At 36.8% G+C, this 576,716-nt stretch overlaps 1 protein-coding gene and 1 long non-coding RNA gene across 3 annotated transcripts; one reads left to right on the forward strand and one right to left on the reverse strand.

Moving 5' to 3' along the window:
• Positions 1-20,457: 20,457 nt before the first annotated feature.
• LOC122673762 lies at positions 20,458-409,471 on the forward strand. The gene is made up of 4 exons (XR_006334821.1): positions 20,458-20,566; positions 320,853-320,967; positions 336,303-336,360; positions 409,419-409,471. It is a non-coding gene; the product is annotated as an uncharacterized LOC122673762 (long non-coding RNA).
• Positions 386,916-480,587, reverse strand: MDFIC (MyoD family inhibitor domain containing). 2 transcript variants are annotated; one of them, XM_043871612.1, is made up of 5 exons: positions 480,370-480,587; positions 479,895-480,083; positions 459,884-460,006; positions 421,352-421,624; positions 386,916-389,671 (listed from the first exon to the last, which is right to left on the reverse strand). In XM_043871612.1, the coding sequence occupies exons 2-5, from the start codon at positions 479,977-479,979 to the stop codon at positions 389,424-389,426; spliced, it is 729 nt and encodes a 242-aa protein (XP_043727547.1). In that variant the 5' UTR covers positions 479,980-480,083; positions 480,370-480,587; the 3' UTR covers positions 386,916-389,423. The 2 variants fall into 2 exon arrangements, with proteins under 2 accessions (XP_043727547.1, XP_043727546.1); XM_043871611.1 differs by having other exon boundaries at positions 479,895-480,080; positions 480,370-480,505.
• Positions 480,588-576,716: the final 96,129 nt, after the last annotated feature.

The raw sequence follows: 576,716 nt of genomic DNA on the forward strand, positions 1-576,716 counted from the left end.
GTGATCTTTTGTGAAGTAATAATAGTATTTATCTTATAAGCTCACTTCTAAGGTGAAATGATGAAGACACTGTTGGAATATAATAAGTGTCACTAAATGTTAGCCATGCTTTTCCTTAACACCACTACACTTGTGGAAGTAGAAGCATCAAATAGTTCCATACCCAGTGACACAATATGAAAACCATCACCATATTAGACAAAAGATTGTCTTGAGTGGATTATATATGCTAGGAATATAGTCTAATAATGGTAACTTTTCTAGCACTTTGGTTTTTCCTTTTAGACAAGCAGCATGTATGCCTCCTAAGTCGCTTCAGTCATGTCAAATTCTTTGTTACCCAAAGGACTGTAGCCCCCCAGGCTGCTCTATCCATAGGATTCTACAGACATGAATACTGGAGTGGGTTGTCATGTCCTCCCAGGTGATCCTCCAGACCAAGGGATCAAAACTCAGACAAGCAGATGGGGTTTTACTTCAGTGTTTATGTATAATATATTTTTTTTCCTTTGCTTCTCCTTCCTTCCTCTTTTCCTTCTTTCTTCCAGTTGCTTCCAATTGCCACTGGTCTAATTATCCTAGTATATAGGTATTTGCTATGTTTGTATAAATTTGGAGAGGTATAGAAAAACAAACAGATGCACTGAAAAGATTAATGAAGCATATCAACCCAAACTAGCAAGAGGGATCTGTTTTGTTTATGTTGAATGCTATAGCTATATACTAAATATATTATAAGTTTATATTACCATAATAATGCATTTCTCCCTAGCTATTAATCTCAGCTACAGAATATCACATATATATTTAATCTTCCTTCAAAGAGATCTAAGCTTATTTACATGTTCTATACATAGCATAGTTTTAAGGACATTTTAATATTGGCCACTAATTTTATACTGTTAGAATGTTTTAATGCAATTACAAAGGAATGTAGCTACAATCTAAGCTTATTTAATCTACATTCTCTCTGTTTGACCTTTCCTGTAGCAACATATAAAAAGAAATCCATACCATTCTACCAAATTCCCAGTCTGAGGAAAAGAGTAAAAATAAAATTTCAGCACAAATTATTTCGTATAGCAACAGCCTGTGATCAGAATCATATGGCAAGGGAAAAAGACTTGATTCAAAGCTAAACAAATAGCTTTCTTGTTGCTCACTTTCTTAATCTCTTTAAAATAAAATAAATAAGGTATTTCAATGAAATACATTATTTCCAAGGAGCACAGTTCCTTCTGTAGGATGACTGTATTTACTTTCAAGTAATAATGCTTAGAGATAGTATGTACAAGAGTTGACATAATCATTTCCTCTATTTGACTATAGTGTCTGGATCTTCGTCAAAGGACAGAGTGCAGTTGGCTTGTTTTTCAGGTTATTTCTTGTCTCAGTTGCATGTCAGAAAGATCAGAGTGTTACTGTTTTAATTTTGATTGCTAACATAAAATTGGAATCCAAAGTAAAGGAAATTGTGAAAATTAACTTGTTACAAGTATAAGAGAACAAAGCATGGGCATTATGATAATGTAATCATTGAGAATCCATGAAGTAAAATGTATTTTTAAAGGCACAAAGTTAATGCTTTCCTTTGAAATCTCCATGTAAAAATGGAAAACATAACTTTAATATAAGACAGGCACAGGTAGTCTATGAAGAATTACAACTTGGGAAATTAATAAAAAATAGTATCTAAAATAGTATTAGTAAGATATGAAGCTCATTCATTAACGGTCTCTATGATAATATATCACTGAAAATGTTGCATGAAGGACAGTCTTTGATAGGATTATGTACAGTATAATAGCAAGTTACTGGAATTAAAATTCACTGAGAAGATACATCTTGTGAACTGAAGGGTAAGAAGATAATAATGGTAACATTAATAATAGTAAATAACAAGAATAAAATGATTCACATAAATAGAATTTCCATCAGCAACCATTATTGTAATTATGGGAATGATAAGCTAGTAATCTACAGTAAATAGCTAATCTTTATTGATTCACTGTTTAATTTCTTCTTATTTTAAAGGCTTTAGAACTGCTGTCAATAACAATAATGTTTACAGGGTACAAAGTTCTACCAAGAAAGACTCAGAAAAGAATGTACCTCATTGTGCAACATACAGCATCTCTAAAGAATCTTTTTAAAAATACATTTATATTCTATTGTTAGAGAAAAAGGAAAAAAATGCATTCAAAAGATTCCCCCCCTTTTTAAATAATTGCTGTGGGGTTTTTTCTAATGCAGTTTATGGGGGTTCCAGAGACAAAGTAGGAAAATGCTGCAGTCTCAACTCTGACTCTTTAATCACAGGGAACTGAGGATTATTCTGCATCAATAACACCTGGGAGAAAAAGACAGGCCATCAGCAGGCTGACCCTCCAGCAGCCCTAGGGGCAGTTCCAGTGCCCCCAGCAAAGTTAGCACTAAGGGTAAGGGAGCTATTACCCAAGGTCCAGATAAGAGCAGGAGCAGAGAGCTCCCTTCCTGATGGTAGAAAATAAATTCCATGTTTAGTCGTGATTTCTGGCAACCAAGCCTTCTTCCAGGGGAGGAAGGTTAATTTTCTTTTAACATAAATGAAAGCTGAAAATGTGAAATGATGAGTCACCAGCGTGCTCCATCAATGGCGTCACAAGAGGAGACGTTGTTACAAGGAGACAGGTTTTCATTTTCCTGAATTGATACAAAAGTCATGAGAAAAATTTAGCTAGGGTCTCAAATCATAAGGTGTAGTGATTACAGAGGGAAAAAAATCACGAACTTTATTTATATTTGAAATTTCTTTTTAGCTAAAACCTAGATGGAGTATTTAATCAAACTCATATGACCTTTAGCTATCTATTAATTTCATATTTGAAACACCTTTTTAAGATTCAGTTAAATTATTTTTCTTTATTTCGTTCTCCATACATCCCCTTCACCCACTCCCCACTTCAGAAAAACCTGGGTTCTGTAATGAAGGAATAATACTCAGCTCTGTAAAGTTTTAGCAACCAAATAATCAATTTGAATCAGTCGCTTAGTTTTATGCATTTCATCAATTACAGAATTTCTGATTTTTCTCTTTCAATAGAAGATCTATAGGACTGCCTGCCAACTCCTTTCTCCTATATCCTAAGACTTTTTCTGCCACATCTCAAGTCAGGTATCAGGCTTCAGATCCCCACCCTTATCCAACTTCAATTTAACTCAGAGGCCTATGTGCACCTCACTCCAGCTCCTCCATAAACTTTCTTCTGTCTCCACTAAACCATATTTTAGTGCTGAAATTTTTCTTTCACATCATCAAAATATTCCTTACATCTTTCAGGTTCTTCATTATCAAAAACATAGTTCCCCCAAGAAATCACCACAGTCTTCACAGCTGTGTCCCTTGGAAAGTAGTATATCTCCCTGGCCTTATAACCTCCTGGGTTAAGAAAGGAGACCCGTCACCGAGCTTGGCTATCACGGTGGTTTCTAAGTAGTTATTCAGTCACCTGGAGCCAGCTCCTTGTTCCTGTGAAGTTTACTACAGCTTCTCTTTAACCTTTTCCCTTCCTGGTCTCTAAGACAGAGCAGCTCTCCAGGTTCCTCCCTAAGACCTTAGTAGTGACTTCAGCACATTCTTTTTATCTCTATTTACACAGTAGTCCCCTACTTCTTTTTTATCATATTAGTTGTTTTACATTAAAATAGCCACTTGAAAATGTCCCTTTTCTCTAGCTTAATGGAAATATGATGGGTAAAATTATATGATTTTTTTTTGAAATGTACATCATGATGATCTATGTATACCTTATGAAAGGACTCCTCCTCCTAGTTAACATGTCCATCAACTCATATAGTTATCTCTGTTTTTTTTTTCCTTACTGTTATCAACTACAGTTACCATGCAATACATACCATGCAATCCTCAGAACTTATCTCATAGCTGAAAGTTTGTATCCTTTCTTAAGACCTGCTTAACAAGACCAATTGTTAAACAGCATGGCATTGAAGTTAAAGAAAAGAGAGTCCAGAACATAACAAAAGGCCTTGCTCAAGAATGAATGTGGTCATCAGTTTATTGGTGGGCCCCAATATATGATCACCCTGCTTCAGTCATTCACTGCAATCATTCACTCAACCAAATCTTATTAATCATCTACTACGTAATCCATTGATTAAGGGATAACTGCCATATGGTATGGGGCTTCCCAGGTGTCTCAGCGGTAAAGAATCTGCCTGTCAGTCATGAGACACAAATTCAGTCCCTGGGTCAGGAAGATCCCCTGGTGTAAGAGATGGCAACCTGCTCCAGTACTCTTGTCTAGAAAAATTCCATGGGCAGAGGACCCTGGCAGGCTATAATCCATGGAGACCAAAGAATCAGATGTGACTGAGCACACACAAACACACACACAACAGACTTTTCCCTTTTCAAAAGCAGTTGTATGTGTGTATCCTGTCACTTTAATACTGTGCTTGCATATAAAAACAGCTAAATAAAATATTAAAATGAGTCATATTACACTGAATAAAAGAGTAAATTACTATAAAGAAGACTGGTGAAGGCTTATTTTGCAGAAAGCTGCTAGTGGAGTTCATCATATCTTCATTATATCTATCTAATCCATTAAATGTATGTAAATCCCGAAGTCATTTTTAAGTTTCATGAAACAGAAATACAAGTAAAAATGTCTCCAAATGATAAAAACCCTATAATTTACCTGAACTTTCCTGGAGAATATATTCTGCCTCATTTCAGAGATTCCTTATTTCATCCTTACCTAAACTTTTTACTCATTTCATAGTAAAAATTACTATTTAAACAATAATCCATCACAACATATCACAATTCTGTCATTTGACTCTCATCCAGATAAGAATACTAGTTACCACAGAATTTGTGAGACAACACTTAAATGATACACATTTACTTTGGAACATCCAGCTTTTACCAAAATACTATTTTAGTAAAATAATCAATAGTGTTGAATGTAATGCAAACTGTATATCTTGCTGTCAGTAAACTCTAAATTATAGAGAAGTTACTATAAGTTGAACACACTGAAAATTTCTAGGGTCCCTGAAAGGCAGCTATAGGTCAGAAAGTTGTTCTCCATTTCCTTACATAGTTCTCAAATCCTGATACTGTTTCCTCATCTGGGGGGAATAAAGACTGAATATATAGTACCTGATTCCTTTGAGGGGAAGATATAGATTTGACTCAGAAACCAGATTTCATATTCCTTTGATAATTAGCAATAGCTTGTGACTGTGAAGCTAAGCAGCATTCCTGCCTGAACATGCAAATATGTGACTTGATTTGCCCTGAGGTTGTCTTTCATGTCAGAGCTTTTCCTTTTGTGTCCTACTCAGCGGTGTTTGCTGGAATGGTCACTAACATTTGTCTCAAAGTCTTAACGACGTGTGTGTGTGTGTGTGTGTGTGTGTGTGTGTGTGTAAACAAATGTTTGGCTATTTCTCTCTTAGTTCCCTGGTGGCTCAGCTGGTAAAGAATCTACCTGCAATGTGGGAGACGTGGGTTCTATCCCTGGATTGGGAAGAGCCCCTGGAGAAGGGAATGGCTACCCATTCCAGTATCCTGGCCTGGAGAATTTCATGGACTGTATAGGCCAAGGCGTTGCAAAAAGTCAGACACGACTGAGTGACTTTCACTTTTACTTTCACTTTCAACGCCTTTATGCATGCATAAAGGCCTGCATAGAATAAGGTGAGAATATCTAAGAGTAGGAAGCGAGGCACAGGTGGAAAAAGAATTGATACATTATAAAGCTACAAATAGAAACTTCTGTGAATATGTATGAAAGAAAGATACACTCTAAATGGAGCATGCAATTTTTAAAAGAATGAAGTTTTAAAATTTGGCTTTTCAGTCTATTGTTAATTAGATAATTTAAGTCTAAAAGTTAACTACTGAATTTAAACTATTCCTTTATCTATATTTTATATCTGTTGTTGACTTCCTGTGAGAGCAAAATGATCTCACAGTTATTTGATTGCTCTCCACTGTAGTCTGGGTGCTTTGTATAAAATATAATACAGTACAGATGTCAACTCAATAACTAAATAGCACATATTTCTAAAGAACCATGAAAAATATGAACAGTATAGAAACAATGGCTCTGTAATTACTTTTTGCTATGGAGTGAGGTTAGGCATTTATCCTTATAGAATCCTGATACACGTACAGTCAAATCTGCCCCTGTGGTCCTTTTCTCTTTGTTGATGAATGCATTGTGCAGGTACCATGTATGGCCACTACACTATCTGAGGTCATCCTATCCTGTTAACACAAATGGTGTGAACAATAGTTTATATGCCACTTAACTCCTTGGGAGAAACGGTTAACCTTGCTAGAGAGGACAGATCAGTCATGTATAGTTATTAAGGTCTAGAAGGTTTTGTTATGCTCTAAAATACTTTTGTATCATCTTGTACTTCTGTGTGAGGCCTATTTTAGCTGGAAAGCAAAAGAAGGAGAAATCACCTTTGGAAATTTTACAAAATTTGTACAATGAAACAGGTGATGGAAGTTTTTCAAAGATCCATTTCATTAATGACATCTCCACTGCAGAGGTGGCAAACATTTTCCCCTTTAGAAATAGACTTTCTAAAAATATGTTAATGAATTAAGAATAAAGGCTTTGTGGATGTAAAAGAGCTTTTGAAAATTTTCAGCTTGCTAAAAGGAATTCAATCTGATCACTTTGTTTAAAAATTTCAGAATCATCTTATTATGTTTTAAGTGACTGCTTTTGCTATGAAATGAAGGGTTCTTATTAAATTTACTCCAGGTCATTACCAGACTTCATTTAAAATTAACTTTCAACCACTGCCCTTAGTAGCTATGTATTTTTAATCTCAAGGGTCATCTGATGATGATAGTCTCAAAAGGAATCAACTGTGAATACCTAGAAAGACTCCAGCTTTCCTCTATTCTTACTGAAACCACAAGAAGGTTATATAACTTTATTCCTGGTGTGTAAAGGATATGTAGGAAAACAATCATGAATTTATTTTTTATATTGTATGGTACCATGTTTCATGTTTTTTTCTGAAATAAATTAAAATTTCCTTATAATACATTAGAGACACTGAAGATATTTCAAAATATAAGTGGAATAGCATGAAATGAGCATTACTTTTTTAAAGGGTCAGTGTATAGGACTGTGGATAATTGAAAAGAACTTTGTTTCTTATGGCCTTGATAAAACACCTTTGTTATGTTTTTCTTGTATTTATTTAAACTAGGAACAAGAAAAAGTGCATTTACATGCCTTTTTCAAACAGTAGAAATAGAAATCAGTTTACCACCACTGCTATTTAAATATCTTCTAACTGGCAAAATTAAACCATGTCTCTTTATTTATTTATTGCACTTGTAAAAAGATTAATGGGAATGTGATTCCTTGAGGCTTTTACATATAACCCCTTCACAAAGAACAAAATTATACAGTTTGGCAAATGAACTAAATGAGCTACATTTATTTAAATAATCACTATAGAGAAAACAATAAATCAACAACATTCTGCACAAAAAAGTGTTTACAGAGTGTCTTGTAATTTATTTTATCAAGGACACAGACTTTTTGCTCTTAGCTAATCTTGCTTCTAACAGTCTATTATCACATCAACCATTAATGAGTATTTGCAATAGGAATTTAGCTGAGGCTGAGGAAAGAAAAGTAGGAATAACTTCCACCTCTGTCACCAGCACAGTTACTCTGAAACACATTCTTCTAATAAACATTTTGTCAAAGGTTCCTATTAACTTCAGAGACAATCAAAATGAAATGGCAGAGCTTTGTTAAATCAGGGGAAGAGATGATTTGAATGGTCATAATCGTGCAATTATCTCAGCCTCTGTCTATTCCAAAGGACTCTGTCCATATCTCCGTCTATATCAGTAGTAAGTGAGCGGGGGAGCTCTAATGCTGAACCTGTGATATATTCATAAATCAGGACTTTCAGAGGCTGCCACAGGCACCATAATGAGGGTCATTATTCAGGCAGAGTGTCAAAACTACTATCAAAGGACCTTCTCAGAATTACAATCATTCTGTTTCTTGTTAAATAAGCAATGTAGTACACAAAAATGGCAAACAAGAAGCAGGTCAATTTGATACACTGTGAGGGCACAGAGATCTCCAGAGTAATTTACCCTCTGGGAATTCTGATGGCTGGTGAGATGAATTATACACACCCTCAAAAAAGATTAATGGTAATAAACCCCCTTGAACATTTTCACCAAAAAAGCCCTTCAAATTGCTCATAAGAAACTTTAGAAACAAAAATGGAAAAAAAAAAATCAGTTTTGTTGTTGTTAGACCTAAACTCCTTGAAAAGATAAAAATTATCATGATAGAAAATTGTCAGTAATCAGTGCACCAATAAAATAGTATACATATGAGTCACTTACTGTATTTGGTCATTAAAAAAAGTAAAACTGAAAATTTTCCATTCATTGATCTTAACCTTATCACTGCATCCACAAACATTTCTGCAGACTCATACATACACAAGCAAGCACCCATATCTCCCATATATACACATAAAGCCCAAAACATTGCACGATATAGAAATACCATAAAGAAACAATTTCCTGTAGTTTATGTTTTTCTGGTAAACACAGTGATACCGTTAGAGGCAGATTCAAAAAGTAGGCTTAGAAATATTTTTATTTTCTGTATATCAAAAGGGAGGAAACGAGTCTTTAGAATTGTGTGGCTATTAAGTATGTAAATACATCTTTTCTCAGTTAGCATGCTTGTGTCTTTAAATGCCCTTGTTAGTAAATACTTTGGCACCACAGACAAGACATGTTGCAAATTAGCACTAAAATAAAAATGGAAGAGTCTAGGTAGACAAGAGTTTAGTTAAGTTTTTATGTACTTGAGTGAATTCATATAATCTTGTTGGAGGATAATTTGATGATGTGAACGCAGGGTTGTAAAAATACTAATACAAATTCGAATCCAAAGTTTTACTTGTAGAAAATAATCCAAAGGACGTAATTATGTACAAACATAACAGTTAGAATTCTGTGTATCTCAAGTAAAAGATTGGCTAGACCTGTTATATTTGAGCCAAATAATAAAAATACTATATATCTCCATTGAAATGATGCTGTAGAATAATATTCAAGATTCTGAGAAAATGTTCACTAAACATTTCTAAACAAATACAGGAATTTGCAGCTAAAATTAGGCATTGGATGATAAATTCTGATATATGAGGTATTGTTTTCTTTTTTACATTTTTTCATGTTTCAAATTTCATACAGTCAACATATATTACTTTTCTCAATAGATAAATATAAGCATATTATATGCATATTTGTTTATATAATAAAGACATACTTATTTTAAAAGAAAGTTTGGAAAGATAAGTAGTATTGTTTTTAAAAGACTAAGTGAAAAACACTTTAGAATAGATAGAAGTAAAGAATTTCTTTTTACAGCGTTTTCAATGAAATAAACAGTTATGAGGAATTGATAGATGCCGTTAACACACACTTTCCAATCAGCATGGCTTGCAGTCCATGAATCTTCAATGATTCTGTCTTTGGAGTGGAGAGTAGTCCTTGCTTGATATAAATATGTATATGAAGATTTCTGTTTGTATTATGTAATTTTAGAAAAATTCATGTTGAGAGGGAGGAAGAGGAGATCTTTGAATTACTTAAAAAGTTATTTTAATTCTTATGTTTTATCTCCATATACTTTTGTTATTGCTTAAATGCAACAATTGTTAAAAACATAAATCCAAGGAACCATTTAGTGACTTTTAAATCCTTCAATTTTTCAGCTTTGTGCTAACTGGCTACAAGATGGAATTAAGCACAATCAGATATAGAGGATTTTACAACAGAGAGTAGAACATATTCTTAAGGACAGATATAAGTCATTAACAAATAGTTATATTTAACCTCCTGAGCTAGTTACTTAACCAAAAATAAAATGAATAATAATTGAAATCTTCACCTATAAGATGCTACTTATAGAGCTACTTCAAGAGACTTTTAACAAACCTATGGATCAAGTGCTGGAAGCATTGCTTTTGAAACAGCACAGACTTCACAGTGAGACAGAATAGATCCAAATCCAGGCTTTTCCTTAACAGATACATACTACTATATATAAAGTAGATAAACAGCAAGGATCTTTTGTATAGCACAGGGAACTGTAGTCAGTATCTTGTAATAACCTATAATGGAAAAGAATCTGAAACGTGTGTGTGTGTGTGTGTGTGTGTGTGTGTGTGTGGTGTGGCTTCTCTGGTGTCTCAGATGGTAAAGAATCTGCCTGCAATATAGGAGACCCGTATATATATATATGTGTGTGTGTGTCGGGGGGGGAGTATAACTGAATCACTTTTCTGTACACCTAAAACTAACACAACATGGTAAATCAACTATTTTGTGCAGTTAATTAAATTTAAAAAAAAAATTCAGGCTTCACCATTTGTTAATTCTGCAGCTTTGAACTAATCAATCACCTTAAGTATAATTTCCTTATTTGTAAAATGTAGATGATGTCATTTGCTTCCCTACCTCTGTGTGTGTATGCGTATTTTATTCACCTCTATGCTTCCTCAAATTTCAAATTTTATTTAGGACAGTTAAGGAAAACATTCAAGATTACATAAAATATTGTAATTTAACTATGACTTTGAAGTATAGCTGCTTTTTACTTTTTAAGAAGAATCGTTAATGATTATTTCACTTCTCTTTTAAACTGATATTCTCCAGCTCTTTAGAAGAATTTATAGTAGGTTGGTATCTAGCAAGAAGATAGACTACACTTTTATCAAATGTTTGTAGTAGTCAGTGCTTTGGGAAGACAAAGTCAGACATTTGGTCAAAATTTCATTTCTATCCGACTTTCACGTGTGCAGGTTGAAGGAGGATTGCCGAAGCCCTTAACTCCTCTCTAACTGGATATTCTGTGACAATAAATCTGACCTTGTCCAGACTTGCTCTTTAAGTAAGTTGGTATCAATGAAATAATCAAAAGCAAACCAATTATGTTCTGGTATATTTTATCCATCCGTTTGGATTGAATTGTCTATTAAGTGGTGTTTGCATATGAAGAAATGCTCTATTGTATGCAGAGGTACTCAATTATTTAGATTATACATTTGAATAAACTGTGTTGTGGAAGGACTGCTACCCTTGTAATATAGAACAATTACATTTTCTTGCATAGTTTACAGATTATTAAACTAGTAATAATTCGACTCACACTGCCAGTTACTGAATTCTAACCTTTGCCTTCGAGACTTAACTACTATGAGGGTGTAGTATCTACCCCAACAATTAACAATCCATGTCAATCATTTCAAATTATACCAAATTATGCAAAGTAGTGTTGGGAAAAGAATTGTGTGAGAGGAGAACACAAAAATTTAATTTCAATAAGGATCAGAGGTGAGATTTGTAGCTGCTTAAGGACTCCCAGATATCTGTGGTTAAAAAGCAATGGGTCTCTTATTTCAGATGGTTTTTCTCACATATGCAGGTCAGAAGAGGCCTCAGTGTGAGCCTCTCCACGTGTGTGAATGTCAGTTCCACCCCACTTGGGCACCTAGGAAGCGCAACTAAGATTTCCTTTGTTAGAAATATCTTGATTTAATTTTCCTGAAAAGGTGTTAGGTCATTAACACATATGTTCATCATGATGTGTAATATTTAATAACTATAACAAACTATCATGTTTAAAGTCTGTCTTCACAGACTTCAATTTTTAGAAAGATTACTCAATGAGGTAAGCTTTTTTCCTCTCACTTTTACATTTTAATTGCAAAATTAAAAAGTTCTTTTTTAATTACAAAAATAATATTTATGCTGAAACAAAACAGGGACTCTTCTTTCCAATCCTACCTGCCGTTTGTTATAAAAGGTTTGGTGTGGATGTAGGTATTTAACCGTGTTTCTAAATGTCAGCATGATTTTAAAAAATCTATGTTTTATGAAATAGAGTTAAAGAACTTGAGAGGACAGAAGATACAGGTATAATAGACTGGTGACTTGATTCTTTAATGTGATTTGCTAGAAAATTTGTTTAAATACACTCCATTTCCCTCGTGGCTCAGATGGTAAAGAATCCACCTGCAGTTTAGGATTCCATCCCTGGGTTGGGAAGATCCCCTGGAAAAAAGAATGGCTTCACACTCCAGTATTCCTGCCTGGAGGCATGGACAGAGGAGCCTGGCAGCTACAGTCCATGGGCTGATAAAGAGCTGGACACAACTGAGTGACTAACACTTCCACTTTTCAATTCATATATCCAGTCTGTGTCACTTGCTTATGTTTTCCACCTGTCCACAGAAGGCATTTGAGATAGCTATTGGAGACTCCTGATAGTTAACTTGTTTTTGTATTAATAGGTAAATTGAGGGTAAGAGAGGTTAAGTCCATACTCAAGATTATATAGGAAGCTAAGCACATTTAGGGGAGAAGACTGAGCAGTAAGTCCTTGTTTAGTGCTTTTTGCTCTGATCTCTGCTGGTTCCCATGCCATGAATAGGCTGGATTTTTCACATCATATCTCTTTTATGTTTCATTGTGGCATAAAATTTATGTAAATTTTAGAAGTTCCTGTATTAATCTAAAATATGTTCTATATCTTGCATAAATGTTGAAAGGAAATCTATTTTCCTTCTAGTAAACCCTGAGATCACAGACCATGTTTATTCATTTTTATATATCCAGTATTGAGATGGTCAGTTTTATGTGTCAGCTTGGCTAGACTGCAAGTATCCAGATAAATCAAATACTAATCTGCTTGTTGCTGTGAAGGTGTTTTGTAGATATGATTAACGTCTGCAGTCAGTTGATTTTACATTAAGACTATCCTGTATAATATGAGTGAACCTGATCCAGTCAGTTGAAAGATCTTAATAACAAACCTAAAGAAGTTTCCGCTGTAGACTGGAGTGTCAGCTCCTACCCAAGAGTCTTTAGCATGCCTTTTCTGGTAGCCAACCCTATAGACACATTGGATTTGCTTAGTCAGGCCCCCGCAATCACATAAACTAATTCCTTGAAGTAAATTATATACATATATATATATATGTATATAGGACTTCCCCGGTGGCTCGGGGGTAAAGAATTCGCCTGTAATGCAGCAGAAGATGCAAGTTTGATCCCTGAGTCAGGAAGGTCACTTGAAGGAAGGCATGGTAACCCACTCCAGTATTCTTGCCTGGGGAATCTCACGGACAGAGAAGACTGGCAGGCTCCAGTCTAATAAGGTCGCAAATAGTCAGACGTGACTGAAGCAACTTAACATGAACATGCATATGAATATATAATTATATATTTTATATATTTCTTAATGGAACTCTGAGAAAAGTAAATACCTGCTACGTAATCACTAAATGTTTTCTGAATTGATGGATATATGAATTAGTATGTATGTTTCTTTAAAAAACTATCTTTTAATTGAATTTTTATATTAGAAGAATTTTTTATTTTCCTAGTATATTTTAATTCACTGATGTTGATAAACAGGACTCCTTTATGACCTAGGTTTCTAATGTTTATTTTATTTCTCTTGTTAAGAAATACATCTCATTGTCATGATAGCTGCCTTAGTGAAAGAAACATATAGAGATGGAGAAGACTCTTTAAAAAATAATATTTGTAGGAAGGAGTGTACATTTATATATTCTGTTCTCAGTTGTTGAAGAAGCACCTGGTTAAATCTCCCCAGACTATTATGAATCCCTTTTTAAAAGTCTCCAGTGCCGTAAATAATGAAATAGCAATATCTTGCAAGCATTGTATTGACTATAATATCCCTTTGAAGTGAAGATTTGGCATATCGGCTACTCAGATTCTGTTCTTCCATTAATTAAAATTCTTACATATTTTTTTGAGGGGGTGAATATCTTAAAAATTTTTTTTCCTAGTGATGATTCAGTTATATAATTTTCTTACTGACCAACTGTCCTATAGGAGTAATGACAATGACAGCATAATTACCACACACACACACACACACACACACACACACACACACATTCACCTTGTTCATGGCTAAGAGGACACAAAATACAGAACACGTCTTTTCATACAGTTGATCGAATATAGAGCTTCTTGAGGATCCCAGGGTCAGATTGGTTCCAATGCATAGAATGTATGACTCCAAATAAAACCTTTCCTACATTCACAGGTGAAAGAATAGCAAATAAAAGCCTAGCTGCACCATCAAGCCTTTTACACGGCAACCATTTGCATTTCCAATGAACATTGACTGCAATACCACAGTCAAGTAATAGCATGGTGACCGGTGTGCAGGAGATGATTCAGATTCACAAGGCATGCAACTTAAGGTACACTTGTGCATGTCAGACCGTATAACACTGTTTATCGGAAATGTTCTGGGACAACAAAACATTTAGGTAAACAAGGTTTTATGTAATCAAGGGAGTTACAGGGTAATTGACTCATGTCAAGAGACATAATCTAGATTTTGATGGGAGGTAGTTTTGAATTGAAGATTTTGGCTATGTGGAGCTTTAACTACAGAAATATAAGATTCCCAAATTTCATTAGCAATATTAATGTGTATCTCGGTTTGCATTTTAAACACATAAAAATAAGTTACTTGGAATCCTGAAGGTAATTCCAGAGACAAAAAAATTAAAGCATAAACATTCGACTGTTTGAATAAACATTGTTTTCAAGTATAATTTGTCTTGAAGCTAAATACTGACTAAAATGAAAAAGAATTTACCAGTATGTGGAAATGTGGGCTCTGTTTTTGATTCCTGAAATATGTGCTTTAATTTTTTCAAATATTAAAAATATCTCTGTATACAGCCTCTTTTCTACATAATTGTTCATATTGCACGTTAGGTTTTCCTGTGTGTTCCTGAACCAGCAATCCAGATGGAACCATATCAATTCCAAGGTATGGTTGATGATTGCTTAAATGTTTGATTTCCTGATAATTGGGCTTTCTGATCTTCACTATATGCTTCCCTTCATGGGCAAGTAGTTGTTTATCCTATAAGGAATAGTAATTTATTCTATATTGCTATTATATCATGCAATGGGGTTTCCCTTGTAACTCAGTCAGTAAAGAATCTGCCTGCAATGCAGGAGACATGGGTTCAATTCTTGGGTCAGGAGGATCCCCTGGAGAAGGAAATAGCAACCCGCTCTAGTATTCTTGCCTGGAGTAAGTATCTCATGGACTAAAGAGCCTGGCAGGCTACAGTCCATGGGGTGGCAAGAACCAGACATGACTTAGTGACTAAACCACCATTATATTAAGTCATAGACATTGAGATGGAGATTTACTATTTAGTGTTTACAAATTTTAATTTAAAGGATCCCCAAATCCCTTTGGATGTTTAATAAAGACCCATAATCTGGCAAATTAATGAGTCCCTTATCCAATCTCATAGCCTTTATGTCTGCTTTTAAGAGACTTGTTCATTGAATTCCTTGATCTCACCTAAGTTGGGTACTGGGGAGTAAATTTTTCTTGGAGGTGACATGGCCTAAGCAAGAAACTTGCTGTAAGGGCAAGTTTGGTGGCCTAAGAATTACTTTAGACTAGGAATTATAGTCTGTTCAGTCTTAGAGTTTCTTAAATAATATAATTCTCTCTACTATTGAGAAGGTTTCCAGTCTATTTACTTTCTATCAAGTGCATTGGGTAATAATGAAAGCCAAATGTCCTGTCTAAATATAAAGTTTATTGATTCCTGTCTCCAAGCCACTAGCCTCAGTGATTTGCCCATCTCTACTTTAATTCACATTCCTTAGTTTAATGGCCTCTGATTCAATGTACTGCTGCTTCTTATTTTTAAGGTAAAACATATCATGACTTCACATTGATTTTTCAATTCAAATTCAGAACTTCAGGAATTTAAAGTTTCTTTGATCTTTTAGCTATACCTACTTTCTCATATCTTGAGAAGCTTGGTTCTCGATGAGATTAGGAATAATAGAATTAAAATATTATCTTACAAAATGCACACAACAACCTCAGAATGACTATAGAAATGATGTGACCAATTCATCACTGAAAACAGTAAGAATTTGTTATAGTTCTGTATATCCTACTAGGGATGTACAATCAAATTGCTGGGTTTTAAAATCACTTATAGTTACTCTTAGTGTGGTTATGCCAGCAACTCAATATGCATTTAGGTTCATTTTTTAATTTCCTTTTCAATTTTTAAAAATTGCTTTTTCGGTTAAATTTTAACCAATGTAACATGTTTAGAGAGTTACAAAGTTAACAAAACAAGTACATTCAAAGAAGATAATCTTTTAACATTATCCCTTTTACTCTACTCTCTTCCTCCTACTTTAGGTGACCAAATTTAATGATTGATCCATTTTTTATGCTCATATGCATATTTGTATGCTCCTCTACTTAGATAAAATAATTGCGTATTGCACCACCACCTTGTTTAATTGCTGATGTTCTATATATCACTTCTTAATAAGTTATAGAGCATGATTATTGTGTGGAGCTACCATAGATAATTCAGTTTCCTATTAAGAAACATTGGAGTTGTTTTATTTATATATATTATTAACAACCTTTTGCATATATATTTTCATATTTTTGTCAGTGTGTCTATGGGATAGACTCCTAGAGAAGGATTGACAGCTACCAAAGACACACTGGTAATGTATTCAAATGATTATTTCTCATCATAACCTCACCAATATAAATGGATACTAATGTTTAGATTCATGCCAATATAATAGCTAAAAGGATTGGGGTCCCATTGTAGTTTTAATTTACATTTCTTTTAATTTGTATGAGGTTAAGTTTCTCTAGGGGCTTCCCTGGTAGTTCAGAGGTTAAAGCGTCTGCCTGCAATGAGGGACACCTGGGTTCGATCCCTAGGTCAGGAAGATTCCCTGGAGAAGGAAATGGCAACCCACTCCAGTATTCTTGCCTGGAAAATCCCATGGATGGAGAATCCCATGGATGGAGGAGCCTGGTGGGCTACAGTTCATGGGGTCGCAAAGAGTTGGACATGACTGAGCGACTTAACTTTAAGTTTCTCTTAATACAATTAAGTGGTATTTGTATTGCTTTTTTTATAACCTATTCATTCACTAACTCATTTTTATAGAGAGTTCTCTCTCTGTAAAAGCTAAATGTGTTTTAGAAATATTAACCCTTTGACCAGGATATATATTGCAAAAATTTTCCCTAGTTTTCCATTTTTCATTTTTCTTTATTTTGCTTGTGATACCTTTTGCCATGTGAAAGTTTATAATATGTACATGTATGTATGCTTGTATATATATAATATGTAAACTATATTAAGTATGGGTCTATATATATAAAATCTTTATTTCTGTATTTTTGGTTATATTTAGTAAGATGATTCCCGTTCCCACATGAGAAAATAATTTACCTATGTGTACTTTTAGTGAGCCTGTTTTCTTTTGAGTATTTACTTTTATATTTAAATTTCTGATACATTTAGAAATCATCCTTGTGATGGGAGAAATGTACTCATTACAGTGTTTTTCTACATGGCTAGTCAATTACCCTAGTTCAGTTCAGTTCAGTCTCTCAGTTGTGTCCGACTCTTTGTGACCCCACGAACCACAGCACAACAGGCCTCCCTGTCCATCACCAACTCCCGGAGTCCACCCAAACCCATGTCCACTGGGTCCATGATGCCATCCAACCATCTCATCCTCTGTCATCCCCTTCTCCTCATGCCCTCAATCCCTCCCAGCATCAGGGTCTTTTCAAATGAGTCAGCTCTTCACATTGGGTGGCCAAAGTATTGGAGTTTCAGCTTCCACATCAGTCCTTCCAATGAACACCCAGGACTGATCTCCTTTAGGATGGACTGGTTGGATCTCCTTGCAGTCCAAGGGACTCTCAAGAGTCTTCTCCAACAAAACAGTTCAAAAGCATCAATTCTTCAGCACTCAGCTTTCTTTATAGTCCAACTCTCACATCCATACATGACTACTGGAAAAACCATAGCCTTGACTAGACAGACCTTTGTTGGCAAAGTAATGTCTCTGCTTTTTAATATGCTATCTAGGTTGGTCATACCTTTCTTCAAAAAGTAAGTGTCTTCTAATTTCATGACTACAATCACCATCTGCAGTGACTTTGGAGCCCCAGAAAATAAAGTCTGATACTGTTTCCACTGTTTCCCCATCTATTTCCCATGAAGTGATAGGATCAGATGCCATGATCTTAGTTTTCTGAATGTTGACCTCTAAGTCAACTTTTTCACTCTCCTCTTTCACTTTCATCAAGGGGCTCTTTAGTTCTTCACTTTCTGCCATAAGGGTGGTGTCATCTGCATATCTGAGGTTATTGATATTTCTCCCGGCAATCCTGATTCCAGCTTGTGCTTCCGCCAGCCCGGCGTTTCTCATAATGTACTCTGCCTATAAGTTAAATAAGCAAGGTAACAATATTGACAGTACAGTGCTTTCACAGCATCATCTTTTAGGATTTGAAATAGCTCAACTGGAATTCCCTCACCTCCACTAGTTTCGTTAGTAGTGATACTTCCTAAGGCCCACTTGACTTCACATTCCAGGATGTCTGGTTCTAGGTGAGTGATCACACCATCATGATTATCTGGGTCATGAAGATCTTTTTGGTACAGTTCATCTATGTATTCTTGCCACCTCTTAATATCTTCTGCTTCTGTTAGGTCCATACCATTTGTGTCCTTTATTGAGCCCATCTTTGCATGAAATGTTCCCTTGATATCTCTAATTTTCTTGAAGAGATCTCTAGTCTTTCCCATTCTATTGTTTTCCTCTATTTCTCTGCATTGATCACTGAGGAAGTCTTTCTTATCTCTCCTTGCTATCCTTTGGAACTCTGCATTCAAATGGGAATATCTTTCCTTTTCTCCTTTGCCTTTCTCCTCTCTTCTTTTCACAGCTAATTACCCTAATACTAATTATTAAAATTTCATGTCCTTTATGCCAATTTGAAAAATAAACTTGCTTTATATTATATATATTTATATAGTATATATGTATTATATATTAAATTCACACGTGCAGTTTTTAAATCTGGATTTTCTATTTATTACATTTGTGTGGTAGCTTTAAAATTAAATCAAATTCTTTGATACTCTCCTCAGCTCTCGTAAAAGTTGAAGCTTAATTCTCCAGCTCTCTAGTGAAGGATGGATTTAGTGGCTTACTACTATATAATAGCATATGGCAAAAGTGATGATATGTCAGTTTGAAGATTAGATAATAAAAGACTGTGGCTTCCATCTCAGGTTTGAGTTCTCTCTCTAAAGATATAAATTAACTTAAGAAGAGCTGCTACCTTTACATTGAATATTACTATTTGAATCCATGATATATTTTCCCATTTATTCTAAGTCTACTTTTGAGGTTTTTATGAGTATTTTCTTCTGCTGATGGGCTTCCCTCATTGCTCAGTTGGTTAAGAACCCATCTGCAATGCAGGAGACTCTGGTTCAGTATCTAGATCAGGAAGATCCGCTGGAGAGGGATAGGCTACCCACTCCAGTATTCTTGGGCTTCCCATGTGGCTCAGCTGGTAAAGAATCTACCTGCAATGCGGGAGACTTGGGTTCAATCCCTGTGTTGGGACGATCCTCTGGAGAAGGGAAAATGCTACCCACTCCAATATTCTGGCCTGGAGAATTCCATGGACTGTATAGTCCATGGGGTCACAAAGAGTCTGACATGACTGAGTGACTTTCACTTTCTTTTGCTGATAAATGTTTTGTATATTTCTTGTTAAATCTATGTCTCTGAAATTTTTCTCTTTGCTGTGATAAATGGGCTTCCCAGGTGACTCAGTGGTAAAAACTCCACCTGCCCATGCAAGAGGCACAAGAGATGTGGGTTTGATCCCTGGGTCAGGAAGATCCCCTGGAGGAGGAAATGGCAACCCACTCCAGTATTTTTGCCTGGAACATCCCATGGACAGAGAAGTCTGGCAGGCTACAATCCCTCGTGTTGCAAAGAGTCAGACATGACTAAATACACACACATAATAAATGGAGCCTTTTCTTCCATAACCCCTCTCCCCACATCCTTGTTCTTATCTTTATCCTCATCCTCCTCCTCCCTTTCTTCTTAATTTTTCAGCTTTTATACACATTTGACTTCTGCATGTTCATTTTATAACCTCCTAAAGGTTATAAAAGGGGTAAGCAAGTTGTGCACCTCTCACACATGCACAAAAAAGTGCCTGCATTACAATCCTTGGACTCTGTATGTTAGATTAAATGAAAAAAGAAATTAAGGTTGCAGATAGAAGTAGGTGTTGCTAACCAACTGACCTTAATTTAGCGAGATTATCCTAGTTAAACAGGTGTGGCCAATGTAATTACCATCAGGTAAGAGTGGGCGTGGGAGGCAGGAGAGAAAATTGTTAGTGCAGTGTGATCTGGGAAAGATTTGAGTTGCTGTTTCTGGCTTTGCAGATGGAAGGGGCCACAGGAAAAGGAGTAAGAATGGCTTCTAGAAGCTGGGAAAGGCCACGATGCGGATTTTTCCCTAGAACCTTCAGAAAGTATGTCATCTTGCCAACTCCTAGTGAGACCCAGAACTGTAAGTTAACATATTTTTGTTGTCTTAAAGCTATTATATTTTGGTAATTTGTTACAGGAGCAATAGGATACAATGCACTTGAAATGTATTGAATTTTCTGACTGTTTTCAGTGTTTTTGCTATTGATTCTTTTCAGGTTTTGCATATATTTGGTCATCATCTGAAAAAAATGATCACGTCATACCAGTTTCAATCTGTGAGATTCTGAGTGCTTTGGCTGGTATCTTTGAAAACAATGCTAGTGAATATAATGGTAATCTTTACCTGTTCCTGGCTTTACTTCAAACACCTCTATTATTTCCACGTTTAGGGGCTGACTTCTGAGTTAAACCGTGTATGTTTTATCATGTTAGGAAAGTATCCATCAATTCCAGTTTTGTTGGTGTTAAATTTTTCAAATGTTTTCCTGTGTCCATGAAGATAATTATAGGGTGTTTGTCTTAACTCTATTAGTAGGATGGTGGATTCTGTTTGCAGATATTTTAGTAGAGAATTTTAATTTGATATTTGAAGTGAAGTAGACCTGTGTTTTAATTTTTGGTTAATTTTTGTGTCATATACTGAAATCAGTATTATAACTTCCTTTTCAAAATTAATTTGAAAGAAAGGAAAGAAGTACTGATATATGCTGCAACATGAGTGAACCTGAAAAACTGTATGCTAAATAAAAGAAGCCAGACAAGAAAGGCAACTTATTGTATGAATTAATTTATATGAAATGTCTAATAAAGTCAACTCTCTAGAGTCGGAAAGTAAATTAGTGGTTGCCTAGGGCTAGAGGTGAGAATGAAGATTAGCTGCAAATGGGTGAGGGGATCTCATTGGAGTGATGGAAATGTTAAAAGCGGATTGTGGTGATGAAAGCACAACTTGGCAATTCACTAAAAATTGTTAACTTTTACATTTAAAATGAAGGCTTTGTTTTTTTTTTTTTTAACTTCTTTGGCTGAATCAGGTCTAAGTTGCGGTACGTGGGATCTTTGTTATGTCATGCAAGATCTTTGCTGCGGTGGGGCAGGAACTCTACAGATGTGGCGCACGAGCTTTGGAGCCTGCGGGCTCCGTACTTGTGGTGACATGTGGAGCTTATTTGCTCTGTGGCATGGGGTATCTTAGTTCACCAACCAGGGAAGGGGGGTTTTACGGTATGAAAATTACACCTCCTTGAAGTTGTAAAAGACGGAATTTTTTTTTAATTGATACTGTGTGCTCAGTTGTGTCCGACAATTTGTGACCACATGGACCAGCTCCTCTGTCCATGGGGTTTTCCAGACAAGAAAGTGGCTTGCCATTTCTTCCTCCAGGGGATCTTCCCGATCCAGGAATCAAACCTACCTCTCTTGTGCCTCTTGCACTGGCAAGTGGGTTCTTTACCACTGAGCCACCTGGGAAGCCCCAGCTGAAATGTAGTCTACCTAAATTATATAGTATATTTAACAGGGAAAAAAAAAAATTTGGAAGTTTCCTTCCTTTTCTATACTTTGGAATAGCTTAAGTAATATGTAGATTATATGGTACATAAATGTATGATAGTGCACCTGGTGGAAATACTGATCCTGATGATTTATTGTGTGTATTGGAGGAGGAGAAACAAGGTCTTAAATTATTTTCTCTGTTTCCTCGATGATGATTGGCCTATTCAGACTTCCTGTCTCCACTGAGTCACCTAGGTAAGCAGTGTATGTCTTTTTAAAAAAATTTGTTTCATTTTGGTTTTAAAGTATAACTGAAGGGATATGAAAATATATTCTTTATCTTAAAACATTCTTCAATTATTTTCCATTCATTTTTAATATTTGTGTTTCCTCTCATTTGGCCTTAATTAGATCAGTTAATAGATTGTTTATTTTCTTGGCCTTGTTTCAAACAATGATACATATTTGGATCTGCAAAATGTGTTTTGTTGTCAGTTTTTCTGAGTGAATTCTCCTTAGTAGGCATTTCAATATGTGACATATATATATACACATGTGTATATATATATATATGTATGTTTCAGGAGCAGTCCTTGAGTTGCAAATTTCAGTAGTTCTCTTCCATTGCTTCAATTTTCTTCTTTGAGGATACCTGTTATACATATATTGCATCTTTTTTGCTTACATTGTATATCAATGACTTTCTCTTGAAATTTGCTATTCCTTTTGTAGCTTTTTAAACAACTCAATTGGGGTGGAGTGTGATTTATATACTGTAAAGTTCACCCACTTTGTGTGCAGCTTCATCATTTTTAGTAAATTTATATAATTATAGAATAATCACAATAAAAATTTATGGAAACTTTCATCACCTTATGCCAGAGCATGAAATAAGCCATGATAAATATTAATTTACAAGGGATGAAATATTATTAAAAAAGAATCTCTAAATAAATGAGAATTAAATTAGAAATCAATAACAAACATCTGGGAAATCTCCAAATATTTGAAATCACACAACTTATTTATAAGTAACACAAAAATAAAAGAATCATTCACCTATAGAATGTTCCACACACACTTGGCTTCCCTGAAGTCTTTGTTTGCTAAGTACAGAGTTTAAAATCATTAGAGTTTCTAGTAAAGAGTGTATGGATAACACATTGCTTGTTTTTTAATTTCTCCTGATTTTTGGTGAAATCTAAACAGTTTGGATGATATATGCTACTAACTTCAAATTGATTTTTTTCTGAACTTCTTTTTGTTGTTTGGCTTTTTGCAGGGGAAGTGGTTGTGATTTATTTTCGAAATGTAACTACACTTATTTCTAGACATCTTTCTCCTGTTGTTTGTGATTGCTGATACATGCTCAATTCTTTTATTTTGATTTTTAAAGTGTGACTTCTTTCACTTTGTCCTGTGACTACATGGCTTATGAGGCAGTCAATGATGTAAGCAGAGGTTGCATAAAAATTTTCAAGTTCATAGGCTGTGATAGATATGTGTATGAGTTGAAGAGTACGTTCAGTGCTCATCTAGTCTTCAGATCTCTTGGCCTTTTAATTTCCACTGTTTTCCTTTGAGTCCTCTTATATATGTTCAGAGTTTCCTAGTCAGTCAGGGATATGTGTAGGGCTTCACTGGGTCTTCCATATTCTCCTGGGATATCTCTTACATTTCTGGCTGGTTTGCCACTCACCCCAACTGCTAGTTTTCCCATTTATTTTCTGTGGGAATTTGTTGTGTTCTAGAATTGCCAGGTTCGGCTGACAAAACTAGAAATTTTAATCACATGGTGGAAAATGACTATCTTTCTGACAGTAAAGCAGCTGATTTTGCTGTAATCTATATCCTCTGGCAAAGCTACAGATCTCAACAATGAAACTTGAGGGAATGTGTGTATGTGTGTGGGGCGGGGCATGGGGTGAGATGGGGGAGTGGTATTATTTGAAGACAGAAGGTCCAGAAATTACTGCTATTTTAACCAAAGTCCAAGCAATTCTTTAAAAATACTTTTTGATGTGTTTTATATCTTTAGTCTATTTAAATTCTGTCAAATAGTTATTTCTGAAAAGTTTGTTCAGCTAAATATAGCATTTTTCCTCACAAAGTGGATTCACTCACCTCTGCTTAGCACCATAGCCAAAGTACCTTATGTGATTTCTTTGGTTTTAAAATTTGTTCCTGTCACATTCTATTTCTCTTAAGATGGCCGTTGTTTATTCACTCTTCTGTTTCTTCGTATAACTTTGTTCCTTTGTGACATGATTTTTAATTTCATTTTTTTACAGATTGTTTTTCTCTTGCACTCTGTTTCTAGTTCTCATTTTTTTTTTCACATTTTCTATTTATTTTCATTTGGCTTATTTTGAAACACTTGGTTACAATTTTTATGTTTTTTGTGAACTTTTTTTGGCATGCTTTTATTATCCGTGAGAACATTATTTTCTTATTTCTTACAATGTTGTATAGGATTCCTTTTACATTGTACATTTTTACATAAGTTTAGTTTGCTTAAACTTTTGGGAACAAGCGGTCAGGATAGTTATCCTATTTCCATGACCTTAGAAATCCTGATTTGGTTGTTTTTGCAAAAGATCAAAACACTTTGTGAGGTTTACTTCCCTTTCTGTCCTTACAGCTTTTATCTGGACCTTTTCTCTATTCTGCTGTCATTCTTGCCAGCTTGCTTAATTTACATTCTAGTCTCAGTAGTTTATCTTTTGTATGTGTCTCTGTGCGGGAACAGAGTTTAGGTTTTTGTCTCTAGTTTCTAACTTTAAGTATTCTTATCCCCAAGACTGCTTCAGCCTTCTCACCTTGCTATGTATCCTGTATTCTCACTACATTAAGTGTTTAGACTTCTCTCAGTTACAGCTGCTTTTTCAGATTGACCTGCCCCCCTTTCTGATAAATGCCTGTTGGATACTTTGGGGTTCACTGTTGACTTTTCTTTTCTTCCTCCCACAGAGCTATTAATGCCATATGGTACTTACCGCTTCTGATGTTTTGTCCCCAGCTGCTCTTATTTTACATTCATGTAGATAATTTATCACCAAGTGTTTTGTAAATATTGTCTGTTGTTGTTACTTTATTTTGCCATTCTAGTTGTTCTGCTTTTATGGAAGGATTTAGGTAGCTTCAAAAATCATGCTGCAGGAATTCCATTTCAAGTGTCATTCAATTAAGCAGTTACTTGACTTAATCTTCCCATAGAAAGCAACTATAAATAATGGTCAAAATGCAAAAGACAGTGATTGAAAGGCCCTGAGGGATTATCAAAAGCAGACAGAGTATAAGTGGAACTGGACACTCCAATGACAGAAATAACAGATTCTTACCCATTTTCTTTAACTTTTAGCCAAAGGAAAGGCTATTAGAAATTTTACAGTTCTTATTATCTGAAAAGACAGAGGACAGGTTTTTCGACAACCACCCTCTGGATACTGAGGGAGAAATCCAAGAAGGAAGAGAGAAAGAGCAGAAGTCCCATAGTTGGTATTTCAACCTTGTTCAGGTATCTAGCTGAGCCATAAATCATGAATGCACAAGATATACTCTAACTCAATATAAAAGAACTAAACTTTCATTTGATCTTTTGCTCAGGAGACAGATTTTATTGATTGAGTTCCAGCAAGTTAATGGCCCTTTTGAAAAAAATATATCACCACCCTTAGGAAGACTATAACAGAATCCAAAGACTGCAAAGCATATGGCAGTAGGTCCAGTATAGTATCCAAAGTTAGTGGATAGATAAGGAAAATGTAAATTCCTCTCAAGAAAAAAACAATAAGAAAACCAATTCTTAAATATCTGCATATTGAAATTTGACCTAGGATTTAAAACAATTAGTATAATTATGCTAAAGAGCATAAAGTAAAATATATTCCTAGTAAATGAGAAAATGAGAAATCTCAGCAGAGAAATAAAAATTCTGTATCTGAATATAAAAACTCAATAAAAGGCTTTAACAGAAGACTGTACATACCACAACAGAGGCAGGAGTTATTGAACTTATATACTTCAATATAGTATCTAAAAAGAGGTAAGAAGTTGAAAGAAAGGAACTCATGGACTCATGAGACTGGGATTCAGAAGAGAAGATAGTGAATTGGAAAAAAATAATAATAAAAAATAAGGGTTGGGAACTTGGCAAATTTGGTAAAAACATAAATGCAGATAATTAAGAGTCTCTGCAAATCCATTACGGAGAAGGCAATGGCACCTCACTCCAGTACTCTTGCCTGGAAAATCCCATGGATGGAGGAGCCTGGTGGGCTGCAATCCATGGGGTCGCTGAGTTGGACATGACTGAAGTGACTTAGCAGCAGCAGCAGCAAATCCATTCAGGAAAAATTACAAGAACAGCCTCTTAAAGGCACATCATAGTCAAACTTGTGAAAACAGAAAAGAAAGGAGCAGAAAAGACTATACTGACTTTTACTTACAAAGAAAACACTATTTGTATGTTGCCTGATTTAGCAGAAACTGTGGAACCCAAAAAACAGTGGGAAGCATCATTAAAATACAGTAAAACCTGTCACCCCACACTTCTATAACCAACAAAATTATCCTTTCAGAATAAAGGTGAAAGAAAGATATTTTCAAAGAAAAGAAAACTGAGATAATTCATTGCCAACTGATCTGTACCACAAGAAATGTTAAAGGAAATTCCTGAAATTGTATAAGTTATATAAAGTTGAATATAAGTATTTATATTCTATTTGTATCACACATTGGAAAAGCAGGTCTAATTGGCCTTATTTGGGGATCATCTTAAACAGTTATATTAAGTTAGTTACCAATCATAATGTTAATTGTGATTACATTGCATTTTTATCAATATGTGCTGTGCATTCTAAGTCTTATACATTCAGTATCTTATTCAATACTCTCAATCTGTCTGAGAATAGGTATTGTTATTCCCATTTTTATAGATGAGGAAAAAGAGCTGACTGGTTCAAAGACTTGTCCAAAGTCAGACTCTTAATATGTAGTGGGGCTTCCCTGATAACTCAGTTGGTAAAGAATCCACCTACAATATAGGAGACCCTGGTTTGATTCCTGGGTAGAGAAGATCCCCTGGAGAAGGGATAGGCTACCCACTCCAGGGTTCTTGGGCTTCCCTTGTGGCCCAGCTGGTAAAGAATCTGCCTGTAATGCAGGAGACTTGGGTTCAATCCCTGGGTTGAGACGATCCCCTGGAGAAGGGTAAAGGCTACCCACTCTAGTATTCTGGACTAGAGAATTCCATGGACTGTATAGTCCATGGGGTTGCAAAGAGTCGGACATGACTGAGAGTATTTCAGTCATTCACTCACTCAATATGTAGTGGAGCCATGTTTCTAGACTCATCTCTCTCACTTTAGTCATATATTCTTTGCATCCGTGTTCTAATATACCTATGTTAATCAAATACTAGCAATTGGGCCAGATATTTATTAAAAGATCATAACAATCCATCTAGTATTGAAATTGGTAGCTGTCCTCTCTCTTTTAACCCCAAATTAAAATACTTAGTCTTTTGTTAGTAACAGACTATAATTTCAAAAATATTTTATCAAGTCATAGAATAAAAGCAGAGTGCATAATTTGGCTCCATGTAGAAACTATTTTATTGATTGGAATAGTGAGGCTAAAATTATTTAAAAAAACACAAGTTGAAAAATTTTCCTTGGCCTACTGAGTAATAATAGTCACTGGATTTTTACCTTTGTCACTTTTATTGTATAACAAACCTTTATAACAGAAAAGTGGGATCCAAACAATTTGAATCTTCACAAGGAACCTGAGAAATAAATCTCCAAGTTCCTCTGAAATACTTATTTTTAGTTTGAACCAACTTCCATTATAATGTTGTGACTAAAATTTGAACTTGACATGGCCTGGAAAATTAAAAATTTGAAAATTCTCTTTCCCTTCCCAAGAATACTTTTGGAATAAGTATGTGATGTAATTCTGGTGAATGAAACATAAAAAGATGTTGCTATAATGTGCCTATTCCTAAGGTATTACTCATCCTTTGAAACTACATATATGGCTTTATGATTTCTGCTTTATGATTTCTACTCACAGGCAAGCTGAAGATTAAAAAAATCTCAAGCTTAGACTGTAGTTGGAACTTCATGATATGTCATACCAGGTAGAGGTGGGTTGTTATTGAAATGCAACATCTGAGTCATCTCAGCAGGCAAAAATTTATAATTCCTATTATACTTGATCTCATAGCATGATGAGGTCAAGAGCGATAAAAATTATTTGGCAGCATCTCATGCCAAAGAATGCTCGAACTACCGCATAATTGCACTCATCTCACATGCTAGTAAAGTAATGCTCAAAATTCTCCAAGCCAGGCTTCAGCAATACATGAACCCTGAACTTCCAGATGTTCAAGTTGGTTTTAGAAAAGGCAGAGGAACCAGAGATCCAATTGGCAACATCCGCTGGATCATCGAAAAACCAAGAGAGTTCCAGAAAAACATCTATTTCTCCTTATTGACTATGCCAAAGCCTTTGACTCTGTGGATCACAATAAACTGTAGAAAATTCTGAAAGAGATGGGACTACCAGACCACCTGACCTGCCTCTTGAGAAACCTGTATGCAGGTCAGGAAGCAACAGTTAGAACTGGACATGGAACAACAGACTGATTCCAAATAGGAAAAGGAGTACGTCAAGGCTGTATATTGTCACCCTGCTTATTTAACTTCTATGCAGAGTACATCATGAGAAACACTGGGCTGGCAGAAGCACAAGCTGGAATCAAGATTGCCAGGAGAAATATCAATAACCTCAGATATGCAGATGACACCACCCTTATGGCAGAAAGTGAAGAAGAACTAAAAAGCCTCTTGATGAAAGTGAAAGTGAGAGAGTGAAAAAGTTGGCTTAAAACTCAGCATTCAGAAAACTAAGATCATGGCATCTGGTTCCATCACTTCATGGGAAATAGATGGTCAGACAGTGGAAACAGTATCAGACTTTATTTTTTTGGGCTCCAAAATCACCGCAGATGGTGATTGCAGCCATGAAATTCAAAGATGCTTACTCCTTGGAAGGAAAGTTATGGCCAACCTAGATAGCATATTAAAAAGTAGAGAGATTACTTTGCCAACAAAGGTCCATCTAGGCAAGGTTATGGTTTTTCCAGTAGTCATGTATGGATGTGAGAGTTGGACTGTGAAGAAAGCTGAGTGCTGAAAAATTGATGCTTTTGAACTGTGGTGTTGGAGAAGACTCTTGAGAGTTCCTTGGACTGCAAGGAGATCCAACCAGTCCATCCTAAAGGAGATCAGTCCTGGATGTTCATTGGAAAGACTGATGTTGAAACTGAAACTCCAATACTTTGGCCACCTGATGCGAAGAGTTGACTCATTGGAAAAGACTCTGATGCTGTGAGGGATAGGGGGCAGGAGGAGAAGGGGATGACAGAGGATGAGATGGCTGGATGGCATCACCGACTTGATGGACATGAGTTTGAGTAAACTCCGGGAGATGGTGATGGACAGGGAGGCCTGGCATGCTGTGATTCATGGGGTTGCAAAGAGTCGGACATGAGTGGGCAACTGAACTGAACTGAATAATCTAATCTGATAATATATAGAAAGCAAGAAAACTAAAGTACTGGTGTCAAGATGGTTTAGAGTAGAGATTAATGAATGAAGCACTCAAAATGACCTCAAAGCTTGAATTCTTACCAGAGGAATCCCAGTGAATTTCTTTGGATATCAGTCACTTCCGGTTTTGAAGTGCGTTGACTCAAAGCTCAGGTAGAATAAAAGTTACACATGGGCCCAGCAATGTGGGTGTCCCTGCAGCAAGGATGGCCACCGAGGTCCAGCCCCGGCAGGACCAGGAATACCCAAGGGATGAGTGGAGTTGGCGAGGAAGAAGACAGACAGACACACACACAGACGGCTGCGTAGAAGAGGTAGCTTATTTTTAGGATAGCTCAGTTTTTATAGAATGAATGTTACCTCCCCCTTAAGTCACCACATATTACATCAGATATTGGTTTGTGCTTCCGTCAATATTTTTTTCCCCATGTTTTTCCCCTAAGCATTCATCTAGAACGTTTCCGATTACAGGGTTTATACTTAAATGTCCCGTACATAATCTCCTTGCCTCAATGACCTAACATTCTCACTCTAATGAAAACAACGTTCCACAAATCTCAGGTATAGTGTAAATTCTTTGGACAATAAAACAATACATGGGAAGGGTCACAGTAACATGTTTGACATTTCTGAAAATAGTACCATGAGAAAAACCTGATATTTTTCTTTACCTGAAACCACAAAATCTCAATTTACAATGATTAACTATTAAACAGCAAAAACACCTCTAAAGCAGCAAAACACCTCTGTTAATAGTAAGATAATGGCAGTAAAGCTGGTTAATATAAATCTTCTATTAAAATCCTATATACCCCTTTTTCTAATTTTACAAAAATACCCATAATATCCCATGTTGTTTAAAGAGAGGGAAACAATGAACAAATAGCAGCAAGGAAATAGCAATAGTGAAAACCCTTTCAACCAAGGAGCAAGTAAACTAAAGCAGTATATCTACTTCTAAATCTAAATACCTCTACTCTTTTCTATTTTAGAACATTATAATCTTTTAAGCAAGCAGCCAAACTATACCTGTGGCCTTTTCTTTTATGACTTGATGTTTATGGTCGTGTCCTGAGCCAGAGCAATCTTGAGCATTTCCAACAAGGCTTGGACTTTTCCAGCGAGGCCTTATTACTATATATTATAATTTCCAAAAATTAATAGAAAGCCCAATAACAGTAAGACAGAAGGAAGAAAGGGACATACCAGGCCCCTGGGACAACCTCGAGGGGAAGAGCTGCCTTGCAGGGTCCTTTCTCGTCCCGGAGGCTCCGGAGGGGACATATTGGGCTCCTGGGGCAGCGCCATGTGAGGAAGAGCTGCCTTGCAGGTTCCTCTCTTGCCCCATGACCTTGTCATGGACTGGGTGCATCCCGGCGGCTCCCAACAGATGGCTTCACTGGGGAGTGCATTCCTCCCTCCATGGGATTCTCCAGGCAAGAGTACTGGAGTGGGTTGCCATTTCCTTTTCCAGGGGATCGTCCCAACTCAGGGATCCAGCCTGGGTCTCCCGCATTCCAGGCAGACGCTTTAACCTCTGAGCCACCAGGGAAGCCCACATGAAGTGTGCAACTTACCAACAGGGACCAGGCCTGAACACCAGTCATGGTGTTGTCTACATCAGGACCTGTGGGAAGTTAATTATAGTGGTTCATTTCATGGTGAAGGGGAAGTAAGTTGTCTTTGCCGGAGAAAACCTGCGTTCTCTATTTAAATCTTTCCTTGCTCTTCATGTAGGTACTTTAATAAGCAAATGTAGACTTTGTGAATGCCTTATGTACTACTGTAATGCTATCTCATGTAACATGCCTCCAAACAAGACATCACCATAAAACTGAAAGACAGTAAGCTATTAGCCATGTGATATATAACTCTTTAAGGTTAATCTTAATTCTCACTTAATTCTATGAAGTCTTCTTGAATACATCTTTGATAATAATTATTGCCTTTCCTGATTTCACAGCCCTTTAGATTTTTACATCATTTAAGTTATCCTAGCAATCTCTATCTTGTTCTATCACTCAGCCTTTCACATGTGCCCTGCTTTATTAAATTTCAGCCTTTTAAATAAAATCTTAACTCATTCGTTTGCCTTGGTCTACCAGAATATTTTGCACATGTAAGATACTAAAAGATTGTTTGCTGATGACAGTCATATTCACAGAACCTTAAAATTGTATATGATTTTAAAGGGCATTGAAGCCTCAACTCTTCCAGTGAAATCTCTTTTTTGAGAATGCTTTACTTATGTAAAAAAAAAAAATCATGATTGGCTGAAATAAATTAAAAATCTCTTTCATTACATAGCGTTGGTCCAGAACAGTGTAAGTTCAGGGGACCCACACATGATCTTATATTACTCTTTCTATTCCTTGTGAATTATTCTTCAAATGTTTATATTTAAAAGCAGATCAAGTTATTTTTATCTTACCTGTTAAAGAAAAGCAGTTGTTCCTCTTCTTTGTAGCTTGCAATGTTTAGTTCTAATAACATAATAAATTTTAAAGTTTATCTTCCTTGTCTCCTAGAATGTAAGCTCCATAAGGATAGGAATTCCCTCCCCCCAACTCTGTTATATCCTAGTATTTAGTAAAGTGCCTGTCATAGAATAAGGATTTTATATATCATTGTTCTTTTGTTGTGTGTGGTTAAGTCTTTCAATTAAAACAAGACACCTATAAAAGGTAGTACACAAAATTTTAAGAAGAGAACTTTATAAAAGTGAATATACTTTATTTTAAGGTCTTTGTATCCAGAAGCAGATTAGGAGTCATTTTTTGTAGATAAAAACATGTGTATGATAGGGATTTGCTGAATCCATAACTGCTTTCAACAGTTCTTCCCCTTAGTGAACATCATAGAATGTTCTAAATAAATATTATGAGAACCACAACTAATACCACAAACTTATTTAGATAAACCCAAACATGATTTTCAGCCCTAATGATTGCCTGGCTTTTCAGAATGATTCTAGTTAGTGTTAAATGACTTTTCTAAAAAGCATACAGCAGCAGTTTAATTATTAAGATATCACTGTACTGACAGATATTGTCCTGACCCAGAGGTTGATGGAGTCTACTTCAAAATTTCATTTCTGAAAGTTGACAATTCTGTATATATTCTATTGTTTTACTTGAAAATCATCTGATAGAGGGCTTTTAAAAAGAACTGGGTATTCCCTAACTAAAGTCTTAAGAGAATAATTTTAAGAGAGGACCGATTTCAGTTTGGAGTTCTCAAAAGGGTCTGGTTCACCTTCATCATTGATCTTTCTGTTTGAAGTGTTCATTTACCATCCTGACATAATCTAGGGCTGCACTGCATGATGTTGATGATACTTTTGTCAACGTGAAGAATGCAGTGCCATTGTTATAGAAATCGTACAAGAAACAGAGACCTTAATATGTACCATCTGTTTTACAGAAACGTTCAATGTGGTAATGTATTTGCAATACCAGAAGCAATATCTCTAAGACATGAAATGAACATATGTTGTCTAAGAGCCTTCAGGCTGACATTGAAAAAGAGAAAAGATAGTACTTCAAGGCAAATACTGTCCCAGTAGAAAGACTGCCAGATCCAATATGGCTCAGCCTATTGACAAGTCTCTGGTGAACAACTTCATATAAAGATTTTCACATTGTTATGGGTTGTACAGCTCTCTGGCCCATCTTTTCAGCATGGGTAAAATAGTAGCAAACACCCTCTTTGTCACTCTGGGTACTTTACTGTTTCAGAGCAACAGATGTTGTCAGAAACAGTCACACCATACAATAAAGTGCTTCAATGATTATTTCTAGGACTGGAGTGAAACTGAAACTGTCTTTTGATGAGTAAGCAGGTAGCTTTAAAAACAGAGCTGAAATTTCAACCACTAAAAGTTATACTAAAATATCTAGCTACTTAGAATAAATGAAAATTATTAATTTTAAGAACAGTAGCTTATACAATTCTCATATATGTATTGACTACTAACTGACAAATTCTGACCTCATTTTCCTAGATACTCTAATTCAAAATCATATTTTACATAATGTAAAATTAAGATATATATATATGCATGAATATTGCAGTATGTACATAGCCATAAGCTGTATATGTCATATTTGTATAAGTGAGCATGAGAAGAAATTACAAAGGTCAAATGATGGATTATTAAGCCCATTAGGAGGAAGAATAGTTAACTAGCTTAACAAGTGTTAGTTTGCTTATATTTCAGTTCCAAAGATTCAATATGGCTTTAAGTTATATTATGCCATAATCAGGCTTAGCTCTTCATAAACATGTCAATATGAAATATAAGCCTTACATTTTAAAAACAGTTGAAAAAATACAGCAGTGGACTTGGAGCCAGAAGATCTGGCTTTGAGTCTCCAATCTCCATTTATAAGGTGCATGACCTGAGGTAAGGCTGACCTGGGGTCACCCTTCAAGGCCTCAATTATGTTAACTATAAATAAGAGGGTTGAACTAAATGATGTCTAAACTTCTTTCCAAATTTAAGAACTCTCATTGCAAATAGACAGTCATTATCACAGTTTAAAATGGGAGGAAAAACATGTTTGAAGTATAAAGTCAAGATAATGAGCTCTCTTATTTTATGTATTTTGTGTTTAAAACTATACACTGACCTACAGGAAAATCTCCTTAAACCATGTTCATAGAAGAGATCTAATTGTTTATATCAATATATTTCACAATGGAATTGTTCACATTTTTATCCATATTCCTTCTAAATCTCACTTCTGTTTTTTCCTAAAACCCTTCTTTGTGACTAGTCTGTTAGTTGTTGAGCAGGTAAAGAATGATGCATGCCTCCTGACCCCATAACAAGCATACTTTTATGTTTCCAAAGCTTTTTGTATTTAGAAGTAGTTCTTTGATTATTAATGGAAAGTTAATTTAAGAATAGTATTTATCTTCTATTTAAATGACCTCTTCACGATCACTCTCATGACCTGACAAAAGTCTAGGATTTATTCCAGACATCCCTGTTGCCATTCAAGTTACAATTCAAGGATGCCTCTAATCAGGAGATTTTGGTTTTCCTCGGGGTGGTAGTTTAGGCACCAGGTCCATCCTCTTCTTTCAACCCACTTTCCCTAACAGAACAGCTCTTTGGACTATGCTTCTCAAAAGAGCAGGAAAATTGTTCACTAATTGTTGCAGAGAATCTAGAAACATAAATCCAACTTCTCAGCTGAAATTTGTAAAGGAAGCTTTTCCACTTTCTCCATAATTTGTAACTTCTTATTTCCTTATCATACCCTAAATCTAGTCCCTGATCACAATCCTCTATTTTGTTACTCAGCCTGTGCTATTTATGATATATATTATGTTACCCTGACAAGTTTCACAGAGCAGTGAATGCTCTAGATACCCTTGAATTTAGAGCTTTATTCAAACTGCTGCCTGGTCTCTTGACCTGTCAACAGTCAGGGGTAGATCAACAGAAATTCTTCTCTCTGCTATGGGTCAGAGGAAAACCACTGATGAAATTCACTTCCAACCACGCAAAGTTCAAAGGCACTAGCTTGAGTGGTGCGTGTGTTTATTCAGGAACATGTGGATCTGATGAGTGCGAGGAGATTGGTGCAGTATGGCTCAGATGCAAGTCATTGAGTATAATTGATTTTTAATGGGCTGGCTACCTGCCACCAGATGTTCATCAATTAGGTACGCTTTCGAAACCAACACAGCTGCTTATTTCATGCTGACTATCCAGTGGCTGAGGTATCGTTACATAGTGTAAGAAACCAACTCTGTGTAGGGCGACCATACATTCAGTTTGCTCTCAGCCAGGTATGATGGAGGCCTGTAAGTATTAATAATACCTTCTTTCTCTTTCTCAAAATATCCCGGTTTGAAAAATAAATCACTCGGACATCCTACCTAGTTGTCATGCTGGTCCATGCACCATACAAAGCTAAGTGAGACATAGATCTTGCCCTATTGCAGCAAAATAATTCATATCAACTTCATACACAGAGTAGATCTTACCTCTCATTATCACTAAGTTTTAGAACTGTGAGGAACTTTAAATTGCTTTTAATCCAGTGCTTCTTAAGAACTTGGTTTGTGAACTGGAGAGTTAATTTTTATCAACTTACCTCTGCTGCTCCTGCACCTATTTGCAAAGTATCATCCCAATTTCTTCCCTTCATTCTTTCCTTTCTACTTGTCTTTCCTATTCTAAGCTATCTGGAGCTGGCTTATTTCCTTTTCTCATAGGTACAACTCCTACTGAGAGATGACTTTTCTCTCCTTTGAATCAATATCTCCCCTACACTGAGATGATCAAATGACATCATTGTTCTTCATAAAGGAATAGATAATTTCTTTTGGGCAAAAAAGAGAATAATTCTCCTAAATTACGTTATAAGATAATTTTATGTCTACAAGGAAGAACACAGTATTATGAAAGGATTTTCTGTCATCTTAGTCATGTTATTTTGTGAGTGTCATAACATATCTTTTAAAAAATTAACCTTCATGTTGTTACACTGTGCTATTTTGGATAATTGCCTACTAGATAATTTTGATTAAGGCTGGCCTAGCCTATACCTTTGGAGACCATTTTTTCCCTGAGTCTCTATTGATCTTCAGGAAGTATTTATCCTCTACTGGCTATAAATGCCAATATTTATTTATGCTTCTTTCTTTTAACACTTTTTAAATGTATTTTTTGTTTTTACCAAAGTGATAAATGTAAAGATCTTAAAAATTATATTGTTCTAAAATCTATAATAAAAAACAGCAGAACTGTTCCCAGTGTTGATAACTTTCAACTTTTTTAAGTTGTTTCTTTCTGTAATTATCTTTATATTTCTAAATAATGTATTTAATTTGCTCTTTATTGGTTTTTAAATTTTACTTTTCTTCCTATTTTAGAGGGTTTATAACAATCCTCCACTGCTAACATGCTTTCCATCTCCTTATCCTCCTAATATACTATAATTTTGGTTAATTAAAAAATTAGTGTTTGCATTATTATGGATAGTTAAATATTGCTACAACTGAAGCTTAACATGGAAATATAACTACCTATTTCTGTGTTGTTTTTTAGTTTTATTCAATTTTCTGTGTATCATTGACTTGTCATTTCCAACTTTCTCCCATGCTTGTGTATCTCCTCTCAACTTACTCAAAAGTTCGGAAATTTATAAGTTCCTTGTTATTTTCATTGAAATAGCCTCATGGAGACTTGGTTCTCCTCCTATCTGTAGCCTCCAGAAGAAGGCATTGCTATTGTTGCTATTGTTATTTGTCTCATCTCTTGTTAATGCTGAGAAGTCCAACGCCATTCTGATACCTGTACCACACAGAGTTAGTAACTTAAAACAATGCAAACTTATCCTGGAGTTCCGGAGGACAAGGGCTTCCCAGGTGGCCAGTGGTAAAGAATCCTCCTGCCAATACAGGAGACAAGGGTTCAATCTCGGGGTCGGGAAGATCCCCTGAAGAAGGAAATGGCAACCCACTCCAGTACTCTTGCCTTGGAGAATCCCGTGGACAGAGGAGCCTGGTGGGCTACAGTCCACTGGGTCACAAAGAGTCAGACACGACTGAGTCACTGAGCAGATACACACATCACTCTGACAAGGTCGCTTCTGCTTCCCACTTCCTCACTTACAGACCCTTGTGGTTACTTTGGACCACCTGTAATAATCCAGTATCATCTCCTTATTTTACGATCAACTGACTAGCCACCTTAAGCCCCTTGCTGTGTAAACTACCACAGTGGCAGGTTCCAGTGGAGTAGGATGTGAACATCTTTTAGGGGCCATGACTCTCCCTATCACAGACTCTTACAGGCTGATGCAGGCTTAAGCACTCAGCATCCTCCTCAGCATTTCTAGTTAGATATCTCATTGGTATCTCAAGCCAAATTCTTGATCTTTGTTGTCCATAAATCTGTTCTCCCTTTAGTCTTCAATTTTTCAGTAACTAGGCATACCAAAAATTTTAATTGCCAAAACAAATCATTGACACCCTGTATATTCTTACATTTGCATCAAAACCATAAGCATGTTCTATTTGCTCTATTTTCAAAATACATCTGAGATTCAAAACTTCCTTCCTTCCTACCAGTTGCCCAGAGCAGCTTTTAGAATATCATAAGTATTAGTGGTTCATGAATGAGCTAATTTCTTTCCCAATTACATGATTACATACATTTTTTAAGAAGTTTCTATGTTGGCTTGCAGCTTTCTGTTTGATTGCCTTTAATTCAGATGATAATTTATTGAATTAAAATATATATCTTTAATAAGTATTTGTTCTCAATGCAAACTAAGGTATATATGATTTAGTCAGGATTCTTAATTGAGAACAACAGAAATTATTAATTTAAGCAGACAAATTTAAATATAGGTTGCAAATCAGGAGGTTTTAAAAAAAGCAGGTCCTGAAAATAGGACTTAGTTCAGCTACATTACCCATCCCAACACTGCTGGAACCCTACCTGTTATACAAAGCAAGGGCATTGGCACTGGTTTTTTATTCCTCTTCTTTTATGATTTCTAGAATGTTCTTCATAGCAATATTTTATTCTGTATAACAACCACCATTCTTAACCTATCCCATGATTCAGTGGAAAGACACAATCAATTGTAAATGAAAATGACATGAAAGATAAAAGTACCTTATTTGAATTTCCTAGAACTTCTGTTTGTTCTTTTATTTTTACATTTTCATAATGTTATAACCAATAACCCCTTATGTTTGTATTTCCTCTTACACATAAGTTGTGTTGATTACAAAAAGAAGCTGGACATTACATTTTTGAATCTTGGTGATATATGTTTTTGAAAGTTAAGATTCCCAAATAATTCTCTTGAAGTGAAGGGGAAACCAAAGGACAAGATACAGTCCTTCAATTTTTGCAGTTGAAATGCTCTTCATTTTAGATTATGTTTATTCTAAATGGCCAAACACAGTGCTGTTCCATCTTAGTCTGCAATGTGTGTGACTCACACAGTTAATAGTAGTGGGTCAAACAGTGGTGACTAATGAGGCTAATAAGACTTATTCTGTGTTGGAGCTAACAAATCCTTTATCAGTACTTCAACCACTCTGCTTATGTGCCCTCATTGTTAAGATTATGCCTTTCATCTATGGAAACCAATCCCTTTCATATACAATTTCAGCAAGAAGCTTATAAAATGTGTATTAAAGCAGTATTGACTTGTCTAACAATAAAAAGTACAATTAGGCTTCCAACACAGAGCATTTCTAATTTGCATAAAAACCTCTCTAACCTATTCCTTTTACTGCAGAATATAACCAAAAGGTTATATTCTGTTCCATGCACCAGTAATTACTCTAAAATCACTAGACAGATGTACCTATGTAATATTGTTCCATTCTTTATGCAGATCATTAAAATTGAATTTATATGTAAGATATATCAATAGGAAAATACCAGTAAAAATCATTAGAAAAAGTGACCATGCACAATGGTTTCCTGCTACATACTATCACATAATGTAATAATTTAAGATAGTTTCTTACTGAGATCCACTGTCTTGATGTAAAAAATAAACTCAAGGATAAGACTGAAGAGGTACTTTTATGACACCTTTTAATTGAGACTTCTAATTTACATAATACATCATTTTAAAGGACAACTTTTAATCACCAGAAGAGTAATTAGGAGCAAACCTTATGTAAAAAGTAGGGAAACCAATCTGAAAATTATGTGATTATTTTAAGACTCCTGGAATCATTTATAATGGAACATTTTTGAGAGTGTAAGTTGTTCCTTAGCCATGTGTGAACCTTTGTCACATAAACACATGCCTCGCTTCTGTCCCGGTGCATTTTAATTCCACTTTTTAAAGCAATGGAAGCTTGTGCGACTCTGGTGATTCTTGTGCTCTTTGATTTCCTTAAATGATTCCTAGGACGAACAGTTCAGAGCATGGTTAATTCTCTACTTCTTTGCAAAGGTGGCATGAAAATGCTTCGTGACCACTGCTGATGAGCCTTCCCATGGTTGTTTAATAAAGAGCAGCACTGTTCTACCAGGGTAACACAAAATGACATTGCCTCAGGTCACTTCAGGGCATGTCACATCATGTAACACAACATAAGCCGATGTAACCTGATCCAACAGGTCAGGTGCCTGTTGCCTATTTGTAGGAAATACTTTTTTATTTCTCCTTTAGAGGAGAGGCCATGTCACCACGTATAACGAAATGTCATTTCTAGCTCTGGGTCCAAGGGATACCAATGGAAATAATTTCCTTCCCAATTACAGTGGACTCTGTTCAGCACTGAGTTACCAAGAGTGCATGTTATTAACAAGGATGTAGTTGTGAAAGTGAGTTGAAGGAAATCTGCCTTAATTAGCACAAATTTAAGACTGAACAAAAGTTGTAGCAGAGACAGAAAGCTATATTTTTTTAAAAACTGACACTTAAAACAGGGAAGAGAGACTAAAGAGTTAGGAAACCAGTAATAGTTAATAAACAGCATTTTTTTACAAAGGAGAATTTTGTTTTCTAGGAAAAATAATATATGGCCAAGCAAATATTTTTTTTCTCCTATAAAGATTACTGTTAACCAAGGAATTGATGAAAAAAGTATTTACATTGCTTCATTCCTGAATTTGTCAAGTGAAGTTACCCACTGTGCTGGGTGCATGTAGGTATATGAAAGAGGCATGATACCCAGCACATGCCCTCAGTAAGCTTCCATGACTAAAGAAACAAAATAAGCAAAGATTGCACACCTGACATTCAGTAAATGCTAAACTCCAGGCTATTACCCAGAAATACTAGAGAAAGGAGAGGGAAAAAAATATGAACATTGTCTGCATTAGAAAAGAGGCCTTGGAGTTTTGAATTTATTATTACCTGCTTTGAGTTTAATTTTCTAATCTCACAAGGAAATCTGAGTCTATTAAATGGTAAAAACATGTAGTTCAGTAGGAGTGGTTAACTTTACAAATATCTAACTTGAGGTTTAATCTATAAAGGTAAAGGGAATAGCCTTTTAAAATATTTCTTAGGCAGGTAACTGAATTAATTATTTTATTTGGAATAAAATTATTGGCTTCATCACTAGAAAATTTAAAATAAAGCTTATATAGCAGCAGTATAAGTTTCTACTTGTAAAATGGTAACACAGGCTTGCTAAAGGAAACACCCATATAACTAGTCCTTCTTAAGTATTTAGTTGATTTAATTATTCATTTAATTGACCTGAATCCTATCTCATTTGGCAATAGTCTATTAAATGTTAAAGACAAGAATTGAGTAAAAAGAACAGCTTAAAAGACATGAACCATGTTTTTGTGGGAATAGGAGTTTCATAATTGTGTTAATTTAAGGGGTGACATGCATTCTTCCTGGACCCAGATAGTGAAATAAGAAGGACATATACAAAGGGTAAAAAAGGTGAAGGTAGGCTTTATATTTTTATAAAGTATTTATTTCATAAGTAATACTATACAATATGCATCATTTCAGAATTATCCCTCACTTCCAAAGATTTGTCTCATTATTCACAAATTTTCTCCACTAGTTCATATAACCAATGTTTGACTGTGCCTAGGTAAAGGACCATTATAAACTAATATATGTATCAAGATCATGCTGTTAATAAACACAGATGTCAAAATTCAGTTCATAGTTATATTTTAAAGGCAGCTGATTTTCAGCTTAAATAAATCTGTGCCTCCAATACAAGTGTATGATTTGCTACTACCATAATGTAAAATATTTGAAGTCTAAGATATACTTGCTGTACGCATAGACTTTCTTGCCTTGTAATGAAACCTGAAAGCTTTAATCCAAACAAGTAAATTTTCATAGTTCAAATTAAAGAAATATTCCAAGTAAAGGAATATTTTACTTACTAGGGCTTCCCTGGTGGCTCAGCAGTAAAGAATCTACCTCCCAATGCAGGAGACTTGGCTTTGATCCCTGTTCCTCTTTGCAGCCCTGTGGGCCTGCAGATCCATGGGGTCACAAAGAGTCGGACAGGACTTAGTGATTAAACAACAGCAAAACTACTCTCTGTTGTGCCAGTGTTCACAACAATGTCTACAATTTTAACCAATTACATAAATAATTCAATTTAAATTGACTCTGAAAACAAAATAACTTTGTGCTTCTTTTCTGCAAGCAACTTGGCACTCAAAGATTATTGAACTATTCTTTTGATATATTTGAGCACAAAACTGAACAGAAGTGCTGAAAAACTATAAACTATATCTAAATACCACTAAGAGGAGATTTGGTGCCTCCTGTTTCACTCAGATGTCTCAGTGGGTGTTTTGTCTTTGGGGATCACTCTAATTTTTGTTGGTTGGTTTCTTTTTGATCTCTTCTGTTTCATTCTTTTTCCAAAAGATCCAAAGAAGGAGGTGAATGAAAACTACAGTTAAGATTAGATTAGGGAATTCAGGGTCATCTGACTGTCTCTCTACTGTTACCAGACTTGGCATCTCAGATGGTAGATTGACCAATTAGCAATCATGATGAAACCACAGAGTGTCAACTCCTGGAACTGAAATAGTTATTGATAGTTCCCCAAAGAGAATCATAACAATTCTTAAATGAGGATAAAACTAACAAGATAGAAATTCTATTTCCTCCCCAACTCCACTTCCCTCAGGTGAATTGGGTAAATTAAGAAGGATAAATAGCAAATTCCTTCCTATGTTTCCACAATATTCCACTATATTTCCACACTCTTCTCAGATACAGTAGAACAATGGAAGAATGCAAGTAGGTTGCTCTGTTTCTTTGGCTTGAAACAGCTCACAAAGAAAGTTCACACTATGTAAAGATTTTCACAGTGATGTACTAACAAGTCTGCAGGATTTGATGTACTTACACAAGGAAGTCAGATTTGAAAATAAAACTGTTTTCTGTTTGTGGGCACATTGATGAACATATGGCCAGCACCTGGAATTTATAGAGGCCTTTACCTAATAAAACCTTCTGAGACATTCCAAGAATGACAACAAAGTGATGGCATGGAGCAGAACTGCCAAAGGTAATCTTCTTCACCTTCTGGTTCTTTTAAAACAGAAAATATAAAACTAACAACTTAGTGCCCCCCGAATGCTTATGAAATGTGCATTAAAGAGGTGGGAGCCCAAGTTCCATGACAAAGGTGCTATTATGTCATGACTGTGAGTATCTTTCTGGATTGTCTCAGAACTGGTTTATGAGGAAGATGACTGATTGGTAAGCATACTATTAAAAAGTAGAGTAGGACAGACTGGAAGATCAAGTTCAAACTTTAGAAAGTTTTACTTAGAATGTTTTTATAATGGAATACATTATTAAGTGATAAAACCACATGCTATACTAACTCATGATTTTCTGAAAATCTGTTACATTTGTCTAAAACTTAGGAAAATGTCATTTGCAAGGTGACTCTCAGCTCAGCATAGACTCTAAAACTGAAATTCCCAATCAGGAAAAGAAAAATTGATGAAGTCCAGATTGGGGTGTGAGGGGGAGATTGTTAAGGATAAGAAAGCTTAACTTTTAAAGAGTACAAATGTCTTTTCAAGTGCAAATCTAAATGATAGAGTGAAAATATTTTCTACATTTTGCACGTAATAAGGTTTATTCTCAATCTAATCACAAAATCAGAAATAACCCCAATCCTGAGCCCCTTCCTACCCCAGTTCAGATCTCAGTGACTTATAAATATCTAAACCTAGATTCAATATACTTTTAGTGACATTTATTCAAACCCCTCAGCCCTCACACTTCTACTCTTCTCCAAGAGTCAGAGTTAGATGGACAGGGAAAAAAAAAGTAACGTTATTTTACCTACAAACATAAAAAATAAATGAATTGACTATTGGTTATGAGAGTTCTATCAAAACCTCCCAGGGACCAAAAAACAAAACAAACCTTTCCTTATTGTACCTCCTCCCAAAATTAGCTGGTTGATACCCTCTGCAACTCTCAGATAACATGCCACCATCAAAGCAAAGAAACCGACAAACAAAAATGTTGTAGAACAGACAGGAGAAGAAACCACAGCCCACCCCAAAGATCTGGCCTTTCCATAGCTGGGTGTGCATACTAAAGACCGAACAGAAATAGAGGAGGGCTCTGTGGTAGCAGAGAATATTATCTGGGATAGGGTTGATGGAGTTAGGAGGTTGCAAATAGTAATTACAATCTTGGTACTTATAGTTCTTTTAGAATAGGATATATGTTTAGAATGATCTCTTACTGCTACCAGAATAGATTTTTTTTCCCCATCTATTATGGCATTTTCTTTTGCTTAAACAGAAAAATCTAGGAAAGCTACCTATTGAGGAAATCACCATTTGTGGTATTTAGTTTATTATTGGTAGAAGCACAAAAGCCTACCCAGTCTCAGAAAACATGGTTCATCTTTCAGTCCCACCCTAATTCGGTTTCCATCCCCAGGGAATGAACAGGAAGTAAAATAAATTATAAGTGTCTTTCTCCTAATTCATTGATCATCATCATTGCTTGATAGCTGATGTCTAAGAAATAAAGCATTTCAGATTAGTCAAGAGCTGAAATTTTGGTTATCAAAAATTCCATAAGACTCTGAACTCTCGAGTTTTTAAATGTCTTCCATTACACATGTGTCTTTCATTTAGAATTCCTCTGTTTCATATATTCTAACTCCTTTGGCTTGGGTTTTAAAAACTTGTAACAAAAAAAAAAAAAAAAATGAAGACTTCGTAGCAAGTGCTGAATACTGTTCCTTGGCAAGAATTTAGATCTTTAGCTAACCATTAAAAGTAAGGGGAAAATAATAGCAAATAGAACCTAAAGCACAATCATAGCAAAGAGTGACCAACGAATTAGGAGGAGGGTTTGTAGCAAATATTGGTCATAGAAAGCACTAAAATTTCTTAGCCAATGCCAATCATTAAAGTTAATGGAAAATTCAGAGCAAGTGCTAATAACTGAAGTCAATAGAGAATTGATAGCACATGCTGATCAGTGATGCTAATGGAAAAATTCTCCAGCAGACTGCTCATTTTCAGATGTCATCTGAGAATAGCAAAAAGCTATAAGTGTGAGTTTTGACTCTTATGTTGACATTTGCCATTTCTTTGTATTCATCACATTTATGTGATGTGAAATAGGCACAGCCTATTGTGGCTATGGGGTTTAATTATGACTACAAATATATTTGCAGAAGTGTATTTCTTTTGACTTTGATGCCCCCTCCCCAAATGGAAGTGATCACCTGCTAATTGTGCACAAGAGCCCTGAGAGATGTCTGGCATGATAATCTGGTCTGCAAATTTGGGATTGTGAAAGATCACTTTTCTTCCTACTAAGTATCAAATGTGCTTACTAAGTCAGTGGTTCTCTCAGTGCATAAAGAAACCAACAGGCTCACAGATAATATGCAGTATGAAAGCATAGCCTTTAACTAAACAGTCTTTTTTTGTACCCCATCATAGTCCTACCTTTTTTTCTGTTATTTCAAATTTGTTGGCTTCAATGAATTGATTGTACAAGATAAGCTGTCCTGTGATGATGTCCATCCATAGTAGCATTTAGGTCACAGGAATTGTGTGGGCAAACATGCAACCAACTGATTTGGTATTATTTACTAGCACCTTTTCAGTTGCACAGGCTCATTTTTTCTGAACTATTCCCACTTTTGCACATTTGCCTCTCCCATCCTACTTCTTATCATGCTGTTCTCCATCCTACTTGTGTGCTCAAAACTTATTTATCCTTCAATGACTGGCCTTCACACATCTACTGTGAGACATTTTCTGATGATCTCTTGATTTCACTTAACTGCATCAGTTGTTTGTATTGCAGATTTGACAGTCATACTATCCTGCTATTTGACATATATTGTTATTTAAATCTTAGTCTAGCCAATGTCTCACAACTAAATTCCATTTAATAAAGGGAGTATGATATTTCCTTTTTTTGGGAGGGGGGGAGTATGGTATTTCTTTGTCTTGTCCACAAAGTACAAATCTTAATGGCTTCTACAGAAGGAGACACCATTGGGAAAAAAGTGAGTGGACTATCAAAACTAGAGTTAGATATCTAGGCTTTAGTATTCATTTACTGTGCCTCTTAAATATCCTAGGAGAGATCCCAAGTTACCCAATGCCCATGAGCATCAGTTTTCTCATGCTCTACAATGGGAAAATTCATGGGCAACTCACCTCACATGTGGTTGTCAGAAGCAAATGAAATTGTACATGTGAACAGGCTATATTCTTAGGTGAACAGATAGACTGCAAATATACCTCATTCTTGTAATAAGTGCTTAATACATATTTGAGTATAGTTTTTGAAAACTATGAATCAAAATTACATATGAAAGACATTTTTTAGTTTCTAAGGAAAGAGAACAAAAAGTTTCTCTGATATGGAAACTTGGAAAATAACTTAATATGACGTCATAAGGGGAAATGAAGTGAGAGAGGGTAACAAACTGAGCCAATAATTCTCATGGTGAGACCATCTGTAGACCTGGAACCTGATGTAGGATGCAGTTCGAGACCAGCATTTTATATTCCTGTACAAAATGGCTAGTTTAAATGTAAATCACTTATGAGTATCAGTAATTTGTAAATATCTCACCAATTACTCTAATGAAAATTATCTTCTTGTCCTCAAGAAGCTTCAATCTAAAGAACAGAATAGTCCTTCTATAGAAGATTTCTGAGCTGTAATATATGAAATACTTCAGAAACTATACTTATTAAATTTTGACCTCACACTATACTTTATTTTAACTAAAATACAAATAAGAATAGCTGTAAAAAGTCCAATTCATACACCATACTAAAATTATAAATTATAGTTTATTTATTGAATGAGTATAAAGTTATTAAAACATAAGAAGTAAAGCTGAAAACATTAGCTGCATTTAATAGGGTACAGATCATCTTTTACTTAAATTTTAATAAGAAAGGAAGAAAAGGAAAAACCAAATAAGGAATTTTTTTTTGATATAGAGAATGGTAAAGACAGAGTTACATAATAGTGAACACACACTCAACTGCCTTCTGAGATCAGACAGGTTATATAAAATGAGTGAAATGATACTTTATAGTGAGTGGAGGATACATGGAAAATGGAAGAATCAGTTCAATTCAGTTCAGTCGATCAGCCTTCTTTGACTCTTTGTGACCCCATGAACCGCAGCACGCCAGGCCTCCCTGTCCCTCACCAACTCCTGGAGTTTACCCAAACTCATGTCAATTGAGTCAGTGATGCCATCTAACCAACTCATCCTCTGTCCTCCCCTTCTCCTCCTGTCTTCAATCTTTCCCAACATCAGGGTCTTTTCAAATGAGTCAGCTCTTCACATCGGGTGGCCAAAATATTGGCGTTTCAGCTTCAACATCAGTCCTTCCAGTGAACACCCAGGACTGCTTTCCTTTAGGATGGACTGGTTGGATCTCCTTGCAGTCCAAGGGACTCTCAAGACTCTTCTCCAACACCACAGTTCAAAAGCATCAATTCTTCGGTGCTCAGCTTTCTTTATAGTCCAACTCTCACATCCATACATGACTACTGGAAAAACTATAGCCTTGACTAAATGGACCTTTGTTGGCAAAGTAATGTCTCTGCTTTTTAACATGCTGTCTAGGTTGGTCATAACTTTCCTTCCAAAGAGTAAGTGTCTTTTAACTTAATGGCTGCAGTCACCATCTGCAGTGATTTTGGAGCCCCCCAAAATAAAGGCAGCCATTGTTTCCACTATTTCCCAATCTATTTGCCACGAAGTGATAGGACCGGATGCCATGATCTTAGTTTTCTGAATGTTGAGCTTTAAGCCAGCTTTTTCACTCTCATCTTTCACTTTCTTCAAGAGGCTCTTTAGTTCTTCACTTTCAGCCATAAGGGTGGTGTCATCTGTATATCTGAGGGTGTTGATATTTCTCCCGGCAATCTTGATTCCAGCTTGTGCTTCTTCCAGCCTAGCGTTTCTCGTGATGTACACTGCAAACAAGTTAAATAAGTAGGGTGACCATATACAGCCTTGATGTACTCCTTTTCCTATTTGGAACCAGTCTGTTGTTCCATGTCTGGTTCTAACTGTTGCTTCCTGACCTGCATACAGGTTTCTCAAGAGGCAGGTCAGGTGGTCTGGTAGTCCCATCTTTTTCAGAATTTCCCACAGTTTATTGTGATCCCCACAGTCAAAGGCTTTGGCATAGTCAATAAAGCAGAAATAGCTGTTTTTCTGGAAATCTCTTGCTTTTTCGATGATCCAGTGAACGTTGGCAATTTGATCTCTGGTTCCTCTGCCTTTTCTAAAACCAGCTTGAACATCTGGAAGATCACAGTTCATGTATTGCTGAAGCCTGGCTTGGAGAATTTTGAGCATTACTTTACTAGTGTGTGAGATGAGTACAATTGTACAGTAGTTTGAGCATTCTTTGGCATTGCCTTTCTTTGGGATTGGAATGAAAATTGACCTTTTCCAGTCCTGTGGTCACTGCTGAGTTTTCCAAATTTGCTGCATATTGAGTGAAGTTCTTTCACAGCATCCTCTTTTAGGATTTGAAATAGCTCAACTGGAATTCTATCACCTCCACTAGCTTTGTTCGTAGTGATGCTTCCTAAGGCCCAGTTGACTTCACATTTCAGGATGTCTGGCTCTAGCTGAGTGATCACACCATCGTGATTATCTTGGTCGTGAAGATCTTTTTTGTACAGTTCTTCTGTGTATTCTTGCCACCTCTTCTTAATATCTTCTGCTTCTGTTAGGTCCCTACCATTTCTGTCTTTATTGAGCCCATCTTTGCATGAAATATTCCCTTGGTATCTCTAATTTTCTTGAATAGATCTCTAGTCTTTCCCATTCTATTGTTATCTTCTATCTCTTTGCACTGATCACTGAGGAAGGCTTTCTTATCTCTCCTTGCTATTTTTTGGAACTCTGCATTCAAATGGGAATATCTTTCCTTTTCTCCTTTTCTTTTTGCTTCCCTTCTTCTCACAGCTATTTGTAAGGCCTCCTAAGACAGCCATTTTGTTTTTTTGCATTTCTTTTTCTTGGGGATGGTCTTGCTCCCTGTCTCCTGTACAATGTCACTAACCTCCATCTATAGTTCATCAGGCACTATGTCTATCAGATCTAGTCCCTTAAATCTATTTCTCACTTCTGCTGTATATTCATAAGGGATTTGATTTAGGTCATACCTGAATGGTATAGTGGTTTTCCTCACTTTCTTCAATTTAAGTCTGAATTTGGCAATATGCAGTTCATGATCTTAGCCACAGTCAGCTCCTATGAACAAATGAACTCAAACTTTTGAAATGCTACATGTGCCCTGCAACAACTTCCATTACTAAATACTGAATAGCCTACTAAAAACTTAAAAAGCGGATCATGGCTGAGAAGTTCAAAAGAAAGAAAGGAAAATCTCCAAGAGCCCAAAATGTGAGGAAACAGCAAACTAGAGCTGACACTGGCTGTCTTTGGAGGGTATCCTGGACGTGGTGACCCAGAGATAGAATTTTATGTCAAAAAAAGGACATGCAGTAAGATTTTGTACCTGAAAAAGTCAGTATTTTGACAAAGGCCCCCTCACACTAAACCCTCAGGTTTAAAATTCTGCCTAATACAATGTTAAATTGGAAAAAAAAATCATCAGCCCAGAGAGATAATAGGAATTCTCTGTTTCAACCTGTACTTAGAGTGGGACAAAATATTGCCCTGAGAATATAGTATTGAAACTGTGCCTTCATAGCACTGGGCTAAATTTTATATCATCTGCATGTCTTCAAATTCCTAAGCTTAAAAGTTTACATAGAAAGCCCATTAGGGCCCTACTAAACCCTACAACTCACAGCAGAAGCAATACTTTTGGAGGAATGCGTCTTTATAGTACAGACATTCCTTTGCATATGTACTCACAATCTGAACTTACAGATCATCTGAAGCTCAAACAGCAAGCATATCCCACAGCAGAGTCACACTCCCAAGAACTAAATAGAACTATTGTAAAAATTTTACCAAAAATGAGTTTAAAATAAATATAGTCTTATACATTCAAAACTATAAGACACTATCAATAAGGAGTAGACATATACTTTAGACAACCAACTAAAATTTCTGGAAAGGGCCAAAGCAGTTGTAGAAATTAAAAAATTAAGTGTGTACATGAAAAATAGATTGAACTCAAGTGAAAAGACGTAGTAAACTAAAAAATGTTTGAGTAAATCAGTCAGAAAGCAGTATATGGAGATAAGAAAATATATGCAAAATAAGCCCAGTCTAGGCATAAATGCACTTCCTGAAGGAGAGAATATAAGCTTTAAGTTCCCATGAAGAGAAATGAAAAGAAAAATATGACATAATGAAACTACAGCATACCCAGTTCAAAGCAAAAATGTGCAGAATACACAGAGCTTACCCCTAATAGACCCTTGATTAAAGAAGTAAAAGGAATCTTTTCATATTCTTTTTCATTATGAATTATCACAAGATATTGAATATAGTTCTCTGTGCTATACAGTAGGACCTTGTTTTTCTGTCCTACATATGTTTGCATCTGTTAATCTCAAACTCCCAGACCTCCCCCGCTCCACCATATATATGTATAAATGAATCACTTTGCTGTAAAGTAGAAATTAAATATAACATTATAAATCAATCCAATAAAAATTATTTTAAAGAAATACAGGGATGCAATTCTGTAAGAATGATGGCTCTGGCAAGGGGTTTTATGCTGACTGTCACTGGACACCAGTTGCATGGTTTTGAAAGGACTGATACAATTTAATTTATATTTTAAATATATTTCTCTGAATGTTGTGTGGTGTTGTTATAGCCACGCTTTCTGGGAAACAGACTCACTCAGAAGGACAATGCAGATAGTGGAGTGCAGTTTATTACACCGGCGGGCCCAAGGCATAGTCTCCTCCTAGCCAAGGACCCCGACCAGCATTTGTGAAAATCTTTTATATCCCATGTGTCCAAACCCACTACCCCAATTCCCTTGAGACTTACATAAACAAAGGAAGGGTAAATACAACTACAATAACCCCATCATTCACGTGTTATGTGTTCAAACCGTCAATAATCAATAAGCCCGCAGTTACATTCCAAATAGTTAATAACTGATAAGCCTGTGCTTACATTCTGATAGATAGTGTCCGGAGGCAGGGGTGATTAGTGTCTGTTCTTCAAGATTCCCCTGCCCAGAGGGGGGTCTTATCCTTCCATTGTCATTCCCACAGGCGCTAAGCACAGAGTTCAGAGTCCACTGGAGAGGTGGCCGCTCACGATCAGCACAGACAGGACTGAGATGGAGTCCAGGCCCTATGAATTCCTTTTTCAGTGTCATTGATTTTAAGGGCATGTAATTTCTTAAGGGCCTATCAATGATGGTTGGATGGTAGCAGTGGGAAGAGTGCTCAGATATGGAACCCAGTTTGAAGGTAGGCCATGAGTCTTGCTAAAGGAAGGGAATGAGAGTTCTCGTAAAGGGCGTCAGGATGACCCTTAGGTTTCTGGCCTGAGCAACTGAGTGTATCGTGCTGCCTTTGTGAAGATGGAGATACAGGGGAGCAGAAATCAAAACTTTTTAGTCTTTATTGAAAACTTTCATAAGCTGGGAAGAATATTTAGCACTTGGAGAGAGGTTGACTCATTTAATTGGAGACAGATTAACTCATTTAACTACAACCCTGGAGGAAGGAACTGGTTTTATTCCTCTAAAGATGAGGAAACTGAGGCTTAGAGAAGTTAACTCCTTGCTAAGGTCACACAGCTGTTTGATACTCTCAAGCAATATTCTTTCTTGCCTCTCAGGATGTTTCATCCAAGTTGAGATGTAGATTCATAAGGTGAACCTCAAAGAAAGAAGAGATTTTCCTGAAAAATGTCATAATAAAATAGTAAAAATGTAGGCAAGGACAGTGATTTCCAACGTTTCATATATTCTTGGCCATTCTCAAATCCTAAAATATTGGCAGAAACCTGATGAGACTAAGATTAAAACACCACAATCGTCTGTGGCAGAGCTGTGTTTTACAGTGCTGATTAAAGGGTCCAAAATCATAGAACTTTCCCTTGATCTTTCCTCAACCCCAAGCACAACATAAGCAGAACTCTTTACTGACCTACATGGTTCCATGTCTCTGTGAATGAGGCACAAGGGAGGTTATGTGGATGTCGGGCACATCCCAATAAGTTCATGAGGATATAAGCTCCATGAGGCCAAGGCATCTTTTCAGTACTGTTTCCACTGTACGCTCAGTACCTAGAGTGGGATCTCACATGTGCTACATACTTCATATGTATTAGTTGTGCAAATGATTGAAAGCTGTAACCTGACTCAAATGTCTGACCACTCTTAAAAGCTTCATAGACACTGCTTTTCAAAATGTGTAAGCAACAAAATTCAACAACAGGACATGTAAGTTATGTACATTGATCAATAATCATAAACCCGTGAAGGTTTGAGGGAATTCATGAGAAGCATCAGGCCCTATTGTCAAAGTAGGAGATTGTCTCTACCATCCTAAAAACTGATAAAATGTAGCTTTTGAGGCAATGATCAGCCTGTGCTCAAGAAGCCTTCATGAGAAGTGCTGTCTTTGACTGAGAGCCAATTTTTGATTTACAAAAAATGTTGTGAATGGATGGAAGGAATAGGCTTGGAAGATAGGGGCATTTGGTTTTAACGAACTGATAATTTCAGAAAGGTCAAAGGAAATAGTCACTAGAAGCATGTTAGGAGTGAGAAGAGGAAATTTGGGGCATTAAGCAGCTGTAGCAGTTTTGATCAGTACAGGGAGTTCTGCATCTAGAGAAGTAGCCAAAGATAATAGATTTAAGGAGTCTGGTTGTGATGACTTTCCTTGAAACTAGTGGATTGAGAACCTGAATTGTTTGAGAATCCTGGTCTTGTCAACCCCCATGTTAGTTGCTTAGCATTCAAATGGTTGTGTTCCTGAGTTCTCTTGGCATCTTTTGAAGGCAGTTCTCCAATCCATGGTTTTTCCCATGGGTCTTGGAAGATATACTATGAGTCTTTTATATTTGCTGATCTTTGAGCTTGGAAGATTGAGTACCAGATTTCTCTACTCCAAACCTAACAAAATGTCCAGAGTTTGCTAAGAGGCCTAATGTTCTAAGTACTGTAACTTGAAGTGTATCTTAGATCTGGGAGAAAATGCACATTGAAAAGAATTCTAAACTAATAAAAAAATAAATAAATAAAATAAAATAAAGTAACTCCATGGCTGATTCATGTCAATGTATGACAAAACCCACTGAAATGTTGTGAAGTAATTAGCCTCCAACTAATAAAAAAATAAAATAAAGTAACTCCATGGCTGATTCATGTCAATGTATGACAAAACCCACTGAAATGTTGTGAAGTAATTAGCCTCCAACTAATAAAAAAAAAGAAAAGAAAAGAATTCTACACAGATGGTAGAAGATGAGATTTGTGGGATTCCATATGCCTGCTACTTGGTTGATTACAGCAGTAAGTGGTGGTGGCAAGTCCAGAGGTTTTGAATCTTAAATCTGGGAAGCCCTGAAGTCATTGGAAAGAATTTTCCTTTAGTGGCTGAGGGCAGAATTGTGTACAGTTAGAATTACTTCCCTTTAAGAGGAGTAATATTGGTTCAAGATGGTTAAGAAACTGAGGCCATGGTCTCTAACCCACCTTACAGAGTCTAAATTTAAAGAGTAAAAAATACACAAAACCATATTATCACAGATAGTGAAGGACAGGGAAGCCTGGCGTGCTGCAGTCCTTAAGGTCACAAAGAGTTGGACATGACTTTGTGACTGAACAACAACAGATATTATCACATAAGATTATCACATTATTATACTTTTTGTTTTCTAATGCTGAAATAATTGGCTCTTCTCCATAGCCATCTCTTAATCCTTTAGAGAGACAAAAATTCATGAGAAAAAAATCAACCATTGAACTCTCCATAGAGTTGTATGGATTTCCATTTTCTGGTGTGTTAGTGATTGTCTTTGTGTATGTGAGGAGGAATGTATGTGGATATGGGTATATTTTCATAATGTTCTTAGTTCATGTTTTTACCTCTTTTTAAGATTTTAGAGAAAGTAAAACAAAAGATAAAATTAAAAAAAATAATTGTTTAAATGACATATTAACTAAATTTTTTCTCACTTCACAAATGCTGAGGCTTTGTAAGCAAAGAATCACACATCATCCTTTCTAAAGAAATGAACCAAGCTTTGCTATCATTACTTTCACACTGGTTCCACGTGGGTGGTCTTTTATTTCACAGGGCATATTAATCTCCTGTCATACGTGGCAGCCACTACTGTGTGTCATCTCAGTACAGGACAATAAAGTGACTCCAGAATTTCTTTCTAAACTTAGTGACCAGGCTTCTCTTACTGTGACAAATGTTTATGGATTCTTCTAATTACACGTCTGGTTTAAAACTAAGATACCAAGAGAATACAGTTCTCTTTTGTAAAGTTCCCAAGGTTTTTCTATAATAATCAATTACCATAATGAGTTTTTTTAAAGCTTCCATTCATCATTTTCTTAAAATATATAAACTACTAGGATAAAGATAAATAGCCATAGCCAGTGTACCCTGAGGCACTCTACCAAAGGTTTCCTTTAAATCAAAATCAACTGGAAAACATGTTGGGTTTTATTTCAAAGTCAATCCTGCTTAGGTTTTTAAAAAATGTGTAAAAACAAAAAAGGAGTAAAATAAAATCCTTGACAAGTTGGCTCCATGAGAGGAGGTGAGGCGATGCATCACTCTCACAGTCACCCCCATAGTTCACATGTGTTTGTTAAATGGGTCTCACTAGCCAGCTCTTGTACTATTGAAACTAGAAACTAATTCTCTACATGGGTCTTTCCTCACCTACTAACCTATTATCTCCTTCTGTTCTTAGGAAAACAGTACCCCAACTGGGAGTTATTTGACATGTCTTTATCTAAGTCAGGGTTTCTCAGCCTTGGTACTATTGTTATTCTGGGAAGTACCATTCTTTATTTTGTGGGAAGCGGTCTTGTGCAGTGTAAGACGTTTAGCAGCATTTCTGACCGCCATCCATCAAATACTAGAAGCAGACATCCCCCTCCCCTGAACTGTGATAAGCAAAACCCTCTCCAGACCCTGACAATTGCCCCCGGGGGGTCAAAGACCCTTCACCTCCCCCTGTTTGACAACAACGTTTCCATAGCCTTAATTGTGACAGAATTCAGTAGAATATTCTAATAGCATAAAAATGTTATAAAATTAAGAAAACTAGGGCAAAGAAGAGCAAGATGATTATGCTGGTTGGAATTTAAAAGAAATGAAATTGGGTAAGATTTGGGTGATGATGGAGGAAATAACCGAGAAGGCATGAAAAGTTTCCTATATCATTTAACTGAGTGTGTATATGTGCTCAGTCGCTCAGTGATCTCTGACTCTTTGCAACCCCGTGGACTATAGCTGACCAGGCTCCTCTGTTCATGGAATTTTCGAGAAAAGAATCCTGGAGCAGATTGCCATTTCCTACTCCAGGGGATCTTCCCGACCCAGGAGTTGAACCCACTTTTCTTGTGTCTCCTGTACTGGCAGGCAGATTCTTTACCACTGTGCCACTTGAGAGGCCCCCCATTTAGCCATAGTTGTCTCTTTTAATTTTTATTTATTTTACCTTTTGGCTGCACCACATGGCATGTGGGATCTTAGTCCCTGACCAGGGATCCAGTGTGTGCCCCCTGCAGTGGAAGCCCAGAGTCTTAACTGCTGGGCCACCAGGGAAGTCCCAGCTGTCTCTTTTTAAATTAATGTTTTTTAAATGTGGACTTTCTATCAGATATGGTCTTCAGACTCTCTATTCTCTCCCTATCCACACTCTTCTTTGGTTATCTTTCATCTCAGATCTGTCTCATCAACTCTAGGAAGTTGTTTCACCCTTCATGTCTCTTCCTAAATTAAGACCTGAATTCAGAATAGCAATTTTACCATCCATATTCTCTTTGAAGACTGTAATTTCTGCTCAAGTTGCTATTCTTTCAGGTTGGGGCTTCCAAACTTATATTCATAGCCATAGAAACAAGAATTAAGAATTTTTAAGAAAAAAAATTAACTAAAAGGAGTATTACTTACACTTGTCCTTACAGCTTATAGACTCTTCCCTGGTGGCTCAGATGGTAAAGAGTCTACCTGCAGTGTGGGAGACCCGGGTTCGATCCCTGGGTCAGGAAGATCCCCTGGAGGAGGAAATGGCACCCCACTCCAGTACTCTTGCCTGGATAATCCCATGGACAGAGGAGCCTGGTAGGCTGCAGTCCATGGGGTTGCAAAGAGTCGGACGGACACGGCTGAGCGACTTCACTTTACTTTACTTTAGAGCTTATATTTTCATGTTGTTACATCCAACATCCTACCCAATAAGATGGAATAGCTAGTAAACAATTTAAGATCAAAGACATTCCTAGCTATGTCATGTTACAGCAGTACTACATGGGGCACATCGATTTTCTGAGTTTGATTTCCTACTGGTAAAATGAAGCTTCCTCAGAAGGTCTTGTGAAAGTGACAGTTGCTCAGTTGTGTCCAACTCTTTATGACCCTGTAGACTGTAGCCCTCCAGGCTATTCTGTCCATGGGATTTCCCAGGCAAGAATACTGGAGTGAGTAACCATTCTTTTCTCGGGGTGGGGGGGGGGGGGGGGGGGGGGGTCTTCCTAACCCAGGGCTCAAACCTGGGTCTCCTACATTGCAGGCAGATTCTTTACTTGGCCAACATACCAGGGAGGTCCCAGAGGTTCTTATGAAGCTTAAATAAGATACTGTGTGCAGAGGAGGGATAATCATCCAATAAAATGTCTGTTAATTATATATGTATATATATATATATTTTTTTTCCTTTCCTTTCCATTGTTGCCACTGCTGCTATCCTGCATGAGGTTCCTGATTATATTACTCTGGTGTCTTTTTTCTTCCCAACTTGTCTTCTACTTATCACTCCCATGGCACGGCTCACTGTCCTCTACCAACAGTATATGCAATGTTTCTCACACTCTCCTTAACGCCAGGCACACCCAGCTTTCCTCCTTTTCTCTCCTATGCTCTTGCCCTTGATCTCCCTACCTTTATCTTTATTCTTGTTTTATTGCTTATTATTTCAATGTGCATTCCTATAGTTACTAAATATATTAATCGTGTTAATATCCTTATTGGCTATCTGTATTTCTTCATTTGTGAATTGTCTATGAAATTTAAACATTTTTTTTCTATTTCTGTGCTCTTATTTTTCTCATTGGCTTACAAAATGTCTTGATAAATTGAAAATATTAATCCTTATCTATACACGTTGCAAATATTTTCTTTTAGCTTGTAAATGGAGTTTCCAAAGGGGAAAGAAGCAAAATAAAAGATCAAATTGACCACATTAAAATTTTTTAAATTGTCCTATATTATCTGTATCAAAAGATGCATTTCTAATACTAAAAATATGTATATATGTGGATACATGGAAGAGATGAAAAGAGCTATAACATATGAAATGATAGTGAAAGTGAAGTCGCTCAGTCGTGTCTGACTCTTTTCGACCCCACGGGCTGTAGCCTACCAGGCTCCTCCATCCATCCATGGGATTTTCCAGGCAAGAGTACTGGAGTAGGTTGCCATTTCCTTCTCCAAGACGGTCTTCCTGACCCAGAGATTGAACCTAGGTCTCCCGCATTGTAGGCAGATGCTTTTATCGCCTGAGCCACCAGGGGTGATAACTCATAGCAATAAGATTATTGATTTTTAGATTTCTTTTCATGCTTTTTAATTGCTCACAATTTCAATTAATCTGTAATGGCTTTATAACTGGAATAAACTAAAAAAATATAATTTTAATTGTTTTGTAAAAATAAGCAAAATTACCTGCAACTGCACTTTTTCTTAGTTGAAATTCAGCAAATTCTCCATACACTGAATATATTCAATAATTGTTTAACAATAGTGATGGTGATTTTTAAAGCGATCTCTTTAAATCATTATTTTTAGTATATGGGGGCCCTCAGTTTATAGCATGATAAAACACTCTAGTTCCACATGTCCTCAGCAAGAGTTCGATTCAAAAAATACTAGGCTGAGAACCAGAAGAGTTAAGTTTGAATTCTGCCTTCATCATATATTAAAAGCATTTTTTTAAGATATGCTATCAAGATTTATAATTCAATCTTCCCCCTGTAATTAAAGTATCTCCATCTCAAAAAAAAAAAAAAGTATCTCCATCTCTTCCTTACCTTATGAATATGATGGGCTCAAGAGAAAAAAGGGAAAGGATTAGAAAGTACTGCCGAGTAGTCTTTAGTGTTTATATTAGTGTTTATTTGCCTGCAAAACTTGTTTTCAAATGAAATGTGAGACATAATGTCAAATCATGATACATAAAATGATACTCTCTTAAAATATTTTATGTGATTACTAAGACGAACAACTGTTATCCCTATGCTATCATTATTTATTGGCTTCTTGATTCTGAAAGTTTCTCATTCATTTTCCCTTTCCCATATGTTCCCAAAGAAATATTTTAGGGCTTCCCTGGTGGCTCAGTAGTAAAGAATCTGCCTGCCAATGCAGGAGACACGGGTTCGATACCTGATCCGGAAGATCCCAAGTCCCACGGAACAACTAAGCTCACCTGCCACAACTAAACCTGTGTGCCCCAGCAATTGAACCTGTGCTCTGGAGCCCAGGAATTGCAACTATTGCGCCAATGCGCCACAACTACTGAAGCCCGCACACCCTAAGAGCCTGTGCTCCACAACGGGAAGCCCCCGCAGTGAGAAGCCGGTGCCCTGCAACTAGAAAGTAGCGCCTGCTTGCCGCAGCTAGGGAAAAGTCCGTGCAGGAACAAAGATCCAGCCCCGCCAGAATAAAACAAATAATTATTTAAAAAATAAATATTTTCCATAACCCTGGCCAGAAGCTGCAGTTTCAAACAATATCTGAATTGTTCCTAAAAATAAATATGTACCATCCCAACTAATCTTTAAGCTGAAGACATCACCTGTATACCTAAAGGAAAGTAAGTCATTTTAAAAGACAGATATAAATGACCAGAACTGCAGTCAGCCCCCTCTAACTAGTATCTTTAACATATCATAGACCTTACAAGACATAATTTTTAGATAAATGATACTTGATTTGGTACTTATTTATGGGGGGAAATGACTGAGTTGCCTCAAAATAAAATATATCCTATGACAATGACTTATACAGAACATTGAGTTTATGGAAAAAGCAGTGGTCCAGAGAAATAACTTCTTTATTTATGTCAAGGATTTAAAAAATGCTACATTTAATTTTAATATCATGATGAGCAGTATTCCCCCTGCCTGATAAGCCTCATTACACTGCAGCATGTACAGTATTTGCCTTATTTAACAATTTTTATCAATCATTTAAAAATGGACAATGCACTCAAAAGGACAAAAAAACATGAAGGCGTGTAATGTGCAGCTTTTTATATCGTCAAAAATTTGCACTTGATTGTAAAGAATAATGAAAAATAGAAACATTTTTTTTTTTTTTCCTGGTAAATGCCAGGCCCATTTTTGGGTCATTTAACAACCAAAGAAATGATTGTTAATGACAAACGTAGCTGTAATTTTTCTATTCACCACAAAAATCTTTCTCTGCTTTTTTTTTTTTCTGCTTTTCTTTTTAATAGGTGTTTACCTTTTGTCTGCCTAATTGGATTCATCAAATATATCACCTTTCTGTCGCTTTTAGACAGTCCGTTATAATTGCTGCCACTATTTCATGCTCCCTATTTTTCCATGGTGTGGGCCAGTGTTAATCAGGAAGTGCTTTCTAAAGTTTTCTTAAAGTGTGAATGTGCAAAACACGTAAACAAACACAGCAATGATGTGGAAAGTCCACCATCCCAAATAACTTCTGTACCAATTAAAAAGAGAAGGAAAAAAATTGTGAATTGAAACATTATGCTTAAATGGAATTCATTTTTCAATGTATTACTTCTTTCATTTCATTATTGTCATACTTGAATTCTTCCTCTTCTTTCAGATATTCATATTTAAATTTTATTGATAATTCCCTTTAGTTCAGTTCAGTTGCTCAGTCATGTCTGACTCTTTGCAACCCCATGGACTGCAGCATGCCAGGCCTCCCTGTCCATCACCAACTTCCGGAGTTTACTCAAACTCATGTCCATTGAGACAGTGATGCCATCCAACCATATCCTCTGTCATCCCCTTTTCCTCCTGCCTTCAATCTTTCCCAGCGTCAGGGTCTTTTCAAATGAGTCAGTTCTTCGCATCAGGTGGCCAAAGTATTGGAGTTTCGGCTTCAGCATCAGTCCTTCCAATGAATATTTAGGACTGATTTCCTTTAGGATAGACTGGTTAGATCTCCTTGCAATCCAAGGGACTCTCAAGAGTCTTCTCCAACACCACAGTTCAAAAGCATCAATTCTTCAGCACTCAACTTTCTTTATGGTCCAACTCTCACATCCATACATGACTACTGGAAAAACCATAGCCTTGACTAGACGGACCTTTGTTGGCAAAGTAATGTCTCTGCTTTTTAATATGCTGTCTAGGTTGGTCATACTTTTCTTCCAAGGAGTAAGCGTCTTTTGATTTCATGGCTGCAGTCACCATCTGCAGTGATTTTGGAGCCCCCCAAAAATAAAGTCTCTCACTGTTTCCACTGTTTCCCCATCTATTTGCCATGAAGTGATGGGACCAGATGCCATGATCTTAGTTTTATGAAAGTTGAGCTTAAGCCAACTTTTTCACTCTCCTCTTTCACTTTCATGAAGAGAAATTTTCCTCTACCCTTGTTCTTATTCATGTCCTTTATAGCATCTTCTGTTTTAAATTCTTGCTTTATGAATTGTACTCACACTTTTATATTATATATCGTTTCAGAATTATTTTAAAAACACGAACCTCATACTAGATGATATTAGGTGACTAAAACCCCTTGGCCTTGCCTCATATTCTGGTCAAATATTTTAACATCTCTGGGTCTTAGCACCACTGCTGTAAAACAAGAATACCTTGGGTTAAGTATTAAAATAAAAATTGACTTTGAGAATGAGAATATATTCTGTTAAATATAGTTATTCTGTCTCTTTTCAGTAGGAAATTTGTGATTTTGTGATTAATGGAATATTCAAGCAATATCTATTTTTAATTCATGTATAATATCTCCCTCCACTAGAATATAAACTAGTTAAAATAACAAGAGCTTTGTTTCATTCACAGTAAAAATCACAGACTTTGCAAAGTGTTTAGAGTATCAGGTAGAATCTCAGAAAAAATATACACAATTAAGTTAACAGACATTCACATTTCTGAAATGTCTTAGCAACTCTTATCAATTGAAATAACTTTTCTTGTTTTCATTAAAATATATTAAACATTGATTCACATAAATTTAGAAATTTAGTAAAAGAATCCCATCATAAGTCAGCTATCTCAGAGATTCTTAAAGACACACCTCTTATTTTTTAAAGATTTCATGCATCAAATTCATGGACCTTATTCTTCCACACTGAAGAGCTATCACAAAATAAAATAATTTATATGAGAAGACATAAAAATCATATTTGAGAACTCTGGGATAATTATCAAAATGATGTACAGTGTTTTAACTGTATAATTCTCATTGAACATAATGAGATACTCTTCCAAAACATATATCCAAGTGTTCTGTAAGTACAGTACACTTTGTTCCCAGGCATGTAAACATTATAATGTTTATATAATATTAGCATGTTTTTATTATGTTTGTATCAGCATAATTATGAAGTTTTTGAACTATTACAGCTGAGTTTTCATTATGCTATCACTAGCTTTTTGATAGCATAAAGATCTAATTTTCAATTTTATATTTGAATGTGGCAAGATAGTATTGTCTGATAGGAAAAATTTTATTTTTCCTATCAAATAAAAAATTTGAATTTTTCATGTACAATTTGCATTAGAAATCTTCCACTAAGATATTTATGTTCTTGTGAATATAGCCTTCTAAAGTAATACTCTAGTTGAGAAAAATATGTCACTGTAGTGACTTTTTGTTATAAAACAAATACAGTCTCAACACCTTGCTGGTCTGCTGTAAATATATGATTTTTAATAAAACAAGAATAAACATTTAAACATTTCTTTGCCAAAGTATATTAGTTATGAGCTGTAATATGCCTGTAGTCCTAAATGTTTTCTTACTATAAGGTGTCCATTGTGCCAGATTATATGATGACTTCACAATATGGGCAAATGTTCACCAGAAACCATAAGGGGATTTCTAATAAAGTCAGCTATTACATAATACAAAAAGCTATTACATAGTAATTCATTTCAACAGTTCCAAAACAGAAAATAATTTAAAAAAAATTGAATAGGCTAAATACATTAGGTTCTCTGAATTTCTTTTTTGCTAGTATTTAATCAACACTCACAAAGCATTTTATTATCAGAAGGTCTTACAGTAGAAAGAATATCAATGACCTCATAGACCAACTTTTCCTTTTTCCTCCATTTACAGATGAGTGAATCTAAAGATAATGATTATACGATGTTTTCTCTAATTAAAACAATTCAACTGATTTTTTAATCTAAAACACTATTTTTACTTTTAAATCTATTTTTAAAAGTAGCTTCTGCACAAAGTTTATGGTTTGTAAGTGTAGACCTCATCCACCCCTCTACAGGTGATTATAAAATAATTAAGCAGTAATCCCCCTGAGTTTTTAATTCATAGACTCTTCATTTGCTTTTAAGCAATTGTTATGATTGCCACTTAGTACAGACCCTATTTATAGTGACTCAAGACAATATTTAAGACACCCATATCACAGTCACAGCTCAGGCAGAGACAGCTCTGAGCTTGATAAGACAGGTACTCTTTTATTAGTAGTAATCTGTTGGAGCCATGCTATCTTCTTGGGTTTTACTAGTGCATCAGAGAACTGCTGGTTAGGATCTGGAACCTCTGTGGCTAAGAGGCAGTAAGTAGAACACAGTAAAGCATGTCAACAACTCTCAGTGGTGACTGGGGTGGGGCGAGGAATGTATGTGTATGTGGGAGGGTGGGGATTAAGGCAAATGGGGGTTAAGACTGAGGGGCCTGGAGTAGGGGACCAGTGGGAACAGAAGGGACCAGGGAGGCTGTGTATCACTGCAAGAGGCAATCCCTAGAGGGACCCCAGGAATCCAAATAAAAGAAGGGATTAGTGAAGAGAAAAATGAAGGCATCTCTGAAACTTCATTCTCACCTCCAACACACTCACACACACACAGAGAAAGAGTCTGTGTGGGTTGGAATAGATCAACTGACCCTGAATTAAGGTCATCCTTGCATGTTGTTTTTACATTTTGTGTGAATGTCTGACTTTTCATTTTGGACAATACCTTCACTTCTATCCATGATAAAACAGTGTTGGAGTTAGGTGCTTGAGGAAAGAACATTGTAAGCTGTAAGAAAGAGGACCAATGGAACACAGCTGGTCCAAGAGAAAAGGAAGATCTAGAATGGACTTATTTTAGAGAAATTTTTTTAACTATATTTGGTGAAGAATTTTATCCACTTTGATATTGAAAATATCAAATACGACAGTAGAATCCTACCCTAAATAATTTAACTTGTTTTGTATGTGTATAGTAATTTTGTAATGGATGGTATATAGTTATTTATTAGTATAGCTTAGTAAAGCATTTATAAATAAAATTTTTATTTTCATGAAGTATATGAAGGCCTATATTATGTAGTATATCTTATATATAACACATGTATATATTATCTACAACTATCCTATATTATTGTAGAAATGCCCTTAACTCATAGAATGTGATGATGCAAATAGTGATTTTGTGCAATGAATAACTTTTTAAAAATATTTATTTGGCTGTGCCTGGTTTTATTAGCAACATTCAGGATGTTTAGTTGTGGCATCCAGAGTTTTGACTGTAATATGTGGGATCTAGTTACCTGACCAGGGATCAAACCCAGGCACACTGCATTGGGAGCACAGAGTCTTAGCTACTGGACCACCAAGGAAGTCCCTGTAATGAAAATTGATCAATATTTCACTTTTTATAAAAGTGGTACTTGTTGTATATGCAGACTAAAGTATCATTAATGTTGACCAATTTAGAGCTATTTTCTGTCTGAGCAAGTTAACTGATCATTAAAGTGTTAGTCTGTGAAGCCTTAGTGGATGAGAAAAACACTGCCAGGTAGAATCAACTGTTAGAAGTTTCCTAGCACACTTTCTTGTCTCTCCCGGTATTCTATTTATTGAGTTGCTCCATGGAGAGACAATGATGCGTAATAGTTAATGGCATGGCTTCTAGAATATGTTCATGGATTAAAATCCTGCTTCCACTCCTCATTAGTTGTATGACTGAGCCAGTTTCTTAACCTCTCCAAGTCTAGTGAAATAAGGATAATAATTGTAGTTACCTCATTCACGTAGACTGCTTACCTCAGCGGACAGCACATAGCAAATGCTTCTTAGGTGTCACCCTTATTATTATTATTATCATATTACTCTTATGACTACTTTGGCCTGCCTGTTGATATTTGATACAGTATTTCCCCATCCCTCTTTTCTTACCTCCCCGGCTTCTCAACCTTGAATTTGCTTTGGTGACCTAATTTAGTTTTTACATTCCTGACCTTGCTTCTTATCCTCTGCTTTGTAAAAAAAAAAAAATTACCTTGCTAAACTCAGCCTGACTACCCAACCTTGACTTCTGATATTTGATGACTTACCTTAGTACTCCTGATCCTATATTGCACTCTGACTTTGATTGTATTCTGCTATACTAAACAAGTAGAAGAGGTCCAAGTCCTTTTGGGTCACACTGTTGGCTGGATAAACATATGTTTTCTTAAATTTTTCATAATTTATATAATAATAGCAACAGTTACTATATTCTGCCACAGCCTGGCAGGGAATCTCCAAAATAAAAAGGCTCAATGGAGACATTTTTGATACAGCTGTGCCATCAACTATGATTAGCTCACCCTGAGGATAATCACAAAATAGGTCATCAGTTATCACTAAGTTCCTTGATCAGAGATTACACCCTCAGCCCAGCATGCCTCCTAGCAAATGCTTAACTTGGAAACAGAAAACGGGAAAAGAATGCAATGACAGAAGACAAAAAATGGAATGTAATGAGCCCATGCAAATCCATCACTGCTATTGGGAAAGATTTCTCAAAATGATTGCCACAACAATAGCATCCATTCATCTCTGTCTCAGGACCATCCTTTTGTTTGTGGTTCTGGCCACTGTTTGTATAACCTGCATATAGAGACATCACCTTGTAAAGATTCTGCACCATGAGCATTTGGACAAAGATTCACAAGAGCTTTTATAATACTACGCTGCTTTATGAACCTCACAAACTTTCTCCTTTGGAGCTGCGTGTGGTCTGTGTCTCATATGCTTGCTTCTCAGGATCTCAGATCGCTGGACTGCTGCTAGAAAATGTACTCTGTGGCGCAGATCTTGCTCTTTCTCCAGAATTTGAGATTGAGATGAATTTGGGGTACAGAATGCTTATTAGGGGTCAACAATCATGGAAGGGGTGAGGAGGAAGTAGGATTGGGCAGGGGAGAAGATGAAGTATATTAAAGGCTACCAAAGCTTGCATCAACCCTGGTATATATGTCCCAAACTGGCAAGGCCAGACCTTCATACTACTGCCTTCATCAGTCATTGGGTATGGGCTACCTCAGGAAGGGTAAATCTTGACTCTTGACAGCTGTAGGTTGCCTAAATTCAGCATGCCTGCCATCTGGGCGATGACTGTTTCATTGAGGATCTAGACAGTGAATCCCCTTGTCCACCACAATGTATTTCATATCTGCTGGGTTTTGGACCATTCACCAATTGTATTTTGATATCTGATACCTAGAATAGGGCCTTGTACATAACATGGTGTGTTTAATTCTTCACCCTTCTCATCCCTGCTCTGTACCACAACCACCTCTCCCACCCTTCACTACCCACCCCTTTGCCCCCCAGCACTTCTGAGGGAGCTAGAGGGAAGGCTCTGTGCTGGTTATTTGGAAAAATTATTTTATGCAGATGAGATAGGATGCTATGTGTTCAAGGCCATATAGTTAGTACAAGGATAGAGCCTGAACCCAGTTGATCCAAGATCTAATCTGTAAATCTCATATATTAGCTGCTGAGCTGTATTGCCTCCCCATTGAAGTTGCTCTCACACTACACCCATGAATATCGGTATTTTAACCTGGCATGTTTACATCTGGACACCACATTTTTCAAATTAGTCTCTCAAAAGATAGGCTCTACTCTCTAATTTTACTTTTCACTTCCTTGGTTACTGAACAGAGATTTCCTTAGAACATTGCTACATTCATTTTTTTTTTTTTAATTTTTTTTTTTTCAGTCAGTTTGTTTATACATTTGGTTATATATATACGCTCTACTCTCTAATTTTACTTTTCACTTCCTTGGTTACTGAACAGAGATTTCCTTAGAACATTGCTACATTCATTTTTTAAAAGTTATCAGAAGTATATTGCTGGTTAAAAAATTGCTTTTGGAGTGCAAGTAGTATTTTGCTGGTTAAAGATGATACAAATTTCTTATTACATCAGGTGAATTTTCCCGTCTTAAGCACTGTGTTGACTGTACTAAAAAGTCTATAATCTTTCATATCAATTTCTTGACTACATATTCCTGGAAAGCGATCTTCAGCATATATCTTTCTACAAATTGAAATTCTCCCAATGTAGATTCACTACATAAACTGTTTCTTCCATTCAGATCTTCCTTTTACACATGGCCATGTTCAGTTTCTTTCAGCTGGGAGTATCACAAAGAAAAAATATAAAACCAAGTTATAAAATACCTGTTACCCTATCTTTCTGCAGTCTGAACTTCTGTGACAGGATCATAGTTTCATTCATCTGAAGTGTACCTGTGCCCCAGTGGAGATTCCAGCTAGAGCTATGGAAGAACTGCTCTACATTTTCCACAAATGGCAAGCTGCCCCCAAGCCTGCAGTAGAAAAAGCAAGCAAGTTTTTGGCCTTTTCTTCCATTTAAGTAGTAAGATGATTTAGAGAGTAGAAGCCATAGTGGAATTTTTGTAGCAGTTAAGGTCTGTTTTGTGAAGGAATTATAGTGTGCGCAACTTTAGAACTCGTTGACACATCTTTTGGCAAAGGGATACATGCACATTTAAACACACAAACATGCAAAATTATCTAACTTGTCACTTCTCAACTTGTCAAAGTACAGTACCATTTCTCTGTACTAATGGTTCATGGTATGGTGCTGGAACCGCTTCATGCTTCAAGCCAAAAGATCCTGAGACACTAGTTACTCATTTCATAATTTACAATATAGTTGTTGTTATTGTTCAGTCACCCAGTCGTGTCTGACTCTTTGTGACTCCATGGACTGCAGAATACCAGGCCCCTTTGGAATACAAAGTGATGTGCAAATGGATTAAAAAAGCTTTTGCTATTTTCCTGGTAGTGAAGAACTTTGATATCAGTACAGTTAAGAAATCATCAGCCACCTATTATCTCTTGTTTCTTCATAAATATATCATTGTCATTTAGCCATTTCTTAGCCAACTTGCTTTTAGTATAAATTTAACACCGTAATCCATCCAATTTTAATTCCCACAAATGAATTATTTCACAAAATATTGTTGAGTGGCACATTCCCTTCCTGCTTTTCCAGTACTCATGGAAATTTCCAGAATATAAGATAAACACTCTTAAGTACAGTAGCAGTAAGACGCTTAACTAATAGGACACACCACATTAAACTGATATAATTTTTTTACCTTTTTGTTGCACCTTTGACCTGAGATTTCCTCCTGGGAGCCATGCTATATAGAACTCTCTTGGATGTGTTAGTCATGTTCCTCTGTTTTTCTCCCATCAGACCTATATTCATTAGAACATTCTGTCTTCCCTTTCTTCACAGAATGATGTGAGTTTTGGAGCCTCACACAAGCAGATACCCAGTGCCCAGGAACAGAGTTCTCTTCCACAGTGACCAATCCTATTTATGCTTGTGTTGTAATGTACTCTAGCTATTGATTTCTGAGAATCTATCAATTATCCAGTTGTTGGAACAGACCAGATCATTTAGATAGATTATTAAAACTGTAGGTGTGTAGCCCCCACCTCCAAACATAGTGCATTGGAATCTCTCGAGACGGAGTCTGGGAATCTAGCTTGTAACAAAGTCCTGTAGTGACCCTTGAGAATATGAAAATTTGAGAACCACTGAATCATTGAAGGATGTTTACTGTTTTCAGTCTCTGACTCCAATATTCAAGAACTCTTGATAGAATAAGAACACTTGGGACACCCTGTCACAGTGGCAGTATCAGTAGCTGATTTGAAGAATGTCTCTGCTCTTAACATTTGACAGTGAAGATAAGATGGAAAAAAAGCAGCAACACAAAGCCTGGCTCAAAAGCAAAGCAAACATCATCTTGGGCCAGAAAAGAAAGATGAATTCAAATTGGAAAGTGTGGCTGAACGTCAGTGAGTGTGGGGCTCCTGAGTCAGAAGCTGGCTGTAGACGTAGGGGCTCAGTTCTAATGGTTCCCCACTACTGCTTGAAGCAGGTCATTCCCAGAGCTCAGCTCACGAAGGAGGCTAGAATCCAGGCTGCTCAAATGACGGTTTTATGCAAATGGTGGGCTTAGGGAGGCAGAAAGATAAACAAATTTTGTGACCATGAACTAAGCCAAGAGAAAGAAAAAGAAAATCAAACAACAACAACAAAAAAACTAAATCCAACTAAACAAACCAAAAAACACCTACTACACAAAATGCCCCTGAAAACCTAAATTCTAAAACAAATGAAGAAATCTCATGCAAAGGAAGAAAGCCAATCCAACCAACAATGAAAAACAAAAAAATCAACAATTAAAACATGAATTCATTTCAGATAAAAAATAGTGTAAAAGGGCCAATGTAACTGAAAAAAATGGAGCTAAATATAATATATTTATGATGCTATTTCCATGGTCCCAAAAAGAAATGATCTGTCCCTCTCCCCTCCCATTGTGTGTGTTTTCCGTGTTCTTGGTGACTTCTCAGGGCTCACCTCTCTATATAACTGTTCTATTAAATCATCTCAACAGAATTCAGAATATTATAAAAAATAATAAAGGAGAGAGCATTACTTTTTTAAATTTTAAATAGGCTAACTGGGCTGAAAATAACACTTGAAATTAGAGCTTAATTTTAAGTTTCAAAGAAAAAAAAACAAAAATTCTATTTGCTTGTTGCCTTAGTCATTAATTTCTTTTTCTTTAAGACTAAACTTGCATCTTTAATTATATTGTGGTGTGTGTGCATGAAAAGGACATCTTTACTGGGTGTTACTCTAGAAGGTCTTGTAGGTCTTCATAGAACCATTAAACTTCAGCTTCTTCAGCAATAGTGGTTGGGACATAGACTTGGATTACTGTGATGTTGAAGGGTTTGCCTTGGAAATGAACAAAGATCATTCTGTAGTTTTTGAGCTTACACCCAAGAACTGCATTTTGGGCTCTTTTGTTGCCTATGAGGGCTACTCCATTTCTTCTAAGGGATTCTTGCCCACAGTAGTAGATATATTGGTCATCTGAGTTAAATTCTCCCATTCCGGTCCATTTTAGTTCACTGATGCCTAAAACGACAACCACTCTTGCCATCCCCTGTTTGACCACTCCCAATTTGCCTTAATGCATGGACAAACATTCCAGGTTCCTATGCAATATTGTTCTTTACAGCTTCAGACTTTACTTCCATCACCAGTCACATCCACAACTGGGTGTTGTTTTTGCTTTGGCACCGTCTATTCATTCTTTCTGGAGTTATTTCTCCACTCTTCTCCAGTAGCATATTGGGCACCTACTGACCTGGGGAGTTCATCTTTCAGTGTCCTATCCTTTTGCCTTTTCATACTTTCATGGAGTTCTCAAGGCAAGAATAGTGAAGAGGTTTGCCATTCCCTTCTCCAGTGGACCACGTTTTGTCAGAACTCTCCACCAGGACCCGTCCGTCTTGGGTGTGTGTGCACACATGCTTAGTTGCTCAGTAATGTCTGACTCTTTGCGACCCCATGGACTGTAACTTTCCAGGCTCTTCTGTCCATGGGATTCTCCAGGCAAGAGTACTAGAGTGGGTAGCCATTCCCTTCTCCAGTATAATGCCCAAAGTGTTTAGTCCATCATTTGTCTGCAGATGTGGAATAACAATTTAAAATAAGGGCACCCTATGCTTTCTCACTGTAGAGCCCCCATTCTTCATATTGAGCTACCTCCTTTGGAAATAAAAAAAAGATGCAGAGTTTTCTAATTTCTATTGTGCCATAATCAACTACATAGGGTCCAAGAGCATCTTGTTTTAAACTGATTGCTGAGGAGCCCTAGCCATTCAGAAGGCAACAGCATGAATTATCTACCCATAAGTGATGTCTTTTCATGTGAGACATGATAACATTATTTCAGAAAATGGTTTTCATGACCTCTTACTTGTAAGATATCCAAGAATTATCTGCATGAAGCCATTGACAAGATAGATTTTGTGGCCTGATGTTGATTCTCACATTAAACATGATAAAGACATGTGACACAGGATGGGATAACTAACAAAATATTTTAGAGTTGCCTAATTTTAATAAAGACTGATAACAGAAATTTGTTTAAAAAATTCTAGTCTCAATCAATTTTTATCTCAGTGTCAGATTCCACCACAAAATCTTCAGTTCTGAGGTGGTTTTAACTGCAATACTTATATTGCATATACCCATATATATGTTGCATATATTGCTTAATTTTCATGATGGAGAAGATTGTGTACAAATACCTTGTCTTTCATCACTCCCAGTCATGAGGGAAAGGTGAAAAGTGTCAGCAACCGAAAATGTCCAAGAGAAGATCATAGAAAGAAACTAATCTTTTACTGTCTTCTTTTTTTTTCTTTGCTTCTTTACTCTTTCTTTGCTTCCTTTCTTCCCCTTTCCATCACTTTTTACTTAAATATTCACTGAGGTTTCATTCAAACATTCAATTTTTTTTTTTTACTTTATACTCTGTGTGTTGAGAATACAAAGATAGAAAGGGACATTGCATTGCTTTCAAGAGGATTGCACAAAGCATGATTTGAATACAGGGGATGTGCTGGGTTATGCCTGGAGTAGTAAGGACAGTCTAGTTGAAGGTAATTCCTTCTAGTAGTCAAAAATTGGGCTTCCTGGGTGGCTCAGTGGTAAAGAATCTGCCTGCGAGACAAAAGATGCAGGAGATGCTGCAGGTTCGATCCCTGGCTCGGGGAGACCCCCTGGAGGAGGGATTGGCAACCCACTCCAGTGTTCTTGCCTTGGAGAACCCCATAGGCAGAGGAGCCTGGCAGGGTATAGTCCATAGTGTTGCATAGAGACAAACATGACTGAAGTCACGCACACACACAGTCAAGAATTACCCTGAGCCTAGATTAGTACATGTTTACATGCAGGTAAGTAGAGGGAGATTGTTTCAGCATAAAGACAGAGGTTGTCTATGAACAGCACAGAGTCATGAAGAGCATGTTTCCAAGTACTTGCTAAGAAGTCAGGTCTATTCCTTAGTAATAATACTATCATGGTGAACTTTATGTATCAAGTTGGCTAGGCTATGAGGTCTAGTTTTTTGGTCAAACTCTAGTCTAGATGTTGTTATGAAGATGTGTAAGTATGATTATCCTCATCTCTAATGTGGATGGGTCCCACCTAATCAGTTGAGGTGAGGAGCAAAACTGAGGAGAAAAACTGAGGTTTCCTAGGGAAGATTGAGGCCTGAAAATTCTGCCTCAAGACACTAACATACTAATCCTGCCTGTATTCAGCCCTACAAACTTCCTTGCTGATCTGTCCTACAAATTTCAGTTTTTCCATCTCTATGATCTCATGAGTCAGTTCCTTCAAATTTCAGTCTTAATCTCTTTCTGTCTTTCTCTCCTTCAGTCCTACTGTTCTGGCCCTTTGCAAAATGATTATCTCTACAAATACTAAAACACAGTATCATCCATGCTATGAAAACTTCCATGGCTCATTCTGTTTACTCCTCACTATAATTGTGTAAATGAAGTAGACAGAAAGTGAGACTAGCCTAAGGCCAGTCAGTTGGAGATGGAGCTGTGATTTGTACACAGTCACAAAGGTTTTGTGTGACTCCAAGGCTTTCACTTTTAGTTACTACACAGCTGCTTTGGAATATAACTTGGCAGGGGCGGGGGGTGGGGGGGGGTGGGGGGGGGTGGGGGGGTGGGGGGGTGGTCTAATAGGTAATATTCAAAAGAGGGGTAATATACTTAGTATGAGAAAGAGCAATCTTCTTACAAAATGGAAGAGAAATTAGAGGTGACCAAAGAAATTTTTAAAAAAATCATGAGTTGGTCCTGTTGCTAAAACTGTCCAAAGCCTAGTTCAGTTCAGTTCAGTCACTCGATCGTGTCTGACTCCTTGTGACCCCATAGACTGCAGCACACCAGGCCTCCATGTCTATCACCAATTCCCATAGCTCACTCAAACTCATGTCCATTGAGTCGGTGATGCCATCCAACCATCTCATCCTGTCATCCCCTTCTCCTCCCTTCTTCAATCTTTCCCAGCATCAGGGTCTTTTCAAATGAGTCAGTTCCTTGATCAGGTGGCCGAAGTATTGGAGCTTCCGCTTCAGCATCAGTCCTTCCAGTGAGTATTCAGGAGTGATTTCCTTTAGGATGGACTGGTTTGATCTCCCTGAAGTCCAAGAGTCTTCTCCAACAGTTCAAAAGCATCAGTTCTTCGGTACTCAGCTTTCTTCATGGTCCAAATCTCACATCCATGTATGACTACTGGAAAAATCATAACTTTGACTAGAGAGCCCTTTTTTGGCAAAGTATTGCCTCTGTTTTTTGATATGCTGTCTAGGTTGATCATAGCTTTTCTTCCAAGGAGCAAGCATCTTTTAATTTCATGACTGCACTCACCATCTGCAGTGATTTTGGAGCCAAATAAATAAAGTCTGTCGCTGTTTCCATTGTTTCCCCTTCTATTTGCCATGAAGTGATGGGATGGGATGCCATGATCTTAGTTTTCTGAATGTTGAGTTTTAAGCCAACTTTTTCACTCTCTCACTTTCACTTTCATCAAGAGGCTCTTTAGTTTTCCTTCACTTTCTGCCATATGAGTGCTGTCATCTGCGTATCTGAGGTTATTGATGTTTCTCCCAGCAGTATTGATTCTAACTTGTGCTTCATCCAGTCTGGCACTTTGCATGATGTCTCCTGCACATAAGTTAAATAAGTAGGGTGACAACATACGGCCTTGACAATATACAGTTTGTCCAAAGCTAAGTGATCCTATCTGATGCCTCTGTCATTTCATGGCCCAGTGACTTCTCAGCATAGCTAAGATGCTTATCCTTTCAAATCATTTGACCTGAATGTTGGTTACATCTAAATCCTGTTTCTTTTTCTTCAATTTCTTCATATTGAAAAATGATATAAAGGAAGCCATCCTTTATTTAATTGTGAAAGCTTTTGTTAAACAACATAAAAGAAAATTGTAAAAGTAGAGACTCAGAACAATATGGTAGAAGAGAAAGTAGGATATAGGAAATAAAATGAAAAGAAGAACAAAAAGGATTAAGAATTATTGATACACCCAGCAAAACAATTGCAGCCAGAGGTCTAAGAGATGAAATAATTAAAATAATAAAACAAGCTAAAGTGATATGAGCAGACCCCTAGTGTGTGATTTCAGATAGAGCTGATAAAAACCACCTAAATTAAAAAGGGATAATAAATCAGTACTAACAATTAAAAAAAAGGTAATGGGATGTTTCAAGTGAAAGGAGATGTGATGTCTAGAAAATCTCATCTACTTTTCTTTTTTTGAAGTATAGTTGATTTACAATGCTGTGTCAGCTTCAAGTATACAGGAAAGTGATTCATTTTTATATATTCTTTCTCAGATTTTTCTTGTAGGTTATTATAAAATGTTGAGTATATCTCCTTATGCTATATAGCAAGCCCTTGTTGGTTATCTATCTTATATGTAGTAATCCATATCTGTTAAACCCCAACCGTTAATTTATCCTTTCTCATACCTTTCCCCTCAGGTAAACATAAGATTGTTTTTTATGGTGGTGGGTCTTATATACAAGTTCATTTGTATCACATTTTTCAGATTTCAAATAAAGGTGATACCATATGATTTGATTTGTCTTGACTTACTTCACTTAGTATGGTAATCTCTAGTTGCATCCATGTTGCTGAAAACAGCGTTATTTCATTCTTTTCATGGCTGAGTAATATTCCATTGTGCATATATGTGTGTGTATATACATAAGATACATAAGATATACACACACAAATATATCTTATCTTCTTTGTCTATTCCTCTGTCAGGGGACATTTAGGTTGCTTCTTTGTCTTGTTTATTATAAATAATGCTGCAGTGAACATTAGAGTGCATATTTATTTTTGAATTATGGTTTTCTCCAAGTATATGCCCTGGAATAGAATTGAAGAATCATATGGTAGCTCTGTTTGTAGGTTTTTTTAAGGAATCTCCATACTATTCTGGGCTTCCCTGGTGGCTCAGAAGTTAAAGAATCTGCTTGTGTGGGAGACCTGGGTTCAATCCCTGGGTTGGGAAGATCCCCTAGAGGAGGGCATGGCAACCCACTCCAGTATTCCTGCCTGGAGAATCCCCATGAACAGAAAAGCCTGGTGGGCTACACTCCATGGAGTCACAAAGAGCTGGACGTGACCAAGTGATCAAGCACACCACACTATTCTCATAGTGGCTGTATCAATTTACACTCCCACTAATGGTATGTGAAGGTTCCCTTTTCTCCACGCCCTTTCCAGCATTTGTTACTTGTAGACTTTTAATGATACCCATCCTGAATGGTATAAGATGATAACTCATTGTAGTTTTGAGTTGCATTTCTCTAATAATTAGTGATATTGAGCATCTTTTCATGTGCCTTTTGGCCATCTGTTTGTCTTCTTTGGAAAAATGTCTGTCTGGATTTTCTGCCCATTTTTTGATTTGTTTGTTTTTATATTGAACTCTATGAGCTATTTGTATGTTTTGGAAATTAATGACTTGTAGATTGAATCTTGAAGGTTGTCTTTTCATTTGTTTATGGTTTCCTTTGCTGTGAAAAAGCTTTTAAGTTTAATTAAGTCCCATTTGTTTGTTTTTGTTTTTATTTCCATTATTCTAGGAGGTGATTCTAAACAGATATTGCTGTGATTTATGTCCAAGTGTGTTATGTCCAAGCCTATTTTTTCCTCTAGGAGTTTTATAATATCCAGTCTTTTTAAAATTAATTTTTATTGGAGTATAGTTGATTTCCCATGTTGTGTTAGTTTCTGCTGTCTCCAGTATGTTCAGGTCTTTAAACTGTTCTTCACACATCAGGATGACTATGAAGAGGTCAGATCCTTTTTCTCTGCTTATTAAATGTAACCTATTCTCTGCTCAAAGAATAACTCTTCTTTGAAGACTGGCAGTTGTTTCAAGACCACTGCAGTGATTTTCTCCTCTGAGTCCTTCTAGCACTTATTATATGCACTCCTAATTTAATCTGTGTAACATAATGATTTATATAGTTAAGCTGACCTGCATATATGATTTTATAAAATGTATAATTTTATTGCCAGTTTCCTGGGTTTTGGTTCTTTCCCAACACTTGCCCCCAACCCAACTTAGAATTTTGTGTATATAGGTGCTCAGTACCTTGTGTTGGTTCATATTGAAGATATTTCCAAGATCCTTTTCTCCAGTGAGAAGACATTAAATATTTTTGTTTTCATTTAATATGTATTAATTTAATTTCTTTAATAAATTAATCTATTTTATTTACATTAGTATAAATTTATAACTGATTTTATTTAAATATAAATTGCTCCAATTATAATTTCAAAGGTACCAAACCCACCCAATTAAAATTAAATAGAGCTCTTATTTACCTGTTATGGAAAAATGTGTTAAATTAAACTGGTATGTCTAATAGGTTTCTTCTAAAATTTAATAGTCTTGTGAATTATGGAGTATCTACCTTTCATTTTTGTTACATTTCAATTCACTTGTATGAGAGTAATTTTGTTAAATTTTTTTACTAAACAATCAGCTCAATGCATTTTATAGTTTCTTTTTCTAGAAGTCTAACTCTAAAATAGAGTGTTATCCATATGAAAGAGGGTGTATTTCTAAATGAAGTGTCATTAAAAGCGGCAGGAAGGAGAGCATTTATGCACCATGTCTTAAACCATCCTTCCTTCATTTGTACTGCTGTTGAAGTGTATTTCTTAAGCCCTTGATGTGACTATATCAGCAAAATATAATAAATTAACATGAGTAATCCTCGACTTTTATTATACTGTATCTTTTCACATGAAAAGCATATAAGTAGGCATGAAATACTATGAATTTTCTACCCCTAACTGCATTATATAAAGAGTTGTCCTAGGCATATGAAGTGCTTTTAATCTGAACGAACTTCATTAGCTTTGGATTTAGTTGTGCATTCAGGGTACAAGTTGAAAGGCCTACCTGTTTGTTCAGGCTTTTCTTGGAGTTTGCATGAGCAACATGGAAGGGATAGAGTGAGATGGGATGGAGGCAGCTTAAGAAATAATATAAGAAAAAGTGGTTCCAAACACTCAGGGAGATCTACTGAACACACGATACATTTCATCTAGAACTGATAGGGAATGTCTTCTGGGAGCTTCTAGTCAGGCCATCAGGGAGTTTTTATTACCTCTGGACCATGAGAAGCCCCAGACCAGGCAGGATGTGTGGGAGCACGTGGGGTGCAGAAAGGATGAGAAAGTGGTCCCAACCATCACAATCAGAAACAGCTGTTTATCAAAGTGCTTACTCTGCTCCCGGTGTTATCTAACTGTTGTCCACACCTTATTTCACTTCACAACAACCCTGTGAAGTAGAAATGTTTTTTTCCCTCATTGTATAGATGTTCTACAAAGGTCAGAGAAGTAAAATAAGACGGCACCGTTCAGGACAAGCAGAGCTGAGATTGGAAGCCAGACTGTCTGGCTCCACAGACACTCTTAGGCACTCTGGTATGCAGAGTGCACAAAATAAATAAATGATAACAAAGATAAGATTCTGTGTCTAAAAAGTTTACATTTTATTGAAGGATGGCTATTATCTAAAAGCAGAATAATGTACTACTACTAATGTACTACTTGAGAATTGCTTATAAGTAAAAGAAAGGGAAATTCAAAGATAAAAGACGTAAAAAGATAAAAATGAGAAGATACTGTCCACATGAGAGGCAACAACTCTTCTAATTCACACACGGTCCTGAGGTCTCCCTTAAAAATAAGGCAGTGGTAGGCCAAGTACAGGTGTTATATGGGTGGGGTTGTGGCAATTCCTGCTCTCAAAGATTTCCTAATTAGATAATGTGTTATTTATGTCAGTAAATGAATATATCACAAAACAGTAAGTACTGAGATATGGAAATCTAAGCACAAAGCAGGAAGAGTTTTACTAATATGGTATTCAGGAAGGACTTCCTGGAGGAGGTGGTGATAATCATGGAGGTGGTAGCCTGTCACTAAAATGATGGGGGGAGGGGGACTGCCTGATAGAAGTGAGAGAAGAAGCAAAGTCAAAGAGATGGATAACCCGGGAAATATTTAGTGAACTCAATTTAATGAACTTAATACAGTCCAGCAAAGATGACTTGAAGGGCGCTATCATGGGACTGAGGGGGAAAAATCCTGCAACGGGACAGAGCCAAGCTGTGAAGGACCTGTCCTACCTTAGTAGGGCATGGGCTCTTTTAACTGGAAACTCTGGTCCTTGCCTGCGGTTTTCCTCTCGGGGAGCTGCTTGCTCAGAGAAGTGCTGTTGGAAGATTCCTCTTACAGAGAAGCAGGAGAGGAAGGGAGGCTAGAGACAGAGGGACCAGCTCACACAAGAACATATTGGTTTAAATGAGAAGCGGCAAAAATAGCCTGAACTTAAGAAAAGATAATGTCAATGTAAAATAATGGACTCAAAAGTTAACTAGCACAACGTGTCTTTTTCACAGGGGATAAACACAGACACTTCTATATCGGCCCAACCGAACCAGAGGAAACGTTCTCCCCTTATACCTGACAGTTGGTTGACTGTGAGCAATGCAGCATTGTGTCCATCTTACTAAAAACGTACCAGCTGATGAACTAAGGGAAGAAGCTACATCATTGCTTTTCACATCTTTTGTTAAAGAACAGGTCAGAACCAAGCCCACTTCGGCATGTCAGATATATCTAGTACATTTAAATATTTCTGTTATTTTCAGAAAAGGTGCTGTCCTTTAAATAAAATAATGAGCTTCTTAGCCCTCTGTTATTAGGCTATGTACAAACTTTGACAGTTTCTTGTGATGATTAACTGAGTTACGTATAGTACGTGTGGTATTGTCCAGCATAGTAAGTGCTAGAAAAGTCTGAGCCATTATTATCATTCTCGTTTTTGTTATTAGTAGTAGGGTCTGTGTCCCTGGGCTGGGGTGTATGTTCTGATTTGACGCTGCTCCTGTGATCAACTACAGATGTTTGCAAGGTGGCTGGCCAGGAGTGTGGATGCAGTGATTACTGTTTATCATGAAGCTAAATAGAATCCGTCTACCAAGAGCGAGTTAACCATCTTCGTAGCACAGAAATCAACAGGCTTGTTTAACAAGTTTATTTTCACAGGTAAACATTTGCAAAACTGAATATGATTTTAATTAGAAAAAACAACAGGATGAGACTAGTCAGCACTGTGATCCACAGTATAAACAGACCCTGCTGTCTTCAAGCCAGTGGGTGTTATTCTTGCAGGAGAACCCTAGGATCATGCCCTTAATTAGCTAATTATTTAGAAATTAGAAAGGAATCACTTAACAAGGAACACACACACACATGATACAAATGACATGAGTGGTGAGTAAATTTACTTTCAAGAATTAACGAAGAGTGTCAATGAGCTACATATGGTATTCATGTGTAATTAAAAACAAATTACAGTGTAGAGAGACATTGTACATGTTAGCAAATTAATCTTCTCAACTAAACACAAATAATCTCCCCAACTTTTTGATAGAAAACATACGTATTTTCTGCATGAAATACAGAAATGATTTCTCTCTGACTCAGTGTTTGTTTAAAAGAATCAACAAGATGGCAGCAGGATATGGGGGATATTTCAGTGACTCTGGTTAACAGTAAGGCCTTGAACAACAACAGAAAACAAGTCCCTTCCCATTTGTTTTGGCAGTTTTTCCTTCTGCTAATTAAACACGGTAAAACTAATCTATCATGAAGAGTGTTCCTGTCATTTTTTTTGAGATTTCTGTACAATAATAAATATGACATTCCAGACACATAACAAAAACAGAATCGCTTAGATTTATGAAGTACTCTCCCGTTTCCTTGCAAAAGAGAAAAAAATCCTGAACCTGGTGGGTTAGACCCTCATATTAACACAATCACAGTTTATGCTCTGTGAAACTCATGATAAACCTCAATGAACGATGAAGTACTGCAAAACTGACTGTTAAAGAATAAGTAGGAATATAACTAACAAGGAAGGATAATACTCCAGAGAAAAACAGATCACCAGATCATCTATCTACATGATACTAAGTGAATCTCTTTGAAACTTATTTTAGTAATTTCGATGTCTTCAGTACTATCATGCACTTATTTGTTTGCTGGCTTAGCTAGTCACTGATTTCATAATCTTTACTGCTTCTCTCTTCCCAAAAGTAATCAAGGTAACCTGTAGAGATACAAAAAAAGAAAATATAAAAATAAGAGAAAGTTGATAGAATAGGGAGAATCAGGGTAAGTGCTATAAGATAAAGCCAAGTGTAAAATTAATGCCCCAATACTAAATATAATTTCTCACAGGTTCTGTTAGAAATTGGCTACATATTTGTATCTGAGTATCCTAGGAATCAACCCAAAGAGAGGAGCCTTGTCAATTACTTAATGCATAATTTTAAAAAATGAAAATAGGCACAATACATCATTGAAGACAGATGAAATTTCTGTCCTAGGTTTTCATATACAGGAAGAACTCATGTAGAGTTCATGAGTTCTTAAGACAGAGATGATGAACCAAGGTATGAAAGTAGCCAATCAGTGCTTACCGTGTGCTACCAGCATCCTTTTAATAAATCTAAAGTCAGGTTTTCTATGACTTTCTTTTTTATTTTTTTTTCTATGACTTTCTTAAAAGCTTCAATGTGGCTTGCTCATATAAGTCTAGTTTAGTTCAGTTGCACAGTCGTGTCCGACTTTTTACGATCCCATGGACAGCAGCATGCCAGGCTTCCCTGTCCATCACTAACTCCCAGAGCTTGCTCATACTCACGTTTATCGAGTCAGTGATACCATCCGAACATATAATCCTCTGTCATCCCCTTCTCCTCTCGCCTTCAATCTTTCCCAGCACCAGGGTCTTTTCCAATGAGTCAGTTCTTCCCATCAGTGGCCAAAGTGTGGAGTTTCAGCTTTAGCATCAGTCCTTCCAATGAATATTCAGGATTGATTTCCTTTAAGATTGACTGATTGGATCTCCTTGGAGTCTCTCAAGGGACTCTCAAGAGTCTTCTCCAACACCACAGTTCAAAAGTATCAATTCTTCGATGCTCAACTTTCTTGATAGTTCAACTCTGACTTCTGCACATGACTACTGGAAAAACCATAGCTTTGACAAGACAGACCTTTGTTGGCAAAGTAATGTCTCTGCTTTGTAATATGCTGTCTAGGTTGGTCAAAGCTTTTCATCCAAGGAGCAAGTGTCTTTTAATTTCATGGCTGCAGTCACCATCAGCAGTGATTTTGGAGCCCGAAAAATAGTCTCCCACTGTTTCCGTTGTTTCGCTATTTAATGCCATGAAGTGATGGGATGGGTTGCCATGATCTTAGTTTTCTGAATGTTGAGTTTTAAGTCAACTGTTTCACTCTCCTCTTTCACTTTCATCAAGAGGCTCTTTAGTTCTTTGTTTTCTGCCATGAGGGTGGTGTCATCTGTGTATCTGAGATTATTGATGTTTCTTCTGGCAATCTTGATTCCAGCTTGTGTTTCATCCAACCTGGCATTTCACATGATGTATTCTGCATTTAAGTTAAATAAGCAGGGTGACAATGAACAGCGTTGATGTACTCCTTCCCCTATTTGAATCCAGTCTGTTGTTCCATGTCCAGTTCTAACTGTTGCTTCTTGACCTGCATACAGATTTCTCAGGAGTCAGGTCAGGTGGTCTGGTATTCCTACCTCTTGAAGAAGTTTGTTGTGATCCACACAGTCAAAGGCTTTGGCATAGTCAATAAAGCAGAAGTAGATGTTTTTCTGGAACTCTGTTGCTTTTTCAATGATCCAGCGGATATTGGCAATTTGATCTCTGGTTCCTCTGCCTTTCCTAAGTCTAGTTTGAACATCTGGAGGCTCATGGTTCACATACTGTTGAAGCCTGGCTTGGAGAATTTTGAGCATTACTTTGCTAGCATGTGAGATGAGTGCAGTTGTGTGGTAGTTTGAGCATTCTTTGGCATTGCCTTTCTTTGAGATTGGAATGAAAACTGACCTTTTCCAGTCCTGTGGCCACTGCTGGGTTTTCCAAATTTGTTGGCATATTGAGTGCAGCACTTTAACAGCATCAACTTTTAGGACTTGAAGTAACTCAGCTGGAATTCCATCACCTCCACTAGCTTTGTTAGTAGTGATGCTTCCTGAAGTCCTTTTGACTTCGCATTCCAGGATGTCTGACTCTAGATGAGTGATCACACCATTGTGGTTATCTGCGTCATGAAGGTCTTTTTTGTATAGTTCTTCTGTGTATTCTTCCCACTGCTTTTTAAGTTCTGCTGCTTCTGTTCGGTCTGTACCATTTATGTTCTTTATTGTGCCCATCTTTGCATGAAATGTTCCCTTGGTATCACTAATTTTCTTGAAGAGATTGCCAGTCTTTCCCATTCTATTGTTTTCCTCTATTTCTTTGCATTAATCACTGGGGAAGGTTTTATCTCTCCATTTTATCTCTTTGGAAGGTTTTATCTCTTTGGAACTCTGCATTCAGTTGGTTATATCTTTCTTTTTCTCCTTTGTCTTTACCTTCTCTTTTCTCCCCTATTTGTAAGGCTTCCTCAGACAACCTTTTTGCAGTTCTTTTTCTTAGGGATGGTCTTGATCGCTGCCTCCTGTACAATATCACGAACCTCTGCCCATGGTTTTTCAGGCACTCTGTTGGACCTAATCCTTTGAATCTATTATTCACTACCACTGTATAATCATAAGGGATTTGATTTAGGTCATACCTGATCCCACCAAAAAAAAGATAGCCCACGCTCAAGAGCAAAGGAGAAGCCCCAGCAAGACGGTAGAAGGGGCAAAATCGCATTTAGAATCAAACCTCATACCCACCAGAGATGCTCAGAAGGCTCAGACAAAACCTTTGCGCACCAGGAGACCCCACAGAGACTAAGGCAGATCTGTCTTTGAGTGTTTGGGTGTCTTCTGCAGAGGTATGATTCAGCAGTGGCCTGCCGCAGGGGCAGGGGCTCATAAATCTAGATATTGGTCAATGTAATCTGGTTTAGCTTTCTGTGACCTAGATTATTCCAAGGACATCACTTGGGTTTACGAAAGAAAAAAATACTTCATTGGCTCGTGAATTGTGGACCCTAGACTAGCAGCACCGCCATCACCTGGAAGCTTATTAGGAACTCGAATTCTTGGGTTCCACCACAGGCTTTCTGAATCAGAAACTCTCAGAGTGAGACCCAGAAGTTAATTTATTAAATTGCACATTGGAAAAAGATAACAAGGTGAATTTATAGTTTGAAAATGGAAATAAAATGTATTTACACAACATAAACCTCTTAGTGTGTCTGGAGTATATATTATGAAATGAATGACTTGGTCAAAGGAAACTGAATGAACAGAGGAAAGAATTCATGAATTTAGAGTGTGTTTTGGTAAAGGGTTGTTATTTTAGGAAATCTTAAGTACTTAGTAGAGAAGGTGAGGAATGGAGTTATTAAAGGGGTGAGGGGGGACTGATTAGGTTACTCATAACAAAAATATGTGATCCAGGGATAATAGGCTCTGCTTTTATTACTATTTGCAACAAAAATATCCAATGGTAAAAGATATATTTTAAATATTATATCTGCACAACCACAGCAGAGCCAGCATCACTGAAATGTTGTAGAGTGCTTCATCAGATTGAGTGTGTTGATTTGGGATTCCAGATGTTCAAAGGGATGCAAAGACCAGTCACAGAATTTTAGATGCATTGTATTGCTTGGTCAAATATACATATATATATATATATGTTTTATATATATATATATATATATATATATATATTATATGAATATATTGAATTTAAACTACAAAATTCAAACATAAATGTTATGGACTGAACTGCATACCTCTAAAATTTACTGAAGCCCTGAACTCTAAACATGATGATATTTAGAAGTGAGAATCCTTTGGCAGTAATTAGATTTAGATGAGGTCATGAGGATGGGATCCTCAGGATGGGATTAGTACCTTTATGAGAAGAGACACAGAGAGCTTGCACGTGCCCCCTTCCTCCTTCACTCTCCCTCCCTCCCTCTCTTTCTCACTCCCTTGCTCTTTTCTCTCTTTCTCCTCCCCTGCCCATTTCCCCACCGTATGGGGAAACAGTGAAGATAGCCATCTACAAGCCAGGAAGAGAACTCTCACCAGAAACTATACTGTCACGTTGACCTTGGACTTCTAGCCTGCAAAACTATGAGATGATAAATGCCTTTTGTTTTAAGCAGATTGTTTTTTTATGGCAGTCCTGTTATTGCCTTCCCTGATGGCTCAGTGATAGAGAATCTGCCTGCCAATGCAGGAGTCCCAGGCTTGATCCCTGGGCCGGGAAGATCCCCTGGAGAAGGAAATGGCAACCCACTCCAGTATTCTTGCCTGGGAAATCCGATTGACAGAGGAGCCTGGTGGGTTGCAGTTCATGGGGCTGCAAAAGAGTTGGACATGACTTAGCATCTAAACAGCAGTCATAGCTCTGGCTAAGACAGTAAGTTTGAAACAATTTTTTAGTCCTTTAGAATTTAGAAAGAAGCTTTAGTTCTTTAGTGATTTATTAATTTGGACAATCTCCAAATTACTAGTTTCTGATCATTTATTATTGGAAGCTCTGTTTCAGACAGTAAGGCATACTAAAAGTTCTGCAAAGTTGTTTTTTTTTTTTTTCTCATTGTGTAAAATGTAACATTTGACTCACAAGTCAAATTTGATCCCCAGATGACAGGTTGCCAATCCCTGCTATGTAACATTGAAAACTAATGATCATATAATACATTGTTTTTATAAAACTCAAAAGCAAACAAACCTAAGTAACGTAATTTGTTGTGATAAGACTATTTTTAAAGTAATTGGTAAGATAAACACAAAATTCAGTATAATAGTTACTTATGGGGGAGGAAGAAGAATGGAAACACAGAAGTAGATGAAACACTATTAATAATATTCCAGCTCTTAAATTGGGTGGTAGAATCTTGGGGATCATGATTCTTATTATGTTTAATATTTTTTTGCTTCAAATTTTAAACAATCAAAAATATCAGTGCATCCCTGGATAATTTAATTTTATAGAAGTTAATCTGTTTTTAGTAGTTAGGTCAATGACTCTTCTTGGCATCATATTTTTTACCACTGAAGGAACAGTAGTGAATGAAGACTTTCAGGGGAAATAAATGAATAAATTAATTCAGACAGACTTACATAGGCAATTATGAATTTCTTTCACATATATAAATTTTCTATATATACATATTGCCATAAAAATTTTAAATTTGAAATACAGGATAAAGTAATCTATTTCCTGAAGTTTAAAACATTTCATAACATTATGTTTATATGATTCATAGACAAAGGCTCAATGGCTATATTGTATAGCAGGAATAGTTATAATGTCTGTCAACTGTATGTATATGTTTTCTAAATATACACATTACGCAAAGAAATTATAAAACCTCAAAACTATAGTTCACCTAAAATAAATATGCCATTGTATACAGGGTGTTGGCCTAGTGCTAAGTAATTATGGGAAATAACGTGAATGTGATCTTTAAGTTATACAGGCTTATATCAGATTTCTGCAAAAAACATATAAAATTCCTCTTTCTAAGGGTCTGCAGGGGAAACACAGAATATTAATTTCATGGAGTTCCATTCCAGTATTTCTGTAAGAATTATATGTCTGAATAAGGCAGCCACTACATACTAGCACTAATCTAGTTGAAAACATTGCATGAATTGAACACGAATATTTCCATCCAAAAAGTGCCAAATAACAGGTCATCTCAAGTGAATAGAGAAAGGTATAATTATGGGTGCATTTAATACCTGTAATGAATTCAACTTTGAAAGGTTTCCATTGTTTATATGTCATATACTGGTTATAAATAAAATTTTAAAAGGTATAGCACAAAGAGAGCATTAAAACTTCAAAGATTTTATACACACACACACACACACACATACTATATTTGTTATGTTGTGATGGCATACTATATTATTCAGTTACATTGAACCTCAACTGCCAAGAAAAATATATTTGTCCAATTTGAAACTACGGATTTTTATTCTTTTCAGATTATTTAGGTTTAAGCTAGCATTTATAAATATCAAAGCCTGATGAATGATCAGACAAAGACTTAGAAAAATATTCACATATTATACATTAAAATATGAGGGTTTGGAGAAAAAAATCAGCACTGTATAATAAATTGAGGTGATAAAAAGTTTTCATGGAAAAAGTGAAGGAATACTATTAATGCTATTCAGATAAACTGAACATTTCATGAGCAATGTTTTAACTTTAAAAAAATGTAAAAATAAACTTTGGAGCAGCGTTGTAGATCCCCAAAGATGAATTTTTTTAAAGTTTAAGTGCCAGTGGTATTTAAGAGTTGGAATGAAAAGCGGAGGAGGTGTCTTTCAAGTTATGATAATGATCTCTGTAATAGACCCTGAATTTTCAGCCATCTTAATGGATTTGCCCGTTATTGATTATGTTGGTCATTGCCAAGAATATCAAAGTAAATAGACTTTTTATGTATTTATTCACCACTCACTAAAAAGCAGATCTAACAATAACATAGTAACTGTTTAGAATGTATTTGTCCTAGAAGAAAAGATAAGTCATATAATTTTGAGAATCATATTGTCTCTTGAAACAGTGTTTATAAATCTTAATTAGCTTTCATTTTAGTAATAAACACAGAACTATGATTTCTGTTAGAAACGCTTCTATGCTGAAATATTGTTTTACCTCCTTAATAACTAGATTTCATTTTCCTCACCTTTTACGACCAAGATCACCAAGATGGCACTTCATTTATCATTGCTGCTGTTGTTCAGTCACCCAGTCATGTCCAACTTGGCAACCCCATGGACTGCAACACACCAGGCCTCTCTGTCCCTCACCGTCTCCTGAAGTTTGCCCAAGTTCATGTACATGGCATCGGTGATGCCATCCAGCCGTCTCATCCTCTGATGCTCTCTTCTCCTTCTGCCTTCAGTCTTTCCCAGCATCAGGGAATTTTCCAGTGAATCAGCTGTTCCCATCAGGTGACCAAAATTCTTAGCTTCAGCATCAGTCCTTCCAACGAGTATTCAGGGTTTATTTACCTTAGGATTGACTGATATGGTCTCTTTGCAGTCCAAGGGACTCTCAAGAGTCTCCTCCAATACCACAGTTCAAAAGCATCAATTCTTCGGCCCTCAGCTTTCTTCATAGTCCAACTCTCACATCCATACATGACTACTGGAAAAATCATAGCTTTGACTAGACGGATCATTGTTGGCAAAGTATTGTCTCTGCTTTGTAATATGCTGTATAAGTTGGTCATAACTTTCCTTCCAAGGAGCAAGTGTCTTTTAATTTCATGGCTGCAGTCACCATCTGCAGCGATTTTGGAGCCCCAAAAAATACTCTCTCACTGTTTCCATTGTTTTGCCATCTATTTGCCACATAATGGGACTGGATGCCATGATCTTAGTTTTTCTAATGTTGAGGTTTAAGCGAACGTTTTCGCTCTCCTGTTTCACTTTCATCAAGAGGCTCTTTAGTTCTTCTTTGCTTTCTGCTATAAGGGTGGTGTCATCTGTGTACCTGAGGTTATTGATATTTCTCCCTGCAATCTTGATTCCAGCTTGTGCTTCATCCAGCCTGGCATTTTGCATGATGTACTCTGTATATAACTTAAATAAGAAGGGTGAAAATATACAGCCTTGATGTACTCCTTTCCCAATTTGGAACCAGTCCATTGTTTCATGTCCAGTTCTAACTGTTGCCTCTTGAACTTCATACAGATTTCTCAGGAGGCAGGTTAGGTGGTTGGGTATTCCCATCTCTTGAAGAATTCTTCACAGCTTGTTGTGATCCATGCAGTCAAAGGCTTTGACACGGTCAATAAAGCAGAAGTTCATGCATTTCTGGAACTCTCTTGCCTTTTTGATGATCCAGTAAATGTTGGCAATGTGATCTCTGGTTCCTCTGCCTTTCCTAAATCCAGCTTGAACATCTGGGTCCATGGTTCACATATTGTTGAAGCCTGACTTGGAGAATTTTGAGCATTACTTTGCTAGTGTGTGAGATGAATGCAATTGTGTGGTAATTTGAACATTCTTTAGCATTGCCTTTCTTTGGGATTGGAATGAAAACTGAGCAATGTTTTCAGTTTTCCAGTCCTTTTCCAGTCCTGTGGCCACTGCTGGATTTTCCAAATTTGCTGGCATATTGAGTGAAGCATCATCTTTTAGAATTTAAAATATCTCAACTGGAGTTCCATCACCTCCACTAGCTTTGTTTGTAGTGATGCTTCCTAAGGCCCACTTGACTTTGGACTCTGGCTCTAGGTGAGTGATCATAGCATCATGGTTATCTGGTTCATAGCGATCTTTTTTGTACAGCTCTTCATGTATTCTTGCCACCTCTTCTTAATGGTATTTGCTTCTGTTAGGTCCATACCATTTCTGCCCTTTATTGTGCTCATCTTTGCATGAAGTATTTCCTTGGTATCTCTGATTTTCTTGAAGAGATCTCTAGTCTTTCCTATTCTATTGTTTTCCTCTATTTCTTTGCATTATTGATCACTGAGGAAGGCTTTCTTATTTCTCCTTGCTATTCTTTGGAACTCTGTGTTCAAATGGGTATATCTTTCCTTTTCTCCTTTGCCTGTTACTCCAGGTATCTCTTGACTTCCTACTTTTGCATTCCAGTCCCCTATAATGAAAAGGACATCTTTTTGGGATGTTAGTTTTAGAAAGTCTTGTAGGTCTTCATAGAATGATTCAGCTTCTTCAGCATTACTGGTTGGGGCTTAGACTTGGATTAATGTTGTATTGAATGGTTTGCCTTGGAAGTGAACAGAGATCATTTTGTTGCTTTTGAGATTGCACCCAAGTACTGCATTTTGGACTTCTTTGTTGACTGTGAGGGCTACTCCGTTTCTTCCAAGAGATTCTTACCCACAGTAGTAGATATAATGGTCATCTGACCATATAATGGTCATTCCATTCCATTTAGTTCATTGATTCCTAAAATGTCAATGTTCACTCTTGTTATCTCCTGTTTGATCACTTCTAATTTACCCTAATTCATGGACCTAACATTCCAGGTTCCTATGCTATATTGTTCTTTACAGCATTGGACTTTACTTCTATCACCAGTCACATCCACAGCTGGTCATTGTTTTTGCTTTGGCTCCATCTCTTCATTCTTTCTGGAGTTATTCCTACACTGATCTCCAGTAGCATATTGGGCACCTGCTGACCTGGGGAGTTCACCTTTCAGAGTCATATCTTTTTGCCTTTTCATACTGTTCATGGGGTTCTCAAGCCAAGAAGTCTGAAGTGGTTTGCCATTTCCTTCTCCGGTGGACCAGTTTTGTCAGAACTCTCCAGTATGACCCGTCTGTCTTGGGTGGCCCCTCATGGCATGGCTCATAGTTTGATTGAGTTAGACAGGGCTGTGGTCCACGTGATCAGTTTGATTAGTTTCCTGCAATTGTGGTTTACAATTCTGTCTGCCCTCTGAGGGATAAGAATGTGAGGCGTGTGGAAGCTTCCTGATGGGAGAGACTGACTGTGGAGGAAACTGGGTCTTGCTCTGATGGGCGGGGCCGCGCTCAGTAAGTCTGAAATCCGATTTTCTATTGATGGGCAGGGCTGTTCCCTCCCTGTTGTTTGACCTGAGGCCAACTATGGTGGAGGTAATGAAGATCATGGTGACCTCCTTCAAATAATCCTGTGATCACTCAGTGCCGCCAACCCTGTAGCAAGCCACTTCCGACCCATTCCTCCGCCGGAAACTTCTGGACACTCATAGGCAAGTCTGTCTACTATATTCATAGTAGACATGTCTATTTATGATATACAGTATTTTTATTTATAAAATTGATGTATGTTCAATGAAGAGAAGTTGGCAAAAGAGTAAGGTACACAAATGACTTTAATATCATCTAGATTTCCACAGCTAGATTTCTCTGCTAATATGTTTTCATGCCTTCATCCAGGCACAGATTCAGATATAGGTATGCATCTGGGAATGAATCTATGTCCCTAGGTAAATAGGTGCTTGTGAAGCAGCAGGAAAGGATATTTTTGCATGCATGAGAAAAAATGACCATGGTTTAAAGATAGCACAGATGCTGAGGAATAATATATGAATGTATGGAGGTCCCAGGCATGGTGAATATAACCATATCCAAGGATGGTCCACAGACCAGGAGTGTTAGCATTATCTGGGAACTTGTCAGAAATGCAGACTCTCATCTCACCCTGTACTTATTATATCAGAATCTACATTTTAGCAATATTTCTCGGATTTTCAGTCACATTAAAGTTTGAGAAGTACTACTCTAGATGCCTCATGAGCCAGCAGATACACCAAGTAGAGAAGATGAAATCAGGTTCAACTTACCCATTAAGCACAATAGATGACACAGTACCTAGAAACCACAGTACTTTAAGGAGCTCATGAAATCATTTTAATTTTTTAAAAAATAAACCCTTACATAATAGAAAATATTTTAATATATGATCTTAATATATCCTGCTTTATAAAAGTACAAGTATACAATAATATTTTTATGATTTTTGATGTCTAATTACCACCATCTGTCACTATACAAAGATGTTAAATTGCTATTGATTATATTTCTTACACTGTACATTTCATTACTGTGACTCATTTAGTTTGTAACTAAAAATTTGTGCCTCTTAATTCCCTTCACCTATTTTACTCATTCTTCCATTCTTCTCCTCTCTGGCAACCACCTGTTTATTCTCTGTATCTAAGACTCTGTTTCTGGTTTGTTATGTTTGTTCATTTGTTTTGTTTTTTAGATTCCACATATAAGTGGAATCATACACTAGTTGTCTTTTTCTGACACTCCATTTAGCATAATACCCTTTAGATCTATCCACATTGTTACAAAATAGCAAGAGTTCATTCTCTTTTAAGCCTGAGTAATATTCCATTGCTTATACATATTGCATCTTTGTTATCCGTTCATCTGTTGTTAGTCGCTTGGGTTGCTTCCATATCTTAACTATTGTGAATAATGCTACAGCTAACATAGGGGTGCATATGTCTTTTCAAAGTTGTGTTTTTGTTTTCTTTGGAAAAATATCCCAAAGTAGAATTGCTGGATTCATATGGTTTTTTATGGAGAAAGTGACCCAGGAATGCAAAACTTCCTAGAACCCAAGAAGTCATTGTTTAGCCTTACGATGAATAACACAACACTTTCAAAATGTAAGAAATCCTTGACAGTTGCCTCAAAAGCATCTTCTATTTTATCTCTGTTGGTAATTATTTGATATGTTTTTCAGAAAGGATATAAACTGCCCCTCTTAAAAAAAGAACTTGATAAAAATAAAGATTTTTTTACATACAATTAGTATATGCCTGCCAATTTTAACAAATAATTCATTCTAAAGCAAATTATTGTGCCTATTACACTCTGCCTTGAAATTAACATCATTTCATAGATATTTTACCATGTTAATTAACATTTGCTTTAAATAAGATTTAATAGCTGTATGAAATAGCTCATAAGATAAATACCTTCAATGAATTTGTTGAGCAAATTGGTTTAGTTTCCAGTTCTTACTGTTATAAATAACATTGTGATAAATATCCTTGTTGTAAATTCATGATTATTTCCTTCAGAGAAATTCCCAAAGTGAAATTATTGGTTCATTGGATATACACTTTAAAATTATTCTGTTAACTTTCAATTTTGATAGTTTCAAATTATAGAAAAGTTGCAGGACTCATACAAGGAACTCTATACTTTGACCTAGATTTAGCCATTTTGCCCTTTGTTCCACTGCTTTGTGCTCTTAATCTCATCCCCTCCCTCTTCCACCCCTATCCTTCACACACACACATTCTCCAATTAGTAGAGATCTCTTCAAGAAAATTAGAGATATCAAGGGAACATTTCAGGCAAAGATGGGTTCGATAAAGGACAGAAATGATATGGACCTAACAGAAGCAGAAGGTATTAAGAAGAGGTGGCAAGAATACACAGAAGAACTATACAAAAAAGATCTTCATGACCCAGATAATCACAATGGTGTGATCACTCACCTAGAGCCAGACATCCTGGAATGTGAAGTCAACTGGGCCTTAGAAAACATCACTACGAACAAAGCTAGTGGATGTGATGGAATTCCAGTTGAGCTATTTCAAATCCTGAAAGATGATGCTGTGAAAGTGCTGCACTCAATATGCCAGCAAATTTGGAAAACTCAGCAGTGGCCACAGGACTGGAAAAGGTCAGTTTTCATTCCAAACCCTAAGAAAGGCAATGCTAAAGAATGCTCAAACTACTGCACAACTGCACTCATCTCACACGCTAGTAAAGTAATGCTCAACATTCTCCAAGACAGGCTTCAGCAATACGTGAACTGAGAACTTCCAGATGTTCAAGCTAGTTTTAGAAAAGGCAGAGGAACCAGAGATCAAATTGCCAACATCCGTTGGATCATCAAAAAAGCAGGAGAGTTCCAGAAAAACATCTAATTCTGCTTCATTAACTACACCAAAGCTTTTGAGTGTATGGATCACAATAAACTGTGGAAAATTCTGAAGGAGATGGGAATACCAGACCACCTGACCTACCTCTTGAGAAACCTGTATGCAGGTCAGGAAGAAACAGTTAGAACTGGACATGGAACAGCAGACTGGTTCCAATAGGAAAAGGAGTACGTCAAGGCTGTATATTGTCACCCTGCTTATTTAACTTCTATGCAGAGTACATCATGAGAAACGCTGGGCTGGAAGAAGCACAAGCTGGAATCAAGATTGCTGAGAGAAATATCAATAACCTCAGATACGCAGATGACACCACCCTTATGGCAGAAAGTAAAGAGGAACTAAAAAGCCTCTTGAGGAAAGTGAAAGAGGAGAGTGGAAAAGTTGGCTTAAAGCTTAACATTCAGAAAACTAAGATTATGGCATCTGGTCCCATCACCTCATGGAAAATAGATGGGGAGACAGTGGAAATAGTGGCTGACTTTATTTTGGGGGGCTCCAAAATCACTGTGGATGGTGACTGCAGCCATGAAATTAAAAGACACTTACTCCTTGGAAGGAAATTTATGACCAACCTAGATAGCATATTATAAAGCAGAGACATTACTTTGCCAACAAAGGTCCGTCTAGTCAAGGCTATGGTTTTTCCAGTGGTCATGTATGGATGTGAGAGTTGGACTGTGAAGAAAGCTAAGTGCCGAAAAATTGATGCTTTTGAACTGTGGTGTTGGAGAAGACTCTTGAGAGTCCCTTGGACTGCAAGGAGATCCAACCAGTCCATCCTAAAGGAGATCAGTCCTGGGTGTTCATTGGAAGGACTGATGTTGAAGCTGAAACTCCAATACTTTGGCCACCTCATGCGAAGTGTTGACTCATGGGAAAAGACCCTGATGCTGGGAGGGATTGAGGGCAGGAGGAGAAGGGGACGACAGAGGATGAGATGGCTGGATGGCATCACTGACTCGAAGGGCATGAGTTTGATTAAACTGCGGGAGTTGGTGATGGACAGGGAGGCCTGGCGTGCTGTGATTCATGGGGTCGCAAAGAGTCAGACAGGACTGAGCGACTGAACTGACTGAACTGAGCTGATAAAATTCTGCTCCATTACCATTTAAATAACCCAGGCTCTTTTTCCCAAGGGCAACAAGGTTCTGCTACAGGGCCACAATAAAATTACCAAATTCAGGACTTCCAGAATGGCTCAGCAGTAAAGAATCCACCTGCAATGCAGGAGACACGGGTTTGATTCCTGAGTCAGAAAGATCCCCTGGAGGACGTAATGACAACCCACTCAGGTATACTTCCCTGGAGAATCCCAAGGACAAAGGAGCCTGGCTGGCTACAGTCTAGAGGATTGCAGAGTTGGACAAGACCAAATAAGCACACATACACTACACACAATCTACATTTAAACGTTATCAACTTTCCTAGCAAAGTTCTTTGGAGTTCCTCAACCCATCTACTACTTCCTTGCCTCAGCATACATCTAGGATTCACATTGTGTTCATTGTTATTTACTCTCCTTTAATCTGGAGCAGTTCCTCATTGTCACTTTTTTTCTGGATGTTTTTGTGGTTATTGACATTCACAGCCAAATAGCCCTCCAGATAATGTTGCTTCTACTGAGAAAAACAGCATATAAGAATGTTCATTTTTTTCTTCATATATTATTAATATAAACATTAATATTGTTCATCTTTCTAATCTGAAAACCACAATATACATTTTTCCTTATATATTTATTTCTTATATTACAAGTGAAGCTGAATATCTTTTTCATATATGTGTAACCACTTTTCCTCTCTTTTCTCATTAATTACTTGTTTATATATTTTGCTTATTCTTCTATAAGGAGTTTTATCTCATTGGTTTCTCTTAGTGATTGATAAATATTGCATATTCTTTATATAACAGAAATTTTAACCTTTTTCCAACAAATAATTTTTCCTTAAATTCACTTATCAGTTCAGTCACTCAGTTGTGTCCGCCTCTGTGCCTCCATGAAATGCAGCACACCAGGCTTCCCTGTCCATCACCAACTCCAGGAGCTTGTTCAAACTCATGTCCATCAAGTTAGTCATTTATAATTCTTAATAAATAGAAACTTTTTATTTTTATGTAGCTATTTGTAATCATTTTTCTTTTAGCTACTTTTGGCTTTGAAATTGGGTTTGGCAAAACCTTCTTACCCTAATATTATCTGAATATCATTCTAAATTTTATCTAATTATTTTATAACTTTTTTACATTAGACTTAAGCACTATAAAATACAGTTTGGTATCTAGTCTATATTTTCACAAAATTTAATCAATCTGTCTTTCTTTTCCCACTGATTTGGAATGTCAGCTTTATACTAATTATATTAAGTACTGACCAAAATAATGTATGTCCAAATTTAATATTTTAGAAGAAACAGGAATCATAGATTCTAAACTAGAAGAAACCTTAGAAATCATAGGATACCATCCATTGAGGCAAATAAAAGACAATATACACTTATCTGATGACTCAAAACTGAAAATAATTTTTAAAGGAGTTTAAGATTGTCTTTTGTTTTATTTATCTGGGACCTCACAAATAGTAATTTAGTACTATCTATCAAGAGCTGGAAAATATTTTTCATAATTAAAGCTAAAGGGGTAGAGGAAATTTTATTTGCTTTTCCTTTCTATATTTCAAATAGGCCATATAGAAATTAGTTTGTTTTCTCATCTAAGTTCATTTTTACTTTCAAGTCCCCAGACTTAAAGTTTTGATATTAGAGTGCAGAAATTTCTCCAGCATCCATTAGCAAGATATCTGATATGTTTGGACCACAGCCTACTATCCATGTACCCTTTATGTTACGTAAGATAGCATGTTCGTTGCCAAACATACATTTTTGAAATTAAATGAATTTTAGTGTAAAGCTATTTAATGAAACTAGCAAATTTAGACTTGTTTAAATGTCAGTAAAATATTAAGTACCATATGCTCTGTGCCAAGCAGTTGAAATTGTTTTTGGAAGGATATGAAATTAATTGTTAAAAAATGAGAGAATTGAGTGACTTAAAGTACTTCACAATCAGTGTTATCATTTAATGCATCTTTTGGCAATTATTAAACTCTAGGGAACAGCATGAATAGCCTTATCAAGTCTGTCAAGACACTAATGGGAAGGAGAATGGACTGAGCTTGCATTTACATGTGGGCATAAACCCAGAGAAAAGTGATGGAAGAAAACATAAAAACACCCGCGAGCTCAATGCCTGGGGCAGATACATTGTGTAGCCACTAAAGTCTCCAATAGCATCATTTCCTTCACTAATCCAGTGTCTCATTCCTTTTCTTCCTTTTGTGTTTGGGGTTGCTTTTCAATTTTAAGGACACCTAGATTTTTTTAAATCCACATGCAGTATTTAGTTCTTAGGTTACTAGCTGAAATTCATGATTAGTGAGAAACTCAAATTAAGGTCAAAAAACTGTGGCAAGGTTTGGGTTACTTGAATTTGTAAGTTATTAATTATAATAACAGAAGAAAACAATTATTAAGCACTTGTTGCCACACACTATTCTAAGCATTTACAATTACTATTTTATTTAGTCCTCCAAATCATAAGATATTTACAAACTTTGTCTCCATTTTACAAATGAGGAGACTGAAGCAGGGTGAAATACACGACTATTTTAGTTTTAAATTGATGAAAAACTGAAATACTTTCTTAACTTGGGAACCGTAGCTATTGAATGTAATTGCACTTTAAAAATGTCTACATTACTTTTTTTAAATATGAATGATAACTATACTGAAATTATTGGCAGGTAGAGGAAAATACTGGCAGGACTAACTCCAGATTTTTGTTTTGTTTTGTTTCATTTTTACTTTGCTTTTAGTTTTGGTTTCTAGTGGATATTTGAGTGAAATCTCAGTCTAGAAAATTGACTAAGGAGAAAATAGAGAGACAGATAGCGAGATGATACTTGAAAAATCTGAAAAGTTGGTTGCCAGTTAATCTGAGTCACATTTTGAATGAGGACAGAAAAATTGTCCAACACCAGGAGGATAGATTATGCATAGGAAACTGGAATTGCATGGGAACCTGCAATATTGCACAGAACCTCAAATGTTAGGTTCGTGAATCAAGGTAAACTGGAAGCGGTCAAACGGGAGATGGCAAGGGTGAATATCAATGTTTTAGGAATCAGTGAACTAAAGTAGACTGTAATGTACAAATTTAATTCAGATGACCGTTATATCTACTACTGTGGGCAAGAATTCCTTAGATGAAATGAAGTAGCCCTCATAGTCAACAAAAGAGTCCAAAATTCAGTACTTGGGTGCAATCTCAAAGCAACAGAATGATCTCTGTTCATTTCTAAGGCAAACAATTCAATACCACATTAATCCAAGTCTATGCCCTGACCAGCAATGCTGAAGAAGCTGAAGTTGAACAGCTCTATGATGACCTAAAGACCACTTAAATAACACCAAAAAGAAAAAGAAAAAAAAGATGTCCTTTTCAATATAGGGGACTGGAATGCAAAAGTAGGAAGTCAAGAGATACCTGGAGTAACAGGCAAGTTTGACTTTGAAAAAAAAAAAAAATGAAGCAGGACAAAGGCTAACAGAGTTTTGCCAAGAGAATGCACTGGTCATAGCAAACACCCTCTTCCAACAACGCAAGAGAAGACTCTACAGATGGACACCACCAGATGGTCAATACCAAAATAATAGATTTATTATATTCTTTGCAGCCAAAGATGGAGAAGCTCTATACAGTCAGCAAAAACAAGACCAGGAGCTGACTGCAGCTGAGATCATGAACACCTTATTGCCAAATTCAGACCTAAATAGAAGAAAGTAGTGAAAACCACTAGACTATCCAGGTATGACCTAAATCAAATCCCTTAGGATTATACAGTGGAAGTGACAAATAGATTCAAGGGATTAGATCTGATAGACAGAGTGCCTGAAGAACTATTGATCGAGGTTTGTGACATTTGTGACGGGAGGCAGGGATCAAGACCACCCACAAGAAAAAGAACTGCAAAAAGGCAAAATGGTTGTCTGAGGAGGCCTTAGAAATAGCTGAGAAAAGAGAAGTGAAAGGCAATGGAGAAAAGAAAAGATATACCCATTTGAATGCAGAGTCCCAAAGAATAGCAAGGAGAGATAAGAAAGTCTTCCTTAATGATCTATGCAAAGAAATAGAGGAAAACAATAGAATGGGAAAGACTAGAGATCCCTTCAAGAAAATTAGAGATATCAAGGGAACATTTCATGCAAAATGGGCTCAATAAAGGACAGAAATGGTATGGACCTAACAGAAGCAAATGCCATTAAGAAGAGGTGGCAAGAATATAGGGAAGAACTGTACAAAAAAGATTGTCATGACCCAGATAACCATGATGATGTGATTCCTCATCTAGGGCCAATCATCCTGGAATGTGAAGTCAAGGGGGCCTTAGGAAGCATCACTACAAACACAGCTAGTGAAGGTAATAAAATTCCAGCTGACTTATTTCAAGTCCTAAAAGTTGATGCTGTTAAAATGCTTCACTCAATATGCCAGAAAATTTGGAAAACTCAGCAGTGGCCACAGGACTGGAAAAGGTCAGTTTTCATTCCAATCCCAAAGAAAGACAATGCCAAAGACTGTTCAAACTACCACATAATTGCACTCATCTCACATGCTAGCAAAATAATGCTGAAAATTCTCCAAGCTAGACTTCAACCATATGTGAACTGAGAACTTCCAGATGTTCAAGCTGGATTTAGAAAAGGCAGAGGAATCTGAGTTCAAATTGCCAACATCCATTGGATCACTGCTGACTTTATTTTTCTGGGCTCCAAAATCACTGCAGATGGCGATTGCAGCCATGAAATTAAAAGACACTTACTCCTTGGAAGGAAAGTTATGACCAACCTAGGCAGCATATTGAAAAGCAGAGACATTACTTTGTCAACAAATGTCCGTCTAGTCAAGGCTATGGTGTTTCCAGTGGTCATGTATAGATGTGAGAGTTGAACTATAAAGAAAGCTGAGCGCCAAAGAATTGATGCTTTTGAACTGTGGTGTTGGAAGAGACTCTTGAGAGTCCCTTGGACTGCAAGGAGATCCAACCAGTCCATCCTAAAGATCAGGCCTGGGTTTTCATTGGAAGGACTGATGTTGAAGCTGAAACTCCAATACTTTGGCCACCTGATGTGTAGAGCTGACTCATTTGAAAAGACCCTGATGCTGGGAGGGATTGAGGGCAGGAGGAGAAGGGGACAACAGAGGATGAGATGGTTGGATGGCATCACCGACTTGATGGACATGGGTTTGGGTGAATTCCAGGAGTTGGTGATGGACAGGGAGGCCTGGCGTGCTGTGGTTCATGGGGTCACAAAGAGTCAGACACGACTGAGTGACTGAACTGAAATGAGCTGAATTGGATCACTGAAAAAGCAAGAGAATTCCAGAGCAAATCTACTTCTGCTTTATTGACTATGTCAAAGCCTTTGACTGTGTGGATTACAACAAATTGTGGAAAATTCTGAAAGAGATGGGAATACCAGATCACCTTGCCTCCCTCCTGAGAAATCTATATGTAGGTCAAGAAGCAACAGTTAGAACCAGACATGGAACAACAGACGTTCCAAATTGGGAAAGGAGAATGTCAAGGCTGTATATTTTCACCCTGTTTATTTAACTTATATACAGAGTACATCATGCAAAATGCTGAGCTGGATGAAGCACAAGCTGGAATCAAGATTTCCGGGAGAGTTATCAATAACCTCAGATATGCAGAAGACACTATCCTTATGGCAGAAAGTGAAGAGAAACTAAAGACCCTCTTGAGGAAAGTGAAAGAAGAGAGTGAAAAAGCTGGTTTAAAATTCAGTATTAAGAAAACTAAGAACATGGCACCTGGTCCCATCACTTCATGGAAAATAGATGTGGAAGCAATGAAAACAGTGGCAATCTTTATTTTTTTAGGCTCCAAAATCACTGGAGACAGCGACTGCAGCCATGAATTTAAAAGATGCTTGCTCCTTGGAAGTAACGCTTTGACCAACCTAGACAGCATATTAGACAGAGACATTACTTTGCCGACAAAGACCCATCTAGTCAAAGCTATGATTTTTCCAGTAGTCATTTGAGGATGTGAGAGTTGGACCAAAAGGAAAGCTGAGTGCCAAAGAATTGATGCTTTTGAACTGTGGTGCTGGAGAAGACTCTTGAGAGTTCCTTGGACTTCAAGAAACCAAACCAGTCCACCCTAAAGCAAATCAGTCCTGAATATTCATTGGAAGGACTGATGCTGAATCTGAAGCTCCAGTAGTTTGGCCACCCAATGTGAAGAACTAACTCATTGGAAAAATCGTGATGCTGGGAAAGATTGAAGGCGGGAGGAAAGGGGATGACAGAGGATGAGATGGTTGTATGGCATCACCGGCTCAATGGACATGGGTTTGAGTAAGCACCAGGAGTTGGTGATGGACAAGGAAGTCCGCTGTGCTGCAGTCCATGGGGTCATAAAGAGTTGGACACAAGTTAGCAACTGAACTGAACTGAGGAGGATAGAGATGAGAAGTAGGAGTCCCAGTGCAATATCAATGATGCGGAGAGGTGAGAATGTGTGAAAGGTCTGAGACAAAATGGTTTGTGCCAAAGAACACTTTCCTCTGTATTCTATTTCTGCCTTTAACCACATTCACACCATCACCTCCAAAGCAGCAATATGAGTTGCTGCTCCTTCAGAATCCAGGGATGTCTTCTTGAAACCATAAGGAAGGGCTTTGGCTGATTTCTTAGCCAAAAGTGTTTGATTGTAAGAATTCAAATAGTCATTGCCACAACGTCCATTAACCTAATTTGTCAGGTTTGATGACTGAAACGAGTACTTGATCCAGTGTTTTGATTTATCACTGTATTATTTCGGTCATGTTGTTAAATGTTCCTGTGAAACCCATGGTGTTGTTACATTATTTCACCAGTAGAAGCACAAATTTTGTGCCTTTAAGAACTGTGTGGGCTGTGATTAAGCTAAGAATTGTATAATTTAGGACAAAGGAGGTTTTGTACAGGTCAAGTAGGAAACAGTTGACTATAGGGGGTTTGAGAGGGACCAGAAAAGTCTCCTTTTGCTCATTGTATCTGTCACTGAACATTCCATAGATCCTCTTTTGGTTAAGAGTCTGATTGGGAATGATCAGAGTTAAATAGTATGTTGGGAAATAAAAAGAGGCAAAAATTAACATTAGCTGAACACCTTCGACTAGCTAGACCTAGGAACTGAGAATATCTTACAGGTCCTCACAACAGCCTGTAAAGGAGACGGTGTTTCTCTGTGTTCGAGGTGAAGAAAAGGAATTTCATGATGAGGTTAAGTAACTTTTATGTTCACGCTGCTGTCAAGTAGTAGAGACATGATTCAAACTTGAGTCTTTTTGTATTCTGAGTTTACATACACTTATATTAACTTTAAAGCCACAATTTAAATAATTTATCAATCAGCTACCTAGTGAAATCCAGTAAAAATGTTCATAGATAAGAAATGCATTTTTGGTCACTATGAGATAGAAAGGATATAAGAGAAGGGGAGAAAGTGCCAGGATTGGTATTAAGTTTTCAGCCTTTCTTAGAAGAAGCCGCTAAGAATTTCCCTCCTTAAAAATATTCTAATCTTCTCTGGAATGCCAAGGCTTTCTAGTTCAACTTTGGTTCACATTAATATGCAGATACTATGGGTACACTATGTAAATGAACAAAAAACAACCCCATAGAAATAGGATAGATTACTAACAATTCTATACATTTTCCTATATTTCTTTCTCCTCTTTTTTTTTTTTTTTACAGAAGTACACTTTCTTTCAAAATTATTTTTGTTGCCAGAACAAAGAACCGAATGAAACTGTTGAAATGATTCTAGCCCTGTAATGCTAGGAAAGACGCTCACCAACCTGTTCTGTTCTAGGAAGTGAGACAAGTGTGTAACGTTTTGTCAGCTTAATTACCAAGTCCATTTAAACAGAACTCCCTGGGGAAGGTAGACTGGTAGGCTTTGAATCTTTACAGTGTACAATTATCTTCACCCAGTCAGCGCATAAAATAAACAACCCTGTTTCTGGTTCTCCGTTCAAGTTTTTTTTTTAAATGTTGTAAGAGATAAATATAGCATGTGAGCAAACATTGTTTGCTGCTAGGTTGTTCAAAAAATGTATTCACACCAACGATTGTTGGGATAATTATTAATGCTAAAAATATTTGAAGTTGCAGTGACTCTGCATTTGAAGTCTAGTATGTGTCATTTGTTTTATTCATGATAAACAGATCATTTAGTTGGAAAAATCCCATCTGCTTAGATATATCTCTTATTATTTATGAGAACCATGTTTAGGAATGCAGGCGGCACATGTGCATAATTAATCCTGAAGAGAATTAGACATTGTTTGATTCACAGCTGAATGCAATTAGCATTAGGAAGTTTACATATGTTGGCAATAACACAGATTAGCAACTAAAGTGCTTGTTAAAAAATTTAACCTGAGGCTGCTGGAGCAGACCTCTCTTAATGATGCTTTAAATGTTGTTGATGAAGTAATAATCAATTTTGTTTTATAAATAGTAAATCAAGAATTTAGGTCTAATTAGCAGCGCTACAGATCACTTCACTTACATATCAGATGTACTTGTGATGTGTGCTATGAACTTTCTCAGAGTCTTGTGTGCAAACAGTTGTTATGGGGAAGACATGCACCTTTCTGGGAAAAGAAAAAAAAAGCGGGGGGGGGGGATCATCCTCCAGAGTGAGGCATCTGCCTTTTGGAAGGACTTCTCTGGAGATATTTATCAGAAGAACTCTTTGTCTCTCTGCAGCTTCTAATTGAGGGCGAGAGAAACAATGCCCTTTTTTCGCATCAGAGCCATTAGACAGCTTTACAGACTGTGAAAGAAGTCATCTAATGGGGAGGGAGGAGAGAATGTAAATGACGAAAATGAGGCCCAAAGTAAAATTAAGCTATAATTGTTTGCACTTCAACTTTGAGAAGTTCACCATTAATTAAAACGTTTCTGCACCACTCGTCACCAGACTGGCTGAAGGAGGCAAGGCTGCCTATGAGAGCGTCCTGGAACCTTCAGGAAGCAAGCAAGGCCTGTGAGGAGGGAATGAGCATCTCCATCTCCGGCACACTGGTGCGGTAGAGTCACCAGAATGCAGGGTGGCAACCTCACGTTGCACTTCTCACACGGCCCTCAGGTCTGATTTTGGTCCTACCTGTGCCTCACTGTAAATTACTCCTGTACATTTTCAGAATGAAGGGGGATAGGGACACAGATTGTTTAGGAAACATTTACCTGTTTCATAGAGTCTGTCTCACATTTCTTTCTTCCCATTTGAACATCTCTGAAATGTAAATGCCTCTCACAGTGATGACCATCCTAGAGTTCACTGGCAACTTTTTTCTTAAGATAATGTTGTTTTTTTTCCATAAAATAATGCTGATAGCATTTTAGCTACAATTAAATATGAAATTGAATCCCTCTTTTGTGCCAGGCACTGTGCAAGGAATGAGGAATAAATGAGATGTGATGTAATGTCAAAGGTGTATAATAAAGTTAGGTACAATGAACATGCTTGAAATTGAACTTGCAGAATGGTTACTGCAATTACTTAGTGGCTCAACAAGTATTTGAACACGGAATCTTGTACCAGTGTCATGCACCATAATCCAGCATTGTTCTGGTGACTCTTTTCTGGATTGATAATCAGTGTCAGTGGATGAATGCAGAGTGTAAGCTCTGTGGTGCAATGAGTTTTTTCTGTTTGTTCACTGCAGCATTCCTATCACTGCTCACTGAACGAAGAAGGAACCAGGCCAGGGGTTGGCTTTGCCCTGGGAGCAAAATAGTTTTTACATTTGTAAGTTGGTTGAAAACAAAAATCAAAGTAAGAATAACGTTTCATGGCATATTAAAAGTGTAGGAAATTCAAATTCCCATGTACATAAATTAAAGTTTTATTGGCAAGTGTCCACATTCATTCACATTTTCTCTGACCTCTTACTACAAAGATGAAGCTGAGTTGTAAAGGTGATCTTAGGACCTACAAAACCTAAAATATTTACTATTTATGGAATAGTAAGACACTGATATTTTCAGAAAATGTTTGCTGACCCTGAGACAAGGCTATTGCTGCCAAAGAGAAAGCTCTCAGGAGATCAAATCCACCCCAGGAATTCTGTGTTCTCACCAATTCCTGCTCATGGAATCACCGCTGGCTCCTCATCCTATCGGTTGAGGAAGCTTGAGGATCATCACTGATGACATATTGGATGACAGGGAAGCTGAATTCCCTATCCAAGCCCCCTCACACACATCCACTGCAATTGCCCCTTGACCTTCACAAAATTAAATCAATTCTGGCTCTCCTAATAGAAGTGCAGAAGCTGAATTATATATTTAAAGCTTCATGATAATACTTCCTGGTACATAATCAAATTTGGTATAACTTGAATCCACTTGGCTTCTATCCAAGAAGAGCCATTCTAGAAAGTACCAGCTGAATTTCATTATCAAAATACTGTGTGTTATGTGGTCTTCAGATGTGAACCTGGGGAGTGTTATGATTTTAATTAAAGATAGCAGTTTTGAAGGTCCTCTCATTCACGTCTGCTATGTGCTAGATGTTTTCACTTGGCCACTAGGAGTACAGTGATTATAAATGAATCACAAAGTATGGACAGACAAGCAGGGGGCCCACACAGTCTGAGGGTATATGAGATCAGGGCAATGCTGCAAGTGAATCAGCTGTTCAAACGTGGCTCCTCTGGGCCTTGGTTTAGTCACTGACAGTACATAGAAAGTAACCTTCAATAGGAAGGCGTATAGGCATGGATAGAGGAAACACACGTGTTCCCTGTAATCTTCTGAGTTCTCTTCCCTCTTGGGCCTCTCAACAGCACAACCTGCTACAGACAGGAGCTAATTCTTCATGCAAACAGAGATGCAAACTATCCAATTATAGGCTTGCAAATCACTAAGCACCGTCACTCAGTACCACAGACTTATCACTCATAAATATTTTAGTATAAGTTAGTAAGATCAGAATTCTCTATAAAAACATAGAGCTGAGGAAAGAAACAGGATTGCAAATGCAATTTTTGAAAATCTGGATCAAATATCAAAGCTGAGGGCACAGGGTGATATCAACAAACCAAATCCACAATCATTTCTCTGGAAGCTGTTGGGTAATGAAGAAGTACCTTGAAAATGATGCTAAAACTGGGAGGAAGAGGATTTGATACAGAGACTACTAAGTCCTCAGTATGTATTTCTCCTTCTGCCTTATAGTCACACACACACACACACACACACACACACACAGTTGTAGCAGCAATGTGTGAATATACTGGATACTTCTTTGCCTTTCTTATGGTTAAGTGTCTAGATTCTTGATAATGAGAAGCGAACAGAGGTAATGTTTGCAGTTTCTGTACCATACCCTTTAAAAGAAGCTTCTTATTCTCCGCTGTGTCTCTTTCCCCCTTCCTGTATACGTTAACAAGGATACGGTACTGGTAATCTATGGTATTGGTCGGCCAGGGCTGCCTAACCAAAGGCCAGAGGCTGAGTGTCTTAAACAGCAAAACTGGACTTTTTCACAATTTGGGGAGCTAGAAGTCCAAGATCAAGGTGCTGTCAGTGTGGTTTCTGGTGAAACCTCTCTTTCTCCCTTGTAGTTAGTTGCCCTCTCACCTCTGTGCACAGAGACAGAGAAAGAGCTCTCTGGTGTTTTTTCCTCCTTTTTTAAGGGTGCTAGTCCTATGGGATTAAAGCCCTATCTTATTTAACCTCTACTATCTCTTTTTAGGGGACTTCCCTGGTGCTCAGAGGGTAAAGAATCTGCCTGCAGTGTAAGAGACCCAGGGTTCGATCCCTGGGTCAGAAACATCCCCTGGAGAAAGGAATGGCAATCCACTCCAGTATTTTTGCCTGGAAAATTCCACAGAGAGTGGAGCCTGGCAGGTTATAGTCCATGGGGTTGCAAAGGGTCAGACACGACTGAATGACCAACACACACACACCTCCTTTTAGGGAGCTTCCCAGGTGTCGCAGTGTTGAAGAATCTGCCCGCTGATGCAGGAGACACAGGTTTGCTCCGGGTTGGAAGATCCCTGGAGGAGGAAATGGTGACCCACACCAGTATTGTTGCCAGGGAAATCCCATGCACAGAGGAGCCTGGTGAGCTACTGTCCGTGGGGTCACAGAGAGTCAGACATGACTGAGTGAGCATGCACGGGGGCACCTCCTTTTAGGCCCAGTCTCCAAATGCAGTCATATTAGGGGTTAGACATTCAACATAGGATTTGGGGGAAGAATACTAGTCAGTCCATAGGAGCCAGCTTTGAGTCCCCTGGCTGATAGTGGAGCACCGTGATGGAAAACATCCGGGTCCTAAATGACTTCTTAACATAGAAATAGAGGTGTGTAACCTTTCTGGACCACTCACCCTTCTCAGGACTGTGATGTCTCAGCCACTGGGTTCACGGCTGTGTTTGTCACAGCAGCTGTATCCTAACAGAGTGTGAAAGAAGACAGCCGAAAGGACCTTTCTGTTACTTTACAACTCTCCTGGGAGAAAAAACAGAACAGGTCATCCATCATCTTATCTGAATCTCTTTTTGAATGTGTTTTAACCCCATTTAATACTAATCTAATTATATTTGAATAGGTAAATGCTTAGAAATCATAGTCTCGTCTTCTGTATAACAACTCTCTGTGTAATCTGTTCAGTCGAATTAGTTTTGGTCCTAACTTGTGATAGATATGGAGCTACCAAAGGTATAAATTCAGATATTTATATTAATTACATTTCCTGCCAAGTTCATGTTGCCAACTCGAAAGACAGTGCTCATTTTTTAAAGTAGATATGTCTGTTAAAAAAGATACAATAATTTTTGGTGAAACTAAAGGACTTCATGAAAACTTCTATAGAATCCTTAGAAAAGTTACTAGGTTTCTTTCTGAAATAACAGAATGTTCTAAAATTAGGTTATGGTGGTTGTTGAGTAATTCTATGGACATACTAAAAACCACTGAACTGTGTTCTTCAAATGGATAAATTATGTATATGTATATGAGAAAGCCAAGTTAAAAATTCTACTGCTTTTAAATTATATTTCAGGAATAAAAATGCATGAACAGCACTAAGAAAGCCAAGTCAGTCTTTGCTTAGTTATACAATTATCCTAGTGGAGCCAAACTGCTCTGTGTATCTAAAAGAGGGAATACTGAAGGGGCCCTTCAGCATGCATGGGAGCTGGACTGAAGGACCATGTTTCCCCCCAGAAGTCACTGGGTTAAACAGGTAGACTCCAGAAGATGAGAGACATGTAGTGATGGTGGTCTTGGAACCTATACAGTCTATACGCTCTGCCTTGAGATGGGTCCCTCATACAGTGGACACACTCCCACAAACGCCCACACACATATACACATACCCACACATCTTGTTTGTTTCCCTAGGTTTTTTCCTTGTTTTATTAAAAAATGGAGATGAACATTTAACTAAATAGTTTTATCAAGCCAAATGAATTAACTGGTCCCTTTTATAATTTTTTATGAGTAAGTGAAAGTCTTTGTTTTGGGGGTAATCTTAGGGTCCTAAGCAATAATTTAGTTATAGGGATTGTTCAGAATCATATCTTTTTTAACTTCAGTATCTAGTTTGTCTTCACTTGTACTTTCATTCCTTTTCATTAGAGTATTGGTGAAACTCAGCCTTGAAACATCTTATAAAGTTTCATAATTTTCACATTTCACTTTAAGCTTAATTCCTTTTCTTACATCTTCCCTAGATCTAGAGAACAGCAGGTCATTATTTTTCTATGCTGCTCTCGAATGGTGGGTAGTTAGACCTTTCTTTTAGCCTAATAATCTTGTTCCTTTGCTTAAACTTTCCTTTATAACTTCTATTTCTCAACCCTTTAACAACTCTCATTGAGGTCCTCAGTTGATATAAATAGTCATTTTCACTTTTTTTCCCTCTGCATGATTATTTGAAATAGTATTTCTAAGAAAAAATTAACATAACTTTAAATGGCTTTACACCGTGCATATTACAAGGTCTAAAGAAATACACTCCCAAGATTCAAAAAGACTAGTGATTACTTTTGAAAACTTAGACTCAACTAGGTAGCTCCAGAAGATGGGATAAAATAAAACATGTAGGTATTATTTGTCAGAACAAAAAGATTTGCCATGATAATTACAATTTGGCAAGTCTATTGTGAGGCCCCTGGGGTGGGGGAAAAACTCTACAGCCTATATGGGATAATAGAAACATGAGCAATAAGCAGCATGAGATATTAGAGAGAAAAAAAATCACTCAAAAAACTAAAGCCCTCCTTTCTTTAACAAAATTACAAAATTAGTAGGTGAAGGAAAAGTATTTAGTTTAATGCACCTGGTCAGCCATAAAGCTTTCAATAAAGTTTTGCCTCGAAATGCAATTCCAAATATCTTATGAATAAAGAAGAATAACTTTTGAGACAACTAAAACCTTTTACCTAATAAAGTGCCTACCAAGGCTTTTGAAGTCTAATATCAGGCACAGTAGTATGAAAAGTGGCCTTCTTTATTGTTTAGAGAACAGGAGAGACATGTGGCATACCTCCAGGCTACTTCTCCCTATTGACCTTACCCTCAAGTACCAGAGCTTTAGTCTCTGGTAGGGGTGGGAGTTGGGGAAAGCACCAGAAATGTGACAGTCCAGGATATTTAATATTTTGGAGGGTAGAGATAATGCAGGGGGCGGGTGTCACATGATTCATGAAACCATACCAGCTCCCTTCCCTGGCACACCCAGAGTGTCATGTCTACAGCCAATCTTGCATCCACATGCCCACCCCCAAGAGATATAGAATAGTCTCCCCTGGAGAACATAAATCAGTTCAGTTCATTTCAGTCGCTCAGTCATGTCTGACTCTGTGACCCCATGGACTACAGCACGCCAGGCTTCCCTGTCCATCACCAACTCCCATTCACTCAAACTCATGCCCATTGAGTCGGTGATGCCATCCATCTATATCATCCTCTGTCGTCCCCTTCTCCTCTCACCTTTAATCTTTCCTAGCATCAGGGTCTTTTCAAATGAGTCAGTTCTTCACATCAGGTGGCCAAAGTATTGGAGTTTCAGCTTCAGCATCAGTCCTTCCAGTGAACATTCAGGACTGATTTCCTTTAGGACGGACATAAAAAAAGGACACATAGACTCTGACATTTAAAGATTCTTGCTTTGCATTTCTCTAATAATGAGTGATGTTGAGCATCTTTTCATGTGTTTGTTAGCCATCTGTATGTCTTCTTTGGAGAAATGTCTGTTTAGTTCTTTGGCCCATTTTTTGATTGGGTCGTTTATTTTTCTGGAATTGAGCTTCAGGAGTTGCTTGTATATTTTTGAGATTAATCCTTTGTCTGTTTCTTCATTTGCTATTATTTCTCCCAATCTGAGGGCTGTCTTTTCACCTTACTTATAGTTTCCTTTGTAGTGCAAAAGCTTTTAAGTTTCATTAGGTCCCATTTGTTTATTTTTGCTTTTATTTCCAATATTCTGGGAGGTGGGTCATAGAGGATCTTGCTGTGATTTATGTCGGAGAGTGTTTTGCCTATGTTCTCCTCTAGGAGTTTTATAGTTTCTGGTCTTACATTTAGATCTTTAATCCATTTTGAGTTTATTTTTGTGTATGGTGTTAGAAACCACAATGAGGTACCATTACACGCCAGTCAGGATGGCTGCTATCCAAAAGTCTACAAGCAATAAATGCTGGAGAGGGTGTGGAGAAAAGGGAACCCTCTTACACTGTTGGTGGGAATGCAAACTAGTACAGCCGCTATGGAGAACAGTGTGGAGATTTCTTAAAAAACTGGAAATAGAACTGCCATATGACCCAGCAATCCCACTTCTGGGCATACACACTGAGGAAACCAGATCTGAAAGAGACACGTGCACCCCAATGTTCATCGCAGCACTGTTTATAATAGCCAGGACATGGAAGCAACCTAGATGCCCATCAGCAGATGAATGGATAAGGAAGCTGTGGTACATATACACCATGGAATATTACTCAGCCATTAAAAAGAATTCATTTGAACCAGTCCTAATGAGATGGATGAAACTGGAGCCCATTATACAGAGTGAAGTAAGCCAGAAAGATAAAGAACATTACAGCATACTAACACATATATATGGAATTTAAAAAGGTGATAACGATAACCCTATATGCAAAACAGAAAAAGAGACACAGAAATACAGAACAGACTTTTGAACTCTGTGGGAGAAGGTGAGGGTGGGATATTTCAAAAGAACAGCATGTATACTATCTATGGTGAAACAGATCACCAGCCCAGGTGGGATGCATGAGACAAGTGCTCCGGCCTGGTGCACTGGGAAGACCCAGAGGAATCGGGTGGAGAGGGAGGTGGGAGGGGGGATCGGGATTGGGAATACATGTAAATCCATGGCTGATTCAAAGAATTAAAAAACAAAAAAAACAAAAAAAAAAACAAAGGAAATAAAATAAATAAATAAATAAAAAATAAAGATTCTTGCATGTAAATATGCATGTTAAAAATCTTTCCAGTATACTAGGAGATGTCATCCAGTTTTTTTGTTCAGTTTGTAAATGTACTTTGCTCTTCAGTTTGAATGAACAGCCAAGGAACTCCAAATATTGAGGAGTCTCCACTATGAAATACAGAGTGACATACATAAGGAGAATAAACTGGGAGAAAAAGAGAGACAACGTAAAGCACCAAATAAAACTTAAAAAATATATATATATATATATATAAACTATTATTACTATCCTGATTGATGAAAGAAGATATCACATCTGGAAGAAACAGGATATTATTATGAAAAGAAATAATCAAACAACAACACCTAACTATTAGAATTTAAAATACGACTACTGGAAAATATTCTCAGAAGGTTTGGAACATAGTGTCAAAGAAATTCTCAAAGAGGAAAAATGAAACAAATACTATAGGAGAGGAAAAAGTAGAGAATATATCTAAGAAATTTTTTTAAAAAATACAGAAATAAGGTATGGTAGTGAAAGTTCAGGTTGAAACACCTTACACAGTTTCGTAATTTCCTGAAGAAAATAGAGGCAACACAGTTCTCAAAAATCAATTAAGAAGAACTGAAGATCATATGTCTCCAAATGGAAAGACCCTGTAGGAATCAAGCAGAGTGCAGAAAGACCTTCATCGGAGCAGACTAAGAACTTTCAGAAAAGTAGAAAAAAAAAAACCAAAAAGATCCTAAGAACTTCTTAAAGCAAAGAAGTAAGTCATGAAGAAATGTTTAGGAATAAGACATTATATTGAAATTCTTAAGAGCAACCCCAATTTCCAGATGACTGTGACTCAGTGCCTACATAATTTCTTTGTGAAGAGGTTTCAAAGTTATCAATCACATATGAAAGCAGAAAAAAAGACATTCTCAGATGGTCAATATGTAAAATGAATAAACGTGTTTCCTATGCAGTCTTTCTTAGGAAAGTGCTAGATGTGCTTTAGAAATCCAAGAGAAAAAAAATCAAGTGTTCAAGTACAGGAAACTAGTAGTGGTAGAGATCAATATGTCAGCTCTGCACCACCTAGAAAGAATGTGGGAGGGCTACCATATGACCCTGCAGTCCTACTCCTGAGCATATATGCAGAGAAAATGTGATTTGAAAGGATACATGCACCCTAATGTTCATTGCAGCTTTGTTTACAATATGCAAGACATGGAAGCAACCTAAATGTCCATCAATATAGAAATGGATAAACAAGATTTGTTATACACACACACACACACACACAATGGACTCTTATTCAGCAATTAAAAAGAATGAAATAATGCCATTTGCAGAAACATGGATGGACCTAGAGAGTAAAGTAAGTCATACTGAGTGAACTAAGTCAGACAGAAAAGGAGAAATATCATATGACATCCCTTATACGTGGAATCTAAAAGGAAATGGTACAAATGAACTTATTTATAAAACAGAAAGAGATTCACAGACTTAGAAATTGAACATATGGTTGCCAAGGGGGAAGGGATAGTTAGGGAGTTTGGGAAGGTTATGTACACACTGCTATATTTAAAATGGTTAACCAACAAGAACCTATTCTATAGCACATGGAATTCTGCTTAATGCTGTGTGGTAGCCTGGATGGAAGGGGAGTTTGGGGGAGGCTAATGTGTATGTATATGTATGACTGAATCCCTTCGTTGACCACCTGAAACTATCACAACATTGTTAATTGACTATACTGCAATATAAAATAAAAAGTTTATAAGAAAAAAAGAAAGAATTTGGGTTAGAGAGAGGTGGATGGCTGGTGGGGCGTGGGGGTAGGATAGAACTGCTTAGTGTTCTAGTATGTTTCAACACTTAAAAAAATATTAATAGGCCTTTGGTATATTTTTGGACTATTTTATTTTAATAAATTTAGTTTATAAACTACTTCACACCAAACATAAATGAAAAATAGTTATTGAAAAAGAAGCAAGGAAATAATGATTTAATATTAATTCCAGAAAAAACCAAGAATCTTTATTAGAAAAGAATTGTAATTAAAAGTCATTTTTTTTGGCCCCAGAGTGAAAAACTATTTGTGTAACAATAGTTGTATAAACACTGTTGGCTTAACCAGAAAATTATAATTTTACTATATTGAGAGATTGGGAGAGATCATAAGAGAGAGGTGAATTTTATACTTCCAAATCAAAAAGTCAGTTTACTATTTCTATAATTATTAAATTGAGAAATGGCCATATTATTTATGGAGATAAATATGAATACAGGAATATATGTATTCTGGTGTGTATATATATGATATATAAAATGAATGTTGGATATACGTGTATGTATATCATACATAGACATGGGAGCTTCAGGAGAACCACCTTTAGGCACTGAAAGTGGTTATGTTTATAGAGCAGAATAATTATGAGTTAGAGTAAGGACTGTTGGCTTGTGTATTGTAAGCCTTTTAGCACTACATGCATTTAGTATTTTCAGAGAGTTGAAAAAAATTGAAATCATAAATAATAATAGAAATAAGTAAGTTTAGAAGATTATATTGAGTTCTTCTCAATTCAGTCAAACTAACTGAATAGGGTGAGTCATTACCTTTTTCTTCTGACAGGTCAGTATTTTATTTTATTTTATTTTTTATGTTTCTGGTAACTGGCCATTAAGTAGAACCTCCTGGACAAATTAAGACTTACTTGCAGTTACAATAGTTGCATAGATTAGGTCACAATTTGTAAAGTGCTGTTTATAAATATGATATCATTTTATTAGCTTATATGCACAGAATTTAATATGTTTAACTTGGTTTCCTCAAGTGACTATGTCTGGCATATAAAGAAATATAAGTCTCAGTTAAAAAAGTTAAAACCACATAAAACCTCTGACAGTATTAGAGACATATATTGTTTATCTGAAGCTTTATGTCTTTATATTTTATGGCTTCACATCTCTACCCAAGACTTTCGTCTTAAAATTTTCTTCCTCCTTTTTGAATCCTGCTCCTTTTTGCCCACACAGTGACTCTAAATTTCTCCCAGGCTCTCAGGATTCTTTCAGACCTCATGTAGCTACCGAGGGCAATTATGGCTAAAAGACTAAGCTGAAAAGAGCTTCCAGAAATGCTGCAAAGCACTAGTCACTGTAGACTCTGAAAGGCACTGTTGGCTCTCGACCTCATGAAGATAAACTTCCCAGAAATAGTCTGAGTTGAATATGTACCAAAGCTGGTAGGCATTCGGTATGGACTTGATGTCTGCAGGAGTTGAAGAGGAAAAAAAAAAAAAAATGAGTAAACAGTCACTCAACTTTGGTCAAAAATGAGAATTTTCACCAAGAATTGTATCGTACAGTATGAAATCTAAGTACACACAAGCAGCTGCTCTGTTCTCAAAAACCAACAGAGAAAAACATCAAACTGGTTATTTGGCAAATGTAGTAAAATAATAACCAAAAATTTGGCTCAGTTCTTTTACTTTACAGTTTTGTTGCATTCTCAGTTCAAACATTGTAAAAATAAACTGCTTCACCTCGACTTTTGGAAATTCCTGTTTCCATGTTATTTTTGATGACTTAAAAGGGAGCATACCATTCTGAATTTCACAGTGACCGATGTGTTTGTACCACGAAGAGACTTTTATTTCAGGAAGCAGCCGAAAGCAATTAAGGAAGACTGTATTCATCCCAGCAGAATATACCCTGCTAAACTAATTGGAGCATTATACACTACAATCTTGGCAAAATGTAGCAACTATGAAGAGATGTCACCATCTTAATAATTCTGTGATGGCCATAGGAGGACAAACAGTTGTTGTTGACAAGTGTTTCATCTTCATAAGTCTGCTGCTGTGACAAGCTACAAACTATATTTTATCCTCTACTTCTGTGATCCTTCACCCAGATAAGAACCAACATCTGGCATCTTTTCAAATTTTCTTTCTTTTTTTTTTTTCCTTTTACATCAGTGGCAAAAGTTAAAAAGGTAACATGAAAAGAAAGATGAAACAGGAATACCGTTCAAATTGAAGGACTGTAGTTTCAAGTTTCAATCCCATATCAAAACATCTCCGCCTTATCTTCTTTTCCAGTCATCACAAATGATGAGTATAAAGAGATACACAAACATCAGTACAATGGTGTGTGTGTACTGCAATCCAAAAATCACAGTTACAAAATTATACCTGACATATCAAAAACCGACAGTCACATCCTCAAGACTTCCTCCACTCGTTCCCATGGACCTTCTTGATTAATAAATCTGACACATAAAAAGCATCTATATGACTAAAGTGCCAGTTACTGGAAAGACCGTTTTGATCTATTTCTCAACTTTTAGAAGAAATATTCTCTTTTTCATGAATACAGGATCCGTTCACTCACTGCCAGCTTTCAAATGACCACCTCTTGAAGTTTAATTTTAAGTTTTAAATAAATATTGTATGCATGCAGAATAATTATGATGCTCTTGAGAGATACTGTATAATGACATTGATTCTTTTTTATCTGAAAATGCCAAGCCCTTAAGGCAGCAAAGTCTGCGTTTGCCACAGATGTGGGAAGGTTCATTCCATGTGTTAAATTTCAGAAGGGGCATGTGTGGCACTTTCATTAAAACACTAGCGGTATTTCCTGAATAAACTCTGATTTTCACAACTTTAAAACTTCTTTCCGTAAGACTCATCTGGTCTAAGCTACAGAAAGGAACTCAGTGGCCTTCAACATATATATGTTTACATATATATACTATATATATGTAGAACATTCATCTTATATTAAATCAACAAAATGTTTCTTCATTCTGAAAATGAATGAGTCTAATAAAATTTAGTTTGTGGATATGTGAAAATCCTCTTCACAGCAATCCATCACGTTGCATAGTATGTCATAAATGACACCTGCATGTTACTCTTTAAAGTCTAAAATATTTGTTAGGCTTGTGTCTTTATTTGGTGTCACAGTTCTCTCTGAAACTCCTTAGATATTATCATGCATCTTTTTCACATATTTAGAAACATGATGAAAATAAGGCCAGGATCAGAGATAGATAGATAGCATTATGTCCTATTTTCCATGTTCTCTGTGGGGGATTCCTTGAAAATTAGATTTTATTTAAGTATAGTCACACTTATAATGTAGCAGCCTTATGTGTAACATTCAGAAAGGATCATTCTATATTAAGAATATACCCAGATTTATGAACCTGTTTAAATATGTTGACTCATCAAAGTATTTTGGTAAAATCAGACAAAAAGCTTTGTCAAAAATACTGCCAACTTCTTAGAGGTTATTTGACATACAGCTTTCTCAGGTGTTATTTTTGGTCAGTAGCTTATCAGGGCAGATTCCTTCTAAGGCATCAGCAAGTACTCAATGCTCTGCATTCAACGTGTTTCTAAATCTGACTGTTGCCCATCAATTCCAGCCTACTATCCTGGCCCAGCTGGACTGTCAGTCACCTGAACCATTGTTGTTGCTCCTAATGGTCTCCCTGCTCCCAAACTGATTCCTGGTAACATTACAGTCATAGTTCTGCATGGCAGCCAGAGTTAATTTTAAAAAACAGAAGTCAGATAGTTTCTATTCACTACCCTCCAGTGGATCCAGATGATCCTTAGACTAGAGTGAAACCCATATTGCTCCCTATCCCCACTCAACTTCTCCGCTTCCTCCACCTTTGGCATATTCTCCAACTCGTACCCAACCATTTCTCCTTCCCTCACTCTGCTCTGCTCAAAGACAACATTTACTTCCTTCAGTGAGGAAAGTTGCTTGCCTCAAGGTCTTTGAATTTGCTGATCCTTCTGACTTTAATAGTTTTCCCCTACGTTTTTCATGACTCTCCTTCAACAAAGAATTTTTCCCAGAACACCCTTTTCAAAATGCCACTCTTCACACTCTGTTTCTTTCTTCTGCTTTCTTTTTATTCATTGTGCCTATAAACATCTGAAATAAAGTTACATATTTATTTATTTGTGTATGGATTTACTGTGAAACGTGACTGCTGCCACCACCATGAGGCCTGGGACTTTCTCTGTCTTGTTTGTTGCTAAATTTCTAGAAGATAAATAGCACCTAAACAATGGAAATAATGGAATGGATATGTGAATGAAGGTAGAGGAAGTAAATGGCCAATCTTTGATTTGATATATTTTTTATTTTCAAATGTGTTAGATTGGTCTATATGTGAACACTTACCTAGAGACTCAGTTGTCCATGTCCATGGGTGCTGGCATATATCAACCCAAATTTCTAATTACCACATTGGAAGTTCTCTGCTACACCTATGAAACTTGCCACACGTGCTTCTTTCAACTTTCTCTATAGTGGCATAATATATTTGTATACAAATCAAACATTTCAAAGCATGAACATAATGTCGTTAATGTAAAACTTCTGATTCTGCTGTTTTCCTCTGAGCCCCACAGTTATACATGCAACTGACGTATGAGCTCATTTCATGTATGTCTTGGAGGCACATCAATTTCAAATGTCCAAAACTGAACTCATTATTTCTTCTTAGACATTTCTGTTCCTGTATTTCTTACTTTAGTAAGATATACCACAATCTAACAAATAACCAAGTCAAAAACACGAGTCACCCAATAATCTGAATCCTTCTCTCTCCCTCCCCATCCCCAACCTCCAGTCACTTTACTTCGGAGGTTCTCACCTTCTGTTGTGCTTCCTAGTTGCTGGCTTAACTGAGGACCTCATCTTCTGGGCTTTAGTAGCTTTCTGTAAACTGTCTGTCTGTCTTTAACGCTGATTCTCTTCTGACATTCACTGATATTTACTGTAAGCAGCATTTATGTTTATGTTTGCTGCTGTTGTTGAGTTGCTGAGTACTGTCTAACTCTTTGTGACCCCGTGGACTGTAGCCCACCAGGTTCCCCTGTCCATGGGATTTCCCAGGCAAGAATACTGGAGTGGGTGTCATTTCCTTCTCCAGGGGATCTTCCCCATTCAGGGATCAAATCAATGCAGCAGAATCTGCTGCATTGGCAGACATACTATGGAGTCAACTGGGAATACCATTGTGCTTCCTTGCTGCTGGCTTAATTGAGGACCTCCCTCATCTTCTTGGTTTTGGTAGCTTCCTGTCTTTAACTCTGATTCTCTTCTGATATTCACTAATATTTACTGTAAGCATAGCAGTCATGTTTATGTTTACTATCTATAAATACCATGGTTTTAAAAATGTAAAACAGTTTGTATTACTCACCTGCTGTGAACTCCTTTGTCTTTTTTTTTTTTTTTTGGGACTCCTTTGTCTTCTCAAAGCTTGTAAGTCCAAATTAGTCAGCTTGGCTTTATGTTTCTATATTTCTCACAATTTTGCTAATCAACCTTCTGTCCTATAGAACTTACTATTCTCTCTTTTTGTATGTAACTATATAATAATAGTTCCTATTATGTTGAATTATGATTACAAAATTTGCATGCCTCTCTGAACTGTCAACTATGAACAACTTACAACTAGGTAGCATATTTTACTATTATAATGTCTGGTAACATTGAGTAAATATTTCCTGAGTCAATAAACAAATAAATGTATATTCTTTTTTCATGTACTTCAGTGAGTTGGAATTTTTGGCAAGTGATAAAAATATACACTTTTTAAAGTTATTTATAAATCAAATGCATATAAAATCAAAATTGTTTTTTTAAAGAGTAACACTATTCAAACTTTTTTTGAATTTTGAACATGTATTTTTTTTTCTTTTGAACATTCTTTCTAATCCTCTATCCATTTAGTTAATGCTGATTATAATTAATTGTTTTGATCTTCATGTAGATGTCACACGGACATTTATAGATATTCCATTATAATTAAATATACATTAATGGACATTTAAAGCATGCCACCATTTTTTAATAAAGCATATATCTGTGGTCTACTGCTGGTGAAATGACCCAATGATATATCAGAACAGTAGTTTGTAATTTTGATAGAGAACATACTTGACTTTCAAGTTTTTAAATCAAGGCCCTTTTCCAGTTGGTTGAATGCCAAATGCATTGCACAGATTCTCTTTACATATAAGAGTATTATTGATTGTCAAAGGCAGATTTAAGTGTAGTGCTAAGGGCAGCCTAACTAAATTAAATCTGTAATTAATGCCCAGGCATATATTTTAAAAAAATTGTTAAACTGCTGTTGGAAAATTTAAAGTAATAATTAAAAATAAATTTTAATCCACTATTAAGTAACCTTTATTTCTAACTTGACCTTTCTTTCTGTCTTTTAAAAGTAGTTTCATCTCCTTGATATCATTAAAAAGACTTATTTGGTATTTGTTCAAAAACTCTTCATGTGTTCTATCTCAAGATTTTCCATTGATATCTCAGATGGGCCTGAAGCCCTGTAGAGGTATTCAGCATTTCACATTTTAACCACAGAGACTTGACTCATGTCTGCTTTATATATTGGAGATCTGTTTAAGATTTATTTGGAGAGAAAAGGGTTTCTTGCAACTAAATAGAGTTTCAGGCCGTTACTCTACTATGTGAGAATGCTTTTAGTCATTATTTCACAAAATTTTGGAAGGAGTATATTGGCTTGCTGTGAATATGCATTTCATGTTATACAGTCATTTTTCTTATGAATAAGTTCAGTTAAGTCACTCAGTCGTGTCTGACTCTTTGAGACCCATGTGATGTCTCTTATCTTCTCTGCTTTAGAATCCTTCAGTACTCTAGTGACCACTCACTTTGAGTGGTCTCATTTGATACTGAGTCTAAATAATAGGAAGAGTTTTTGTATAAAAGTTATAAATATAAACTATATATAAAATCTGTTTATCTTTCTACCTACTTATTATCTGTACATGTTAATTATATAAATGAAAGATATGTTCATTCTACTTTTTAGAGGATCTGTTTGTTTATACCTCAGCGAGTGGTGTATGATAGAATGAGCAGGGGTTCTGAAGTTAAACTTACATATAGTTGCATGTGTACATCTTCCTCTTGTTGTGTGGTTTTGGACAGTTCATCTAATTTCCCTGAGTGCTTGTTCACCCAAAAAAAGTGACAGTAAAGTATTCTTGTGGTCATTAAATTGGTTAATCTATTTTTTGACTCTGTTATGGTCAAGGTATGAGTTAGTGGAAGATTAAGTTGGTGAAGTCATTGTGAAGGTGATGTAGCTGTGGGGCCAAATTATGGTGCAGAGGGCTTGTCTCACTGGAGCTTGGTTGGAGAGGAGCATACAGACGTTTGCATTTGTTGATCCAAGTATTAAGCACATGATTAAGCCAGAAAAAGAAAGTCATAGAGCTTCGGGACAAGCTTAGTATTTTAATATCTCCAAATATTTCTTTCTGAATGTAGGATGCTTGAATTGTATATTTATTTCTGTAAAATAAATCCACCAGAATGGCTACAAGTAAAAATGTACTAGCTTTTCTTAAAATAAAAGGCCAACTTTAAAAAAAAAAAAAAAACTTGGCATGTTTGATTCAATATATAATTTTCTGCAAGCTTGGAGAACAACCTTGACAAATTTATTTAATTTATCTAAGTTTTGTTGAAACTGGAACATTGACAAGGTCTTACTCCCAGGTGCCTAGAGGGACTTTTCTGAAACTGTGAAGACAGCATATTTATATTTATAATAGTAAGTGTGAAATCTCCAGCATTTTTTTTTTATATATATAAGATTTTGAGCCCAGTCTCTGGTTGATCTGCAGAGCTTAGTTCCTGAAACAAAATTGCCCATAGAAATGTTTATTGATACGGAATAACATTTGAGGATAAAGACAGAAATCAGTCATCAGCTAGAGGTTAGGCTCAGTTTTAGACCTTTCTTTCCAACTTCAATGATTCTCTCTTGTTGGGTGTCCAGGGCCCACATCCAACTCTCCCCCTCACAAATATTTCCTCAATTAGCACTATACAATGTACTGTTATATAACCACTTACACTACACCCCCACCTCCATCATTCTCCTGAGACTAATTTTAATGGATTGTGTTTGCTATTAATACTAGGAATAACTAATGTCTGAATTACTTGATATGATTTCTTTCCCAACCAATGCAGTTAATCATAATGAATCTCCATAAGAAAATGGCCAGTGTTTCCAGTTTTAGTTTTCACTGGAAAACACAATTTAGAGCAAGCCAAAAATTTGAGAAGAAAGGCCTTTTACAGCAAATCCACCATCTACTGGATTCAGTCAATTCTGAAATAAAAACAGGTGACATTTCTTCCCCATGTTCCTCACATCTTCTATTGTAGAGAATCAATGGCTATCTATTTCTCTAGGTTACCACCTCCCCTTAAATACAGCCAGTGGTCTATGAAAGTCTCAGCCAGAAAAAGGATGAGCAGTTAAATATTTAAGTCATGACAAGGAGGCATAATTTTATTTTGGGGATTTGTCTTCAAAGATCATTTAGGTACATGAAATGTTTGAAGGCTTTATGAGGGACTAAATGATTTGTAACTTTATGCTTTTTACATGTGGAAATACAACCTTAAAAACACTCATCCAAAACAAAATTGCTATTATTTCTCCAGTGGAGGTCTAGTTCTCCCTGTCAACTCATGAAAGAATCAATTCAACTCGGTTACTTGAACAAAGATTACTTAATGTCATGAAGTTTTACTATTAATCAAGATGTTTGTCACATCACATTTTAGTCCATTAAGACTTTAGGAAAACTGAACAACTATTTACTAAGACCTGTCTATTTTTGTTGTACTTCCAAGGAATCAAAACCTTTTTGAAATAGTATCTGTATAATTCATCAGAGGAGAGTTGAGAGGAAATATGGAAGTTCTTCTAAAAATAGAGTTATGGCTTATCTGCTACATTCACTTTCACTTTTAAATGTAGAGATATGTTGAAAATGGAGTAAACATTAGCATTAGATAGGCCTGGTGTTAAATAATATATTTTCTATTTAATAGTTGTATGAACCTGGAAAGGTTACATTCAACTTCTGAGCTTATTTCCCCATCTGTAAAATGGAAATATAGATCACTATTTCTTAGGAGTTTCCAGGGGCACTGATGGTGATAATGTGCCTGGAATGTGGTAAACAACTTACAAATGTCAGTTTCTTTCCACTCTCACCACCCCCCAGTCTAATGTTAATTAATTGACAACTAAGTATATTTATGTTTAAGTATGCAAAGGGTCTAATGATTTTCAGTTATAAGTTGAAATCACAATTCATAAATTATTTTATAGCTAATTTAATATCAATAAAAATATTCTAACAATTTTATTCTCACAACCATTGTACATGCATTTCCTTTGGTATAAATGTCTACGTTTGCACTCCTTCCCCAGTTCCATTTCTTGTTCATGACAAAGGTATTCAAGATCATTTAAAGCTTACTTCTCAGAGAAGTTCTGTGTCCTGTGAAGCCCAAACAAGCTCTCAAACCAACCTTTTCATAGATAATAACTAAATTTTGGACACAATATTAAAAAAAACAAAAAACATAATTACCTGAAGACATTGAGAGCAACCAAAAGCAGGAAATATCTGAGGGACTGACATGTAGTGGGGAGGGGATAGCACCCAGGGAGTTTTTTATTTTTATGACTTTCAGCCAGAAAACAGGCTCTAGTGTGTACCATGGAGGTGCTAAAATTCTGATAGAAAACCCACAATTGTTATGGTTTAAAGAACTAGAATAAAGAATTCATGGCAACCACAGGCAGTAAAAAGTGAAGAAGAATCCAGGAAAAGAAAGAGCCAAAGAAGAAACCCAGATTGTCTGTGTAGGTTCTGCCAAGACCTCTCACTGAACCCCAAACAGTTTATTCGCTAGATAGAATCAAGCAATTCAGGCTAAATCGGAAGGAATAGAACTGAAACTTGAGCTGCTGCCCAAGAGACTGAGTTTAAAATTTCAGTGCAACCAAGTAAGCTGCAAAAAAAAAAAAAAAAAAAAGTGACAAAAATATGTCTATATTCTTCAGGGGAGTATAATCAAATACAGAATGTCCAAAGCATAATATTACAGTAGCCAGGATATAATGCAAAAATAAGAATAACAGGAAAATAGGACCCATTCTCAAAAGAAAAGACATACCACAAAGACTGAATCTAGATAACTCATATGTGGGAATTAGTAGATGTGATTTTAAATCAGTAGTCAAAATACCATTCAATAACATAAAAGCTATGTCTACATGCATGCAAAGTCACTTCAGTTTTGTCTGACTCTGTACGACCCTGTATACTATAGCCCGCCTGGCTCCTCTGTCCATGAGATTCTCCAGGCAAGAACACTGGAGTGGGTTGCCATGTCCTCGTCAAAAGCTATGTCTACAGTGAATTAAATATAGAAAGTTCTGCAGTAGATAGAAATTATTTGAAAAGAACCAAATTGGAAAACTATATATAAATATGTGAAATAAATTAGGCTTTTCCAGAAAGCTTATTTAGGTTCCCATCTTTTAGGTAAAATTCAGTTCAATTCAGTCGCTCAGTCATGTCCAACTCTTTGAGACACCATGGACTACAACACATCAGGCCTCCCTGTCCATCGCCAACTCCTGGAGTTTACTCAAACTCATGCCCACTGAGTCGGTGAGGCCATCCAACTATCTCATCCTCTGTCATCCCCTTCTCTGCCCACCTTCATTCTTTCCCAGCATCAGGGTCTTTTCAAATGAGTCATTTCTTTGCATCAAGTGGCCAAAGTATTGGAGCTTCAGCTTCAACATTAGTTCTTCCAATGAACACTCAAGACTGATCTTTAGGATGTACTGGCTGGATCTCCTTATAGTCCAAGGGACTCTCAAGAGTCTTCTTCAACACCACAGTTCATAAACATCAATTCTTTGGCACTCAGCTCTCTTTATGGTCCAACTCTCACATTCATACATGACTATTGGAAAAACCATAGCCTTGACTAGATGAACCTTTGTTGGCAAAGCAATGTCTCTGCTTTTTAATATGCTGTCTAGATTGGTCATAATTTTTCTTCCAAGGAGCAAGCATCTTTTAATTTCAGGGCTGCAGTCACCATCTGCAGTGATTTTGGAGTCCCCCAAAATAACATCTGCCACTGTTTCCCCATTTATTTGCCATGAAGTGATGAGACTGGGTGCCATGATCTTAGTTTTCTGAATGTTGAACTTTAAGCCAACTTTTTCACTCTCCTCTTTCACTTTCAGCAAGAGGCTCTTTAGTACTTCTTCACTTTCTGCCATAAGGGTGGTGTCATCTGCATATCTGAGGTTATTGATATTTCTCCCAGCAATCTTAATTCCAATTTGTGCTTCCTCCAGCCCAGCATTTCTCATGATGTACTCTGCATATAAGTTAAATAAGCAGGGTGACAATATACAGCCTTGACGTACGCCTTTCCCTATTTGGAACCAGTCTGTTGGTCCATGTCCAGTTCTAACTGTTGCTTCCTGACCTGTATACCAATTTCTCAAGAGGGAGGTCAGGTGGTCTGGTAATCCCATCTCTTTCAGAATTTTCCACAGTTTATTGTGATCCCCACAGTCAACGGTTTTAGCATAGTCAATAAAGCAGAATAGATGTTTTTCAGGAACTCTCGTGCTTTTTCAATGATCTAGCGGATGTTGTCAATTTGATCTCTGGTTCCTCTGCCTTTTCTAAATCCAGCTTGAACATCTGGAATCCACATTTCACGTATTGTTGAAGCCTGGCTTGTAGAATTTTGAGCATTACTTTCCTAGCATGTGAGATGAGTGCAATTGTGCGGTAGTTTGTGGTAGTTAAAATTAACCTTCTCCTATTCATAGATATTTGTACTTCTGTTGTAGCAATTTGTGGTCTATTTTCTATGATTTATTTATATAAATCTCTCCCTATTGTACATTTCTGGCATCATTCATTCAAAACTATCTTCCAGCAAGAGAAACCTAGAATGAACTCTCTGAGTCACAGCATTGTGAAACTGGTGATTGCAATCAGGCAGACCTGTATTTGAATTACGCCTCCAACAGTCTTAACCCATCCAGGCTTAGTTTCTACATCTGTAAAACCACAAAAATAAATGGACTTGTGAAAATTGGATAAGATAATGTGTGTAAAACACTTAGCACATTTACTCATTTATTCTATAAAATGTTAACTGACCAACCACTATGTATTGGGCATTCTGCTTGGTATTAGAGATAGAATAGTCATGAGGACTTGTAAGATCCCTACCTTTTTAAAAAAAATTTATTTTATTGAAGTATGGTTGATTTGCTGTTATTCAGTCACTCAGTTGCATCTGACTCTTTTTCGACCCTATAGACTGCAGCCTGCCAGGCTCCTTTGTTCATGGAATTTCCCAGGCAAGAATAATGGAGTGGGTTGCCATTTCTTTCTCCAGGCAATCTTCTCAACCCAGGGATCAAACCCACATCTTTTGCATTGCAGGCAGGTTTTTTACCACTGAGCCACCAGGGAAGACCATAGTTGATTTACAGTGTTGTGTTAATTTCTGCTGAACATCAGTAATTCAGTTTTATATATATATATATATATACACACACACACATATACACACATTAGTTTTCATATTTTTTCCATTATGATTTATCACCAGATGCCAAATACAGTTTCCTGTATTTGGAAGGGAAGCACAGTAGGGCCTTATTGTTTATCCATCCCAGATATACCAGTTTGCATCCACCAAACTACCTTCATTAAATTTATACAGGAGTGAGGGAGAGAGACATTAAACAGGTGAAAAAATAAAATTACTCTATTTCATAAATCCTATAAAGGAAATAAATAGATACTAACTGGATGAAATGACCAACTTCAATAGTTGTTCAATGAATGGTGGTTATTGCACTATTATTATATCATTTGTGTTGTTCCCCACAGCACTGCACCCATGCTTTTAGAAAGTATATGCTTAATGAACACTTATTAAATTTACTGAGGTTTAATTTGCATTAGATTCATCTTATAATAATGTGGGGAAGAAAGGAACATGGGTTACATGTTGGTTATGTCCATAACCAAGCCCCCTATCACAAAGCCACAACATGTACCATATGCTACTCTTTCCCTTTAGAAGGAGAAAGTATTTGTTTAAAAGCAATGTAATAAATTCAGTAATTAAATCTAAAAGAACTGAGATGTGGTGCTCAAGGGAGTGACAAATTTAAACGTGACTAGCCAGACTGTCCTTGTGGGAGGCTTCAGCAGTTAATCTAGGGAGGGAAATTTGTTGTTAAAAGCAAACATTAGAATATAATAACTAAACAAGTGGTTTGGCATGTGGTGCATTAATTGTGCTAATTGTAGGTTAAAAAGAGGTAGATCTCATACTGCTAAATGTTGATTACAAACTGGAAATTGCTGCATAGAAATTGCATTTCAGTGCTTTAGCCAAGGAGTTTTGCTTCTGTTTAAATCTGGGTGCGGGATAGAAAAGCATTGCTAGAAAAACAATTAAGTTCTTTTGTGACACCAGACCCCTTAGGGAGAGTTTTAGGAAGACTGCTGTGATTAAGCCCTTAGGACACAGTTTCAAAAAATCCTCTCCAGTTGAGGTCTCAAACATTTCATCTCTACCCCACCTCAAAACACACAGCACATGTACACTCAGACTCACAAACAGGGACTTTTTTTTAATACCATGCCCAGAGCCTCTGCATTGTTGGGAATAAAGTAACCACACATGAAGAAACATAACAAACAGTGCTAATGTTTGTTTTCTTTTGAACAGCACCAATTTAGAAACACCACTGAATTTTCTCTGCCTTATTTTTGTTAAGGTCACTATGACTCACTCAGTCTAAAAAGGATTTTCGTTTGTTTGTTGCTTCTTGTTTGCTTTTTCTTTAGTGGCTAGATGATATTCAGAAAACTTAAAGTAAGTCTCTGTGACTAGAGACTAAAACTTTAAAATGGTCTGTGTAAGTTTCTTGCGAATTTTCAAGCGTCCTTTTCTGCTCTCTGGTTCACATACATTTCTATTGTTCTAAGGGTTAAAAACTGCACTATCACAATGACAAGCTTTATTACTCAGTCAAAGTAAATGGATCACCACATCACCTTTCAGAAATGTTCTTCCTTAAGCTATTAAAACATTCCATGCCCTTAGATGACAACAATTTCTCTGCCTTTTGAAATTTCCTTTCTATCCTGCAGAGTTCATAGAGATATGCTTGGTTAAAATCAACTTATATAAAACTATGCACTGTAAATTCTGACACTTCTGTTTGAATCTCTTTTCAAACACTTGTCTTTGCTCACCATAATAGATGTCAGTTCTTCTGATGTAGTTCAAGCATGAGCTTCATATGAAGACTCAGCTATGTCTATTGCATTTCTGAAGCTACTACTCACTGAAGTTTTGTGCTGTTTGACATCAAAGATAGGCAAGAATCACCTGCTGAGTTCACATGCATGGAGCAAAACATCTTCAAATCACTTTTGCTAGACAAAAGTTTTTTTTTTTTTTAATATTAAGCTTTCACTATCATGGACTTAAAGGCAAATGCAGTCCTCGTTAAAGTTGCAACATTGTATTATTAAAATACGCATTGGAAACTCTGAATTTAGCTAATTTTTAAACTGAAGATAATCTTTGTCTTTGCCTCAGATTTTAATTTTGCTACAAAGAATTTAATATTATTCAGACATTTAAAATGTGACTTTTATTCAATATGTAGTTATTTTTACTCAAAGGTAAAAGTACTTTAAATATTCTCAAACCAAAGGAGATTTTCTACTATTTCTAGCTTTAATAGATGTCCTTGGCATCAATTTAAGAGATAGTCCCATTCAAAACAAATCCTGTATATAGAGTATTTGAAAACTACCGAATTTTATTTTAAAAAAACTCTAATTTCAGAGTTACTGAAATAGTACATTTATATCTTTTGGAAGGAAACTATAGCAGCAATATTTTTTAAATTTTTACTAAGCAATGTAATTTGGTGTTTCTCTCCTTAAATATCAATATTGTCTTATGACAGGATGAAAACAATGTTATTAAAGAGATGTGAATATGAAAATTATGTTTTTCTTGTCTGTGATATTCTGGATGAAAGTTTTAAAATTTGGACTTCAATTAACCATTAATTAAACTCAACAGAAAGCTAAGTGAATGATGCTAAAAATGAGGCAGCCACCCAAAGCTTACCTGGGGAAAAGTCCTTTCAGTAATTGCTTTTTATATGTTACTAGTTTTCAAAGTTTGGCTTTCAAAGGACAATAATATTTCAGAGCTTTGGGAGGACATCATAACAGCTATAAATTTTTGTTTGCCATAGTTAGAATATACTTTAAATGCATATAGTTTAAAAGAATACAATTTACCATTAATACAAAAAAACTGAAATAAGATAACTTTTGAAAGAAGTGACTAGATTGCTTTACTTTGCTGTGGGTCAGAATTTGGAAATTCCTGTGTTTTGTTTTGTTTGTTTGTTTTCTTGTTTTTCATTTCGTGTGTGTATGTGTGTTTAACCTAATCCAGAGATGCTCTGTGCACATCGTGGTCACATGTAACATTCAGCTGAAAATGGCGGTAGAGTTTGGATACTGCACAAGGACAGACAAGAAATATGCAGCGAATCTTTTCCAGTCTGCAAAGAGAATTCAGTGGAGAAAGATAGAGATTGAATATCATGTCAGTGTAATCCCTTAGCTAACTAGTCAACCAGAGAATGGCCACTCAGGTCCAGAGTATCTTTGCTTTTCTTTATTGCTATCACATTTTGAATTATCTTTCTGTGCTATAAAAGAGAGAAGCTCTTATTAGAGGAATGTTCTCAGTTTTAGATCCCAAAAAGTGTATGGTTAGGAGTAGAAATCAGTTTGGATTTTTAACCAAGGTTATTACAGAGCAAATACAGGAAAGAAAACACCAGAAGAATTGCCACACAGCACTTGAGTTCTATTTTAATTTTCTCAAGTCACAATTAGTAAATATACTGAAATTAATTTGTGTTTTTGACAAACTGCTGTTCATCAAAATCTAAGTCCGTTGCTTCTTTCTGGGTACCCAACATACTAGAGTTTCCTTTGGAGTTAACCTGTGCTCATATTACTGAGATCTAACCAATGGAGTGTGACCAAAAGTCATGTGAGCTACTTTCAGATCCAAGTCTGGTCCAAAATCCTCCCTTGAATTTCTTCCCCATAGTCTTCTCTGCTTCCAGCTTGAGAGGCATGGGTTGATAATTAAAGAGCCTCTGGCAATCTGGGTCCCTGAATGAGCACATGGAAGAGAACCACCCCTTTGATATATTTATCCACCACAGTGGTGACACAAACCTGAAATAGAACTCTATTGTGTTTGCCCCCATATACATTTTGAGTTCTGCTTGTTTGTTTGTTTGTTTTTTTCATTTATTTTTATTAGTTGGAGGCTAATTACTTTAAAATATTGTAGTGGTTTTTGCCATACATTGACATGAATCGGCCATGGATTTACATGTGTTCCCCATCCTGAAACCCCTTCCCACCTCCCTCCCCATCCCTTCCCTCTGGGTCATCCCAGTGCACCCGAGTTCTGCCTGTTATAAAGGGATGTCTACTGTAGACATACAGCTTGAGCTCTAGGTATGACAAGGGTTAGCCTACCTATAAGCTACAATACTGAATTTTATTTTTAAATTATTTAGCACACTTTTATTTTTTTTAATAATAAAAGTGTGTCTTTTGTACTGCACTGTCCATGAAAGTTTATCCGTCAGATAAGTATTCCCCCAGTCCTCTCCTGAGAAATAACTGATATACAGATAGATTCTCCCTCAGTATTTCTAAGTGCAAGTCATCAGAGAAAGTTCCTCCTTCTCTTATTATCACTGTATAAAAACCACCCCAAAACTTAATTGCATAAGATAGCCATTTTATGGTTATGCTTATATATTACATGGATCTGGAATTTGAACAGTCATAGAAGGAATGACATTTTTAAGTCCTTTAATACATTTTCTAGAAAATAGAATGCAAGTATTTGAATGGTAGTCGTCATTACTAATAAAGATGAGTGAGGCAGTTTGCCTCAGGGAAATCAATCTAGAAAGAGATGGATACACTTACAACCAATATACCTAATAAAAACAATATAAGATTGCCATCAGTTAACACAGATTATCAGTCACTTTCAACTACGTAGCAACAGTATAAAGAAAATACTACAAATTCATGAGTCTGTCTCTCATCCATGTTTTCCATGTACCTGCTACAAGGATCTGATCCATATGCCATCCTGTTTCTAAAATCTAGTTTGATGAATTCAGAATTGCTTAGCATACAGTGTCTTAGCATACATTTGGTGATCTTATATTCTGCCTTCTGCTTCATCTCTTACTGGTCCTCTTATCCTTTCATTTCACATTGCCACCTTGTAGAACTGTTGTCTAACTGTATTATGCCAGGTCCTTTGCCTGGGATATTTTCTACTCGCATCATTTCTCTCTCTTCTCACAATCTTTTCTAATGAGACTTCTGCTCTGTACCACTCAGGTCAGCTTGTATAATATTCTCACCACCTCTATTCTTTTGATATTTTGTGGTATTTCTACCAGAGCAGTCCTCGCTGAGTATAGGAATCTTCCACTATAGACCATAAGCTCCCAGAGGAAAAGTCCTATTCTTTTATTTCTTTTTGTTTAGAAAAAGAAAAATTTACAATCTTTAAAATCAGGGAGGGGGAGTGAAGAAATTTTATACATGTACATTTTTCTAGGTACAAGACAGTTTGTAGTTAAACTTGATTTAACAGAAGTAGGCACCACTGTCTAAGGAAGCTGAACTTACTTAATATACTTGTTTTTTCCTTACAAGGATTGCTTTGAAAATGTAGGCATAAAAATAATCTATGTTTAGAAATATGTCTATGCAGGACATTGGGGAAATTTTTGAAAGTTTAGTGAAAGTGAATTAAATGATCTGTATTCATAAACATGTTAAAGATTTATTTAGTGAAGCAGATACTTTTGATTCCTGATGTTTAACAACAATAATAATAATATGCACACATTTAAAGTGCATTATTTTTATTATATCAATTTAATTGACCACTTGGCTCTGTGTTCTGGGAATCTCTTGTGTTTAATCACTCAGTTGTGTCCAACTCTTTGTGACCCCCCATGGACTGTAGCCTGCCAGGCTCCTCTGTTCATGTGATTTTTAAGGCAAGAATACTGGAGTGAGTTGACATTTCCTTCTCCAGTGAATCTTCTCAACTCAGGGATAGAACCCTTGTTTCCTATGTCACCTATACTGTGGGTGGATTCCCTACCTGCTAAACCACCAAAGAAGCTCAAAATCTCTTATTAATAGATATGTGCAATTTAAACTTAAGTGGATAGTACACTCGTTAAATTTTGTGTGTTCTCAATAATGATGAGAATGTGTGTATTTGGTCACTCAGCTGCGTCTTTGTGACCTCATGGGCTATAGCCCACCGGCTCCCTCTGTCCATGGAATTTTCCAAGCAAGAATACTGGAGTGGGTTGGTATTTCCTTCTCCAGGGAATCTTCCTGAGCCAGGGATCAAAACTGCAACTCCTTCATCTCCTGTATTGGCCAACAGATTCTGTGATGAAAATAACAGAAGCTTAAACTGTTGAGTGATTATTTTGTTATAGGCAGAGTAACTCTTCTCACATAATGATGTGTTTTTGTAACACAAAGTAGCTCAAGGGTGGATTAGTAAATACAGAAATTGTACTTAGTATAAAGAATAGATTCCATTTGTTCATATGTGATTTTTTGGCATATTAATATTTTATACTACAGACGACATTAGCAAAATATAAAGTAAACTAAGTAGAACTGCCAGCAAAATTAATTCTTACTGTTATGTTACTTCATTAGTTTTTTGGAAATTAATATATCTTAAGGGTATATTTGTATCTAATCAGGGCTTTTATTGTGTCTGTCAGCCATGGGGAAAAAGAGTTGCCAAGACTTTGAGTGGCTCACTCTTACTCCTCTTTTTCTATAAGTATAAATATACTGAATGCAAAGTTTTTTCCAGAATGCTTAATTCACTTTTAATCAAATGCCTAAACTTCACATCCATTGTTTTATTTTCACATGACTGATAAATATAAAAAGTAAGAACTACAAAAGTGAATATCTACAACAAATATATTAAGAACGTTAAAAACAAAATATTACAAATATAATACAATTTCGTATTAAGTAGATATTCAGTATTTGAAATGATTATCACTGAAGGGTAACTTAAAATATGTCTGGGTATTCTATTTTAGATTTCACAGGAGAGATTTAACTGAAGTAGTTATTTTCATAATCACATACCTGTGAAAAAGGTGTAATATTCTAAGTCACTCTGAGATTCACCATTTAAATAAAAATACACAGATACAATTTAATTTATCTCCTTGCTTTCGTCAGTCTTTATATTCTATATAATTGCTTGGTTTCTATGCAGTTCAAATGTACTGGGGAATGCAATATTTAACAATAATTTGTTTATTGTATATTTTTTTGATGACACAACAAGGGGAGGTAGTGATTTTGTTCTCACGTGACAAAGAGTGCAAAGGAACTAGGAATCAATCTACTCAAACAAGAGAAAGCGCAATGTTTGTTCTCTTGTTGTTTAGTCACTAAATCATATCGGACTCTTTGTGACTCCATGGACTGCAGCATGCCAGGCTCCTCGGTCCTCCTCTGTCTCCTGGAGTTTGCTCAAATTGATGTCCATTGAATTGGTAATGCTATTTAACTATCTTATCCTCTGCTGCACCTTCTCCTTTTGCTTTTGCTTTCCCAGCACCAAAGTCTTTTCCAGTGATTTGGCTCCTCATATCAGGAGGCCAAAGTATTGGAGCTTCAGCTTCAGCATCTGTCCTTCCAATGAATATTCAGGGTTGATTTCCTTTAGGATTGACTGGCTTGATCTCCTTGCAGTCTGAGGGACTCTAAGGAGCCTCTTCTGGCACCACAATATGAAAGCATCACTTCTTCAGCATTCAGCCTTCTTTAAGATCCAAGTCTCACATCCAAACATGGCTACAGGAAAGTCCATAGCTTTGACTGTATGGACCTTTGTCAGCAAAGTGGTATCTCTGCTTGTTAATATACTGTCTAGGTTTGTCATAGTTCTCCTTCCAAGGACGAAACATCTTTTAATTTTGTGGCTGCAGTCACCATCCACAATGATTTTGGAGCCCAAGGAAATAAAATCTGTCACTGTTTCCACTTTTTCCTCTTGTATTTGCCATGAAGTGATGGGAATGGATGCCATGATCTTCATATTTTTAATGTTGAGTTTCAAGCCAGCTTTTTCACTCTCCTCTTTTACCCTCATAAAGAGGTTCTTAGTGCCTCTTCCCTTTCTGCCGTTAGAGTGGTATCATCTGCATATCTGAGGTTGCTGATATTTCTCCTGGCCATCTTGTTTCCAACTTGTGATTCATCCAGCCCTGCATTTCATAGGGTGACAACATACAGCCTTGTTGTACTCCTTTTCCAATTTTGAACTAGTCAGTTGTTCCATTTGCAGTTTTAACTGTTGCTTCTTGACCCACAGCAGTTAGACCTGCATTATTAGCTCCAAACATGCCAAGTGACTGTCTTTGAACCAATCATTGCAGCAAAAAGAATAGGATATACAGATTTACTTAACCTGATGAGGTCCTCCTCTACCAAATGGACTCAGAGTGGAAGGGTGGTTCCCTAAAGAGATGAACTGCTAAATAGATGAAAATATAATCATCCTCATTTGTAATAAGAGAAACACTAATTAAAACTAGAGATATAATTTCTCAGCTATCAGATTGGCAAAACTCCCAAAGTTTGAGAGTAAGGCTACAGAGAATCAGAACTGTCATATGTTGCTGGTCAGAATACAGATAATTAGAACTTTGTGGACTCAGCATTGTCTTAAATAATTATATGTGTCATTAGACCTAAAATTTTCACCCCTAAGGAATCTACCCCAACTACATACTTTTGCAAAAAGAAAACAATACAGGAAATAATACAAATGTCAATTAGTAGTAGTCTGGTTAAATAAACTATAGTCTGTGGGCACAATGTAGTGATCATTAAAAAAGAGTGCAAAAGATGTCTATGTACTGATATGGAGTGATATTTGGTACTATTATTAGAGGAAAAATCAAAGTACAGAGAAATGACTATTTTATAATGCTTTTGGGTTAAATATAGCATGTATGTATTATATTTGCCTTTGCTTTCTTTTTGTAACAAACAATTGAATGATAAGCCAGAAAGTAATAACAGTGGTCACTTATGGGGAAGGGGGTTGATATGGTAGAAAGAATAGCCATGACCTCAGACTTTACTGATTTATTGTTTTACATTGTTTTGATTTTTAAACTACACACAAACCTAAGAATTGAAGACAAACTGAGACAAATAAACCTAACTGTATCTTGAACTGGTAACATAATCATAAAGAGAGAAAAAAAAGAATCTTTAAAGTGTCATTTAAATAGAATGTTCTTACTCTATCACTGAATGTGTTATTTTCTAAAGAGAAAAAAGGATTCTAAGAAATCTTTGATTTTACTTAGTAATGAAAATGTGAATACAGTTAAAGCAGATATGCCAAAAATGTCTATAACTATCAAACATGGGCTGTATTATAAATACTCATTGTAATATTTCTTCACTTTTTCTGTATATGAAAATTTTCATAATAAAATGTTGGAAGCAAATTATGACCATTAACTAGGTCAGGAATTTTAAGACATTTTGTGGGTTGTCATTTTCTTCCAAAGTAGATATTTGTACAAAGTAGAATAAAACATTCTCATACCACATTCCTCAAAACCTAGAAAAAAATCTAAGCAACTGCTTTCTGTCCTGAAAATATGGAAAGACTTAAAACCACAAAACTGTAAATAATACGATTTAAAGGTAATTTATTATTTGGATATATAAAAATTAAAGATTTACATCAATGAAAGGCATGGTAAAAGACAAATGATAATATACTTGCAATATCAAAAGCAACAAATTATTAATGCCCAGATTATTAGGAATACCCAGCAATCAACAAATAAAACAAAAAAAGAAAACTGAGAAAGTAATAACCTTACAGGAGATGAAACCCAAAAGATGTTCATGATTATTAGAAATCATTTTTTGTATGCTTATTTCCTATCTCAATACCTTGTGTGGTAAAATATCTGTTGAGGTCATTTGCCCATTTTTAATTCAGTTATTTATTATTGATAATTTTTAAGAGTTATTTTTATATTTTGCATATGTCTTTCATCAGTTGTGTCTTTTAAAATTATTTTTAATTGGAGGATAATTCTTTTGCAAGCAATTACTTCAATATGTGGTTTGTCTTCCCTGTTATCATTAACTTTTGCAGAGTAGTAGTTTTTAATTTTAACAAAGTCCAGTTTATCAATTATTTGTTTCATGGAATATGCTTTTGGTATTGCATCCAAAATATTACCATACCCAAGGTCATTTAGGTTTTCTCCAGTGTTATCTTCTGGGGGTTTTAGTTTTGCACTTTTAGGTCTGTGATCCATTTTGAGTTGATTTTTGTAAACGGTATAAAGTCTGTGTCTAGAGTCATCTTTTCTGTATATGTGGATGTCCCCTTGTTCCACCACCAGTTATTGAAGGAGGCTGTCTTTTCTCCTTTGTCAAAGGTTGGTTGACTATAGTTACACGGGGATACTTCTGGGCTCTCTTTCTGTTCTACTGATCTGTTTGTTTTTTTTCACCAGTACCACACTGTCCTGATAACTGTAGCTTTGTAGTAAGTCTTAAAGTCTGACAGTGTCAGCCCTACAACTTTAATCTTCTCCTTCAACTTCATTCTTCCATATACTGTGAAATAAACAAGTGTTTCTCAGGTTTTTCCTTTTTCTTTCTAAGGTAGAAGAGGATGGCTAAGTAGCCGGGAGTTACCTATTTCCGTTCTGTCTCATGAAAGGTACAGCTGGCTGTAGTTGGGTCTGTTCCTTCCCCTCGGTCTATTGTTGTTTAGTCACTCAGTCATGTCTGACTTTGCAGCCCCATGGACTGCAGATTCTCCAGGCAAGAATACTGCAGTGGTTTGTCATTTCCTTCTCCAAGGGATCTTCCCAACCCAGGGATCAAATCCCTGTCTCCTGTTTGGTAGGCAGATTCTTTACCACTGAACCACCTGGGAAGCTCCCTAGGTTTATTAGGCTCAAATAAAACCAGCTGATTGGAATTGGTTTGCTGGTTTCTTCTGAGGGCAGACCTTGTTAAGAACATAGTGCTCTGGATTATTTCAAGATGGTTCCTTTTCTTTTGCCTGCTGAAAGTAGGAGGAAGATTTTTCTTAGATATATACTGAGAAAAGTAGTTGAGTTCCTAGATGTAAAACTAATAAAAGGATGGGGATCCCTCCCTGACTGGATTCCCCTGGAGTTTTTAACGCCGGAGAGTTGACCACTGTAAAACTCCAGCAGTTTGTTCGCTACAGTCCTGCGTTTCCTGCTCCAGTACTGGCTTCCACGGAGGTCTCATCTTGTGAGTTTCTGCTCTGGTAAGCTGTAACTCACTGTATCTACATGCCTCTCTTTAATTTCATAGGCAGCACTTTTGCCTTGTGATCTCACTTCTTTTTCGGACCTTAGAAGGGTTGAGTTCTTGATTTTTGTTTGGCTTTTTGGCTGTTGCTAGAATGAAGGTAAAAACTTCCAGTTTCCTTATGTGAAGAACTGGAAGTCCATGTTCTATTTTTTAAGCCAAGTGGTGGGTACAGATGAGTTCATTGTGTTATTTTATGGATTGTACTTATGTTTTGTAAATTGGGGATATAGTATATTTCACAATCATATTTTATCAGTAGTAAATGATGTATTTATTCAGAGAATCTTTAATGGATAAAAATTGAAGTCATCAGTGTATTACTTTAAATGGATTAAAATGAACATTTTCTCATGGTCTTACTCCTCAAACTTTCAGCTACAGTTTACCTGACTTAATACTGAAAAACAGGCAGGCCTCATTGTGTACTTAGATTCCATGTGTGGCTCCACTTCTAATCACTCTGATTCAGTTCTTCTGTGGTAAAAAAGCATGGGTCTAGAAGTCACCTCCTTAAATTCCCCCAGCTTTTAGGATTCTGTAAAAAAGTTGTCTTTCAGATTTGAAAATGAGTCATATGGCAATGATTGTTGATTAAAAACATGCACAAATTAAATGCTTTCAGAACAATTTCCTTTATATCCCTTTAAATAATCACACCCCCCCCCCATAATGTGGCTATATTGAAGAGTAATTTTTCCTTCTCATGCCTCAAATCCTGTTTTACAAGGTTTCTTGTTTGGGAAGCCTGGTTCACTGTTTCCTACCATGTTTAAGTTTAACGCATAGCAAAGTCCAGTTTTTCTCTCCTGATTAAAAAAAAAGTGTGATTTCTGTGTGAATTTGTATGTCTCTGTGATACAATTTCTATAAAGCAGAGGTTGGTGTTCATCTTAAAAAATTCCATGCTTATGGAATGAAATGAATTTTACATTTATTTTACTGGGTGAAGTGTCTTACATTCAGCCATTTTTAGAGCTTTGATTGGTGGATTTCTTTATTAGAGGACGTCTATCAAATTCCTTTTCCAGCTCCCTGTGAATAACTAGCTGACAAGTATCCTTCATTTACACATAATTTGGGCTGTGTGGATTGGCACACTTTTTCTCCATGAACAAGGTGGCCTACACAGGCCGCAGGAGAGAGTTCTTGAAGCACCGGCACACCTGCGGAGGGCCTGCTCCTTCACCTCAGGCAATGGCAGTATACTTATTTATTTATTTGCAAAGCATAGTCTCACAAAAGGCCTGCCGAAGCCTATCGCAACCCGCTTTAGCAAAGAGACCTTGCTCACAGAGCAAACAAGCAAATTCTCTGTGGTTCAAGGCCGCAGATACCTTGGTCTTACAAAATCATACAGACTGTCTCCTGGCTGTGGCTTCTTTTCCTCCTGGTGTGCAACTTTTAGTCCCTTGGGAATAGGAAGGAAAGTTTTGTGGAAATATATTCTTTTTCTTTCAGAGAACCCCAAATGCATTCAGGTTGATTGCAGATTTCTCTGTGAAGAGCAGAACTTATTTTATAATGTCATAGGGACTCACTGTGATCGGCGCTTCCCATTTCTGAGCACAACCCCTATCCCTAGGGACTAATTTTCTTCTCTCTCTCTGGTGGTGCCTCGGTCTCTAACAAAGGATTTAGCCTCTGCATAAGCATTTTTGTGTATTATTATTTTCACAGAGAAATTTTAAATTAAGGGACTCAATAGAATAAATGATTTTAAAATACCAGAACGTGCTCTCTGTTTTCCCCCATCTACAGTCACTCAAAGAGAACGCATCTGTTTTCATAACTTTAATTATCACCTCCACAAAAGTTTGTGTCCTTTCTCCTGAACTCTAATTCTCTCTCCTGAACTTGTTTTCCCTCCTGAGGAATCTCTAGTTCACTTTATTGTATCATTACTTTTTACTCCTCTTGGATGATAATGCTGTCACCTTAAACTGAGTATCTACAGACCCTAACTCATGGTCTCTCTCCTGCCCACTTCTAATCAGTTCTCACCCCACACCATGATCAGTTATACCATTATTTTCCTTATTATCACAACTGTCTTAAATGATATCATTATTTCTTGTCAGTTCCCCCATTAATTTGTCCCTCTTATCTAGCCTTGCTTTCTTCTCACTCACAGGATTATGGTTTAAGCTTTCTCTATCTCCTTCGGAGTAAGCCTACAACTATTCCAGTGGATTCCAAACCCCTGGTTTTTCTGGGCTCTGGGCCAGTGTGTGAAAAAGTAGACGAGGCAGGTGGTACAGTCAGTGCTGGCAGAGGCCTGGCCGAGAGCAGACTTGAGTGATCATATTATAAGGCCATTTGCAGTATTCTCTACTTTATATTATCTGGTGGTTATAGCCATTCCCAGCTACTACTTACAGTCAAAATAAAGAATAAAGTTGATTTTTTAAGACATTCCTATTCCTGGTTGAGAAAAGAGCAGAGGTGCAAGAATTGAATCATTATTAGTAGATCTCTATTGCCTACTACATTAAGTCTAGACATTTTTTCCATCAATTTACAGCTTTGGATAATGTAGCTCATCTAACACGTCCAAACCTATTTCTAGAAACTTTTCAAAATGTATCTTCTACCAAATCAAGTCAGTCTCCCTAATGTCCCATATGATATTCTAGTTTTCATCTTCATACCTATTCACACTTCTTTTCCCAGAATACCCTAGTATTTTTTATCCACCAAAATATAACATATTTAATCTTTGGCCAGTTCTAGAGTTTCTTTTCTAATTAAACTTTCTTCATTTATTATGTCCAATATTATTCTTTGTATATCCCATTCTGTTAGCCTATGTCATATACTCAAAACTGTTTTTCATGCAGTTATTCTACAACTATTTACTGAGAATATTGTACAAGATTCTGAGTCTATACAATCAAAGATACAGTTCTGGTTCTCATGGAGCTAACTGTCTCTTTGATGAGGAGATATATGTTAAACAAAGAAAAGAAACATAATGAAGTCAGTTCTCCTTCTCAGGATCATAAAACTATTTATAGAAATACCTGCTCAGTAATTAAACAGTAAATCATTTTTCAGGTACAAAAGAGAAATAAAGTTCACTCCACATAGTGTGAAGTTAGTATTTCAATGTGTCCTCTATATTGCCCTTTCTTCATTTGGTCATTTGTTAAATAACTAATAGTGAACAAGAAAGAACTGAACAGACAAATGGTAATCTATGAATACTTTTTATTTACAAAAGTATCTGGAAGTAAGCTGCATGGCATCTCATAGAAAATGACTACACAGAGAGGGGGATGTGGGAATGCTTTGGACTGAACTGGTTAATGAATCTGTTGATTGTCTAAATTAGTACAATTATACATAAACATGACCAGGAGAAGCTGGTCAGGAAAATTATGAATTTTACAAGTAATGAAAGTCTCTGTTGTTGTTGTTGTTGTTCGGTAGCTAAGTCATGTCCAACTCTTTGCAACCCCATGGACTGCAGTATACTTGACATCCCTGTCTTTCACTATCTCCCAGAGTTTGCTCAAATTCATGTCCATGGAGTCAATAATGCTATTTAAGCATCTGATCTTCTGCTGCCACCTTCTCCTTTTGCTTTCTATCTTTCCCAACATCAGAGTCGTTTCCAATGATTTGACTCTTCACACCAGGAGGCCAAAGTATTGGAGCTTCAACTTTAGCATCAGTTCCTTCCAATGAATCTTCAGAGTTGATTTCCTTTAGGATTGACTGCTCTGATCTTCTTGGAGTCCCAGGGACTCTCAAGGGTCCTCTCCAACACCACAGTTCAAAAGCATCAATTCTTCAATGCTCAGTGTTCTTTATGGTCCAACTCTCACATCTCGATGTTACTACTGAAAAAACCATAACTTTGACCTTTGTCACAAAGTGATTGCTTTTTAATACACGGTCTAGGTTTGTCATAGCTTTTCTTCCAAGGAACAAGTGTCTTCTAATTTTGGAACAAGTGTCTTTTTTGTTTTTGTTTTTTAATATTGGAGCAAGTGTTCCTTCTTCTAAGGATCAAGTGTCTTAATTTCATGGCTGCGGTCATTGTCTGCAGTGATTTTGGAGTCCAAGAAAATAAAATCAGCAAACACTAACATTTCACTGTTAACTCATTTAGATCCTCAAAAATAAATTTAAAAATGTGCTAAAGGCACTCATAGAAGAATATGGGCACACATGTAGAATATGGGCTCCGAACTTATAATTCTTCCAAATCAGACATAAATTTGTTGGGAACCTGGAAACCAATGAAGAGGAGCTTCCACTCACCTTCATATCTGGGGGATCCATCCTCTATGGATCTTGAAGGAAATTTTTTGTGTTGCTGTATTGGATTTTTCTACAACACCATTTGAATTTTAAATACTTAGAAATAATTTGCTTCTAAACTCATTATGTAGCAATTGATTATTAATTGAAACAGTTTTATGAACTCTGTAATACATGCCAGACCATGAAAATAAAATTCTCATTCCTTTTAAACCTATGTTTTCATTGAGATGTGTTAAGAGGATGCATAATGGAATGCCATATAGTGAGCAGTGCTCTGAAGAAGAAATGAAGCGAGATGAGTAATTTAGTGGAGGTGGTCCCACATCAGGTAGTGTTCTCAGCAATAAATGCTCTGAGGAAGTGACAGTTGAGTTTAGATCTGAAGAAGTACAGGAATATTCTGTGTGATTACTTGAGGAAAGAATGTTCAAAGTTGAGGGAATAGCAAGTGCAAAAACCCTGAGATGGAAGTGGCCTTGCTTTATTCAATGAACAGCAAGAAGATCTGTATGGTTAGAGCATATAGAATGAGCAAGAAAACAACAACAGCAACAAAAAAAAAAAACATGGTAGATAATTAGGTTGGAGACAAAGTCGTGAAGGTAAAAGTGTATAGGGTTCTGTAAACCAGAATAAGACTCTTACTTTATTCAAAATGTAAGAGAAATTGGAGGGATGAAGATACAGGACATAAAATATAATTGATTTATATTATATTGAGATCACTCTGGTAGCAATGTGGAGATATGACTTTTGAGAGGCAAGAATGGATGCAGAACAGTCAGGGAGCTATGGAAGCAATACAAATGAGAGATGACAGTGACTTGGATAGAAATAGCAGCTGTTGGATCATATGGTATTTTCAACTTTTAGGTTTTAAGGAACTTCCATACTGTTCTCCATAGTGGTCACACCAATTTCCATTTCTACCAATAGTGTAGAAGGGTTCCCTCTTCTCCTCACCCTCTCCAGCATTTATTGTTTGTAAACTTTCTGATGATGATCATTCTGACTCTTGTGAGGTGGTACCTCATTATAATTTTGACTTGCATTTCTCTAATAATTAGTGATGTTGAGCATATTTTCACATGTTTGTTGGCCATCTGTACATCTTCTTTGGAGAAATGTCTAGATCTTCTGCCTACACTTTGTTTGGGTTGTTTGTGGGTGTTTTGTTTTTTTTTTTTTCCCCCTCTCACATAGAACTGAATGAGCTGTTTTTGTATTTTGAAGGTTAACCCCTTGTGGCAAATATTTTCTCCCATTCTGTGGGTTGTCTGTTTATTTTCTTTATGATTTCCTTTGCTGTGCATAAGCTTTTAAATTTAATTATATCTCATTTGTTTATTTTCATTACTCTGGAAGGTGGACTGAAAATGATTTTCCTGTGACTTATGTCAAAGAGTGTTCTTCCTATGTTTTCCTGTAAGAGTTTTATAGTGTCCAGCCTTATATTATTAGGTCTTTGATCTTGAGTCTATTTTTTTATATTGTGTTAGAGAATGTTCTGATTTCATTCTTTTACATGTAGCTGTCCAGTTTTCCAAGCATTGCTTATTGAAGAGACTATCTTTTTTCCGCTTTATATTCTTGCCTTCTTTGTCATAAATTAATTGACCATAGGTGTATAGATTTCTGGCTTTCTCTCTTGCTCCATTGATCTAAATTTCTGTTTTTGCACTAGTAACATACTGTTTTGATTACTGTAGCTTTGTAGTATAATCTGAAGTCAAGGAGTCTAATTCCTCCAACTCTGTATTCCTCTCTCAGGATTGCTTTGGCTATTCAGGCAGGGTCTTTTGTGTTCCCATACAAATTTTAAAATGTTTTGCTCTAGTTTTGTGAAAAATACCATTTGGTAATTGACAGGGATTACATTGAATGTGTAGATTGCACTATTTACAATAGCCAAGATGTGGAAGCAACTTAAATGTCCATCGACAGTAGAACAGATAAAGATGATGTGGTGTGTGTATATATATGTATATATGTGTATGTATGTATGATGATGTATGTGTGTGTATATATGTATATATACACTATGTGTATATATATACACACACACACACAATGAAATATTACTTAGCCATAAAACAGAGTGAAATAATGCTGTTTGCAGCAACATGGATGGATCTAAAGATTATCACACCAAGTGAAGCAAGTCAGACAGAGAAAGGCACGTTTCATATGATAACACTCATGTGGAATCTAATTTTTAAAAAAAAGTACAGATGAATTTATTTACAAAACAAATAGACTTACAGACATTGAAAGAAAACTTACGATGACCGAAGGGGAAAAGTGGAGGCTGCGAGGCTAACTCAGGAACTTGAGATTAACATGTACACATTAGATACATAACCAGCAAGGATCTACTGTAAAGCACAGGGAACTCAATATTTTGTGATAATCTATGTGAGAAAATAATCTGAAAAAGATGAAATATATGTATATGTATAACTGAGTCACTTTTCTGTACACCTAAACTAATACAACTTTGTAAATCAACTATACACCAATAGATTTTTTAAAAGAGATAGTAGTTGTGAATTTGGTGACAGAGAGTTAGTTTCAGATATATGTATTTGAAAGATGACCATACCAGCAGATTGGTGCTATGATTCCTAATAGATTATTGGTTAAAAAAAAAAAAAAATCAGACTTTCCACTTCTGACCAAATAAACAGAGAAAAATTTATCATCCTGCAACTAGAGAACTGAAAACAATGTAATACCATTTATTTTTTTCAAACTTTGGATAACAGACAGTTCATGAATATGATCTGCAAGTCAAGAGAAAATAAAATGAATCTTCAATTTAACTGGAAGAAGTTTCTAGGCAGTGGCTTAGGAAGAGGAAGCTCACAGCATGTCCAGATGTCTCAGTGTATTGAGGGATTAGGGTTGAAGACCTAGGAAGACAAATACTTAAATCTTCAGGAGAGACTGCTGGGAGGAGAGAAATATCCAGAAAGAGAGCTCTGGATTCAACAGAGGGGTGCTCTCTGGTTTTAGACTTCATGAACCTTCCTACACTTTTAGTGGGACTGTAAATTAGTGGAACCACAACTGAAAACAGTACGGGGACTCCTTAAAAGGATATAAATAGAGCTGCCAAGAATTAAAAGTAAAACTAAACAAATGGGACAAATAAAACTTATAAGCTTTTATACAGCAAAGGAAACCATCAACAAAATGAAAAGATAACTTATGAAATGGGATAAAATATTTGCAAATTTTGTGACTAACAAGGGATTAATTTCCAAAAATACACAGTTAACTCATACAACTCAACATCAAAAAAAAAAAATACAATCTAAAAATATGTCCAGGAGATGTCAGTGGACATTTCTCTAGAGAAGACACAGATGGCCAACAAGTACATGAAAAGATGCCCAACATTTCTAATTCTAGAAATGCAAATCAAAACCACTGTGAAGTATTACATCACACTAGACAGAATGGGGAGAAGAAACACACTATACAGAGGAAATGGGGACGACAGAGGATGAGATGGTTGGATGGCCTTACTGCTTCAATGGAGATGAATTTGAGTAAACTCCAGGAGTTGGTGATGGACAGAGAATCCTGGCATGCTGCAGTACATGGGGTTGCAAAGAGTCAGACATGACTGAGCAACTGAACTAAACTGAGACAGAATGGATATCACCAAAAGCCTATAAATAATAAATGCCACTAAGAGTGTGGAGAAAAGGGAACTCTCCTACACTGTTGGTGGGGGATGTAAGTTGATGCATCCACTATGGAAAAAAAGTATGGAGGTTCCTTAAAAAGTACAAAAATAGAGCTACCGTATAATCCACTAGTACCACTCCTGGGCATGTCTGGTAAAGATAAAAACTCTAATTTGAAAAGATACATGCACCCCAATGTTCATAACAAAACTGTCTACAGTAGCCAAGACATGGAGACAACACATGTGCCCACATCAAATGATGGATTTATGAAATGAAAAGCTGTGAGTAAAACTACCCAAAGAGAGAATCACAGGAAAGGAGCTTTCAGGAAAACTTCAGGGACTGAAACATGGGTGGAAATAGTTCATATTCCCACCAGCCTGATAGGAGAGATGTTGTAAAATATAGAGTATTAGATAAAATCCTCAGAAAGATAGCTCCTTAATAGTGGTGCTGAAGTAGTTCAAGACTAGACACCACTCTGGTCCTGCTGTAATGAAATTTAAAAAGCGAGCCTTGAAAGCATCAATCTGATTGCAAGGAATTTAATTTCATGCTAGAATAAAATCTGATTCTATTTAAGGGGATGTAACAAGTAAAATTCACAATGTCTAACCAAAAAGACATAAAGTACACTAAGCATACAAAAAAACACAAAAATATGTTCAGAACCAGGTAAAAAACCAATCAATAAAAACTAAAGCATGAAATGAGAGAAATCAGAGAAAGTGCAAAAGAGAACATTAAAGAAGTTAGTACAAGTATTCTCTATTTGTTCAACTAGGTAGAGGAAAACATGTGCACATGGAGAAAAAGGAAGTATATGAAAAATACAAAAATAGAACATCTTGTTTTAAGAAGGTATAATGTTTAAAATGAAAACCTCTCTGGATGACATTAAAAGTATGAGAAACTGCAGAAGGGAAAAATAAGCAAATTTACAGGCATAGCAGTATAAATCCTAAATGAAAGACAAATGACAGGAAAAAAGTATACAGAGCATTAGTATTCTGTGGGGCAATATTGGGGCAATGTTAAGCATCTATCATAGTTGTTCTTAGAGTTCCAAAAGGATGAGGCATGAAAGTTGAAAAATATATGAAGGAATAATGGCTAAATGTTTTTCCAAATTTGATGAAAAACTCAATTCCCAGATCTCTAAATTCAAAAACCAAACAGATAAGCCTGAATAACACTATAAAAAAAAAGTTAAGATCAAATTGCTGAAAACCAGTTATAGGTAAAAAATTGTAAAGCAACCAGAATAAAAAAAGACTTCTATGTTTACAGGAAAAAAATTAAACTTACAGTAGACTTTTTGCTAGAAACTATGCAATACAGAAGACAGTAAAGGAGCATCTTTAAGGATCTGATGAAACAAACAAACAAAAATCCGTCAATCAAGAATCCCTAGACTAGTAAAAATGCCATTCAAAATGAAGGCAAAGTAAAACTTTCAGAATAATAAGCTGAGTGGATTAATCCAATGCATATGTGCCTTATAAGTTCTGGCAAATCCTCAGAGAGGAGGAAAATACTACCTATCAGAAGGAAATTTTAATCCATACAAAGATGAAGAGTACCAGAAGTGGTAAATACATGACTAAATTTTAAAAATCTTTTTTTCATTTATAACTTTGTTAAAACACAATTCTTTAAAGCAAAATAACAGCCATTTATTATGGATTTGTTTCATGTTTGTTAACAACATGAATAAATCTCAAAAGAATAAAACTATATAAAAGAGCCATAAATAACAGATGATAACCTATATGACTCCATTTACATCAAATTCTAGAGGATGCAAAGCAAGGGTGAAGAAGACAGATCACTGGTGACCAGGGGTGGGCACTGAATAGGGGACTGACTGCAATAGGAATTAAGAGAAATTTAAGGATGATAAAAATGTTTTTTGTTAGGAGTTTAGTGGTGGTTAACCATTACAGGCATACTTCAGAGATATAGGGAAGTCAGTTCCAGACTATCATGATAATATGAATATGGCAATTTTGGTTTCCCAGTGCATTTAAAAGTAATGTTTAAGCTATACTATAGTCTATTAAATGTGCAATGTCATTATGTCTAAAGTAAGTACATACCTTAATTCAAAAATACTTTATTGTTAAAAATGCTAACCAGCATCTAAGCTTTCAGCAAGTTACAATAGTAACACCAAGGATCACAGATCACCATGACAAATAAAATAATAGTGAAAAAGTTTGACATATTATGAGAATTACCAAAATGTGACACAGAGAAATAAGTGAGCAAATACTGTAGGAAAAAAATGGTGCCAAAAGAGTTATTCAACATAGGGTTGTCACAAACCTTCAATTTGTAAAAAACAAACAAACAAACAAACAAAAAAAAAAAAAAAACCCACAATTTTTGAAGTGCAATAAAGTGAAGCACAATGAGTTATGTTTGTAATCACAGATTAAATTATACACTTAAAGTTGGTGATTATTATACATACACTTCTATAAAGCTGATTTTAAAAGAACAGTAAAAAAAAAAAAAAAGAAAAGGATTCAGAAAAGAAAATCATAAGTCAAATAGCACTGTTACATTTTAAAAAATACTTGACAACTTTCATTTTGACTGACAATATTTTTTGAGTGATGCCTGGTTTTTAGACTGATTTGACTGTTCTTCAGTCAAACTGTTCAAACAGATTTGTGGATATGGTCATGACCCTCATTCAGAATGATCTTTTCTTAATGTATGCCTGGGGTTGATAAGCTATAAATGGACTATATGTAAATGAAGAATATAGTTTTTTAAAAATCTGATAGAGGATTCTAAAGCTAAAAAAGAAAGCTGATTTCCATCTCAATTCTTACTTCATTCTCATTCAGTTTCTAGACATAGTAATAATCTTGATAGAGTCTGTGATGCCAGAATATCCTTAATTCCATGGGATGAAGATCCTGTATTTAGAACCATACATAGCAAATTTAATCCTCACTCATCTAAGAATATTACCATGCTTTAAAAAGTACGAGTTACCATTACAGACTCAATAAAAAGAAATTCAAGTGGCTGTTTTTACTGGGCAGATAAAGATACAGATATTGTCAGCGTTATGCCTTTTCCTGCCTGTCAGGACATGAAGAGGAACTTAATGGGATTTCAGACCAAGGACCTGAAGTAAAATGAAAAATTACATAAGTGCTGTGATTTTAATTATATCTAGCTGCACTTATAAACATATGTATGGTATATTTCCTTATATCTCAATATAAGAAATTAATTTTACTTTTTAAAAATAGTTTTACTTTTTAAAAATAGTTCATTATTTCACAGATTAATTCAGATTGAAAATCTACATCAAGATAACCACATGAAAACCTACAAATATAATCTAATGTCAATAGTATTTCTAAAATTTGAAAAATCTAAATAAAATCTAAACTATGCAGTGCTTACTGCAAAATTTAACTTCACCATTTCTCAGAGAAAACAGATGGAAAAATATTTACCGCTAAGCAATCATATACATTTTCCTGTCAAGCCATTACTTATTTACAAGCAAAAGTTTTCACTAATATTCTTATCCAAAATTTTTCTTGGCTTCAATATTCTCATAATGGCATAAATGTCTTATATAAAAGCTAATTTGTATTAGACTAGAATTTAAAAATTGTTTACTTTCTAAAAATTACTTTGGTAAATATCATTAGCTGTGAATATCATTTATTATTTTCATTTAACAACTTTGGATACTTGCATGTTTTCATTTAATTATACATACCTTTGTTTTAATAAAAAGGTTCACTACCAATAGAATACTGAAGCATATACTGAAGCAATACTCCAGAATTACTTCATAACCAACATGTAATTGATTTGAGTACTGACCTTATAACCAAGTATTCTCAAGGGATAATAAGACACCATTCTGGATTAACCTAGGCTAGACATTGACAATTGTTAACTTTGCTGTAGAACAGTTCAGTAACAGGTTTAGCCCAAAGCAGTTACTTAACTTGATCTCACACTTAGAAGATACATTTTTATTAAATATATTGTATCTTTGATATAAAATTAGATTGGTGCAAATGTAATTGTGGCTTTGGACTGTGAATTTTAAATCATTATAACTTTGCTCAAACATATCCTAATTAATCAAAATAGGAACCATTGCAATCAACAGTCTTACCTAGTGACTCAGACGGTAAAGAGTCTGCCTGCAATGTCCAGGTTCAAGCCCTGGGTTGGGAAGATCCCCTGGAGAAGGGAATGGCAACCCACTCCAGTATTCTTGCCTGGAAAATCCCATGGATGGAGGAACCTGGTGGGCCCCAGTCCATGGGGTTACAAAGAGTTGGACACAACTGAGCGACTAACACGCTAACACAATCAACACATTTTTTGCCAATGAAAAATAAGTTTGTTTATTCTGGTAGTGTAAAATCCATGCTTCAGGATTGGGCAAATTCTTGGAAAGCATTTTCTGCCTCCTACTGGTTGTGGAAGTGTTTTCTCCACAAAAAGTTGTTGAGATGCTTGAAGAAGTGGTAGTCAGTTAGCAAGAGGTCAGGCAAATATGGTGGGATGAGGCAAACTACATAGCCCAATTCATTCAACTTTTGAAGTGTTGGTTGTGTGATGTGTGGCTGAGCATCGTCATGGAGAAGAATCGGGCACTTTCTGTTGACCAATGCCAGCTGCAAGTGTTGAAGTTTTCTGTGCATCTCATCGATCTGCTGAGCACACTTCTTTGATGTATCATTTTGCCAGGATTCAGAAAGCTATAGTGGATCAGATGGGCAGCAGACAACCAAACAGTGACCATGACCTTTTTTTTGGTGCAAGTTTGATTTTGGAAAGTGCTTTGAAGCTTCTTCTCTTTCCAACTACTGAGCTGGTCATCACTGGTTGTCATATAAAATCCACTTTTTGTTGCACATCACAATCTAATCAAGAAATAGTTCATTGTTGTTGCATACAGTAAGAGAAGACAACCCTTCAAAATGATGATTTTAAAAAATTTCAGTTAGCTCATGAGGCACCCACTTGCTGAGCTTTTTCACTTTTCCAATTTGTTTCAAATACTGAATGAGTGTAGAATGGTTGACATTGAGTTCTTTGGTAATTTCTCATGCAATTGTTAAGAGCATCAGCTTCAGTCGGTTCAGTTCAGTCACTCAGTCATGTCTGACTCTTTGTAACCCCATGGACTGCAGCACGCCAGGCTTCCCTGTCCATCACCAGTTCCTGGAGCTTGCTCAAACTCTTGTCCATCAAGTCAGTGATGCCATCCAACCATCTCATCCTCTGTTGTCCCCTTCTCCTCAGCTTCAGTGATGGCTCTTAATTGGTCGCTGTCACCTTCTGATGGCAGGACAGTACACGCCTCATCTTCAAGGCTCTCATCTCCTTTGAAAACCTCTTGAACCACCACTGCACTGTACTTCAGCAGTTCCTGGGCCAATGCATTTTTGATGCTATGAGTGGTCTCCCCAAAACCACAATTACTTTTGCATCAATGTAATACTAACAAAATAGTAACAAAAGTGTCCTATGATACCTGTCACCATCTCTAGGGAGAAGTTCCACCACATAGACGATAGCAAATAGCATAACAATGTCTGCCATCAGGAGGAGTACTTCCAGCATGGTTTCCAGGTGTTGGGGTTGCCAAGAAAGACATAACTCATACAGTCAAGGGAGGGAACAACACTTTATTTACATAGAAGAGACAGAACAGGATCAGCTTCAATAATAAGCGTGGCTCCCACATGGCCAGTAGGTCTTTCCCTGAAACCCTGAAAGGGGGAAGATGTTCTGCATATACCCCTCTTGCTCTATAGGCAAAAGACCCCAGTCCTTCTCCACTGGGATCAGATATAGCACTGAGTTTGACCAGTTGTCATGTGACACACATGCTTTGCAGGACAGAGAGGTGTGCATCACATTTAGAATAAAGATATTACCAAACAAAGAAATGTGTCCATCACAGGCTGTAGGGCTCTTTGCCTCTTTGTAAGGAAATTATCTGGCTCCAAGGCACATTTTTATGTAACTGCAAGAGTCAAAAGACTGTACTTGTGACCACCTTTCCCAACAGTTAAGTTTGTTAAAATAGTGAAACAGAATTCAGCAGACTACTGCCCTCAGGACCTGACCCACAGCCAACTTTTGTAAATAATCACTGTTTGGAACACAGTCGTCATGTCCATTTATTTCCATATTATATATGGATGCTTACACTGTGCAATGTAGACTTAATGCAGTTGCAGCAGAGACCTCATGGCCAGCATCACAACAGAGATCATCCAGCCCTCTTGTAGAAAAGGTTCATTGACCCCTGCAGTAGAACACTACCAGCTGCATAAGGAATGTGATCCATGCACATAATTTTGCTGGTTAGAGGTGAAAGCAATTGTATATATGTTTGCCAACAAATAATCCCTTGTTGTATTGTGTATTGCAAGAAAGCAAACCAGAAGTATTAACATATGAAAAAGAAGTGGAATTTCGGAATCCCCAGGAAATAATGAAAGTAATTGCAGAATATGTTTCAAGGAGAGCTTGAAAAATTGACTGGAAAAATCTCTTCTCTTTACCTGAAAGCTGGAGATTGGGCTAGTTGGCCTCTTAATGGCCCTTCCAGTCTTGAGTCAGTGATTCTCAGCATGGATGAGGAGTTTTGCTTTTAGTCCATTCAAATATGTTTCAGCTAACCCCAGAAAACACTTCTAAATGTCCAGCAACTGACATTCTTAAAAGTAAACACCAGTGTCTTTTCTTCTGGAAGATGCTATTGTTCAAATAATGACACTTCCTCTGACATTGACAGTGGCGAGTAGAATAGAATGTCAGACTAAGATGAGAGACTATGTTCTAGTGAAAAATTGGATCAAGAATCCCCTGACACCACATCAGCATTTAACAGGCCAGACTCATCTGCCATTCTAGTGCACGCTAAAGGACAGGCATAGAATCAATGAAACAGTCACTAAACAGGGATTCAGTTTTGTTTTTTTTTCCTTTTGTTTTTACCACCAATAGTCAAAATACTGGTACTTATATAGTGGCAGCTTACAAATAAAAACATTCCAAGGCCTAAGAAAAGGAAGAAGTGTATACCATATCTTGAAACTAGAAAAAAAAAAAATTCTTCCTCAAATGCTTCAAGGATCACAGTCTACTATTTCCCCTCAGTTTTTATTCCTTTGGTGACATTCAAGTCCTAGAAAATGTTTTTGAAAGCAATTATATTTCTAAAGCAAGTTTTCCCAAACTCCCACAGCTTAACTTTTTGGCTTAAAATACCATGTTTTAAAAGGTGTTGGCATTCAGTTTTCCCTAACAAATAGCTGGGTCTTGGAGAAGGAAAAAAAATCTGACAATTTAAAAAGAAAAAGTCTGAGTGTATGTGCGTGTGTGTGTGTATGTGTAGAAGGCTGATTATTTTGCTTTAAATCATTGTCTTATTTGAAAAAACTTTTAAAAAAATTGTATAGGTTACATATTTCATTTTTCACATAAAATAATGAGCACTAAGTAAAACTTAAATCTTTTAAAACTGTTTACTTGAAATACAACACCTACCCATGCCAGTTACATGCACATCAGATTTTGCTTTCCCAGTTGTTAAATGCAGCTTTAAGGTCACATTCATCTCCTTGCCCAAATATACATAAATGGCATTTATAAGAATGAGAAATTCCTAAGAAAAAAATAAATTTTTGGAATAAAATTGTTATTTTCTTAAAGTATCTTTCACCTCTAGATTTGATGATGTATCTGTGACCAGGTGTTCTTCTGCCCTAAGTAACTAAAAATAAACAATAGTTATTATCAGAGGTTGGAATATAGACTGTTCAGTACTGTTAACCATGAAAGAAGACAAACAAATGAGGTGATATCTGTCAATACCCCCAATCTCTTTCTGGAGTCATTTTCAGATCAGAATGTAAAGAAGGAAAACCCAAGTAGAACATACTAATCTGGCTTAGTTGAAGAGACAAAATTTTGAGTTTATAATGTTTGAAGGTATTAGAAATTGTTGAGCAGAATTATCCAAGAACAGAAAAAAAAAAGACTATAGAAATCTGTGGTGAGATCTATTTGAATATTCATATGAATACTGAGATACTCACATGTCCAGAGCATACTCAACACCAGATGAGGGAAGATCAACTGGCCGCAAGCTAAAAACTAAACAATTTCCAGGACCGACAAGACTGGGAGCTATTCAGGTTCTCATCAGGCAACACAACAGATGTGCTTTAGTAGTAAACAACCATAGAGGAAAGATTACCCCAAACCCATTTTGCAAAGTTTAAACATAAGAAATGACCTAGCTGATCTACAAGAAACTTAACTGCGTGCCAAAATAATATTCAGCTCTTCAGAGGAAGTCAACAAAATCCAGATACTCAACATAATGTCCACAAGGCATAGTATCTAATCCAAAATTACTTTATCAGAGAATAAGGGGGAAGCATGCAGTGCAAAGATAGCTTTTTCAATAAATGATAATGGAAGAACTGAATAGCCACGTGCAAAAAAATGCATCTATACATAGACCTTACACCCTTCAAAAAGTTAGCTAGAAAGGATCAAAGACCTAAAAACATCAAATGCAAAACTATAAACCTTTTGAAAGATACAAAGAGAAAACTTTGGGTTTGACAATGACGTTGAAATACAACATGAAAGGCATATTATATGAAGGAATTAATTGATGAGCAGGAATTCATTGAAATTAAAAATGTCTACTCTGAATGACAGTGAAAGAGAATGAAAAGACAAGCCACAGATTGGGAGGAAATATTTGCAAAAGACACAGCTCATAAAAAAACTGTTACCCCAAATGCACTCGAAACTCATAAAACTCAGCAGTAAGAAAACAACTGATTAAAATAAGACAAAGACCTCAACAGAAACCTTACCATATAAGACATACAGAAGGCAAATAGTCACATAAGAAGATGGTCTGCATTGTATGTTTATCAGGGAAATGTAAACTAAGATGAGCTATTACTGCATGTCTATTGGAATGGCCAAAATCTGGAACAGTGACCTCATATTCTGGCAAGAGGATGGAACAACAGGAACTTTCCTATCCCACCATCTTTGTGGTGGGACTGCAAATAGTAAAATTATTTTGGGAGACATTTGGTAGTTTCTTATAAACTAAACACTTTCTTAACTTATTCTGCAATCATGCTCCTTAGTACTTACCTAAAGGTGTTGAAAATTGTTTCTACACAAAAACCTGCCTATGGATGTTCATACAAGCTTTATATTTAATTGGCAAAACTTGGAAGGAATCAAGATGTCCTTCAGTAGGTGATGGCTAAAATGTCGTACATATAGATTATGAAATGTTGTTGTTCAGTCACTCAGTCATGTCTGACTCTTCACAACAACCCATGGACTGCAGCATATCACATTTCCCTGTCCTTCACCATCTCCTGGAGCTTACTCAAACTCATGTCCATTGAGTCAGTGATGCCATTCAGCCATCTCATCCTTTGTCGTCCTCTTCTCCTCCTGCCCTAAATCTTTCCCAGCATCAGGGTCTTTTCTAATGAATCAGCTCTTCACATCATGTGGACAAATTATCAGAGCCTCAGCGTCAGTCCTTCCAGTGAATATTCAGGGTTGATTTTCTTTAGGATTGACTGGTTTGATTTCCTTGAAGTCCAAGGGACTCTAAAGAGTCTTCTCCAACACCACAATTCAAAAGCATCAATTATTCAGTGTTCAGCCTTCTTTACGGTCCAACTTCAGTTCAGTTCAGTTGCTCAGTCATGTCTGACTCATTATGACAACCCCATGGACTGCAGCATGCCAGGCCTCCCTGTCCACCAGCAACTCCCTGAATTTACTCAAACTCATGTCCATTGAGTTGGAGATGCCATCCAGCCATCTCATCCTCTGTCAGCCCCTTCTCCTCCTGCCTTCAATCTTTCCCAGCATCAGGGTCTTTTCCAATGAGTCAGTTCTTCACATCAGGTGGCCAAAGTATTGGAGTTTCAGCATCAGTCCTTCCAATGAATATTCAGGACTGATTTCCTTTAGGATGGACTGATTGGATCTCTTTGCTCTCCAAGGGATCCTCAGGAGTCCTCCAGTACCACAATTCAAAAGCATCAATTCTTCAGTGCTCAGCTTTCTTTATAGTCCAACTCTCACATCCATATATGACGACTGGAAAAACCATAGCCTTGACTAGACGGACCTTTGTTGGCAAAGTAATGTTTCTGCTTTTTAATATGCTTTCTGGGTTGGTCATAACTTTTCTTCCAAGGAGCAAGCATCTTTTAATTTCATGGCTGCAATCACCATCTGCAGTGATTTTGGAGCCAAAAAAAAAAGTCAGCCACTGGTTCCACTGTTTCCCCATCTATTTGCCATGAAGGGATGGGACCAGATGCCATGATCTTAGTTTCCTGAATGTTGAATTTTAAGCCAACTTTTTCACTCTCCTCTTTCACTTTCATCAAGAAGCTCTTTACTTCTTCACTTTCTGCCATAAGGGTGGTGTCATCTGCATATCTGCTGCTGCTTCTGCTGCTAAGTCGCTTCAGTCGTGTCCAACTCTGTGCAACCCCATAGATGGTGGCCCACCAGGCTCCCCCATCCCTGGGATTTTCCAGGCAAGAACACTGGAGTGGGTTGCCATTTCCTTCTCCAATGAAAGTGAAAAGTGAAAGTGAAGTTGCTCAGTTGTGTCTGACTATTAGTGACCCCATGGACTACAGCCTACCAGGTTCCTCCGTTAATGGAATTTTCCAGGCAAGAGTACTGGAGTGGGTTGCCATTGCCTTCTCTGCTGCATATCTGAGGTTATTGATATTTCTCCCAGCAATCTTGATTCCATCTTGTCCTTCATCCAACCCAGTGTTTCTCATGATGTACTCTGCATATAAGTTAAATAAGCAGGGTGACAATGTACAGACTTGATGTACTCCTTTCCCTATTTGGAACCAGTCTGTTGTTCATGTCCAGTTCTAACTGTTACTTCCTGACCTGCATACAGATTTCTCAAGAGGCAGGTCAGGTGGTCTGATATTCCCATTTCTTTAAGAGTTTTCCAGAGTTTGTTGTGGTCCACACAGTCAAGGGCTTTGGCATAGTCAATAAAAGTTACATTATTCAGTGCTAAAAAGAAATTCACTTTCAAGCCATGAAAAGACATGGAGAATTCTTAAATGCATCCTACTGATTATAGGATGACAATCTGAAAGGCTGCTTTCTGTATAATTCCAACTATGTGAATTGTAAAAAGGTCAGTGCCTGCCAAGGTGTGAGGGGAAGGAGGGATGAATAGTGTGAAAAGCAGAGGATTTTTATGACAGTAAACAACTCTATTTAACACTGATGTAGATATACATCATTATGCTGTTAAATTGCTGTCATGTCTGACTCTTTGCACCCCGTGGACTGTAGCCTGCCTGGCTCCTCTGCCCATGGGGATCTCCAGGCAAGAATGCTGGAGTAGGTAGTCATTTCTTTCTCCAGGGGATTTTTCCTGACCCAGGTATCAAACCCAGGTCTGCTACAATTCAGGTAGATTCTTTACCATCTAAGCTACCAGGGAAGCCCATGTGTATTGTTATACATCTATCCATACTCAAAGCATACACAGCACCAAGAAGGAAGCCTATGTAAACTATGGACATTGAGTAATAATGATTTGTCAATGCATGCTGATCAGTTGTAACAGATTTATCATTTTGTTGAAAGATGTTGATAATGGTAAAAGCTAGGTATGAGTAGGCACGGGGTGTGTAAATGGGAAATCTCTGAATCTTCCCCCCTCAGTTTTACTCTGAACCTAAAACTGCCCCAAAATATAAAGTCTATTTAACTTTTGAGACAAACGTCAAACAATTTCCAAATTTGATGAAAACTAAAATCCCAGTGATCCCCAAATTTCACTGATTCCCAAAATGGAAAGACAAAAAGAAAACCATAACAATGTACACCTTAATCAAGTTGCCAAAAACTAATGTTATAAACAACAGTATTTAAAAAAAAAAAAAAAAAAGAACTTAATGCTTGCAGAGAAAGAAAAGACTCAGAAGCAATGCAAAACAAAGCAGTGTGATGGCATCTTTAAAGTCTTGAAAACCACAACCAAAATCCCTGTGAATCTAAAATCCTACATGCAATGAAATATTCATAAAAAATGAACATGGAATGGAGACATTTTCTTATAGACAAAATAAAGAAAACGTATCACCAACAAAGCTGTGCTGCACGACATTAAAAGGAGATTCTTCAGGCTAAAGGAAAATTCTACCCAATGGAAACTCAAGTGTATTTTATTGTAAAAACACACAAAATTTAAATATGTGAATAAATTAATATCTTTTGTCCCTTTTAAGTTTCTTTATAAAATGATTCACAATTTCAAAAAAATCAACAAGTATAATGTTATATATTTGTTATATGGATGTTATACAATACATATGGAGAAGTAAGAAGTATAATAATAAGAGTATAAATAACATGAGTATATTAAATGGAGGTATACTGCCCTAAGACTCTTCTACCATATATGAATATGCTTAGTCGCTCAGTTGTGCCTGACTCTTTGTGACCCCACAGACTGTAGCCTGCAAGCCTCCTCTGTCCATGGGCATTCTCTGGGCAAAAATACTGGAGTGGGTTGCCATTTCCTTCTCCAGGGGATCTTCCCAACCCAGTGATCAAACCCAAGTCTCCCGAATTGCAGGCAGATTCTTTACCATCTAAGCCTCCAAAAATGTGGACATGACCCTGCAAATGTGCATACTAAGTCACTTCCAGTCATGTCTGACTCTTGGTGACTATGGACTGTAACTCACTAATCTTAAAGAAAAGGAAAAGGGAAAATGAAACAGAATAGATGAGAGAGAAGTGAGACAAATAGAAAACTAATGACCAAATGAGAAATTAAATGCTACTAAAAAAGAAAATTAGATTAACGGTACATGTATAGTGAATACTCCCATCAAAAGAAAGAAATTATCATACATGGAAGACTTCTACAATATGGTATATATAAAATTCATATATTAAATATAGAAACACAGGTAATTTACAAGTAAAAGGATAAAAAAGATATGCCATGCAAATACTGTCTAAGAATACTGGAGTAGCAATTTTGATATTAACCTTTTTAGACTCCAGGGCAAAGTGCATTTTCAGAAATAAAAAGAGATCTTGCATATGACAGAAGTGTCGATTCAGAAAGAAGACTTAATAATGCAAGATAAATATGTTTCTCATACTCAAGTTTCAAAATCCATAAGGCAAAAACTAACCAAACCAAAAAGAGATACAAACGAATCCACAATTAGATAGGCATCCTTGCTGCTACTTGTTCACTAAGTAAATAACTGAACAAATGGAAAATGAGTAAGTATATAGGAAAGTTGAAGAATAGTATCAGTTAAATTGAGCTAATCAACATTTATGGAAAACCCCACTGAACAGTGGCAAAATGCACATCCTTTTGAAGTGCATATAGGTCATTGACCAAGTACTGGTGGTTTTAAAAGATGGTTGAATTATAAAGAGGGTGTTCTCAGATCAGAGTAGAGTCAAACTAAAAAGATGTCTAGAAAATGCTTTAAAACAGAAATATAAGCAACATGCCTCTAAATAGCTCATGGATCAAAGGAGGAATCATAAGGGCAATTAGAAAATGTTTTAAATTAAATGAAAATCAATATCGATAATCACCATCAATATATGTGGGTTTCAGATAAGGCAGTATATTTGAAAATTTTTATAGTTTTAAATGCTTGTTTAGGAGTGAAGAGAGAGTTTCTACTCTCTTAGCTTCTACCGTAGTAAAGTAGGAGGAAAAAGTGCAAACTAAAACAAAAATAATAAAGATACGAGCAGAGATCAGTGAAAGAAAATGCAGGCAAAACAAAAAAGAAATCATGCAATACAATGCAAACTTGCCAAGCATTCTAAGCTTGTTTTATTCTAATTAATAATATTGATAGCATCTAGCTGGAACGATTAATATAAAAAGAAATAACCACACACAAATTACCAATATCAAGAATAATTAGAGTCTTCAGAGATTTAAAAAGCAAAAAGGGATTATTGCCAACAACTTATAAGCAATGGACAAATCCTTTGAAAGACAAAAATATCAAAACTGAATTGGAACTATTAATACACTGCTTTGGAAATTGAAATTGCCTTATGTCTATTAAAGAAGTTGAAGTTGTAATTAAAAGCCTTCCAAAATATTAGCTCTGGACCCATATGGGTTCACTGGTGAATTTTATTTTAAAACAGTAATAAACAATATAAATCTTCTGTAAACTATTTTAGAAAAGAGAGAGAAAACAGTATGTTGAGACCAGGTGTTACTCTGATACCAAAAGGATACAAAGAAATGACAGGAAAAGATAATCACAAAGCAATAATATTCATGAACATAGACACCTAAGTCCTGAACCAAATTCTCAAGAAAATCATATCTATATCATATAAAAATGATACTACATAATGACCAAGGAATACTGGGAATTCATGATAGGCTTAGCATTCGAAAGTTAAACAGTGTTATTCTCCATACTGAAAAAAATAAAGAAATTCAGATGATCAACTCATGAGATTTAGAAAAAAAAAATGACAAAATGAAGCACTCATTTGTAGTAAAATTATCAGCAAACCAGGAATAAACAAACATTGTTAAACTCTGAAGGACAGCGAAAAACCAAAGACTATAGCTAACATCAGAATTAATTGTGATAAACTAAATAATTTTTTAAATGTTTGAACAAAGTGAGGATGACTGCTTAAAGCACTTCCATTCGGTAATGTGCTACAGGTCCTACCCAATGAAAAAAGAAAAATAAAAGAGATGTAGGTTGAAAAGAAAGAATAAAATATTCTTTATTCACAGAAGACAAGAAGACAAGATCTTGCATGTAAAAAAAAAATTCTGTACAAAAGCTGTGTGTGTGCTTACTCGCTCAGTCGGGTCTGACTCTTTGAGACCTCATGGACTATAGCCCACCAGGCTCCTCTGTCCATGGGGATTCTCCAGGCAAGAATATTGCGGTGGGTCACCATACCCTCCTCCAGAGGATCTTCCCAACCCAGGGATCGATCCCAGGTCTCCCACATTGCAGGCCGATTCTTTACCATCTGAGCCACCAGGGAAGCTGGAACTAATTAGGGAGTTTACTAAGGTGACATGATAATATACATAATATACAGTAAATCAATAGGTCAATATACGTAAATCAACTGCATTTCTACATTCAAGTCATAAGCAATTAGAAAATAAAAATGGAATGCATCAAACCTAAGAATAAATTTTTTAAATATGCAAGACACTCCTCCCCACCCCCCCTACCAAGTCATCCATAGATTTTGTGCAATCTCAGTAAAAATCCCAGGAGGCTTTCTCTAAACAATGACAATCCAATTCTAAAGCTTATGTGAAAGTTGATCAATGCTTCCATTTATAAAATAAATAAGTTGTAGGGAAATAACATATTGCCTGGTGACTATAGTTAATAAAAAATTCTGTCACTGTAAATAGAGATGGATGCTAACTAGACTCAGCGTGGTGATTGTTTTGCAGTATATAAAAATAGTGAGTCATTATATTGTGCATCTGAAACGATGTTGTATGTCAATTATACCTCCTTTTAACCTCTCCAAAATTTTTGAAATGAAAATCAAAAAAGATTTTTAGTATTTTTGGAAATAAAAAAATACAGAATATCCAAAACAGTTTTGAAAGAAGAAAAACAAAATTTCACAAACAAAAATTGGAAAGCTAAACTTAAAGTATCTAGCAATGCCTGAAGTGGGCAAAGAAATGGAGCAAGGGGAATTCTCCTACCTCACTGATGAGAAGGTAAGATGGTGCTTTAGAGAATTGTTTAGCAGTATTTTCGTCTTTTTAAATCTAGTTTAATGTAAGTTCATCAGAGGACTCAGCAATTCCACTTCAATGTATCTGTACCAGAGAAATGAAAGCATATTTCCGTACAAAAACTTATACACCCATGTTTATAGAAGCTTTATTCATCGTCAAAAGTCAGGACAACCTCAAGTTCCAAGAGATGAAAGGATAAACATAGATACTCATTCAGTGAAATACTACTCAACCAAAAACATGCATGAATCTAAGAAATATGCTTAAGTAGTGAATCCAGACACAAAAGATCTATACCTGGATAACGCTATATGAAATTCTATAATGAATAGACCTAATCCATAATGAAAGAAATATTTATCTGTGATTGCCTATACTCAGAGGTAGTGTATAAGAATTTGTGCAAAGGCATTTTTTTTTTGAGATTGAACAGTTCTGAATCTAGTAATGTACATTTGTCTATACTCATTGAATTGAATATTGACTGTATATAGAAAGTTATACCTGAAAATTTTAATTGAAAAAAGGGAATGGAAAAAATAATGAGAGATTTCAAACTGGAGGTATTCTTAACAATGCCCCTCATTCACTTCAGCCCTAGATTTTACTGACTTGTGCCCAAAGGACCAGGGTTTAATTTAGGTTCTACAGTTAATTAGCTTTGTGACCTCAGGTAAGTCACTCACTTCTCTTAGCTTCTTTCTTGGCCAATGAGAGGACTGGACTAGAGAATCTCAAAGGTCCATCAATTTCTGAAAATCTGGAGTGAAAAAATATATGATTGAAACCTTAATAGAATCATTAAAATATTCTTTTCAGTTCATTTTACATTCAGTTTAATAAAAAATAAACAACATACATTTATGAAAATGCATTTATATGATTGATAATTTAATACTGGAAGACTTTTCCCAACACTGGATAGATCTTATTACCTATTAAAACAGTGAGGAGATACCAGATATGACAGGATTCTAGTGGCCTAAGCAAGGGAAGTAGATACTATCCTTTCTTTGTGTTTATTCACTAGGAATCTCAAAGACAAGATTGCTTTCTCTTTCTGATAGTCATCGACACTAAACATTATTAGGTAAAAATTTGATTATTAAATTATCCAATTCTTTTAAGGGTACAGAAAACATCTAATATAAAGCAGAAAGATTCCTGGTTTCATTATTTCATTTGAAATGTGATCTACAAATGTGATTACATAATCAGTTTGCCCTTGACTTTCCAGCTATCATAATACAAGTTATTTATATTGAGGTATATTATATAATATTTTATTAGTTTCAAATATACAACATAATTTAATGTTTGTATATATTGTGAATTGATCACCAAGATAAGTGTAGTTAACATCCATCACTATATACAGTGGCAGTTCTTGTGATAAGAACTTTAAACATCTACTCTTTTAGCAACTTCTATTAAAGGTATACCTAGAGATATTTTGGGTTTAGTTCCAGACTACCCCAATAAAGTGAATATTGCAATAAAGCTAGTCACACAAATTTTTGGTTTCCTAGTGTATATAAAATATATTTATATTGTACTGTAGTTTACTAAGTGTACAATAGCATTTTGCCTTGAAAAAACAAGGTAATAACTTTAAAAATATTTCATTGTTAATTCCAACCATCATCAGAGCTGTGAGTTATAATCTTTTTGTTGGTAGAAAGTCTTGTCTCTATGTGGATGGTGCTTCTTTTATTACTTAAAATAAGACAATGAAGTTTGCTTCATCAATTAATACTTCATTTACAAACAATATCTCTGTATTATGCAATGCTGTTTGATAGCATTTTTTCCACAGCAGAACTACTTTCAGAATTGGAGTCAGTTCTCTCAAACACTGCCACTGCTATATAAACCAAATTTATGTAATAGTCTAAATAGTTTGTTGTCATTTCAACAGTCTGTACAGAATCTTTACCAAAAATTGATTCCATCCCAAGAAAACTCTTTCTTTGTTCATCCATAAGAAGTAACTCATCTGTTCAAGTTTTATGATGAAATTACAGCAATTAAGTCAAATCTGTAGGTTCCACTTCTAGTTCTCTTGTCATTTCCACTACATCTGAAGTTACTTCCCCCATGGAAGACTTGAACCTCTCAAAATCTTCCATGAGGGATGGAATCAACTTCTTCCAAATTCCTAATAATGTTGGTATTTTGACTTCCTCCTATGGATCATGAATTTTCTTAATGACATCTAGAATGATGAATTCTGTATAGAAGGCTTTCAATTGTCTTTGCCCAGCTCCATCAGAGAAATCATTATCTATGGCATCTATAGCCTTATGAAATGCATTTCTTAAATAATAAGACTTTAAAATGAAATTACTTCCTGATCCATGGGCTACAGAATAGATGTTGTGTTAGCAGGCAAGAAAACATCAGTCTCATATATCTCCACCAGAGCTCTCGGGTGACCAGGTGTGTCATCGATGAAGAGTAATATTTTGAAAGGAGTGTGTGTGTGTGTGTGTGTGTGTGTGTGTGTGTGTGTGTGTGTGTGTGTGTGTGTGTGTGTGTGTGTGTGTGTGTGTGTGTGTGTGTGTGTGTGTGTGTGTGTGTGTGTGTGTGTGCGCGCGTGCGCAGTAGGTCTCATCAGTGGCCTTAAAATATTCACTAATAATGTTGTCAGCATATGCACTGCCATCCAGGCTTTGTTGTTCCATTTAGAGAGCACAGGCAGAGTAGATTTAGCATAATTCTTAAGGCCCTAGGATTTTCAGAATGTTAAATAAGTCTTAGCCTAGGCTCATTAATGCAGGGGCTAAGTCAGCAGCCACATTAGCCCCTAACAGGAGAGTCAGCCTGTACTTTGAAGTTATGAAGCCAGGCATTGATTTCTCTCCTCTAGCTAGGAAAGTCCTAGATGGCGTCTTCTTCCAACAGCAGGCTGTTTTGTTTACATTGAAAATCTGTCATTTAGAGCAGCCACCTTCATCTTAGCTAAATCTTCTGGATAACTTGCTGCTGCTTCTACATCAGCATATGCTGCCTCCTCTTGCACTTAGATTTTATGGAGATGGCTTCTTTTCTTAAACCTCATGAACCAACTCCTGCTAGCTTCAAAATTTTCTCCTGCAATTTCTTCATCTCTCTCAGCCTTCATAGAATTGAAGAGACTTAGAGTCTTTCTCTGGCTTAGGCTTTGGTTTAAAGGAAGGTTGTGGCTGGTTCAATCTTCTGCCCAGACCTCTAAAGCTTCCTCCATATCCTCAGTAAGGCTGTTTCTCTTTCCTATAATCTCTGTGTTCACTGGAGTGCACTTTAGATTTCCTTCAAGAACTTTTTCTTTGCATTTATGACTTAGTTAAACTATTTGGCACTAGAGGACTAGTTTTTGGCCTATCTCAGTTTTTGACATGCCTTCTTCACCAAGCTTAATCATTTAGAGTTTTGATGTAAAGCGAGATGTGTGACTCTTCCTTCCACTTAAACTCTTACGGATCACTTTGAGATTATTAAGTGGCCTAATTTCAGTATTTTTGTTTCTTTGAGAATAAGGAGGGTCAAGTAAAGGGAGATAGATGAGATAGTGGCCATTTAATTTTGCCATCTTACATGGGTATAATACCTTTTGACCCGCTTCACCAGTTCACCCACCCCCAACCTCTTATCCCTGGGAACTACCAAGATATACTCTGTATCTATGAGCTCAGATTTTTGTTTTTGTTTTAGATTCCACATATAAGTGAAATCATATGGCATTTGTCTTTCCCTGTCTGACTTATTTCATTTAGTATAATAACCTATAGGTCCATCCATATTGTTGCAAATGGCCAGATTTCATTCTTTTTATGGCTGAAGAATATCTCATTGTGTGTGGTCTCACTGAGACCACATCTTATTTCATTCATCTATTGATGTGCAGTTAGATTGTTTCCACATATTGACTATGTAAATAACGCTGGAGTGAACATAAGAATGCATGTTTCTTCAGCCTAGTGTTTTGGGTTTTTTGAATAAATACTCAGTAGTGGAATGGTTGTATCATATGATAATTCTACTTTTAACTTTCTGGGGAAACTCCATACTGTTTTTCCATCGTGGCCTCACTGATTTTCATTTCCACCAACAGTGCACAAGACTTTCCTTTTCTCCATATCCTCACCAACTGTTATTTCTTGCCTTTTGATGATAGCCATTATAGCATTTGCATTTCCCTGATGATTAATGGTATTGAGTATCTTTTCATGTATGCTCAGCCATCTGTGTGTCTTCTTTGGGAGAAAAAAATATCTCTTTGGATTCTATGCCCATTTTTTTAATTTGACTATTTTTTTGGCTATTGAGTTTTGTGAATTATTTGTATATTTTGGATATTATCCTCTTATCAGATGAATGCTTTGCAAGTATTTTCTCCCACTAATTAAGTAATCCTTTCATATTGTTGATGGTTTCCTTTGTTGTATAGAAGCTTTCTATTTGATGTGGTCCAAGTTAATTATTTTTGCTGTTGTAGCCTTTGATTTTGGTGTCAAAGCCAAAAAAAAAAAAAAGATCACCAAGATTGAGGTCAAAGAGCTTATCACCTGCATTTTCCTCTAATGTTTTATGGTTTTAGGTCTTAATTCAAATCTTCAATCTATTTTGAGTTAGTTTTTGTGTACAGAGTACAATAGTGGTCCAATTCAATCCTTTTGCTGTCCAGTTTTCCCAACGCTGCTCATAAGAGACAGTCCTTTCCTCATTGTATGTTTTTGGGTCCTTTGTTGTAAACTACTTGACCACATATGTGTGGGTTTATTTCTGGGTTTTGATTCTGTTGCATTTACCTAAGTTTTTGTTTTTATAATAATACCATACTGTTGAATATTAAAGCCTTGTACGGATGTGAGAGTTGGACTGTGAAGACAGCTGAGCACTGAAGAATTGATGCTTTTGAACTGTGGCGTTGGAGAAGACTCTTGAAAGTCCCTTGGACTGCAAGGAGATCCAACCAGTCCATCCTAAAGGAAATCAGTCCTGGGTGTTCATTGGAAGGACTGATGTGGAAGCTGAAACTCCAATAGTTTGGCCACCTCATGCAAAGAGTTGACTCATTGGAAAAGACCCTGATGCTGTGAGGGATAGGGGGCAGGAGGAGAAGGGGATGACAGAGAATGAGATGGCTGGATGGCATCACCGACTTGATGGACATGAGTTTGAGTAATCTCTGCGAGTTGGTGATGGACAGGGACGCCTGGCGTGCTGTGATTCATGGGGTTGCAAAGAGTCGGACACAACTGAGTGACTGAACTAAACATAATTTGAAACCAGGGAGCATGATGCCTCCAACTTTATTCTTTCTCGAAATTTCTTTAGCTATTCAGGCTTCATGTATGTGGTTCCATACATATTTTAGGGTTGTTTATTCTATTTCTGTGACTGATTCTAATCAGCATTTAGATGACATTGAATCTATAGACTACTTTAGGCAGCATGGATATTTCAACAATACCATTTTTTTTCCCCAATCCATGAGCATGGAATATCTTTCCATTATTTGTGTCGTCTTCAATTTATTTCATCAATGTCTTAGTTTTCAGTGTACACATTTTTTACCTCTTAGACTTAACTCATTCCCAGATATTTTATTCTCTTTGATGAAATTGTAAAAAGGCTTTTATTCCATATTTCTCTTTCTGATAACTTATTAGTGTATAGAAACACAGCAGGTTTTGTATATTGATTTTTAATCCCACGACTTTACTGAATTTGTTTAACAGTTTTCTGGTGGAGTTATTAAGGTTTTCTATATGATATTATGTTGTGTGCAAATAGTTTTACTTCTTCCTTTCTGATTTGAATGCCCTTTATTTCTTTTTCTTGACTAATCACTCGGACCAATTCTGTATTGAATAAAAGTAATGAGAGTGGGTATCTTTGTCTTGTTTCTGATTTTAGAAGAAATATTTTTGGCATTTCATCATTGAGTATGACGCTAGCTGTGGGCTTGTCATGAGTGGAATTTATTATGTTGAGATACGTTCTCTCTGATCCCCATGTTGAGAGTTTTTAAATTCTGTAGTGAATTTTCTATGTGATTCTGTTTTCCAATGTATATATAAATATACACTAGAATATGAAGATTGCACTCTCCTTTGCTATTTTGTTTATATGACTTTACTATGTGTTTTAAGGTATTAAAATCCTCCAAATTATTTTTTAAAAAACCCTTACTATGTGCCTAAGTATCAGATAAACTTTTAAACCAGTTTTACCTTCCCTTTTATACCACTCTGCACTCTGCTGGTTGCTGGTTTAGATGCTAAAATGTGTCTGACTCTGTGACCCCGTGAACTGTAGCCCGCCAGGCTCCTCTGTCCATGAGATTCTCCAGGCAAGAATACTGGAGTGGGTTGCCATTTCCTTCTCCAGGGGATCTTCTGGACCCAGGGATAGAACCTGGGTCTCCTGCATTGCAGGCAGATTCCTTACCAGCTCAGCTATGAGGGAAGCCCTCTGCACTCTAAGGCATGTTTAATTTGTAAAGAATGAAACACACTACCCAGTAGAGTCAGAGTTTAAGAAGTAGCTTGGTACAGGGCTAGGGTTTGGGTGAAGGGAGTGAGGCACTTGCCTTGGGTGCCAAAAGCTCATGATCAAGATAAAAAATACTTAATGCATTATTTTTAAAAATATTTAAGGTAAAAAAAAATCCAAGGTAAGCAGATAACAACTTTTTGAATAAAGACATGATTGGTCAAGGTACTGAATTGAATACCACATGTTTTGATTCATTCTTACATGACAAAATTGTGTTGTAAATAAGTTTCTATATACTTCCTTGGTCTTAGAATCATATTTCAGATGAGTTTTTGGGACACTGGACTAGAAATAAGGAAAAAATAAATTTTATCTGTGCAGGAAGAAACACAGTTTGGATCCCAAACCTAGGAAAAGAGATTCCTATCTTTTATGTAAGTACTATATTATATCATTTAGGAATTCTCTCACCTGTGTTGATAAGGATAGTATTTGTCAGTTACATATAGATCCTCCAGAGTTCCTTATTTCAAGTGATATCTGAATCACATTAGCTTTTATTTACTGACAGTTTAAAAACTGACATATTTGTCCTTTTATTTTTACTAGTCTGTCATTGGACCAATTCAGAGAAACCTCTTATGTTTCAGCCCCACCACTGAATCACACTAACATAGAAAAATCTGTCCAGAAACCATGCATGTGAAAAAAACTGAGTTAAGTAATAGAAGAAAAATAGTCTCAAACATTCCACTTTCAGAAACCTACAATTATATTTCTTATATTAATAGTATACTAAATTAACTAAAATCTATATGTTTAGATGATGGCCATTACAATCATACTTTTTCTATATTTCAACATAAATGTTTTAATAGGACATGTTACCAATGAAATAGAGTATAAGAAGCTTCTTGAAAATATTTCAAAATCTCAAAGACAATGAATGTTATTTTATACTAATAACAGAAGTAAATCAGTCAATGGTTGTGAATTTGGATTTTTTCAATCCATGTACATTATCTCCATTTCCATGTCCCTGTGTTAAAAATAATTAATATGTATGATTCATTCAGTATATTTTAAGAAGCACCTCAGGCCAATAACTATTAAATAATGCCTAAGGCATAAGGTCACTGAAATTCTGACATTATGTCTAAGGCTGAGGGCATCATATCAAAATAGAGGTAGCTTATATGGGCAATATTTTTTTCATATTTTACATAAAAATTTTGCTTTTAGTATGTGTGAGCCTGGTAAAGTTTTAATGTGAACTCTGCAATAGAATGAATCACCTCTAGTTTTTATATCACAATCTTTTTACAAAAAGTAACCTACCACTAATACAATATGTTTTATGCGTGTAACCACCAGTAAGCAATAAAAGTGCTGTTTCTCTAGATTTTCTCCCACTATATATACAGAAGCACAGCCTAGGTGGTGTGTTTATTCACCCAATATCACTACGGTGGTTAAATCTACATAAAGCTATTTCTATCTGGATGTAGCTATATAAAAATCACAAGAATAACTGGTACAGTTCTACAGGTTATACACTTTTTAGAGCCTACGGTTAAAATTATCCTGTCAGGGAGACTGGTTGATGAATCTTCCACTTACCTACAGACATCTTTGTGTGAGTAGGAACATGAATATCAATTCCTACCCCCCACTGCCTGGCAGTATTTCTGTGCATGAGGAGGTAAGTGCAAGAGGGGATGTCTGTATCTGCCCGAACAAAAGCCTGGATCACTACCTAACTTGGGATGTAGCTCATCTTACCTTCTTTCTTCTTTATTAAAAAAATTAGGTATAGTTGACATACAATATTAATTTTTAGGTGTACAACATGGTGATTAAAGTTTTTTATAGCTTATACTCCAGTGCCAAAGAATGCTTGAACTACCACACAGTTGTACTCATCTCACATACTAGTAAAGTAATGCTCAAAATTCCCAAGCCAGGCTTCAACAGTAGTACATGAACCGTGAACTTCAGATGTTTAAACTGGTTTTAGAAAAGGCAGAGGAACCAGAGATCAAATTGCCAACATCCGCTGGATCATCCAAAAAGCAAGAGTTCCAGAAAAACATCTACTTCTGCTTTACTGATTATGCCAAAGCCTTTGACTCTGTGGATCACAACAAACTCTGGAAAATTCTTAAACAGATGGGAATACCAGACCACCTGACCTGCCTCTTGAGAAATCTGTGTGCAGGTCAGGAAGCAACAGTTAGAACTGGACATGGAACAGCAGACTGGTTCCAAATAGGGAAAGGAGTACGTCAAGGCTGTATATTGTCACCCTGCTTATTTAACTTATATGTAGAGTACATCATGAGAAACTCTGGGTTGGATGAAGCACAAGCTGGAATCAAGATTGCTGGAGAAATATCAATAACCTCAGATATGCAGATGAAACCACCCTTATGGCAAAAAGCAAAGAAGACTAAAGAGCCTCTTGCTGAAAGTGAAAGAGGAGAGTGAAAAAGCTGGCCTAAAGCTCAGCATTCAGAAAACTAAGATCATGGCATCTGGTCCCATCACTTTATGGCAAATAGATGGGGAAACAGTGGAAACAGTGAGAGACTTTATTTTTGGGCGGCTCCAAAATCACTGCAGATGGTGACTGTAGCCAGGAAATTAAAAGATGCTTGCTCCTTGGAAGGAAAGTTATGACTAACCTAGACAGTGTATTAAAAAGCAGAAGCAATACTTTGCCAACACAGGTCTGTCTAGTCTAGGCTATCTTTTCTCCAGTAGTCATGTATGGATGTGAGAGTTGGACCATAAAGAAAGTTGAGTGCTGAAGAATTGATGCTTTTGAACTGTGGTGTTGGAGAAGACTCTCGAGAGTCCCTTGGACTGCAAGGAGGTCCAACCAGTCCATCCTAAAGGAAATCAGTCCTGAATATTCAGTGGAAGAATTGATGCTGAAGCAGAACTTCTAATACTTCAGTCACCTGATGTGAATAACTGACTCAATTGAAAAGACCCTGATGCTGGGAAAGATTGAAGGCGAGAGAAGGGGTGACAGAGGATGAGATGGCTGGATGGCATCAGCAACTCAGTGGAGATGAATTTGGGTAAACTCCGAGAGTTGGTGGACAGGGAGGCCAGGTGTGCTGCAGTCCATGGGGTCACAAAGAGTCGGACATGACTGAGCAACTGATCTGAACTGATACATTTAAAGTTATTTAAAATCATCGACTATATATTCCGTATGCTGTACAGTGTATCCTTGTAGCCTTTTTATCTTATGCATACCAGTTTCTCCCACATTATCTTCCACCTCATCTTGCCCCTCCCCCACTTCCTGTCCTGATAAATGCTAGTTTGTTTTCTGTAATCTATGAATCCATTTCTGTTTTGTTATAATCACTGATTTTATATTTTAGATTCCATGTATAAGGGCTAACATACAACATTTATCTTTCTCTGAATTATCGCACTAAGCCTAATGCCCTCCAGGTACATCCATGTTGTTGCAAATGGCTAATTTTCATTCTTTTTTTATTGCTGAGTAATATTCACTTATGTGTATGTATGTGTGAGTACACACCACATCATCTTTATACATTCATCTATTGATGAATACTTAGGTTGTTTCCATATCTTGGCTATTATAAATAATGTTGTTAGGAATATTGGAGTGCATGTATATTTTAGATTTAATGTTTTTATTTTCCTTGAATACATATCCAGGAATGGGATTTCTGGATTGTATGATAGTTCTACTTTTAGTTTTTTGAGGAACTTACCTACTCTTTTCCATGATGACTGCGCCAATTTACATTTCTGTCAACAGCGTCCCCTTTCTCCACATACTCGCCAACATTTGTTATCCATGGTCTTCTTGATGATAGTCATTCCAACAAATATAAAGTGATATCTCACTGTTGTTTTGATTTGTATTTCTCTAACAGTTAGCAATGTTGAGCATCTCTTCATGTTACTTTTAGCCATCTCTATGTCTTTGGGAAAATGTTTACTCAAGTCTTCTGTGCATTTTTTGACTGGATTATTTATTTGTTTTGCTATTGTATGAGTTGTTTATATATTTTGACTATTAACCTTTTAGTCATATCATTTGCATATCATTAGTAGGTTGTCTTTATGTTTTGTAGACAGTTTCCCTTGTGCAAAAGCTTTTAAGTTTAATTAGATCCCATTTGTTTATTTTTGCTTTTGTTTCTTATATTTTAGGACACAGCTCCAAAAAAATATTGCTACAATCTATGTCAGAGGGTATCTGCCTATGTTTTCTACTAAGGGTTTGTGATTTCTGGTCTTACATTTAGGTGTTGATTAAAGAGCTAAAAATAAGACCATCTTACCTTATTTCTTCGTTATTCTTCCTACCTACAAAAAAAATGAAAGTAACAAATTTCTCTAGTATAACTATCACTGGATTTATTTTATCTATGTAATGTTTGTGGCAAGATTGTATATGAACTCCCCCTAAATCTGGGAGATTCTTTTCTTGAACATTCTCTCCTTTCACCCTGGCAATAGTTTTTGGAAGTACCATCATATATAACTAAGAGGTAAAATATTGTTTCTTTGCAGCACCTCATGTTGTATAATTCGGCAGTCAACTGAGGTTCAGATTTCCAAGGAAAGCAGCTGAGAACTCATGGCATCTCATGGTAACAGGCCAACTCTGTGAGAGTTCTGTCAGATACTAGAGCTTGATATGCATCACCTCTCTCAGCTCAGCAGAGACTCACTTACATAGGCCTGCCTCTTACATTCAGCAGACAATTTATTCCCTTTTGAATTACCTCAAGCATCATGTTTCAAAAACAAAAGTCGATAGCTAAAATGGAATTTGATCCAAGTATGTTGCAATATAAAATCACATATCCATCATAGAAATATATTAAAGAAAACATATGAACACATCAGTTGACACACAAAATAAATTTTGAAATACACCATTCAGGATAAAAACCCTCAGCTAATGAGGAATACAAGGTAACTTCCTCAATTTGATAAAGAATCTCTACATATTACCAACAGCAAACAGTATATTTAATGGAGAGAATTTAGACAAGTTCCCTTTAAGATCAGGAACACAGCAATTATGTCCTTGCTCAACAGCCCTAATCAACGCTGTAGTAGAAGTCCTAGCTAAAGTAATAACACATGAAAATAAAATTTTATATACGGGATAGAAAGAAATAAGACTGTGTAATTATAGATAATAGGATTATTTGTGGTGGAAACACCAAAATCAACAATAAAAAATCCTGGAACTAATAATTGAGTATAACTAGGTCTTTTAATACAAAGCTCAGTACAAAAATACAAGCAAAGAATGAATGGAATTTGGAATTTTAAAAATTACTATCTGCAGTAGCACCCCCAAAATGAAATTCTTTGGTACAAATCTAATAGAACATGTGCTCAAAACACTCCTTCCTGTGTCAACCTTTAGATTCAGTGTAATACAAATCAAAATCTCTGTAAATTATTTCACTGGTATTAGAAAATTGATTTTAAAGTTTATATGAAAAGACAATGACCTAGAATAGCTACCAAAATACTGAAGAATTAAGTTGAAGGATTCACACTCCCTGATTTCAAGACTTACTATAAACCTACAATAATCAAGACAAGATGGTGTTGAAAATAGATACAAACAGAATTTTGTGTCCATTTGTTTAGGCCTATACAATAGAGTCAAGTGATCTTTGACAAGAAGCACAACAAATTCAATGGATAAATAAGTCTCTTCAGTAAATGATGCTGAAAAAATTTCACATCAGTATGTAAACAAAAATATTGGGACACAGATCTTACACCTTTCAAAAAATTTATTTAAGATGGATTATAGACCTAAATGTAAAATTCAAAACTATAATACTTTTTTAATATCCTTTTTAAAAATTCATTTATTTTTAATTGATTGATTGCTTTACAATATTGGCTTGATTTCTATCATACATCAACATGAATCAGCCATAGATGTACATATGTCCACTCTGTCTTGAACCTTCCTTCCATCTCCCACCCTTCTAGGTTGTTACAGAGCCCTGGTTTGAGTTCCATGAGTCACAGAGCAAATTTCCATTGGCTATCTATTTCACATATGGTAGTATATATGCTTCCATGCTGCTCTCTCCATTCATCTAACCCTCTCCTTCCTCTCCCTGACCCTTGTCCACAAGTCTGTTCTCTATGTCTGTGTCTCCATTGCTGCCCTATGAATAGGTTCATCCATATCCTCTTTCTAGATTCCATATATGTGTGTTAATATGTGATATTTGTTTTTCTCTTTCTGACTTACTTCACTCTATGTAATAGGTTCTGTGTTCATCCACCTCATTAAAACTGACTCAGATGCATTCCTTTTTATGGCTGAGTAGTATTCCACTGTGTATATGTACCGCAGCTTCTTTATCTGTTTATCTGTTGATGGACTCTAGCTTGCTTCCATGTCCTAGCTATTGTAAATCGTGCTACAGTGAACACTGAGGTACGCGTGTCTTTTTCAGTTTTGGTTTCCTCAAGATATATGCCTAGAAGTGGTATTACTGGGTCATATGGTGGTTTTAGTCCTAGTTTTTTTTTTGTTTTGTTTTGTTTTTTTAAGGAATCTCCATACTGTCTTCCATAGTGGCTGTATCAATTTACATTCCCACCGGCAGTGCAAGAGGGTTCCTTTTTCTCCACATCCTCTCCAGCACTTGTTGTTGGTGGATTTTTTGCTGATGGCCATTCTGACTGGAGTGAGGTGATCTCATTGTAGTTTTGATTTGCATTTCTCTAATAATGTGTGACGCTGAGCATCTCTTTATGTGTTTATTAGCCGTCTGTATGTCTTTGGAGAAATGTCTGTTTAGGTCTTTTGCCCACTTTTTGATTGGGTTGTTTGTTTTTCTGGTATTGAGTTGTATGAGCTGCTTGTATGTTTTGGAAATTAATCCTTTGTCCGTTGTTTCACTTGCTATTATTTTCTCCCATTCTGAGGACTGTCTTTTCACCTTGTTTATATTTTCTTTGCTATGCAAAAACTTTTAAGTTTCATTAGGTTCCACTTGTTTACTTTTGTTTTTATTTCCATTATTCTAGGAGGTGGGTCATAGAGGATCTTGCTATGATTTATGATACACAGTGTTCTGCCTATGTTTTTGTCCAAGAGTTTTATAGCTTCTGGTCTTACATTTAGGTCTTTTATCTGTTTTGACTTTATCTTTGTGTATGGTGTTAGGAAGTGTTCTAATTTCATTCTTTTACACATAGTTATCCTGTTCTCCCAGAACCACTTACTGAAGAGACTATCTTTTTCCCATTGTATATTCTTGTATCTTTTCTCAAAGATAAGGAGCCCATGGGTGTGTGGGTTCATCTCTGGGCTTTCTATCTTGTTCCATTGGTCTGTACTTCTGTTTTTATGCTAGTACCATACTGTCTTGATGACTGTAGCTTTGTAGTATAGTCTGAAATTAGGTAAGCTCATTCTTTCAGATTTATTCTTCTTAAGATTGCTTTGGCTATTTAGGGTCTTTTGTGTTTCCCCATGAATTGTGAAATTTTTTGTTCTCATCCTGTAAAAAATGCCATTGGTAATATAATCAGGATTGTGTTGAATCTGTCAATTGTGTTTGGTAGTATAGTCATTTCCACAGTATTGATTCTTCCAACCCAGAAGCATGGAGCATCCCTCCGTCTATTTATGTCATCTTTGATTCCTTTCTACAATACTACCAGTATCTTGTAGTTTCTGTATACATCTATTTTGTCTCCTTAGGTAGGTTTATTTCTAGATGTTTTCTTCTTTTTGTTGCAATGGTAAACGGGATTGATTCCTTAATTTCTCTTTCTGATTTTTCATTGTTAATATATAGGAATGCAAATGATTTCTATGTACTGATTTTGTATCCTGCCACTTTACTAAATTCACTGAGAAGCTCTAGTAATATTCTGATAGTGTCTTTTGGGTTTTCTATGTTTGGGTTTTTTGTTTGTTTGTTTTCTGTTAGTGTCTTCTAGGTATCATGTTATCTGCAAACCTATTGGTTTGAATGAAGAGGACAAGACCGCACAGTCCTTCAGTCCTTTGATATCCTGTTATCTGCCAAAAAAAAAAAGTTAAAAAGTTTTATGTCTTTCTTTCCAATCTAGATTCCTTTTATTTCTTTTTCATCTCTGATTTCCATAGCTAGGACTTCCAGAACTATGTTGAATAATAGTGGTGAAAGTGGACACCTTTGTCTTGTTCCTGATCTTAAGGGGAATGCTTTCAGTTTTTCACCATTGAGAATAATGTTTGCTGTGAGTTTGTTGTATATGGATGGCCTTTATTATGTGAAGGTACTTTACTTCTTTTCCCATTTTTTGAAGAGTTTTTGTGTTTGTTTTTTTTATCATAAATGGGTGCTGAATTTTGTTGAAAGCTTTTCCTGCATCTGTTATCATATGGTTTTTATCTTTCAATTTGTTAATATGTGTATCACATTGATTTATTTGCATATATTGAAGAATCCTTGAATCCCTGGGATAAACCCTTTTGATCATGGTGTATGATCTTTTTATTTATTTTTTATTTTTTTCCATTTATTTTTATTAGTTGGAGGCTAATTACTTTACAATATTGTAGTGCTTTTTGCCATACATTGACATGAATCAGCCATGGATTTACATGTGTTCCCCATCCCGATCCCCCCTCTCGCCTCCCTCTCCATCCCATCCCTCTGGGTCTTCCCAGTGCACCAGCCCTGAGCACTTGTCTCATGCATCCAACCTGGGCTGATGATCTGTTTCACCCTTGATAGTATACTTGTTTCAATGCTGTTCTCTCAGAACATCCCACCCTCGCCTTCTCCCACAGAGTCCAAAAGTCTGTTCTGTACATCTGTGTCTCTTTTTCTGTTTTGCATATAGGGTTATCATTACCATCTTTTTAAATTCCATATATATACATTAGTATACTGTATTGGTCTTTATCTTTCTGGCTTACTTCACTCTGTATAATGGGCTCCAGTTTCATCCATCTCACTAGAACTGATTCAAATGAATTCTTTTTAACGGCTGAGTAATATTCCACAGTGTATATGTACCACAGCTTCCTTATCCATTTGTCTGCTGATGGGCATCTAGGTTGCTTCCATGTCCTGGCTATTATAAACAGTGCTGTGATGAACATTGGGGTGCACATGTCTCTTTCAGATCTGGTTTCCTCAGTGTGGATGCCCAGAAGTGGGATTGCTGGGTCATATGGCAGTTCTATTTCCAATTTTTTAAGAAATCTCCACACTATTCTCCATAGTGGCTGTACTAGTTTGGTGTATGATCTTTTTAATGTGTTGTTTAATTCTCTGCTAAAATTTTGTTGAGGATTTTTACATCTATGTTCTTCAGTGATATTGGCCTGTAATTTTCTTTTTTTTATGGTGTCTTTGTCTGGTTTTGGTATCAAGGTGATTGTGGCCTCATAGAATGAGTTTGAAAGTGTTCCACAACTATAATGTGTGTTAGTTGCTTGGTCGTGTCTAACTCTTTGCAACCCCATAGACTGTAGCCCACCAGGCCCTCCGTCCATGGGATTCTCCAGGCAAGAACACTGGAGTGGGTTGCCATTTCCTTCTCCAAAAGAAACTACAGAAAGAAAGAAAGTGAGGTCGCTCAGTTGTGTCTGACTCTTTGCAACCCCATGGACTGTAGCCTACTAGGCTCCTCCATCCATGGAATTCTCCAGGCAAGAGCACTGGAGTGGGTTGCCATTTCCTTCTCCAACAACTATAATACTTCTTAAATAAAATATGTAAGAAAACATACATGGCCTCAAGTTTGATAATTAGTTTTGAAAACAACCACCAGTGGCACTTTACTCTCCCCTTTAGTTAAAAACTCACTTTTATCATATAGGCAATTGTGACCAGGTCAAAACTGAATCACATTATCTCTGACAGAACAACTTAACTTTTATCAAAGAGTCATTTTTGAGAGAACCTGTTTAAATAAGTTAATAAATAAATATAATAGCCAGGATAAAAATTTTGAATTGGGCTATTTCTAAGAAAAAAAAAAATTTCTTTTCCCACAGTTTTCCAAAATGTGACAACTTGCAATTTGCCCCCTTCCTTCTATCTTCATTCACAAAATGTGTGTGTGTGATTGCTTCTCTGACTAACACTGAGCCAAGCTTACATATCCATTTTATTTTTATGCCTTTCAATTTAAATTATTTTATGATGCAGAATGTAGTGATGAAGGGGTGCCTCATAGCCTGGAATATCTGGCAGTGTAATAGGTGTCAACAGAATAATCAATTGTTCCCATGGTTAATTCTTGCCCCATCTTCTCACAGAAAGTTGGGGCATAAAAAGAAGATTATACTTAATTCACAGCAAGAAGGAAGGCCATTTAATTGGATTAGCTGGCATCTCCCTTTCATTTGTCTCTTTTTATCCCCACCTCTTAATAAGCCCTCCCCTCCCCGCCCCCCCCCACACACACACACATGTTTAGTAACAGAGTTTGACAGTTATGCAGAAAACAGAAGTTAATTTTGAGATGAACCTATTGGTTTGAATGAAGAGGAGAAGACTACACACTGCTTTAGTCCTCTGGTATAAAGCATTGCATCTCCCTTGACCACCTCATTCTTATGTGATCTCTTCACCAACTACTTCCCCCTGCTTCCACCTGGACATTTGTGGGTCAGGTAATAAGTGCTTTTTGTGAGTGTAAGTATTCAGATTGTCCTTCTGAAAGGTCAGGACTCAGTGGCCATGAGGTACTCTCTGACTTTCTCATGCAGTCAAATTAAAATTTTACTTGACTCCGCATCTGCAAGTTATAACTCTAGTCTTTCTGTTTACATAACATCATTATAAATAAGGAGACTCAGAATACAATAATCCAGAGTGAGTAACCTTTTAAATTAATGATAATTGAAAATAGACTTCATTTCTCACTCAAATGGTTGCTGTAGTCTAGTACCTTACTAAATGACTAGCAATGTTTGAGCCAGAGAGGTATTATCTAGTGGAAGAATTCAAAACTCATAATGAAAGTATTTGGGTCCATTCTTTCTCCAGGTAGCAAAGAGCACAACTGTATCAAACATGTACTGAAAGGCAATATTCTAAGCATTTCACATACATTTTCTTGGTATCTTGTCTAATGTGTACAAAATTCCTGTAAGCTGTTTTATTATTATTCCTGTTTTCTAGAGGAAATGATGGGAGCAAAGAGCAGTTAAACAATTCACCCAAGTTCCAGCAGTTAGTAAATGGCAGAATTCAGGATTCAGCTTCAGCACACTGATCCCATTGCTTCAGTATTTCATATAAGCTGGAGTGAGTTTTTAAATGTATTTATGGAATGGACTACAAGTATCCAGAAGAGACGCTGGACCTAATTTAGAAGCAGAGGCCAAGGAGCCCCTTGTACACATGCATTAGGCATTAGCAGCTTATGGAGTTGAGGGGGATGCCTGGTGGTCCTGGCTGAGACCAGATCGATGGCAAGGAACAGAGAGACACTTAGGGGGACCTGCAGTTACTCACGAACCTGTACAAAAGTTCTTCAGTGTTTTAACAACAGGTATAACCAATAGTGGTGACACACAGTGAATATCAGCTCTGTGATACTTGTACACCTCAAAATAATTTACCAACACAGATTTTAATAAGAATCTAGCAACAAATGGCAGCAGAAGCCATATTCAAGCAGTTTCTTTTCATTTCACTGCCTGTATCTTGTCGGCAATAAGCACATGTGAATATGGTCATTTGCAACGTTGAAGTCATTCCTGTCTTAAGAAATTAACTGGTTGAATATGAAATACATGAAGAGAGTATGTCAGGCTCTGGGTTAGTCTTAATATCTTTTTGCAAAAAATGGAGAGTTGGAGAATGCCATATGTGAACCCTATTTGGAAAATTCCAGGATCTTCTCAAAATATCTGAAGGCTTTGATAAAATCACAAAGGAATAAAAGACTTGCTCAGGTATGACTCATAGTAGCACAAAAGACACTTAGCTTTATAGGAAAGTTTTACGTTTGAAGAGTTTTCTCTCCCAGCTGCCAACAAATGGAGAAAAAGGATATATTTATTTACTGAGGGCAGAATATCCCCCTCAAATAGCAAACCAAGTTTTATGGAAGTCACTTTTCAAGTTAGTTAAGATTTTGTCAATTATTTGATGGGTTTTCGCTCAGGGATAAAATGTGTAGCTGTTATTTTTCTGGCAAAGCCAGCAAGAAGGAAATGTATGCTGAGGGAGGGAAAAGAGAAATTGGAAAATTGAGCTAACTTAATAGAAATCTAACATTTGCTGTTGCATCGAATAATTACTTTTTTTTCCAGATCCCTTTGAAGATGAAAGGTTTTTGTATTAAAATTTTTTATTACCAGGCTATCATGGAGGGAAAAGAAATCTGTGCAATGTCTGTGCATTTCCTATTTTAAAATACACAAGTGGTCTTTTGCCTATCTTTATTATAGTGGTTCTGTTCCAAAGAGCCTTAATCTGGAAAGTAGATGACATAAACTTAAAACAACTGAGACTATATTAAGATGAGCAATGCAAGGGAAAAAAAAAACAAACAAACTTGGGCTCAGCTTGTAGACGTTAGACATTGTGGCAGTCTGTCCTGTTGCAAAGAGAAAGGCAGTGTTGTGTTGAGGATAGCTGTGGGGACTTGGCTAGATGACTCAGTCAAAAGCTTTGTTATTAGATGACTCAGATTTAGTAATCCTCAGCCAATTGCCTTCCCAAGTGTATCTTCATTTTGTCAAAATGTTTGAGAACTGCTTCAGAGATTCTAATAAGTCCAAATGAGCATTAAAAAGGAGAGTCAGCGACAAGTGTCTCCTGAGAAAGGTGCGCCCTTCCTAGAAAACTCTGGATTTTCTTATGAGGATGCCAGCAGTGCAAGAATCTGGCATAACACATGATGACCAGATCGATTTCATATGCAGGGAAGTCAAATGAGTTCTCTAAGTGGCACGACGCTAAGTATACCCACATAGTTTCTGAGCATCTCTGCTCTCCGGTGCACATTAAGCCTTTCCAGATTTATCCTCGGAGGCTGGCTGTTTGCCAGGATTCAGACTGTGTTCTGTTGTGCAGTGGGCTGAGTATTCCCAGGTGTCGGCAGAGTTTTATGCCTAGTCCTTATTTACAGTTTTTCTTAGGATTGCTTTGAAGTGTGAACAATCAAGTTGCAGCATGCAGCAAAGTTCTTTCCACATGAGCCCTTTATTTCACTTTCTATTACGGCTTGGACGCCTTCTCAAAACAGGAGTATTTATCTCTAACTCTTCAAATGCATTTGGAAAGATAAATTCTTTTGCAGAGACTTTAGAAACCATTTTATTCCTTTGTTGAGTAAGATAAAAATAGAAAGAGCCAATATTCTTCTTTCTTGACTTCTTTGAGAAAAGAGGAGTAGTTTAGCAAACCTTTTCACTTATTAATTATTAGAATTACAAAACATCCTGTGGCTTGGTGACCCTCATCCAAGACGAGACACACATGCTTCTTGCATTTAATCCATGCTGTGTACTGTTTGGAATTCCTAGCAAAGTTCTAATATGACATGATGACTAATTTTTAGCTCTTAAGTGTCACAATTTGGGAAAAGGGAGTATCTATTGGAGCAAGTGTACAAACCATGTCTTAACATCCATCTTCCTAATGATTTTGTCATTTTCTGAAATTCCCCAGCTAAAAGTAGGTATTCTGGATTTCTGCCTCTCTATCCCCTCAGGATCAAAAGCTCTAACTAGAATTGTGTGAAGGGAGGCTACCAAGCCCACCTCCCCAGCACACTTTGCAAACACCCTTTAGAGGCGACCCTCTGCAGCCAGCAAGGCGCTGCCTACGTGGATCTCCATTCAGGAAGCTCAGTAGACTGAGACAACCTGCAGCTCTTGGGGTAGTCCAGTAGTAAATGTCAGACTCAGAATGGACTTGGCATTTCCACTTAAAGATTTTTTGCACTGCACATGTTGTCTCCTTGTCACCTGCTTCTTGTGTGTGTTTTCCAAAATCACACTCAATGTTGTGAAAATAGTGGTCAAAAATAGGAGTGGTTTAGCGAGGGGAGAGGCTGAGATGGTACATGGCAGCTGGGTGACTGCCCTACAGGCTGTATTTCTGTGCTATGCTCTCCTGATCTGGGGCTCTCACAAATGTTGATTTATGGTGCCAGGAGGGCCCCGGTGTGGATAACTTCTATTCCTTTCAGAACTTTTTATCTTTATTTTTTAAATGTCACAATTTTAAATGATTTTTTTCAGAGTCAACCCCAGATTAATGATTCCTGGGAGGACTGTGGCAGTGATTATGAGTCCACTTAACACTGGTGGTTGATGGCATGTTAAACAATAACGCTGATAACGTGCAGCCATCAGTACCTATAGCATTTTCAGCCTGACCTCAAGATGAAATTAATATAGAAGACAAATGGAAAGGAAGCATGTGCTCAATTTTTCCATCAGGCTGTTACATAAATAACAGATCAACATCTTCCTGTTCACACCACACCAGAGTGGAGGAAAATGCTAGAAACTTCAAGCCATCAATGACTTAAAATGGCTGGTGTCAAAAGCACTTGTATTTTTTTTTCTTCTTTTTTTTTTTTTTTACAGCAGATTGTCCTGTTTGTAGCCCATTCTTAATAGCAAGGGAAAGAGTTTGGGGCTTTGGCTAGGAGTATACAAGTGATTTCCAAATGACATTTCAGATGTAAAAATTCAGTTTTCCAGCATTTCTCTCATTCCCCCTTCCCCCAAACACACACACATGCCCCATCAACTCCCACTGACACTTCTTCATTATCATGAAAAAGCCCAGCCAGTCTTGGGGGGTTTTGCAAAGCATTATTCCTCTTTTTTACTCAGGCCCTCACTGTTACCTCTACAATTTTTTTTTTTTCTCTTGGTGGGGTGGAATGTTATTCTCTGGTAAGAAGCAGAGTTTGAATTTTTAAAGTTGTAGAGACAGTGGCTGCCAAGTTCATCTGTTTGACTCCTCTGGCCATTGGCATTCAACTAGTGGGTTCACATTGAGGGAGCTGAAATGCGATGTGACCTTTTTGGGTGAACAGTCACAAAGCCACACTGGCACATTTAATAGGGAGAAATGTGGGCTCAGTTTTGTGGTATGAGAAGATTGTCAGGAGTATGTACCTTTTTATTTCTTTAACCCAAACACAGCCTTTGTAGATTTTTTTTGAATGTTCAAGTCACACCTTCCCCTTCAAATGATAAAAGAATTCAGTGTGAAATTTGCTTTCTAAACTCCTGTGAAGGTTCTGTCGTTCTCATATAATACTTCAGGAGTATATACCGGGGACACATTCAATGGATTCCCTTTATGCCTTAATGATCAGATGCAGGAGGGGAATGCTGTATGGGATTCATTCTTATTTCTCACTCAATTCTCTTCTCTCTATCATCTGTACTTATTTTATATTGACACCTTACTCTTTAGTAAAAATAAAAGCATGGGGTTATTTTTGTTGCAGGAGGTAGTACCTTAACACCCAGTAAAAGTGTTTCCCACAGAAATTTGCCACTAGAAAGTCAGGGATCTTATGAAATGAGAAATACTATCCTATGAAGTTCAAGTGGCAAACAGGGCTGGGTTTTTTTTTGTTTTGTTTTTTGTTTTCCCAGTTCAGCATCCAAACTTATTTGGGTTTGTGATGAGCACTTTGCTAATAATGTGTGTCTACTTACTTCCAAGATGCAAGATGCTAGATCAGAACCATATGGCATTTAAAGAAAATGATACTGTGACAATGTCAGCACTTCTATTATAAGCCTTTTTTTTCTTATTCTAGGATGTATCAATATCTAGCAAAAATTGGAGTTATCCAAAAGTTAGCACATGGCCTAGCAACTACATTTATTGAAAATAAATTTTGCAGAAAGGTCCTCTTGGCTATTTTTAAATGATAGTATTTCACCCACACAAGAAAGTGCACTTTTGCTTATTTTATTATTTCTGGCCTCATATGACTTAAGTACAGCTTCACTTTCAAACATTAGCTCATAATGTTGACTGGTGCCTTTAGGCATTTCAGGGATAAAAATAAAATTACCAAGTTGTTTTGTTTGGAAAAGCAACTTCTTCCAAGCAGCTTCTTCATGTGCTGAACTTTTTCTCAATACATACTTTATAACTTTTTTAAAAAAGACAACATTCTCCTTCACATAAGGGAGGCAGTTGAATCTAAACCACGTGGATGTCCTAGAGCTCAGATTTTCTCATTCACAACCAGATTCACCTTATCTGAAGTATCTCAGACACAGAGAGATGCATGACAATCTCCTTAACATCAAGAATTATTACTAGACAATTCTTTATTTAAAAAACACATTTTAAATTAATGTGTGTTGTCAATATTGCATGTCAGGGAAAGGGCTAAAACACTTCTATTTTGCTGTTTGATTTATCACTTTCCATGCTATGAGGCCATGTTTCCAAGTTATCCCCGTAGTCTATCCACCTAGCAGAAAAATACTCATTCTTGCCTCTTGTTAGATTTAGCTAACCTAGGAGGATAGACATGCACAGAAGAAAGAAAAGATTAAGAATCAAAGCCCCAAAGATAACCAACCATGCCTCTTACAAGTATCCAAGAAAAATTGCACCAGACAAAATTAAGCAGACAAAGAAAGACTATTCAAGGTTATTGTAATGGGAGTTGAGATTATTGCAATAAAGGAGAGAGGCTGAACTCAACTTCAGTGAAACAAGGGGCAGGAGGATTTTTAAGGGCTGAGGTGACTTAGTGGAAAAGTCCTGGAGGACACTGCAGGGAGTTGGTCAATGTGATTAGGCCATCTCTATTTGCAAATTGGCACTTAGGAAGTTAGGTTTCTACCCTCCCACAGAGACTGGGAGAGAGGGGCTCTTTCTTTCTTGATGATTGTATTTGAAAAGGATGGCTCCCCGGTCCTTGACAAAGACATGTCTGGGTTGCAAAACTGGCAAGAGACTAGGAAAAGATTTACATCTCCAAGAGGCAGAGAAAGTACAATTCCAAGTTTTCTAAAGTAAGTGTTCTGAGAAAAGGAAGGCCAGGGAAATACTCAGAGAACATCCTGTCTAAAGTTTAGTTAAGCTAAGGAGAATCCTTAAGGCTGTTTTGGTGTAAAGCCATATTGATCTGGAGGGAAAAAAAACATCAAGGGACTAGGGACTAATCTTAAAAGATTTAAACTCCCAGTTTCCATGAATTCCTGGGTCCCTCAGCCTCACTGGTTTGCTCTTATTCTCTCCAGTAGCCTTAGAGTCAGAAGGATAAGGGTAAGGAAAACTACAGTGAGTATCCTGTTGTTTGTTTGTTTGTTTGTTTTTTCTGCTATATCACTTGTTTATTTCACATGGCAATTTCTGCTTCTGTCCTGGCAATCCCATCCTGTGAGTCAGTGAAGTAAGGATGATGATCATAGCTTTCTTAATTATTCTTCTTCCCAAATAATCAAGATCTTTGGCTTGAATCATCTCCCAGGAACCTGACACATAAGCCCTAGGGCCTGGGGCAAACAGTACTTGGACACTAGCAACTTAACATTGTAGATCTCTCCTCAGGAGACACTTATAGCTAACATTCTTGAAAATCCATCAGCCACCTTCCCTTCCACCAGCTTGACGTTCACTACCTCCATCTCCTTTTTCAAGGCACTACTCACCTACCAAGTCTCCTTTCATCTGTCGGCTCTACTGACACCTTTGTAAAAAGACACGAATGACCTTCACCAAATCTGTAAGTAGAGACTTTTTATTTTGCTATCCATATCACCCTCAGTTTTCATATAAAATCACCACTCGTTTCACAACCAGCTCTTTGAAGATTTCTCAGTGCTTGGATTCTATGACAATGCACATTTCTCTTCTGATTTCTCTAATGTTTCTTTTTCTGTCACTCTCATGGGCCCCACTTCCTCTGTTTGTGCCCTGAAGGTAGAATCTCTCCTCCTCCCTCTGGTCTTGATCCATCACTTCCTGTTGGGTCAATTCATCTACTTCCATAGTTCCAGCCACAACTTTAATCTTGATGACTATAACAACTGCCTTTGTGATGATGATTGAAATCACTACTTTCATAGTTTTCAGTTTCTATCATTCCCATTAAGCCCCAGGTTAAATGTTTCAACTGTCTCTTACACAAAGAGAACCTAGAGTTCTGCTAACATCTCAAACTGAACATGCTCAAAGTGCAGTGACATCATCCCTACCTCTGCCTGCCAGTCTCTCACCTTATAGTCTTCCCCTGTCTACACTTAACATTTTATTTAAATTTCACTGATGGAGCTTCAGCTGACCTTCAGCTCTCAGCCACCTGGACCACTCCAGCCCTGCTTGATAATGCTCTGTGGTCTTACCCTTGGCACTGGATATTGTTCTCATGCTGAACATTTATACTCACCTGTTGAAAATTTTCATTTTATCCCCTTTTCAATGTAAATGTTACCTCATTCTGTGAGCATTTCCCCATTTCTTGGACTATAATTAATTTCTTCTCATCCCTTATTGTGACTATTCTTTATAACATCACTAAACTCCGCTTAGTATTATCGTTTATGTGTGTATGACTTACTCTTTCACTAAATGGAAAAGTCTTTGACAGCAATTATTATATCCTATTTTCCTTTTTATTCCCAAAATTGCCTTTCACAGTATAGGTCTTCAGGGCATGTGTGTTAAGTTGAAATGTTTCATTTCATAAACATGAAGTATTTCCATATGCAATATAAATATATCTGGGATCTTCATGGAATCCTAAGTGAGTTGTTGATAGATCTTAGAGAGCTGAAAATTGAACGGATATACCAGATAAACTGGTGAAGTAGGGGTTGGAGGGGTGGTAATTATATGTTAGCACATTTCCTGATATTTTACACCTCTCATATTCAGTGGATGATAGTAACTTAATATTTTTTAATTTATTTTTATTCAAGTACAGTTGATTTACAATGTTGTGTTGATTTCTGTTATGCAGCAATGTGACATAGTTATACACATATATACAATCTTTTTAATATTCTTTTCCATTATGATTTATCCCAGGATATTGAATATAGTTCCCCTGTGCTATACAGTAGGACCTCTTTGTTTATCAGTATTTTATTTTATGTTTCATGTTTTGAAGCCTTGAGAGAGGGGAGGTGGAAAGAGCACCTTGTGATATTTCCTAGTGACAGGAAAAGATCTGGCTCTCTTTGAATTTGTCTCCAAAGCCCATTTAAAACCTGTAGCCAATGTATTGACAATTGCAAGATCTCTGTGTAAATTCTTTAACCAGTCGTCTCTAAGTAGATGTAACTATTAGGATCATCTCTCTATTTTCATGTGGAAATCTGTGGCAGAGAAGGAAACTTGCAAAGAAATGTCATAGAAATTTCTTGTGAAGATAAGCAAACTGGCTGGATCACACAGACAGCGTCATAACCCACTGAAGGAATGGGCTGAATAAGAGTGGAATACTGTCCTACAGAGTGGCTCCCAAGTGTTCTATTGATGTTCCTGTGGAGAACCTGCCTGAGTCACATTACATTCTGAGAGCCACATAGTCTCCCCACCTTGGGAAAAAATGCAGATACAACTACTAGTCAACCTTAGCAGCTAAAAATTATGACTCTTGTCTAAGAAAAAGTTTAGCACTAAGGCAAATAATATTATTCCCATTGAAACAGGATTTAGTTGATATTTTAACATGTGCAATCAATCAGATACTTTACCTACATTTGTTTTATTTTCATAACAGCACAGTGAAGTAAGTATAATTATCTCTATTTTAATTTGGAAGAAACTAAGGCTCCCAGAGGGAAAAAAAATAATAGAAGATAAGCTTGAATTCAGGTGTCTGCAGAATGTGAACGCTTTTGACAATATTTTGCTGTTTCCCTGTCATAATTAAAGTGTACCAGAGTACTAAAAAATTACATTCAATGTAAGTTTTTGAACTTACTTGCCACTTCAAGCCTTATATTTTTTATAGTTTTAAAAGACAGATATATTTTTTAAGTTTTGAGAAATTAATACACCGGGAATTGTCAAGGTTAGGATAACTGCCTTGTTCTCTGACCAAATATTTCTTGGACTTACACATGTTGGCAAGGATGGACTCAGACTTGTTTAACCTGCGGGGCCCAGGAAATAATGATCAGGTTATTTAATTCTTTTAATTTCATGATTTCTCTTGCCAGAAATGGAAACGTCAGCATTTCCATTAGCCCCACCTGTGTCTATTCTACCTCTAATTGATATTAGCAGTAGTCATGAATTTTCTCTTTTTCTGTTTTGTGTGACAGCCCTTGAACCATCAAAAGTCATGGCTTTAGGAGTCTCAACCACCGAAGGGTCTGGAAATACTATGCTAATTCTTTACCCAGTCCCCAGTCCTTGTCCTTAGGGTCTGTAAAACTATTAGACTGCAGAGTATCTGATGCATCGCCACCAGACATGACTGGTTTTTCTAACATCCCCTTATTTCTGGGTCTCCTTACGGCCTCTCCCTCTGCACTGTGCAATTTCCGTGCTTCTTGCCATCTTTCCCTTGAAGCTTAGTCTCCTTTACAAGATCTCCTGTGATCCCCTCAATGATATGATTCAGGATTGATATTCTCACTGGAAATTAAAAATCGGCAGAGTTATTTTTTATAAGTAAACTAACTTGACTTACCACACCTATCACAATGTTTCAGATACTGAAAACGCTGACATTGAACCACACTACAGATGAATTTGCCTCCCAAGCTACATGAACTTGTGACTCTAGAAGTGCAGAAATTTGTCTCTCCTACCTAAATCCTATAATACTGATTTATACCACTTACAAATTTTCTACTAATAACAAGCTTTCTGATTTTCTCTCTTTCCATCTTTTATACGCGTGCATGCTAAGTCACTTCAGTTGTGTCCACCTCTCTGCAACATTATGGACCGTAGCCCTCCAGGCTCCTCTGTTGGTGGGATTCTCCAGGCAAGAATAATGAAGTAGGTTGCCATGCGCTCCTCCAGGGGATCTTCCCAACACAAAACTGAACCCAAGTCTTTTACATCTCCTGCACTGGCAAGTGGGTTCTTTACCACTAACACCTGAGTATTATCTAGATGAGATTGACTGTATATACACTCACATATACATATGTTAGATGGTTTTCACTTACTTCAAACTGTTTTATAATATGTTTTAATTCTATCCTAGTATTTATTTTAATTTTTCATTTTTCATGAGCTTGTAAAAAAGTTTTTTTTAAAGAACTCCAACTTTGCAATGCATGAAATGTGTTATTTCATTTCATGCATTCATTATCAACTGAACAGGAATACGAAGACAAATAAGTGAATTAGGATAGATATTCTAAACTCCAAACTCCTCTGCCCTTCTTTTGGCATTGGCCAATTAAATAATTTCACAGAAGTTTTACAACAACATGTTGCTCTTGGATTAAAATGATTAGCCCTCTAGCACTTCAAAAATTAGAAACTTTTGTTCATAAAAGCAAAGTGTAGACAATACAAGGAAAACAATGCCCAGAGTGAAGGTGCTGATGAAGAACATTTTTAAAATAGGAAAGGGAGGGCGTTCCCAGCATCATTTAACTGAAGTAAAATGAAAATATTTGAAGTCTTTGAACAATGACAGTTTCAAAATTAGAAATTAGTTAGTTAGACTGGATTTAGTTAGACTGGATCCAGTTTAGTTAGACTAGATTTCTAACTAAATTTCAGAAAGAGCCAGTACAAATAGCAAGTAGATGCCTGGGAGAGAAGTGTCCTTGAAAGCGGCCCTTGGATCACATGGACTTGATTACGATCCAAACTTGTCAAAACTTGTGAGACCACAAGGAGGTTTATAAAATGTTTTTCACAATGCCTGGAACATATTAGACAAACAGTAAACCTTGCACAATCCCTCCTTTATACTTCCTGCCATGGTGTGTGTGTGTGCACATGGGTGGTGGGGGGATGGACATTCCTCAGGACTACGGTATATGGAGAGCCTTCCTTTGGTTTCTTGCTTTTGTTTTGTTTTGCTCTAAAAATCCAATTTCTGTATTAATATGGGACAGTCTCCACTGGTGATAAAATTCCCCTTCAAGGAATAAGCAGGCTTTCTCAGAGAGCTGACACTGTAAAATGCAGATCAACAATTACAGGAACAAAAACCACCTCAGAAATCATACAAATTATAAGGAAATGTTGTAAATAGAAAGATATGACTTCATTAGACAGTACTGGAAGTATTCATTTTTCAGAAATTTAGCTCTCCATAATTCTTTTATTTCTTTCACAAATTGGATAATTAATGTGAGTTAGTCAAAATCCTCTATGGTTACAATCTCTGTGATTCTTTAATATTATAACTCTATGGGCTCATTTCTCATTTTCCTCCATACCTCATTTAAGGCTTGAAGTCAGTGGGAATTACCCCAGGCAAGATGAATTAAAGACTATCTGCCTAATCACTTAAGGCAGACTGTCAATTTTTAGAAATTATTAAGTACATCTACACAGTCATATGAAAATGTGGGTTTTCGTAAAAACCCACATTTTTATATTTCTAATATAGATGGGAAAATTCTCTTTTTTAAAACTTAAAGCCACAAAGGATCATAGAATTTTGAAATAAGAGTCTTAGGGAATATTTATTTCTCATTTATTCAAAAGACAGTCTACTGAGAATTTTAGGGGCCAAAAATATAGCCCGTTTGTCAAGTTATTTAATCTTTCTGGGTCTCAGTTTCTTGGTTGGTTGGGTAAAAAGGTGAACAAGACGAAGCCTGTGTACCTCTAAGCTGTAGCACCCCACAGTTCTGGGCTGGCAACTTGTCAAAAGTTACCTAGCTAATTAGTGGCACAATTAAGACTACACTCCAGAAGCTAGAATTTCCTAGTTAACTCCTCTCATGTCCTTTGCACCGTAACATATTAAGTTCTTAGATTTAAAAAAAAAAAAAAGGACACTTTTTAAATCCTGAAAATGCTTCCCTATGTCTATAAAAGGTCACTTCTGGCCCTGCAATGCATCTTGGATAGTTACATATGAATTCTATTAGTTCAGTATGAAAATAGTATGTATTATATCTAAAAATTCAAAATATAAACTAATACCAGGTTCTTCTATGTATGACCTGCATTTCCTTTCCTTATTTTGTTTTTTACAAATGACATATCATTTTAATATCACTTACATATCTCAACCCTTAGAATACAAGCCTAGTTGGGTCTAAGGTTCTCAATTGTCTCAGGGTGATTCAGGACCCAGATCAGGTGGCACTCCGTGACAACACATCAAACTGATGTCCATGTTTATATAAAGGTAACAACTTGTTGATGAACAAGAAAAGCTACCTTGAAAGAGAAAACTCTCCTCAGTGTACACTGAGCCATGTGCCATCCAACTTGCCTTGGGGGTGGTGGGCCCCCTTTTTGTCTGATTGTGTGGAGAAGATCATTAAGTCTTCTAGCACAATCCTGCCAGGGAAGGGTTATCCCCTTCTCTGCCACATAAGTTGCCTGAATGAGGTATTATATTGATGTCAACAACAGAGTCAACTACATATGACGTCAGTAACCAAACTCATCACACATTAAGGACGAGTCCTACCAGCATCATCGTATCCCCCATAGCGACTCTCAGACCCAATACAGTCTTACACACGAGGCAGTAGAGTACTAAGAGTTTGACCTCTGGAGGCAGACCATTGCTGTTCAGTCACTAAGTCATGTCTGACTTTTTGAGACTCCATGGACTGCAGCACACCAGCCTCCTCTGTCTCACTTTCTCCTGGAGTTTGCTCAAATTTATGTCCATTGAGTCAGTGATGCTATCTAATCATCTCATTCTGCTTGACTTAAATCCTGAATCTCTCATTAGTTGAGTGTCCTTGGAAGCAGCTTTGATCATCTTTTTTCTTTTTCCAACTTTATTGAGATAAAGTTGTGTATCTTTAATGAGTAAGGTGTGTTGATATGATCACTGCCTTAGTATTAGCTAGCACCTCTATCATGTCTCATAATTACCATTTCTTTTTTTGTAGTGAGAACATATAAGATTTACTTTTATTTTAACAACTCCCATAATCTTTTTGGACATTCATTTCTGTAAAAGTAAAATCGCAACATTAGAATCCACCCCATAGGGTTGTAGAAATTAAAGGATTTTGTTTTTGTTCTAAACAGGCCATGTTAGCTTTTATTATTAAGGTTTTCTCTATTGAAAATTTTTCTGTTTTATTTGCATGTGCATGCTCAGTCATGTCTGATTCTTTGCAATCCCATGGACTGTAGCCTGCCAAGTTACCATGCCCATGGGATTTTCCAGGCAAGAATACTGGAGTGGGTTGCCATTTCCTCCTCCAGGGGATCTTCCTAACCCAGGGATCAAACCCACATTCCCTGTGTTGGCAGGCAGACTTTTTACCACTGAGCTACCTGGGAAGCCCCAACCAAAACTAAAAACCATGCTGTCATTTAGAAGCCCTTTCACATCTTAAACTTAACCTGGTTTTACAGTTCTACCTCTATGGTATCTTATTAATGAATCACTGTCTTTAGTTGTCTTACCTAGTTCTTAATGTTTTACACACTAGTGGTGTGTATATTATATACTCTCTTGAATTCCTCATTTCTTTCTTTTCTTTCCTTTTTTGTTTCCCATTGAGATATTTTCTTACTTTGTATTGTTTACAGTATTTAGTATTAATAACACATATTACAAATTAACATATAGTCAATATTGATGAAATAGAGTTCTATTTCTTTATTTATTCAATATTGTATTATTAGTATCTACTGCATGATAAATATCAGGTAGAATAATTATAATAACAAATCCCATGAATAGAGGAGCCTGGTGGGCTACAGTCCAGGGGGTCACAAAAGAGCTGGACACAACTTAGCGACTAAACAACAACAATGACAAATCTATAACGAAATCATGCGTGAAGAATAATATTGGCACAAAGTAAGCAGTAACAACTGCTTAGGAGAGACTCTACCTCCCCTTCCCCCAAAAACAGTATTGCAAAGTATATTCTTCAGTGTAGTTTTGAAGGATGATTAGGAGTTTACCAGGTTCACATAGAGTTGTAGGATAAACAAAGAAAAAAAAGATACACTTATTGACTCAGAACCATGAAATAGTATTAACAGAGCTTAGAGTAATCAACAGGTAATGGAAGAAATGATACTGGATAAGTAATGATAATAATAGTTAATGTTAATTGAGTCCTTTCTAAGTTTCCAAGTATTCTATGTGTGTTATTTCTGTTCCACACAATGGAGTCATTAAGAGTTTATCATTTTAATACTACTTTACAGATGAAGGCAGTGAAACTCAATGGAGTAATAGGGCTACAAGAAGCAGAGGTAGAATTTCAATTTCACTCTATCTCCATGCCTGCACTAGTTCTGTGATGAGCCCAACAGTATGTCATGGGCACCTTATGAACCATGCAAGCTTGAGAATTTAACCTTGAAAAGGCAGTGGTGAACTATTGAAGTTTTAACTTGGGGAAGAATATGACTAGATTACTGTTTGGGGATATTCTGTACACTTACCAACTTTACCTTCCTGATAGGTTAAACTATTATTTCAAAGTAGGTCTTAGTGCTTCCTTAATTACATAAACTTAATGATTCCTAATTCAGCATCATAAAACTCATTATTTCATTGGCAGGGTTTTTATTGTCTCCTTTTGACTGCCACCGTGCTAGTAGCTGGTGCTTCACAAATGAGAGTTAAGAATAACCATGCACCAACAGAAGAACCAATGGTGAAGGAAATGGAGAAGTATAAAGTCGAAGGGAGAGGGAGGGAGAGAGAGAAGATCTGAATGAGAATAATAAATGGGGCAAGGTTCTAGAAAAATCTCAGCATGCTAATAACAGTTATTATGAGAAAGCAGGAAATTGTCCTGTGCTTCAGATAGGCAAGTCAGTTTTGCATTCTAGATTTTGATTCAGATGATTAAATGTTTATTTAGTATTTTCAGTATTCTAGTTACTTAGTTAAGGATCTAGGATTTTTTTATAAAGTACTGTTAATAAGATATTGTCATTGCTTTCCTGTAGCTTCCAGTCTTCTACAAGAAAATCCCAGAAATAATGAGGGAGACGTGTATTCTAAATTTTATTTTGGTTCCCACTCTGTATCAGCCTAGGAGCAACTTCATTAAATATTATTATGCCTTTATTTTCATAAATGTACCAGGAGTTGTAATCTATGTTATAGAGACACATGATTATGTTGTCTTTATACAGACTTTGTTGCAAAAACATTGATTGGTATTCTCCAAAAATGCTCTATAAGACATCAAGCTGCAAAGGTTTTTTTTTTTTTTTTCCCCAAAATCCCTATTCTAACTACAGTAAAATCTCAGAATATTCTGGTATCAAAAATCTTTAATAGATTGATACTGAATAGTGGAGAGTAGATTGTCTGTGGATATACATAGATATATATATATAATCTGACTAGAATAGACAAATCACATTCTGCCTACATTTGAAGCTTAAGGATATAGAACAGCCTGCTCATTTCCAGACTAACTTTTGAATATATGGTTTAGACATGTATGTTTGTGTTTATGTGTCTTTGCTCATTCAATTAAGTTATTCATTCAATTAAGAAATGATGTGCCTTATACTTCCAGATACTATATATTAAAAGTAAAGCTTAATTAACAAATAAGTAAACTGGAAAAACATCAGATGAAAAATCTTAGTGATTACATAGAAAAATTATTAGAGCAATAGTTTTTTTAAAGAATCGTTTGCTGAGTCAATGAATAGTATCTTCTAATATAATTTGAGTGTTTACTTGATATTTTTAGAATGCTATCATCAGGAAAGTACTTAGCATTTTATCACCACATATGGAAGAATTTGTAAGACTAATTTCAAATTTTTACATCTTTAACCATGGAATATGCTTTAAGTTTTGAAATATTTTAATCATTGCAATATTTATTAGACTGTGTATTTAATTTGTTAGCCTGAAAAGATCAACTTCTCTAAACCTCTCATGCCTTCAGACTCATCCTATTTAGCTCCTTAGGCTAAAATGCAGAAAATTAGTGCTGTGTTTTCAATCTCCTAAATGTTTGTCTTAGACTCAAGTCAGGTAGTAAATAACATGATATTTGTGAACACACAGTAATAATTTATCTCTCTGATTATAACTAGACTCTCTCTTACTTTTCCTTTTTGGGTCACAGTTATATCTTAAATAATCCAGCAGAGGGTGCTTCCTTTTTAGGGTTGGATTAGAAATGAATGTAATCAGCAAAAAGTTAAAATCTTTTCATATTTTATTTCCAGTGGTCAATTAAGTCCCATTCCTTTGCAGTTTTATGCTTTCTCAGATGTGTCCTAACAGTAAGCATCTTCCATGAAGTAACACATGTTTTAACCAACAAATACCTAATAACATGCATCTGTATCTATATGTGCAGGCTTGTCATGCTTGCTGCCTTGTTTTTCTTCTTAATGGAAGTTATGATCCTAATCTAAATTTTCAGGAATATTCAAATTCGGGGAGTCTTTTTTTTTTTTTTTTTTTTGGAGACTTTGCATTTTCCCTTCTGTGAAGTATTGCTGGCATCCACAAAAAAATCTTTTATTTGTAAAGAAAAAAAAATGTGACTTTCCAAAATATTCCACAACAAAAGCATGGTTTTATAACATGCCTAACATCACTGGCCATTCTAAGAGTAGATGAAAATGTAACCTCTTCTGAAGAGCAAAATAGCCTGTCTTTAAGTAATATTCTACTTCCTAAGTGCATGGCCCTTTATTTCCTTATTACATAGGAGCAGTTCCTGAAATTATCATCTCAGGAGACTTTTTTTTTTTTAATCCTCTTTCAACATGTCACCTAGCTCAGAAATATCTGGCCTTTCAGGATGGATCTGCTAAGGAATGTGAGGCTCTTATTAACAAAATGGTTTTGTATCACCCTTCTCAGTGAAGATAACTACAGTCACCACAAAGGAGAAAGCTGAGATAATCTCAGCTATCAAACTAGTTTCAAGGAATTTTCCCCTCCCACAATTTTGTATATGACAGTGCAGTCAATTTAAATAAATGGGAGATTTTTTTTTTCCCTGAATATTTTCTAATCAAGCAGATTTTTGCTTTTGAATCTTTTCTCCCATCCCTAATACTTTCCAGTAGAAGTTGGACACCCATTTAGAAGACAGGCCTTTCTGGAATGCAACTTAGTAGGAAATCTATAAGTGCTGAAACAGCCCTTATTTCAAAACACAAGGCTAAGACAATGAGTTGGTTTTGGTGAACAAATGTTTTATATCTGTGTACAAAAAAATTGAGTACAGCTCTAACTTTAAATCCCATTAAAAAGGTTGTGATTAACTGCAGGACCTCACTGATTGTTCAGGTAACAGATGAACATGCCACAATGAAGAATTTCCCCTTTTTATTTACAAACAAAAGAGGATTTTATGTGGGTAGAAATTAGAACATTACTGAAATGCTGGTTTCCTAAGCTTAAATTCTTTCACATTAATATAGATCCCTTATTATGTAAAATCAACATCTTTACAATTTTTGTATGGTTTGGATACATAATACATAATATTTTGTACTCTCCCTTCAAGTAGGTTGGTTTCTTCTGAAAGAATTATGTACCTACAACATAATGAGGTAATTAACTAGAAAACAAAAGGTTTCACTTCTGTCTCAGACAAAACTTGCTACTAAAACACAAGCAACACATGCTTTCTTTGGGGGACCATCTGCCTTGTCCTCCATGGTGATTTTGTTGTCAGAAATCTCATATCATCTTGTATATCAAAAAGACCTGAGAAAACATGTAAAGGACAATTGAGGTGAAATACACCATATGTTGTTATGTTGCTTTGGTAAATATTTTAGTAGATTTGCCAATGTGGTAAACTTCAATAAATCAGAATGTTTCTCCAGATGAAAATCACTGTTTATTTTGATTGACAGATGTGTTAGGGGAGAACTGCAAATAATTTGGTAGTCAGATACCTTAAAAATTGTATTCAAATATTCCCAAATATATTTGATTAAAATAATTTGAAAAATCCTTAACCAAAACAAAAAACAGAATTTCAAGTGTATTGCCCACACAGTGGTTCACAGAATCACATTAAAACAAAGTCCCCTATCTAAATTTATCTTTTCACTGCACAGTCTCTCTCCATTTGAAGCCCTTTGTTATATAAGACCACAGGAAGCAAGAGGAATGAAATAAATTGTAAAGAACCCAAGAAAAATTTTTAAAGATTATAAGTTGACAGTTTGAAGGATGGATTTATCTTTGGAGTGTCCCATTAGCCCTTTTCATGTTGAGTAACATACCGTAATTTTGGTATTGGTCGCTGTAATAGACTGAATAATAGTCCCCAAATAGGTCCATGACCTCATTCCTGACATCTGTGAATGTCTCCTTCTATGTAAAGAGATTTTACAAATGTGCTTAAATTAAGCATCTTCAGATGGGGAGATTATCCTAGTGAGCCCAGTATAATCACAGGTGTTCTTTCAAGAGGGACACTGGAAGAGTCAGAACCACTTAGAAGAAAATGCAGTGACAGAAGCAGAGGGACAGAGATTTGAAGATATTATGCTGCTGGCTTTGAAAATGCAACCAGGAGGCCATGCTTCAAAGGATGTCGGTGTCCTCTGGAATCCAGAAAGGCCATGGAAATGGGTCCAATCCTAGAGCCTCCAGAAGGAGAATTGGCCTGCCAGTTCATTTTAGGTTTCTGACCTCCTCCAGAAAACAGTAAGAGAATGAATTTGTGTTAAGTCACTAAATTCAGATAATTGTTACTTACAGCAGTAGTAAAAAAAAAAAAAAAAAAAGTGAATGCAATGCCTTTAGTTAATAACTAAAAGATTTCATATAAAAATTAAGGTATTTTTTTTTCCTTTTTAAAAACTAGAAAATCTGGCAAGAATTGGAGTGTCACGTCTTTCTTGTAGCAGGGGCTGGCTGTTCTGTTTAGATGGCATGTGTTCTCCAGTTTACCAAGGGCTCCATGAGGCTCTTTTTTTTTTCTCTTTAACTTGGAAGCTGTTAGACATTTGCATTTGTGACCTCTGAAAGGATATTAAACTTTGCATTTTACTTAATATTAATTTCACACTTCATTTTTAAGAATTGTATCTATTTACTATTATTATTTTTAAAATGTTATTTATTGGTTTATTACTTGAACTGGGTCTTCATTTCTGGGCAGGCTTTTTTCTAGTTGTGGCGAGTGAGGGCTACTCTCTAGTTGTGGTGTGTGGGCTTCTCATTACAGTGACTTCTCTTGTTGCAGAGCATGGGCGCTTGGGTGAGCAGGCTTCAGTAGTTGTGGCAGACGAGGGCTCAGTAGTTGCAGCTCCTGGGCTCTAGACCACAGGCTCAGTAGCTGTGGCCCACTGGCTTTGTTGCTTCGCGACATGTGGGATCTTTCCAGACCAGGGATCGAACCCATGACTCCTACACTGCAGGCTGATTCTTTACCACTGAGCCACCAGGGAAGCCCTTTACTATAGTTTTTAATAACGTTCATGTAGAACTACTGATTCTGAGGAATTTCATTCCCATGTGCTTTGTCATCTCCCACCATCCATCTATTTTAGTCTTTCATTTAAACTTTCAACCTGTAGCTTGGTCCCTCTTGGTGGACCTCAGTGACGCCGTTTGCAGTGTAGGCTGTGTATTGGATGCACTGGATTCTGGAGTACTAAGATGCAGCCTCTGCTGTTCTTTTCCACTGCCACCCATCTCTTCTGCTCCTCTTGGGCATATTGGGCATTCTTGAGTATTAACCAATCGTTTCATATTCTGGATACTAAAAAGTTCAGTCCGGCCCAGCATTAAACTTTGCCCCTTCCCCTGAACTTTGCTCTGCTTTAGGCTGCAGCAGAGAAGTAGTATGTATGTGTGTATGAGAGAGAGAGGCACAGACAGGTTGACAGACCAACAGTGCTCCCTCAGGAACTTCTGAGGGAAAATCCATTTCCTAGCCTTTCCCATCTTCTACAGCTGCATTCTTTGCGTTCTTTGACTCCTTTTCCCATCTTCAAAGCCAGCAGCACAGCATTTTGCTTCCATCCTCACATCCTAGGAATATGTCTTGTATATTTCCACTGACTTTTTTTCTTTTTAGTGAAAGTCACTCAGTCGTGTCTGAGCAACCCCATGTACTGTATAGGGGTCTATATTCCTACATGTACTGTATTGTGACCCCATGGACTGTATAGTCCATGGAATTCTCCAGGCCAGAATACTGGAGTGGGTAACCTTTCCCTTCTCCAGAGGATCTTCCCAACCCAAGGATCAAACCCAGGTCTCCTGCATCGTAAGAGGATTCTTTACCAGCTGAGCCACAAGGGAAGACCAAGAATACTGAAATGGGTAGCCTATCCCTTCTCCAGTGGATCTCCTGACCCAGGAATTGAGCCAGGGTCTCCTGCATTGCAGGCAGATTCTTTACCAACTGAGCTATGAGGGAAGCCCGAAAGTATAGGATGCATGTGAAGTGAAAGTTGCTCAATCATGTCTGACTCTTTGCAACCGCATGGACTATACAGTCCATGGAATTCTCCAGGCCGGAATACTGGAGTGAATAGCCTTTCCCTTCTCCAGGGGATCTTCCCAACCCTGGGATCAAATCCAGGTCTCCCACATTGCAGGTGGATTCTTTACCAACTGAGCCACAAGGGAAACCCAAGAATACTGGAGTGGGTAGCCTATCCCTTCTCCAGGGGATCTTCCTGACCCAGGAATCGAACTGAGGTCTCCCGCATTACAGGTGGATTCTTTATCAACTGAGCTATCAGGGAAGCAGAGGTTTCTTTCTAACCTTTGGTTAAATAACATTGTGCTTCAATAAAATTCCCCTTATTCTCATGGCACAACTTAAATGTCACTTCCTCTGAAATTCTTTTTCTATTTTCCCATAACACTTTTTACGTCTCTGTCATAGTCAACAGTACTGTTTTTTATACATCTCTCTCTACTAGGAGTGTGTTGTTAGCCAAGTTTCTGGAGGGCACAGATACAGCTTCATTCATTTTGCTATCCTTTGTGCCAATCTAAGGCTTGCCTCCCAAAAATCAGTTTAAGACTATGGAGCAAATACCTGAGTTCTATTATTAGGTTGTACTCTTTGTGTCTCTGTTTCTTCATTTATAAAATCAGGTGGTCTGGAATATAATAGTATGTACCTGAAATAGTCTTTTTTAAACATTTCCAGTAGTGTCTGCCACAGAAAGAGCTATCATGTGTTAAGTAAAAATAAATGTTTGCTGAATTACATTTGATTATTATTACATGTGCACACTAATATTTTTAAAAATTAAGAAAAAGGACATTCAGTAGCATCCAAAAATGGGATCATTAAAGCATGCATGAGAAAGGATACAATTATTCAGAGAAAGTAAATTAGTGCAAGGTGTTTTTGTCATAAGATAAGAGGAATAGAAATATGAGGGCAATTCTCATTTTGTTCCCCTGATGCTGATTCTGAGCACATGGTTACCTCCAAAAAATAAAATAAAACTTCTTTGGTTGAATTAAGTCCATGGGACCACAAAGCAAAATGAGAAATTATCCTTTTAATTAGCTTCAATAAGTTTCAATTAAATTATTTTCTGAGAATTAATAATAGTTGAAGAATTTTCTAGGTCTTCCTTTTAAAAGAAACATTTAAGTCTCTTTAAAAATCAAAACCATTATCATGAAAATTTCTTGACCAGAATAGAGAATTCTCTCGATAATGGCAATTTAAAAAAAATAGAATTAAGAAGTCTAATATTGTCATGATGTTTCTAAATTACTAGGATCATCATATAATTTGCCCAGCAGTAGTTCTTTGAGCAAGCCCCTTTAGTGCCAGAATTTAAGCAGGAAATTGAATCTGCAAAAAGAAGAATCAATGAAGCATTGTGTCTTGCAGTACTTACAGATGGATGGATAAATGCTTAAGGATAAGGAATCATTGAATTTGTGGAGATAAGAGGGAGCAGAGGAGGCACTAGAATGAGAATCAAGAAGGGGTTCTTGTCTAGCTAATTCTGTACTTGATGTGTGGCCCAAGGCTTGTTACCTGAACCTCTTCAGATCTGGGCTTCTTTGTCTGAAGTTGAGCTAAATAATTTATAACATCTCTTTTAGCTCTAACAATCTTTGTTTTTATGTACAATGAATAGTATGTATAACTATAGTATTTTAGTGGTATTCTAAGTAGTTCCAAAAATATAACAGATGATATTTTGAAACTTGTTAATGACTCTCTCTTCTCTTTTCACATAAATGCTTGCCCTTTGGGGTCTGAAGCATCCATTTCCTTAGTGGAATATTAGGATTTGTATGAACATAGTATTTCACTTTTGACATTCAAAATGAGATTTTTCAGCAAGGTACATACCAGCCAGCCATGCTATTATCTTAAGAGGATTTACTAAATTCTATCAGCTACGATTTATCATGATAAAAAAGCTAAACCTGTAGCTTTGACCATATCTAGTTCTCTCATAATACAGAAAACAGGCCCCTCCAGACCATAATATCTGACTCTGGGGCTTTCTATTCTATGATACAGTGGAGATGTGATGTTGAGGTTTGAGGTAAAACTCAGTCCTTTAGGCAACAAGGGAGTGTAAAGTTCACGGCCTAGTCATCTGTTCCCTCTCAGCTTCATCAGGAACTGGCCATTCTTATTGCTGATTCAACCTCTGTCAAGCATCAACTGACCATAATATCCCCAAGGGTGCCGATTCTTTGACCAGACAGACTGTCCCACGGTGCTTGGCTAGAGGGCCACTTTTACAGCTCTTTGATGCTACTTTTCTGGCAGTCTCCCTGGCCAGCCAGATTCAGCTCCCTCATAGAGCATGCAGGACTGTTTAGGCCCTTCCTGGGCAGCAGCTAGGGAGTATTTATCCACATTCTTGTTCTCTCACTGCCCAGTGATGCTACTCCCTCTTCCGTCTGATAAACCTACCCATCTGGCCCATCCACCCACAAGGTAGACCCTCTCCAACTCCCAACAGAAAGTAAAGGAAAAGACCCTTTGCTCTCAATTTACCTCTGCAATCTTCACCTTTCAGATTTCATGTCTGAAAAGGTAGGTCGGCACTCAATCATCTTCCACGTGCTTCCCTTTCCTCCTGCCCTCAATGTTTAAAGTACCATTGTCCCTCACCTCTACTTTATGAGACAGGATATTCTTTTCTCTTTATTCTAAGGAGAATTTTACCTCAGTAATATCCTCCTCCTTCCTGATTCTAGTACCATAGATTAACTTTAATAGTGCTCATGGTATAGAAGAAAAAACTATCTTGCTAACAAGAGAATATAGAATTATTCTTAGATTATTAAATGCATTACACAAACTAGTATCCTTGACTTCAGTTTTGCATAAAATGTTAGTACATGTTATAAAATATGTTTCATACACAGTTAAAAATAGAGGAAAGAAGTAATCATAGTATATCTTGACTTATAAAACATATGTCCCAATATATTGTACTTCTGCTTTTAAAAAGTCAGAACATGTGGACTGGCTGTTTGGATATTTCAATTAGACACAGCTTTTTAAATATCAAAAATCCAGAAAGTACTGATTGTTTTCTAAATTTGAAGAGATTGTGAAGAGATCAGTCACAGATCTTCTTTTGTGTATATTTGTCAAATCTGTGTATAGCACAGAAATACTAATAATGATAGCTATCTCTTATTCAGCCCTTACTATGGACCAGGGCTTCCCTGGTAGCTCAGACAGTAGAGAATCTGCCTACCATGCAGAAGACCCAGATTCAATCCCTGGGTCAGGAAGATCCCCTGGAGAAGGAAATGCCTACCCACTCCAGTATTCTTGCCTAGAGAATTTCATGGACAGAGGTGGGCTAAGTCCATGGGGTCGCAAGTAGTTGGACATGACTGAGAGACTAATGCTTTCACTATGGACCAAACAACATGTATCTCTTATTTCATTGACTAGCTAGCTCTTGGATGACACAAGAAAAATTCAAAAATAGCTTGAAAGATTGGAAAAACAAGTAGAAACTTACGTGTTAGCAGTGATAAATTCAGCCAATAAGTAAGACACACACCAATGTGGTAAATAATAGTAATGTCCAAAAAATGAAGCATTCATTCCAAAAATATTTGTAATTTGGTAGGAAACTGAGAATTACATAGAAAATTAAAATGCTAGGGAGTGGTTCTTCTGAACCTCCTGCCCCAGATTTTCTCTATCTGCTAATTCTCTTACCAGTTCTTCTTCTTTTTTTAAGGTTTTATTTATTATTATTTTTGCCTGCACTGGGTCTTTGTTGCTGTGTGTGAACTTTCTGTAGTTGTGGCAAGGGAGGCTACTGTCTAGTTGTGGTGTGTTGACTTCTTGTCATTTTGACTTCTCTCGTGAAGCATCAGCTCTAGGCACATGGGCTTCAGTAGTTGTGGTGCATAAGCTTGGCTGCCCCATAGCATGTGGGATCTTCCAAAACCAGGGATCAAACCGATGTCCTCTGAATTGCAAGGTGGATTCTTTACCACTAAACAACTAGAGAAGCCCTCTTACTGACTCTTCTGAGAGGAAGGAGGGAGCTGCTAATCTGACGGGCTTGACCATATTGCTAGTGATGTCCTGGAGAGCCAGACCTCTCTTGCTGGACCATGAGAATTGTCTCTTAATAGATTGTGCTTATTTTCACTCTCACTTTCTTTCTCTAGGTGCTCTGAATTGGATGTTTGGTTGCCTCTAAAATTCGTATGTTGAAGCCCAAATCCCCAGTGTGATGGTATTAGGAGGTGGGGCCTTAGGTTAATTTAATTTATGAGGGTGGAGCCCTTGTGAGTGGAATTAGTGCCTTATAGGAAGAGACATGAAGACAGGGTCTTGAGAGGATTGTCTGCATAGATAACAAAATCACCATGAACTGAGTGTTTGCTAATATTAGAATGTAGAGAGCTAAGAGCTAGAGTTTAAGAAACAAAGTAAGTGTGACTAACCTAACTTCAGCCTAAGATCCAGAAAATAAATAACCCAATGAATAAACAAATGAGAAATATACCTCTACAAAAAAAGTGGAAAGTCTTGAAGAAGTTGATAACTCTTTAGCAAAATATAAGTGACTGTGAATATAGGCAGAGTAGAAAATAAGAAAAAGTATCACAGAAGAGATTGAAATGGCGATGAAAAATTTTGATGAATAAAAAACTACAAGCCCAGGTGTTTCACAGTTTCTAACTTGTAAAATACAGACAATGTCAGTGTTTTGAGGCAATTCAGATATATTAGAAATAGAAAAAAAAAATTAAATATGAAAGATTACTTAGCAGAAGCAGTAGGAAGCATCAACTTACCTGATAAAACTATTTATTGTAAAATAAAGAACAAGAGCATAATGCTTGCCATCCACTATTGCTCAGCATTTCTTCAGAGAGTCTTCTGTCTATAATATAGGAGAAAAAATAATCGCTATCATTTTGGAGAATTATCTCTTTCTGCTAGTAATATTGCTAAATATCTAAGAATATCCAAAAGATTCTATTAAAAACTACTTAAACTTTGAGGAAATGTGGTAAGTGCCTGGATTAAGACAAATCTTTAAATACATTTAAATACTAGACACTTTTTTTATACTAGCCAAAAGAAGATAGAAATAAAAAAGGAAAACATTCCATTTTCAGTAGAAATAATTGTAAAAATATTTGAGCATAAATTTAACATGAGAATGCAGGACCCATAAAGCTGAAATTGTCAAATTCTACTAAAGCTCACAAAACAGGGACAGAATAAATGAAAAGATATACCATGTTGTGGGAGCTGGTGACTGCTAATGACGGCTGCGAGAACAAATATCCCATGTTAAAATGTGGCGTTAACTGTCCCTCCCAGCCCAAGCATTAGGCTTGTGAGTGGAGAAAATTGTAAGTGACTCTAATCCAGCCATTATCTTCTGCAGTTTCATGAGAGAACCCAAGCCAAAACCTTTTATTCAAGTCGCTCCCAAATTCCTAACCCACAGTAATTGAGAAATAATATCTAATAGTTGTTATTTTAAGCAGGTACATTTTATAATGATTTGTTGCACAGAAATAGGTGACTAGGACACATGAATTGAAAGTTTATTATAACAAATATACATTATCCCTCAAATTAATAAGCTAAATGCAATTAAGTAAAAAATGTTTAAGTAAACACCCAACAGTGTTCTGTTTTTAATAAGATAAAAATTCCCATCAAATAGTAAGTTCATGCAGATAACCAAAAAAATTTAAAAATAAAAGAGATACTTTTTAAAGTTATTAAAATACCTATAAAGATACTATGAATATAAATTGACAAATATTAATTGAAGTGAATAGACAGCTGAGAGAGATTCAAGTGGGTGAGAAATTTAATACATAGTAAACATATAATCTCAATGAGAGGAGAATAATGATTAACTTTAAAATGTTACTTGTATAATTAGATATCCATTTGAAAGAAGATAAAGCTGGGCCAAACTCCTCTTTAGATAAAATAAAGCCTTGTAAATGTAAAAATAAATATTTGGATGAATCTTTTCAGTTATACATATACATATATTCATCTTTTTCATATTCTTTTTTCATGTAGGTTATCATAGAATATCGAGTACAGTCCCACAGTAGATCTGTGTTAAGTTATCTATCTTATATATAGTAATGTGTGTATGTTAATCCCAAGCTCCTGATTTATACCCTTTTCCCCTTTGGTAACCATGTTTGCTTTTGTTTTGTAAATGTCTATAAGTCTATTTCTGTTTTGTAAATAAGATCATTTGTATCATTTTTTTAAAAATTAGATTGTACATATGAGTGATACCATATATTTGTTTTTCTCTCTCTGACTTAGTATGATAATCTCTCAGTCCATCCATGTTACTGCAGATGGCATTATTTCATTCTGTTTTTGTGTCTAAATAATATTCTATTGTGTGTGTGTGTATTTACATATATATATACATATATATATATATATACACACACACATATATATATGTATTTTCGTATACCACATCTTATCCATTCCTCTATTGATAGACATTTAGGTTGCTCCCATGTCTTGACTATTTTAAAAAGTGCTCCATGAACATTGAGGTGCATGTATCTTTTCTAATTATCAGTTCAGTTCAGTTCAGTCCCTCAGTCATGTCCGACTCTTTGTGACCCACCACCAGCACCACTCATTGAAGAGTCTGTCTTTTTTCCATTGTATGTTCTTGCCTCCCCTATCATAGATAAGTGTGTGGGCTTATTTCCAGACTTTCTATCCTGTTGCATTGATCTATATTTCTGTTTCTGTGCCAGTACCATACTATTTTAATTTCTATAGCTTTGTAATCGAAACAGTGATTAAGTAACTTGCAACAACAAAAGTTCAGGACCAGATGTCTTCCTTCACAGGCAAATTCTGCCAAATGTTTAAAGAGGAGTTAACACATACCCTTCTAAAAATCTTCCCAAAAAATTGCAGAGGAAAGAACACTCCCAAGTTCATTCTATGAGGTCACCATCACCCTGATGGCGAAACCAAAGATACCACGAAAAGGAAATTATAGGCCAATATCACTGATAATATATCCTAATATGTAGAATAAGTGCTTGCTAAATTAGGATTTCTCTGTATCTCTCTTACACTGTGGCTTTCAGGGCAGTAACTGTGTGTGTGTGTGTGTGTGTGTGCGCGTGTGTGTATATTAAATAAATTCATTCTACATTTTACTGATAAAGTAATTTACAAATATGAGCTTCCCAGGTGGCACAGTGGTAAAGAATCAGCCTACCACTGCAGGAGCTGCAAGAGACAGATTTGATCCCTGGGTAGGGAAGATTGCCTGGAGTAGGAAATGGCAACCTGCCCCAGCATTCTTGCCTGGAAAATTGCATGAACAGAGGAGCCTGGCAGGCTACATACAGCCCATGGAGTCACAAAGAGTTGGACATGACTGAACACACACACAGTTTACAAACAACCATAAAATAGGTCACTCAGTTCAGTTCAGTTGCTCAGTCGTGTCCGACTCTTTGTGACCCCATGAACCAAAGCACGCCAGGCCTCCCTGTCCATCACCAACTCCCGGAGTCCACCCAAACCCATGTCCATCGAGTCAATGATGCTGTCCAACCATCTCATCCTCTGTCGTCCCCTTCTTCTCCTGCCCTCAATCTTTCCCAGCATCAGGGTCTTTTCCAATGAGTCAACTCTTCGCATCAGGTGGTCAAATTATTGGAGTTTCAGCTTCAACATCAGTCCCTGCAATGAAAACCCAGGACTGATCTCCTTTAAGATGGACTGGTTGGATCTCCTTGCTGTCCAAGGGACTCTCAAGAGTCTTCTCCAACAGTTCAAAAGTATCAATTCTTCAGCGCTCAGCTTTCTTTATAGTCCAACTCTCACATCCACACATGACCCCTGGAAAAACCACAGCCTTTACTAGATGGACCTTTTTTGGCAAAGTAATGTCTCTGCTTTTTAATATGCTGTCTAGGTTGGTCATAACTTTCCTTCCAAGGAGTAAGCGTCTTTTAATTTCATGGCTACAATCACCATCTGCAGTGATTTTGGAGCCCAGAAAATGAAGTCTGACACTGTTTCCACTGTTTCCCCATCTATCTGCCATGAAGTGATGGGACCAGATGCCATGATCTTAGTTTTCTGAATGCTGAGCTTTAAGCCAACCTTTTCACTCTCCTCATTCACTTTCATCAAGAGGCTCTTTAGTTTTTCTTCACTTTCTACCACAAGGGTGGTGTCATCTGCATATCTGAGGGTATCAATATTTCTTCTGGCAATCTTGATTCCAGCTTGTGCTTCCTCCAGCCCAGCATTTCTTATGATGTACTCTGCATATAAGTTAAATAAGCAGGGTGACAATATACAGCCCTGATGTACTCCTCTTCCTATTTGGAACCAGTCTGTTGTTCCATGTCCAGTTCTAACTGTTGCGTCCTGATCTGCATACAGGTTTCTCAAGAGGTAGGTCAGGTGGTCTGGTATACCCATCTCTTTCAGAATTTTCCACAGTTTGTTGTGATCCACACAGTCAAAGGCTTTGGCATAGTCAATAAAGCAGAAATAGATGTTAAATTCCATATAACCAACTGATTTTCACACAACTTTTTTTTTAGTTTTTGCCAAACAGCTATAATCCATAGCAACTCATGGTCACAGTTGTCAAATTGATATAGTTCCAACTTGAATGTTGGTTGAAATTTCATTTACATTTATGAATAAGAAAACATTGAAACAATGAACAAATATTCATGGTGATGTATTCATTAAATCAGAACTTCACTCATTCATCAGTGATATAAATGACTACTTAGCTGAATGGGATGATAGTTTTCAAATACTAGAAAAATATTCACCATGTAACAGCTACAGATATAACACTTTAAAAATTTAATCTGCATTATTAATATTTTTCCATTATTTTCATAAACCCAGACAGACAATCTACAAAACAATAAACCAAGCCCTGATTTGTAGCACTTACAGTATTTCCAGGGTTATTTGCAACCATGGCAATTGCAAGTTACAACTGAAGTCATTAAACAGAGAGTGGAAAGATAGGTGCAACAGCCCAGCATTGGAATTATTTTCACCATATAGATACAAGAGATATAAATAGCCTCAAGAACATAGTAGCAGTAAAATAGCAAAATAATTAGAATGTGATCACTTTTGAGTGCTTACTACCTTTGTTTTTAATTTATGAATTTGTAGAATTTAAATTTTAATAATGGATATGTTTAACAACTGGCTTATAAAATTCCTGATAATGTAACTATCAACTCTTCTGGGCTGAAATAAACTGATTCCAGCATAACACTCTCTGTACGTAAACATTTAATCAGGTACAGACCAAAACAGATTTCAATGGAAAACAAAATACACAGGAAGTTTAAGGAAGCAATCTACCTATTACTGAATGTATGAAAACTGGTTAAAACATATCACTTTCTCTTTGAAAATCTGTATTAGTGTATTTGTCCACTAACTTTATTAATTTTTTTAAATCACACATAATGTCATCAAAGATTTAAAGTTGTAAGTGTTAGGGAAAGGATTCTAAGTAGTTATAGATGTCAAATACTGCAAATGAAAAAAAATTAAGAATCAAAATTTCTCACACCATAACTAGAATGAAAAAGTGAAAGTTGCTCAGTTGTGTCTGACTCTTTGCAACCCCATGGACTGTATGCCACCAGGCTCCTTTGTGCCATGGAATATCCATGGCAAGGATACTGCAGATCTTCCTGATCAAGGGAATAAACCCGGGGCTCCCACATTGCAGGCAGATTCTTTACCTCTGTGCCACCAGAAAAGCCCCCTAAATAGACTACTAATGCTAAGCAGTAGACAATCTTAACTACTAAATTTGAAATGTATAATAGTCAATTTAAGAAAAATCATATTCCTTAGTAAACCTACTTTCCTTTCCAAACAAAATACTGAAAGAGAAAAATTCCAAATTAATAACTAGACTACATTACATCTTCAAATTTGGTGGTTTTCTTTGCCCAAAATAAAAAATTTAAAACCAGTATATTTTTAAATCCCTACCTTTTACCATTTTTCATTTCTGTAACTAAGAAAACGGATCTCAAAAGTAACTAGACTCATAAATCCAAATAAGATTTGTAAGCCTCTCCTAGGCATAAATGTAAATTTGGTCATAGGTGTTTCAGTGGTACACAGAACAAATATGTTCACTTTTAAACTAGATTTTGATAACATGTAGACTCAGATAAATACATGTAAATTTGGACTAAATCACATAAATGAATGCAGCAGGCACAGCAGGAATTATATGAGAATTAAATTAGCAATGTCTATTGTATTTTAAGTATTTGATAAGCTTAATTTATGGTCATTAATTTATCAAGTGAAAATACTGAATTATTTTCCAAATTGTACTAAAATTCAAATTTTGCGGTTTTACCTTGGAGTCATTCTACTACTAGCTTCAGTATAACATGTTATACTGAATTTAGAGAATTCAGTATATTTAACTGCAATTTAGAGAATTAAGACTGAAAGTCCAAAGGCAGCTACAACTAAATCCACTGTTTACCTTCATGCTCACATGGAATCTACTTTTCTTATATACTTATATTCACATATTTTCATCATCTTAAAAACTTAAAAATAGATCTAAAAATTATGGAAATTTGAAGCATTAACCTACATTTTTATGTTCTCAGTCTAATTTTTCATACTGTCCTATGTATGTTTTCTCCAGCTGCTTTTTTAGTTTTTCTATTCTATTTACTCACCTTACTAAATTTTGAAAAGCTTGACAGCTATTAAAATAGAGAATGTCAAAAAGGTTAGTTAGTACCTTTATTAAAATCTAAGTCACTGAATTACAAAGAAAAAAATAGAATTGTTTTATTCTTGCTCAATTTACTAAGAGGCATCAGCTTTTGGCTGAGGCTTATATTTTAAGTAGTCCTTTACATATCTATTCCATTTTTTGTGTGTTTTATGGTATTTTGGACTGCTTGAACTTGTCAGCTTGAAAACTGTTTTCTTTGAAACTATGCAAAGAACTAATTGTTTGGCTTTACTAAATGAGGAGTGATACTGCACAGTTCTTAAAACATTAAATGCCAGTATAATTTCTCCTTTAGAAAATTAATTTTTGTGTGCACTTTCAGTTGATTTTATTTGTTCCTAAGATAATTATTACTTGTTGGATGACTCAAATGACAAAGCTTGTCTTTTAAAGGTGAAATTTAAAACCATCTAAAAGTAAAAAATACACAAACATGTATGAAATACACACACATGCACACAGTTCTAGTGTTTGAAGTCTTTTAAGATACTTCCTAATTCTTTAGACATTTTCACATCCTGAAAAATATTTTCATATTCTATTTTGTTCTCCGCTATTAGAGTTTGATACATGAGCCTCTTAAATATTGCTTTCAACTTTTTAAGAACCTTTGGTTCCTACAGACTTGAGTTACCTTATTATACAATTTATTGAAGGCTAATAATTATTAGGACATGTGGTAGGCGGTTATCACAAGTAACATCACCCTACTGGCTCTATGTACAAGCTACAATAGGGCAAATGGTACAATTAGAGGCACATTCTTTGGTGCATAACAATAGAAGCCTAGTGACACTGCAAGATTAAGAAAAGGCTAAAACATCTTTAAAACTACTCATTACCACCAGTCAAAATGTGCATATTTGACCTTTATGGTAATCAGAAGACTCTCTGCTTATGCAGTAGGCAGCTAAATAATCGTCACTTTCGACACACAGTTTTCCTTGAAGAGACCTAAGGTTAACATAGTTGATCCTGAAGCTGACACAGACATTGAATCAACTCATCAGCGGTCACAGTGAAAGGCCACCATCTTCATCACCTAGGTTACAGTGACAGGATAAAAAGAGTGTTTCAGATTTTTCTCGGCAAGAGACAGTAGGACTTAAATGTTGACTGCTCTGTAGATTTCAAAGGTTACAAAATTACTTGGAAACCTCTCCCTGAGGTGCAGATTCACTCTGTGGTATGATAATCATGCAAGTTGCATCAAAAATAATTGCTTAGTTTATTACCTTGTTGTCTTATTAAAGCCTCCTGCTAAACTCAGAAATCTTTTACTCTTGATGTCTCTTCTTCCCTATAGGTCTACTATTAACCCTACTCATTTTAATTTGAATATATTAACAGTTGCAATAGAGACTCTCAAAGCTAAGTTATCTCCAAATAAAATAAAATGTACACAATGACTAGTGCTAAATGTAGCAATTCTAACATCAGAAAAAAACAAAGACCCTTAAACTTACGGAATAAATGAAAATCTCCCCTCATTGTCCCTCCCTTAAATCTTGCACCTCCTTTAAATCTTACACCTCCCTTAAATCTTACACCTGATGATCTGTAGCAGAAATGGTTGTAATTCTTGAATAATGGACACTTAAATTCAATGAAACTAATTTTTGTGTTGGGAAGCTTAACATTCTCCAGTTTTCATAGTAAAGCATCATATGAAGTAACTACAAGGTAATTATGTCATAGATGTTATTTCCCTGGTGGTTTTGGAAGCAGATAATGTTGCTTGTAGAAACAGAATAATTTAATAGCCCTCAAAATTGCAGGGGGAGAAAAACTTTTTTAAAAGGTAGCCCAAATAAGATTTTTTAAGGCATAAAGCACACAGTTCCCCCATATTTGTGGCTTGGTTGGCACTTTAAAGTAGTCATTCATAATTCCCCCTAATGTATACAGTATTAATCTGTGTGTACCTAGGAAAGCTGGCTACTTCCTGTACTTCAAAGTCATTGCCTTTGCTATGAGACCTAGAAAGTGCTTCAGGATTCATTATGACATGTGGAATATATAAGCAATAAGGCATGACAGGGAGTGTGGTTATCATAAGATAATCACACCCCTGGGTCATTACAAAGCAAGAGGTGCGGTGGTGCACCCCCCATCCCCCCTGGGGTGTGATTACAGTGTGATAAGCACACTTCCTGCCATTACCTTATTGCTTTTAGAAAGAAATCTTTGTTGGGAAGTAAAACTGGTTTCTTTCTTTCTATCCTTCTTTCTGCTTAACGAAGACAAAGTTGGCAGTTTACGACATTAATAGTACTTTCAGCAGAGTCACATAGGTTATATGTATTCTGCTGTCCCTTTAAAACATACAGCTGCCAAGCCCAATAACAGTTCATCACTTTAAGACAGAACCCATTCATGGGTTGTGTGTTCAAATGATTCAAGTGTAAGAAAAATGTGTGCCATGATCAGAAAAAGTCTAATCTCTAGGAGCAACTGTTGGAAGAAGTAATTTGTTTCAAAAGTTATTCTTTCCAAAATTATAGACTCAGAAAATGTTCATAGACATGATTAAGCAAAACGCAACCTAAGATAGTTGACAGACCAAGCACTGGGTAGTAAGGTATTCATAATTGCTGACTTTCCCCCATTTAGTCCCCCACCCAAATTCGGATGACAACTCAATTTGGGGTGCTAGATGAGATGCCAAATCCCATGGCTGTCATTCAAGTTGTAGCCTAAGGGCCCTATTGTGATCTTGCAAATGTACAGATTCTTGTCATATATGTCTTCCATTACTTAACACTGATCCCTTTTGCTTTATCTAATATTCTGCCACCAAAAGACAGACATAATCTCAAGTAATAATCTTCATCTGTAATCCAAGTAGGAGTTGTATTATGACATTATATTCTTTGCATACATTTGAAACACTTCATAAAACTCCTGTATGAAAGATAGTAAGTAGATTTTATTTATTATTCCAATCTTATAGAAGAGTAAGCCAAGGTATAGAAAAGCTAAATTATGTGACTGCTTCACTTAGCCCCAAAACTGGTATCCTAATTCCTGGGATAAACACATTTAAGAAGAAAAATGAGAGCTTTTACAGAAAATGATCATGGGCAAATCATCTAACTTCCTTTAGCTTCAGTTTCCTCCTCTGTGAAATAAAAGTGTTAAAGTAGCTCATCTACATAATATATCTCAAACTTGCCATTTTGAGGATCCCTTTTTTTTGTAGAATAGTATTAAATATCATGAAACAGTTAATATCAGAAGTTAGCTCCTCCTCAGATACTGAATCTTCAAATAGTAAGTAGTTTGATAAACAAAAGATATATATTGTTAATGAGAGAAAGAAATAGATGAGAGCGTAAATCACTGAAAATAAGAAAAATCTGACATCTGTTATGACTCTATTCATTGTTGATTTATCTGATTTGACAGATGAAGTGATAACTGTTTTCATTTTTACCATTCTGTGATTAGAAAAGATCTACTGGGAAAAAAAAAATCTGATTTAGGACAGATATCTATAGTAACTACAGTCCCAACATGGAAACTCGAATAAATTCCTGGATAATTTGTAGGAGAGCACAAATGCAGCTCTACAATTTGAGTAACTTAGAAGAAATACTCTACTTCTAGATATTAATTGTAATATCTCTACTGATTTTGAAAGGAACTCATGCCTAAACATAAGATATTCAACATCACTTGGTCAGTTCTATTTTTGCAAAGAAAACTTATGTCTTTTTTTTGTCAGATTTGAAGGCAGAGATGCCCTCCTTATCAGGATCACTTCTCATTATTCTCAAGAAGGAAAAATTATTTTAGGGACACATCAGAGAAGGGAAATAGGGAGTCACCTTATATTGGTCATTTGTTAATGAAATGATGGAGGTTATTAGATTAGTCATCACTATTTGTAATCTATTTACTAGGCAAGTGTTCTGTCCACTGTGGGTGTCTTAGCATAGACAGTGTACATTTGTGAGCAGTGTTCCATTTTACTTCAAGGAATTAATAAAATTTCACAAGGAGCTGCTACTTCTTCCCTGAGTCTCCAGTAGCAGAACACATATATTCCTTTTTAGATTACAGCTTCTTTCTTGGATTATAAAATATCTCTCCATTATTATTTTTACAGAGAAACCCAAACCTTCTAGAACACCATGTCTACGTATAGCTAAGTGGTTCTGGTTTGGGCTTTTCCATCCATCCTCTCCATTGCCAAGGCTTCCATGTCATAGGGGTGTTTTTTTGTTGCTGATGGTTGATTTGGCTTTTTAAATCATAATTTGGCACAGCACAGTTCTATGTATTCCTAAATTCTCACACCAAACCAACTGCCTTTGCTACCATATTTGGAAGCATCTTCAATTTCACAAACATCTCTATTGTTACACTTCTGAGTTGGATATCCTCTACCTCTTCACGAGGAAAGAGAGAAATGAAGAAGGGACCCCAGATCTGGCACAATCATTTTCCCTCCCCTGGAGACACAACCCTTTCTCCCTCTCTAAATCTGCTTCATAGCAGGTGGGGAAGTATTGGCTTTACCTGTTCTGAGGGAACACGCTTACTCTACAAACAATTATTCCAGGTTGAAATTGCATTTTTCACCTGACTCTGGTAAGTTTACATTCTAACTTGTGCAGTCCATTGGAATTCTAGATTGTTCAGGTCCAGGTCAATGGTTCTGAAAGGTCTAAGCATTTTCCATGCTCCAATGCAGATGATGCAGGCCCACTTGAACCTATTTTGTTCAAGGGACTCTCAGTATGCAAACTGACTTAAGTCTGTAATATGGGTGAGGGGCTCTGGCACTTTATTATCTTGTTGAGTCTCTGTGTTTCTATATCTAAAGTTGTTACTATTATATAGGATAGTAGCTGGATCTGAACAATCTAGAATTCCAATGGACTGCACTAGTTAGAATGTAAACTTACCAGAGTCAGGTAAAAAATGCAATTTCAACCTGGAATTTTTTAAAATAATGATAACAGTGAAAGCTAATTTGAATGCAGAGAATGAACAAGCATTATTTGTAGAAGTATATATTGTTTTATCACTTTAAGAAAGAAATGTTCATTGTGTATTGAATGTCTTTGGAAAAGTTTATACCTCTGAGCATTTAATTACACCTCCTGTAGTAGTGATTTGAAATCATAAATAATGATAATGTTTTGACTCACAAAGATGATAATGAAAGTATTTATATTTAAAATTATTTGATAATGCCATAAGTTAAAGACCCAATGATAGTATATTAATATAAAATACACTGTGATTCTAGAAGATAATTATTAGAACTTTTACTATGTTAGTTATTAAATGAGAAAGCAGAGTATAAAGTTATTTATATAGTATGATTACAGCTGTATATTAAATATATAAGATATAATGCTCCAAATTTTAGCAGTAGTTATCTTTATTATAACTATTAATAATAATATGGATATTAAGGACAATGCCTTTTTCTTATTTTTTTCTTTTCTCTTTTCTGATTTCTGCAATGCCTGATATATTTTTAAAATGTTAAAATCTGTTCTTAATGAGTAAAGGTCCATAACAAGATGGATGATTTTAATAGTTTTATTAACATAATATAGAACATTAAATAGACCATATGTTTTAATACTCAAGCAGGTATAATATTCTGCATATCTATAACAATGTTTGCCTATTTTGTGTTGATTCACACTAATAAAATGCCTCTGGATTCCATAGCTGACTGTGTGATTCTGCAATTTTTCCCAGAGATGATAACAACCATACCTAAAATTTTTATAGACAGAACCACATGAACTTTGATACTAATCCCAATTAGCATATACTCTGTACTTACTCATGAAATATGAGTGATAAAGTACATATATCACATATATACATGTTTTCATGTGAAAATGTGCTGTTAAAATAGGAGTCTAACCCACTCCAGTACTCTTGTCTGGAAAATTCCATGGACAGAGAAGCCTGGTAGGCTATATATAGTCCCTGGGGTCACAAAGAGTCGGACACAACTGAGCAACTTGACTTTCACTTTCAGTGAAAATTCAGTGAAGGAAGTAGTCATTGTAATGGTAATATAAATTGGATTGATCTTTTAGGAAAAAGTTGGATGGTTATATAACAATAACTATTAGAACATACTTCTGGACTTTTGCTTCCAGCCCTGAGAAGGTAACAGAATTCTAATTTGTCTTCTTATTATAAAAAAAACTAGAACACTGGAAATATATGTGAAACAACTATTTCAGATAATAAGCATGCAGTGATGGACTAAGATCTCTGGAAAAGTGTATCAATGAGATAAGCTCTGTGATCATCCTAGCTTTCTGCCTAGAGGCAGTTTTCAAACTCCATTGCAAGAGAGAGAAAATCAAAGTCCAGTGGTCCCTCTGAATTGAGAAGACAGAGACTGGATTTCAGGAAGGATAAGGCAGCTAGAAATGGTGGCATCAAGTATCATATTGAATAGAGGTACAGAGAGAAAGTTACAAGAACAGGAAGAAAAGTTCCTTTTGAGTCTCTGTCTTACATAGATCTGTACATTCATTGGGAGAAATTTGAAAGGGCCAAGCCAAAGAACAAAATCTAGGGAAAGAACCATTTCTGGGGATCTGGAAGCCAGAAAGTTGCTAGATTATGTAAAAGAATCATTCAGGTTCCAGTCAGCAGAGTGAAAGTATGGCACATTTAAGTAGACTTATAAAGAATATAAACCAACTTTAGAGAAATGTTACCGTAGAACTGCCTTCAGAGGGTTTCAGAACAAGCTCAAAGAGAATCAAACTCATCTCAAGCATGCTAATGTCCAGCCAGAAAAATGACCTTATCCTTTAAATAAATACAGTAAAATCTAATACCCTTCAACATAAAATTTACAATGCACATCAAATAATTATAAACTGCTTCACATGCAAAGAAGCAGGAAAATATTGCCCAAATTTGGAGTAAACTTGGTCATTAGAAACAAACCCAGAAAAGAATGAGAGGACTATGTTAAAGAGATGTTGGAAGATTTATGATAAACATGCTCACTACGCCCAAGAATTAAAGCAAATAAGAACATAATGAGAGAAATGTGAAGCATAAGAAAGAAACAAATGGACATTCTATCAATGAAAAAATGAAATATCTGAAATGAAAAATTTGCTGGAGGCTGTTAAGAGCAGAATACACCTTGCAGAAGTCATGACTTCGGAACTTGAAAGTATAGCAAGAAAAACTGAAACAAACCAAAAACAGAAAATAGACTGAAAAAGAAATGTGTAAAGGATTAGTGATACCAGAGATTAATACTAGTGTGTCTAACATGTGTACTGGGAGTCCTACAAGGGGAAGAGATAGAGAATAAATATTTGAAGGATTAATAATTGAAATTTTTCCAAATTTGATTAAAATAGTAAATATATAAATCTAAGAAGCTCAGTGAACCTCAAGCAGAATTAGGGACAAAAAAATTACATCAAGGATCATTATAATCAAAGTGCTTTTAAAATATAGTAAAAATAAAATTATTAAAATTAGCCCATTGAAAGGCACATATATACAGCAGAACCCTGATAAGAATTATATCAGACTTCCTGGCAGAAACTACTACTATACATAGAGTAATGGTAAAACATCTTTCAATGAGAGGTCAACCTAGAAATCCTAGGGAATCCTATTCCCATCAAAAATATTTCAAAACTAAAGGCAAAATGAAGACTTTTTCAGACAAGGAAAGGCAAGAACAACCTCAACACTATCACTTCTATACTAAAAAAATGTTAAAGAATGTTGTTCAAACAGGAAGAATATTATACCAGATGGAAGTTAGTATTTAGATTTACACAAAAGAATGAAGAGTACCAGACATAGTAAGAATATAGATAAATATAAAAGAGTGACATTGTACAGCAAATCTCTAGAACTGCTTATAATTATTTTTGCATAATTGAGACTTTATACGTGTTGATTAGCACCTCTCCATTTCCCCTTCCACTCAACCCCTGGCAACCACCACTCTCTCTGATCCCAAATTACTATTTCAGTTCAGTTCAGTCGCTCAGTCATGTCTATCCTCTTTGTGACCCCCGAACCACAGCACGCCAGGCCTCCCTGTCCATCACCAACAGCCGGAGTCTACCCAAACCCATGTCCATTGAGTCAGTGATGCCATCCAGCCATCTCATCCTCTGTTGTCCCCTTCTCCTCCTGCCCGTAATCCTTCCCAGCATCAGGGTCTTTTCCAATGAGTCAACTCTTCACATTAGGTGGCCAAAGTATTGGAGTTTCAATGCTTTTAGAGCCCCCAAAAATAAAGTCAGCCACTGCTTCCACTGTTTCCCCATCTATTTGCCATGAAGTGATGGGACCATGATCTTAGTTTTCTGAATGTTGAGCTTTAAGGCAACTTTTTCACTCTCCTATTTCACTTTCATCAAGAGGCTCTTTATTTCTTCACTTTCTGCCATAAGGGCGGTGTCATCTGCATATCTGAGGTTATTGATATTTCTCTCGGCAATCTTGATTCCAGCTTGTGCTTCATCCAGTCCAGCGTTTCTAATGATGTACTCTGCATATAAGTTAAATAAGCAGGGTGACAATATACAGTCTTGACGTACTCCTTTTCCTATTTGGAACCAGTCTGTCATTCCATGTCCAGTTCTAACGGTTGCTTCCTGACCTGCATACAGGTTTCTCAAGAGGCAGATCAGATGGTCTGGTATTCCCATCTCCTTTAGAATTTTCCACAGTTTATTGTGATCCACACAGTCGGAGGCTTTGGCATAGTCAAAAAAGCAGAAATAGATGTTTCTCTGAAACTCTCTTGCTTTTTTGATGATCCAGTGCATGTTGGCAATTTGATCTCTGGTTCCTCTGCCTTTTCTAAAACCAGCTTGAACATCTGGAAGTTCATGGTTCACATGTTACTATTACTATTTAAGATACCTAGTATAAGTGGAATTATGCAGTATTTGTTCTTTTTTGACTGGCTAATTTTTTAAGTTTTTTAATTTAGTTTTTTTACACATACATGTGTCTATTCCTTTAACATTCTTTTCCCATTTAAGAAAAAGATTATTACAGAATACTGAGCAGAGTTCCCTGTGCTATAGAGTATATCCTTTTTAGTTATCTACTTTATTTAGTTTCTAATTTTTATTGGAGTATAGTTGCTTTATAATGTTTTATTCTCTACTGTACAGAAAAGGGAATCAACTATATGTATATACATATCACCTCTTTTTTGGGTTTCCTTCCAATTTAAGTCACCACAGAGCAATGAGTAGAGTCCCCTGAGCTATAAACTAAGTTCTCATTAGTTATCTATTTTAAACATAGTATTAGTATTAATACCCAATCCCAATCTCCCAGTTCATCCCATTCCCCCTTTGCCTCCTTGGTATTCACACATTTGTTCTCTATGTATGTGTCAATATTTGTGTTTTGTAAATAAGCTCATCTATACCAGTTTTTCAGATTCCACCTATATGCATTAATAAATGATATTTGTCTTTCCTCTTTCTGATTTAATTCACTCTATATCACAGTATCTAGGTCCATCCACATCTCTACAAATGACTCAGTTTGTTCCTTTTTTATGGCTAAGTAATAGTCGATTGTTTATATGTACCACATCCTTGTTCATTCTTCTGTTGATGAACATGTAGTTTGTTTCCATGTCCTGGCTGTTGTAAATAGCACTGCAGTGCATATTTGAGTGCATGTATCTTTTTGAATTATGCTTTTCTGTGGATGCATGCTCCATAGTTGGATTGCTAGGTCATGCGGTAGTTCTATTTTTAATTTTTTAAGTAATTTCCATAGTGTTCTCCATAGTGTCTGTATCAACTTTTATTCCCACCAACAGTGGGTTCCCGTTTCTTCACACCTTCTCCAGCTTTTATTGTTTGTAAATGTCATAGTAATGGCCATTCTGACAAGTGTGAGGTGATATATCATTGTAGTTTTGATTTATATTTCTCTAATAATTTGCGATCTTTTGAGAATTTTTTGTGTGTTTGTTGGCTATCTGTATGCTGTGACTGGCTTATTTAACTTAATAAGATTCCTCAATAAGATTCCTCAAGATTCCTCCATGTTAGTGGTTAGTTTAGTCGTTGTACCCAACTCTCGAGACCCCATGGGCTGTGTAGCCCACTAGGCTCCTCTGTCCATGGGATTCTCCAGGCAAGAATACTGGAATAGGTTGCCATTTCCTTCATCCATTCTGTCATGTATGTGCAGGATGATAGAAAAACATGTCCACTTTGCTGAATATGGCAGGAAATGATAGGAGTTCCTTATATATTTGGATTTTAATGCCTCATCTGATATAAGTAGTTTTCAAATATTTTCTCCAGTTTCATAGGATTTTTCTTTTTTTAAAATCTCTGTTGGTTGTTAACTTTGCTGCTCTGAGGCTTTTCAGTTTAATTTAGTCCCACTTGTCTGTTTTTCTTTTCTTGCTCATGTCACATCTAAGAAATCAGTTCTGAGACCAATACCATGAAGCTTTTCCCCTATGTTTTCATTTAGGAATTTTACAGTTGCAGTTTTGTATTTAGGTCTTTTTTTTTTTAGTTGATTTTTGTGTATAGTATAAAATAAAGGTTTTATTCTTCTCCATGTGGACAAACAGTTTTCCCCACGATATTTGTTGAAGAGACTATCCTTTCCATATTGTGTATACTTTACACCCTTATGAAAGATAACTTGGCTATATATTCATGGATTAACTTCTGGGCTCTCTTTTCTATTCTGTTTGATTACATGTGGGTCTTTATGCCAGTGGGGCTTCTCTAGTGATTCAGTGGTGAAAAAAAAAAAAAAAAATCCACCTGCCAATGGAGGAGATGCTGATTCAATCCCTGGGTTGGTAAGATACCCTGGAGAAGGAAATGGCAACCCACGTCAGTATTCTTGGCCTCAGAAATCCCCATGGACAGAGAAGTCTGCTGAGCTACACTCCATGGGGTCCAAAGAATCAGACACAACTGAGTACACATGCTTTATGCCAGTACCATACTGTTGTAGTCAGTGTATCTTTGTAATTTATTTTGAAATCAGAAAGTCTGATGCCTCCAGCTTTGTTCTTTTTCAAATCATTTTGACATTTTGGGTCCTATGCAGTTCCATGTTAAATTTAGCATTGTTTGTTCTACTTCTATTAAAAAAAAAAAAGTCAATGGGATTTTGATCGGGATCACTGAATCTGTAGATCACTTTGGCTAGTATGGACATTTCCATAGTGTTAAGTCTCCTATTTCATGAACATAGACTATCTTTCCATTTGTTTCCATCTTCTTGCACCAACATTTTGCATTTTGTAGTTTTCAGTGTGCAAATAGTTTATCTCCTTAGTTGCTTTATTTATAAATATTTTCTTTTTTGTAAATTTGTTTTCCTAATTTCCTTTTCAGGTAGTTTATGATTAATATAGAAACAGAATTGACTTTTATATGTTAATTTTTATCCTGCAACTTTAATGAATTCATTTCTTAGTTTCAACAGTTTTTTTTAAGTCCTCAGTTTTCTGTGCGTAAGATCATGTGATCTGCAAACAGTAACAATTTTATTTCTTCTTTTCCAGTATCCAATACCTGTATTTCTTTTTCTTTTTTTCTTTTTAGGCCTATTACGTCTGGCTTGGATTTCCAGTAATATGTTGAATAGAAGCAGCAAGAGTGACCATTCTCTCCTTGTTCTTGATCTGAGAGGAAAAGCTTTCAGTTTCTAGTCATTGACTATGCTAGTTGCAGACATTTAAATGGCATTCTTTATGTTGAGTATCTGTCTTCTATTCCTAGTTTGTTGAGAGTTTTTACCATGGAAAGGTGGTTGAATTTTGTCAAATGTTGCATTTATTGAGATGGTCTTGTGGTTTCTTTTTCCTTCATTCTGATGTATTACATTGATTTTCACATGTTGAGCCATACTTGCATCCCAGATAAATACCTCTTGGCTATACAGTATATTTTAACAAGTTGTTGAAATTGGATTATCAGCATTTTGTCGAGAATTTTTGTGTGTATATTCATCAGAGATATCAGCCTGTAATTTTCTGTTCTTGTGTTATCTTTGAGTTTTGCTGACCTCATTAAAAAAGCTAAGTGGTTCCTCCTCTTTTGTTTTTTGAACACATTTAAGAAAAATTGGCATTAATTCTTCCTTAAATATTTGGTAAAATTCACAAGTGAATGTATCAAGTCCTGGGATTTTTGTGTGTTGGGAGTATTTTATAATTGGATAATTTTTTTAGTTTTATTTTTTTTTTACCATATATAGGACTGTTCAGGCTATTTATTTCTTCAGTATTCAGTCTTGGTGGACTGTATGTGTCTAGGAATTTATCAAGTTTTTTTTAGATCATCCACTAGTGACAATGGATAGTATATAATAATAAAAGGGTCAATTTAATGGGGTCATATAACAATTATGAATATATATATACACCCAACTAAATATATAAAACATGGATAGAACTGAAGGGAGAAAATAGGTATACCTTGTTTTATTGTACTTCATGTGACTACACTTCATAGATATTTCATTTTTAAAAATTTAAGGTTTATGGCCTCAGGCAAGTCTGTCAAATAAGTTTGCCATTTTCCCAAAATTTATTCACTTTGTGCCTTTTAGTCATATTTTGGTAATTCTTGAAGTGTTTCAAACTTTTTTTATTATTGTTGTACAGATGACCCTTGAACAACATGGATTTGAACAGAGGGTCTACTCACATGGATTTTATTTTTTTCCATAGTAAATACTATAGTACCAATTTGCAGTTGGTTGAATCCAAAGACACAAAACTAGGGATAAAATGGAGCCACATATATGGATGTTTGCTGGTGATAATGTGTCTATTTTGTTTGTCAGAGGGTTTCCTATTTTGGTATCTGATAGATTTAATGTAAGAAAATGCTTGTGTGAATTTAGATCATCTTATAAATATATCTATGTCTAATACCCAAAAAGTCATTGTAAAAGATGATTTTAAGCTTTCTTGTTCAAAATTCTTTAGTTTCTAATTGTATAAGACCCAATATAAGTGTAAAAGAAAATAATTGACCATGGAATGATAAATCAGTATTAGAGGATTTTGAAGTAATCACTATTATTGCAATAATAACCCTAGAGTTATGATTAGGGTTATTGCTAATTAATGATATAATATTAAAATATTTTTAGCTCCACTATAAAGTTCTACAATATTTTGCCAGTCTAGTTGAACTGTATATATCTCCATGCTTGTGTATAAAAAGGAGACTTCTCATTAAATAATTTACCATCTGAAATTCGATTTCTGAATTCTGTGCAAGATAATCCTGAAAGGAAGAAAACGATAAGAGTGTACAATAGAGCTATCATATGTGTAGTATAAAATCATAGAAGTCATCACTCTGATGCTTTCTAGTGAAAGACATATGCTAAGGAGCTTAATATTGAAGTCACATTGCAAGCCTGCCATGACTTCCGCAATATAAACAGATTAAAACAAACACTGTCAATATATCAATTAATGCATAATTAACATATTTTCTGTCTTCTACTTTTTATTCCTGAAAAAAATACAGTATGTATGCATTTGGTGTTTTGTATCGTTTAGACATCTTTATGCTTCCCTTGTGACTCAGTGCTGAAGAACCTACCTGCCAATGCAGGAGATGTGGGTTTGATGCCTGGATGCAGAAGATCCCCTGGAGAAGGAAATGGCAGCTCACTCCAGTATTCTTGCCTGAGAAATCACTTGGACAGAGGAGCCTGGTGGGCTACAGTGCATGGGGTTGCAAAGAGCGGGACACGACTTGAGCAACTAAACAAGAACAGCAGACATTTATGAAAAGCATGAACCACTCATTACCCTGGGACCCCTGAAATGTCTTTCACCATTCTCTATATTGAATGAAATATATAAAACATAGATACATTATATATATATATACTGCTAAGTCACTTCAGTCATGTCCGACTCTGTGTGACCCCATAGACGGCAGCCCACCAGGCTCCCCCACCCCCAGGAGTCTCCAGGCAAGAACACTGGAGTGGGTTGCCATTTCCTTCTCCAGTGCATGAAAGTGAAAAGTGAAAGTGAAGTCGCGCAGTCGTGTCCAACTCTTGGTGACCTCGTGGACTGCAGCCCACCAGGCTCCTCCGTTCATGGGATTTTCCAGGCAAGAGTACTGGAGTGGGGTGCCATTGCCTTCTCTCTCTCTCTCTCTATATATATATATGTTATATATATATATATATGTTATATATATATATGTTATATATATATATGTTATATATATATATGTTATATATATATATGTTATATATGAAGGAACCAAGTCTTCCTTAGTAAATGATTGAACTCACTTCCTTGCAGTCTTCTTCCTTTTCATATTTCAGTGGTCAGAAAGAGTACCCATAAACATATGGCACTCTACAAAAGGAGAAAAATGATAGGCCCAAAACTGAAGAAAATACTATGGTAAAGTGTGCCCAGAAAAATAGTACCTGAAATTTAAAGTTAGAAATTAATGTCTACCATGATCTGACAAGATTAGATTGACAGCATGTACTGGAGGGAGATTCATGTGAATAAACCTTGCACAGTAAGCAGAGTGAAGAATTTTGACTGACAAAATATTCAGCAGAATATTTTACAGAAGACAACCTCAGTAGAGGAGGCTCTTAATAATAGGGGTATAGACTTACATGACCCATCCTTTGCATGTATTTAAATTTTTTCCCAATCCACCCTGAAGCTTGGGTGGGCCATATGCTGTCCATTGCAGCAGGGATGGGAGCTAAGTATCATACCAACCACATAGTTTTGTCCTCCTGAAGGCTGATCTAGCACACCTGGAATCTCCAAACAAGAAAGAGCAGACTAAATAAATCCTTGATAGGACAGATTCATACCATTTGGGGGCATAAGGAGGACAGTTTTGCCACCCTGAGGCTGGTTGAATTGAACCTCTTCTTTCAGATGGTGGTGGCAGGCATTTTGTCTCAATGTTTTACATGCTGATATATATTCCCTGATTGCAGGGCATTCACCAGTACAACTCATGACTCCAGCTCTCTCTCAGCTTCAGTATCATTTTCCTCTCTCTGTGTACCTGTAGGTCTAGGGATAGAAATATCTTCTGATTGCCACCTGTCCTTTGGTGTTTCACTGTTGGTTCAATTAACTCTTGATGAAGCTTTGTAAATCATCCCTTTATTTAACTCTGTTTGGGTAGTCTTTTTTTTTTTTTTAAACTTTCTATTTTCCTTTTTTTTTCCATTTATTTTTGTTAGTTGGAGGCTAATTACTTTATAATATTGTAGTGGTTTTTGCCATACATTGACATGAATCAGCCATGGATTTACATGTGTTCCCCATCCTGATCCCCCCTCCCGCCTCCCTCTCCATCCCATCCCTCTGGGTCTTTTGAGTATGCTTTTATTTCTCAATCAGGAGCTGATCATTAATGCTTGAGGTTATGAATGCATGTGTTTAGGCAGAGGATGTACCATAAAGTGGTACAGGAAATGAGTTGAGAAAAAAATCCAGAAAACAGGAAAAAGATAACATTCACACCTGGATGGGAAAAAGTCAAATTGGTAGAAAGAAAAAACAAGATAGAACAAAATATAACAATTAGGACATTGATATTGATGCAGTCAAGATACAGAATGATTTCATCACCACAAAGATATCTCATGTTGCCCTTTTATAAATACAAACACTTCCATCTCATCCCCACACCTTCCTTAACTCGTTGTTTAGTCTATCAGTCATATCCAACTCTCTTGCAACCCGTATGACTGTTGCCCACCCAGCTCCTCTGTCTATGGGATCTCTCCAACAAGAATGATGGAGTGTGTTGCCATATTTTCCTCCAGGGAGTTGTCCCAACTCAGGAATCAAACCCAAATCCTTTGTATTGGCAGACTGGTTCTTTATGGCTAGCCACGAAGGAAGCCCTTAACTCTTGGTAACTGTTTTTTCTCTATTTTTAGAAATTTGTCATTTCAAATTAATATAAGTGGAGTAATATATATAACCTTTATATAAATATAAGCCTTTCAAATTGGCTCTTATTACTCATACAATTCTTTCAAGATTTATCTAAGTTGTTATATACATAAATAGCTTATTCCTTTTTATTGCTGAATAATACTCCATGGTATGAATGTACTGTAGTTTTTTGTTTTTTCTTTTAAGCAAAATTCACAATAATAGTAGAGTTTATCAGTTTTCACAATCAATAGCCAGACAAAAATAAAAGATCATTACAATTGCAAGCCACGATGGAAACATGATTAACCTCAGTTCAGTTTAGTTGCTCAGTTGTGTCTGACTCTTTGAGACCCCATGGAGTGTAGCACTCCAGGCTTCCCTATCCATCACCAACTCCTGGAGCTTACTCAAACTCATGTCCATGGAGTCATTGATACCATCCAACCATCTCAACCTTTGTTGTCTCCTTCTCCCCCTGCCTTCAATCTTTCCCAACATCAGGGTCTTTTCAAATGAGTCAATCCTTCACATCAGGTGGCCAAAGTATTGGAGTTTCAGCTTCAGCATCAGTCCTTCCAAGGAATATTCAGGACTGATTTCCTTTGGGATGGACTGGTTGTGTCTCCCTTGACAGTCCAAGGGACTCTCAAGAGTCTTCTCCAACAGACAGTTCAAAGGCATCAATTCTTCAGTGCTCAGCTTTCTTTATAGTCCAACTCTCACATCCATACACGGCTACAGGAAAAATGATAGCTTTGACTAGACAGACCTTTGTTGGCAAAGTAATGTCCCTGTTTTTCAGTATGCTGTCTAGTTTGGTCATAGCTTTTCTTCCAAAGAGCAAGCATCTTTTAATTTCATGGCTGCAGTCACCATCTGCAGTGATTTTGGAGCCTCCCAAAATTAAGTCTCTCAGCATTTCCGTCGTTTCCCCATCTATGATTAACCTAACAGTATAAAATAATTACATACAATTCAGGGGGTTAAGTAGAGTGATATGGTAAGTGAAAGTGCATACATGCACAGGTTTTCATCTGCCCAGCCAGTCTATGTCTTTGGTTGGTGCATTTAATCTATTTACATTTAAGATAATTGTCAATATGTATGATCCTATTAACACTTTCTTAATTGTTTGGGTTTTATTTTATGTAGGTCTTTTCCTTCTCTTGTGTTTCCTGCATAGAGAAATTCCTTTGGCATTTCTTGAAAGCTGATTTGGTGGTGCTGAATTCTCTTAACTTTTGCATGCCTGTAAAGCTTTTGACTTCTCCATCAAATGTGAATAAGAGTCTTGCTGGGTAGAATATTCTTTGTAGGGTCTTCTCATTCATCACTTTAAATACATCATGCCATTCCCTTCTGACTTGTAGAGTTTCTGTTGAGAAATCAGCTTAGAACCTTATGAGAATTCCCCTGTATGTTGTCATTTTTCCCTTGTTGCTTTTAACATTTTTTTGTGTCTATTTTTGGTCTTTTTTTTTTTTTTTGGTCTTTTTTGTCTTTTTTTTGGTCTTTTTTTGTCTTTAATTTTTTGTCAGTTTGATTGCTATGTGTCTTGGTGCACTCATCCTTAGGTTTATCCTGCCTGGGACTCTGTGTGCTTCCTGGAGTTGGTTGACTATTTCCTTTCCCATGTTAAGGAAATTTCCAGCTTGAAGTTAATGTCTTCAAGTATTTTTCTTGGGTCCTTTCTCTCTCTCTTCTCCTTCTGTGACCCCTGTAATGCGAATATTGGTGCATTTAATGTTATCCCAGAGGTCTCTTATGCTTTTCATTTTTTGTTTGCTTTCATTATTTTTTCTATATCCTGTTCTGTGGCAGTATTTCCAGCATTCTGTCCTCCAGGTCATTTATCCATTCTTCTGCCTCCGTTATTCTGCTGTTGATTCCTTCTGGTGTATTATTCATCTCTATTTGCTCTTTAGTTCTTCTAGGTCTTTGGCAAACATTTCTTGTACCTTCTCCATTGTCTTCCAGAGATCCTGGATCATCTTCATTATCATTATTCTGAATTTTTTTTCTGGAAGCTTGCCTATTTCCACTTCATTTAGTTTTTCTGGGGTTTTATCTTTTTCCTTCATCTGGGGCATTGTGTATTTCATCCTGATTAACTTTCTGTATGGTGGTTTTTGTTCTAGCCACAGTGGGGTTGTGGTTCTTGCTTCTTCTGTCTGCCCTCTGATGGAGGAGACTGGGAGGCTTATGCAAGCTTCCTGATGGTAGGAACTGGCATTGGGAAAAACTGGGTCTTGCTCTGGTGGGCAGGGCTGTGTTCAATAAGGCCAATCCAATCGTCTGCTAATGGGTGGGGTTGTGCTCCCTCTCTGTTAATTGTTTAGCCTGAAGTGACCCTACCCTGGGGTCTGTGGGTTCTATGGTAGGATTAGTGATGAACTTCAAGAGGATTTACGCCAAGGGGCCCTTTCCAGGACTCCTGCTGCCAGTGCCCCTGTCCCCGTGGCAAGCCGCTGCTGACACACACCTCCGCAGGAGACCCTCCAATGCTAGCCAGTAGGTTTGGGTCAGTTTTCTATGGGGTCACTGCTCATTTTCCCTGGGTCTCGGTGCAGCAAGATTTTGTTTGTGTCCTCCAAGTGTGGAGTCTGTTTCCCCCAGTCCTGTGGGAGTCCTATAATCAAATTTCAATGGCCTTCAAAATCAGATTCCCTGGGGATGATTCCTAGTCCCTTTGTTGGATCACCAGGCTGGGAAGCCTGATGTGGGGCTCAGAACCTTCACAACAGTGGGAGAACTTCTTTGCTACTATTGTTCTCCAGTTTCTGGGTTGCCCACCTGGCAGGTATGGATTTGATTTTATCATGATTGCACCCCTCACACCATCTCACTGCCGTGGCCTTTCTTTGGACATGGATATCTGTTTTGTCATGGGTTTCAGTGTCCTCCTGGTGATGGTTGTTCAACAGCTAGTTGAAATTTTGGTGCTCTCACAGGGGACAAGTGCACATCCTTCTACACCACCATCTTGAACCGGAAGCCTGTTTTTTGTTGTGTTAACTATTCACACTTGAAGAATATCTGGGTTGATTTAGTTTAGGGCTGTTGCTGCTGCTGCTGCTAAGTCACTTCAGTGGTGTCCGACTCTGTGCAACCCCATAGATGGCAGCCTACCAGGCTCCTCTGCCCATGGGATTTTCCAGGCAAGAGCACTGGAGTGGGTTGCCATTGCCTTCTCTGTTGGGTCTGTTACAAGTAAACATTTTATAAATATAGATTTTTGTGTAAACATAAGTGTTTGTTTTTCTGGGATTAATGCCTAGAAGAGTATTTTATGGGACTAAGTCATTTGGTTGTAGCATTCTTAATTCTTTAAAAAGCTACCAAACTGTTTTCATTGTGGCTGTGTCATTTTACATTCCAACCAGTACTGTGTGAATGATTCAGCCTCTAGAAATTTCTTGTAGAGAAATGTGTTTTGTGTTATTATTGTTTTGTATTTTACCCATTCTGATAACAATGTAATGATATCTCATTGTGGTTTTAATTTGAATTTCCTTAGTGGTGAATGATGTTAATTATCTTCTCAGGTACTTATTTTCAATCTGCATACTTGCTTCAGTGAACTGTCTACACTGTGTATAACACTGGAATATCCTGTGAGGCTGCGTAATCATTTATAATGTAACTTTATTTTTATCATAAAGTAAACTCAAATCAAGGCAATGACACAGTCAAATAAAAAGAAAGCAAGGTTAAGATTTCACTAGCAACATACCAGAATATTTAAGGAGTTCAGGGTAAGTTCTGAACACTTGACACAGAAAATTAAGAGTTCTCTGAAGTTCAGCTCACTCCTCTTGGGTTTCACTGCTTTCTCTTCTTCCATGCACATTCTAGATGATTCTCTGTTTGGGGGCACTTGTATTTTTCATTCCCCGAAAAATTCTGCTCCTAGGCTCTGCTTGGCTGGCTCTTCCTTTAATCAGTCCTCAATTCAAATGCCACTTCTTCAGTGAGATTCTCCCTGATAAGCCAATCTAAGTCCTACCAGTCACTGTACACGATTCTGCTTTATTTCTGTTACAGAAGTTGTCACAATCTCTGTTTGAAGAGTGGTAGTATGGTAGTATGTCTGCTGTTCCTCCAAATCACTCAAAGCTCTGAAAGCAGGAACTGTGTTGGTCTCGTTCACTACTGTATCCTCTCTGCCTCATGCAGGGCCCGACACACCGTAGGTATATTGTTCTTCACTGAATGATGGAAAGAGTATTGTTTGTTTAGGCAGAGAAGCCAGAAGGTAAATTGAAGAGACTGTCACTAAAGCAAAAGCTGGAAAGCAAGAAAAATGCTTTGAGCTCCAGCAGGAGCTTCCTCCAGGAGGAAAAGTGGCTCAGCTGGTAAAGAATCTGCCTGCAATGCAGGAGACCTGGGTTTGATCCTTGGGTTGGGACGATTCCCTGGAGAAGGGAAAGGCTACCCACTCCAGTATTCTGGCCTGGAGAATTCCATGGACTGTATAGTCCATGAGGTCGCAAAGAGACATGACTGAGCAACGTTCACTTTCACAGGAGGAAAAGAGAACTTGTAATGAGAACTTTATGCTTGATTATGGAGGGCTTTGACTTTTGAATGAGGTGATTTTAATTTTGCCTGGAGATAACTAGCATGTTTTTAACAAAGTTGACGTAATAATACACTCTTTTGAGAAAATTAAGAGGTGATTATATCAAATAAGGATTGGAGAGCTCAAGTAGAGCAGCATACCAGTTGGGATTAAAAACTGAGAATACGACCATGAGATGAAAAGACCCACAAGGTGTTTGAGTCAGTCATCACAGAAAGAAGACTCAGTTTAGGGAAAACTTGAAGTTTTCTTCAGTTGGGCCTGCGTAACAGTCTCATGATTTAAAACCATAGAACTGACAAATTCAGGAGATAATGTGCAAACTCTTCATTGTCATCTTTCTTTCATTTTTGTTTGCAAACCTGTTCCTTCTGTGTTGAGATATTTTTACAGGTAAAATCATTCTATTTGACTGTTAATAAGCCTGGTTCCTTCCTGCTTACTTCTATACAAAGTTATTTTTATTATTTTTAGTAAAACCTTTCCCTCTTTAGAACTGGGAAGATTATTTGTTAAATTAATCTAGAAAAGGCAGTTTATTTGAAATAGAAACAAGCCATGTGAATTATATTTATTTTTAAGCACTCCACTGTGTCACATTGAGAATGTTTTGTACATTTAGTCCTTACTGTGTTTTAGTGCATCATTTCATTTCAAATAGGGAATAATGCTCGCTGGGACCCTTGATCTTCTTTCCTGGGAGGTTTTGTGGTTCATTGTTCGTTTTGCTCAATTCACGTTCCCACAGTTGTCTATGGCGGTCTAACAAAGTGGGGTCAGCCTAGGATAGCAACAAAGGAAATTTCTTGTGAAGAACTGATCCTAGCTCATCTGTGTTATTCACGCCCCAAACAAAAATTCCAAAACCATCTACTGCCATCAGGATTTCTAGGCCAGAGTCTTTTTGCTCAGAATAATTGCCTTGATTTTCAAGGACTGTTCTGTGTTCTTTTCAGTCAATTCTTAAACCTGGCAGAATACTGAGCTTTGATTCTGACTACCAAGAAGCAGTTGCTGTAGAAAAACCAAATAGTCCTGACATTTCTGCTTACCAGGTTTCACTTACAGTTCATTTCAGTGTGTGACAATTAAAAGAAACAAGGAGGGGCTTTATTTTGTTTTTCTCAGACTCATTTCAAGGAACACTACACACAGCCTTGCCTGCCCAATTGTTTGGTTAAAGAAAATGTTTCTGCTCATATTATAGCTGGATTGTAATGGAAAATTGCTCTGGGTGCCAAACCCACCAAGAATGTTAATATTACCGAAGAAGACCTCTAGACTTGACTACTGTGCATTTTTTTGTTACTTCCAATATTTCAGCCACAAGTTATACAGTATAACAGACTTCTGGAAGTAGAGCTGAAGAAGTCAAGATCAATTTATCCTCATTCTATGTTGATAGGCAGCAAGATGCTTTCTGCAATGTAAGGTAAATAGTTTCACATGGGAATGAGACAAGGAAATCCTTTTAGAATTTGGCTCACTGGCCTCATATTCACACCTTTGCACTGAGGTTTACTCTGTGGAGTGTTTGTGATGGTTATTAACATTGACTTGGAAGGTTAAAAAGACCAAAAGAGACACTGTAGCTTCTAGGGCTGTTTTGACATCTCTTACTAGAGTTTCTTAGAAGGTGGTATTAGAGATACTGTTACTTGTACATATTATTGTTAAATTACAGTATACCTCTCATTCGATTTAACATTAGAGAAAATTGAAAAATTCTAATAGACAAGGAAATTATTATGTAAGGACTTGCATGGTATAAACTAATCCAAGAAATGAATGATTCATCTTCAGTATGCATGAAAGACATCGTATTATTAGTCTAATACATAAATAACAGAAATGAATTATATCTATATGTGGCTTTATCAAGATAGATCAGCCTCTGGGATCATATTTATGAACTCATGGACATAATGTAATTATAAAATATTCATTATGGTTTCATTGTACAAAAGTATAGAAATTACCTCAGTAGTCAAAGTTTAAGGGAAAAGCCCCAGTTCAGTAAAAGGATTTGGGCTTCTCCTTTTAGAGGGATTTACAGTACTCATCAGTGGTATAGTTCACATTAGCATCCAGTGACATTGCTTTGTCTGTATATATTTCTAGCTGTCAACAGAATGTCCTGAGGCAATTGCATCCTGATTCTATAGCTATCTTCTATTCTTTTATAATACACAAGGGTCTAATTTTCCATCAGCAAAGCATGAAATCATGTAAGAATGCCACATAACCAGCGTTTGCAAACAAGTAGCACTTTTTCTACACATAAAAATGCTTCATAAAATAACAGATAAATTAAATCTTCTTGTACAAGTAAAGAGCTTAGAAATCAAGACCTTTTACACAAAATTAGAATTTTCTGTACAGAGCTGACAGTGTCATGTAATTCAACTGAATTTGTTCACCACCTTACATGTTAATATGTGTGACCATATCATTTTTCTTTGATTTACAGTGGAACTGTTTTATATCAGGAACGTTTTATGGTTACAGATAACAGGCACGTTAACTTCATTAAGATCAGTATTTAGCAATTATCAAATTAACAAAGTGATGACTGGAGGATATGACTTGTATCCAACTATATTAGCTTTAACACTCATTCAATACTGTGCAGGAAAAGGACATAGAAACCAAGTGTTCCTCTTTATTTATTCATATTTTGGGTACAGTGGGACAGGCAGTCAAAGTAAACATGAATCCTCAAAAATGACATTATAAAATATACCAAATGATGCATTCAAGATTTCTCTTCCCTGTCTGGAACATATCTAAGTTTGACAAACTGTTTGAAATTATCAATTCAATGATGCCCTTAAAAGGGTTAGCTTTGGCATATATTTAAAATACATTCAAGACATATGTCTCTTCTGCTGTAAAAACTACAGAAAGCTCAGTTTAACATCAGTGATATGACTGAAACTGCTTAAATTATCATTCTCTATATGCATCTCATATTTCCACAACTTCAGGGTATTTTTAAACACTTTCTACATAATGTACAATTTACTTAGCATGTGGCATTCATGTGTCTAGTTGTAAAATAACTTGTTGTAATTTAAGCAAACATGTTTTAAATAAAAGGTAGCTAAGACTTCTAATCTCTGATGTATTGAGTGCAGTGAAAGCTTCCATAAAAATGGATTTCACAGGCAGCCAAAGACCATAGAGGCTCCCATTTAGAAATACATTAATCTCTGATTTTCCCTTGTGCATTTCAAGAAAACTAACTGACCAATGTCACCAATGATGCGATGCCATTGACATATTCTACTGAAAACAGAGGATAGAAAAGAAAATTGCATCCTTTTTTCCTATAAAATCCTTTTTGTGTACTTCCATTTTTCAAACATGGGCAGTTAATATAACAACAAAGCTCTAGTTGCCTTTTAAAAAAATAAATTTAGTGATTTATAATTGACATAAAATATTCTGCATATACTTAAAGGGTACAATTTAACAAGTTTTGGCATATGTGTAGTTTGGTGAAACCATTGTCACAATCAAGGTCAGTACCATGCTCATCACCCCTTAGAGTCTCCATGTGCCCCTTATGATTTCTGTCCTTCACCCCTCCCTGAGCCTTCCCTCTTCTCAGGATTCTAAGTAGCAAAGTGTTCCAAAGCATACCTCTTAGATGCCATGAATAAAATGCTGTGTATAAACATGTCACTACATATTAGCTCATACATTTTCAAGCTTTATATAAATTATATACTGTATGTCCTTTTTTGTCTGGCTTCTTCTACTTTGCACAACAATTTGAGACTTATTCATGATGTAGCGTATATCACCAGTGTATTTTTTATTGCTGTGTAGTGTTCCATTTTCTGGGTGTACCACCTTATTCATTCTCCTGTTGTCAGACATTTGATTTGTTTCCAGTTTGAGACAACTAAATCAAGCTCCCATGTGCATTCATGTACATGCCTTTATTTAGACATATGCTTTCATTTTCCTTTTGAAAATTGCCTAAACATAGAATAGCTGGATCATATGGTACATACATGTTTAACTGTTTAAGAAATTGCAGAACCAAAGTGGTTGAAATATTTCACATTCTCCCCAGAAGTATATGAAAGATTCAGTTCCTCTACATTTTCACCAATATTCAGTATGATCAGATTTTTAATTTTAGGTATACTTAGATTGTATAGTAGTATCCCAGTGTGGTTTTAATTTGCATTTCCTTATGATTATGTTGAGCATTTTTCATCTGTTTGCTTGCTTTTGGTGTATCTTCTTTGATGAAATGTCTGTTCCAATTTTTTGTCCATTTTTTAAATGAAGTTGTTTGTCTTCTTACTGAGTTTGAAGTTTTTTATATATCCTGGAGACAAGTATTTTTATCAGAGCTCTGACTTTTAAGTATTTTTTCCCAGTATGTGGTAATAAAGACAACTTTAGCCCCCAAAAAAGTCACTGTTGTGACTCAGGAATGCTTTTGAAACTTAGTCCTTTGCTGGAGAGTAAACTCAGCTTTTACTCAAGGGACACTATAATTGAGCCAACAGACGCTTCCTGCCACCTACATATCCAGAAAAAAGATCTGAAATGGCAGATAATTATTTCTTCATCTTTAATTTTATCAGTTGGTCAGAAAATGGAATAGGTCACAAGATTACTTCTTTTATTTTCCCAAGTTCTATATGCCTCTCTGTTGAAAGCTTCCAAGTAATTGTAACTGCCTGTTTCTATGTCCATATCCCCAAGAGACTTATGTTGCTTGAGGAGAATGCCATGCCTTTTTAAAACCCCAAATCTCCATGATCTAACACTACTTGGCACTAGCATATACTCAACAAGTATGTAGTAAAATAATTAAAGGATCCTCTTCTTATATTGCCAGTGCATATGGCAAAAATCAGCTGACACTTTCAACCTAACAGTTTCTTTCCCCAAGCAATAGTTATGTGGCATCAGTTGCAGACACCAAGGACTAGCTCAAGAGAAAGCACTTCTGAAGTCTAAAAGTGTCTGTTTACATGATCCTCACCAAATAAAGAAAATCCACGTCCAACTTTGAAATAATTACTGAACCAGAATATGAAGCGCTACAGGTTCTTCTGTATTCTGAATACCAGAATTGGACTGGTCTAGAGGAAAGGAAATAATTAGATTTTCCCCTGTGGAGAAAAGCAAACCTCTGAAGATTGTGAAAATCATGTTCCATAATGTCTAGGAACTCTGGCTACCATCTTCTCCTACAGCCAGATTTACCCCAAGTCATTGCTTTAAAACTTTTCCTTTTCTTTCTTTCTCTCTTTTTTTTTTCCCTATAGAGTTTGTCAGATCAAATGAGTACCAAAAAATCAACAAATTCCCAGTGGCCTTTTCTCTTGATGGGATAAATTAACTGCTGTGGACCTTCTTAAACCTGTAGTGTCCCTCCTGTGGGCTGCAATCCCCTTGGAGTAGGGGAGCTGTGAGATGATTCCAGGGGATCCCGTTAGCCAAAGGTCTTCCAAGCATGAACCACAGATAGCATAATGAAGTCATTGTGTGTATGTATGTGTATATATATGTGTGACCCTTGACATACGTGTGACACAGTTGACCCTTGAACAATGCATGAGTTATGACCCATAGAGCATGCAGAAATCTACCTACCCTTTTGTTTTTCCCTTTAAGAATAGTCCTTATCCTGAAAATGGTTGATTATCATATATGGACACATTTGAGAGCACATTTTTCAGTCATTATTACATGCAAATTTGTTTCAAAAGTTTAGCAAATGGCAAATAAATAGCAGTGTAGTAAACGCACTTTGGCTGGAAAATACACACACACACACACACACACACACACAGCATTGTTAACTGGCTAATTTGGCATAAACACTATGAAATACAGAAAATTTTACCACCAGGAAAAGAATATGACATTTAATGGAGTAGATTAGGGAAAAGGGTTTTGGCGTTTTAAAGAGCTAATAATTGATTATTCAACTGATGAAATAATTAAAAGGTGCATCAGTCAAAAATGTTAATTTAGAAAATATTATAAGCTTCAGACCCAAAAATAAAACCTGGCATATTTGCAGTTAAGCTTTCTCACCATTTATTACTGCTCTACTTTTCTACCATGTGGAGAAAAGTGTCAAGGAGAAAATATACTCAGGAATGATTGTAAAACCATGGATTTTAACATTGTCAAGAAATTTAAATTATTCTAAAAAGGGCAGAACATTTTATGAGTAAAAAAAAAGCTTAAACCCTTGATAATATCCAAGAAAATTTTCTTCATGAATTTTGAGACAATTCCATCAAGAAGTTAGAGGAAGAAAATAAATAATAAACCTATAGAATAAAAGTAAAAGCCTAAAGAAGTGTGGAAACTATGCAAATATTGTGAAAAGAATTAAAAGAATCAAAATTTCCCTGGCGGTCTTGCAGTTAAGACTTTGCTTTCTAATGCAAGGGTGCAGATTGATCCCTGGTTAGGGAATTAAGATCTCACATGCCTTGTGGCCAAAAAAACAAAACATAAAACAGAAGCAATATTGTAACAAATTCAGACTTTAAAAATGGTCCACATCAAAAATAAATAAATAAAAAATCAAAGCCAAGTACTGGCTTCCAAATTTAGGTGTCTCAAATATGCCAAACCCAATTTCAAAAGTATATACTCAAAAGATGTTTATAAAGGCAACATCTCAGCAGAATAAGTTGTATAAATTTCACTATCTCACCAGGAGTTTCATGAATTCTATTAGTAAAGCCAAAATAAATAATTTTCCAAAGCAGATTAATCATGTGAAAAAGTTCCTTCATCCTAGATAACAGTAGAAATGGGATGAGAGAGGATTGAGAGTGATAATGAAACAAGGGAAAAAGCAAAAACTAGAATTCAGATTAAAAAAAAAAAACTGCTTAAAATAAATAAGTCTAACTTTTGGTCTCTGTAATAACACTATCACGAATTCCAAACTTTTTTCGGCATGTTGGAGACACATACAACAAGAGACTTTCTACTTGTAGCCTCAGGAAGAAGGAAGTCATCAAGGCATTAGATAACCACATCCTGATGGGAAGCCAGTGCTGTCAGCAGCTACACTCCATCATTTCATTTGGTGAAAGGAGAAGAAAGGGATCAGTCCCTCTGAGCACCCCTCCCCGCTCAGATCAGCAGTGCAATACCTAACAGTGTTCAGGATGAAAGGAAGATGATGACCACAGAAAAGCCACCTGGTGTCTGACCATCTGAGGGGACTTTCCATCCAGGAGACTGAATGGCTGTAGGATCATTATAAGAAATCCTTACATTCATGTGTACATCATGTCTTTCTGTACATTAAGAAATAAAAATACTGCTTCTATCCTTGAAACAGGACACTCAGCCTCAGAAAGATCAGGACCCCTGACCAGTCAATGTTTACTTTGCTCATTCACCCACAGGTATTGCCGAAGGGACTGATCTACAGGCCCCTTGCAGGCTCTACGAGTAGAAACATGAATTAGGCATCATCTCTACCCTACAGTGACTCTAGTCTGCTCTGGTGGACCCTCAGGCCTCTGAGTTGAAGACTTTGCCAGTCAATCCTGTAATTTAGAATGAAAAAAACCCAACATAATCCACTCCTTTCTCTCTCCGCTTTCTCTCTATGTGATAAAGAACATGGGCTTCATTCTCCGCATCTATGCATTCTGTTCCTTTTGACTGAGAAGAGTGATCATTGAAAATAGTCCAACAGCCCTTGTAACCCTGCTATTGGGTGACAGACAAATCTTTCTTCTTCCTGTTGTAATTGTTATTTTTGCTTTCACATAGCATCTTAGTCTACATAATGGTTACTTTACAGAAGGCATAATTCGAGCTGCAGAACACTGAATTCCTATAACATGAAAGGTGTTGCTTGGAAGTCCTCTGACGCACTGTTAAACACTAGTCCATTCTCACTCCAGATAGGGTGTCAGCAAAGGAGAACCAATTGTACTTTCAAAAATTTCAGTTTGAGAAATTTCACAAAATGAACCTGAGTCACTTCTCTAATTCTGACCTAGACAGGAAATGTTTGGCTAACTTCTACCCCTTGTGTTTTAGTTAAGCCTTCTTCCTTCTAGCCAAATTTGCTGTTGCTCCTTCCAACAGCAAATTATTCCCTGTAATTTATTGTTTCCTTTAAAACAATAATATTTATTATGGCTGCATAAAATCAAATAATATTTACTGTGCCCCATGTCATATTCGATAATAATTGGTCTCTCTCTAAAATAGTGAATAACATGAGATTACCTCAGAATTCAAGTATATTCTTTTACCAGTTGAGTATTTCAGTTTCACAGAAAAGAGGTTTAGCTTTTTCATAAGGTCAAAAAAAAAAAAAAAAAAAAAAAAAACCAGAGCATTTCAAATGCCTAGATAGTTTCTACAATTTCTAGAAGACATTTTTCAAAATTCTGTGTATAATGTAAGAACTAGGGAATGGAAATTTAAAACTTTGTATTTGTGAATTTGATGCTAGCAGTAATGAAAAAGGTTCAATTTCACTCTGTTGATTAAAAAAAGAATATTGCAAAATGATTTTTTTAAACCACCTGCTAAATTTGCAAAAATTATCAAAATAACCAGGGTCCTAAAGTTCAAAATTTATTCCAAAAATAATTTATATGCCTGAAAAAATAGATTATTTAAAAATAATTTGAAGTGGAGATGAGTCTGGGGAGAAAATTTTTTATTACTATGTGAATTTCTATTTTTGAAAAACAAAAGTACTATTACGATGTAAGTATAAGTCCCAGGGAAACTGTTTGTTCCTATAGCTGTCTTTTTAAAGCTACCTTAATGATTGCTTTGCAAAGTTGATTGTTATCATCATTCCCAAGAAGGAGTCTGACATTTTATCAATATCGCAGCATTTTCAAGGAACATGGGAAATAGCAGTAAGCTACTTCCAAGGATCGTTTCGCAGGCAGAGAATTAAACTGACAATTAACCATCAAAAACATAAGCAGTTGCTCATATCAGATTCAGTCCAGTCAAGCTATTCCGAGTGTTTATAAACTGTAGATTCAGAGCAGATGTATACATATCTTCCTAATTTACCATCTTAGAGACGTTGTGCACTTTTTCTCAGAACATTCTAAAATCTCATGGCAGGGTTTTTATTATATGCAAATTAGAGCATTTGATTAGGTCCTGAGGCAGCTTCACCTGGGTGTTCAGAGGAATAGCAATGGGAAGTGAGGAAGGATATTTCATCACTGAAGTGTGTGTTCCCTTGGGGGACATCACATTTGATTTTGACATTTATTTGTCCTGTGCTTTAAAGGACAAAACTACAATTACACTTTTTTTTATTCTATGTAGTGGGCATGGTGTCAGAAAAAATTAAATCAGAGATAGTATGTTCGCACACAAAACAAACTCTAAAACCAAAATTATTGAATAAATCCCCAGTTAAAATCATAGTGTATTAAAAAAATACTGTTTGACTAATGCACAATATTGAGTGTGTTTGAAAGACATCCATGAGAAGCCAACCTCAAGAAGCAGGACTGCATCCACTGCAGTGTTGTCATGACTCTGTAGCTAAAACAATGTGTGTTCAATACTTGATTAATAAGTTCCTATTTGCCCGAAACAAGCATGTTCCCTGATAGTTGACTTGGTTACTACAACAATAAATAAATGTCAAAATATGTTTGGTTGAACTTAAGGTTTTTGCAATCTATTTTAAATCTGAAACCTATAGCAGTTTATTTCCTCTATCATAAAATCATTTATAAGCACACGAGTAGTTACACTCATCGTTTTCACAGTTGACTTGGCATTAAAAGGAGTTGGAAAAATTATTTCATCTGTCCATTTATCAAGATACAAATACCTTTGCAAATGATTATCCTGAGCAAAAAAACAAGGTAAGAAAGAGGATAGACATTGGTAGCTACATTTTTTACTTAAGGATGGAGTTAGTCCTTATTGCCTAAATATCTTTATGTCTCGCAATCGTAAACAATTCACTGTGCCTGTGGGCTCCGTTGTGTCCGACTCTTTATGACCCCATGGACTGCAGCCCACTAGGCTCCTCGGTCCATGGAATTTCCCAGGCAAGAATACTGGACTGGGTTGCCGTTTCCTCCTCCATGGTGTCTTTGCAACCCAGGGATCAACCCATGTCTCCTGCATTGGCAGACAGATTCTTTACCATTGTGCCATCTAGGAAGCCCAATTCACTAAAGAGCTACAAATTAAAATTTTCCTGGAAATATTCTAAAATATGTCTCTTCCCAAATCAATGATTTCTCTGTGTCTCTTCAACCAAAGAAGTTAGTTGCAAAGCCTATTCTTATTTAGATAGCCAAATAAAACTAAAATTACAAACCCCTCAAATATTCTAAAATTAGTTAATTTTTATATCAATTACCTTTTTCTATTTTATTTTTTAATTGAAGTAAAGTTGATTTACAATGTTGTGTTAGCTTCTTCTGACAGCAAAATGACTCAGTTATATATACATATATATATACACACACACATTATTTTTTATATTTTTTCCCATTATGGTTTATTCTAGGATATAGAATGTAGTTCTCTGTGCTGTACAGTAGGACCTTGCTGTTTATCCATTGTGCATGTGATAGTTTGCATCTTCTAACCCCATGCTTCCAGTCTATCCCTCCCCCAACCCCTCTCCCTCTTGGCAACTACATCTGTTCTCTATATCTGTGAGTCCGTTTCTGTACCTTAGGTAGGTTCATTTGTGCTTCCTTTAGATTACACATACAAATGATATAATATGGCATTAGTCTTTCTCTTTCTGACTTCATTTAGTATGATAATCTCTAGTTGTATTTATGTTGCTGAAAATGGCGTTCTTCTTTATGGCTGAATAATATTCCATTGTCTATATGTGCCATATCCTCTGTATTCATTCATCTTTAGATGGACTTTTAGGTTATTTCCATGTCTTTGGTATTGTAAACAGTGCTGCTGTGAACATAGATATGCATGTACCTCTTTGAATTCTATTATTGTCTGAATATACGCCCAGGAGTGGGAATCCTGAATCATATGGCAACTCTATTGTTAATTTTCTGAGGGCCCTCTATACTGTTTTCAATAGTGGCTGCACCAAATTACATTCCCAACATTCTCACCAACAGTGTAACAGTGTTCCCTTTTCTTCACACTCTCTCCAGCATTTGTTATTTGTAGACTTTGAATAGTGTCCATTTTGGTTGATGTGAGGCAGTACCTCATTCTGGAGTTGTGATTTGCATTTTTCTTCATGTGGCTTTTGGCCATCTGTATGTCTGCTTTGGAGAAATGTCTATTTAGGTCTTCTGCCTGTTTTTTGATTTGGTTTTTTGTTTTTTTTTTTTTATGTTGAGTTGTATGAGCTATTTGTATATTTTGGAAATTAAACCCTTGTCATTTATATTGTTTGCAAATGTTTTCTCACATTCCATAAGTTGTAATTTCATTTTATTTATGGTTTCCCTTGCTATACAAGAGTTTATAAGCTAAGTCCCATTTATATATTTTTTATTTCTATTGACTTCTTTTAGATTTTATATGTTTGCATTGTGTGTTTTTTCCTAAGCATCATAAATCTAAAATATAAATAAGAATTATGTATTTTCCTGACACACAGAGAACTAGTTATATCGATAGTGTCAAAGAGAAAACTGACCCAGTAGTATGTTCTCATAGTAAAAAGATGGATAAAATTTTATCTAAGGCAATCTTAAATCATGAATGATATAGCTTTTATGCATTATTAAGGATGGTTCCAGTAATTTAACAACAACAACAACAAAATCCTCTTACTGTATTCCCCAAAGCCAAGTATTCTAATAATTTAAAGCTTTGAAATCTTTCCTGTAGAGGGAAACAATTAAATGACCTTTTTAAAGGCCAAATGTTGAACCATAAACTTCTTTTTCTATCCCTAAAAGAATCCCTTGTTTAGTTTTAATTAGAAATATCTGTAGCAAGTTTTAAAATCATTAATACGATTAAAAAGAACATTTTAAGGAATGAATTAGCAAGAAGCCCAGCAAAACTTTATTTTATTCATCCAACATTTTTCTTCTTCAGGAGTAAGCCACTCCATCATACATTTTCTAGAATGATACTGAAAAGTGAAAGCCAAAGAAGTAAAAATTAAAGAATAAATGGTCCAGTTCTTTGCAAATGGATGATCACACTTTCTTTGGTCAACTCATATAGTGAAAGTGCAACAGGCAGACAACTGCCTCTCTAGGACAGAGCCAGTCCTCTTTGTTGTCTGCAAAAGCAAGGCACTTTTGTTGTTTTTAGAATGAACAGGGCTCATCTTACTTTTAGGAGATGTCTTTAATGGGTTTGGATATTGACTTTTGCTAATGAAGCAAAAGAGTAAGTAACCAGTGAGATAGCAGTGCTACAGAAGGATCAAGTGAGATTAGGAATATGACAAATTTTATGAACAAGCAAATACCTACCAATGTGGGATGTTGTTTTTATGAAAATTTGAGATCTAAAAGATGTTGAGAGATTGGAAGAGGGAAACAAGTAAATACAACAGAAACTGGTGAGTATGAAGCATTGGAACTCAATATCCCCTGTGAGGCTGTAAAGTTCACCGTGAGCTGAGAAACATCTCACACCCCCTGCAGTGCTTGAGAGCATGCATGACAGTGATAACCCATGGAGGCCTGGGGCCACTGAGAGTTCTTCAGAACATCTGTACTTGTGAAACCCTAGAAACAAAGAAACAAACTAATTGCCATTAAAGTTTGTATTGTTGTCATGACTAGAATCCTGGTTATATCTTATCCCTTGGAAAACAGAGAAATACTGTGATGGAGAAAAACAAATGCCTGCATTGTAGCAAACTAGTGTGATGGGCAAAAAGGAAGTGAATCTGACTTTCTCATCTTAAAGAAAACATGACTGTGGCCTTTTCAAAATGTTGCATTTCCACAGTTGGATATTTTACCTTGGATCAGATTCACTGCAGTTGACTTGGGAAGCAGTCACTAAATTCCGACTGAGGAGAATTGGTCAAGCACACAAATGCCCTTTATTCCTGACCAAGTGCTCTTTTAAGAGTCAGACAATTTCCTTAAGCAAATCATGCATAAGCTGTACAAATCCTGATTCTAGCTAGCCTGGGTGAGGCTGGGTGATGTGGCCCAGACTTGCAGAGGGAAAAGGAAAAAGTCACAGCAGCGGTGGACTTTTGTGCCTCAGAGGAACACGTGCCCCTGCTTCAGCCAGGGTGCCCCTGGTGTGAGTTAGTGAAAGGTCTGGATCCAGGTCACATGTCATTCCTATTGCTCTAACTATCCAGTATCCAACCTGCACAGCCAGCCGCAGACTTGAATTAGAAGTACATTTCATGGAAAGTGCATGAACCATTGAAAGCCAAGTAAAATGACTTTAAAAGTTTCAGATGATTTGCCTTTCCCTACCACCCAAAACCAAACAAACAAGAAAACCTATTCAGTTTTTGAGAAAATTATTCTCTTGTGAATTTACAAATAGTTTTCCAGTTTCACCCATTCCAATCACTAGTTCCAACTGTGTTTCAGGAAAACATAATCCACCAGTTATAACAAAAATATATTATCCAGGTCACTAAAAGTTTTTGTAATGATAGAATGTTTTCTCTTCAGATTAAAAATAAGCACAGAAATTTAAAAGATCTTTTGCTCCATATTTACCTTGAGATATATAGCAAAAGCATATATATAGAAAAATGAAGAGAACTGGTTTTCAGTTTAAAACATCAAATGTGAATGGCTCTTCCTTCTTTTCTAAGTCTTTAGTAATAAGAACATATGAAAGATATGTATTGGTTTGCTCTGAGAAGCATTATCATTAAAAGATTTAGGCAGTGTTAGGTATGACAAAAGAGGATTTTGTAAAATGGAAGATAAAAATTTGGTACAAGTTTATTCAGTGTTGACCTCTAGTCATGTGCCAGACATTGTGTGGTATTTAAACACGCTTTCTGCCCTTGTTTCCTTATTAACTGCTTTGGTTTTTTGTTAATAGATCTGACTAGCGCCAGCAGCTTTGAAAAAGAATTTGAAGCCCATAAATTTCACAAATCCTAAGCAAGAAGCATAAATTAGTTCTTCAAAGCATATTGATATATTTTTTAACTGCGGATTTTAGCTTTCATGTGATAAAACTTTTAGTGATTTCCTTACCATGTCTGGTTACGGCTTAAGTCCCTCATTTACATATTTGACGTCTCTCAGGAGAGAGACGAGCTTCACGTTAATTATCCATGTAGCTGTAAGAACTCTTGTTTCCTGGTTAAGAACTCTCCAAAAGAAAACTAATAGTTATTAAATGTTACACTGAGTCACCAAAAGTAATCAGGATACACAATGAGAGGCACTAGACAGACACTTACATTTAATAAAAAACCTCAACTTTTTACAAGATAAATGAATTTAAATCAATTAAATCTCTTACAGTAATTTTCAGGGAAAACAGCCAGCAGAAACCAAACAGCTAAAAGCTCTGCTCTGGAGAGTGATTAGGCACTGCTGGAAGCTTGCAGAAATTACTGTAACATTCTGGATGTAGACCCATTGAACTCAGATTTGTAACAGAGCTGTAACTAAAGAAAACACCGTATCAGAATACATTCTAGTGTCTTCTCTTATAAATGTGTATTTGCATGCATGTATGTGTATATATGCATGTGCATATGTGTGTGTATGCATATACATGTATATACACACATATAAACATTACTATGTTATTCATAAACATCTTTTTTTATATAACAGAAAAATAATATCTGTGGAGAGAAATGATAATATCTGAATCTGAAAGTCTATTAAGAGCAGTTTTATAGAATGATAATAAGAAAGAGAAAAAAGAAGGGCAAGGGTAAGATAGACTTGAGTTGCAGTTGGGAAATTGGAACCACGGCTATCAGGTGAGTTAATTAATCTGGGTATCGTGCAGTAAATGAAAGTGTGCCATCTATTTCACAAGGGCCCATTGTGTCTTGCATGTGAAACAAATTTACCCTGTTTGATTAAGGATTACTGATTGCCTCCAATTTATTATATGTATCCTATAATTAAGTCACAATGAGTTCGAATGAAATGGGGATGGTCTCCTCCACAAAGAAGACAACAAGCTCATTCTAGGAAGACCTTGGGGGTCATTCAAGAAGCAATTAAATGTTCTCCAGGGTGCATTAAAAGGAAAAGAGCCTGGTGGGCTGAACGGCCTTTTCTTATATTCCAGCCTTCTCAATATTCTCCTGCTTTTGTGGAGACGAATGAAACCATGTCATAAAATAACTCAAGGCATTATCAGCAAGGAAAACAATGCTGTCTGCTCTTATACTAAGGAAAACGTCACCAAGAAAATAATCTACGCTCAGCAGTAAAGAGACACATGAACAAAGTGAAGCACTATGTCAGAATCCATTTAAAGCAGGGGTCTAAACAAATCAATGAACTCTGGAATATTGTATATGATCTTTGAGAAATATACATTAATTCTGCTTCCTTGTGCAAGTCGAGAAGACCTAGGACAAACTTGTATTGGCACGTGAAATTAAATGGAAAGGGCCAAGATCAGTATCTGTGTTCTGCTTGCAGATATATTTTTCCATATTTTTATCAATTCTCTTCAAAGTGAACACTAAAAGAAAATTATATGGAACACTTGCTTAAAATGGCAAGATAGACTTTATTCAAAATTATGACATTATTTTTGGAGAGAAGATTGACATCTCAAAGGAGCAGAGAAAAGGATTTAAAATTGCGTTTTTTTTAAGTGAAAGAAAAGAGAGGTCAGGTGCCATAATCAGGAAGAAACATGGCATAAGTTCAAGCAAATTTCAGACTGTCTTGGTCAGTACAGTGTTCCGAAATCAGGACGGCCTTACATAGATCTGAAAGCATCCTGGCTTGAACCATCCCCTTTATAAATGTATCTTTTTGAGAAACACATGTCCTAAACTATGCCAGCCTGTAAAGAGTTAATATGCAAATATAGATTACTATAGTAACTAAAATATAATAATTTAAAAAATTAGTTTTTACACATTCAGCAGTTTGTTTACATATAACTCAAATTGTGAAAACCTTATCAACTAATATGTGACTTCAAAATTACAAAGACTTCACTGTTTTTAGCAGGGTCCCAGAATGAGGACATTTGTACATGTTCTAATGGAAAAATAAATTGCAGTTGGAATCTGAAGCACTCAGCCCAGCTCTCAGCAATGTACGTCATTTATTCCATAGACTTGGGAAGATTGTTTATCCTTTCTGAGCTTCATTTTCCTCATCTCTAAAGAAAGACAGAACCTTCCCTGCTTACCTCAATGTAGACGTAAACATACTCCCAAAACACATAAAATGTGTTATAAAATGTGACACTAGAGAGAAAAGCAATAGTCAGTCAGTCAGAATGGACCTGAAAGTTGTTCTTAGGAATTTTCCCCTAAAACCTAAAAGCAATAGGAGAGCATTGAAGGGTTTTTAAATGAGAGAGTGGCTTGATAGGATTTTCATTTGCAAAACATCACACTATTGGCAGTGTGGACAATGGGTTAGTCCAGAGGGATACCAGAGGTGACAAAGCATGTAGGGTGTGGGGTCAAATCCACATGCAGTAGATAATGAAGCTGAGGCATTTTGTAGCTTCCCTATAAGACAAAGACTACAACATTCTAAGACAGGGCATTTGCAAAGGCCTGTGGAAGAATAGAACCCTACAGCTAAAGCTTCTGTTAGCTTAGCAATAAATTGGTCTCTGAGGAGGATGCTGGAATAGCAGTATGGATGTGATAATGGTAAATTGACCCAGGGCACTCACAGTGGGGATGAGGAGCTTGGACAGAATCCAGAGATGGAAAGGGGGCAGAACAAATGGGACACGATGCCCTACAATGTCAAGAGTAAGAGAGGAGGAGTCAAGAAAGATGCCTGGGTTTTGGGCCGAGTGAACTCAGACTTGTAGGTGGCAGGATTAGCCTTGAGCAAGAAGGAAGCACTTCTTCTTTTACAACAGGAGGGAGGAAGGAAGTTTGATCATGAATGTACGGGTGCAGATTTTGTTGGCACGTAGAAGGGCTCCCACATCCAATGTTGAATATTGTCTGAAGGGAATTGCAGTACAGAAGGACACTATTCCAGAAAAGCAGGAGAAGGTGGAAACATTAGTCCTGCAGGAAGGTGAGGGCTCAGAAGTGTCTTTGGGGATGAATAACCTTGTCTTTGCAATAGGGTGGATTTATTCTGTGGGAGGAAGAAAAGGGAGAGGATAAAGGGAGTGGATGGAGAAGTGAATATGGCATAGGGTGAATTCAAGCAACTCTATGAAGAATTCTGCCAGTGACAAAAGAAGAGTGATGGAACTAGAGTTGGAGCAGAACTTTCCTACACTTTGTCAACTGATGTGCTTTTAAAAGAAAGCTAGATTGACCCAGAGTTCGAAATTTACTAAGTGGATGAAATAGGAGAACAGTGGTTTAAGGGTTGTAAAGGTATTGACATCAGTGTGATTAAAATAATGGACTCTGGCATCCAATCAGGATGGGAAGAAAGGAGAGGGAAGTGTAGGCTGATATATAGAAAACCACTAGAACAGAGAAAGGACTGGATCTCTCTAAGAGAGTGAAGCTTGAGAATGATAAAGCCTTAGGAAGACAGGAAGTTGCAATCATAGAGGGAAGGTTTCAAGGTATTCTTCTAGAGAAGAAACCCATACAAGTGATTCCAATGTCCAGAGTGTGGTCATAGGGGTGGGTACCCAAAAGAAATGGAGGATAAAGGCCACTGGAAGAAAGACACAGAGAAAATGAGTTAAAATGTTGGATTGAAACATCCATGTGAACAACAAAGTCATTGTGGATGATGGGAGGAGTTGGATTAGAAGGGAAACCAGTAAATCGGGTCTAAACACCTGACTGATTGGTAGTCCATACATTGGTAGAAGGAAACAAAGAGCCTCAAAGGACCAAGAGGTTTTACTTGATTAGAAGAAATGACCCCCAAAAGGGCAGTGGGATGGGAGGAGGGTGCTTACCCCACCCTAAGGTATGTGGGGTATGAGGGATGAGTAGCTTCTGTGTAATGAGCAGCCATGGAAACTGTAGAGATTTCTAGGTCTCTAGTGAGACCAGAAAGGAAAAGAAGCATGATGTGAAGGGTTTGAGGCTGCAGGAGTAACGGGATTCAGGAGGCACAGTGCATGTTCAGGGAGATGCGTGCAGTGGAAGTGGGGTCAGGCAAGGTGAAGCACAGGAAAGTCTGAGATGAGACGCCAGAGACAAAGGAGAGGGTTTCGGTTTAAGAGAATCCAGTGATAGTTAGGGGCTGCATTAGGGAGTGGGTTTATTTCCCCCAAAATTTCTCTGATAAACAGTGGGCTAACCCCAGTAGCATTTAGGCAGGCCATCTCCAGTGGAAGAGTCAGCAAATAGAGAAGTAAACTAGGTTCCTAGAAAAAGAGGGTAGCAGAGAATCAAGGACAGATTTGATGTGTTCACAGTTTTGCTTGGGAGCAGCCCTGGTTGCCATCCATACACAGCTTTGTTAATTCTTTCTGTGGCTCAAATAATAAATAGAATGATTCTCTTTGATTTACGTGTATTCTAAAAAACCAGTTTTTCACAGGTTAGAGCTAAAATAGATGATGAAAACTGTCCAATTTTTTGACCCTGTTACACAAGTTTTTGTCTTCGGCAGCATCCTCTCCCTGTCGGGAACCTCTTACGTGAACTCATCCATTCCAGTCACCCTGCTCTGTCCTCTGTTTCCAGGGCACATTATTAACTTTTGTACCTCTCCCTTTGTTCCTTGTCTAGAATATCCTTTATCTTTTCTCTCTTTATCCAAGCCCTGCCTTCCATCAGGGTCAGGCTCCAGCACCTAGGCATTCAAAAACCCTTCTCTCAGGACCAGCCCTGGGAGATTTTTTCTAAACTCCTATAAATGTGATGATTTACACAGCTGCAGTGATTTACACAAATAGATGCAATCATCTACAGAGATACTCCCTTCTCTTATCATTTTATCTTCAGCATATGTGCCCTGCTTCTCCAGACTGTAAGCATCTGGAGGGCAGGAACCTTACCTAACCTGTGCCTCCTGCATCCTTAATTCACAGCATGATGCTCTTCCATTGCAGGGTTGCAATAAGATGACCAAGTTGTAAGAAAATCAATGCATGTGAATTTTGTTAAGCACGGCTTAACTAAAGGAGTGCCTCTGGAAGGAATTTCAGGTTTCATAACAAGCTGGTGAAATATTTATGAACAGAATGGCCTTTCTACACCCCTTCAATAATACAAATTAGTTATAGGACTAGCCCTGGCAGGAGGGAGATGATTAAAAATGTATATTTAAACATAAGAATAGTTATATTAATTTTTTTTAAGTCTTGTTCACAGTAATCTTATTGAGAGAATACCCAGATTAGTATCAGAGGATTTTGTGTAAGTGTGTGTGTGTGTCTGTGTGTGTGTGTGTTATGCCATAAATATTTACTAGAGTAATGAAATCTGAGGAAGTGATCCTAATGACTGAATAAAAATTGCTTTTCGTTCTGAGATGTCCTTTGAGCAGCTGTCTTACATGTGAGCCCACATCTGTGCTAACAGAAAGAAAAAAAAAATCAAAGAGCAGACAAGTAAAGAGGCCACATGCCCAAGCCAGTCCGACCACAGCGCTCAGTCCCAAGCAGCTGCTCCAGAGCTTCTTCCTCACAGCTGGAAGATAAGAGGTCACTACACAGCTGGCCTGGGAGGTCGCTGTATCCGTACCCCTATTCCTCTCCCTGGGCTCAGCTCCCTGGATTCTGGCTGTATTGGGAGTGGCAAGTGCATGAAAGAATCAGACTCCCCAGAAGACAAAGGTCATATGAGCTATGAAAGTCCATAGATGTATACATTCTCTTCAGGGCATAGCCTAAGACTCCCAGGAGACATTCTTGTCAGACCTGACTTCCAAAGTGAGGTGTAGGATCTGAAAAGTAAAATATATAAATAAGCATCCAAGAAATTTGGTAGTAAATTAAAATCTAAAATTGGGAAATAGGTTGTTTCCTCTGGGGCCATGTCCTTTGAGTTTTTTGACACAAATTCCAGGCAATAAAAACTAAGTAGAGACAAATAGGGCTCAATTTATAAACTAGGTTAATTTAAGAACCGAAAGAGACAACAAATGCACAAAAAATAAAAATGTAGGACAAAAACATATGCTCAGAGTTCCTATGAAGCCACAACTTGAACACTGCAACAACTGAAGTATTTGCTTGTGTTCCTGCTTGAAAGGCACAAAATGAAAAGGGGCTGGGAAGGAATGAAAAATGTTTGAAAATAATAATGCTCTTCACACAACAGGAATCTATTAATACTTAAACAGTTGCTCTATAACAAGGGTCCAATGATCCAAGCAAATACAAACATTTACCTTAAGAACTTCTCTCTGAGGCTACCTGTTTGATAGCACTGAAGACCATCTTCTCTCTCTTCTCATACCTGGCACAAAATCAGATCAAGAATTTTAAACTCTTTTCACAATTCTTCCTTCCTATGTTAAGAAAAGAGACATTAAAGAGGAGTTTTTAAAAAATCTCCCTCATATTTCCATTTTTTTTTAATATAAATTCAAGTTAAATATGCAAACCTCGTTCACTCCAGGATGGACTTTTTGCCCAAGGGCACAGCTTTGTTTATGCCATCGTGGAGGTGTTCAGACAAGAAAAGATTGTCACATCTGTTCTAGTTCAACAAAATGTTTTCACATGAAAAATTAGTGGAGAAGCTGTAAAGAGAATAAAAGACGTTGTAGGTGGAAATCTTTGTAGCTTTGGAATTAGAAAGGGCTTTTAAAATCAAGATCCAAAAAGCTCAGCAAAGTGAAAACTAAACTAAAATTTGGGATTTCTTTTCATTAGTTACCACAGGCTTATAATTGACAGACCAAGAAGGTTGAAGTCTTTTAAAGACAAAACTTATTTAGGGATGAATATCTCCACTCTAAAAAGAACTCTTACAAAAGTGCAAGAAAAAGACAGGAAACCTTAGAGAAAAAAAAATTTTGAGTAAAAGACAGGAAGAAGAATTCGCAGATGGGAACATTAACAGCTAAGAAGTATTTATAGAGGCTCAACCTGACTAATTACTAGAAATGAATGCAAATTAAAGTGCCACTTCAGATTTATTAGATTTGTAAAAAATAGAAAGTGGAGTAATACCAAGAGTTAGCCAAAATGTGGAAATAAAACTAGTACAGTCATTTTGAAGAGCAATCTGGCAGTACTTAGTGAAAATCTGAGTGGTGTAACCAGTAGCCCAGCAGCCCATCTCTGGGGTAATCCCTGGAGGATCTCTTACACAATTGCTTAAGGGGACATTTAGAAGAACATGTCACATTAGTGATGGTGGCAGAGTTGGAATCGAAGATGCTCATCACTAAAGGAATAGATAAGCAAAATATTGTGTATGTATATGGAGCCCTGCTTTGAAGCAATGGGCTAGAAATGCAAAGAGCAAACATGGTTCGATCTTTTAAAAAGGAAGCAATATAGGATCTAAAGTAACATACTGCTTTTGCAAATTAAAATGCATACATTCATAAAATATGGTATAGAAAAAAGTGACATCTATGGAGATAATCATGTGCCTTAAAAAACTCAGAACTTAAATATTATGAATTGAGCTTAAGTCCACATTTAATCTGAATCTATATAGTAATAATTATAATGAATAACATCCCTACTTCATAGCTAAACTGGAAAAGTATGCTGTTTCAGTTCATAGAGCACATTCTGCTTCAAGGAAGGAAACTTTACCCTGCAGATCAACATTTCCTAGGTCCCCGCTTCTTAATTATGCAAAGGAAAAACAAAAGCCAGACAGTATCTGAATCAGGAACAGGAGGCTAAGAGCTGGACAGAAGCTTTTACTCAATTTCCTCCCAAATTTATCACTGAAGTTTTTTTTAATAAAATTAGTAAACCTTACTAAATATTCATCCTAAGTAAATCTCTAATATGTCACATCATTTTATTAAAAATATCTCTTGCAGAAAAGCTTTTCACATCTGATGGCTAATGACTAACATTTGTTAAAATTTATTAAACTTATATAAAAATAAGCCAACATAATCTATGTTGTAAACTAAGAAAAGGTTCTGCTCTTGAGAATTTCAAAATGTAATAGGAAAATTAAATACATAAAAGCATAAGAGGACACACAGAAAGCACTGAACTAAGTACAATATAATCCTGAAGTGCATGTGATGTTGACTACAATGCAATGAAACACTTTCTATAAATCAAATTGGTAGAAATAAAGCTGCTTTTATGATTCTATCAAATACTTTATGTACATTATACATTCTAAAAAGATTACTTGAGTTTAAGAAAGAAGTCTGAGGCAGTGTTCAATTTCATTCATATAAAGTGAGGTAAAAGTTGCTATACATTTGGAAAATAAGAAGTACAATAAAATTTAATAAGAAATTTCCCTTGAACATTGGTGCTTAAGTAAATTAAATTAAAATTTTAATTATAAGAGAAATAGAAGATGTCATTATAGATTCTGAAGAGGATTCAAGATATTTTAAGGTTGATACCATTGATTCCTGATATTGTCTAATTTCACTACAAAAGGTAAAACTCTCATTTTATTTAATGAAGATATTTCATTAGCTCTATTCTTGTGCTTGCTTGACTTGACCGAGATCATCTGGGATTCTCAATCAGCAAAAGGAAGAGAGGATAAAAGTAAGAGAGATGAGTTTTTTTCTTGAGGCAATAACTGAGAAAAATCCAAAGGAAAAAAATGAAGAGATGGAAAGTGCTTAAGAGGTAATGGAGTGTAGAGTTTTAGCAACTTCCTGAGTCAAAGTTATGGGAATTAAGCCCTTACTCACTGTGGTTAAAGCTTGGGCAAGTTATTAAACCCCAGTGCCTAGTCCTGCAGTGGATGTTTCTAGAAGATGGGACAGGGATGAAAAAGACTTTCCTCTCTTCTTTGTCTTTTCTGAACTATTATTTTAAATAGATGTAGTGTTATTTTATAGTTATTTTGAGAATGGAGTCTATCTTAAATTTAAGAAAAGCTTACTTTAAAATGTATGTTTTTTTCCCATTTATTTTTATTCGTTGGAGGCTAATTACTTTACAATATTGTAGTGGTTTTTGCCATACATTGACATATGTCAGCCATGGATTTACATGTGTTCCCCATCCCGATCCCCACTCCCACCTCCCTCCCCATCCATTCCTCTTGGTCTTCCCAGTGCACCAGCCCTGAGCACCCGTCTCATGCATCCAACCTAGGCTGGTGATCTGTTTCACCCTGATAGTATACTTGTTTCAATGCTGTTCTCTCGAAACATCCCACCCTCGCCTTCTCCCACAGACTCTAAAAGTCTGTTCTGTACATCTGTGTCTCTTTTTCTGTTTTGCATATAGGGTTATCGTTACCATCTTTTAAAATTCCATATATATGCGTTAGTATACAGTATTGGTCTTTATCTTTCTGGCTTACTTCACTCTGTATAATGGGCTCCAGTTTCATCCATCTCATTAGAACTGATTCAAATACATTCTTTTTAATGGCTATGAAGAAACAAAAAAGAACAGATAACCGGAAATTAGAAAGTAATTAGAATTTATTTGATAAGTAGATGAAATTGAATTGAGGAGTGGTCTTTTAGAAGAAAGGTTGTAATTAGTGTGGTTCTGGGTCACCATTTTTGTGTAGGGGAGGAAAATATACAGTTGAGCAGTCTGTGCACTGCACGAAGACTTAGTCAGTAGGGGAGCTGGATCCAGCCCAGATTGCCCTGGGCAAAGTGTAAGCATCCCCTTACCCTGATGGAGCTCCATTTTCTAATGCATTTGAAGGTATACAGAATGCAATATACATAATACAATATACAGTGCAATGGTCCTATTTCCCACTTAAATTTCAGTAGAGTTTCTAAAATCCTCTCTTTTTTCCTAAAGCCAATCCATATGCAAGTTGCTCAATCGTGTCTGACTGTGACCCCATGGACTGTAGCCTGCCAGGCTCCTCTGTCCATAGCATTTCCCAGGCAAGAATACTGGAGTGGTTTGCCATTTCCTTCTTCAGGGGATCTTCCCCACCCAAGGATCAAATCCCCATCTCCTGCATTGAAGGCAGATTCTTAACTGCTGAGCCCCCAGAGGAGCCCAGTAAACAGCCAGAGAAGATCTGCTCTTGCAAAAGAGAAGGCATCAAGTCTGAGAATGTGAACAGAGAGAGTTGCTTCTCTCCTACTGTAGTTCCTGGGGTGGGGTGGGGAGGGGCAATAACATGAGTTTGCCTGGGTTCACAGATGCCTCAGAACATTCCATCTGTACCAACTTAGCCTCAATTTAGCTGCCAACCTCAGGTCACTGAGCTATGCATACCTTAAAGTCTTATTCTGTGGGCAGGGACAGCTACCTCCTTTACCTGATGGAAGATGATACTTTGTTAAAAAGTTGCTGTTCTAAAGATTACCCTACCTACTCCAGCTGCCAGGAAGTTTTTACCAAAATTTTATTAGTAGCAGTTTTGTTTGATAGGTGATTCAATTTGTCAAAGGAATATACAACTTTGCCCCCTCAGTATTCTAAATATTCATTGAACCTTGGTTCTAAGTAAACCCTGAATTTGACCTCCTCTCTATCAGATGACTTCAAGTTCAGCAGTATCTTTTTTGTATCTTTTAAAAAAATATTTTATTGAAGTATAGTTGACTTATAGTGTGCTAATTTCTGCTGTGCAACAAAGTGATTCTGTTGGAGATGTGTATGTTCTTTTTCACTATGACTTATCACAGGATATTGAATATAATTCCTTGTGCTATATACAGTAGGACCTTATTAACGATCCATCTATATGTATACTAGTTTGCATCTGCAAATCCCAAGCTCCCAGTATTTCCGTCCCCCAACCCCCTCCCCTTGGTAACCATAAGTCTCTTCTCTGTGTCTCTGAGTCTGTTTCTGTTTTGTAGATGTCCTCATTTGTTTCATATTTTAGACTCCACATATAAGTGATATCTTATGGTACTTGTCTTTCTCTGTCTGACTTCACTTTAGTGATGATCTCTAGGTCCTTCCATGTTGCTGCAATGACATTATTTCATTCTTTTTATGGCTGAGTAATGTTCCATTATATATATATGCATATAGACCACGTCTTTATCCATTCTTCTTTTGATGGACATTTATGTTGTTTCCATGTCTTGGCTATTGTAAATGATGCTGCCAAGAACTATGGTGCATGCATCTTTTTGAACTAGAGTTTTGCCTGGACATATACACAGGAGTGGGATTTCAGCAGTACCTTTTGAATCAACTTGCAATAAAAAAGTTTCATTCTCTCCCATATATTATATATGTATGATTATGTATTTTATGTTATTATACTTACATATTTCTACCACTGTGGAATACATGTAGTTATTTTTAATAGAAAACTTGTTTAGTCAATCTAGATAGAACATTGCTTCAGTGAGCATTAAATAATAAATGGGTGCTTTATTTTTTCTCTTGAAAACAACATAATCAAAACCAGCAGTCCTGTCCTGGAATAAGTAAATGGATACTGAGACAAATAAACTCATTTTTAGTAGCAGAACTGACAGAGGTCATCTGTAAAAGGCAACCAAGCAGAGAGCTGCAGAAATGAGAGACTAAGAAACAAAGTTAGACCGGGTAGATTTGGGTCTCATGTTCCAGTCCTTACTGAATATTCTTCTATGAAAGAGTGAACTACCTCATTTTCTTCCCAGCTATATAAACCAGTGGATTTTCTCTTTCTTAATCTGACTGAAATGAGTGTTGGTAAATTGTAATCAAAAGAGAACTGGTTAATATATACTTTGTTTATCCAAGGAACCAGAGCCTACTCACCTTCCTACAAAGCTGGTGGAAACCTGGTCACAGAAAGACCCCCATTTACCATGGGGCAGAGAGTGAAGCAAGTACCCTCCCCAGATGCTTAGAGCCTCAGAGAAGAGAGAAAGTTGGTGCAAAGAATCAACTTCCATGATCTAGAGGGACCAGAGTTGACTATGTTGTTTTTCAGTACCCGTCTTTTGTCAAGATTTTTAGCTGACCAGTCTTTTATGGAGGCTAATGAAGTTTTCTTCCTTTGCTAAGTGAAATCTGTCCCTTCATCAGAGGAGAGCAAGGAATACACAAGTTAGTTCACTGTAGGAAAAGAGTGAAAGATTTCTCCTACATGGGTTAAAAATACAAAATGAGCCCTCTTTTCTGAATATGTGCATCTTTTGGGTGAATGGAGGAGAGGGATGATATTAAATACTTCTCCTTGAGGCTGTAAGCCAAGATGGATAGATAAGGCTTCTATCCATCTTCTATCCTGCTTATATGGATAGATAAGGTTTCACCTTATCTGGACATGGAACAACAGACTGGTTCCAAGTAGGAAAAGGAGTACATCAAGGCTGTATATTGTCACTCTTCTTATTTAACTTATATGCAGAGTACATCATGAGAAACGCTGGGCTGGAGGAAGCACAAGCTGGAATCAAGATTGCCAGGGAGAAATATCAATAACCTCAGATATGCAGGTAACACCACCCTTATGGCAGAAAGTGAAGAATAACTAAAGAGCCTCTTGATGAAAGTGAATGAGGAGAGTGAAAAAGTTGACTTAAAACTCAAGATTCAGAAAACTAAGATCATGGCATCTGGTCCCATCACTCCATGGCAAATAGATGGGGAAACAGTGGAAACAGTGGCAGATTTTATTTTGGGGGGCTCCAAAATCAGTGCAGATGGTGATCACAGCCATGAAATTAAAAGATGCTTGCTTCTTGGAAGAAAAGTTATGACAAACCTAGACAGCATATTAAAAAGCAGAGACATTACTTTGCCAACAAAGGTCTGTCTAGTCAGTTATGTTTTTTCCAGTAGTCATATATGGTTATGAGAGTTGGACTATAAAGAAAGCTGAGCACCGAAGAATTGATGCTTTTGAACTGTGGTGTTGGTGAAGACTCTTGAGAGTCCCTTGGATGGCAAGGATATCCAACCAGTCCATCCTAAAGATCAGTCCTGAGTGTTCATTAGAAGGACTCATGTTGAAGCTAAGACTCCAATACTTTGGCCACCTGATGTGAAGAGGTGACTCACTGGAAAAGACCCTGATGCTGGGAAGGATTGAAGGCAGGAGGAGAAGGGGATGATAGATGATGAGATGGTTGGATGGCATCACCAACTCAATGGATATGGGTTTGGGTGGACTCTGGCATTTGGTGACAGACAGGGAGGCCTGGTATGCTGCAGTCCATGGGGTCGCAAAGAGTCAGACGTGACTGAGCAACAGAACTGAGCTGAACTGAACTGAGTTTCTCCTGAGGTCTGTTGATCAATCACCCAGAAAAGAGTGACTTCTTATCCTTAGATAAGAGATGTGAAAGAAAAAAAAAAAAAAAAAAAGCTTTATTTCTGCCTCTAGCACTTCCTATTGACTTTGAGACTTCCAGATGCTTTTGAAGGTGTTTCCAAAGAGCAGTGATCAACTATGGCCTCTGTCCTACAAGGACAGGCAAGTGGGGGCCCAGAAGAGAGCTATGGTGTCCTAGTAGTAAAATAAAAGTTGAAATTAGGTTCTGCCCCCAAAGTTGAATAGTTTAGTTTATCTACTTCTTGAAACTCATTTCCATTTTGTTATCCTTTAATCAAGCCCTATCTGAATGTCTGACTTCAGCTACACTGCAGGTTACATAGGTAGACTATGATCAGAATGGAATCATCAGAAAAACACTACACTACACCCACTTCACAAAACTAGGAGCAGGGTGAGAGCTGCAAGTACAGTAGGAATAAATACGGTAAAACCTCCTAAAGGAACACCATAAAATCTACCTGCTCCTATTCAACAACTGATTCAGCTTCCTTATTCCAACCTTGGAAAACCTTCATCTTCTTTTACATAAAAAAAAGTGCCTATTACTTCTAGAGCCACAAAACCATGTAAGTTTATAATTATAGAGAGTTTCTTAAATAGAAATTTCAGGGCACTATAATTCAATAGATTTCCAGTCTATTTGGACATATACAGTAACATAATTGAAGAAACAACTCCATTACTATTTGTTAGTCTATAAAGAACTAAGGAAAATAATGGCTGAAATTTTGTTTAAAACAAGGTAATTATTTTAAATATTGTAAAATAACAAATAAAAAGCTTTTTAATGAGTTCATCGTGTTTGGGGTATGTTAAATGTTATTTTTCAATTATACGATTAGAATAAAAAATCAAGTTTCAGTGCAGTTATTCCATTATTATAAATGAGAGCTAGAGTTACAGTTGGCTTTGGCCAAGTTCTCTTAAAAAAATAATCTTCTAATGCATTATAAATTACTATAAATACCTCTATAATTAATACTTTAGGATGCAAAATTGCATGCATTCATTATATTCAAGTTAATGACGCCATATTATATATAAATTCCCCTCTCTGTTATTGTTTTTGAAAGGGGGAAAAAAAAACAGCCAGCGTCTTGCTATACTGGGTTTTTAACTCTACCTGCTATGCAAACATGCACAGATTTTTTTTTTTTTTTTAATGAAATGAAAACAAAATAGGCATTTTCTGGTCTAATGAGCTATTTCCATCAAAATAAATTTTGCAAATGAAAGTATTGCAAGGCTCATGCTAAGCATAATAACACTTTGTGCATTTTCAGAGGCATGGCAATACCTTAGTAATATAGAACTTTGAGAGCCAAGCCTATGGTTGCAGCCAATTTTCTAACAAGTGTATTCTTCATTTCTAATCAGAGCAGCACCCAGGAGTCCTCCAAACACCAACGTGAATAAAAGCTTCAGGGGAAAGAAGAGTTCGGTCACAGTGAAGTCTCCCGCTGCTTGAAATAACAGATGCTTTCAGTGGGTCAGGTTTTATTATCTGTTACATAACGTCTCAAGTTAAGTTATTTCAGTAGGAAAGGAGGATTTACAGGTAAATTTTATCCAGGTTATTCAGAAAACATACTGCCCAAATTATGGAACGTCATGATGAAGGCAGTCAAAGATGGCACTGAATAGACCAAGTAGTATTCTTTAGCTGATGAAATATCCAGCCCTACCTCCTTCCAGTGTTGTTTTAAGGATCAAATTAAATAGTAAATTCAAACACTTAGGAAGCATTCGAGAAATATGGTCAAAACCAGAGCTGGTTAGACATTGGGATAGTGTTCTTGGGAGATGAGTAGTTACTGTAAGGGCATGCAAGAATCTCTAGGTGGTGATAACATTCCATTGTTTGTTTTTTAATCTTGATGCCAATTACATGGGTTTATTTAGTTTGCAAAAATTCAGTGGAGTGTACACAATAACATTCACATTTTATGTCTATTATTTTTCAGTTAAATTTTTCTTAAAAATAAGTTTAATGTCTTGAGATAATGCCCTTCAATTGTGTCAAACTCAAATACCTACAAGGGCTAGTCCAGACTTATACACGGATATGCAGAGTAGGCTGGCCTCCTTTGAATGAATAAATGAATGTCCCATCGAAAGGGACATATTATCCAGCTCCATCTTTTGCAGTGACTGGCTGGAACTCAGAAGCCCTGTGGTACTAGACTTTTAAGAAAAAAATGCAAATTTAGAGTTCACATTTGGAAAATCACTACTTTTAAATGTAAGGAACCATTCAAAATGTTTCTAGCTCCATAAGATGTCAGGATAAGCTCATTATTCTTGAATTCAGTATTTTCAGCACTGAGAATCAGTCCTGGGGTGCAAGCTAACAAGCATGTTGTAGCAAAAATGGGGAGTCATAGGCAACATCCCTCACTGATCAGGTATGCCACCAGTGAATTTCCTGGAAAATACTGCCCAATCTCTGTCAGTGGCTCTGACGATATCATGATAGATCGAAAACCTAGGCTTATGGGCCACTGCTGGACAAGAAGACATGACAGGTGACACTAGATGGCACCCCAGCCTATCCACAAAGACTTGTATTTTTAAGCCTTTTTAGAAATTTTGTGTCATTTGGAAATATTTTTCGAAGGGTCATCATACAAAAGGATGTTGTCAGGTGTCACTATTGTCTCAACTGTGCTTACATTCTAATGGGAAATAAGCTTGACCTTTGAAATGATAAGGATGTAATTTAGAAACTAAAAAAAAAAAAGAAAAAGCTGACTCAATAGTATATCCAGGAGTAGAAGTCTAGGCCCTCACACGAGGAGGCCTCAAGAGCATGTTTGAAGCAACTAGTAGAACAGATCTTTGCCACAGGGATCAGAAAGAGTTAATTTCTGTGGCCATGGATGTCAAAGTTCCACCCTTTCCTGCCCTACCCCTCCCAGACTCTCTGGGTGCAGTGCTCAAGATGATGGAAATTTCTGCATTCAGTGCCAACTTTGGGTTAGATTCATTTTCCGTAAAACCATTGTGTGCTCATCAGTAATTTTATTTTTTATTTGCTTAAGGTATGAGAGTGTGAACTTTCACAACTATTAAAACAATCCTTTGAAGATAAGCCTAATGGGGGCGGGGGAGGAGGAAAGGAGTGCATGCAAGGCAAGTGAAATAAATCTACTTTGTTGATCATAATTACTGTAATCTTTGAGAAGATGCAAACATTCCAGGCTCCTTTATCTAGTTACACATTTTCCCCTTCCACTTCCCTCAATTAAATGGAGAAAGGTTGAAGAGAACTATAGATAGATCATTCACACTACCTTCTTTCCCCACCTGTAAGACCAGAGTGATCCTCAGTGTATATACTGGTGAAATAAAAGCATATTGCATATTTATGACAATAACAAAGATGTTTCCTTTATGACTTAAAATTTCTAAAATAAATTTATAGGAATTTATATGTTTTTTTCAAGCCACAGTAATACGTGGCAAAAAGTTAAACATAGAAAAAATTAAAATATTTCCATACACTATGAATGTACAGCCATTTTATGTTAACCAGTGTTTTCTGACAAAATAAAGGCAAGGGACTCATCCACCTAGCACAGTTTCGCTGTTTCCTGAGGGCAGCTGACTTTCTGGTGATTCCGCTCAACAATAGTTCTTTCCATTTCAAAGTTGAGAATTTCCGGAGGGAAGGGTGGGTGAGAGTCACTCCCAGGCTGTAGAATAAGTAAAAGAAGGTTTTGTCAGTCAGTGGAGCTTGTGCAAATACCAAGTGGGTATTTGGCCAGGAGAGAGTCAAGTAGTTAAGTAGTCAAGCTTATGAAAGAGAGGTATCTATCCTGAGGTTCTTCCTGTTTAAAGAAAAAAACAAAATTGAGATGGGGAAAAAGAAGAGCTTTAGAAAATGGTGAAATACGAGTGAGTGAGAGGCTTTTCCAGTAGAACAGAAAGTCTAGTAATAATAGAATCAACAGACAAACATTGAGTTACTGCTGAAGGAAGTCTGGAAGCCTCTGAAACATGAGAGGCAGCACAGATTGAACTATTCCCCAGAGAAGCAGCTGCTAAGTTAGACCTTCAACACAGACAGCCTGGGAAACTTCAGAAGAAGATGATGAACACAGACACAAAGAGGTTAGATGTAGACAGAGATACACACAACCCAAACTAGCACAACGTTATAAACCCTTGGGGAAGAAAATAATAATTTTAAAGGTCATTTCTTCACTTACTACTGTTATTTACAAATTTCCTACTAAAAGGATTTAATGCCCAGTGGATGTGGTTAGCAAAGCCTTCACAGAAAAGGCTGCACCTGAACTGGGTTCTAAAAGAGACAAAACTTGCCAGATGGGGAGAGATGAGAAGTATGGATCAGACAGAGGAAATTGTATGAACAATAGTGCAAAGCGTAACGGTAGATGATGTTTGGGGAAAATAGTAATGATAGGCAAAGATTTTCCAAGGGTTTCCCTTCTCTGCATGAGTTGCAGGCTAATAAGATCTAAGAAGTTTTCACAGATGTAAAGGGAAGTATGGCATTGTGAGTGGGACCAGTTGGGACAAACTTATATGACATAAGCTTGTGCTTCTCTGTCCCAAAGTGCCCACGAGGAGTCTTCTGATTAGGAGGAGGTGCATATAGAGAAAGACTGGTGTCTGTGGAGCCTCACAGCTCTTAGGACCTCTTTGAGCGTTAAATCTCTATGGCTGGTAGTTTAGCCAATGAGAACCTCTGGCAAAGCATGGAAACCTCCCAGACATAACTAGCTGGTACATCTGGTTGAAAATCAGACATTACTTTTTGTTAGGTTCCTGTTGAAATTGATCACCTGACCTGAGGAGGTATGGTAACTCTCTGGTCTAATATTAGCTTTTGGGGGTGGGTCAGATTAGATTGAATGACAAGTTGAGAAGAACCCAACAGAAATTGAAGTGGTGTAGCCAAGAAGAGAGCAATCCAGCCACAGCATGTCAGATTTATATGAAATAATGGAAACTCTTCCTCCGTTTGGGGGACACTTCCACCACTTTGCCACCTGAATCAAAGATGCTGACTCAGTGGGGCTCTCGATTCACAGTTGTTGTTTGTGTGTTCAGTTGGTCAGTCATATCTGACTCTTTGCCACGCCATGAACTGTAGCTCACCAGGCTTTTCTGTCTGTGGGATTTGCCAGGCAAGAATACTGGAGTGGATTACCATTTTCTTCTCATGGAGATCTTCCTCACCCAGGGATAGAACCCACATCTCCTGCATTGAAAGGCAGATTCTTTACAACTGAGTCAACTGGGAAGCTCTAGATTCACAGTTGTTATTGTTGTTAAGTCACTTAGTCAAGTCCAACTCTTTGCAACCCCATGGACTGCAGCATGCCATGCCAGACTTCCCTGTCCTTCACTATCTCCCAGAGTTTGCTCAAATTCATGTCTGTTGAGTTGATGTTGCCATTGAACCGTCTCATCCTTTGTTGTCCCCTTCTTCTTTTGCCCTCAGTCTTTCCCAGCATCAGGGTCTTTTCCAGTGAGTCAGCTCTTCACATCCGGTGGCCAAAGTATTGGAGCTTCAGCATCAGTCCTTCCAATGAATATTCAGGATTGATTTCCTTTAGGATTGACTGGTTTGATTTCCTTTCTGTTCAAGGGATTCTCAAGAATCTTGTCCAGCAGTCAAAAGCATCAATTCTTCAGCGCTCAGCCTTCGTTATGGTCCAACTCTCACAACCACATATGACTACTGGAGAAACCTCAGCTCTGACTAGGTGGATCCTTGTCAGCGAAGTGATGTCCCTGCTTTTTAATACACTGTCCAAGTTTGTCATAGCTTTTCTTCTAAGGAGCAAACTTCTTTTAATTTCATGGCTGCAGTCACCATCCATAGTGATTTTGGAGCCCAAGAAAATAAAGTCTGTCACAGTTTCCATTGTTTCCCTAAGTATTTGCCATGAAGTGATAGGACTGGATGCCATGATCTTAGTTTTTTGAATGCCAGGTTTTAAGCCAGCCTTTTTCACTCTCCTCTTTCAACTTCATCAAGAGGCTCTTTCATTCTTCTTTGCTTTCTGCCGTTAGGGTGGTGTTATCAGCATATCTGAAGTTATTGCTGTTTCTCCCGGTAATCTTGACTCCAGCTTGTGATTCATCCAGTCCAGCATTTCACATGATGTACTCTGCATATAAGTTAAATAAGCAAGGTGGCAATATAGCCTTGATGTATTATTTTCCCAATTTCAAACCACTCCATTATTCCATGTCTGGTTCTCACTGTTACTTCTTGACCAAGATCACCCTAAATGCCTAAGCCTGCTTCTCTGATGGTTTGGCTAGCCTGGATATTGATTTGTTCACTGAACTACTGAATTGTTCAACTCAACATCAGCGATTACAGAATCAAAAGAGATAAAGTTGTTCTGCACAGTGGGCACAGCACAAAGCTGTTTTCATCGCCACACCCCTTGATGAATCTGGTTATATTTGACTGATTCTTGGGCTGTTGCCAATAGTTGGTCTTGGAAAACTACAGAAGCAAATAAAAGATACTCCTCTTTGAGGCTGTAAAACAAACTGTTGCTTTTGATCAAACCGTCTGGGTCATTCATGAAGATTCCTCCTGGAAGTGCTACTTCTCTGCTGAGACGCACAGGAATCAAGCTGCTGGTAGAGCCTGAACCACTTAGATTACCATGATTACAGTGGATCCATCTTCTTAATGGGAATGGAAACATGCATAGTCATAATAGACTAAGCACAAAATGAAAGATGCTTTGTTTAGACACATGTGTTCCCACATATGGAAGGCTGTGGCTCTTGCCCACAGTTGATCCAACTGTCTCACAGTGAGAGAGGACACATTATAAGGGGCATTGCTCCCTCTCACTCCCAATAGATGAACTCCTTCAGAAATTTTATTGCCCTCTTGGGGCTATTGTTAGTACCTCACCAGTGTTGACACATTTATAGATATGGTGTTGATTTGTTTTTTTAGACCATTTGACTCTGCCCCTACCATTATGGTCCTTGAAAACATGTGTCATATTTTTGCCCTTTCAAACAAGATAATCCTGGCGATGCTTGACCTTTATTGGAAAAGCTACCCAATTGTGGGCTTATATTCCAAATACTTGGTAGACCTTCCATGCATCCATGGGATCTCATATTACTGAGCATTGAAAAGACTTCCTCAAATGTCAAGTCGAAAGAATTTCTGACTCGACGTCCCTTACCACCACCTCCTTATACACAGTGTTATCAAGGCAGTTTGGTCATTGGAGCTAATTATCTCTAAAAGGGATCTTTTACTTTCATCTGCTTCATGAGTACCGAGCAGGTTAAAAAAGCTGGGAATTCATATGGATTTATCTTAAGAATCTCTCATTCTGCTGACCATTCCTGGACATGATGCATCTTTATTTCACCTAACAGTAACCCCAAATAGCTGGTTGCTATAACCTCTGAGCATCAGCTTGTTTAAAAGGGCCTCAAGCTTTATTATGGCTCAGTCTCCTGGATTCTCTTACTGGGCTTACATGAATCTACATTATAAGGATAATGAATACTTATTTAAGAACACTGCCTGCCAAGTCTTCTACAATAGCCCACCTGGGCCAACATGGGAGGTGTAACTTTTCTCTTCAAGTTTTATAAAAATGCATTTGTCCTTCTGGTATTTGATGTTTCCAGATGAACGATCTGGGTGCAAATAGGAGATAATAATTTTTAAAAATCATGGCATTATAGCTACAGGTATGGGCATGCTGATATTTGGCAGTGGAAGGAGAGTGGCAACTCTGTTATCTGGATGGGGATAAGATGAAAATGAATGGGAATCTTAATGGAGAGGCAGGGACATAAAGACCTATGGTTTATCAGCCACCCTGGTGGTGTCCTCATGAACAGGAACACACTGGCACAGATCTTCCAAACCATTGCAAGATTCTTACATTTAACTGACTGCCGGGACCCCCGATTCCTTACCAGACTGCTACTACCGTGGTTTGATCACACTCCCCTTAGCCTTACAGGAAAATGAGAGATGCAGTGTCTCTCTCCAGATCCAAATGCAGGCATACTCATGGCTCAGCAAAATAAAGATGAATTATTGCTCCAGAGGGGAAAAAAACTATCCATTATAAAATACTAAAACCTCTTAAGTTCAGATTTTTTCTCCTGTAAGCTGTCACAGAAAAGAATTGTTTTTCTCCCCTTCTAGGTTCTTGAGACTGGTCTAGGAATTAAATTGACATGAGACAGATGAACAGGAGATAAACAGAAGTGTAGTATATATATACATGAGAAAACCCTAGGAAAGTAGAGTGATGCACAAAAATGGCTGAAACCCTCACCTTAAATACTATTTTCAGTTAAAAAGAGGATGTTAGAACTTCAAAGGTGAGAAAGGAAATTCACATGGAGATGGAAAGGCAAATGTTTGGTAAACAAAGTTTTACTGGGCTAAGTAGAGACCATTCCACGCAGAGTGGAATCTGATCTAATTAATGCCCCCCAACCCCACCACACCCAGCCCAGATGCATTGTAGATATCTCTGGTAAGTGCTATATTCCTGTAATAGGCCCTCTATTTAAATTCTTCAAGGGACAAGGGGCAAGGTCAAAGTTAGGGGCAAGGTCAAAGTTTCTTCCTGAGCCTTGATTATTTTTAGCTGAAAATATTCCACATGCCAAAGAGACGTTTTGGAGTGGCAAGTTTCACTCCCCTATAAATACAACACAGACAACACAGGTGTCACCTGCACTTGTGAGTCACTATATGGTAATTGGGACTTTGGTAACCAATGCAAGAAACACACAACAAAACACACTCGTATTCTGACTAGTGCTCTTGTTGTGATTAATGAAGTCCTTTGTCTCTGACCTATGACTCTCTTGTCTTTTGACAAAACTCATGAAACTATTACAGGTAAATGTGTTGGGCTTACAAATAGGGTAAAAATCTCAGAATTTCAAAGCTCATGACAGTACCAAAATCCAGATGGGCAGAAACATTACTGTTTATGAACACAGTAGCAAGGCATAAGGCTGGTAAAATAGAGGGCTGGGTTGTGAGAAGCCTTATTTTCCATACTATGATGTTTAGAATTTTTCTGTAAGAGGGAGTCATGAATAATTATTAATAAGTAGAGTGGCAGGTAGGAGAAGAGATTGGGTAAAGGAAGACTGGTGCTCAGAAACTTGTTAGCAGGCATCTGACAGTCTAGATAAGAGATGACAATGACATTTCCCAGAATATTAGATATGGGAATGGAAAGGAGCAGAACAATTCAAGAGCCATTTTAGAAGTAAGCTCATGTAACTTGCCTCCCAACTCAACGTGAAAAATGAAATAAAGGATTCTAATATAACTATGAAGTTTTTTAGTTATGGGTCTGTCTAGATGTACAAACAAGTTGAATTTTTAATGCATAGCAGTCAAAGAACAGAAGTTAAACTTCTCATGAAAATGATTATTAATAGGAAGAACAACTTAAAATAGTTTCCTAAATTTTAAAGGCATGAGCATTTTTCAGTTGAAATATAGTTGATTTACAATGTTAAATTCTGATGTACAGCAAAGCAACTCAGTTATATATATATAGATATATCTATTTATATACTATATGTACATATATATGGAGAGAGAGATCTTCTTCATATTCTTTTCCATTCTGGTTTATAACAGGATATTGAATATAGTTCTCTATGCCATATGATAGGACCTTATTGTTCATACATTCTATATATAATAATTTGTATTTCCTAATTCAAAAATCCCAATCATTCCCTTCTCCACGCTTCTCCCCCTTGGCAACCACAAATCTCCTATCTGTGTCTGTGAATCTGTTTTTGTTTCATAGATAAGATCACTTGTGTCATATTTTAGATTCCTACATATAAATGATTTGTCTTTCTGACTTATTTCACTTAGTATGATAATCTCTAGGTCCACCTATGTTGCTGCAAATGACATTATTTCATTTTTATGACTGAGTAATATTCCACTGTATTTATGTACCACATCTTCTGTATCCATTCATCTGTTACTCAACACTTAGGTTGTTTCCATGTCTTGGCTATTGTGATAATGCTGTGATGAATGTATGAATGCATGTATCTTTTTGAATTATTGTTCTGTCTGGATATATGCCCAGTAGTAAGATTACTGTATCTTTTGGCTACTAAATTTTTAATTTTCTTCTGCCTAATATTTGTTTGGGGTGTTTGCTTTTATGTTGTTGAGTTGTATGAGTTGTTTATATATTTTGGAAATTAAGTCCTTGTTGGTTGCATCATTTGCAAATATGTTTTCCCATTCTGTAGGTTGTCTTTTTGTTCATGATCTCCTTTGCTGTACAAAAACTTGTAAACTTAATCAGGTCCCATTTGTCTATTTTTGGTTTTGTTTCTATTAAGGTATGGACATTTTTGTCCATTTATTTAGCTGTATATTAATGCTCAGCCCTGCATGTTTCCTTTAAGCAGTCAGATACTTAGTTGTTAATTACAGGCACTACGTAATTACTCTCATGTTCAGGGCAGTGGAAAAGGAATGGGTTATAGAGTCTGATGGTCCTTGGCCTAAATATAACACCACATAATAGCCATAGTTACTGTTCCTCTCTGGGCCCATTCCTTCTTTATAATATGGTGATGTTTACTCCTACCTATCAAGGTTGTTCAGTGAACCACACAGGACACACATATAAAGTTCCTAGGACACTGTGGAACCTGGTCATGTTAATTACTCTCTGCTCACATTCTTTCCTTGCCAAATTTACAACTGCCTCCTTAGAACCAAATTGATCAGCTCATCCAATCCCTTTTCCCATAACTTTCCTCTAGTCTTTGTACTTCCCTTATTTTCTACTCAGACATGAGCGTCAGCTCAGTCTTTATGGCTCTCCACCCACCGCGTTTGAATGTCTTTCTCGCAGTATGTTTCCTTGGGCTTCCCTATTTAATTTACTCTAGAACCCTTATTTCCCAAAATGTATTTGGGTGAAAACTTCTAAATCTAACTTCTCTCATTTAGAACCAGAGGGTGAAAAATCAGTAACATTAAAACTGAGAAACTGAAAAATCTTCTTTTTAGAACTTTTATTTTCTATTTGATTGGGTAGTGTTAGAATGGAGATTATGGCAAAACCTTGTGGCAAATCTTCCAAAAGGAAGTGATGGATATAAGAAATAAACTAAATATTAAGGTCCTCATGTGGCTCCCATAAAGTTCACAATTTAAGTGTCGGGTAGGCAGGATCATTGACAACAAAGTGTGATTCTATGGGAACCATGTTCCTAGTCACTCTGTTTAAAGTGATATAATCAAATGTTTTGATTAAAATCAGGGTTTGGGATCAGGTGGGCCAGGATTCCATTACTCTAGCTTTGTCATTTATAAGCTGTGTAACCTTGGACAAATTACTTAATCTATTTAAACCTCAATTTCCTAACTTATAAAGAAGAAAACAGTAAAGGTACCCATGCCAGGGGTCATTGTGAGGACTAATTTGAATAAACTATGTAAAACACAATGGCTAGTTGTTGTGAGTACTCAATAAATGTTAGGCATTGTAATATGTTTTTTGTGTAGGTGGGAAGCACAAACTGGATTTGAATTCAGACATTTGACTCAATGTTTATGTTTTTAAAATCTTATATAAAATTATCCTAAAAAGTGATTTATTGTATGACTTTTGTAATTAGAGCATGTCATAATAGATGTTAAAGCACAACATGAAAAGTACTATACAAATATAACATTATTATTATTAAATACATAAGTAAACACATAAGATTATTCATCTTAGACCAAGAAATTCTATTCTGCAAAGTACGTTCAAAACACATAGTTATATAAAAAGAGAAAAATTTGCTCAGAAAGCAAAAAAAAAGTCATCTTTATAAGCTTTCATTCTAATAGCCCTACTCAGATGACAAATCATAAAACGATTTCATAGCTATGACATTTATAAAAACATTCTCATTAACAGTGTAATCTTTCACAATATGTTATTTACCTGATACTGAGATTCAAATGTGATCTGAGAGTATGAGTTTTTAAAATGAATTTCACAATGACCCTAAAAGATAACTGTCAAGCACACAGAAACAACCAAGTACCTGTAATAAAAGTCACATAAACTTCTCCAGTACAGATCGTGTTAGTATTTTATGTACTCTACAGGCAGTAAATGCTGTGTTCTATCATGTCAATTCATTTCTAGCTACTCCTTATAAATCAGAGACCTGAGATTTCCTAACAGTCTGACCTATAAATGCTTTTTGAGTCATGCTTTGTTGCACTTATCATCGTATTTGTTTACCAAACACATTCACAAATCCTACATTCTAAAATAAATATTTATGGGCTCTTATTGCCAGAATTTAACTAGTTATGGTTAAAACATTCTAAAGGTGTCAGGATATTCCCACATAACCTATGTCCATATAGAGTCATGAAGTCATAGAATCAAACCTTTCACAAGCAAATGTAATTCCCCTCAGCCTCTTTAACACCTGGTTTCTTCCCAGATGATTTGAAAAATGCTTCAATTATTCCACTGTGACAATACCAGAAAACATCAGTTTAGCCATGTTTACGTATTGTGGGGACAAAAGGACAGTGGGACGCTCAAGCATGTCCTTATCACTAGTATATTTTTAAAAAGTGATTCTTTTTACATATTTGTTTACCATATATTTAGAGTAAAGGCTGAGGATGTCATGAGGGAAAATGGAAAGGAATAATCATTCTGGATGGTTAGACTGAGATGGAGCTCAGTACCTCCTCTTAGCGTGAATCAGTTTGATTTCATAGGTGAACATCTCCTTCAGCAAAGTCAAAGAGCCAAGAGACATATACCCATTACATAAGAGAATCCACTGTGCTTTATTCCATTTTCCAGTCCACAACCAATATTTCTTTCTGCCTTATAGAATGTTCTTCCTGAGAAGAAACATGGTGATACCATTTTAGCCATCTTGATGTTTCCATAGATATTTTGATGCCCTAATAATGTTTTGACACTCTTTAAAGATTAGTTCTCCAGTAAGCTTCCCAATCCACCCCTCCTTTAGGTACTAAACATTCAGTGATGAAAACATGATGTCTAGTGGTCATCAACATAACATGCTAGTGATTTCTTCAAGGCATTATATGGAATTTAGCAGAATTTTTTTTTACTTCTACTTTGTACTTTTTAGTTTATTTTAGTAGAGGTTTTGAGGGTTTTTATTTTACTTAACTCTATGTATGTATGTATATATATTTTAGTTTTTTCTAGTCTTTTTTTTTCCATTTTCAAAATTTTTTGAATTATGAGTTAATTTCTTTCCATCTAATTCTTATCAGTTTTATTTTCCATGTGCTCCCCATTGTTCCCCTTTTAAAATTAATAAAATGTAAACTATATAACTGTTCAATAATCAAATCTTCACTTGCATCCAAACTCACCTCATTTCTAGGTAAAATTACAGCATACTCTAATGGAGTTCATCAAGATGAGAAATGCCACAGTTTTGAAGTCCTCATCCCAGTTTTTCTATCAGTGAAAGGATAAACTACCTACTTCCCATTCACTGCCTCAGCCAGCACTTCTTTACTAAAACTAGTAGGAGAGTTATTTATCACATAAAATAAGGACTTGTCCTCCAAAATGTTCATTTTCAGTGACTATCATGATGATCAATTTGTGGACAATTAAGTAACTAATTAGCTATCAGTATACTCTATAATCAGGTAGTGCTTTACATTGTAGAAAATATTACTACCAATCCAATCAACTATACAGAATTTGAATCTTTTTATTTCAGACTAATTGACTGAAAGTAGATTGGCTAAAAACAAAGTCCACACCATCTTTCAGTGGACTAGCTATCTTATTAAAGGAAAATAAAAATGATAATAAATGTGGGGAAAGCATTGATTATAATGGTATACCATGAGAATATTTTATAGTCTTTTTAAGAATCTTTAATTTACTCCACGGCTGATTCATGTCAATGTATGACAAAACCCACTGCAATGTTGTGAAGTAATTAGCCTCCAACGAATAAAAATAAATGAAAAAAAAAAAAAGAATCTTTAATTTTCTCAAATTTTTTTCACTTCTTGTTTTATTATTTCTTTTTTATTTACTAGCATACAATTGACATATAATATCATGTTTGCTTCAAGCATACAACATAATGCTTTGATATTTTTAAATATGGCAATCTGATTACCACAATAACCCTAGTTACATGTCACCATATATAGTTACAAAATATTTTTTCTTGGGATGAGAATGTTTAAGGTCTACTCTCTTAGCAACTTTAAAATTTACAATATGCTATTATTAACTATAGTTACCATACTGTACATTACACGAAAGTGAAAGTCACTCAGTCATATCTGACTCTTTGTGATCCCATGGTCGCAAAGACCACAGAATTCTCCAGGCCCAAATAGTGCACTGGTAGCCATCCCCTTCTCCAAGTTACCTTCCCAGCCCAGGGATCAAACCCACATCTCCTGCATTGCAGGCGGATCCTTTACCAGGTGAGCCACCAGGGAAACCCAAGAATACTGGAGTGAGTAGCCTGTCCAGCGAATCTTCCTGACCCAGGAATCAGACTGGGGTCTCCTGCATGGCAGGCGGACTCTTTACCAGCTGAGCTATAAGGGCTTTGTTTTTTGTTTTCTAGATTTCACATGCAAGTTAAATCATACAGTATTTGTCTTTCTTTATTTCAATTAGCATAATGCCCTCAAGGGCTGTCCATGTTATTGTAAATGGCAATATTTCATTGTTTTTTTATGGCTGAATAATATTCCATTATATAAATAAAGATGTAGACAGTATTTTCTTTGACAGTTCATTCATCAATTGCTGCTTTTGTTGTTTCTATATCTTGGCTATTGTGAATAATGTTGTGATTGAACATAAGGGTGTATGTATATTTTCCCTTTGTATTTTCATTTTCATCACAGAAATGAAATTCCTATATCATATAGTAGTTCTATTTTTAAATTTTTTAGAAACCTTCATACTGTTTTCCATAGTAACTGAACCAATTGACATACCCACCAACAGTGCACAATTTGTATTCCCTTTTCTCCATAACCTTACCAACACTTAACTATTTTTGTATTTTTGATAATAGCCATTCTAATAGATGTGAGGTGGCATCTCATTGTGGTTTTTATTTGCATTTCCCTGATGATTAGTAATATTGAGCACTTTTCACATGCATACTGGCATCTGTCTTCTTGGGAAAAGTATCTATTCAGATCCTCTACTCATTTTTTTTTATGGATTGTTTGTTTCTTTTCTATTGAATTGTTGTTGTTGTTGTTGTTGTTTTTTTTACTTATTTTAGATATTAACTCCTTATCAGATATATGGTTTGTAAATTTTTTTTCCTGTTCCATATATTGCCACTTGATTTTGTTCATGGTTTTATTTGCTGTGAGAAGCATTTTCATTTATGTAGTCTTATTTACTTTTGTTTTGTTGCCTTTGCTTTTGGTGTCAAATCCAAAAAATTACTGCCAAAACTTATATTAAGGAATTCACTGTATTTTCTTAGTTTTAGTTATTAATTTTTATTGGAGGATAGTTCACTTACAATGTTGTGTTCATTTCTGCTGTACAGCAAAGTGAATCAGTTATATATATACACACACACACATATACACACATACTCTTTTTTTAGATTGTTTTCCTGTAGAGTATTGAGTACAGTTCCCTGTATTATATTATTCTTGTTGTTGCTTGGTTGTGTCCAACTCTTTGGGACCTCAAGGACTATAGCATACCAGGCTCCTATGTCCTCCACTTCTCCCAGAGTTTGCTCAGATTCATATCCATTGAGTTGGTGATGCTATCTAACTATTGCATCCTCTACAGCCCTCTTCTCCTTTTGCCTTAAATCTTTCCTGGCATCTGGGTCCTTCCTAATGAGTCAAGTCTTTGAATCATGTGGCCAAAGTATTGAAGCTTCAGCAACAAACGTTCCAATGAATATTCAAGGTTGTCCTTTGAGATTGGCTGGCTTAATCTCCTTGCTGTTCAAAGGACTCTCAAGAGTCTTCCCCAGCACAATAAGAAAGCATCAATTATTTGATGTCAGCCTTCTTTATGGTCCAGCTCTCACATCCATACCTGACTACTGGAAAAACCATAGCTTTGACTATATTGACCTTTGCAAGCAAAGTGATGTCTCTGCTTTTTAATACACTGTCTAAGTTTGTCATATCTTTCCTTTCAAGGAGCAAGTGTCTTTAAATTTCATGGCTGCAGTCACTGTCTGCAATGATTTTGGAGACCAAGAAAATAAAATCTGTCACTGCTTCCAGTTTTTCCCATTCTATTTGCCTTGAAATGATGGGACCAGATGCCATGATCTTAGTTTTTTGAATGTTGAATTTTAAGCCAGCTCTTTCACTCTCTCCTTTCACCCTCATCAAGAGACCCTTTAGTCCCTTTTCACTTTCTGCCATTAGAATGGTATCATCTGCATATCTAAGGTTGTTGATATTTCTCCTGGCAGTCTTGATTCCAGCTTGTGATTCATCCAGCCTGACATTTCACATGATGTACTCTGCATATAAGTTAAATAAGCAGGGTGACAGTATACAACCTTGCTGTATTTCTTTCCCAATTTCAAAAAAGTGTTGTTCCATCCGGTTCTTACTATTGCTCTTGACCTGCATACAGACTTCTCAGGAGGCAGGTAAAGTGGCCTGGTATTCCCAGCCTTGTCTAATTCAATGAAACTAAGCCATGCTGTGTAGGGCCACCCAAGACGGACGGGTCATGGTGGAGAGTTCTGACAAAATATGGTCCACGGGAGAAGGGAATGGCAAACCACTTCAGTATTCTTGCCTTGAGAACCCCATGAACACTAGGAAAAGACAATGAGATATGACACAGAATGATGAACTCCCAAGGACAGTAGGTGCCTAATATATTACTGTAGATCAGTGGAGAAATAACTCCAGAAAGAATGAAGGGACGGAGACAAAGCAAAAACAACAGATAGTTGTGGACGTGACTGGTGATAGAAGAAAGGTCTGTTGCTGTAAAGAGCAATATTGCATAGAAACATGGAATGTTAGGACCATGAATCAAGGTAAATTGGAAGTGGTAAAACAGGATATGGCAAGAGTGAACATTGACATTGTAAGAATCAGCAAACTAAAATAGACTAGAATGGGTTAATTTAACTCAGATGACCATTATATCTACTACTGTGGGCAAGAATTCCTTAGAAGAAATGAGGTAGCCCTCATAGTCAACAAAAGAGTCGAAATGCAGTACTTGGATGCAATCTCAAAAATGACAGAATGATCTCTGTTCGTTTCCAAGGCAAACCATTCCGTATCATGGTAATCCAAGTCTATGCCCCACCCAGCAATGCTGAAGAAGCTGAGTTGAATGGTTCTATGAAGACCTACGATATCTTTTAGAACCAATGCCCCAAAAAGATGTACTTTCATTGTAGGGGACTGGAATGCAAAAGTAGGAAGTCAAGAAACACCTGGAGTAAAAGGAAAATTTGGCCTCAGAATACAGAATAAAGCACAGCAAAGGCTAACAGAGTTTTGCCAAGGTAACCCACTGGTCATAGCAAACACCCTCTTCCAACAACACAAGAGAAGACTCTATACATGGGCATCACCCGATGGCCAACGTTGAAATCAGATTGATTATATGCTTTTCACCCAAAGATGGAGAAGCTCTATACAGTCAGAAAACACAAGACCAGGAGCTGACTGTGGCTCAGACCATGAACTCCTTATTGCCAAATTCAGACTTGAAGAAAGTAGGGAAAACTACTAGACCATTCAGGCATGACCTAATCAAATTCCTTATGATTATACAGTGGAAGTGACAAGTAGATTCAAGGGATTAGATCTGATAGAAAGAGTGCCTGATGAACTATGGACAGAGGTTCGTGACACTGTACAGGAGACAGGGATCAAGAACATCCCCAAGAAAAAGAAATGCAAAAAAGCAAAATGGCTGTCTGAGGAGGCATTACAAATAGCTGTGAAAAGAAGTGAAGTGAAAAACAGAGAAAAGGAAAGATATCCCCATTTGAATGCAGAGTTCCAAAGAATAGCAACGAGAGATAAGAAAGCCTTCCTTAGTGATCAGTGCAAAGAAATAGAGGAAAATAATAGAATGGGAAAGACTAGAGATCTCGTCAAGAAAATTAGAGACACCAAGGGAACATTTCATGCAAAGATAGGCTCAATAAAGGATAGAAATGGTATGGACTTAATAGAAGCAGAAAATATTAAGAGGTGGCAAGAATACAGAGAAGAACTGTACATAAAAATCTTCAAGACCCAGATAGTCACAATGGTATGAACACTCACCTAGAGCCAGACATCCTGGAATGTGAAGTCAGGTGGGCCTTAGGAAGCATCATTATGAACAAAACTAGAGGAGGTGATGGAATTCCAGTTGAGTTATTTCAAATCCTAAATGATGATGCTGTGAAAGTGCTGCACTCAATATGCCAACAAATTTGGAAAACTCAGCAGTGGCCACAGGACTGGAAAAGGTCAATTTTCATTCCAATCCCAAAGAAAGGCAATGCCAAAGAATGCTCAAACTACTGCACAATTGCACTCATCTCACACACTAGTAAAGTAATGCTCAGCATTCTCCAAGCCAGGCTTCAGCAATATGTGAACCATGAACTTCCAGATGTTCAAGCTGGTTTAGGAAAGGCAGAGAAACCAGAGATCAAACTGGTAACATACACTGGATCATCAAAAAAGCAAGAGACTTCCAGAAAAACATCTATTTCTGCTTTATTGACTATGCTAAAGTTTTTGAGTGTGTGGATCACAATAAACTATAGAAAATTCTGAAAGAGATGGGAATACCAGACCACCTGGCCTGCCTCTTGAGAAATCTATATGCAGGTCAAGAAGCAACAGTTAGAACTGGACATAAAATAACAGACTCGTCCCAAATAGGGTAAGGAGTATGTCAAGCCTGTATATTGTCACCCTACTAATTTAACTTATATTCAGAGTACATCATGAGAAATGCTGGGCTGAATGAAGCACAAGCTGGAATCAAGATTGCCAAGAGAAATATCAATAATCTCAGATATGTAGATGACCCACCCTTATGGCAGAAAGTGAAGAACTAAATAGCCTCTTGATGAAAGTGAAAGGAGAGTGAAAAAGTTGGCTTAAAACTCAAGATTCAGAAAACTAAGATCATGGCATCTGGTCCCATCACTTCATGGCAAATAGATGGGGAAACAGTGGGAACAGTGAGATTTTATTTTTTGGAGCTCCAAAATCACTGCAGATGGTGATTGCAGCCATGAAATTAAAAGACGCTTACTCCTTGGAAGGAAAGTTATGACCAACCTAGATAGCATATTAAAAAGTCTAGTCAAGGCTATGGCTTTTCCAGTAGTCATGTATGAATGTGAGAGTTGGACTATAAGGAAAGCTGAGCACCTAAGAATTGATGCTTTTGAACTGTGGTGTTGGAGAAGACTCTTGAGAGTTCCTTGGATTGCAAGGAGATCCAACCAGTCCATCCTAAAGGAGATCAGTCCTGAATATTCATTGGAAGGACTAATGCTGAATCTGAAGCTCCAGTAGTTTGGCCACCTGATGCGAAGAACTGACTCATCTGAAAAGACCCTGATGCTAGGAAAGATTGAGGGCAGGAGGAGAAGGGGATGACATAGGATGAGATGGTTGGATGATATCGCTGACTCAGTGGACAGGAGTGGACAGGGAGGCCTGGCGTGCTGCAGTCCATGGGGTTGGAAAGAGTCAGACATGACTGAGTGACTGAACTGAACTGAGAATTGTCCACAGTTTGTTGTGATCCACACAGTCAAAGGCTTTAGCATAGTCAATGAAGCAGAAGTAGATATTTTTCTGGTACTCCCTTAATATCTCCATGGTCCAGCAAATGTTGGCAAATTGATTTCTGGTTCCACTGCATTTTTGAAACCCAGAATATATACTTGGAAAGTCTCAGTTTATGTACTGCCAAAGCCTAGCATGAAGGATTTGGGGCATCAATTACTGGCATGTGAAATGAATGCAATGATAGCTGGAATATTCTTTGGCATTGCCCTTTGTTGGGACTGAAATGAAAACTGACATTTTCTAGTCCTGTTGCCACTGTTGAGTTTTCCAAATTTGTTGATATATTGAGTGGAGCAGTTTAACAGTGTTATCTTTTAGCATTTTAAATAGCTCAGGTGGAATGTGACAGCATCAGTCCCTCCAATGAACACCCAGGACTGATTTCCTTTAGGATGGACTGGTTGGATCACTTTGCAGTCCAAGAAACTGTGAAGAGTCTTCTCCAACACCATAGTTCAAAAGTATCAATTCTTCGGTGCTCAGCTTTCTTTATAGTCCAACTCTCACATCCATACATGACTACTGGAAAAATCATAGCTTTGAGTAGACGGACCTTTGTTGGCAAAGTAATGTCTCTGCTTTTTACTATCTGTCTAGGTTGGTCATAACTTTACTTCCAAGGAGTAAGCGTCTTTTAATTTCATGACCGCAAGCACCATCTGCAGTGATTTTGGAGCCCTAAAAAATAAAGTCTGCCATTGTTTCCATTGTTTCCCCATCTATTTGCCTTGAAGTGATGGGACTGGATGCCATGAACTTAGTTTTCTGAATCTTGAGTTTTAAGCCAACTTTTTCACTCTCCTCTTTCACTTTCATCAAGAGGCTTTTTAGTGCTTCTTCGCTTTCTACCATAAGGGTGGTGTTATCTGCATATCTGAGGTTATTGATATTTCCCCCAGCAATCTTGATTGCAGCTTTGTGCATCATCCAGTCCAGAATCTCTCATGATGCATATAAGTTAAATAAGCAGGATGACAATATACAACCTTGACGTACTACTTTCCTGATTTGGAACCAGTCTGTTGTTCCATGTCCAGTTGTAACTGTTGCTTCCTGACCTGCATACAGATTTCTTAGGAGGCAGGTCAGGTCTGGTATTCTCATCTCTTGAAGTATTTTCCACAGTTTGTCATGATCCACAGAGTCAAAAGCTTTGGCATAGTCAATAAAGCAGAAATAGATGTTTTTCTGGAAGTCTCTTGCTTTTTCGATGATCCAGAGGATGTTGGCAATTTGATCTCTGGTTCCTCTGCCTTTCCTAAAACCAGCTTGAACATCTGGAAGTTCATGGTTCACGTATTGTTGAAGCCTGGCTTGGAGAATTTTGAGCATTACTTTACTAGCGTGCAAGATGAGTGCAATTGTACGGTAGTTTGAGCATTCTTTGGCATTGCCTTTCTTTGGGATTGGAATGAAAATTGGCCTTTTCCAGTCCTGTGGCCACTGCTGAGTTTTCCAAATTTGTTGGCATATTGAGTGCAGCACTTTCACAGCATCATCTTTCAGGATTTGAAATAGCTCAACTGGAATTTCATCACCTCCACTAGCTTTGTTTGTAGTGATGCTTTCTAAGGCCCACCTGACTTCACATTCCAGGATGTCTGGCTCTAGGTGAGTGATCACACCATTGTAATTATCTGGGTCATGAAGATCTTTTTTGTACAGTTCTTCTCTGTATTCTTGCCACCTCTTCTTAATATCTTCTGCTTCTGTCAGGTCCATACCATTTCTGTCCTTTATTGAGCCTATCTTTGCATGAAATGTTCCCTTAGTGTCTCTAATTTTCTTGAAGAGATCTCTAGTCTTTCCCATTCTGTTGTTTTCCTCTATTTCTTTGCATTGAGGAAGGCTTTCTTATCTCTCCTTGCTATTCTTTGGAACTCTGCAGTCAAATGGGGATATCTTTCCTTTTCTCCTTCGGTTTTCACTTCCCTTCTTTTCACAGCCTCCTCAAACTACCATTTTGCCTTTTTGCATTTCTTTTCCATGGGGATGTTCTTGATCCCTGTCTCCTGTACAATGTCGCGAACCTCCCTCCATAGTTCATCAGGCACTCTGTCTATCAGATCTAGTCCCTTAAATCTATTTCTCACTTCCACTGTATAAGCATAAGGGATTTGATTTAGGTCATACCTGAATGGTCTAGTGGTTTTCCCTACTTTCTTCAATTTAAGTCTGAATTTGGCAATAAGGAGTTCATGATCTGAGCCACAGTCAGCTCCTGGTCTTGTTTTTATGACTGTATAGAGCTTCTCCATCTTTGGCTGCAAAGAATATAATCAATCTGATTTCAGTGTTGACCATCTGGTGATGTCCATGTATAGAGTCTTCTCTTGTGTTGTTGGATGAGGGTGTTTGCTATGACTAGTGGTATATAAAATGGGAATTTGAAATATATTTGCAGGAGACTGTGGCCTTGTTAGCCTAAATTATTTCTCTAGTTCAAATGAGGTATATGAAGCATGGATATGTAATCAGTTAAAATTTAAAAATGACTGGGCTGAGGCCAAACTGTATACTCAGTAGACACTTGTTTATTTGTCATTTGACGTAGACAAGAAGACATGGAATTAAAAAGAAATGACACTGCTACCTACCAGCCATTGACAAAAGCTTTGATACTTTTTGCAAAGAAGTACTGGTACAATAGTCAGCAAAGGACAGCGTGCAACAGCCACAACATGCACAAAGTCAACAGATTCAAGAAGTTCTAGGTTTTCTCATTCTGGTCAGTCTTATCAATAGGAGGCTGACAATATTACTGCTATTTACATATTGGTACCACACTGGCATGGATTTGCATAATGTATTGAGGCTCTATGCTCCAGAGAGTTGCATTGTAACATATTGGTGCTTAATGAACTCTGAAAAAATTGATTTTCCACAGAGTAAATTAAGGAATGCATTATAGCTGTTAAAGCAATCTTAAGGGAAATCCGAAGCTTCCACTGCAGCACCATGCTTAGTAAGTAATAAATTACATGTTATACTTATTTGCCTTAATTCATGCTAATTTTGTCCAATTAATGTATCACAGTAATTCAGAAGCCTGTCACAGGAGAGCTAATTATTTATTGGATTTTTGTGTTCAGCTCCCTAGGAGTCTACTAGCAAACAAACTTGCGACTGTCTTTCTCTTAGGTCCATGGTGACATTCTTATGTCTTACTGTGGGGAAGTTAGAGTCTTCCTTCTTTCTCAGGTTTTAAAAATGAATTATGGTGTATCTGAGTCAGATTCTTATTTTTTGATCGGTGAAATAGTTTCACAACCTGCCACTCTGTTAGGATAAGACCTACTATCTTCCCTATCAACATGGTTCTGCTGAAGAGTCTGTATATTTCAGAGTTCTCACTAAGAAAAAAGATATTTTTATTTGTTCATGTTAAAAAGTTCTACTTACTATGGGTATGTCTGTCTTTCACCCAAAGCGAATTGGAAAAGTGGCACAGTGAAGTGGACAGTTTTACCAGAGGTTCCCATTTGGGGCCACAGTTCTGTCTTTTAGAGCATTCCATTGGATTTTCTGGATACTAGTGTTATTCTCTTCACTCTGCAGGATCTTGGTTCTGAATCTTGAAAGGCCACATGCAGTGTTCTAGAAGTACTGTTTAGGGAAAAAATCAAATCTAATTCGCAATAGCAATCTAAATCCACTTTGCAAATATAGTTTTTTTTATTTTACTGTGTGGTACACTGTTAATTCACAAGCCCTCCAGATGAATTACTATGAGATTAATATGCACAATTCATACCTATAAATAATGTGGCAGTTGCTAAAAATTTGTACACCATGATAAGAGACAGACATCAGAGTCAAAGGAGCAGTGCTTTACCAGCTGGGAAATGTTCACTGTTTTCTGGGATTCTGACAAACCCACACATTTGCAGACAGCTATTTGTAGAGGGTGAGAAGCATTTGATCTCTTGTTTTGCCCCCTCCTATAAGCATCAGGAGAGCACTTGTCTGCTGATTACCATCTTCCAGCCAAATGAAAAAAAAAGTACCACTCTTTTAAATACATAAATGTAGAGTGATATTACCAGCAAGGTCTATCACAATGATCAGCAGCACTTGAGACACAGTTGCCAAGGTGTTTAAATGTTCACCTTGACAACTGCCTTTAATTTGATGAGGAAAAATGATGACATCTTTTTGTTCCATCAGTTTATACTAACTTGTTTGCCCATAAGCAATAGAGTATATGAGGATCAGCAGACTTCTCCAAACTGTACACCTTTATACACCTTTGTATACGATGACTTCCAAAGAAATTGCCACCTACTATACAATGTTATTTTTCACCTTCTCACAGTTTTTTTTTATTTGTTTGTTTGTTTAATGACTCATTCAAAACCGGAAATACATTTCTGGGTTTTTGTTTGCTCTCTTTTACATATGGCATTAACATTTCAGCCATTTTTTCTTTCCGTTATTTTTAAACTATAGTTTATAAGGTTAAATTAACCTGGTTAATTTCCTGTCATTTCCTGGTTCCTTATAGGAAAGTCCTTCAGCCAATGACATTACTTCTTTTTTTTTGTTTGTTTTTTTTATGACATTACTTCTTGCAAAAATGAATTTTCAATTGCAGCTTCACCCTTTGTAGACTTTGACCAAATTTAGAATAGAATAGTAATATCTAGTTTATTACTGAGTAGAAGTCCTCCAAAGAAAATGCAGATATGAGAAGTCTTGTGTTAGTTATTTCATATGTACTCCAATACCCTCTAATGTCTAATTTGTCCCAACACATACTACCCTACTGCCCAACATTGAGGACTTGCACTGTTTAAAGTGTCTCTGTTTTAGTTTCATTGATTTTTATTCAAACATAATTACTTTACAGTGTTGTGTTAGTTTCTCCTGTTCAGCCAGTGAATCAGCCATCATACACATCATACACATCATCCATATACACCCGTATACACCTACCCCCTCCCTCTTGTATTCCCTCCCTGTGCAGGTCATCCCAGTGCGTTCAGCAAAGTTCCTTGTGCCATACAGTATGTTCTCACTAGTTACCTATTTTACACATAATGTTAATAGTGTGTATGTATCAATCCCAATTATCCAATCTCTCCCACACTCACCCATGTGTTTGTCCTCTACATCTGTGTCTCTATTTCTGCTTTGCATATAACATCACTCATACCATTTTTCTAGATTCTACATATATACATTAATATATTAATACAACATTTGTTTTTCTAACTTACTTCACTCTGTATGATAAACTCCAGGTCCGTCTACATCTGTACAAATAACCCAATTTTTATGGCTGTGATATTCCATTGTGTACATGTAATACATCTTTATCATTCCTCCACTGATGAACCTTTAGGTTGCTTCCATGTCCTGGCTATTGTAAATAGTGCTGCAATGAACATTGGGGTGCATCTTTTTTGAATTACGGTTTTCTTTGGGTATACGCCCAGAAGTGGAATTGCTGTTTCATATGGTAGTTCTATTTTTAGTTTTTTAAGGAAATTTCATACTGTTTTCCATAATGGTTGTATCAATTTACACTCCTACCAACAGTGTATAAGGGTTCCTTCTTCTCCACTTCCTCTCCGGTATTTATTATTTGTAGATTTTTTGATGATGGCCATTCTGACTAATGTGAAGTGATACCTCATTGGTTTTTGATTTGCATTTCTCTGATAATTAGTGATGTTGAGAATCTTTTCAAGTGTTTGTTAGCTGTCTGTATATCTTATTTGGAGTAACGTCTGTTTAGATTTTATGCCCATTTTTTGACTGGGTTGTTGGTTTTTTGTTTTTGTTTTTTGATATGAACTGCATGAGCTGCTTGTATATTTTGGAGATTGATCCTTTATCAGTTGTTTCATGTGCAAATATTTTCTCCCATTCTGAGGATTGTCTTTTCATCTTGTTTATGATTTTCTTTACTCTGCAAAAGCTTTTACATTTAATTAGGTCCCATGTGTTTGTTTTTGTTTTTATTTTCATTATTCTAGATGGTGGGTCAAAAAAGATCTTGCTGCAACTTATGACAAAGAGTGTTCTGCTTATATTTTCCTCATAGAGTTTTGTAGTGTCTGGCCTTATATTTAGTTCTTTAATACATTTTGAGTTTGTTTTTGTGTATGACATTAGAGAGTGTTCTAATTTCATCCTGTTATAAGTAGCTATCCAGTTTTCTCAGCAATACTTACTGAAGAGACTGTCTTTTCTCCATTGGATATTCTTGCCTCCTTTATCATAGATTAGGTGAGCATAGGTGCATAGATTTATCTCTGGGCTTTCTGTCATATTCCTGATCTGTATTTCTGTTTTTGTGCCAGTACCATGCTGTCTTGAGGGTGGAAATGTCTGTTTTTTAATGTAAGATTTAAACTTTTGTCTTCTCACTTCAGTCTTTGTATATACTTGCTTTCCATCAATTAATACTGTGACACTAAAATTCTAAGTCCTGACCAAATGCTAATGGAAATGATTAAAATTCAAGTTAATCAGCTCTGTGCATTTGAGATTAGATTGCTTCTTTTCTGGATTTTTAAACACCTTAGGACATTAGTAGGCTAAGCTGGGCCAGGCCTAGGATCTGTGTATATTCAGCCTTGTTGGAGGAAAGTCTGGCATCCAGGAGCTTCTCACTATGGGTCTCTTGAACTCAGATGAGAGTTTGTCCTGTGTTTACAAGTTCCCTCCCTTAGTGTTTTGACTTAGCCCTACTTGGCTTGGTTGGGAGACAGTCACTCTGAGACGTATCTGAGGTGGGGATGCATTACATGGTATTGGTGAGGGGCTCAGCTAGAACCATATCAGATTCTGTTTGGTCCCAGAATCTCCCTGGGTCTGAACTACTTCACCAATAAAGCATGGTCAGTCAGAGCAAATAATCATCACTAAATTTCCAGGTGTGATGTCTTGTTTTTCTCCGAGTTTAATCTAAGAAACACAAGTGATGACAGGGTTTAATGGGCAAAAGCAGTACTCTTCCTGCCCTGTGGAGTCAGACCAAGATCCAAGAAAGGATGACAAAAGCCCAAAGACTTCCCTCTCCCTGAACTCTCTTAAATATGGAAAGAAAGAATTTCATCAGTTTTATTTGACAAACTGAGCTACACCTTGTTCTTTCTTGGATCAAGCTACCCGAGGTAGTAGATTATTATCTGTTCCATTTTTAGTAACACTTGGAGTTTTATAACTTAAACATTTTTGTACCCCAGAGTTTAAGATAATGGTGACACATGGATAACATATACCCATCATTGCCCACTTCATCTCCAGTCAACCAGGCTGTGTTCTGAGAGCTCTGTACCACTAGGAGGCTGGCCAATGTGTCCAAATCCATCCTAAGAGGAATCCCAGACATTGTTACTAGTTGTGAGACCCTTATTCTCTCTCTTTTGTGTATTATGGTTCACACACCGTCCACAAAGAAAAAACAACTAGGAATCACAGAGAAGTCAAATTCTGCTGACTTTATTTTTAAGTAAAAAATAAAGAACGTGCTATGGAAACTTTAAAAATAATAAATCTATTTTAAGCAAGACCCTGTGCTTTTTATTCTTTAATGTGAACCTATACTTTTCATACGTTATGTTGTCAATATTTTTATATCATTAAATCTACTGTGAAAACAACATTTTAAAGATATTAATATAATTTTCAATCTTGCTGTATTGTAAAAATATCTTTTCCATTACAGTTTATCTCAGGATATTGAATATAGTTCTCTGTGCTATACAGTAGGACCTTGTTGTTATCTATTCTATGTATAATAGTTTGCATCTACTAACTCCAAACTCCAGTCCATCTCTCCTCCTGTCCCCTTAGCAACTACAAGTCTGTTCTCCATGTCTGTGAGTCTTATTTGTTTCATAGATATGTTCATTTGTATCATATTATAGATTCCATATGTAAGTAATGTCTTTTTATGATTTACTTCACCTAGTATGATAATCTCTAGTTGCATCCATATTGCTGAATTATTTCATTCTTTTTTATGGCTATTAGGATTCCATTGTATATATGTATTGCATCATCTTTATCCATTCATCTGTTGATGGACATTTAGCTTGTTTCCTTGTCTTGACTATTGTAAATAGTGTTCCTATGAATATAGAGGTACATGTGATTTATTGCATTATAGTTTTATCTGGATATAGACCCAGGAGTAGGATTAATGGATCATTTGACAATTCTATTTTTAGTTTTTTTGAGGAACCTCCATACTATTTTCCATAGTGGCTGCACCAACTTACATTCCCACAGTGTTCCCATAGGAGTGTTTCCTTTTCTCCACACCCTCTCTGGCATTTGTTATTTGTAGACTTCTTAATGATGGTCATTTTGAGCAGAGTGAAGTAGTAACTCATTGTTGTTTTGATTTGCATTTCTCTAAAAATTAGTGATGTTGAACAACTTTTCATAAGCCTATTAGCCTTTTGTATGTAAATAGCTATTTAGGTCTTCTGCCCATTTTTCAATTGGATTGTTTTTTTGTTGTAGCGTCATTATGTGCTGTTTGTGCATTTTGGAAATTAAGCCCTTGTCAGTTGCATTATTTGTAAATATTTTCTCTTATTCCATAGGTTGTCTTTTTGTTTTGTTTATGGTTTCCTTTGATGGGCAAAACTTGTTAGTCTGTCTTGATCCTCTTTATTTATTTTTCTATTTTTATTTCCATTACTTTGGGAGTCTGACCTAAGAAAGCACAGTACAATTTATGTCAAAGAATGTTTTGTCTGTGATCTCTTCTGGGAGTTTTATGCTGTAACGTATGTTTAAGTCTTTAAGCCATTTTGAGTTTGTTTTTGTGCATAGTGTGAGGGTATTTTCTGACTTCATAGATTTGCATGCAGCTGCCCCACTTTCTCAGCACCACTAGCCCAGGAAACCGTTTTTTCCCCATTTCATGCCCTTGCCTTTTTCTGTCGGAGATTAACTGCCCACAGGTGGATGGGGTCCTTTCTGGTTCTCCACGCTGCCTCATTGTTTGTGTGTCTGCTTTTGCGCCAGCGCCACACTGTTCTGATTACTGTAGTTAGTAGTATTGTTTGAGGTCTGGGACGGTTATGCCTCCTGCTTTGTTCTTTTCCCTCAGGATTGTTTTGGCAATTCTGGGTCTTTTATGGTTCCCTATAAAATTTTAGGATTATTTGTTCTAGATCTATGAAAAATATCATGGATGATTTGATAAATATCCAAACTGGAAGATTGCTTTGGATAGTATAGCCAATTTAGCATGGAATATCTTTCCATTGTTTTGAATCATCTATTAATGTCTTCTATTAATGTTTTATAGTTCTCAGCATAGAAGTCTTTCACCTCCTTGGTCAAGTTTACTTATAAGTTTTTTTTTTTTTTAATGTGATTTTAAAAGGTAATGTGTTTTTACATTCCCTTTCTGATATTTCATTGTTAGTATAAAATACATAGAGATATATATATATTTATATAGCCGATTTCTGTATGTTAATCTTGTATTCTATTACATTGCTGAATGTATTTATCAGTTCTAGTAGTTTTTATATGGAGTCTTTAGGGTTTTCCATGTATAGTATCATGTCATCTTCGTATAATGACAGTTTTACTTCTCCCCTTCCAGTTTGGATCTTTTATTTCTTTTTCTTGTCTGACTGCTGTGACTCGGCCTTCTATGTTGAATAAAAGTAATAAGAGTGGGCATCCTTGTCTTGCTCCAGAATTTAATAAAATCACATAACCTTCTGTGTTCCACAGCTACCATAGTAAATGAGTCAGCCAAGGTATTCACACACTATGGAACTTGCAGTCTACTGCAAGAAGGTGGACAAAGGAAGGAAAGAAGAAAGGGATGGAGGAAAAAAGGGAAGGCAGCCAGTGTTGGCAGGGCCTATAAAGAGACATTATAGAGGAGGTCCTAGATGGCTTTTTTGTGTAGTCTAGGTTCTTGGCTGAGGTTACATTTTAGGTGAGATTTGAATGAAAAGTAAAAAAATTCAGTCATTCATGGCATGGCTAGGTACTAAGGACATACTACATAAAGGAAAAACCTAAAGCAAAGGGTTATGAGATAAAATTTTTTACAAAATGAAAATAATAATCTATACAAAAGATCTTAACTCTCCCAGTCTCTTACAATAGCTCACATTTACTAATAAATCCTTAACAGCCTGTCTAAGTGCCAAGCTCCCTAATAGCAAATCACAAGTAACAGTTGATATCTACTTTATTTTTAGAGTCCAATTTCAATAACTCACCTCTGGTCCTGACCTGTTAATGCTTTGTCTTCTCTCCCAGGATCCAAACTCTTGACTCTGTGCCTGTTTTGCACTTTCCCTTGTCTCACCTCTAGTCTTTCTGATTCCCTCCCTGCTTAGGTTTTGGCTTTGTACATTATCCAGGGCTGGTTTCACAGATCCTTTGCTCAGGTAGAATTTGCTGTTGCTTCAGCCCTGAAAATGATTCTCTCACCCCTTTGTGGGAGACTCCAAAGTAGTCTACCCACACTTCTACCCCACCCCCACCCTCCTCCTACAGCAAAGCAATTCAAATAAACATATATTCAAATTTAATGAGATTCTGAAATGTTATTGGGCTACCTCAAACACATTTCTTCTTGGAAAAAGCAGGTGTACAGAAACTCAGCAAGAATCTTTTGTAGCAAAGTCTCTATTCAGTGATCGGTGGGCAAAATGGGTAAGAATGCATAAACTGCATGGTGTTTCACCAGTTACTTGGTTTGTTTGCACTAAACATTTATTAGGCATAGTCAGGTAATTATAGCTGTCAAGAATGCTATAATAAATTGAGAAGGCCTTTCTTGTTCCTGTTCTTAGCAAGTTCCTATTTTCTTAGATGTTGAAATGGTAGTGAAAAAATAAATAAAATGTCCCACATCCAGTTCTAGGAATGTATTAGGCTGTACATATCTGGAGTGTACCTTCTGGAGTTCTAATGAACTGCTAAACCAGATGTCCCTGGCCATTAGGCCTGCTTTTCTACCACAGTTGAAGCTAAAGTAGCACCCTCATGTCAAATACACTAATGACATAGGATAAATGACATTTTGATAATCAGCATAACCCACATCTGAGTCTATGATTTTAGCATGTAAGGGTTAGGCCTGTATGAGCTTACTTTATAGTTCTGTGACCATGTGTTTTCTTTTTATGAAGTCCATAGAGTGTGCCAGCCTTAGGACTAACTCTAATATCCCAAGCCATTTTTTTTTTTTTAATGCAGTTGTCAACATGACAGAAATTGGCACTTTTCACACAAAAGTGCTATTTTTTTTAAACTGCGTCCTCCTGGTATGGAGGAATGAGCACTGGATTCAGAGTACTTACAGCATTTCACAATGATTTCCAAATTTGTTTTCCTGTGCAGATCTTGCTCCTAATCTAGATGGAGCCTTATAAGTTAGTCTGTTTATATTTGAGTATTCCTTTAGGTACCTCATGCCTAGCTTGTCTAAAAAAGAAGCCAGCATTTCTCATTGTTGTATACACATGCTTATTCACACAGACATCTGTTACTAAGGCTCTTTTCTTTGTTGCAATAACTGAGCATATCTCAAGGTCTTTACACTTGCTGCTATCTTTTTTTTTTCTGCCTGTAATGCTCTTCTCCCAGATAACTTCATGACTGACTCTTTCACCATCCCCTTTTTTTGATCTCTTCTAAGTAAGATCTCTCTTGACCACCTATTCAAAGATATAATCTGCTAGCAGCATTGTCTATTCTCCTCTCCTCTTTTACTTTATTTTTAACTATCCCTAAAACCATCTAACATTGTACACATTTTTCCTTATTTATTTTTGCCAACTTCCCTCGGGGAGGGAGTATTTTTGTCTATTTTATTCACTGATATACCCTCAGGACCTAGGACATTGTTGTCTTGAATACAGTAGTCATTCAGTGTTTGTTGAATGAATGAGTGAATCAACATTCTCTGAATCCTCCAAGCTGAAATCCTTGATTCAATCTTAACTTTCTTCTTCACAGTCCGGATGTGACTGCTCACCAAATCCTACTTTAACTGAGAAATGATTCTCAACTATCACCATTACTTTTTGTTTGCTTGATCACTACCTTAATCATTATGTCTTCCTTCAATTATTGGAATAATCTACTTTAATGCGCCTCCATTTATCTCTGGTCTATCCTACCCACTGTTGTCAGATCTAACTTTCTAAAATTAAAATTAAGTCATCTAGATTTTAGGCTTTGTTAATTCACCATTATTTAAGGAGCAAAGCCCTACTACATTTTGTGTCAAACTCTATTCTTTCTCTAAGACCCAGTGTCATCTCAGAAAAATGCCTAGCTTCTCCAGAGAGAGTTACATCAGTTGAGCTGTTAGTACTTCAGTCATATCTCTGTTATAGCAGGTTATTTCTTCCCTCGAGGAGCTCTTAGTAAGACCTTATTGGATGCCAGATGTTTTAATCATTACTAAAGAGGAAAAAGGCAAAAGAGAGAGGCTTCTGGTCTAAAGGAGTAGACAGATGATACAGAAAACCAAAACTGCCAACATAATATTCAAGTGAAAAATAATATGTTTTCCCAAAGTATGTTCCTTGTGATGCTAGCAGGTATGACGTAGAGCTGGCACTGCTGGTGATCCTGCTGCAGTAGCGTAAACAATCCTGCAAATCACTAAAATTTCAGGTGCTGCTGCTGCTAAGTCGCTTCAGTCATGTCCGACTCTGTGCGACCCCATAGACAGCAGCCCACCAGGCTCCCCCGTCCCTGGGATTCTCCAGGCAAGAACACTGGAGTGGGTTGCCAATTCCTACTCCAGTGCATGAAAGTGAAAAGTGAAAGTGGAGTCGCTCAGTCGTGTCCGACTCTTAGCGACCCCATGGACTGCAGCCTACCAGGCTCCTCCATCCATGGGATTTTCCAGGCAAGAGTACTGGAGTGGGGTGCCATTGCTTTCTCTGAAATTTCAGGTGGTGCTAGGAAAAATGGGGAGCAAATATCTGTCTTTTATAAACTGTTAAAATCATATCAGATAAATCATTCATCTTTTGGTCATGGTATAGCAGGTTGGCTAGACTTATCCTTCCATAAATAGCAGTATAAAATTTAAGCAAAATGTTAAAAAGTTAAATCTACTGATACTTGAAGACACTGGAGAAGAACCAAAGTTAGGTAAAAGATAATCAGTTCTTGAAAGACCGCAGAGTTTGACTCCAGTCAAATCAACTCCCAGCTAGAATGAAATTAACTCACTTCAGAGAAATAGAAGAGGATCAAGTATTTCTATACATACAAATGTTATATAATATAAATGTTATATAATTATATATCATGTTATAGATATAATATGTGTAACATATGAACTGATTGTATCTATTGATAAATACAGTCAAAAACTGATAGACATTTGAAGAAACAGGAAAAGTTATATATGCACAGAAAAAAGAGCAGTGAATAGAAGTTGAACCCAAGATGACCCAAATTTGGAATTAGCAGGCAAACAACTAGTATAAATATGTTCAGGACTTAAAATCATAGCTAAATAAATGAAGTGATAGGAAATCCTGGCAGAGAAAAGAAAACCATAAAGAAGATCCCAAATGGAAACTGAAGTTTTAGAATTAAAAAAGCACAATAACTGAAATTAAAAGTATACTAAATTGACTCATCAGATTAGTGATGGCAAATGAAAGTCAGTAAATTGAAAGATCAATAGAAATTGTATAATCTTAAGAACACAGAGGGAAAAGTTGAAGAAAAATTAGAGTATTAATGAATTGTGGGATAAAGTCAAACAATTGTTGGAAATACATATTATTGTAGTCCTGGAAGAAGAGAGAATGAAGTAGGGAAAAAAAAAGTCTGTTTAAAGAAATAGTGACCCCAAACTTCCTGAAGTTGGTGAAAACCATTCATTTACAAATTCAAGAATCTCAGCAAACCCATGTAGGATAAATACCAAGAATAGCAGACAGAGTACATGTTGTCAACTGCTGAAATCTAAAGACAAAAATAAAAATTTTGAAATCATCCAGAGAAAACTTGCACACATGGAGCTAATGATATAGATAATATCTCTCTTGTAATCTATAAAGGAAAAAAAAAAGATCAGAAAGCAACTGGATGACCTTTAAAGTAATGAAAGAAACATAAAAATCAGTTAACCTAAAATTTTATTTTCCATGAGAAATACCCCTCCAAAATGAAAGTAAATGAAAACATTTTGAGATAACTTTAAGGTTATATTTAGGATAATAGAGAGAATCTAAAACCAGCAGCAGATCACTAGGAGAAATGTTAAAGTTCTTTAGGCAGAAGGGTCAAGATATCTGATGGAAGTTCTGATCTTCAGGAACTAATGAAAACCTCTAAAAATGGCAGATTTGTGGAAAATTACAAAGTACAATACGTGTTTTTCTTCTCTCAATTTAAACATTTAAACATTAAAAGAAGCATAACTTGTGTGACTTTTATATCTGTAGATACACAAGATGCTAGCCCAAAGGACAGAAGGCAAATGGGACTATGTTATTCCAAATTTCCTATAATTTATGAGAAGAAGTAGAATATTAATTCTGAATAGACTCTGTTAAGTTAGTGATGCATAATGTAGTCCCTAGAGCAACCATTAAAAAATGCATGGAAATATAGCTAAAAGTCAAAAGAAGAATTAAAATTGAATCCCAAAAGTCTGCCAACTCAAAAGGAGGCAGAAAAGGGGAAAGAAAGAAACAAAAATCAGATGAGACAAAGCAAAGAAGGCAGATGATAATGGTCCTTGATGCTTTACAAATTCTGCAGAGTTTTTATTTCAATGATCTTTTCCCCTAGAACTTATAGTATAGTTGAGAGGAAAGTGGACCAAAGATAAATCTGTGAGACAGAAAATAAGCTGCATCCCTCCCTCTAACAAATGAGTCTTTGTTAGTGAATCAAGTCTTGTCAGTTTGACTGCAAAATACCTCCCTTCTGACTCACTCACTAGTCAGAGGTTCTCAAGTCTCTTCCACAGATAAACTTCTGGTGAGTTACTTGTTTGCAAAACAATGGTGAGCTTGTCTTAAAACCAAGTGCGGGTAGAGTATAAGCTCAAATTGACACCACTGGCTTCACTAGCATACTAGGAGAAACTCTTGTCTCATTCCTCATGGCAATACATTCAATAAACAGTAAATCACCAGGTTTTGTCCATATTTCCCTCCGAGGAAGATAATTTACAATCCTCTATCCTTAAAACCCACCACATTAGTTTGGGCCTTACTGTTGTCTACCTGAACTACTGTAGTATCTTCTTAACAAGTTTTTGATTGCCAACAGCACCAAGTCTGACAGATGGGGTCAGAATGTAAATTTGTGCAATTGATTTGAAAAACTGTTTGGCAGTTACTAAACATGTAAGCCTCTACCTCTCATATGGCCCAGATACTCCTCTCCTAGGTATTTACCGAAGAGAAGTAAAAATATGTTTTCACAAATACCTGTAAACAAATATTGATAGCTAGTTCCTTTATTCACAACAGCTAACAGCGCTGGAAATACCCCAAATGTCCATCAGCAGGTAAATGGATAAACAAAATATGCTGTATCCATACAATGGAATACTACTCAGAAATAAAAATGCATGGATTTTTTTTATACATGGAACAACATAGGTGAGCCTTGAAAGTATCATGCTGAGTGAAGGGAGCAAGACACTAAATGTAGATCATATAACTGAATTTTAATTCAATGCAAAAGCAGATCAGTGGTTACCTGGAGCCATGGATAGAAAAAAGAATATGTCTGCCAATGCAGGGGACATAAGAAACATGGGTTCCATCCCTGGGTTGGGAAGATCCCCCAGAGAAGGGCATGGCAGCCCACTCCAGTATTCTTGCCTGGAGAATCGCATGGACAGAGGAGACTGGTGGACTACACACAATTCATGGGGTTGCAAAGAGTTGGACAACTTAGCAACTGAAGCAACTTAGCATGCCCGCACCTGCTCTTGGTGCCTGTACATAGGCATAATATGAAGATCAGTTTATGTTGTGGTTATTGTTCTTAGCAGCCAACTTCTAATTTAGTTATAAATCTATAGTGATGCAGGCTCTGACTTGGAAGACATTATGAATTAAATAGAAAGACCCCATGGTTCATTTCTTCAGTCTAAACTTTAAGCTGATTTGTTTTGCTTTCATTTGTCTACAATAATTCCTTTAGGATATCTATTGCTCTGTTGCTAATTTTAACAGTATTCGTTGTTAAGTGCTCTAGGATTGCAGAACAAAGGGCACTGTTGCATTGTGAGAATGTATTGTCCTCTGTTATATTCCAAAGGGATGTGTTAATGGCAGAGTTTTAAGCTAAGTTCAACATGTTTAGGGTTTTGTTTTTTAATTTCCAATGTATCTGCTTCTTAAAAGAATTGATTTTTTCCCAAATTTGAATCTCATTCAACACAGTAATATTTTAGAAATATTCATTTAAAACTTATCTCATACAATATATCCGAGTGATAAATTACAGGCAAGAATGTTGTCTACATTGCATGTTTTCTGCACATTGGCAGAGCCACATAACATTACATTTGTGTTTTCCAAGATGTGTACTGACACTACTCTACGTATTCTTATAAATAACTTAGGGTATCCTTACACAATCACCTTTTGACCCTGTAAGTTCAGGACTGTGGGTTGCTATTTTAACCAGCTAAATAATTCATTAGAAAGAACAAATTGTTTCACTGACTGATCTGAGGATTCAGCCATAAAGGTTGGACTGCAATGTAGACACACCTAGAGGAAAGTACCAGGGTTAGCATCTGCTCCATCCCTCAGTCACAGGCACCTGATGTTCTACATCCATCCAATAAGTTCGCGTCTAGGGAAGAAAGAAAGGGGGACACCAAGAGCAAATCACTGGGCCTCTAAATTCCCAAGAGTCTCAAATTACAGTAAGAGAGAAAATCAGGGTGTTTCTTCTGTTTCCTTATTAGAAAGGGACCACACAGAGTGAACATCAGTAACAAAATACAACTGTGAAAACAAGATTTTGGCAGGAAAGCGAGGTGTGAGGAGGAAGGTGAGAAGGGCATATTTGGAGGTATTCCACCTCATTTTCCCTGGGAATAATCAGTGAGCCAACTACATAAATCAAAAGAATGCTTGAAAACATTCATTATCTTGGAAGACCATTTACTACACATATATGAGGTCAATCCTGGTGCTCTATGAAAGAACAAGTGAACGTGTTGTAAGTGTGCTTGAATTATCAAGAAATGAAATAGCATGTTTACTTTATTTCCTAAAAAAGAAAAAAGCCTCTACTGAGTAATATATTTCATAACTCATTAGAGTAAAATTCCAGAAGGCATTTGTTCTTCCTTGAGTACTTAAAAACCAAGGACAGGAGAATATCATTTCTGAATATATTATTAAACTTTATTTAGAAAACAAAGCTTGTTTTCTAAAAAAAAAAAAAAACATTTTTCTAACACTGTAGAATTTTCCATATGCCTATGAAAATACAGGGTACTCTAAGTGCATGCTAAAACAGTTTGAAAATAATTTATTTCTTATCAGTATATTCTAGTGATTTGTTTCATAATCTCATTTGATATAGAATTCAGTGAAGGTAATGGTGAAGAATACCTATATAACATGGTCAAAATATTACTTCTAAAGTGGTAAATGAAAACTAAAATATCAGACTTCAGATGAAAGTCATGTCTCTTAGAAAAGGTAAACATTAGCTTTGGAAGAACAAATGGAATGTTCCTTAACAGGTTTGGCAAGATGAGTGGAAAGTATTTCTCATACACATTTTTTTCTGAACAAGGGATAATTTGTGAAGGGATAAATTAGTGTAGGAAAAACAAGTTGGGAATAGATTGTAAGCAACAGTTTAATGAGTAAACCATCCACAGATTCCCAGAAACTGTTAGGCATTGAGAGAACTTGTCACTAAATATATGGTAGTGATTACCTTGAAAACCTCATTCAACTCAGAAACATACAGTTCATTATCCCTAATGTTATTTTTCTGAGTATTTTTGCATGTGTACAAAATTTGCCCAGAGCCTAGAGACTGTAATTTTCCTTCTATAAATACATAGATTATCAGTGTGTTTGGTTTTTACAAACACTAGTGAGCAGTCATAATTCAGATGGTCACATTTTTATGATATTAATAGAAATTCCCAACTATTGAGCAGAATGAATTGATAATAGGAACTTAAACATTTATCATATGCCTGGCATTAAGCTAGAAGAAAATATTGAGAAATATGTCATGGCTGACATTCTTAAGAAGTTTACTCATTTCATTGAAGAATTAAAAATAACACACAAGAAATAAGTAATAAATGTATGTCATTTATAAGTGCCATAGGAGTTCAAAGAAGGGAGAATAAAGATATTCAAGGAAGACTAAGATTATGCTGACATGCAAGGATGTAAGTATCTTGGTGATTTTCAAAAGAGGAAGAATATCAGCTTCTTTGAAGTGGAAAGGAAAAGTGTTACATGAAAAAAATTATATCTTCAATATTACAACAATTTTATATTTAAGAAGAGATAAAAACCAATAACTTTAGCTTTCATAATACAAATCAAGGAAAGCAAAGCTTTACAAATCTCTGTCTAGTAGGATAAATAAAAACTCTGATTCTTAATGGGGTGAGGGGAAGAGGGTCTTATCAGAATCTCTCCATGCAACAGAGATTGATTAACCATGACTGAGAAACAATGGAGGAGGGAGCAAAGTGGGTGAGGATGCTCCAGGTGGTGATAAGGTGGGATAGAAAGTGGAAAAGAACTTGAAATATGTGGAATAAGGTGAAGAAATGGGAGTGGAAGCGGGTGCTGTTAGGTAGACTATTGCAAAATAAAGTGCCAAGTTCACATGACTGGACTTGATTTGATGGACAAGAAAGATCTATTTGATTCTCAAGCACGGAAGTGTTAAGATGGTGGAGTTCAGGAAAGCAAGCCTACCTGATACACATACAAAGGATGAAAAAAGAAGATTGAGAAGAAAATAAAAGAAGATGGATGAGTTAGGAACATGTTGGAAAATTTAGCCATGTAAAGTCAGGACTAGGGATAAAGTGAGGTGGTAGACTTTCTTCTGCCCCAAAGATGTAAAGGTGTGATTTCAAGTCTGGAAAACTAGAACTGATACTTACGTGATCATGAGGGTGATTGTCCCAGGGTGAGATTGCACCCAGATGTACTGCACCCTGGAGTTTCTTCAAACATGGGAAACTCTACTGCATAACCTTTGGTAGAAGGTGATTGTGTTCACACTTTTCCTGAAGGAAAAAAAAAAGGATTTATTGAAACCATGCCCACACTCTTACCTTCATCAGGGTACATGCAAGCATATTCTTTTCGTGCAATTATAAGAGCAGTTAGTTGGAAAACATGGTCAGTAGTTTAGGGTGCAGTCCAATTTCAAGGACTTAGTATATTTCATCCTGTGGGGTGATTTCTTCATCTGAATTGTCATTCCCTGGTTTCATTTTGGTAAATAATAGTACTAAATTATAAAAACAAGATTCAGTATCTCCTTCCAGTTATGTATGTCATGGTCAGGTAAACTCAAGAATGGTTAAATTACGGGGTTTTTTTTTCCCACATGTACATGGAATGAAGATAAGTAAAAGTCTTTTCATTTCTCATTTGTGTGCCTCTTCCAGCATATGGCCCTCTCTGGCTGGTAGTTAAGTGAGAGTCATACTTCAGAATCTCAAGACAAATGGTATTGAAGTGTCCCTTCCCACTCACAGGTTCCCACTTTTCCTCTGTAGCTCTGAAAGCTGTCCAAAAATCTGTGTTGGCTGGCATCTAGAGAAGTTACTAATTGTGGATCCAAAATTGTCTACTAAAAGAGGGCAGAAAGAGAAGCAAGACTTTTTCATGCCTGACCAACTCATAGATTGAGTAGCTACACACGGAATAGTTAGCACAAGAGAATTAGATGGAAGAACTTACAAATATATGGTTTCAATCTCACTGTTGCCCACAGTATTCTTAATCAAAGTCAGATCTGTTGTCCCAAGTTATTTCTACCCTGACATGCTGAGGTATGATTTTAAGCGCACACGTATGGGCCACCCTAAAGACTCTGTCCTGTGTCATTTTTAGTGACACTAAAGCCACTGCCAGTTTTAACAAAGAAGGTAAGTCTCCAAGTATAATCACCCCTCTGCCCAGGTCACTGGAGAACATGGTAGTGTTTGGAAGAGCTAGAAATAAATTATTCAGTACTTAGTGTGCCTCTTTGTATACAACATGCAACCACCAGGATAAAGTCCTTGGATGCTATTAAAAGAAGCAATTAATCAGAAAAGACACCCACATACACAAACATCCAGATGCCAATGATTTCACCGGATTTGAGTAGGATTTCAGCTGGCATCTGATATTTTGAAGAAAGCAATGAAAAACAAGAAAAGAGCAGATTAAGGAGGAGGAGGAGCAAAGAAGAGGATGGGAGGCGGGGTGACAGTATCTGCTGATATCTTTGATAATTACTTTCTGCACCCCCTCAAATTAAGACAAACCAGGAAAAGGAGAAGCCAAGCTTGCAAGTACAATAATTTTTATGTAACTACCCTTATAATACATTGCTGGAGTTACCCACCTGTAACAACTAAAAGCTTATATGTAATTTGTAGGATTGGGAGTAGAGTGATTGGTTAAATTGAACATTTCCCCTAAGGAGCTGAGTGAAATAAATAAGGAGCAGTAGCCAGTGCAGGGCAGTAAGTGGAGGGGATTATGATCCTTTGCAAAAAGAAGCCAGTAATACTAGTATTGGGGAAGAGACCAGAGAAAAGGTAAATAAAGGCCAGTTCACATGGGCAGGGAGTGGCACAATGTTTCTGCAGGTCAAGTCCTCATCAAAGTGCAAAGGGCACGCTCCTGAGGCTCTTTGTGCACCTAAGAGTCTGCTCCAGAGCATTGCACTGTTGCTCCTTCTTCATTTCCTTCATCACCACCCCAAACACAGCCATGGCTAAAAGGTGGTGAGATGAGGTAGGGGAGAAGTGAGAAGGGGTAGAAAATAGGTCAAAGGGAATGAGCAAGAAAATATGTCTGAAAACCAAACAATAGCTCACTCTTGTCCAGCTTCTGTTCCTGGGAGAAGGGAGGCAAATAGCTTGGCATTGAATGTGAGAATTAAATGTTAAACTTAAGTGGCTAATTCTTGAACACCAAAAATAGACTGTTCTAATAGCCAAAAATTACATAAAAGTTACAGAGTCTGGCTCGAACCCTGTTTAGGGAAGATAAGAGGGAGGAGATTTGATGTAGAATAGTTGACATTTATTTTATAAGATATAATTTTCATGTTAGTTGAAACTACTCACTAAATCAGTGCCATGGACTGAATGTTTGTATCCTACTAAAATACATAACTTGAAATCCTGATCCTGAGGTGATAGTGTTAGGAGATGGGGGTCTTTGGGAAGTGATTAGGTCATGAGGATGGAGACCTCATGAAAGGAATTGGTGTCTTTCTGAATGAGATCCCAGAGAGCTCTCTTCTAGCTTCCTCCATGTAAGGATTCAGAGATAAGACAGTTGTCTGTGAACCAGGAAGTGGCCCTAACCAGACTCCAAATCTGCCCACAAATTCCTGTTGTTTATTAGCTACCCAGTCTATGGTATTTTTGTTATAGCAACTTGAATGGACTAAAACAAGCATTTTATTTTTGCTGTGCTTAGTCTTTCATTTGACTCTTTGTGACCCCATGGACTGTAGCCTGCCAGGCTCCTCTGTCCATGGAATTCTCCAGGCAAGAATATTGGAGTGGGTAGCCATTCCCTTCTCCAGGGGATCTTCCCAACCTGGAGATCAATCCTGGGTCTCCTGCTTTTCAGGAAAAGTCTCTACCATCTGCGCCACCAGGAAAGCCCATATCTCTGCTAGTGAAAAGATATTTTCTTACACATTCTGTGTCAGTTAGCAGCATAATACTCTACCTTTGGTGTCTGTCTGATCCTGTTGTTTCACAGAAATAAAATTTGATCACATTCCTGAAACCTGCTCTCTGTGTCCACATTCACTATAACTCCATTTTTGACAAGACTGTTTTAAACATTTTTTTTTTTGAGGTGCAATTCACATACCATACAACTCACTCAAAACATATTAGTCAGTGGTTCTTAGTGTAACAGAGTGGTGCACAATTTTACAGTAACACAAGCAATTTTATAATATTTTCATCACTTCAGAAAGAAATGCCACAGTCCTTACTCATAATTTCCCATTACCCTTGCCCTCCCTGACCCCCCACAGGCAACAACCCTAAGCAATCGACTTTCTACTTATATTTTCCTATTTTGAACATTTTATATAAGTGGTATATGTGGACCTTTCTGAATGACTTCTCACTTATGGCAATGTTTAAAGGTCCATCAAAATTGTAGCAAGAATGAGTATTTGATTTTTTTAATTGTCAAATGCACTGATTGTAAGGATATACCACATTTGGTTTAACCATTCATCAGTTAGTGGACACTTCAGATATTTCCACTTTTGGTTATTGTGAATAATGCTATTAATATTTGTGTACAAGTTTTTTATTGACTGTAATTATTTTACAATGTTGTGTCAGTTACTACTGTACAATGAAGTGAATCAGCTATATATATTCATATATCTCCTCCCTCCTGGACCTCCCTCCAAGCCCTATCACACCCATCTAGGTCACCGCAGAGCCCTGAGCTGAGCGCCAGGTGCTACACGGCGGATTCCCACCAGCTGTCTGTTTTACTCATGGTAGTGTGTAAATGGCGATCCTAATCTCCCAGTTATCCTACTCTCACCCTGTACCTTGTCTGCATGCCCATTCTCTGCATCTGTGTCTCTATTCCTGCCCTGAAAATAGGTTCATCTGCACCGTTTCTCTTAGTTTCCACATGTGTGTGTGTGTGTGCTGTCACTTCAGTTGTCTGACTCTTTGCAACCCTATGGACGGTAGCCCTCCAGGCTCCTAAGTCCATGGGATTCTCCAGGCAAGAATACTGGAGTGGATTGCCATTCCCCTCTCATTAGAGCCATTAGAACACTCATTAGAGCACTCATTAGTGCCATTCCCCTTCCCTTCTGCATTAATATACAATATTTGATTTTCTTTTCCTGACGGACTTTACTCGGTGTGACAAACTCTAGGTCCATCCACATCGCTATAAATGACCAAGTTTTGTTCATTTTTATGGTTAAGTAATATGCCATTGTATATGTGTAACACATCTTTATCCATTCGTCTGTTGATGGACATTTAGGTTTTTCCATGATTTGGCTATTATAAATATTGGTACAATGAACATTTGGGTTTATGTTAATGTATATTTGTGTTTCTCTCAGTTATATACCTAGTAATAGAATCGTTGAGTCATATGGTAACTATGTTTAACCCTTTGAGATAATTCCAAACTCTTTTCCAAGGCGACTGTACCATCTTACCTTTTTTTCTATACCTTTTTTTCTATCAGTGTATAAGAGTTCCAATTTCTCCAATTCTTACCAACACTTACTGTCACTTTTCCTTTTTCATTACATTTATCCTGATTCATGTGAAAGATATCTTGTAATTTTGATTTCCATTTCCCTGGTGGCTAATTATGTGAGCATCTTTTTATGTGCCTACTAACAGTATGTATCTCTTTGTTGTAGAGATAGCTATTCAGATCCTTTACCCATATTTTGTTTTATTTTTTATTACTGAGTTATAGTCGTTCCCTATATATTCTGGGACAAGTTCCTTATAAGACATATGATTTGACAAGCTTTTTTTTTCCTAAACTATAGCTGTCTTTTTCACTTTTTCAGATGTTGTAGACTACAAAAGCTTTTAAACTTTTGTCTATCGATTGTTGTTGTTACCACATTTCCTTTTGCTACCGTATTTAAGAGACTAAGGTCATGAAAATTTATGTCAATGTTTTCTAAGAGTATAATAGTTTTAGCTTTTATTGTTGTTGTTCAATTGCTAATTCATGTCTGATTCTCTGTGACCCCATGGACTGCAGCACACCAGGCTCCCCTGTCCTCTACCATTGATATCTCCCAGAGTTTGCTCAGAGTCATGTCCATTGAGTTGATGATCTAACCATCTCATCCTCTGCCACCCCATTCTCTTTTTGTATTCAATCTGGTTGTTGATCCATTTTCAGTTAATGCTTATACATAGTATAATATATGGGTCCAAGTTTATTCTTTTGCATGTAAATATTCAGTTGTTCTAGCACTGTATGTTGAGAAGACTATTCCTTTCCTCAGTGAATTGTCTTGGCACCAGCTAATTTTAATCTTGAGTTTTCTATTGAATTTTTATTTTCCTATTATACTTATGGTCATAGCTCCAAGTTCTTGGAATGCACATTATTTCTCTGTTTGAAATTTGGTATTTGAACATTTTTGGGTAAATTGCTTTCTTTCATAAGCGCTTGAAAACTGTAACTACTGGCTGGCAGTGGTTACATCTCCCCAACTCCTCTCCTCTAATGTATTCCAAAGAAGCTACTACAACCTGCTCCAATGCTATGTCTAAGTTATAGCTGGGGTCTCTTCTGGCCCAGCCCACAGTTAATGATTTCTTCAAAAGTTGCCTCTATAACAGTTATTCTCATTTGTACCTCTCTAACTTCAGTCTTTCTCTAAACCTAAATTTCTAATCCTCTAAATGGCATCCCATCACTGCCTCAAACTCGAATATACAAAACATGTGTTATCTGCAAAGCTTGTTTCAATTCCAGTGTTCTATTTTCCAATTAAGAGAATCATCATAATCCTAATCAGTAGGCCTGAGATCTCAAAGTTATTTCTGATACTTTGCCATCTTGGCTTCTGATGTAGCTACCTTTTTGTTTGTGTGACCACAAAGCAGAAATTCACAATGGGGATTTTATGCCCTTTTGGTCAGGCTGTTTAATTGGTTAAAAAATTTAGAAATTCATCAGCAAAAGACAAAACAATAAAACTGACCCTGGGTATTATCAAGGAAGTTTCATCCTACCATGAGTGAATCTCTATTTATCTCTATGTTCCAAACTATTCCTATCATAGTCTTAAAAGGTTGTTAGTAAAATTTGTCACTCGGTAAGCTGAATGATGGTCCCTTCAAGATTACGTAGGCCATGGATGGAGTGCGTGCGTGTGTGTGTGTGTGTGTGTGTGTGTGTGTGAGAGAGAGAGAGAGATTAGTCAAAAACAATGTGTAAGAATTAGAGCACAATAACAACAGAAACCAGGATACATAGAGCTTCAAGCCTCAGGCAAATGACTAGTCAGAGGGGACAAGCCTCAGCCTCTGGGTTGGTGCTTAAATATAAAGTTCTAGTGCAAGAGCGGAAGATTACTGAGTTTAAGGCAAGAAGTCAAGTTCTTAGGCTGAAACTCCCAGCAAGATTTTGACACTGAACATGAAGGGTATTCAGACCAAATTTGAGACTAAAGATCAAGGCAAAAACTCAGTATTAGTAGCTTAAGCTGGCACAATGGAGATGAAAAGAACTGAGACTTAGAAGCAAGTAAGTATCTAGTCACTGGGACTGAAGAGACTGAAGGAGCCAAATCCTGGAGGAACCAGTAAGGGCCATTAAACAGCACGTGATAGGTCTCATGCAGTGCAAAATTTTACAGTGCAAAATTGCAGCTAAAATTATATCCAGGGTTTGCCTGGGACAGTTCTGGTTTGTCCTCATTTGTGTATTATTTCCGAGTCCCATTCCATTTAGAACTGTCCTAGACAGAATACCCAAGTTTGAATCTCATGGTGTCATGTGACTTGGAGAAAGGCAAAGCTGATTATTAAAGAGTCTTAATTTGTACCCACCTCTGGCAGGATTAGCTTGGTAACAACAGATGAGACATAAAAAGCTGAAGAAAGATGTATAGGTTATGACTGAATGTGGAGGGAAGTGGGGGCAGTGATCAAAGACCACCTACCTAGACAGAGAAAGGAATGCACTCTGAGATCCAAATAGAGCTCTCTTTTGCCCTTTTTCTTTAAACAACACCAGTACTAATGCCCTAGTTAATTATATAATGCTTCTCCCACTTTTTTGTTTTCTCTTTGGCATGTGACTCTACTGTTTACCAAATGAATCAGTGATTGGGATTGGGTTAATTTAATCAAAACAACTGCTATCATGATAAAAAAAATAAAGTTTGACTATCCAGTTACTTTAATGGGAAATGATTGTGGTATTGTGGTGCAAAAAAAGCAATCAATGGCATATAACTAAGTTTCTGCCAAAACAAAATGATGTGAACCTAGTAAAATTATGCATTTTCTAATTTGCTCTAATTCAAGTGAGTTCTATAGCTTAAATTTGACATTTCCACTCCTGGGAAGCCAAATTCTTCAGAGATTGAATATCGCAACTCCTTAGGCCAAGACAGAGCCTATAATTGAAAAATAATTTTATTCTTTCTTTCTTGTTTTAAGGGACAAAAAATTAAAATCACTGTATTTTTTTCTCTTCCAGTCCTAAGAGAGGTTTCCCCATTCATGACATAATTGAAAGTTTCCAAACCTAAAATACCTTTAAAACAGGAATAAATCAAGACTAAGTAGGGTCCCTCTTTATGCTTTTTGAAGAATAGGTTCCAAGTAGCTCTCTAAGGCCTCAAAGTAGGACAGTGTGGTAGGAAATAAGACTAGAAATAAGGGCAGAGTACCACTGGGGAAGAAAGGATTAGCAAATAATTGCCTAAGAAAACCTGCACCAAAAGTTGAAACCTTATCAACAGAGTAGATACCCAACACTGTTAAGATTTATCTCAGTTGATATATAAACAAATGACAAAAAAGAAATTAATTTTTTAATCCATCCATTTCTGTGTTTAATGAGTTTTAGGGCAGTACAGTGAGGTGGTTGAGTACTTTGAGCTTGAAAATTTCTCTACCTGGAAACAGCTTTTAGCTCATTTCATACAAGGTGTATAACCCTGGATACATTTAATTCTCATCTTTTTCACCAGTAAAATGCGGCTGACCATAATAGTATGCCCTAGAGTTACGAGAATATGTCCAATTAATGTAGACTCTAAAAATACTTGCAATTATTTTTTCTAATCTATTTTTCATTGTATCAGCCAAAGTCGAAAGGGATTTTAATAAATTGTCATCTGGTAACTGGATATTTAAGATTTCCCACTGACTGCAATGGTTTTATTAATTTAAGTTTGTCTACAATCACCTCTGAAAATCCTTTTCAAATTTTCCCTGGTCCAAATAGTTGTTAACTTTTGTATATGTGGAGATATTTATCCATATAGTCTAGACAAAAAATTTAGCATCAGAAAACTGGTGCTTCTGTTCTGATTCTAGATTCTGTGCTTTTAGAATCCAAAGCACATTCTTCATTCTGAGGCAGAGTCACATGCTGTGTAGCTTGTAGCAAATAAAATGATCAAGGCTACCTGTATAGTATATTATAGATAAAGTAATAGAATGGATGTAGTCACCTCTTTAAAGCCTAAGTCTTAGAATTTCTTTGAGCTCTTTTGTATTTTTGCAAAGTATAAGTTTAACGAAGCTTTCATAAGTATTATTTGGAATATTGAAATCCACTGAATAGCAAATACTATAGATGCATCATTTTATTAATCCTTGTCACAACTACCTAACCTAGATGAAGTAACTTTTTCTCATTTTACATATTATATTAATACATTTGATATAATATCAACTCGTGTTCTGTTTTAGATTACACTTGCGGGCATAATTTGACTATTGTGTTACTTTGAATTTTTGTGTGTCTGTTTTAGAATGTCTCAAGAACAACCTGTAGCTAAATTTTTAAAAATCAAATTTTAGAATCAATATGATGAGTCAAGCCTAATTTCATTTGTAATTTAAGGGATATACTTTGACTATGTTAGTCATTTATATTCTTAACTTTTAAATATGTTTATTTCCTATTTCTCTCATTTTATATGAGAAAAATAATGTATATCCTTTATACTGTTTAAAAATTTTTCTCCAATGCTTTAGAAAATGTATCCAGTTTATAATCCTTATAAAAACTATCAAAGTTTTGAAGAGCATTTTAAACTTTGTCTTCATCAAAAATATGTTTGAGTCTTCTTTAATCAGGAGAATTTTACACCCTTGCTGATAATTCTGCATGTGTACACACTACTCAGACTTTGACAATATTACTGGCATTTCTGGTACTGATTATAGGTATAACACATTTTTAATAATATAGATTTTCATTTGAGTAATTACTATATTACCTTTCATTTTAAGCTCAGATTTATGTATAATCATTTCAACCTTTAATTGCTACTAGTACTTGTTACTATTTTGAACCTCTAGTCATTGCCTTTCCTGTGTCCTTTGGTGAAAAACATTTCTCCATTTGAAGCAAAGATCTCTAGTCAGCAGAGATCAAAACTGGAGGAAAGGAAGCTAATATTTTCAAGTATGTTGTTTTAATACTGAGAGCCTCCACTTCCATTTCCATCCCTAGATTCCTAGATTCAAATATTATAGCTTTGAGAGAAACAATGCTATGGGTCTTTGTTTCTGAGTACATACCATATCCTGTAAGATCAGTCCCCCAAAATGTCAGGTTGGTGTCAACCATCTGGAGTGCCATAACTTGATCATCAGGAACCCACCTAGCCAGATGCTTTTGAATCACAGAGCTTATGATAATGGTGGTGAATTCCACATTCCATGAGTCATTGCCACATTTATTTTGCTATGAAATGAGTTCTTTGGCCAGGAGCAATGTTGCAGTGTTCCCTATGCCATGGCAATGAATAAGGCATTCATAAGCCCATGAATAATGGGGCTTGTATGAGCCTTGTGGGCAAAGAAAAATATCCACATCCATAAGTGTATATTCTAATGAGGGCAGATCTCTGCCCCAGCCAAGACAAAGGGGGTACAATCAACCTGCAGCCAAGTGTCTGGCTTATCTCTATCGAAAAGATCAACACCAGCCTCTGAAAAGCTCAGGTCCAGGTCAAAATCTCCTTTGTAACCTTTTAGGCCCAAACCCTAGGCAATTACAGAGACTCTGGCTGACAGACCTTAGGGGGTCTGACCTTCCCCACACCAGACTTGGTGCCCTGCCAGTGCATTACAATTTTCTGGAGGGAGATGCTGGCCACCAGCCCCCTCAAGACCAGACAGGTACATAGGTATATCTATATCCTTAACACAGCAGCCATAATTAGGAACCTTTTCTTCTCAGGGATATTTTGGCTGAGCCACTTTTTTTTCAATCTGCCACAAAATGGCAGAAGCTTTTGTTTCAAGTTCCTTGGCAGTGGGACAATTTCCCCTACCTGTATCATATGTTATCTGACCCTCTCCTGGTACAAATTTGGGGCAAGTGTAAAACAAGATTCATGACATATACTTGTGGCAGTGCTGCTAACAGATCCTGCCTACTCTTCCATCTAGGGATTCTGGTGCTATGAATATAGCACCAGAAACTGGGTAAAAGGCTATGTCACCTCTTGTGATGACTTAAATCAGATTTTTGACTTCCAGATCTGAAATTTTTTCTTCTACAGATAAAAGTCAAAAAATCAAATGATATTTTAGTAAAATATCCATCAATCTTAGGGATTGTTATTATAGGGGCTTCCCAGGTGACTCAGCGGTAAAGAATCCAACTGCCAATGCAGGAGGATGTGGGAGATGTGGGTTTGATGTCTGGGTTGAGAATATCTCCTGGAGGAGGAAATGAAAACCCACTCTAGTATTCTTGCCTGGAAATTCCCCATGGACAGAGGAACCTGGCAGGCTACAGTCCATGTTCAGGCACCACTGAGCAGCTGAGCATAGACAAAGATCCCTGAAGGGCAAAACATTTTGATAACCACTTACTACCTGCTGCTAATTATAGTACATGCTCCCTATGTCTTTCTAGTAGTTAGGTTCTGCCATATGGCCTCTACTCTGAGATCCCCATTATTCACTTCAAATCACAGTTTTTCAAGAATATGATTATATCTACCACCAATGTCATTCTTAATTCTTTAGTGAAGGGACTGTTTTTTGTGACTTTTTAGGGTGTGTGATGAAGAGTAGCTGACAAGTCATATATGATAATATATTCTAATATTCATATATCCCTAAGATTTGGGTTTTTTAAAAAAATGTGTTGGAATATATAGATGATTTACTAAAACAATGTTGTGTTAGTTTCAGGTGTATAGCAAAGTGCTTTAGTTGTACATATGCATTTTTTATACATATATATGCATAGGCACCTGGAATGTTAGGTCCATGAATCAAGGCAAATTGGAAGTGGTCAAACAGGAGCCAGAAAGAATGAACATCAACATTTTAAGAATCAGCAAACTAAAATGGACTGGAATGGGTGAATTTAACTCAAATGACCATTACATCCACTACTGGGGGCAAGAATCCCTTAGAAGAAATGGAGTAGCCCTCGTACTCAACAAAAGAGCCCAAAATGCAGTACTTGTATGCAATCTCAAAAACGACAGAATGATCTCTGTTGATTTCCAAGGCAAGCCATTCAATATCACAGTAATCCAAGTTATGATCAGTAATGCTGAAGAAGCTGAAGTTGAACGGTTCTATGAAGACCTACAAGATCTTTTAGAACCAACATCCAAAAAAGATGTCCTTTTCATTATAGGGGACTGGAATGCAAAAGTAGGAAGTCAAGAAACACCTGGAATAATAGGCAAATTTGGCCTTGGAGTATAGAATGAAGCAGGGCAAAGGCTAATAGAGTTTTGCCAAGAGAATACACTGGTCATAGCAAACACCCTCTTCTAACAATACAAGAGAAGGCTCTAGAAATGGACATGACCAGATGGTCAATACCAAAATCAGATTGATTATATTCTTTGTACCCAAAGATAGAGAGGCTCTATACAGTCAGCAAAAATAAGATCAGGAGCTGACTATGACTCAGATCATGAATTCTTTATTGGCAAACCTAGACTTAAATGTAAAGAAAGTAGGGGAAAAGACTAGACCATTTAGGTATGACCTAAATCAAATCCCTTATGATTATACAGTGGAAGTGACAAATAGATTCAAGGGATTAGATCTGATAGACAGGGTACCTGAAGAACTATGGACAGAGGTTCATGACATTGTACAGGACGTAGTGATCAAGACCATCACCTAGAAAAAGAAATGCAAAAAGGCAAAATGGTGGGTCTGAAGAGGTCTTACAAATAGCTGTGAAAAGAAGAGAAATGAAAGGGAAAGGAGAAAAGGAAAGATATACCCATTTGAATGCAGAGTTCCAAAGAATAACAGGGAAAGATAAGAAAGGCTTCTTCAGTGATCAATGCAAAGAAATAGAGGAAAACAATAGAATGGAAAAGATTAGAGTTCTCATCAAGAAAATTGGAGATACCAAGGAAACATTTCATGCAAAGATGGGCACAATAAAGGACAGAAATGGTATGAACCTAACAGAAGCAGAAGATATTAAGAAGAAGTGACAAGAATACACAGAACTATACAAAAAAGATCTTCATGACCCAGATAATCATGATGGTGTGATCTCTCACCTAGAGCCAGACATCCTGGAATGCGAAGTCAAGTGGGCCTTAGGAAGCATCACTACAAACAAAGCTAGTGGAGGTGATGGAATTGCACTTGAGCTATTTCAAATCCTAAAAGATGATGCTGTGAAAGTGCTGCACTCAATAAGCCAGCAAATTTGGAAAACTCAGCAGTAGCCAGAAGACTGGAGAAGATAATTTTTCATTCCAATTCCACAGAAAGTCAATGCCAAGGAGTGCTCAAACTACTGCACAATTGCACATGTGCACTCATGTGCACAATTGCACAATGGCATGCTAATGAAGTAATGCCAAGTTGTCCAAGCCAGGCTGCAACAATACACGAACCGTGAACTTCCAGATGTTCAAGCTGGATTTAGAAAAGGCAGAGGAACCAGAGATCAAATAACCGACATCCGTTGGATCATTAAAATAGCAAATGAGTTTGAGAAAAACATCTACTTCTACTTTATTGACTATGCCAAAGTCTTTGACTGTGTGGACCACAACAAACTGTGGAAAATTCTGAAAGAAATGGGAATACCCGACCACCTGACCTGCCTCTTGAGAAACCTGTATGCAGGTCAGGAAGCAACAGTTAGAACTGGACATGGAACAACACACTCATCCCTAATAGGGAAAGGAGTATGTCAAGGCTGTATATTGTCACCCTGCTTATTTAACTTACATGCAGAGTACATCATGAGAAACACTGGGCTGGATAAGCACAAGCTGGAATCAAGATTGCTGGGAGAAATATCAATAACCTCAGTTATGGAGATGGCACCACCTTTATGGCACAAAGCGAAGAACTAAAGAGCCTCTTGATGAAAGTGAAAGAGGAGAGCGGAAAAGTTGGCTTAAAACTCAACATTCAGAAAACTAAGATCATGGCATCTGGTCCCATCACTTCATGGCAAATAGATGGGGAAACAATGGAAACAGGGAGAGACTTTATGGGGCTCCAAAATCACTGCAGATGGTGACTGAAGCCATGAAATTAAAAGATGCTTGCTCCTTAGAACAGTTAGGACCAACCTAGACAGCCTATTAAAAAGCAGAAACATTACTTTGCCAACAAAGGTCCGTCTAGTCAAGGCTATGTGTTTTTCCAGTAGTCATCTATGGATGTTAGAGTTGGACTATAAAGAAAGCTGAGCACTGAAGAACTGATGCTTTTGAACTGTGGTGTTGGAGAAGACTCTTGAGAGTCCCTTGGAATGCAAGGAGATCCAACCAGTCCATCCTAGCGGAGATCAGTCCTGAACATTCATTGAAAGGACTGATGTTGAAGCTGAAACTCCAATACCTTGGCCACTTGATGTGAACAACTGACTTATTTGAAAAGACCCTGATGCTGGGAAAGACTGACTGCAGGAGGAGAAGGGGCCGACAGAGGATGGCATCACAAACTCAGTGACATGAGTTTGAGTAAGTTCCAGTAGTTGGTGATGGACGAGGAGGCCTGGTGTGCTGCAGTCCATGGGGTTGCAAAGAGTCGGACATGACTGAGTGACTGAACTGAACTGAACTGATACATATATTTATTCTTTTTTAGATTCTTTTCTCATGTAGGTTATTACAAGCATATCGAACAGAGTTCCCTGTACCATACAGTAGGTGCTTGTTGGTTACCTATCTTATATATAGTAGTGTATGTATGTTATTCCCAAGATCCTGATTTATCCCTCCCTCACCTTCATGTTTCCCCTTTGGTAACCATAAGTTTTTATTTAGTATTCATGAGTCTGTTTCTGTTTTGGAAATAAGTTAATATATATCATTTTTAAAATTAGATTCCACATATAAGTGATATGATATTTGTCTTTCTCCTTCTGACTTACTTCACTTAATATCTCTTAGTCCATCCTTGTTGCTTGCAAATGGCTTTATTTCATTCTTTTTATGGCTGAGTAATATTCCAATATATACATACATATATATATATATATGTACCACATCTTTATTTCTCTGTTGATGGATATTGAGGTTGCTTCTTTGTCTTGGCTAATGTAAATAATGCTTCAATGAACACTGAGATGCACGCATCTTTTCAAAGTGTTGTTTTCTCTGGATATTAGCCCAAGAGTGGGGTTGCTGGATCATATGGTAGCTCTGATTTTAGTTTTGTAAGGAATCTCCACTCTGTTCTTCATAGCAGTTGTACCAATTTGCATTCCCATCAACAGTGTAGAAAGTTTCCCTCTTCTCCATACCTTTCCAACACCTATTGCTTGTAGACTTTTTGATGATGACCATTCTGAACTGTTTGAGATGATAACTCATTGTAGTTTTGATTTGCATTTCCCTGATAATTAGTGATGTTGAGCATCTTTTCACGTTTTTTGGCCATTCCCACTCCTGAGCCTGTATTTGGAGAAAACCATACTTCGAAAAGATGCATGCACCCCAACATTCATTGTGTGTGTATCTTATTTGGAGAAATATCTATTCATATCTTCTGCCCTTTTTGATTGTGGTTTTTTTTGTTTGTTTGTTTGTTTTTTACATAGACCTGCATGAACTGTTTATCTATTTTGGAGATTAATCCCTTGTTGGTTGCTTTGTTTGCAAATATTTTCTTTGATTCTAAAGGTTGTCTTTTCATGTTGCTTTTGGTTTTCTTTGCTGCACAGAATCTTTTAAGTTTAATTAGGTCCCATTTGTTTATTTTTGTTTTTATTTTCATTACTCTAGGAGGTGGATCAAAAAAGATATTGCTGTGATTTATATCAAAGAATATTCTGCCTATGTTTCCTTCTAAGCTTTATAGTATCCAGCCTTCATTGTTGTTCAGTCACTCAGTCATGTCCAACTCTTTGTAACCCCATGGACTGCAGCACACCAGTCTCCCCTGTCCATCACCAACTCCCAGAGCTTGCTCAAACTCATGTCCATCGAGTTGGTGATGCCATCCCACCATCTCGCCCTCTGTTAACCCCTTCTCCTGCACTCAGTCTTTCCCAGCATCAAGTTCTTTTTTGATCAGTCAGCTCTTTGCATCAAGTGGCCAAAATATTGAAGCTTTAGCATCAGTGCTTCCAATGAATATTCAGGGTTGATTTCCTTTAGGATTGACTGGTTTGACCTCCTTGCTATCCATCCAGTCTTACATTTAGATCTTTGGTCAGTACTGAATCTGAGTTTTGGTTATCTAAACAAGTAAAACTATTGAATTCATTTTCAGCTGCATAAGCTAACCCATTAAATTCAGAATACAGATAAATGCACCAATATCAGCAGATTTTATCCAGTCCAGTATTATATTCCTTCCTCTATTTGGTCCAAGATCTTCTGAGAATTAATTCCCATACATAATCCCAATGTGTAAGCTGATATATTAATATATATATACACTAAATTTTCAATACTTTCCCCCAGATTAACCTTCACATTTGCCCCCCGCCCCGCCCACCGGAATGTACCAAGTTTCTAGTTATTTACCCAGAAAGAACAAAGAGAGTTGGAATAGATCTTGAGAAAATCATGATTCCCTTTGCAAAGCAACTGCCCCAAAGGAACTTATTACTGGGTCTTCAAGCAACAAAGGGCCAATATCCTCAGATAATATATGAGAGGACAGATAGCTTATACTGATAAGGGAGACCTAGACAGCCTTGGGTTGTTCAAGAGCCTCACCTTTCTGAGTCCAATGAGTCCTCAGCTTTCTTTGATATTCCAAGTGTCATTGTGCAAATTTTTGCATGAAAAATTTAGCAAGTCTGAATGCATCCTATGTTGTATTTATGCAACATGTCCATGAGTCTGAAATTTTCAATGAGGATAATCTTGTAGCTATAAGAAATGAAGTTTCTTTTAGGATCATCATAGATTCTCTGTGCTTCTCTGGCTTTAGCTTAAACTGGGAACTGAAAACTCTCAGACTGACATTTTCTTTCTGTAGATTCTCCAACGTTGCTCAAAAGAGTTCTCCAGTTCCTTCATCCTATAGCCATGTTATTTCCATAACAGTCAAGTTCAGCAGCTACTTGAATTCCCAAAATACTTTGTCAGCAAGCATTCCTTTACCACCAGTGATAGCTAACAATTTGAACAGTCCTGGTGCCAGTTGGCAGGAACTCAGCGCTTAATTCAAGGTCAAGGATACAATGAACCAATCCCGTTATGTGATAGCAAATACTGAGTTCAGTCAGGAACATAGAAACCACATGACCTATTTTCATTGAAAGAATATAATATGGAAAATGTTGTTACAGAGGCTCTAGAGGACTAAAAAGGCAAACAAGAACACTGAGGCAACATAAATTAGTAAAAGTAAAAAATAACAACCAACTCTAAACCAGAAGAACAAAAGAAACATATTGGGAACATCTGAACCCTCAGAGCTAGGGCCCTAATCTCTAAGGAGATAGCACTCTTGACTGCAGCCAAGACTCCATTTTCTCAGAGGAGGAAGGGATCTCACCAAAGATGGGATCCAGACCTCTGAGACTGTCCCACTGTGGCAAAATGAGGCTGATCTCTGATTGTTGAGTGAGGCAAACTCCTGGAACCAACTGCCCTTCTAAGGTGAAGGGATGTTGCCGAGAGGTGCTGGCAGGAACAATAAGCAAACCGGAGGCAGCAAGTCTTTCCTCTCTTCTCCAACTTCCTAGTCTCCCTCAAGCACCCCCTGTTGGTATTGCCTCAAGTAGAAGAGAAATGTATACAGTTTGCAGAGTCCTAGCTTCAGAATTATAAAGCTGATTATAGAAAGTTAGGCTTAGAACTGAGCGATAAAATTAACTGTTGGCAGTGTCCTCACACTCTAACGGAGAAGGCAATGGCACCCCACTCCAGTACTCTTGCCTGGAAAATCCCATGGACGGAGGAGCCTGGTAGGCTGCAGTCCATGGGGTTGCGAAGAGTCGGACATGACTGAGCGACTTCACTTCACTTTTCACTTTTATGCATTGGAGAAGGAAATGGCAACCCACTCCAGTGTTCTTGCCTGGAGAATCCCAGGGATGGGGTCGCACAGAGTCGGACACGACTGAAGTGACTTAGCAGTAGCAGTCACACTCCAAAGTTGTGTTGTGCTCAGTCGTGTCTGACTCTGTGACCCCATGGACTGTTGCCCACCAGACTCCTCTGTTCCTGGACTTTTCGAGGCAAGAATACTGGAGTGGATTGACATTTCTTATGCCAGGGGATCTTTCCAACCCAGCGATCGAACCTGCATCTCTTGTGTCTCTTGCATTGGCAGGTGGATTCTTTATAACTGCATCACCAGGGAAGCACATTGTTAAGATCTTAATTTTAACTCATCTCCTCGTAGATTGGATTGGAATGAATTTTCATTCAATTTCAACATTATGTTTTTGCATAGTTTTTTGTGCATTTGAATTCCAAGAAGATTATTCTCTTGCCTTTGCCAACAAATTACTTTAGTATTATAAAAATCTTGGTTTATGTTAGTTTTTCTACTAAGAATTCTTTTAGGTGTTATTCTATAATATTCAGGAATTTAATGTTGTGGAGGAGAGATTGAATACTAAATTGTTTGTTTCTTTGTAGGTAATCCATTTTCCTCTTGAATAGTAAATTTAATTTTTTTTCTTAATGATCAAATCATTAACTGGGATTTGCCTGGTGTTTCTTCGTTCATTTGGTTTGAAATGCAGTGACCCTCCCTCAATGTGTATCACAGTTTCCCTTTGGCTTGGAGACTTTTTTCTCATATTCTATTGTCAATTACTGCATCATTTTGGTTTGGTCTAGTTTCTTCTTCACACATAGTAATTATCTACATGTTGGTTTTCCAGACTTTCTGTTAGATATCCATCATGTTATTTCCTGTTGTTTTGCATTTTTTTTCTTTGATGTCTGAGAGAGCGTTATATATCCTTTATATCACTGACTGCAGTATCATCTGCTCAGAGCTGCTATCTCATTTTCATTTCTTACAATCTTTCCTGATCACAACTTGCTGTCTTTCCATCTTATCCTGTTGCCTTTTAACATTATTCTTCTTTTTATGATTCCCAACTCCAGTTTCATAAATGCCATGCCTTCTAGCAATCTGTTGCAAATGCCATGTATTTTCCCTGAAATTTTTCTCTGTCCATTTATTAATTTTCAGAGATATTTTCTGCTTTTAAATCTTATAAATAGACCCTGATTCTGGGAAAGATTGAGGGCAGGAGGAGAAGGGGATGACAGAGGATGAGATGGTTGGATGGCATCACTGACTCGATGGACATGGGTTTGGGTGGACTCCAGGAGTTGGTGATGGACAGGGAGGCCTGGTGTGCTGTGGTTCATGGGGTCACAAAGAGTCAGACATGACTGAGCGAATGAACTGAACTGAACTGAATTGCTTTGTTCCTCAGTTCAGTAGTGGAATTTTATTTTAAGACAGCTTCCAAAATTGTGTACAATACTCAAATTTCATATCTCCCATTAGATGTAGTTGATGGGTTGTCTTGAATCTTTTCTTCTTCTGTGACAGGTATCCTTCTCTCTGCTACACCTCAAGGGTAAATTTATTTTCTCAGCTCCCAATCTATTTCTCAGTTTCCAGAAAGATTTTTACTAGTTGTCTATGATGAAATATTTCAGTATTCCTACTTCTTACTATATGTCATTCCAAACATAAAGTGTATGTGGAAACTTAGAATTTCTTGCCAGCATGTTCTACCAAAATTATTCATGTTTCCTTTGCTGTCTTTCTAGTTTAACTTGTGATGATTATTCCACAGTATTGCCACTCTCAGTACTTCTCACCCTCCTACCCATTTCCACACCAGTCCAGGTGTTTTCATGGATTAACTCTCTCCTTCATTAGAATAGTCAGAGTAGATATTAATTCTGATTGACCTACATTAAGCAGAACACTTCCCCAACTACCCAGTTAATATTGAGTTGGCCAAAAGTTCCTTTGGGTTTTTCCATAAAATGTTATGGAGATACTCGAATGAATTTTTTGGCCAAACCAATACATTTTCTGAATAATTGAATCTGGCTGTAGACATACTTTACAAATTCGGAATGATTTTTTTGTGTTTTTCTCAATCCAGTCTCATGTGTTTCATCCCACATTCCCTATATATCAGAGCCCAAGGCGAGGACGATTTGGGTTGCATGAATCCAGGACACCAAGAGTGAGGTATGAGACAAGTGAGGTAATGAAGGATTCAAAGTAGTACAAAGTTAAACATTCTCACACTGATAACTGCTTCACAACAGGGGCACCAAACAGGTGCTTCTGCTCATCACGTTGAAGGTCTCAGGAGAGCTGTGTGGACGAACACCATGAGAGCAGTTCATGTAATAGAGGGAGAGGGTGGGGTTTATTTGCACCCCACCCCATGGAATTATGGGTCTATTGCATATTCTTTTCTGTATCTTACTTTCCACTGGACAGTTTATTCTGAGAATTAACGGTTCCACACTTCCAGGCAGCATCATCTGGCTCCTTTGGCAGCTATTTATAATGCTAGACCCTTTGGCCTAAAGTGTGTATTTTGTTCTGATCAAAGAAGAGCAAGTGAAACAGAGCCTGGCATGTAAGACTGGCCTAACTGGTTTCACAAACGTGGCCAGTGACTTGGCTGGCCCAGGTGGTGTCAATGTGGCTCCGGAAAGTGGAGGGTCAAGGCAATCTGTGGTGATAAATATGAATTGTATGATACTTTGTGCCTTATAATTAATGATAAGCTCTTGTAGAATCTGGTATTAGGGCACCTATCAGACTTTATTTTCGCTGTTATTGCTGTTTGGCAACTGAACTCAGGATTCTTAAGTGAGAGTTTTTAGTGGGAATCTAGTAGAAAATTGAGCTGATGGCTAGGGATAAGAGTAATTTTTGAAATATACATGAGTACTTCAAGGAAAAGTAAGTTTCATCTCTCCACTTTAACGTGTACCTTATAATTATCAGTAGGTCAATTTGTAAAATTACTTTAGCTGATTTATTTTTAATAAAAGGTGAACTCTGATTTATTAGTTGACATTGTATAATTCCTTGTTCAAAGTTAAAAAAGATTTATTCTCTGAACATCTAGAATTTGACATGTCTCATTTTCTGCTTATATTTTCTTGAAGGAATTGGCTGACTTTAATAACTTACAGAAAGCTAATAAGTGGTATAAAGATAAACTATAGCGTCACTTTGTGGTTCTGGCTGCTTTCTTAAAAAAAAAGTGAGAAAATTTCGTTTAGCATGTCACCTGTGATATACAAATCATGATTTAGAATTCAAAGGCCCAGATAAACTAAAATATGCTCTGTGTTAAAATATTTAATTTTTAATGATATTGTTACTACCATTTGGAAGAATATCAGTCAAGAAAAATATTTATGAAATTTTCTCTCTTTAATGATTGTATATCATTTTGCACAAGAAAAGACAGTGATACTGGTTCACTCTCCAGGGTAGGACAATGGTTCTGAGTCATTTTTTAGTATGGTAGAAAGTGTATTTTGCAAATTAAGTTTTACCCTATGATCACTTACAGCAATCATTTATAGTTTAAAAAAAATCATAGGTTTCTTTGTCTAATATTCCAGTGTAGCAAAATAAACCTAGGTGTACGCACTCTGCTTTCCTTTAGCTGCTTAGAAAAGGTTATGTCTTGTGTAGAAAATTATGAAGTAAAAATAAACTTTTCCCTGAACAATTTTACCTTTACTTTTGTTTATGTAGTTGGGGGAAAGAGGAAAGAATATAGGATGGAAGAAGAGTGAAACAAGTCATGACCAAAGGGAAGAGGAAAATGAACAGTGAAAAGAAACATAATTAAGAAATGAACACTAAATTTATCTGTTAGGTGTTAGAAATCAGTATTAAAAATTTAAAGCACTTGAACCAGAGCATCGTTACCTACCTCAAGCATAGAGAAGCCCTTTATTGCATTGTTTTTAATTTTAAAAATTTAAAATATTCAAAATGTATTTCCCCCAATAGCTAGTAATTCATATTTTAATGCTCATCAAATTAAATAACATGCCAGTTATTTAGGTTCCTGGACTATTGCATTTTTCATTACCAACAAGCAATTTTTACCAAAGATGTGCTTTCTACCTAAGCAATGTAATATCACATTCTACTGTGTGAAAACAGAGAATATATGGAGAAGTTATTCTGCACATTTCCTCTCAGAATCTGATTGTAAAATGTGACCTTTACTGAAAGCTGGCATTATGTACAGATATTTTGATATCTCAATGGCATGAAAACATTTCTTAACAAATTGAAAGCAGTGACCTGTCTCTACTCTAATATATATATATATATATATATATATATGTAAATATATTCACCTATATATATTTTTATATAAAATATAGAAAGGAATCTTTCAAGCTAAGGGGAGAAGTTGGAAGAAGGGTCTCCAAATCATGTTAAGAGTAGCTTCACTGAAAAACAATGCAAGAAGTGAAACAGTAAACCATTTTCACTCTGTAATGAAAACTTTTTTAATAGATAAGATAAAAAATAATGAAGAACTTCATTTCTTAAATTCTGTTTTTTTCTTTAAAAATGTGCTTTAGCTGCACTTTATTTCACACACCTGAGTAGTCATACATCCCTTCATGTAGCAATATTTGCCTTCTAGCATCAGCTTTTAGGAAATCTACCAGGACAACTCACATGAAAAATGTATATTGCTCCAAAGAAGATTTTTTTTTAATATATATATATATATATATAAACCAAATGACTTGTTTCACTTGTTAAAAAAAAACTAACAGGCTTTTCCAATTTTTTATTATTTCTGGTAGTAGAAAGAGGTTTTCAGTTATTCGACAGAAACACCTTATCTTATTCTGCAATTCTCTCAGGCAATGCGTATGCATTTTGTGTCCTTTCACAGTGCAGTTCACCTGGAGACAAAAGCAAGAAGAATTTGTTTCACTTGAGCTATTCCCTTTTAACATATGCTTTCCAGCTGACTAAAGTTATCTTCAAAATTGCAACAGTCAAAAGGGCATCAGCCATAACCATCACACTTGTTATGAATTTTTTTGTGTTTTAATGCTTAATAAAGGGAACAGAAACTTGTTATAATGTGTTCATTAACGTTCTAGCATTCACAATCGTGTACATATAGATTCCTACAATTACCTGCAAATTAGCTTTATTAAAAGATACCTGATTTTAAAATATCATGCTCAAAAAAATACCTCCTATGAAATATGACCACTGGAGAAAAAAATAATTCTTATGTTGCCATTTTAAATAAGAATATCTCATTGGCCTTGCTGTTAAAAGAACAATAGAAGACTAATTAGCTCAACTATGTATTAGTCCCAGCGAGGGAACCCCAAAGCCCACAGTAATTTTGACACAGATGTATGCCACATGATACCTTTATTATATGCTAATGATATTTGACCAGGAAACATAATCAAAACTTTAAAAAAAATCAACTAGTACAATTTCATTATAATAAAAAAGAAAAGCTTTATGTTCACTAAAAGTTCTTCTAGCATTTTTGCTAATTTAATTATGTTCTGTGCATCTATTTAATAGATCCATTTAACATATTTTTCACCTGAAATCACTATTTTAACATCTCTAAATGACCACTTAGCAGTTGAAGGATATAGAACCATACAGAGTCGGCTAACAAAGAATTCAGGTTTTTATTAGTCTTTTTCCTATGATCATTACTGCATTGAATAAAGGTAATTGTGACTGCCCAAAATTTTCATCAGGAGGTACAAATTTATTTACTGTATTAGGTAGAAGGGTTTTTGGTTGATTTCTACCAGTGTCAAGAATATAGCTGGAAAATTTTAAAAATATGCATCTTGGTTTATGAGTCCTGAAAATTAAGTATAAAATCCCCTGGTCCCCTCTATGTTCTATTCCACTAAAGTTCTAAGAGGTTACAAGCTATTTCTCCTCTGTTTCCCACTGTCTATTCTTCATCTAGCATTGCTTCCAGCCTTTATCAACATTTATTGAATATGTTTATTGTTGAATTAAGGAAGAAATGAGTGGTAACTTCTGGATTATGAGGAGCTACAAAGCAGGCATTGTTTTTAAGAAATTTTCCTTATGAATTCTGTACCTTGATATCTTGCACAATTAAATATTGAGTAAAAATTATATGAGAATGATGATGGAAAATGATAATAATGATTATTGTTCTCAAGCTTGGCTTCAGCTCAGAATCACCTGGGAATTTTAAAAAATACTACTGCCTGGTCCCACAGCAATTCTATTTTAATTGTTGCCTGGGCACTGGGGTCTTTAAAATTTCTCCAGTAGTTCTAGTCAGCCGCTAAAATTGAGAACCATTGTTATATATGATGATATAATGATATGATGATGGATATGAGGAAAAATAGAAATTCAGGACATCTACCTTATAGTCTTAATTTATGAAAATAAAAGGGTGTCTTTTCCCTTGAAAAGCCAATTTTAAGTAATAAAAGCAGATTAATTCCATTTCAGCCTGACACACCAGCACACATGGATGTACTTAGAAATATCTTAAGCTCTTTCCTTTGTCCCTTTTAAAAAGTGCTCAAGGGACCTGAACCTGTTACTCAGAAGCTCAGCCCCATTCTATTACCATGTGACTTTGGCCTCTAGATCCAGGAAATGGATTTCTGTTCTGTCCCCACATGCATAAATTCTTGCTCTGAAACACTTTTTAAATTAATTAATTTTATTTTTATCAAATTGTGATTGATATATGACATTGTGTAAGTTTAAGGTGTACAGCATATCCATTTCATACATTTATCTATTGCAATATGATTACCACAATGATATCACTTACGTATGGAATCTAAAAACACTTTGAAACACTTTGACTTAACTTATGCACTCATCCTGGTGGCTCAGCGGTAAAGAATCTGCCTGCCAATGCAGGAGACACAGGTTCGATCCCTGGGTCAGGAAGATCCCCCTGGAGAAGGAAATGGCAACCTCTCCAGTATTCTAGCCTGAGAAATCCCATGGACAGAGGACCCTGGTGAGCTACAGTCCATGGGGTCACAAAGCATCAGACATGGCTAGGTGGCTTTACAGCAACAATACATTCATCCTGTGAGCAGACTTCTTGTTTGGTTTTCTCACGCTCAGGAGCCAGAATCTTGCTCTTTCTACTGTCTAGAAACTCTTTAATTTTTTCAGAAAAAGAATAGCTTTGGGTCCAAGATAACCAAGGAGCAGAGTTGATAGCCACTTACAAAGTATAATTTATGGATCTACAAATAGCCCCCATGAAACACATCCCAAAATATCCACTAAAGTGTCTCTGCTAGAGATGTTTACTTCAACTTGACAAATTCACTGAGTATTCTAGGGCTGTTATTATGGAAGCTATATTTTCCAAAGTAACAAGTGGGATACACCTTGAGAGTATCTAGCAGTAGAGGATATTTGATGCCAAACTCCCTAAATCTAACGTTAACTAAAACAGCTTTTCCCAAAGTATTCTTTTGGTCATAAAATAGGTCATTTATCCTAATGCAGGAGTTTTTACTGCATTTCACAACAGGGGAAAACAATTTCAATCCAAATGCCAGAACTGTTTAGAAAAAAATGAAAACAAAAAACTCTGGAAATTTTTTCAGGAAAAGAACAGTAGTTAAAACACAACATTTCATCTATAATTTTTTCATTTTTTAGACTCTGTGAAAATAAGGAAAATATTTTTTCTCTCCAGAATTTTCGTATCTGTATGTTGAGAAAAATCATTTGTATTTCACAGTGTTGTCATGAGAATTAGATTAGATAATCACTCAGGATGTTACTCAGAGAAGCAGGTACTAAAATGTAGTTCCCATAACAATAATTAATATTGTTGCCAAGAATAGAAATTACTTTTCCTGTTTCTCCAGAAACATAAAACTTATTTTGCTCTTTCATTTGATAATGGACCTTACTTGTGACCTCTAAAAGTGTCCATCAGTAGTTAGTTAACCATTGGTGGAAATGCAGATTATCTTGCAGTCAATCTACTCACAAGATGATGCCTTGGCTAGAAATACAACAGCAAGCATAACTTTTCTGAGAAATAAAGGAGAATTAACAGGGAGACGTTTTCACCTATTTTAAGCTAATTTTTTAAATACTTCATTCCACAGCAGTATTGTTTCAGTTCCAACAGCTCTTCATATGCAAGTACCAGCAAGGTTAAGAATTTAATGTGGAGTTATTGTGACATGATTTTTTGACAAGAGCAATCAGCTGTTGTTAGCAAGTAAAAGTTGAAAAGACTGGATTGGTCATGTAAAAGCACTTCAGGCTGGGAACGCAATTGAGAAAAGGCAGTAGTCAAAACACTGCCAAAATGCTTCATGATATTGGAATGTTATCTGGATTGGGTCAGAGGAAATGTTGAATGGTGTCATGGTTTACAGCTCAACTTCAGATTTGGAATTTGATAATCTAAGACTTACCAAGAATCCACAAGCATTGTCAAAATAAAGTAATGGCCTTAAAATATTGTTGAATATTTATCATTTAGAGAAGAGACTATAACAAAGGTACATAATAGTTTTGCTTAAAATCACCATTGTCAAGAATAAGTTATATATATATATATATATATATATTTTTTTTTTTTTTTAATATAAAATAACTTTTTTGCTTTATTTTTGATATTCTGAGGTTTTCATAGTGGTGTCTTGTGTGTGTGTCTTGTTGTTTTGTTTTTGGCAATCCCAGACACCTACTGAAAGGAATTGTGTGGGGATGTAAGTGGGTGATTTATGTGACACTTTACGGAAGTTCCTAATCATTGCATTTAAAGAAATTTATAAATCCAGAGCTGGTAAACTCTATTAGAAGAAGAAAGCTTGAGACAGCTTATCAGCATCTATGGTCCTTTGATTACAGAAGAGGCTACTTACTAGGTTCATGCTAAGAGGAAGGGGAACAAAGACATTAGAAGATTTTTCCTTTATTTAATTCTATCAGGTTAATGTGATTATGACTTTGAGAAAAATTAGGTTAGAAAATTAGAAAAACTACGTATAAGAGTGTTTCTATGTGCTACTCTGGAGCATCGGAACTGACCAACATCATTCATTCATTGATTCAACCAAAAAATTTATATCAAATGCTTACTAAGTAAGGTATCAGTGAATGGGAAGTCAGAGAGAGATCAAGTTGATGACTGGTTGCTAAAGGTGAATTATATAGATCATGGCAGGGAACTGTAGCCAGACTCAACCTTTCTACCCCACTTGCCTAGTATTTGACTTTGGTTTCTACCCTATAGGGAAATAGGACCTGCAAAGTGGATACCAACCTAGCCTCCACCATAGAGAGTCCTTGCTTTCAAGGAGCTCAGAAAACTGGGATTCAGAAGAAGAAGCCACACATACTTTATCCAGGTAGGTCTAAAGCAAAATGACACAGTCCAACAGGACTGAGATGCTTGTTCATAACTGTATAGCCCTCTGTCTTTCTTATGGAATGGTGAGGGATTAAATATGTATTTCTAATACCCTGTCCTCCTGGAAGGTGGAGAGGAAGTCCCTTGCTTTCTATGAAAATGTGAGGAATGGGTTTATAAGCATTTCTGAACAGTATTTTTGCTGAAGAAGTAGGATTTAAAAAATAAGTAGGATTGCACCAAGAATATGACAAAGAGGAGAGTGGTAAAAATATTCCTTGGTAAATTTCTGCAAACATTGGAACTGAGGATGTAGGAAAAGACGGAGATAGAAAGGAGAGGCAGATGAAGTTTATGAGGGTAGGAGAGTAAGCAATGACCCTTAGATTCCTCATCTCAAAAGCTCCAGAGATTCTCATTCATGGTGCCTCTGTGGCAGGGCTGTAGGGATTTTATTGGCTTATGTTTCAAACAATGACCAAGTAATTCTGATTTAGATAGTTGTAAATCCTGTGTCAGTATCTTCTGTTCTGGGTGATGGGAAGACTTTAAAGAGTTAAAAGCAAATTTAAAAGCCAGAATTGAGGACTTCTCTGGTGGTCCAGTGATTAAGACTCTGCACTTCCAATGTAGTGGGCATGGGTGCAATCCCTGGTTACGGAACTAAGATCTCATATGCCATGTGAAAAGTGAAGTCGCTCAGTCGTGTCCAACCCTCTGTGACCTCATGGACTGTAGCCTACCAGCCTCCTCTGTCCATGGGATTTTCCAGGCAACAGTACTGACATGGGTTGCCATTTCCTTCTGCAGGTGATCTTCCCAACCCAGGGATCGAACCTGAGTCTCCCACATTGTAGTCAGATGCTTTAGCATCTGAGCCATGGTGCAACCAAAAAAAAGTATAAACAAATATGGTTGTCACATGTTGGAAAAAAATCAAGAATCAAAAGTAAGAATTAAAGTTGGAATGAAAGAAGGATAAATATCATTGACAAGGATTCTGGCTAGAGTGCATGAGCAGATGGGGCTATTACCCTAGACAAGAAATGTATCCTGAGAAAACTTTTAATTCTAAGGTAGAAGATTCAATTTAAGTTTAGACTTGTCTATTCAGTTCTAGAAGAAATCAAAATTCAATCATACTATGATATATAAACACTAAGTATGAATAAGATAGTTAATTTGCCTTGGCTTGTTAACTCATTGAAAAAAAGTTTATTGAACCAGGCAGGGTGAGAGGTGCCTTTTCTTACATTCAGCAAAAGATATTCATGGTTATATCTGGACTTTTTGTCCAATAGAGTCATCTCTGCTACACTTAGTTCTTGGATCTCCAAGTCCATTTAAATAACCAGTGGTTACTGAGCCAATGGCTTAGATGGTAAAGTGTCTGCCTACAATGCGAGAGACCCGGGTTCAATCCCTGGGTTGGGGAGATCTCCTGGAGAAGGAAATGGCAACCCCCTCCAGTATTCTTGCCTGGAGAATCTCATGGATGGAGGAGCCTGGTAGGTTACAGTCCATGGGGTCTCAAAGAGTCGGACACGACTGAGCAACTTCACTTTCACTGAGCCAAGTGGTCACAGGAGTGAAGACATGTCCAGTTCACCCTGTTTCTAATAGAATGTTACCTTACCCCAATGAGTTCTGCTTCAAGTTTCCAGGACCAAATTCTGGTCTAGTAGAAGAAGGCAAAATTCCTTTATAGCAGAGCAGAGTCAAATTTATCATAGCAGGCAAATCCTGGGGTCATTTTTGGTCTTTCAGGATAAAGACTGTGGTCTTCTGGGAAAGGCTGGCACACTCCTTCGCTCCTCCATGGGTGTTTGGTCCCAACTCCCTTACTTAGTGTTCTCTCTCAACCTGCTCCTCCCCAAAAACCAAGGTCCCACTCCTTTCTTGTCCTCTACTCCAACTCTGCCCTAACTGTAACTTGCAAAGTAAGGAACTCAGGCTTTATCTGGAAGCTTTAAGTGGTTCTCTTGGAATTGAACATGGACTACTGCACAGTAGGAGAGCAAGTACTGGTTCAAGTTCATGTCACCAGTTAAATTTCTCACTGCTTACCTAGGTAGCCTGCAGAATCAACACACAAAGCTGTGCAGATGTATAGGCTGCGCTCTCTGAAGCCACCTAGTTGGGTTGAGGCTGAGCTGTAGCCTCCACCTGACTCTTCCAGTGCATGTCTTATATCTGGGCCATGTCCACCAAGAGGGGAGCCTCTTTCTTATTTGCTCAAAGGCACCATCTGGCCCACAGGTGGCCCTAAAGCAAATCTCACCAAAGTGAGCCTTAGTTTTCTGTAGAGGGTGTGACTTATTCCAGATCCTAACCCATATTAAAACAATTACATTGACATTAAATTGCTTTCATTTAGTCTTCTAGAAGGAATAACAGTTTCTATTAGATTTGACAATTTGGGGGGTAAGGAGCAGTGATTTGTTGTTTGCTGCTACAGATTAAAATATAGTTATGTTGCTAAAGGAGTTCACAATCTAGCAGATCCAGAAAGCATATACAAATCTTTCTTAACTTACAGTGGGGTTGTTCTTAGTCACCCAGTCATGTTCGACTCTTTGTGACCCCATGGACAGTAGCCCACTAGGCTCCTCTATCCATGGGGATTCTCCTGGCAAGAATACTGGAGTGGTTTGCCATGCCCTCCTCCAGAGGATGTTCCCAACCCAGGGATCAAACCCAGGTCTCCCACATTACAAGTGGATTCTCTACTGTCTGACCCACCAGGGAAGCCCTAAATTGACAGGACATAGCAATGAGGCTATGTCCCTGTAAACTCATTGTGCATTGAAAATATCACTAAGTTGAAACACATTCAACACACAACCTACTGAACATCATAGCTTAGCCTAGCCTGCTTTAAACATGCTCAGAAGACTTACACTAGTCTACAATTGGACAAAGTCATCTAACACAAAGTCTGATTTTATAGCATAGTATTGACTTCCTCATGTATGGACTACTGTACTAAAAATGAAAACAGAATTGTTGTATGGGTACAGAATGGTTGGAAGTGTATCAGTTATTTACCCTTATGATTATATAGCTGCCTGGGAAAGCTGCAAATTCAAAGTGTGGGTTCCACTGAATGATTTATTGCCTTAGAACCATCATAAATTCAAAAAATTGAAAGTCAAGCCATCATTAAGTTGGGGACCATCTGTACACAAATAACTAATCCAGGCAGGCAGTAAAATAGAAGCAGCACAAAGTCTTCTGTGAATTTAGGGTGAGGGATTTCTTCTGATAGAGGAAGCTGAAGTGTTCAGGAGACAGTAACAAACCAGGCTATTGAGAGGTCGACAGAATTTTAATAGCCAATAAGAGAAAAGCATGTACAGAAGAAACTCAGCCCAAAGGCGAGATGATAGAAAAACAGAGATATGAGGACACTGTAGTGCTTTTAGGGAGAGTGCAAATATTGCAAATAGAATGAGAAAAATCAATGATAAATAACGTTTTTCAAGTACAATCAGAAGAGAAGGACCAGGGGGATCAATACTCTCCAGCCCTGTGATTTTAAACTTCCTCCCCAGAACTGCCTGTGACCATCCTGGCTTCTACTTCCCAAAGCATTCCACATTTTCTGTTATGCATACTTGTGTAACAAAATAAAAAGAAAGGAAATCCACTAGCCAAATCTGGCTTCATTTTTTAGATGGGAAAAGGGTGACAAGGATGGTACATGAGGCCTAGTTGCCATAAATAGTTACAGGTAGCCCAGGGCTAGAACCTGGGGCTCTAGCTCTTACCTGGCTTCTCATGTCTTGCTAATGTCTGGATTGCTAATGTCTTCCAGTTCATAGGGCGGTGCACTAGAAATCAGGCTGAGGTACAGAGTTAATAGGGCACGTTTTGGGAAATACGGATTTAATTCAAAGGAAAACTAGGTGAAAGCATTTTTTTTTCTCTGTTAAAACAAAATACACTAGTTTCAAACATAGAAGTTAGGTATCTCAGACCCCTGGGATATATCATGGCTTTCATTGGCAATAGAGGTACTTGTTTGGAACATTTTAAAAAGCATTTTGGTGTAATGAGGCTGGAAAAGTAGGTTGCTGCCAACTTTTGGAAGCCCTTAAACATCAATCCAACCAGGGATTGGATTCAATTCATAGGCAATGCATAACTATTAAACTTTTAAAACTGTGGAATGCAGTTATTGGAACTAACAAGTTTTAATTGCTTCACTTTAAAGTCCCTATTGCTTATGTCTTTTCAGTAAGATACGAGCTTTCTCTTTGTTGTTGCTGTTGTTGACCCGGAGCCAAATTGTCAGTCTGGTTGGCTGAGTTCTGTTATTCTCTTTTATTTATTTTTTTAAAAAAATTGCATTCTGTTTGGGTTTTTTTTGTATTTTTTGCTAATTTATAGGTTCTTTGATCTTCTTTGGATTTGCCCTGAGACTTGAGAATAGTTTAAGAGCAATGAAGTACCTAAAAATTTCTCCCTGCTGAGTGTAAGAAAGCTAAAAAAAAAAAAAAAAATTGATGGCCAAGGGAGACACTTCTGTTGAAGGAGGTTTACAGAGGAAAGAGTTCTTGAGAGTAGGTGATCTGTACTTGCCTTAGAAGTTTTGATTGTGGTATTCTGCGGCTGCTATTCCACTCTCCAGCACAGTGTGCTTGCTTTGGAATTTAAATTTAGAGATTTTTTAGTTTCTACATCTGTGTCTGGGGAACCTTCCAAATCAACAGTCTGCTTTCTTTCAAAAGCTGTACAAAAAAATTACAAAACATAGTCCCAGTTTTTCCTTTATAAGTTGAATAAGGTAAATATGCACACTAGCTCAAAGAAGGCGAGCAAAATTCAAAGTTTCCCCCATCACAGTGCCAGAGTCCTTTAACCTCCTGGATAAGCTATTTTGTTATGATCTCTGAGGCAACAAGGGTCTGATCAAAAAACTCTAATTGGAATTGAAATCAATTCTTATTTATTTAAAAAATAATTTATAATATTTTAGTATAATGCTGTAATTACATTAGCTAGGACTTTCAACAGGAATAAGTAATTTTTATGTTTAGATTGTCTTATCTTTGAAAATATCACTATATGATCTGAATGAAATATAAATGTAACTTATATAGAATCAGTTTCTAAAACTTTTACTGTCTAAAATGTTTAAAAATTAATGGAAGTTCTTACAAATGCAATACAAGGATAGTAATTAAAGTGTAAAAATCCATGAATCCTTTGTGAATTGAGAGAATTCAACATCAGCCTCATATAAGGTCCTCTGTTACATTACTCAGGGTAACTTTCAACCAATGGATTTTTTTTTTAACTTTACTAAAAATTCTGAGTTCTTATTTCTGTGACTTTTCAAATGTGATATATTTTGTGTTGCTTTATTATTAATGCTATTGTTTCAAAATGAGGTGCAGACTCCTGATCTCAGCACATACCTTGGTGAATATACTTTTGCTTTGGGGCAAATACAACTTAATATTCATAACTCTTGGAATGCAGAAGCAGAGTGTGACGTGAATCATTCCTATTCACAAGCTTTAGATACCAGGGCTAAATAGCTGATGTGAACAACTTATCAGAGGATTGACATCATTATTTAAGTATCATGTGAAAGCCAAGGTCACCCTGAGTTTCAAAAATCCAGGGGAAGGAAATCTCTCCTACTGGTTGACATTTCAATAAAATATGACTGAGAAAATAATGCCCCATGTCAAGAGATTACAATGGGCTAGTTTTGAGAAAAACAATGAAGCAGAGACAAAGTAGTGAAATAAAAACACATCCCAGTGGAAAAAACCCTGATGCTGGGGAAGATTGAAGGCAGGAAGAGAAAGGGGTGAGAGAGGATGAGATGGTTGGATGGCATCATTGACTCAATGGTCATGAGTTTGAGCAGACTCTAGGAGATAGTGAAGGATGGGGAAGCCTGGCATGTTGCAGTCCATGGGGTCTCAAAGAGTCAGACACAACTGAGCAACTGAACAACAACAATAGTGATGACACTTAAAATCTGAAAATCAATTAAGGCAATTTTGACGTGACGTAAAATTAAATAATTTGAGGAGTTCAAATGAGATCCAAGTAAGTGAGGTGCCTGTGTGTATAAGCACTTCAGAGTTTTACTGTTCTCTACCCACAACATTCACAGAAATTATTCAAGACACCAAGGAATTACAAAGTTATTTTTTACTATTTAATAATGTTACTGTTATATAGTATGCATTACAGTGTATAGCATGAATGAGAACTGAAGATAATTTTTAGAATTTTTGGAATATGAGTAACTTTTTTTTTTCTGGAAAAGCTCCAAGTTAGATCTTTAGAGTAAGAGTATTTCATTGCAAATCAAAAAACATCAAAGGATATCATACATGTATATTTCTGTCTCTGTTTATCTGTTTTTGTATTTCTGTTAGTATTGTACCCTATAGTCATGTACCATTTTACAGACTTACTCAATAAATATATACTCTTTATCAATTCATATATTGATAATGGGACAAAAATTTGTATTGGTTATGATGGAAAATTGAATTCCTAAATACTGAAATGGAATACTGAAGTACAATAGAATACTGAAATGGGTTTACCAGATTTAAGGAAAATAATACCTTAATGATTCCCAAGATTATTCTCTAATACTATAGTTACCATCCTAGTTTGGAGAAATTTGGACTAAAAGTGAATAGACAGACTTAAAACCAGTGTATCTAAATTAGTGTCACTAAAGTCATCAACAAAGGCACAACAACGACTTCAAAGTCTTTTAAAGCAAAATAAATCAAGCAAAATAAGGAAGAAATGAATTGCAGACCTAAAAGCTATTTAGCAAAATATTCAGTGAAAATCTATACAAGAATATTCCTGATGAAGTTTTAAACTTTGGTGGGAAAAAAAGTGTAACTAGATTATTACATATAATCAAGTTGTCAAATATTTAATGAGCAATAGGAAGATATTTTATGAATAAAAATTGCCAACAAAGAAAAAACACTCAGAGAATATACAAGTCATGAACCTCTTTTAAAAAGAAGTATTAAATATTAAAAATGATGTTAAAAAAACAACCATCAGTGCTTTATTGGAGATGCTGAGATAAAGGAAGAAAGGCATCTGTCAATGTCCAAAGATAGTGAAGTAGTAACTACAAAGCAGTGAGCTTAAAAAAAAGCATGAGCCAAAAACTTATCTTCATCCAGCTATCAAGGACACAGAATTTCATGGAGGAAATGCAGCAGGCAGGAACTTTCTAGAAGAAAACAAAAACAAAGCCAAGCAAGCAAAATAAAAAAACTAGTTACTAAAATCCTGTTAAAGGGGTGAATATTTTTTTGAGTTCCATACTAAGAAACAATGCAACTGACAATAGAAAAAGAACTGTTGGTGAGTTTTAATGCACTTAAATATAAAATGAGAGTTTAAAACATACAAACCGGGGGGGGGGGGGGGGGGGGCGGAAATCATATTATTAACTTGGATAATGTATATAACAAGGAGGTTTACAAAATTTGAGAAGAACTGATGTTCTAGAAAACAGCTCTTTGACTAGTTTCACTTCCTACTCCTCCAATTTTTTTTTTGTTAATATACTTATAGAAGTCATCAGTGCTCTCTTTTCAAGATGGGAAGCTCCAGCTGTTTGGATCAGGAGAGGAAATGTGGGAGCATGTTTGAGTGTTTATTTTTCATCATTCTACAGAACACACTCCATAACATTTAAAAAATTGGAAAATATTTTGAAATTTTACTCCATATTCAATGTTTTTCATCATATTTGTCTTAATAAGATAGATCGTTTGAGAAATTATATCACTGGTTATGATAAATTTTTATCTAGGGTTCAGAAATGCCATCAGTTGTATTTCTGTTTTTAAACCCTGTTAAAAGCGATCAAAATGAAAATTTATATTGTTATTTTAAAGCTAGCATAGTTTTGTTATAAAATAATTTATCCATCCCTCTGCATGTAAATGTGCCACATTAAATAATATTCAATTTCATTAGCAGTGATTCCTTCAGATGGTTAGATTTCAATTGATCATCAAATATTTTCTTTATTTTATATTTTGAGTGAATAATTTATAGCTAAAATATGTCACTTTTTATTAAGACTTTAATGTACAGAAATTTCCCATAGGTCCCCTGCTTCCATACTTGCATAGCCTCCCCCATTGTCAGTATCCCTCCCCACAGTGGAACATTTATTAAAACTGACAAACTTACATTGACATATCATAATCATTCAAGGCCCATAGTTTACATTACAATTCACTCTTGGTGTTGTACATTCTATAGGGTTGGACAACTGTATAATAGCATGTATTCATCATTATGATGAAGGGCAGAGTATTTTCACTGCCGTAAATATCCTCTTTGCTCACCTATTTGTCCCTCTCCCCCAACCCTGAACAACCACTGATCTTTTTATGATCTTCTTAGCTTTACCTTTTCCAGAATGTGATGTAATTGAAGTCATATAAATGTAGCCTTTTCTGACTGGCTTCTTTCACTTAGTAAAATGCCTTTAAGGTTCCCTTATGTCTTTTCATGGCTTGACGCCTTGTTACTTTTTAGTGCTGAATACTTTTCCGTTGTCTGGATGTACCCACTTATTCATCTGTTCACCTATTAAAGGACATGTTCTTTGCTTCTGGGTTTTGGCAATTAAGAATAAAGCTGCTGTACACATCCATGGTCAGGTTTTTTTTGTGGTCATGTTTTCAACTTCTTTGCGTAAACATCAAGGAGTATGATGGTTAGATCATAAGGTGAAAGTATATTAGTTTTGCAATAAACTGCCAAGCTGTCTTCCAAAGTGGCTATACTCTTTTGCACCCCCATCAGCAATAAATGAGAATTCCCTTTGTTCCACATTGTCACCCATATATAGGAATGTCAGTGTTCTGAATTTCGGTCTTTCTAATGAGGCTGTAGGGGTATTTCATTGATGTTGTTGTTTTTGGCCATGCCATGCTGATAAGCTATGTTTTAATTTTCATTTGATAAAGACATTCCTCTCTTGAAATTTTTTCTTTGATTCATGTGTTATTTTGAGATGTGTCCTTTAATTGTCATATATTTGGGGATTTTCTAGCTATTTTTCTGTGATTATTTTATACATTAATTCTGTTGTAATCTGAAAGCATATAGTGTTTGATTTCTATTTATGTAAATTTGCTAAAGTATGTTTTATACCGAAGGATGTAGTCTATCTTGGTTAATGTTCCCTTGAGGAAAAGGTGTTTTCTTCCATTGTTGAATGAAGTAGTCTCTGGTTGTTGTTCAGTTGCTCAGTCATCTCTGACTCTTTGGGACCCCATGGACTGCATGCAGCACACCAGGCCTCTCTGTCCATCACCAACTCACAGAGCTTGCTCAAACTCATGTCCGTCAAGTTGGTGATGCCATCCAACCATCTCATCCTCTGTCGTCCCCTTCTCTTCCTGTCTTCAATCTTTCCTGGCATCAGGCTCTTTTCTAACAACTCGATTCTTCGCATCAGGTGGCCAAAGTATTAGAACTTCAGCTTCAGCATCAGTCCTTCCAAAGAATATTCTGGATTGATTTCTTTTAGGATTAACTAGCTTGGTCTCCTTGCAGTCCAAGGGACTCTCGAGTCTTCTCCAATACCACAGTTCAAAAGCATCAATTCTTCAGCACTCAGCCTTTCTTTTTTATGGTACAACTCTTACATTCATACATGACACTGGAAAAACCATAGTTTTGGCCATATGGACCATTGTTGGTAAAGTGATGTTTCTTCTTTTTAATATGCAGTCTAGGTTGGTCATGGGCTTGTGTAATAGCTCAATTGGTAAAAAATCCGCCTGCAATGCAGGAGACCCCGGTTTGATTCCTGGGTCGGGAAGATCTGCTGGAGAAGGGATAGGCTACCTACTCCAGTATTCTTGGGCTTCCCTTGTGGCTCAGCTGGTAAAGAATCCACCTGCAGTGCAGGAGACCTGGGTTCAATCCCTAGGATGGGATGATCCCCGGGAGAAGGGAAAGGCTACCCACTCCAGTATTCTGTCCTGAAATAGCTTAGCTAGAATTCCATCACCTCCATTAACTTTGTTCATAGTGATGCTTCCTAATGCCCATGTGACTTCATGTTCAGGATGTTTCACTCTAGGTGAGTGATCACACCATCATGGTTATCTGGGTCATTAAGATCTCTTTTGTATAGTTCTGTATATCCTTATCACCTCTTCTTAATATCTTCGGCTTCTGTTAGTTTCATGTCATTTCTGTCCTTTATTGAGCCCATCTTTGCATGAAACATTCTCTTGGTATCTTTAATTTTTCCTGAAGGGATCTCTAGTCTTTCCCTTTCTACTGTTTTCCTCTATTTTTTTTTTTTTTTTTTTTGCATTGATTACTGTGGAAGGCTTTTCTTATCTCTCCCTGTTATTCTTTGGAACTCTGCATTCAGATGGGTATATCTTTCCTTTTCTCCTTTCTCTTTTGCTTCTCTTCTTTTCTCAGCTATTTGTAAAGCCTCTTCAGGCAACCATTTTGCCTTTTTGCATTTCTTTTTCTTGAGGATGATTGTGATCACTGCCTCCTGTACAATGTTATGAGCCTCTGTCCATAGTTCTTTAGGCAATCTATCAGATCTAATCCCTTGAATCTATTTGTCACTTCCACTAAGTAGTCTATCTGTAGAGTATTGACTATAATATCAATATCAATAATATATATCCAGTTAATTGTTGATCTTGTTCAACTGTGTCCTTACTGATTTTCTGCCTGTGTGATCTGTCCATTAAAAAAAAGAAAGAAAACAATTATTTTATAATTTTTGGCTGTGCTGTGTCTTCATTGCTGTGTGAGCTTTTCTCTAGTTGTGGCAAGCACGAGATGTTCTTTCATTGTGCTGCAGCAGGCTTCTCACTGTGGTAGCTTCTCTTGTTGAGGAGCTCAGGCTTTAGAGGACTTGGGCAGCAGTAGTTGGAGCTCAGGGGCTCTAGAGCACTGGCTCAGTATTGCAGCCTGCACAGTCTTTGTTGCCCCTTGGCATGCAGGATCTTCCCAGACCAGGGATCGAACCCATGTCTCCTGTGTTGGCAGGCAAGTTCTTCACCACTAAGCCACCAGGGAAGGCTCGTCTGTCCATTTTTGATAGAAAGGTATTGAAGTCTCCTACTATGACAGTGGAGTCCTGTATTTCTCTTTGCAGTTCTATTAGTTTTTCCTCACATACTTTGACACTCTGTTGTTAGGTATATATACTTTAAGGATTACTATGTCTTCTTGGAAAATTGACTCCTTTATCTTTTTTTTTTTTTTATCATTTCAGCCACTGTATTTTTTAAATTTCTTCATTATTTATCAACTTAGCCTAATACATGAAATAAAATGTCTTGTACAATGCCCATCAACTGTAAACGAAAATCACACATTTTAAAAAGAAATGTAAATAAGAAAAATGTATCATTAAAAATGGAATCTAAAAATGTGGGGAAAAAAGTATCAGTTGATACCAAATGATGCATTGTTTGCCACTAGCAGCTGATGCAAGAAAGGATGGACAATTGCCTCTTTAGGATGCACTCTTGATTACTTCCAGAAATCATTCTTTGAAAAACAAATTTATTTTAACCATTCTCTTTTCAATGTCTTTCAATGACTTTAAAAATCTTTAACAGTTTTAAAGAGCAGAGCGTTGACTTCTTTATCTTTAACATGCCCTTTATCCCTGATAACTTTCCATGCTCTGTGGTTGACTGTCTGAAATCAGTATATAGCTACTCTAGTTTTATTTTAATTAGTGTTACCATACTAGTTAGGAATATATTTCTGCATTCATTTATTTTTAAACTATGTGTCTTTATACTTAAAAATGGACTTCTTATAGACAGCCTCTAGTTGAGCCCTAATTTTTGATGCATTACAACAGTCTCTTTTAATCAGTACATTTAGACCATTGAAATTTGGTGATTATTGATATGGTTGGAATTAGTTCAGTTCCATTCAGTCACTCAGTTGTGTCCGACTCTGCGAAACCATGAACTGCACACACCAGGCCTCCCTGTCCATCAACAACTCCTGGAGTTCACCCAAACCCATGTCCATTGAGTCGGTGATGCCATCCAACCATCTCATCCTCTGTCGTCCCCTTCTTCTCCTGCCCTCAATCTTTCCCAGCATCAGGGTCTTTTCAAATGAGTCAGCTCTTTGCCTCATGTGGCCAAAGTATTGGAGTTTCAGCTTCAACATCAGTCCTTCCAATGAATATCAGGACTGATTTCCTTTAGGATGGACTGGTTGGATCTCCTTGCAGTCCAAGGAACTCTCAAGCGTCTTCTCCAACACCACAGTTCAAAAGCATCAGTTCTTCAGTGCTCAGCTTTCCTTATAGTCCAACTCTCACATCCATAGATGACTACTGGAAAAACCATAGCCTTGACTAGACGGACTTTTGTTGACAAAATAATGTCTCTACTTTTTAATATGCTGTCCAGGTTGGTCATAACTACTTTTCTTCCAAGGAGTAAGTGTCTTTTAATTTCATGGCTGCAATCACCATCTGCAGTGATTTTGGAGCCCCCCCCCAACCAAAAAAAATAAATTCAGCCACTGTTCCCACTGTTTCCCCATCTATTTGCCATGAAGTGACGGGACCAGATGCCATGATCTTAGTTTTCTGAATGTTGAGCTTTAAGCCAACTTTTTCACTCTCCTCTTTCACCTTCATCAAGAGGCTCTTTAGTTCTTCTTCACTTTCTGCCACAAGGGTAGTGTCATTTGCATATCTGAGGTTAAGCATTTTATAGGTTTCCATTTTCTGTCCCTTCTTAGCATACTATTTATGCTTCATTTTTTACATTTTTTAGTGGCTTCTCTAAACTTTGCAGTATACGTTCACAGCTAACCAAAGTCCACATTCAAATAATAATATATTTCATTACAGATAGTGAATAACAAAATAATCCTAATTTCTCCTTTCCATCCCTTGCATCATGGCTGTCACACACTTCTTATTTATAACCATACATAAATCAATATACTTATATGCACATAGGATAGATATAATAGCTAAGTGTACATATTCAAGTACATAATTGGTATTGGTTTTTATCAATAATTGATAGATCAATTATGAATAGCAAAATAAACATTTTAATTTTACCCTCACTTATTCATTTTTGGGGTACTCTTCCTTACTTTATATTCGTCCAAGTTTCTGACCTATATTATTTTTCTTCTCTCCAAAGAACTTCTTTTAACACACTTTCAATGTAGGTCTACTGGCAACATATTCTTTCAATTTTTGTTTGAGAAAGTCTTTATTTCTCTTTTACTTTTGAAGAATAAGTTTGCAGGGTACTGAATTCTAGGTTGTTGGTCTTTTTCTCTCAAATATTTCACTCCACTCTCTTCTTGCTCTCATCATTTTTGGATGTAACTCTTATTTTTGTTCCTCTATAGATAAGGAGTTTCTTTTCCCCTGCTCTGACTTCTTTCCGAATTTGTTCTTTACCTTTGATTTTCTATAGTTTAAAAATGACATACATAGGTGTGTTTTGGGTTTTTGCATTTATCCTCTTGGTGTTCTCTGAACTGCCTATATCTGTGATTTTAGTGTCTGATTTGATTGGGGAAAAATCCTCTGTCATTATTCTATCAAATATTTCTTTTGCTTATTTTTATCCCCACCCCCCCACCCACCGTTATTTGTATCACGTGTAATTTGTACCTTTTATAGTTGTCCCACATTAGGGGACATTAGAATTATACAACATTCTTTTATTTTTTCTTCTGTCTTTTTTTTCTTTGCTTTTTTATTTTTTTCCCAAGGACTCTATTGGTATATCCTCAAGCTCACAAATTCACAAATTCTTTCCTCAACATTGTTCAGTCTACTAATGAGCCCATCAAAGGCATTCTTTATTTCTGACACAGTACTTTTGATCTCTAGAATTTCTTTTAGATTCTTCCTTGAAATTCCCACCTCTTTATTTGCACTGCCCTTTAGTTTTTGCATGCTATCTATTTTATGCATTAAAGCCTTTGATATATCAATTATAGTCGTGCACAGTCAGGCCACTCAAGATAATTGCTCTCTTGCTCTTTGTACATCCCCTGTTTAACCAGTGTGTGCTTCGCCTATGCGCTACATACAAGACTACCTTCCAGCATACTTGCTCCAGGCCCCAGCTGGTGATTATTACTATCAAAGGGATGGTGAGGGGTATGCCTCTCTACAGGTTTCCCTGGTAACTAATGAGCCCACCTGATGTCAATTCCCCATGGTAATCTTCTCTTCCCCGGGGAGTGAAGCCTGCTGCCTTTTCCTGCCCAGTATCTGCTGCATACAGTGGGGTACCACTCCAGGACCTGGCTTCAGACATGTAAGCCCCACAATGCATTAAACCACTGATGTCTCTGTTGCTGACTCCTGGCTCTTCTTTCTTGGTTCTTAAAGCTGGGCAAGTGCAGGCATTGTAGGCCTTAGGGGTGCAGCCTAACAAATTGTTTTAGATATCTTTGTCTGACAATTCTGATATCCCTATTATGTTGTGGTTCTCAAACTTACTCTTTCTCTCCAAACTGTATTTTTGATTTTTGGAATGCCTTGTAATTTTTTCCTGATAACCAAGTATACCCAGGAAAAGGAACAGCTCTAAGTAGGTCTTCAGTAATGTGCTGTAATAGGAGGGAGAATGTTCTGTAGTCCTTTAATTGGGATACTGCTTCTGGACCATGAACTTCACGAGTGTTTCTCAGTTTTTTTCCATCCTTGGATGGGACTAGATGGCTAGTTTTGGCTGGAATTGATTGCATCCCTTCTTCTACATGTGTGTGCATGCATGCTCAGTCATGTCCCACTCTTTGCAACACCATGGACTGTAGCCCACCAGGCTCCTCTCTCATGGAATTTTCCAGGCAAGAATACTAGAATGGGTTGCCATTTCCTACTCCAGGAACCTGAGTCTTTGGTGTCTCCTGCATTGGCAGGTGGATTCTCCACCACTAACACCAGCTCTATTACATGTAAGGCTAAATAAAGTTGGCTTGAATTAGGTATTTCCTATCTTGTGGGTCACTTATGCGCTGATAATACCCCAACAAGTTAGGTTGCAGGTAATTAGTTTCCCCTGAGGGGAAGCTTTACTAAGGAGGCCTGGGTGCTCTAGAGTATTTCAGAATGGTTCCTTTCCCTCTCCCCATGCTGGAAGCAGAAGACACGTTTTTTTTCCATCGTGGAGCCCTGGGCAAGCTCCCGGAGATAAATCTTATAATACTGTGAACCTCCCTCTCCATGACTGGGTCCGCATGAAGTTTTTTAACTGTCAGAGTTGTCCACACTGAGCTTTCAGCAATTTGTCAATTACATTTCAGGTTCTCCTGCCCTCGGACTGGTTCCTGTGGTGAACTCTGCTCTTGAGTCTCTGCTCTGGTAAGTCCTCACTCTATTTTTTCTCTTATCTGTCTCTGCAATTTTGGGAGCACCTGTTTGCCCCGTGTCCTCCTGTCTCTTAAGAACACAAGAAGAGTTGTTGACTCTTCAGTCTGTTCAGCTTTTCACTTGTTGTTGGGATGGAGTGGCAGCTTACAAGTGCCTTACATGAAAACATGGAAATCGGTATGTATTATTTTTTAAATAATTTTGGAACAAGAAATTTAAAAACAAAGTTTAAAATGTAACATTATGAGAGAATAACATGACTGATAGGACTGTGTAAAGAGATATTTTTTAATGTATAAAATGATTTTCCTTAGAAATTGTGGAAATCATATTATTTCTTCATAAAACATCTTCGTTGAGGCTTTTTTTGGTTTCTTACATGTTACAACTTATATCTAAGATTTCAATATCTTAACCAAGAATAATGTTTTATATTTGAGCCAGTAATATTATACTTAAAATTCTTTCATACTTTCGTTTCATTTGCCTGACACCACATTCTTATTTATTAATAAATTCATTGAATATTATTATTCTAATATCACATCACATCTTATGACCTGAAATTTCTTTATTTTTAAGCCAACTATTTGAAAAATTAACAGATGGCATGTTTCCAACTAAAAAACAAAATCTTCTTTTTTCCCTTTACTTTTAACAAAGATCCAACCATAGTGAGAATGCTCTTAGCGAGTAAGCTATGCTTTGCAGCTAGCCTTCAATTCCCTGTTATTGTTTTACCTCTGTCAAGTTCTTAAGCATTTCTCAAACCAGTGCACAGTCTACCCCACACCATGTGGAGAAGAGCAGTTAGGCAATGAGTGTAAGTTGCCATCTGTACGCCACACATAAACTCTGGTAAACAAGATCATGAACTGTGGATGCAAACTGGCTGAGTTTGAATCCTGGCTCTATTACCATGATCGCACTTGGTTATGTGACTCAAGCTAAATAACCACTCTTTGCCTCCATTTTTATTTCTGTAATGAAGATAATAACAATCCCTACTTTATAAGGCTGTGAGGACTAAATAAGCTAAAAATAAGTCAAATGCTGAGGTATCACCCGGTACATAGTAAGCATGGTGTGTTAGTTTTTATCTTTATAATGGTAACAACTGCCACAATATAACTTACTCTTCCAAAATTTAAGAGCATATGTGAAAAATGTGATTTTTAGAAATGCCATGTGTTAATTTTAAAATTACTTAGAGACTCAAAACAAACTTTAAAACTATAGAATATAATTTAATCAGCTAACCAGGCATTTTGAATTGCCCAAGGCAATCTCAGCTTGTTTGTTGTCCTGGCATATTGTTTTAAAAATTGAGGTATAATTGAAAAATAAATAAATAAATAAAAATAAAAAAGTAAAAATTGAGGTATAATTGGAACATAGCGTTGTGTGAGTTTAAAGTGTACAACATGCTGATTTGATGCATTGTATATTGCAATGTGATGACCACATCACTTTAGCAAGCACCTCTGTCGTGTAACAGAATTATCATTTATTTTTTGTGGTGGGAACAACTACGATCTAGTCTCTTGGCAACTTTGAAGTTTATAATGCAGTATTGTTGACTCTAATCACTATGCTCTCTGTGTGTGTCCAGAACTTATGTACTGGTTGTAAGTTTATCCCCTTAAACAACATATCCCCGATTCCCTCACCCCCAAGGCCTTGGAAACCACTATTCTGGCTGGTTATCATGAATCTGACTTTTTAGATTCCATATATAAGTGATACCATGCAGTAGTTCACTTCTCTCACTTAGCCTAACACCCTCGAGTTCTGTTCATGTTGTCACAAATGGCAGGATTTCCTTCTTTGTTGTGACTGAGTATTATTCTGTTATATATATACAGTATGTCTTCCTTATCCATTTATCTGTCAATAGAAAATCAAGTGTTTCAGTATCTTGGCTGTTGTGAATAATAGCCAAGTGAATTTATAGTGAATGAGATACAGTGAACATGGAAGTGTAGATATCTTTTTGATATCCTGTTTTCACTTCCTTTGGAGACATGCCAAGAAGTAGAGCTTCTGGATCATATGGCAGTTCTACTTTTAATTTTTTTGAGGTGCCTCCACAATGGTTTCCATGGTGGCTGTACCAGTCTACATTCCAAACAACAGTGCACAAGTATTTCTTTTTTCCCTCATCTCCCCAAATATTTCTCATGTCTTCCTGATGATGGCCATTCTAACAAATGTGAGGTGATGTCTCATTGTGGTTTTGATTTGCATTTCCCTTGATGATTAGAGAAGAACAACTTTTCAAGTACCTGTTGGCTATTTGAATGTCTTCTTGGGAAAAATGTCTATTCAGTTACTCTGTATCCTGACATAATTTAAGTAGCTTATCTTTCACTCTCAAGAGTAATTCAGTTGGGATGATAAATGTTATGAATACCCTTTAATTAAGAGAACAGAACTGTGTAACTTGGAAAGACATGGTTAAAGTTAGAACTTAGGCCTATTTTTTAATTTAATGTTACCTGATAAATTGAAATAAAATGTTTCACTCAGACTTATAAAACATCTGTTGGCAATTGGTAATTCATTATTTGGTTCATTTAAAAAATATTATGTAGTGCCTATTTCGAGGGTAAAACGTTGAGCATGACAGAAAAGCTCCCTTCCCAAGGAGTTTACCTTTTTGTGGAGAACATAGATAATTAACAAGTAAACAAGTATGTGTCTAGAATAATGACACAGAGTAGGCATGAATAAATACTTAATTCTTTTTTAAATTTTTATGTTATATTGGAGTATAGTTGATTTACAATGTTATATAAGTTTCAGGGGTACAGCAAAGTGATTTGTAACAGTTGTACATATACATATATCTATTCTTTTTCAGATTCTTTTCCCATTTAGATTATTACAGAGTATTGAGTAGGGTTCCTTGTGCTATATAGTAGGTCTTTGTTGGTTATCTATCTTATATATAGTAGTGTGTTAATTATTTGTTTGATATATAGTGGTGTGTATGTGTTAATCCCAACATCCTAATTTATCCCTCCCCTTGACTTTTACCCTTTCACAACCATAAGTTCCACCCCCCACCCCGAAGTCTGTAAGTCTGTTTCTGTTTTGTAAATGCATTCATTGTAGATTCCACATATAAGCAATATCATATGATAGTTGTCTTTTTCGGTCTGACTTACTTCACTTAGTAAGATAATCTCTAGATCAATCCATGTTGCTGCAAATGGCATTATTTCATTCTTTTTATGGCTGGGTAATATTCCATTGCATATAAGTACCACATCTTCTTTATCCATTCATCTGTCAGTGGACATTTAGGTTGCTTCCCTGTCTTGCCTACTGTAAATAATGCTGCAGTGAACATTTGGGTGCATGTGTCTTTTCAAAGTATGATTTTCTCTAGATATATGCCCAAGACTAGAACTGCTGGATCATGTGGTAGTTTTGCTTTTAGTCTTTTAAGGTACCCTCATACTGTTCTCCATAGTGGTTGTACCAATTTACATTCCCAACAGTATAGGGTTCCCTTTTCTTTTTACCCTCTCCAACATTTATTGTTTGTAGATTTTTTTGATGATGGCCATTCTGATTCTGAATGATATGAGATACCTCACTGTAGTTTTGATTTTTGTTTCTCTGATAATTAGTGATGTTGAACATCTTTTCATGTGCTTTTCATGTGAGTATATATACATATACTCAATATAAATGAGTTTATTGTATAAATATGCATGAGTCTAATATACATGAGTTTGTATATTTTGTAAATTAATCCCTTGTCAGTCACACTGTTTGCAAATATTTTCTCCCATTCTGTGGCTTGTCTTTTTGTTTTGTTTATGGCTTCCTTTGCCATAGGAAAGCTTTTAAGTTTAACCAGGTACCATTTGTTTTATGTTTGTTTTTATGTTTATTAAGGATAAAGGATAAATCTGGGAAGTGGATTGAAAAAGATACTGCTGCAATTTATGTCAGAGTGTTCTCTGCTTATGCTTTCTTCTAAGAGTTTTTACAGTGCCCAGTCATATTTAGGTGTTCCACGCATTTTGAGCTTATTTTTGTGTATGATACCAGGATGTTCTCACCTCATTCTCTTACACGTCATTCCTGCCGCTGCCACAGCTGCTGCTCCTCCTCCTCACTGCGTGGCCGAGCAGGATGTTTCCGTGTGGCCCCTAATTCTTTTTTTAAGTAAACAGGATAAGGTTGATTCTGATAAATACTCAGAAGAAAATTAAATTATAGGAGAGAATATCTGGACGTTATTCAAAGAGCAGAACTGTCCAAAAATGGCTTGATGTTCATTCTAGATTGCCCGAATAGGGGTAAGATAGTTATGACCAGCCCCATCCCACCCCTTGGTTCTTCTTCCAATGGAGGGCCTGCTTCTGAGCTCAGCGGCACAAGAAATCAGTCTTTGCCGCTTGGGTCCCAGAGTCTCCATGTGCTATTACCTGAAGTTCATAGACATTTCCCATTTTTATAACTTTGGCCCCTCAAATCCATATTCCTTTGTGTCTAGGCAGTCTGATGTCCTTCATTAATAAGGTCACTCTAGTGTCTGACTATTTAAAGGGAGAGAAGTGAGGGGATAAGATTTCTCCATTATAATGTAGACCCAAATTACATACTTGGCGTTGATTTTTGGTCTAACTCTTGTTCTTTCTCTGTCTCCCTCTCTTCTCTCTCTATAATAAAAGTATCATGTGTATCCTTGCCTTCTCTCTTGATGAAACTGACTTTGAATCTTTTGTATTTTACTTGAAAGCTAATAGGAAATCATTGACGAATTTAAAGTCAGGAAATAACATGATCTGATTTGATGTAAGATTATTCTGATGGTTACGTAAATAATGGTTTGAAGAGGTACCAGAATGAATGCAGAAAGGTCAGTTAGGAAGTTACTCCCTTTGTCTAAAAGAGACGTTATGGCTTGGAAGGGATGATGGTGGCAGAAACTAGAAGAAATGGAACATATATATTGGCAAGATGACACATATTTGGCAAGACTTGTAGAAGAATCATATGTCAGAGGTGGAAAGAGGGGAAGAGTCAAAAATAACTTAAGAGTTTTGTTTTGTTGTTGGTTTTTTTTTTTTTTTCCTTCTTTGAGCCAGTGGATGGTGGTTTAGAACTCTAATTCCCTTTCAGGAAGATCTTAATCTGGGAGGGGAGGATGGTCACTACACTTTACTCTAGTTCACCATTCAGCACTAATAATCATCCCATAAAACATTCAGGGAAAGCTTTCTTTGTAGCTTTGGTGTCAAGGAAATTGATTGATTTTAGAGAATTTGAAATGTGGGTACCTAGTCCCTCAGATTAGGATCACAAAGTGCCTACCTGGTCATTAGGATCCACCTATTCAATAGAGACTCAGAGGTGACTTACAAAGAAGGGACATGGATTTCAATCAGGGTTTCTATTTATTTCAATATTCCTTTAGTCCCTATTTATTTAATTTTAGCTTTTTAAATTTCAATTTCCACAACACTAAGCCTAATTTTTAATGCTTTTTTGTTCTTTAAGTTCTTAGATATTTAACCTACAATTCATATGCAATCTAAAGTGACTCAGCTATGGGGAAAAAAAATGGCTCTGAATGGAAGAGACACTTGGGTCTCAACTTTTTGAGAGTTTACCTTATTTAAAGCAACTAGAGTTGACCCTTGAACAGTGCAGGGGTTGGGGGCACCAACCATTTGTACAGTTCAAAATTCACATATAACCTTCCAGTTAGCCCTCTGTATCTGTGGTTTGACATCTACAGATGCAACCAGCTGTGGTTATGTAGTACTATGGCTATTGTTGAGGCACTCAGTCATGTCCAACTCTTTGTGACATGCATACCAGGCTTCCCTGTACTTCACCGTCTCCTGTAGCTTGCTCAAACTCATGTCCATTGAGTCAGTGATGCCATCCAACCATCTCGTCTTCTGTCACCCCCTTCTGCCTTCAGTCTTTCCCAGCATCAGGGTCTTTTCTAATGAATCAACTCTTTACATCAGGCGCCAAAGTATAATCTGCATATAAGTAGCTGGGCACAGTTCAAACCTGTGTTGTTCAAGGGTCATTTGTACTTATATATACATATATATATAAAATTTCCTAAAGAAAATTTATCATGATAATTACCTAGATTTAAGATTATACTCTTAAAAATATAGGTACTAGTAAACAGAATAATTTTACAACTTTAAAATATGATACAATATTGACAAAAACATGTTGAAGTAGCCAAAGAGGAAAAGAGAAAATTAACATGGTTGATGAAACTCTATAATTTTTCACCAAATTTTTCTTTACATTGCACCAAATTTGGTAGTATTAAATGTGACATTTCAGCTACCATTTTTTGTTTCCTCAAGGATAAGAGAAAATATAGCACTTTTTCTCTTCGGTAGTAGACAATATAGTGTTGTTATGGCAACCAAAGTTGCAAAACATTTTAAGAGAAGGGTGGTTCTTCAGAAGTTACTCTAACTTGCTAATCATGTATGAACAATGCCTTTTGTTTAAAATTCACTCATTGTTACATGATTATAATTGTTCCCAGAATGTTTCAAAAGATTTCTAGAAGAATTACTTCCTCAAAACCTTTTAAAAATTAAGAGACCAACTATTTATTACTTTTTAAGAAAATTACTTCCAGCATTGCACTGGATCTGGTACATTTATGCATATCTAGAAACTTATATTGACAGAAATATCCATCCCTTATAGCTAGACAGGAATCTATAAATTATTTATCAGCTATACGTATATGTATTAAGTGGGATCTTACTGTGGAGGGACAGGTATCAGTATTTTAGGTGACTCTTTCTCTGACTGCTGAAATCACTAATATATGATATAATTTTGTTGTATAAAATGTAATGATTATGTAATACATTGTATGTGTACTGTATATTAATATTCATCAGTAAGTTCCATTCTATTTCTGAAGGCAATATTCTAGTCATAATTCTTATATTTCTTTAATATATATGAAGCATTGCTAACTTCAAAGTAGTCAATATTACTGTATTACTTAGAATCTCAATAGAAATATTTATATTTATCATTTTAGTAGCAAAATACAACTGAAAGATGTCAAAGACTAATATAGTAAGTAGTTCTCAGCTATGTGGATGAATCTTTTCTAAGCACAAGTTGCAGATCTACATTCCTGTATATTTTGATTCAGTAGGCTTGAGGTGGGTCTCTGATTATCTATATTTTTAAAGTTCCATATATGATTCTGGGTGGCATCATCACTCTAAGTTCCTTCAGACTAACGTAGAAGAAAGGAGGCATCCTTTTAAGTATTATGAACATTGCTGAGCCTTCAGAACATGTAAGCACATTCTCAACATTGTACTAAACCTTTATTATTTATAAATTTGTAATTTAATAATAATTAAATAATTTATTATTTATAATTCCTTGAAATAAACCTGGAAAGGATTCTCTCAGGCACCGTTTTCCACTTGTTAGGATTTATCGGTAATGATTGGCTGGAACAATGCTCTGGGATCAGAGAGCAGATCAGTGGTCTGCCCCGTGAGGCCTGTAGCATTGCTCTGCGGTCTTGCATAGTATACCCTAACTTGCTTTTAACTGAGCTAAATGTTTTCAGGTTTTAAGAGTTATAGTTAAACCATCCAGTGTCTAGCTTCTCATGGAGAAGCAGACGCTCTGGCAGCATAGGGCCTGCTTATCCTCAGACTGAACTGTGCTCTCCTTTCTGATGTACCTGGGCTCTGGAGGTTGCCGCAGCCTCGTGGGCTGGGAGGAACTTGCATGCATCCCTGTCTGCCAGGGCAAGCTCTATGGGCATGGGGCCCATGCAGTTGCACTGGACTTTGCAAATTAGGTAGCCAGATTTGCCCCCGGTCAGATCCATGACCTACCCATCTCCTGAGCATATGAGGTCTGCACACCAGCACCAGCCTTGCCTTTTTCTACTAGAGAACTCTTCTACCTCTTTTAGGATACAGCTCATGTATTTTCCTCCCAGAAGTCTTATAAGAACTATCAGACTAATTTGAGTGCCCATCTTCTGGGCTCCCATAGCACTCTGTTTTTGAAATGTAATAAAACAGTATATTGAAAATATTTGTATATTTTTCCCACAAAGATGAAAAAGAGGGCAGCGGTGTTGCATGTGTGAGCTGTGAGTTGGCAGAGGAAAGGTTAGTCACAGTGGTAAGGAGCCCAAAAGAGCAGGGAGGTATCATCCATTTATGTGTATATGCACAGAGATGTACTGAGTTCTCACTCTGGGCTATATCATACCTGTGGTATTTTGATGAATATCACAGCAGTGATAATGGCAAAGTCATTGCCCTCAGGGAATGTGCATGTTAAGATTCCTAACATAATTGGTATTAACAATTATTGAACTGAATTCGTGAAATCAAAAATACAATTTCCAAGGGATTCTAATAGTTAATTGTTCTGTTTTGTTTTGTTTTTCCATCCTGCAATTTACTTCAGGCTCAGGGTAGAAAACCGTATCAGCTAATAATTTCCTAACTAAAGATTAAAGGTCAACAAAATATTTGTCAGCAGATGGGATATGAAAATATCATAACCAAAGAGTTAGTGCTTTAGGAATGAGGATAGATACAGAGTAGAGAAGAAAGCAAGATGAGTGTGTATATGGCTACAGCTTACTTACATGAATTCTCTCAATATCCCTCAGCAATATCAATGACAGCAACAGGGAATAAACTGAAGAGGAAAGCTTAACAGTTAAAGGCAGGATACAAGGTGAGTCAAAGAATGGTGAAAGTCTTCAGAGGCTCTCCAGGAAATAAATGTTGAGTTCTTCTCAGTTAAAATCACTATTGACAGTCAATAGCATTGTTCACTTATAGAAGAATTATAACAGGAAGCTTATTTTTTTGTTTCATTTTGTTTGCAAAGAAATGAGAGGGGGATAAAGGAATGAAGGGGAAATGGGATGAGCAGATTTAAATGTTTAAATAGAGCCAATTTTAATTTTTAGAGTTATCCCTCCATGAGATACCCACTGAAACACTTCAGGGATTAATTAATACTTTATGAGGGAGTGGGGTATGGTCTTTTTTATTTTTTTCAACTCTTGCCAATTTACCAACATGGAGCCAGTGGGAGTCACTTGAGAGTGGTCTTAGTTCTCAACTACAATGTTAGTTTCAGAGATTTTTCTTCCTGGATGCTGACAGACTAGGGGCACATAGTTTGGAGTACTTCATTTTTAGACAAAATATTGCATTTGCAAAGAGATGCTCCAGTTATATCTGTTATTTTTAAACTCTGTGAAATAAGCAAGTGTGAAGCTTACATTTTAGCTTGTGGTTTTTTTTAAATAATTCCTACTCGATAGAAGTATAGAAAACAGAAGAAAGCATGGAAAATAGAATGTTTATTAATTGTATTCTGTTCTTCTATAAAACCTACTTGCATTTCGGTTTATGTTTTTCCAAACTTTAATGGCATAAGTTTTAAAATAGTTCTTGCTAATATATATTCTTCTGTTTCAGCAACTTATGGTTCATAAAGTTGCATTTTTTTAAAAATGTAGGATAATTTACTTAACCATTCTCTTCTTGAAAGCATTAGACTAGTATGAATTAATCATAAGTGTAACTAATTCTGTGATATATATGCATATATATAATATATGCATGTATATCATATATATACATCCTTCTCTCTGTAATCTTTGTGTGCACCTCAGAATATTCTGGGGGATAGATTCAAAGGACTATAAGTTTCTTCATGTCTTGACCCAGTTTTCTCAGTTGTCCTTCAGAAAAGTGATATCAGTTTATATTCCACACTGAAGAGGAGGACTTATATCTGTATGCTCAAAGCTGCACCAAAGGGAGTCATTCTTTTTCTTTGGTACCAAACGTAAGGGTTTTTTTTTTGTTAAAAGAAAGAAGAGTTTTCATGGTTTACATTTATATTTTAATTATTACTTATTTCACTTAATTACTAATTACTGTGTTCATTTTTGAATTTCCTATTTATACTCACCTGTTTTCCATTGTATTTCTTTTTTGTTTTTTGTTTTTTTTTTTTTTGATTATTGGTCTAATTAAAATTAGTTTTGCTCCTTGACTTTATCTTGGCAAATTACATTTGTTTTCTAGGAAAATGTTAATTTTACTGAGGTTTTCAAATTTTTATGCATGATGTTCACTTTTTCAATTCAAAGAGTTTCTTCCAAGTCTATAGTTTTATTTCTCATCTCATTTCGGATTTAGTGCCTTCAGCTAATTTAGTATATATTTAATGTGGAATTCTTTTTGTTTCAAGTTGCAAATTGTTTCAAATTGGCTTAAGCAAAAGTGGCAATTGATTGATTTTCATTGCTAAAAATTCAGTTATATCTCTGGAGAAGGCAATGGCACCCCACTCCAGTACTCTTGCCTGGAAAATGCCAAGGATGGAGGAGCCTGGTAGGCTGCGGTCCATGGGGTCACTAAGAGTCAGACACGACTGAGCAACTTTACTTTCACTTTTCACTTGCATGCACTGGAGAAGGAAATGGCAACCCACTCCAGTGTTCTTGGCTGGAAAATCCCAGGGACGGGGTAGCCTGGTGGGCTGCCATCTATGGGGTCACACAGAGTCAGACACGACTGAAGTGACTTAGAAGCAGCAGTTATATCTCACATTAGTCATTACTGAATATTGAAGCTCAATACATGTTACCAAAAAAAAACTGGAAAAGTTTTTTCTCCTTTCCTATCCACTGCCTCTGTTTGACTAGACTCGAATAGCTTCTTTCTTATGTTACAATATGGAGGTCAGTACGTCCCAAGAGGGCTTCCCAGGTGGTGCAGTGGTACAGAGTCCACCTGTCAATGAAGGAGATGCAAGGGACATGAGTTAGATCCCTGGGAAGAACCCCCTGGAGTAGGAAATGGCAACTCACTCTAGTATTCTTGCCTGGAAAATTCCATGTACAGAGGAGCCTAGCAGGCTGTGGATCACGGGGTCACAGAGTCAGGCACGACTGAGCGGCTGGGCATACGCAGCAGTTCTGCACGTCTCCCCGAACAGATGCTTCCAGCTCCAAGTAAAGCACATAACAGCAAGAGCTTTGGCTTTACCAAACATCCTGAGTGCTTCTCTCAGGACTAACGTTGGTCTTGTGACTGTATGATGTCCGAGTTACCTTAGGCGATGCTCATTGGCTTGGATCTAAGTTACCTGCTCCTTCTTTAGGGTTGGATAGTAGCTGTTGAATTGCTGGTAGGGGCGGGTATCTTGCTAAGTGAAAATCAGGGCTAATGATAGGAGGAGGGAAAAGACAAATAGTCACAATAACACTGTCCCTCTCTGTGTGTACTTCTCTATTACCTGGATTCATGGTTTGTCTGTATTACTGGTTTTTCAAAAAATGAGTGCCTGGATTTACTTGAAAAACTTACCATTTTCTAAAGCATGAATTTCTACCTTGAAAAAATATTTTTCAACTGCTCTCTTTAGTTTTAATTTATTAGTGCCTAACTAACCTCTTGACTTGAATGCTAGAAGTTTCTTAACTACTTATATATAAATTTTGTGTCAAGGTAAAACCAACTGGGCAAAAGCATTGAAAGTTGATCAAGAGTATCCTTACAGAATGAGTTCCGGCCTATATAAATCTCAGCATCTTATTGACTGCAACTCAGCTTCTGGTTGAACAATTTTCAGTTGTCATATGGCACCGCACTACCAATGGTGAGAGGTCTCATCATATTCAAATAGAAGAATGTCAGTCCCCAATGAACCATGCACAGGGAAGCAGCCTCCTAAGGGAGTCATTTTGGAACTACTCTAAAAGTATGATGATTTATAATCATGAGTTGAGGGTCTTTTGGTACAGCATGAAATAGGTTACAAAGTGAGACTAATGGGTATAATAAACATGTATCAAGTTTCTCCATTGAAATAAGGACAGACCACCATGAGTCTAATGCAAATTATTTATGTAGACATATATTAAGCTATTTAATGTTCAGTTTCTAAGCTAGAGTTCCATACCACTATATCTGCCGTGTTTGTGATGGCACTTTTTTAACTTATATGGGCTAACCGCTCCCTTACTACTCCTTAGCAAATAATAAATTGCTTAATATTTAGAGTAGCCACCCTTGGCTAGGGTGAGACACAATGCACTGAAGCAGTTCATAATTCTTTTGCTGAGGCATTTAATTTAGCAATAATGATGCCCTGCGTGTCCAAGACAACCTATTTTTTCACAGAATTAACAGCCCAAAAGGTCTTACAGACATATGCTTTCTAAAGAACCCTGACATATTTCTCACTGAATATTTTTTAACATTTTCTTTAAATTATGCTCCCACCTATCACCAGATCCTGTTGTATTTCTGTACCCCACAAGTCTTTATAACCACATTTCAATCTTCTGAATAAAATGAGTATAATCTTATAGCAATGTCTGTTAGATATTACATTTAAGAAGTAAGCCACTTGGGGCCCAGCTGGCATTGCCTGAGTAAATGAGGAAGACCCAAGATGAAAAACCTTTCACTTTCCAACACAGCCTGGCTAGTGGACAACCAAGGTTAATTTACAAAACAGCATGATAGTTGACCCTGATGTTTCTTCACCGCATTAATCTTGTGTCTAAGTGTCTAATGGTAGACCTCACCTCATCCACCTTATGAAGCACTCTATATAAAACAAGAACAGGGTGAGATTTATAAACTGTATTCAGATAAAACTTTCTGCAGAGTATATTGGTTATGAATACAGCTGGTAGAGCCAAATGTCTTTCCTATGTTGAAGCCCTAAGTGACTCTGCGACCTTGGGTGGTTGCTTCATCTCTCTCTGCCTCAGTTTCCACATCCATGAAAGTGGAATAATAATAAAACCTACCTCATAAGCTTAAGAAGATTAAATGAGTTAATATATCTAGAGTCTTTATAACAGTGTCTGCTCTAGAGAAAGGGCTGCTCTTTTGCATTTCTTTTTAGTGAGGCTGTAACACGTTTCCTCTACCTTTGTCTAATGTTCTAAGCCCCTAGACAGTTAATATATATAATACCTGCATATTTAAAACAAAGGACTTGAAAGGGCATTCACATTCTGTGACTTGGGCTGCTCCTCAGCCTGTGCAGGAGGCTGCCAGAGATGGGAGCTTCAGGAATTCAGTGCCTGGTTGCCCTTGTAGTTCACATCTCCTCTAGCCAGAGAAAGGGACCCTGAAAACAATAGGCAAGAGCCAAGAGCATGCAAGAAGTCCTGAGGCACATCCTGCTCCCAGTCAGAAGGTAACACTTGCTCTGTGGTACTCAGAACACTTACTGTGCAGTACTGTCCTCTCCTGATTTCTCAGACCTTAGACCCCAGATCTCTGCTGCCTTATCCTCTCAGCATCCATCCCTGACCCTGCTACCTGGCTTCAGGGTAGCAGAACCAATCAGCCTAAGCTTACTCTTTTCTTGCCCCTAACATTTGACAGCATTTCGACTGTGTAGCCCTCGTAAGGCATGCAGCGTAATCACAGACATGAAGTTCTTCAGGCAAAACCCTGAGAGCAGGAAGACTGTTAGTCTTCCAAAAACATGCAGAGAGAATGCCTCAGAGAATGCACCTGCTCTCTCTGCCAAAAGCAGAGAAGGAGAGCTATAAAAAGCCTTTTTAAAACTCGAGTTCAGGCTTAACTCAGATTAGAAGCAGAGGAGAGGCTGAGGGATTAAGGTCTTTGCCCAGGGCCACACAGGTAACAAGTCTTCTATAAATGCTAGTTGTAGTTTGGTGATGATGACGACAATGGCTAAAGTAGAGTAGCCATTTACAAGGACATAAAAGCAAAAGAACAGGGACATAAAAGAATCATAATTTTTCAAGGGCATCAAAGAAATCAATTCTTCTTAAGAATAGCATCAAAAAAGTTAAAGGGGATGAGACTAGTACAGCAAAATTGCATACATTTTCTTAGATAAAAAGTAAAAATACTCACTGCCTAGGCCTTTCCTTAGACTTTCAGATGCATCTGCGTCTTCAGCCTCAGTAATATGCTTGCTCCTTGACTTGTGGGATTCTTCCAGATGGCAACCAACTCGTGGTTCCAAACTCACTTGGCTTGGAATCTTGGCTCACACTTTTTGTCTTATTCCATTTGGACTTGTTAACAAGGATCCAGACTGTCTACTTCATGAATAGCTTACGAAGCACAAGACATCCTAACACTGGAAATTGTCCTCAGTATTGCCTCTCTCATCCCTAAATAGGACCTTAGAATTCCCACCATAAGAGATCTAATAAAGATGGCCCTAGGAAAAGAATGTAGATTTTCAGCACTGCCAGTATGTACAACCAACGAAGGATAACCAGTATCTGGACAATTTATAAGGTTGACGAATCCATTTTTTGCTCAGAGACTATGCTTCAGGAACAAGGAACTCATTTATCCTCAATCTCCGGTAGAGTTGAGTATTTGTATTAGAGTCTTATTGTACAGTATCGGCACTTGTTTATTTTGAGTTCAGTCATCCTAATCCAATCTTTTTGCTGCATTTAAAGTGTTCAAAAGGGTAGCTTATTTTATCAAAACATGGGATTATAAAGTAGGGGAAACAGCAAAACAGAATCTTTTACTTAATGCTGCCAAAATAGAATTTTCAGTCTGAGATACTATGCATTATATATGAAGATCTTCATGAATCTATTGTTTCCCTCTATTGATGTGGTTTACCTGGTTGATTTTTACAAAGTCAAGATGAAGATCATCTAAAAAGTGAACATCATGACTTCTGACCATTTTACTATAGTAATACTTCCCTACCCTAAGTTCTCATGATATCATAAATTATTTCCTTAATAGTTTTTATAGCAACTCATTAATTGCTTTTATTTCTTAACAGATTCACTCTATCTCATGCTTTGTATTTGTGCTTAGAACAGAGACTTTTTCTTGCTCAGTGCTAAATTTTCAGATTCAAAATACAGAGCTGAGTACATAATAAGTGCTATGTTAACATTGCTAAATTAATCTAGTCCACTTCCTTCATATGGAGAAGGAAATGGCTACTCACTCCAGTATTCTTGCCTGGAGAACTTCATGGATAGATGAGCCTGGCAAGCTACAGTTCATGGGGTCTCAAAGAGTCAGACGTGACCAAATAATTAACCATTTAATTCCTTCATGTTGCATTTACAGAGGAGGAAGTGAGATTCAGTGAAATTATCTGATATATTAGAGATCTTTTTTCAGTGACAAAATCCAGAATTTTGAGCACTAGTCTCCTGGCTCTTAGGAGGTATTATTTTCCTTCTTGGAGGAGGAAATGGCAACCCACTCCAGTAATCTTGCCTAGAGAATCCTGTGGACAGAGGAGCCTGGTGGGCTGCTGTCCATGGGGTCACATAGAGTAGTACACAACTGAAGCGACTTAGCATGCATGCATGCGTTGGAGAAGGCAATGGCACCCCACTCCAGTGCTCTTGCCTGGAAAATCCCATGGACGGAGGAACCTGGTAGGCTGCAGTCCATGGGGTCGCTAGGAATCAGACACAACTGAGCGACTTTACTTTCACTTTTCACTTTCGTGAATTGGAGAAGGAAATGGCAACCCACTCCAGTGTTCTTGCCAGGAGAATCCCAGGGACGGGGGAGCCTGGTGGGCTATCGTCTGTGGGGTCGCACAGAGTCGGACATGACTGAAGCGACTTAGCAGCAGCATTTTCCTTCTACAACAAGTTCTCTCTCTTAATATGTTGTTTTTAATGTGGTTCTCAGTCCTCAGAAGATAGCAGAATCACCACGGGAGCTTTATAAAACCCTAGCACTCAAACCACACTCCTCAGTTACTAAGAATCAGTATGTTTGAAGTTCTCTGAAAGATTCTAAAGTGCATTAAGATTAAAAACGCATGTGTGTGTTCATGACCATTCTGTGTGTGCATGCACAAGCAGGTGTGAAAGGGCAGACCCAGAGTTTAAATTTCATTCAGGAACCAATCAAGAAGTAAAGCCATGCTTGGGTTTTTTTTTTTTTTTAAATTGAAATGCAGTTGTGTATTCTATTATATAAGTTACAGGTATACAATATAGTGAGTCACAATTGTTAGAGGTTATATTCCATTTATAATTATTATAAAACATATATAGTTATTATAAAGCATTTGCTATATTCCCCGTGTTATGCAATATATCTTTGTAGCTTATTTTATATCTACTACTGTGTACCTCTTTTGAGAAGACTCCTCATGCAGCTGTATAGGATAGTTTGGGGTAGTGGTCCAATGAGAGCAAAGCAACCTATTACTGATGCAGTTGAAGCACATGAACTCAGGTGGTAACAGTCTAAGTACAAAAGAGGAAATGGGAAATGTATGTGAGACACATTGCTGAAACAGAGCTATGCGATTTGGCAACTGATTGAATGTGAATGCTACAGGGGAGAAAAATTTCAGACAGCCTTGACAATTGTGCCTAGCCTGATTCCAGAAATAATTTGTTACCCACATGTGGTAAATTAATACTTTGAGTGACAGTATACCAATTTGCAAATTACTTCTTTCAGGGCATTAATGACTGAAGAGCATAATCACCATGGCATTATTTTTATTGGCATTAGCATTAATACATATTTCATGAGCAACCAAAAATTACAGTGCCTATACTTCGAAGAATAGGTGTTCCTCCAAAATATGAAATACAGACCTCAGGCTATCACCACTGCCAAAAACTCTGTAAATATTTATAAACAAAATAACAGTTCATTGGAGTAGAAGATTAATTGAGATGAGTTGCAATTATGCTTAATGTTAAGTAGTTTTGTTTATGTCATTATAAATTGGAGGGCTTGAAGAATTGAGCAGCGTGAATTCCAGCCACAGTTAACTGTAACATTGAGTTTCATAAAGTCTCTAGATTTCAGTTGCCTGATCTGTAAACTGCAGAAAATAATATTTTTCTACCTGACAGCAACAACTAGTTTGAGTCAGATTTTCCCCATTGGTGTAGGTCTTCACGGTAAAAAAAGAAGAATATATGAATGGAAAGTGAAATAATATGGAAATGACACCAGAAAGAGAATTCGGTGTTTTGTAACTCAGTCTCTTTATTTCAAATAATTCAAGAATTATATAAATAAATTAGACAGATATGAAAAAAAGCATACTAAATTTCCAAAAAGATGAGACAATAGCCTGGATCTGAAAATGAAAGATGAGTCTGAATTGTTCTTGAGCCTTTCTTCATCCACTGATGGTGTGATTTCAGAACCTGAATACATGATACCAATTCAAGGCCTTCCTAAAATATTAAAAATGTTTTTTCTTTGATTTAAGGGGTTTTTGTTGCCATTTTCAAATTTCAGGAGACAGACTTTCATTTTATAGGAAAATTGAGGAGAATTTGCAAGAGAAGTCTTCTGCTCTATACAAATGCCAAGGATGCAATAAAGAAGGTACTTTATTTTGTGGCATTTTTGCAGATTCCTTTTCACCATGCCTGTGTAAGCATGTCAGTAAAATAAATTAATTATTTTAGTAGGATTGAGTTGATGAAGTGTAGCAATAAAGACTGCCAGGTAGAGGGATAATTCAGTCTTTTATTTTAAGCCACTCAAAAGCTGCAACACCAGAGGGAAATAGTCACACCATCAGCAAACCCATAGAAAATGCTTTCACACCATTGGGAAAGGCTCTGCCAAATTTCTCAAGAAATTGTGAAGTGAACCAGACAAAATAAGCCAAGTCATCAAACATTAACAAGACAGGTGTGAGTGGCTGGTAAGCACCATTCTCCTGACACATGTCATTTAGACAAGCAGGCCAGAGGATTATATAAAATGCAAATGCTAAAATCCAGCATTGAGATGACTGCCTCAGTAAGTTTACTTTGAGAGAAACAAGATTTAAAATAGAATTCTTCAGAATATGGTTCTGAGTTCCGGTAAATATGACAAAGTTACTTAATAGAAAAAGTAGTTAACAGAAGATACTCTGTTTAGAGGAAAGAAATAATTCAAGAAATATTTATCAAATCTTTACTATGTGCCAGGCCCTTCAGATGGGTGGGAGGAGGGATGTGGTGTTACATTCTGGAGAAAGAAAAACAGACAATAAGCATAGTAAATTATGTTAGAAGTGGATATACAATAATAATAATAAAAGTATGGTTCTGAAGTATTTGTTTTACTCGAAGAGGATACAGACAGAATAGTCAGGGTAAGATTCATTGAAATCTACACAAAGACTTAAAATCTGAGAGCATTAGCCAAGTGATAAGGGGGGAGATGTGTTCCGGGCCGAAGGAACAGCTAGAATCAGAGTCCTGAGCTGTGAGTGGGCATGGCATGTTGTAGGACAGGAAGGAGCCTAGAGGCTGCAAAAGCAAAAACCAGTGGCGATTGTAGGGAACCAATGGATCCGAAAGCAAATGAGTGTGCGTAAATCACATTATCAAGTTGAGCCTGGAGGACGGGGTTTCACTTCAGTGTTTCACAGAAAAGTGCTGTGATTGGCTCAGAGACTTTAGAACTTCCATGTTGACAATGGGCTTCCCTGATGGCTCAGATGGTAAAGAATTGGCCTGCAATGTGGGAGACCTGGGTTCGATCCCTGCATTGGGAAGATCCCCTGGAGAAAGGCATGACAAGCCACTCCAGCATTCTTGCCTGGAGAATCCCCATGGACAGAAGAGCCTGGCAGACTACAGTCCATGGGATCACAAAGAGTGGGACATGACTGAGTGACTAAGCGCACATACACGTTGACAATAGATGAGGAGTTGGGCAAAGTAACTTGCTGGTGGCTCTGACGGTATAGAAAAAAAGAGCAACATCATTTTCATGAAGACATGCTCTGAGCTGCTCACCTGGAAAGTCAGAGAGTTGTGTGGCATGCTTGCTCTCATGGAGTTATTTCCATGTGCATATAAAACAATATGGACTTTGGAGGGGAGAAAGGAAATTGTACTGTCCTCCAAAATCACTGCAGATGGTGACTGCAGCCATGAAATTAAAAGATGCTTACTCCTTGGAAAGAAAGTTATGACCAACCTAGACAGCATATTAAAAAGCGTATCTCTTTGGTCCATCTAGTCGAGGCTGTGGTTTTCCCAGTGGTCATGTATGGATGTGAGAGTTGGAGTGTAAAGAAAGCTGAGTGCTAAAGAATTGATGCTTTTGAACTGTGGTGTTGGAGAAGACTCTTGAGAGTCCCTTGGATGGCAAGGAGATCCAAACAGTCCATCCTAAAGGAGATCAGTCCTGGGTGTCCTTTGGAAGGACTGATGTTGAAGCTGAAACTCCAATACTTTGGCCACCTGATGCAAAGAGCTGACTCATTTGAAAAGACCCTGATGCTGGGAAAGATTGAGGGCAGGAGGAGAAGGGGACGACAGAGGATGAGATGGTTGGATGGCATCACCGACTCAATGGAGATGAGTTTGGATAAACTCCTGGAGTTGGTGATGGACAGGGAGGCCTGGTGTGTGCAGTTTGTGGGGTCACAAAGAGTTGGACATGACTGAGCGACTGAACTGAACTGAAAGAAATCCTTATTTATGCAAATATTATTAGAGCAAAAGAAAAAATTGATAATTTTGATTGTGTGAAAATTAATATTGTATATCAAAAAGATATTTTGAAAGATAAGCTAGGAAAAGTAAAAGATTTTAAAAATGAGATTTCATGTTGCCATAATCAAGCCGGAAAAGTCATTTTCCATAAGGACATTCATTGTCAATGGGGTAAGAGATCAAATATGTGCAAGCTTCCTCTAAAGCAATCTGTAAATATCTATTGAGAGCTTTTTTAAAGTCCCACTGGCAGTATAATTGAAATTCTATTAATTAATTTTTTTAGGGAGAATTTCAGGAAAAAATGCGTTTATAAATATATTTTCAAAGAAGTAGTTACAAAGAATGTCTTTTGTATCTATCCATCTTCTCTATCTTTACTGCTTTTGTTTCACAGAGGCCTTCGGCTTTATTCTCAAGATGTTCTTCTGGACTTTACTCTTGTTCCCTTCCAATGCATCCTCCATTCCTGCCACTAGAATGAGTTTCTAAAACATTGTGGTCAATGGTACTTTCTGCAGTGATGGGAAAGTCCTGTATCTGGACTGTCCAATATTGTAGCAATTAGACACACATAACTGATCAGGTAAAATGTGACTAGTGCAACAGAGGAAATGGATTTTTAATTATGTTTAGTTTTAAGTTATGAGGTAGATGTATCATCTCTCATTTTATAGATGAAATTGACGTTTAGTTTAAGTAATTTACCCATTCATATATAACCGATAGTAGGAGAGCAGGAACTATAGGCAGGAGCAATGGATGAGACATGCATAAAGCAGCATGGATGAATCCTAAAAAACTTGATCTGAGTGGAAAATACAAATATTTTATCCAATGTGCAATAATTGGATAGTAAGTACTCAGTTGTTATACTTAAAAGCTGTATGTGAAAAAACACTCAAGCCACATTTAAATTATGTGCACACATATGATGTATCAGTTCAGTGCAGTTCAGTCGCTTAGTCGTGTCCGACTCTGAGAAACCATGGACCGCAGCACGCCAGGCCTCCCTGTCCATCACCAACTCCAGGAGTTTATCCAAACATCTCCATTGAGTCGGTGATGCCATCCAACCATCTCATCCTCTGTCGTCCCTTCTCCTCCTGCCCTCAATCTTTCCCAGCATCAGGGTCTTTTCAAATGAGTCAGCTCTTTGCATCAGGTGGCCAAAGTATTGGAGTTTCAGCTTCAACATCAGTCCTTCCAAAGGACACCCAGGACTGATCTCCTTTAGGATGGACTGTTTGGATCTCCTTGCCATCCAAGGGACTCTCAAGAGTCTTCTCCAACACCACAGTTCAATAGCCATCAGTTCTTTGGCGCTCAGCTTTCTTAATAGCCTAACTCTCACATCCATACATGACCACTGGAAAAACCACAGCCTTGACTAGATGGACCTTTGTTGGCAAAGTAATGTTTCTGCTTTTAATATGCTGTCTAGGTTGGTCATAACTTTCCTTCCAAGGAGTAAGCATCTTTTAATTTCATGGCTGCAGTCACCATCTGCAGTGATTTTGGAGCCCCCAAAAATAAAGTCAGCCACTGTTTCCACTGTTTCCCCATTTATTTGCCGTGAAATGATGGGACCGGATGCCATGATCTTAGTTTTCTGAATGTTGAGCTTTAAGTCAACTTTTTCACTCTCCTCTTACACTTTCATCAAGAGGCTCTTTAGTTCTTCTTCACTTTCTGCCATAAGGGTGGTGGCATCTGCATATCTGAGGTTATTGATATTTCTCCTGGGAATCTTGATTCCAGCTTGTGCTTCCTCCAGCCCAGCATTTCTCATGATGTACTCTGCATATAAGTTAAATAAGCAGGGTGACAGTATCCTGTCACCTATCATGAGGTACTCCTTTCCTGATTTGGAACTAGTCTGTTGTTCCATGTCCAGTTCTAACTTGTTTCTTGACCTGCATGCAGATTTCTTAGGAGGCCGGTCAGGTGCTCCTGGGAATACCGGTCAGGTATTCCCATCTCTTCCAGAATTTTCACATTTTATTGTGATCCACACAGTCAAAGGCTTTGGCATAGTCAATAAAGCAGAAATATGATGTATATGTGCATATTTATATTTATTAATTTATATTAAGAAGATTGAGGCAGAAAGTGGGGGGATGGGTAAAAGAAACAATGAATGAATAAACAATAAGTGAATCTAAAGAAAGCTCCTCTTTGAGCCAATTATAATATGCCTGGACCTCAAGACAGAGAGAGGAGAGAGATTGACTGAGAGAATAAACCAACATGTTAATTACAGCAAATGGTTTTCTTTATATTGAATATGTTAATAAAAGCAATTGTAATTTATCTCAGATGTTTTAAAATATAAATCCATCACACTGTGTTCATTACTGAATGAAGGAGCTAGGAGCCAAAGTTGAGATTTTAGCAACATTCTTGTTATTACTCACAAACACTAATATTTTGCTAGGAAATTGAAAAAAGTAATTTTGTCAGCTTATGATTTGCTCACTTTTATTTTCCAGTTTTCTTAGTTGCCCACCACATGCTTATTTTCAAGCGTTGATTCTCTTAAAATGAAAATTTCTGAAAATGTTTAGCTACTTAATTCACTTGATGTATATCTTCATATATTGATTCAACAAAACTACGTCTATATTTTTGTCTCCTACTATGTGCCTGAAACTGTGCTAAGCTCTTTAACGAAGATAAAAAACTTCTGATGATGATGAAATATGAAGTACGCCCCAAAACTGATTTTAGTTTTTCCTTTAACCATCAAAGCTTATCATGATTTGTATTAAATTTAGTGCTTTAGTCCTAATGTCTAGAACAATCAAATTTATGCTAGCAACTGCAGATTGTTTTAATTATATAATTCCAGCCAATCATTCCAGAAAATAATATCAAAGAAAGATTAAACTGAAGCCCCGAATAGCAGAAAATGATATCTGAAAGATCCTATGTGCAAGAAATTTGATCTTTATTAAATTATTTTCAGGATGTTTGTCAACATTTTAAATCCCTTTGTGTTCCATCTCCATATATATTTCTCACCAAAATGATGGGCATAGGAAAAAAATTTTTTTAAGTGATATCTAGTCCAAGAATGCCAACATTCCTTTCCTTTGTTGTTATTGACTGACTAAATCTGGTTCTAATACAAAATGGAATTTCTAAACATGACCTGGGTCAAGACAGAAAGCAAAAGTCAACATATTTCCCAAGGTATTAAAACTATCAGAAGGAAGTTCTAATATTTCCTTAAACACACACAGTGTAAAATGAATCAAGATATGATGTCATGCTTTATTGAAATATTTATTTTCACAACAATTTGCACAGTTCTTCAAGGTCAAAATGACACTAGTCTTACTAGAAAATATGGGATTTGTGTTGCATAAATCATTCTCTACTGTTTAGAAAACAAGCCATGAATTTTCATGAATTTGAGACACAACTCTAGAAACATGATAGCAAAATTCAAAGATAAGTGACAGTATTTCTTTTCTAAAGGCTTCATTGGAAAAAGTTTAACTTTTGTGGTTATGTTGGAAAAAAAAATGCAAAGACCGGCACAGCCTATCCTTTTTTCTTTTAGAAGTTGTGGAGGCCTTTTTTTCAGCAGTGTGCTTCCCTGACATCCCCCTACTCTGCCATTCTACTAAATTTCCTCTCACATCTTCTATACAGCCCCCTCCCACATACACAGGACAGAAGTGGAACAAGTGGAGAAGAAAATGATGAGAGTAATGCCGAGGGAAGACAGCAGTGTGTTTAACATCACAAGATCAGAGGGAGCCCAGAAGCAGAACCTAGAAAAATCCTTTCACAGCATGCAATATAGAACAAAAATCCCAGAAAACTCAAATACTACTATTATCATGTTTCAAAACAAGAAAGCTAAGAAAAGTGACAAAAGGACCCAAGAAAGGATAGCACATACTTTCAGCCACCTGTGTGTCAGGTGGAAAGTTTTCATCAGAACCCTTTAATTCTTCCCTTTGATGTGTAAGTCCAATCAAGACAATAATATGTCCTTGAACCGAAATGAATCCTCTATGATAGACTATCACTCTCGGTGATAAACAAAGCTTTTTAAAGACATAAACTAGCTCTGTAGGTGGCCTTCACTCACTCCAAGAAAGCTTTTGATTAAAATAAAAATGTATGTAGGAACAAAGTTGAATAAAGGCATATCAAAAGTTTTGTTCCATTTGGGAGAAATAAACATGAAAATGAGACCTCTTCAATACCTCTACAAAAGAAGATAAACTGATCAAACCAAATGGTAAAATGAAAGGAAAAATACCAACTTCCCTTCAACTGCCTTAGATTTTTGTTTTTAGGAGAATTATCATCAAGTGGTGAACTACCCCTAAGTAATTCTTTTCTGTACTGTTGTCTAACTTGTTCAACAACAGATATGACCATTTACTCACAGGCTTGGTTAAGGAAGCTGAAAAGCACACTCAAGTTAAAGGAAACTGTCACTTTTGACCTGACGACAATCTATCTTTGCAATATATTTTGAGGCAGGTCCCGCCCCCCCAAAAATGATGCAAACAAATAAAAGAAGCCAAAAGCAAATGAGAAGTGGAAGAACAGTGGGAAACAAAGGGTGTGTTTGAGGCTGTGTTTCAGCATTAAGAGAAGAAATTCAAATGGTAGATATTTCTTCTGACTCATAACTATAGGAAACTACAATAGAAATGGATACCTCACTGCCTTATAAAAATGGAAATACGGAGGCATTAGTTATTGGATAACACAATAAGAAACAAGTATAATTATTACAAATTCAACCACCTAAGATAGTATTCTATTGGGTGTTGAGTGTAACAAGAATTTCTAAAGACAACACTCACAAGCCGATTGCATGTCGATGGTCACTAGCAGTTCAACTATTTTTCAGAAACTGAAGCAGATAAAAGAAATTAAAAATTGAGGCTACTAGTAGTAAAATCACCATTTCATTTCTCAGAATGCTAGAGTATTTAACAGAGAATAGTGCCAAGCCATTCATTTCAAGTTCTCTGAAAGCACATTTTTTAAAAATATGAACTATTTGGGGAAAAGAGGTTGAATTTGGCTCGTTTTCAAGGAGAAATAAAAAATTCGAACTGTATATTAACCAACATTTTTAAGTTACTACACAGAAGTTCTGCTGATGAATTTTATGGTTTGTGGGACAGAAATGTTACAATCTTACTTCACTGCAGAGAAGCCATAAAATAGAATGTTTTAGTTTTTCATTTTAAATTATCTTTTAAAATTTTAATTGTTAAAAATTATGGAGCTATTAAAATGTCAAACATGTAAGTAAATATGAAGATAAAATTTTAAGAATTCAAAATATTATTATTTATCATCTCATAGTGAAATAAGTATAATGAACACAGCAAACTGCTCAAATTCTTCTACAGTTCAGAATATTGGGCCAATCTTTCATATGCAACCAGATGGTAACAATTCTGGACTTGTCTGATAAGACAAGAATAATTAAAATCAATATCCATTACCCAAACCTATTTAGACCAATGTTTTCCATGTGTCTTTTATCAAGTGTATTTATTTTTTACATCAGAATTGCTAACAATTAAAGACACATATAAATTTACTAACAACTAGGACTCTGTTTTTGAAAGGTATATGTACTTTACTGTTGACAAAGTGTTAAGTGCTTGAAGGAAGCGTCAAAAACATTTATAAGTATCTATAAGGAAACCATGTACCAATGAATTTAAGCAATCTTACTAAATATTTAAATAATTTTAAAGATTCAAGATAAATGATTTTCAATTTTGCATAGTAAAGAATACCAATATAAACAAATCATCAGTTTAAAAATGATTTTTAAAATAACTGGGTTTAAACATTGTTAGCATTTTTTCCCAGCATTAAAACCTAGAAGTGAAGTCACTCAGTCGTGTCTGACTCTTTGCAACCCCATGGACAGTTGCCTGCCTGGCTCCTCCATCCATTGGATTTTCCAGGCAAGAATACTAGAGTGGGTTGCCATTTCCTTCTCCAGGGGATCTTCCCGACCCAGGGATTGAACTAGGGTCTCCCGCGTTACAGGCAGATTCCTTAATGTCTGAGCCACCAGGGAAGTCCCATCAAAACCTAGAGATCTGGGAAATACAGACTAGAAAAAGAAGAAGGAAAATCATTTAAAGTATCCTGATCTCACCAATTGGACTTCCCAGGTGGCTCAGTGGTAAAGAATCTGCCTGATAATACACAAGACCCAGGAGATGGAGGATCAGTCCCTGGGTTGAGAAGATCCCCTGGAGGAAGAAATGATAACCCCCTCTAGTACCTGGGAAAGCCCACAGGCTCCAGTCCATGGGGTCGCACAGAGGCGGATACACTTAAGTGACTGAGCATGCGCGCACACACACGCGCGCACACACACACACACACACACACACACACACACACACACACACACACACACACACACACACACACACACACACACACACACACACACACACACACTGTCAGCAATTAGAGATGACCACTCTTTAGTATATTTTCCTGGCAGACAAAAAGTCTGAGCAAGATGAGGGTGGGGGCGAAAGAGAATATTTTATGAAATTGAGGACTGACTATTAAAGCCAAAAAAAGCAACATATTTCTATATAAAAATATAATGATACTTTGCCTATAAATATTTTTGGCAATAGTTTTCCCACTCAGACATTTTCCCTAATAATTGTGTTTGTATTTTTGAATAGTAGTCATTTTTTGTGCATTCACATCAGTTGCTCTTTTTCTTAATGTGATGTCTCCATTGCTTTTAAGCCTAAGTCACTGAAGATTTATATAAAAGGTGTGACCTGTTCAGAACTATCTTTTGGAGCAACAATTTTCTACCATTTACATTCAGGATCTCTTTACTCCCTTAAAAATTATTGGGAGCTCCAAAGACTGTGTCTTTATGTCACTTATACCTGTCAACACTTTCTATGTTAGAAATTAAAATCAAGAAATTTTAAAAATCTGTACTTACTAGTGCATAGTAAGCCATAGTAAGCCCTTCATATAGTAACACATATAGCATTTTTTTTTGTGGGAAAAACAACAGTATTTTCCAAAAGAAATTACTCAGGAAGAAAAATTTCATTGATTTACACTTTTGCAAATGTCTTTCATGCCTGAGTTAATAGAAGAAAGAAAAAGTCTTATATCTGCTTTTGTATTCAATCGGTTGCCGTATGGTGCTTGGTGGAAGAAAATCCAACCTCACATGAATATGTCAATAGGAAAAGTACTATAATAGCCTTTTCATATAGTTATGGGTATTCTTATTTATGTTTCACCAAAAAAACTGCAAATAGTAGTAATTTCTTAAAAATTATTTGCGATGAGAAATCTAAAGCAATATCGATAAACTTTTTGTACTTATGTACATAAAATCCATTGACCTATATTACACTTTGAAAGATTTTTGACCCATACATGATTTTAAACATCATTCACTGGTCTTTAGAAAACCTGGCTCCCCAAATTTATGTCTTCCAAATGTTGACACATTTCATTGTAAAATATTTTAAAAATCACATTCATTGCTATCTTGGCTGATTTAATTTAAAAAAGAAGATCTTGAATATTGGATACAAATTCAAAGCTCTAATTTTCACTTGAAAGCTCAAATGTTATTACTGGCAACAAATAACATCAGTTGTGTTCCTTGACATGACAAATTTAGTTCATCCATTTTTAAAAGACAATGTCTGCCAGATACCCAAGTTTGGATCACTGTACTTTGCCTATTAATAATTCTTTTATGTAAAAAATGGTGTACCATGAAAAAAAGTGGCTTGTTCAGCTACAACTCAATCATATAAATGTTTTTTTTTTCCTCAAGACAGTCATTTCATTGCAGCAGGCAGAAATGTTCTTCTAATTTTGTCAAACAGTATATTTTAAAAGTCTTGTGCCTAAGGGTTGAGATTTAATATTGTTAATAATTATTACTGCTTCTTCAAAGATATTCTCAAGTGAAAAGTCACCTTCTTTTAATTTATGTGGAGGTTCATTCCAGATGAGCACACTGCAGGCAGCATCCCTGTTTCTCCTTGTTTACAGCATCAGCCTCACAACTGTCTCTGACATCTATTCTATTCTCAAAATAGTAATAAAAATCATCCCTTTAAAACATGTCAAAATTATCCTTTTAAAACATAAATCATGCTTCCAAAGGATGGTATAAAGAAAGGAAAAAAGTAGTAATTATAAGTGGGGAAATGTGGCAAATACTACCCTAACCAAGTGATCAAGGTCACGATCATCAATGACATCATGTAGATATCATAAATCCTTTGATATGACACAACATATATGGGCACTTCACCCCTGAATATTCTTTCTAAAAATCTCTAACTTCAATCTAATCATGAACTAAACATCAGACAAATTCAGAATAGGAGGTACTATTGAGAATGATTGGCCACTACTCCTCAAGACTGTCAAGGTCATGAAAAATAAATAAAAATGAAGAAACTATCAAGGAACAGAAGTGAATGGGGACCTGTCCAAAAAAAGCCACTCAAAGCATGGCCTGGATCCTGGAAAAAACAAAGGGCATTAATGGAGGAACTGATGAAATCCAAATACGTCTGGAAGGAAGGTAAATAATAGTAATACACCAATGTTGATTATTTACCTTGACAAAGAAGCCATGTAAGATGTAAACAATGGGACAAACTCATGAGATTTACATATATGGGAACTCTCACTGCTATTTTTGCAAGTCTTCAGTAAACCTAAAAATATTTCAAAATGAAACCTTTGTTGGGAGAGAAAAATCGTAAGGCAGAACATTTCACTCCTCTGCTCAAGATTCTCCAAGTACTACTTATTTCACTCAAAACTGAAGTATTCACAATCCCTAGAGATTCTGACCACCCATGAACTTTCTAATATCTTTTCCTAAGTAGTCTTTCCCTGCCTCACTTTGTTTCAGCCACACAGAGCTCTCTGTTATTGTTTCTAACACAGTAAGCCTGTGTTTGCCTCAGGGCCTTTGCACTGATTTCTTCTCTGCCAAGAACATATTTCTCCCAGATAGCAGCATGCTTTATTCTCTGACTTCTTCAGGCCTCTGCACAAATTTTACCCTATTGAGGTCTTTGACCGTTTCATATTGAATAATAAACAGCTTTTCTAACTTGGCAAACCTTATTCCATTTACTCTGCTTTATTTTTTTTCCATCTGATATTTCACCATTCTTGAAGAGATGGGAATACCAGAGCATCTGATCTGCCTCTTGAGAAATCTATATACAGGTCAGGAAGCAACAGTTAGAACTAGACATGGAATAATGGACTGGTTCCAAATAGGGAAAGGAGTATGTCAAGGCTGTATAACTTATATGCAGAGTACATCATGAGAAATGCTGGGCTGGAGGAAGCACAAGCTGGAATCAAGATTCCCAGGAGAAATATCAATAACCTCAGATATGCAGATGCCACCACCCTTATGGCAGAAAGTGAAGAAGAACTAAAGAGCCTCTTGATGAAAGTGAAAGAGGAGAGTGAAAAAGTTGACAAAGCTCAACATTCAAAAAACTAAGATCATGGCATAATAGATGGAGAAAGAGTGGGAACAGTGGCTGACTTTATTTTTCTGGACTCCAAAATCACTGCAGATGGTGACTGCAACCATGATATTAAAAGATGCTTACTCCTTGGAAGAAAAGTTATGCCCAACCTAGACAGCATATTAAAAAGCAGAAACATTATGTTGCCAACAAAGGTCCATCTGGTCAAAGCTGTGGTTTTTCCAGTAGTCATGTATGGATGTGAGAGTTGGACTATAAAGAAAGCTGAGCACTGAAGAATTGATGCCTTTGAACTGTGGTGTTGGAGAAGACTCTTGAGAGTCCCTTGGACTTCAAGGAGATCTAACCAGTCCATTCTAAAGGAAATCAGTCCTAAATATTCTTTGGAAGGACTGCTGCTGAAGCTGAAACTCCAATACTTTGGTCACCTGATGTGAAGAACTGACTCATTTGAAAAGACCCTGATGCTAGGAAAGATTGAAGGTGGGAGGAGAAGGCGATGACAGAGGATGAGATGGTTGGATGACCTCATGGACTCAATGCACATGGGTTTGTGTCAACTCTGGGAGTTGGTGTTGGACAGGGAGGCCTGGCATGCTGCAGCCCATGCAAAGAGTTAGACACGGCTGAGCAATTTAACTGAACTGAATTTCACCAGCTGATATTACTTTTTTAGAGATTCTTAAAAAATATTTTTATTTAATTATTTATTAGTTGTGCTTGGTCTTCTTTGCTCTGTAGGTTTTTCTCTAGTTGCAGTGAGTGGGGGCCGCTCTCTACTTGTGGTGCCCAGGCTTCTCATTGCTGTGGCTTCTCTTGTTGTGGAGCATGGGATCTATGGGGCAGGCCTCAGGAGCTGTGGTTCCTGGGCTCTAGATCAAGTCTGGACATTTGTGGTGCATGGCCTTAGTTGCTCCGTGGTGTGTGGGATCTTCCCGGATCAGGTACTGAACCCCTGTGTCCTGCACTGGAAGGCGGATTCTTCCACTGAGCCAGCAGGGAAGTCCACCAGCTGATATTTATACTTGTACATTTGTTTATTCTTCTCCCTGGAATTTAAACAAATTTAAACAAAACAAAGTAGGAACTTTGTTTTGTTCACTTCTATCCCTTACATTTAGAGCAAAACCTAGGACAACAGCTCTCAGTAAATATTTTTTGAATAATAAGTCCACAATGAAATGTTCATGCATTCACTTCAAAACAGGGAATGCAAGTCATATGTATTTGTTTTGTCATAAAGCTTCCAAACCACTTCTTCTTAAGGAAACTTGTAACTTATTTTGACATTATGTCTTTGATTCATTTTTTTGTTGAATTCTTTTGATGATATTAAGTAGCAGGGTTTTTTATTTATTTTTTCTTAGCAAAAATAAATAAATTGTTGAAAATCTTATGCTTGTTCTCACAACTGTTTCTGGAAATTTTACTGATCTAAGAAATTCAAAAGTTTGATTTTAACTGTCTATATACTACTAGGTCCTAAAGAGATTTAGAAAAAATGTACCAGATTTGGTAACAGTATGGAACTGCATTTCAATGAGCACCATCATTACTGTATTGTAAAGTAGCAACTATTGTAAAATAGCAACACAAGTTTTATGTCTTACACTTCTGGTAGCTTCTCTCAAGAATTAGGTAAAAACATCTCTCAATAAATCTTATCTTTTCAAAGGGATTTGTAGAATAGGGAAATTGGCTGGGGCTAGATTCCAGGTATTAAGGTAAAGATTTAGTTAAAGGATGTATTTTGTATGTTTATCTAATTATTTCCTATATGAATATATAGGTCTGCTATTTTAATATATATATAAGTGTGTATATATATATATAACTTATTTTAATTCACATTGTTACTATGTAAAGTGACAATCTAAGTTAAAAAATACACAATATTAGGGAGAAAAGTCCTTCAAAATCTGATTGCATTGTCCTTCACTAATTGTACCTAACAATTTATTGAAACTAAAAGTTTTTTTAATAATTATGCTTTATGCCATTTATAAATAACAGTAGGAAATTAAAAGCTATGTTATTGTATTTTGACTTACCATATTTCTTAAAAGAAATAATTTTTTATATTCTTTTCAGATTTCTAAATGATAAAAGCTTTCACTGAATTTGGAGCTTATTCAAATGTTACTCTTTATTTTTAATTGTTTTTATTTGTGATCCACAGATGGTTATGACTGGCCTGAAGAAATATTTTTCTTTTTTTAATTTTTATTGCACTGATGCATTTAAAAATTAAGCATACTGATTCCCCAACTCTTCTGCCTCCTTGGCCCCCACCTCCCAAAAAATTGGATTCAGATTCTGGGTAATTATGACTGGGTAGATAGTAATATTTTATATACGCAAGTATGTAGGTGATTTAAGGTCATCAAGTTATTAGGACCTGGAAGAAAATTCTGAAGTTGGAAAAACAATTAATAGTTGCTCTTCTAATAAAACAATTCTGTTGGATTTAAATTCATGTGAAAAAATAACTATAGGTGTCAATTTATAAGCTTGTAAAGGCTTACATCATAAACATTTCCACAATTCTGTAAAAAGTACCTTTTTTTTAAGTTGGAAATTTGTAACTTTTGACTACCTTTGCTCATTTTGCCTACTCTCCACCCACTGCCTCAAGCCACCACCAGTTTGTTCTCTTATCTGAGTTTGAGTTTCTTTATGTTTTTGTCTGATTTTGTTTCGCCAGATTCCACATATAAATGAGATCATACAGTACCTTTCTCTTTCTCTTTCTGACTTATTTCACTTATAGCATAACGCTCTCAAATTCTACTCATGTTGTTGTAAATGGCAGAATTTCCTCCTTTTTTGTGTCTAAATGATACTCTGTGTGTGTGTTTGTGTGAAACGTATTTGACATATATATATATGTAATATGTATTTAGCACATTTTCTTCATCCATTTTTTCTCATTGATGAAAGAAAATTTTTTCCCCATGTCTTACCTATCATAAACAATGTGGCAATGAGCATACAGGTTAGTATACAAGAATACAAGTTAGTATTTTTATTTCCTTCAGATAAATACTCAGAATTGGATTTGCAGGATCATATGTTAATTCTATTACTAATTTTGAGGGAAGCTTCATACTGTTTTCCACAGTGACTGAACCAATTTACATTCATATCAACAGTGCACAAGGGTTGCTTTTTCTCCACATCCTCTCCAAAACTTGTTATTTATCACTTGATTATTTCTTGTTATCAAGTCAATAAGTCATGTCTGATTTTTTGAGACTCCATTGACTGCAGCACATCAAGCATCCCTGTCCTTCAGTATTACCTGGAACTTGCTCAAACTCATGTTGTTGAGTTGGTAATGCCATCCAATCATCTCATCCTCTATCACCCTCTTCTCCTCTTGCCCTTAATCTTTCCCAGCATCCAAGTCTCTTCCAGTGAGTTGGCTCTTCACATCAGGTGGTCAAAGTATTGGAGCTTCAGTTTCAGCATCAGTCCTTCCAATGAACATTCAGGACAGATTTTCTTTAGGATTCACTGGTTTGATCTTGCTGTCTAAGAAACACTCAAGAGTCTTTTCTAGCACTGCAATTTGAAAGCATCAATTCTTTGGTGCTCAGCCTTCTTTATGGTCCAACTGTCACACCTTACATGACTACTGGAAAAACCATTACTTTGACTATACAGACTATATGAATCTGAAATGCAGAAACATCAGCAAAGTGATGTCTCTGCTTTTTAGTACACTGTCGAGGTTTATCACAGCTTTTCTTCCAAAGAGCAAACATCTTTTAATTTTATGGCTGCAGTCAATGTCTGCAGTGATTTTGGAGCTCAAGAAAATAAAATCTGTCACAGTTTCCACTTTTTCCCAATCTATTTGCCATGAAATGATAGGCCTGGATACAATGATATTCATTTTTTGAATGCTGAATTTTAAGCCAGCTTTTTCACTTTCCTTTTTCACCCTCATCAAGAGGCTCTTTGTTTTCTGCTATAAGAGTTGTATCATCTGCATATCTGAGGTTGTCGATATTTTTCACAGCAATCTTGATTATAGACATTCTGTTAGGTGTAATCACTGCAGACGGTGACTGCAGCCATGAAATAAAATGATGCTTACTCCTTGGAAGAAAAGTTATGACCATAGACAGCATATTAAAAAGCAGAGACATTACTTTGCCAACAAAGGTCCCTCTAGTCAAAGCTATGATTTTTCTGATAGTCATGTATGGATGTGAGAATTGAACTATAAAGAAAGCTGAGCACCGAAGAATTGATGTTTTTGAACTGTGGTGTTGGAGAAGACTCTTGAGAGTCCCTTGGACTACAAGGAGATCCAAGCAATCCATCCTAAAGGAAATCAGTCCTGAATGTTCATTGGAAGGACTGATGTTGAAGATGAAAATCCAATACTTTGGCCACCTGATGCAAAGAGCTGAATCATTTGAAAAAACCCTGATGCTGGGAAAGATTAAAGGGAGGAGGAGACAGGAATACAGAGGATGAGATGGTTGGATGGCATCACTGTCTCAATGGACATGAGTTTGAGTAAACTCCAGGAGTTGGTGATGGACAGGCAGGCCTGGTGTGCTGCAGTCCGTGGGGTCGCAAAGAATCGGACACGACTGAGCAATTGAACTGAACTGAACTGATCAGGTGTGAGATGATATGCTTTTGAGGTTCTGAGTGATATTGAGCATCTTATCATGTATGTATGGACTGTCTGCATGACTTCAGAAAAATATTTATTCAGATCCTCTCTGCCCATTGTTGAATCAGATTCCTTTCATTATTGTTGTTTGTTTTATTTTTGAGGTTTTTTCCTTTGTTTGGTTGGGGTTTTTACTATTCAGTTGTATAAATTAGTTTCTATTATGTTCTATTTGCTTCCAGCCAAGTGGTCAAGGTCGCATTTTGAATTCATCCTTTGAGGTCCTCCTATGCTCAAAATACACAGCAATGTTGAAAACAGAATGCAATTTTTAGAAGAAACTATATATATATATATACACACACACACTCACATTTATACAGATGCATGTATAGGTTCCTTTGTGTATCTGAGCTCATTACAAGCTGAATGGCTCTGTGGAATAGACTACTGTAACAGGTATGCAAAGTTTAAGTATAGCTGATACTGTAGGCTTCCTGAGCTGCATACCTAGATCAGAACAAAACAGCAGGAAGCTCATTGCCTGTGATACGATGAGTATTACATCACTTTCATTTCTTAAAACAAAGGTTTGGGATATTGTTTCCTATCCCTGCCCCTTACTCCATTGGTGCTTTGAGAAGAACAATGAAAATAGCTGCTTTGAATCAAATAGATTGTGGTTTAAAAGATGACACATACTTTGAAAGATAAGAGGGAAGGAACTCATTTTGAGGCCAATGCTGAACCCAAACCAGATATTGGCTCAATTAATCAATTTGAAATATCCCCAGTCAGAAGCCACTAGTCATTAACTTAAGACCTAATTCTGACAAGATGGCCCTAGGGGATCAGATGGAATGACTCAAAAATTCTTAGACAGTAGAGAGAGAAAAAAAAAAAAATTAAAATGCATTGAAGAGGAAGATTCAGAATAAACCTTTAAAACACATGAGAAACTACCACTAAGAAAGCAAATAATATAAAAATATAGAAAATGAATTCACATCAAATAAACATAACTGAACAGCTTGACATTAACTTAAAAAGTTCAGTTCATTCAATAAATAACCCTGGGAAAATGATTATTCAAGAAATAAAACCTTGTTCTACCTTTACTGTTAATGGCCATTCATAGGAAAATATTTCAATAATGCCCATACTGTGAAATTTCTTAAACTTATTGGGAGGCAGTCCTCCATGGCATGGATCACACTTCTGCATGTCTTGCAAGAATGTTTGTGCAATGAATAGCCTTGCTAGATAGAGATACTATTTGTCTGTAGCACAAGCCATGCTTGTTTATAAGCAAGTATAATAAATTTCAGTATAATAAACATAATATCTTCCTCCAGGGCAAAAGTACAGCTGGTTTGCTTACTGCTGATTAATGAAGATTTAGGTTCTCTAAGCTTGGGTTGCTCAGTCTTCTGTATTTGTGGGCATTGCCTATTCTTTCTGTTACCCTGTGGGAATTGGAGTTCAGGAAATTCATATAAATGATGATATTCTGGATGTTGCTCTTGCTGTTAGTTAAAAAACAAAAAAGTTCTTTGTCTTTTACAAAGATGCCTATTGTCTACCAGCATCCATAAAAGTGTGGCAGGTTAGATTTAACTTGCAAATAGACTAAAGCCTCAGACCCTTCACAGCTGCTGACATCGTTAAAAAGTGGAACTAAGTCTCTAGAATATGATGTGGAAAGATCTCTGGAACATCGTGTTAAGGACAAATAAGACAAGAATATATGTACGAATAGACATGTACCACATCCAGTATAAATCCATATTTGAGGTCAACATACACAAATACAATGTAAATATTTAAAGAAAATTCTGGAAGTATATACCTAATCCGTTTTAAAAAATTGCTCATCTATTTGGAGGAGAATGCCCCAGGTGGCTCAGTGGGAAAGAATCTGCCAGCAATGCAGAATATGTGGGTTTGATTCCTAGACTGGGAAGATCCTCTGGAGAAGGAAATGACAACCCACTCTAGGATTCTTTCCTGGGAAATCCCATGGACAGAAGAGTCTGGCGGACTACCATCCGCAGAGTCACAACTAGTAGGACAGAACTGAGCGCACACACACACAGTTGAAAGAGGAGTATGATTGGGCATTTGAGTTAGAAGTGAGTGGGGCAATGAATAGGGTACTGTGGAGAAAAGACTTCAAGTATTATAGTTGGCTTATAATCGGTTCGGTCTCGTTGGTTATAGGAAGCATGCCTGGGTAAAAGAAAATGAGGAAAAGTTAATTAATCTAAACTCCTTGTCAACTGAACTTACATATAAACTGGCTAATAATATTTGCGAGAAGGAAGAGACCTTATTCACAGAATTCTCTCAGCAGTATGTCCCTAACTAAAGGATTACTATAGTAAAAATACAGGATCTATGTTTGGATTTATAAGGCACGACTCTTGAAGAATGTCCCATAAATTATAGAATTCTCTTGGGTGTAAAATGGACATGTTTCATAACTTAAACTTTCCTGATTGTGTCAAGTAGCACCTTTTTTGGAGACCTCATGTTATTTGGGACCAGAGATAAGATGTCTATTTATAGAAGGAATGACTTGGAAAGCTGTGTGGAAGTCCCAGACCTTTTTCATCTGTGCTTCTTTTCTGGGGCTTTCCTGGTGGTTCAGAAAGTAAAGAATCTGCCCGGAATGCGGGAGACATGGGTTCGATCCCTGGCTTGGGAAGATCCCCTGGAGGAGGGAATGGCAACTGACTCCAGTATTCTTGCCTGGACAATCCCATGGGCAGAGGAGCCTGGCAGGCTACAGTCTGTGGGGTTGTAAAGAGCTGGACATGATCTAGGGCATCCTTAAACTTATTTGTAAAGCTTGATACCGGGTGAGATACTGATTTGTGTGTGTCTCCTTTAATAATTCAGTACTTGACTTCTCAACCCACTGTTCTCCTGACCTTCTCTACCCAATGTATTTTGATTGTTCGCAACAAAAATCACCAAATTCAATGAACTCTTTTCAAAGTCCTCTTATACATTTCCCTAATGAAAACTATCAATATCATTTGCTTCTGTTTCTGTAACTCTTTCTTAAATCTGTTACACAGTTTCTTCCTGGTATTTTTCTACTTTTCTGATAAGTCATCATTTAATGAGTATTTACTTTATCCTAGGTACTTTGCACACATTTCCTGTTTATAAGACTTATAACACCTCTGTGATCTAAGTGTTGTTATCTCTATTTTACGTAAGAGCTCATGAGAATCAAAGAATGCAATCATCTGCTCAGGTTCAAACAGAGCCTAGGTTAAACACAAGGCTTTGTGATTCCAAAAAGTCTGACACTAACTTGTCTTTCCCCATCTTCTCCTCTTTTAGCCTTAAATGTTATTTTTCCATAATTTCTTGTACTTTCATTCTTGCTCCAAATTTTTGTTTCTTAAACTTTTCTGGATCAAGAAACACTTCGAGAATTTGATGGAAGTTTTGGACTTATTTCTCAGAAAAGTCTATATAAAAATAAATCAAATATATTTCATACTTTTTTGGGTTTACTGTGAAATCTGACCAGGTCAAGAGGTGGCAGTCTCTGTGTTTACTCTAGCAATCTCATTAAGTTGAGTAGCTTCGGCTAGCATTTATTTGTGGTATAGTAAATATATCTGGTGCCCTGATTCACATTTGCTAAGTGACACCTCTGTTTTCAGCTATAAATGGGGTCGATAGTTCCATGGGGCTTCTATTTCATGCGGACCAAATCTGGCATCAAGTAACCCCTTACTGGCTTTCTGCACCAGGGTTTCTAGTTCAGACCTGTGAGAGTTAAACAGGCCAGAGGAAGCACAGCTTGGAAGTGTGGGGTGTTGATACCCTTGAGGAATGTCTGCCAATGGAATAGGATTTTATAGATTAATGTCCTGCTCTCTTGTCCTCAGATACACATTTCTGGGAAACATTCTGTGTTGTTCTCAGCAGGTACTGGCAGAATTGAGACCCACTGCCTACAGTGACAACCTCAGTAACACCTTTATATTGGTTTTTCCTCTTTGCCTGTCTCTCTCCCTGATCCCTCAATCCTGCTCTCTGGATCACCTCCCAAATAAACTAAATACAGGTTCTTGCTTCAGACTCAGCTTTCAGAGCAATCCTATCCAAATAAAATAATTCTTAAATTTGCTTTTCTTGTACTGACTTCTTTTTTGAGTTCCCATTCCATGTATCAGGCTGCCTGGATATTCCATGTATTTGGGGCCCTCATTCTTAGCACATCGCATTCATCAAACTTTCTTTATATTGGTTCCTGACATGATCATAAGGTGGTTAAAGATAAAACCTTTGGTGTCATCCTTGACTCCTTCCTCTGCCTCGTTCTCATCCTGTTACTAAATCCCATATATTCAGTCATCAGTTTATCTCCTGAATGTCTCACCCCTCCCTTCCTTTAGCTCCTCTGCCATAGACCTGGGAGCCTTAAATATTGAACCATCAACCTCTCTATAACAACAGACCAGCATCTCTGATCTCATATTATCCCTTCTCTCTGTGTCATTCCAGTTTCTTCTCATCTGTTTGCCTAAATGACCTCTCTAAGACACAAATCTGAAACTGTCTTTTCCTTTTCCTTCTTTAAATTATAACAAATAGAATAAGATCTGAATCACTTAGCATGGCATAAAAAAACAGTTTAGCCACAGCTTACATTCTCAGTCTCATCTTCCACCCTGTCCTTCCCACAAAGTTGTTTTTTATCCATGTCGAACATTCTCTGATCTTAGAACATGCATGTTCTTCGCAACTTCAATTATCTGTAGATGCTGTTCCTTCTGTTTGAACTGTCTTCCCTCCTCTCCTTGTCTGCCTGGCAAATGTGAGATCCTCTTTCAAGAACTGGCTCAAATGATATTTCCATCCTAATTCTCATTCCTCCCAAGCTTCAGTCTTCTGCAGTCCCATACAATTTTCACATTTCTCTAAATCTTCTCACAATGCATTTTCATAATATGTTCATGTCTTTATTTCCCTCAGTCTACTGTGTTCTCCAGAAATGCAGGCGCCGACTCTGATTTAGCTTGTCTTCCTAGTATGTGGTAGAAAGTGGCCGTTTAAAAATGTGTGCCCAACTTAAGTGAGTGGTGCTGAGAATATGGAGAGAGAATTAGACATTGAAGAGAGGATGATGGACTTAGGAGAGGATATTTATAAACAGGCAATTTGGAGGAGGCGGTGAAGAATGATGAATGAAAATGGAGCTTGAATATAAAAGGAAAGTCAGAAGAAAAATGTCTACAGATAGAATGCAAAGAGAAGAGAGATACAGGTGATATAGACATGTTCAGGGCTGTTGCTGTAAAAAACATGTTTTAGTGCTACATTTCTTAAGTACTGTTATTGTTTATACAAACTATGATATGCTCAGGGTCAATCTAATTTCAGATTTCAATTTATTCTTTAAAATTTTTGTACATAAAGGTGACTTGTACAAAATAACATTAAGTGATTTAAATGATCATTTCTAGATTGAAAACATTTTACAAACAGGAATTTTCCTTTTGAGAATCTTGATGGTCCAGGCTTCTAAATCTCAAAAAGAAGGCTGAGCATCACTTTGAGTCTCTTGTATTTTACCTGATGTAAAAGCTAGAGGTGGAGCCCGATGAGCAGTGGTATCAGGCTGCCAAAAAGTCTCTGAAATTTTCACAAATGAAAAGCTCAACATGCTTTCATCCTACAGATAAGTTCAGAGAAAACTGATTTGATTTATAGTGTTAATTCACCTTGCTAGATGACAGCAGGCAAGTAGAAAATACTTGAAACTTTTTTTTTATATTAATATAGAAGATATGTTGAAGAGATACCAGACCTGTTAGGATGTCTGAGATTTCTGAATTCATATGAGCAAGGATTTCTTACAGTTCTAATAAAAAGAACTTGCCCCTACGAGCACAGTGTTCTTTGCTGCTGTCTTGCAGTGACATGATAGTATTTGTGCCACGATATGATGTTCTAGGAATTTTTCTTTCTCTTTGATACACTGTCAATGGTCTCTCTACAGCATGATTGTATTTATCTGTTCTCTCCCTATCCATGTCTTCTTTTTATCTGGAATATTTTGCTATGAGTTTTTCCTTTTGGGAGACAATTAGGATTCTAATACCCCTAATATAGTCAGATTTTGCTAGAAAAGAGTCAGCAAACCTTCTTCAAATCAGTTATTCTGGATATTTTCCTAGGATATATAGTTGATTACATAAAAAAGGATATATATATATATATATATGTATATATATATATGTTGTATATATGCACATGCACACACACATATTTTTATCAGCATAACATAAAAAGCTTATTTCTTGGATCTTTATATACTTAAATGTTATCTTTTATATACTTAGCTTATGTGAATATGATTGATATTTGTATTTGTAGCTGAATTGGAAGCAGTCAGAAGATACAAAAGGCAAATTGATGATAAGCATAGTTTCCAGACTTAGCTGAATAGTATTGATACTTTGCACATATCAACTTAGATATTGTATAATTTTTGTTTTTCCTTGATGAAGTTCATGATTAATTTTTCTTCTGTCAGATTTTTTTACTACAGATATACCAGTTTCTCCCATTACCTTGTAGGAGTTTCTGGACCATAAACTATCCCTGTGAATTGATTCCACACTCCCTCAAATATGACTTTTCATAAGCCAAGTCCTTTAAAAATACATTTCATGTATTTCTCAGACTACATGTAAAATCAGTATCATGCAAACATAATACTTTTACTACTTTCATAGAGCATGGTGTTGAGAGGAAAAAAATTTAATATATCTGTGCTACATCTACATTAATGCAGTGGTGCAATATTGAAACTGCTTTTATCTGCCACATTTCTCAAATGAAAACGGCAGCTAAATTTTATGGTAGTTAAACTGTGAACCTTGCACACAGTCTTGCCTGTGTGGATCTGGCCCTTTGGTATTATTAAGGCAGTAGCCTTTATTCTGTATCTTAGACTTTAAAAGTTGCTGTGGATATAAGAAACCTATCATGTGGTCATGTCTACACCGTAAAATCTTTCCAAAGTGCGCAGCAAATTTTTGATAGAATTCATAGGCCTTTCAAGAAATTAGAGTGAAGTTCTGCCTGGCATTTCTGAAGCAGACGGTAGAGGAGACTGTGGTCTACTAGGCTCGAAGACTCTAGACATGGACTTTTCAATAGTTCCTGAGTGGTTCGGTAATAACCTGCCAATTGTTTGTAACTTCTGCTGTCTACCTGATAATCTTATATCTTACACACCAAGGAAGTGTAAATTCCACTGTTTGAAAAAGCAATGCCAACAATTAGGTGTTTTGAGACAAATACAGTGTTTATTAGTTAGAGTTCAGTTAAATCTTTCAGAGAAGTTTACCATTAAGCTGAAAAAGGAGCAGCAGATAAACCACTTTCCATGTGAATGTCTTTAAATGGCTTAGAAAGGGATTATGTTTTAAATATTCTTATACCTTTATGTAAATTGAGTATGCTAACATCCTTGCTGGGATGCCGATAAACTCCTCTCTCACCCACAGTCAACAGTACCTCTTCTTTAGCTGTCCTGATTAAATGAGTGACATTCACTACTGGCAAATCCCCCTGGAGTAACATTAGCTTGTGTGTGCCCAGCCACAATACCAGTAATGACATGATTCTGAGGGGATTTGAAACTCTACCTCAACAAATTTATTTCTGTTTTTCAATATATATTCAAAGCAATACTTTGGCATTGTAATGTGATTCTTGACAGGGCTAAGGTAAATTCATCATGCTAAACTGAAATGTTTCTGGCAGATGCCTACTCTGTAACAATCAAATTGTGTGTACTGTAATATATGACAACCACAGTGCTACTTCTAGTTGTAAAACTTGCAAGTGTAATTCTTTATTAATGCAAACTTGGAATGTAACTATGCAGTGTATTATCCCGCCTTATTTTTTCATTTAGAAAAACTTTTCAAGACAGTCTACCAACTTACAAATCATGGGAATTTTTGAGTGATTATAGAAAGAATACAACTTTTTTTTGTCACAAATATATGCAGGCATTTGATACTTTTCAAGATCAGACACTTGTTGAAATTTAAGAAAGCATACAAGTAACATGTCTTCTTTTATTAAATATTAATTTTACTCTCCATAGAAATAGTTATTTGTCCTAGGTGGATACTCTTTTTTTAAAGAAGAAATGATTAAAATGCCAATATTGTGTATTGAAATATTATAAAAAGAGATATGTTTTGAGATAACCTCTGACTAATTAGTGATACCATTTATATACTTCAGTACAGTTTATCATATTTTAGGTCAAAGAGCCTAAACAACAAAAAGTTTTGTTTAAAGGAAAATGTAATTCAAGTGAATGACAACCTTTTGACTTCATAATATAGTTAAAGCCTCAGCACATGTCTCCTTTAATTCCATGATATGAGCTCTGAAAAAAAAAAAACAAAAACACTCAAGGCACCAAAATATACATTTTAACCAATTTAAGCTTTGGTTTGGATTTCCAGCACATTTTCCTCCATACTTTGAATAATTGTTATTTTCATGAACAGATAAAAACTTTCAGTTCATATTGTATGATCTAGTTGCCAGATGCAAATCAAGGTTCCACTTGGGCAGCTGCATTGTGATCCCCTTCCAGTACCATCCCCTACCTCTATGGACATGAAAGAACCCACGGAGCTTCCTAGTGCGCTGTTGACTCTCCTCCTCCCTTACAATCCTTAGCACCTATAATTTAGAGACATGCTTGAAAATTCATTAGTATTTGTGATGTGAATTTAAATATTTACATTTTAATGTAATTATTTTGTAAGAAAACAGAAGTTAATTCTATGATCCTCTTGCAAATTTTTTTTTTTTTTTTTGCTAAGAATAGAATAGCTAAAGCAGGTCTGGGTCACTTTATTGGAACTAAGGAAACATAATATGTGATGCACAGAACTTTAGACAAATTAGGCAACCCCTTGGGGCCAGTAAACACCCTCCTAGACTAACACAGAACTTGGAACAGGCCCAGTTGAAAATTTGAATCAGGTTTGCAGAAAGACAAAGGCTGGCAAGAATATAACTTTGGAAGATTTACTCACTAATTTTAGAGCTGCTGGAGGCCAACCAAAGAGATTTGGGTCATACATTACCTAAGACTTATGATGGGAACTGGACTTACTAAGCCAATTAAAGAATGATTCATTCAACCAGTCAGTAATCAGTAACTAGTTAGCAATCTGTTGATTTAGTTAAAAATGACCCATCCACTGTGGATGTAGCCCAGTGAAAATTTCTCCTGTCTTTCACTTATTATGCTCACAGTTGTCATCCAGTGTGTGGTAGTAACACAGATCCAGTTCTGCATGTTAAGTAATTCATGGTATACATATATATTCATTCATTCACATATTAATTCAGCATATATATAGATGAACACCTCTCATATGCCAGGCACCCTGGCGATCCTTTGTCCATGTCTCTTTGCTTCTGTTTGCTTCTCGCTTCTCTTCCCCTTCCCCCAACCCCTGCCTTACATCTATTAGCGTACATCCCTAGCATACTAGGAAACTGAAACCTTTTACTCCAGCATTTTCCTCACTGGTTCACCTACCTGCATACTATGTATAGTACCACACCCATCATGTAAACCCACGATGAAATTCTGACAGTTTCCTAATATTGGTGAAACTGTTTATAAGCACTTTCAGGTCCATTATCTCATTTAACGAATACTTGACACTGGTGACCTGAAACGTGTAGTGTATGCACTTTAAAACTTCTATGAATTTGGCTTTCATTGAACGTTCATACAGTTGGTTTTGTATGTAAACACTGGGCACATTTAACAGGCTCATTCACCTGGAATAGTCTTTCAGTTCTCTTTCAGAGTTGTGTTTAATTCAGTCCCTCCCCACTGCCCCCACATGTGTTTCTACAGTCAGTGCCTCAGGTCAGATCCTTACCATCTTTTGTGTAGATGAACCCACAATCTCTTAAGTCCCTAATATGTTCATCCTCAGTCCTTTATCATTCATCTGCTGCCCCAATAAAGTTATATCAAAATATAAATTTGATCTTGCTGTTTCCTTGATTTAAGTCCTCAGAAGGCTTTACTTTGCCTCCAGGTCAAAGTTCAGAAGTTCAGAAGCACTCAAAGTGTTTGCCTTTTTGAACTTAGTTCTGCTTTTCCCCAACATCACCAATTCTGTCCCTTCCAACATTACTGCAATTTCAAAATACACCAATAACTATTTACTTTCTCCAAATCCCAGTTCAAATATTACCTCTTCTAAGAAAACTTCCTGGCCCTCCTGGGGAGTGTTAGTCAGCCTCCACTTCTCTCCTTTCTTAGCAATTATACCATCTCTAGTATGTCTTTAATTCTGTCAAATTAATGTGCATTCTTTCTCTAAGCTATGAATTTGTCAATAGACATCTTGATATCCCTACTCCCAGAACAGGGTCTGGAACAAACAGATTATCCTTGGCTGACTGGGTGAATCTTGAGGCATCAATTAAAATCTCAGTTCACCAACTCAGTGGAGGGGTTGAACTGGAGGACTAAGTGATCCTGGACCTACTATAGCTTAGAACTATGACTCTGAAGACATATAGATGTCACATCCAGTTCTTTTGTTACTATTAGTTACATTCACATGGAGTCTCCAAATAGCACATTCCTGCAGGGATTCATTTCCAGGCTAAGCTTTCTATTGCGGGTCTGCTTATATTAATATTGTTGAGTCATTTTAGGTTGTAGGGAAACAGGAAAGCCTCATTGTCTCTAGCAATCCTAAAGCTCCTGGTAGTGGTACCTTCTTTCTTTCCCTCTCCCACCCTCAGCCAGTTTTAGTGTCAAATATTAGCATGGAAATGTGTGATCATTGAACTAGGAATTGTTACGTACATTTCTGGAGTATCTAGTATAGTTCTTGTGGTATTAGATTTGACTAACTGTGTTTAAGAGACAAACATCTAAGAGACCACCAGAATTTACATTATTTTGATAAATCTTAGCAACATATGATAACAGTATTGGATTCAGACAATGTGTGCATTTGTACACACACACACTCACTCTTTCTCACTCCCTCATTAGAGTACTGGCAGGAAACAGATGGCTCACTCCAAGGGCTTAGTTGCAGAGCATTTAATAAAAGGGACTGTTTACAGAGGAACAGCCAGTCAAAAGGTAACAAACATGGGCTTTTGAAGTGCCAGGAACTGGCATCAATGGGAAACATTCCTTCCCCATGCTGGAGGGGACAAGATCAGGGAGCTGTGGCCGTGGAGGGGTCACTGCACACTGCACCTCACCGGGAGGAATGGAGTTGTGAAAAATCACTGCCTAGCAGGAAGGGGGCCTGGGAGCAAGGTGAGAATTAATACCTTGACCTCTCTCTCCTCCCACCTTCTGATTTCCCATTAGTGCTTGGCATCAGCCAATGCCAACTGGGAATCAGAAATCAAGGAACCCTGGCACAGTGCAGGCAGAGACAGAGAGCAGATCTTGAGAGTCATATGGAGAATGACCAGCAAACAGTCTTTTGAAGAACATCTAACTCTTGACTCCTCATCCATCCAACTAGAGGGAAAAAGTCATTGATAAACAGGAACAAGACAGTGGAATACTGTGAGCTGATTGACTTTGGGGTCAGTGTGTAATAAGAAATAAGCAGCACAGTTAGGTAACTATGATTTTCAGTCTCCCTCAGAGCCCATGCCAGGATACCCACTAAAGGCAGCAAAGATGGGAGATAAGAAACAAGGTAGGTAAAATTCAGATCCCAACTTCCTCACTCCAGTTTTAACCCAAGCAGCTGTGACTGAATCTCTTTATTAAGTTATATATAGGATTTCTTTAAAAATATATTGTTCTAATGGAAAGACCTGGGAACAGAAATCAGGTTTCCTACATCCTACCAGTTACTATGTGGCTCTAGGAAGTGAACTGAAGCAATCTGTCCCCATTTTTTCATCTGTAAAATGGAAGTAAAAACGTATATCGTAGGTAAATGGTAGAGCAGCCGAGATCAAATGAGAAAATGTATGTGGTTTCCTTTTGAAAAGTTAAAAAGCTCTACAAATGTCAGGCCCGATCCCTTTTGGATACTATCTTGTAAAGCTGGTCCCTGACTATAAGCTTGTCAATATCACATCCTCTCTTTGAGGCTATCTTTCCTCTACACATGGAGCACTTTGCTCCACTCCAGCTGAAACATCACATACAAAGAAAAGATAAGCAGTAAGAAAATCCAAATGTGTTGGCAATACGGCTGCATGTTAAAAAGAAAGAACTAGATTCACGTTGAACTCCGTTTGCGTGGTGCATAACTCCCCTTTCCATAGGTCCTATTAACTTCAAAGGGAGCTCCATGCATGTAAATGATTATATTTATTGGATGCGCCAACTCCTTCTTATCCTCCGGGCGCAATTAGAAATATCAGAAAAATGAATGTCAGAGACTTGGATCCATGTTTGATATTCTATGGGAAATTTCCCATAGTTACAGATGTTAAAATTCCTGCCCAACTGTCCAGTTACAAATATGTAGTATTTCTTCTTTTATCATCCCTGGAATTATTTCTATTTTAGAATATTCTTTTCTTCATTTAAGGAAAAATATTCTCTTCAGGTCCAGACAAGCTAGTGATAATATCTGTGCTTGTTGTACAACTTGGTATAGTAATACAAGTTTAGACTGCAGAACCCCTCTCTTGCAAGTAACTGTTAGGGCGTCCCTGAGATTATACCAATACTTTTAGCAATCCCAGTCCCACTTCAAGTTCACTCTAGTATCTGCTGGTTGAGACAGTGCCTAGGAACTAAATTCCTGGGTGCCCACTTTAATATTACATTCACTAAACCATACTGTAATGTCAGTGTTTGCTGTAAGTTCAAGCCATTATCGATATTCTTGTTGTCTAGCTGTAAATTCAGGGTTTTTTCCCAGTTGAAATCACCACAATCACTGAAAACAGATGGCAGGTGTGTGGAGAACTGTACTTTTTGTACTGATTCGTTGTTCTTTTTAAATTCACTTGTCTCGTGGCTCTTGGTGGAACTCTCTCTAGAACTAATTCTGACAACAATTTAACATCTTCACCCTGTCTTATCAGTGAATTTAAGTGCCTTGCAAATGTTACAAGCATGGCTCCTCAGTGATGCTATGTATATTATACACCCATGAGGGCAGGTCAGCGTTTTAACTATACTTTTTTTTTTTAAGTGACAAAAAAGCAGAAACATGGAAGAAGCCCCTCAGAGTAAATATTTAGAACTATGATGAAAGAGAAAACATGCATACTATTCAGTGATGAAAACCCTCGTTGGAAATGTACCCACATGTAGAGTGAGAGATACAAAGATGTTTCAAAATAATATTTTGTTAAGCAACATGCTTTATAAAAATCATTCTAGCCAGTCTTATAGACAAACAAAACTACATGCACAAAGTAATTTGGATCCACTTTGAATTATCTGTGAGAAATTAGTAGGCAAAGATAGTCCAATTTCAGTAAATATTTATGGAGCAAAACAATCCGAAATATATATAACAATCAAATTTCTAGTGAAAATGTGTGTAAGTAGGTTTATTTTGAAAGGAAAAGTCCTACTCCCAGTGTCATAACCAATTAAATTCTCCAGGTAATGACCCCATTTGCATAGTGAGCGGAGCCCACAAGTGGGAATTTTAATGGGCACACCACCTGAGTACAGTAATCGAGAGTGACACGTCTTGAACTAGTTTTGTGCTTACCCCACTGAAAATTCTACTCATATTATTTTTAATGTCAAGCTACAAGTCAAATTTCAAGATGATGGATTTGTTCTTTTTTAAGCACTGAGTTTGAATAAAAGAAATGCTTTAATTCTGTTATGCATTGCATATCTTTGCTTTAACTAATCTGCAGTTCTGATTCTCACCATTGCTCCATTTTCTTCAGTGATTGGAATTTAATTTTATTCATTAATTTGTGAATAATTAGATAAAAAAAAAATGACATCCTCAGCAGCCAAATTGCTTTAGGATTGCCATTTAATGTACTTTTTACCAGAATATGTATTATCGTTAAGCTGGCATAATAGTTTACTAAAAATGTAATTGTATAAATATGCCCAATTATTCTTTCTGATGATCTAACAAAGTCTAATATGTATTCATGGGCATTTCCCTCCTCCTTCACCTCAACACCAATAAAACGTAGTTCCTGCAGAGCTGATCACAGATGCCTTGTCATCTGAAGGTGTTACTTTTAAAAGATATTCTCCTTCTCTCTCAGGCACTATTCATGTCCTTGAAAGAATTGTGCATTCTGATTGAGGGATCATATGAGGTCCACATTAAATTATATAATAAAGGTGATCTTGAGACACTTGAGAGTCAGACACACATGATGAACTGTGCTATCCAGGTTTTGAGATGACATTTTAAAACTTCTTTTGTTTCACTCGAAGATTGCTTGAGATCCTAACTATTTGTAGGTGTTTGACACCACTCCGTCACATCTGTAATTGGCATAGCATCCAGCAGACAGGCTCTGTACATCTTTACACTGCAACCTACCAAGTTAAGAATGTATTGGTTCAATATAAAACAGCAGGCTGTTTTTAGACATAGTTACTAGTGCACAAGCTTTAATATGGCCTGGCTTCATCCTATAATGAGATCTTTTGGTTCCCTGCTCAACGGGCTTTTATTCCTTTGCAAAAGGCTATGAACTATGTCAAGTGGATCAGCTGCTTTTGTACACCCTCTTTCTTGGCTTTGGAATGTAATTCCTTTGCTTCTACCCCTTTATGCATCAGACAGAACTTAAGAACCTTTTCAGTTTTTCAAGCTAAACTGAGAATTTGTGTGAATTTGCTTTTCACTGTTTTCCTAATAATTACATTCTCCACTGAACCTCAAAGACCTGCCTGAAAGTGAACACTTAATTGCAGAGCTATACTTCATCTTTAACAGATATATCTATACCCTCTGTTGGTAATATGTTGAGGCATGGTTAGCTAAATTGATTTCTTCACAGTCACCTCACAAATAAATTTGAGATTCTCTTTTAGCAAGGGTGAAGGTGAGGAGGGATCAAGGGCATAAATAATGGACAAACAGAATTACAACTAGTGGCTGCAGTTCTCTAGGAAGGCAAGGAACTACTCATTTTGACATTTGGCTGCTTGTGGTGGTGGTGGTTTAGTTGTTCAGTTGTGTCTGACTCTCTTGGCAGCTCAGGGGCTGTAGTTACTGCCCAGGTGGAGAATGTCACCCAGCTGTCCCAGTGTGACGAAGAGTGAGATGCTGATTTCTGCTTGCCTAGATAGAAATTCTTTCTAGTTGAGGCTTTGATGTGGCTCTGCTTAGAATCCTGTTCACCTCCAGACTGCCTGTTGAACTTGACTAAAATTTGGTCATTTGGATGATACTCATTCACAGGCCTTTAGAGAGGGCAGTCAGTGTTCATTGGGAATTCTGCAATGTGAAAATACATGGCGGATTTAGTCACCAGTGATGACTTTTGCGAAAACCACCCCTCCACATTAGGTCTGCATCAACCCCTTCCATTTTAACCATAATCTCTAAAAGTAATCTGAAATGAACAAGTAAATATTCGTAGCCTCAGTAACAGTTTTCTCATGGAAAGTGGCAAACGTCTCCCGAAGGTTGAAACATCCTGAGGGTTTTTTGATTCCCTTGAGGGACTTAAAGAAAACAGTCACATAAATTTATTGATTATACGGGACATAGAGATGAAGGGTTAAAAAGAATGCCTTGTAGTACCCAAGCCTCAATTTTAAAATATAAATAGTAAGTGTAGAATAAACCCTATCCCTATATTAACTGTCATTTAAAACAAAAATGGTATGCTTTTCTATATTAGTATTAAAATAAGAGAAAAATGGATATTATAGTGTCTGATGAAATTTTATCTTGCCTGTCAGATTAGATGTAATAAACTTACAGGCCTACAAATCACACGTAATTGGAAAGGGCATAAAGGTCTTGAATAGTATGAAAAATAATCTTATTAATAAATAAACATTCATTAGATGGTTGGGTAAATCTAGGCATTGAAACTGGAATTCAAGAAGGCAAGCCACAGAGACTCTGGACTCGAATCTTATTTATGTTAGGCAGTGACTTTGACGTTTATAACATTAGAATCTAGGGCACTGATAAGAGTTTGTATAGATGAAGAATGAAAAGTTATTACATAAGGTTGCCTTGGTTACTCCATGAACTGTTCAGAGAAACACTGGCTATTTCAGGTGAGGGAAATGGATATAGTCAATATACTATAAGAACACAAAAATAAAATTATTATACTCCTAAGTAAAATGTCTTCTCCTAAATAAAGTGATTCAAGGGGTTAAATACTAATAACAAAACATTTCCTACTACTTACAAATTGTGCCACTAAAAACCCTAGTTGAAAGTACTTCTGATGATTTACTTTTGGGTGAAATTCATTAAATACCCAATTCCATAGATCTTTTGTGTCTAATTCCAGCATATATATATATATATATATATATTTACCACAGTTTTTTAATAAGCTGGGAGATAATTCCAAAGCAAATAGGTAAAAGCAATTTACTAAAAAACAAATGTGAAAAATGTGAATTTTGCTCTACTGTGAAGTTTTAACAGAAAACCATGTTTTACCATGTTTTGAAATCATTTGTCAACTATGATTTGCAGTATAAACTGATCTGAATCTTTCATAGTTCATTTATGGGCATGAGTCATGTGATTTACATAGGAGACTAAGAAATCTTTCAGAGAAGGATGTAACAAGAAAAGAAAATCCTAAGCTTTTAAATTATAGTTGAATTCATTTAAATATTGATCCATCAATTAGATTAATCATTTTTTTTTTATTTCAAAATAGTATATTCAGGATAATACAGGTCCAGTTTAAAAATATTTAAGATTACGTTTCCACATTTAAAGAGAGACCAAATCTGTAACTGTAAACTAGAGCACTTATGATGGCCATATAATTCAACAAAATATTTTACATACAGAAATTCTAAAATACATATTGAAAATATTTTCACATTTGCTACTTTTGTTTTTTTCATTTATTTTAAAAAATCATACAAGGTACTTTGTGGTATGACTGCAGAATAGACAATAGAGGAAAAGTACTATTAATATAAATATGAGATTAAAATTCTATCAATTAATGCTCTCTGTTACAGAGAAACATTATTTTAAAAGTGCTAACATCATCATTGTAAATAGCAGGATACACTTAAATATTAGACAAACTGTTTGGCATAGAATTTTTGCAGTATAACAGATATACTATTTTAATGATTCCAGGTCATTAGAAGGTTTTATATATCAATATAAAGTTGATACTCTTACATCCTAATATATATACATGTTAACTTTGGATATATGTAAATATTCAGATTCTGGTTACTAAGAAATAGTAGAAAGAGGTTCTCATATTTCATTTGTTACATCAAAAATGCTCTTTAGGCCAGGAAAAGATAGATAGCTGTTTACTAGAATTCTATTTAAGCCTGACAATTTAAGTGTGTGTGTGTGTGTGTGTGTGTGTGTGTGTGTGTGTGTGTGTGTGTGTGTGTGTGTGTGTGTGTAAAGAGCACTAAAAGGGGGATTCAAGAGTTTGCTATTTTTTTTTCTTTTTTAAGCCTTTTAAGTAATGATATAAGTGGAAACTAGGTTTCATCTCAAAGGAAAAATTCTTGGTGACATACCCATGCTTCAGGTTTTAAAATCTTAAAAGCCTACATTTGCTAAAAGGCTTCCTAAAAATATGCATTTGTTTTTACTATCAATTTGACATTCAATTGGAATAATAAAAAATAACTATTCATCCAAAGATATACTTTCAAAATTTCTACAAGGTATTACATTAAATCAAACCAAACTACAAGTTGGGGACATCAAGCTTAGCAGAAGAGCATGTAGTAGGAAAATTTACTCTTCTTTTCATCTGTACCACACAAAGTCTCTATGTCTTAGTAACTTACTAAGTCTTAATAAGTAACTTAATAAGTCTTACTTATTTCTTTACACTTAAGGATCTTTATAACCCACCATTTGGATTTAATGTAAAATTGCAATACTGAAATTTGGTCATAGTAATGGATGTCAAGATTCCCACTGCACTGGAAGGAATAATTTGTATTTAAAGTTAACTGTGCTTACAAATATTGGGGGGTTTGCTTCTTAACCAAATAACCCTTCCCCTTGCAAAATACTTAAAGCTCTCAAAAGAAAAGCATTTGAATAAATCAAAATCAAAATGCTGAGATTTTAATATAAAAATTTTCCTAATTTAAGTGCAACTTTTCAAAAGTGCTCCACATTCTTTATAAAATATAGGTATTTTAATAAAGCTTTGTTTTTATCAAAACTTTATCATAACCTCTAAATTATGTAAAAAAATGCTTATTTTTAGTTAACTTAAATTTTATAGTTTTTAAAGAAAGATGTATTGCCACAACTAAAGAAAATACATACATGAGGCATTTTTCTTGTAACTGCTCAAGGGCACAGTCAGCTCAGGTTGGTCACCTAAAACTTGGTCCTAAAGCTAATTCATTCAAGCAGCAGATGAATCACTCATCCCAAGAGGCCTCCTTCAAATGCCACATTCTCCTCGAAGCCCTCTGAATATTCCCATAGACGTTAGCTCTTCCTTTCTGTGTGTATCCCTACAGCCTTTTGAGTTTCTCTCTCATAATCATGACTTCGATATGCCTGTGGGCTGGCTTATTCTTTACAGGTCTCTCTGCCTAAACTTCCCTCTGCTTCTCTGGATGGCAGCTGAACGCCATCCGTCTCGGCGCTGCAGCAGGTCACACAAGGCAGGTGCTCCGCGTCTGTGAACCAGCAGAGCGTGGACACAGACGTGAGGTGCCCAGCGCTTGTGTGGGCATGTTCCCCAAAGTCTACTCTAAGGAATCTTACTTTAACCATTGCAAAAACATTAACAATAAGTTGTCTGATTTAAATAACCACCAACAAAGAATACATTTGGAGCAAGGGGCTCCTAAGACTGGTTAAAAGAAACAGAGAGAGATAAGTATAAAAAGGAGGAGACATTTTGGTTTTTTTTCCTTCTTTTTTTCTGTTTTTGGCCAAAATGTCCCTCAGTCACTGCAACCTATTAACAAGTGTAAAAGTAGTTAAAATTTCACATATTAAACCATGTGGATTTGGTTAGAGGGAGAAAAAAAGGCTTTCAGAGATTACCTAAAATAACAAGTTAACAGTGCAAGTACTGGGTTGTTTGATGAGAATTTTACCACGTGCTTTTCTTTTCCCTCAAAAGAAAAAACTTAAAATACTCTCCAGTTTTAGCGCAAACAGAAGATAAATATTTATGAAGGAAAACAAATTCCACAGCACTCCATACAGATTTCCAGGCAGTCTGATGATTCACAACAGGCATCCATGATGCCACAGTCCATGTCACAAGGGCAGTTACAGTCATCTCCCATTTCATCTCCACAGCAGCAGCAGCAGGCTTCCGAGGTGCAGATGCCACACGAAGCTTGTCCCAGGACAATATTGCAGAGGGTCAGGAATTCACAGAACAGGCAGGCCAGGATACAGTGGACACAGCAGTCTTCATTTTCAGTTGGGAGGAGACCACACAGTCAGAGAAAGAAGGAACACAAAATATATAAATCATCAGTAAGCTGAATAATACTTGATGAAAGTAAGTAATCCAGAACCTAAAGACCTGCAGTCCTAGAAGTCTCCTGTGGGTTGGAAGGATGAAAAGAAACAGGTTAAATTTAAATGAACAATCTTGAGAAGCAGATACTGCATTTGGTGGGGAGGGAAAGACTGTAGTTGTGTATACATGTGTGTGTGTGCCTATGGGTTAGAGTATTACTCACTGTGCACTGGTCCTTCGTTCTAGGTTCCACACCTCTATGCCTCTCATCCTTCTTCCCTATATCCTACTGCTCTCTGCTAAATGACATTAAAGTCCTTCAGAAAACAGAAAGTTACTGCAATGTCCCCACCTGCTCTAAAACTGCAAGGAAAAAAATTTAAAAATGATACATTCAGTATGTTATTGAATAATTAAATTAACAGCTAAATTGGAATCCATTAAACTGGGATCAGCATATTTTATTTCTCAATAAAACTGGCTCAATTTTATGGCCCCTGATTTTTTTGGTTTCACACGAATTAAAAACAGACCCTAGCCCCAACCATTGTTTCTGGGATAGTTCTGCCTATCTCTAACAAAGGATATGTACCTTAGCAAATGTGAATAATGACACAGTAACACTGCTTTCCCACTTGCCGTGCATGAAGTACTTTACTGAGACATCTCTAATGATGCCTTTTTGAACAACAAATGTCATGAACTGATATAAAGAAGTGAGAAATCAACAGATTACAATCTAATAAATTTAGTACACCATATTCTAAGCTTCTTTCCTCAGAATTTTGAGTCAAGTAAAAGGAGCAACTGAAGAAAATGTCTATTTCTGGAAGACTTTAATACATGCAATAAAATAATTTAAGACCAATGTTATAAGACATTTGTCTTATTTCAGAAATATTTATGAATTTTTAGCAGGACTATTTATAGGTGTGTGTTTGTGTTCCTTTCCTTCTTTAAAAATTTCATATGATGCAAGCTTTAATGAGGGGATTCTGCTTCCAAGAACAGCAACAGACAGTATAGAACAATCCCCTATCTATATCCCACTGTGACATGACTTATGTGTTTCTGTATTTGGCTTTAAGATTGAGTGCCTTTGATGGAGTTTCATCAAACTGTGTATTCCATCATAACCACCCCCCCCCCACCTTTGACTATTCCCCTGTTTCTCTATAGTCTCTAACTTAGCAGCGTCTATAAATTTGTAAAAGGGGGAAATGTGGGAAATACATACTTTACATGCCAGATGGCAAAAAGAGAGGAGGGTCAAGAAAAACTCAAAAAGGAAACTCCAGAGTTGTTTGTAGAATTAAAGGCTAGGAGTTCCCTGGTAACCTAATGGTTAGGATTCTTGGCTTTCACTGCCATGGTCCAGGTTCAATTCCTGGTCAGGGAGCTGAGATCGTGCAAGCTGCCTGGTTCAGCCAGAGGGGGGGAAAAAGAGGCTAAAAAAATACATTGGTGTTTCCTCCCATCCTTCTCAGGGCTAAGCCCACTCTCATATAAAATGGTCTATGGAACAACTGGAAAAGGATCATAGAATTCTAAGTCTGTGAGTTTCTGTCTTCCTCTAATGTTTTTAGTAGTACAGTAGTCTTCACTTACAGTAGTCCTCCACATTCCAAGACCCCCAGTGGATGCCTGAAATCAGGATAGTACTGAACTCTATATATTACTGTTTTTCCCCCATGCATACACTTATGATGAAGTCTAATTTATAAACTGGACAAAGACAGTAACAATAACTACTAATAAAATATAGTAGTTATAACAACTTTCTATAATAAAAGTTATGTGAATGTAGTCTCTCTTGAAATATATAAATTTAATGCCTTTTCCATCTTAACTACACACTTATTATACACTATGGCCATAACTTTTACAGTTTGAGGTGAAATAACAAAATTATCATGAATTTCTTTTCTGTTCTTCACAATTTCATGGATAGAAGATTGATTCTTACTGCAGACTTTAGCAACCTCAGCATATAGTTTTTGTGTGTGTGTGTGTCTGTGTCTGTGTCTTTCCTTATTAAGTTGAGAACTTTCACCTATTCACTCAAAGAAGTGCGTGACAGCTTCTCTGTGGCATATCTGAGTTGCCAGGATCAGTACTCTTGCACTTTGGAGCTGTCATTATGTGAAATCAAAGTTACTTGAATACAAGCATGGTGATATTAAGACAGTTGGTCTGAAATCAAGAGGGTTGCTACATATGAACAGGTGGAACACACTGGACAAATGGATGATTCATGTTTTGGGTGGGATGGAGAGGATGGCATGAGATTTCGTCATGCTACTTGAAGCAGCATGCAATTTAAAACTTATGAATTGTCTATTTCTAGAGTCTTCTATTGAATACTTTGGTACTGTGAGTAAATGAAACCACAGAAAACAAAACCATACATAAGGGGGGACTATGGTATCCAATCATAGCAGGAGAACAGCGAAATCAACTCCATGGATCCAAGTCCATAGCCTTGGGAAGTCCTGGGTTTCTAGAGAGCCTCTACTTTCCTTCTTTCTACATTCCTTCTATAAGCTTTTATCCTGATATCTTATATGTCTCAGTTCAATAGAGTTTATCTAGGATTATGTCATCATCATGATTTGTAAAATATCTGAAACATTATAAAGAGCTGACTTTATTATTATTATTATTCCTATTAAGAAGTTAGTGTTTAACTGGCAAGCAAGTCAGTTCTATTCAACATATCTTCAAACAAATACCCACATTAACTAATTCTAAGGACACTTCCAACCTTAATTTGTATTCCGCTATGGAATGGCGTGTATTTCAAGACTAAGAGGGGAATCCGTAAGAACTACCTGATACTGAAGTACCTTAAGCACAGTTATTGAACATTAGATCATTTATGGATTAATCATGAAATATATCATACATTGAAGTATATGTAGTGAACTTATCTTTAAGGGGAAAGAATGGCCTTCCCACCAGCCTTAGAGGGTTACAATACCTTTGAAACCCTCTTTGGTCCCTTCTTAAGTACATCTTCCTCTTCCCTTGCTTTTTGTTGTACTTTGTACAACAATGAATGTGTAAATATCCCTACATAATCTATCAGAAAGGAAATGATACCACATAAATTCCTGTAAGTAACATTTTTCTCAATATTATATGTTTCAGATATACCTTTCTTGATTCTTGTAGTTAAAGTTCACTTGTTTTACATTATATTTATCCATCCTATTTAGGAGTATTCTGGTCATTTCCAGTGTTTTGCTATTCCAAACATTAATGTTTGAAACAGGTTTGTGCAAGTCTCCTAGAGCCAACTTGCAAAATAACTGACAGTAGAATTGCTGGGCTCTAGGATGCACATATATTTAATCAAGTTAGGTAATACTGCATTTGTTTCTAAAGTGACTGCTCCAAAATGTATTCCCACAACCAAGTATGAGAATGCTCACTGCTCCACATCCTCACCAAACTTTGAAACTGTCATATTTTCATATATGCCAATTTGTTGGCATAAGATGTTCATGGCATCTCATGATGGTTTTCTTTTCATTTACTTGTTTACTAATAAATTTGAACATCTTTTCATGCTTTTGGTCATTCATGTTGCCTCTTCTTTGAAACAGGTGTCATGTATTTCCCTACTTTTCTATTGAATTGCCTGTTTTTCTTATTGACGTGTAGAAGTTTTTCATGTAGTGAAGACATCCATCCATCAGTCCTTTGTCAAATATGATTGTCCTCTCTTGGTACTGACTTTTTGAAGTAAAGAGATAAGATGCACATGAGTTTATGTTTAGACTGAGAGTTTGAAGTGATGGAGAGAAATTCAGTCAAATCTTTTCTTTAGCTGGAGATGCCAGATGGAGATATCAGATAGACTAAGGAAGTAAAGTGGAAGATTGACAAGTTTGGCTAATGAGTAAGTGAAAAGAAGAGGAGTTATTAACAAATTTGGTGTTGGAATGAAATAGAAAAGTTTTAGTGTCTTATTCAGAATAAGGGAGTCCAGCCATTCTGGTATACAGAACGGGATGGGAAACCAATAGTAGTCAGGAAGGAGTGACTGAATGTGAATGATATGAAATCAGCTGCCCTCAAGATGAAGAGGAATGGGGGTGACAGTCACAGCTAAACCATTCATAGCTGCTCAGAGAACATATTCATTTGAGAATTAAAATCTGTTCCAGATCTTAGACAATAGTGACAGTTGTTATACAAAAATCAGAAGCCCTAAGCCAAGAACAGATTCTCTCCAAATTTCCATTGGTAGCTAACAAGGTCTACAAAGAATTTAATTCTATTAAACTTTGTATTTTTAGTAAACAAAGAACCTGAAAAAATAAATTCTTAGTGCTAAATAGATCACACACTCCTTGACTGTGTTCAACAACATAGTGTAATTTCTATAATGGATACCAATGGTGGTTTTATGTAGAAGAAGCCTGGCATTAATGAAGAAAAAGCATTTATTAATTAAGAAATGTGTTATCTTAGAAGAGATATTTTTACCACTCTTGTACTTTATTTATGAAACTTGGTAATAAATTCTATTTTAAGCTCTTTACAAATATCAATTCATTTGATTCAAATAACATCTCTAAGAAGCGATAATGGCATTATCCCCATTTTACCACAGATAGGTTTTATAGAAAACTTAGGAGATCTGCTCAAAGTCACAAAGGCAGGCAGTAGCAGAGCCAGGATCGGAGCCCACACGATCCCCCTCTATCACCCATGGTCTAATCCAGCAGCCTATGCTGCTGGTGTGGGAATGACTACTTTTAACATTTCGTACATCTTCCTGGAGGAGGTCAGTTATAAATAACTAATTTCTGATGATTTGTCTTGCTGATCTTTTTTCAGCCTTGATTCATGTTTTCTTTCTAAAGATGAATCTGAATTTTAGTTTTAATGAAGACTTGATAGTAAATGTTATCCTCAAGAAAGAACAAAGTTGATGACTTGGAGAACTCGTAAATTTCCAGACCCATTGGTGAAATAGACAAAAGAGGGCAGGCAGCCAAGACAGAGATGGTGTCTCAATCAAAAGTAATCTAAATTTAAAACTTAAAAATTCAGGTATGAACAGGAGCAATGTAGAGAGTAAACAGGAACTCTACTGGTAGAGTATATGGTTATGACAGATTTTTAAAAAATAAGCTTTATTGGTAAATATTAAAACTTACAAAAAATAGTTATCCTATCCTGCATAATTTACTGGCAAAGTACTTTGGGCTGCTCTGAAAAATCAAATCTGAAGAAGCCACAATTCAAAATTCATTTCAGAGATTAAAGTGATATTAAGCAAGGTGCATTCATAGAGACATCTACCAAAACCACATCCATTTTCTGTACTTTATAAGTAGAAAAATACTCAGATATGACAACAAAAAAGGAACAAGCCAAAAAGTGAATCCCTAAATCCTATCAAATCAGTGTAATAACCTGATCTGAATTCCTTGCCAAAAGGATTTTTCTTTCCAGTTGTGTTCTGGAAAGCGTAGTTTGATTGTGACGGGAGGTAACGAAAAGGTTAAAATAATCTAAGAAGAAATAGCAGTTATAGTTTACTACCCCTCCCATCCCCAGGGGGATGGAAAATCATAAAAGGCATTGAGTTGTTGGTTTTATTTGAAGCAAAGAGAGGATTATAAGAATTAACAAACTAAGAAGACAAATGGAGAAACAAATTTTAAAAAAGATGAGCCCTTTGCATCCATGTAGTTCACTGTCAGAAATAATTGTTTTTCCTTCTGTTCTTGTGGTTTTTAGTTTTTATGGTTTTATTCGGTCATATTTGTAGTTTTTTGCCAAAAGCGTTTAACCTTTGAGAAGCCAACTAGGTTCTGGGAAGGATGCCTTTTCCAAACTGGGCCCAAAAGAATTGCACAATTCAGTGTGTTACTGAGAGGAGAATTCAGCACAAGACTGACAGCTACTGTAAATTTAGGAAAGCAAAGAAAGAAGTCAGCGGCCAAGGGGCTAGAAAGAAAGCATAAAGGGAAATACCTGGCACAGTGTTTGATTTTAAACACAAACAAACAAACAAAAACTAGTACAGATTACTTGCAGACATAAATCCAAACAAAATCTTTTAGTCCTCTGGAAGGTCATCAATGTTAAATCCCATGCAGCTGGCATATCTGGTAAGGGTCTGTTATAGCTTCCCAAGGCCATGAAGGTTAACAACTGAACCTTACTTAAACAGTATCTTACGTGACTGGTGGAAATATCTGTGACTAATTTGAGGCTCTTTGTTCTCTTTAAAATGAGACTGAAGATTTATTTTTGTAAGTAAACATGAGTTTAATAATAAAATTATCCCAAATTGATTTACCCAATCATTGGTAGCCCCAAATACTAGGCAAATATGAGAAAAGCAATTTGTTATAGTGAAAGGAACCCCAAAAGCCATCAGAAAACTCTGTACAGTAAACTCAGCTGTACTCTAAATAAGTCTATTTTTTTAGTTTCCTTCTTTTAAGATGTGGTATGACAGGTGCTTTGAATTTCTTGGAACAAAGACACCAAACAGCAGAGTACAGGGAAGGGCAAACAGCAGTGAATTCTGAGAATAACCCACAACCCATTTTTGAGCAAAGGCAGGTTTGTATGTGTCTTATCATGAGTAATCTCTAATAACACTTCCTATGACTGAAAATGCTTGAAAATACTTTATCAGGTCCCCATCATGTAAAGTATATACAAAGAAACGGGTTCATTATTTTTTTTCCAACAGGCCAACGATATGCCAAAGAGCAAATGCAGATTGAAACATGAGCAGTCAGTATGTGTAATTAGTAATTCAGGAAACTGTACTGCAATCAAACCTGACTCTAGCTTTATAAGCAGAGTCAGAGCACCCATAGGTGACTCCATGTCTTTAGCTGCTGAGGCTCACATCCACCCCGGGAGGACAAAGGGGGACTCACCATGCAGGCTAGATACTGCTTTGCTGCAACTGTTTCTCAATAAAATCCAAAAGCAGGCTGAAAGTGGGTTTTGGTCATCCTGAATCGCAGCCAGGATGGCTAAGTTAGTATCTGGCCTCTGTGAAAAGTCAGCTGTGAAGGACGAGATGTAGACATCTCCAGGGAGTTCCGCTCTTCAAGTGATTGTGGGGGCAGGAAATATTTACTAAGACGGCACGGTAGCTCAGCTCCAAGGAGCTGTGTGTGTTCAAGCCAGAGGACGCACAGCATTCTGGCCTACGGCCCTAGAATGACCGGCTGCTTGCATAAATTGGCCTGAAGTCGCCTCCCACACAGAGCCCTCTGGCACACTGCTGTCCCAGCGAGGCCATGCATCTTAGCCAAAACACAGTCAAGATTTTCCTAGTAGGGAAGAAAGTGAGATAGGTCAGGAGGTAAAAGAAAGAGAGCAAGTTACGTTTTCCACTGCAGCATAAAGACCACACTTAGAGAAACTGAACAATAACCTTTACTATTATCTTTCCTCTAAATGAACTCAAAAGAACTGGAAGAAAAACAGCACCATTCTCCCCTACCCTATAGAGAGACTCCTTGATCATTTTCCTAACACGTGTCCAAGTCCTGGAGTCCCTTCTCCTCCTATGGGAAGTGCATTCATATTTTAAATTACAGTAAGTGGAGAGCAGGTTTTTTTTTTTTCCATTCTCCTCTTTGTTGATCCTGCTGCTTGATTTGCAGCTGATTGATTAAAATATTCCTAATTCTCAGAAGAAATTTGATCCAGTGATTGTCGGTCATGACTTAACTTTAATCCTGATTCAAGTAGTCCTTTCTAGAGTCACCTTTTATAAAGTCTAAGAAGGAAACAAAAAGTGAAACGAAAAGTTTCCTAGGAGCTTTAGACAGAAACCTGCCAGGGAGTTAAATGCTGAGTTAGTAGAAGTGTTTAATTTAAAACACATTAAAAGAAAAGTATGTGGGCAGTGAGGCAGCAAAAGAAAAGTGAAAAAATATCAATGGTGCAAGTATTATTTATATTAGTTTACTGAATCTCTACATATTTAAAATCATATATTTGATTGCTGGTAATAAGTTACTGTCCTCAAAGGGTTAAGATAAGGATTAAAAGAGACAATATATACAAAGTACTCAGTAAAGAATTTATCATGTAAGTACTTAATAAATATTATTACTGTGATAACAATGATGACGATGGCACAATATTTATTCTAGAGAGGCTACAACTCTCTACCTTTCAATGTATTGTTCACTCTGATTACCACACCAAAATAGAGCCATTCTATTTTAACCTAAGAAGGTTTATTAAAGGCTCTGTTCTTAGTTCAAATACTTAAAAAGAAGACTCAAGAAGGCAATTCTAAGAGAATTTGCAGAAGAGTGGAGCAGAAATCTGCCTGGAAAGATTTAGTCAATCTTGTGTGTTTGGCTACAGCAGGAGATTTAAAAATAATAATCTTTTCCCATATTTAAACTATTATCCATTTATTTTCTCAAGAAGCTAGAAAGCAAAGACAGTAAAACCATACTTGAACCTACTCAGTGCTGACTTTATTAGCTGGCCAGTTGAAATATCTCTAATCCAAAAAGTTTAATTAATAGGAAGGTTGACTTTAACTTTTGGATAACAAAATCTACTTTAGATCTTAAAAGCATTTTCCTAGAAAGAATCACTACATAAACAGTCTGCTAAAGTTGGTCACAATATTATCTATGTTTAGGACAAAAAATAAGTATAAGAAAATATATATTTGTATAAAAATGATGTAAGAAATCTCTCCCAAAAGCTTAATATTTTCCCATTTTTATTTTTGCCACTGTGTTTATTTTACAATTTACCTTTCAGCCTCACATTTTCTGATTTGTGCTTGTTTAAATATTGTGCCAAAGTATATAATGAAAAAGAATTAGCATTTTTTTTAAGCCATGTAGGTATCCTACATGGGTTATCATGTAAAAGATGATGATGGTAATAATAATATAAACAGTAAACAGTAAAATAATACTTTTGCCATATGGGATTCTATTTATTCATTTTTATTGACATATAGTTTACATATATTAGTCTCAGGTGTACGTATTTGTATATGCTGCAAAATGATCACCAGTGTGTCTCAGGAACATCCGTTATTGTATATAATTACACATATTTTTTCTCTCAGAGAAACTTTCAAATATGTAATACAGTACTACTAATTATAGTCAATCCACACAACTTATTTATTTTATAATGGGAAATTTATAGCTTTTGACACCCTGCAACCATTTTGTCTGCCGCCCCCCTCCCCACCTCCAGGCTCTGGCCACCAGCAACCTGGTCCTTTCCTCTATAGTTGTTAAGATGCCACATATAAGATCATAATGATATTTTGTCTTTGTCTGATTTATTTCACTTAGCATAATGCTCTGAAGGTTCATCCATGTTGTTGCAAATGGCAAGGTTTCCTTCTTTTTAATGGCTGAATAATATTCCATGGTATAATATACACCATATATTCTTTAACCATTGATCAATCAGTAGACACTTAAGATTGTTTCCATATCTTGGCTATTGTAGATAATGCTGCAATGAACACTGGGGTACCTTTTTGAATTAGTGTTTTTATTTTCTTCAGATGAATACGTGGAAGTGGAATTGCTGGATCACATGGTCATTCTATTTTAATTTTCTGAGAAACCTCCATACTGTTTTCATAGTGACTACCAATTTACATTCTCTTCTACAGTGTACAAGGCTTCCCTTTTCTCCACAATCTTACCAGCACTTATTTCTTGTCTTTTAGAAAACAGCCATTCTAACAGGTGTGAAGTGATATCTCATTGTAGTTTTTAAATCAGATTGTTTCTTTGCTATTGAGCTATAGGAATTATTTATATATTTTGGAAATTAATCCAAATTTGCATATACTTTCTCCCATTTAGTAGACTGCCTTTCATTTTGTCACTGGTTTCCTTTGTCTTGAATAAACTTTTTAGTCTGAAGTACCCTTACTTGTTTATTTTTGCTTTAAATGCAACACCTTTGATTTCTGGATCAAATCTAAAAAGTCATCACCAAGAACTGTGTCAAGGATCTGACTACCTATGCTTTCTTCAGGCCTTAAATTCAAGTCTTCAGTCTTATAATAATTTTTGTCTATGGTATAAGATAGTGGTTATATCTTTTGATATAACCAGTTTCTTCCTTTTGAACATGGCTATCCAGTTTTCACAGCATCATTTATTAGTGTCTGTCCTTCCCCTATTGTATATTCTTGTCTCCTTTGTCATAAATTAACGGACCATATATCTGTGGGCTTATTTCTGAGCTCTCTCTTCTGTTCCATTGGTTAATGTGTCTGTTTTTATGCCAATACCATACTGCTTTGTATTATAATTTTGTATTATAGTCAAAATCAGAGCACATGATTTCCTGGTTTTGTTCCTTTCTCAAGATTGCTTTGACTATTCTGGATCTTTTGTAGTTCCATACACATTTCAGAATCGCTTGTTCTATTTCTGTGGAAAATGCCACTGGCATTTTGATAGGGATTGCACTAAATCTGTATATTGCTTTGGATAGTATGGACATTTTAATATTATGGATTTGTGCTAATCCATGAGCACAAATATCTTCCCATTTATTTTTCTTCAGTTCCTTTCATCAATGTCTTATAGTGTTCAGTATAGAGGTCTTTCATTTCTTTGGTTAAATTTATTCCTGGGTATTCATTTTGATGTAGTTATAAATGGTATTATTTTAAGTTTGATAGCTTATTATTGGTGTACAGAAATGGAACAGACTTTAATATTAATACTGGATACAACAACTTTATTGACTTCAATGATTAGATCTAACAGTTTTTGGAAGTGTCTAGACATGGTTTTCTATACATCCATAAGATCATGTCTTCTGCAAACAGAGACATTTATACTTCTTTTTAAATTGAATGTCTACTTTTTCTTGCCTAATTGCTCTGTCTAGGGCTTCCAGTACTATACTGAATAAAAGTGGTGAGAATAGGCATCCTTGTTTTGTTCCCAATCCTAGAAGAAACCCTTTCAGCTTGTCCTGTTGAATATGTTAGTGGTGGGCATATCATATATGGCCTGCATTATATTTAGGTATGCTCCCTCTATGCCTACTTTTTTGAGAATTTTTATCACAAAGGATGTTGAATTTTGTCCAATGTTTTTTCTACATCTATTGAAATGATCATGATTTTTATCCTCCATTTTGTTAATGTGGTATATCACACTGATTTGTGGATGCTGAATCACATACTTGCATCCCTGGAATAAACCCCAGTTGATCATGGAGTAAGATCCTTTTGATGTATTGAATTCAGTTAGCTAATATTTTGTCAAGGATGTTTGCATCTTTGTTCATCAAGGATAGCATCATGTAATTTTTGTGTGTGTGTGTGGTGTTTTTGTTTATTTTTGGTATCAGAGTAATGCTAGTCTCATAAAAATCTGCAAGTATTCCCTCCTCTTCTATTTTCTGGAAGAGTTTGAGAAGGACTGGTATTCATTCTTCTTTAAAAGTTTGGAAGAATTCACCAATAAAGCCATCTAGTTCTAACTTTTGTTTATTGGAAGGATTTTTTTTTTTTTAATTTTCGTTACTGATTCAATCTCCTTCCTAAAAATAGGTCTTTTTGGATTTTCTATTTCTTCCTGATTCAATCTTAGTAAGCTGCATGTTTCTAGAAATTTATCCAAGTTGTCTATTTGTTGGAAAATAATTGTTCATAGAATCCTATGTTCCTTTATGTGGTAAAATTTATAATGTTTACTTTTCCTTTTCTGATTCTGAGTCATCTCTCTTGGTGAGTCTATCTATTTCACTTATTTCCACTCTGATTTTTGTAGTTTTCTTCCTTCTACTAACTTTAGACTTTGTTCTTATTTTTCTAGTTCCTTGCAGTATAAATTAAGCTGTTTGAGATTTTTCTGGTTTCTTGAGGTAGGCATTTATTAGTATATACTTTCCACATAGAATTGCTTTGCTTTGTCCCATAAATTTTGATAAGTTGTATTTCCTTTTCATTTGTCTCAAGGTATTTTATTTCTCTTTTGATTTCTTCTTTGGCCCACTGGTTATTCAATAGCATGTTGTTTAATCATTGCACATTTATGAATATTCCAGTTTTTTATATATATACAGTTGATTTACAATGTGTTAATTTGTGTACAGCAAAGTGATTCAGTTATACAACTATATATATATATATATTATTTTTCATACTCTTTTCCATTATGGTTAGTCACAGGATATTGAATATAGCTCCCTGTGCTATACAATAGGACTTCATTGTTTATCCATCTTATATGTAAGATTGCCTCTGCTAACTCCCATTCCTTTTCTTTCCTACCTCACCTCACCCCCCTGAAAACCACAAGTCTGTTCTCTATGTCTGTGAGTCTGTTTTTGTTTCATAGATGTGTTTATTTGTATAGAATTCTAGAGTCTACATATAAGTGATATCGTGTTTGTCTTTCTGACTTCCTTTAGCATAATAATCTCTAGGTCCATCCATGTTTCTGCAAATGGCACTGTTTCATTCTTCTTTATGGCTGAGTAATATTCCACTGTATATATGCACCACATCTTTTGCTGATGGACATTTGGGTTGTTTCTATGTCTTGGCTGCTGTAAATAATGCTGCTATGAACACAGGAGTGCAAGTAATCTTTTCAAATTATAGTCTTGTCTGGGTATATGCCCAGGAGTGGGATTGCTAGATCATATGGCAACTCAACTTTTAGTTTCTTTGAGGAACCTCCATATGTTTTCCATAGTGGCTACACCAATTTACATTCCCACCAACAGTATAGGAGGGTTCCTTTTTCTCTCCACACTCTCAAGCATTTGTAGACTTTTTAATGAGGGTCATTCTGACTGGCGTGAGGTAGTATGCTGTAGTAGTCCTGGTGGCTATCAGAGGCAGGTGATATACAGATGACTCTGGGGAGCACTCATAAGAATCAAGGTGTTCAATCATGGCCAACTCTTTGTGACATGAATACTCCACACCAGGCTCCTCTGTCCATGAAATTCTCCAAGCAAGAATATTGGAGTGGGTAGCCATTCCCTTCTCCAGGGTATCTTCCCAATTCAGGGTTTGAACCTGGTTTTCCAACATTGCAGGCGGATTCTTTACCATCTGAGCCACCAGGAAAAGCCCCAGAGAAGGGTACAAGTTCCCTTAGTGGGAGATACCAGTGGACTGGAGGGAGGGGAACACAGAGATGGTGCCCGCCAGCCTCTGTGCCCAGAGAGAAATTCAGTAGGCCCTAGATGTGTGTGTGTGTTAAATGCTTGTCCCTCGGGTTGATATTTAAAGTTAAGCAAATAGGTCTCGTTCACATATTGTCTGGCACCTCGCAATTGGTTGTCTTTGCACCGGTGACAGGTGAGTCAAAGCAAGCAAGCCCTTTAAGAGCTATTTTTCAGTCACTATAACCGTGTGGATCTCATGGAAGGACAGTATCATTGGCTTTTCAAACCTTAGATGTTTTGGGAACTTATCTCTCTGCAGGTCTTAAAAGTCTCTGATATGAAGTTTAAACCCCCTACCCTCAGGGAGAAGCTCCAGGTTTTGAGTTTCCTCTGGTTGTGGGTCACTACACCAAGATTTTGTCTCAGCCCCACTTAACTGCTTTGATATAGGTTTTTTTCTCATTTGCCTAATGTTTAGGAGTTGTTCAGCTTCCAAACCTCAAGTCTCCAAGGTCCTTTGTAAAGAGGAACTTTTATCTTCTTGAGTTATATATTTGGTATGGCTTTGGGAGGAGGTGAGTTCAGGATGGTCTATGTCACCATCTGGAATCGGTACTCCCCATCTGGAGTATTTGTAGGCTAATATCAGTGGCTATTCGAGAGCCCCCAGCGTTGGCCATGTGATGTGAGGTTTTTGTGGCAGCATGGGAGTAAACGAACAGACTAGGGGGACACTGACAATATCCGCGGGGCTGGGGCCAGACACAACAACACTTCCGCAACTTGAGCGCTCCTTAGCAAGGGTTCAAAGGGCTGAGGGGCCCCAGCAGCTCCTGCAGCCCCCATGGAGGCAGGCCAGCATCCCAGCAGGACACGCAGGCCTCACACAGGCAGGATGAGCCTCACTTAAGGCCAGGGTGTGCTCCCAGGCCCTGACAGCGAAGCCAGGCCCCCACCAAAGAGGCACAGCAGTCCAACAGACACTGCAGGCAAGATGAAGGGGAACAAGAAGCGTAAAACGTTCAGGCAAAATGAGACACCAAAGCACATGTCAAAGCTGTGCACAGGAGGTGAATCCTGTTATTTACGGAATTAATTTGTGAATCAATGATGGCATTGTTCCTCTTCCCACATCGTGCGCTCTCTCCACCCATGTATCTCTCAATGTCATCTGAATTTTTTTTTTTAAGACACCAACACAAGTCAAAGAGGAACAGGGCAGCAGAACACTGAAATCATAAGGTATAAATACTTCTACCTTAATTTAGTGTACAAACAACTCCAGAGCCAAGAAAAATCTATGATCACATTGTTGGCGATACTCTCTAATTGACAAGAGTAGATAAGCCTAGTTTTCTAATTAAAAAAAAAAATCTGTAGCCTTTTTATAACACTTTAAATTGTGCAAAAGAATATAAAAATTCTCTTTTCAGCACTTAGTTACTTCCTAATCCTCTGCACCTCATCACGGCCACTCCCCAGTTGAGGTTTTCCTGAACCACAGCTCATTCCTACTATGACAGTTCAGGCAGTAAATGCCAGAACTACCAAAAGAAGTGCTGTGTCTGTGGTGGTTGTTGCTGTTTGTATGTTTGGTTTTGAGTAGGCTTCTAGCTACAGGAAATGACATTCTTGGGGGCAGAGAAGCAAAGATGTTTCATTTTATAATTACTTTGCTATCTTCAGGAGTAGCACAGCTAAGCATCATCCTGTTTATTAGGATCTGGAAAATTAAAGCCTGTTTTCCAGTCAGTTAAGACAGACTTAACTGTCACTATTAGGTTCTGTGACCCAACCTTGAACAAGTATTTCACTCAGTGTCCATATGTGTACAGTGAGGCGGGGAATGATCTCCAAATTCTTTTCAAACACTAAGTTCCTATGATGATATAATGTACTATTATCTATAGACAATAGATTCCAAAGTCTAGCTCAGGGTCTTGTCTTAGCCTGGACCAAAGGTACTGCTAGGTTTAACACAAAGCAGTGTTAAGCAGAGCAGTCAAAGTTAAGCAGTCAAAGCAGAGCAGAAAATTAACTGGTGCTGAATACAAGTTGTCTAAGTTGGCCAAGTCCCAGAGGCGGATGGTCAGAGGGCATGTTAGGTGAAGAGAAAGCAAAGGTGGATCCAGGTAGTGGGGAAGCTATGTAAAGAAACAGAGGCAAGAATGTGATAGTTTTAGAGATAAGAGTCGCTGTCTATTGTTGGAGCAGGAAAACCAGGTAAAAGCTTAAATTTTCCATTTCAGAAATGGAGAGGCAGGGACAGCATCTGTGGTAGTAATATAGTGTCAGTGGGGTCAGGCAGGATGACTGTGAGGAATAAGAAGGTAAGTTTAGGAGGCAGTAACAAGAAGAAAAGAGTCAAGTGTGACTTCCTGGCTCTGGAGCCATTTACTGAGAAAAACACAGAGATAGTTCACTTTAAAATATTTTGAATGTAACACAAGTTAAATCTGAGAACCCTCAAAGGCAGATGCCCAAGAGGTGGCTGAAACACTGGTCTTGAGCTTGGGAGATGGTCAGAGCTGGTAGCTGTAATTCTTTTTTTTTTTTTTTCATTTATTTTTATTAGTTGGAGGCTAGTTACTTTACAATATTGTAGTGGTTTTTGCCATACATCGACATGAATCAGCCATGGATTTACATGTGTTCCCCATCCCGATCCCCCCCCCCCCACATCCCTCCCCATCCATCCCTCTGGGTCTTCCCAGTGCACCAGCCCTGAGCACTTGTCTCATGCATCCAACCTGGACTGGTGATCTGTTTCACCCTTGATAATATACATGTTTCGATGCTATTCTCTCAGAACATCCCACCCTCATCTTCTCCCACAGAGTCCAAAAGTCTGTTCTGTACATCTGTGTCTCTTTTTCTGTTTTGCATATAGGGTTATCGTTACCATCTCTTTAAATTCCATATATATGTTAGTATACTGTATTGGTCTTTAGCTTTCTGGCTTACTTCACTCTGTATAATGGGCTCCAGTTTCATCCATCTCATTAGAACTGATTCAAATGAATTCTTTTTAATGGCTGAGTAATTCCATTGTGTATATGGTATATGTAATGTGTATATGTATAATTGTGTACATGGTAGCTGTAATTCTTAAGAGTGAATAAAATCAAGTTGCCCAGGGAGAATGTCCAGAATGAAAAGAGAAGAGATGGAGAGATGTGAGGGAATGGCAGCATTTAAGGAAAGGCCTGGGTAAGGTGAGTAGCAGAGGAGACTGACAACAAGAGAGCAGAAACACAGACGGACTCTTCTTCCCATGCAGAGTGAGGGAAAGTTTCAGAGAACTTTGTGGGAAAAGTAGCAACGGAATGAGACAGTCGTTGTGGAAAATGGGGGAGGGTGGCTCTGCACAGTTTGCTGCTGTATCCAGGTACCTGAGGGAATGTGCAAATCAAAGTGAGATCCGAGACACACCTGGGTATTTACAGCAGTTTTTATGGCTATCAAGGCTTTGTGAGTACTACTCAGCTCCTTGGTATAGAGAGAAGATAAAAAGACAATCTAGACTTGGGGTTCTGAAAGGCAAGTATGAGAGAATAACAGAGTCTGAAATTAGGAGATTTGTCAAGAGATCCAAATATAAATAAACATATATATTCCAAATAAATATATTTAAATATTTTATATTTACATTATATAATATAGTATTACATTAAATATAAGTATGTATTTAATATATATAATAGATTATATTTTATATAAAATACTAGTATATATATTATCATTGCATATATACTCATATATAATTATAAAATGGTCAACTGGGGTTCAAGAACTAGTATGTTCATATTTAGTTCATATTTATTTCTAACTATAATAGTAATCAAAGGTACTAGGTTAAAGACTGAAATAGGACGGCTGTACAGAATTCCCTACACAAGCCTGGGAACACAGCAGACCTGTTGACTTGATGAAGCTCATTTGTAGGCCCTGAGGCAAAGCTTCCTTTGGTTCTCCTTCTCCCTTCACTCTACTCTACAGAACACAGACTGAGTGAGCTACCCTCCTATGGTAGATAGCTACCATAGATGTTGAAAAATTCTTTCTACAATAACTACTCTTCTGTCATTCCAAAATGCAATTTCTGCATTCCTCATTGAACATAATTATTAGGAAAAAATAAACTTAACTTCTAGTGTCAAATTTAAATATGTTATGTATAGGGATGTTATTCCCCAAGAGGTCTGGTTTCTCCAATTTGATTTCCCAAGCGAAGTCAGAGTAGAAATTTAAGCAGGTTTAATATGTCATAGGATATAAGCCTGTTTTGGTCTTTTCTTTCAATTATCTGCACATCTCCCCCAAACTCTTGGATTTCTCAATCTTTAGGAGACGACTACGATTTATTTGTATGAATTTTCCCCTTTAAAATTGGAACTTTGATTAGTTTCCTTGAGCAAACTGTTTATTAATTATCCTTTTATTTTCTTCTAATTGCTTCCTATATCCACTTGATAGATGTATACATCTTCCGTTTTCCCTTCAGTCAAGTGTGCAAGTAGTAGGGAAGACCTTATAAGTTATCAAGAATCTGTGCTGGGAAGGGGGCCTGAGGCCACACTATGCTGCCTATAAATTAAAATCCTTTCAGAAGATTAATCTGAAACACATTGTCCACCAGATTGTTGACTTTGATTCTTTCCTCTGTTTTCTCCCATACCTATTTATGGAGCATTACATTAAGATTACTGAAACGGTGGCAGAAAAAAACCACAAAGTTAATTTTCTCCATGCCCTGGTATTGCTGACAATGCCTTGGTAAAAGAATATCACTAAAATGTAAAGACAACTACAACAGTTACTTTAAAAATTATATTAAATACTAAATTCTTAAGTAGAAATTTGGATATATCTTAATATGAGCAAAAATTAAAAAGTTATTTACAAAAATGTGTTCTCTGTCTTATACAACTTGCACACAGAAATGTAAGTGTGCAAAACAAGTATGTTACCTGTAGCATAAAAGCAGTATAAAAAAGAAATTTATACTACAAAGAATGCTTAGGATGCAAAGGGCACTAGGGCAGGGATTCTTATTTATTTGCAATGTCATGGACACAAGATATTTTTAAATGTGTAAAATGAAATACAAAAGATTTCAATGGAAACCAGTTATGTTGAAACATTTATTATACCTCAGCTTTTAATGTTATGATAAGTACTTCTTTTTTAACATATTAAAAACAAGACCTAGAGATGATCTGATAAGTACTACAATTTTAAAGTAGTGTAACATAACTAATACCTCATGATTTCTGAAATAACCATAAGCTTGTTTATTGCTTTCATCTATAATTAAGTAAAATTTTGAATTTCCTTCAAAGTTTAAAGGTTACTGACATTAAGGTTACTCCCCAATTGCCCCCCGCCCATCAATGTCATAGGTTCTTCCCAAAGCTAAAAACTTCTGAAGTGGAGGATCTTAAGCACATTTTTCAAATAGCTTCCTTATGTATTCAACTGAAACTTTCCATAGGAAAAAAAAAATTTCATCTTACAAGTTTTTTTCAGAAATATGGCAACTTTATACCATGAGCTCCCCTCTATCCTATTTCATACTATACTAGTTGAGGTTTATACAAATTAAATATAAAAGGTCCTCAAAACTGTGATAACAGTATATGTAAGTATTAAAAATTACTGAGAAAACTTCTAAGAGAAACTAGTATTTCAGTGTTACCTCAATTAGTTTTAAGATTCAGGCAGCGTCATTTAAGAATGCAATTTTAAAAAAAATCAAATAGCAATGTAACTATATACTCTGAAAATAATCAACTGAAAGAATTTAATTCAACCTAGAAAAAAATCATTGTTAGCCTTGGGTCTTAAGAGAATTTGGAGTCCTATCTTGCAAACATACAAACTAAGAATAAAACTATCTGAAAAGAGTATTAAAGCATTATTATTGAAAATGTCATGAATTATTGCCATTTGAGTTCCTCTAAACTGCAATAAATTGTTGAATGAAATCATGCAAAGGGAATAAAATGAGTCAGGAGGGAAAGAAAGAAAAAGAAATGAGAGCAGGGTGTTGAAAGATCAATAGACAGGTAGACAGAGGTATAGAAAGTATGCTTTGGAGAAATAACCAAAATGAGACAATCAAAATTCTAGACTTGCAGACCAGATCTTTAAAGATGAAGCTTCTCTGATGAGTGCACAGAACAGACATACTTCTAGACATGCTCCTGTTCCTTAAGACTCCTCTTTCAAAAATTCTTTGTTCAAAGTTAATTTCCCTCCAATATTACAATTCTCAATTCATAAACACTTGAGTGTCTATTTAGCTAATAAAACACTAGATCTTCTAAGTGTAGAGGGAGTATTGGTGGGGCACACACCCAAAGGAAGCAACTGAAGAAAAAAACCTAGTGACAAAGCACTAGGAAAAAAGAAAAAAAAAAAAAAAAAACAGTACCAAAGATACAGTATCTGTAGATACTACTATAAAATACACTATTATCAAAATTGTTCACATTCCTTTGTCTTTAAAACTATCTGTTTAGTCTTAAAATTTTTGAATTTTCTCTTCTAGATTGTCAATAGGCGGACTACATGGCATGAACTGACGTACAAATTATCCACTGGTATTTTCTTCAGTTCATCAGATGAGGTAAATCATTTTATTCTATCCTCAAAAATGGAACTAATTTTTTAAAAGGTGAAAAATACTTTCTGTTAAGGTGGTAACATTTAGGCTAATGTGAAGCACAAAATATAAGGACAATGTTTTGATTTATCCTGAGCATCTAAGATAAAAGCTTTACTGTAGGTGGTCACCTCAAATATTTGAAGACAAATTAATATCATATTTTTCTTGTGTATATACTTCCCAAACTACAAGACTCATGAGTCATCAACCAGTTTTCGTCAGAAGATTCCAAACATCCTGCACATTCTGTATCTCTTCCCCAAAATTTCTTCCTTTGAGAATTGTAGTATTATGCAGTGTCTAGTGCTATTATTATAACTATGAGATAATTTTTTTTGAAGTCCTTCTAAAATGAATGGAAACTTCTAGCATATTTTACATCATTACAAATGATGAGACAGTTTTAGATGGAAGGTTTGAAAAACTGTAAATCTACCATGTCAAATCCTACTGGTCATTTGAAAGATCACCAGTTAAATAAATAGAAAGTGCTTAGTGTATGAACCTACCAAAGAAGGCAGTGTGAAAGATAATCTCAAAATATGGCTGGCCACTTTCTGGTAATGATCTAAAATCAGAGAGGGATAAGATGTAGATACAGATATCAGTAACTACAGATGGGGTGCCTTCTAATAGATCTCTTCTGCTTCAGTGACTCAAGGGCATCCTTGTCCTGCATCATCCACCAGCTACTTCTCTACCAGTTAATACCAACAAAACTCAATATATCCCATCTCTAAAAATATTCTCTTTTAGCTCACAGCCTTTTTACTATTCTCTTTTAGGAAAACCCCTTGAAGAGAGTAGCCTAGCTGTGCCATCTTTAATTTTCTCTACCACTTCAGTCAGACTTTTGTTCCCATCACACACCAAAAGTATGAAGGTCACCAATGATCTTCACAGGACAATGTCAATGGTCACTTCTTATTCATCTCACTGGCCTTTTCAGTTGCTATTTGACACATGACCACTCCCTCCAACTTGAAACACAGTCTTTATTGTTTCCTCCTCCATCATTGACTACTCTTCCCATTTTTTTTCATAGTGTCTGTTCATTTTCTGACTTATTGAACTGGTCTAGAGCTCAGTTCTTGGATCACTAATCAACTTTACTTCCTGGGCAGTAGTTCTTAACCCTGCATGCATGTTAGAGTCTTGTGGAGAACTTCTATAGCAGTGGTCACTAACCTTTTTGGCACCAGAGACCGGTTTTATGGAAGACAAGTTTTTCCATGGACTGGTGTGTGTGTGGGGAGGTGGTTTCAGCATGTTATATTTATTGTGCCCTTTATTTCTGTTATTATTACATCATTTCCACCTCAGATTATTAGGCATTAGATCCTGGAGGTTGGGGACTCCTATTCTAAAGGATGCTAATGCCTAGGCCCCACTCCACTTGAGTTAGGTTCTCGGGGGTCTGTGCCCAGAGAGATATTTGACATTGTACTCCCTTTGTCCACAAGTTCTTACTTCAGATACCCAGGTGCTGGGATTGAGAACCAGAATCCCAGGGGATCCCTTCCACTGTACTCTGATGACTCACAAAACAGCTCAGGGTGCAGATCTTTCCTCTCATCTTCAAACTCCTCTACCCAACTGCTTATTTCACTGTAGCACTTGGAAAGAAAATGGGCATCTCAAATTGTTCAAAACCAAACCCTGTTCTTCCCACCTCTATTAATGGTAACTCCATACATTCAACTGCTCAGACCAAATAACCCAGAGCCATCCTTAACCCTCGTCTTTCTCTCACACTGAAATATCACCCTTCAATAAATCTTACTCTGCCTTCAAAATACATTCATATACAACACTATCTTACTATTACCACTCTGATCCAACCCTGTCATCTCTCATCTGAATTATTGCAAGCGTCACACGGCAGGCCCCCAGGCCGCCCTGCTTTACTGTTTAGGTCTTAGCAATATTTCATTTTAGAATAAGACATCTGAAGGTATCTGGGGTCTTTTGTTATCTTCAGGAATAACAAGAGACCTAACAGGTGTTTGTTACCACCTTAGAAACCTGCGAATCATAACTGTTGTTAGATTCTCAGAAGGCCCACAAACCAAAAATGATCACTGTGTAAGAGACAATCACAATTAATTTATAGAAGTTGGAATTTTGATCTTAACTTTTAGAGTTTATGCTTGTGATAGTAATTCAGTGAAGAGTAGACCACATTAAGGTCCTCCCTGGTGGGTCAGTCAGTAAAGAATGTGCCTGTAATACAGAAGACCCAGGTTCAATCCCTGCTTTGGGAGGACCCCCTGGAGAAGGAAATGGCAACCCACTCCAGTATTCTTGCCTGGGAAATCCCATGGACAGAGAAGCCTGGGGGGGCTACAGTCCATGGGGTCACAAAGAGTCTGACATGACTTATAGCAACTAAATCACCACCACCAGACCACCTTAAAACACAAATTTACTTTAAATACATTTTAAAGTTAAGCTACTGGATTCTGCAGTAATTTCCTTACTTCATCTTTCCCACAGTTTTCTTCTCTTTAGCTGTGTGTTTACTTGTTTGGTCTTCCCTGATAGCTCAGTTGGGAAAGAATCCACCTGCAGTACAGGAGACCTGGGTTTGATCCCTGGGTTGGGAAGATCCCCTGGAGAAGGAAACAGCTACCCACTCCATTATTCTGGCCTTGAGAATTCCATGGACTGTATAGACCACGGGGTTGCAAACAGTCAGATATGACTGGGTGACTTTCAGTCACTTGTTTATGTTCTATTTCCTGTCCTATACTATGTGTAAAAGTTACAATTAAATTCATTTAAGGGCCTTATCAATCTAAATTATAAGAAGCTATCAATTTCCATCAACTTGTGGTCTAAACACAAATCAGGAATTTGGAACTCAGATTCATAAATGTCTGCTGGGTCAGTGTCTTCCATTCAAATGCAATTAATACTTCTGGAATGAAGGAGAGTGGGGACTTGAGTTAGATGCTTTTTGAGTAACTTTTATGGAATAACTTGGTATGAAAGTGAAAGAGAGTGAAGTTGCTCAGTAGTGTCAGACTCTTTGCAACCACATGGACTGTAGCCTACCAGGGTCCTCCGTCCATGGGATTTTCCAGGCAAGAATACTGGAGTGGGTTGCCATTTCCTTCTCCAGGGGATCTTCCCAACTCAGGGATCAAACCCGGGTCTTCTGCATTGCGGGCAGACGCTTTACTATCTGAGCCACCAGGAAAGCCCAACTTGGTATGAAGACATGATTAAAAAGCAATTATCAACAATACTCCCATAGAGTGGAGTCACCTATATTAATAATTCAATAAATGCTTCTCTGGTTGCTCAGTTCTCATGCTTTGATAATGGATGTGTATTTACATGATCTGAACTCTAGATCTGACCACTAAAGAAATGATATGCTGGCTTGTCAAGGTTATCATTATTACCTTCTTAAATCTTCAGACTTTCCCTCTCTCCTGGATCCTTTCCGTCCAAATATAAACACAAACCTTTTCCATCTTAAAACCTCTTTGGACATTGGCTTTTCTAGAGCTATTGTTATTAGTGTGTTTTATCACATTCCACAACCTGTATCATTCTGACTTCTCTACAAAAATGGCTCTTAATTAAGCCACCAAATGACATCCACATTGTTAAATCAATAGAATCATTTCAATTCTCATCCAACTGAGGTGTCACAATGGCTGGTGCAAGCTTCTCCCTTGACTCAAAGCATTTATTGCCTGGTATCCAGGACACCACCCTCTCCAGTTTGTTTCTTCTCTCACCTTTCTTATCGACTCCTCTTGGCCAGGTCATCTTCCTCTTTTTGCTTTCTGACTTCTCCCCTAGGCTATCTTATCAGTGCCATAGTCACACTCTGACATCACTTTTAGAGAAAAGTCTGAACTTTCTATGCCATTGTCTCCCCAGTGCTCAAGCTAAACCCACACTCCCATTCTACCAAGCTGACTGGCCTCCAGTGATCCTTCAGTCACTAGGTTCTCAGCCATCTGACCTTTGCTCTTAAATCTCTACTTAAGAAATCCCGTCCAGATGCATGGTTTCAAATATCTCCTCTAAGAGAACTAATAGAAATTAGTGTGCTTGCTTTTAACTTCTTCTCTGAAGTTCCAGTTATATATTTCCAAATGTTCTTGGACTGTATGTCATTATTTGAAATTGAACAGGTCTAAAATTCATCTCATGGTCAGCCTCAAACTATATTCAGCTATTCTTCATGATTTCCTAAATTTCAGTTCCCTTTCCAAACTAACTGAACTAGACAATGAATGACAGTCCTGATTAAATGCATTAATCTGACTACTACTCTAGTTCTGGGCCAGGAATCCTCGATACAATCCTGAAACCCTAAAGAAAATGAGGTTGAAAATGGACTATAATCCACGATAAGCCTGGATGCTGCACTTACCTGTTACTGTTTCACCTAATGAAAACATCATCTAAACTTACCATCATCACAGAAAAAATTAAAACCCTGATATATTAATAGGGTTATTAGGTTATTCAATTCTTCTTTCCACTTAGCCTATTATTCTTTCCACTCAACTGGGTTTCTAGATAGCCTCTTCACTCAGCTACCCCACACCCCAATGCTTCCTGGCCAATCTATCTGTATCTCCATTGTTTTATTTCCTCCTCACCCAACTCCTGTGTGAGTGCTAAGCTAATTCAAATTCTTAGAGCAGAAACCAACACCAAAGGTGGAGTCTATACACAGTGGATAGCTGTTTAGCTCTTCTTTCAGGTGTCAACTAGTATAAAAGAAGTTGTCTGAGATTTTGAGGTGTTTCTGTTTCAAATCTCAAATTATATACTTTTACTATAGATCATAGATTACAAAGTTAACCTATTTTCCTAAACTCAAAAGGAAGTATATTTAAATATTTATTTTCAGCCTTAAAGTAACACCACTTATAATTTGATAATTAAAAAAAAAATTTAAGAACAGTTGATTTAATATTTCAAGTCAATAAGCAATGATTTTTATGTACAGACTGATTTATACTTTGACATAGTCAACTCTGATCATACCTGTTCTCCACACACCCTTCTTTTTGTATTACTGTTTCAATTCACTTGCTGGTTGAGAAAAGAAAATTATTAAAATACTATTTTCCAATGGACTGGCAAATATTGCATCAGAAAGCAGAATTCTAAACCCTTCTCCCACACAATTATTCTGACATGGAATGGAAGGCACTGTGCCTGAGAAAACAAAACAAAACAAAACATCATCCAAGCAAATGAAGTATTTTGAGGAACACAGCAATATATCTTGCCAAAGTCACAGAAAATTTGTTTCTGGAGGCTCAGATTATAATGTTATAGTCAGATCATGAAGTCCCATTACTATCCTTCCACTAAAGTACTAGTACTTCTAGAAGTTTTTTTTGGTTTTTTTTTGGCCTCTTTTAGTTCAAATATTTGCACTCCCCTCAATCTCCCCATATAATCTCCCTTGAGGATTGCAGTGATTTCTGAGAGATCAACTATGACGTCTGTGAAATGTTAAAGAGTGAGTGCCTGTGTTCTCCAATTTATGTCCCTTACTTGCTTCATCATTTACTAAATAGTTATGATAAGTCAGGTACTAGGCTCTGTGCTCGAAGCTAAAAGATGGATAAAACCAAATCTTTGCCTTCAGTGAGATTACATTTTAGTGCAGAAAGAGTTAAAACTCCAGCCTCATTTTGTATTTGGAAGACACTTTGGGGACCCAAAAGAAGAGCAATCAGCCCAAAACTGGGGCATCAGGAGATGATGCTTGAGTTCTGAAAAAAAAAAAAAAAAAAAAAAAAAAATGGAAAGGTCATGAAGGCGAAGTAAGTTATAAGAAATATTAGGAAGAGAAGTGGCAAAGTCAGTCAGCTATGTCATTAAATGTGTGTGCTTGCAGTTGAAGGCACAATTTCAAGTGCAAGGAGAGAAGGGGAAGTGGTGAGGTCAAGGAAAGATATTTTTACCAGTGATTCTCAAGGAAGGAGGGGGTGGAACCTATTTGAATCACCTAGTGGGCTTTTCAAACTGACCTGCTCAATTGTGTACATCTCCTTTGAAGCCTGTGTGCCCCACCCAGACTGCCTCCCAGAGTCATGGCTGTCCTCCTCCTACTCATGATACGAAGCAGGGGGAAATACACTGAAAAGGGGAGAAAGAAGAGTCTAAACACAAGACAGAGAAGAGTCATAAAGGCAAGAAGTCAAGAGGCTAGTTTAAAGACAAGCAGAGGGTACCAGTAAAATGGGAGACAACTGGACTGACGTCCATCCATATATGTCCAAAGCTTTCCTGAAGAACTTGTTAGCATCCCCAGTTCACCAAGTCTATAACTAATTCCTCATTTTATCTATTGGTAATAGTTCATTACTAAAATACAAAAAGATCATACAGGTGATCAGCATACAGATGCTTACTATATAGCTGTATTCTGGGTTTACATTATTGCAACTATGGAATTTCTGTATCATGGAGAAAAAAGAAATATAATGTTTCAAAAAAATGTACAGTGGGCATAAAATGATACCCTTCAGAGAAATCATAAGTATCTGGCTACATTAGAACAACAGGACTTCCCATGCTGCCTATGGACTGATCCCTTCCAGTCACCCCTTGTAATTTGACTCCTCAGCAGCAAAGTACTTAGTGGTTCTCTGAACAAAACACCTTATTTCACAAGCCCCCTTCAGTCTTTTTGAATGCCTCTTTCAACTCCCTTACCTTCTCTTAACCTTCAGGTCTCCATCCGGGCATTACCTTGTCTAGAAAGCTGACACTGCTGACCCTTCCTCCCCTGTGTGCTCCTTCATGATGATGATGATAACAGCATCCAAGTACTTCATCCAGGCCAGGCTCTGTTATAACTAAAACTGAATGCAATATCAACTCAAATACTCTTCCAACCATCCTATGATACAGGTGACTAATTATATCCCTATTTTACAGTAAGTCACTGAGGTACAAAGAGGTTAAGTGACCTACTCAAGGGCACATCATGGGCCACTGGTAAAGCCAATGTTTGAACTGAGCAGACTGGTTCTAGAGTCTGTGCTCTGACCACACAGAGGCTGTGTGGCCTCTCTGATTTAAAACAAGACTGATCCTCAGTACTGCCATGCATATGATGCTCCTGACTCTCTTGTTCAACAGTTATATTCAATGAACTGCCGGGACTAGATATGCAATTTCTCTGTAAGTACTTAATCTATGTTTCAGTATGAAAGTGTTAGTCACATCCACCTCTTGTAACCCTATGGACAGTAGCCTGACATGCTCCTTTGCCTGTGCTATTTTCCAGGCAACGATACTGGAGTGGGTTGTCATGTTCTTCTCCAGGGGATCTTCCCAATCCAGGGATTGAACCTGGGTCTTCTACACTGCAGGCAGATTTTTTTCTCTTTAACCATTTGAGCCACAAGAGAAGCCCACTATGAAATGCTAAATAGCAAATATCACTAAAAAGTATAAAATCTCCTCAAAGTATCTTTGTTGACACTTTAGTTCTTACAAAATCATAATAGCTATAGTTGGCATACATGTGTTAGGATTTACTATTTCTATGATAAGGAAAAAAATCATTTTGAGTCTAATGAAAGCTTTTAGCAATTTGAATATTATATGATTCTAAATTATAATTATTTCAAAGGTCAAGAATCTTAAACATCTTAAAAAATCTCTACCTGGGTGATGCCATCAAGAAACTGAAGTAATATATGTATGAATATTTAATGATACAAACAAGTAGGAATCTAATTTAATAATATTCAAATAAAATGTATTTTTCCACATGGGTTTTTTTTCCCCCCTCTATGGCATAAAAGGAACTTTTTAAAAGAACATATTTAAAATGAATATGAGCACATATTTTACTTTCCAGTGCTAGTTTCATGGCGGTGGTTTGGAATAAAACATTGCATCACTTATTAACTAGGGGAAAACAATGAGGCTATTGTACTGGGCATGACTGTAAATTTAAGAAAAACATTTCGACTCAGACCCAGTCAAGCTTCTTCAGGAATTTACAGTCTAGCAGGGAAGGAAAATGGACACAGAGCATAGGTGTGAAAATTGTTTTCAAAATTTTAGTTGGAAGAGTTTAAAGAAGGCAAATGTATACTAATCACAAGATCCATGCCTGACCCACAGCTGGAATGATATCAACATCCCACGTGATGTTGGAAAGGCCAGTAAATTACCTTTTCCTCAGAGAACTTTAAGGCAAAATAAAACAGTGGTGGCGAGGATATACCATGGAGCCAGAATTATCTAGGTTTGAATCTCATTTCTATCATGCACTAATTGAGTTTGGTGTGTTCACTTAATGTCTGTGTGTCTCAGTTCTCTCATTTATAACTAAATAATTACATACAGTTCATAGAATTACAGTGCTGTTGGGAGGATTAAATGACTTCATATGCATGAAGCAGGTAGAAAAGTTATGTAGATTAATACATAGAATAATCTATGGTACAAATCTTCACAACTGAATCAACATAGCTTAAAAAGAGAAATCTGATGGAACCCATGTCTATTTGTCCTGAAGCCTTAAATAATCCACATTAAAGACATGAAAAGATGTCACCACCTCACTGATGCAATTGCGAGGCTGAGTCAATCTGTACCTCTGTATTAGCAATGGGCTCACATCATAGCAGTGTTTTCCAAACTGTCAGCAAAGCAGCCCTTAATGAAACACTATGAAATAGTTATACATTTAACTTCATCATCTGAATGAGAAAAATGCCTCTCGGGTTATCACTGTTGTTTATGTGCAATACGAAAATCATAACCACAAACACTGTTTATCCAGAAAAAAAGCACATTGCCAGACCAGGCAAGATTAGGTATTTTTGTGGTTTTCAGCAAATACCATTTTGCTACTTGTTTGCTCATTTTGCTGTAAGAATAGGCATTAACAATGTAAACTTAAAACTTTAAAAAAAAAAAAAATTTCTATCCATTTTTAATAGTATCACAAATCAGGCCTCTTCAAGACTGACTGTTCTCACATATAGGCCTCCAGAAATCCAAATGCTGTCTCTGTTTAACAAAATTATTTACAGTAGCCAAGACTTGGAAGCAACCTCAGTGTCTACTGACAGATGAATGGATAAAGATGATGTTGTACATATATACAAAGGACTATTAGTAATAAAAAAATAATGAAATAATGCTATAAAAAGAATGAAATTATGCTATTCACAGAAACATAAATGGACCTAGAGATTCTGAAACATAAATGGGCCTAGAGATTCTCATACTAAGTGAAGTCAGTCAGAAAGAGAAAGACAAATATCATGATATTGTTTACTATGTGGAAGCTAAGAAAATGACAGAAATTAACTTTACAGAATATAGACTCACAGACTTTGAAAAACTTATGAAAGTGGAAAGGAGGTGGGGGAAGGATAAATTAGGAAATTGGGATTAACATATGCACACTATATAGAAACAGGTAAAAGGACCTACTCTATACAGTCCACAGAACTATACTCAATATCTTGTAATATCCTATAATAGATAAAAATGTAAAAAGAATATGTATGTTTAATCTCTTTGCTGTATACCTGAAACTAATACAACACTGTAAATCAATTATATGTTAATAAACTGAAATACATTTTTTAAAATAAAAAAAAAATTCTGCCATTGTTTTATTCCACAGACATTAGATTCTGCTCATCATGATTCACATATTCTACACAGCAAAAAACTTGCTCTGAGAACAAAGCAGCTCTGCTATAAAGCAAGCACCACAGAATCTTGGAACTGAAACCAACTTCTTTTTCAGTTTCTAATCCAAAGCATTTTCTTTAAAAAAAAAAAAAGGCAGTCCCTGAGAACAAACTTACCTTCAAAACTGAAGGCCAGAAGAAACAAAATTTGAAGGTACAACCTTAAATAGCAGCAAAAAGCAGGGCAATGTCTATCTTTGAGAAAATATGAATAGGACAATGGAATTTTCATCTTAATTCAAGTAATCACAAAGGAACGTACTATCAGGTTAAATTGCATAGCAAAGCAGTGAAATAAGTGGGCAGGACATTGTAAAATATACTTAGACAATTCCACCGGTGTTTGCTGTTCCTCATTCCCCTAATTCAATATGGAACAGATTTTGTGATAAGAGAAGGATTACAAGGGACTTCCCTTATCCACACCTTTATCCACCCTTATCCACAGCAGCCATAAGGATGTGTGGGTGAGAGGGGAAGAGGAACATGAGAGGGAAAAAGCAGGAAGAGGAGAGAGGGAGGGAGAGCAGAATTTTATTTCATTTACATACTATTGGTTTTCCTCGTCCTTCATATGTTAATTACAAAGCTGCATTCTTCCATTAGAAATAAATTCAGACATGGTATTAAAAAATAAGCAAAAATATATAAAACTCCATAAGCTATTTCAAGTTGGACTACCATGCAAATATTACCATTCTTTAAAATCAGTAAATATCAAATGGAAAATTAGAGGTTAGGAGTACAATAGGAAAAGTCAAATGTATAAAACAAGTAGATTTCAATTGCATTCAATTATTTCACCCAATCACCTAGAAGCAAAGATCCTCTAAAGAAAATTGCATTGCCTTCCCAACTCCTTAGAGAGCCAGTTTAGTTAACAGCCTACCTATGCTTCAGAGATGACCATGCAGCTTACATGTCAAACTCATTTTAAAGTGTCAATCATGTCCTTTTCAATCTAATTAGTTTGGAAAGTAGTGTCACTGACCTGGAACTATGCAGACCATTTATTATCATATCATTTGATCAACCTAACACTTTACCTCAGTTGAGTTTGAGACACCTGTAGCCAAAATGTAATATCCTTTCTCCCACTCATGACTAGTAACTCTCGATACAATTTCCTATTTACAACTCAATTTATCTTGATGAATAAGCATGGCCAATTCACAGAAGCATCCCCAGAATTTCCTTTATTTAAGATTTCATGATAATTTAAATAGGTGAATAAGAAAAATATTTGTATCATATATATAATATACACACACACACACACACTGCTAAAAGGAGAAGAGAAAGAGCAGAGAAATATGCATATATGCTGAGAGAAATTTGGGACCTTGAATTTGAGGGAAAATGATTTTTTAACATAAATTCACAAGTCATTTTTATAAAAGGAGTTTGTAGGTTATAAACCCAATGCCAACAGATGGGCTGGTGTTATAATAAAGGAAAACTTTTCCTGCTTCATCGTATTTCATTAATGAGGTAATTGCTAATTCTTGAGAGGTCGAGAACACAGCCCAGTGCCTCTAAGGGAGGATCTAGAGGCCAGACCACCATGAGCTTGGAACAAGGCAGAGTTGGTTGAGGGGCGCTGCCCTTGACAGCACTGGTAACTGGAAGATGCTAGTCGGTCAAGCAAGAGTTCACCTAGCCCTTTCTCTGTCAAGAGCATGAAAATTACCAAATTTTTGCTTTAGTTTTGCCTATTTAAAAACTGAACTGCAAGACAAAAATACAAGCAGGTATCTCTGAATCAGAGATTTACATACTGAATCAGGGACCGAAAAAATATATACAATCATATTCCACCAAAACATGGTATTCATATTTTTAAATGTGGTTTAACAAGAAGTATAGCAGCTATATTTAAAGTTATGACTGTTCACTCCAGAAGACAATCTAAAAGCAGGATCTCAGCTGCCAATGCTTCCGTTATAGCCTGGGCCTTCCTTTGGGGAAGTTGCATTTTACCAAAATTCCTGTTTGGAGGCAAAGCAACATTCTTCATACATTTGCTTGATCAAATAATTCTTAGTGAATATGATTGTACATCTGGTTAAGTAAAACATGCATATGCATCACACTTACCTTCAGGTGAAGAGCCCGTCTTTTGAGAAAAGACAGCATTTACTTTACTCTTCTTACTGATGTCACTGTTTACAGACAAACTGGAGTGAATTTTTCTATGCATTTTTTGAGAAACGGGTGCTGAAAGTCTTCGATTCTCTGCAGATACATGTTTGGCCCCGTGGTGGATTCCATTGCCATTGCTCAGACTTGGGTGGCCATTCTTTATCTTGCTTATTTCCTCCTCACTTTCCTGTGCTGCAGTTTGAAGCTGAGGCAAGCGCTGAGGTTGGGCTAAGTGAAAAAAAAAAAAAAAAGGAAAAACAGGAAATATTTATCTAGTTAAAAACATGAGTATTTGAAAACAAACAAAATCCAATCAGTAACAGACTTTCTTGGGTCTCATCCATGATCGTAACGGGGGGTAGGGGAGGGACACACAAATAAATATGAATACAGAGAAAGCATAATTACTAAAAGAGAAATGGGAAGGGGTCATCAAGAGTAACTTTACACAAGGGAAACAAAAAGAAGAGGAAAAAACAGTGCTTCTTTTTTCTTTAAGTAAATTTAAGTTGGAAATCTGCAAAATGTAATTCAAAACTCATTCACCAGCTAAGTCCCAGGTCCTATTTTGGGTACCACAGACACTGCAATATTATCTGAGTATCCCTGATAATGATAAACTACTCAACTGCATTTTGAGATAAAAGGAAAGGAACAATGAATTCAAGCATCAAAGCTGGATAAGACAGTGTGTTGTATTGTTTTCTTTTTAATTCCACTTTAAATTTTGAAGAAAATCTTTTCCATATTTTTTTTAAATTTTAAAATAAACCATTTATGGCAGCTTAGGAATAGAAGAGAACTTCCTTAATCTGATAGAATACATTTATCAAAATTTAAAGTCAGTCCTGCAGAAATGCTCCTGTTTGGTCAGGACCAAGGAAAGAATGCCCACCTTTACCCTCTTACGTGACACTATGCTGGCAAAAGCAATGAATACCAAAAAGAAAAAACATGCCTGAGTCCTGGAAAGGAAGAACCATTTTTGAGATGATACATAATTGAATATTCCAGGGGAAATCTAAGAGACTATACAGTCTGCAAAACTAAGAATTTAGCAAGATGTGTACATGATAAACCATATTAAATTCAGTGAAGTTCTATAAGGCAACAGTAAGCAACTAGCAAATATGCAAGAACTGAACTCTTTAGAGAAACAACAAAAGAAGCCAACAAACAAACAAAAAAGCCTATAAGTGTCTAGGAATTAAGCTAGGAAAAGGGGGAAGAGATTCTATGGCAAAACTGACCAAACATAACTGAAAGACATTAAAAAAAACCTAATAAATGAAAGATTATGTTAATTCTGGTAATATGGTAATTATCCCCAATTTATGTAATGCAATTCCCATAAAAATTCTAAAAGGCTTATTTGTGGAACTTGACAAATGGATACAAAATTTTATAAGTAAGAGTAGTCAAGAATCACTAAGGAAATTTTAAGGAAGAAAAAGAGGATTGTGGGATTTGACTTAGATAAACAGTCTTATCTTGAAACTACAGTAACTAAGAGAGTGGGCTTTCCCAATGGCTCAGCAGATTGCTTGCCAATGCGGGAATGGTGAGTTCAATCCCTGGGTCAGGAAGATCCACTGGAAGAGGAAATGGCAACCTACTCCAGAATTCTTGCGCAGAGAATCCCATGGACAGAGGATGCTGGTGGACTACAGTCCTTGGGGTGGCAAAGCGTCAGATACGACTGAATACACGCACACACGAACTGAGACAGCATGGCACTGGTCCAGACATAGACATAAACCAATGGGACAGGACAACAAGTCACCAAATACTTGTGTATGCAAATGCAAATGTGTCTATCTCTGATACAAAGAAATTTCAGACGTTTTCAATGTCTATAAATGAAGAATTTAAAAAAAATATAAAATAACATTTTATTGGCATGACACTTAAAAAGGGAAAACTAATTTGATTCTTTGGACAACAAATCACAAAACAAGCACAGTGACTAGTGATCATCTGTGCTGCCCAGCATTTCTAAAGACCCTCATAGAATTTGATAACTTCCTCTAACTCATCCCTACATTCCTCAAGTTAGAGGGCACGTATGTAACTTACATTCTACCGAGCAGAAGCACAACTCACATGCAGAAGTACAGGTGCAAGACGGCAGCCACACCCGGGTGGTGGAGCCTCTCAGCACAGACAGTAAAGAAGGCATTTGTTGATCTTGGCAGTGGGTGCAGTGTCTGGTGTCCACGTCCTAGCAGATCAGTGGGCAAAGCATGCAGTAGTAGTAATTTTTTTCATTAGGAAAGCACCCATTTGGTGGGCATGATCCTTGGCTGTAAAACTCCTGGGAGAGTCTATATGCTACTAACAAATATTTTCTATTTAAATTAGCTAAAATGGATTCTGGTTTTTGAAGCCAAGAGTCCTGATCTCCCCCCAAATGTTATCTATTTACATTGGTTAAGTAATGAATTCTTAAAATCAACATTTATCTTGCTGGTATAGTTCCTAAGCAGAGTTATCAATCATAGCATTTCAGCAAAAAAAAAAAACAGCAACAGCTAAAACCATTTGGTGTCAAATTTTACTATTTTATCATTTCCTGGAATTTCAAAATCCAAAGCTGCTGTTTTAATTAGTCTTTTCTGTTTAAGATTATGAACAGTTATGAAATGTTAATTAAATCTGAATACTAAGAGGTCTTTGACTTAGAAATAAGTATAGCACACAAAACTGTAACAGTTACACATAGAACTGATAATGGCTAAAATGGACTAATTATCTGTTATCTTGGGACTACCTAAGACTTCATAAATATTTTTGACAAATTAGACAAGTCTTTAGCACACATTGTTTACTTCCATTCTTATTTACATATGCTATGTCTCTTGAGGAAAAATATCTTAACATCCCAGACTCTTTTATTTCTCATGAATGTACACATTGTAAGAAAAGTTTATCATTATTCTTTTACTTAACAAAAGCATCCTTTCAGACCAAGTTTATTAATGTTAATACCCAATTTATAAAACTAATATATGAACTCTTAATCAGTTTTTTAGTGACAAAGGAGAATAATTATCTAAACATTTAATATTTGGGAATAGCACAGAGTAATGGCTGTAAAATTTATCAAAATGTTTTGTTTTCCTCCTAACTTCTGATGCAAAGAAAAAACAAAGAAAATGGTTATTTCTCTGCTTAGCAGCTATATATGTCCTTCTCAAAGCTAAAATTGACAATCAAGGCTTGTGCAAAAGGAGATCTATTTCTTATGGGTGTGCAATCATTTGATCTAGAGATTAATTTGATGCTCCTGTAACTTCTTGTATCAACTAGAATGACATCCTAATGACTGCTATTGAACATAAAACCAGTTATGCATATGTATTTAACGGGATGCCAAAGAAGATAGTTAAACCTAATTTGGTGTTCTTTTCAGAGCTCTTTCCAGTAATCTCACCAAATAAATGGAATGTTTTGGACGACTTCTTCTCTGAAAAGAATAATTCAAGCAATTGAGAGCTGGGTTAAGTTGAAATGTTATTGACCAATGCTGTGGAGACTTATCAATCAAAAATGCCCTGTCATATTCCATAATCTTAGATCAATTTATAATTATTATGTAACAAGCATTCCCTGTAAATAAAAATAAAGGTGGTAAAAGATAATCAGGTCTTGCCACCAAATTCTAAAACTGACAGATCTGACCTATTCCTAGAATCAAAATTGACTATTTGCAAATTACTGTGTATGGTCAGAGTGACATTCAAACATATTCTTAATGATTTATCTACATTTCAATCTTCAAAATTATATCTATTTCTGTTGGCAGGTAAATGATAGTACATTCATTTTCGTTTCACTGCCACCTAAGTATTTTTAGTATAGTTTGTATTATGGTCAATAACCAAGTATTTTCTTTTCACTCCAATTTCTTAACATTGTGATTTTGTCAGATGCAAGCAAATAGAAGCAAATCAAAATTGGGTAAAACCTAGATATATGAGTTATATTAACAGACATTCAACTTCACTGATGCTTTTTCATAGATGTGACTTAAATCTTACAGTAAATGTACAACTAAAACCATCAAAAACATGATTGCGTTCTTGAATAAAGAACAAAAACGTCTGACTGACTGATTAAACCATAATACTTAGCTTTAAATAGATATTTTCCCCTTGCTGTGTAAAAGTTGTGTATGGCTTTAAAAAAAAAAAGCTCACTAATATGGGAACGACACAATGCTTCTTAAAACACAAGTGATGCCTAGGGACCCTCGCTCTCCCTTTAATGATCCACTGCTCTCATTCAGCTGTCTTTCTTTTTTCAAATCTTTACATATGTGACAGCTCTCAAAAGTAGACCATAGACCATCTGGCATTTTCAGAGGTGTAACTTGTGCAAATTCAGCTCTATTGGGAGTGCACTGCTATCTTCTGCCTGCGTTATAAAGGGACAATAGAATGTAGAACTTATGAGTTGTTTTGAATTATTCATTTTTTTGCCTGTATATTCAAGAAATTTTACAAACTCTGCATTTTGTACTACATAATCACATGCGTTAAAGGTACAAAGAAACTTTTTGACACCTCTTTTCTACAGAAAGCTGGCATTTTGTTTGATATGTGAACATTCAGCATCTGTTATATCATTCTAAACAGGATGGGTGCTTCCACAAAAGACCCCATTTTAAACTTACTCTATATGAGCAAAAAAAAAAAAAAATGTATTCTTGATATTCAGTAATAAATGCAATACACATCAAAATTTCAAATACCAGTTATTTGAACATTCAGCATCTCTAAACCTGGATAGCATTGGTCACCTGCTTACCATATGTGTAAAGATTTTTCAAAAAATCATTTCTCACACAATGCAGCATGATTGTAATTTTAATATCCATGATGAATAGTTACAAATGTCTTAAGAAACACTATGCTTTCTAGGTTCAAATGTTTTCAATCAGGAAGGAAACCGATAGAATTACATGTAGTGATTTTCAATAAGAATAAGTATGGGAGTAATGAGTCAATAGCATGAACTTCTTTTGATAATTTAAAAAAAAAACTGGGTGATACTGGAGCTAGTAATAACTATACTTGAGACTGCAGCTGCTGGAGGAGCAATATAAAGCAACATTCTGCTATAACATATAATCTATTAGCATGTGCAAATCATCTTCAGTTGCTGGTCTCTTTACACAAGTCAGATTTAATAAAATTACAAAAGAATTCTCATGCCATTTAGTCAGTTTTAAATGGCTGTTGCACACATACAAAAAAAAAAAAAACCTGAATTAAACGCTTAGGATTTAAAATTGTCAGTAACAAAATGATCAAAATAGAATATGGAGAACAGAATGTGGAAGGGGGAAACTGACTTGGTATAAACCGAATTTACTCTTCCTAGGGATAGTTACAAAGCTTTTCTTGGGTACCCAGTACTATGCTACTCCTTGGTCACTATGAGACAGACAAACAGACACCCAACCACACACGCACACATACACATGTAGACTTTATATATACTTATAACAAAATAGCATTTTATTAAATATACATAAAATATACATCTACATACAATAATAGGTTCAAAAGTTATTTATTTCAATATGCACTGATATGACTAAACTATATTACTGATATTGTTATGATGTAAATTTAGGCTAAAATCAACTAAAATAAATGTGCTATTAGACAACTTGAATCAGCGTGATACAGTCCCTTCTCAGTGTACAGACCCAGCATTCTAACACAGTTTGGAAGCTCCTGGCATTTTCTACCTATTTCCTTAGTTCCCCTCCAAGGGCCTTCTGAAATTCATTTCTCTCTCAAGCTTCTAAACTTTTGCATCACATCTTCGCCATCTTCATTTTATTTAATGTGTATACTAACATATTGAGATATATTTTGGAATGATAATTTTTTTAGAACCTTGACCATTTAAGAATCCCAATTAAATTCTGTGGTTACATGACTGGGATCTCACAGGATAGAGCGGATTGTTCTTTGATGCTCTCACATAGATTAGCAATTTTAACAGTGATTCCTTTTTAATTATTGCAAAATAAATCATCAGATGTCAGGAGTTGGAGGTACTTCTTCCCCAAACAAAAGAATACAACTTTTAGAAGTCTGGAGAATCGAGCACTTTTCTCCATTGCACAAGAACATTTAGGAAATACTTGAACATCTTTAAGTACAGTCTGGAAGAGGGTGATTGCTAGCTGTTTGCCAGATCCATCCTCCCCATCTGTCCCGGGTATGGAGCTAACCTATTTCCCAGCATTCCTTGCAGTTTGTTTCAGCCACGTGACCATGTTTGCTCTGAAGGGCTGAAGAGAAGAATTTATTTCTGTCACTTCTAGGCCTAGACCTTACGACTTGGGTGTGTCCTCCTTATGCTTCTTTTTCCTTGCACTTGGCAGCAACCCAGCTTCGACCACGGCTGAGGGAAATACCTTAAGGGATGTTGGAAAAACCAAACAGCACGAATCTGCATGGCAGCAGAGAAGAGAGCCTCTTCTCTGGAATGCTCATCTCATACTGTTACATAAGAAATAAACTTGGATTTAGCCATGGGATTAATGCTGCGACTCATGATAAAACATAGCTTCTACCAATGCCTATAAACAACTATGTGAAGTACATCTACATATAATACACATAAACTGTCCCTAGCCCAAAAGATCCAAAAGACATCATACTTCACTAGTTAAAAAGAAGCAAACCAGTCTAATAGTAGTGGAAAGACCACTGCCAAATCCACAGACTCTGGTGGATCTTAGAAAGCAAGTGCTCAACTTTATAAGGTAGGAGCCAGTTATCACTTAGGGATAATCATGCATGTTGTGATTCTGTAGGAAAAGTATCCCAGCCTTACTCCACCACTCTAGCACGATACAACTCTGTCAAATTCTACCTTTACCGTGGCTGGAAGGAAATCCAGCAAGGTGACCAACCATCCCAGCTTGCTCAGCTTGAAGCAGGTGCTCGGAGGCAGAACTAATGGTTTTATAACTAGGACAGTCCCAGGCAAACTGGGAGCAGTCAGTCACCTTAATATCAGGAGCAATTTGTACACAAGTATTTTCTTCAACAAGATACTGGCAACAACAGATAGTGGGAAGTGTGTACGCTTTTACAAACAAGACCCACTAAGGTTTGAATTCTGGAGCAAGTATTTCCTGGTTCTCTAAGCTTGAGAAAATTACTGTATCCCCCTGGGCAGCAGGACATTCATTGGCACAATGAGAGGAAATGATAGATCTCATGGACTTAGAAGGGTTTGTCTTCCCAGTTCCACCCCACTGATCTCTCCCTCCTCACTCTCCCCTACTTAATCCCCACCCCATTTGATTCTGATTTATTAGTTGGCTTTTATTTTTTATTCTGTGTTACCAGATACTTTCCCCCACTATAAGTCAACCCCAAACCTTCTTTTAAATAATCAGATTTCAAATAAATATACAGAGATAAATAAATATACAGAAATAAAAATAAAGATCATTAACGAAAGTGATCTACATTTTCTTTTTAATATCTGCATGTATTACAGAAAAGTCCCCAGGGAGTACACCAAGTATTATATCCCCTCCAAGTGGAGCTTTTGTTGCATCATGTTTTTATCCTCAAACGGATGACAAATTTGGCTTCACTTTATGCCAGCCTTTGAATATCATAGTTTTTACTTAACTTACCTGGATAAGAGGAGCCCACCACCCACACATTTGAGAATAGACTATTCTCAGTTTAAGTTAGCAGGTTTCATTATGGATTGCTGTCTGCAAGCTTCATTTGTATATTAAAAGAACATATTGTCCACCTATGTAATCCCATAGTGAAGATGGGGCCTCTGGTTGCTGTGGTCTCCTTTGTTCTCTTACTCAATAGGTATTTTCCATCATTTGATTTACTGATAAAGTGACCTCTGCTTATAAGTATTTATAGCTCTATTTGTGTGTGTGTTAATCACTCAGTTGTGTCTAGCTCTTGCAATCCCATGGACTGTAGCTTGCCAGGCTCCTTTGTCCATAGGGATTCTCCAAGCAAGAATACTGGAGTGGGTTGCCATTTCCTTCTCCAGTTATAATTGTAAACATCTATATAAATATGTGTTAATATTTTACAGAGAATAAATAGCCTAAACAGTGCTTTCTGTATGCCTGAAAATACATTTAAAAAAAGACAGCACAATCCAAAACTCTATTTTACATACTGAATTATTTTTTAATATGATAACTTTAAAAGGAATATGATGCCTTCATGTTCTTTTGAAGAATGACTTCTGAGTTTTCTAATAGGCAATAGTGGGCATATTCACCTAGATATAGATAGACAGATAGATAGGTAGGTACACACACACATATATATATTATAAATATAAATTTATATTAAATATAAATTGTATACATACAAATGGAATATGTTTAGGTATACAAAGGCATTTCCTTTGTATGTTTTATTTTAAGATCAATTAGTGGGAAAGCAGAAGTTTGAAAAGTCCTACTGTTATCATGCTATGTTTCAACAAATAGAAGTTTTTTTCTCAAAATTCTCAAAACAATAGCAAGTTAGGAAGTGTCAGGTAGTTACACCTCACTTCAAAAGTCATACCATTAATCAAACATTTTATTGGCCTTGCTAGTATTTCACTAGGAGGCTTATAGGGAAAGATTTTTAAAACTATTATTTGTTTTTAGAAGTAATCACTTTAAAATCACCTGATTTTCTCTCACAAAGGAATAGAACATATCAAATATTATCTTTTCAAATAACATATCAAAAACACTTAGCCAAGTTAGGATTTACAAACATTAAGCAGCATATACAAAAGTAAAATTAGGGTGGATGGCACCTAAAAAACCATATACGGAAAATCCCAAATATCTGAAATTTTCAGATTCATCCAGAGTCTTTATACACCAATTGCAGCTTTGAAGGACCACAAAGCATATAAGAAGACATCCCATTAAGAAGCAAGCAATACTCTTAGCATGCAATACACATTGAGATATCTAGATAGGTGCAGAAGTGCTTTCTGGCATAGGTCCTAGACCCAGTCTGCTACTGGGTGCATTTAGCCCTCCTCCATGTGATAAGGGAGAGGATACAACGGTTAGATAGCATCACTGACTCAATGTATATGAATCTGAGCAAACGCAAGGAGACAGTCAAGGACAGAGGAACCTGGTGTGCTACAGTCCATGAGGACACAGCTTAGCAATCGAACAACAACAAATATGATAAGGCTCTCTGGTAAGGCACAATACAAGTCAGAAATCCTAAGATGGAGGACTCTGATCTAATATAAAAACCTGCAGCAGGAGTAGCATCAACTCCTGATTGGCAATTACCAAGAGCACTGCCAACGGCTGAACAACAATGGCACTTGCCATCTGCCTCTACGGAGACTGAGCCCTGTGCTGCTATCGCCACTGAACTTCAACAACCCCTGAAGGAGTTCAGGGTGGAGTGAGGCGCTCTGGAAATATAGACCCATCTGATTGCAGAGTTCCAAAGAATAGCAAGGAGAGATAAGAAAGCCTTCTTTAGGGATCAGTGAAAAGAAATAGAGGAAAACAATAGAATGGGAAAGACTAGAGATCTATTCAAGAAAATTAGAGATACCAAGGGAACATTTCATGCAAAGATGGGCACAATAAAGGACAGAAATGGTATGGACCTAACCGAAGCAGAAGATATTAAGAAGAGGTGGCAAGAATACATAGAAGATCTATACAAAAAAGATCTTCATGACCTGGATAAACATGATGGTGTGATCAATCACTTAGAGCCAGACACCCTGAAGTGTGAAGTCAAGTGGGCCATAGGGAGCATCACTAGGAACAAAGCTAGTAGAAGTGATGGAATTCCAGCTGAGCTATTTCAAATCCTAAAAGATGATGCTGGTAAAGTGCTACACTCAATATGCCAGCAAATTTGGAAAATTCAGAAGTGGTCACAGGACTGGAAGAGGTCAATTTTCAAACTACTGCACAATTGCACTCATTTCACATGCTAGCAAGATCATGCTCAAAATACTCCAAGCTAGGCTTCAACAGTACGTGAATCATGATCTTCCAGATGTACAAGCTAGATTTATAAAGGCAGAGGATCCAGAGATCAAATTGCCAACATCTGTTGGATCATTAGAAAAGCAAGAGAATTCCATAGAAATATCTACTTCTGCTTTATTGACTACTCTAAAGCCTTTGACTGTGTGGATCACAACAACAAACTGGAAAATTCTTAAAGAGAATGGAATACCAGACCACCTTACCCACCTCCTGAGAATCCTGTATGCAGGTCAAAAAGAAACAGTTAGAAGCAGACAGGGAACGATGGCCTGGTTCAAAATTGGGAAAGGGGTACATCAAGGCTGTATATTGTCACCCTGCTTATTTAACTTCTTATTCAGCTTACATCATGTGAAATGCTGGTCTGCATGAAGCACAAGCTAGAATAAGACTGACAGGAGAAATATCAGTGACCTCATATATGCAGATGATACCACTTTAATGGCAGAAAGGGAAGAGGAACTAAACAGCCTCTTGATGAGGTTGAAAGAGGAGAGTGAAAAAGTTGGTTTAAAACTCAACATTCAAAAAAACGAAGATCATGGCATTCAATCTTGTCACTTCATAGCAAATAATTGGGGAAACAATGGAAACAGTGACAGATTTTATTTTCTTGGGCTCCAAAATCATTGCAGATAGTGACTGCAGCCATGAAATTAAAACACACTTGCTTCTTGGAAGAAAAACTATGACAAACCTAGACAGTATATTAAAAATCAGAGACATTACTTTGCTGACAAAGATCTGTAGAGTCAAATATATGGTTTTTCCAGGATTCATGTATGGATGTAAGAGTTGGACCATAAAGAAAGCTGAGCTCCGAAGAATTGATGCTTTTGAACTGTGGTGCTAGAGAAGACTCTTGAGAGTCCCTTGGACTGCAAGATCAAACCAGTCCATCCTAAAGGAAATCAGTCCTGAATATTCATTGGAAGGACTGATGCTGAAGCTGAAACTCCAATACTTTGGCTACATGATGGGAAGAGCTGACTCATTGGAAAAGACCCTGATGCTGGGAAAGACTGAAGGCAGGAGGAGAAGGGACCGACAGAGGATGGGGTTGGATAGCGTCACTGACTCAGTGGAAATGAGTTTGAGCAAACTCAGGGAGATGGTGAAGGACAGGGAAGCCTGGCGTGCTGCAGTCCATGGTGTCACAAAGAGCTGGACACACTAAGCAGCTGAACAATCATCCTAGCTGGAATGTCAGTAGTCAATATGAAACAGCAGCAAAACGGCTAGTTAAAATAAGCAGTCTGCAGTCCTTGGGACACACAGTACATGCAAAGGAACGCTGGAGCTTTCGGGAACTTGCAGAAATCTACCCATATATTGGTATTTTGGATTTCTCCTGGCTTTTGGTAGCTGCTGAAAGAACACAACAAACTCCACCTAACTGGCCAACATGAAAGTCGACTAGAAAAAGCAGACAGTTTTATTAAAGAAAGCTTTTTTACCTGCAAGCAATACAGCCAAACCCAGCAACACACAAATAAATCAGTTGTCCTATAAATCGAAACAGAGACTCCCTTCAATAGAGACAAATTTCAAAAAGCCTTCCTTGCCTGAGTGCAAGCCTTGGTGAGTAGAACAAGGGCTAGATTTCAGCTGTCACTTGCCTTTGTGCAACTCACAAATATAGAACCGTAAGAAACAGTCCTGGTAGCCAGTAATGGTTAGACTGCTGAAGTTCAGATCTCTTATCTGAATTTCAGCAGCCATATTATTTGTTCCAGTCTGAATGCAGGGTGCCGATCAGGTAAATGTGATGTGCTGGAAAATGAAATGAGGGGATCCTAGGGAGGTGCAGGAGTGGCAGGGGCCTGAACCTCCAGGCTCTCTCAAGTGCCTCTCCCTCATACTCAGTAGCTCCCATGACTCCCATGACAAGGGATACAAGCTGGGGAAGGAGCCTGAGGAAGCATATGACCTGGGTCAAGCTTCACCACCCGCAGAAGAGCAAGTGACAGGAAGCCATTAAGTCAAGACTAAAGGAAACAGGGATCCCTGAATCCTGAAACAAAAGTGGCAAGTCAAGGGACCAGAGTCAAACTATTTGACACATAACTTCTGTACCAGTTACCAGAAAATAAAGCATTCCACACCACCTCCAAAGGAAAAAAAAAAGGGGGACTGGGGTGGAGGGGTACATTCATAAGCAACTAACAAAGATCTTAAAGAACTTATATACCTACGGGAAAAAAAAAAATCCCTAGTCCAGCAAATAACGAATTGTGACTGTTCCACCTTAAGGCAATCCCTGATGCTACCAACAAGAAAAGAACTGCTAAGGCCCCTGCAAGGGAATCCTCCCCAAAGCCCTTCTCAGAGATGGCCATGAAGGACGCTCAATAAGGGAAAATTTCTTAGCAGATAATCCTCAGGTAAACACATCCACTGGCCACAGAAGCCAGGCCAAGGTTAGGGAAGAAACTTAACATAGATGCTTATGATAGTCCTGGGCTTCCCAGATGGTGCTAGTGGTAAAGAACCCACATGCCAGTGAAGGAGACCTAAGAGACCTGGGTTCAATCCCTGGGTCAGGAAGATCCCCTAGAGAAGGAAAATGGCGACCCACTCCAGCATTCTTGCCTGGAGAATTCCATGGACAAAGAAGCCTGTGGGCTACAGTCCATGGGGTGGCAAAGAGTCGGACACGACTGAAGCAACTTAGAACGCACGTGATAGTCCCTGGCCAGGGCATCTTGTGGACTATCCTGCACCAGGGTGATATGGACACTCCCTAGACCAATCCTGTACTTGAGTTTACAGAGCAGCTATCCTATACTTCCTTCACCATTATACAATCAGATATGTTTTAGGCCATACTTTCCAAGAACATGAGGCACTACATGCAGATTTGATTGAGATCAGATTCCTTGATCATTTTAGAGGAGGAATGAAGATCACCCAGAAGTCTGTGGAATAATAACCATATGACACTGGCTCTAGATGTATCATAGGAATGTGACTTGTTTCTCATTAGGGACAGGAAGATTACACAGTTGGTTCAAAAGAAAACTGGATCTCATTAGGTAGGAATATTTTGAAATGATATGTAGGGAACAAAATGTATCTGTGTAGACACACAGAGAAATGGGTGCCGGTCAGCCAGGGACTGGACCATCGTAGATACCTATTCTTGGTCTACCCAACATCATCCCCTTTCTTCTGGTGGTTGTGTAGGTAATAATGAGAGCAGGACCTCCATTTGCTGACAAGAGCCCTTCTAAAATTATTATTTTCAGTTACATAGACTTTGCATGCAGAGCTTGACAACTTTAGGCATTTGCTGACTTGCCTTTGATTACATAGCAAGTGCCTTAAGGACAAGATTCTGTCTGCTCAGAGTTCCATCAACCTTATCAGGAGCATACCAGCTGACAAAAAACCTTGTACAATGTTCAGCACCCAGTGGACACCTAGTGAAAATTAACTGATGATGATAAATTATACTAGCTTTTAAGCTGTCACTTGATCCCAGTGTATAACAACCTTCCTGAATAAATCAAGCAACAGTTTGGTATTCAGTACCATTATAAACTTCTTCCTTCACCTTCACGAGTCTAGGGAATTGCTTAAAAGCATAATATGAGGATGGTGACGCTATAGGAAGAATTCAAGAAACCCACTCTGTTACAGGGAATTAAAGATTCAGTTACAGATATCAAACTATGCATAGGGAAATACATCAAAAATACTAGTCAAGTGACCTTTTTGAAAACAGCCTAGGAAAAGTCAGTATACCAAATTATAGAGCTTAAAGTTTTTCCTCCTCCCTATAATAAAAGTAAATCCAACTTAATGTACAAGTAAAATTGGTTTCTCCTTGAGATTTCAGGAGTGGCAATGCAAATTAAGTTTGTTAGGAGATACAGAATCAGATAGAGAAAACTATGTATTGCTAACCGCACATTTAAAAAGTCAACTTATTTTCAGTAGTTTATACAAGGTAAATCAGAAGAAGAGTTTAAATTTTGTTATTATGAATTTCCCAGAGCTTTAACAGAACACATAATAGTTAAGCTTCATTGGTGAGTATTTGTTATTAGGATGGCTCTTCACTCTTCAATAAATTTTTTTAAGATACGACCCAAGACAAGGAAACCTTTATACTTTACTTCAAATAACAGCTCTCATTATGGATAATGCTGTCTCTGACATAATCTGTAAAAAAGGTCTCCAAGCAAAGTTCTCAGAATTGACTCTAAGACTAGGATGGTCCTAATTGTCATGTCCAGACCCAATAGGAGATCCTGTATTTCCTCCATAAAGAATAAAAAAAGCTGCTTATCCCTGAAATGAGCATCAATTTCAGAAAAATGGTGTAATAAAATTTTCCAAGCCTGTGTAGGTAGATTCACAAATATACATTTAAAATTCTCATATGTGAACAATGGATTATAAACTTAAACATAATGGAAAGATTTCAATATAAAAATGCATAAGTGAAAATAACACTATTTTCTCATTATCTTGTCTTCTCCTAAGATGAAATCTCTTCCCCTACCTCCTTACAAGGCTGCTTTAAATTTTTGGAGCCTGATTGGTAGAATGTGAATTTTAGATTCTTGCCTTCACCAACATATAAAGACATTTTTAACTTCTGTGACAATAAAATGTTACCCAAACATAAGCATCAGGAAATGACTTAAACACAAAGGAACAAGCTCATTAACCACATCTGAAGATGAGTATGATTGAGACCGTTTATACAAACATTTCTTCCTCTAATTATGCCATTAAAACACACAAAATTCATCAAGGTACCTTTGGCTGCATACTAAATTAAATACATTATTGAAAAATATTTGTTGAGTACATACTCTTGCGCCAGCCATTGTGCTAGGCATAAGGGATTTACAGTGAACAAAACTTTCAAAGACCTTGCCTTCACAAAGCTTTCAGATAGGTATTATCTAGCCTAACAAGAAACCCAAAGATAGGACAGCTCTAGTATTACTGATTCCGCAGGTTCTATATTTTCACTGCCATCCTTGGCACGTCTCCTTTCCCGTCTGACTTTTCCCCACACAGTTACAAGGCTCCTTGACACAACTCCAGACACCACATTGAGAGATGACGACAGTCCTTGAAAAAAAGAGGGAGCTCATTCCAGCTGTCTCTTTTAAGAATACAAAAATGCCATTCCCAGAAGTCCTCCAGGAGACATCTTCCAGTTTCATTGGTCAGCAATGTCTCATGCTGACCCCAAACTGTCCTCCTGTCTGCTTCCAGAGCAAAATTTGTTAAAGGTCTGCTCTCTTCACCAGACAGGAGGCTCCTCTGTAGGAAGAAGCATGTCACTCATCCACTTGTATAGTCACTCAATGAGCACTTATTAAGTGCCCAACATTTCCTAATATCCACTCCAGCACTTAGAAGGTGTTCACTTAGAAAAGAATGAATGAAGGAATGGAATAAGAAAACAATAATGTTCATTTTATACCTCTCAATTTCAATCATTTAAATAAAATCTTAAGTACATTTGCCATACCTAGAAACATAAATAAGTCTGAGGAGGCCTTACAAACAGCTGGGAAGAGAGGCGAAAGGCAAAGGAGAAAGGCAAAGAAGGTGGCATTAGTGGTAAAGAACCCGCCTGCCAATGCAGGAGACATAAGAAAGGGATGCTCAATCCCCAGGTTGGGAAGATCCTCTGAAGGAAGGCATGGCAATCCACTCAAGTATTCTTGCCTTCAGGATCCCATGGACAGAAGAACCTGGCAGGCTACAGTTCATGGGGTCACAAAGATCAGACAGGACTGAAGCAACACCCAACTGAATGCAGAGTTCCAGAAAATAGCAAGGAGAGATAAGAAAGACTTCTTAAGTGAACAATGCAAAGGAATAGAAGAAAACAATGAATGGGAAAGACTAAAGATCTCTTCAAGAAAACTGGACATACCAAGAGAATATTTCATGCAAAGATGGGCACAATAAAGAACAGAAATGGCAAGGACCTAATGGAAGCAGAGGATATTGAGAAAAGGTGGCAAGAACATACACAACTAAACAAAAACGTCTAATGACCTGGGTAACCATGCTCCTGCGGTCACTCACCTAGAGAAAGACATCCAGGAATGTGAAGTCAAGTGGGCCTCAGGAGGCAACACTAGGAACAAAGCTAGTGGAGGTGATGGAATTCCAGCTGAGCTATTTCAAATCCTAAAAGATGATGCTGTTAAATTGCTGCACTCAATATGCCAGTGAATTTGGAAAACCCAGCAGAGGCCATAGGACTGGAAGAGGTCAGTTTTCATTCAAATCCCAAAGACAGGCAATGCCAAAGAATGTTTAAACTATTGCACAATTGCACTCATTTCACATGCCAGCAAGATTATGCTCAAAATACTTCAAGCTAGGCTTCAGCAGTACATGAACTGAGAACATCCAGATGTACAAGCTGGATTTATAAAGGCAGAGGAAACAGAGATCAAATCTGTTGGATCACAGAAAAAGCAAAAAAAAAAAAAAAACTACTTTTGCCTCATTGACTATGCTAAAGCCTTTGACTGTGTGGATCATAACAAACCGTGGAAAATTATTAAAGAAATGGGAATACCAGACTACCTTACCTGCATCCTGAGAAACCTGTATGCAGGTCAAGAAGCAGCAGTTAGAACCAGACATGAAACAACAGACAGGTTCAAAATTAGGAAAGGAGTACATCAAGGCTGTATATTAAAAAAAGAAAAAGAAAGGCTGTATATTGTCACCCTGATTTATTTAACCTCTATTCAGAGTACATTATGTGAAATACTAGGCTAGATGATTCACAAACTGGAATCAAGACTGGCGGGAGATATATCAACAACCTCATATATGCAGATGATACCACTTTAATGGCAGAAAGGGAAGAGGAACTAAACAGCCTCTTGACGAGGGTGAAAGAGGAGAGTGAAAAAGCTGGATTAAAACTCAACATTGAAAAAACTAAGATCATGGTATCCAGTCTCATCACTTCATGGCAAGTAGACAGGGAAAAAAGGCAAACAGTGACAGATGTTGTTTTCTTGGGCTCCAAAATCACTGTGGGCAATGACTGCAGCCACAAAAATTAAAAGACACTTGATCCTTGGAAGAAAAGCTATGACAAACCTAGACAGCATATTGAAAAGCAGAGACATAACTTTGCCAACAAATGTCTGTATAATCAAAGCTATAGTTTTTGCAGTAGTCATGTATGGATGTGAGAGTTGCACCATAAAGAAGGCTGAGTGCCAAAGAATTGAAGCTTTTGAACTGTGTTCTGCAGAAGATTCTTGAGAGTCCCTTAAACAGCAAGAATATCAAACCAATGAATCCTAACAGAAATCAACACTGAATACTTATTGCAAGGACTGATGCTGAAGCTGATGCTCAATACTCTGGCTACCAGATTCAAAGAGCCAACTCACTGGAAAAGACTCTGATGCTGGGAAAGATTGAGGGCAAAAGGAGACGGGGGTGACAGAGGATGAGATGGTTGGATGGCATCATTGACTCTATGGACATGGGTTTGGGCAAACTCCAGGAGACAGTGAAGGACAGGGAAGCCTGGCAGGGAAGCTTCAGTTCATGGGGTCACAAAAAGTCAGACACGACTTAATGACTGAACAACAACAACAAACACAACTGCCTTCTCCCACACCTCTTTGATAAGTCTTTGCCTACTTAATCCAGATGATTTCTAGAACCTGTAGCAACTGTGTTTATCCTCCAAAGCTTCACAGCTATCCCACACACATTTTATAATTTATACAGTCATTTAGTGTCTGTAATTTATAAGAACTGGAAAAATGAGAATGTCAAGTTTGTTCATCACCGCTGACCTTGTATTATTTTAATCAAAAGAATGGTGCTCTGTTTTCCAACAGTAGACAAAAATACACAGATAATAACTGGAACTAGTTAAAAAAAAAAAAAAAAAAAACACCTAAAACTAAGATTGTTATCTTAGCACTTGAAGATAAAACAGTGGGTTAAAGTGCTCACTAGCTATAAACTTATGTTTTCTTTGTGGTACACATTTCCCCCAGATATTTATTGAACATCACTATGTATCAGACAGTGCTGCGACTAAATAGAGGTGAAAAAAGAGACTAAACATTAAATGACAAATAAGAAATAGAATATGCAAGTTGAAATGATGGTAAGTGCTATAAAAGAAAACTACTATTATCAGAGAGAACAATAACGGAAACTATTTTGGTCTGGATACCCAGGAGTGGTATTTCCACAGAGATCTGAAGGGGACAAGGCCTCGCAAAGAGGATTAATGGGGTTCCAGGCCAGGCTAACAATTTGTGACAAGCCCTGAAGTAGAAGAGGGCTCAGCACACCGCTGAACTGATGGGAAGCAGTGTGGCTGGAGAATATTTGCACAGCCTTTTGGACCACGTATTTATTGTGTAATTCAATTTACAATTTAGAAAAATCATAAACTGTGCTTCCATAAAAAATTCCTGGCAATATTTTTCTAGATATTATGCTTCTTTACTATATAAACCATTACTATGGATGGAGGAGCCTCGTAGGCTACAGTCCATGGGGTTGCAAAGAGTCCGACACGACCGAGCGACTTCACTTTCACTATGATAAATTATTCACTGATAAGACCACTCTCAGTGTAACTGACCAGAAGTTGGCTTAAAACTGTGAATCAAGACACTCTCAATAAAAGGGTTCTTAGAAAGTTACATAAAGAGGCCATCAACTGTATATAAATGTAAAATAAAACAACAATTTGGAATATGAGGAAACAGTTATAGAAATCTTATCCTGTAATTACCTGCCAAGAAAGAAACACATAAATCCATTTTCCTGAAATGTGCAAATCTATTTATATTGAAATTGGGTGAAAATTGTTCTGAGGCTAAAGAGAATAGCATGAATTATTTGAAGTTCTTTAACAGTAAAATGAATGGTTGTGAGGGAATCTTGCTACTATCCTTATGAATCTGCTCAGATTTTAGAAATAATTCTATCACTCTGATTTGTACTTATCTTCATATTTTATTCCAATTTCCTGAATCAGATTTCATTACTCAATTAAAACACAATTCTCAAGCAGTAGGTCTCAACCTTTTTCTAACTCTACAGGGTTTATTTGAACAATATACACACATTAGTAACTTCTTGGTGAGGTTTCAAAAAGCACACTCTTCCTCCAGGAACTGTGCTGTCTCTTGCCTTGCACAATCCACTGGAGAATCTGAAATCTAATACTGGAACCACAGATGGGTAGAATGCTGACCAAAAGTGATTTTTATCATGAAGGCAAACTCTTAAGGAAGACCAAAATGGGCAATTGGACAGTGAGTTGAATAAGTTTATCTACCAGGGGCCCTTAAAATTTATCTTAATGTCTAGTAATTATTTTCTATTAATATGGACTTTCAAATCCCACACTGTGGTTTACAAATTGCAAGGGGTAACTAGATATTTTCACTGATAATGAAAGATAATTTTCAAAAATTATAGCCCAGCTTCTGACACTAACTAGTTGATTACCTTTGGAAAAAATGTTTACTTCTTTCTGCTTACTGAGAAAACAGAGGTAGAATGAAGGCACTGAACTCCAAGGTATCTTCCCTAACTTTAATATTATAAGATTATAAATCCATGATTCACTATCAACATGTAGAAAAACAATGTATATATGACATGGTGGCTAGAAGCTAGAAAACAATCTTGAAAAGGCATCAGTTTAAGTAGCCACCTCATTACGACCTTGTCATTTAAAATCTAAGCCACCTAGATAATATCTATTAACACGGTTATTAAAATGTTCTTCTTTTTCTAGAGAAAGAAGCATGAGGCGGGGAGAAGGTATGACACCGTAAATACAGACTTTCACTGGGAGCAAGATTAACCTGAAGGAGTGCTAGTAGAGAACTCTTCCATGCACAGCCAACAAGGACTCATCTAACAAGGTCCACAGCTGAGGGGTGCTACTAGTGACGATGGTAGGTAGCTAACAGGAGGTAAGATGAAATCTCCTTTTTTTTTTCCTCCCCCAAAATTGGAAAACTAATGTAGAGAAGAAAATATGGAAATAAGTACTTTTATCTGGTTTGTAGTATTTGGATCATGACCATCAATGATTAAGGGGAAAGGAGGCTGGGACCGTGTCTGTCCTGTCCTGCAGGGAGCTGACTGTCAATAAGCTCCCTGTGGTCAGTATGTCACTTGCTCTTGTGCTCTGCTACGCCAGGTGCCCAGGGTCTGGGGCCTCCCTGGTTTAAATTCTCTAGTGCATCACTCTTCCGTTGTTTATGAGGGTGGGAGTAACACAGCTGCTCAGATACAGAAGGTGGAGGGATCTGATGGTCTAAGCTTTGTGTATGCACACTTTCCACTTGCCCTCCTCTTCTCCAGTCCAAATTTCACCCCAGACTCCAAGAGCCCTGGTATCTCCAAAATCTTAAGCTTTTAGTGGGTAATAAATGTCGTACTGCATCATAAGAGTACGTGACACTTGGTTCTGGCTTTCAGTGCTACTAAGTCAGTTATTATTTTTCCATCTCCTTTCCATATTCCAGAAAATTAACATTTCCGACCCATTGTTGTGTCCTTGTCTGTCCTCTATGTCCTCAAGTTCATGTCTTCTTAAATATTGTTATTAATTTACTATCATTTAAGGGATATTTCCAAAGAGAAAGGGATATATGTTCAATGTGCCATGTTGAACAAAACATGTTTTATTTTTTAAAATGAACTGAAAAAGACTCAGGGAAAGTTGGCAAAGTGTTAACACTTGTTAAAGTTGAACATGGTTGGTATCTTTGTATTTGCATATTGGTCCCCATTTTTAAAGTAGTTAATTTAGCATGAAGATAAGTCAGAATTCCATTTATTAAGCACATAAATCCACACAGAAGTGAATTCCTATTGATTAGTAACATAGGTAGAAGCACCATTTTATACTGAAAACACTAATACAAGAGGTAATACCAGGAACGAAGGACAGAGACTATTCTTTCTGTAGAAGAATATTCTCCTGTATGGGTCTGCTGGTAAAGAATCTGCCTGCAATGCAGGAGACCTGGGTTTGATCCCTGAGTTGGGAAGATCACCTGGAGATGGGCATGGCAACCCACTCCAGTATTCCTGCCTGGAGAATCCCCATGGACAGAGGAGCCTGGCGGGCTACAGCCCATGTGGTTGCAAAGAGTCGGACATGACTGAGTGCCTAGGCACAGTACAGCATTCTCTTGTGTATATTTCTTATCTGATTGAGAGGCTTTGTTTATTTTAAAATTAATACTCAGTTTTAAAGATAAGAAAGATCTATGCAGTGCACATCTTCTGATGATCTGTTTTGGGTAGTTATTTTTAGGATTGTATGAAAGAGGCCATGATACTGAGTAACTTGTCTCTACCCCTGCTCCAGGATAACCAGTGAGAGAATCCAGAGAATCACACCCATTTTTTTTTTTCTCCTGGTCCTCTACTTAATATATTTCTGGATTAGTCTAAAAAATGCAATTACGGAAGAGATTCCATGCTTTTCAAGGCATAACTCAAATGGGTCCTGTGTTTTGACCTTTAACCCAGGGACTAGTTACTCTCATCATTATTATATAATACTCACTTATAAACTTAGATTTAATATTTCTATTTAGATTTCCATGTTTGACCCTTTACCAACCTCATGTGGTAGTGAGGGAAGGTACTCCTTCCATCTATATTCTCAAGATGCAGAAGCTGAAGCTGGATGGTGAGTAACTTCCCCAGTACCAGGCAGCTAATGGGTTTTAGGCAAGATTAGAATCCAAATCACAGGACTCCACCCCTTACCGTTCTACACACATACACAGCCTTTCTCTGAGCACCACTGTTGCAGGCTGCTGCTTTACTACCAGAAGGCTCAATCCTGTCAAGATGGAGCTGGGAGACAAAAATCAGTCAAAATTTTGGCCATTACTGCATTTTCACTTTTCCTCCAAATGCTTTGTCTGTTTAGAATTTGAGAGTCAAGCTAACTGGCTTGCCAAATATATACTTTCCCTGACTTTAAAAAGAACCACTATGCTATGTTTATATCCATCATCAGCTATACCTCTAGTTCTTCCAAAGTCTTCATACATAATCATTAATTGTATGTGAGATTTCAGGGTTAGTTTGCAAGGCACACTAGAGTGGATTCCATCAGGTCCGACTAATTGGAAACTCTCAAAACTGAAGCAGCCCTTATGAAGACTTATACAAATTAAGTCATCTGAATAAAGAAACTTCTTTATAACATTCTGCAAAGAACTAAGTTTCCACCCCCACACCCCACCCCCACACCCCAGCCAAAGGACCAAGTTTTAATATTGTGTGCCAAAAAAAAAATCATAGATATACACTGAGAGTGAAGATGTACATAGTAATAAGCCTCTTTTCCAGCAGAACATCCACACTATTTTCACATTTGCATCAATATGCAAAGAAGTAAAAACAACACTACACCTACAACTAAAAGGGAAAAGAATAAAACCACCCTGAAATGATTTAACAACGTCATCCTTACCCCCTCAAGAAATGTTATTCTAGGACTATAAACTATCCATTTTTCAACTCATTGTAATTTAGTGTTTCATACACTAAAATGGACACTAAAATCTGTCATTATTACTGACCAAGCTATAATCGCAGCTATTCAGCTTGTCAGAACTGTAGATTCTGACTCTGTGAGCTGAGTTATCCTATTTTGTTTTTTTAGGTCCAAGAAGTAGTGGTTGGGCTTTTGTTTGTTTTTAGCAAAAAAAAAAAAAAAAATGCAGAAAATGAATACTCCCACATGTTTGTGCTTTTAGCACATTAAATATGCACTCTGAATGGTTCCACATAAATATTTTTACTTTAACACTGTAGATATCACCAGAAAAACAAACTAAATTGAACAGTTCTTCCCAGTGAATATTGTAACAAACCCTTCATTTTCTGTAGGCTTAATGGGGACAAGGGACTGATCATGAACTCGGTGCTTATCAAAATAAGCAAACCTGAGAAAGACAATGAGGAGCAGAGTGATGAATTTTTGGCTAAGTTATGGAATCCATTTCTCAGGAAGAAAATTCTTGAACATATTTAAAATAATGATGATGAAAGTGAAGCATTTATGTGTCTCAAAAATTAAGAGTTGATGGTAAAACTGCTTGCATAGGATCTTCTACTACATGTATTACTACTACTCTATTATTACTACCACTATAGCCTGATTAAAGTCCATGATAAAATTGAAACCTTTGAACAAAGTCCTTCAAGGTTAGAATGATTAGGTTTTCTACTGTGTAAGTATGAATATTTATTCCTGATAGCAAGATAGTTCCTTCCACAGAGGTAGTTTCTTCATTTTTACTTAATAAAGTCAATTTATTCCAAACTCTATTCCTTCTTTCCTCGCTCAGAATATATTTATTGCATAAATCTAAGTTTTCTGAAAAAAACAAAAAAATCTAAGTTTTCTTACTCTGTAAGTGCTTATTTTTCTGGAGTAGGTCTATTATGCAGTATTTTGTAAAGGGTTAACGCATAATAACTATATAACCAAACCCTTTTGAATGCTTAAATATTGTGATACTGATTATTTTTATACAAGCAAATGATTATTATTTGGTTTACTGGCTACAAACAATGGTGCCAGAAGTTGTATAGAACTAATGTTTTCTAAGCAGGGCTATAAATATTTGCTATTCTTCTTCTTTATGGTGCCCAATTCTAAGTAACAAACTGTGAACTTTTATATACTAAGAATGGTTTGAAACTGCCCCCAATAAATCTTCTCAGTCTTAAGCTACACTTCCATACCATTGAAAGAAATAGCTGATATTGCACAAAGTTTTGAAATATACTCTTTTCCAAAGTATATGCTTCATCAGCAATTTATTTTAACATACACATCTCCCTCTCAAAGAGAATTGAAACTAATTATGTATTGTCCCAAATGCAAAGATATCACTGATACCATATGAATTCATATATTATTCAAAAAGCTGATTTTTTTTTTTTACTTATTAATATGACTCTTAGGTAAACTGTATCTCCATTATAAGAAACTTTGGTCTACTCAAAGAACAAACTCTAGCTATAACAATCAGGGCAATATTCTTTCCAATATATTTACAAACATTTTGCTACAATGTTTGGAAGGCTGCTTATTCCAGAAGTTTTTAACTTAAAATGACAACCTATTCTAATTCAGGACTGAGTGTCTAAAGAAGATGAAAGACACAAGCATTTGTAATTCTTCAGAAAAAAACAGGCAAAAGGGTTTTCAAACTTGAAATACCTGACCCACATAATATAAACCTTGATTTTGATTTAATAAATGTCAAGATTCCTAAGATACACCATAATTCCTTACTGTCACAAATTTTAAAGTCTTTTCATTGTGCCAGTTAACAAAGGCTACATGTATAAATTATAATCATTCTTACCAGTGTTATAAAACTTAAAGGGTTACATAGCAAAATTAGAAGAAACGCATTCTGAACGATGTGAACGTCTCTTGAGAAAACAACTTCCCCAAAGGCTTAGAGCTAAGCCAAGTGGCCAGCACCTGGGCTCTCCCCAGTAGGCAGCCATATCCATCAGATCCTCTGGGTCTTAGAGTCACAACTTAATAATAATAATAAAGTCTTTAAAAGTAAAAACTAATTTTCAGCTTATTGTACAAGCTTATTTGTTGTAGGGCAACACATCTGATTGAAAACTTTAAAAGTTCTAAGTCTGAGCTGTGCCTCAGAACTAATTGGGGAGCTTTTAATAGTTATGATGGCCCAGACCCTACTCCCAAATGATTCTGAGGTCATTGATCTGGAGTGTTTTTAAGCTAATGTGGAGATGAGAACCACTGCTTTGCACACAGGAGTATGACTGTAGAATCATATTCCCGCCCATCCACATCCCCCAGATGTTCAGCTTCCATTATTAAGATCTTTTTTTTTCCCTGCAATAGGAAAACACCTATATTCATACCACAAAAAGAATGGTAGATGCCAAGATTCTCTGCCTATCTCTTGGAATGAGAACAAGTTCTCATGGAGGCAATGAGTAAATAGTTCTGAAAATTAAAGAAGCCATTTTCCTAAGATGTCAAGTATATATTAAGCCTAGCAATTGCCTTGAATTTAACAAAGATGACATTCCAAAGGAGTACAGTAGATTGCAATTTTCCCAACATTTTTTCCTGACCTAAGACAAAGGCAGGATGCAGTCATATCATTCATAGTGGTAGAATGGCAATAAATTTCAACTAGGAAATGTATTAGAATGTTCAGTTTGGAATAAGCTTATAATCTGGGAAAACCGCCATTTCCCCCTGTGATTTTAATGCATTCTCTACAGAACCACAAACAGCACAGTCCTTAGCCTTCCCTCTGCTCCACCCCCACGTGAGAATCACTGCTAGGTGCTCTGAAGATCAGCTCTGCAGCCCTCGGCACGCTGCTTGACTTTTCTGAGCTCAATGTCATCTACAGGTAATAATATTTACTCCACCTGCCTGATAAAGTTGCTGATAGGCCAAGTTAGATCATCAATATGAAAAAAATTTCATTAACTGTGAAAAGCTCTAAGTAATAACATTGTTACTATAACTAATAAAAAGCATTCTTTGATATGCATTAACTGTAGACTGAGAAATTAGCTCCTTAAGAGAAGCAGAGATAGTCAGTCCACCTCTTAAGACAAATTACTAGAGCTTAACCAATCCAAAGCTGTCAGTCTCCTATAGAGAAGCTAAGTATAGTCAAAAGGTACCGATTTTCATTTATTCGACAATTAACATGTACGTACTGGGAACCGACTCTCATGCATGGCCCTGGGCTAGACATGGTGAGGGCTACAAAACTGAGTGAGATGCCAATTCTGCCTTTAAGGAGCCTTCAGCTCAGTGACAGGGAAGAAGGCCATCCACACAGCCACTACAACTTTGAAATTAATAAGTCCTTTAGGAGAGAAGAAGATAAACACTCTGCAAATCCAAACAAGGGAGAAATCACAGATGTCTGGCTGGAGATGTGGAAAGAGGTAACTCACGTGAAGCTTGGGAGAAGTAAATCCTCAACAGGGAGAAGGAAGAGCAAGGGGCATATTTTGGCTAAGAGGAAAGTTCATGAAAGGAAGTGGAGGACAAAGTAAAATTTATTTATTACTACAGTTCATCCAAAATAATTTACTGAAAATTTATTGTTATCCTAGAGTAATGCTAATTGCTGGGAATGCAATGTAAAGCCAGCAAACATTAGACATGTAATGTCAACAATCAATTACGAATTGTGACAAGTGTTAGGAAGGAAAAGGTGCTAAGAGAAATAGGGAAACCCATTTCAGTTTGAGTGGTCTGGGAAAGCCTCCTTTTGGAAGTGACAGTGAAGCCTGGAGGGAGATCTGGAATGCAAAAGCCCAGAAACAAAGATACCTGGAGCATCTTAGGGACTAAAAGAAAGCCAGTCATAAATACAGAGGCAGGGAGAGAGTGATAGGAGGAAGAAGAATTTCAAACTAGAAACATGTCCTGTCAAATTTTACAGGAAAAAAAAAAGGACTGAGAATAGATCACTGGACTGAGAAAAGTGACCTATAAGAAGACTAATTTAGCCGTCTTTAACTATTCCATGACAGATTAAGTTAGGCTAAGGTATTAGCTATAGAATTGGTTTTGAACACCAGGAGCTGATACTTAAATAGAACCTAAAATATCTCAGTGATGAACAAATTAGGATATAATCTGATTCCTTATAAAACAGTGCCATAAAAAGGCAAGGATGGACCACAAGTGGAAGTAAACCAGAAATTGTATATCTAGTAGTAGCAGAGATGTATCAATTGACATTAAAGACCACATATTTATACCATGGGCTTCCCTGGTAGCTCAGACGGTAAAGAATCTGCCTGCAATGCAGGTGACCTCAGGTTTGATCCCTGGGTCGGGAAGATTCTCTGGAGAAGAGAATGGCAATCCACTCCAGTATTCCTGCCTGGAAAATTCCATGGACAGAGGAGCCTGGTGGTCTACAGTCCATAGGATCACAAAGAGTCAGACACGACTGAGCAGCTAACACTTCCACTTTCTTTCATTTAGACAGAGCTCCTCTTTCTTCTACACAACATTTCTGGTCTATGATCCATAGCCCTTGGAACATGAAGTGAGAAGATGGATGGTATGGTTGGCTATCTAAGTTTCAGCGTAAGTTTGGCAGATACAGTATAAGTTCATAGAATTTAGGGGATATTAAAAGATCATTTGCAACTCCAAGATGGCCATGAAAAAATGGTAGGTGAAGTGAAGGAGGAGATGAGAGACTATGGGGAAAAAGTAAATAGTTAGCAGGTTAGGCATAATTAAGGTAAAGTGTAGGAAGAAATGAGAAAGTGAATTCCTGATTTCAAAATCTTAGAGCAGATCTCATTGGTGGCAAGGTCCAAGGTATGTCTATATTTGTAAGACGGCTCGAGTGAAACAGTTAAAATGGGCAAGAAATGATGTGATTTCAAAGAAATTAAAAGAAGCTCTCCATCAGTCAAACAAGGGAAGCCTGACTTAGAGGACAAATAAGATACTAGTTAAGCAAGCTCCGGGAGTTGGTGATGGACAGGAAAGCCTGGCGTGCTGCAGTCCACGGGGTCGCAAAAAGTTGGACACGACTGAGCTGAACTGAACTAAGCATAGATTATGCTAGAAGCTAGAGCCGAAGGCATGAATAGTCACAACAATATTATACACAACACACGTTTACATAACGACCAATGTACCACCAACACCCCTCAACCACCTTTCCAGGCACCAGACTGGCAACTAGACTCAAATTTAAAGTTGAAATGATGAAAAGATTTTGTAGCCTGAAATTAGCTGTTCACCCTTCCTTGAATTAGTTTGTTTGAGTCCAAACAAATTTCAATTTCATGGCAAAAGTATTATTCAATCCTCTATTTAAAAAAAAAAAAAAGACTCATATGCATATGTATATATACATATATAGTCTTTGAAATTTGAAAAATTAAAAGGAATCATTTGTTTAAAAAATGAAAAGGCAAGTTGTGCATATCTAAATAAACACAAATGGCTTTTGCTCTGTTTCTTTCAGAGAGCCAGACCTCAAGTCAACCCCCTGAAATTGGCTAAAGTAAAAAAATATCGAAGACTTAAATATGTAAGAATATGGGTTTAATTTTACATTCCCAGTACTAAGTTTTCTCATTCAGAGCTACTTGGGTAAGACTTTTAGAAGTTTACTGCATATGGGGGAGGTACAGTGAGAAAAGCCTAACTCGGAGGACTAGGAGGACAGTGTTAATCACACTCAATCACACTATTCGATAGGTGTGCTGCTGCCACTGGCGCAACCTACATTTTCATTCCACTTTGTGATTATAACAGCACCTTGGTGATGTAGAAAGAATACAGAGGAGATAATCTGCAAAGAAGGCCTCTAAGTATATGACACATGGATGAATCTTTTTCACAGAGACAAGCAATGTATGGGCAGCACCCAAAGATGAGACATACGGTCTTATTATCATCACATCAGCATGAATCAATTATTTGTGACATTTGAGATTGTGGGAATCTTTTTCCTTAAATCTCCCAATCTAAGTTCTCAAGAACCATGGAAAATGTATTTAATTAAATAACATGCCAAAGCAGAACAAATTTCTCCACCCATTCTCTTCTCTGGTTCACTTAATACAATTTCACCCTCTAATGCCAGCATCTGAGGGTTTTAAAGAGAGATTTCCCTGACTTCTGTGTCTCCTGCTACAGAACCCAGGGACTTAGGAAGACTCTAGCTTCCAGTAGAGAGCCATGGAGTTCAGACTTGCCACCGAGTCCTAAAGGACTCTTTAAAGAATCACGGGACAAGTCGCAGCATTGACTCCCAGCTGTGCTATGGTGAAGAGTAATGGGGCCCCTGGAAGGGGTGAGGGGAGTTCCACCAATCTGCTGCAGCCCCTCATTCTCAGCACTGAGCCTTGGTAAAGCTGGGGCCAGGTCTCACCCTTTCCACGGCTGGATAAGAGCTGGGAACCACTGCCTCCCTTCTTTCTGGCAGCTGTTTCCATAGCTATATGAGCTACTCATGCATGGGACTAACCATTTATCAACAGATGTGACAAGTCCTGAAAAAAAACTTCATTCTTGAATTTCAGAAACTTACTAAAAAATTACAAAATAGGGTACAAGGTGATATTTTTTGCTTACCAGAACTAAATCCTTGCTCTCTCAATGCTTCATGGGCCCAGCTTCATGGGCATGTGACCCGTGCAAGAGCATTGAGCACCAAGTTTAAAAGGACCCGTGCACTTGGTTTAATGCTCCGCGGTTTCCATTGTGAAATTCATAATGAGTCTTCCACAAGGGGCCCTGCGTTCTCATCTTAAACAGTTCTCTACCTTCAAAATGACATAGCTGGTCCCGTCTTCTTCAGACCTTAAAGAAAGTGGAATCTCCTGGCTTACATGTGACCTGAGCATTTCCTACAGGTAACTGGGATCTAATGTAGCTTTGGAAACTAGTCCCTTAACCTCATCATTTTTGCTACACAGGAGAATTTTCTTTTTAAAATTTCATTGCTTTTAATCCAATAAGATAACTCACCTCATGGGAAAAATTGCAATGCCAAAGAAAGTATACACACTATTAAATAGAGTCTTCTTCACCAGTATATCCTCACTCAATTTCACATTACTAGAGCTAACTATTGTGAGGAGACATCTTCCATTAAGAAAAATAAACACACACATATATTAATTTGACACACACACAGATTAATTTTACTTTTTAAAAATTCCAATTCTGTATGTCTACTAGATGGAGAAATCCTTTGAAGTAAAGTGAAAGATGGAGAAGATTCTTTAGAATCTACCAATAAAGATAACCACCAACTTCAAATCATGTTTATTATTTTTCACTCATTTCAGAGTCCTCATCTGTATTCATTCAGAACAGGTGACTGATGGTACCACAAAGGAACAAAGACCCAGGGCTAACCAACTGGCTGCCTTATCCCAAGCCACTAGGCTATTGTGAGAAATTCAAGAGATTTAGAAGCAAGAAAAACACAGATAAAGTCCTAGCTTTGCCATGTTGATTGGTGGAAACATGGATTTCTGTTTCCTCACCTGCCAAATATGGCAATTTTTACGAAGCTTTCAAATTCTCTTCCCAATTGAAGTCTCAGATTTAGGAAAAGCTATTTCCACCACCTATCCTCAGGTTCACACTCAGTCCTTTGTCCTCACCTGGGATTGTTCCACTTCAGAAATCTTTAAGTTCCTATTTCCCATTCTCATTATCCGTCTTCTCTTTCCACCTATCCCATTCACTTACTGCATCTATACCACCTTTTGTTTCTTAAAAAAAAAAAAAACAAAACAGAAATCTTCAGGGATTCATTAGTCTCATTGGTTTTTCTTTCTTATTTGGAAGATCCTTCCAGTCTTTACTTCTTTCCCTACCCATTTGATATTCACAACCCATCACCTGAAGCCCTAGTTGGACAATGTCCTTAAACCCTTTGCCCCACTGTCCTTTCATCACAACTATCATTTGCCCAAACTAAAAACCTTGGTCTCCTTTCCAGCTCCTGCCAGTCCCTTACCCCAGATGTCTTACTGATTGAAGCTGCGTCCACCTACTTCCTGCAACCTCACCTGCCACTCTACCCCAGTCCCAGCCACCTTCTTTTCTCAGCTGGATTAATACAATGGTCTCAGTTGTTCTCTTAATGCCTTCAGTCCTTACCATTTTAAACTACTGAAAAGCAATCATCCTAAAATATAAACTAAAGCATAAATTTAAGCCATTTCTACCTTCCATACCTTCCACCTTCCCTTAACCTTTGTTAACAGATTCTTTCCCTCTATCTCTTCACTCCTCATCTAACAATTTACATCCCAGCCTACACAAAACTTCTCCACCTCTCCTCAAAATGGCCACATTCTTTCTTATCTCTAGACCCGTAGGTGCACTGTTCTTTAGGCTTCAAACACTCTGGCTCCACCCCTGCCCCTGCTCTGCCTGAGTTGGCCAACTCCTTCAGGTGTCATCTCAGACATCACTTCCTCTGGAACGCCCCCTCGGACCTTCCTCTACCTGAGCATGTTTCACAAATGTGAACACACAGCCACCTGCAGTTACTTATCATAGCATTCAAAACACACACTGTCATTTCAAGATGAACTGTATGTCTCTTCCACCAGACTAAATTCTGAATGTGGAGACCACTCCTGAATCACTCATCACTGTATTCAACACAACACAGTTTCGGCAAACTATTAGCACCCCATTGTAATGTAACCAATTTTTTATTCAGTTTTCAAAGTTACAGCTTGATTCCTAATCCTGAAAATTCATTATAGTAACACATTGTACAAGTATTAATCTCTGCATAAATTCACAGAGTGTTCAGACCCAGGAAGTTTGAGGTTTGAGAACTAAAATTATCTAGACCGCAGTATTTATGGTCTTGATCACTGAAGTTATTTATTTCTTCAGTGGTTAGCATTTTCACGGTGGTCTCTAAGCTAGTTCCCAGGCCTCAGCTCCTCCCTCCAGTTCAATGAACTTCCAAGCGGAAAAAAAGTAAGTCTGGTTCCCTCACTGAGCCCTCGTCCACCACTTGTACTTCAATACCGTCTCATCTCACCCCCAAAAGACTAAAAGATTTTAGGAATGTCTGAAAATCTTAATCTTTAACAAAAGAGCAGTAGGATGTAAAATGGAAACTGAATGAATCATGGTATTTGATAAAGGTGAAAAGTGAAGTAATAAATAACATTAATAGGAATCTAAGAATAATAAAAAAAATATATTTTATAGATACAAAACATAAAAACTAACTTAGAAGGGCATAGAGAAATATGAGAAGAAAAGAGAAAGAAGAGAGAGGAGGAGGTGGAGATAAGGAGAAAGCAAGGGAAGGAAAAATGAAGGAAGGAATGGAACTGAAGCAGTCTCAGACTCTTTCTTATAAATAGGCAAGAAAAATAAGGAATAGGGGGAAAGGCTCTAACCAAAGTGTCATCCCTAACCACCTCCACAGACAATAAACATTATCCAGAACACTGCCGCAGTTCACTTAGAATGCTTCAAAAGAGCCTTATCAATGAACAGCAGTCAAGCTCAGGACTTGACAGCTTTATATCATTAGAGCATCTGTGGAACTTGAAAGTTAATATAAATGAACCAGGTGTAGCTTGGGAGTAAGAAGGGAGCAGCTATGTGTGTGCTCAGTCATTCCTCACTCTGCCACTCCATAGACTGCAGCCCCCATGCTCCTCTGCCCATGGAATTCTCCAGGCAAGAATACTGGAGTAGGTCGCCATTTCTTTCTAGAGGGGAGCTTCCATGCCCAGGGATAGAACCCTTGTCTCCTGCGTCTCTAGCAACGGCAGGCAGATTCTTTACCACTGAGCCACCTGGGAAGCTTACCTAAGAAGGGGGTTAGAAGGATTAAAAGGGAAAAGGCAATGATTTAGAATGTTCATCATACGACCTTAAAGCTGAAATAATAGAAGCAAGATGGGTAAAGAATCTCTTCCCTCCTCTCATTAATTCAATACACTTAAGTAATCAAGCATTTATTAAGCATAAACCATGTAACAGCAACTGTGCTGGCCTCTGTCATGAACATAAGTATTAATGGTCTCAGAAAAACCTGGTCTCTGTATCCAGTATGTCTGGACACATAACCCATCACAGAGAGTGGAGAAAAAGCCCTTATAACTGATACTTGGGCCCAAGAACAATCATAATAAAAACTGATAAATTCACTTGAGTGCTTACCCACTTAGCTCTGTGCTAATCAACATGCTGAAGCTGAAACTCCAATACTTTGGCCACCTCATGCGAAGAGTTGACTCATTGGAAAAGACCCTGATGCTGGGAGGGATTGGAGGCAGGAGGAGGAGGGGACGACGGAGGATGAGATGGCTGGATGGCATCACCAACTTGGTGGACATGGGTTTGAGTAAACTCTGGGAGTTGGTGATGGACAGGGAGGCCTGGCGTGCTGCAATTCATGGGGTCGCAAAGGGTCGGATGCAACTGAGCGACTGAACTGAACTGAACTGAACCAACATATAATATGCATTTTCTTATATAACCTTTAAAATAGTACAATGAGGCATACAGAATTAGTACCTACATTCTAAAAATGAGAAATACAATCTCAGAGAGTTTAGGGAACTGTCTCTACGCCAGAACTAATGATGCACCCAGGGTCTGAACTCTGGCAGTCAGCTTCTATTGCTCTCCAGGACCCTGAACCTAAAGTACTTAAAACAAAACATGGACAATGGTTCTCCTTAGCTTTTTGGGCAAAACCCAGATGAGCACGGGGTGACACACCTCTAGGAAAAATTGTGTCAGGGAACTTGAGCTCCATTCTAGAACAGTCTAAAATGGCTGTCATTGACCAATACATCATATATGGGGAGCCATCAGCAATGGCTTATGATTATCCACCCAACCCCGAAACCAAACTATGAGTTGGTTTTGGAATAATTGATGGTTAAAGATTCCTCTCTATAGCAACAATTAAAGCATCTGAACTGTAGCTACATAACCATTTGGTCAGCATAGTGAATAGGATAAGTTTTCTGAAAGACAAATAGAGGACTAAACACTGAGCACGATGGAAGTCACCGTGACTTGCTCCCAATATGGACTCCCACATGAAGAAGCATGATGTATTAAGCAAAGAATCTTCAATTAACTATGAAACATAACAGGAAAGCCATATTTCCCAGTCCTATTGGGTGGTACTTATGGGAGGTGGGAGGAGAGCTTGTTTATGCCTCTTTTGTATAAAATGAATTCTAAAGAAAACCAAATAATGCCATGATGTGCGTTCAAACATGAGTGCCACTGAAAAGATTTAAATCCAAACCTCTCAGTTTTCTTTCTTTACATTTAAAGTTAAAAATGCTCTAAGTATATAAATAGTACACCTGAGTAGTCTCTGCTTTTCAGTATTTTACATAGAGGAAGCGTTCTCTAATGTAATGAAATGGTATTCATTAATGGGTGATCAGCAATAAGTTAGCGAAGGTTGGTAAAAGAAATGAGAGTCCCTAACAGCAGAGCCTCTGGATGCTGTGAGGAAACTCAGCGGATGCCAAGAGGAGGATTTCAAGTAGAAGCAAGAGTGAAAAAGCATGACATACCAGCTCAGTAAAGAGGAGGCGATTGTGAATTAGAGAGAGAGGCTTGTGTTTTACGACCAATTAAGTGCTTACTATTATGAGAACTAAAACCTCTTCAAAATGAATAAATGGGTTAAATAGAATGGGGATTACCATTTAAGTAGAGCATTCTAACTTTGCTTCAGATCATGGGAATTCTACAAAATCACAAAGGAGAGAATTAGCTGAGCAAAATAGTTTCATTTAATGGGAAATTTATTTCGGAAGGGAAGCTAAGGAAAATTTCTGGAGTGAAGTAATGACATTTAGAATTAGGAGACGTTTATGTAAAAAGTGATGTCCAAGGATAAAGTTAAGTAATAAGAATTTTCAGAAAGACCTAGAAAAATCTGAGACACCTGAGGCACTTTAGAAAGAAGAAAAATGTAAGCTCTCCATAGGAAATAATTAGAATAGTAGAATTTGACCTAAATTAAAGGAAAATTTACTCATGCCTATGAGTATAGGCACAGTAACACACGCACATGCACATACACTCTCAGATACACTCCTTCCTACCTTAGAAATACCCCCAAAGACTGAGATCAAAATGTTACTTCTATTCCTTTTCTAGTCTAATTAAAATATGAAATGTTGCCTATTGCCTGTTACCAGTTTATGCATATTATGGGTTAAATAGAAAAATTAGTATTAATTGAGGATGTCACTTCACTGCAACATTTATTCCACCAAATCAGACTAGTGATTATTAAAACATGGCATAGCTCCAAATTATATACTGTCCCACATATGTCAATCTGAGGGGAAAAGCCAGTGTTAGCCATAGAAAGAGACTCTTACAAACTCTAAAATGGAAGCCCCATTCCAGAAATTAAATACCAGAATATTTTTCTCAGAATACAAATGCCTTTTAAATTGTAAAATGAATAAAAATAATTATTAAAAAACAAAACCCTCCCAAACTTCCTCACAAAACCTTCTTATGTTTTTAATTTTTTTACTTATTTGATTTAGACTTTTTTTAAACAAATTTCAGTGGTTGGAAATATCTTTTTAATTTAAATTTCATAAGCAACAGAGCTACTATGCACATCCCCTGACCAGATTGTGTGTGGCCTATTTATTCAAAATGTTTGATTCCATATGGATAAAAACTTCAAGAAAGGATTCTAATAAGTTAGCAACTCAAGGACAACTGATTTGAAATCCAGACCTTGAGAGCACAGTCCCTCAGGTCTGCCACCTGCGATGTTTTCTAGAAGGACCAGGGAAGGCTCACAAAGCTGGAACTTCTGTGTAGAACTTGCACCAAGTGGGAGCCACAAGTGGGTGGTCCACTGAGGTCAGGGTTAAAGTTCACAGAATAATTTGGAAATTATTCTCAGCTTGGATCTCGTTTATGAGGCCTGAGAATACACCCTTTAATTAGAATACAATTTCCAAAGCAGCCACTCCCTTGACTTTCCAGAGCCCAGTTACTCTCAGAAAAGTAAAAACAGCCCCGTCACACTGACAGCTAACAGTCCCCTATAAATTATGCTTTAAATGTCCAACAAAAAAGGCAGCAGGCATCCGGGACAACAGAGATGTTAGCTGCCAGCCCTCACTCACCACTCTCAAGAATAGATAGAAAGAAGTTGCATTCAACAGCAGAGTCACTCCCCTTTGCTTCTTGCTTATGCAGCTGAACTGTCCCATGGAAGCTTGGAAAAAGAGTGGGTTGCACATTTGAAAATGTTCCCACACCCCAGCCGGCCTTATTTTTCTGATGATCCCTCCATCCAGCCAACCTCGCACTACAGTGGGAAACTAAAATCAATTCCATGAGAGCCAGCTGTCCGCCTCTTCCTCGGAGCTCAGGGAGCCAGACAGGACTCCTGGCACAGGGGCCAGCCCAGGCCTGACTCACGCAGATGCTCCCCTCCTCCCCACGCAGCTCTGAGCCACAGCCTTCTTTCCAGGGCTATTGTTATGACCAAAGATGCACTAGGCCCCCCAGAATGCTCTAGATGCTGAAGTAAGAGGAAAACACACATCTCTCTAACTGCAGGGTTGAGAGAGACAGACGCTAAATGACGCAGAGACGGCCAAGGACTCAATGGGGAAAGCTGAAGATGGAAAGTCAGGCTAGCCTAGCAGACTTCAGTGTCTGGGAGTTGGAACAGCAAAAGCTATCAGATTATCAAACTTGCAGATGCTATCCAGACTTGAGTTGGTTTTAAAGATGACATAAAGTGTTCCATTTTGGAAAATCCACATATCAAATGTTTCTGTAGACCCAACAGAGTAGCCTTTGTCTAGAGAATTGTGACTGGGAAAATAACAAAATTGTAGTTTCTGAAATCTGTCATCAGAATTCATAATCCAAAGTCACCCACAAATATGTGGAAATTCTTGGCAACTTAAGTTTTGAGCAAGAGCAGCATTACTGTCTTTGGCCATTATCTTCCGATATCCATTCATCTGTCAATTTTCCCAGCCATTCTCTCAAAGGAGGTAATAAATCTCTCTCTCTGGATTCTTTCAGTATATATTAGTATGTACCTAGATAGTTGTTCCTTATTACTCCAGTACCCCATGATACAGGCTGCATCATTATCTCAATAAAAAAACTATTTCATGCACTTTACAATAATTTTTTATCACTGTCCATAATCAATACAGACAATAGAGAGAGGAGTATGTTTTAAATCCATTCACTTTAATAGTATGAGTTCTGTGGCTAAAATGAGTTTCATCAAATAGCACTAAAATTTTTTAACACAACAACATGACTCTCCATATCCTTATGTAATGGCGCTTATATTTTAGTTTTTGTCCTAAGAGTCCTTATTCATGTTTTCCAAGTGTGGGCCTTGGGAAGGGAAACTGGTGAAATAAATCAATTAATGAAATACACATACTTAAAATTCTATGAATATGGGGAAAAAAAAAAAAAGCAAACAATCATGCCTCCCAAAAGGTAAAGTTAAAATTGTCTGTAAGACCCTGTCTCACGCTCTCTGGTTGTTGAAAAATCACAGATAAGATATGCCAGTATCTTACACACCCTTAAGTTTCACAATAGCAGCGTCAACATTTAGAAAGAAGACAATCAATATATGTTTTGGAGATAAATATTTATTTGCAATAATTTTTTTTGATACTTTGGAGAAAGCTGAATAAATCTTGTTCCTCACTAATTTCTGAGTTTCACTTCCTTTCTATTCCCTTCCCCAGTAGAAAAGTGTAAAAAACCAAAATAGTTCTAAAATTAAACTAAAACACGGTCATTTTTAGAGCTTTTGCTTGAAAACTTGAAGTCTCCTTCTATAGTGTTTTTATTGTGTGTTTTTTTTCTTCTACAAAGTTGGCTTTTTCCTTCTACCTGTTTTTTTCTATTTGGTTTCAATTATTCAAAGTAAATCTAATAAGTAACACAAAAAAAGTTTCAGTATTATAGAGTTGTCTGAAGAATTAAAACAAAAAATAAATAAAAACAAAAAAAAGTAAATAACACTTGATTCCCAGAACAAAACTTCTCCTCTCTCTTCTCTGAAAAACTGAAAAGTGACATGGATAATTTGGTTACCATAAATGATAATTTCAGATGTAGTACTCCTAAGGCCATCCCGGCATGGCACAGCGCAGTGGTATTCTTTCTATATATACGTTTACTACAGAGAATCTTTCACTACGTGGCCAATTCATCTTGAATCCACCAGGGGGAATTTAGCGGCCAGAACAAGCGCAACCTGCATCAACATGGATTTTGAATAGCACTTAACAGATACTGGTATTTCTGGACATTCCCAGAGTACAAAAAAACTAAACCAAAGCTTCTTACATATTCTACAGAGCAACTTTAAGAAGAGGAAGAGAATATAAAGAAGCTAAGTAGTGATAAAAGTGTTAACTGGGAAAAACAGGTTGGAGTCACTTGGCCAGAACAGGGACCACATGGCGTTGCCAAAATAGTCCTCACTGTCCTCTAACTCGTCTTTATCTTTTTAGTTTCACTGTCTATACGTAGAATTGTCCAACTTCTACTTAGTTGTTACTCAAGAAGGGATTAAGTTTTGTTTAAATTTCTCTGAGAATGGAGTCCAAAATTTTCAGCTTAATACTTCCTTTTTAAAGACAGGATGAAACCTGGCAGACAATATTATTTATACTCTGCTTTTACTTCTATATTTTAAAAGACTCATGAAAAACACTTTCAGGTAAGCTGTTCATTTACAGATTTCTAGTAGAATTATATGAGATGATTAACTGAGAGCATATTATTACAGTCATGTCCTTGAATCACTCCAATTTTCTCCAAAAATACTTACTTCTGATGAGTTCATCATCCGAACAATTTCCCCAAATGGACTGGTCTTGCATCTCTCCGTGTGTGAAGCAGCTATCAGTAGCTTGAGTTATCTCTCTCTCAGTATTTTCTTTATCACATTTTTCTAAATAAAAAAAATATGTATTATCATTAAATGTTACATATTTTTCTCTGTTTTCATTTTTACAGATTTTTTCCCCAAATGCTTCTAAGTCTGCCATAATTTAAAGAAATAGGAGCAATATCTCTACTAACCACTGCATACGTTATTAACTCAATAGAGATTTACTAGCATCTACTCTATGAGTGCACTTCAGAAGCAGCACTAGTGGTAGAGAACATGTCTGCCGATGCAGGAGACTTAAGAGTCACAGGTTTGGTCCCTGGGTCGGGAAGATCCCCTGGAGGAGGGCATGGCAATCCACTCCAGTATTCCTGCTTGGAGAATCCCTTGCACAGAGGAGCCTGATAGTCTACAGCCCATAGGGCTGAAGCATCTTAGCACACACACATGCACTTTACGACTAGCATTGAAGAAACATTCTACTGTAAAAATTGTCTGTTAAGATTACTGTAAACAGGTCATCAAAACATAACAAATGATCTGCCATGTAACAGTTCTATCAAGGATGGAAGTGAGTCCATACATGTAGAGCAAGGGTGGCAGGGAAAGCATCAAAGATGATGAGAGATTTATATGTTGAGTTTATGGGTTCTCCAGGGAGGAAGCCAATGAGTAAGGAAAAGTAATGTCTTATTGGGAACATAACTTAAGCAAAAAGCTGACTATAACACAAGGTTAAATGAATGTTATGAGAGGTCGAGAGCACTAAAGAGATTCAAAGTTAGAAGATACTCATCAGAATTCAGAGCTCAAGAAAAGCATGATAGAAAATGGTGCATACTGGATAATCTTTAAGATCAGCAGGAATTCTCAAAGTAGAGATGAGAGAAAAACCATTCCAAGTGAAAGAATTGCAGGGCAAACTCCAAAAGCAGACACTTGGGCAAAAGTTCAAATCTTCTGCACTGTGAACTACTTAAAGAGGGATATTGGGAAATAAGATTGTGAAAGTCTGAACAGGGACATGCTATGGATATTTGCATGCCAAGGTGAAAAATCTGGACCTGATTTTAAAGTAAGATAAATAAGTGACAGTAGCCATGGTAGCTTTGTGAACTGTTTAATCAAAGCCACACATGGGGGAGATGAACAAACTATACACACACCAGAGGTTCTCAATCCTGACAGTACTTAACTCATTCAGGGGCCTTCTTAAAAAATAGTTTCCTGGGCCTCATAACCTAAAATTCTACTTTAATTTGGGAATAGGGGACCCACGTGATTCAACTGTCCTTAAATCCTTAAGAATCACTGGAGGATGGATGCATCTAACAGGGAGAACAGAGTAAGGGAAACTAAAAGGGAGACTGATGAGAGTTTTGTCAAATGGATAAGAAGATGGGAAAGGAGGTAACTGTGAGAAAATAATTAGAGGATTCACAGACTATCAAAGAAGATGATAGCTGGAGATGACTGAGTTGTCTTAGAATGGATTTGACTGGGAAAACCTAGAGAACAGGAAAATAATTTATAAAATACATATTTGTATATGTATCTATGTATAACTGAATCATTCTGCTGTACAGCAGAAATTTGAAAAAGGAAACAGCAACCCACTCCAGTATTTTTGCCTGGAAAATTCCACAGACAGAGGAACATGGTGGGCTACAGTCCATGGGGTCACAAAGAGTCGGCCATGACTGAGTACATCAGCACAGCAGAAATTAACACAACATTATAAATCAACTAAACTTTTAATATATTTTTTAAAAAATAAAAATGTATATTTGTATATAGTAGATATTTGGGCACTGTATTATGCAGTTGAATACACAATCAATTACAAAACACACCCCAACCTTCATGGACTGTAGCCCAACCAACAGTCTAGTGGATGAATTTAGCTTTGAGCATTTGAATTTGCAAGTCACAAAGTTATAGCTGAAACAGTCATCTTCTTAAACTTGAAGTCATTCAAATGAATTCAAATGAATAGGATCACCAAAACTGTAAGTCTATGAAGAGTATCAGGAGGGTTCTATACAATTAGAAAGGAATCAGAGAAGGAAGAAAAACTAGATGATGTCAAACCATGGAAGCAAGGAAAGGAAAGAGATTCAAACAGAAGTTGTTAGTCAACTGTATTAACATTTCCAGTGGAAGGAAAAAAAAAAGTTCTGCACATGCAGAAATTTCTCCTGTACCATGGGGATTTCACAATTGAAAAGTTCTACCATAAAACACATTTCAACACATGAAAATAGATGGACACTCAGGAATAAGTCCAGAGGCTAAGATTTCTGAATTAAAAAAATAGGGTCTTCAATGCTAAGTATTTTTAGAAAGCAAAACTGTATTCAGATAGCAGTAAAATATAAATTAGAACCATACTAAACCAACATGTTCTAGATTTATGTAGCATTTACTCAGCATTATCCTAGGGAAAATGTAACCTTCCTGAGATGTGTTAGTTTAAACTAAAATATTGAGTTTTTTAAACAACTTCTGAAGTTTTTCCACTGCTACAGTCAACCCAAGGCCTTTCTGAGATGATCAATAGGAAAGATTTTTCTAGTAGCTCTATACAGGAACTCTCTCCTCAGCAGAGTCCGACATTCTTGCTGCTACTGTTATGTAGCTGACTGCCGCCAGGTGTCATGCTAGTAGGCTTGATTCAATTAGTAACTCTAATTGAAGCTGAATGAAATTAATTATATAATTTTGAACTGTTCAAGTTTAATTCCATTAAAATTAATTCATGAAACCAGGGCATTATGAAGCAATGCTGACTAAAAGAAAATAGGTATGAATAAAGCCTCTAGACACACTTGACTCACATTTGAATCAAGTCCAATATTCAAGTGCTAAACACAGACCCTCTCAACTCTCCATTGACTAAATGAAAATGTCATGTGGCTCGTACACACACAGTTTTAGTAGTGACCCACTGCTAAGAAGAAAACAATGCTCCTCCTGCTCTGAATATTTATTGAGACAGTTATCTTTTTTTTTTTTTTAAGTTTCCTTATCTGTGAAATTCTAGAATTAGATGATCCCTTGAGAGCTTTTCAAGTTGAAAAAGGAAAGGAAAATTATCATTCTCTGTCTCATTATATTCAAGAAATGATAACTATGTAACTACTATTAAGTCACAATCATCAGTCTACCCAGCGCTGCCTCCTTTGAAAACTAAATGTCCTTAAGAGTTGGTCTCAGGCTTTTGCTATGATCATTAACACTCAGAACCAAAGCAAGGCTCAGAAAAAACTCCAAATTTAAACTGACTCACCAATTCTTCACTCTTATAAACTTCTGTGACTACTTGACTATTATGTGTTAACATATCTATTTTTATTTTATTAACACATCTTTAATATTAATGGAATACAAATATGGCAGCCTCATAAATGGTGTGCAGTTGTATCTAATACTGAATAAATGCATTGAGAGAGAATGAGATTTAACTGGTTACTGCAAAATGGGCACCATGATGTCCAGCCAATCTTATTAGAACTTTCAATAGGTTTGCGTCAGCCACTACTCATTAAGAGGAGAAAATAGCAGTTTCTAATAATGGATTTCTGTTATCTGTTTACGTTGCCTATCACTTCTGAATTACAGCAGCAGAAGCCATGGTCCTGGTTTAATTGATTCCTTTCTAGCTTTATGAAGGTTTGTAGGTGCAATTTAACTGCTATTTGGGCCTGAAAGATATGACAGGCCCACAAAGATTTGACAAGGAAATGTTTGATATGATGTCAAAGGCAATTAAATAATTTCAGTGATGCATAAAATCAATCTATCTTTCTACAGATTTCTGTATATACATCCTTTCCTCCCCAACTATATATATACAAGCACTCTTTCCCAACTTAGTAACACTCTCTTAAAAGGGGATCTTCGTCATGTCAATCATGCTGTTCTTCCAAGCCACTGGCTCTCTACTATAGACCATATTTAACATAAAGATACACAAGTCCCAACTTTGGGGTCCCAATTTGGGTGATATGGAGAAAGGAGGGTGTCACCATCATATATGGCCAGATTTGAAGGGGACTGTTTTAGGTAAGCTCTTTGGTACTATACAATTTAGAGAAAACTTCGAAAGTGTTAGTTGCTCAGTTGTGTCCAACTCTTCATGACTCTTACGAACTTAGCCTGCCAGGCTCTTCAGTCCATGGAATTCTCCAGGCAAGGATACTGGAGTGGGTTGCCAGAAGAGGGAATCCTTCTCCAGGGGAGCTTCCCAACCCAGGGATTCAACACGGGTCTCCTGAATTGCAGGCAGATTCTTTACCATCTGAGCCACCAGGGAAGCCCTTCTGTACTGTAAAATTTAGAGAAAACTTAGAAAAGCCCATCAAATACTGAGCTATAGGCCTTGCTTCTCATCCCCTTGTCACAGTATTCCAAGTTATCAGAAAATACAATTTTATCCAATCACTAATTAATATAGAGGGATTTAGTTCTGTCTCTATGTTAGAACAACACTCAGAATACTAAACCTTAATTACCACACATAACACTAAACAGTCCTACTAATAGATGAACATTAAGAAATATGTTTTAGATATCTAGTTAAAACAAAAGTTGAAGACACTTTAAAAATATCACTAGAGCAAAGGACAGTCATATACCACTGGCATCTGCTGCCAAGAGGCTAGCTCCTACACATTCTCCTTTGCCCACACCAAGGAGGGAAACACAGAAGAATCGGTGGATGAGGGGGAAAAGCTTGGTCCTTGATAATGAATCCTCTAGCTGGGAAAACCGAACACACACACACAAAATAATCAAGCAACTACAAAACAGAAGAGAATGAAAACTGCCCTGGGTCCTAATTCTGGGTCAAAGACTGACCAGCTGTGTGTCTGGGCCTCGGCCTCATTCTCTTTATCCAGAAACGAGGGCATTGAGCTGGATGGCTGCAGAGATCTTTGTTGTCTGTAAAATTCTATAAATCTGAGTCTGCACAAAGGCTAAACAATAGAGCCAAAACTTCATATACACACACACTGTAGGGTGTTTAGAATGGAGAAGAGAAAAATCATAGAAAAACTCTGTAAAGCACTGGGTTTGAATTAATTTTCAAAGAAAATGATGAGCATGAATTATGCCAAACAGTCAAAGGAAAAAGGTAAGAATTCTAAAGGATCAATTTAAATATAATATGTCCTACTCAGAAATGACTATCTGAAGGATCAATACTCTATTTTTTATTATTTTTCTAAAGAAAGGCGTGAATGGTGAGAAGTAATCTTTCTCCAATCTTGATTATTCTTGCTAAAGGATATGAGATTTAGGTAAATAGAATTTCCATTTGATTTAAAATTTTATAATATTTTGCCCAGTTGGCATTATCTAATTTTACTTATCTCAAACAGGTGGGGAATAAAATAACTTAATAGTGATTAATAAGAAAGAACAATCTAAATGTATAAAAGAGTACACTGGATAATAGTACATGTAAAATATTATATATGCCATATAACAACCACTTAGCTGATATGTAGTTGTTAAATAAGTAAAAAAGAAGAAAATGCTTCCTTTTGTTGAAAGAATAAGTTAATGATTTTATATTTACAGTATTAGCAATTTTCAAAGGACATTAATATGTTTTATTTATTTCATCTTCAGAATCCATTAGCTAATTTCATCTCTCTCCCAGGGTAGAAAGCCCATTGCAATACTCAGCCTTTCTCCAAAATTCCAAGGAATGCTACCTCATAAGGGATCATATTCTACTGTTTGTCAGTCTGATTCAGGAGTAAATTGTTCTTTATTTTAAGCATAAATATGCCATCAAGTGATCTTTAACTAGTTCTAGTTCTGCCCATTGTAGACAGAAATTAATAAACTTAAACTCACTTCTATAAGACAATCAATCATTCAAACTAATCCTGAGGGATATTTTTATCCATTAGTTTGTAGTCAAGCATATTTATTAACTGAATAGATAAATGGTTTTAACAAATAAGAGTAAGAAATGTATCTAGTAATGTTGTAGTCTGTTTCCAGGATGAAATGAGCTTGTCAAAGTTACTAATAAACTTTTAAAACATGTACAATACTGTTCACGAATCATCATTTTCCAAGAAAGAGACAATATTGTCTAAAAGTCCAGATATTTGAATCTTTCTTGATAAACAGAATCTGCCTAACAATGCAGGATATGCAGGAGACATGGGTTTGATTCCTGGGTCAGGAAGATCCCCTGGAGGAGGAAATGGAAACCCACTCCAATACTCTTGCCTGGAAAATCCCATGGACAGAGGAGACTGGCGGGCTACAGTCTGAGGTGCTGCAGAGAGTCAGACAGGACTAAGCATGCATGAACAACTCAATGAATAAGAACAAACGATAAATAAAAAGACTCAGGTTCTCAGGGACAGAAATACTATCCTTGCACTGTACTTTTTACTGGAGAAATGTTTAAGAACACAGAATCTGAAATCAAGGGACCTGGGTCCACCACTAACTACATGGATGCTGGGCAATTTCCGTAATCTTTGTCAGATTCTTTATCTTTAAAATGGTAATAACACCAGTCCATATATCAGGAGGTGGATGTGGAAAGAAATGTAACCATGCCTGGAAAGTAGAAAAGTAGACTGTCTGGTACATAATAAGGGCTCATTCACACTTGCTACTAATATTATATTATGTGTCATTACAATAAGCACCTTTTTAAAACCTTAGGGAGGTGTTGAGAACAGTATCTATCTATTCAGTAATCACTATATAAAAACCAAGCTAGAAATCTGTTTACAGACTGAATATAAGGAAAAGTATTTCTTCTTCTGAAAAGCTATATATATATATATTTTTTTCCCTTATGGACAATGAAAATGATATTAGAGAAAATGCTTTCTTTTTGCCTCACATTTGCAGATAAAATTGAATCATTGGGTTGGACCCTGCAGTTATACTTACACATTTCAATTTTCCCTCAGGTTTGGATCTCCTAGTTTCCATTATTCTGTGTGTGTGTGTGTGTGTGTGTGTGTGTGTGTGTGTGCGTGTGCGTATGTACTTTAAAGTACTTTTACAGGTTACCTTAAATATTCTCTTGAACTAGGCATAGGTTAGGTGTAAATGCACAAACCAATCATCAAATCTACTTCTTATCTGTACTTAATATGTATATTTTGTGGAAGACTAGTATAAATGATGGCGCTTGGCAGATATCCTTATAAAACTGCATAAAACTTAATCAGGATATAATTTACTTATTTCTTAAAGCAAGAAATATTAGCAGCTTTCTTTATGCATATAATTTGGGGCTGCTCCATGCTTGATCTACTTCAATTAAATATTTTATTTTAACCTATGACAGATCACTTATAATCTATATAATATGTATATTCTTACTGCCATGCAATCTGTATTCACATCTCCTTTATCTATAAACAATTTCATTTTTACTCTTCCATTCAAATATCAACATTATTTCAGATTATCTATGTGTATTCTGGATTATGAAATCTTAAATAATCTGAAACTAAAATGTTTGGGAAAAGTAAAAAAAAAAAAAAAAAAAAAAAAACTTTAAAAAATCTGGGTCTCTATTTCCCAGAGGCTAAGACAATGTGGAAATCTACAAATATTTTACAAATGTAACCTTTAAAAACCAAAGATAAGGCAGCTTTCAGGAAGACCTGAGGCTCTGGAATTTCACTTCCTCGCTGATCCAAATAAAGAAAAAAGAAAAAAATAATCCCTTAAGCTTAATGACCTTTAAGAAACATTGCAAAACCCTCCTGCTTTGCTTGATGTTCTAAAACAGATTAAAATTTCATTGTCCAAAACATTTTAAGATTAAAACCAAAATATTTTTAGCAGATGAATGAGCATATCACTAAATTTCTTAGTTTTATATATATACAAAAGTTATCATATAATCAGACATACTGTTTGTTGAATTAATTAAACGCTTAAATCAATTTAATCAACTAATTGTTATTGCCATTATTTTGAAAAATAGTAAGACTTCTGAGCAAAAGCTAAATTCATTCCTTCAAAGGGCTTCTTATGCAGTTAGAAGCTTATGGTGTGTTTAGATTTGAAAGAATGAGAAAAATGACATTGACTCAACTAGTTTAGTTGGGGTGGGTAGAAAACAATAGGTTTTATACACAGCAAATCAGAGAACAATTTTAAAATTATATGACTATGCAATTGAATACAAATATGCAAATAAATAGGTGCAAACTGCAGCAATAATGCAAAGTAATATCTCAACAATCAGGGCTCTAAATAAATGAGGGGTAAGAAAAATTAGGCACTTTCCAAAAAAAAAGGAGTGGGGAGGTTAGAAAACCGCAAGCTGACACAGGGCACCAGGACACATGATCTCAGTCATCTTACTCTCCTGCACCCTTTTACATCAGAATCTAAAGTTCCTCATCCTAAAAATGTATTTTCAGGATACCTGACCCCAGTCTCCTGCATCTTCAAATACAAGTTCAATAATGTTCTTCCTACCAGCAAATTCACTCATATTAAAGCCAAACATTCATAAGGCTCATAGAATTTTGAGTTACACGGACTCATAAAAATCTCTTAACACAACCTGATAACATAAATTCAGTTCAAAATATCAACATCCAGCATCCCAGGAAGAAAGCAAGGAGAGCAGACATGAATAATTTCAGAGACAGGGAAACAGCCTCACAAGATACCATACTTCAAGTTAGGAGTTCTTAAGTATTCAAAGACTTCCCCCAAATCGTCTAAAATTGACTTATAATTTTCACTGATTTATAGTATTTTGTTCTTTGCCATCAAAGTCTAATCTTTCCTCCATGTGACAGAGCCTCCATATTCAACCTACTTTTATAAGCATGATAATCTTCTTCAGTTCAGTTGCTCAGTCATGTCCGACTCTTTGCAATCCCATGACTGCAGCACTCCAGGCCTCCCTGTCCATCACCAGCTCCCAGAGTTTACTCAAACTCATGTCCACTGAGTCCATGATGCCATCCAATCATCTCATCCTCTGTCGTCGTCCCCTTCTCCTCCTGTCCCCAATTCCTCCCAGCATCAAGGTCTTTTCAAATGAGTCAGTTCTTCGCATCAGGTGGCCAAAGTATTGGAGTTTCAGCTTCAGCATCAGTCCTTCCAATGAACACCCAGGACTGATCGCCTTTAGGATGGACTGGTTGGATCTCCTTGCAGTCCAAGGGACTCTCAAGAGTCTTCTCCAACACCACAGTTCAAAAGCATCAATTCTTCAGCAATCAGCTTTCTTTATAGTCCAACTCTCACATCCATACATGACTACTGGAAAAACCATAGCCTTGACTAGATGGACCTTTGTTGGCAAAGTAATGTCTCTGCTGTTTAATATGCTTTCTAGGTTGGTCATAACTACTTTTCTTCCAAGGTTAAGTGTCTTTTAATTTCACGGCTGCAGTCACCATCTTTTTACTCTTTTTACTTTTTAGTCTTTTTACTCTTATCTAAAAAGCTATCCTGAAACAATTTGCCTTAATGACTGCCAAAATCCAGAGACACCTTATCTAGAGTAGTTCCCCTACTTAGTAATTAACTCTATTATAAAAGAAATTGAGGACTTTACCTTCTTCCCCTTTAAAAAAAATAAGGTTACACACCCATCTTTAGTGTTTTAACATCATCATTATTCTAAGTGCCATAGTTTTTAAAACTTTTCTGTTACCTCTCAGTTATACTAACAGATTCTATTAAGAACATTCTACCCCAAGCTCTCTGTTTAAGGGATGAACTCTTATTGAGCACTATTTACAAAAATGAAGGCCAATGGAAGTCAAAACTGAACCAAAGAAGTTCTTTAATCTGTAAAAGCATTTCTAAGCTATGATTTGAGTCTGATCTTGAAATAAATAAGTGAGAGAGGATGGAGAAGAGCATTACAAATAGTGGTAAAGCCACAAATATGACGATAATGAGAGACTCTGCAGTATATTGAAATCGATTTCTTAGACTTCAGAATGGTGGATATGAATTAGAAGTTGGGAGATGCTTCCTCTCTGGTAATTCTCCTAAAGGAGAAAACCAGGAGCCTCTTATTTAAACCATCAATACATCCTCTGGCCTTCTGGATCATTTCTTTGGGGCACTGCCTACTCGGAATTCTCCTTTAGGACCACCAACCCATTCTGGCTTTACAATCTCTGCAATCTCATTAACTTCCAGTTTTAGTCACCTCCAGGAGGATAACTTATAGATCCACTATGTTCACCCCAGTACCTATCTTCACCTATAGATTTGAAGTTTTAGCTCTACACCAATATACCTTTAGCAATTCAAACTTAACATTTCCACTTCTCTTCTGTCCCTGCCTGTTTCTCCAACTGTAGCTTGTAAACTGGTCAGTGGTTTTCACAGAATCACTGTCAATTCTCTATTTTCTCCTTATTGTCCCTTTCCCAACAATCAATTGCTAGAACCTGCTAGTTATAGCTCTCAATTTCTCTTAAATCTATACTTTCTTGCCTATATCCACTACCAGGGCCTATCCTCATTTCCTCTTCCAAACAGAAATGCTTTTCTAAAATAAAGATTGAATATGTTACTCCTTTGCTCAGTAAGAATTAAATCCATTATGCATTTGGGTGAAAACCTGATAGAGTTATTTTAACATTGTACATATTTTAATGTTGCAAATTCCTACACCTTTCCCATGTTCAATAATTTCAGCTTGTTATCTCAGTAAGAAATAAAGAGCAAAATCTCTCAGAAAATCTTCCTACAATCCTGCATGCTGCTTGGGTGATGTGACGAGAAAAATAAGAACAAAGTAGGCCTATATTCATAAAGACCCAGAAGATTAAAGGCTGATTCACCATGAAAAAAGCAGGCGAACTATTTCTATGAGTAGAGACAGCGAGGAGAGGAAACTGGTTCCCTCGTCCTCGGCCACCTGCCTTCAGGGGGTGTGTCACCTGCCCAGCCACAAGCTGCTTCATTTGTAGTGCTCAACTCTGCACAGTCCAAACCAAAAAGACCTACAAACTGTGTCTTCTTCAGCTCGGATCACTCACAGCCTAACTCAGACAAGACTGATCCCTTGCTATCCTGAGATTTCTCTCTTAACCTCCAGAAGCTCCAGAACTGAACCGGTCACCTTGAAACTGGCCGTAAACTAATCTGTCACAGGGCTCTTGTAGTTTTCTTGAACTGATATTCAGACAAGGGATTTGGTGCACACACACACACCTCATCCTCTCTCTCACTTAGCTTACAAGTTCTCTCTGGGTAGAACATGTGTTACACATTTTCAATTGTCACAGGATTTTGTACATAGTAGGCACAAAGGAAATAGCTGTTCATAAGTTTCCCAGTTTAAATATGTTGGTATATTTGGTAAGATATATTGTGCTAGCAAGAAAATGAATTTCAGACTTTATACCCGAAACTACTTACAAATCAGGCATAAAAGCACATGCATATGAATCATCTTACTTCAGATCATGTGGGTGTGAATCTGAAAACAGAAGTGGACTGCAAGCAGAAACCACAAACGAAATTAATGTTAAAATAACTCTTTTCATAGTTCCTGCTTAGTGAACTCTAAGCAATTAGAATCTAGAAAATACAACTCCATTTCCAAAAGTTACAGTAGAAACCCTAGCTCCTTCAGGATGTGTAGGCTAACCTAAAAACAAAATACTAAAAGCTTAAGAAACTTCAGTGTTAATGGCAAGAGAGAGAGGAGGGGGAAAAAGATGAGAGAGAAACAGATTATGAGAAAGAATCATCCAAAACACAGGACTGATCAAGACAGCAGGAAGGGCTGCAGCAAAGTTCAACTATGCAAACACCTAGACTCTAGCCAGTGCAGAGTCAATCTCCCCTTAATAAAAACTGAATAAAGACTTTTAGGAATAGAAACATAAAAATCATACCTCATGCCTTTATAGGGTGGAATACTTATATTAACTCAGAAAAACAATTTGGTGGAATTGTTTCCCTCTTCTGTTTGCTGTTGTTTTAACTAATTTTCCACTTGCAAAATGGCCTTTTAGATTGTGGCAATTTATGTTTCCTTTTCCCCCAAATCTTTTATTACAAAAATATAATGCTAGTAAAGTAATTGCACACTGTTATTAGACCTTTCCATGAAATCAACTCAACATGATCCAGGAAACAAGGTTCAAAGAAACAGGAAAGGCTCTTACACACCCAAAAATTCCACAGCTTCCCCACTAGCCCTGTAAAGGTCACTCTATTATATATGTTAAATCCTTGTACGTGAACTGACTGAACAAGGCCAACAGGGATGACTCTTGCTGACCAGAAATCACAGCCTGCTAATTGTACTTCTGGTCTCTCCAGCTCCCCATATAGCCTGGAACACAAGACCAGTTGGTACAAACACACTCTTCCCACACATGCCTGATCCTCCTCCCTTGCCCCGACTCCCACTGCTTTCATTCTGCCAATCTCCAACCCTAAGCCAATTCCAAAAATCCATTCTATCTGCTTTTATTCCCAAGGTCCCGAATGCTTCTTGCTGAGAAAGGCAATCAACCATGCTGACCGTGTCCACTAAAAATTCATGCCACTCATTCTTTGTTAAGCTCTCAGTGTTACTGAGCAATCTTTTTGTTTGCCCCAGATGGACTCCCTCTTGAATCCTTCCCAATCTTTTCCACACATCTCAAATTTCTTGACTCATCCTAACCCCAACTTGCTCTCAGCAAATGTTACATCTATTTTTCTGAGAACATCGAGGCCTTCAATAATCTCTTACTCATATGAAATTTTCTCTAGATGATCACTCATCCTTTTCTCCTATCCCCATCTCAAAGGGGAACTTTCCAAAGACTCTTATCATCCCCTTCCTTCCCAGGATTTTACTCTTTCAATTACAAAACACCCACTGCACCGCGGTTCCAACCCAGGCTCTTTCATCTTTTCTCTTTCTATCCCATGGCTTTCTTTCCATTAGTGTGTGATGGACGTGCTCAAAATTCTGCACCCAAAAGCAGCCCTCTCTACACCCTGCTTCTAACAAACTACAGCTCTTCTCATCTTCCATGGCCCCTAAATATCTAACATTTCTGTGACCAATCCTATAAACGCTCTCTCTGTATTCTTTCCCTTCTTCTCCCAAAAGGGTGGCCATTCCCCTAAATCATGTCCTTAAATACCCTCTCTCACTCTTGTGCCCATCCATCAGCTACTTGGTGGTAAACTGTAAGCCTGACCCTCACCTGAATCTCCTACTGACAGATTCTCCTTTTCAGTGGCCTACTGGCCATCCTGGCTTAGGGGTAATTTCCATGGAACCAACATGATCAAAAAACAGACTCAACTCCTCCTATATTTCCACTCAGGTTACAAAGCAAACCTATGAATTACCTTAAATTTCTATCTTTCCACCCCCTCCCATATTAAGTATTTTACCCAACCATATAAAATGCCATTGAACAAAATTGGACATTGTGCCTAGTTTCAGGAGATTCAAAAATGAGTAAGTAAAAATCAATGCCCTCAACATTCTCTTACAGCAAGGTAGAGCACTGTCCTACTTTTGCTATTGTTCTTAAATCCATAGTCTCAATTCCACTCCCACTGGTACTCCTCTCATCTTTTGTCAGGCTATTGTAAAATCCTTCTGCAAAGTCACGACCTTCACTCTTGCCTCTCCGTTCAAAACCATCCTCTGAGCTGCCACCAGATTTATTTTCTAAAAACACCAATTTGGTCCTATCCTTACCCTTATCAAGAACTTTCAATAGCTCACTACTGCCTACAGAAAGGATATACAAATTCCTCTCAGGAGAATCAAGGACCTCCTCAAAATTACTTTAGCTTATCTTTACAACTTTACTTTATTTTCAACTCCTTAATAGAGCTCATACAATGCTCTTAGTGAAGTCCTCCACATTCTGTAACAGACCTCGCTTTTCACATCTATCTCCACAAATCTTGTGGAGTTTGACTATGATTCTTGGTCCAACTCAAATCAAGAGTTTTTTCTGAGTTTTCCAAATGACCCAGATAGAGATGCTCTCTCTCTCCCATGTTGTTTGCCATCACTTTCTTTGTGTCTTTCTATAGCACCTTTCCATCTTCTTAATAAGTATGTGTAAATTTATTTCTCAAATATACTGCAAGCCCCAGATTTCATTCATCAATATTTTTCTCTCTGTATCTGTCACAAAGCATCATCTCTATTTATATATCGTGTGTATATATTGTGTATTTGTGTATTTATATATTGTGTGTAATAATATGTGTGTGTGTATGTGTGTAGATATATAATAGAACACTTACAGAGCACCTGAGTAAGGCAGAAATAAACAATTTCGTTCATCAATATTTCTCTCTCTGTATCTGTCACAAAGCATCATCTCTATTTACATATATTGTGTTTGTATATATATGTGTGTGTGTGTGTGTGTGTGTGTGTGTGTGTGTATAATAGAACATTCACAGAGCACCTGAGTAAGGCAGAAATAAACAATGTGAGGACAAACAAAAAGGGTATGGTAAGGATGAAAATTGCTATGAAATTACCCTGAATTACAAACACAAACATATATTAATAAATGCTTTCCCTATTCCCATCCTCCATCCTGACCCCAAACTATTTCTATTCTTTGTCATTTGCTGCCAGGACTCACAGTTGTTCTGGACAGCAACCAAGCCCTCCATTTACCCAATCATTTATTCCACAAACATATACTAGAGCCTACTTCAAAGTCAACAGTGCTCCCTGCCTATCTCAAGATTTTGTGCTATCATCTCCTTCCTTAACATGGTCCCACCCAGCTCAGTTCATACCACAGTGTCCCTCAGAACTTTATTCGCAGTTCTCAGCTCAAACAATTCAAGCTCTCCAAACATTTTCTTAAATCTATAGTCATATCATTTTAACCACTTCCTTCCTCCTTCCCTTCTTAGATTTCTCCCAGTTACTCCTCCTCTTATGCATTTGATTCTTTTTCTTAGCTGAGGGAACATGACTATGTCAAGCTGATAAGGCTTGCATTTCTCTAAACTTACAAAATGAACATTAGTTCCTTTAAGCCAAAAAGGATTTGGAGCATAAGGTCTACACCGCTTGAAATGCCCCCAAATCCTCTTCCAAATCTAGACAAGGTTTGTTATAGTTTTCCAGTTAAGCCTATTCTCTCAAGCACCTGTACTGAAAATGTTTCACTCACCTTTTTCTTAATTACCTGTATGTGGTTGCCAGTATCATTGAGTGTGTTCCCTATAATTTATCAATAACATTTAATAAAAGTCTCAACCATCTTTTTGAGATTATTGAGCTAAACATAATTTATCATTCTGTTTCTATGAGAAAGGATAATCCAGATTTCAAAAATCCAACTTACAAGTGAATACAGATCATGTGAAAACTAGGGACTTCTTTCCTTATTATGCCATAAAAATGCTGAGATCCCTAGAGAGAAGCCCAGGATGACGGGACAAAAATATCTACTGAGGTGGTAGAACAAAGAATTAAAAGATCTATTTATTGACTTATTTTTATCTCATTCTTTTCAATGTGTGTTTACATATTTCTTTTTTAATATTCATATATATTTGTACAATAGTATACATAATCTTGACAGGAAACTTTTTTGAGGGTGAAGACTCAGGACCCAGTTCAGTTCAGATCACTAATTGGGATATGGGATAAAAATGATGGCAAGCTCTAAGAGACAGTACACATGGAGTGATATGATTTAAAGTTTGGAACTTGAAAGGGAGATGTTTCTCAAGATTTTTTTAAGGCTTTCTATAAAAAACAAAGAGACTTTTAAAAAATCAAAAGCCTCTAAAAACAATGATTCTCAACTAGAGATAAAGAGCACCTGGAGACTGTCAAAAATGCAGACTCTTGAGTCTTACTCTCCAGATTGATTCTCTAAGTCTAGAGTGGAGCCAAAGGTGTCGGTAGCCTTGAGAGGCTAGAGTAGCATCTCAACACCGTCGTTATTCCAGGCCAGATAATTCTTTGTTGCGAGGGGCTACCATACTGTGTGAATTGTAAGATGTGTATAAGTGTTCTCCCTGGCCTCTACCCACTGCATCCCAGGAGCATCCACCCCACCCCACCAAACATGTTTCCAGAAGATGCCAAATGTTTCCTGCAAGGCACTTCATCCCTGATTGAGGACCAGAGACAGAAGTTGCCCAAAGATGACACACTCTGAGAAATGCCATTCTTAAAGGATAAAACAATATGGTAAACGTCAAAGAATATGGATATTACGAGCATACGTGGTATAAATTGAAATAAACAGGCTTCCCATAAAGGAAATCTGATTAGCCACTATAAATTCCTGACAAGTCAGCTAAGCTTCTAAGTCAAAGCTCTTCTTATGTAATTTCAACTTGAAGATTTTCTCCCTAGCTTCTATTTTAAATTATTTTTAATTAACTTTACTGGCATTTTGCATCCTGCTATGAAAAGTCCGCCTAATAGTCTCAGAGGACTCTCCCAAGAGAGAAGAGTGCATTAAATCACACATTATCACATTAAAGAATATTCCAGCACACAGTCCAACAGTCTAAATCTTGACAAATGCAATGGGGGAGGGAGGGGGGATACAAGGACCAGAACAGGCAAAGTGATTCACAGTATCCAAAGCTGATTATTTTCAATTCACCCATCTGTAGGAAAAAAGTTCTATTGATTCTCTACCTCAATCCACATTTATCACAATGACATATATTTCACAATTTGTGCTTCCATCCTGGATTCTACTGACTATGTATGAGACCCTGGACAAGTCACTTAAGTTCTTTGGCCATCCCTTCTAGAAAGTGAGCCAACTGAACTAAGCTATTTCTAAAGATCCTTCTAGTTACAAGTAGCAAACATGGAAGCATTTAATTAAAAGGCTCTTTTAATCGTATGGATTCTAGTAACTGCACAAAAAAGCAAAAGCCTACCAAGGTTGATAGCACAATGAATTTTAACATGCTTGACCCAAAAAAGAAAAAAATGACAATTAGATGAACCATGCATACAAGATCCATTCTCTTTTAAAACAAAAAGAAGTTTGGTCCAAACTACCATTCACTTATCAAGACACTTACACAGGTACTCTGTGTGAGAAGGACAATCAAGTCAGTCTTTCAGAAGTTCATCATAAATAGGGAAATAGTTTTAAATCACACATTTACTCTCCAGTTTCTATAACAGAAATCACAAATCAGCTGCTTTGGAGCCATTTCCAGCCTGCAGGTGTGGTTGTTTTGTTTGGCCTGGATAAAAATTGGATTTAATTAGCTGCCAACTTTTAAAAGGGAGTGATGATACATAAAAATCCATATTTCCGGTATCTCTTGAAATACTGGAAGATATTAAACCCAGTGGCAACAGTGAGCTGGACCAGAAGCACTGCCTCCGGGGCCCAGAGCTCCCCAGGGGTCCTCAGTCCCTACTGCTCCCTATCCTCCCACCCCCGTCCCGTCCCAGGTCCTTCTGACAGCATGGGGCATATGAGCTTATATCCTGGTCCGTGACAATTTTCAAAATGCACAAATAAGATTTCTAATGCTTTCAGAGCAACAGAACTGTCCTTGGAGAAGAATCACAGCCAAAAGGAAGAAGTTGTAAAGAGAGCGGTCTTGCTCTCAACATGAAAAACTTTCATAACTATCAATATGAATGCTGATAAGCAGAATGTGCTACACTGTAGGCATTTAACCACCTGAAAAAATGTAGAAAGAAATCCTAGACAAGATGGGGAGTTCAGACTAGAGACCCCCCAAATTTACTTTCAATTTTAACTTTTTATGCCTTCAGTCAGTTAGTACACATAGCTCATCACAACACAGTAATACATGTACAGGTTCTATGTCTTTACATACACACACACATATATATGCATATGCATATTAACACACATATATATGCATATGCATATTAACATACATATAAATTTAATTTTGTTTGCAGAGGAAGACTTGATTTTATCCTCCTCCTTCATGAAAAGACATTTTCTACTAACTTTCATAGAACATTCCATTTTTCTCACTGATTTTAATATACAAAGTTTTAAAATTAGGTTTCTATTAACTAAGCAGCCATATCTTACCAGAGTATTATTCAATTATTCTTCTGAAAAGATGATCAAGAATCCAAGGATAGAAGGACGAGGATGAAAGAACTCGAGAACGAGTTTAGAGAAGTGTGGCCTGCAGGCGAAGGTTCTTCACTAGCATCTTTACCAACAAAACCACCCTAACCATGGCAGCTACATATAATTTTCTCCCTGCCCACTTGATCCAAAACTTTTTTCCTTATGAGATCTGCTTGTTTGAGATACAACCTTTTAATAAGATTCTGAAGATTTTCTTTTGTAAAAAACTTAACTTTATATTACATTCACAATTAAATTGATGCCTATTTAAGGATGCAGCAAGTCAAAGTAAACTAATTTAAAAAACTAAACAAACAAACAAAATTGCTGCTGAGGCTGAGTCAATTTTCAGGTAAAACATATCCCAAGAGTTTCCACATTGATAATGTGTTACATGCAGTCCACAGTTCTCTTCAGAACATTCTAGAGGTTCGCTTCCTAAAAACATATCATGTGATACCTTACAGCATTACATCTGCACAGGTGGATTAGGTATCACTGCAAATTCTGCTGACTTTAAAATGTATATTTTTAAAGTTGGACATTGCAGATATCGCTAGTTCTAAGTCAACTGTTTTTCTAGTGTGTGTGAGCTTGATTTTTGACATAAGCATTTGTTAACACTAGTGATTAACAGCTCAAGTGTGAACCTGAACAACCCATCAAGGAGCCCATATGACTACTGAGGACATGCCTAATGACAAGAAAACAACTGCCTTGGCAATATAATGTTCCGAACATAGGCTGCTTCTGGGAAAATGTGTTTATCATTCTGGTTCTGATTTTCTCTATTTAGAAAAAATGACTCACTGTTTAGAAGCAAAAAAACAACGATAAACATAATTCAATTTAACAGCCTTTGAATGCCAGGACATTTTAATTTAGTCATGGATGTTTTCTGCTTTTACCTACTGTGGGTTCAACATTAACTTCTCTTCCACTTTTTAGTGCTTTAACAAAAAGAATCCCAAGAAGCTCATGACATTATTCTTAAGGCTGGGGGGCTGGGGGATATCAGGCTTGAAATCAAGATTTAAAAACAGGTTACTGAACCTTGGAAAATTATTTAGTTTATATGAGTCAGAACCCTTTAAAGCAGAGTCACACTAAGAGGAAGATACATCAGATTAAGATCCTTTCTCTCTGTCACCAATGAAAACCTGATGTATGTTACCTTCAAGAGAAGATCCTGTCTGACATGTGTATAAGCTTCTTATGGAAGTTTCCCAGGAACAGGAGTACTTTTTTTTTTTTTTTACAGACTGTATTTGTTTACAACTTGGATGAACACAAAGACCTAATTCATTCTTGGAAAGCATTTCTTTTGAAACCTGTTTATTTCAAAACAAAAAAGTTATTGAAAGCATGTGCATGAGCCATTCCAAAGCAATTGGTCACAGAAACCTGGATTATCAAAGCTGCAGAGGAGCCCACAAGAAATAGAAAGATGAAGGGAGAGTGCTGGTTTCTCAAAAAGCAGCGGCAGTCCTGGATCTGCTGAAGACACAGAACTTAAGTGGTGGGGAAGGCTTCGGAGCCCACACTGTTGGGTCTTAGGCCCTGAAATGCATATGTTTAAGAAAGAAGTGATCCTGTCATCCAGTTTCTCGGCAGCCAAAGGAAAGGGGAGTGGAGAGATCAGCGGATCCCGCCCTCTTATCCGGTTGTTGATCTGAGGCTGCGATCCTGGAGAACTTGCTTGAATAATGCTAACTATGCAAAAGTTCACTACTACGAGGTAGGCTCAGTCCTTGCACCAATTCCCCCCACACAGATTCCAAGCAGTAAATGTGCGAACACATTTTAAAATGCAACAGTGACAAAGGAGCTTGCAACTTGCAAGCGGCACTCACCCTGGGCTGGGGCGCCCAGCCGGCCACCGCCAGCCTCAGCCCCGCGCTGGGGCCCGGGAGCCAGGGCTTCCCCCGCGCCGGACATGGGCCGCTCCGCTGAGCCCGCGCCGCGCCTCCGCCTAGCTCGCCGCCCTTCGGGGTCGATGCACCAGGGGCTGGGAGGTGTTGGGTGCAGGGAACTGAATGCTTCTGGCGAGGATTGGAAAAAAAAAAAAAAGTGTTTTGAGAGAAGAGCACACACCACCCCTGCGGGACATTCCCTCCCTCTCTGCTTCCCTTCCCCAAACCCCACCCCGGGGAAGTTTTGATTTGAAACCCGGGAGGAAAACTGTTACCTAGCAAGTGACAGCAGCCAGTCCTAGTGGACAGAAGGGGGGCCCTCAAGGGGGAGGCGCTAGAAGGGAGATCGGATTTGGGAACAGCTCGGGGAGGGGAGCAGACCCCTCCTCCTCCCGCCAAGAGCACCGCCACCTACCTCGGCATCCCCCAACACACTCAAAGCCCTTTCCTCCTCCTCCTCTTCCGCCTCGGAAAGTTAGCGAGGCTCCGGCAGGGGCCGCAGGTCGCGGCGGCTGGACGGCGGCAGCCGCCTCTGGGTGTCCCTCCCAGCCTGCGTCCCGCTCAGCAGACACCTCAGTGGCGGCAACGGCAGCAGCCGCTCCTCTGGCTCCGTGCTCTCCGCCCCCTCTTTCCCGTCAGCTCAGCCCGGCCGGTTCCCCTCTGATGGGACTCTTGCCCCTCTGCCTCTCTTTCCCCCTTCCACCACTCCTGCACTCCAGAAACGCTTCTCGCTCTGTGGCGCCTTTTCATCATATCCGGATCAGAGAGGCCTCGAACTCTTGGCTCTCTGCCCCGAGGCTGGGGGCGGTGCGACCCGGGCTCGGCCTCCCGGTGCCTCGCGCAGGGCTCTGTCTGGGTCAGGAGGCCAAAGCCCGACAGCGTTGGCGCTGGGCGGGGTGGGGTGGGAGTGTCCTCCCGGGGAAGGAGGCAGTTGGCTATTCCCTTGGCTGCCCCCCACTCAGAGAGTCACCCCATCCCTCTCCCACTCCTGCCCGAGCCCCACTGACAGTATGGGAATGCCTTGAAGGAAGCAGAAGCCTTCAGGGTGGACAATGCAAAATGAAAAAGTATCACTTTCCTGACAGAATACAGAAAGAGTAGTTTTGAAACCCTGACCCCTAGCAGAGCAGTTAATCTCTTCATCTCTGGCTCTAAAGAAGTCTTTATTCTGTTTTTCAGTTCTTTGTTTATGTTGGTCAAACAGGATCCCAGACAGGAAAAACCTGTTGCAGCTGCATGAAGACTCAAGAGGCATCCAGGAAAAGGGTGACACCCTTGAGGATGCCCTGGCCCTGGTCTCAAGCCCCGGCTATATCAGGGCAAATATCTCCTCCACAGATGACTTCTGTGGGGAGATAAACTTGTGGTCGGCAGTAAAAAGCTGACAACCTCCATTTACAAAGGAGATGTTCTGATTGCAGTTTAATCTGACAAGCCAAGAATAACATCTATAAAATAATTTGCAGATACAGAGTACTTCAGATAACTTTTGCTCTTTATTCATTGAGAGAAAAATGCAAAATTTGTAGAAAGCTAGAATAAACTCATTCCCTGACTCTTTAGGACAAGGGTAATTTACAGTAATGTTATCAAAATTGGAGAAGATGTACATTAGACACATCTTCCTTCTAGGGGTAGCAATAATATCCCAGGAATTTCATCTCTTCAAGAAATCAACTGGAATTGGTTCCAATTGATTAAGAAGACATATTTCTTGCCTATAAACAATCAGTATAGCCGAACTTACTTTCAACTAAACCTGAAAAACTGTCTTTGAAATTTCTGATGACAGTTATTGAGACCATATTCTGCCCCAAAAGGCAGATGACATTCTGCCCAATAACCTATGACTAACAAATGCTTTTTTTTTTTTTTTTAAGTTTAGAGATTTCAGGAATGGTGTATGTAAAAGTGCCTTAACTCTCTGAAAATTTGTCTGGGGGCCTGGACTGCTTGAAATCCACTTGATGAAAACAGATCAATTCTGAGGGCAACTGCATTACTATTAGAAAGCAAACACTGAGGAAACTTTGTATCTAGATTCTATTCTATCCCTATTTTATATATTTCTCTGCCTTTTAAAAAATACCCTCATTAAGGTGTTAAACTCCATGAATACTTAAGAAATTATAGCACTCTTCTAGAAAATCATAGTGATAAATATTTGTTAATTTAATTTCACACAGTATTTAATGTTGCACACACTGTAGGTGTTTCAATAAAAACTCCTTGAATTAAATTTAAACACCTTGCTCTTTAATGGGAAAGAAATTCAAATAAAAATATTAGGAACAAAGGAGAGTCTGTGTGATAGAATCACCAAAACAGTCAAATACTGTATCTTGCTCAGTAAGACTTTGAGTAAGTCAGTCAACCTCTCTATGCCTTGGTTGCCTCATAAATCAGAATGATAAGAGTACCTCTTCACTATGGTACATATACACCATGGAATATTACTCAGCCATTAAAAAGAATTCATTTGAATCAGTTCTGATGAGATGGATGAAACTGGAGCCCATTATACAAAGTAAAGTAAGCCAGAAAGATAAAGACCAATACAGTATACTAACATATATATGGAATTTAAACAGATGGTAACGACAACCCTATATGCAAAACAGAAAAAGAGACACAGATGTACAGAACAGACTTTTGGATTCTGTGGGAGAAGATGAGGGTGGGATGTTCTGAGAGAACAGCATTGAAACAAGTATACTATCAAGGGTGAAACAGATCACCAGCCCAGGTTGGATGCATGAGACAAGTGCTCAGGGCTGGTGCACTGGGAAGACCCAGAGGGATGGGATGGGGAGGGAGGCGGGAGGGGGGATCGGGATGGGGAACACATGTAAATCCATGGCTGATTCATGTCAATGTATGGCAAAAACCACTACAATATTGTAAAGTAATTAGCTTCCAACTAATTAAAAAAAAAAAAAAAGTACCTCATCACAGGTCCCATAAGGACTAAATAAAATAATTTTCAGAGATTATCAGATATGAGGAAAATACTCAAAATACTATTATTATTATTCAGGAGAAGCATTTTAACGAGTAATGTTGAACTTGGCGTAATGACTATGTCACAAGAGCCACATCAAAATAACAGGTAACCATGCCTGGTATACATGTATAGTCTATACACAAACTATCCCAAAGACTTCTTACATCAGCCCTTTCAGTACCTTGCCAGGCTTACACTGTAAGAATTTACAGTTCAAGTCTGTCTAACTGAAAGTTTATCTTGTGTCTTTAGGTTAACTCAGGTCTCCTTCCATAAGCCTTGTGTTTGATACCCAGGAACTGAGTGTGGACTCCTCAGTGTTCATCAGACTGTCCATTTACCCAGTCTCTCGCTCTATTTGTTCAGACATCTGTCTCAATACTCAGCTTAGTTCCTAATGAGCACTGCAGTGCCCTTATCCTCTCATTCTTTTCAGTAATATGTATGGGGTGGGGAGGACACTGTCATGGGTGAAGATAAGCAATGTGGCCACTGCCTTCAATGAAGCTCACAGTCTAGAAGGAAATATGGATATACAACCACTTAACAACAGCTGCTGACTGGGACCATGAGGAAGTTCTGGAATACCACAGTAGTACTTCTTTGCAGGGAAATACAGTCTAGTCTAGGATCAGGAAAACGTTTCTGGAAAAGGTATGTCTCTGCTACTACCAGAAGAAACCAACAAGAGAAACAATTGCTTCAGGCAGTATGTATGGAAGTGCAGAGGTCTGAGGGCAGCCTAGCATCACTGAAAACCTGAAAGAAGTTCAATGGAAGAGGATAACCCAATGCAAGGGAGAGAAATGGGGGATGGAGCTGAAGAGAAGAACAGAGGTCTTAATCAACTTTGAAAAAGGAGGACATACTTTCCAAATTTCTTTGTATAAAAGCCACTCTGGAATAATAAGTAAAATGATTTGGAGGCACTGAGATTGTGGCTCAGAAGTCCAAGTTAGATATGAGGGATGATGACAGCAGTAGGAATGGAGCCCAAAAAGGCTGAGATAAAGGATACGGAAACTAAAGGAATCAAGAGTAACTTGCAGTTTTCTGCATCTTGGTGGGTGGGGGGCAATATTACCTACAGAGATGGAAACATTCGGGAGAAGCATGTTTGGAGGAAAAGCTGCTAAATTAGTCATGTAGATGATGTAGTGTCTGAGAAACCTGTGAAATGGCTAATTGGAACCATGCAGGAGGCTGCTGGATAGGTGTCCGGAATACAAGCACACAGATGGTACTTTACCAGCAAGAAGGTCGTAAGCACCCAAGGTAAGCGTGCTATGTAAGAACAGAAGGCCTAAAACACAGCTAAGCCCTGAAACTCAATCCAAATGGGTCCTTACTAGCCCCTCCCCCACTCCCCACCCCCCTTCCCAATGCCACAAGACTGTTACCTGATGAGCTTTGAGAATCATCATTTTTAGTACTATTACTGCCTGTGCCCCTCCACCAGCCCAAATGCCTCAGGGAGTATCACATAATGTCTTTATTAAACAGATTTTATCATGTCTCATACTATAGTCATGGGCTTCCCAGGTGGTGCTAGTGGTAAAGAACCTGCCAGCCAATGCAGGAGATTTAAGAGACATGGGTTCGACCCTTGGGTTGGGAAGATCCCCTGGAGGAGGTCATGGCAATTCACTCCAGTATTCTTGCCTGGAGAGTCCCATGGACAGAAGAGCCTGGCGGGCTACAGTCCAGAAGGTCACACAGTGTCAGTCATGGCTGAAGCAACTTGGCACACATGCACGCACACTATAGTCATCCTGATACATCCTGGCTCCCTGGGGACTGGCCTTCTACTGGAATTAAATACCCTAGCCCTGATTCAAAGCCACTGAAATCCCAACGTGCCTTACAACAATTGTGCATTCCAATGGTGCCTTACAACCATTCCTGCCTAGTGATGTACACACTCATGATGATGTGATGATATGTAAATACATTGTGAAAGATAGCTGACATGAGCTAAGTGAATGAAATGAACTAATTAAAAGAGTTTATAAAGCATTCTAATGGACTACCTGAGCTTCATTGCCCAGTCAACATTCAGACATTTCTTGTGCATCTATTATACTCTAGGCAACAAGTTAGGTTCTGGAGATTTTAAAAAAAAATGTTATTTAATGTCTTGAAAAGCACTTAAATTACTTTTCAGCTGGCTAGAGGCCTATCTGCCTAGCAAGGTCAATGTTTTTACACAGCTACCTTAGCCAAAGGTCTGCAACTGGGTGTGCAATAGTGCTTCTCGAGGGGTACACAAGACAATTCTCTGAAACGTGAGGAGGAAACAGTAGAATGAGAATTCATATTTGCTCTTATGTCATCATTTGCAATTTCAATTCTCAAGTATGTTTTAAAGCTTATATATGTATTAGTACAGAAGTACATATAATTTATAAATAAATACAAATTAGGGGTTTGTGCTTTAAAGTATTTTATTGTTTGTGTGTGTGTGTGCTTGCTAATTCAGTTGTGTCCAACTCTTTGTTACCCCAAGGACTGTTGCCTGACAGGCTCCTCTGTCCATGGGAATTTACAGGCAAGAAAACTGGAGCAAGTTGCCATATCCTACTCCAGGGCATCTTCCCAAACCAGGAATCGAACCCTGGTCTCCTGCTTGGCTGCTTGGCAGGCAGATTTTTTACCACTGCATCACATTTTTACTTGATTTAAAAATGATTTGTACATTCAACAATACATTTACCCAAATTGTACCGAGGTTAATTTTCTCTAGAAAACATGCATAACTACTTCATTTAGGTAGAAGCATGACTTCAGTAATCCCCAAACCCAAGTACAGAGAAACCAGAAATTAACCCTGAGTCTCTTAGTACCTCAAGTAACCTCCATGACCTTCACATGGTGCCAACACAACGGCCACTGACTTTCTCAAATTCTAATAATTTTTTTTTTTTTTTTTGGTGCACACATACTTTTCAACAAACTTTATTTTCTATTGTTTTACCTCACAGAAAATTTAGAGCACAGGGGCTTTGAGAAAAAGAGCTTAGCTCAGGGAGCTATTAGGTCAGAGAAAGTGACAGCAGAAGAAATGACAGCTGACAGACAGGGAAGACACAGGGAAATAAATACGTCATAACAACGCCTTTGTGAATTCAGCTCAGTGAAACAGGGCCGGCTCCTAATGAGGGCCTGAGTCATTAAGGAAAGGTTCAGTTACGTTACTGCTGCATTCTGTTTTTTAAGGAGGCAGGTCAGTATTTTTACGTTTTAGGAAAAATTCCACCGAAAAAAAATTTCACATTAAAAAAAAAAATGTTGCCACTTGAAAGAATAACTTTCACAGAATTACATTTTTTTAAAGCTGCCAGGGAAATGAGCAATCATGATTCTAGGCCAATTTGTTGTAACTGTATTTCTCCGTCTCCTGGTGCTCTGTTTGAAGAGGAGAGGTCAAGTGGACAGGTTTCTGGAATCCCATCCTTACTTCAAATAAAGTACTTTCTTTCCCCCTGCCACTCCCCCAGAACACATGGGTACTTCCCTTAAATTTTTAACTGAGAAAACTGGTTCTTCCACTTTAAAACTACCCACACAAGAACATTTGAAAACTACCCACAGGCCCAACTCCTTCATTTAACATATAAAGAAATATAAAGACATAAAGTTCAGGATTTCCCTGGTAGTCCAGGGGTTAAGACATGGTGCTTCTAATGTAGGCCCAGGTTTAATTTCCTGGTTGGGGAACTAAGATCCCGCATGCCAGGTGGCCAAAAAATAGAAAGAAAAAAACACAAGACATAAATTTCATTAAGTTCAACAAACATATACTGAGAGTTTGATATGTCAAATCATATGCTAAGCATCAGAATTTCAAAGACAGAGGAAAGACCCAAAGCTCAGAATGTGTAAGGAAAGAGACAGGGGCAGGGAGCCGAGTGGGAGAGGTAGTAAGTCAACAATTCACTGCCCAGCAGGAACAGGAGGTAGCAGCACCTAACTTCTTGGGCGTGGGTGGGGAGAGCCAGGGCTTGTTTCAGAAAGATGATACCAAGCTGAGTGCTGCTGATGAGTAAAAGTCTGCCTGTCAAATAGCTTAGGGAATTCCAGACTAAAGAGATAACGCCCACAAGGCACAGAAATGTGAAAGCCCCAGAGAAGTTAAAAATGACTCAGCTTCTAAACACCCAGGCTTCTTGCTCTGATTGATTATCTGGATAAGCTGTGTAAATGAATCCATCACTTCCAAGTGCTGGCGAAGCTAGGGCATATCTGATCTTCTATTCAGGAGTTCCAAAGGTTTTCTGTAGTAAATGTGTGACCAAAGGATGTGGCACAGAATCTCCTGTTGCTGAATTAGCGTGACTGGTCCTTCCCTCTGAGCTCTCAGGTAGTGTCCCTTCCAGTTAGCTGACTCCTCTGGCCTGGGGCATTGGCCTTCGGGTATTTCCTTGCTGTCAGGGTACTTTCCAGATTGCATTCTGAAGGACTGGACCGAGAGGTTACGGGAGACAGTGACACATGTCAGATAAGAACACGTGGAGTGAAGGCAGAAATGAAGATGTGTTTTTTATCATATGCAGCAGACAATAAGGTACATAGACAGTGAACCTGGATATACCAGATATTGTGGGAAAGTAGTAAACACAAGAGGCCCTTGAAAATGATGACAGATATGCTAAAACTGCAATTAGGGATAACTTTAGCATGATGACTCTGACAAAGATATGTGAAATAATGGAGAAGATGAGGATTTCTTTTTGTCACCATGGCCCCTAAATTCATTTATAGCCTCAGGTAAAGAGAGGAACTTTTGACTCTGGGATTTAAATCAATGCCTATATTTCTCCAAATTTTCTATTAAGAAATAGACACTAAATAAAAAATGCAGGATTGCAGATCGATTATATTTTCCATTCAATCCTGGGACCTTTATTTCACTTTAGGAAAAAGGCAAAGTTTTGCTGAATACTCTTGCACCTCCGATTATTGTTTTCTCTCCCACTTTGAATAGTCCCTCCTCCTCAGGCACTTGGATTCTCTTGTTACCCCAGGTTTCCAGCCTTAAACACAGAGACACATAGTCATCCTAATTTAGGAGCAGCAAACCTGTTTCCATGCTTACCATCCCTCTGAAATGTATCCAGGCCCACAAGGGGAACTGGGTTATTTGTGGCCATGTTATTTAGGTGGCAAAGAGTTGGAGTCCCCCTGGGCAGTCATCTCTAGTAGAGCAGGAAGTTTACAGAGTGGATGCAGAGCATGAGTTATTGAAAGAAACGGTATATATGCACATGTTAGCAACTAAATGGATCTTTAAAACATCGTATTTAGCAAAAAAAGTAAGAAGGTAATTTTAGTGTGGCACCAATTAATAATTAAAAGTATGTATACACAAAACAGGGACTTCCCCAGTGGCTCAGCAGTAAAGAATATGCCAGCAATGCAGGAGATCTGGGTTTGATCCCTGGATTGAGAAGATTCCCTGGAGGAGGGCATGGCAACCCACTCCAGTATTCTTGCCTGGAGAATCCCATGGACAGAGGAGCCTGATGGGCTACAGTCCAAGGGGCTGCAGAACGCTGGACACAACTTAGCAACTGAGCATGCACACACAAAACAATAGAGCACAGTTTATAACAATACATTCAAGAATAAAGATTTACATAAACATCTTAGAATGGTAATGAGGGGAAGGAAAGGAGTGAAGAATAGGAATCGAACACGTAAATATAAACAGACGAGCACACACACAAGAAAGGGGATTTGCACAGACCATGATAATGTGCAGTATACTAAGGTGCTGACAAACTCAATTCTTTGCTCTAGAGGTCCAAATCCATGACAACTATTATTGCCAAATTAATAAATGAATTATAAATAAATAGCAGTAATAATAATCTACTAACCAAAAATTCAAGCAAGTCTCATTATCAGGCAATGTAATAAAATAACAAGAAATGACCATGTTCTAGGGTATATTTTGAAAGAGGTGTCTTACATATATCACTAAAATCACTACAGAGACAATTACCTAATTTATCTGTGTTGAAAGTCAGCAACACCAGAACACTTCAGTTACAACAGCCCATTTATACGAAGCCATGTTTTCTTACTCATTCTCATATAGACTGTTGTAATCTGCTAGTACTGGCCCCTAAAAAGATATGTCCACATTCTAATTCCCAGAGCCTGTGCATGATACATCATTTGGTTAAAGCGTCTCTGCAGACACAATTAAGTATTCTGCAATTAAGAGATCATCCTGGATCATCAATGTTGGCCCTCATGTCAACAGCAAGTGTGATGGTCACTTTTAGGTGTCAACTTGACTAAGCCAAAGGATGCCCACATTACTTGGGCTTCCCAGGTCTCACTAATGGTAAAGAACCCACCTGCAGGAGACCTAAGAGATGTGCGAGTGATCCCTGGGTCAGGAAGATTCCTTGGAGGAGGGCATGGCATCACGTTCCAGTATTTTTGGCTGGGAAATCCCATGGACAGAGGAGCCTTGTGGGCTACAGTCTACAGGATCACAAAGAGTTGGACACAGCTGAAGTCGCAAAGAAGTTGGACACAGACACATGCACGTGTCTGTGACAGTGTTTCTGGAAGAAGTGAGCATTTGAATTAGTGGACTGATTAAAGCAGATGAGCTTCCCCGGTGTGGACAGTCACCATCTGATCCTTTCAGGGCCTAAATGGAACAAAAAGGCAGAGGAAGGTTGGATTTGCACCCCGCCCAACTGTTTGAGCCAGACCATCAATCTTCTGTCACACTCAGCACTCCAAGTTCTCAAGATTTCCATCTCAAACTAGAATCTATGCCCTTGACTGTCTGGCTCTCAAGCCTTCAAACTACACCACATGCTTCCCTGGGTCTCCATCATGTAGATGGTAGATCCTGGGACTTCTCAGCCTCCATCCAGTACTTTGCAATAATTCATATATATCCCCTATTGGTTCTGTTTGTTTTTTTTTTTTTTTTTTTTTTTAGGAGACTTCTAACACAGCAAGTGTCCTTAGATGCACAGGTAAGAGAAGGCACTTCAAAGATGTGTGCAGGGATAGGGGGAAGGTGGGCACAAGCTAAGAAAGCTGGTAATTACCAGATACTGAGTCACGGCCCAGATGCTCACCCTGAGCCTCCAGAAGAAGTGCAGCCCTGTTAACACCTTGGTTTCAGACTTCTGGACTCTGAAACCATGAGAACAAAGGTTTATTGTTTTAAGTCACCAAATCTGGGATATTTTGTTACAACAGCCACAGGAAACTAGTACACTTGTCTTCAGGAAAAGTGAAATTGCAGCTCTTTAGGCCCAGTGTACTACTAATCATCTGATGTTTGCTGTTCTCTCACTATCAAAGGGAAAAGCAATCTACTCTAAATTCCTGAAGGGAATCAGCCCTTTTATCAAAAGCCTTTTCCAGGTTGATGTATGTCTACCTCAATACCTCTACAGGTATAGCCCATCTCTTAGCAGTAATTATAATTACTATCATATACCAAGTCCTTCAACATTCATACATTCTTTACCATCCATCTATCAATTTTATCCTAGGGATACCCTGTGCAGTATGTATTGATTATATTATAATCACTACTCTATAAAAATAAGGAAACATTGCTATCGGTTCAATGAAGAATGATTAGGTGTCGATAGTAAGTTGAAAAGCTCAGACTGTAATTGAAATCTGCGAGTAATTATTCATCAGATAAGTATTGAATATAAACTCAACCCCAGGTCTCCAGTTAGGTCCTGGCAGCATTTCTTGTTGGATCCACTATAAATGTCAAATGTGCTACTAAACACTGAAATAAAATGAAAGTAAAACACGTGTCCTAGTATTCACAAAGTTTTAGCCTAGGGACCGGCAGACGTTAGTCAAACGAACACACATATAAGTATCTAAGTACAAATAATGGTTAGTGAAGAATAGAATGCTATGAGTATGTAAGAAGGGCACAGAATTAAAGACCTTTGCCCCTGCTCTAAAAGAATTTAAAAACAGAGGAAGGGAAAGAATCAAGTAAAGAGAAGATTTAAAATATAATTGGATTCATACTATGAAGTAGGAATTGGGCCCTATGACAGGACACATGAGGCAGAACCCAATCCTATGAGTTTGAAAAGTGAAGTGGGTTTGGAGAAGAGTCTTGATGAGAAGGACTTAACCACAGATAGGAAAGTGGGGAGAAAAGAGAAAGGAAGCAGCAAGTGCAGAGATACAGGAGAAGGTGAAGTGGGCATTCAGAGAACTCCAAACCTTATATCTGTTCTATTGTATTTCTTATAACACGTATGCCTATAAAAAAATAGGATCTCATTTATACATTCCAGAAACTTTTAACTCATCTCAGAATTCTGTTAGAGGGATTTCTAGACTAACTGTTCTCTTCTCTAAATATGAGACTGTTTATTAAATTTTCCTAGGTGATCAAACAAAAACCTATTTTAAATATGCTGAAGCCACAAGCCATTGGCTGTGTGGTGCTGGCAAAACCCCACCTAACATGTGCAGCACAGGGACCTTCACTCAATGCTATATAATAGCCTACGTCAGAAAAAAAAATCTAAAAAAGAGTCAATATATGCATAATGGATTCATGCTGCTGTATACCTGAAACACAACATATAAATCAACTATATCCTAATAAATTTTTTAAAAAACACACCTGACAGCCACACACACAAAAGAATATGCTTAGAAGCCTCACTTTTATTTACACCAAAAACTGCACTGCTAATGACACCAATAGTAGCAAAATATTGCCCCATAGTGTTACTGGAACATGACATTGAATGGAGTCCTTTGGCGTCATCTGTCTCTTTTTATCTTAGAGTCTTTGCTTCTTAGACTCTGAAGAGTTATCTCTTGGGTCTCTCCATAATCAAGAAAGTGGTACTTGGAAATCCCAATAAGCTACTTTTTTAAACAAAACAAAAAAAAAAACAATTTTTTTAAACAAAAAAAAATGGTATTTATAAAAGATATGATTACAAAATTGTTTCAAAATAAAAGGAAATCTCTGAATCATATAAGACATAATCAAGGCCAAGATGAGAAAGATGAGGCTGAAAAAAGCCATCACAAATGGAAATAATGACACTTAAAATTGCTGGAATAACATTACAATATTTCATTTAGCCTTCAGTGAGTCCCAAAGTGCTCTTTCCTTAAATATTAGTTGATGGACATTGTGATCATTGAGCATTACAGACACTAAGCTTTTTACATACAAGGATGTGAATATCTTCAACTAGGAAGAAGCAACTTCTTAGGACCATTTTTTTCTTTGCTTATAAATAAATCCTTGAAGAGACTTTAGGATTTTCTCAGCATCACTATTTAAGAACTATTATAAAAAACCAAAAAATAAAACAAAACAACAACAACAAAAAAAACTAAGCATAATTCCCAAAGTAAGCAAAACTACATTGAAAAAAACTAAGCTATAAGAGTATTTTATTTTTTGTATTGTTCAGTTGCTCAGTCATGTCCAACTCTTTGCAACCCTATGGACTGCAGCACACAAGACTTCTCTGTCCCTCACTATCTCCCAGAGTTTGCTCAAACTCACATCCATTGTGTCAGTGATGCCATCCAACCATCTCATTCTCTATTGACCCCGTCTTCTCCTGTCATCAATCTTTCCCAGCCTCAGGGTCTTTTCCAGTGAGTTGGCTCTTCACATCACCTAGCCAAAGTACTGGAGCTTCAGATTCAGCATCAGTCCTTCCAATGAATATTCAGGATTAATTTCCTTTAGGATTGACTGGTTTGATCTCCTAGCTGCCCAAGGGATTTTCAAAGAGTCTTCTTCAGCAACACAGTTCAAAAGCATCAATTCTTTGGTGCTCAGCCCTCTTCATCATCCAACTCTCACATCCATACATGACTATTGGAAAAACCATAGCTTTGACTATATGAACCTTTGTCGGCAAAGTGATATCTTTACTTTTTAATACACTGTCTAGGTTTGTCGTAGCTTTTCTTCCAAGGAGTAAGTGTTTTTTAATTTCATGGCTGCAATCAGCATCTGCAGTGATTTTGGAGCCCAAGAAAATAAAGTCTCTCACTGTTTCCACTGTTTCCCCATCTATTCGTCATGAAGTGATGGGACCAAATACCATGATCTTAGTTTTTTGAATATCGAGTTTTAAGCCAGCTTTTTCACTCTCCTCTTGCACCCTCATCAAGAGGCTCTTTCATTCCTCTTGCTTTCTGCCATTAGAGTGGTACTATTTGCATATCTGAGGTTGTTGGTATTTCTCCTGGCAATCTTGATTCCAGCTTGCGATTCATCCAGCCTGGCATTTTGCATGATGTACTCTGCACATAAGTTAAATAAGCAGGGTGACATTATACAGCTTCACATATTCCTTTCCCAATTTTGAACCAGCCCATTGTTTCATGTCCACTCTAACTGTTGCTTCTTGACCTGCATAAAGGTTTCTTAGGAGACAGATATGGTGGTCTGGTATTCCCATCTCTAAGAATTTTCCACAGTTTGTTGTGATCCACACAGTCAAAGGCTTTTAGTGTACTCTATGAAGCAGAAGTAGATGTTTTTTCTGGAATTTCCTCAGATTATAATTCTGATGTTTAGTTCAGCATAAAGAAATTAAGTCACTCCCTTCTTTGACCCTGCTAAAGTCATGCTTTCCACGACTGAAAGGTCCTTAAGTCAAGAAGTCACCTCTGTTCCCCAGCCCCTCACCCTAATCAGGACAGACAACGGGACAAGGAGGAAAGAGACTTTTGATTACAGAATTTGAAACCATAATCCAAGAGAAAGGTGAAAACTAAAGGAAAACAATCAGCAATTTGAAATATTTCCCTAGTGGCCTTTGACCCAGGGCAACAGATGCATTAAAAATTGCATATTTTAAGGACGATGGAATGCTTAACTTCATTCTTTTGGCTTGTTAAAATTTCTCCTAAAAGTGATAACCTCAATAAAAATATTGCTGCCAGAATTATGTATGATACAGAAGTTTGATTCAAATATATCAAAAAACAATTTTATATATCTTGTGCATGTAGTTTATTTAGTAGCAGATCAATGGTAATTTCAAAATACTGAATAAAAGAGATATTTTTCTGATGCTAGAAATATTTTCAAATAATTTTGTTTCCCTAGGTATTTTAGTGAATGATAATAGTGGTATGCTTAATACATTTTTAAAAATCATTATTTTAGAAAGCCACTTTAAAGTCTAATAATTATTTTTTGATAGTTTAAGATGAGTTCTATCATTAAAATATCAAGCCAATAAGTAATCAGTTGTTTAAACAATATGTTATAGTTGCCATATTATAAAATGTATTATACCAGGCCCAAATTCATATTTCTGAAAATGATCAGTGGACTAGGAAACTGAATCAAAATAATTATTTAAACCATATTCCATTTAATGGTTTATAAAGTGTAATAAAAATTTAATAATTTATAACTTTGAAAGCTTACTTCATTATTTGCCAGTGTTTATATTATGCCTTTAGAAGTATGTATTATGAAAGTATATTTACAGATTGTTATATTTTGTTTAACATCACATGAATTTCTCAATATTATTAAATAATATTACAAGCATACTGAAGATCAGAAAATACAACTTTCTATAAAATAGTACCTTACACTTAGTACCTCCTATACTAGACACATTAGTAAATATCTTGGCAGGCAGCAATCTAAGATGACCTTCAGTGGTCCTCACCTCCCATGTAGTCCCTTTCCTTGAATGTAGCCTGGATCTAGTGATTCACTTGCAACCAGCAGAATAAGACAAAAGTGATGCTATACCCCTTCCATGATTAGGTTGCAAAGCCTGAAAATTCCATCTTGCTAGAATTTCTCCCTCTTTCTCTCTCAGTATTTTTCTCTCCCTGCTATGACAAGAAACTGAAAGTGGTCCTCAACCAGCAGCCCTGGAACATCTAAATTCTGTGAAAAATGATGAGTGACCTTAGAAGTAGTTCTGCCCCGTTAAGCCTTCAGATGAGCCTATAGCCCAAACTGACACTGATTTCACCCAGTGAGAGACTCTGAAGCAGAGAACCCAGCTAAGCCTTGCCTAGATTCATTTCCCACACCAACCATGAGATAATAAATGGATATTGTTTTAAGCCAATAAGTTTTGGGGTAATTTGTAATGAAGCAGTAGAGAACACAATCATTTAACATGTATGTTTGTTTTTTTCCCTAAACCTGCAGAGTACAAAAGAACACTATTCAGAACTATAAAGAAAGAGCTTACCATATGACCCAGCAATACCACATCTACGCATGTACCCTGAGGAAACCAAAAATGAAAAAGACACAAATACCTCAACGTTCATTGCAGCACTATTTACAACAGCTAGGGCTTCCCAGGTGGGGCTAGTGGTAAAGAACCCACTTGCCAATGCAGGAGACATGAGACCTGGGTCTGCTCCCTGGGTCGGGAAGACTTCCTGGAGGAAGGCCCGGCAATCCTCTCCAGTATTCTTGCCTGGAGCATCCCATGGACCAAGGAGCCTGGCAGGCTACAGTCTATAGGGTCACAAAGAGTTGGATATGACTGAAGTGACACAGTAAGCATGCATAGGACATGGAAGCAACCTAGATGTCCTTTAACAGATGAATGGATAAGGAAACTGTGGTACATACATACAATGGACTACTGCTCAGCCATGGAAAGGAATGCATTTGAGTTCTACAGAGGTGTATGAACCTAGAGCCTATTATACAAAGTCAGAAAAACAAATATTGTATATTAATGCATATATATGGAATCTAGAAAGATGGTACTGATGGATATATATGCTGGAAAGCAATGGAAATGCAGACATAGAGAACAGACTTACAGACAAGGGCAGGGGAGGGGAAGGAGAGAGTGAGATGAATGGAGAGAGTGAGATGCATGGAAGCATATTCACTAACATACATAAAATAGAGAGGAGTGGAGATCCGCTATGTGACTCAGGGAACTGAGACTGGGGCTCTGTAATAACCTACAGGGGTGCGAAAGGGTGGGAGGGGGGAGGGGGGGTTCAAGAGGGAAGGGACATGCATATGCCTATGATTAATTCATGTTGATTTATAACAGAAGTCAAGCCAATACTGTAAAACGATCATCAATTAAAAATAAATAAATATAATTTAAAAATCATAAATAAAATACAATACAATATAATACAGGCAAAATTAAACAAGAGTTTATGCCTTGGCAACTGCCTTAGTGCCCAGCACTTAAACTGATGTTTCAGGATAATTGTTTGTTTGCTTCTCGGCCCAAATAAACACAAGAGTTGTTCTTCAGCCAAAGGGTAAATGTGTGCCTAATCTATTAGTGTCTTAATTTTTTCTATCATATCTATGGGTAAGTAAGTGAATGATTCTACCTCCTTAAAGCATCAGATATCTTCATATTTTAAATTAATATACATTATTAATATGTAATAAAGTGCACAGATTATACATGCTTAGTTTGATACATGCTTAGTTTGATAACTATCACCCAAAACAAGCTATAAAATATTTCAACCATCTAAGACTTCCAACCTTTTTCTATTTATTATTCCTCTTCACTGATTGCTAACCCCCTCACCAACTATCAAATTTCTATTGATATGAATTAGTTTTGCCTCAGTCTAGATTTCATCATAATGGATTCAAATGCTATGTATTCTGTTTGGGATATCTTAGCTTAACATTATAATTTTAAAAGCCATCTACATTATTGCATGTGTCAGTGGTTTCATCCTTATAATTACCGTGCATTGTTTCATTTATGTAGATATACTACACTTATGTATCCACCCACCCACTGATGGACATTTGGGTTATTTGAAGCTTTGCTTGTTATTAATAAATCTACTATGAACATTTGAATACAAGTCTATGTGTACATATATTTATCAGGTAAATACATGGGAGTGAGATTTCGGGATAAGTATATAACCAACTTTATGAAAAACTGCCAAAGAGTATTTCAAAGAACTTATATCATTGAACAATCCCATAAGCAATATAGAAGAATTCCAGTTACTCAACATGCTTGCTAATATTTCATGTTGTATTTTTTTACAAATTTTAACTGCTGTAGTAGGTAAAAATGTTATCTCGTGATATTAATTTGAATTTCTCTGTTCACTAATGAGGTTGAAATTTTTCAAACATTTATTAACCATTTATATATCTTGCCCATTTTTATACTGAGTCACATGAATTTTTGTTAATTGTGTATGTATGTCTGTGTACTTATATTCTGGGTACGAATCCCCTGTTAGATATATTTGCTATAATTATTTTCCCCCAGACAGTAACTTGTCTATTCATATTCCTTTTTAAAAAATAATTTTATTTATTTATTTTTGGTTGTGCTGTATCTTTATGGGTGTGCAACCTCTCTCTACTTGCAGAGAGTGGGGGCTACTCTCTACTTGTGGTGCTCCGGGATTCTAATTGTGGTGACTTTTCTTATTGTAGACAAGCTCTAGCATGTGTGGACTTCAGTAGTTGTGGCACATGGGCTCAACAGTTGCAGCTCCTAGGCTCTAGAGCACAGGTTCAATAGTTGGGGTGCTTGGACTTAGTTGCTCTGCAGCATCTGGGTTCTCCCTGGTTCAGAGATTGAACCTATGTGTCCTGCATTGGCATGTAGATTATTTACCACTGAGCCACCAGGGAAGCCCCATTCACATTCTTAATGGAGTCTTCTGATAGAGCCAAAATGTTAAATCTTAATAATGTTCAATTTATTTCTAAAGTCTTATGGTTTGCATTTATTGCGACATGTTCAAGAAATCTTTGCCTACTTTGAGGTACAAGAGTGGATTTCTAAGTGTTAAGTTTTATGGCTCTGAGTTTTAAATTTATGTTTATGATCTACCTCTAATTGTTCTGTGTACAGAGTGAGAGAGGGACCTATTTTACTTTTTTCATATCGATATCCCGTTGTTCTAGCGCAATTTGCTAAAAATACTCTCCTTTCCATGTTCGACTAATTTGCCATACTCACTAAAAATCAAATGACCATAAATCTTTTGGTCTCTTTCTGGGCTCTCTATTCTGTTCCATCAACTCGTTTTCCTGGTGTTACCTGGATACTACACTATAGCCGTAGTTTATCTTCAGTCTAGAAATTATATGGTACAAGTCTTCCAACACTGCTCCTTTTAAAAATTGGTTTGATTTTAAATTCACTATATACATTTTAGAATAATCTGTCATATTTTGAAAATAGCCTGCTAAATTTTTGAAAAGATTTAATTGAATCTATATACTAAGCACAGGAAAAATAAACATCATAACAATATTGAAATTCTCAATCAATAATAATGTTATCCCTCTCCATCTTGCTGTTTTTTCCTTAATATCAGTAATGTTTATAGTTTGTATATAAAGGTTTTAGACATGTTTTGTTAGATTTATTTCTAAGTATTTTTGTGAAAAACCATGTTTCTGAAAGTTTATCCTACTTGCAAGCTAACAAGTTAGCCTGTCACAGCCACATTGCTGCTGGCAGAAGACAGTTGAGTTCTGGGTCAGAGACAAAAGACAGTTCATTATTCAACAGTGATAGTACTAGCCAGGGTATCAGCATTTGCACAACTTCTTCAAGCCCCAATTCCTATGGGAAGATTCAAAAAAGTCCTCATGATAACTCAACAATCTTAGAGATTGAAACATTTTACAGTATGCAACAGCAAGCCTACCCTTTGCTCTGTAGGGAGGCACTGTCTCTGCCTTTGAGTGTTTCTTGTGACAAAAGCACACTTTAAAAGTTGGTTCAGAACAAAGGCAGGCAGTGTCTGCACTGATGAGACACGCAGAAATGAGAGAAACGAATAAAGAATTGTCTCCCAACAATCTTGATGCTATTTTAAATGGAATTTAAAAATTTCAGTTTCTCATTGTTCATTAGTATTATTTAGATAAGTAACTGATTTTTAGATACTAAAAAAGTAATAAGACAATAAGCAAAGTTTTCCAAACTACTTTAAAATTAAGAAACATACTCCTGAAAAATCATTAATTAAAAAAGTGAGAATACAAAGAAATTAAGAACATTTTGAATCTAAACCTAGAAAATATAGGAAAAACTGTACTCAGAGAGCAATGTAGAGCCTCAAATGCCTTTATTTACAAAATTAAAAGATACACAACAAAACAGTATTCATTTTAAGGAAGTTTAAAAAAAATTATATTTTAAACTATTAGATTGACTTAAATAAAGACTAATACTTTTTAAAAGATAGAAATGATAAATCCAGTGATAAATCTTTGAAAAAAATCTATAAAATAAGCTCAAGGTGGTTTTGATTAAGAATATAATCATATGTAAAGAATTTTAAGAACAAAACTACCAAGTGATCCAACAATCCCACTTCTGGGTACATACCCAAAGGAAATAAAAATAGGATTATCAAAGTGATATCTGCATTCCCATGTTCACTGTAGCATTATTCACAATAGCCAAGATGTAAAACATCTAAGTGTGCTGATCAACATATGAATAAGATACACACACACACACATGAATATTACTGAGCCATGAGAAAGAAGGAAATCCTGGCATGTGCAACAACACAGATGTTGTTGAGATTAAATCTCACTTGATGTTAATTTTCACCTTCATATACCTTCTGCTGGTGGCAGGTGAAGACAACGCCTCCGAATCACCAGGGCCAACTGCTGGCACACCCACAGTTAAGGTGGGATCAAGAGCAGTGCCAACAACAGTGCACTCTGTGAGTCCACACAACAGGTGAGAGGGGATTCAACAGAGCACATTCACAGATGAGAATCTCTAGAGGTGGAATACACAGCAGCTTCTCTCCAGTGGGAGTCCTCCAGTCCCACCCATCTCACACTGCAGATCAGAAACACAGCTGAAAACAGATCTGGGAACCTCTACTCCAACACTATGGAGTAGACCCCACCTCTAACAGAGCAGTGACAATAACAGAGCAAAGGAGAGGCTCCGCTCAATATCCAGGGCAGGCTCTGGTCACACCAATGAAATCCCCTAGAGGATAACGGCACAAGCCTCTGGACCAGCTTCACCCACCAGGGGGCATACGTCAGAAGCACGAGGAACTACAGTCCTGCAGCCTACAGAAAGGGCACTACAAACACAGTAAGTCTGCTGAAACGAGAAGACAAAGAAATGGCTTTCAGATGAAGGAGCAAGATAAAAACCTGCAAGAACAACTAAATGAAGAGGAGACAGACAATCTACCTGAAAAAATAATTCAGAGTAATGACAGTAAAGATGATCCAAGATCCCAGAAAAAGAACGGAGGCATGGGTCAAGAAGATACAAGAAATGTTTAGCCAAGAACTAAAGAACAAACAGAGATGAATAATAACTGAAATGAAAAATATACTGAAAGGAATCAATAGCAGAATACCTGAGGCAGAAAAATGGGTAATGACCTGGAAGACAGAATGGTAGGAAATCTCTGCCATGGAACAGAATAAAGGAAAAAGAATGAAAAGAAATGAGGACAGTCTTTTCGTTTCTTTTCTTTTCTGTATCAACATTTGAATTATATGGGTACCAGAAGAAAAAGAAAAAAGTGAAAGGACTTGAGAAAATATTTGAAGAGATTATAGTCAAAAATTTCCCTAATATGGGAAAGGAAATAGTCAACCAAGTCCAGGAAGCACCGAGAGTCCCATAAAGGATAAACCCAAAAAGGAACACACTGAGATACATATTAATCAAACTAACAAAAATTAAATACAAATAAAAAATGTTAAAAGGAACAGGAGAAAAGCAACAAATAACATACAAAGGAATCCCTCATAAGGTTATCACTGATTTTTCAACAGAAATTCTGCAGGCCAGAAGGGAGTGGCATGATATAGTTAAAGTGATAAAAGGCAAAAACCTACAATCAAGAATTAGAATGCCATATGCCATTCAGTACAATTTTTTTTAAATCACATATTAACAGCAGATGGAGTTAATTGATATTTCTAGGACATTCCCGGAGAAAGCAATGGCACCCCACTCCAGTACTCTTGCCTGGAAAATCCCATGGATGGAGGAGCCTGGTAGGCTGCAGTCCATGGGGTTGCTAAGAGTCAGACACAACTGAGCGACTTCACTTTCACTTTTCACTTTCATGCACTGGAGAAGGAAATGGCAACCCACTCCAATGTTCTTGCCTGGAGAATCCCAGGAACGGGGGAGCCCAGTGGGCTGCCGTCTATGGGGTCGCACAGAGTCAGACACGACTGAAGTGACTCAGCAGCAGCAGTAGCAGCAGGACATTCCATCCAAAAGCAGCAAATACACTTCCTTCTCAAGTGCACACAGAACATTCTCCAGTGTAGATCACATCTTGCAAAAGAAATCAAGCCTTGATAAATTTAAGAAAATTGAAATCATATCAAGTATCTTTTCCAGCCATAACACTGTGAGATTAGAAATCACTTATAGGAAAAGAAACTGGAAAAGGCACAACACATGGATGCTAAACAATGTATTATGAAATAACCAATGGATCACAGAAGAAATAAAAAAATACCTAGAGACAAATGACAATAGATACATGACAATCCAAAACCTGTGGGAAACAGCAAAAGCAGTTCTAAGACGGAAGTTTATAGCAATATTATCTTACCACAGGAAACAAGAAATATCAGAAATAAATAATTTAACCTTACACCTAGAGCAGCTATAGAAAGAGGAACAAACAAAACCCAAAGTTAGTAGAAGGAAAGAAATCATAAAGATCAGAGCAGAAATAAATGAAATAGAGACAAAGGAAACAAGAGCAAGGATCAATGAAATCAAAAGCTGGTTCTTTGAGAACAAAACTAAATTGATAAACCTTTAGCCAGACTCAAAGAAAAAAAGGGAGAGGGCTCAAATAAAAAAAAAATTAGAAATTAAAAAGAAGTTACAGTGGACACGACAGAAATACAAAGAAACATGAGACTACTACTAGTAACTACATGCCAATAAGATAGACAATCTGGAAGAAATGGACAAATTCTTAGACTGAACCAGAAAGAAATAGAAAATATGAACAGGCCAATCACAAGCACTGAAATTGAAACTGTGATTAAAAATCTCCCAACAAAAGTCCAGGACCAGATGGCTTCACAGGCAAATTCTATTCAGAAAAGACTTAACACATGCCCTTCTGAAACTCTTTCCAAAAACTGCAGAGGAAGGGACACTCTCAATCTCATTCTATGAGGCCACCATCATGCTGACACAAAAAGCAGAGATATCACAAAGGTATCACAAAAAAAGAAAATTACAGGCCAATATCACTGATGAACATAGACATAAAAATCCTCAACACAATACTAGCAAACCAAATCAAATAATACATTAAAAGGATCATACACCATGATCAGGTAAAATTTATTCTAGGGATATAAGGATTTTTCAATATCCACAAATCAATCAGTGTGATATACCACATCAACAAACTGAAGAATAAAAACTATACGATCATCTCAATAGATGTAGAAAAAGCTTTTGACAAAATTTACCCACTTATGATAAAAGCTATCCAGAAAGTGGGCACAAAGGGAATCTACCTGAACATAATAAATGCCATATATAACAAATCTACAGCTAATATACTCCATGCTAAAAAGCTAAAAGTATTTCTCTAAGGTAAGGAACAAAACAAGGATGTCCACTCTTGTCACCTAATTCGACATAATTTTGGAAGTCTTAGCTATGGCAATCAGAGAAGGAAAAAAAAAAAATAGAAGGAATCCAAATTGGAAAAGTAAAACCATCACTGTTTGCAGATGACATAATACTAGTCATAGAAAATCATAAATGTACTATCAGAAAACTACTGGAACTAAATGAATTTGGTAAAGTTTCAGGACATAAAATTAATACACAGAAGTCTATTGCACTCCTATACAGTAACAACAAAAAATCAGAAAGAAAAATTAAAGAAACAATCTCCATTTACCATCACATCAATAAGAATAAAATATCTAGGAATAAAGCCACCTAATGAGACAAATAAACCAAACTCCAAAAACTACAAGATGCTAATAAAAGAAATCAAAGATGACACAAACAGATAGAAAGATATACACTGTTCTTGAATTGGGATAATCAATATTGTCAAAATGACTATAGTACCCAAGCAGTCTACAGATTCAATGCAATCCCTATCAAGTTACTAATGGCATTTTTCACAGAACTAGAACAAAAAAATCTTAAAATCTGTATGGAGGAACAAAAAAATCTTAAAATCTGTATGGAGACACAAAAGATACCATATAGCCTAAGCAATCTTGAGAAAGTAAAACAGAGCTGGCAGAATCAGGCTCCCCGACTTCAGATACTGAAGGCTGTACACAGCAAAGTTGTGTCATCAAAACAGTATGGTACTGGCACAAAAACAGAAATACATATCAATGGAACAGGATAGAAAGCTCAGAAATAAGTCCACACCTCTGTGGTCAATTAATTAATCCACAACAAAGGAGGCAAGACTATACAATGGAGGAAAGACAGTCTATTCAGTAAATGGTTGGGAAACTGGACAGCTACATTTAAAAGAAAAAAGAAAAAAAAATAGAAAATTCTTTAACATCAAACACAAAAATAAACTCGAAATGGGTTAAAGACCAAAATTTAAGATCAGATACTATGAAACTTTTAGAGGAAAACATAGGCAGAACACTCTTGACATAAATCACAGTAATATCTTTTTCCAGTCATCTCCTAAAGTAATAGAAATAAAACCAAAAATAAACAAATGGGACCTAGTGAAACTCAAAAGCTATTGCACAGCAAAGGAAACCATAAATAAAACAAAAAGACAACCCATAGACTGGGAGAAAATATTTTCAAATGATGCAACTGATAAGGGATTAGTCTCTAAAACTTACAAACGGTTCATACAGCTCCATGTTTTTTTTTTTTAAAAAAAAAAAAAACCATAAAATGGGCAAAAGACCCAAATAGACATTTCTCCAAAGAAGACATGCAGATGGTTAACAGGCACATGAAAGAATGCTCAATAATTAGCAACTTATTAAAGAAGTGCAATTCAAAACTATAATGAGATATCACATCAGTCAGAATGGCCATAAACAGAAAAGAATTGAAAACAAATGCTGGAGAGGGTATAGAGGAAAGGGAATCCTCCTACATTGTTGGTAGGAATATAAACCGGTATGATCACTATGGAGAGCAGTATGTAGGTTCCTTAAAAATCTGAGCCATCTTATGATCCAAAAATCCTCCTCCTGGGCATATATCCAGAGAAAAACAGGGTTTTAAAGGATACATTCATCCCAATTTTCACTGCAGCACTGTTTACAATAGCCAAGACAAAGAAGCAACTTAAATGCCACAACAGAAGAATGGATAAAGAAGATGTGGTACATATATATATATATATATATGATGGAATATTAGCCATTGAAAAGAATGAAATAATGCCATTTGCAGCAACATGATGACCTGGAGATTATCATACTAAGTGAAACAAGACAGACAAAGACAAATATCAAATGATATCACTTACATGCAGAATCTTAAAAACATGAGGCAAATTCACTTATTTACAAAACAGAAGCAGACTCAACAGATTTAGAGAATGAACTTATGGTCATGGTTGGGGAAGGCAGAGGGAATGGATAGATTGTGAGTTTGGGATTGACATGTAAACTGCTATATTTAAAACAGATAACCAACAAGGACCTACTATACAGCACAGGGAACTCTGCTCAATATTCTATAATAACCTAAATGGGAAAATAATTTGAAATAGATACATGCATATGTATAAATGAATCAATTTGCTGTACACTTGAAATTAACACAACATTGTTAATCCACTATCCTCCAATATAAAATAAAATAAATAAAACAAAAAATTAATAAATAAAATGATAAAAATATATACTTTAGCAAAAAAAGTGAAGGAATGAATCAGAAAGAACGAAGTTCCTAGGAGATGAAGAAAGAAGGTCAGGACAAAGTGACAAATACCAGTGAATACAGTCACAGGAAGAGTCAAATGTGGTGGTCTTTTCTATTAGATTCATTTCTTGACAACTTTATTCACTCCCATCAGCATGACAGAGCCAAGCACGCTGTTAATGGCAAGTGGGATACTGACAACAATGGCGTACTAGTTAATAAAAATGGGGCAAAGACATTTTCCTACATAAATTCATAATCTTCACAGAAATCTTAATCATTATATGTTATTTCCCCCATTTTGAAGATAGGGAAACTGGGAGGCTGAGAAATTATTTGCTCATTCAATTCACATGGGTATACATTTGTAGAATTTTATTAATTAAATGGTCCCCATATTTCAAACTCTAGCAGAAATCTGTCCTGAAACCTAAACTCTAATTTTCAATTTCCAGATGAATGTTTCTCAAACATAAAATTGAAAATGTTTAACCTCAAACTTATACATCTCCTTAATCTGTTTTTCCATCTATTCTGCCCCTTCAAATAGTGATCTCTCCTCCCTCTCAACTCCTGTAACACTTGCTTCCTTCCTTTTGGCATTCGCCATATTTTGCTACTAGCTCTCCTGTAACTGATGATACGCAGTTATGTCAAGTTGACCCCCGTGAATCAAACGACTGCAGTCTTCTTTCCCCCATGGTGGTCCACTGTTGTGCAAACACTGGGGTGAGCAGTACCTGGAACAGAACAATTAGGTTGGTTTCTCAAAGTTATGCTTTGCTGTGATATATTAAAAGGGGTATTCTGTCTGCTTCTATTTTATGAAGGAATGAACTAAGAATACGACCAATGTATAATAGTGAAGAGGCGTCACTAAATTTAGAGGAGTGCTGGAACAAGAAAATTCTATAAACAGTGTCACAGTGTAGGTTATATTGCAAAGGGTTCTTCTGCAGAGAATGAGTTGCCTCAGATGTTTTTTTGAATGGTAAATGCATTTAATGTTTCTGATATGTGAAAAACAGTCCAATTAAGTCACAGTTCTTACCTAACTCTTCATAAGAATGCCAACTCCACATTTAAGTCTCAGCAGTGCTGGGAAAGAGTAAAATGTGGTCTATAAAATTTTCTGTTAAAATTTAAGAAATCGGTGAAAAATTAACCTTATCATGGATGTTGCCTATTTGTATTTCTTCTATAGCTTATAAGCTTCTGGAGGATGGATAAACTTGTAAAACACACCCATGCTCTTGTGTGACAGGTAGGTGAATGCAATGATATATGCAGATAGAAACTCAAAGTGCTTCTGCACTGATACTAGTTGAAACTGTGTTAAGATGAGCTATTTGTGGAAGAGAACAGATTTTTTTAAAGAGCAGAATGTTAAGTCTAAATGAGAGGCAGGGAGTAAGAAGATGAGAGGACAACGCAGTAGTCGGGAAAAAGAAATAGATTTCAAAGGGGAATTAGGAGCAAAGTACTGTTTCCTGAGACCCTTAACCTTCTCTCCCTGAACCCGGTGCAGACTGACATCCCCCTTCCCAACTCTACGTGGTTCTGTTGGGGCTTACAATCACCGGACACGTGCACAGTCACAGGGATGGATGTGAACTGCGGGCCAAGGAGAGCCCTTCCCAGACATTTACAGTTACTAGAAGAGAGAAATGTTCTTTCCCCATGATTCACTAACATATGAATATGACTCAATCTGTGAGTAGTCATATTCTCTACCAAATGGATAGCATCCCTTCAAATCAGGAAAGGGTAACACACAGAAAGAAGCTGACAGAAGAGATGCAGGGATGACAAGGACTCCTTTAGTCTACAGATTCAGGGTGGCTGAGAAGAGACACACCCCCTCTCTTCCTATTTCCATTAGCCAATATATTCTCTTTTTGCAAAAGCAAATTTGAGTAGGTTTTGTGTGTGTGTCACTTGGGCCCAAATACTGTGGTTAATCTAGGGAACAGTTGGCAGAGGCATTACAGATACTACAGTAAAGTCAAGAGACTGCAGACAGAACAACAGTCTGCTTTTGACTGTTAATCTTTGCCAGTCATCTCTGGGAATACAATTTCATTATACTACTTGGGGGCAAAAGCTAGTTTTAAAGTAATTTATTAAAAACCACTTAAAACTAGCATAATTATTTGAAACTTTTTCTTGGTCCTTAATACAACCACCCCACCACCATCCACTCACACTCAACAGAATTTCTAGATAGCTTTTGTTCAAATACTCAAGTCCCAGTATTATAATCTATCCAATTTAAAGTTAAGAAGCTAAACTATGAATCACATAAAATATTTTTACTTTTGCTCAAAGTGTTCAGTTCAGTTACTAGAAAATATATGTTTTAAAGTCAGAAATATTTATTTCAGAAGTAAGGTGCTTACCACAAGGCTTATATATGGGAAATTTACATTCTTAGAACCCACAACATCACTATAAGTTACCCTTTCTAATAGAGAGCATGATTGTGAATTAAATACATAGAGGGATGAATGGCTCCAGTTGAAATATTAAGATTTGAAAAGTACCCTAAATATAAAAGATAATTCATACAGCATGTAAGCTTCAACAGTACGGAGATTCAAAGTCCTACATATTATGAGAAACAAAAATATATTAGAGAACATGTAAGGAATTATTTTTCTCAGTAGGGATTGCCATATTGAAGGCAGAACTTCTGCTCTGAGTTCTTTTGCTCCAGGTGGTGGAATTAATCGCAGCATCGCTCTCTGGGGCAAAGCAGGAATCCCTTTCTTACGCTTAGGACATTTTTGCTCAAGAAATTTATTATAACTCAAAAGTAGGCTAATGTGCAAATTTAATAATTTCTTTACATAAAATACTTTCTAGCCTGGATCTAAATCTAGATTAGTGGACACATTATGCTTGCGTTGTACAAATGAAAGTTAATCATGCCCTTCCCTTTTGTTTCTATGATGAGTCGCCTCTTGGAATATTATAGTTTGGTATATTTTTATTCTGACAATTAGCACCCAGATTATGCACTTTCAGCATTAGAAACTCTATTTCTGAGCCAGAGAGCATGATTCTCATTCTTTGTTAGGTTTGCTACATACTTTAAGAAATTATAAATTTTGATCAGGTCCTCTGATCTGAACACACATTATAGCAATGTAATGTATGCTCTTTTTGCTGTATTTACGAAAGAAGGTTCCTGGGTAGTGAGAGCACATATTTAAAGACATGCGCTATCTAAATTCTAAACGCTTAACTTTCTGTTAAGACAACATCAGGTTAGACTGGACACTGGTTCATCCAAATAAAGTGAGAGGAAAGAACTAGACACCATAATCCCCTGAATTTTCCTTTCTAATAACTATTCTTGGGCATCTTTTCTGCTACCAGTAAATATGTCAGTGATCACTGGATGACTACTTTCTATTTTAACCCCTGCCTTGAAATATTCAATTTGCAAACAGCACAAGACACAGAGTGGTAAAGTTACACCAGAAGAAAGAAAAATGCCTCTGTGGGAAGGGTGGGCTCTGCCATCTAATAACAATAACAGAATCCATTATTCACTTCAATTAAAAAAAAATGACATAAAGTGTCACCTGGTAGTTTATTAAAATATATATACCTTATACACAAATACAGATAAAGAAGATTTTATATCAGTCATTATCTTAAGAGCTAAATATTTTCAAAAAGAAAAATGAGGTCATCTTAGCACTTTGACAATAAGGTAAAATATGATTAAATAATGGAAAATGACTTAAAACATTGTTCATAATGAGTGTTCAAAATGTGAAAATAGCTTAAATTAAACAAATATCTAGTGCAAAATAATTTAGACTGGCATGATAAAGTCCATGGAGTTGCAAAGAGGCAGACATGACTGAGTGACTGAACAAGAAAAAAACTGGATAAATCTATTCTGTACTAACATACGTGCATAGAAAGTATAATGGATGAAACACTCACAAACTGTTAACTGCTTCTTCGGTCATTTCACTGGAAATGACTAGAAATAGGGAATTAGGGATAAAAGAGGAAGTTTTTGTTGTTATTTTGCATTATATTAAAACTTTTTCACATTGAAAGTTATGACTTGAATAGCTGTAATTTTTAACCAATATCAAACTTGAGTTACACACTTATTTCTTTATCTATTTACTGAAACAGATGTCTAATGCACATATCCACTGATCCTCTCCTTAGTACTAATTTGCAAAACATTCAGAAATGCTCTGTAAGTTGCCATTTCTTAAAACCATTATCAATAAAAGTGAAGGGTATGTTACGTTTTGGCTCTAATAAGGAAATGCTACAAATAAAAATATTCTAAAGAAACAAATAGATACTTTACTCTCTAGACTGGTAGGTCACAAACACAATACCATGGGCTAAAAGTCCCTTGGAAATTTTTCTAAAAATACAGATTACCAAACACTACCCACAAGGATTTTAATTCAATAGGTATGAGATGGAGTCCAGGCAATTCTGTCTTTTAAAAATCTTCAGTAATTCTATTCAAAGAACACATTTGGTAACCACTGCCTAAAACTCTTCAGTATATACTATTTTACTGACCTTTTATTCTATTAATATTTTGGTATATCCTTCTAGTCTTTTCCCACTCAAGCACAGATCTTTTGTTACATAGTCACACTAACACTGCGATTCAATTTTCTTTTCATTTTTTTTCTTTTTAAAAGTTTAAATGCATTTTTTTTTTACTATTTTTAAATTCTAAGTCATTTGACTATTCAAAATGGTAATGTATATAAATAATATACTTCAAAAAAAAATAATAATATACTTAATATATTTTTGTTCAGTCAGTAAGTCCTGTGTATCTCTTTGTAACCCTATGGACTGCAGCACACCAGGCCTCCCTGTTCTTCATTATCTCTTGGAGCTTGCTCAGATTCATGTCAATTGAGTTGGTGATGCCAGCTAACCATCTCATCCTCTGCATGCTCTTTTCCTTTTGCCCTCAGTCTTTCCCAACAACAGGGTCTTTTCCAATAAGTCGGCTCTCAATTGGCCAAAGTCCTGGAGTTTCAGCTTCAGCATCAATCCTTCCAATGAATATTCAGGGTTGATTTCCTTTAGTATTGACTGATTTGATATCCCTGCAGTCCAAGGGACTCTCAAGATTACTGGCTTAAAACTGAACATTCAAAAAAGCTAATATCATGGCATCCGGTCCCACCACTTTATGGCAAATAGAAGGTGAAAAAATGGAAACAGTGATAGATTTTATTTTCTTGGGCTCAAAAATCACTGTGGACAGTGACTGTGTCCATGAAAGTAAAAGATGGAAGAAAAGTTATGACAAACCTAGACAGTATATTAAAAAGCTTTGAGACATCATTTTGCCGACAATGGTCCATCTAGTCAAAGCTGTTTTTTCCATCCACATTCCAGTGTGGATATGAGAGCTGGACCATGAAGAAGGCTGAGTACTGAAGAATTGATACTTTCGAACCGTGGTGCTGGAGAAGACTCTTGAGAGTCCCTTGGACTGCAAGGAGATCAAACCAGTCAGTCCTGAAGGAAATTAACCCTGAATATTTATTGCAAGGACTGATGCTGAAGCTGAAGCTCCAATACTTTGGCCACCTAATGCAATCAGCCAACCACTGGAAAAGACCCTGATTCTGGGTAAGATCAAGGGCAAGAGGAGAAGGGGGCTACAGAGGATGAGATGGTTGGATGGCACCACCAACTCAATGGACATGAGTCTAGGCAAACTCTGGGAGGTGGTGAAGGACAGGGAAGTCTGTTGCGCTGAATCCATGGGGTTGCAAAGAGTTAGACATGACTTAGTGACTAAACAACAACAACATATAGTACATTTATAACTCAAAAATAGAACAGCATAACCAATTTGCAATAAATAATATTTACAAAGACAGAGGTTGGGATATATTAGATTAATTAAAAACCCTGAAAACTACACTTATTTGAAGATTCCATAATGATGTTAGTCAAATTTATATATCTAAAAAGTTTAACAAATTAAATGGAAGGGATAGAATTTCAACTGCTTCTCTACATGTAGGTGAAAGAAGTTTTAGAATGACTGATCATAGGAACTTTTAGAACATAATTCATGAACCTGAGAAAATGCATGATTATCTTTCAGAAAAATTTAGAGTAGGATGTTTAAGGAAGTCTATGTTGAGAATAATTTTAAATACTGAAGAGGCCATGGGAGAAATGATTTTGAGTATTTCTTGATATTATGCATGAATTATCTATTCTATATCTTTAAAAAGTATTTTTTCATTTTGTAACAGTCTGTATAAATACAATCTGCTAAATTGAAATCCTTCCCAAACAATTAGAAAAAAATAACATTGTTTCATTTCATGTACTGTAGTTAACTACTAGCACTAGAATGAGTAACATCTAAAAATGAATTTGTAAACAAAATGAAAAGGCAACCTACAAAAGAGAAGAAAATATTTGTAAATAACATATCAAATAGTGGATTAATATCCAAAATACACAGAGAACTCATATATAACTCAATAGCAGAAAAACAACCAACCTAACCAAAAAGTAGGCAGAAGATGTGAAAAGATTTTTCTGAAGAAGACATACAGATAGCCAACAGGTACACAAAAAGGAACTCAAAATCATTACCTATCAGGGAAATGCAAATAAAAACCATAAGCTATCACCTCATACCTGTTAAAATAGCTCTTATCAAAAGAAAAAAAATAACAAGTGTTTGTGATTTATGGAGAAAAGGGAATCCTTGTACACTATTGGGAGGAAAGCAAATTGGCACAGTCACTATGAAAAAATAGAATCAATATTGCCAGGTGAAATATCAATAATCTCAGATATGCAGATGACACCACCCTTATGACAGAAAGTGAAGAACAACTAAAGAGCCCCTTGATAAAAGTGAAAGGAGAGTGAAAAAGCTGGCTTAAAACTCAATATTCAGAAAACTAAGATCATGGGATTCAATCCCATTTACTTCATGTCAAATAGATGGGGAAACAAAGAGGCTTTATTTTGGGGGGCTCCCAAATTACTGTAGATGGTGACTGCAGCCATGAAATTAAAAGATGCTTGCTCTTTGGAAGAAAAGCTATGACCAATCTAAACAGCATATTACAAAGCAGAGACATTGCCAACAAAGGTCTGTCTAGTCAAAGCTATGGTATTTCTGGTAGTCGTGTATGGATGTGAGAGTTGGATTATAAAAAAGCTGAGGGGTGAAGAATTGATGCTTTTGAACTGTGGTGTTGCAGAAGAGTCCCTCGGACTCCAAGGAGATCCAACCAGTCAATCCTAAAGGAAATCAGTCCTGAATATTCATTGAAGGACTGATGCTAAAGCTGAAACTCCAATACTGTGGCCACGTGATGTGAAGAACTGACTCACTGGAAAACATCCTGACGCTGGTAAAGATTGAAGGCAGGAGGAGAAGGGGACAACAGAGGATGAGATAGTTGGATGGCATCACCGACTCAATGCACATGAGTTTGAGCAAGCTCTGGGAGTTGGTGATGGACAGAGAGGCCTGGCGCGCTGCAGTCCATGGGGTCACAAAGAGCTGGACACAACTGAGTGACTGAACTGAACTATGAAAAATAGTATGGAGGGTCCTCAGAAAATAAAAATAGAACTAGTATATAACATAGATCCATAAATTTCACTTTTGAGTATTTATTTGAAGGAAACAGAAATAGTAACTCAAAAAAATATCCACCACCCATACTGATAATAGCACTACTGACTATAGCCAAAACTAGTACATCAATGGATAAAGAAAAGATGGTTTAATACATGTATTATATATACATAAATATCTCATATATATAAGATATATATTATATGTATACAGTTACCCCTTAAACAACACAGCTTTGAACTGCATAGGTCCACTTGTACATGGATTTTGTTTTCCATAAATATATTCAAATATTTTTTGGAAATTTGAGACAATTTGAAAAAACTGACAGATGAACTGTGTACCTCAGAAATATCAAAATATTAAGAAAAAGTTAAATATGTCATGAATACATAAAATATATGTAGATACTACTCTATATTATCATTTTACTACCATGAGACACACAAATACACTATAATAATTTAAGATTTTTCAGAAGTTACACATACCACTCTTACAAACCATACATGGCACCATTCTCAGTTCAGAGAAATGTAAACAAACGTAAACGTGCAGTATTAAGTCATAACTGCATAAATTTAACTATAGTTATACTGTACTACTGTAAAAGTTTCATAGCCACCTTCTGTTATTGCAAGTGTCTGCTTATAGTGCCATGTGATGCTAATCATCTCCATGTGACAAGTTTTCTCTTCAGTAAATTGTATGTCACAGTAAAAAGTGATCTCTCCTGGTTCTCACATATTTTTCATAGTGTGAAATGTAAACCTTGAAGAACATCATGAAAACCATACAAAGTCCCACTAGTAATGCTGCCAGTTTTCCTAAGGAACAGAGAAAAGTCATGACATGACAAGAAAATTTGGATTGCTTGATATGTGCCATAGATTGAGGTCTGCAGCTACAGCTGCCCACATTTATTTCATGATGAGGACCATCATAAAAAAAGAAGAGGAAATTCATGAAGCCGTCACTGCAGCTGCACCAGCAGATGCAAAATCCTTGCACTTTTGGTGAAGTATATATTTTTTCTCATGTTGAAAATTAAGCTTTTATGTGGGTGCAAGATTGCCATAAGAAAGTCATACCAATAAGACTCTAACATGATTTAAGAAAAATCAGTCAGTATACAATAACTTAAAGCAAAAATTAAAAAAATCTCAAGTTAAAGAAGTTAATGCCAGTAAAGGATGGCTTGATAATTCTTTAAAAAGAGATTTATTTGGCTTTAAAGTGTCAATATAACAGGAGAAGCTGCTTCTACCAATCAAGACATCAGAGATGAGTTCTCAGATGCCGTTAAGACAGTCATTGAAGAGAAAAGATATCTGCCTGAACAAATTTTTAATATAGCCTGAAGTGCCTTATTCTGGGGAAAAATGCTACAAAGTAGATTTATTAGTAAGGAAGAGAGGTGAACACCAGGATTTAAGGCAGGGAGGGATAGGCTAAAGCACAGTTTTGGGCAAATGTAATAGGTGTGTGATCAGAACTGCCCTTACCTATAAAGCCTCTAAGCCCTGAACCTTGATGAGAAAACAAAAAAATACCACCAGCTGCCAGTCTTTTGCTTGGGCGACAAGAAATTCTAGATGAGAACCGTTTTTCCGGATTGGTTCCATCACTGCTTTGTCCCTGAAGTCAGGAAGTACCTTGCCAGTAAGGGGCTGCCTTTTAACATTCGTTGTTGTTGTTATATTAGACAATGTCCCTGGCCACCTAGAACTACCTAACACTGATATACTAAAGTGGTCCACTCTTCCTCAAACACAACATCTCTAATTAGCCTCTAGATCAAGGGGTCATGAGGGTCTTTAAGATTCATTACACATGGCACACTGTGGAAAGGATTGCCAATACTACAGAAGAGAACCCAGATAAGGAGAAAATCATGAGGTATGTGTGTGAGTGTTTTCATGTGGAAAGTAAAAATGGTAGAGCAAAAACTGAATGAAATATATTTATGTCATCGTCATTGTCGCCCAAGTCTTCACGATGTAGAACACTGTGTGCCAGACTTGATGCCTATCCATATATAGGCATAAGGTGAGTGATATTTTACAAAAATGTGCTAGTTTTCCTATCATTTTATAACTTTGCTTGCAAAGAATTACATTATAATACAGTATACCTCTGACAGCAAAATTGCCTATCAGCCTATCATCATAGGTGTTTTTTAAAAAAATGTAATAATGTTTCTAATACTGTATTATGCACATGACTGTAATATGATATGCCATAAAGATTTTATAATCATTCATTCATTAGTATAGGCTAAGCTACTGAGGAGCAATTGTATTGCTTGCAATAGGTATCATAAAGCAATCATTTATGATTCTTCATTATCAATAAGAGTCAGATACAAGTAAGTTCAGAGGTCAGTGACTTAGATTCAGTATGTTACTTCCAGAGACCCAGGCTCCTTCTATGTTGCTGCTTTACCATGACCTACATCACCCAGATCATCTCATGTCTACGGTGACTATGCCAGCCATGGCCATCACGTCCACATTCCCACCAGCCAGAAGGTAGAAAAGGAAGAAAAGCACGTCTTCTCTCAACAAGCAAGTATCTTAGAAATTTGACATACCACTTTTCCTTTCATTCCATCTGTCAGAACCTAAATGTACCAGATCACTCCTAGATAACAGAAGCGGGAAAATGTAATTTTTAGTTTCAGGATAGCATCTGTTCAGTTAAAAATCACAAATTGTATCACCATAGAAAAAGGGAAGAAAGGATATTAAGAAATAATACATAGTTTCTTCCTCAGGAGTTTAAAATTCTATTGCAGTAGGTTCAGTTCGGTTCAGGTGCTCAGTCGTGTCCGACTCTTTGCAACCCCATGAATCGCAGGAGGCCAGGCCTCCCTATGCAGTAGGTTAGGCTATGTTAATTAAGGAAATTGACAAATGAAACTGCCAGTAAAGTTTCTGTACAGGCATAGAGAAAGTTCATCTATCATGCTGATTTTAACACTACTACTAGCTCAGGATGATACTTTCTAATATGCTTGTGTTAACTGTAGATGGAAACTGTTAGCTCCCCAAATAATAACTGCACTTTCAAGGAATAGGAAATGAAAAGAAAGGCAAAGTTTAGGCAAAGATAATTGCTTCTCAAATTCAAACTTATTTGCTTTGTTTTCTTGCTTCTTATCCATGAGCCAAAACAACAAATCTGTGAAGTATTTTTCCTAGACTCTCTTTTTCATGCCAAGTTTTAATGTTAAAATTTAATGTTAACCTTAATGGATTCTGTCAAAGGAATCTCTATGACACTCTGGAGATGTGATGCTGGGGAGATGCTGATCTGGAAAACTATTTTCAGCAAGGCTCACATGTAGTTAATAGAAGCCAAAGACCAAGCTGAGGGGACATCTAAGATAATGGCAGCCAAGAATAAGAGCCATCAGAACCCCATTTTGAGCAAGTAAATACCGTATGTGAGAAAGATTTAGGAGTAGAACCTTCCTGGGATAGGTACACTGATACTGTTACCAGTTAATAATAAGCTCAAAATGTATGGTTCTTACCACAAAAAAATCTATTTCTCATAGGACAAATGTTGTTTAGTTGCTAAGTCGTGTCTGATTCTTTTGCAACTCCCCAGGAGCCCACCAGGCTCCTCTGTTCATGGGGATTAAACCCGGGGATTGAACTCGTGTCTCCGGTGTCTCCTGCACCGGCAGGTGGGTTCTCAGCCACCGAGTCACTAGGGGAGCCCATAGGACACGCAGCATCTTAAAATTCAACTTCAATCCATTTCCTTGAACATTTTTAGATAATTCAAAAAATATATATATTTTTAAAGTACAAAGAGGAGTTGTAGAGAAGTCAGGTAGAGAGCATTTGCACCAAGTGTATGGAGTTAACATCAGCAGTAATGGGATAAATTGATATCAACATTCTCCAAAGAACACAATCACTGCTGACATTATTGCCCAGAAAAACAAGTCAATTGCAACCTAAATCTAATCACGAAAAACACCAATTTTATTCAAATGTCTAGCCAAATAGAGTGCCTATAATCTGTAATCCCTAATAGTTCATTTAAATCATTAATCTTGAGTGTTCTAGAGATCCTGTCTTTTGCTAATCAGTCTTCTCTTTTAGAAAGTTTTGAGTTATTCTGAGCCATTAACACCATCCTGTTTGATATGACTGTTTTTAATCCTCATCAACACAGAGTTGATGGGGTATCCAGATGGGACCTAAAGACTATACAATCTCTTTCATCACTGATGCCCCAGGCCCCTTCCCCTCCAATCCCACATAGGAATCTTGGGTATCAGCACATTCCCAAGTTGATCTGACACAAAGGGAACATTTTTGGTAGTTTCATGTCATTAACTAGTAGTGAGAATTGCTCAAAATATATCAGAAGTTTGAACGGAGAAAACGGAGAGAAGGCTCTAGCATAAAGGGGAGACGTGTTCTAAGAGCACTTGACTGTCAGAAAAAGAGAGAAAGAAAAACAGTAGTTGAAAACAAACTTGTTACCAACAGAGTAAACGGAAGTAAACATTCGCATGTTCTAGGACCACAGCACTTCAGGAGGAAAAGAGAACCTGCCCCTGACCCAGGACATGACATTTACCTGAGAAACGTCCATTTCTTCCTTTTCCTCCACTGGGTTTCTTTCTCAGGAGAGATAAGGTGAAGTCACAAATGCATCTTGAGAATGTTGAGACCCTTTGTTGGTCTCACACTTACAGGAAGGGGAGACTTGAAACACCCTTTTTGTTGTCTCAGGAGAGATTGAGGAACACTGAGCTACATGAAGAAAAAACTTTGAGTTTCTTCTTTTCTGTCTTCAGGGACCCTCTTCTCCCACAGACACCCCCAAATTCTATTACAGCCCAGATAACGCAGGCGGCACAGACCTGCCCCTACCAGACCCACATAGAGCAAAGTCTGTTGTCTTGCCTTGGACCACAGGCTCAGCTCTCCTAATATACTTGTGACCTCTCACCCTTAACTCTGGCCTTAACTTAGAATCACCTGGAGAACTTAATTTAAGCAACACAGGTGTTCCTACGCAGACAAATTGACGGAATCTGTGGGGGAGGGCACAGGTGACAATAGTTCTTAAAACTATATGATATCCTAGGGAAGATCCCCTGGAGGAGGAAATGGCAACCCACTCCAGTATTCTTGCCTAGGAATTCCATGGACAAAGGAGCCTGGAGGCTACAGTCTGTGGGGTCGAAGAGTCAGACACCATTGAGTGAGTGGGCACATGAGATCCTAACTGGAAGCCTGGGCTGAAAGTCACTTATCTAAGCCTTGCTTCTCGAGTTTTAATGTGCATAAAAATCACCTGGATGGATGTTAACTAGATATGATGTTGTGATCACTTCACAACATATACACATATGGAATCATTATGTTGTACATTTGAAACTAATATGAAGTTATATGTCAACTAAGTCAATAAAAAATTACTTGGAGATCCAAAAAAGAAAAAAAAATAAAAAAAGGAGAATTAGTCATGATGCAGCCCTCCCTGAAGTTCTTAGCCTCCAACTAATAAAAAAATTAAAAAAAAAAAAAAAAAGAGACAGATCTGAAAAATAAAGTACTGCAATGATCTGTGTCAAAAAAAAAAAAAAAGACTCTATGTTTCCATTAAATCTCAAGGTTAGCAATAGATTTATTTGTTTGCTATAGGTTATTAGGGAAAGACATATTCAGTTAACCAAAGTCTAAATTCTAACCTTTGCCCTGGCTCCCTTGTTTTATCTTATACAAGTCAGTAAATTTAAACAATATAAAATATATTAAGTGGAAATTTATACATTTTATTTTACAAGTCATGCCACAGTGATTCAACATGACTAGAGAAAAAAAATCTGTTTAAATAAGCTCAGTTAAAAAATATTTTATCCAATTTTTTCTATCCAGAACAGCAGTGAAACAAATTAAAAGCAAAAGATTAATTTGTGAATGCTCAGTGATATATGCTAAATATAATGGTTTTTATGACTGCTTATAATAATTTTGTTGTCCAAGTTCTCTTTAAGGTTCTTGAAATTTGGAGCTTAAATATAATTCAATATAATTTTAATGTCTAAATAAAAAAAAAAAAAAAAAACTCTAGCCTAGAATGTGACCTGGATCATTAAAAAAATATGACTTTCCTTAGGAGGAAAAAAAAACAAACAAACAATGAAAATAACATTGAGAAGAGATTTTAGGTCATACTTTATTTTTACTCTGCTCAAGGTCTAGGTTACAACTGAAGGAGAGGGGAGATAACCTTTCAATTTTTTTTTAATTTAAAATTAAAAATGAATTTAATTAATACCAGAATAAAACACATCTTAAATGATTAAAGGATGTTGTAGGCAGCAGTAGCTGTCCTATTTACAGAATTATCTTTAGGGGAGAAACACAGGGATGGGGCATTTACCTTGGCTCTTTTTAGGACTTTTATAGCAGATAAAACATCTGTTTTAGATCACTAATGATTCTCTTAAGTATTGAATAAAGATCTAACTTAATATATACAGTAATGACACAGAATATTTTTTAAAAAAATAAGAAATTTCCATAGAACCCAAACATTTTTAATACGATTCAAAGTTTTAATACATACCTCACCCCTAATTTCAGTTGAAAAACTTTATGGTACCGTCTTTCCGTGTTCAGATGCCTTCTATTGGACTGAAGTGCAGTGTGCCACTGAGAATCTGAATCATGGTTTTTTTTCATCCAGATATTTTAACTGCATGAAGGCGCCATAATAACAATGATGATTGAAGAGCGGTATTACTTTTCAGAGTGAAGGTCAAATTTAGATTTTTTTTTTTTAAATCTCGTTTCATTTTGGTCTCATTTCACTTTAGTCTGTATTATCTTGTGACAGAAAAATGAAACAAAAGGAAAAGGAAGTTTACACACATTTTATTTTAAGTTACAGTTTATATGAGCATCAAACATGAGTGTTTTATTTAATTCTTAAGGTTGATACCTTTCTGGTTTCCTGAAATATAATACCCATTAATCCCTGTTTGCAGACACCTTGAAATATTTATTGAATAATACAATACAGATTCTAAAACATAATCTTCTTTTATGAATACTGGCACAATTTCACCCAGCTCTGTGGAAGATTTAAGAAAAATGGCAGGGCAAGATCAGACATTGTTTACATCTCACCTCCAGCAAGATATAACTTTACTTTTGGCTGACCTTTAAGCAAAAGCAATGGTTATGTAACCAAGTAAGCTAAAAACTAAACAGGAAAAGTCACAGAGCAGGGAATGAACTACAAACTTACACTATTTGTTAAACTGAGATTTTTATCATGTTTCTCAAAGAAACTCTAAAGTTTCCCAAATGGAAAAATGTGACCGATATTTTATCTTTGCTATTTGAATGTATACATGAATATTTCAGTATTTAAAAGAAGTTATTCAGGGGTCTACAATAAAATGCACTGTACTGTTTTATAATGTTAAGCAGTATTACTCATTGCTAGAATAAAATTTTTGAATGAATTGCATTCTATCTTCACATAAGTATTAGATATAATTAATGTTCATGTTATATTGTTCCTAAAACATACATTCTAAGGTTGTTCTTAAATTAAACAGATTTACTTTTGGGAAGTTTTAAGGGCAGTGTTATCCAAGAGCAGAAGAATAACTCCTTAAAATCTCTTTTTAGCTTTATCATTTGCAGCATATAATCAAGTTAATAGTCACTACATTTTATGCTCAATAGAAAAAAAAAAATCTTGCCAAAGAGAAAAAAAAGCCACAAAAGAAATAGCATAACCTGGAAATAATCTAAGACTTTGAAAGATTTGTTTTTAGTAGCATATAAATATCTTTAGCAAATTATAACTTCTTTTTGATGTTCCCATAATCAAATAATGTTCAAATTTTTGCCAAAATTGAATAGGCTTCTAGTAGATTTTATATTTCACATGTAGTTGAATCTTTAATATATCTGTTAGTACTTTTTAAAATCATTTAACAATGAAGCTATAACATGAATTGTCATTGAATAAATATGAAAAGAAAGCTGGAGAGTCAGAAATAAAACTTTATTGAAAATGTAGGACTTGAATAACATGTTGGGTGCTCTGCATTGCAGATGAACAGGGTACAGATTGCTTACAGTCTAGAGGATCAGACATAAACAAGAAATAAACAATTAAAATACAAGGAGGCAATAAGTATAACAGGAAAAGTCATATCCTAGACCTTGCAGGGGCACTTAAATGAGCCTTGACAGAGGAAGGGCCCTTTCTTGCCTGAGAAGGAGCAACAATGAGCCAAAGGGAATACAAGTCATCATAAAAATGAAAAATAACTTGGTAAGACTAACATAATGGACATCAGAAGGTGAAGGGTGAGACTGAAGAAGAAAGGAAATCTGGAAGAGCCCTGTAACTATGAAAGGACCTTAAAACTTCTAAAAGAACTGAAATAAATCAACCACTACACCAAAGGGTTTTAAACATGGGGGCCCAATATGATCAACTCCTTCTAGTTCCATTTAGAGAATGAATGAAAAGAATGGAAGACTGAAATCCAGGAGAACAGTCAAGACTGGGAGCTGCATTAGTAAGGGTTTTCCAGAGAAACAGAACCAATAGGATATGAAGATTTACATAAAATGAGATTAAGTACAGGAACCAGTTCACAGGTTATGGAGGAGACAAGTCCTACAATCTGCTGCCTGTAAGCTGAAAAATCAGGAAAGTTGGTGGCATAATAATTCAGGTCAAGTCCAAACATCTGAGAATCCAAGAAAATGAGGGTTTGGGCTGATTACTAGTGTAGGTCTGAGTCTGAAGGCCCAAGAACCTGGAGCTTTGATGTCTGAGGGCAGGAGAAGATAGATGTTCCAGCTGAAGAAGAGAGAAAGAATTTGCCCTTGTTTCACATTTTTTTTATTCTACTCAGGCCCTCAACAGATTGGATGATACTGATCCACATTGGTGAGAGTGAATCTCTACTCAGTCTACTGAATCAAATGTTAATCTCTTCCAGAGACATCCTCATAAAGATACCCAGGAATGATGTTTTACCAGCTACTGGATCCCTTCAGTTCAGTTCAGTTGCTCAGTCATGTCCGACTCTTTGCAACCCCATGAACTGCAGCACGCCAGGCCTCCTTGTCCACCAACTCCCAGAGTCTACTCAAACTCGTGTCCATCGAGTTGGTGATGCCATCCAACCATCTCATCCTCTGTCGTCCCCTTCTCCTCCTGCCCCCAATCCTTCCCAGCATCAGGGTCTTTTCCAATGAGTCAACTCTTCGCATCAAGTGGCCAAAGTATTGGAGTTTCAGCTTCAACATCAGTCCTTCCAACGAACACCCAGGACTGATCTCCTTTAGGATGGACGGTTGGATCTCGCTGAAGTCCAAGGGACTCTCAAGACTCTCCTCCAACACCACAGTTCAAAAGCATCAATTTTTCAGTGCTCAGCTTTCTTCACAGTCCAACTCTCACATCCATACATGACCACTGGAAAAACCATAGCCTTGACTAGACTGACCTTTGTTGGCAAAGTAATGTCTGCTTTTTAATATGCTAACTGGATCCCTTAGCCCAGTCAAATTTACATAAAATTAAACATCACAGGAGCCCATACAGCACTGGGGAAGAAGAGATGAATTTCTAGTCTTCTAGGAGGTATTGGATTGAATGTACTCAGTGAGGGAAGGCAAAAAGCCTTGGTATTCAGTGAAGCAGGACCATGGAAAGAGGTCTATATACAGAGAAAGATGACGGAAGGCAGTTTTAGACCTGTTGTTCATCCTCTGAAAAGCCTGAAAAGTAAAAGGGTGAGTCAATCAGTTGTGTCTGACTCTTTGTGAGCACAGGGACTGTAGTCCACCAGGCTCCTTTGTCCATGGAATTCTCCAGGCAAGAATACTGAAGTGGGTTGCCATTTCCTTCTCCAGGGGCTCTTCCTGACCCAGGGATGGAACCCAGGTCTCCAGCATTACAGGCAGACTCTTTACTGATTGAGCCACTAGAGAAGACCGGAAAAACCTATATATGGATGTCAAATAAAGACTGGATGCATGAGGTAATCTGGATAGACATTATGGAGTCTGACACATAAATGAGATAAAAAATTGACATTTTTTCCAGTTGACCATGAAAACAATGCAGGACTGCCAACTCTTTATGCAGCTGAAAATCCAAATATGATGTACAGTCATTCTCCATAGCTATGGTTCTGTATCCCCAGATTCAACCCTGGAGTATGTAGTACTGTAGTATTTATTATAAAAAAAAAATTCCACGTGTAAGTGGACGAGCAAAATTCAAACCCACAGGTCAACTTACATGTGCAGTTCAAAGAAGGTCACCATCTAAATGCATTACATTAAATTTTTTTTACTGAAGCAACAATATTCTAATCAGGAAAAATAAATAATTAAGTAACCATAATACCTTTTGAGGAGAGGTAACAGAAAAATATTGATGAAATTTTAAAAAATACAAAAAGATTAGACTGAGGATGAAAAATGTAAAGTGACTAGCTAGGTTCAGAATTTGTCTCTTATTAAACACACGGACTTAGCAACTGTTTTGATGTTGCTCTTCTGTTTTATTTTTTTGTTTCTGTTTGTGGAATCAGTTAGTTTTGCTAAGATTGCCCAGGTTTTACAGCACTGGAAGGCAATTTGTATTAAAAACCAGCAACTGTTTCCCATGGAAGAAAGATCCATAAATTACACTTCAGGTTATTTGTCAGTTAATGTAGTTTAAACCTGTCTGCCAAAGAATTTTTAAAGTGTGAGAATTGATCCTGAACTCCAGCTGAGAGGCTTGTGAAATTATAAAGGTAATATGTTCACTATAGCATCTCCTGCTGCCCAATTTAAAGGTGCTGGGTAGGAGGTCAGTGGAAAAGGAAGGCAGTTGGATGGCACTATTTGAAATATTTTAAATAAATGTTTTGTAAGAGACTAACATATTATGTAAAGGAATGATTTTTTTTTTTCTAAGCAGAATCTTCATCCAATCATTTGATTTATGAATGAGAGACTTCACTGAGAGTCTTCGATCTTCTGGTTAATCCAGTTTTTAGCCCAGCATTTTTTCCATGCTATAATTTGTAACACCTTGTCTAGTCTTCTTTTTCAAATGACTAATAAGAAAGGCTTTATTTTTTCCCTACTTTTTCCTCAACAAAATATTCTGTGGCCTAATAATTCTAACATAGACAAACATGCTTACAACTTCCTGTATGGATACTTAATCACTTTATGAGCATATTGACTGCCCAGAAGCAGTGCTGAACCTCTTATAGAACCTAAGGGTTGTTATCCTGTAACTAGGCTAGGTGAATCGAAAATAGATTAAAACAAACAACAACAAAGATCTCTGGGTTTTTCTCTGGAACAGCCAGGTATTCTGAAATCAGTTACATACAAAAGCCAATGCTGCTTGCTTGATTTGTTCCATAAGGGTTTTCAGTATATAAAAAGATGAAGTGTAGCAAAATAAAATTAATATCCAACTTGTAGGGTGGATAGGAGGTAAATAACATGAAGGAGGAAGGAAAGACGGAACAAGGAGTGAGGGCACGACACAGGATCCAGGAGGTGGTGGCCACTTGAAAAGGATGAACTCAAAATGAGCCCCAAGCTTGAACCATTAAGAAGAAACTGTATTTAATTACAGGGTTGAAGAGTATCTCTGAGGAAAAAATGATGCAGTGAAGAAGTCCATCAAGTTTTGATTTGCAATCTGAGAGGAAGAGAGAAAATCCTTTATAAAGGAATGAACAATAAGTTCCCATCATTACCAGAGGCTTTCTCTCAGTGTCTAATGATGTCCCTCAAAGAGGCAGCTAACACAAAGCCTGTGTTTTAAGAAGAACCTCAGGAGTGGGAGAGAATTAGGTGTTGAAATACCAATATGACGCCCAAGCAGGAAAGGTTAAGAGCCCCAAGTACATCATTACAGTTTGTTATTTATTGAAAAATAAAAGGTAATAAAATAAACAGTACAGTGCACAAGATTTTTATCTTATGATTTGTTTTAGAACTTAAGAAGGAATGGCCAGTTAAAATCCCCGAAATCCAACTATGGCATAGTGGAAACAGCACTAGATTGAAACAAAAACCTGAGTTTGAGCTTCAATTTCCCTAATTATAATACTACTACTTTTTTTAAAAAAAAAATTCAGTCTCCACAGAGACTCTCAACTATTGACAACACCAATTACATTTCAAGTTCTTTTGGTGTAGTGGCACACTTTTCAATTAGCAATAATTGTACCACAGATAGATCTCATTGGCTATGATATAGCCACTGTGCAAAGCTCAGCTTCATTAACACCTGATTTTGCCAGACAGGTCATAGTTGTTCCTACTGAGACCCAGATGTCACACCTATAAAAAGGCAAACCAAGGCAAACCATTCAATATTATAGTAATCCAAGTCTATGCCCCAACCACTAATGCCGAAGAAGCTGAAGTTGAATGGTTCTGTAATGACCTACAAGACCTCTAGAACTAACACAAAAAAGATGTTCTTTTCATTACAGGGGACTGGAATGCAAAGGTAGGAAGTCAAGAGCTACCTGGAGTAACAGGCAACTTTGGCCTTGGAGTACAAAATGAGGCAGGGCAAAGGTTAACAGAGTTTTGCCAAGAGAATGCACTGGTCAGAGCAAACACCCTCTCCCAACAACACAAGAGATAACTCTACACATGGACATCACTAGATGGTCAATGCCAAAATCAGATTGATTCTATTTTTTGCAGCCAAAGATGGAGAAGCTCTTCACAGTCAGCAAAAATAAACCAGGAGCTGACTGTGGCTCAGATCATGAATTCCTCATTGCCAAATTCAGATTTAAATTGAAGAAAGCAGGGAAAACCACTATACCATTCAAGTATGACCTAAATCAAATCCCTTACGATTATACAGTGGAAGTGAGAAACAGATTCAAGTGATTAGATCAGATAGACACAGTGCCCAGAGAACTATGGATCAAGCTTCATGACACTGTACAGGAGACAGGGATCAACACCATCCCCAAAAACAGAAATGCAAAAAGGCAAAATGGTTCTCTGAGGAGGCCTTACAAATAACTGAGAAAAGAAAACTGAGAAAAAAGACATCCTGGACTGCAAAGTCAGGTGGACCTTAGAAAGCATCACTACCAACAAAGCTAGTGGAGGTGATGGGATTCCAGTTGAGCTATTCCAAGTCCTAAAAGATGATGCTGTGAAAGTGTTGCACTCAATTTGCCAGCTATTTTGGACAACTCAGCAGTAGCCACAGGACTGGCAAAGGTCAGCTTTCATTCCAAACCCAAGGAAAGGCAATGCCAGAGAATGTTCAAATGACCACACAATTGCACTCATCTCACATGCTAGCAAAGTAATGCTCAAAATTCTCTAAGCCGGGCTTCAACAGTACATGAACTGAGAGCTTCCAGATGTTCAAGCTGGGTTTAGAAAAGGCAGAGGAACCAGAGATCAAATTGTCAACATCCTTTGCATCATAGGAAAAGCAAGAGAATTCCATAAAAACATCTACTTCTGCTTTATTGATTACGCCGAAGCTTTTGACTGTGTGGATCACAACAAACTGTGGAAAATTCTGAAAGAGATGGGAACACCAGGCCACCTGACCTGCCTCCTGAGAAATCTGTATGCAGGTCAGGAAGCAACAATTAGAACTGGACATGGAACAATGGACCGATTACAAACTGGGAAAGGGGTATGTCAAGGCTGTATATTGTCACCCTGCTTATTTAACTTATATACAGAGTACATCATGAGAAATGCTGGACTGGAGAAGAACAAGCTGAAATCAAGATTGCTGGGAGAAATATCAGTAACCTCAGATATGCAGATGACACCACCCTTATGGCAGAAAGTGAAGAGGAACTAAAGAGCAGCTTGATGAAAGTGAAAGAGGACAGTGGAAAAACCTGGCTTAAAACTCAACATTCAAAAAACAAAGATCATTGCATCCAGTCCCATCACTTCATGGCAAATAGATGGGGAAACAATGGAAACAGTGAGAGACTTTATTTTCTTGGGCTCCAAAATCACTGCAGATGGAGACTACAGCCTTGAAATTAAAAGACACTTGCTCCTTGGAAGAAAAGCTATGACCAACCTAGACAGCATGTTAAAAACAGACATTACCATGCAGACAGAGGTCCACCTAGTCAAAGCTATGGTTTTTCCAGTAGTCAGGTATGGGTGTGAGAGTTGGATCATAAAGAAGGCTGAACACCAAAGAATTGAACTGTGGTGTTGGTGAAGACTCTTGAGAGTCCCTTGGACAGCAAAGAGATCAAACCAGTCAATCCGAAAGGAAATCAGTCCTGAATATTCATTTGAAGGACTGATGCTGAAGCTCAAATACTTTGGCCACCTGATGCAAAGAACTGATTCATTGGAAAAGACCCTGATGCTGGAAAAATTGAAGGCAGGAGGAGAAGGGGATGACAGAGGATGAGATGGCTGGATGGCATCACTGATGTGATGGGAAGGAGTGATAGTAAGCTCCAGGAGTTAGTGATGGACAGGGAAGCCTGGTGTGCTGCAGTCCATGGGGTCACAAAGAGTCGGACACGACTGAGCAACTGAACTGAACTGATTCAAAGGCTTGGAACAGAAAGAGTATGTTCTTATTTGCTTTGGAATTTCACAAGGAATCAGACATGACTGAGTGACTGAACTGAACTGAAAAAGGAGTTAAGAATACCTGAAGTTTGCACAAAATACTGCACATAAAAGCCTTTCATTATATTATCTGAAATACTCATTTCTTTATATTACCTAAAGGTCTTTTAATTATATTTTGAAGATGTACTTCAAGAAAATTGAAAATTATTTGCAAGATAATTTATCTTTATGTGAATTCATAAATAGTTACATAGAGATCCATTGAAAGATATTATTGTTATAAAACTTACATTATTGGAGTTCCTAGAATATGAATAGAAAGCTAGTAAATACTTGATGTGCTTCATTCTTTGCAACCTGAAAACAGTATTATTAAATACTGATTTATTAAATTAAATACATTTTAATTTAATTTTATTAATTATTAACCATAATTGTTAATAACCATAATTATTAATGTTATCATTATTATTTACTTATTATAAAATTTTATTATTAAATTAAAGCATGACTTATTATTCTACCCATTTTATAGGTTATGAAGTTAAAGAGATAAAGTTACAGAGCTCAGTTTAGAAATGTGAAGTCTGTCAAAGGAGAAAAGGGCTAAACTAAAACACACTGCATAACAGAGAAGGGGAAAATGAAATACTTAAATACAGAAAGTGTCTATTACACAACAATATTAGACCCTTTAAAATTATTGGTATTTATTGATATCCAGAGTGGAAGTCCTTTACAATAACATATTTGAAGGCCAATTAAAAAAACTATGTTTGATATCAGTAAAAGTTTTTGGGTTATTTGTATAGCATCCTAGTCTTTAATGTTCAGAACCCAAGGAGTTCACACACGTCTCTAGATCTGACATCCACTACCAAGAGGACCAGACTCTGCACCCCAGCCCTCCAAGGGCTCATCTGAGCTTTAGATGACAGTAGAATCCACTCGACTTAGTTCCTAAATACCCATATTTTGTTGTATATATTTTGGGAAAAAATCTTCTCTTTTTTCATTTTAAAATAGAAAGTTTTTAAAAGTTCCCAGGTAAAAATTCATCTTTACATAAACTCACACCTATTTATTAAGAAGGTCACCATTTGCTTTGTTCACTTAGGATTAAATTGCATTCCAGGAAAGGTGGGTTAGAACAGAGATCTACCTTATGTTCTGTCCTGGGGCTATGAAGACCCAAAGAGACAACAATATGGGATGCTGAAAAACTTAATAATATTAAAAGTACTAAAGAAATGTAACACATTATTATTTTACCTGAAACACCAAGTATGCTCATAGGACTATAATAAGCTAAATTAATTGTATTAGTTTGCTAGGCCTGTCTTAAAGTATCACAGACTAAAACAATAGGAATGAAATTTTTCACAATTCTGGAAGCCAGAAGTCCTAAGCCAAGATGTTGGCAGCTTTGATTTCTTCTGAGATGTCTACTCTGGTTTGCAGATGGCTGTCTTCTCCCTGTGTCTTTACATGACCTTCTCTTTAAGCTTATTAGTATCCCAATCTCCAGTATGACTGTAAAGACACCAGTCATATTGGATTAGGACCCACCCTAATGAGCTCATTTCAATTTAAATGCCTTTTTAAAGATCTCATTTCCAAATACGGTCACATCTTGAGATACTGGAGGTTAGGGCTTCAAATATGAATTTGGGGAGAGGGGATATACCCTGTAACATTAATATAGTATAAACACAGAGAATGATACCACATTATAGCCTACATATTTCAAAACAAATAGTAAGAATAGCATTGTAAATACTGCATAGTAAACGTATGTCAATAATAATTTAGTAGTTTTTATTGATTCATGACCTTAAAATTCCTTAAGAATATCAATTTGCTTGTTTGTCACAGCTATAAAAGCTAGTTGCACAGGAGATTAGTTCTGGACTCCTACAGAACCCAACCATCCTTATGTGTTTATTGCTAGGAGCTAAGAATCAAAATAGAAGGAATGTATAGAACACAGGGACTTAATATCTAATTGAAGTAACAGTGCGGATTTTTAAGAGAGAAAGAAGAATAAACAACAATACAAGTTTGCATGTTCCAAATTCCAAACAGGAGATTAGCTGTCTTCCTGGTTCTGAGGTCATACCAGCCAGCTCTGTATTGATTTCTAAAGGATTCCAAGAGAAAACCAACACTATTTAAATATGCATTTAATTATTGGAATAGAATTTCAACAGAAGGAACAATAGCCATGCACCTTTTGAAGGCTCCTGATTTCAAATTACTTATTCTTCCTTTATTTCTCAATAAATAAATAAAATGTTTAAAAATGCCCTCAATTATTTAAAAGTTCCATTATTTGGAGTCCATTCAACTGAGGTTTGACAATAATAGGGAATGATAATGAGATTAAGGGATTTTTTTTTTAATACTTAGTTGATGTGAATTCAGCAGATACAATTTTATGACCCAAGAGAAAGTAGGGCTGAGTTATTTTGACTATCTGAATCAGCCTTAATATCTTTTTACTCGCATGAAGATTTGGCCAAAATCAATTCCATATTTCACTGTCAAATGTGGGAGGGACAATGGGGAGCAACTTTTGTTATGTTCTATGTGTGCAATTATTAACATAAGTTCTCTGATGGAGTACATTAAAAAACACAAAAATATATTACTATGGTCAAAATACTAAAGTGTTTGATTTTGTGGGTAGAACTTAGCACTAGAGTTGATTTTATTTCCTGCTAGAATTTTTGTATAGTGAGTGAAGATAATATATTAGTTTTAATCATATAGAGTCTGTCAAAAGAAGAGTTTAGTGAAGTACTGGTTAGATGCCCAAGTTCTGGAATCACAGTGCCTAGACACGAAGCCCCTAACTTACAGCTTGCATGTTTTGGCAAACTGCTCTTTCTCCCTAATGCCTTAGTTTTATCATTTGTAAATGGGGATTATAAGGGGATCTGCATTATAAAAAAAAAAACCCGTGAGGATTTAGTTGAAGAACATAGGAGGAAAATGCTTAGCACAAAGTCAACAATAAATGTTAACTATTACTGGTAGCCAATAACTTAGAATATAGCTAGCATTTTGTTTTCTAAGCAATGGTTTTCAACCTCATCAGCACGAGAATCATCTGAGAATTTTTTTAATTCTAGTACTTGGCCTTACCTCTAGAGATTTTGATTAGGTTGGCTTCGGGTGACACCCAGACATCCCTGAGTTTTAAAAATCCCCCAGGTAATTCCAAGTGCAGTCAAAGTAGAAAGGATTTGATCTAAAGAACCCACACAGATGTATACCAGCAGACAGCCTTGTCAATGTTCAACCCAGTCTTAGAGCAGCGTTCTCAGAACTGTCTTCTGCATAACACAGGTCCACGAAGATTCTCCCCGAAGTAAAATAAAATAAGGAAAAGTAACTTGAAAGGGATGGATGCTGAGTCAACTAAGCTTGATGATATACAAAACCCCTGAAGATTCCAAGTTCACCTAGCATCTTAAAAGATCTGAGAAGTTCTGCTGTAAGTAAACGTGTTTATTGCTAATGAACTCAAATTTTCTCCAAATTTTTCTAGTAAGGAAGCACTTCCTTGAGGAATGTTTAACTTTCTGCTCTTACAACATAGTGGCAAATGTCACCAACTATCAATCCTATTTGCTACACTATCAATTAACTAATAACTGTGCAATGATATAGGTTTAACATCTACTAACTAGGCCCTGAGTTAGGTACTAGGAATTGAAAGCTAAAAGGCTTTAAACAGGGTTCAACCACTAGAATCATCCGTAGAGTATTTTTTCTTTTTAAATACCGGTATCCGAACTTCACACCAGACCTACTAGTCTATGAGAATGGACCTGCCAAGATGTAGTCTTTAACTTTTCACTAGGATTCTGATAATGAACTTGAGTTTGGAAACCATTATTCTATAACCTAGTATTTCATGTTAAGCCAACCTAGTTCCATTGCTTTTTGCAACTATTAACCAAATAAAAAAGTTCAAAAGAGAAATAGCCATAAAAAAAGAAAAGAAATGAAAGAGGATAAGTGAAAAGGAGATAGGACAGCACCGTGGAGCTGCAACACAGCTGAGCGGTGTGCATGCATGCCACATCCACGCGCGCTGCATCCATTGACCAGAGAGGGAGCAGGAAAAGAGGTATACTCTGGATCCACCACGCACTGAGGAAGAACAGATCTCTGTCCCTTATCTGAGAGTAATAATAAACACCACCCGTACCTTAGCTGAAGACACAGAGAGGAGTGGAAAAGGAGGGAAATTGTGTAGGAGGAGTAAGGTGATTATAAATCTGGTAACTGAAGTGTTTAGGACAAAGGACTTCAAACTTATTCTGAGGGCAAAGGAGTTAGGAATCATCCTGCTCTTTGAAGAGTAATATGAAATCTTGACATGGGTTCAGAATATAGATATACATTTTTTTCTAAGTCAACTATTAACATTTCGTGGTGGAAGTAGATGATAGGGTGCAAGGTAAATACAAACGAAAGGATTTCTGAAAATGTTATTGTGCTTCCTTGAATACAACTCTATTAATGGTGGGACCCTAAACACTGCATGGTCTCAATTACATGTGGAATCTATTTTTAAAACAGCCAAACTAAGAGAAACAGAGAGTAGAATGGTAGTTGCTAGGGACTGGTGGTTCCGGGAAATGAGATGATGTTGGTCCAAGGTCACAAACTTTCACTTATGTGATGAGTGATTTCTGGAGAGGCAATGTACAGCTTGGTGATTATAGTTAACAATGAATTATATATTTGAAAGTTTCTAAGAGAGTACATCTTAAATGTTCAAACCACACAAAAAAGTAGTTATGTGAGGTGATGGATATGTTAACTAACCAAGTTGGGGTTATCATTTTCCAATATATATGTGCACCAAGTCATAATGTCATATACCTCAAACTTATACAACATTATATATCAAGTATTTCTCAATAAAGTGAGAAAAAATGGTGGGTTCTTATTGGATCCTAGCTCTTATGTCTTGGATGTCCCTTAAAGAGTTTGACTTTTCAGTGATATGCTTAAATACATCTCAGATTAAAACATTACCATCTAGGCTTGAGTCAGAGAAATCATCCACCTTATTGCTGGAATTCTGTGGGGGAAAATGTGCCCATTGTCCAAACATTAAATGTTATGGGTTTAAGAATCCAACTTCAACATTAGAGAGACGTGGTGACACAACACAGATGTTGAAATTTCTGTTTTGGAGAAAGAATGCTTGGATATTTTAGGAAGAAAGAATGGCTCTTTTAGGAAGAAAATTAGATCTTTATGACATCATGTACAACTTTCAAAATTTGCTCATGAAGTTGTGAAGTGAAAATTAATTTTAAACTCAATATCTATAGGCATATAGTTTTGATGGAAAGAAGACACACTATCAGAGCTACTCACACTGGTGCAGGGATGCTGCCCAGCTCTTCTGCAGGACTGAAAGGCCCGGAACATGGCTGCCATCTTGTGGTCTGCAACTAAGTAGGCTTTGGAACTACTCACAGTGGCTACTTCCTGCCACAAAGAATTTCAGGCAACACTGGGCCTGGGATAGGAGCAGAGACTTAAAATCTTAACTACTCATGGAATTCAGATGCTGCAAAAATGTTGGCTTCTAAATGCTGAGAAATGGCAGAGGTTGAGTAACGATGTATTGGGAGGACTCTCTGATATAAAGGGATCTTGACTTGATCTCTTTGGAAGACATTGCATAGAACAAATATACAGCAGAGTGGATAGGGGCTGGGATCGATAGCTGAAAATCAGTAAGAAGGTTGGAAGTGCTCCAGCTCTGTGTTCACTATAAACCTTTCATCAGCAGACAGAAGAACACGACTTGCAGGACTGGTCTTGTTCTACTTCAAAACTGAAGAAGAAGAAACAAATTCTAGCTAAGATTTATTAAGCAACCTTGGACTTCTTTGTAACTCCAAAAAATCTCTCTGATTTTCTCTGTGACTATCTTGGCCATACAGCAAAAACAAGTTTGAGTGATGGAGCTTGGAGTCAAGATATTGGGAAGAATTTGGCAGATGGGAAGGGTTTTCTAGTCATTGGTAGCTTAGGAGAAGCTCAAATAAAACTTCCGGCAATCCTATGAAGCCCAGTTTTGGATTGAAGGCTGAATGCCTTGATTTAATTTTATTACACGGAAGGTATCACAATGTAAATCCCTATAAGAAACTGGATACTTGCTCCCAGCATTTAGCAGACACCAGGCTCCCCTGGTGTCTTCAGTGGTAAAGAATCTGCCTGCAATGCAGGAGACATGAGTCAACCCCTGGGTTGGGAAGATCCCCTGGAGGAGGGCATAGCAACCCACTCCAGTATTCCTGCCTGGAAAATCCCATGGACAGAAAAGCCTGGTGGGCTACAGTTCACAGCGTCCCAAATAGTCAGATATGGCTGATGAGACTGAGTATGCACACACACATGCAGTCATGAATGAAACAAATTCAGTAATTACATGAACTCAGTGTAGAAAAATATATGGTTCAAATTGTTGCTGTTATTGGAGAGATAAGAGTGTTAAATGACAGGCATCAGAGAAGCTGTGGGAACTCAAAAAATATGTAGAAAACAAAAGAGTGTTTAGGAAATATTAAAGGCAGCTTTGAATTAGAGTATTTTTCATGGGATGGGATGCCATGATCTTAGTTTTTTGAATGTTGAGCTTTAAGCCAACTTTTTCACTCTCCTCTTTCATTTTCATCAAGAGGCTTTTTAGTTCCTCTTCACTTTCTGCCATAAGAGTGGTGTCATCTGCATATCTGAGGTTATTGATATTTCTCCTCGCAATCTTGATTCCAGCTTGTGCTTCTTCCAGCCCAGTGCTTCTCATGATGTACTCTGCATATAAGTTAAACAAGCAGGGTGACAATATACAGCCTTGACGTACTCCTTTTTCTATTTGGAACCAGTCTGTTGTTCCATGTCCCAAAGAAAGGCAATGCCAAAGAACGCTCAAAGTACCGCACAATTGCACTCATCTCACACACTAGTAAAGTAATGCTCAAAATTCTCCAAGCCAGGCTTCAACAGTACGTGAACCATGAACTTCCAGATGTTCAAGTTGGTTTTAGAAAAGGCAGAGGAACCAGAGATCAAATTGCCAACATCCGCTGGATCATCAAAAAAGCAAAAGAGTTCCAGAAAAACATCTATTTCTATTTTTTTGACTATGCCAAAGCCTTTGACTGTGTGGATCACAATAAACTGTGGAAAATTCTGAAAGAGATGGGAACACCAGACCACCTGACCTCCCTCTTGAGAAACCTGTATGCAGGTCAGGAACCAACAGTTAGAACTGCACTGACTCTATAGCACATGTTATTTCCACTACACCAGGAATTCATGAATCATTCTCATAATGTATGTTTTTTATTATGTCGAACTAAGAGCAGACTTTCAGAAGCAGCTGACAGTAGTTATTAATTATTGTCAGAAGCAGCAGCTTAGTAAAAATTATTACCATGTATATTTGGTAAATGTTATTATTCAGGTAAACAAATACCAAAAGTCTCATTCACCAGGTCGATTCATTCACCTACTTTGGCTGCATTTTGCAGCCCACTCATCATTATTGGCCATAGTGATAAACCACTTTTCAAAATAATTAAATATTTCACAGGGCACGTAGACACATTTCTGGTCAACTCACTTCCATTATTAAAATCTGTCATTAACTTTTTTTAGGACAAATTCCTTTTCTGTGTTGTATAATGAAGCATTTTACATCAAGTACAGTATTTTCAAGAACTGGAGCAATTTCAAGGGTCCTTTTAAGAAAAAAATTTAGTCCTTGTAAAAGGTACTCGCTTGGTTCACTTCCATGTGCAAGCTGGACCACTGAAAGAAAATATAGTTTGAGTTCAACTTTTACAACATAATATTAACTTTGTATCACTCACATGTTGTTTGTAAAGCCTATGAATTTTTTTTCAGTTAATAAGTAACTGAATTTTTTTCAGTTACAAATAAGTAACTCATGAATTGGCTTTCATTCTATCATTGTATAAAACTCATTTGAGAATAACTATTCATCTCTCAAAATTCTCTAAGCTTCATCCTATATTAAGCTACACCACCAGAAATCCACATGCCTGGACTTTATTCTCACAGATCTCTGAAGCAGTATTGCTTGATACACAATGTCTGCACACACGTGGGTTCCTGTTCTAGATTTTCCACTTACTAACTATGTGACCTTCAGAAAATTACTTAATTTTCTTCATTACAGTTTCCTCACCAGTAGGATAATTTTGGAAGTTCAGTTCAATTCAACAAGCATTTAGAGTATCTATTACATAACTATGCTTTGTGGTGGAGTCAGGTATAAAAAATTAATTCATCATTGAGACAGTATTTATTTTGAGCAAACACTATATATTAGTCACTGTCTTAAAGACTAAGGTTAAATCTTTGAACCAGGCTGACAAATTCCCTGTTCTCATAGCTTATATTTTAATAAAATATTCAGAAAATAAACAAGGAAACCAAGATCTAATTCAATATAAATTCAAGTAAGTGATAGGCACTATGAAGAAAATAAAGCTGAATGAGTGGGTGACTTTGGGTAATATGGCTGCTTTAGAAACAATAGCCAGAAATAATACCATCTAGGAGGTAAACATTTTAACAGAAAAATGAATGATAAGAAAAGATGATCAAGAAATCTCTATATTCAAGGAGCTTATTGTTTAGCAGGGCACAGAGGAACAAATGTATAATTTCAGTAAGTGCTAGGATTGAGGTTTGTAGACATCTCTTGGTAGAATGTGTTTGAGCAATGGAAAAGTGTCCTAGATGAAGTCGTGCCCAAATAGATATTCACTAAATATCAGTCATCTTTTCTCTCTTTAGATTTAACATGGTGTCCTTTCTTTTAATCAGTACAAGAGAAAACTACCTGAGTCTTCAGAGTGACTTTTAGGATCAGAAATAATATAAATTACATCATGCCACAGAATTCTCTTTTTGTGTCTACTAGCTATGGTTCTTGACTTCTGCTCCAAACCACTATTTCCTGTTGTGTTTTTATATCCAATCTTCTTTATTGTTTTAAGGTCACAAGCTATCTTGATCTTTTTTGTATCTAAACAGGGAATTAATTTTTTAAGCACAAAAACATGTTCACCAGTTATTTTTGTGTCTGGTATTTAGAAAAAGTGCTTGTCCAACTCTTGTGACCCCATGGACTGTAGCCTGCAGAGTTTCTCTGACCATGGGATTTTCCAGCAAGAATACTGGAGTGGATGCCATTTCCTTCTCCAGGGGAACTTCCTGACCCATGGATTGAACTCACATCTCCTGCATTGCAGACAAATTCTTTACCACTGAGCCACCAGGGAAGACCAGAATCCCTCTACCTCTTCATAGTTCAAACACAAGCAATAGGATGAGTGTGAAAAGAGCCTGACCACAAAAAATCCAGCTATATTCATATATTTGGATAGAGGGTGGGGAACTGATCCTGGGAGAGAGGCCAAGGATTAGTGTTCAATGTAAGGAAATGGGAATGTTCAACTAAAGATAAGTCTAGAACCACAGAAGACAGTAAGGACATGAGTACTGTTAGCTGAAGTAACAGAACTAAGTCTAAGAATCAGTTCTTGTTAAACTTGCATGGGCACTCAAGGAAGTGACAGCATTTGCTAGGGAGTGGGGAAAGTTGTGTGGAGTGGGGAAAGTTGGGTGGACTGGGATTGACTTGATCAAATGGGCACAGGGAATCTTTAGCAGAAAAAATATGGGCCCAAGGAAAATGATTCCAGTCACTGTAGAGGTTCAGGTACGAAAGTAAGATTCCAGGCTGCAAGTCAGAGGACCCAAGCACGTCTTGATTCAGGACTCATCCTGTAACCAGTTATATTTTCATTCCAGGAGAAAAAAGATGTGGTCCAGAATCCAGCATGAAGCTAAATGACCTCAGCAGTAAAATTTCTCAGTAAAAGGTAGAAGTTGTATAGCTTTACAAGTCATACAAGAGATGGTGACAGATTTGAAAGTACTCAGAGAAGCTGTTGTATAAGTAAATGGAACACAAAGGATTGTCATAAGTTCAGGATTTTACACTGGTGGCATATATAGCTAGGTGAGGTTGGCGCATCTTCTGATACTTATTATTTTCTTCTAGTAATTTACTGCTTATAGATACGATTTCTATTTTTGTAATGTTTAAAATCTGATGTATACAAAGTCCTGAGGAGCCAGATTAAAAAAATCTGGCACCAAAAAGCAAAGGTACACCTCTGATGGCTAGAATAGCAAGACATCTCAATCTTCTATTTATATTGCAAAATAAATAAATAAAATTCCTGAACTTCCCTGGTGGTACAGTGCATAAGAATCTGCCTGTCAATGCAGGGGACATGGATTTGATCCCTGGTCCTGGAAGCTTCCACATGCCATGGAACAACTAAGGCCATGTGCCACAACTACTGAGTCTGTAAGCTGCAACTACTGAAGCATATGTACCCTGGACCACAACAAGAGAAGCCCCCACTCACTGCAACTAGAGAATACCCGCATGCAGCAATGAAGACTCAATGCAATATATATATGTTAAAAAACCTCTTAACCATGTGAAAGATTATCTTTTGCCTGAGGGATTTTGTGTTCATAATCTGACACTGATAAAATCTCCAAGAGAAATATGTTTATTGTACCTAGTGACTGGGCTAAAAAGGAAGAAGAGTCCTAGTCCTTTGGTGAAGACAGCCATAGAGATGATGGATGTCTGGAACAGGAAGAGGCATCCATTAAGCCAATCACATTTGGCACCCTGTTTCAGCACAGAATGTTTGACACTTACTCACAGGTTACTAAAATGATTATGTGCTCACGGTGAATCCATGTTGGCAAACCAAAACTTTCACTAATGAAAAGAGAGCCTGTTATAATATTTTAAAGGGTGACAAAGAGATTCAGCTTTAAAGTATAATTTTTTAAGTAAAATCAAAGGAACTTCCAGCACTGACACATTAATAAATAAATTGATAGCCAACTTGTTTTGCTCTCTATGTTGTCAGCAGTGAAATCAAATTAGATTTAATAAAAGTTTATATAGTACAATGTGATTCAGACTATCTAATCAAACTATGATTCACTAATTTTAAAAAAAGTCATAATCCTCTTTCAAATAGGGTAAAAAGGGAGGCCAGGGAGGTTTAACATGTCAATCAACCAGTGAGAAACAAAATATTGTCATATTTCATAAATTAAAAAATAGTAATTAATTATTCTTATATAGTCCTATATAGTTTTATATACTGGATTACAACTTTGACTGTAACTCAGCTTTTAATCACTAGTAGAAACAACTGAAAATAGCATATGAGACCCTGTCCCTCCTCCTGGGCAGGGGAAGTCAAGTTTCCCATGGGCAGAGTTGGAAGTAGCAACACGAGAACCTCTTGAATTTTTCTAGACAAGGGTGGATTCTAAGTTTAGGAACCAAGAGTCTAAGAAGATGGCAAGAGGTTCTGAAAACAGGTCCAAGGACAGGGGATGACAGGGAAGACAGCCATCTGTCATTTGCATGGTTTGTGTATAGGCCTCTCAATACTGCCCTCCTAGGCCCTTGTAACACATTTCAGAGAACAAATGCTTAGTTCCAAAACAGTATCAAAGAATTGTAAAAAGTCTCCTTTAAAAAAGCTTTAAAAAATTAAATATATATTGGTTATTCAACTAAAAGTCACAGGTTCAAATATTTCATCATTTTTCTCCTACTACTGCATTATTTATGTTGATACACCCACAGAATGAGAAAATGAAGGAGAACTGATAGGCTAATATTCTGTAAGAACATCCAAATTCCCTGTATCTTTGCATCACACTTTCTCAATCAACATAAATCAATAAATACATAATTGCACACACAAGGACCTTAGGGTAAAAAGAAGGTCAAAATGTGGTTTATGCTATGGAAGAATTTTTGGCTAGTAGAAAAGAGAGAAATGTAAATGTAAAACAATACAGTGACACAATGAGCCATTGTTCTTTGTTCTATGTGTAGGATCAGAACCCCTGGGTGAGGTATATGGTTGTTCTATGCCACTTCTGGGCTTCACAGGTGGTAAAGAATCCACCTGCCAACGCAGGAGACACAAGAGCCGTGGGCCTGATCCTGAGTCAGGAAGATCCCCTGGAGTCGGAAACAGCAACCAACGCCAGTATTCTGCGCTGGAAAATTCTATGGACAGTGGAGCCTGGCAGGCTATAGTCCATGGGATCTACAAAGAGTTGGACATGACTGAGCATGCACACATACTATGGTATGCCATTTCCAGCAGTGAGAAACCCTAATTTGGAAAGTGGTAAACTGGTCTCACATCTCTCTCTCTTTTTCTTTTTAAGCATTTCTGTACCTTTTCTATGGTTCCCAAGCCTAAAAAATCTTCATGGCCCTCAAAAGTACTCTCCTTTAAAATTGTTCCATAGTTTTTCACATTTAGAATAAAAGTTAAATTCCTTTCTCTGGTCGATAAGTCTGTAAGATCTACCCCCAAAATCCTCTCCAAGCTCATCTCACTCATTAGATTTCACACATTCTGGTCCTTTAGAGAAGTCCCTTTCAAACATTAATGTGCAAACAAAACCACCGAGGTCTTGCTAAAAGTGTAGAATTTTGCCTGTGAAGATTTTCGTTTAGTCATTTTGGAAAGGGGGATGTAATTCTTACATTTGCAAAAAGCTCCAAAGTGATGCTGATGGTGCTGGTCCTGGGACCACACTTTAAGTAGCGAGGTGCCAGCTCATTCCAGACACAGCGCTATGAGCAGCAATGAAATTCACCAAGCACATTCTCCACTTAGAAACACAGTGCCCGTTTTTCCTTCTGCCAGGAACTTGCTTCCCTCACATCTTTGTATAGCACGATTATTCATGCAGGTATCTGCTCAAATGTCAGCTCTGGAGATAAGTCTTTCTTAATAACCCTATCTAAAGTGGCCCATCCAATCACTGACCTGTAACATTCAACCAACGCTTCTCCCTATTTTATTTTCTTAATTACACTGTCATCTTCTGAATTTTCTTCACTTATCTATTCATTTCTTAGTAAGTTCCATGAAACAATGGCATGGACTGAACGGTTAGCATGGTTTCTCAGCAGATAAAACAATACCTGATCCAAAGGGCTGGCTTTATGGGTACATAACCTGTGCAGCTTCACTTGGCCTTCTGCCTAGGTTAACACTGCTGTCACCATCTAGACAATAATAAGTTTATCTCTGAACTTGTGCTTTTTAAGTAAAGGGTAATGGGACAGTGAAGCATGCTGTGAGTAGAAGAAATTCACTCAAAATATGTCTTCTTTGCTGCCCCATTCTCATATTATGTTTGTGATGTCCCATGAGCAGAAAATTCTGACAGATCCACATACATGGCATTCAAGAAGACTCAAAGTTATTACAATTAAGTGAATTTCTTATTTACTTACTTATAAGGTAAATAGGGTGTTGACCACCCCAGGAGACCACACTTTCTATCTAAGCCAGAATTCGCTTCAAAAATGCAAAGAACAATGGCATTCTAATAAACATGAATGGTCCAGGCAACCTATTACTTAACACAGAAAATTACGTACAAGGAAAGGGAAGATAAGGAAAAACACAGTTCCTTCTCTCTTTGGTCCTCCTTTACTAAGGACAAAAGAGACAGTGCTAATAGAATGTGCACATATTAAAGTGAACTAAAAACACTTGAATTAGTTCTGTGCAATATTTCTACTGTTTTATTAAAAGCAAAGTATATGCATATATGAGCTATGAAATATTAATTAGCATGAAATGCAAATTTTGGGAAGTCTGGCTATGGATTAAATGCTCTTACACTTTCATTTAAAATTGATACTGTACAACATAATGAAGAGTAAAATTCATGGTAACTAAATATTTTAATTTTTATTAATTAAAACAATTGCAAAAAGACAAAACAAAAACAAAAAACAAAAAATAATGACACATCAAAAGAAAGAAGAGTGAAGAAGGAAAATACTTTATAGTTCATACTTTTAATGGAAATTTCCCTGATTTTTGGACAAGGAACCCACATTTTCATTTTCTGCTGGGTGCCAAAAATTGTGTAGCCCATCCTACTGATCCACAGAAGCATATGTTGAATGATAGAATTATACATTTATTATTGTGGTGGGTGCTCTGCAAAGCCCTCTATATAGATTGACCTTATTTTATCTGCACAATAACCTTTTAAAATAGATGTTACTGTTTAACAGATGAGAAAACAAAGGCTTACAAAAATTAAGTAATTTAGCCAATATCTTAAAGGTTACTAGTAAAGAAGCTAGGTTTCAGACTAGCTTTGCAGGATCCCAAAGCCCGTCTCTTGATGACTCTGCTGTAAATTCTCCCAGAAGTCAGTCTTATTCCAGGCTTTGTTTGGGCTCCTGGAATATTCCAGAATGGGTCCAAGATTCTATTCCAAATCAAAATGAAAAAATAATCCTGATCTCATTTCTACCTTGTTCCTAAGGACTCTCAAAAGTCTTTAGTTCTGTATCTATACCCAGATTTTCACATGGATCCATGTAAATAATTCACAGTTGAGTAGGTGCCAGACACCAATTAAATCGAATTTCTCAGAGTATTTCAATATTTGTGTCTCAGAGACTAGGGGAACTTTTAACCTTATTTTGACATTTTATTTAGATCTCCAAGATGAAGACCATTTCATTAGGGTCTTTTAAGTGTTTCTAGCTATATTCCAGAGCACCAAGAAACAACGTCTTTCCGCAGTTTTAATATTCTTTGCCCAAATCTCACTGGCAAATGAAAGTATATCTTTTATTCATGCTGTTGAATAAAAGTCTCTGCCTGGATATGTATGATGTTTAAAATATTTTAAATAATGCTCACTATGGTAACAATATATTTGAAGTTTCTGTCATTTGGACATTAAAATGTTCAATTAGAGAGTGAAATACAGTACCAAACTCTTGAACATTTAGTATTAATGAAAGGGAAAAAAAATCAGTGTGTGATCATATATCAAACATCACATGTTTTTATTTTAGTATTTGCTAGCAGATAGGACCTATTTATCTAACATATTTGTGATTAAATTTATTTTACCATTATAGTTTTTAAGTCAAATATTTACTTTTCGTATACATTTTTTGATAAGAATATTTATTACTATAAACCCATTTTGAGATGAGATGTGTTGTAATAGGTTTAGTATGTATAATGAGGCCTAATCACAGGCACTTACCTTCTCCCTATTTCAAGGTACAGAGCTCTAGATAATTACATGGTAACACATTCATACATCATGAGTTGTAAGAGATTTTCAAATACTTCTAATTTTGTTGATATTAACATCTTCGAATGGCTATATTCACTTTTTCCTTACAGTTTAAAATCCATCACAGGTACAAGATTAAGTGAAAGAGCCATGTGGATATCATTTAATTTGGACTCATAACAAAATAAATCACTTAATTATAAACTTCTCTAACTTTTAAACTCTGCTTTTGTCTGTTAGAGAAGCCAGTTGCTCTTGCTCTTAATATAAGCAAAGAAATTATAAGAGAAAAACTGGAAATTCTCTTAGCCTCAATTTCCTTATTTCTAAAATGAAGGCAAATGGACTTGACTTTCAAGGGACGTTCCTTCTCTATGAATCCAGATTTATTTTTCTCCTTTAATATGAATCAGACATTATTTCACCTTCTCTTTGATTACTAACATTACTTCTGTGCATTTAATTTAGTCAAAAATAAATGAAATTACCCAAATACTTCAAACAAAAAAGTTCTCATGCTCATTATAACTGATAGGACAATTTAGGTGAATTTTTAAAGCATTTACCTCAGTTCCTTGCTTTTCCTGGGAATTGAGATAAATATCGACATTATGCATGGTACTATATTTTTAAGTGTCAATTATCATCTACTGTTGTCATGAGTTGGGAAATTTTTCCCCCCATTTCTTAATTACATGATGCTCTACCAGTGTTTGCTTGGTGAACAAAGGATGACCGAAGTAAGACAAAGAATAAATTTTTGGTTAACCTGAATGAAATACAAAGTACTTTCACATTTTATACATTTCCAAAGTAAAACAACAACAACAATTATAACACCAAAGTGCTTGTGTATGCCTATTTGTGTGTGGGGTGATGTTAGGGTGTGTGTGTGCTGGAGAGACAGGAGAAAAGAAAATAAAACACAAAAATGGAGAGAATAAGAAAAAAATACAAAAAATTAATTGTCTCAAAACTCTCTAAACTAAGATTCAAGATGTTGTAATATATCAGCGAATGCCCTCCCTAGGTATCAAAAACTAAAATGTAAAACATACTTGGGCAAATGATCAAAATAATTTCCATATTTATTCTGCTTTTAGAGCAGTTGTTCTCAACCTCAGGTTGCACATTAGAATCATCCAGAAAGCTTTTAAAAAAAATTTCTGAGCCTCACATCAGATCAATTAAAATCAGATACTGGGCGGGACTGGACATTCCTACTGTTTTAAAAGCTCCCTTAGGGATACTAATGTGCAGCCAGGGTTAAGAGCATTGATTTATAGTAAACCCTATTATACAGTGCGGTAAGAAATCTGCATTTAAATTTTAAGTGAGAGCACCAATTTTTAAGAGTTTGAAGTCACCTTACCAAGTTGATGATACATTCTGTCCATTCTTCAATTATGACTCAAACCAGAAATCAAAAGTACCTAAGTCCATGCTGAGCTGGTGAGACTATGCGTCAGTGATCACACAGCAGCCTTGAAAAGAGTGCCTTTCTTGATGCATACTGGCCGTTTCTGGGGTGGCCATCTCTCCAGGTAAACTCCAGAGAACAAAACCACCCTGCCTGACGTGGGTTTTCAAGCTCTTTTTTTTTTTTCCTGTTTGAAACAGTTAAATCGAGGTAAAAATGTAATATTCATAGGATACATTGAAGCTCCCTAGCCTGGAAATTTTTATTTCTTTGCCAAAGGAAGGTAGAACAGTTTTCAGGCAAAAAATATGAAAATAAAAATTGCCTACATTAAAAAATATTCTCTCTTTTATTGGTTTCTTACCAAAGTGAAATGTGACCTGCTGCTTGGAGGTCGCTCCCAGGATTAATAATCTCCAGGTGTATTCAAAACTATTAACTGCCTCTGAAGGGAGCAAAAGGAGGCTTCCAGAATCCTGCTATTTGTAGGAGAGATATGAGCTCAGTGTTTGCTGCTTCACTGAGTTCCTATGGCCAAGGTATTCATGTTGTGCTTAAACTAGGAAGCTTGAAAGGAGAAACTTGGGCAGAGAACTTTGTTGTACTAGCATGAACGCACTGAAGGCCTTGTAAAGAAGCTTGTTTGAATTACATATATGTTAAACAGTTTCAGAACCGTTTCCACTTTAGGTTTTTGCACAATAAACCCCAAATTGCACTTTTGACTACTGAGCTGAGTCTTTTTTACTTGCTTTTTTCCCCAAAATAATAAATCCCCTTAATGATGACTGTGCAGCTCTGTCACACACTGACACAGTCTATTTCTTCAACCTCTATGTCATTAAAAGATGCAACTTATTTATGATGATTAATAATAATGAAATATGTATGAAGAAATAAATTATACAAATGCTGAACTGTACATAAAAGGGAGAGAGAGAAATGGCCAGGCCCTAGCTACCTGCCCCCCAGTACAAACACTGGACAGCAGAACAGTTCTCTCCAGCCAATTTTCCTCTGGGATCATAACTTAGGAAGCAGGTTATGAGAAAGTTTGAAAGGTGTGTTGACAGGTTCAAACTCTTTTTTTAATTGTGGAGTGTAAAACCCAATTTCTCCCCCAACCCAGCTTTTACTGTTGCTATCACATCACATTATTGAAGGCAGCCTAGAACGCCTGAGTCAATGCCAACTGATGGCCTGGGTCAAATCTTTTGTCTCAGCTGACACAGAAATGCCACGTATCCTCCCAGTGCTCTTCCTGAATATCCATAACTTAGCACTCAGGATGTGTGTGCTAAGCAGGGTAAGTGTGAATCTCATGGTATCAGCAGTGTGAGTAGATGTGCAACAAGATAGGAATTGCCATTAGGTGACTGGTTCAGAGATGGCTTATCACCCTAGCACACTCATGAATTCATAATCACTCCTGGTGCAACTGCTTCCTCTAGTTGGCATGTTTATTCTGAGTCAAAGATATTAAGACAGGCAAGCCCAAGTCTCATAATTTTCACATTTTATAATAAGTGGATGCAATTTTTAAAAACACAAATCATTGCTTCTACAAAATTTAAATGATCTAACACTTCTGCTAAAGCTGAAATTCCACAGACTCATGGCTGAAGTTCATAGGCACAAGCAACGGCCTTTCCACCCCACAACAGGATCCTGCCACCTTGTTTTCAGGAGACCTGGTTTAAACTGGACGGTGAAATTCCCCACTTTGGAAAAGCTAGCCGAGTCTTGGAATATCAGGAACAAAAATAAAACTACTGCTTTACTTTCCAACAGAATAAAATTCTCAACCCATGAAATCCTTGAGGAAAACTGAAGACCATTTCTAACCACATCACTGAGTGATCATGCCCTACAGGCTCATTGCTGTTATTAGCTATTTCCAAAACCTTTCATCAAATTAATCATTTCACAGACGTCTCACACACACACAACAGATGTTCTTACAGATAAATTATGTGACAGAGAGAGAAACATGACACTTTTAGGAGATAAATATTAAACTAAGTCAAAACAAAATATGGGGCTGACAATCCCTGTAGTAATTTTTATTGTCACATGGAAGGGCCTGATTACTTTGGATTCGCTTTTGTCAGATGGAGTTCATAGAAAATTTAGATTATTAACTGTAGACAGTCAATTTATAGCTGTATGTTTATTTGTGATTTTTATTGATTATGATGTGTCGCTCCATTAGAATGCAAACTCTGACAGCAGTCATGAACCTGGCTTTACTCAGTACTTTGGGAATTTCACTTTGTTTTCTTTGGGGGGTTACCCGGTACTTTGCACTAAGAAAATGGAACTTAGTTAAAAAAAGAATCTCACCATAAAGGGAGAAGATTTGAATCCTCTGTTTTACATTATAGATGGTTTGTTTGAGAATTAGATCTGCCATTAGGTGCTTCAAATACTTAACTCTTTCAACTCAAAATGAAACTTGAACATGTTATGAAAATGTCCCACAATAGAATTAGTAAGTATCCTGCATTCATCAGAAGGCAGTAATATATATTTTTATGACTGGAGGCCTCCCTGTCTAATTCATAGCTTTGAAAGCTCTAGTAAGGAAACTGAATGGCCCACTATTTTATAATTCATCTCAGTTTAAACTTCTGAGTAATTTTGTTAGTTTACCATAGTCATTTCATTACATGATTAAACTTTAGCTTATGTAAAATCTAAATCATAGGAAATAAATTTGAATAATAGATACCTTAAAATACAAGGAGTCACTATTTGATAGTGGTTATGAAATTTATACTTGCAAAGTTTCATTGTGGATAACTGACAAAAATATAGATTCCTAGGTTCCATTCCCAGAACTATTAAGTCTGGCTTGGGACTAGGAATCTGTGTTTTAAACTAATACTATACCTTGAGCTCTAGGTGTGAGAAAAATATTTTGGAAAACACTGCCCTTGTATCTTAGGTTTGAATTTAGCTTTTATTTCCGGGGGAAGAGAGAGTAAAAGTTTTTCAGTTGTAAAACTTGACTATAAAATTGCTTTCTATTTTGTCATGGAGACCATCGTCTCCATCAGTTAATGAATTTCTCTGCATAAATGGTGGTCAGTCTTGTGAGCGGACTTTCTGAAAATTGTTTTCTCCTTTGAAAATGGCTGGTTTATTCCAATTCATGTAGCTCCAAGAGGGATGCTTGCTTCCTTACATGTGTGCTCAGTCATGTCAGACTCTTTGCAACCCCATGAACTGTAGTCCACCACATTCCTGTGCCCATGGAATTTTCCAGACAAAAATACTGAAGTGTGTTGTCATATCTGTCTCCAGGGCATATTCCCAACTGAGGGATGGAACCCACATCTCCTGCATCTCCTGCAGTGGCAGGTGGATTCTTTACCACTGAACCACCTGGGAAGCCCTCTAAGAATGGGAGTACACATTATGGACAAGTAAGACTTCCTGAAGTATTGGAGGTAAGTAAACTGACCTTCTAATAGCAGCAAATCAGACCTGAGGGAAAAGACAGAGAGAGCTCTACTGGGAGAATATGCCCTAAAGACTCTGAGAGGGCTCTGCTTCCATCTTCGGCTTTGTACAACTTTTCTGCTATCTCTCTACATAAAGTCCACTCCCTTTTCCAAGCCCATGCTACCCATCACTATACTGCTTTTATTTTATTCAAAGCACTAATTATCATTTGGAATGTTCATGGAAATTTGTTTGTTAACTTAGTTTTTTGTTTGCTTCTCCAAATAAAGTGCAAATGCTGTCAAACCAGGATACTTAACGCTCAGTTCAGCTCAGTTCAGTTGCTCAGTTGTGCAGGAATCTTTGCAACCCCATGGACTGCAGCACACCAGGCCTCCGTGTCAATCACCAACTCCCGGAGTTTACTCAAACCCATGTCCATTGAGTCGCTGATGCCATCCAACTATCTCATCTTCTGTCATCCCCTTCTCCTCCTGCCCTCAATCTTTCCCAGCATCAGGGTCTTTTCAAAAGTCAGTTCTTCGCATCAGGTGACCAAAGTATTGGAGTTTCAGCTTCAGCATCACTCCTTCCAATGAACACCCAGGACTGATCTTTAGGATGGGCTGGTTGGATCTCCTTGCTGTCCAAGGGACTCTCAAGAGTCTTCTCCAACACCACAGTTCAAAAGCATCAATTCTTCGGCACTCAGCTTTCTTTATAGTCCAACTCTCACATCCATACATGCTTACTGGGAAACCCATAGCTTTGACTAGATAGACCTTTATTGGCAAAGTCATGTCTCTGCTTTTTAATATGCTATCTAGATTGGTCATAACTTTTCTTCCAAGGAGTAAGTGTCTTTTAATTTCATTGCTGCAATCAGCATCTGCAGTGATTTTGGAGCCCCCAAAAATAAAGTCTGTGTCACTGTGTTTCCACTGTTTCCCCATCTATTTGCCATGAAATGATGGGACCAGATGCCATGATCTTAGTTTTCTGAATGTTGAGTTTTAAGCCAACTTTTTCACTCTCTTTTACAGTCAAATACAAAAGAAGAACACATGGACACAGAACAATAACAATAATCACAAATCCTAAAAATAAAATTCCAATAATTGAAATAATAGCATTTTTAAACTTCCTTAACAGTCATGATAGACGTTAGATGTGACCTTGGTAAAGAAAGAATCAGTGAATTAGAAAGCAGTATTGGGGTATTTTATTTATAGGATATGAAATTGCTTTTATTGTTCTTATTGTTGATTTTGTTTTATGTCCATCTGTTCTTAATTCATATGTGCCTGAAGAAGACTGGCATGTTTACTGATTTCATGGTATTTACATGTTAATTGGGGATCAAAAAAAAGATCAGGTTAAGATATGTACGAATAAAGCTAGTGAAGGTAATGGAATTCCAGTTGAGCTATTTCAAATCCTAAAAGATGATGCTGTGAAAGTGCTGCATTCAATATGCCAGCAAATTTGGAAAACTCAGCAGTGGCCACATGACTGGAAAAGGTCAGTTTTCATTCCAATCCTAAAGAAGGGCAATGCCAAAGAATGCTCAAACTACTGCACAATGCACTCATCTCACACGCTAGTAAAGTAATGCTCAACATTGTCCAAGCCAGGCTTCAGCAATACGTGAACCGTGAACTTCCAAATGTTGAAGCTGGTTTTAGAAAAGGCAGAGGAACCAGAGATCAAATTGCCAACATTCACTGGACCATCGAAAAAGTAAGAGAGTTCCAAAAAAACATCTACTTCTGCTTTATTGACTATGCCAAAGCCTTTGACTGTGTGGATCACAACAAACTGTGGAAAATTCTGAAAGAGATGGCGATACCAGACCAACTGACCTGCCTCTTGAGAAACCTGTATGCAAGTCAGGAATCAACAGTTAGAACTGGACATGGAACAACAGACTGGTTCCAAATAGGAAAAGGAGTACATCAAGGCTGTATATTGTCACCCTGCTTATTTAACTTATATACAGAGTACATCATGAGAAATGCTGGGCTGGAAGAAGCACAAGATGGAATCAAGATTGCCGGGAGAAATATCAATAACTTCAGATATGCAGATGACACCACCCTTATGGCAGAAAGTGAAGAAGAACTAAAGAGACTCTTGATGAAAGTGAAAGAGGAGAGTGAAAAACTTGGCTTAAAGCTCAACATTTAGAAAACTAAGATCATGGCATCCGGTCCCATCACTTCATGGCAAATAGATGGGGAAACAGTGGAAACAGGAGCTGACTTTATTTTTGGGGGCCCCAAAATCACTGCAGATGGTGATTGCAGCCATAAAATTAAAAGATGCTTACTCCTTGGAAGGAAAGCTATGACCAACCTAGACAGCATGTTAAAAAGCAGAGACATTACTTTGTCAACAAAGGTTTGTCTAGTCAAGGCTATGGTTTTTCCAGTGGTCATGTATGGATGTGAGAGTTGGACCATGAAGAAAGCTGAGCACCAAAGAATTGATGCTTTTGAACTGTGGTGTTGGAGAAGGCTCTTGAGAGTCCCTTGGACTGCGAGGAGATCCAACCAGTCCATCCTAAAGGAGATCAGTCCTGGGTGTTCATTGGAAGGACTGATGCTGAAGCTGAAACTCCAATACTTTGGCCACCTCATGCGAAGAGCTGACTCATTTGAAAGGACCCTGATGCTGGGAGGGATTGAGGGCAGGAGGAGAAGGGGACGACAGAAGATGAGATAGTTGGATGGCATCACCGACTCAATGGACATGGGTTTGGGTAGACTCCGGGGGTTGGTGATGGACAGGGAGGCCTGCCGTGCTACGGGTCATGGCGTCGCTAAGAGTTGGACACAACTGAGCAACTGAACTGAAGATGTGTATAAAAGTAAGGATGGTTACTAATTAATGTTGGTTAATGCTCTGAAGAAAATCAAACTGTACAGTCTGATAATTTTTCTGGAAGAGTGGATGTACTTTATATACAGTGTGACAGAAGACTTTTACCAAGTAGGAAAAAAGAAAAATCTTAGAGTCCTTAGGTCAGGTCCCTCCCCAGAAATCTTTCATGTTCCCAATCCTAAGGAAAAAGAACAAAATTGGAGACATAACCCTCCCAGACTTGAGACAATATTACAAAGCTGTGTAATCAAAATAGCATGATATTGGCCAAAAAAAAAAAAAAAGATATATGGATCAATGGAACAGAACAGACAGCTCAGAAATAAACCGACAAGCCTACAGTCAATTCATCTCCAACAACGAAGGCAAGAAAACACAAGAGAAAAATCAGTCTCTTCAGCCAGTGGTGTTGGGAAAGTTGGACAGCCGCATGTAATCAATGAAGCTAGAACATACCCTCACAAACAAAAATAAACTCAGAATGGCTTAAGTACTTCAATATAAGACATGACATTATAAAGCTCCCAGAAGAGAACACAGGCACAACATTCTCTGACATAAACCACAGAAATATTTCTTGCGTCAGCCTCCCAAAGCAAAATAAATAAAAACAAAAATAAAGAAATCAGACTTATAAACTTTTGCACAACAAAGGAAACCAGAAACAAAACAAAAAGACAATCTATGGACTGGAAGAAAGTATTTGCAAATGATGCAACCAACAAGCACTTTATTTCCAAAATATACAGACAGCTCACACAGCTCAATAAAAACAAAACAAAACAAACAAACAAAATCATTCAAAAAATGAGCAAAAAGCCTAAATAGACATTCTCCAAAGAAGATATACAGATGGCCAACAGACACATGAAGAGATGCTCTATTACTAGTAGAGAAAAAGAAATCAAAACTACAATGTGATATCACCTCACACCAAGTAGAACAGCCATAGTAAAAAAATCTACAGATAATAAGTTCAGGGGCTTCCCTGGTGGCCCAGTGGTAAAGAATCCGCCTGCCAGTGCAAGAGAAATGGGTTTGATCCCTGGTCTGGGAAAATCCCATATGCTGGGGGCAACCAAGTCCATGTGCCACAACTACAGAGCCTGTGCTCTAGGGCCCTGGAGCAGCAACTACTGAGTCCATGTGCTGCAACTACTGAAGTCCACACACACATAAGTGATCAACTTTGCGAAAAAATTAGAATCACATCTCATAATTTTTTAACATACTGTTTTCCTAGTAATTCAACATTACTAGCAAATGAAATTGATCTTATAATAGCCCTTATAATTATTAATGACCTTTAGGCCTGACATGTGTAATAAATACATTCTCTGAGAAAATATGATAACAAAAGGATCATGGATAGTATTGTACGTAGAAATTTTATTTTTAGCACCCAAATTAGATACTCACAGATTTGATTGTGCATGGAAGCAAGCTGGTCATCATATTTTAAGATTATGTATTCTGATTTGGGTGAAAAACTCTAACCATATATGTTATATATGACTATGGTAACTATATATATACATATACAGTTTTCAAAAGATAATAGAGTATTATTTACACTTATACAAAACACATAGGAATACTAGTTTTTAATATCCTTTTTCAGACATACAGTTTTGCTTTCCTTGTTTAGGTATGCCAATTAAAATTTCTGGAAGAACTGAGATGTGTAGGAAGAATTCTGCTAGCCTTGGAATTAAGCTAAAAAAATTAGAAATTTCACAATCACATAGAATATAGTGAATTATCACTTGACATAGCAAACTTTAACTTTTCTAACCCTCAGCTATGTAGTTTACTTCAGATATAATCAATAATGTTAAATGTGATCATGTTGTTTGGTTCTAGTTCCCAATTTTTATAAAATTAATTCTGTTATGTATTTGAATGTCAAAGCAGCCTAGCCAATATGCACCAGTGAGAAAAAATTGCTTTTGTATAAAACTTCTACCCCAAATATTTTTTTTAATGGCTGAGTTATCAGTCAGGTGAGAGGCTGTTTTCATCATTCAATCAGCAAAAGTGCCTATTTATTAATTATTTCACAAAACTCCAGCATTAAACTTTAAGCCTGAAAAATATAAACACCATCTAAGCATGTAAAAATATATTTGGATATTGAAGTTCACATAAATTGTTAATATAATACCAACTGCGGCTAAAGATGGAACCACTGACATAATTTTCCGTCCGATAACTCTGATTTCGTCAGTATATCCTAACATTCTGTCCCTCAAATCTGATTTTAAAGGCACATGGTATGAACTTCTTCATTTTACATCATATATGTAATATGCAAATTAAGTCTGAAAATTATACTTTCCCACTGACTTACATTATAACTTTATACATGATTGAACTCTAATTAGCAGTGACATCTAACATGTAAGGTTTAGATTTCTTGGCCCACTAAATTTTGTTGAGAAGAGTGATCTGCAACTAATGCTGACATGTAATAGGAGGGCAACAATTTAAAGAAACTCTTTTGAAAATAAAAAAATCACTTGGAACACAAGTTGTCATCCTTTTGTTCATCTCTTTGGCAAATTTGAACTCTGATATATCTGGTTTTATTACCAAAAGGGGCAACTCTAGTTAGTTTTATATAAATACAAAACAAATGCATAATTTTCTTTAATAACTGCTGTAACTGAACCAAACTAAATTTCTACTATGGAAATGTTTAATGTTAGTTAAAAGTTAATAAAGGACTGTTCTACATGAAAAGCATAACAATGAATCTTTCCTTTAACAAAAGTTAAACTAATAACCATAATTAATACATATCATAATTTATCTGCTTTATTATTAAAAATAGATACCCATAGACTCTAACTGTTTTTGATGAAATAAACTAAGGAGTTCCCCAGATGATTAGTTTGCCCAATGTGCTTTTACATGATAAAACAAACAAAAATTGAAAAACTTCACGGTAGAAAGCACTTTTAAAATATGTATTACTAGCATTCTCAAAATATTCTGAAAGTCACTATGGGAGCATTTCCTTCAAGTTGCTGTGCATAAATCACTTTGCATGTTCACCAAATATCAGAGGAAGAGATGTCAGCAAATAGCTTCCTAAGCACAAGATATTCTTGTGGTTAAATTTTTCATTTCTGCATGGGTGGCCATGAACATCTATGAATTTACTGGGCATCTGTAGTCTATGTGGCACAATAATAGGTATGTTAAATTGTACATTATCTCATTCAGATAAAAGATATGAGACTAATATGAGAATTATCAACAAGTTTAAGACATTTTATGCTCAGTTTTATTACATTCAGGACTACAGAGTAAATGTCTAATATAAATTTTCTTTCTTCTTGTGAATTCAAAGAAGGCAAGGCTGTGGTTCATTACAAACATTGATAAACATCAACATACTAATGTTGCTTTTTTAAAAATCAGATTTTATCCTCCAGGACTTTGGTCCATATTTGAAACTTTCTTCTCTTTCTCCATGGTTTATTATTTTTTCAATTATTATTATTTACCAATATTTACAATGTGTTCATTTTGTACTAAATACTTTATGTGTGCTAACTCATTTGATTTTCATAGCAATTCTGCAAGTAAGTGCTCTCATTCTGAATTTATAGTGGGTGACACTGGGGCACAGAGTGGTTGGGTGACTTGCTCAAGGTCACGTAGCTAACAAATGGCATACGCGAGATGTGATCTCAGCAGTCAGACTCCAGAGCCTGTGCCCTAACCATTTATACTATACTCTGCCTCCAATAATGACCTCAATTAAGTTGCATACCTGAGCACTGCTCATTTTATTTTGTATTTGTTGTTAACCTTTGCCAGTAATTGCATCCCAGTATCTATTAAATCTCAAGACTCACTAAAGAACAGGTTGTCTGTGAAATTTTCAAAAGCTGAATTCTCCGGACATTGCTGGTAGTCCAATGGTTAAGACTCTGTGTTTCTACTGCAGGGGCTGCAGGTTTGATCTCTGTTCAGAGAACTAAGATCCTGCATGCCTGCATGCTGCATGGTGCAGACAAAAGAAGAAAATAACAACAACAACTGAATTCTCAATTTCAAGAGCAAGCATCCCACTCCTGGGCAGCCAGAGAGCCTGCCTGGCAGGAATACACCTTCCTGCAAAGAAAGTATCAAGCCAGAAACCATAAGCTACTACAGCACAAACTGCTTCCCAGGTGGCACAGTAGGAAAGAACCCACCCGCCAAAGCAGGAGACACAAGAGATACTGGTTCGATCCCTGTGTCAGAAAGATCTGGAGTAGAAAACTGCAAACTCACTCTAGTATCTTGCCTGAAGAACCCATGGACAGAGGAGCCTGGCAGGCTACAGTCCATGGGGTCATATAGCACAAACTAAAAGCAAAGCTCTATTACCTTTAAAAAAAATTTTTTTTAAACATAACGAATGGTAATTTCCTCTAGGAGAGAATCAAGGCTTAAAATATTATACTTTATTTCTACTCAAACCTTTTTTTTTTAATCTTTATTATCATATAAGTACAAGCAGAGAACAGTACTTTCATTTTATAGAAGGAAAAATTGAGATAAAGTGAGATTATATTATCATTAGAAGTTAGAAGTAGATGTTACATGGTGTGTTTTCTGGGTACCAGGAATATTCCCCCAAGCCCTGAAAGCTCTTCTGATATTTAAAATTTGTGTTTCTATAACTAAAAATCCATGCTTATGACTAGGGTTTGAGCAGTACATGAAAGGAGATGTTATGTGGTAATACTAAGCATTATTAACAATTTACACTTGTGTAAGTTCTGAAAGTTGATTTTTGAAGGGAGAGAAATGAGTAAGTAGGGGTGGGAGGTCATTAGGAATCCAAAAGAAAGCTTGCTCAGAAGACGAAGAGAGGTAAATGGAGATAGTACACAGAAGGCAGCATTTAAATACCCAAAGAGAAATTGCCTCTGTTTTGTTCCATGTAGAAGAGGGTTATAGTGGAAGCAAGCCTATCAAATTATTCTTTACTAATTGAGAAAAGTATGGTCACAGTGATTTAACTATATAAACCAACTTATATAGTATTAGGATATTAAGTGTAAAATTGCAAGATCAGTTATTCAAAACAATAAATAAGCTTAAGTAGTTGAACTCAGGCACAAATCAAATCTCAGGCCAGTTGCTTCTAAAATTAATTGAAAAACAAAGCAAGGCAGGTACTGTTGAAACAAAAAGTGGGCCTCAAAGTATTTCCTTTGCTAAAATTTAAAGTACTACCTAGAACAATGCCAGGAGTCCTGGTAAGACTTTGTTTCGAGAATCTATACACAGGGAAAAACTGTCAGTGAGGATTTTTCTTTTGCCTAATTCTTCCAGCCAAATAATGAAATGATACAAAAAGTGTGGTATGGATTTAATAAAAGGAACCTTGGATTGGAATTCATTCTGCTTGAGTAGAGAGTGACTCTTTTGATGTAGCAGTCTCCTGGAAATGCTAGCAGTCCAGGAAAATCAGCAAATACGGTAATTTTATGGCTTCCATATAGCAGTTTTAGTAGAGGGTGTTAAGTTTTACATGTATCTACTAAAGGAAATACGAAAGGTGGAATACTCGTCTGTTTCACATATTAATCATGTTTGGCAGTTAAGAACTGTGAAGAGTCTGAAATTTACCCTACTTGCAGGCTAACAGGTTACCTTGCCACAGGTTCATAGACGCTGGTAGAAGAAAGGAGAATCCTGGTCAGAGACAAAGAACCATATATTACTGATGGCAATATCAGCAGCCAGCGTTTATCAGTATTTGTGCCAGTTCCCCAAGTTCCAATTCCACAGAGCAATGAAAAGTAGGCCAGGTGGTGCCAAACAGTGAGGGACCCCAAGTTCAGGGCATCCACATATTTTATAAAGGGCAGTAAGCATACCTGACCTTTGCTACAGAGGGTGATACTATCTCCATTTTCCAAGGATGTTTACTACATAAACCTCTTTGAAAAGGTGATGTGAAACAAAGGCAATCAGTGCCTCTGTCCATGAGACATGCAACAACAAGAGATCCAAGGAGGACTGTCTCTAACAACTGCAGATAGCTTGACTTTTTTTTTTTTTATTTAGACTTTCTAATCTTTCAATAATACTTGCTTATATTTCTCTTTGATCCAAAAATATGAGACAGATGAGAAAAATTCCTCAGCAATAAACTTCTAATATTAAAAATACAGATGTACTGGACATTATGGCTCTGCCTCGATCATCAAGTCTACTCCACCTTCATTGTGGAATAGAATGTTTCTGGGTAAAAGTGATGCTACCCCCAGCTCCTGATGTGGTCTAAGACTGACATAAACCAGTCAGCAAAATCCATTTCCCTTTCATTGTGATTGGTCTTAAAAACCTAAGTTTAAGTTAATCAGTACCTGGCATTCTCCTGGAAACAGGTATCTAGCTGAAGAGAGAGGGAAAAGATGACCCAATGATTTATTTTAACCATTTGAGCAAACTGAAATTTAAGATGCAACTAAAATCATCCTTCCCAAGTGGCACTAGTGGTAAAAAAAAAACCCCACCTGCAATGCAGGAGACATAAGAGAAGTAGGTCTGATTCCTGAGTCAGGAAGATCCCCGGGAGGAGGAAATGACAACCCACTCCAGTATTCTTGCCTGAGAATCCCATGGACAGAGGAGCCTAGTGGGCTACGGTGTCCTTGGGGCCAAAAAGAGTTGGACATGACTGAAGCGATGCTGCATGCACAAAAGCAGCCTATCAGTACAGTGCTATTCAAGAAACCATGCCTTCTGGCTATTTTACACTGCTTCAATTAATACCATGCATCCATGGCAATAGGTATCTCATTTTGGAATTTAATATATAATTTTACCTTTGTTTTTATATTCTAAAGGAATATCTACATAATGTCTTCTTTGTACATCTTGGAATTTCCAAGTTAAATTCTTGCTATTGAAAAGATCTTTAGACAGCTCAAAAAAAGTTTCAATGTTTTAAGAAGGATTAGACAAATCATAGATACCAAGAAAGTGTGTTCAGCTTCAATTCATGGGATATATGTGTCCTGATAATTGGTGGAAGGAGATGCAGTCCAGGATACCAGAACCAAAGATTTAGTAAAATTGGCATAAACAACATTCATTCCAGAGTGGATACTGACACATTATTCTACAAGTTGTGGAATTACTGAATTACCAAGCATGTTAATTATTTGCTTACAGATGCTTAACCAGTTGGAATAGTCACATAAAAGATCGCTTCATCTCCAGAATAACAATGTTTTCAAGAGTTTCAGGATGAATGTGAGCAAGTGAAGATCAGCATTAGGATTTCTTTTCCTAAACTCCAATCTCTAGAGAAATGTTAAGAAGAGTAATAAACCCAAGAGTTTCACAAACTGACCTTTTACCCCTTGAGCTCCAGTAATCAGGTTCCAATCCCAGAAACCATTAGAAAAACACAAGCCACATATTTTAAGCTCACCCACACCCAGTATCTTAGAATAACGACCATTTATTTAATTTGCTATTATGAAATAACTATGAAGTGTATAGAACTGTATCAGGCACATATTAGCTGGTCAATAATATTAGCTATAATGATTATCATCACTGGAACAGTAACATATTAGAATAGATACATTATTTTTAAGTTAATAATGCTTTTAAAATAATTTTTAAGTAAAATTTAAGTCAAATGAGGCTATTTTAGTTCTATATTCATCTTGAATTTTCATTACTATATATATTATTTGTAGGTTCTTTCCTTAAATGTGCATGGAAATTTTAAGATACTTTAAAATTGCAGTCAAGTTTAAAAATATGGTATAAATGCTTAAAATGTTAGTTTATGAGTTATTTGGCAAGATGAGATTTTCTTTCTTCTCCCCATTTTCTTTCTTTGACCTTCCCACATTTGATAAATCAGCAGAGACAGACTTATATAGTATCCCAGACATTATTCTCCTGAGAGGTGGTCAAAATTAGAAAGAAAACACTAAATGGTTTATCGTTATTTCTCTTTCATCAAAGGAAAGACAGACTTTCTCTTGAGGGCAGAGGACTAGAGACCAAGTGCGATTTTGCAGAAAACAAGGAGGAGGTATATCAGAAAGGAAATGAGCTTTAAGATACTGATCCAAGGTTCACACTGTAAGAACCACAAAGTGCCTGAATAGGGCAAAAAATTGAAATGTTTTGTGATATTCCTTGGACTGTTCATGCAAAGAATATTTTCTTTCCACTGAACTGTACTTACACAGTAATTATTAGATATTAGGTACATAACAGAGGCTTAATGACTTCAGAAATTCAGTATTTCAAAAGGTGAAATTACTATTTTTTGGTCAGTCGTTTCTCTGATCTTAGAAATTTAAAAAAAAGTAGCTTTCTCACCAGAGGAGTTGTGCATTTTTCTTATTGACAGGGACATACTTTGTAAGTGTTGTCTGGTAAGTATCATTTATCAAATGTATCTAATAATTGTTTGCAAAATAACAGTAATTGTATCTTTTTGGAAAGAACACTCATAGTTCTTCCAGAACCCAGTGACTTCCTTCTGCTGTTCAACTGAGTAAACAACTAATAGATTATCCTTAGCTATTTCATATACTCTATTTATTCTACAGAAGCAAAATTGTGATTGATACAATTTATCAGAATCAAACACTGCTCTCTTCATCTTTCTTTTCCTTGTTGGCTGTAGCACTCACTATGTAATGGTTATATTGTCAAGAATCTACTAGATTGCAATTCATTTTCCCCTTGTTACCCAAGAGCCTAAAAGCAAATTCCCCACAATACATTAAGAGGCATAAAACAATTCTTGAAGAAAGAATCAGATTAGATATGAAGCAATACAGGAAAAGTTGGAGATGGGGAATTACACTTATCAAGTTGCACGTAAAGAAATGTCATTTGTGAGATCTCCAAGGAACCTGTTGCGGCTGTCTGATATACTGTGCCTAGGATTTGTCAGGCTGCAGCATAGCTCTAGGATTCAAAGAAGCAAGTGTTCACTTATCTTGTAAAACCCGTCCCATGATGGACCAATTTATCCGCCAGTGTTTATCCTTCTTTCAAAGTAGCTTCACTAAGTGGATTTTTCCCGAATAAAAGCGAATGTTGAGCTGCTATTTTTTTTTCTCTTTCTGTGTGTTCAACCAAGTTCTTGGCTCATGAATATGCCTCGCCTTTTTCCTGGGCTTTTCCACAAATTTATGGAGGAATACGGAAGTAAGCTATAATTAACTTTGCGTTGCTTGGATAAGGGATGTCCAGGTAATTCAGATAATTGAAGTCTACTCATAATCCAAAACTCTCCTGTTCTACCTTTCTCTGATCCTGTTCCTATAATGTATTTAAAAAGTAGTAAAGTTGGTTTCATCTCATTGTTTTAAGCCTGGCTGCTTTGTAATAAAGCCTCTAACAAGCAGTGAAATTATCTAAGAGGCAAGATGCAAAAGATAGCAGGAGGAAATGCCAGCAGTGTCTAAGAAAGGAATTCTTTTAAAAAAAAGTTTTCTGTAATTAATGCTTTACCTAACAAGCAAGAGGCTCATGTTCTATTTGTGTATGTGTTTGTTTTCTTTATAAATTTCATGCAAGATTTGGGGGAAGGAACTATTCAAGTATTATTTTTCTACAAACATTTGCCTGTTTATGAAATTTTTAATAAATTTTTGTTTACTCACCTGTCACCTAAAGAAATACCAACATCAAAAAAGGCCCTCCTTTAAAAATTTTCCTTTTACCTTTTGATTTTCCTTTTTCTCTTTTTGACCTCATTATACTTTAAAGAAAAGGGGTGGGACAATCAATTAGTAATCTCGAATGATACCCTGCCATTTACTTGGAAATGAAAACATTTCCAAATACTTTCCACTCTAATAATGGAATCAGACAATTACAGTTTTAAGAGTTCTGTAACTCTCATCGCTTTAGTGGTTTTCCAAATATTTTCATTATGTGATAGAAAATGGCTTTATGCTCAGTATACCAGATACATCTAACCATGAAGTTACTTACAGGGTAACTGAAAGGTGTTGGTCTGCGCTTTTATTGCTCTATTTATAGAATGAAAGCTAAACCTAACATTACCTTATAACTCACGAATAGATTACATAGTCAGGTCTCACATATACTTTTAAAATCTGAGTTCTTAGAGAGAAATGAAACTATCCAAAATTTTAGTGATTTGGTTTCACAATGATCTCACTTTAAAAAAAGAAAATGTTTTTATCCAGTGACACTGCCCCCCCCAACCCCCGCCCGCCCCGCCACCCAACCATGGACAATTTTCTCTCCCACATAAAATCTGAGTCACAATCTTATAATTTAGAAAAGTGTGAGGAAAAGGTCCTCAGCTCTGCACCCTTTCAAAATTAGTATGTGACTTTGCCCACCTTCATACTGAAATTGTCCAGAGAGTGGTCCATGGCCTAAGGCAGATGGTGAATACCAGAAATCTCCTCTATTCAAAAAACTCTCCTCCTCAGAGTCTATCAAACACAGACACACAGGTTCAGGTCATCGCTCCTCCTGTGAATTAAAAAGAAGACAAAGTAATGGTAGTGTGAAAGTCTGAAAAGAAAAACAAGAATTATTTGAATTGAATTATATTGCTTCTAGTTGATATGAGTCTAATAAAGAATTAAGGAAAAAGAGAATGAGTTCAAATTTTTGCTCAGCCACATAAAATTTCTGTAATCTAGACAAATTACTCTCTCTATATGCTAAACATAATCCTAGCTTGCCAAGTTATTCCAACAGTGACACAAGATCACATGTGCAAAATTCTTAGCAGACAGTCTCGTCTATTTTTCTGGGGTCCACTAGTGGGGCTGGACCGGAGCCTTGAGAGGTCAGTCCCTCACATACTAATCTAGGGCAGTATGGTGGTCTTCAAGCCCCCAGGGTACACAGAGCACTTGTAAGGAGTAGGATGGATGAATCATTTTGAAAGAATCAATTTCCAGGTCCATTATTGCTATATGTGTCCTTTTCTAAACTTGTCCTATTTTAGAAGGCTCGTGTATGTGATAGAGGCAGCAAACCAGTCAGGTTCCCTTCCCTACAACTCCTTTCAAATTAGCTCCACCCAACTGAAAACGAACAATGAAAAAGCATTCTTTTCCCATGTCATTATCTGTTGTTTATTTTTGTTGCATTATTTGTTGCATTATTTTATAAATATAATCCTCTGGAGTGTCAAAGGGACAAGCTGAAAAACTGTTATGCACAGATTCTCCTTTAATCAAGGTATCAAAACAGCTTCATCTATCCTACTAAAAAGGTGTATTTCCAATATAAATTTACTTGTTATAGTTATTGATAAGTTTTCTAAATCTGTAATCTATTTTTGATTTTAACAGCTGACTGCTATACTAATAATTATAATAACAACACAATCAGAAGGAATCCTTAACACTGACAGCTTTATATTTATAAGAAATTATTTAAAATTCAATTTTAATTTATATTCATATTTTTGATACAGAAAGTCTGAGTGATCAATAAAAGACTTTCAAGCATGAAAAGTGTTATATTATGATAACATTCTGGGGAAGTAATATAATAAAAATACAATTTCAAGCAAAAAAAATTATCCATGAATTTTTAAAATCAGTGGTTCTGGATACCATATCACCATGGCATTTAGAGTCCCTTAGAAACATTTAAAGACTGATTTAACAGTTATGTTTTAAAATGATAATATTTACAATATGTGGGAAATTGCATACTTTTCAGTCACTTAAACTTATTATTAAAAATGTATAAGATGGTACATAGCTAAAACATAATTTCCCTGTATAAGCTAGCAACAGAAGCTAGTCTGTAGACCTCCAATGCAGAGGTTAAGAGCATGGACTTTCAAACCAGAGAGAACTGACTTTGAAATCAGTCTCTGTTTCTTGGTTTTTAATGAACCACATTCAATTTAACCTTCTCTGGGCCTCAGTTTTCTTTTCTTTAAAATGGAAATAAAACCTAATAGAATTAAAGGACATTTATTTAAAGTGCTTAGCACTATGCCTGGCATTACGTAGTTACCATTATAACTGCATACGAGGAAGACAGGGAAAAAGAGGGCTAAGTGCAAAAAGAGACATGGAGAATTCAAAAGGTAAATGTAGGATTTTAATCAATACTTCTCTAAAGATATGATATGCAAATGGCCAAAAAGCACATGAAAAGATGCTGAGCAAACTAGCTATAAGGTATACACAAATCAAAGCCACAGAAACCACTTCACATCTACTATACTAAAACAATTTTTTTTACCTTAAAAAGAAAGGACAAGTATTGGCACAGATGTTTCTAAGTAAGAAGCTCCTGGGCCCCAGGTGTGTGTATGTGTGTGAAGTCGCTCAGTCCTGTCCAACTCTTTGAGACCCCATGGACTGTAGCATACCAGGCTCCTCCGTCCACAGGATTTTCCAAGCAAGAGTACTGCAATGGGTTGCCATTTCCTTCTCCAGGGAATCTTCCTCACCCAGGGATCAAACCCGGGTCTCCTGCATTGTAGGCAGACGCTTTACCATTTGAGCCACCAGGGAGAGAACACGTATTGTCAAAAATGTTTCTAAGTAAGAAGTTCCTGGGCCCCATAACAGAAGTGAATTATAGTGTCCAGGGAAAGGGCCCGGGAATTGTGTTTTGAATGCCTTCCTCCATGATTCTTACAATCCAGCTACAATGGGAATTAGCACAACTTTTGCTTACAAGTAATCAAAAGTGTTAGTTATTATGAGTACTTGAGGTGATTATTTTAGTGGTTAAAGATAACATTTAAATTATGTCTTCCTAGAGTCAAAATAGTTAACCAAAAAAATGATGAAATCCATCCAAATGCTCTGTTTTCCATATTATACAAAACAATTGACTATTTTTCTCCATTCAATAGACTAAAGTTTAGTGGTAAAAATAACAAGCTTCCGAAAAATTACTGTATTGTCACGAATTAGGACAGTCATTTGAGGAATTTTCTATCTGAAAATGGGGGAGGAGGTAGAAATCATAGCAGATGAAATATCCCTATCAGCTTTCTAATTAGATTTCTCATGAGTCAATGGTAATTTAACTGTCTTCAAATAACAGTAATCCACTGGTCTGAGGAGGTGCTTATGACTTTACCTGATTGAAAGAGAGCCAAATGTTTTTTATTAGATCCAGCTAATTCTACTAGAATAACTTTTCTGACTTTTGATCATGGTATACAGTAAGGAAAACATTTTACATTGAATACCAGATCCATATATATCTGAGATAATACTTGAATTCACGTACCCTTGAAAAGTGAAAATGTCAGTTGCTTAGTCATGTCTGACTCCTTGAGCGTCATGGACTATATAGCCCACCAGGCTCTTCTGTCCACAGAATCCTCCAGGTAAGAATATTGGAATGGGTTGCCATTCCCTTCTCCAGAGGATCTCCCCGAACCAGGGATCGAATCCAAGTCTCCTGCATTGCAGGCAGATTCTTTATCATCTGAGCCACCAGGAAAGCCTTTATGATAAGTCATATACTAAGATATTTATCATATTCTATTTTCCTTTTATTTTCTTTCTTAATGTTGGTTGCTATCTTACTAATTTCTTTGACAACTACTAGTTTTCCCTAAACCATTAATGAGTAGCAACCTAAAATTTGAGAGATACAGATATAAGCACCAGAAGTTAGTATTTTCATTGTGAATCCCAAATTGTGAATGAAAGAACAACTGATTCAGATTAAACCAGAGATTGATAACTACAATTTGCAAGTCACCAAAGGAAAGAGATGAATAGGTCATTTGGACCCTATCAGAACTTGATGGTCTCATCTTGGTCTACCTGACTTATTCCAGAAACCTTGAAACAGATATTCTCTGGAACTCCATGTAGGAAGGTATATTATGAATACTTGAAGTTTTAAAGTTTATTATTAATCACAAATTTAAAAACTGCAAAAGCTTGTTCATGTATGTAGGTATTCTAGAGTGCAAATTTAACTATCAGAGATGGCTTATGAAAATAGGATCTGAGCAACACATTCTTTGAGAGGAAATGGCAAAGGTGCAAACAAGGTTGTTCCTTTATTATTGTATTGCCTTGATAAAGAGTTGGCTCCTGGGATTCATTATTTTATCTCTTTCACTTTTTTTCCCTTTCCTTTCATAAATTGTTTGTCCTAGGATTTGGCACTAAAATTTTCCAACATTACATGATAAGCAGTAATACTATATTTTGCTATAGTAGAGAGTTTCACTGTTGCTAATGCAGTAATACTGGAAGAAAGCACTGGGAAGAGGTTAAGTATGTGGATTTTCAAACCAGCCTTACCAGGTGAAATCCACATTTCCACTTCCTCACTGTTTAAACACAGTTAATTTTTTAAACCCAATCTTTAGTTTTCTCATCTGCAAGACACACAACTTAGAGGGCTTTACAAATTCTCTAAGATAATGTGTTACTACAGAACTTACCACAGGAATATACACTAATAAATTATATGCCCCATCAAAATTATTGGATAAAGGTTTGTGAACAAATCAGTTTTTCCATAAACTTGACGATAAAAGATTTATTGGGAAGGAAGCTAAGTAGCCACCATCTCCCACCTGATCAAGTGGTTCTTGTTGACTCAGGTACTTGTCTCATCTTGCATTGAGTTGCCTGGATTTTACAGCCAGGATTTTCCCACTGCTAAATTTACAAGCAGACAGTTATGTGTTAGTGTGATCAGGGTAGTTACTATAGACAAAAGCACCCACTGTGGGTATGTATCCTGTAAAGAAGAGGAACATCAATGAAGATGTCACTCATCAGTGGTAAATCATATGAGAATATTCACCAAACCAGTTTGATTATTGGGTCAAGGCTTTTACAGACATAATATCGATTTTCATAGAGTAGAGAGCACATCTCAGTTTTTAATTGAAATATCTTTGACTAATAGTATAAATACTGAAAAAAACCAGTAGGCAGTTTTTCTTATATTCCTGGCATGAAAACATTACATAATGACTCACCCTTTTATCTACCCAGAGAAGCCAGCTTCTGAATGCCAAATTCAAAATACAGTAGAATACTTTATAATATAGATGCTAAAGCCAGAACTGTTCCTCACTCTATAAGTAGTTTATAACATGGCATTGAAACAGGCATTTACCATATGTGCTTGTTTGGGTCCTAACTGGTTAGATACAAGGCAGAAACCTAATTGGGGAGTGAAGGGGAGGAACCTACAAACGTTAAAGATTCACCAATATGGGATAATCATTAAATCTGAAAAAAAAATTAGAAGTAATATTTTTCTTAAATTATAAAATATATGGAGAACAAGATAAATACTTTTTTACTACACCCATCTTTAACAAAATTGAACCTTTAATAATATTTCTTCAGATGTTTTAAAAAACATTACAGTTTCACTTGAAAAGGAAAGAAAAAGTAAGGAAGGAGAAGGGAAAGAAGGAAGGTAGAAATGGAATGCGGGAAGGAGGAAGGAAGGGAAGTAGTTCAATTTTGTGTTTACAATTCCATGAACATGTTAATACATTTCAAGAATATGTATCCATGAATAGAATTGCATGTTCCTAAATGTCATTAATCATTCCCTACCATGCACATCATTTTACAACATTTTTATATTTGCTGAAGACTTTCATTATTTTATCCACATTCATATATATATATAGCTCTAATGTACTTAATCACTGTATATTACTTCACATAAGAATTACCACAATCTATTAGTACAACTAAAGATATTTTTTGCTATTTCCAAATTTTTACTGTTAAGATGAGTGTATGATAAACAATCTAGTACAAAGATACGACAAAGCAGGATCTAAGGATATGGAAATATTCACGTTTACTGGATATCATCAAATTCCTCTCCAAAATTGTTTGGGAGTTCTTATTTCTCAACATCTTGTACAAGATACAGTATTCTGTATTATTGCCTACATATTGGGTATGAAATTATATTTTATTGTTTAAATATGTATTTTCATAATAATACTTAGATTCTTACTAAGTTTTGCTAATTTTTATTGGGTAATATTTGTTACATATTAACTATTTTAACTGTTGTAGATATTTAATCTTTTTCATATGTATACATTTATATTCACAATATATATAAAATCAGTGGTGGCATGTTTGCAACCAAACTTAGTGAAGAAGCATCAAGAATGCAGAATCCAAACTGTCCTTGATCACCCAGGCTTGGAACAACCTGTTTACATACAAATTCATCCCTTCGTGTTCACATCCTTTGCTTACTGTACAAACCCATTTCCTAAGGTAGACCTACAGAGATATATGCCTCCACGCCTGCTTACTATTTAATTTACCTGTGACTTTTTCATACAATAGGACCGCATGGCAAGGGACTCATTAAACCAAGGAAACAAACCAACAAGGTTCAATTAAACTTTCTGTTCCATGTTGTCAAACGTTACAAGCATTTCAATTCATCTCACTCTTGTGGTGAAGAAAATAATGTGATCATCCTTCTTAACTTACCTGTTTCATCACCATGACTTGGTAACCTGTACATGATGCTGTGAATTCACTGGCCTACCACTATCCAGTTTTACTAACTAACCTCCAAACAATTGCCTCCTCTAAGGTGGTATATCCCTCTCCTGATCAATATAATCTTTTAATTCTATGAAAATGTTTATAGATAAGAAAATTTGCAACAAATATTTACTATTATATTTGTAAGTATATATTCCTTAAAAAAGCTGTGTGGATTTTTTTCATACACAAAATTTTTGAAAAACCAACAGAAAGTATAAATGGAGAAAAACAAGACAGTTTTAACAAATGCACTATTGGATATATTTCATTTTTGTTCTACTTTGGATATCAACACATTCACTTGATTGTCTATCATCTTTTTAAATAAGGTCAATAATTTATCCTTTTAAAAACACAGATTTGTTTTCTTGTGAAAATTAATAAACAACAGTTCAGGTTACTGATTTTTCTGAACAGGTCACTGTTACCACATATGGTAACTTAGTCTCCAAGCTTACTGGCTACTGGCGTCATCTTTACAAAATGGATATAAACATCACTGTGCAACTAAATAAACCACATTATTTTTACCGTGTAGAAGAACTCCTATGCTTTTGCTTTTCTTTTTTTTTTTGGTTAATTTCATGCCCGACTCAGTCAGAGATTAGGCCTTGACACAGGTTATAATTAAATATTGAAATCATGAAGTGCAAGAATGTTTAATTTTTAAAATATGAGTTTTAATTTACCTCATACAGAGAATAGCTCTGGTCACCTGCAGAGATGCATTACACACTACATTGCCTAATGTAGGATGCCTGAATAAGGCTGAGCATACAGTTAAAGTAAACTAATGCAATTTACTGAACAGCAGTCAAATATTTATCCAGTTGATGAAGCAGACTTTATATGAAACTCAGACAATAATTAAAGAGAAGCATTGCTTAAAACATGCTTACTCCAGTTTTTACAAATATGTTATATCCTTTCTGAATCTTTCATTTTTCTAAGTACTTCCGTATATCCGAACACTCCACAGTGAGCATTCTATAGCTTTATATTTCCTGATACTTCACAGTATTGTAAAACTAGGAAGGCGGCCTTACGGCAAAAGCTTCCTCAGTTCTTTTTCTTGTAGCATACCTTCTGCCATGCAGTTCTGTGGTGTCTTCTATGGAAAGTGGGGTCTATTTCCCCACATCTTGAAGCTCTCTGCCTTGTGACCTGCTTTGGCCGATAGAATGTGGCAGCTACACGGTTGTGCCAGTTCAGAATCTCTGCCTCCAAAGACGGCATGCTCCTGTCTCCTTGGAACCCTGCCATGGGCATGCGAACAAGCCCAGATTGCCTCCTGGAGGATGAAAAACCGCACGAGGCCATCACGACTGGTCAGCTTCCAGCCACTCCCCTGTCCTACACAGTGAGTCCAGCTGAGACTGGTCAAACCAGCTGAGATCAGAGAACCACCCAGAACACTTACCAGCTCATAAGAAATAGTGAATAGTTGCTGTGTTAAGCCCCATGTTTATAACAGTCTGTTACACTACAAGAGCTAATTGAAGCAGGATTCGGAGATCTTAATTCACCTTTCCGTTTCACAGAGGAGAAAGCAGAGACCTTGAGAGGTCACGTCTTGTTCAAATCTGCACGGTGTCCATGGCAGAACTAGGTTTAGAGATTGCATTCCCCGACTCCTCTTTCTATCCTGCAACCCTGCTTTTCTTTTCCTTCTTTTTGGCAATAGAGATCAATGAAAGCTTGCCAAGAGAAATGGCGTCTCAGCATAATAAAATGGCATTTATTAAATATAATTGTAAGGGTTTTATATATATTTATTACAGTCAGAATATAGATATTATCTGACAGTGTTTCTCAGATCCTTTTTTCTAAGTTACGTGAAGAGAATTACGAATGACAGAAGGAAGATTGTTTTCAAGTGGAGTAATCCCATAATTTTTCAGTCATTGTGATATTACCATTAATCCTCACTTTAGGGATATTTCTCAAATGCTGAAGTTAACAGAGATCTTCTTGGAGTTTTGTTTAACAGAACTAAAATTTTTCTGAATCTCACTGCATCCAAAACTAGCATCTGGAAAATTAATAGTAGCTAGCACGTCAGAATCATCCCATATTAAACAGTCCATATGATGAATACTTAAGGAATTCTCAAACACTTAGATTACGTTGAATGAATGTGAAAATGTTAAAGCCATCACTGATTGGATGGCCTTTTATTCAGGCAAATTTGCTCAAGGATAAAAGTTTTTCCGAAAGATATTTGGGCTTCTTTTTAGAATAGTTAAGTAGTTCTGCTCGCCTTATGCCTGCAACTCCTATGATATTCTGTAGCATAGGTTCTCAATGGTTAGCCCTTCCAAGACAGCTTCTAAAATCACCAATTGCTGGGATCCACCCCCAGCGTTTCTGATTTGCTAACCCTGGGTTAGGAACTGGGAATCTGCATTTCTAACCAGTTCCCAGGTGATGCTGAAGGGGGGACCAAACTTTGAGAACCACTGCCCTACGCTTTTCAACAGCTGCTGAAATAATTTATGAATAGTCCATCAAAGAATATAACTTACTGCCATATTTTAGTGGGAAGTATACATATAAATTATATTCACAATTTACATTAGTAAGTAAATTACACATTACAAAAGCCTGTCAATCAAAATGAAGAAGATAGTCATTCCAGTTACAGTATGAAAAGCCTTGACTTTTGTTTGAGACATGTTCAGAGTTTGCCCACAGACCAGGCGGAAACTTGTCAAAAAAAAAAAAAAAAAGCTTGCATACTGTCACAAGATCCATAATATTTGGAATGCAGGCAAATTAGCTCAAATGATCATTCTCCAAAGGGAAATAACTTGCCAGGGTTTTTAAAAAGTAAAGAAATGCCTACTTCCAATCCACATTCTTTTTTTTTTTTTTAAATGAGAGTATTCACATAACACTTTCCATGACAGTTTCTGCTTTTCATCACTCAACTCTTTGTGAAAATAGTCCATTTTTTGGCTTACTGACTGTATGTTTGAGCTCAGTCCAAAAATGAACTTCTTGAAAGGGTTATAAAAAAATAAAAAAATCAGTTGTTTTTTTTTTAATTCCCAACTGCTTTAAATAAAGAAAACAAACTATGGAAAAGGTAGTGGGATTTTAATGTCTTCTTGCATTTAAATATCAGATAACTTTCTAATGGACCTTTACATCTCTATGTCCTGTATGGAAATCCCTTACGTTCAATTTAAAAATACTCCTGTGATTAGAAAAGACAGGCATCTGAAAAACTCCTCGGAGAAAACACACAAAAGCACGTGTGTCCCTAACTCCTGAGTATGCACATTTGGGAGGTGCCAGCCAACTCGATCTTTCTTCTGGTAAACATGCCTCGTCGGGCATTCAGAGCCCTCTTAGTACTGTTTATAATTTTTATCGGTGCGGTTTTTCTTCCACCACCTACTTAAAAGCTCATTTCCCCTGTTTCTGCACTTCTTTGAATCTATTTTTTTTTTACAAGAAAAAAAAATATGCAAAGTGAACTAACCCGAGGCATTGGGCAGAGAAGAATTTGTTAACCTTTCCATTTTTTAACACTGAACATTGTCTTACAGTCTATATTTTCCTCATCTTTTAAGTTGACCCTATGAATAGGGCAAAAGTTACTGGGTACAGAACAACACACAAGGGTTATCCTGAAGTGACAGGTCCCAGGAAGGAAAGACTTCTCAGAGAGAGTCAGTTTGATTCTAAACATTGTTCTCCTTTTCCCAAACTAAATGGGTTCTTTAATAGCTGATTGTATGTGTGTATGTATATATATATATATAATATTTATATATGTATATATAAAAATGTTTATATATGTGTGTATATATAATGTTTACATATGTTTATATATACATTATATTTGAGGACATCTTTTAATAAATTATTAAGTACTCTCTCTGTGTCATTATTAGATCCATTTAAATGTCTTTTACTACTAAGCAGATTTTTCCATCCTTCATAAACATGGAATTTCTAGCTGCTAATGTTTCCAATTCCTTCATGAACATTTCCCAATTAATGCCAACTTCCAAAGACCCTTTGAACTCATGTGGCTTCTCCAGCTAACTTTTTATGGACATGGTGCCTTAAGGAAAGAAATTTGGTGTGTCACCCTGACTTGACCATGGAGGACACTCCATGAGGATATTCTGATGATGGATAACTGGAGGATGGTTGAGTTAATCCTTTCATTTGAGAGGGGGGATGAAGTCCAAACACCTAGAAAATGGTTCCCTAGCTTACTTAAGGGTTTCTTTAATCAAAATAAAACCCAGGACACAGAGTGGTTCTTACAGAGACGAGAGACTAGGCCATGACTAACATTAATTATTTCCAGCTGAAGAAATGACGTTGAAAGAAGTGACTGTTGGAAGACAAAAGGGGAGAAATAACTACTGCATAGCAGGTAAAGTCACATCCTAACCAGTCATTTCAGTGCCCTTTAGTGAGCTAGACTGGTCTGTAAGGTAGGAAAAGGGTGTACCTGATAAGGAAAGGCTGACTCTGAAACCAAGAATGCACAGACGCATGCTGCATTTGTGTGAGAAGGAAGCTACAAATAGGCCAGTGAACTTCATTTAGGCCAAGCCATCATCCCACAAGCGACTCATCCCCACAAGGCACCCATTGTACTATACCCCTGGAACAGTTCCTGTCTTTAGGCAATCAAATGTCCTACTGGTTCCTCCAGCTTGCTAGCTGTATATTCAGAGAAATTTCCCCTTTAAAATCAAACAATTATGGCTATACAATTAGGCAGGAGCTGCAGGCAAATGCCTAGTCATTTCTCCACCAAAGGTCTGGATCTCCTATGTTGAAACATTCTTCAAGGAGTAAATTAATGCATTACTACAATGTGCATTAATAACTATACTTAAAAATAATCTTTAAATAATTTTTCTTGATTTTCCAGCTTATCTTTTTCAACTTTCACACCCCCACACACCACATATTTGTGTATGACTATAGCTTAATGCTTCCACCATCACATATGTGTTAGAAGACAATGTGAGTATCATACCTTGGAATTTGATAACGCAGATCCAAGTTTCAGTCCCTTCATTCAGTCAGAAATAAATATGTATGTGTGTGTGCATACATATATTTACCCTGCATTTTATATCCATGTCTCTTAGTTATTAATTCACTTTTCTATGTGTACTTTAGAATTATTATATACTCAACTGTAATATGAAATATACATGAGCTTGTATCTTTGAAATAAAAAAATCTACACTGATGCATGCCAACTGTTTAACTATGCATATAAATGCCACAAAACAATTTAGAACCCTAAGTGAAGGATGTTATATCCAAGTGAAACAAATGCAGGACAGAGGTCAACAGAAAATAATTACACTCAAGAGAATTTGGACAGGACATCAACAAGAGCACAGACCATGAAATCTCCAGTGACCCAAAGAGTTAAGAAATTACAACCAAGAGCTGTAACTTTCATCCAGTGAGAGATGCTTTCCTCAAGTTTGATATTTTTTTAATCCTCACATTCTGGCATGACTTAACCCAGGTGGCTGGAATGGGCAATGCTGGCTGACCCACATACTAGTTAGATGGAAGGGAATGTGGAATAATTAACTATTCTTTCCATGTGAATAAGTATTAAAGATTTATGAAGCAGGTGTTGAGAAAGAGTAGTAGACATAGGATTAAAACTCTGTCAAGGCCACTGTGCTGCAAAACTCCAGGAAGTACCTCTTCTGCCACTGTGTATGAGCATCCCCTTCCCTCATAAAGCTGACAACAAAGAGCAACAAGGGTATACAAAAAGACCTGATTTGGGTTCTAGTTCCGTAACTGCCACTTACTAGTTATACGAACTGGACAAATAAATCACCTCCCTTCCTAGGTTTCTATACCAAGGTTCTTAGTTTATTCTGTGTGCTATGGATCCCTTTGATGATCTAGTAAAAGTGATAGATGATTTCTCAGAAGGAGGTTTCTTAATTGCATAAAATAAGACAGAGGATTTTGAAGAATCCAATTATGATTTCTCTGATATAGTAATAAATGTGCTTCTTTATATTAAATGTCACTATCAAGAGACAGGTCTCATAAGTACCATAATTTTGAAGTAATGATGAATGTAAACAATGTTTTGAGACATTTGCAGCAACTATAATGTGGTATAAAAATATCTGTTATATCTACTGATAACAAAATGATAGGTACCTATAATACTATTGCTTTTTGTTGCCTACATTCACTAAAAATAAACACTAAATTTCAATCAGGGGTTAGTGCAAGGAGATGAAATTTTTTTCTCCACTCAAGTTCAAGGGCATGCTGAATTTTATCTACTGACCCCAGGTTAAGATCCGTTGCTTTTTACATGTTACACAAAAAAGGAGAACCAATTCTCCAGAATTCACTGAGTTTCGCTATGATCATATTAAACTTGATGAACAAATATTTGGTGGGCAATTTCTCTGTGCCAGGTGCTGTTTTAGGGTCTAGGGATACATCAGTGGACAGAAAAGACACTAGTCTTGTGGAAGAAAAGTTTTAGTTGTGGATGACAGACTAAATGTTTGTTTAACAGATCACATACAATAAACCCATGCAATGTCAGGGGATATATAGAAGGGTGAAAATGGACATAAACCATAGACCAGATGCACAGGAAGGAAAGAGGAGAAGACTGTGCACTAAGCAGTCCGTGGAGCAGAGACCCAGACGAAGTGAGCTCCAGGGAGCCATGAAGACACCCAGGAAAAGGTATCTACAAGCAACAAAGTTTCAAGTACCACATTTCATCTGGTCACAATCCATTAGCAGGAGTAAGTTGAAATACAAGTTAGCATTACTAAGTTGGAAAAAAATATGTAGACTTCCTCTTAGAATTATATACTCATATCAGGATTACATACTGCTAAAGCCTGGTTTGTTTCTATCAGTTTTGCTATATACACAACTTTTTTTTTTAGCCCATCTTATTTCATGCCAGACCGTGTATTTAACCACATTAGCTACAGTTGACCCTTGAACAATGGGGAGTTGGGAGTGCTGACTCTCCTTGAAGATAAAAATCCACAAATATTCAATAATTTTATATGTGGTTGTATGTGTGGTTCCACTGTATACTCAATTCTGATACTGTGGGTTCAACCAACCGTGGATCATGTAGTACTGTAGTATTTAATACTGAAAAAAAAAATGTATGTATAAGTAACCCTGCACAGGTCAAACCTATAGTGTTTAGGGATCAACTGTAATTTATTCCTAACAAGAATCCTAAAGAATATGACCTATCAATTACCTTACTTCACAGATAAGAAAACAGAGGCTTGGAGAGATTAAATTAATTGCCCATATTTGCCAAGTAAAGTAAGTAGGTAGCAGGACCAATATTTGAATGTAATAAATATCATATATAAATCTACTTATCACATCACACTGTGCCTTGAAATCAGTATTGTTCTCTGAAAAGACAGCAATCTATCTCGGATACCATATTTTAAAAGTTGCTAAAAAAAGTACTGAGAATTTTATATTAAATGAGAAAAATGTGCATTGCATGCATTAGGGAAAATATTCACAGAAAAAAATGCTGAGCCACAATGGGGTCAGAGAAAGAAAAATTCCTGACAAGGGGAAAGACAGTCATTTGGAAATCCCATTGGAAAATCTTGGTCTCCATAATCTCTTTTAATATCTATTTAGGATTAGCAAAAAATTAAGAACAATTCAGAAAGCTAATCAGATTGACTTTGTTTTCTGTCAAGAATACAAATTAGATAGTGTTATAAACAACATAATGAGGGTAAGAGAGAACCAGAAGAAAGGTAGTGAGCAAAGATTCAAATGTGTTGATCATTAACTTGCAACTGTATTTTTTAATGTCACTGTGGGAGAACCAGATGGGAATGACTACAAGCAGTTGGACTGTGCAGGTCTGGGACGCCAGAATCTGAGTTTGGAGAAACACCTAGTAGAAAATAGATCTGCAGGAATCATGAGCCTGTGGACAAAGATAGACAATTCCACCAAACATTTAAGGTATGCCTGGAGGATGGAGGCAGCAAAGGAGACTGCAATAGAGTAAGTTAGAGAGGGCTGGGGAGCCAGGAGAGCACAGTATCAGAATCCATAGAGATCTCAAGTAAGAAAGTCAAGGATTGGTGGGATAAAGGGCTCGGGGATGGAGAAGTCAGTGCATTGGAACCTTTAATAGACCACTTGCTGACATGGTGGCAGAGTCTGAAGGGCGTGGAGTGGGAGGTGAACAGAAAGCTAACATTAGAATATAACTCATTTCACTCATGCACTTGCTGGTTAAATATAAGAGAGACAGAGACAGTAGCTAGATGTCAAAGCAAAGTCCACAAATGGCGAGGCTGAAGCTATCTGAAAAATGATAATTCATGGGTAAGTACCTAAAAGAAACAAGGGCCAAGAACAAGGGCACTGATAAAGGAATGAGCATTAAGGAAGAAAAGCAGGTGCTTCCACTCTTGAGCTAAGTAAGCAGCAGTTCTCATCAGAGTGGGGAACATGTTATAGATTTTTTTATAGCAATGTTTTGCCTGGAAAACAAATGGTGGCTCAATTGGCATTGTGTAAGTGGGACCAGGAGAAAAGAAACCTTGTGATTCATGAGACACGATGATTGTTCCATGTCCCAGAGTACTATCAAATTCCTAAGAGACATTCACGTAGTTGAATAATCTATGATAAAAAATTCTATTGTACAATAAGAACCAAGTGTCTACACATGGCTTTAATACATACAGATTTCCCAGATTTACAACTAGTGTGTAACTCAAGGAAAAAATTGATTTAGGTTTTGTTCAGAACTTTACCAAGAATTGGTCATAATTTCAAAAATTCACACGATCAACAAGAGAGACAGTTCAACAAGAAATATAGTTAGCATTGGACACCAAATGTCACACATTTTATGATTATCTTTATATGAAATATCCAGAATAGGCAAATGCATAAAGAGCAGTTTCTTGAATTGATGGTTTAGTTTGGGTCTAGGCAACATTCCTAGTCAAGGGCTAAAGCTAAGCGGGGCTTACTTACTAGCTGGAGTCTGGAGACAGGCCATCCAATTCAGTGGAAGTTGTTTTCTAAAAGTAAAATTGAATCAGAAATTGGCTTTGAAAGGGAAAAGAATATGCTGAAAGTTGGGTGTATTATACACAAAGACAAGGCAGTATCATCCACTGGGTCCTTCTTTAGGAGTGATTTACTGGCTAACGGTTCTGTAAGATTACACAGGTTGAAAAAATTATACTGAGCTGCTACCATATGGCAGGCAGAGAGCCATGGCAGGCAGAGAGCCATGGCAGGTGCGGCACTAAGGCCTGGGGACAGAAAGATGAATGAAATACCTGAAGGCCTCAGAGGAGTGTTTGGCCATGCAAGAGAAAGCAAACAATTAAAAGCAGGAAGTGAATACCTAGGCTGGATTTGAAATACTCTAAGGCCTTTGCTGCTTAGAGTGTGGTCTGGGGACCAGCAGTACTGGTGTTCCTGGGAGCTTATTAAAACACACAGTCTCAGACTGTATCCAAACTATGAATTGGGATCTCCATTTCAATAAGAGCTCCAAGTGATACATACATACATGAAGTTTGAGAAGTGCTGCTCTTGGGAGGGTTTAGTTTGGGGCCGGGCTTTAAGGAAAGGACCAGATTTTGACTATTGTGTTTCTTTTTCTTCAGAGTCTTGGTTTGTTGGTAAAAGTATTCCACCTTGTAGTTCCTAAAAAAAAAAAAAAAACTCTACACAACTGTATTAAACATTCTTTTTGAATCTGGGAGGTGGAAGCTATTTATTAGCATTATTAGGTCTTCTGATCACTGGGTGATGCTTTTGACATCAGGTGGAGTGGTTAATTAGAAGCTGATACAAATCTCTTGACTGTTTCCCATATATGAACTGAACCCTGGAGATGCAAGGATGACTTTGATGGCCCCTGGCTTCAAGAGCTAATTTTCTGGGACTTGCTTGGTGATCCAGTGATTAAGAATCTGCCTACCAATAGAGAGGACACAGTTTTGACCCCTGGTCCAGGAAGATCCC

This window comes from Cervus elaphus, chromosome 18, assembly GCF_910594005.1.
Source record: "Cervus elaphus chromosome 18, mCerEla1.1, whole genome shotgun sequence".
NCBI classification, from domain to species: Eukaryota; Metazoa; Chordata; class Mammalia; order Artiodactyla; family Cervidae; genus Cervus; species Cervus elaphus.

Excerpts from the sequence above, each read along its gene's own strand:
- MDFIC (XM_043871612.1), bottom strand. The coding sequence starts at position 479,979 with ATGTCCGGCGCGGGGGAAGCCCTGGCTCCCGGGCCCCAGCGCGGGGCT. Across the intron at positions 460,007-479,894 it reads GCTGGGCGCCCCAGCCCAGG|AAAAATGTGATAAAGAAAAT; the intron begins GTGAGTGCCGCT and ends TTTTTTATTTAG. Across the intron at positions 389,672-421,351 it reads GACGGGCTCTTCACCTGAAG|ACTGCTGTGTCCACTGTATC; the intron begins GTAAGTGTGATG and ends CTGAAAATGAAG.